The 453,655-nt window shown below is 42.9% G+C and overlaps 2 protein-coding genes across 2 annotated transcripts; one reads left to right on the top strand and one right to left on the bottom strand.

Annotated features, from left to right (window-relative positions):
* Positions 1 to 91,227: 91,227 nt before the first annotated feature.
* On the bottom strand, positions 91,228 to 363,471 carry AGBL1 (AGBL carboxypeptidase 1). The gene is made up of 23 exons (XM_048318195.1): positions 363,230 to 363,471; positions 343,882 to 343,945; positions 342,447 to 342,593; positions 341,758 to 341,889; positions 339,304 to 339,397; positions 318,613 to 318,650; positions 309,500 to 309,708; positions 304,158 to 304,323; positions 303,153 to 303,226; positions 300,984 to 301,100; positions 299,409 to 300,010; positions 298,040 to 298,123; positions 296,918 to 297,004; positions 296,426 to 296,574; positions 293,017 to 293,104; positions 286,823 to 286,967; positions 283,118 to 283,271; positions 259,253 to 259,433; positions 225,133 to 225,262; positions 220,387 to 220,518; positions 216,284 to 216,460; positions 182,508 to 182,668; positions 91,228 to 99,533 (listed from the first exon to the last, which is right to left on the bottom strand). The coding sequence occupies exons 1-23, from the start codon at positions 363,278 to 363,280 to the stop codon at positions 99,227 to 99,229; spliced, it is 3,489 nt and encodes a 1,162-aa protein (XP_048174152.1). The 5' UTR covers positions 363,281 to 363,471; the 3' UTR covers positions 91,228 to 99,226.
* Positions 363,472 to 429,044: 65,573 nt separating this feature from the next.
* KLHL25 (kelch like family member 25) lies at positions 429,045 to 447,580 on the top strand. The gene is made up of 3 exons (XM_048318060.1): positions 429,045 to 429,220; positions 439,280 to 441,110; positions 446,022 to 447,580. Exon 2 carries the CDS (start codon positions 439,297 to 439,299, stop codon positions 441,064 to 441,066), a length of 1,770 nt encoding a protein of 589 aa, XP_048174017.1. The 5' UTR covers positions 429,045 to 429,220; positions 439,280 to 439,296; the 3' UTR covers positions 441,067 to 441,110; positions 446,022 to 447,580.
* The last annotated feature ends 6,075 nt before the right edge of the window (positions 447,581 to 453,655 follow it).

Here is a 453,655-nt window from a genome sequence, read left to right on the forward strand (position 1 = left end):
CTCAGGACTCAGGCTACCCCTTTTTCTTTGCTGTTCCACTCTTCTCCTATCCTCTTGTCTCTCCTCTAAGAATTCCAAAGTTTCTGTCAGTTTGTCTGATCAGCCCCTGTTGACTCAGTGTTGCATTTGTGAGAAGTCTTCCTTACCCATCTCCTTAGAGTTTTTTAGAAACAGTTCCTACCAGCTCTTGTATTCTCTGACACTAGCCAGGTGATTCTCTAATCATATTTAGTACAGCAAGATTAACCTGTCATTAAAAATATAATTGTTCTTCAATTTGCACTTCTTTCTGAAATGGAGGCTGAACTGAATGCCAATGCTGTGACTGGAACTTTGCAGCAAAGCCTCTGGCAACAAAAAGCTTATTATTTGCAAAAGAGGGGATCCTAATTGGAAAATATGATGGAGTGAAAATAGTGAATCCCCAGTAATCTCCTTCCAAAATGATAATGCATGCGGTATAATGAATATTAATGTATCATATTTATGAAATGGGGACACTGGAAAGCGCAAGATAAGTTTTCCTTCTCTCTGCATTGTACTTGGCAAATAACACTCGGTGGAGTCACATTCACCCAGCAGTTGTCCCCCACACCTCTGTTTCAGACACAACTGAACAAAAATGCACCCAGAATTTCCCTTATCTGTGACCTTACAACAGCCACCATCCCATCTCTGGCATTCCCTCGCCACAAGCCTCCTCTTGTTTGTTTGTTCATGACTCATTTCAATCAAACATGACACTCCTCACAGAGCCCTAATTATCCCTGTGAAGCCAGGAAGATACGTGAGCTTGGACCAACCTGGCTGAAAACGTGGTGTTATCCTAATATCCACTACCACTGCACACTAAGTACCGACACAAGTGATCTCTGAGAAAGGGATATGTTTCATTTCAAACCATTCAACTGGGTTTCAGAGTCAGGTTTCTCAGTCCCCCTAGACTCTCGAAGGCACTGGAACTAATGTGAGTTGGTGCTAAGACAAAAAATTCAGGAACTCATAATCTGGCCCTTGCTGTTTAGCTATTAAATGCTAAGAAGTGCCAGAGTTTTTCCTGAAGTCCTTGGCAGAGGTGCTGTCACCCAGAGATCCCCCAATATTGGCTAAATTCTTGTTTGCAGCACTGTAACTATAGCACATGAAATTTTCTAGGACAATCGACTCTCCCTTAAGTATAGTCATTACCTGTTCTGGCAGAGTTCTTTGTAAGTCTTTAAAAAATAATTCCCAGACAACTGAGGTTTATTGGAGAGAAATATTCTTTTATTTACTTGCCCTTTCTCACACTAATATCTTCCTGTTATCTGCTTCCTTTGGAATTAAGTGGTTAACGTATTTACTGTGCAGAAATGTAGATTTCCCTCGGCAGTCCTTTGGGGGATGAAAGGATAACTTCAGGCAGGTTCCCCTTTAGGTAATGCATCTGCCAGAACTATCTCAATACTTCTATAGGACAAATGAGAGTGACAGTCTGGGAGAGCAGGAAAGGAAGAGCCATCATGCTGATAAAACACCTGAGTGGGACCCCAGGGATCTGGACTCACTCTGGCCACAAACTTAGTGTGTGACATTAAGAAAACCATTTCATTTCCCTATTCCTTAGTTCTCTACCTGTCAAAAACTTTCCTTTCCCTCAACTCTTTTTCTACCATGTCGGTGTAAATCACAAGCTCTTAGGTATAATCTCTATCTCCTCCTGTCATGTTATTTAGCAGAAGGGAACACGGATCTTTGCAGGGGCCTTTAGAAACCAGAGCAGAGGTAACAATAACAGCGATGACAATGGGAAATACCATCCTCAGGACTACAAAGACGACTCACTGTCTTCTGATGTCAGTCCACATAATCGCCACACAGAATCCACACAGTGTTGCAATCACCATGTAGTCCCACCAGGATTACAGGAATGATTCCCCTACAAAACACCTCATGAGTTAGCACTTGTGAGGGGACAATTTGAAGGTGAGGGTGGCTCTGGGGCTGCCATCAATCTTCACAAATGTTGAACATGGAGTGCGACAGCAAGTCGTGTGCTCTGGCTTTAAGCCTGGTCCCTGCTACTTCTGCTAAAGTAAGGTCTCAGCACCTGCAGCTTAAGGGCTGTGGCACAGACAAGAGTAGTTTTGAATACATCCAACAGGGTGACACACACAGGACATAGAGTTCTGTAGGGACAGCAGGACACATCCCATTGCAATGGCTTTGGGTTGTGCTTTCTTCACCCTACCTCCAGCAAATGCTAGGATTTGCATCCACGTGTTATTTCAGAAAGCAACTAGCACTGGGAGAAATCGCCTCCCCCAGGCTATCCAAAACCTTCAGCCACTGCCATTCGGAGCAATCTCTATATACGGAATAATTATTTCAATCAGGAGATGTGTTAGAAATAGGATATGTGCAGCTGTTGTGTGGTTTCCTGCACTTCCTGGAATGGCTGCCTGGAAAAGTGGGTTAAAACCGTGGGTGGAAGGGCAGTTGTCATGGAAACTGCATCATTGGCAGCTTCATTTCAATCTTTTCTTCCTTCTGATAAATTTCTACCCATTTTGCCACTCTGAGCTTGTACTCTGCCATCTTGGTTCTGCCTTGCCTTGATCAAACGATCTGTGGTGCCACAAGTCGGGGTTTAGAAGTGAACCTAGCTGGATGAAACATGGAAAACCAGTGGAGAGGGCCACTAGCCGTGGAGGACAAGACTGTCACCTCAGGAGTTATTGACATGCATGTTTAACAAGTGCAGCTGAGAGTTAGGGTTCAAGATTTCCAAATATAATCTAAAGTGGCCTTGAGAGAATGAATTACCTTCAGTTGATTTTCAGTGGATTCTGTGGATTTCTAGCTTTGCTTTCCCCAAATATTCAGATTGCTCTGGGGCATCCAGACAATGTTCCAAAACCCCTAAAGTTTAATGAGCTTTTGTTCAGGTCATTATTCATTTAAAAAGAACAAAAAAACAACTTTCCAGAAGGTGTATTTCTTGTTATTAGCACTTTTCTACCTACTACTCTCAGTTTTGGAGGTAAACTAAAACCATGAGGTTCAGAAACCAATCAAACCATAAGAAAAATGAACAATTGGGACTAATGAACCTGAAAATGATTGGTCCAAATTATTGAATAAATATAGCACTTAAGAGTAATGAAGGTACTTATGCAGCACTGGGACTGGTTTCAGAGCTATTTGCCAACTAGACAGCAATCTAAATTTGCAGCAAATGCTGGGCCTGATTCATCACTGAGTTTTCTATCCCCAGGTGACTCTGGAGGCTGTTTTGCAGAGTAATGAATTAAGTTCATTACTCGAGATGCACGGTCCCTCTGCTCACACCAGCCCATCGCTTCCTGTTTGGTGACGTCTGGCAGAACTGTGTTGGTTTTTACACAAAATTTAACTTTTAATTTGTTTTCTGCAGAGGCAAGAGGCCATTGGCGGGGCACAGGAACAAGAGCAGAGCCCTCACGTGTCAGCAAACTGTGCTTTTTCCCAACTTATGGCCATTTTTCTGTTGTTTCCTGGCCATGCCTGTGGTTTTTTCTCCCAGTCCTGGTTTTATCTGAGAAACAGAACCACAGCCACAAAGACGGGTTTGTCTTGCATGCTTCCTTCTGCTCTGGGTCCTTAGAGTACTTCCCAGGGATGTCTGCAGAGGAACACCCTCAGCTGAGGTCTTGGGCTGATAGCAGTAACTCCAGAGCTCAAGACTACCAGAATTATTGTCCCTTTCCTTTCCAGCTCCAAACCCTCACTGTGCAAATGAAAACAGGATTGGGTGTTTCCATGCTGATTTAACATTGGAAACTTCCAATGTTTCAGCACCGAGATGCAAGTTCAGCACCGAGATGATTGCATTCAGTGCATCCTGTTTAACTGTTCTTCAAGCTCCCAGCAGTGGCTGATGATAACAATGGCTCTTTACCTTCGTGTGTGGCAGCACCTGCAGTGGGAGGAAGGCTCAGTGGCAGAGATGAACAGCCTTGGCTCCTGCAGGTTCCTGTAAATGAAACACTGCAGCCAAATAGAGGAGAAGAAAGGGGAGGGATGCATAAGGAAGAGCTCAGCTGCAAGGAGACCTCGACCCCCACACTGCTTTCCCTTTCCCAGCCGGGGAATAGAGCCCTGTCTGTCATGAGTCAGAAACCTGCACATCACATCCAGAGCCCTGTGGCTGGGATGTGGAAGGATTTATAAACATGTAGGCTGGACTTTTATTTCCTGATAATCTGGTTTAGTGTGACAAATAGCCCCATGAAAAGGACACCCGCTGGCTCTCACCGTCCACGTCACTTGGACAGCCTCCAGCTTCCCAGTGCCTGAGGTGCTGGCTTCCTTCCCAGCGCTTCCCTCTATCTGCAGCCCTCCAGCAAGTTTTCGTCACTCCAGCCTCTTCCAAGGCAGTGACCCCAATGTACCTGTCACATGGTGTTCTCCAGATAGCCATGGCACTTGGCAATGTGTCCCACAGCCAAGCACAGTTTGGGAACTTAGTGCTTCACTTTCTTTGTCATTCCTCTGCTCCTTCTCCTTGCTGCTGCCTTCCTCTCTCTCTGATGCTCCATCCAGGGAGCTCTTAGATGAGGCTTTAGGTTGCTCTCCACACACTTCTCTAACCCTACTACTGCCTTATAGTGCGATAACCAGCGACCCAGTCAGCTCCTTTACCATTCTGTGGAATGGGAATCTCATTTGCTTATCCTGTCACATAGCTCCAGGCTCGGTGTCTGCAGCTGTTAAATCCTGTTTAAAATCCCTCAGAAGGGAGTTCCAATACCACTTGCACCAGATGCTGGCCTTTACACACTCCATCCTCACCACTCAACTGGTTTCCCAGCTTAACCAATTCTTTACCTGATAATAAATCATGAAGCAACAGAAGGGAACCGTGTTTTGTTTTAAACAGAACTGTGGCAGCTCGATTCAATATAAACAATCCTGGCACTCCAAAGATTTCCAATTGATGGAATGAGCATTTGTGAGAATATCAAATAGCTCTTCTGAGCTCTACATAAGTCAAATGAGTTGGTCTGAACAAATCTTATGATTTCAGGGGAATCTTCAAAGAGGCCTCAGCCCATCTCAGAGTGCAAAACAATATTACAGCAAAGCAGAAATTGCTGAAACTTTCTCCTTTTTTTTTTTTTTTTCCAAGCAGCAACAGCAGGATGCACTGGGGTGGGCAGATGGTGCAGAATTTATCATTTTGCCTGGGTACTGTGAGCAAACCTGGTAGGTGTGTGCACCTGCAGGAAAGGTGCTCTCCATGCATGATATGTGCACAGGTGACATTCACACATGCATTAGTACATGACACACCCTCGTGTGCTGCATCCAAGAGCAAATGCCATTGTGCATCGCACACATTTTCATTTAAACCAGACTTATATTATGCCTGAAGAATCAGCTATTGCATTCTGTGAATCACTGCCATCCAGTTCTTACACAGAAATCATTAGCCTGTGGAAATACTCTTTTTTTCACCAGCAGATGAAGCCATATGCTCATCCAGAGGCAATTACTCGTCTAATGCAAGTTCTATAATAACCTTAAACAGTACAGAATAGCATAATTGTTTGCTTTAATAAATACTTCAGGACACTTTAGCTGCATTGTAAAATGGCTTCACACAATCCTGTTTTAGCTTCTTCCAGCCTGCCTGCAATGTTCTCCATCCTTCTGGTCATACATTTTTCCCCTTGGAATTTTGCAGTGATACCTAAGCAGAGATGTTTTGAATCACAAGTGTGAGCAGTTAAGAATCCTTTTCTATTTCTCTTCTAAATGACTTTCCATCATGTGTTGGACCCAGGTATCTATTAGGGTAAAATCAATAGCAGCTCCCAGAATAAAGAGAAAATACCCCAGACTTAATATACTTCATGCACAGCCACTGCAGCTGTATATCCAAAAGGAAGCTAATAGAGTGGCTCATTCTACAGGTTACTGATGTTTGAAGTAAGTCCATTGCTAAAATTGCTAGGAACAATGTAATTCTTAGCATTACAACCAAAGTAGGACTCCTGCTTCTTTGCCTTTATAGGTACATCAGAGCAGCAATGATTTCTCTGGCCTCAGTTCTTAATATCTGAACACCTGTCCATGTTAAAATTGATAACAGCCAAACAATATCCTTCTTCCTTTCTCCATTCCTGTGGGAATGCATGTGAGAAGTTGTATGTTGAGTAACAGATAGGAAATGAAGAAATACATCCCTTTGTTGGGACTTCAGCATCCCACTGCCTGTTCACGTTGGACTGGTAGCAAAGGTCAACGACCCTCTACTATTTTCTGTTATTTTTCCTTTTCTAATATTTCAGGTAGATCCCATGCTCTTTTCTCCTCTGAAAGCTGTGAAGGAGCCAGCAGCTTGGGAAGGATCCTCTGGCTGACGAGAGCTGTTATTTAAAATAAAATTATTCTCTGGAGAACCAAAAGTTCATTGAAGACCAGCTGAGTGACACCCTTGGCACTGAGCTTGCATGTAACTGCAACCTTTGTTCTTTAGGGCTGGCTGGGTCAGGCACACACGGAGAGCAGCAGCTTTGTTCCCAGTCCCTCCCATGAAGAGTAGGGCACAGCAGGACTCCTGGCTGCATATCAATCAGGTTGCTCCAGAGAAAACAGTGGGAAGATATTCCTTCTCTCCCTCCCAGGTCCTGCGATGGGACCCGTCCAGAATACAAAGCACATCCTGTGTCCAGGAAACTGCAACCAAAAACCACCCGGAGCCATAAATATCATGGTTGCAGCACATTTTAACAGTATGTAGATGGACAAAACAGCAACAGCATTTATAATTCAGGAACACTAAAGAAAATATACCACTTTCTGGAAAGCACAGTGGTGCTCTCCATCTGCCTTATCACTGGACTCCAATGGTTGGGTGCCCACAGACCTTTTGCATTAAATTTTACACTGATTTTTATGGCCAGTTATTGCACACAGTGTCTGAGCACTCCAACTGCTCTGTCTCCTCCCTGGTGTGGTGTGAAATGAAGTTCATGGCAGTGGTGTAATGGATGGCTCGGACCAACTCCAAAAGCGGAGGTTTATCAGGTAATTATTTGAGGGGAGTCAGAAAATGTGGTCTTTTATGTCTACATTTAAAAACTTCATTAGGTTTGGAAAGAGCCAAAACATGTCATATCATGGGTTCCCAGTGCTTATTACTTCAGCCCCTTTTCTTTTTCCTCCCTTTCCCTTCCAGAGGAGCATTTCTAGGCCTTTGTTTTGCTGGGAGGAGCCCAAAGCCAGCGTCCCATCACTCACAGCCCAAGGAGAAAGTATCTACTGGAGCCCACGTAGATACTGAGCTGGATGCTAGAAAAACACAAGTTTTATAGCAGCTGGCAAACCCAAGGCCTGCACACCTCCCTTTATAAGCTCTAATGTGACTTTCAAAATCAAAAGGGCCAAGGCTGCCTTCGCCACATATTCAGTAAAGATGTGCTCATACTGCCTTGTACTCTGGGACCTTCCCTGCAGGAAGAGGGATAGATTTTTAGCAGGCCCTGTTGTGATGGGACAGGGGATCATGGTTTTACATTAAAAGAGAGTAGGTTTAGGCTGTGTATAAGGAAGAAATTGTTTACAATGAGGGTGGTGAAACACTGGCACAGGACCCAGAGGGGAGGTGGATGCCCCTTCCCTGGAAATATTCCAGGTCAGGTTGGATGGACCCTTCTAGCTGAAGATGTCCCTGTTCAGTGGGGGTTCGACAAAATGACCTCTAAAGGTCCCTTTCAACCCAAACCATTCTGTGGTTCTGGTAAAGGCTGTTCTCATGCTGACTTCAAGGAGAACTGCCCCCTCACAAGGAAGGCACAGCAGATTTGGATTTGCATAGGCTTGGATGGCATATTTCCATGTTTCAGGATCTTTTTCCTTAAAAAGACTGCACCACCAAAATAATAATAAAAAAATAGTGTTGAAACATTTTCTAAGGTGCAAGTAATGAGTTAAAAAGAAAAGGAAAAATTCCACTGGATTTCTACATGGCATTTGCCTCTCTGAGGTACAACTGGATGGTGGTTCAGCCTGGAAGGGGAATTGGCGATGCTGGACAGTTGCAGGGGGAATTGTGCCTTTTCTATACATCTCATTTATATCTATCTGAGAAGAGCTGGGCCCATTGTCTCGAAATTGCTTTGAGCTAGAACAGGATGAGGCAGGCTGTGGATACATGAGCTATTAGAGCTATTAGTGATGGTGATGTTAGACAGTATCGCTTGTCTGTCTGCTTTACAGTTATAAATGTGTATCATTTAAAATACAATAAGGGGCCAGATGCTCAGCTGGTGCCTGACATCTATCCACCAGGTTCTCACTGCCACAGCTTTAGCATAATTCACTGTCTTTACAGGGAAGATATATATATATACATACATACATATATATATATAAAGTGTTTCTGATTTTGAGATCCAAGCTATGTCCATGACATGTGAATTCATTGTCTGCTCACATCTCCATGGAGTGGCGTGTCATTGTGCATACACTGCCCTGAGATTACAAACTGGGAGTTGAAAGGAAGGTCCAAATAATAAAATAAGGTCTTGTTACTAAAAATCTTCTATGAGTGCTTGCTTGTTCAAAGACAGAAAGTTAAAATTATTTTATTTTTAACATGCTAGGGACTGAGTAATCCCTTCTCTGCCAGCCTGGGCATCATACTTCTGCAAATGCCAGTTTAAGAGGAGAAAGGGAAGATGAAGAGCTCTATGAATCACACTCCTTGGGTTCATGTCAACTATGTGCTTGCATAATGCCTCTGAACCAGCTGCTGAGTATTATCTCTAGTTTCTAATCCTCTAATTTCAGAGTTCTTTTGTGCAGATTATTGCTAAAAACTTCATGTAATTAATATCAATTATTTAGATTTGCAGTTTAATCAGTGTCAGATATTTTCCAGCTCAGAAAGCCGTGCTATTCCTGTTGCCGTTATTATTAATTTCTAGTCTCGGTCACCCAAATAGATGATAATAAATACAAATGTAGATTCACTTGATACCAGGACTGTGCATGACACGAGCTGATAAAAGCCAGGAAACTCCTGACAATCACATTTTTGTTCCTGTTACTCTGCCTGAATCTGCCCAGTCTGACAAATCTGGTCTCAGTGAAGCTTCAGTGTCCCTTTGTTGCTAGGTGCAGTCAATTATTTTGCTGTTGAACCACTCTGAATGAGCGCATATTTAAATACTACATTTGCTCACACAAATGATACCCTGCTCCTCCTCCTACTCCAGATCATTCTCACACCTAGATCACAACCCTCACATCATTTTGTTTAAAACTGTGGTCAGCCATGACTGCTGGATGTGAAGTGCAGTCATGGAATGATCAATATATGTCTACACCCGTTGTATTAGGAAACACAGCCACATTTTTTTCAGATCCAAAGCCAGATGGATAATACCCCACGACCTAAGGGAGAGATTTCCCAGAAAAAAAATATGTGTGGTTTACCCAAGAACAGGCAGGCTCGTACTGGCAGCTCAGGGAGTGGAGCTGATGTGTCTCAAGCCCACTCACAGGTTCAAGCCTCATGCCTCAAGTACCCCATGCTTTACCAGCTCTGACTATTCAGTCACAGCCCCCTGCCTCCCCTCTTGCAATTCCTGGCATCAGATAGTTCAAGATGCTGCAAAGATTAACCCTGGCAGATGTAACCATGTGTTCAAGACTGGGGAGCTGGAGGAGGGAAAGCCAGTGCCTGGAAGATGGAAGTGAACATCTTTGGAGCACACAGCTTGCCTTGGGGTAGCACAACTACGGCACAGGTGTGCACGGGAGATGAGCTTTTGCCGCCACCAGCAGATTTCCCAGGTTTGAGGGCTGTCTGGGAGGAGCAAAATGGAAATGTCTTCCTGTGAGAGGGTATAGAAATACTTGATTTTTGTAAATATTGAAGCTAAAAAGGCACAAGTAGGTACTGCAATAGCCTCCTACAGTATTGTTTTATGACAAACTGTTTAGGTGCCTCATTTCATGCCAGATGAGTTTGCCTTTGTAATTTCAGGTTGTGTTTTTTGTTTATTTATTTTGGAAGTTTTACTTTGCACATCATCCAGTCATTTACTAGTACCTGAAGGGGTAGAAATTCTTTGTTTTACTGATTTTAAGAAATTCCAGCAGGAATTTTATGGAAAAATTTTATGTGCACATACTCTGCAAACAGGTGCAGGAATGTAATATGCTGGTGGGGAGATCCTCCTTATCAGAAATATGAGGTTTTCCCTTTATTTCACCAACCCTCTTCTAGCCAAGCTGCAAACAGAGAAAGAGAAGCACGTGGAATTTCACAGTGCTTGTACTTCCAGACTGTGTAGGAAATTGTAAATATGGCATGGCTTAATTTACAAGCACCTAATTTTACAGCCCTAACACCCCTTCAATGCAGCATTTTGCACATAATGCAGGACTTATTCTTCTTGGTGCTTAACCCCTACTTGTGTGTGCCAAAGTTGCAGTGACTGCTGACACTCAGGTGTGGGAGATCAGACCTGGCCAGAGGTGACTGCCCTGGCCACAGGAGCACAAGCAGGAGAGGCAGGGGGACCCTGACTTGCCTTTAGAAAGGCTCCGGGTGTGGGGTGAGAAAAGTTCGTGTCTTGCCTACCTTTTCCTTGATCCTGAACAAAACTGCCAGTCTTAACTTTTCAGCCCAGTAAGTGCATGCAGAAAAATTTAAGTTTTTTTATTAAAAAAAGCTGGGGGAGGCAGGGGGGGAGGAGGGAAGAAATACAAAATCACATCCCAAGTGATGACTGTTAATAATAAAACTCATCATTTTGGAGCGAGAGAATGTGGCTTTCTGCACTTTCTAAGAGAGCATCAGCAGAACAGGACAGAGTGAATATTATCTCTAAAAGCTACGCATCATTCTCTTAAAATGTTAATGTTCCATTTCTAGCTGAACAAATAAACCTCTACAAGTTGGATGCAAGTAGCACTAATGAATCAGAGTGCAGACTGGGAAAACAAAGAACCAGACTCTGACTGCAAAAAAGCATCTTTCAAGGAATAAAAAATAATTAAGTCATTATTTAAAAATTGTTCCAGTAATGTGCCGTGAACAAAGGGCTGTTAGCTTGAAAGGACCAAACAGCTTTTATTTCAGGGTATTTTATTTGCTGCAGGAATATAAACAAGATCCCCAGCAAACCCTTCAATCAGAGCATGCGTTAGTAAAAAATTCAGAAGCCTTTTCCCCATTTCCCATTTCCTTGAGATGGTTTCTTTTCTGTTTTGCCTCCCTAATGTATTTATAGTGAGTGTGCAGTTTCCACGTGGTTTAACATACAAGTCAAAATCGGGTGGATGCAGGCAGCAGTGCTTCATGGCTTGGTTTTATGGCTTTCATTGAGTTCCTGGTGCCTCAAAACCCATTGCAAAGATTAAGATAATGCAAGACCTGATCTCATATATGCTCATGTTGAGTGTAGTGTTGAATGAAAACCCCAGGCTATTTTCATCATCCAAGCACTCAGGTTTATTATCTGTAACACATTCCTGCCTAAAAGCGCTAACCAAGGTTGTGTCAGACACTAAAGAGCCACCTGGAGTTCTTGCCCTCAGGAGGAGCTAAACTGGACAAAACCAGGAGCTGGTGAGAAGGCAGAGATGAAGTGATTCATGAAGGGATGCAGAGCAGGCCAGTGGTACACATGTAAGCCCGCCTGCATTTAATAACTGTGTCCTGGTGGCAGCACCTTCAGGGATGACACCGGGTGTTGGCACTGTGCTTTTCAGGAAGCAAAGTGCCTTTGGTTTGTTTTCTCAACTGCACAGCTCCAGGAAGTTCGTATGACTGCATCTCCCGTGCTGACAGAGATCCAGAGCCCTGCTCTGGGCATCATTTCAAAGCACACTTTCACCTCCATGTTCCTGCTGATGTCCTGGTGTCCCGTCTGTGGAATGGCACTGCTCAGTCCTGCCCAAGCTGCTGAGAAACCTTGAGCCAGCTCTAAAAGGCTCTTGGACTCTTGAAAAAGATGGTGAAAAACACAGTCACAGGAATCTCCTCAGGAAAGCTGTGTTTTAGAGGAATTTCAGTCTACTTTCCCCATCCCCAATTTTGTGGCCTTTAGAATAGGTTGAATTCACTCTCAAAATCACTATTGTTATAGAGCTTCTGCTTTCCAGCCTATGCTCCCCAAATATTTCAGTTTCTCTTCTCTACAGAGAAAATTCAGAAGAAAAATGAGTGATTTCTGAAGGAGGACCCCAGTATTTTGAAATTTCTCATTAAATGAAATTTCCCTTCCTAAACCGCTTTTGTAAATTGCCCCATTGCAACATTTTTTGGTGAACAATATAATTCATATGAGAGCCAACACAAGGAGGTTGAAACAAAGTGCTTCAAACTTACCCAAGCAGAATGTTAAATAAAAGTCAGATGAAATTGATACTGTCCCTTGAAACACTCAGATTGTCAGAATCAGCATTTTCTCATAGCAAGCTGTTCCATATCCCCTGCTGGCAGCAGGCTTAGAGACATCAGCTTTTTCTGGAAAAGCTTTAAGTGCTGGGTATTATTGTTGTTATTATTATCATCAATAATATGCAGAGGAAATGGAGCTGGAAAACAGAGGCAAGGGGATAGATTCTGCTACAGCATTCTATGCTCACTAGTAATATGGCTTTAAATTCACAGAGGTCCAAAGGAGAGGAGAATTCACTTCTACAAAATACTGTCCACCTCTCTTTCCCTCCATGTTTCTACTTATGAGTACATCAGGTGCTCTCAGCTCACTGCTCTGCTCTGGTGGATTCATTCACATGCCACCACTGCCTGACATGACATCAAAACTAACTCCTTAATGCTCCATTTGTGGCTTTTGCCATTTTTTTTTTCCCCATTTGCATAGAATAGAAAGGTAACACTGATGCTCAGGAGAAGGAAGTCTTTGGACAGCACTTCAGTTAGCTAAGTGGACTCCTACAGGGTGACTAGGCCACTGCTGCTTGTAAGCTGCACAGATTCACTCAAATATCTGGTTGACAAGTGCAATTTAGAACTCTTTAGGATGGTTGTTAGCACACACACATGGTTGTGTGCCCACTCGATGAGCAATCCCATTAGGTGGCTAAGCCTGGATGGCAGGGAGAAGTGGGAATGAGAGTGGGGCAGGGTGGGTTGGTGTCCCATGGCACGAGCTGCTCTCTCAGTGTCAGAAGGGGGTTTATAGGAGGATACAGAAAACCAGGCATAACTCTGTCTCTGAGGGTTCCCAACCCATCTGGGGAGCCTGTGACTGACCACAGCGCTGTTCCTTCCTCCATGTGCCATTAAGTCCCCAAATTAAAATTATTAATATATTTTCCTTTTGAAGGGATTAATGACACACGTGTCCGACCCGTGTCCTGGTCCTTCATGCATGAAATGTTTTGTCTTCCCCTTTAAGGAGTTTATTGCCTCACTGACCTTTATACTCTGCAAAGAAGCATTTTAATCTCCCACACTGCTGGGCTGCTAAGTGGTTTCTCATTTGGCTTGTGCTGCTCAATGGTCTTTCCATGTTGACAGGCTCTATCAAGTCACTGGAGTTAGTCTGAAACTGTTCTAAGCTGTTATTTTCAGTAATAACACTTCCATTTGTTCCCCAGGCTCGCCGCGCCCACAGGAGGTGGGAGGAGACGTGGAAGCACAAATTCTCATTAAAAGAAAAAGCAATTTTCTTTGGGAATAATGTACCTCAAGGCAACCAGAAAGGGTCAGAGCACTGGATCCAGTATGAGGAGAGCTGAGACTGGAAATCTTTAATCAATTCTCCCATTGAGGACTTTCCTAAAATGGTATTTATCACTCAGACCTGTCAGGAAGTCTCTGTGAGTCTAGGGAGTGTGCCAATATGTTATGGATGATGTTGTAATTGTTCACTCCTGTCATCATCTCTTCGTGTGGCGTTTGTACATAAACAACTTGTGAGTGCTCATCCTTCAGCACTATTTTCTGTGTATTAGTCACCAGTCATGTGACTTATTTCCCTTGAAAGGAAAGGGGGGGGGGGAACTAAGAAACATCTTAAGAAAACTCCCCATGGAAGACAGAAAAACATACATTTTTCACTGAACTCATCTCATCATCACATAAAATTTGGGAACAGCCAGGTTGTGTGAACTGCATGCCAGAGACAAAGCCTCACCCGTCAGGGGGTGAGGGAGGTTGTGCCTGCTTGATCAGATGGCAGAGCTGTTCAGACAGCCCAGGAAATTCCCTGGCCCTTCTATCAGAGAAATTAAAATGAACCTTTCCCACCGTTCTCTGCTGCTGCTTTATCCTCTCTGTCTCTTTTCTTGGCTCTGCATTCTGGAGCCTTGAAACCCAACATCAGGGACAGACCTAATGGTATTTCCAAACTCCATTTTTTTTCTTTTTTTTTAGTTAGAGATGGTGAAACAAAACCCTCTGACTGTGAGGCCTTTGGTGCAACTTCCTTTTGCTGCTCAAGTTCTTGTTGGTTAGAAATAACTGCAAAATGTTCCCCAGTTCCACCCTGTCTTTTCCCTCTGTGCCCATTACATAAGGCTGTTTTGATAAGCCTTTGTGATGAAATCATATACACACATAGTGCAATAATATCAACCTCATAATGACTAGGGAGAGGATAAAAAATGTCGGCTTTATCAAAAAAATGATCTCTTTTAACAACAAATTGTAACTAATTAGACTTTGAATGGGAAATCAAATGAAAGTGCATGAAGGCTCAATTTTCCATACAGCTGACGTTCTGACCTTTTTAGGAGTGGGAAAGAAAATTATTTTTAATTAACATGACTAATCATTTCCTGTCATTTTCAGATAATTGGCTTTGTTGAAAAAAATGAGCTGTTTTGGGGGGAAAAATAGGGAGGGTGACAGTGGCAGCTCTACTGGCATGTTTAACCTTTTAGATTCTGCCTGCAAAAGGAATCTTGAATCCTTGTTAGCGTGGTGAAAAGGCTTTACATGGAAATTTGGTGTCCTACGCCTCTTCCTTTCCATATGGCTCATACGAATTCATGCATAGGGAAAAATTATTTGACACACTGCTAGACTTCTTTCACTTTGAACCAGTCCCTCGTTAAGAAAATGGTTTAGCTAACAGACTGTTTTCTGATACATCTTGAGGTCACACACATGATCTAGGACAGAAGGTCAGATCCTGGAGTCCTCAATACATTCCGCTCCAGCTAGTTGGGAATTTGGCTTGTCTGAGAGTAGCCAGCTTTTATTCTGACTAAACAACAAGCAATTGAAGGTGGCCAGACCAAGTGCTGTAAAGACTGTTTCATTGTACCTGCTCGCTGGAAATGTGGAAGTGAAAATCCTAGGAAAACAGAAATCCTAGGCCATGGGGTGTGAATTCAGTCTCTTTTAACCAGCAATGAAACCTGGTGTGTTGGAGGCTTTCCTAGGCAATCGCTGCGAGGATTCAACGCACACTTCAAGGGACAGGCAGAGTTGTTGGAGAGAGACCAAAAGGAAAGCAGGAAGATCAAATGACTGAAACACGATCTGCAAGCAAAGACTGAACAGCCTGGGATCGTTCAGCTGAGAGAAGAGAAAATTCAGTGGGGAACTTAGGTTTTGAATAACATTAAAAAGACACTGAGAAAGGCGGTAACCTGTCCTCTGCTTTCAGTTAGTGGGGTAAGTAGAAGTGAGAATAAATTGGAGGAAAGTCTCAGAAGAGATGTCAGGAAAAACTTTCAAGTGATGAAGAGAGCAGAGCACCAGGAACTCAGTAGAGTCCCCACCTCTGGTAGTTTTAAATGGGACAAACATCTGTCAGGGATGACAGGAGGACAGTTCCTCCTGCCTTGGGGCAGGGAAATGGATCTGCTGCTCTGCTGTAGTCCCTTTCAAATGTGATTCCCATAATTGTACAGGACAAAGAATTCCTGTTTGATATCAGCAAGAAGGATAAGGCTCTAAAATAATGAGCGGGTTTTGAAACAAAAGGAAGACAGGAGCATATAGCAGGTGAGCAGCAATCAACACTGGATGTAAATGAAGGCACAAAAAGCCCTGGTTAAGCAATGGAGTCAATACACACAGACCCTTTTCCACAGCAAGGAGCTGCTGGCTGTAGCCTGGTGCCTGCTTGTGCAGTTGTCTGCTGGGTCAGGATGCCCAGAGGTTTCTCAGGCTCTGGGGTTGTTACTGGTACAGCCATAAAATGATTCCTGATTTAATTGGCTTGACTTGATGCTATCTGTTTTCTTTTGGCCAGTGTGGATTGTGAAACCAGGCTGGTGGCATTCACCCTGGTGTCTCCTGAAATGACAGTGATGGAGTCACTGACACAGGGAAGGAACAGCTCAGCCTGTTACTGCTTTATTCAGGAGAAAGGAACTCATTTAATGGCTCTTTCATTCAACCCCTACCATGAAAAATAAAACTAGAAAAAAAATTGGGTTTATATTAAATTTATACCTCATGTAAAAGAAATACCTCTGGCTTTCAATTTTTCCAACCCCATTTTTCTCCCGTTGCCTCCACTTACAGAGCACTCCAGCTGCTGTAGGATGAGGAACAAGCAGGATAAATTCCTAAACTACATAACAGCAGCAACTCCTGTCCTTTCCTTTTATTTAACTGACATATTCCATAGCTGAGGAATCCCCTCTTTTACTGATTTCAAAACCGTGTAGTCATTTCTATTCATGAAATAGATCAGAACAAGTTCCACTAATGACTAAGAGATGTATTTGGGAGTTGAGAATTCTGCAAATTAGCAATCAAACACAATAAAAAAAATCAAAGGTACTGCATTACAAAATACACTTTGTTCATTTACTTTAACAAGTATCACTTATTTTCAATTATTTACAGTGCTGGTTAGTGTGCTCATAAAGTACTGTGGCATATTGAGTTAAAAGTAATGGATTCCTAGTGCGGGGAAATCTCAGCAGAGCACTCTGCTATTAAGCACTGGTAAAAATGGAAAGGTAATGTTATGGTGGGCTGCTTTCTGGGCTTTTTTTTTCTTGTTGTGGAACACTTTTTGATGGGGTGAAGATAATTGGGTCTGCAGATTAAGGGAGTTAAGAATTTGTTGAGTTCTCACACTGTGAAGAGTTTTGTAAATTCCTACATCAGTCTTTGTCTTCCAGCTCATCTCTCCCTTTAACAAATCCAGCGTTCAGTGCCTTATCTCAGGGTGTCCTTTCCAGTCTGAATTCTCTGGCTTTCTTCAGCTGCTCATCATTTAAAGACAGTTATTTTTTTGGCATTTCATTTCCTGCTTTTTTCCTCCTCCTCTTGCATCTTTTATAGATGGTGATAAATGTGAATAACAATGTGCCCAGTGTGAAAGACAGAGTGTAAAACCCAATTCCATTTGATTTCTCTTTTATTCTGACTTTAAGCCTCAGATTTGCCCATGTCTCACTCCCCTGGACCTGTCTCCTGAACTAAAGAGTGACTCTTAAAAGTGATTGCTGTGAAGAAATAGATCTCAGAACCAAGAACATTCCTAATAATTGTTGAAACTCATTTAAATTTTATTCCCCACCCCTGATATATGGAAGCAGCTCAATGCTAATCAGGAAAGGGAGAAAAATCACCTTAATTTCAGATAATCTATTTTCAAAATCGTGTTGAAGGCAGCAAAAGGCTCTGATAATTTGCACATGGTGTAAACGGCAGAGGAAGAGAGGGGCCGGCAGACAGGGAATACTGAGCCACTTGTCTGCTTCCATGCGTCACTGCTGACACCTGCTGCGGAGCCGCCCGGCACGGCCGCCTTCCCAAAAACCGGGAAAGGGCTGGCTCCTCCCGCTTGGGAAAGGGAGTCCCAGCGTCCCGAGCAGGAGGGTCAGCTTGGCCACCCCGGGAGGAATGAAGCAGGTTTAACAGCAAGGAAAGAGCCCAGCTGTCTGGGTTTGGGAGGAGAGGCTTTCTCCAGCTGTATGATGCCTTTTCCTGGTCTTAAAATCAAGAGTCATACATGGTTAGAAGGGGAAAAGGGATTTTACCTTGTTATTTATTTTAAGGATCCTTAGGTGCACACGTCCAGGTTATATGCATCGAGATGCACCCCACCGAGTGTATCCCCCCAAAGATTGGGTATATCATTATAGGTGTTACTAATTAGCATATCTATCAGAGATTCCCCAATGAGAGGCTCAAGTGAGCCCCCCTCCCCAAGGAACGTTCCCCTGGATGGTTCTATCTTGGTTTACAGAATGTGTTCTGGAGAGGACCTTGGGGTCTGGGGCGCACTGATCCCTGGCTACGAAGCTTCTAAAATGTTTAGTCTCTTAGCTTGACAAACAAGTCCAAGAATGTAGGCAAAAAGCACTGAGAATACAGAAGTTGTAAAAAGGTATAACAGGGGTATAAAAGAAAAGGCAAAAAATCCTCATGGCATCAGTATACTGCTTTCTTTTTTCTATTTTCTTTTTCCCCAGTATTCAGGTCTTTTGCCTGTTTTTCAATATTTGCTTGACATCTTGATAACCAGAGGGTTTTTTTCACTATCTCAGACTCTGAAATAGATGGAACTGAGCTACCCTTGGACCCTGGCCAGAAGAGAAGGAATGAGCAGCAGGTGATGCTGTAGTCAGAGCTGATATAGATTCAGGTCAAGGTTGGTTTAGAAATAAAAGTGACCAGCTCAGGCAATGGCTGTTTCTTTAGCACATCTTGCTTGCTCGTATGGGTTAATCTGGTTGGTGGCTTCCTGCCAACATGTGGGAGTTGCTCTGGCAAACAGTGTGGTTTTCTCTGAATTCCTGATGTAAAATGAGGAGTTCTCACCTGCCATAAACCTTCCTGCTGTAAAAAGCTGCTCAGCACAAGGAGATGCCCAGCAGAGTTATCATCATTATCTGATGTGACACAAGAAGCATTTAGTAGGAGTCAGCTTCCTTTGGTGTGGTGATAGAGTGAGGATTCTGATGGACAACTTGCATTAACATCATAGACCTTGGGAGAGGAAAAAATAGAAGAGAATTTTCTCTTTAAATGGATGTTTGATAAAAGAACAGAGGCAGGTAATGGCTAGATTTGCTTTGTTAAGCAGCTGTCCAGAGTATTTGCATTTTATAATTGTTCCTGCAAAATTTGGTGTGAGCTGAATATCAGCTTAGCTTTCCTGTGCTTCTCTCTTCCTCCTGTGTGGAGTGCCAGAATGTTAAATAGCTTCAGTTCCATCATGCCAGGTCCATCTTGAGCTCTGGTCATTCTTCCACTGAGTGGCAAAGCAGATGCCACCCCTCCTTCAGTGAGGGTCAAGGGGAGAAGTCCTTCAAGAGCCACCCCTGGGGATTGTGCAGCACAGCTCATCCCCCTGCCCCAAACAAAACACGCCACAAGTGGCAGAACGTAGCTCCCTGTTATTAATTCCACTGTGATTCAAGATGTCGTGCTATTACTGCACACACAAAGATACTTGAGGGTTTTCTGATTTCAATTATGATTATTATCTCTTCTGAGAGATGCTTTCTCTGCTGTTGGGAAATCTGCTGTGGAACAGCAGCAGACAGCAGTAAATAGTCCTGTTTGTATTAAATGTGCACTCCTGCTGGCCTCCTCTGCCTTGTTGAGGTCCCCTTGCTTTGTGTCCCTCTATGAGAGATGTGGGAGACTCTCAAAATGTGCCGCAGATAGCAAGGATGCACATTTAATTTACACTACCTTCTGAACGCACTAAGCCAAGCCAAAGTCAAGATTTTCACTTTGCAAATGTCACCACTAAGAATTTTTCCCTAAAGAACTTCTGCTAGATATGAAAACAAGTCAAATACCTTTGTCCCAGGCCTATCAAATCACACCCTGAACATTGCTGTGTTCACATGGCCAGTCCTTGAGGGCACCATGGGCAGTAGGAGTTCATGAAAGTGATAATGCTCTGGGAACAGTGAGCATGCTGCTGTGGTGTCATTGGGAAGAGCACGGTGACTTTGGACAGTGAGAATTTTGAGTCACCAAACCACACTTGGAGTCATCAGTGGGCTCAAATTTATGCATGTCCTTCAGGTTCTCAGCACACTATTCTCCAGAGCAGCACCTGCTGAGCCCTGAGACCATCTAGGAGCTCTCCAGGGGTCCCAGGTATGACCTGAGAGCCTCTCTCCACCTCTCAGGGGACAGATATCCACTCATAAAATGACCAGATCAGCTCATCATCTCCCTGTTTGTCTCAGCAAGGCAGCCAAGAGATGAGCTGGCCAGGAATAGAAATCACAGGTAGAGAACAGAAAGACAAATGACTAACAGATGCTTGCCCTGCTATTCCACCTGCACTGTGGCTAAAGGGTCAGTCCACTGCAATCTGCAGGATATATATTTTCCTTAATGCTGAAAATGCTGAATATTCAGTGTTCCAGATTCTTGGTGTCTGTCCCAGTGTGTCAGGTCTGTATAATCTTACAGCTACCACAACCCCAGTTAACTCATTGTCCTCCTACTTCTGGGGATGAGCTTCTGTGTCTCCATAACTATGTCCAGAAGCTTCTCTCCCACACAAATTTAATATTAGAAACACTTTAGTTTCAAAATAACTTCCTACTCCTTCCTTCAGATGTCCCTTTCCTGGGGTGAAGCACGAGAATAAAGGATGAAGATACTTCCTAATCCCAAGGCTGCCACTGCTGCCACTCCTTATGAAGGCTTTACAGAGGCTTCCAGATGCACATTAAGCTTGATGTGGGCTCCTTAAATCTCAAGAACATTTAATAAATGGGGAATTAGTCTGATTAAGTCATACCAGAGATGAATTTGCTACATTGATACAATCTCCAATGAGCACTGCACTTCATTTAATAAATGTATTTATTAAATACATAAAAGAGTTGTAAATGGAGCTCTTGTCTTGCTGAACCTTATTATCTTCATCCTTATTTAACATTTATTTTCTTGAGAAGAGACAATATTTGTTAAATCTTGAACACGTCATTGCAAAATCCACCCATGGTTTATTCAGACTGACTCTAAATATTAAATTTCAACATTTGCTAGACCTGGCTCCTTGTTTAATCTACCAAGATCTCTAACAAGCACAAGGAAAGATTTGCTAACTCCAAAATAACTGTTATTGAATCTCCAGTGGCTTTGTACAAATCTACATAATATTTAATAAATATGGCCTAAGATTTGCTAAAATCTGTTTAACCTCCATTAAAAAGGGGAAAAGGAATTTGTTGGAGTCCCTTTTTGGATTCCATGCAAAACTTCATAAGTATATCAGAAGTTCCCAAAATCCTAATAAATTGCCATGTGAATTTTCTCTTTCATTTCTCATCATTGTTGATTATTAATGTATTTGTGCACAAATAACAGCTCTCTCCCCCAAGGCACTGCATCACTCCTGTCCTCCTTACTCCCCACCAGGAGAATTCAGCCGGTGGGAAATTAGAAATCACTGCTGGAGCATTTCTGCCACGCCACCTTTGAGATTGCAGCCCGTAATTTTGCAGACCTTTGCTGGGAACTTGCAGATTGCCTTGGTCAGTTTTCTCCATCTCCTCTAAAGAGACACATTCCAAGAAAAAGTAATCACGCTGTATCCATAGCAGAAACAATGCTTCCCCACCTCTTATTATTCCAGTCTCTTGCCAGACTAAGGCAGACCGAATAACAAACACTGTACTTAGTTCTCAACCTGCATTCAGAGCATTTTTATGTCTCTATCTAGTTCCAGGATTTCTGGGGCAGCGATCCCAAATTATGTTTGGCCCAAAACCTCTGCCAACTTGTCTTGCAGATCACCCTGCATCCTGACCATAAAATTTCATTACAAAAGAGAAAATTGAAAGCAATTATATTTTTGTGTGCTTCTGCACACCACTCCCCCTGGCCTTTCAGAGCCCAGAGATGGGGGAAGCATGGCCCAGGAATCCTCCTCCAACACGTGGGCAGTATAGAAACATTGAGTGGGGAGGAGAAAGTAGTCTGATTTATTTGCCCCATTTCATGGCAGTTACCTTGAAATCTCCTCTTTTCCATGGCAATGAATGCAGATCCCTTCTTTACTAGGTCTGACCTTGGAGCAGCTAGCAAAAGGCAGCAGATGGGATGTTAAAACTCTCAACACTGGAGATGGAGCCTCAGACCTGCTCAAGGCTACAGTGGAAATGAGCTCAGCCATCTGAATCCTGTCACCATTTATCAAGAGCAGGGAATATCCCACTATTTTCCTGCCTGGCACTCTGGGCACAGGAGGAGATTGTAGGAATGCAGAGGTGGGCAGTACTGTGGGGTCACTGTGTGAGAACTTGTCCCCTGAACAGCAGAGAGAAGTGGATTTTTCCTAATGCTTCAGAAATGTGGGGCTGGGACAGCCAGCAAAGCCAACTGTTCTGGGAAAGGCACTGGCAGAGCTGATTCGGGTACAGAATGGGAGGATTCAGCTCTCCTTGTAGCATGGCAATGCTATCAGACTCTCCTTTTATTGCTTATCAAAATCCTCTTACAAAAACATGGTGCCAGTATATTATTTAATATGAGCACTCTGATATGACAGTGAAGAAGACCAGACAGGCCAGACATGACAGATAACATGGCAGTTAAAGCTGCTACTAAAAGTAAAGGCATGGATTTATTAAAGGGTTACAGAGGTAGGGTCTGCAGTCCAGCTGATCCCGGGTACAGGTCTCACATATTAAACATTGGAGTTTGGGTTCAAGTAAAGTTTGCAAGTCTCTACAAATCTGTAAGTTTGCCTGTGATAATTTGCTACTAGGTTCAGGTTATTCTCCTACTGATTTATAGCCTTGGATGTTCTAAGCAATATTTATTGCATCAGATAGTAGAGCCAGCTTTCAGGAAATGCTGGTACAGATGACACAAGCCTTGAACACTTGGGGATCTTATAAATACTATTTGTAAAGTGGCAGAATTTGGGAAAATTCTTGAGAAAAGCAGAAAGGATGATGTAATTACAGATTTTCAGAAGTGGTCAGTAATTTTCTGAGCATTTGAAGAAAAGCAACTACATATTTTTGGATAAAAGTGGTCATTATCACACTGAAAATCTGTTCCTTTTCCATGTGAACTATGACAGGAACACAGCACAGAGATATGCAATACATGAATCTACTTCTGGACACCTAGACTTGTGAATTATTAATAAACCAGTAAACAAAAGTGACAAAAAACTCCCACAAAACAAAAAATGCACAAAAAAAAAATTTTAAAACCCCAAAACAAAAACAAACAAACAAACCAACCCCAAACAAAAACAAATTCCAAAGATCTCAGACTGTTTATATGCTAACCCAGTTATTTTTCATAGGAGCTGTTTGAGCCTGAAAGGAATCCATGTTCCAGCCAGGCTTAATTCTGTTGTCCCTATTAATACATGTCTGTGTACTGAGCTTCATGAATGTAGAAAGTCTGGATACACAGCTCTGAGATCCTGTAGGAGAAAAAGACAACTCTTCATCCAGTTCTGACCAAGACTGGATTCGAGACACAGCTATTTAAGAATCCATCTGTAATAACAGGCACAATTTAATTCAATTCAACAGCCTTGTAGGATTCAGAAACAAATAAACAAACCCTTTACTTCAGTAGCATTAGAATTTATCTCGAGGAAAGCCAGCCTCGTAAAAAAATGAAGCAGAAAATCATCAGCTTAGAGGGTAAAAAACTTTTCCTGTGGCATGAAAATTATTGAAAAGATCACATTAGCTGCTCACTAAAATTTATAGCATCAAAAATTGCAGGAGTGAATACAGGGAAAAGGGCTATGTTTGGTTCAGCCATCGATTTAAAAAAACCCAAAACTTAAAGTAGAAGATATCCACCAAAGAGCAGAAATTGGGCCAAAAAGAGGAAAACAGAGAAGAGCTTAGCCAAGTTCAATGTTAATCTGTCATATGGCAGGGCAGAAAAGGTTTTCAGAAACAGCTCCTGAGAGGCAATTGAAGTCACAATTCAAGCACATCAGAAACAAGAAACTTGTCAGATATTTTATACTGGCAGTTCATGATTAGTGTGTAATGGGTTCTCAAGAAAGAAAACGCTGAAGTGGAAAAGGCTAATAAATTCTTTTATCAGAGTTCACCAGGGAGGAGGTCAGTAGTTTACAAGGGATGAATCTGAAGAATTCTCTATTTGAAATGCAAGTAGAACAACTTTCAGAATATTTTTCACAAAGTGAATGCTAACTACCCTTCCAGACCAGATAAACATAAAGTGTTACACATGAGGAAAATCAATTTTAATTGTAAATACATAGAAATGGTTCCAAATTAGCCAGAGTCTCTCAGGAGTTATCTTGGAATCACTAGGAATTTCTCTGCAAAAGTCAGTTCAGGGCTCAGCAGAGGTCAGGAGTATGTTAGTAACAATTAGGAAATATCTAGAGTACAAAAGAATAAAAGGCACTGCTAAAATTACTCACATCTTGATTATTCTGGTTGTGCCATCTCAGACAAAAGTTCTGTAGAAATAGAAGGGGCACAGAGATGGCTGAAAGCACAACCAGGTGGGTATGGAGCAGGTCCTGGGCACAGAAACCAAAAGGCTGGGGCTCATCAATTTGATGAGTGAGGGGTTTATGTGTGGTTATATAAAATCATAAATAGCACAGAAGGGACTACAAATCATTTTTCACTGTTTCTTGTAAGGCAGAAAGAAGAGGCACCGAATAAACCGATCAGGCCACAGATTTAAGCAGAGAAAAGAAAACTCTTTTTCACACACAAAGCATAATCAAACTGTAGAGCTCATTGCCCAAAGTATAAATGGGTTCAAAAAGCAATTAGACAAATTCACGGAAGAAAAGTACATCAAGGGCTTATTAAACACAGTGAAGTGGATCCAAGCTCCAATTTGGGACTCTTTAAGCTGTAGATTACTGAAAAATGAGGAGAGGTGTTGACAGGGAGTTTTCTTTCTCTGTTTTTTTCTCTTTCTTATACTCATTTCTAAGCACCCACTACCAGCCATGGACAGAGGGACTATTCTGCTCCAGCAGGATGTTTGCTCTGAGACTGGTGGTAGGCTGTTGTCTCCCCTGTTGTAGGGAATAGACAGGAATCATTTCCATTAGCCCTCAGCCTTTCCTCTCCAAGATTTCTTCCTTTCTCCCCTTGCAGTAGGGGTGGAAAGCTTCTGTCTCTACAGAAAACCTCCTGTATCAGCCAAGTCCAAAGCACAGAAGCTGGCAATGGGTGTCACACTGGCGCTGCCTTCTGCACTTGCTCAAGGAGCAAGGAGGCACCAGCACCTTCAGCACTCACGTGAAGCCAGGGAGAAAATTCTCCTAAAGCTGCCCTGGATCAGCACATGGGTGACAGCAAGGGCAGCAGGAGCAGGGTGCATGCTGATGGAGGAGCACCAGGCTCACTCTCCCAGCCAGTACCCCAGGGATCAAACTTCTGCTGCTCAGACAAAGCTGATGCACAAAAGCATTCTTTGGTTTGTCCACTCCCAACTGCTAAATGACCCCAAATTCACTCTGTAGACCTTTAGAAGCAGAGCTCCAAGGTCCCTGTGGTGGGTTCAGAGAGTGAAAAATACATAGCACTGAGGAAACCTTGAAACTCCATACCACTCTTATCACAGTTAATCTTTGGAGCCACTTAATCATACAGGGTTTTCAGTTACTAAGGTCCTTCTAATTTAGAGTGAGAGTGTGTGGTAATTAGCCTTAACCAGGTCATTGATCTTAGGGGAATATGCTCTGTGAGAATTTACATCCATCTTGCATACTTGAGGGAGGGAAGGGTTGATCAGCTTGACATCTCGGCTCACAGTATTAACTAGGCAGGTTAATGCTGACCTGCTGGGGCCCTTCACACTTAGCTGGCCATGGAAACACAAGGGCATCTCTCCCATAAGCCCCATTATTCCTCTGCATTCAGGAGCAGCACTGCTGTGAGTGGAGTGTTTTCACCCTTACCTTGCTGTAAGTGCAGAGATGTTCTCCACAACCTGCCATCCACTTCACAAATACCGCCAAGACTTGTGGACTGTTTCAGCAGGAACTTTGCTCTCTCCCTCATTCCACTCCTCCCTGGGGCAAAACTTTAATTCCAGGTCAACCACTTGCTGTCACAGTAAGGGCTGAGATGTCACACATTGTGCTCTCCAGCTTCCCGTGGGCTGCAGGGATACAGATGCTGAGAACCCTGGAAGAATAAATCCATCTCATGGCATGTGCCTTGCTTCAGGCATGGAGGGATAGAGGCCCAGACCAGGCACTGTTTCACACTAACATTTTCACAGCCAATTTCTTCAAAATGTGCAGTCAAAGTAGCCAAAATCATTCAGCACCTGCCATTCCATCACATGAGCCGCTCACTGTGACCATGCCTGTTCTCAGCATTAGGCTGGAGCCCAAGGTGGACCAGCAATTGCCATTCCCTATCACACACCAGCTACTAGGGCTTGTTCAACATTAGCTCTGCAACAGTTCTCACTGGCCTTACATCTTCAAATTTCTGCTTGGAAAGGCTCTCTTCTGGCTTTTTAAGAACTTTGTTTTTTTAATTTTCTTTTTGCAAAGCTGGCTCTTTAGGAAAGTCCATGTGGACTAATATATCACTTTCCCCTTGCATATTTTGTGGAAGACAAAAGGCAAGCGGGCTGGACCTCTCCTCCACCCAGATTTCCCACATCATGTTGTTGCTATTGCCAGGTTGTGATGTTTGTTTTTTTTCTTTTCTGGGTCTCCTGCCAAACATTTGTCTGCTTTGTCAATTTTTTCTTTTTTTCTTTTTCTGGGAAAAAAAAAAGCCTGTTTAATTTTAGCAAATGGGTTTTTCCACTTCAATAGCCTCAAAATTTTCCCTGGAGAGCTGTAAGCCCTTTAAATATATTTAGGTTGCCAGATTTCTTATGTTCTCTCTCCAGGAAGCCAATTTTGCTTCTAAGCTCTTGAGAAAGGGCCAGTCTCATATTTTCTTGCACTTTGAAGCTCTCATACACCACCTTCCCTCTTTTCTCTTTTCTTTCACAGTCCTCCTTAGGTTTAGCACTTGTCCCTGAGGTAGCACAAAGGGCAGAAACCCTTCCCAGGCTCGTGTTAAGCTCCTTATCCACTCTGGGTCTTTCATCCTGTATCCATCAGCAACTCATTCTGGTGTTTCATGACAACCATCCCCACATGCATTGCTGTGCACCAGGCTGAAGACACTAACCAGGACTAAATGCTTCAATGGCTGTGTGCCCTGCTCTGATCCAGAAGCTCTGTGGGGAATTTTCTTCTCTCTCCCTCTCCCTCTCTCTTTTTTTTCTCAAAACCAGCTCCTTGGGAAACGCCGGACAGTTCATTATCTCATTTTGCCTTCATCAATTTTTGTGAAAAGCAAAGACGATACTCGTGTTCCGCAGCTCCCTCCTTTCCCACTGAACATCACTACTGAGACATTTCCAAGGTGTTGAAATCCCAGAATAAAATGGCATCCTGGGATCTGGCCAGCCCCTTACAACCCAAACCTCTTTTCCAGCTATCTCAAATAGTTTTTGTACAGCTTGAACAGGATCAGACAAAGATGCAGTGTCCAACAGGTCTCACCACACACATGGGGAAGAGCTGGTTCAATTACAAATGGAAAGTGGTTCCAGCTTGCAAACTGAAGGCAAGACAGCTTGTGGTGTCTGTAACTGAACCAGCAAATGAGTTGTATAATATGTGACCTCTGGGACAAAAAAAAGTTCCTTCTTCAGACCTTGGCAGGTTTATAAACAATGCAAAAGAAAAAAAGAAGAAAAACCCCTCAGCTGAAGTGTTCTGTGATGACCTGAGGAGAAGAAAGATTTACACTGCTGACTGACTGGCTTCATGGTGAGACCAGAGCAGTGTAAGTAATGGATCTGCAGCCTCTGGGGAACAGGCATGGCTACTCAATAAAAAGTGCTGTTTGTTTTACAATCAACAGTTCTAACACAAGGACTCTCAGGCTCTCTTATGCAGGGTGACAAATTATTTCTGGGATCAATGAGATTCCTTTTTACTGCCCTCCTATTTTGCTTACATAAAAGTACGCATGCACTGACGAGCTTAAAGAGCACCTTTGCAGGCAGTAATTAAAGACACGTTTCACACGTTCTTCCATAAATGTGTCAGGACTGCTATTACCCCAAGACAAGCTCTCATTAAGGCACCGTCCAGCTGGTGTCACTAAGGTGCAGAAGGGATTTAATAAAGCCAAGGCTGTGTCTGGGAACGGACCACGGGTGTCCTGATTTGTGCTCTAATGAGCGTGTGTTCATCTCAGAACCTGACATGGGCCTGCACTGTGCCAGGAATGCTGCTCTGGTCCACCCAGCACCCTGAGAATGGGGAAATATCCCCCAGGCTGGACAGAAAATGAAAATTCCATTTATGGGAAAGGACAAGGTCTCTCTGGCTGCTTTAACCATGAACCAGGACAACGAGATAAAACATTTAATTATTCTTTTTTTCATGAACCAAAATATTTTGAAAAGGTTTTCTTTCAGTCTTATCAGTACACTGAGCCATGTTATTGTATTGCTTGCAAATCCATTCAAATAATAATTCCAGTGCACTCATGTGCATAAAAACATGAGACCTGTTGCACTTAAAATCTCAAGCCACTGTCTGGTCAACCTGAAGCTCTGCAGCATGACCATGGGCTTGAATGCTAAAAATGAAGCTTAAGAAAGAGAAGGTTGCAGGTGTAATAATGGCAGGAACCTGACTACTGAGAAACACAGAGCAAAGCACAAATAGGATTAGCTTCCATGAAATCTAGATGACGGCTGTGTAATTTATACAGGATTCTTTGGCTTGTCAGCATCGGTCTTGTTTTCTGGGCTCCACTGCTGTTATCTCAGAGCACGAGAAGGCTGTTATAGTTCTCCTGCCAGACCCAGTAGCCTTTAGTCAGATTTAAGAGTAAGTGACTGTGGGAAATGAAGATTAACACTGTGGGGACAGGTGAGATTATCTCATTGCAGGTCATTATAGTTTCCATAAATCAAATATGTTTGTCTACGTATACACACACTAATGTCCAGCAGATCTATAGCACAAGGTATAAATGAAAGGCCTGGGGAATATTGAATCACAGGGACTTATTGTATGGGCCTGTGAACAGAGTGTGCATGAGGACTGGCTGGGAACTGCTGATGGAAACACAGTGCGTGTGACAGACCCAGGACCTGTGAGTGGGTGTGCCTTTAAGTTCTCTCCAAAGGAAGAACAAAAATGAATCAACCAATAATTAAAAATTGCTCACCCCATTTATGGGTATTCATATTATGAGACCAAAACCCTGAATCCAAACATTCCCTTTACTGATGTATTTGCCCCCACAAAGCAATTTCAGTGACCTGATTTTTTTGATTGCCTGAGCTGGAGGGGGAGTAGGTGAGTGAGCAGCAGGATTGATAAGAAAATTTACTGATAGTCTTGCTTGCCATGGATTAGTGTTCCCTGTGCTACATCATGAGAAACTGAGAAGCTCAGAGTTACAGAAATGTGACTTTCTTCTGCCCCCTAGACCCACTTCTGGCTCTGTACTCTCTCTTCAAGCTGTTTCTATCTCCTCACTAAACTTGTTTAAAAAAGTGAGAACTTGAGGATTATTGTGCAGGGGGAAAACTGAACCCTCAAGAGGACCCCATTGAAACACAGCACCTCCTCTGGGGGGCCCTGGATCTCCTGCCACTGCCCACAATGGCCTGTCTCTAGAAAGCGCAAGGCTATTGCCTGAGCTCTGCAGCTCACATTTGATCTGGCTCAGCAGATCCCCCAAGGTCATGAACAGAGGGACAGGCACGAATCACTCCACAGTCTCTCAGCTGGAGCAGTGTTGCTGCTACAGAGGGAGGCAGAAGTTTTGAAAATCAGGTGGCAATCCTGAAAGGATAAAGCGGATGGGATCCAAACTCTACCATCTCCTGACTTTGCTAGCTCAGCCCCAGGCACTGTGAGACCCTCATGCTGGCAAGGGTGATGTTGTAAAAGAGGTAGAGGTTTGAAAAGAGGAATGCAATAATACAAAAATGCAGAGGCATCACTTGTAACTGGAGTCATTGGTTTTGGCATTATACCACTGCCAACTGAGACAGATTTCCTCCACAGGAAGAGATATGATCTGAATAGGGCAGGAAAGCAGCAATGGGAAGAAGTATTCTTCCAGTGTTAGATAGCCAGCTGAGGTAAGCAACTAACTCTCACCTCTTTAGTGGGTCTGCAACAGAAATTGGACTTAAATCTGCATCTACCAGAGCCTATTGCAAAATTTAAGCCACAAAAGCAGCCACTTGCAGCTTTCTTCCCTGTACAAATGCTCAGCCAGTGCTCAGCTGTTCTGCAGAGCACACTGGCCAACTCACAGGAGCAGCATTTCTCATGAGGCTCCCAGTGCTGCTTGCTCAGAAATACCTTCTGCAAGTTGGAGAGTCAGGGAGGGCCCTTGAAAAAAAACTGGCAATGAATCCCTTAGGTTTCATCTTCCACTTCACCTTAACAGTGACTTTCCACGTGAACCACACAAATCAGCCACACTTCATTTAATGCTGACTTTTAATACGAGTCACACATGGAAGCAGCTCCATGCCAGTGTTTCCAAGCCTCCCTCCACAGAGATGGCTTAGTCACACACGCTCATATCCTCTCCTTCCACGCCAAGGAGCAGATTTGCTCTCGTTCTTGCTGTCCATCTTTCCTGTCACACTCTTTTCCATATTCTCATTTCCCTTAGACGAGAAAAGCAGCGAAAGGACAGGGCATGTTTTACCTTCTGCTTGCACTGAGACTGTGCTTATCTTCAGAGCCTGGTGCCTGACAGATCAGAGCTGTCTCCTCCAGTCCAACCAAAACTAGAACAGAGTCACCCATCGTCTTATTCGCTGACGTTTTTCTGAAACTGGGGATATAAGGGGTCTTTTGAGCAGATACAAATTCATAGGGCTGCTAGTTCTGTCTTTCCTGTCTCTCTCATTTGCAAATCTTGTTTTGAGGACATGAAAAGAGGCATGAAGCAAAATATTAGACATATCTTACCAGTAAACCCTTTTTTTTCTCTTGTGTGTGTGTGTGATTTTGCCAATCACAGGTCTGAGAGTGCTGAGGATATCTGGTGAGAAATGTTATTGATAGTGAGTGTCAGAAAGTATCAGTTCAGATCTCTCTGTCTGGACATCTCCCTGAATCCTATCAGAGCAATCTGAAGTTCTAACATCTGTGAAAGTTTGCTGGATTGCTTTCAGAGGCAGACTCCCTCATGAGCAGAGGTGCGTGAATAAGGGATTTTTGTTTTGTTTATTTGCTTGCAGTTCTGGAAGATCAGAAAAGAGATTGATTTCAGGGTAATCCAAAGCATATATTTTAAAAAACACCCTCAGCAAACAAAATGAAAACTTGCAAATTGTGGTCATTCAACAGAAAGATTTTTAGTGAACTAAAAACTAAGCTTCTTTCAGCTTTTGATTTTTTGTTGGTATATATCCCAGAATTACTGAGCCTGTTCTTTTCCCCCTTCCAGAATGTTCACTTTCTTGAGTTAAAACTGATTGAATTGACCTACATTAATGAAATGTCTGGATTAAACCCACCAAACTGTATTTACTGTTCAAGAAACAAAGCAAAATATAACCATTTCATTCAGACATTCAGCCTGTCAGAAAAAAAACTTCCTGATGCCGTTTTACTTTCCTTGTTTTATTCAGTTTGCTATTAAAATCACTAAGGTGAATCATTATCCAAAATTAACTCCAGTTTAGTTTGGGACATAAATAACTTCCTTGAATTCATCTTTATTTTACCTGAACACTGCTGCCAGCTTTTACAAAACAGGCAGCATATTGTCTTCTTTATTTAACAGAACTTTAAAAGAATTGAATTGAAATTGAGTTGGCTTCTCAAAGCAGAGCAAAGCAATTAACAGGGCCATGTCAAAGACAAATGTTTAATAGGATGTGATCACTTAAAATCACTTAATTCTGTGTCTGCCTGCTAAATATTGGTAAATCTAATCAGGGCTGGCAATAAATAAAATGTTTGTGGCATCAGCAGTTCTGCTTGAGAACTCAACATGGAAAAAACAAGTCTCTTTATTATCAGTATGGAGAAATTGTTATCCTGGGGGCATGGGAGGCTTGCACAAGCATCCAGAAATCCAGTTCTTTATTCATATCCATGGCTATTATTCTCAGCACATTTGAATTTGCAGATCTTGGCTGAAAATCACATGTTAACATGCTCTTTGCTCTTATTAGGGCGGGATATTGACTGTAGAGGTCTAAACAGTAAACACCATGGAAACACCTTTGCCTTGGCATTTCCAGGCTCTGCATGCAGAATGGGAGTGGGAGGCACAGCAGCAATCAACACATATATTTTAGGTTATTCATACTCCCCTCCACTCCTCTTTTTGAATCTGAAAAGGTTTTTGCTTCTAGAGTTACATAAAAGGTGGAAAAAAACCCAAGGAGATTTGTAACTTATCCTTTCCCAGACACTGAGTCCTGGAGTGTGACTGGGGCAAATACGGCTGGAGGGGCAGCACAGCCAAAAAAAGGTTTTGATCAACAAAACTTAAAGAAATAAACCTGGTGAAAGCAGACCTTCTCTTCATCAGGAACACTCCAGCACTCTCATCCTCTGTTCATGATATGCAGGTGGTTCAATGGCATCGATAGAGCTTGTCCTGTTTTTCCTGTTGATGTAACTGAGATTCCAAACTGGTCCAAGGATACCCAATTTCTTAACAAAAACACTTGGCTGTGCTCCCCTTTGGCCTTTGGGCACTCATGAGCAGAGGAAAACCAGAACCATGAGCTAAGGACCCTGCAGTGCAAAACAGATAAAAGCTGTCTTTGTGGCAGGAGATGAGGCCCTGAAGGATAACTTCAGAGGAGGTCAGGGATGGAGAAAATGATGGAACCAATTGTCCAACTTTCAGCTAAGCCTGTTGTCCCCTGAGTGTGAATGATGGACAGCTGTTGGGTTCCTGCAGCCACCTGGCTCTGTGTATGAACCACTCACCTTTCTGGCCATGCTGATGTCACAAATCCCAGCCTGCTATCCTATTTAAATCAAAATATCACTGACATTGCCTGGACTGAAAGAGTAGCCTGGAGTGAAATCATCTGTTGAGCTCACCCAAGCTCAGGGGAAGAGCCTGCCAAATCCTCTTGACAGTCAGCAATGCCAGGACCAGTCTGAGAACTGTACTTGCATTGCTCAAGGGATATTGTAATTTACTGAAAAAGAATTAGGAGCTTGAGGTCAGAAATACTACAGCTTCTTTACAGGTGGAAGAAAAAAGACTGGCAAAAGATAAACAGAAACACTCTCTACTGAAATAAATTTTCTTTTCTTTTTTTTTCTAGGTACCTGTTAATTAGGATAAAAGTGGGAAACACTATCTAACAAGGTTCCTGGGAGCAAGCTGGAAAAAGCCTTAATGAATTCAGCATTACGAGAGGGTTCCTAAGCAACAGAACATTTCAGCTGAATATTAACCCTAGTCACAAGGAGAGAAAAAAAATGGCCTCAAAAATAACCCAGAAGTCAGTTAATTAAGACAATGTCTGCTCTGTGCAGAACCACTCTTGGACATCTTAAGGCAAGCGTGGTTTGGGTAACATTTGAATGAACTTCTGGCTGACAGATTAATTTCAAGACTTTTTGGAATTCATTTGCTGCTTTAGTATTAATCATCATTATGGTTGTTTACAACAAAGCACCTTAGAAGATGAGGCAAAGAGCAACGTAAAGATGTAAATCCTGTAACATTAAATTTTATAGAAATATACTCCCAGGAACGTACCATCCCTGAGTATGGACCAGCCACCATGTATCTTCAGGTAGAAAATAGATGGAAATTTCAAATTTGTGGTATTTGGAGTAGGAGTTGGAGGTTTTAAGGGAGGAGAGGAACTCGAGGACTATGTAGCTGTTTGGCTACTACTGTGTAGTTGGATGGGTCCAAAATATTGCGTAGTACAAAAAGTGGGATCATGTACCTGAAAATAGGTTATCTCACATGTCAAATGGCAACTGAGCACTGGCTAAAGGGAACAAATTAATCAAACCATGAAAATTAGGTCATTTTCAGTCATGTTACCATATTCTCAGACAAGAATCATAAGTTCATCACTCTCTTCTGTACCTAACCAGGATTTAATTTCTTAAAGTCATATGAAAGACACAGCTTTTCATCCTTAAAATCATAACTCTTACTCTTTGAGTACGCAATGATGTTTTTGAAGCTGTACAAGTAAATCAATTAATTTGTTTATGAAATAACACTAACCATAAATTTAGCCCCTTCAAAGAAGAGCAGCATCTAAGGCAATTTCTTCTTTGTCCCAAATGATTTGAAGGGACTGCAAACTCGAACTCACGTAAATCAAGAAATTGCAGTATGGGCTTATTTAAATAAATTATGCTGATTGCTGTATTAGAGTTTGTGTAATTGTGTGGAGGTTACCAACTTTCTTCTGCTCCACAACCAAGGCAAGTCCAGTTTTGAGCTAGAAGGGAAATGGTGAATGTTGGGACAGGGTCACTGGTGTGCTTTGGCAGCTCTGCCAGTGCAACTCAGGTCGGAATTACCAGCTGATGCTTGCTGGTTGGTCTCTCGGAACAGTGGTTCACAAGCTGCAAAGTCTCTGGACCAGATGTGCCCCTAAAAGACGAGTAAATCAAGCAACTTCTTACAGTGTGAAACATTAAGAGGTTTTTAGTTTCATTAGTAAGTTTGTCGACTTGAAAAGACTGAAATTCAATGTGAAAATCTGCCCTTAAAGTGAATTTAAAAACATACAATGTAAGGTAGATTCTGTATGGCTGTTAATCTGTAGCACTATTACCTAATAACAGTCTCCTCGGGTTTCTTTACCAGTTTTGTGTGACATTTCTGATAGCTAAGGGAAAACAAAAAAAAGAAATTAAAGCTGTTCTTAGAAAAAAATGAAGTTAAAATGGAGTTTAAATTGCATCATGGATGTAATGTGCAGGTGAAACTTTTTGAAAGTGACTGCAAATGGTCCCCAACCCAAATCTTGAAAAACCTGCTTCATAATTATTCTACTGGGAAACAAAAAAACCCAAGTAATTTTACATTCAGGTAGGAACAGGAAAGGTGATAAGTGATCTCTACTCTCACTGCAGTGCTGATAGTTTAGTGAAAATGTGTGAAACATAATTGGATGGGTCTTTAAAGATCATCACTTAGGAGCCTGATTATATTGAATATCTGTAAGTGTAACCACCTTCTTATTTCATGGTGTGACAATGGCCAGGCTTGGATGGCTCAATGCTTCCTCATGTGTCACCAGAGAACTGGAGGAAAAGATCTTTGTCCATGACGGTGCCAAGAACACAGGCAAAGGAGGATCAGCTTTGGGCTGCTGTGTTTCTCCATCGAATCCATTTCCCCTCATGTCTTTCCTCTAAGCACAGTTAAGTGGTGGAGAAGCCACAACCACCTAAAAATATCCTGCCTTTATTCAGTGCAAAACATTAGGAATTTTGCATGCAGGGCTGGAACAGGCACTTGGATCCAACGGGCTGCCCAATCCCCCACACATTTCCCTGGCTGACATTTACCTCATTCTGCAGGAGGCAGTGAGGGAAAAGGTGGCTCAGGTGAGGCAAAAGCTTCCTCAGGGCAGGGAAGAAAGCCCTGAGCATGGCAGCGGGCACCATGCAGCAGGTTCTGCCTCACTAGGAGCTGTTAATTGTCCTCCGTGTGGAATTAACTCTCCAGCCATCGCAACTACTGCTGCATCTAAATCTTCCCTCTAATGGGCTCTCAGGGAGCAAGCGGCTGCAACCTGAACTGTGCTCGCCACTACATCAATCTTCCCCTCATCACTCGCACGTTATGCAGCAATCCCGAGGAACATAAGAGCAGAGCTGCTTGCCCTGGCTGTAATTCCCAACCCTGAGTTGCCTCTCTGATGTTTGGAAAAGGAATTTGGAGAGACCATCTCTCACAGTGGACAAAACCCCGTGGAACAATGAAGAGAGAAAACAGGATTCTGGTCTGGGCATCAGAAAACAAAAATATCTCTGTGAGGGCAACAGAGAAGGCAGAAGCAGCTCTGAGTTTCCAAGCAGGAGGCAGCTCTTGATTTAAAAGGCTAATTTGATGCATCAGGGACATGTTTTGGCTGTAAGGATTCAAAGATCTGTTCTGCTTCTGTGTTTTCACAGTGCCCAGCACAATGGGATTCTGGAAATAAACAGCACTAAAAGAGGTTTGAGAAAGAAGCAAGAGCAGGAGCTCATTGGGAAGAGTAGGGGGATAGGCTTTATTTCCATGCACATCAGAGAATCCTGCCCTGAGAAAGAGGTTTGGTTAATTATAACTGGCCAGGCATGCCAGCCATTTGATCAGGGATCTGATCAAAGAAGTGTGTGTACGCAACTTTGAGAATCCAGTAATTGTTTATAAGAAGTGAAGAGTCAAGGTGAACAACTTTCACCATGTGTTGAAGGCTTGAATTGATTCCCTTAAAACTGCCAGCTAAATAGTCCAGCTGGCAAATATAAACTCACAAAATACTTGTGCAAACAGGAAAAAAAATCAGTTGATAGATGATACTGTTTACATGGAATAAATTCTGCTTCTCTGCTAAGAATAAGGTTCACAGCTAAGCAACTGATTTCACAAGAGATAGGTGGGAAGTGAGCTATTTTTTTTCCCCTGTGACCAAATTACACACTTTTCATTCACACATCTAGGTGCAAGAATAACCTTTCTGCTGGGATTATTTTTTAAACAGTTTAATTAATATTTCTGTTTGCCTTGAGTAGTTCTCAGAAACAGGAGGGGGAAAAAAAAAAGGAAGACAGTGTAGCAACACAGAAAAAAGAAAGAAAAGCCCAGCGTTACTTTAACACTGACAACAAAAGTCACCCTTAGATGAATTAGTGATAAACTCCTGGGGAAGACTTCAGCTCCATATGGTGATATTTAATATTAGTCACGTAGGATCGGACAAATCAACTCCACATCCTTCGGTACCTGTGGGACCTGGTCCTGCCTGTTTAGCATTCCACTGCGACCACCTGTGAAACACTGCCATTGTCTCTCCTGATATAAATAAATAACTCCAGAATGCCAAACAGAAAGGGGTGGGCATGGGAATGATAAATTCTGAGTCAGAGGCAAGCGCATGAGAAGGGCTGTAGCTGTGATTTAGGGGTGCTAATGAGCCCCGACAGAAAATGCTTCCGACAGGCCCCTGTTGGCAGGATGTCCTGCCTGATGAAAACCAGGTGTCCAAGGTGCTCTGTGGGTTCACAGGTTCCATGTCTCTGGCTCACTTTCTCATTTCTAAATGATTAGTTAGAAAAACACCTCTTTCTTCACACCAAAGGGTACCTCTAAGCCTCCAGGTCAGTGCACACACAGATTTGGCCCACGGCAGCACACGGCTCAGCACATTCATGCTTGAGTTTTGGGGTTTAGGCTGATATCACTGGGGAAGACAAGGCAAGAAAAAAAGCTTGTCTGGGCTCTGCTCTGTCCTGAGCAGCTGTTTTGCAAACCTCTGCTTGTGAGAAACTCACTTTCTTTGAGGAATAAGCTTCTCTGTTCGTCTTCACTCCTTGATGCTCACACCAGAACAAGTAAGCCAGGCCAAGCATCCTGTGTCTTGGAGTGTAACGCAAAAGCTGGAAGCATTTGACTCTGCTCAGCAGGAGTGACTGAATCATTCCTCTCACTCTGATGGGACCATCATAAACCCTCTCCAATTAGCCTTAAACTACCAGTACACCCAGAGCTGTTCTCAGGAATGGAATAGAAGTTGTGCTTGATCCATGCTGGTTTTTGCCACGCAGCACTGCTTCTCTCTCTTGAATATGACATTCACAGGAAAGTAAATTAATGCAATCCTCTCCCAGCACCTGACTCACTCACTTTGCCTGTACTTGCACTGCTAGTACATAGATTTTGCCACAGATTCACAAAAATGCTTTATTTAGGGCTTGGTTTTTCAAGCCCACTGAAAGTGCACCCCTGAGCTGTACTCTCCAAAGCCCATCATTATGCAGATTTGCCCTGCTGATCCCAAAGTCCAGAACTCAGGGAAGACTCCAAGGTCATGCTGAGATGTGCTGCCAGGGGAAACCCCTGCCATGCAGAAGTTTTTTTATGGATTTTAAGTGATTATTTTCCTAAAGTGATAGAAGCAATGAAGCAGCAGGCACCAATGAAAATAAAGCTGCACATGTTTGGCAGCAGGCAAAAGCTGGGCCCTGACTGAGACAAATATCCTGGGCAGTGGCTTAGGTTAAGTTCCACCCTCACACGTGTGAACACCTCCCCACACACACCCAGCACAAATAAGTGGCCCATGTGCACCTACACAGTACTTATAACCACAGTTTTTCTTCCCCTGCCCTAAGTCAACTTATTCTTTAGTTTCCTCCTGCCCTGAAGTCCATCAAAGCCAGTTGCCATGGAAATGGTTGTGATGTGCTTTCACAATGTCCTCAGCCATGAGTGCATATCAAGAGCTCTCTCTGCTGGTCTGGAATCACCATCATCCCTCGTGGCTCCAGATGGCCACGTCCGTGATGGTACCTGGAAGCTCTCAGAGGTGCAGCCTGTGTTTCTAAGCATTGTCAGGGGCTGGAGTCTGGCAGTGCAGCTCCTGTTTCTGAGCTATCTAGGAATACTCAGCTTACCAATAAGCTGTAATGTCCAGCCCCTGTGTTCTCACAGTCTGTTTGTCATTCAGTGAAGAGCGTTTAGTGATGCTACCAGGGGAGCAGGGGGAAGGAGGAGCCTTGCCTGAGCTGGCACTGCTAGAGAGAGCTCTGAAGCAAGGCTGTGGGAAGCTGCAGGGTTATGAGAAATAACGTTTGGGGTTTTTTCTATTTCAGCAGTGCTGTCAGCCTAGGAAAATTGGCAGTGGCCTAATCCCTTGCCTGAGCAGTGCTTTTTTCACTTGACCACAAGGTCCTTGCGTAGGGTGGGAACACACAAACCCTTTTTTCACACTCGCTGTAACAGCATTAGGAGGACTGAGATCACTGTATGACTTTTACTTTTCAGAGTGTCAGTAATCCTTCCATGGGCTGAGCACACTTTGCTGCCTCCCAAATACTCCCAGGAGCAGCAGAGCTAAGGCTGATTATCAGCATGATTTATTGTTAGCACTGCCTCCCTAAAATACAGCTTTTTAGGAGACCTGCACAGGACAGAGCCTGCCACTAGGTCCCAGAGGTTCCTACAGGCAAAGGATTTGCAGGAACCAGTTCTGTTTGCCTTCCACATCACGGAGATGCAAGACCATTAACAGACCCAATCTGTGTACCAACCCTCTGATTTCCCTCACTGCTTGGGTGTCCATTGTCTGTACACCAGAAACCCACAGGAAAAGGCGTTTTTGCAGGTGGCAGTCATGGACCACCCTGAAACAAACCCATCTCTTCTACCTTAAGTGTCTCATGAAGTCAGTCTCAAGGAGCTGAGCTCTCAGAAACCCCTTGAAAAACATCGAATCTGACTTGTAATTGGTGTAATTACAGTGTTAAAAAGAGGCAAAGTTAGATTTAATTAACTAGGTGGTGCTACCAAGCTTGCTCTCTACTAAGCACATAGCTGAAGAGCTGAGCATGCTATTCCTCAGAAAGGGTTTGACTTTTTTTCCTCACTGTCATGGTGATGACATCTCTCTGATGGACCCAATAACAGTGAAACAGCAAGAAAACCACTGAGGTGCCACTCGTTGTCTGCCTTCCACTTCTTGTACAAGATAATTGCTAGCTTTTAGCAGAGCCAGATAGATCTTTTTATGTAAAAATAATGACTCCCAAAGTTGCATGATACTGTGCGGTTTTTTTAAGATTTTGGTTTTAAATAGTTTACTACAGAAGTGTATGACTGGGTATGAAAGCTGCATCTAATCCATCCACAAATCATCCAAGTTACTTTCTAGCCCCTGAGCCTGGGTTGAAGTTGCTTGGAGTCATAATGAATAAATTGTTTTTTGTTTTCTCCGGCCGCTGTATGGTTTTGCTCTACTGTATGAAAAGTAGAGAAAAAAATTCACCACAGATAATTTAGGAGGGAAGCATTTCAATTACATGTTGCCATAGAAGGATAAGGGACAGAAGGGGCTGCTGGTCTTATCATCTGAAAATCTCAGAAAGCACAAGGTTGACCAAGCACAGATTATTTTCCCTCCAATCCTGATTCATAGTTAATAATTGGCATGAAAAATCAGTCAGAGCCACGGTGCACAGAGTGGCCTTGGTAAATGATTCTCTTCCATGAACTTATTAGAGCTGATTAAAGTCTTGCCATTGATTTTTTTGGGCCATCCTGGGGAGACCAGACACAAGGTCAAGCACACAATGGATAAGTGTATCATTAAATCCAGTCCTTCTGGGAGTTAAGAAGAAATGCCAAGTAGTTACATGGAAGTTTTAAGAGCTCATCCTGAGATCCACCTGTTTTGTAATGTTTCATTTTGACAACAGCTATCCCCCTCATGTCCTACTTCCCAAACTAATGAGATATTTAGTCACTGAGAAGAGAGCATCGTGCCAAACTCCAGTTAACAATATTTCCAACCTGAGAGAACACAGCCAGGCTTATGAGACCATTTTCTGGCCCTTAAAATAAAAGGTTTCAGTTGTCAAGTCTTATTTCCTCCCCACCCATTCTTTGGTCTCCTTCACTTAAAAGCATGGATATGGGAACACTGGGAATGGGTGTATGGCATCCCAGAAAGGAAAAGGTGTTGCCAAGAGCAGATTTTGAGGAGAGATTAGCCCAGATTTATCCAAGTACAACCAAATTACTCTAACTGCAACCTCCTGTAGAGTCAGTGGAAATACTTCCAGGGAGTGATTTATTTTGCTTCCCTGTGGAGCTGCTGGTGTCTCTCAGGTAGTTAGTCCAGGGTAGACAAGCACCTTGTCTGGGTACTTCACCTCACTGCTGCCTTGGATTTCCAGGGGTTGGGAAGGAATAGCTTTTGGGCATTTATTACTTATCAATGCAATCCTTGCTCCCATATGAGACAGCACAGTGACAACAGGTCTATCCTTCCTGCCCTCTTCGTGTACTTGGGGCTGTCAGCCCCAGGAAGACAATTAAATATCAGGTGAGGGGATTTTGAGATTGCATGCAGATTTGAGGAAGATGCCATTCAGACTATGAAAAATCCTCAGACACTGCAGTTATTCTACTGAAATTTTTGTAAAGTTTTTAGATGAGAAGTTTTTAGGTGTGGAGTATCATAACAAGAAGCTCTTTGCCCTATATTTTGGATGCCTGGCTTCTGTGACAGACGGTCCAAGGCGAGGCACAAGCTAATGGAACAACATCAAAGCTTTAGCCAATATTAGCCTTCTTCTGTGAGATGCTGAGCACGATGTGTGAGCAGCCACATACCCTCAAGGGCCACTAAGCCATCCAGAATCGAAATCACACTGAGCACAAGTTTGGATCAGGCCCATTTCCCCACTTTCTAATCCTGTGCACCTGGCACAGCAAAACTCTTGCTGCGTGAGCGGATGGTCCGTGAGTGAAGCCTGGAGGCACCTGCTGCTCCTGCTGTACCTGAGCACACCTCTGCCTGGGAACTTGGGACAGATCCAGCTTCCTCCAGCAACTATGGACAAGATGCTGCTTCATGCACACCTCATTTGCATTCCTACTCTAAATCTGTTTCAACTCTCCCATCCATATGTTTATCAGGGAAGAAAGCAGAGCAAGGAAAGCGGGAAGCAGCTGAGTGTCTTTTCTCAAATTGTTGCACCTCTCATTTTAACTTCCATTTCATGTTGACTTCCCCCCCAAATCCCCCAAAGTGTTTTCAAAACCTTCCTCCTACTTCCTTCTCCTGTTCATTCGCTTCAGATCTTTACTAATACTACGAACCCATCCCTGGAAATGTTTTCCCTTTGTAAAGACATCAGATTTAAAACAACAGCAAACAGCATGGCACCTTTTAATCCACCAGCACTTTTGCTGCTGCTTCATAAATGATTCTGGTTGAAACTCAGATCTCCTGTGTTGACTGATGGGAGAACCACATGGGAAGTGAATAGACAATGATCTTGGAGAGCAAAGGCTTCCCAGTATTCAGGAGAGGACACATTGGTTTGATGGGAGTGATTTAAACCAAAGAAATGTTTTTTTGAGGTCCCTGCATTTTTGTGGTTCGGCTGGAGAAGAGGGACAGAAGCTCACTGCAGTGTTCAGCAGTGACTCCTGAGGATTTAATGCTCAAAGATAGGAAAAAAAGGATTCTGTGAGCACCTAAAATCTGTGAGCTGCAAAACAGCTTTTTCTGGAGAGGTGGTATGAAGAAATCTAGGAGCCTCTCAGTGTTTTGATTCAGCTTTTCTTTTAAACAAAACCTTTTGAGGTCCTATTTTGGAGGCTGACAGATTTTTCTTTTAAACATTAAGCCAAAGTTCAAAATGAAATGCAAATTTTTCAATCCAGCTCAAGTAAAATGGGTCACCTGATCTGGGAACTTATCCCTGTGCTGCCCATCTCCTCAGTTCAGCAAACAGTGTGAAAGTGGCAGGCACTGTCCCAGCCCAAGGTGCCTCCCAGCCCCTCATCTTCGCTCAGACAGCGAGTGAAACTGAAATGAGGGGTTTCCTTCTGGAAATGGAGTGATGACATCCAGATCTCTCTGCTCAGCTCCTTCCTCCACCACTGAAGTGAGTAACATACCAGAGCAGTCAGGCATTTGTGTGCAGACAGCTACGGGGCTCCTTGGGGAGGGCCCAGCCTTGTTTTCTGCTCCGGAGGGAGACTGGCTATTTTACCAGGTGCCAGGCTTTGGTTATTTTGTTTTGTGTGAGACTATGAGAATTTTTCCCCTGATGTCAGCTAAACTTTCCTGTCCCTTCTGGTGTGCTGTGTGGTCTGGTGCACTGGCTCACCCAGAAGTTTTACACAACAGCCACACTACTCTAGGAAAATCTAGGACATGGGAGATGTTCCTTCTCTCCTGTTGTCTTCCCTTGTGAAGAATAGCTGTGGGGTTTTGTTTTCATCTCTCACTCCACGTCACTGATGTGGGGTGGAGGGCAGTGGGACATGTTCTTTGAGGGCAGGTAGAGCAGCTGTTCTGCAAATATTTCTTGGACACCTACTTTCTGTAAGTCTGCCTTTGCTGGAATGGACAGGACTCGATGACTCAAAATTGTCCCTTCTAATCCTATGCCTCAAACAGCTAAGTGATGACTTAATGGTCTCAGAAATAAATCTGCACCTCTCTTGGATTCTGCCATTCTCAGGGATGTTTGTGAAACAGGTCAGTGCAGTAGCACAGTGAACTGAAGCTTAAGTGAGCGGAATTCCTTCCCCACCATGCAGTTTCCACTAACTTCCTACCACAAAGAACTTAGTTTAGAGTTAATTGAATTAACAAAGGCCTTCAAATACTTCCACAAGGGATTGGGTTCATTTTCGCCTTACAAAGCCAATCAAATCATCAGAGAAGCAGAAAAAACAGTCAATGACTCACATTAATCATCTGAGAGAGGAAAGGGAAAAAAACCCAACCAAACAAAATACAAACCAAAAAACCAGAAAGGCAAAAAAACCCCAGACTGCAACTCTCAGAAACTTGGCTCACCCCAGACATGGAGCACTAGATGAAAAATTGACTCTGTGAATTGCATTATAGATTTTGAAGATGGGTCTCTTTCTGAGAGTCTGAGATTGAAAGTCTGGTACGTGCTGATGGAGTTTACTGCTGCAAGGACCAGGTTATGCTGGGGAGCTCTGGAGAACACAAGCCCAAGGCTCTCTACACAGGTACCAGGGGGTCTCTGCTCAAGCACACGTTGCTCAGGGTGTTGGATTTGTGGCAGGGACTCAAACTATTTTCCCCTTGCAAGTAAAACAAGTCAGAGGTGCAGACAGCAGGCACGTGGACATTGGCATGTGGCCCCCAGACTGGAGGGGGTACCTAGATTTGTAAAAGCATATTTATACATCTAGAAGGGTTTGGGGCATTTTTCCCAGAGCTAAAAGCAGAAAAGCAGGACTGACTTCCCCAGCTTTCCAGTCAGATAAATTAATAGAGGAGCTTTGAATTTTACAGGTGGGTGTCCATCCTACCTCCCAAGGAAGCACAGGGGCATTCTTCATCGTCCTAGACATGTCAGAGTGATGCCTGGATGTGACATCTGTGTCACACACCTGGCAGCACATGTTCCACTGCACATTCACTCCTCCTGTTGGCATTGTAAAGGTGCACCTCAGAGTGCTGCAGGCTGCAGTCGCCCCATGCATTAAATCCCTGCAGCTTCTCACCCCAGATGAGAACAAAACGCCTGCCAGAACCTGTCAAGTCAAAGACAGTGCTACAAAATCCAGTCACAACAGGAAAGGTAGCTGATAACGCTACCTGGTTTATTCCCCTGCCAGGAAAAGATTTAGATCGGATTTCAGGCCAATCTCTGCATCTCTTTCTGGTTTTTATTTTTAAATAAGTCTATTGTAGAAGGCACCAGACTGAAAGCCCTCCCTTCTTCCACATTTTTGTGCTTAACACTCAGATTTAGAGCTGGTAATTTTATTTTTTTTTAAAGATCATTCACTGTCTCTTTTAGGAAAAATACTGGTATAAGACAAAAAAGGAATCATGAAAAGGCTGAGTTTTAATTAATTTCTTTGTTCAAAAGATTTCAGAGGATCTTTTGCACATAAGTGGGGTTTGGCTGTCTTTTTTTGGTAGGGGTTTCTATTTGTTTTGTTGTTTTGGGTTTTTTTTTGTTTTTTTAAAAAAACCCTTGTTTTTTCTTACTTAGATAGAGAGTTGGTAAGGATTTTTACATAGGGTAAAAAATGAACCATCTTTCTGAATAAGAGATGTTTCAGACTGCTACAAGATATCCAAATTACCTAAATAAAAGATTCTGTCACAAAAAACGTATTAAGATGTGATTTTTCCTCCAAAAGCATGGGACAGAAATGATTTTGAAAGACTTGAATCATTTGATGGGACAAAAACCTAATTTTGCAGTTGCACTACAAAAGCCCTGGAAAGTAAAAGATGAAAACAGAGCCCTGTATTTCCCTTCTATAGTAACAAAAATAATAGAAAGGAACAATTATTATTTTATTGGTAGGAAATGGTTATGCTAATTTTGATGGAATAAATGGGCATGAAATATCAAAGTTAATAATATGTCCAAAGCAAGTAAAACACAAAAAATTTCTAAATGAACTTCAGAGACTTCCTTTTTTTTTTTTTTTTGCTACAGAAAGTTTAGTAAGCCATGCCAAGCTCTAGTGGCAAGCAACCATAATTAAAAATAATTTTATTCTTTTGTTAAATATGCAAAAAAGTTATCTCGACTAGAAGTCCTTGTAGTGTAGAAAATTATGTCAAACTTTCATTTTACAAGATCTCTTATTCCCTATTTCTCTAGCAACAGCTTCTGTAGCATAAGATGACCCCTCTAGACAGTCTTTTAGATGTATTTATATATGGTATTTATGGGAGAGGAAAAAAGCATTGTGAAGTTTGTGTTCTTGCCCTTATTTTAGAGTGAAAGCTTTTTTCCTTAAAAACAAAATAAGAGCAACCATATGAGGAAACAGGGTGAAAGAGAAAAGAGCAAGAAAAATAGTAAATAATGAGACCTCAGGGCTAGAAAAGGGCAGATGAATTCTTGGACACCTTAACCTGTCAGAAACAGGGCAAAGTCATTCACTGCTGGATGTTTAAGGCAGTGCTTTCAGCTGTGTTTATCTTCACTGTTGTTTTGTGATGTCATCATAGAAATGCCATTTTGGTTGAATTTTTTTCCTCTTTTTCTTTTTTTTTTTTTTTTTTTTAATGTGGGAGTGTGGTGGTGGTGTAGGAGAAATACAGCAGGGGAAATCAAAAAGGAGAAGGGAAAAGAAGAGCTCCACCTCTTTGATTGCATGGCTGTCAGCCGTTTGGCAGAGCCAGTGGAGGCACTACTGTCATTTGGAGCTTTCTCTAGAGCTCACTGCAGTGAATTTGTTCTTCCTGAGCAAGGTGACAAAGGCCTGAGCTGTCACAGTGACCAGAACGCTCTCTGGCCTCAGCACCTGCAGTGGCAAAGCCCATTCCACCCATGCACCTCTTGTCTTCAGCATCATACAAAGGATCCTCAAGGGTGGAGACAAAAGGCAGGCTGACCTCCCACCATGTCAAGTCATCCAGCAGATGGAGAAAAACTAGGGATAAACCAGATGTTCCTTGCCTCATGGACTGGTTCCCTGGCCACTGAGATACACCAAATCCAATCTGCCAATCCAGGGTATGCCCATTCCCACAGCTTTGGAAAAGGCCAATAAGCAATAGCCAAGAAAGGTCCTTCTGGTTCCACCTTCCACTTGACTCTTCTCCTGGTGAGGAATTAATCTGATAAGTGGGTAATTGCCAAGATTCACTCACCATCCATATTTTCACATCACAGCCAAAGTTAGAGATTGCTGGAAACTGTGTAGTGCCCTCTGAGAGCCCAATTCAATTGCCACGATCCAATTTTAATTCTGAAACCAAAATATCTGAACTGTCATCTCCTTGCACTTTCCAAAACCCTGCCTGTCTTCCACCTTGTGTGAGAGCCCTTTTTTCTCCATCAGGGCTCTGCCTGACGTAACCATGCACTCAGGTGTGTTTCCTTCCTCTCCCTTAAGCATGACAGAGTTTGACCTGCAGCTGGATCATTCCCAACATAAATCAGATCAAGACATTTCTGACTACTGTGACAGATATCCATGAACTGGCATTCAAGCAACGCTGCTATAAGCTTTTAGTTGAACCTTGCTGCCAGAAATACTCAAAATTTGTGGAAAACATGAGAAGTGAATGATGAGAACTTGTTCAAACACTTGAATAAATACTCACCAGGGAAAACAAAAAAGGCCATGCTGTTTTCACAGAGCTAATATTAATTTACTGATTTCTTGATTAAAACGAAAATGGAAAAATGATTCCCAGCAGGTCCCTCTTCTCTTGCTAAGTCAATAGCAGGGATGCCATTACACTGAAAATGATACATTTGATGCTAAAACCTAGATATGTGTTCATTTCTTCAATTCATTCAGCCAGTGAGGTTCAGCCATGTCCACTGGGCTCGGACAATCTCCCTGCATTCTTAGATCTCTTCACAGAGATCTGCTGTTATTTATTGCTTGTACTGCCATTTTCCCCTTCTGTACCTTTGCTCCTTCTTGGCTGAAGCAAGTTAGTTAGAAATCAAGAAGTCCTTTCACAGGGACCCCAACACCTTCTGAAAAGGGTCATGAGGTGGAAAGAGGAATATCCATCTGCAAAACATCGTGTCCAAAACGCCTTCAGACACCTGTAGGACATGCTGCCTGGTATTCAGCTAATGGTTTCTAAAGGTCTAAAATCTCCACTTGGGTCCTAGATATATTTGCGAGTCTCTGCTACCCTTGGGCACCTGAAATGCCACACCTATGTCCAGGTATCTGGTTTTATCTCAAAAGCCAGTGGCTTTTTATCAGTTATGTAAGGGGAATGTTTAGCTGCAAGAGGGAAATTCAATCTGTGAGCCAAGAAACTCGAAGACAAAAGGTCTGATGAGGCACAGCTCAAGGGTGCAGGAGCTTTGCACAAGTGCCCATCTCAGGTTGGTTATCACCACTCAGCAAAACCTTGGCTGTTCCATATCAAAGAATGATCCTTTCTGTGCTGCCAAAATGACACAGTGCTGACAGACAAATCCTGCTTGTTATACACCACAGCTGAGTGCTGCCCACACACACTGCAAGTACCTAAGGGGAAAATGGGCTTAACAACAGAGTTAGAGCACAGATCCTCAGAGTACAAGAGAGGAGCCAGCACATGTAGCTCAGAATCAGCAGCCTTTGGAGAGCTGAATGCATTTGAGGAGGCCACTGCTACCAGCTGCGCTTCTCTAAGATGAATTTACATTTAACACACAATTAATTTTCCTTGCACAAATGAAAGGGGTGTTGGATTCCTCAGGGACAGGCATCCCTGTGAGCTTGGCTACTAGGCAGGAGATGTTCCTCATCACAGATTCTGGGTCAGCTCGGGGCAGGGAGGATGTGTTTCATTTCAAATATTAACCAGGATAAGCAATTTTTGCTGGATTCCAGAAGCTCCTCAGGGACAAAGTTCTAGTTGTAGGGAATGTGCAAGCAGTCAAATTCCACCCATTCAGCATTGATTGCCTGTGTTACTTGTGGTGCTGCTGCTGTGTCTCCAAAATCAACGCAACGTTCAGCAGTCAAAAGCCATTATAAAACTCAGTCTGTTTAGCTGGAAGCATAATGTACTCAAATTTATGGTCAGGTTTGCCCTGTTTGCAATCACCAGGATCAAATGAAGGTTTGGCTTGCAGAAGGATATGACTTAGGCCATTTGTATCAAATTGGCTGGAGGGGCAGTGTTTGGGAATAAGCCATGTGTACCCCACAGTGTCTGAACTTCCCAGCCTGGACAGCAGATTTGGTAGGTCAAGACAAGCAGAGTGTGACACAATACAAAGGCAACTCTGAGGATCAGAAATGCAGCACTAAATATCTAAATAACATTATAGTCCATAATGCTGTAGACACAGACTACCAAGCTGTAGAATAGCAGGAGAAAAAGGCACGGATGAAACCCTGAAAAAACCAAAATGAGAACAAGCCTGCTTTTTTCCGAACAGGCCCTTTAAAAGACCCAGCTTTTGAGTCCTTGTGCACAAAGCCAGCATAGTTGATAAGATGATGGATGATTGGATCAAGCCTGGCGAACATCAGAAGAACCCACACCACTGAGCTGGAAGACCTTTTCTGCCGTGTCCTGGAACAGGCTTTGAGCTTGCATCCAAATCTGTTGAGTTTGGCCGCCGCTTCCCCCTCAAACAGAGCCGTGGAGCAGCACCGTGGAACAGTTGCATTCTGCAAGGGGAGCTCAGAGAGCAGCAGCTGATGGAGGGAGGCAGCTCCCTCCACTTAATGCAGGGCTCGGAGGCGAATTCCGGCTCCCAACAGCATGTGAAATTTGCAGTTCGCTGCGAACGTTTTTTGCTGATTGTGTCACACTCAGTTTCCTAAGGAGGAAGCAGGGGAACTCAGCCTTATTTGCATGAGCTTCACATACCCCTCCTTGGCTGAGAACACACTGTGCTGTTCGATGGACAGCTCTTTTCTGATTCACTGCTCTAATTATGTTTTACAGCCGGAATATGGTACTTATGTCAAAGCTGATGGGTAAAATTCTACTGAGAAGCAACAACATTTTGTAGCATTCTCCCGTTGTTCATTTCCATGACTTCCCTTCATTTTTTTTCCCCTCAAGGCTCATTTTCCAGGCGCTAGTCATTCTGGAGAGAGATGTTCTCACCTCCTTGATGCTTACTTTTGACTAACAGCCATATTCTTCTTTTATTTGTTTATTTATTGTACATTTGCAGGCATATGGTGACAGAAAGAGAAAATAAGGAGAACAGGGTTATGATTTGTCTAATGCAGCTGGTAAAGAGCTGTAATATCTGTCTGCAGGTAGACCTTCACAGCAACAATAATCCTTTTGCACAGGAGAATAGGATCATACAGGTTTAGAGACATTCATATTTCCAAGATTAATTCAGGCCCTGGGCTACATGAAACTGCTTCAGGTATGCTCTGTTATCCTCACAAGCAGAACCTCTCCTGGACCACATGCCAAGGGAGAATAGTCCTGAGTCAGCTTCCCCTCTCATCCCAGACAAAAACTGCCATCAAGAGCTGGCCAGTTATCTCCTGGTCCCAGACATCACTGGAGGGACCATCCCAAATTTAGGGATAGTTTGACTTGCTGACTTCTCCTGAGAGGCTCAAAGGCGGCATCCCTAAATTGCAAACCTGACCAATTGCTCCTTATGCAACCAGCTCACAGCACCATGGGGAAAAGGGCTGGACTCCTCCCCACCCTATGGAAGAGAGGAAGGGGAATTTCATAGGAGACATGGTATAGGACTGCAGAGCACCAGTGCTGCTGGGCTGAGCTTCACATCATTTTCCTTGCCTCCTGTTATTTTCTTCAGCCAATGTTGGAGCTCTTCCTGGGGCTGGATGATTCCCCGGCTATTCCATGCTGTAAAGTACAGCAGGACTCCAGGCCAGACAGATCTGGTGTTTGTGTGTGTGTTTGGCAGGTAGGGAGAGGAGAGGGAGGGGAGCACGCTCGCTCCTGCTGCAGCAGCAGCAGGATCACGGCTTGGCTAACAGGGGAGAAACAAAACATGATCTCTCATTTAACTGTGCTAAATGACAAATTGCTTACAGGCAAGGCTGCCCACTGGGGAAAACACCACCAAAGTGATTGTTTCTCATTTCCTAGAGACTGCTGACCAAGGGAGGAAGGGGAAGAAGGTGTATTTGAAATGCTGGTCAGGTGCTTTATAGTGCTCGACCGCAGCTATTTTCTCCATTTTTGCAAGAACATTTAGTATAACACTATTCTTAGTCCTTGGCAACATTGAAATGAAATGAAAAAGCTCAGGTGACTTCTTTAAAGATACTTTGTCTTTCATTGCTTAACTCTGTTTCAGCAGAACTTGAGGTACAGACGGTTTCCTTTTCTTTTTTTTCCTAAACTTAAACCTGCCAAACTTAGGGTTCAGAGATCTGTCTTTTCACACTGCACCTGCTGATGGGCCAAGCACCTACACTGTGCTGGAAGAGTTATTTTGCACCACCCCTTCTCTGCCAAAAAATACATTCTGGCGTTGCTAAGGAAATCTTTCACCCAAATCTTGGCGAGGGAGAAGAAATGCTTAATTAAAAAAAAAAAAACCAAAAACCTCTTCATTCCTTTATTGTGTTTGTTTGCTCTACCATACGGTGCCTATTCATAAAACATAAGCCTCATTTTCTTAGAATTCTAGAATAATTTAGGTTGGAAGGGATCTCTGTAGGTCACCTAGGACGACTGCCTGCAGAGCTAACTTCAAAGCAAGATCAGGCTGCTGAAGGTCTTTTGTAGTCAAATCTTGAAAGCCCCAAGGATGCAGAGCCACACCTCTCTGGGCCCCTGTTTCAGTACTTCAAAAAACTCACATTAATTTTTTTTTTTTTTTTTTTTTTTTAGATATATATATGCAGCCAGAAATTCTTTTTGCTGCAGCTTGTGCCCACTGGCTCTTGTCCATTGATTGTGCACCTCTGGGAAGGTGCACAATCTTTGGCTCTGTCTTTGCTATAATGTCTCTTTCAAAGGTCCTCCCACTCGTTAGCAGGTCACTGTGGAGAAGCAAGGGTCTCCCAGCCTCACACATGTGGGTCTGCTCTGCTCTCTCCTCCCCATGCACCTCATCCTGCGCATGTTTCCTGCCCAGTTTTCCCCTTTGCTTTGCCTGAGATGGCTCATGCCACACATCACAGCACGTCCAGGCTGAGCAAGCCCATCAAGCAGGAGGTGAGAAGGAAAGAGGCATGAAACAGATCTAACCAAAACATCAACACAGGTGTCCAGTAAGGGAAATAATCCCTGTGGCTCCCCAGTCCCCATCAGAACACTCAGTTGGGACTGACTGGCTTCTGACTGTTTTGTAAGCACCAAGAAAAGCCTCATTTTCCCCATTTTACTGGTTTGTTCCACTGTGCATAGGCATATTTTGTCAAAAACAAGGCGTGTAAGTCCAATAATGAGTTCCAAATCAGCAACAATCTAACCTTTTCCTCCACAGTGTGAAAGAACACTTGATAGAACTAATATACACTAATTAACATATTCTTACTGTCAGAAAAGGTCTTTGATAAGTTTTGGTTATATTTTGTTTCTTGATCCTTGCATTTCAGTTTCAGGATGCTTCATGTTGACTTTTTATTCTTTTCCTCTTACTCATCCTGATCAATACATTTCTAAATTCTGACAAGAATCCTCAGGAGTATTTGCCATAGCTGTAAGCAGGCCAAAATCTCTGCACTTGACAACTCAGAAACACACTGAACTTTCCACAATTGTACAAAGACAGAGTCATGTTAACAGCTTTGACTCTATTTTCCAGCCAAATTGCAGATAACCTTTAAATAGTCTTAAGGAGGGATTTCTCCAGAGATTATCAGGACAGGTTCATACTGGGAGATCATTTTGTTCCCTGAATAAACTGAGGTTACCAAGAGGTGACATTTCAACAATGTCAACTGTTCTTATTTCTTTAGTAAAGTGTTTCAGTAGAGCCTGGCATGGGACAGAGTAATGCATTCCCCAGATAACTGGGGTGAGCTAAACCTGACTTCATGGCCCAGATTCTGGAAAGCCTTACACTGTTTCACCGTATTATTGTGTTTGGTTTTATATGCAAGTACCAACAGGAGAAGAAAAATGCCAAAGGGAACAGTCTGTTGCTCTCTCTGTCAAAAAAAATGTTTTAAAATGGTTCATTAAATAAGATAAATTGTTTTCTCATTACTATTCAAACCAGTAAATAATGCATTTTTGAAGAACACTTTATTAATTAAAAATGTTTATGTCTTTACTAAACAGATTGCAACAACTCTTTCTAATATCAAAGATGATGTTATTTCTCTGGTGTTGTCATTTATCTTATTAAATTATCACTAAACAAATGAAAAAGATTAAATATTTACCCCTAGAGTCAAACTTAGCCTATAGAATTATACAGGAACCGGTTCTCCATGTCTGACACCCAGACTATTGACTCCCTTGCAGGAACAATACCTTGCATTACTTGCACCTTTTGGCTTGAAGAAAAATACCAGCATGAGACAAGCAAAAATACCACGAGAATCAGGGGGATGGGTTTATCTAGCAGCATTCTGGGTTGTGCACGTACCGGAGAAGGATCCTGGCTCACATTATGAAGAAACTGCAAAAACACTTTTTAAGTGTGTCAATTTAGAAAACAAATCCTGGTTCTCACTGTTTGGACGGGGCTATATTGGAGGGACGGATGATGCAGACTGTGAGACCAGACTAAATTGCAAGCTCAGCTGAAAGTGCCTCAGTTTTAACCCCCTGGACACAGTCCTAAGGTTTGCCATGCCCAGCCACATGCCAGTGCTGTGACAAGATGGGTGTGCCCTTGATGGAATATCCTGCTCTGCCAGTGTCCTAAAGGTGCTGCTGAGCCCAGTATTGATCACTGCATTGCAAACAGTGATCCAGGACAGCCACATGCAAAGGTGAGAGATAATTGTTGCTCCTGGGAGGAGCTGGGAGATCTCTGAGATCATCCTGCCCCTGACTCCCAGGATCTTGGATTACAGCTCTCCTTCTTATTCAAGAGGACACTTATCCTTCTCAAAGCACAGGACAGAAAATGGATTCCATCCTCTCACTGCTGTGACAAGACTATGATCCTTTCTATAGGTGGGCACAAAGTAAAGCAACAGAGAGATTAAGAAGTGAGGTATTAAATACATTCCCAAGTACAACAAAAATCCAATCTTAAATTTTCACAACCTGGCCTTTTATACCTCTCTTCAAAAGGAACAAAAGAACACATCCAATATAATTTGAATTTTGGAGCTCCAACTTGACTATTCCCACTGAAGTAAGCGTGTGAGGTGAGCAGGGGAGGCAATGCCATTAATGGAAAAATGAAAAAGGCAACATAGTTACTCTGAAGCTACAGGACTTTGGTTGCTCTGAACTGATTGCTTGAATGCTTTTTTTGTGAAAAGGTTTTTTTAAGGCACAGCTTCATTACCAAAACGTTAACAAAGCAAAAGCCCCAGGAGCAGGTAAGAAAATTAGAAATGTTCACACATTCAAAAGCATACAAAAATAATCCCTTTCCATTTTCAGGACAGAAATGCAGGGAGGTGCACTGCAGCAGTGCTCATCGCCCTGCCAGGGTACTTGGGCTTTGCAGATGAAAAAGGGGGCAAAACCAGCACAAGGCACACACAGGCAACAAGTGCTCCGTTATCAATGTGTTATTATCTGATGATTATTGACTTCAGATTCTTAACAGCAAACAGTAAATCTTTCTGATCAGCAGGACCCCTGGGATGAGAAAACTTCATTCATCTTTCTGAGTTTTGAGCCCGTTCTGGCCTCATCCCCTCTGTCTGTATGGCACAGCACAAATTCACTTTAATTACACCATGTTATTCCAGCCTGGGCTGGCCAGAAAATCTCTGTAAATGTTTGTGAGGGCAAATGTCAGAGCATGGTCACCTCTCAGCCGGAGGCTGAATTGTAAATGTGTCTGACACTTGGGTAAGACAGTGTCTCTAGTCCGTATTCACGGAATCATACTCATTTAGGTTGGAAAAGACCTTTAGGTCAGCAAGTCCAGCCATTAACAAGCACTGCCAAATCCACCACTAACCCATGTCCCCAAGTGCCAAATCTATACATCTTTTAAATACCTCCAGGGATGGTGCGTCGACCGTTTCTGTGGGCAAACATTTCTTCCAGCTGCTTATAGAATATTTCATCTATCTCTTTATCCTGCTTGGATGACCCATAACAGACTCCCACCAGGATTCCTGCCTTGTTGGCATTCCCCCTCTATCCTATTACCCCCACTCTTAAGCTCCAGACATTAAAAGCACTCCCTAACAGGGTTACCCCAGTGTCTCTCCTTCCTTGCCTATCTCCTCTGAAGAGTTTGTAGCCATCCACTGCTGCTCTCCAGTTGTTCCAGTCATCCCACAATGCTTCCAACATTTCCAACTGTGTCACAGAGTTCCAGATGCACAGGTGCTTCCAGCTCCTCCTGTTTATTGTCTGTGCTGTGTGCATCGGTGTAGATGCTTTTTAATTGGACTATAGATTCCTCCACCTTTTTAGGGGGAGAGGTCGTTAAAAGCAAGAGTTGCCCAGAGTGTTTTCCTTCACCAAAGGAAAAACAGCTTTCCCATGGATATAGAGACAAAACCCTGATTTCATTCTGGGGGGAGTGCTTTGAATTTTTTTAATTAGCAAGCAAATTAAGAAGCTTAAGGGCAGGCAAGAGTCTCGCTGGTTCCCTGAACGCCTCAACTGCGGAACCTCACCTAAGAAAATCCCTCCTTTTGTGCATCTCCCATTAGAAAAAGATTAAATGAGCTGGACTAATTCTATGAGTAAAAGCAAAACAACCTCAACTTCACAAAGAGGAAGCATGCTTCAAGTGCACGTTTCAGTCTTTGTTCCTGTTATTTATTCCTTTTGTCTTTCAACATCTGGCAATCAAAGGAATTAAAAGGATTAAAAAGCACGCACAAAACAAGTGATGGCTTAATACATCAAAGCAGGTGTGACAACGAGTGAAATAGGAGCCAGGGAAAGAGAACAGTTTGCTGAGAATTCTTAAATTAGATCTCCAAGTTCTACATGTGAAATGGCAACAGCACAACAGACAGAACCCTGTAAAACACAATTGCAATTAAAAAAACCAGCCTGGGATAAAACCAGAGAAAAATGCACTTGTCAGTGCTGCAGATGTTGCTGTGTCCTGAGGCACCTCAGATTAGAGATCACCAAAACACATCCACTTCTGCAGTTAATGCCAGCACAGAGCCACTTGATCAGTACTGCGTTAGGTTGGGACACACAGGGAGGTGTGGATGCATCTGCCCCCCACATGACCTCCCAGGTATTGACAAATATTCTCTTCTTGAAATAAATGTGTTTTCTGAACAGTGTATCTCTTCCTTTCACAGCTGTGGTTAGTGGCAGACCCTAACCTGCAGTGACAGGAGTGTCCCAGCACAAGGTTCCCAGATGGATTTAGCCTAATTAAAACATCCACTGGAGTTACATTCAAAAGCTAAGTGCAGCCTTATAAATATCCTACACAGCTGTAAATGGAGTATTTTCTCACACTCGCAGGCAAGGTTCCTGGCTTGTCATGTGCTCCAAAATGATCTACAACCACCCCCTGAAGGTCTGTAAATGAAGAAAAAAATGGGCATGTGGGGAGGGGCCGTCTGATGACCCACTGCTGCTTATGGAGGTGAGAAACAGGTTGAGGGGACTGCCAGTCCCACTTTCAACTGCACCATGCACAGAGCCTGGCAAAAATCATGTTTGCTGGATACAACTAACAAGCTAGTTGAATCAGGACAGTCATGGGGTTGCCTCCAGCATGTCCCTGCAGATCAGAAATGATCGCCCAGAGCTGAATATCATCACCACTCATGGGCTGCTTCCCCACTGCCACCTCCCTTTGACTGAAACCTTGCAATGGATTGTGCAGGTGCTCCTCAATCCTTTCAGGGCTGACTCAGGTCTCTTCTCTCAGGGTACACTGATGTTGTACCAGTCTGACACGATGTTGCTGCAATTGGCACTCTGAGGGGAATAGGATTCCCTTTCTACACAAGCCGCTGAGACTTGTACTGAGGATGTACTTTTCATTTCAAATTGGAGCAAACGAAAGCAAAAGCACACACTTGCTGCCTCAGAGCGATATTCCTGCTCAGATGCTTGGCTGGATCAGGCCCTCAGCACGGACAGGATGAGCAAAGTTCATTGTTATGAAGCACCATATAGAATTTCTATGCTGTGATTTAAGCAGCTCCTGGTCACCTGGGACACGAGGGCTACTGATGCTGTTGCAGCTACTCAGCAACACCCACTCCCTGCAATACAGAGCGTGAGTTTGGAGCATCTGACCATTTCTAGGGAGTGGCTGATGTCCTGCCAGTACATCTGGCAATCCTGCTCCCAGTGACAGCCACCAGTGCTGAGTACAGCGAGGCACCACCCATTACTGGCCAGCTTTGTTATGTGGCGGATGAAGGAGCAATACGTTTTCCAGACACATAATAAATCTGTGCAAAATGTATATCGCGGTTGTTGCCCAGAGACATGAAAATTTTGTCTTCCCTCCAACTGCTATCTTGGAAATCCGAATTGATGGGTGTAAGAAGCATCAGGGGAGGGCTCAGGATGCTCTGGATGGATGACATGCAATTCAGCCTGACATAATGGCCAAGAGCAGACAGCCAGGGTTTCAATTAACTCCCCATGTGATGGAGTCACATAGCTTCTTTCTTCTATTAGCAGTACTTCAAAAGGCCAAAGAAGCAGCAACACTTGTCCCCTTGAAGTACCACAACTTCCCCACATGCCCAAAAAGGTTTGCAACTTCAAATAAGCCCTGAGCCAAAACTGGATCTTGATTGCAAAGCTATTAGAATGTTAAAAAAAAGTGTGAGTTGAACAGAGGGGTAGTTGAAGGTACAACTCTAGCTTTCTAAGGAGAGACAAGAAAGGGAATTCATTGCTCGTTGGTGAGTGGGTCAATGTAATTTGCTGGCCTGCAGATGAGAGCTGCCTCTGTTAGCAGTGCTTGTAAGTGCAGGGCTGTGCTGGCTAAACAGGAAGCATTTGAAGGTTCTTCTTAGTTGATGTCTGCAAGGAAAGTTTGGGAATTACAAGAGATGAAGTTTAGATAAATCTCCGAGGGAGCTGAGAAGTTGTTGAGCACTGAGGTCTTTCTCCTAGGTAGGTTCTTCCAAGGAAGAGTTAAGTGGGGAGTACGTCTGGTGTCTTTGGTGCCCAGTATGACATTGAACAATGTCCTTAGGACATCTTCTAACAGCAGAAATCCTTTCTATCACCATCAGCAGTGCAGTAGATTTCAGAAACAAAAAAAACTTCTTCTCCAGTATATCAGTCCCCTATATCCTTGCTGGCCTTAAGGAGCCCAGTTCTCCTTCGCAAGTGCCCCTCACATATAATCCTTTTTCATCACTGAAGACCTCCCCTCCTTTTCTTTCCCATGTCACTTGTCCAAGGCAAGAAATGACCAGTCTGTGTCAGGCCTGTGCATGTGCTGACCAGCCATCTAGACCGAAGCAGGACAGGTAATGCTCATGGCAACCCTCATTAACAGAAACATGCAAATCTCTCTCCTTTGCCTGTTCTACTCAAAGAAACATAATTTCTTCTGTCCAGAATGGCTGAAATTCGTCAATTAATTCAGAGACCATTAGAGGAGGTCTGAGGGACTGCAAGACCAAAGGTGAGGGAGCACATGATTATGGATTCCTAGCTTGGGAAACTAGGCTAAAAATAGCAATAGACTGAGAAAGAACCAAACCCTGAGGTGCCCTGAAGAGGTCGGTCTGCAACATCAGCAGAGCAAAGGTGGGTGGGGAAATCCTTCTGAAAAATTGCTCAGAAAAGAAGTTCATCAGGGGAAAGTCAGTACTTGCTATTATCTCCCTATTCCCTGGCCTCGGGAAGAACATAATTGCATTTCAGCTTAACTGCGAGGAAACGAGGGTGAGATATTCCCTGTCTTTGATCACATAAGATGTTTTACCAGGGAGAACCACTGTCTCCCCCTACAGGGTGATCCATATCCAAGGCTAATGAGCCTGCTAATGAGAATTACTACAGCTGCCAATCTCCAGGTCCAGAGAGATATCTTGCAAAGCAAATTCTGCAGAGTTCAGCTCCTGAGGGAGAATCACTGCAGGACAATCCTGGGACACCCTGGAGTAATGTTGGATATAGTCATGCAGGGTAACTGGATGAATCCTGGGCTATAAAAATTGTATTACTTCATTGCAAAACTCTGATTCGTTTCTTCCCTCTCACTATAGGTCAGGGGAAGGAATATGTTCTTCCTTCCCCCAGGCAACAGTCATTTGGATGCAAGTGGGAATTTCTTTTGGTGCTGTTCCTGGCTCTTCTCTTTGACAGACAGGAGAGTGCTTATTAGAGCAGATGCACAGAACATAGGAGATAGCCTGATTACATTCCCAGCATGAGTCAGAGAAAATTCAAGGCAGTGTCTGTCCACCCTGCTGTGGAATGTTTGCCAGTCTTCCCAGGCTGTTCAAGAACAACTCAAGCTTAGACAGTGCTTTGAGTAATGCTGCAACATGCACCACTTGTCTCCATTAATCTGAGCAGTGCCAGAGCTAAGCACTGCCTCTTCCACCACACCACCACCAGAATCCCTTGGATTAAACACCGGGAAGAGATTCCCACATCCTTCAGAAGAGCCTCAGAGCAGGTCCTGCAGGAGCTGCAGTCCCAGGCTCAGAGCAGAGCAGCAGGGCAAACAGCATGTGCTGTCCTGCACCTCCTGAGTGCTCAGCAAAAAGAGCTCTCCTCATTTTAGACCTGTTCCTGTGCAGATGCACAGGGTCACCTTGCTACATAGCCATTCTTCATGCCATCAGATCACCACACACTCAGGCAAAATCCAGGCTAGAAGAAAATGGAGAGAGGTGGCACAGGAGAGGCTGAAGCCTCCCCTCCTCTCTGTGCAGCTGGGCAAATGGAATTTGTGATGTTCTGTTCCTGCTGTGCCAGAGCAATGTGAAATTTTCTGTTGCTAGAGAAGAGAAATGGAAGAAAAATGAAAAAAAACTTTGCAAGAGGCATGTTGCTGTTGCAGAAAAAACAGATACCAGATCAAAAAGCTCTGCTTAAAGACACTACATATGCCAGCTCCAGGGGTTTTCAAATATTTATGGTTTGCTACATTTTTAATCTTTAAGATTTCCAGGGATGCTGTGTGTAGAACATGATGCAAGCTCATCCCATGTCTGACATGGGTGTGCCTTGTAATTCGCTGCAGTGGTGGGAAGGGGAAAGCAGGATCTCTCAAGGGTTCCTGAGGCTCACACCTCGCTGTAGGCCTGATGGGGCTTTTCACTGTGCCCTAGAAGCAAATTCTGAAATCTGTCCTCACCCACTGACTCTGACACTGGTTCTGCCCTCAGCTATTCCCTCCCAGGCAGGGCTCACAGCACTTTGGAAAGTGCTCTCGCCACAGGCAGGGAGGTGCAAAGGAGAGATGGTGCCCACTGCCACCACTCCAAGACACCTTATCCTACCTCTGTCACAATGACAAAGGAGAGTCCCCATTCTACTCCATGGCCTAAATAGATTTCTTGCGTTCTACATGATTAATAACCTGAAAGAGATTAATATTTAAGATCTCACTGGGGAGTAATTTGCAAGGTACAACGGAGATTTTGGTTCTTCTGTTACAGCAGCATGGGCTGAAGTGCTTTAGCAGGAGTTTGGTGTGTGTGCAGAACACCTTAGGCACACACAGGACTAATGCATCTAACACAGGTGCTGGGATTCATTATTATTTCAGCTCATGTCACCTTCAATTAGAAGAGATTTTGGGTATGCTTGCCCATATGCTTCCACTTCTCTTTCCATGTTTCTTGAATAAAATAAACCTAAAATACCCAAAGCTGAGGTAGGATTTCAAGGAACTCTGGCTGCAGCACGCTGGCTGATGTCTGCCTCTTAACTTGGGGTGAAGCTGCATAAATTATTTAGGTTCCTGTATTTTAACTGTCAGAGAAATTTAGGCTTCTTAACCCATTTTGCCAACTATCACGTGAGCTGAGGGAGTTTGGGAGAGAGAAAGTACTTTCTGGAGGGCAGAATTGTTCATGTTCCCAAAGAAAATATAAGATGTGTTATTCTTGGGTACAAAAATCATGTCCTGCTCCACTTTTCTCAAAAAGGCTTTACTTTTGCTGACCCTGAGGAGGCTGTAAAAGCACAGCTGTGGAGGTCACGATTTAAGTTGTCCCTCTGTGATTACACCAGGTCCCAGGTGCCGATGAGCCAATGCCCCAGCCAGCTTTCCCTGAGAGCACTGGTACTGCTGCATCTTCCCTGTTCTAGAAACTCCCTGAGGCAGCAGGAACATCAGCGTTCCCCCTGCCCCGTGCCATTCTGTGTGTGCTGCTGGAGCTTATAGATTACAGCAGGAAGGGAGTACATCCAAAGACTGTCCCATCCACTTTTTAAAAGTGATGGGACTGATATATCCAGAGTGAGCCAAGTTACCCCATGGGGGGTTTCAGCATGCAGCGCTTTCCTGGAGGTCGCACAGAGATTGATAATTTTCCATGGCTTTTCCCTGCCTACTGTAATCTGGCATCATTAGACAGCACAAGGACAACTCATTTGAACAGCAGTTAAGGGATTACAACTGGACTGTGTCTGGCCCTGCTTTCTTTCTCTGTGCAATGACCAGGTCATAATTAGGATGGGAATTATGGTGTTCAGCGATGTGAAGAGGCATTAAGCTGTTGAGCTTCTGGCGCCGTGACCAGGTATGTGCTGCCAGGTTTCAAAGTTCAGCAGCTTTTAGGACTGGCAGAATTGTGGCTTCGCACTGTGGCATAGCAGTGAGGATCCAGAGCATTTCTGCAGAGCCAGGTGGCCCTGGGAAGAAATGAGGAGTGGACACAGCCAGAACTGCGGTGTGGCCAGAGCAGCACAGCCGTGTTCAGCCCCTCCACTCCTACCCAGGGAATGCACATAGTCCCTGTCCCTACCCAGGGATACCGTAGGGCAAGATGCACTATCAAACACCCAGTTCTGTGGTGGTTTCACAGGAATTCAAGCCTACACCCCAATTTAGGCAGAGCGACTTTGCAAAACCGGCCCCTTCCTCACCAATTTATTTGTAAGAACCCAGAAGTGTTGCCTTAATGCTGTTTTCCTCCCTTTTTATTTTTTGATCCACCTGACCTTTTGGAAAAGAAAATGCCATTGTCTGGCTTTTGCAACATTACCAGTGTTCTGTAGTGTTAATTATTTATAACCATATAAAAATGAGGCTAAGCACTGGATGTTCATTTGCCAAAGCTCCATCTTTACTCCTGTGCATGTTTCTTAGTATGCTCTTCACAGCAATATGTGTGTTGGAGAGTTTTACCACCAATTCCTCTCTTCTTGTGAGTATTTAGTCAAGTAAAGCATTAGCCAAGCCTGGTCCATCTAGCATTTGAATTAGGAAACTGGCACCAGCACAGGAACTCCCTTGACTGCTCATATAATGCTGTATAACCCTTCACAGTTGAAGAATTTACAATTTTTAGAATTTACAATCTTTAAAATGATTTCTAAGAATGCAATGCAATGTTGGCCCACACAGATTAAATAAAAATATCTTAGCAGTTGCAATATGACAATTTGTCAAAAAATAAAGAGCGGTACACAAGACCCTGCAAATTGCTGGCCATTCAATACCCTAAGGGAGATATCTTCCCAGTCATTTTTATAGATATGCACTGGTGAGTGTAGATTTCTGTGAAGATGAGCCATACTCAGGGAGAAAATAAAGGAGTGCAAAAATATATTTGGCCTTATGTGTCACAGAAAGGGTATCGTCAATATTTTTTAAAGGAGCCTCCTATTGGGTTTTTCTTTTTTAATTCTGAAGCTGAATGTGCTACAAACACATGATATCACTTCAAATCAGACAATTTGCTTCATCTGTGTGTTTATTGAAAAAAGGTAACTCTGCTTTCCAATTTCAGATGATTGGTTAGTTTGAAAATACATGAAAGGTTTTATGGAGTGTTAAAACATTTTCCTTTTGTGTCTATTTTGTTTCAGCAGTAAAAGGTGATATCAGAGGATAGAAAATGAACCTTTTTCTGTTGAGGAGACTACCATGAGATATCAGCCATAGTTTCACTATCCTGAATGACAGACCATGAAAGATTATTCATCTGCCTTCCTATCTATCTACAGCAATATGGGTATCATCTGGTTCTGTGATAAAAGCCCCCTGGGAGGCTATGCTCTTCTTATCAGATGTGGCAGCAATTGAAATAGCAGCTGAGTAAGATAATAAATAATAAATGAGCCTATATATTTTAATCTGATGTAGGAAAATGTTAACTGTTAATCTGGATAATGGAGGCTCCATGTCCTAAGATCCCCTACCCATGAACTTCAGGCAATCTCTCTCTGAGAGCTTCAGCTTCGGCTTTTCACTGGAATCAAGCTTCAGAAGGCATCAGCATTTCTCAAGGGCTTTCTCAGAGGAAATCACAGCCTCACACTAAATAGATTCATTTGCTTGGGGCTGATAATTAGTACTTCTCAACTGCATTTACCATCTTGGGATTCAGATCCTGTACTTTAAGAGACACCAGGAAACACTACTGCTTCTTCCATCAGTTTTCCCCACAACCGCACTGTCTGTAAGGGCTCTCAGTCCCTCCTGCCAGCAGAAGCAGCTGGATCCTCATTCTTCTAAATCATCCTTTCCCCCATCTTTGCATTAGCTGGAAGATTAACATCTGAAAGCAAGGTGCTATGAGTTTTTAAAGATTCATTCCTAGAAGTTACTGGAGGGAAAAGGCTTGGGAGCCGCAGGTACGATACAATAAAAGGCAATGCTGTTTCGAAGCAGGCTGTGGTTGATTAGACCTGACGGGTGCTCTGCAGAATGATTCCTGCTGTGATTGAAGAGCTGCTGGTGAGCACAGCTCAGCACCACCTCAGACAGGTGCTCAAAACAAAAACCCCAAGCAGCAGTGATGCTGGACTGGGGACCTCTGCTGACAAACCAAAGACTGAAAGCACCGACCTTCCTCTTCCCCATCCTCCCAGGGAGGGATCAAAGCACCAAGTCAAGAGGCAGCCCGTGCATATTCCATGTGCTTCCCAGCAGCTCGGACTTCCCTTGATGTGACTCACACCCTCTTGCCAATGAGGGATTAAGAATCATCCCCACAACTTCACTGTGCTGAAGAGGCGACACCAGGCACAGGAACACAAAGCCAAGCACCCGACACCAGCAAACGCGGTTTTGACAATTCCTTAAATGACCACGTGAATAATGTTTGTGTCACAGGTAGTGTGTGCTTCAGGTAGCAGCAAAACACAGCAGGTTTTTACAACTGCCATGGGGAAATACAGTCTGATGTAACTGTTAAAGATCTGTTCATATTCCAGGCAGCAAACTGCCATTTGCAGGATGAAATTGTTTGCTGCTTAAACACTGCCAGTCAAGGACATTAATTGCTGTGGGTTAGATTAAACTAGATGGCACAGCAATAAGATTTGAAGCCTGGGAGAGGGGTGGGGAGGTAGGAGGAGGGGAAGAACAATCTTCTCTCATAAATAATGGGATCTAAAAAGGATTCTTTATAGGGACAGATTAATCTGCAAACAGCCAAGTTCAAATCTAGTTCACATCCCACGGGTACTCCAGGCAGCTCCAGAGGACACAAACACTGACCTCACCACAAAAAACAAGAATTCAACCTTCTATTGGGGTACTTTTTCCAAATATCTGATCAATTTCAAGTGCCATATCAAAAGCTTGCTGCTTCCCAAGATGGGACAAGCCACCCAGTGTGACAACAGAGGAAATGTTCTCCTGTTTTTAAATGAAACCAGTGGCAAAAGGCAGGAAAGGGGGCAAGTTATCATGACAACCTTTTCTTCAGTTCCTTGCACAGACATACAGAGCAATATATTCCCTTTGCATTGCAGGGAGAGAGGTAATTTTGGTCCAAATGTTTTCCTGCTGTATTTACCCTGAGTGCCTTGCAATAAACTCCCTTTCTCAGCTCATGGGAAGGCATGTTATTTATTCCTTTACAAATGTAAGCCCATTGTAAATAAATAAGTACCAGCTCTGGGCACTCTTTTTTGGAGCTGTCTATAAAAGCACTAATCGAAATGTAATGACAGGCTGGCAGCCAGTTTCACTATCCAGACTGCTGATAATCAGCTAAGGTTTGCAGCCATAACATTAACATCACAGCTGCAAACAAAACTATCCTCCTGTCACTCACCCTGTCCCAACCCCTTGGAAAAGGAAAAAAAAAAAAAATTCCCCAGCCACTCAAACAAGAACTTTGCAGAATGTTTTGAAGGTCGAGAAGTTATGGCAGAGTTTAGATCAGGCTTGGAATGATTTTTTAGCATAAGATCAGCAGAGGACACCTGCCGTTTCTGCAGTCTCCCCCAGCCCCATCTCCTCTAGCAGTGGTTTTATGAGCTAATAAGCAGCAACCACTGCTGATTTGCTGTAAATATCTGCATTAGGTACATCAGAGCACCTACAACCTTCCCAGCAGGACTCATTTGGAACACTCCATGGGAACAGGAATTTCTTCTTCCAGCCAGGGAGGAGGTGGGCTGCACCCATGAGAAGGACAACACTTCTTGTCTTCTCAACTTCAGCACAGGGGAGAGGAAGCTGCAGTTTGCAGTAGTTGTAGGAGACACAACCTGGCAGAGCAAGACTCCAGGACTCCAACACCCAGGACACTCATGGACAACCCCTCCATTTCTGCCTCTGTTAGGAAGCTCTCAGGGGATAGTTTAATAGAAGTTTAGTTAGTTTAATAATCGTTTAGACAGAAGTTGACCCTCAGTGTTAAAATAATTTCACACAGTTCCAAGTAATTTTGTTTTAAGAAATACCTTGCAGCACCCCAGATTAATTGGATACCTAGTCCAACAAAGACCATATTAACAAACCAGGACCTGATTCTTCAATCTTTGCAATCGCTTTTACCCTGGAGCAATTCCGTTGACTGCAGAGTATATGGAATACACAAGGGAAGATCTGGGGGTTTAATAATTGTTTCCAAAGAGGTAGCGCAGACAGCACTGACAACACCAGCAATAATCCCATCTCCATCCCTGAGGGCCACCCTAAAACTCCTCGGTAAAAAAATGGCATTACCACTTTTCAGGTGTCAGGAGAATTGAGTTATTTTCTGACAATACTATACCTAAAGCAGTATTTAAATTGTATGTTAAATAAATGCTGTGATTATTAGGGGCAGACTTCTTGAAGTTGAACCACCAGGTAGCTAGCTGATAGCTATCCTATTACAAACTCCAGAAGCCTTAGTAGAGATGTACTTAATAATTGTTTGGCATTAATTTGTCATGCAATAATTATCCTATTAAATCTAAATTAAACCCTCCACTCAGACACTTCATCTAAAGTGTGAACATAACAATTAAGAGAGAGGGGGGAAAGGGGGATGATTTCTGCATGATTTGCAGAGTAAGATTTTGTGCTTTTGTGAGCAATAGCAGAAAAAGGGATTTAAGAAAGAGAAATCATTCTGAAACAGAAACACTCCCACCATAAACAAAGATCCTTCTCTCTAAGTTACATATGGTGCACAGCTTAGGAGAGCATCTTGTTACACTACAAACTTCAATACATGTATTTCTTTACCATAAGGAAGTTCTGTATTGCACTTCTTTTATAAAGAACAAAAAGCAATTAAGAAAAACTAAATAAATGTAGACAATCGACAAAGGTTGGGATGGCTCTCATCTATCTAGCAAATAGCAGCTTAAAAAACAGGCTGGATTTCTCTTTTACAAGCTCCTCCTGCTGTCAACAGCCAGACATCAGGCTCTCCAGAGAGAGATTCATCCCACCCACCTCAGAGCTCAGACCTGACAGCTAAAATGAGAAGAACAAATCCTATCCGAAAGCCAGACAGGAAGCCTGGAACGAGAAAGATTTAAACTTGTTCTCCTGTCCTAAACTGAGATTTGAGACACAGAGCTGTTCTTCCACATAGGATAATATAGCTTGAAGTGCTTAAAATGTCATTAAGTAGCACTGCTGAGATGAGGAAATTCTGTGGGTAGTTTTCTGGTCTTTTCCTGACCAATTTAATTTTGGGATCAAGAAGAATGGCTATTTTAAAGCAAGAGAAGATCTATTTCCACTTGCAATTGCTCAATGAATTTCCACATGAGCTGCAGAGCAGCACAGTACATGACAGTCACAGGAGGTTTTCTTCATCAATCATTTTTTTTCACAGCCTTTAGGTCTGAAATCTACTTAAAAATGCACCTTCCTTCAATAGAAGAGCCTCCTCTTTAAGTAAAAGCCCTATTTAGTAACTTTTGATATGGTTTTTAGATTTTTCTTTTTTTTTTAGTTATGTTTTCCTTAGGGACAGCAGTTCTTTATATCCTCCAGAACCCCAAAATACCATTTGTGGTGTTGGTTTTACAGTGTGTGATATTCTCTCTCTCTTCCCAGGCTGCCTGATCCGAGCATGTCTCTCTCTGTGCCATTCTCCTAGGAGATAATTACCTCTTCACCTTTCTCTTCCTCTGCTAACACTCACTCCTCTGCCAACTGCATTTTCCCACAGAGATGGTATTACTCATCCCTCTAACAAAACTCTGATGATTTCTCAAATTATACTTAGCTCTCCAGTCTGGCACTTGTGTTTCTGTTCTTCTTTATATCAGTTTGTCTAATAAATGTCTTCTCTAGATCCTTAGACTATTACAGTACAAACAACACAGCCTTTTTCAACCAAAATGTTTTCCTCTAAATCACACAAAAAAGTGACAGGAAGGTTCATTGTGGATTAAACTATTCACTGACTCTGTTTTGTTCCCACGAGCTTGTTTCCAACCCCACAAGTCAGCTTGGGTTTGAAAAGGTTGGTTTAAAATGTGCAGAAAGGAGATATCAAAGGGGGTAGGAGTACATTACAAAGGAAGAGCAACACGCTTTGATACAGGAACAAGAACAGTAACCAACCAGTTCCCTGAAAAGTTTATTTATAAAATTTAAGCACATTAAACTGGAAAGGAAGCTTGTCTGTTCAGAGACATCTGTGAATAACAGACTGAGAAAGCCAGCATAAACAAGGGCTGTTCAGGTAATCATAAGCAAATGGAATTTAAAGCAGATTAAATCAGAGACTCAGTTTATTGTGAGCAGCACCCACACATGGTATATTTAGTAAAGTTTTCTTTTAGTGAATTTAGTGCTGGTGGAAGTGTGAGACGGACAGCCCAGGAGGCTCATTCCAACCCACAGTGGGGACACGGCCAGGACAGAGCAGCAGCTGCTGCTTGACTGCAGCCAGGCTGGGAGAGGAGGAACCTCCCACAGACACCTCCACGCTCACCCTGGCCATCACCCAGTGCCTTGCAAGCCATGGACAAGCCCAAACCAGGTTGTTGCATTCTCTTCTAAAGTAACTTGATAAAAAAGTGAAACCCTGGAATCTAGGAAATATCCTGCCACAGGGGCAGGGCATTTGTGCCCACTCCCTGCGAGGAAAACACTGTTCTGTGCTCCAAAGCATCGTTTCACAGAATTACAAGGACTCTTAAGCAGCATTACCTCATTCCCATGATGAGAGGTCTTGGATCCATCATAACTATCCATAAAACATTTCCTCATTTGGCCACGATTGGGAAAAGCTGCATACAGAGCTGCAAGGGAAACCTCAATTTTTTCCTCCAAGACAATATTAGAAATGAAGCAAAAGACAGTCATAGGAGGGTTGACAATGCAGTTCTCAGAAATATCTGTCATGGAGATCATTACTGTTTGAGGACTGGAGATTCATTACTGCTGCTGCCTTTATGGACCCAGTGCCATTAATCCCCTACTTGAGCAAAACCGTGGGGTGTGTTGCTAATGGCTTCCAGGTTCCTTTTTGGATGATCTGAAGCCTATATGATAATTAGTTCTCTAAATTAGCACTGTTTCCTTTGTAATCACGCCCCTCCCCAAATGATTTCACGTCACTGTTTCTTTGCAATATTTTTTTCTCTCATTTCCCATTATCACCACTGGAATCACATTGATAACATTTATTTAATCTTTTTCCACAGCTCTCCTGTACATTTACTGTCACCATCTGCACACACATTGCATTGATCATATGAGACATCCTAACTGCATTAGTGTGTGTGGACTTATGAACATATTGAGTGCTTAAAGAAGCCTTTTTAAAATTCGTTATTGGCTGGCTGTGTCCCTGCTGGAGTCCTCTGGGGAGACCCAAGGAAGAGCAATTGTTTTATCCTTCCTAACAACACTACCACTGCTGCCTACCCCTGTTTTTTCACAGGGCCCTGGAGATCTTTTATAGCATCCTACCCTGTCACTGCTGTGCTGTTAAACCCTCATGAATGCAACAACGAATTAATAACACCACTATATACAATAAACAACTGCTTGCATAAAGGTAGCAACAACATCTCTGGCAACACTACCATATTCCAATCCTTAGCCAGTGGATAAAGCAAAATTGTCTGATTCATCTTGCTCAGGCTGCTCAGAAAATATTTACAGACTGTTTTCCTTCCCTGTCTTTTCTTTTTTTTTTTTTACTTTTTCTTTTCTGGTAGGAAGCAAGCTATGGCTCAAAGCCAAATCTGAAATATCCTGGGGCTTTTCACTGCCTTATAAACAGTTAGTTATAGTCATTGATACATTGTTGGTATATAATAAAGCCTTAATGTCCAGATTGCCTGTAAAAAATACATATCTGTTATTGATGTATGTACCAGTTGTGCCTCAAGGCTCTCTTCGAGATGAGTTCCCCTTAATTTTAAGGCCTAGACATGTTTACATTAAACAGACACTTGGTAACTCAAAAAAACCTTAGCAGCCTCCATATAGAATCTAGAGAAACTCAGTGACTTGACAGAGGTCATGGTGGAAGTGTGTGGCATACACAGAAATAAGAGCTCACCTTTGATGGCAATTAAATGCTCTTCTCACAGTTCACTCCCTGCTTATATTGGCAGGAGATTGAAAAGAAGAATAAGCTGGGAATGTAATGTTCAGCCATAGGTGGCAAAATGCTGGCTAGGGCCTGCTAGAAACCCAAGGTAATAATGCAAGAAAATAATTTCTGCTCCTCTCTGAGGGTGATATTCTCCCCTTCCAGAGTTTCACCTAAAGAAAAAGAAATTCACAAGCTTCACCTTTAAACCACAACAATGCATGATTTTTTCCAACACGCCTGTTCTCTGCACCACATGCCACAGGAACAACAGCATGGCCACCAGGGCCAAAGTTTCTGTCTTCTCCAGCTTTGAGACCATGCAAGAGCCTGCTGTCACCAGAGCGCTGCCAGCAGCAAGCAGGCCCTGGGATTCACCCCATTTCTGTCCAGGGCAATGACACTGTGTCACCCAGCCAGCTTTCAGCAAAACCAACAAGCAACAGATATTGAGCAAAGCACAGCAACCTACATACACATGTCTAAGTAAGAAGAACTTGGTCTTTCAGGGCAGATTCTTAACCTGCTGAGCCTGAAATGGCTGGGAATTCCCTGAGTCAGCTTGTTAAATGCTTAGGGATACAGGCAGGCACAGAGGAGGTGCCTTGGCAGGCTGACCCTTAGGCACTCCAACGAGCCACAAAATACTCAAGAGAAACTGTTAATGTTGTGTTTTCTGTAAATACACATTCTTTAGATAGGTAAAATAGGGCCTAAGGAGCTCGTGTTCTAGAGAAGCCCTTGTAAAAAGGTAAGCAGGAATTTTAAATGAAGATGATATGCCCAAGGGCTTATGGATCATGCATAATGGCTTAAATCACATTAAACTGGTGTTGAGACATGCACATCATTCCCACTTGCTTCTGTTTGACTTCAGTGTTATACAGAGCAGTCTCACACAAGGAAGATACATTCCCAGCCATTCTGCTCATGCCCAGGGCAGGGGGAAGGACACAGAGAAAACTGCTATAGCACGCACAGGGTTGAAATATTCACTAGTTTCAACAACGCCTTCGAAGCTAAAACTTGGATGCCCAGGAAATCCCACCCTCTGTCAGCTTAAAGCTTGTTCATGTTGAAGTCCCCTCCCTATAGTTAGCTCAAAGCAAACTTAAATAAATAATCTAGCCATTCCTTTCAATTTCTTGACTGTGGGACACTTTTGCCCCTGGAGCAGGGCTAGGAGCCCATAATACTGTGGTTTAAGGAATGTCACTGTTTCCAGCAGAAGACTGCAAAAAGGCATTGGAAATCCCAAGTGTTTGGGAAATTTGTAAAAAAAACCCAAAAAAAACCAATTCAAAAAAACCCCAAACAAACAAAAATTAAAAAAGAAAAAAACCCTAAAAAAGAGTCGCTGGTCTAACACACATATTTGCATGCCAAGTGTCAGTGACATTATTTTTGAAATGGTTTGCTAATAACACCTGAATTTAGAAATTTAGATATTCCTGTACATTAATATACAATGACCTTGGAAACATAACTAGCAAGGTGTTTCAGGCTGTCCAAGACGTGGATTTGATATGGTATCATTTCTGCACAAGGAGCCTGATTCAAACCAAGACAATGCTCCCAGTGTGCAGTTGTCATTTTCACACTATTTCTCCGTGACCTTGTATTTTGGGCAGTGAGAGTAAGAATTTAAATGCATCTTCCCACCCCTGCCTTGTGATGGGGAAGGCTCAAAGGAAAATGTTGGCTATTACTGTTTATTTCTCTTGAACATTCCATATTTACTGCGGTAGTTCTGAACCAACAGCTTATAAAGTTTCCATTACTGATCTTTAATGAATGGATATAGCTGGGGAAACAGGATTTCCCTTCCCTTCACTCAGTGTTCGCTGTTTCCAATCACAGAACTGTTCCCCTTTCCCCTTGCTCCAGCTCCTCCTCTCATTTCTCACGTAAGTGAGAGGGTCAGCTCTAGGTCAGGCACAGATGGACACAGTGCCAACATACGTGACCTTGACAACTTGAGTTCTGCAGATGGTTTCTGGATAAATTGGATTAAAACGTTACAATTTTCCACCTCCTGAGCATATCCATCCTCACTGTGGGACACTCACATTGTGTGGCTGCTTCCCCAACCACCAAGGTGCACTGGCCATACTTCCTTTGGACTGCCCAGTTAAAGCAAAAGCCAGGCACTGGAGTGCTGAAGGAAATGAGGTTTTGTTCTTATTCCAGAAGATGTTTAAGCAACATGTAATTTTCTCAGCACTTTCACTTGTAAGTACTACAGGAAACCATAGGGTGACAGTGCCAGCAACATTCACTTTTCTAGACCCTCTCAGCCTCTGCTGCAAAAATCTTCCAAGAGAAATTTTCTGTGGCCCTCAGCAGTCATCATCCATTCTCTGCAACAAGATCCCATTTCTGCCTGTGTTTTTATTCTCCTCTCCCTGCCAACGTACAGATTGCAATGCACTAATACCTCAGGCTAACCTGTGCATTGAAAAATGTGTCAGTAGGGCTCAAATGGTGACAGCTGACAATCTAAGAGAAAAAGCAGGAATTCTGCAGACATTTATGGAAAAGCGTTGAGGCACCCCAAACCGAAGTAAGAAAATAGTAAGTACGCTTAAGCTGCTCTTCAGCTCCAAAATACTACTTTGAAGATTCAAAAGACCAAAATTTGGCTGTCCTTCCTAATCCCTAGAAGAGTCATTGAATGTCAGCCAGTTATTCCTGACATTGGCATGAGTTAGACAGCAGATCCTGTGTTCCTCCACTAGCTTATTCCTGAAACCACTTTCTCATAGTATTAGGTAAAAATTTCAAGTAACATGTTTCTGTGAATAATCAAAATGAGAAACTGGATGGATTCGGGCACAATTCAATAGGAAGAAAGATGACAGTATATACTTATAAGACATTTACATGATTGCTGTAGAAAACACATTTTTGTTAAGTTCCCTGTATTACATATTAGCTGACACAACATAGAGAGAACAAATCCTTAGGAAAGTCTTGTTCTTACACTGTTTCTGCCTTGCCCAAAACTAAGCAGCAGTGTTGAAATCTTACAAGGAAGCTCATTCCCTTGAGGTTGTTAATCAGCATTTTAGACAAAAGTTTGGGGTCGCTTCCAACTAAGACTTCAAATTTTTTATCTGAAGCAAACCAGACTGCTAAATTGCATTCTGGTTTTATAAGACAATCATTAATAATAATAACAGCAAAATGAGAATTGCAAAGATTATTTTTTCATGTGTTTTATTAACGTGAAGGTAAAATCCTGCTGATCAGATCAGCACAGTTGCATCAGAGATAAATTTAGTCCATTATTCAATTAATCCTTCAATGCACTCCTGTGGTCGAGGTAATACATTATTATTATCTCCACTTCTGTTATTCCCATTAGAGACATTAGTTCCAAGAATGTGAACCATTTATTGTTGAGGGTCCTGATCCTGTAATAGGATGTGCTGGCAGAGACCCCAGCGTTCACAGTAAATCCCACTACCTTGAATGAAACTCATCATCCTTCATTAGGACAATTGTTACAAAGTGCCATCACGTCCTATTGTGCCCACCCAGTTGAATAAGTGCCTACACTGTTTCATTTAAGATGGCAATAATTAAACACAGAACTTGTTTGCATTTACTGTAACTAGGGCACGTTTAATTGACCACCCTGCTTTTGGGAACATCCCCTTGTCCACACAAACAAGGATGAGGAAATAAAAAGCAATACTGAGTATCAAAACAGGAGTGCTCTCAGTCAGCGCACTCCACTTTCCTGCTCACCAGTCAATGCACTGACTACTTTTAAGGTGGTGGTAGTAACCTTTTAACTCTTTAAATAAGTGATGAAACAATTCTCCTATTAGACAGTTGATCCACCTGCATTCATGTATTATTTTGCATCAGGTCTGTCCTTTTAAAGAGCATGGAATGGTTTGGGTTGGAAGGGACTTTTAAAGGTCATCTAGTCTAACCCCTGCTGCAGTTTGCAGGGACATGAACTTCATCAGGTTGCTAAGAGCCCCATCCGACCTGAACTTGAATCTCCAGACTGTTCCCACTTCACTGTATTTTTGACTCACCTTTTGGAGTCAAACCTTAGCTGGGTTTCTTTGGGGTGTGTTAACCAGATTCCTTTTGGATGACACTTAACCTGAAGATATGCTCCAGGACCATTTAAATGCAGTGACCACTAATAAGTATCCAGTCTGTAAAGCCGAACTAGAGCTACCTAAGGGAACCCCTTTGAAATATACACAGTGTGGACACAGAATCCGCAGCCACAGCTGTATTGTTCTGTGGCTCATACTATTTCCAAATCCACAACAATCCACTGTCTCAACCCCTTGACCCTCAGCCAATTCCAGTGGAAAGAACATTGCATGAACCAGTCAAGCTGATTGCAGCACTGTCACAGGGCTGCTAGCACAGGCACCTGCCCATTCTGAGCCAGAGCAATATTCCAGCTCTTTCAAGACTGGTCTCCAAACAGCTATTAGGTAGCCTGGGAACCTTAGCTGCAAACACAAAAATTCAGTAAGAAACAATTCTGCTTGCTAGTTAAACTCCAAAGATCAAATAATAATAGCAAGCAATGCAGGAATGCCATATAATTTATTCATTAGCATTGCTAACACGGAAAATGTTTCTTTTCCTGTGACGAATTTCACTCATTACACTTAGAATATAGGAGAACATATTCAGAACGTTGTGTCAAACATACAAGTACGTACTATATATTTAAAGTAATACGGAAAATGGCCAATTTTGAAATATTTTAGAAAAGAAGGATTTTCTATTGCCACATATATCGTACACAGATGTTCAATACATTTTCTGAAGTATAATGCATATCAAACATATAGGAAACCTTCTCCTGGCCTTTCTACGCTCCACCTTCTTATACCAGCCAGATTAATGCTGTTAGCAAAAGACCCAAGGGCCATAGATCCGTGGGGTGATCCTTGAAATACCTTGTGCTCCAGGCTGAATGATGTTCCCTAACATTTGGAGACCTATCAGGTATTGCAACTGGTAGAAAATTACCTCAGACAGAGCTATAATTTCTTTTTATTACAATTCTTGCTGGAAACTGGCCCTTTTAGCAGAATGAAAAACAAAATAATGAGCCTGTCTTTTTAATCCCCGAGAGGACCAGTTAATTTACGTTCACTCACTGTTCAGTTTTCATGGGTCCTAAAATTTGCACAGGGCCTCAGGGTCTGCTCTGCTCCATGATTAAGTAAAGCAAAAAGCCAGAAATGCTGTCCTACAGCTCCTCACTTACAATCTGCTTACAAACAGTAGATCACTCCATGGTGTACAGGAACAAATACATTTTCCTCCTGTCACTAACTAACTCAGACAAATGCTTATTTACTGCAGTCTTACAGACCATGGAGACATCAAGTTCTGCAGTGGGCAGGTCGTTCCCAGCTCTGGGACTAAAGCTCCATGTAAATTTTGAGATACTTGTCTGCATCCTTTCCACTGCAAATTCCCTTCCCCTCACACTAATGAGAACTAGGCTTTTTCACAGTGGATTCCCTCACTGAATAGTTCAAAACAAACTATTGCACTAAAAGAATACACTTCATAACCCCTGGAGGAAGTGACAGTTTGATTTAGAAGGCAAGTGTTTATATGCTCTGATTTCTATCTTTTTCCACCTCTCTACACCTACACACATACTTGTATGCATATGTAAATACATATACTCCTAGAAGACAAGTGAACATGGCTTTTCTTGCAAAATATCCACAGTGAAGGGAAATATGAGGTATGAGCATAAGTAACTTACTCTGTTATGGTTTTCTTCATAGATAAACAATGGAAATGTTCATTGCCAAAATGTATTAATGGCTAAAAGAGCCCTTACTTTGGTGATGTCTGTTACAGGACTCCACATACGAACATAGAAATTCCAGAATCATTTGGCTGAAGGATCAATTTACTAACCTTTTACACAACATGAAGCCACCAACATAAGGCAAGAATAAAAAAAAAATTTGCTCTGACTGCTAGAACAGTACAGCTACAGAAGAACAGCTCTCACAACATGAGCAAGTGTGAAAAACACAAAAAGCAAAAGAAAAGAAAACCACATTAAAGAACAGCCAACAGTATACTAAGAAAAAAGCTTTTCCCTTGCTCTTATAAGAAATAATGCCAGCTGAAATGGAGATCAAGTTTCCCATTTACACTTTCCATGGCTTTTATTTTCCCAAGTAACTAGGGAACCCAAACATGGAAGATGACATGCTTTCTTGTTGAATGTGTTTCCCACAGAGGCATGCCAGGCCACCACATTAATGGATTTCTACTTCACATTTGCTTCTACAGATGATAACAACTTCTGCCTTTGTATATATACCAGAATACAAGCAGACAAAATAACTTCTTTGCTAGAAACAATCAACAACAAGAAAAAATCAAGGTAGGTTTTGGTTGAAGGAACAAAAAAACCCCAAACATCTAAGTGACAACTGGAAATCTGTTTCCTAGAATTTACAAACATAGATAAGATGCTGAAATATAGGATTTGTTTCAGCTTATACAAACAAGTGTTTATTTCTAGAAGACAGAGTTGCTGTAGAATAAAAACCATCCTACTTTAAGAGGCACATAGCTGATATCAGGCACAGCCCTTCGCAAACAGAGATATAAGAAACAGACACCTCTATTTCTTCCTTAGTCATATTCAATTTCTTCAAGCTATGACTATTAAAATGAAGACTGAGCCATCAAAGTGTCATTGAGCTGAGGAAGGAGAAGGAGCTGAAGCTAATGGAAACAAATTATGATCAAAACCAAGGGAATTTATTTTAAGCAGAAAATGAATACATTTCATACTCAACTTGCACCAAAATCTGACTAGAGTAGAAGAATTTCTAATTTGTCTGGTTTAATTATAACTGAATAAAGATCTTCAGATTCAATCCCTACAATATAAAATCCTTTAGTGAAAGGACAAAGGACTAGATTATGGTCTTGCTTATGGCTGCGTAAATCTCTGGTAACTTCAATGAAATCACACTGCTGTGAATATTTACAGTTCATTGTAAACATTTTGAGAATTGTAGTGGGATCAACTTTATAGAGCACATGATATTTTAAATACTAGAAATGTAGGCTTTGTGCTTTCAAGCACCATATGCAGGGCTTAAATTTGCCACCATGAACAAAACTTCCCAGTGTAACATAAATCTGAATTACAGGCCCATAGAATATCTTGAGTTGGAAAAGATCCTTTGATGAGGATCATCAAAGTTCAAATTTTGGTCAAGGCTCATAACATTCAAAGGGCATCCCTTAGCCCCATGTTTCCTCCATGGGAGTTGTAAGGGCTCAAGACAGATACCTCAAAGCAGCATTGAGAGGCATCCCATGCAAAGATGGTTGGTCAGTTCTGATTAGGTCCTAGCAGGACCTTGGGGAGTGGCTTATTTGAGAGAGTATAAGACAATATTTTGCTGTCATTAATTGACTGAGAATGTCTGGTTCTTTCATTACCTAAACATGACATGCATATTTCAAATTACACATTTTTACTTGTTAATTATTTAATAAGATAGGGATGGAGTCAGCAAATAATGGCTCGAGAAGGAACATTTAATTTCCAAGAGTGTCCTAAGAGAGGTTTCATTGAGGGGAGCCATAGCAATTACCTGCAAATTCAATGTCAGTCACATTTCAGTAATTCAGGACTCAGGAAGACAATGTGCATTAGCCCTAGGAAGGTTGTAGATAATCAGATAATGAACATCACAGTGGTGAATCTACAGACAGAAATTACACTACTGCTCTGCTTGTCTAAGATTTGAAATGCAAATTATTTTGCAGATTTACTGAATGAACTCTTGATTCTTTTTAATTCTTTGCCTTAATTTTTTTGGGATGATTCCTCATTTACCTCTTGACATTTAGCAGATGTCTGAATTTGCAGATAAGGATTTTGGCTGGTAGGCATTGAATGCAATGTACTTTCAAGCTGCAGGAAACATAAGGACAATGAGCAGAGAAGAAAAGTACAGCAGGCAGTGGTGTTGTGCCAGGGCTATTTGATCAGTCTTCACTCATGAGTGTATTTCCAAACAGCTGGATCTGACTACATATTAATATTGTTAATACTGGGCCCTCTTGGGAGGGCCACATGCCAAAAGAGAGCACCCCGGGTCAGTTAAGGCAGAAGTCATGGAATGCAAAGCAGATTAATGTGCTAACATCCATAAGTTAGATCAGACTGCTGGTTGAAGATATCAGGAAAGACTTGGAGTAAAACTGCACTAATTTGGGTTTTGTGGTGAATAACACCTAGGAGTCAATGACATGAATTGAAAATGGAGATAGTCAAGCTTTGAAATAAGGAGCTCTTGTCCTCCTAGTCCCTAAATAAATACAGGAACAGGCTGTACCACTCTGTGCTCAGGAGCGCCGTACTCTGGGTGTACGCTGTCTGAAGTTATTGGTGGCATGAATCAAAGTGGCAAGGCCTGCCTCTTATCTGTGCTCACTTAAATTGAGTACTTTGTATGTGTATCTCTAATGTATTTGGGTCCTATATTCAGCAACAGTGATAGAGAATCCTCAAGTACAAACATGCGCCAAGTGATATTTCTGATTTAAAGGTTAACACTGATTCAAATTGCTTTTATTCTTCCCTCCTGCTGGGTAGGAAAATGTTCCTTAGATTTACTCTTCTGGAATGTTCTCTTTCAAGATCTCACTACTTTGCCCCCAAGATTTCCTCATTCTCTTCCTCTGAATTTCCAAGAACAAATTACAAACATGATTATTTGCAAACTTTAATGCCTTTGATAGAAAACTACTAGTAACAATCTTGATCCTGAATCTTATCACTAGACAGTGGTCAAACCTCAATTACCCTTTTTCTGACAGCTGCTGTCCTGACTTCCTTCCAACGCTAAATCATGAGTCCTTCATCATTTTCTAATAGATTAAATGATTTGCTTTTGCTGAAAATTGTTTTGATATTTATTATGCTCTGTTCATTGCCATCCCTCTGAATTGTGCTGGGAAAACTTAAATGTTTTGAGAGAGATTGGATAGATGGGTAGATAACTGTGAAATTTTACAGTTAATATTTGCGAAGCGCGTAGAGATTTCAGAATAAAGGAGGCATAGAAACGCAGAGATTTCTTGTTATGTTTCAATGCATGAATGCAAAAAGAAGAAGAGAGGGCAGGAAAAACCAAGTGAAATATTATGGTAGGTCTTGAAAAGTCGCTCGCTTTAATCCACGACTTCCCTGTTCTCTACCATCTCGATTGGCACTTGCAGAACCAGACTTCACTTGCTTCCTCTGAGATTTTCCTTCAAAAAGGATATGAATGGAGATAGGGATTTCTAAAGAGCACAGGTAATTAGTGCTGGAGGACTCTGATTATCTCTTTATACCCCTCCTCACCATTTGACACGATTCCACATAATAAGCCTTTCCTTGAACAAACCTGGTCTGAGACAGTGTCTCCTGGGAGGCTGGTTCTCACTGTGAGAAGAGCTGCAGATTTCCATCCTCTACAGATACAGGTCCTTTTTCTTCACTTTTCTAATGGTTATTGGAGAGCAGAAGAATGGTATACTGCATTTAAAGGTAAAATCCCAGTCCCCTACCTTTTCCTCCTAGCAGAACTGTGGGACAACCAACTGCTTATTTTTATTCTTACTCTAATTTCCTTTCTATGCTTTCCCTAGTTTAATTAAAATGAGATCAGCAAGAAAACAAACTCATGAAATCTGCACTGAATATACATCTGCATTATAGTTTAATAAAAACTTAAAAGTTAGGGTATTGAATAAAATTAAACAGTTTCCCCTAAACAGAGTGGGAATTAAAATAAAACCCAACAGCAACAACAAAACCAGGAGAGATCATGATCAATTAATGATGAATATTGCATTGCTTTGTTTGCAGTATATCAGTTCATGCCCAAAGAGATAATTTGGAAGATGGGGAGAACTATTAGGGGTGTTAAGGGAAATACCAACAAAGCCCAAAATGCTAAACTATAAGAAATAATAGCAGGCAACAACAAAAGACCTTGAGGAACACGAGACTAATTAGAGAAGTCGGCCATGCGTTTTGTTATCACTCCATTACAATGAATGGAAATGAGGCCAGGGGTTGAACATCTCTGCTCAGGAACACCTGGGGAACCGGAGCAAAGAAAAACCTGATCTGCTCTTGTATTAGTTATTTAAGGTCAAAGGACTTTAACTGACACAGAGCTGATTTCAAGCAAAAAGACATAAATTCTCACTAAAGATCAGAAGTTCAGAAAACATTAAAAGAGGGACTGAATAAATAAAATTCCCACACACTTTTCTTCACAAGAGTCAGTGGGGCAAGCAAGATAACAAAGGAACTTATGACGGGGAGAAATAACCATTACACTTCACAGACACTTGTTTAGAAACAATTTTCTTTTGCCAACAGCTATAAATGGTGCAAGCTTCAATACTTTTATTTGTACTTAAATGAGAGGCCACTTGTCAAATATTTGCGCAGAATAAACCTCAGCTCAAAGCTTTTGAATGTATGCTTTGCTTTAAATATGGTGGTAATCCCACCTCTAGTCAGCCGAATCCTTAAAGTCATGCTGTGCTGAACCACATCTGTCTCTTGAGATTCCACAATAAAAATTATTGCTTTGCATTTCAGCAGCGAACAAAGTGATTCCCATGTACAGTTTGTTTGCAAAACACTTTGTCAACCAAATGGATCTTAAGCAACTGCATATTCTTATAAAGCAGAAACACAAACAGAAAAAAACCCACCCCACCCTCTTTCTAAATGTGAATGACAGTAGACAAACATGACAAACTGAAGCCAGCTCGACTGCCAATTCCTCTGGGAAAGATAAGCTGTTTGCAACTGCATCAAAGGCAGCAGCTGGCCAGCCCAGCCTGCCAGTGGGATGATGATGCTAATCAGCAGTTTGAAGGTGCTAAAGTAGATGACATGGTGCTGTTTCAAGAATCGGGGCCCATGACAAGTTTATCTGAGGATGGGCTGGTGAAAATGCCTCTTGCTTTTCTTTCTAACCATTCTTCACAATGATTTTGCCACTCCTGACTAAGCCTCTGATAGAGGCAGTGTTTTCTTTTTCTAGAAAACGACCCATTGTTTAATGCTTCTGAATGGTCTGAGAACTAGGAGGGTGAAAGGCACCCTTCCAGTGACAGTAAATGCCCTCTCTCTCTGTTTTGATATCCAGAATGTAGATCTGTAAGGCACTGATCAGTGTTGCTCTCCAAGGCTGCTCCCACAAGCAGCTGGGAAAGTCAATTCCTTGTCAAAGCAACAGCAGCTTTTGCTCTTTGCTTAGGAAGTTTGGGGTTCCTTGTTTCTACATTTTATGATGATACAGAAACATCAGCTGGTGGATGGACTGGATGCAAAGAGTGAATTGCACTCCCATATCCAACCAACACCACTTTTGTTTCTTCTGCTTTTCCCTTCCTTCTGTAGCTTGGCTTAAGAGATCCAAACAGCCGTCATGCACAATGGAGAAACATTTCCTGCCCAGCCAGCACATTTCTACTTAAACTCAATGTTCTCAGGACACAATCAAAACAGAAGACAGATGTTTGACAAGTATCTAGTCTGCGTGGGAAGATGGTGATGTATAAGGAAGGAAAGCAGAATCTTTCATTCCTCCTATGTGAAAAACACATTGGTTTTGCATTTGCAGTTGAAATCTAGATTGCACCATGTAAAGGCAGGCAGACAGTGCAAGTTTGCCATGGATTTTATCCTAGTTTTGGAAGCATTTTGATACTGATGCCTATCTCAGTGTAGCAAATTTGACATAATCTCTTGGCTAGATAAACTGCTGCTCCCTTGCAGGTCACTGGATGGTGATGGGGAATATTAAAAAAGCCCTTAATGCCGACAGCAAAGCCACAGACTTTGCAGTAGTTAATGAGTGAAGGAGCACTTGCTGCTCCCCATCATTCCTTTCAATTCTGCTCACGTCATTTAATCTCAGACAGCACAAATTGCCATCAGTGTGAGATACCAGGAATGCCTCAAAAGCCGCCGTGGAGTTCAGTATGAGAGGTGGAGACTGAACAGCATCTTCAGCCTATCCTCCTGGGGTATAGCTTTAATTAACAAGGTTCTATATAAAGAATTTGTTGAGTTGGTTATTTGAAGGAAAAAAGTCCATCTGGGCTCCTAGAAACAGGACCCATTTGAAATTATATTCCTTTTTATATAGCTTGGACACAGCAGAAACAAATGTCCAGAAGGGAAAAAAATCTTCCTGAGATAAAAAGGAGCTGGCTGCTCTCTGCTGATCCTTTGGCACCATGCCTGCCAGTATTTGAGAAGAACAAAGCTGAGAAATAGAAATTCAGCACTGCTAAGATACACCCACTACCCCTGAAGCACTTGCACCCCACAGCCACTCCTAGGCCTGAACCCTTTAGTCTGGGAGGGACACAGGGCATGGGAAGCTGAGCCAAGTCTCTCTAGTTAAGATGAGAACTCCAGAAACAAACACAGAAAATATTAGCTGATATAATTTGTTACATGTTTCAGGGGTGGGGAATAGAGCAATTCAGAAGAGAAGAGAGGACAGCTCTTCTGTGTTCCAGACACCCACCAAGAACTTGCAGAAGGAATTCCCAGAACTACCCACTCTTATCTATTCTCAGCGACTTGGAGCCAAAAAAACCTTCTGTCCTCAGGATGCTTTCCTTCTTCATTTTTTTTCCTCATGTCTGCTCATATTAAACTACCACAAAATAAGAAATTCTTAAAGTACTGACAAACTGGAAAATATACCAAGAAGAGCAAGGAGAAATGAATTATGAGTGCTGGAGGGACTCACTCGCAAGGAAAGATTAGAAGAACTAAATATGTCTAGCTTGGCAGAGAGATGACTAAGCAGAGAGGGGGAAGTGATAAATGTCTACAAATATTTGAAGGGCGTATACACCGAGGAGGCAGAGAGATTCTGCAGTGTGAGCCATACCAGGTGGTGGGATTAGGAGCAAAGGGATGGAATCAGAAAAGGAAAAAATAAAACAAAACAGAAAAGAAAATCGCTTCAAAAAGCAAAAATTCAACTGAAGGATATGTAAACTAAACTCCTTATGAAAATGATATATATCCATATCCCCCACACTGGGGACGTGGAGATTTTCTCAGAGGTAGAAAACTCAGTATATGAGACATATGAGAGGACTGCAGGAGTGCTTTGTTGCTTGCAGAACTAAGGGAAAGAGCTGTGCCTTGATGCTGGGAGACCAAAAGGAGCCTCAGTGGACAACAGGTGTCCCACCAACACTGTCAATTAGAGAGCTTCAGGCAGGAAGTGAAGGTAGTTGTTGTATCCAATTGAAATCACTAGAGGAAGGTTTGTTTGGAATAATTTTATGACCCTGAACTTGGTAGAGGTACAGGACTTTATAGATATATCCCAGCCAGATGGTCCCTGGGAAGCAGGAGGCTTTGGGTTTGTTAAGCATTCAAAAAGATGATGGTGGAAAACCTGAAAGATCAAGATGGAAGACAAAAGCATCAAGTTCCTCCATCTTAATTCAACCATCACCGGTTTAACCAGGTCAAAAGGAGACAGGGGAGAATGTAGTCTATTCCACAACTCAGTTCCTTATGCAAAGCACACCAGTGCTCCTTCAACACCTCAAAAAGTCAAGAATTAAATGTAGCCAAATCCTCTTTCAGGAAAAAAAATAAACCGAAACCACTTGCCTTCCACTTTCAGACAGGGCGGACCCCAGTCGCCACCACAGACATGGCCCCAGTACATCATTGCAAGCCCTCTCCTGCTCCACATCAGCACATTCATCTGTGAACAAGCAGAAGGACACCCCAGAGATCACCTCCAAGGGCATGTAGTTGAAGGTTGTGCTCTAGACCCAGTTCAGCTGGATTCCAGCCAGGACATGCAGCTCAATTGCTTTAGAGTCACAGACAGCAGTGCCTCCTCCTGCCAATACAGGAGGGGCAGACCTCGATTTTTGTCTTCCTGGAGCTCTGTCACCAAGACCCCTGTACACAGCACTTGGCTGTTTTGCCTGAGAAGGGGGCATGGGTCCAAGGTGATGCAAGGAAAGCCATTGATTCCTCCCTTAGGAAATGCATTTCAAGTGTTGAACCTCTCCCTTGTGCAATCTTGTGAAACCAGGCAAAAGGAATTCCCACAAGTCCCAATATGGGAAGCATGTCAAGGTCCTTTACCCTGGATTCAATTCAAAGCTTCATGGGAAGTCAAAGCCTCAGCTTATATTTTCAGAGTACTCCATGTCCCTAGCACAGGTTTGCAGGGATAAAACCCCATGCCTGTGTCAGGGAACTCTCTTTAAACAGGGTGATGCTCATCTGCCTGGCAAGCAGAGCTAGTTCTATTAACATTGTACTTTTGTAGGTGAAAATAAAAAGAGAAGATATTTGACTAAAATGAGATTTCAGGATGATTGTCTATTTCTCTAACAACTGAACTAGGGGAGCAAATGGAACCAGAGGAGCCAGAGGTCGGAGCAGGTGATGTGGTGAATCAGCTCACCTAGACAATGGTACTGTAAGGGAAAAGACACACATCTGTCTGTCCCTGCAGAAAACTGACACATTGCTGAGCATGGCCCTTCACACTTGGAACAGCAGAACTAAAAGCCTCAGTACAGGGACAATCCTGTATCAGTCAGGTAAAGCACAGTAAAGGAGAACTTCGATGGACAGAGGTGGTAGAGGCAGAGGGCAAGTTTTCCAGGGATTCTAGCACTGGCTGCAAACACAAAGACAGCCTTGTTTCCAGTAAGCCAAAACCTCTAAGCAAAAGATGCTTTTAATAACATAACTCCCACCAGAAATTACACTAGTCAGCCATCACAAGGTCCTCCCACCCCAACAGAGCTGGCTCTCAACAGAGAGATTCTTATCATCCACAAGAACCAAGTCCCAGTGCTCCTTGCTCGAGAGCCAGTCCTAGGACAGAGAAGCTGTGATGACCTTTCCACATGGAAACAGGAATGAGGCATCCCAAGTCAAACACAGGGAAGGAGGTGATAACAGACATGCTCTTCTTTCTGCCCTTCCCAAGCACATGATCCTCTGCTAACATCAAGGATGGGATTTCTCAGTGGAGCTATCATGCAGCTCCTGCTCTGCTGCGCCAGATGAAACATACCTTGAACTGGGTAGGACAGGCACTGAGCCCTCTGTAGAGGCAGGCTGGGCTGGCTTGCATCTGGGAAAGCCTTTTCATCAGGAAAAACAGCAGCTGCCATTCAAGACTCAACTGAGCCACTTTTAGCAAAATCCTGGGACTCGTGGCGATGAAGCTGTAAAGAAGGAACCAGGCTCATCTTCACAAAACAACACAGACTCCAGTGTCCCAGCATGGCTGTGGGGAGCATGGTGCTGTAGCAGCTCTTTTTATTAATTCACCAGGTGTTTAACTTCGGCATCCTGGCTAAAAATCTAGCATGGAGAAATACACTTCCTTTCTTTACCCAGTTTTCACTCAGCAGCTTCATCCTGAGCAGCTCCCCCTCCCTGCCCTGGCACAGTCACTGCAGAGCAGGTGCAGTGTCACCCCAGAACATGCTGCACTTCAACAGCAGGTGAGAAACTGCTCCTCAGCCTGCCTGACCCAAAGGCTCACGGAACATACTGTGTAAACATAAGGCACTATTATCTCCCCTCTCCACATGGAATCACTTTATGGAATTTATTATTATTATTTGGAGCTCAAATTGAAACCCTCTGGCCATGTATGAACACTAAGCCTGCTTAGGGAATGCGGGGAGCAGCTAAAGTAGTGAAGAGGCAAAGATTTATGACAGTCAGAAAAGAAATTTTCTTTTCTAGCAACAAGCTTCACATTCCTAATCTATTTCTGCAGATTTTGCTACTCTCTACCAAACTTCTGACAGGTCTTAAAGACTAACACTTACCATGCTGCAAGCTGTTCCTCTAAAGTCTATTTTATCATCGTTTGTAACCACCTGGCTGGATTCCCTTGGTGGTATTTTTCACTCTTTCTCATAGACCTTAAGAGTATCCATATTACCTACAACACAGCCTTCATTTTCACCTTTTTTCCTTCCCTCCAGCATCATCTCAGCTGTTTTTAACTGGGCTCCCTTTCTCTCCTCCTGAGAGCTTCCACCCTTTCTGATTCCCATTCAAATCATCACATTAGTGAGACAGACTGACAATGGTTTTCACCTGTCTCTTTAGCCAGATTGCATGCTCACCCTCTGCCTTAGCTTCAGTAAAACTTTCTTCTGTAAGAGCTTTACAAATATATTTCTGTCCCTGATAAAATGATATTAGGTAAGGATTTAAGGGGAGGTCTGTGAAACGAGAAAAATAGCAGTGACAATGAGTCGTCTCTCCCAAATTGTCTTTCTGAAAGCTCCAAATGGCTTTGTAACAGCATGAAAGTGCTTCCTGATTATTGCCAAGCTGAGGCTCAGGAAAGCCCTAAGGGTGGACAGGAGAGGGGTAAGGAATATATAAAAACCTGCAGGAAGAAGGGGTGTGGTAGAGATGCCGTGGCCCCTCGCACTCCCTGGGATGATAGAGCTGCCCCCACAGCAGAGTTTCAAGGAGAATTTAGGGCTCCATTTTCCCCCACACTACAAACTTCAAGCTATTCCCTATGCAGGAGCAGTCTAGTGGTCTCTAGGTCCCTGGGGACCCCCCTCATGATCTTCAGCAAGACTTTGCAGCAAAAGATTCAACCAGGACTTATCAATTTCCCACCCAACAGTCAGATGTATCTTCCTAATTTCCAACGACTTGTCACTTCAGATCTTCCTCTCAGAACACCAGTGGGGCTGACCCCCCAGTCCCCTAGGAGAGCACATGGGCAAGATCCGGCCAGATGCCACCAGTGGTGGTCACAACCACCTCTGGAGCCAGTAGCTCTGGCTGCAGGAAGGAGCACAGCTAACACAAACATCATGCTGTGTTCCCATGGCAACCAAAGTGTCATGTTCATCATTGTCTCATTTCTGGAAGAAAAAAGATACAGGTCCAATGAAGAAAAATCCAAGAGTCCCAACGGGCTGTGCTGAGGCTGGGCAGATTTTTAACGTCATTGCTGGCAACACTCACCCCAGGCCTTCTGGAAAGTGCAGCACCCAGCCCCGTGATGGCCCACAGGTTTGAGCAGGAGGCTGAATGGGATTCAAATGCACCCAGTCAGATACAGACAGTTCATGTCTTGTCACTTTGAAGCTAGGGACACAGAGCAAATTATCACAGCTCTAGAAGTTATTAGATGTTAGCAGAAGAGGTTTCACCTCCACCCATCCTATCTCACACTTGACATGACCTGGGGATGATGGTCCTCAGCAGTTATCTTTGCTCAGTGACTTATTAAACCCCAGTAACTTAAGAAGATGGCTCAATTTGGAATTGCTCTGCCAGAGGCAGCAGAGACTCTGGTGCACCAGACTGCACCAAGTCCCCTCCTGGACTTGGTGAGCTGCCACTATCTCATTGTCCCATGCTTTTCTCTGCTGATATCTGTGCTCCAGAAACCAGATCCAGCTGGGATCCAACATCCCCATTAACATGGATCTGTATGAGCTTCTCTGCAGTGGCTACAGGGCAACAACTAAAGCAGTGCCACATGGAAAAATGGAAAGCTCACCTTTCAGTTCCAAGACAAACATGCTAGAGATGCATCACTGGACAATTTTGGAGTTCTCTGATGTGTTCTTGCTTGAGGCATGAGAAGATCTAAGGCTGGAGGATTCATTTCAATCACTTTAAAATCAGTTCTACCAATTAATATTCTTTTTTCTATGGGAAAAAATTATTTAACAGGAACTTCCAGCCTGAAGAACCAAAAAGGAAGACTGCAAAGATTATGCTTGGGAGAAAGTATCTTCCTGCAAAAGAGAATTATGCCTGTGCTTGAGAGGAAAAGGGGAAGGGAAACTAGGAAGAGAATGAGAGCATTCTATAGAGTGCCTGGATAAGGCAGGAAAAAGTGCTTGGAGCACTCCAGATTCTCTACAGCCCAATGCTGAAGCCGAACCCCAGCAAGGTGCAACGTTTGGATGGTTTAGTATCATAAGTCAATGCAGATCAAGGGGAAATATCCCTGGATGCTTGGGGGACGGGTATATCTAAACAACAGTGAAATCCAAAACATTAGTTAACTTGCTATTAATCCTTAGTTTTAACCCTCAATTTTATTCTTGTTTGGTTTTTTTTTCCCTCCCTGAGCAGTTTTGCTGGGCCAGCAGTGAACTGTTCAAGTCAGATTTATACCTGTAACTGGGGCAAGCACCTTAGCTAAGAGATTGTCCATATCTGGAGCAACCTCTTCCTCCTTAAAGACAGACAGAAACCTCATGCAGGCAGTCTTTCATGAGAGGCATAAAGAGAAGCTACTTATAGGCATTCACTTGTGCTTTTATGGGAGAAGAAGCTAGGGATTAAGTATGACAAAGGTTAAGGCAGATGGTTGCATGAATGTAATGAAATTTTGGCCTCTGCATGACACCTAGGAAGGACAGCCTACAGGAAAGTGCTCACTATTGTCCCATGGGCCCTGAGCTCTGTTCCAGGGGAGCTGCATTTTCTCCAACTGATCTGTAGCATCACCTTGCTCAAGTCACTCAGCCATGTCACACATTTTCTTGACTTTTGGGAACTCCTAAGCAACCAAGAGATGAACATTCCAGTCATTTCCACTGCCCAGACCACAGCTCTGAGCAGAGGAGAGAGAAATAAGTTTCAAAGCTTACTATTTCCTCTTTGGACCCACCCAAACTAGCAATCAGCTCTTGTTAATACAGGTGGAAATACCTGAGGGGACATTAAGGTTCAGCCTGGTGTCCTTTTATTCCACTCAGGCTGAGAAACAAAATACTACCCTCAGGGCTGGGGGATGGAAAGGAGTCCATCAGCCTGTAAAGGCCTGAGATCACAAATAGAATAGTTCTGGATGTCCTTAGTTAAACACGGCAGAGCGTTCATTCGCCTTGCTAAGTGGTGTTCCTGCAAAGAGGATGAGCCATTCTGGCAAGGTAAGTGTACAATTCCTTCCTCTTCCCCACTGGAGCAACCAAGCAGGGCCAAGGCAGCCCATGAGAGAGATGTGCTGCCTGTTTGCTTGCTCCTGTGACTGGCTGCCCATGTAGAGGCTGCCAGGGAGCTGGAATGTGCCAGCCAGGTTTTTGCGAGCATGAGAAAATTAGCAAATCTCACCCTGAGCTGGAAAAGGCACATAATTGAGAGAATTGAAATAGCAAAAAAAAAAAAAAAAAAAGAAAAGAAAAGGAAAAATGAGGGGAAAAAAGAAAGAATGTGGAGATGAGCCAAAAGGAAACACTTCAAAGGCCCATAGCCTACAGCCCACATTAATGACAACCAAAAGATGGGACCCTTACATTTTAATCAAAGGTAATTAATTTTTTTAAAGGTATTATAACTCTGCCATGCAGGAGCTGGCCCCCTGCCCCCAGAGGTGTTGGCAAGGCAGGCTGGCAAGAATAAGCTGTGACTTCCTTGGCTGCCTTCTTTCTGCACTTCCTTTGAGCACCAGCGAAAGGAAAGCAAGAGTGAGCGGGTGCTTCAGGAGAAACACCTCGAGGGGAGAAGCTACAGGAAACCAAAGGAATTGGAAACATGTCTGAAATCTAAATCCCAGCTTCCTCTGGCTGGTGTCTATGAATTCTGCATGTAGGATGTGAACTCGAAGCTGAAAGCCAGCTGAATCAGCAGCAGGCTGGCAATCACAGGGCACTGGGGCACCTGCCTGGGTAGATCCGAGTGGAGCCGTCAGGGATACAGATCTATGGAGTGGCTCTGCTATAGAGATACAGACGTGTGTGAGAGAGGGTAAGTGTGACCTCAAACGTCTAAGAAAGATGCTTGTCTGTAATCCCTGCCCTCCATACAATGGAGAGATCCTTGTCTGCTGCTCCGGCAGGACCAAAGGCCCCCCTGCAATCAGTGAGGCAAGTGTTCCACACAGGAGACCAGACAAAAGCTTTTCTGGGGTGCAGGCACTGGGGTCTTTGTTCCCCGGTACATCTTTGTGAAGGAAAGGGGGAAAATGGAAAAACGGAAAGGAAGTAGAGCAGCACAAAACCTGAGGATGATCAGAATAAGGCTGAGTGTGCCACAGGATGAAGGAACTGTCCTCAGGAAGCAACATGCAATTGTTTCCATTAGTCTAAAAGAAGAGACAGAGAAATAAGGAAAAAGGTTTACAGAGACAAAGCCTCAAATTAAAAAAAAAAAAAAAAAAAAAAAAAAAAAGGAAAACAGAAAGAATAATTCATGAAACACTCACTTATTTACATAAAATGAAGACAAATACTGGTATATTTAGTTGTAGTCAGAAGCTGAAATTTTCCATGGGTTTTTAAGGCAGTATCACATGCAGCCACAAGTAGCAGTAGCCTGTGATTCAGCTAAATTTCCATAACAGCATGAAAAAATGAAGGCCAGAAGGAGTCACACCTGGATTAAACTGCTCAACCTACCAGAGCCTGTGCCTAAGCAACAAGGAGACATCATATTTGGGTAGAAGAGCTGCAACTCAGAGAGAAAAAATAAACAACCCTTCCAAAAATGAGGTATATTCTGGCAGGTGGTAAGGTGCAGCAGACAATTTAAAACAGAAAAAAATCTAATTTTTAATACACATTAGAAATTGTTAGCTTCTTTTACTTAGAAACAGCCAAGAAATTATGCTACTCAAAAAAAAACCCCTCTAACGCTGAACAACAGAGGATATTTCACATGTGCTGTCTACACAGGTTGCTCAAAACTTTCAAAGGCATGTAGTGATTTTTGATAACACCTGCAGTGTTACTACACTCTGGGCACTTTCCATAAACAAAGCTCTTGGACTGTTGCAATTGCAGGCTGTTAGGAGAAGCCAGCTCCCTGCAAACATCCCTTCTCGGACCAGAATTTTAGGGCTTGCTGAGAAGTCTAATACTGCACGAAGTCAGAGTAAAGTGAGCACTTTATTCTCCCCAGAATCATATTGCGGGAAGCAGAACTTCCAGCTTCAAACAGAATATTTCTTTGCACCCAAAATCCCGTTTTTACTAAAGTCCCTAGGAGGTTTGCTAAGGATCTCTTGATCCTTGTGCCAGCATTAGGCCTGACAAACCAAACAGTGCTCTCTGTGTAGGTATAGAAAAGGAGGTGTGTCTGGAGCTGCAGCTGAAGGCAGCTCAGAGCTTGGCAGAGTGCGCTAACATACGAGCCACAGGGGATTTGCTTTGCAAGACCAATCTAGTTTCATGTAATTTATGATCCTTCAATAGTGACAAAACTTGATGAAGGAACACTGTGTCTGAAAACTCTGCTGTCCAATTTTAACAACCAGCCTCCTTGCAAATTTGGTTTCTCTGGCACCCTCAGACTCTCAGGGCTGCACCACCACTACCCCCTGACACTTGTGCAATGCTGCAAAGGACAATAGGCTTTTTTTTGTTCCCTGCAGGTGTTTAACCAAGCAGCAGTGCCTCTGAGCCATTTTAAGGTTTGCTCACAGCTAGCTAAACCAGGAACAATTCAGTGACCTTCAGGATGTTAATAGGTCCAAAGTCTCTTTGTGCATGGGGAGTGGGCAGGGGACACTTCACCATTTATGACCTGCAATTACTCTCCCACCCAACAGAATAGACTTTGTTGTCTGTCATCTACAACAATTACCAGGGTGTGAGTGCTGTCATTTCTAACAGGGCCAGACACAAACAAGCATCCTGGTGTGCCTCTGTCTCACTCTCCCTCGGTCCCTCTGCGATGCTCAGCCTGCAGAGCTCTTCCCATCAGTGGTGTGGAGTTGCCAAGCAACATTTGTCCTGTCCCTCCATGGGCCCTGCTCATGGCTCTGTGGCAGCTCAGGCTTTGAAGAAAAGGGGTTGCTGTGCAGAGTGAAATAACTTTCCCTCTCTCTTCTATCTTCTCTCTTCCTACTTGATGAGGTGAAAAATGAATCATTCTGAATATGACAGATCAAATCCCTCATTCAGTTTCTCTGAGGTAAATCCCATTGAAAACCATCTTTGGGGAATAAATTCACTGCCAGATACCAAGGACCAGTGCATCACACCCAGCACACACATCCAGGACACACTAAATTTTTTTTGCATCATAGACATTAGAAAAAGCAGCTAGAAGAAGTCAAATCATTATTGGCAAATAATTTATTCAGCCATAGTCACGAAGGAATTAATCTTATCCATTATTCTCAAACATGACTCAACCAATTCCTGGAAATAACACAGCTAAAGCTTCTAGCTCTGAGCTGCAAACCCTAAGATTTAAATTCTTATTTAATTCCACAGCTCTTTCCCTCTTGTTATTATGTTCAACAGTGTGCTGCTGCTGTTCGTGTGCCAATGATACAAGGTTAGAAGGCTTAGACAGTTCAAAATGTTCTCTCCGCATCAGTAAAGCTAAAATGTACAAAGCAGCTCTTACAACTGAGAGCACTCAGGCCATCTGGCACAGTGGCTTCAGTGTGAGCTCCCTGCTCCAGGGCTCTTGGCATCTACCTGGACATCAGCCACCAGTGAGAGTGCCTGCGCTGATCCCAGTTCCCTCTGGGATGCAGCCCCCCAGATCACCAGTATTCCTTGTGTTCAGCTCTGGGGGACTGAGACTGCCAGAGCAAAGGATGGGGTTACAGAGCTGAGTGTGGGCAACTCTGAAGCAGAGCCCTGTGCTGGAGAGGCTGAAGGTGGGGTTGGCAGGTGTGACGACATAAATAGAAGTGTGTGAACATGGAGCTGAGCTTCAACAGAAATATATGGGATTTTCTGAAAAAAGGAAATGGATTTTCCATTGTATTTTCTCAGTTAAGTAAAATAATGCCCTGCAAGCATGACTGTGGGATTTCTTCTTGGGGTGGGTTTAAAGCTAGGAGTCCTCTCTGATCTGGTAGTTTAACTTCACTCAGAAGTTAACAAGACAAGGAAATATCTTAACAAATGATCCTTTCCCAATATCTTAGGATGTAGATCCTGTGGGGGTGCCTGTTTCTCTACATTTACCTTGTAGAGGATAATTTAGGCTAGATCACAGAATCACAGAATGGGTAAGGTTGGAAGGAACCACTGGAGGTCATCTGATCCAACCTCCCTGCTCAAGCAGGGTCCTCAAAAGAGCATCATTCAGCATTGTGTCCAGAGGGCTTTTGAGTATCTCCAGGGAAGGAGACTTCACAACCTCTCTGTACAAACTGTTCCATTGCTCACTCACCCTCACAGGAAAGAAGTTCTTCCTCATGTCCAGATGGAACTTTGTGTGTTCCGGTTTCTGCCTCTCATGCTATTTCTTGGCACCACGAAGAAGAGCCTGGCTCCATCTCCTTGACACCCTCCCTTCAGATATTGATAGACATCAACAAGGTCCCCTTTCAGTCATCTCTACTCCAGATGCCTAACTTCTAGGAAGCTAAAGTTTGTGGAGATGAAACCTGTCTCTCATAAGTAATTCCTCAGCTAGTGTGCACCTTCCTTACAATTACTTCATATAAACCATATTTCTTTCACTCTTTATGAAAAGAAAGTATTCAAAGCTTTCCTAAAGCAAAGACATATGTTATCCTCTAAGCCAATTAGGCAATAAAAGAAAGGAATTAGATCAGCTTGACAAATCCATGTTGATTCTCTTTTACCACCTTCTTATCCTATAGCAGCTAATGAATTGTTTGTTTCATAATTTGTTGAGGTTTTTCTGTAGTCACTCAGCTTAACTGGCTGATTTAAATTTCCTGTCTCTTCTTTTTTATTTCTATCTACACAAGCAAGTACCCTATTTGCCCTTTTCAACTCTAAAGAACCCTCTTGATGCAGGAGAAGTTCTTGAAGTCCATTCCTAACTGTTCACAGACTGTTTTCCTTGGACAACCTGCAGGGGAATTCCTTCCGGTCAAGCAGTTTGAGTTCACTCACTCAGTGTAAGGGTTCCTCAATTTACACCCCTTTGCTCTGGCCCATTCCCATTCCCCAGTCAGTGAGACTTCTGCTGCATTTATCCAGCACCAACTGTTTTGGTGATAAGGGGAGTCAAAACGGCAGTGACGACTCCAACCCTTTGCACGTGCTCTCCTTCTCTGGTACACAGTGCACACTTTTATTCCTTCTAGTATATTTATAGCATATTTATAGGATTTCTTTTTCTTCCCTTGTGTGTTTGTAGCCACTTCTAGTTCATTCTTTGCCAGGACCCTTCTGATTTCATCCACACATCTTTTGGTATCATTCTCTTCTCATTCCTACTCTGCTGCTGCTTGAACTTTTAAAATACAATTAATTTCTCATTTTAAGGTGCTAATGAGGTCCTCACACACTTTTAGTGTTTTCCTTTTGTTCTGTTCTTCTCCCTGCCTTTGGAGATCTCATCATTGCACCTCTGCTCTAATCTCTAAGTCAGTGCTTGCTGGCCTGTATTCCTTTTTCCTTGACTCAACCTACCAATTCCCTGATGTTTCACAGCCAATTAATCCTTCTTCTGCTGTTCCTACTTTCTCTTTTCCATGTGTCTGGGAAGCTGATTAACTCATACCTTGGTATATGTACTAAGGCTTTATATTCTTCCTGTTTAGCCCTTACACTCCTAGCCCTTGGGCAGAGACATTTCAGATGTTTACCAGATTGCTCCATTCTTCTCCCAAGTGCCTCATTTTCACCTCTATTAAATTTCCCATTTTCCCAACTCACTAACCAGCATGCTGCCTGGTTCTTGGAAGACTGCTGTGCTGTAAAAAATCCAGTCTTTTTGTCAACACTGTCCGTGCTTTCACCTCAAGGATTTGTCTGCCCCACCTGTGCCACCTTCCACAGAGACCAAAGGAAACACAGTGGCCCCTGGAAAGGAGGTAGCAGTGATCCCAGTAATGGGCAGGATTTTTATTTCAGTGATGGCAGATATATGAAGGAAGCAGCAATTAATTCTTCCTGTTTGCCTTCTCTAAGGATATCAAATTGTGTTGTAAACACTGGAGATTTAAACCTCGCTGTGACCCCTTTCACTGAAAATAAATATTAATAACCCCACTTCACAGACTGGGAAACAAACACAGAAAAGCGAAATGACTTTTTATGGAAATGCCGAGGCAAAGGCAGGAGCTGCCAGAGCACACACTGGAAACCATTCAGGGAAAGCCGTCAGTCAGGCCTTGAGGAGCAAGGGGGCAAAAAACAGGGTTGTGATTGCAATTACATCAGCTGGTGAGGAGCCAGCCCCTCAGTGCCCAGAGCTCAGTTAGCCAAAGGCTATGGCAGTTTACTGACACGGGAGTTATTGCCAGAGCATCCAACTGATGACTGTTTCTAGTGGTAGATTTGTCTTCCCTCTCACTGGTCCATGCATGAGCTACAAGCAGCTTAATTAAAGGCTAAAAAAGCCCCTGATGCTAAAATAGCTGCCTTGCCATCTTTCTGGAGATCTTGCTAGACTGAGATCAGGGCACTTCCTTCTGCATTCTCCTTTCTCTCTCACTCCCTCCCATTCGATCACTTATTAAAAGTGAAATAAAAGAAACAGGAAAAAGAAAAGATGAAGAAAGTAGCCACAAACTGCTCCATCAACAATAATATGCCATGGATCTTCCAGGACCTGTCTGAGGATGTGAGTGCCTGGAGAGGAAGCCCAAGGCCAGGAATGATAGAGGCTCAACCGTCATGAAAAGCACTCACAGACCCCAGAGCCGAGCACACAATGCAGCGCTGAGGATACGGACTTGGCTGCCGTTTATGGAGTGGGGAATACAGTGGCAGATTTATTCTACAGTAAAGAGGGTTGTTTCTTGGTAGCACTAATACTGACACATTCTCTGGGGACGGAAGAGGATGCACAAATAGGAACAATTCTCCCATTTCTCTGCCTGTGTCTCCCCCAAATGCTCCCTACTCCAATTCCCTCCTGCTCTCTTCATTCCTCTGCCTGCGCTGAGTCCTCTCCTTCCTCTCTGATTTATACCTTGTTTCTTTAGCCTTGTCCTTCATCTTTTCCCAATGCAACTACATGGACAGGGTTTTTAGTTCTCCAAGATTTTGCATATTATCTCCAACTGGAGCCTTGTCTCCAGCCCTCTGCCTGGAAAACCATACAAGCGTTCTCAAACAGAGGGTCAAATCCTGCTCTCCCTAAAACAAGAGTGAAAATTTCCACACTGCAAGGACCAGGCCATGGGACAGGATAGGCTGATAACAACCTGCCAGGAGAGGCTTTTAATATTATCCAGCACAGCTTAAAGAGAAATGTCCTAACAAATCATCACTGCACATCATTGAAGTGGGAAGCAGTGATGGAAACTACCACCGCACTCCTGCACAGAGTAATTACAGCTCCCCTCTCATCAGCTGAAATCAGTACAGAGCAAACACCTGGGCAGTTTACATCCCATTTTCCCCCCCTCCTTCTTCCAAAACCACACACCTTCACTACTGTATTTGCCATTTGTATCTCACAATGGAACAGAGACTGGGAGCACAAACAAATTGGTCAAGAGCACATAAGAGATCTGTGGCAAAGAAAGAAATGTAATATGAGTGTTGCAAATTGCTGCCAAACAGTCTCTGACTCGGGCTTTGCATCTCTAAGGGATGGATAGGGGCAGTGGATCTTGTCCAAGGACAGATAAGACAGGAGATAGCTCTGTCACCCACATCTCTGCTCTTTGGCAGCAGGAGAGAAGCAGTGGAGGAGCAGGGCTGTTGTCTTTCCCCCTCCTTAATCTGCTTCCTGCCTGCTTCAAAAACAACCCAGTGCACGGTTGTTTATTATTATTATTATCACTGTTATTTTCCAGAGTGCTGTAAAACTAGGGGATAGAGCACTCTGACAGCCTCATAACAAACAGCAGATAAAACTAATTAGATTTTGTTCTTCCTTCAGTTTGCTGACTTGATTCTTTTTCTTTTTATTGTTTAATTATTTATTTTCTTAGCCCAGAGGTTTACACTCACATGTATTTCACTAGACACTGGCAAGGCATCCCTGGGATCATCTCTGACAGGAAAGGGCTATTGTGGCCAGGAGACCCAAGAGCTGGTGAGGGGCTGAGACAGAGGGTGCAGTGTAGTGCAGGGCTCCTCACAGCATCTTCCACCCACGTCATGTAAACTGGTGAGGGGAGGAAGGAGAGCACAGCCTCTAAGAGAGTCTAAGAGACAAAAGGCATCAGTGAAAAAAGTTAAGGTGCCTGGCAGGAGCCCAAAACTGCTGCAGCAGTGGGAACCAGGCTAGTGCCTCTAAGACACCATCTCTTCTGGCCATTACAGGAATATTTGGCTTGAGTCTCAACCTGACAGCCTTGCTGACTTTTGAGGAACGACAAAACGGTGGGGAGCAGGGCGACTTGCCTCTCCTCCCTCCCGCCCTTTCTCCATCGGCAGCTTCCAAATTCTTTGGGATTAGCTAGCGACAGCAAGAAAAGGCGCTGCTCTCACTGCTCAGCACTTAGCAGGCTGAAGTGAGGTGACGGGCCCCGGCGCAGGGGACAACGGCTCCATTCACTGGGGGATACCAATCCAGAATTACAAGTGTGCAAGAATAAACAAGGCTGGAGTTAATCTAAAGTTGTTTTACACTCTGTTTTATTAAAGTCAATGCACTTCCGTTCCTCTGTGCAGCGCCTAGCTCTGCTTAATTACCATGACTCAGGGAGAATTTTAATAGTGTGGAGCGCGCAGTGCACATGGAGGCATTCTCCTGACCTCTAGAGGTCTGTCAAAAGAAGAGGAGCATCTGCTCCCTGTAGAAGTACCTGGGAAAAAGGAGGCAGCCCACAAAACTGCTTCTCCTGAAGTTATCCAGGTGCCATCCCCAAGTGGTTGGTCACCCACCTGTCCTGCTGCACCTTCTCAGCAGCAGGCTGACCACCCTTGGGCTGGAGGGTTCTCCTGGCCACTGCCTTCTGCAGCACTCTCGCTACTTGCTGACAAGTTGTTTGGCACAGGTGTGGAATGCTGTGGGAGAAGAGATTGACCAGGTGTTTCATATCACACAGCAGCATTTATACAGGTGTGCTCAGTGTGCAGGGACATTTTGCTCCCAGCTTAGCTGCTGCATTTGGATCCCAGACACTGAAAACCCCCTAAGGGCCTTTGCCATCTCCCTGCCTCCTGCAGCTCCTAGCACAGGGATCTCTGAAATGGTGGTGCTGCTCGTACACATTTGGCTCCAAACACACAGGGAAGATACACCTCTGCTTTTATTACATTATGACAACTCTCGCACAGTTTAGTCACCAGGGCAGAATTTTCCCACTGAACTGAATTCCCCCCCTCTTAAAAAATTCAGAATGAAGCAGCTAGAAAGCCAAATATTATGGCCAAAATATTGGTATGTCTTTAAGGAAAATGCTGATTTAAGATTTCTTTTTCTTTGCAATAGGGTTTACCACTGGCAAACCTTGGTAAGTGCCCTTCAGCTACTGTCGTGGCAGTGTTGGTACAGAAAGCAGAGTGGGTGCAAATATGCACATTTGCAGACACAGATATGTACAACAGTAGTTTTTACTCCGTGTTCTGGGGATGTGCTGAATGCTGAACATCCCACAGCATGGCTTTTGTATGCTGCAGTCAGGACCTAGCACACTGTCAAGTTTTTGTCATGCCTACAAATGTTGGATTTTTAAGTTAATTATGCACATATATTGTTTCTTTATTAATAAGCTTTGAAGCAGTATTATACAAACTATTATAATGGGAACACCTGTTTCACCTCTTTTGTGTCCCTTCCTGTGAGCCACCCTTTTATTAAAATTCAGTATTGTGTGCAACAAGCTGCACGCTAAACCAAGCAGAAAAGGACATCTGTACAGAGGCACACACCACGCCTAATGAATTAGTTTGGGCTAAGAAGCTCAGCTTCTAAGGACCCAAGCTGCCTGTCTTTTGAGCAGCATCATAGAGAGATAGAGACTCAGGGAACTCTTATGTGCTAGTGAAGACTTTAAAATACATGGGTACTGAAAGCCAAGCAGGACAGGAAGAAGATTTTTATCTAAAGAGCAACCTCCTGCTGGAAAATATTGTCTAGGTAGTCTGAGGAAAGGTGTTCAGAAACACATCAGAGTGTTTCTTGTTCTGCACTAGGAATTCTCTTCACAACCAGCATAAAACCAGGAAGATGACATGGTGCTTTTAACCAAGCATTAGTATTAATAATAATGGTCACTGGTAATCACTGGAGTCCTTGCAGGCTGTAATGCTACAACACACTGTACATTCATCCTTGTCCTTGAGCCTCACAAAGCAGTGGAAGAGTTGGGAGCCTCTTGCATCACACAATTAGTTCCATTTGGATTCAGGGCAATTCCCCATTTGCAGCAGCAGAGTCTAAGACACATGGGAAGATCAGGCAACGTGAAGTGTGACATGAAGTGACTTCATGCTTTAGGGATATAGGGCACGTGTGTGGATTCTCAGTCTGTGCTGGATTCTCAGGAACTGGGAGACAATTTTAGGAGAAATCTAATTTTTCTCCATTTGGGGATTAAAGGAAATGTTTTGACTGATGCTTGGGCTAAATTCACTCCTGGGTATTGCCACCATCACTAATCTATTGGTGAATTTAACTCAGGTTTCCAGAGGATCACTATGTATTGTCACTGCTGTTCTTAGTGTGGGACACTGGATTTCCCACACTGTTCCTGAGATACAACCAGCTCAGAAACATGCAAAGCCTGACCCAACCTGTTGAATGCACTGCAAAAATTCTGACCAGACAGAAATCAGTGACATGCTCTACCGCTCAAGAGAAATGAAAGGCAACAGAGAGCTCTGGTGAAAGGCATCAATTACTGTCACTTCTCCAGGAAAAGGCTGCCTAAAGTTGGAAAAAGAGAAACATCTCTGATACCTTGGTCTCAAAATACTATTCCCTAAGTCAGTCTGTATGAAATCATGTACTAGAGGCAGCCATGAAACTGGGGATTATGTTCAGGAATGGATGATCTCACATAGTACCACCCGGGCCAGTGGCCTCTTGCTCTGCCTTGTGTACAAAGCGTAAGGAGTCATTGTCAGCAGATGTATGTATTCAAATTACACAAACATACAGTCATCTTTCCATTCAGAACCGGAGCAACACATCTGGGAAGGGTGCTGAAGCTGGCAAACAGGCAAACATGAGCAGTGACACATTCTCTTGCTGCTCTGCAAGTCACAGCCTGGTTCACACAGGACTGCCCTCGAACCCACTGTACAGCCCGAGTGCTGTTGAACCCAGAGGAAGAGCTGCACTGTTGGGTGCTGGCTGGCTGGAAATGTAGAGTCCCCTCAGAGCCCTGGAGCTGCATGTCTGTCCTGTGGTTGCTCCCTCATCTTCTGTCTCGCCTTCCACCCACGAGAGGCACTCCTGGATCTCTTGGTCTAGCTCCGAGAATTCCTCTTCTCCGTCAGAGCTACTGGCAGTGTCATAATCCATCTCTTCTGCACAAGGAGGTTCGTCATCAGACTCCAGGCTGCTGTTGCTGCACCTTCTGCAGAAAAACCACAAGAGAGACTGGACGTCACCAAAGGAGGGGGTGTTCTCAGGGGAAGAGCAAGCAACAGGGAAATGCTTTTTCTGGGTTCAACCTTGACTCTGTTAATAAGGGACGAGGTGGCACTCAGCAAACTCAGGTGGGTCTCTGTGTCTGTCTCAACAGTGAGAGTGATAAAATGAAGAGTGATACTTACTGACCTCTCAGGAGTAAAGCATTATTATTCCCATCACTATTACTGCTATTGCTTATACAGAAACAGTGCTTTACATACAGACAACACCATTCTTGCCTTGAGGCACTTACGAGGTTACAGAAGCTGAATTATAGCAGAGAAGAAGGTATTCAGTTTCCAGAAGGTTGCTAGTTTAATCATCATCTCTCTCACTGTAGTTCCACATTTAGTGTAAGACCTAATTAATCCAGGTGGTTGAAGTGCTTTGGCATCTTTTCCTCCTGTTCTGTGCAAGCTCAGAGCACTGCTAACAAAAGGCAGCACAAGCAAAAAACTGAGCCTCTTGGATCTTTAAGCACGCTGGCTCAGGAGGGAAGAAGCACCAGGAGTGGCTGTATTTTGGGAAGAACATGGAAAGGCTTTGATAGCGTGAATTCCTGGGGAAGGGCCAAATTCAGAGTCAGGCCTGAATGGCCGAGGAAAGACTCTAAGTGGATGTCACAGCCATGTCATCTGGCTCTCAGAAAAGCAGGTTACCCCACCTTGGCCTCCTGCATTTACTCAAAGGAATGGTCACAGCGGATTTCCTCACATGCCCACTTTCAATGCACACTGCATGAGGTTTGCCTGATGCAGTATTTATGGCAGAACAGTGACCATTAGACCATAGCTCTGGGGGTCCTTCTCCTCCCAAGCTGCCCACTTCCCATCTGGCCTTCAGCCCACAAGGGCAACTGGATAATCCTTTGACACCAGAAAGAAGCCTGTGATTTCAGTGTTGTCTGGGTCAGAGCCTGGATGAATCAGGGGAGCAGATACTGTGTTTTTCACCTCCAGGTCAATGTTTTCAATCAGACTCAGAGCAGGGGAATGTATTGCTTTGAGGGACTGGGAAAGGAATAATAATATTCCACCTCTGGGCCAGAGTTTCTAATTTATCCTGAGCTGGGAAGAATGAATGGCTTGGCAGATGGAACATACACAGCTTTAATGTGTGGTCTGCTCACTTACATGTCAGTAACCAGAATAATCTTCCAGCTTTCAGCTGTTTCACAGCAGTGCCAGCAAGTGAGGTTTCAGAACATACCAAAGGTGTAAAGTATTGCTTTTGGATATATTGATCCCTCCCCTCTTCTGCACTCCAAGAAAGGTGTAAGATTTTCCTAGGTCTGAAACTCCAGATCTTAACTGCATACAGACTGCTCTGCAGCAGAAACAAGCAGTGTAAACCCACATCTCCTTCTCAGGCTGATCTCTGGCTTAGTTTACTTCAAAGGCTGGGTATAAAGGATTTTCTGAAAGCTTAATAGAGCTGTGCAGCTTAAAAATAAATAAAAGAATAATTATGCACTTTTACAGTTTCTGGCTCTACTTCAGTCTGCTTAGAAAATCTGGGTCAGGAAGAACTCATACTGAAAATGAGGATGTGACATGAAACAAAACAAACAAACCAGGACAGTCCTCCCAGCACAAATAGCAACAGCAGTGGTCCCAGCTGAGTCTGACCAGTGGGTTTGATTTCTTCTTTTATTTTTCATATGCAGGCATGGCATGAATTACCATGATACTGAGTACCTATGATAATGTTCAAAGCTGACTAAACCCAGGGGAACCGGAATTTTCATTTATAAGCCTTGCTTTTGCAGATTTGCAATCAAAAAGAACCAAAGCATACCTACTTTCAATATTGTACTTGTACATTTTGAAGGAGCTGCTAATGCCATTGGGAGAGAACAGAGCTGTCTCCCAGCTCACTGATATTTTACAGATGGAACATTTTGCAGCCTAGGAACCAAAGGTCAAACATTTGCGTTAACAGGATAATTGGGGGAAAAAAGGGTCCCTATTATTGTTTAAATCTGGGAAGCCAAATAACAGGGTCTTCTGAGTTTTTCAATAATTTAAGTGATTTCAAGACTGCCTTTCTGACAAAAAGGGGAAAATCCCTCCTACTGCAAAACCAGTTTGCTAATGAAGGGAAATCTGGAAGACAACAGAGAATGAAAGACAAGAAATGTACAAAACTGCCATTTCTTTACATTGAAGACTGCAGGGATATTCTTTAGGAAGCAAGCATTTATTCATAAAACCTGTGTAATGGACTTCCAAAGCTCTCCCTTGTTGTCTGCCTGCACAGCACACAAAACACCAAGACCACGATAGCTCAATACTGGGGCAGGTGTGCCACAGGAAGAGGTTCCCCACAAGTGAGGATGGGCTTAGACCCTGCTTGGAGGTCAGGAAAGACTTTCTTCCTCATTAGCTTTGCCCTTTGGTCCTTTGCTATGACAGGGATCAGCACTGATCAGCAGTTAGCACTGATCTTAGTAAGGGTTTCTCCAGCCTGGACTGACACCCACTGGACCAGAGCCACCACCACAAGTCTCACAGTGAGCTACCAAACAGCAAATAGATGGTACCAACCTCCCCCTGCTGCCAACACAGGCTGCAGTCACACTGCTGACTTAAAAGTTGAGAAGCTCTTTATCACACTAACAAACTCTACAAACCAGTTTCACCTCTGCACTATATGGAACTTTACATCCCAAAAATTCACTTTCTGCTGCAGGAAGATTTAAAACACATTACAAAGCAACACAACAGGGCTGGTTCCAAGCAGCAGGTTCTTCTGAAAGGGGAGAGGTGGCAGCATGTGGCACATGGAGGAGCCAGCCAGTGCCACCAACCAAGTGCCAGTCCTTGCATGTGGTTCTCCACATCACAGAGACCAGCTCCTTCCATGCAAATGGTGAAACATGGTAAGGAACAGGAATGCTAACATGTAAACTATTGTTTTCTAGCCATAGCCAAAAAAAAAAAAAAAAAGACACAACACCTACCCAGGAGACATGAAACATTTATCAAAGAATAATGATGTTGTCTTACAGAAGGTAAACAAAGAGGAAAACCAATGACACTACATTATAGAACTCCAAGACAAATATAGACTGTGAATACCACTGAACATGAGCACAGTGCAGAAGAGAGGGGGGAAGGCTGGTAATATATTCTACAGCCAACAGTCCCCCAGCTATCACAATAAAACGTGCACATTTGGTTGATCTTCAAAACCTATGGCCTTGTAGCCCCCATCTATTCCAGCTGATGGGAGCCACAGCAGCAATTTGCAACTTCATGATGTGATAAATAGAATTTCTTTGTTTTGATTTTTAATTTGCATATTTACTCAGATATGACAAGCTTAATTAGTTCTCCTTTTCTATGTGTGTACATTTTTTTATTTGCTCACTTTTGGAAAGCAAGCAAGATTTAGTTCCCTGTAAAATAATTGTGGGGTTTTTGCTGACTTAATGTGAGGAGGAGAAGGAGAAGGAGAAGGAGAAGGAGAAGGAGAAGGAGAAGGAGAAGGAGAAGGAGAAGGAGAAGGAGAAGGAGAAGGAGAAGGAGAAGGAGAAGGAGAAGGAGAAGGAGAAGGAGAAGGAGAAGGAGAAGGAGAAGGAGAAGGGAGCCCAGTGCCTCCTTACATGTCAGCATAACTGGAACTTTGTGTCATGGCTGGAAAACACTTCTTTCAGGTGCTTACTGTCAACACCTCATTCTGAGTCAGCCTACTAGATCACAGCTGGACAGAAACCTCTCAAGTCAGCTGTCCTGCTGAGCTACACTTCAGAACACACACTCTGTAGCTGTGGTGATAAACTATAGCTACACACTGTACCTGGGGATGAGTGGCGATCTCTCTTCCATACATAATTCTCATCCACTTGTACATGCACTTCCAGGGAATGGAGAGAAGTACAGAATCCCTAAGTAATTTCTAGAGATGTTTCACTCACATTTTGCTTGCATGGCAGGTTACTCACTCTCTGTGTATTCTGCTGGCTGGATCAAAATAGAACTTTTCATTTTTTCTGCTGGAAAGAACGGGCACTGACAACTGTCCCTCTTAGGGAATCTGTGACTACAGCTCAGGGTTTCTGCTTGACCTTCACTTGACAGGCCTCACAGTTGCAATGCAGTACAAAAGAAAGTGGAGCATTTACTTTTTTTTCATATTACTCCTCTCACTCTTGAAATTTGTTGCAGCCTTGCCAGGGGGAAACTGGAAGTGGGGGGGAGAGGGTTAAATGCATCACAGGAAAAGGAGGAAAAAGCTGAGGCTGGAGACCACTGCTGGTCATGGACATACCAATGATTCTCTCTGAAGGATGTATCAACAAACAAGCAAACATGTCCTCAGCATCTCTCTGCAGTGAAAAATAACCTCCCAGCATATTCACCCTGTCTGTAACCCTATTTTCTCATTGTGTTAAACCTTCTCTCCATCATGGTGTGCCCCAATCCTTTGGAAGCTGCCCAAAGCAGGAATGTGGCCGTGTATAATGAGCCAAGCACATCTCTGATATAGTTCATAGACTAAATAAGGCTGGAAATAGCTTTATTGAATTTTTTCAAGAGATGAGACATTCTTGTGTGTGAAGAGAAAACAGGAAAAATATTTTTGTCTGATTAAACAAGCCAAGTTCTCCGCAGTTACAGCATTCACCTGAAAGAAGGGTGTGTTTTTTCCCCACTCAAGCAGGGACTGGAGACCCCAGAAAACTCCCTGACCACAATTATCACATGTGCAGAAGGGGAATCACTCATTCTTTTCCAAAGAAGTTTTACCTATTGTATGAACATTTACCAGTCCTGGTAAAAAACTGTCCTGCAGCTTTTAAAGATATGCTGCCTTCTTCATAGTGAATTGGAATTGTCTTGCCCTTCTGGCTTTTTGGCGTTAAAATTCCACCTACATCACCAAATCTGAATGGGGTGTGTGGTCTTGCACAGTTCTGCTTTTGAGGAAACCATATGTTTTATTAAAAGCAGGAACACTGCTTCTGAAGGCTTGTAATGAATCTAAAATGAACCTTAAGCAGACACATTTGCATTAATCCCAGAATACAATTCTGCCTTTAATTGCTTCATAAAGTAGTATTTTAGGACATAAATGAAACAATTATGATGCTTGCAGGTAATTACACCTGTAAGAAATACACTACAGCAACAACATGCCAGCAAAGAAGGGCTTTAATCTGCCCTTTGTGTCTGGATTCAGTTGCTACAAGGTGCCTTGCACACCTTGTAATAACTTTCTAATTTCTTCTCTGCCATTCAGCAGCTCCCCAGACATCAGCCTGGCACCCTCCTGCCTGAGGAGTGCCAGACAAGGATCTATTTAGTCCCTGACCTCACCAAGGGAGGGGATCAGCTCTGTTCTGACGACTCCAGCTTTAGGAGCTATTGCTTTCGCCTCCATTGTTGCCACACAGCAAACACTAATGATGTAAACTTTGTAGACTCCCAAGAGACTTCCCTTCCCGAAGACTCTTTGACAAGGACTTTTGCATCACAGCATCTCCTGAGAAAATGTGTGCTCAGCCCAAGGCAGTGCCAGGTGCCCTGGCTTTCAGCCCACCACAGCCCATCCTTTCACCAGCAATAAGAACATAATTAAACGTGGCCTTGAATGCTGTTTGCTGTGGCTGAGAGATGTTTGGTCTTGTTTTGAGTGTAGGTTGGAGGTTTTTTTTTTCCTTTTTTTCTTCCTGCTGCAAATAGCCAAGAGAAAGGTGTAATTCATCGCTAAGGCTCGAAGTAATTAGTTTTTCCAGAAGTTCCCAGGCTAATTGTAGACTGCAATATTTATAATTGATTTGACCAGATTAGAAACGGGTGTCTGGTGCACCAGTTAGATAAGCAAAGGGCAAATGGGTTTTATTTGGAAGAGAAGACAGCTTGTAAATAAAAGGAGAGCATAAAGAGGAAGAAACAGGCTGACTCCTGGCCAATACTGTCCCCTAATGTTCATTCAGGCTTGCAACAATTTAGCCCTGGGTCAGCATTTTACTTACATCTACCATAAACTCTTATTGTCCCCAGGAATGGCTGCCTCCAATAGTGGTGAGAAGGTGGCTGATGCTGCTGGAGGAGCAGGGGAGGTGTTGGGTACACACCTCTCATCACACGTGGTTCGGAAATGGCAAAGCCTTGTACGAACATGGAGAACTGTATTTAATTGAATTACACCATGCCATTGGGACAGCTTTGATCTTTCTGTGAAAGATGAGTTTGCAGAGAGGACAAGAAGGCATTTTTGTCCCCTTTGCAGGGTACCTGACAGTACATGACATTCCTGGATTCCAGGTACCTCAGTTCAGGTCCAGGTGTGCCTCTAATGTTAACAAATAAAATTCACACAAGCTGGTCTTCAGACTTGCAGGATGGAAAAGCTGTTGAGAAGCCAGAGGCTGTGGATTCAGTCTTATGAACAATCATTAATTTCCTGCTAATGGAAGACCAATCTATATATCAGAGCAGGGCAAACACTGCATCTTTAGCATTCTTATAGCTGTAGGCTTGTAAGCATTAATAAAACCCACTGACTTGAACAGATACAAGTCAGCCACGAAATGAAGCTCTGGCAGTTGCTGCAGACCCCAAACATAATGAGTTTTTCTTCTCTCACCCTTAGACTGTTCTTAGGTTTTGCCCCTTTTTTTCTTTAAATACCTTCACATTTCAGCAAAGGAAAGCACCATCCTGTGGGTGCTTTATGAAAGATTTGTGAACTGGCATATTCATTTTGGTTTGTGATGATGTTTTCTCTCACATAGTACAATACCTGGCTTGGACAAAAAATTAATAATTCTGTTAATCTGCTTCTTGCAAGGGCAGATGTGAACAGAGCAGCTGCATCCCCATCACCACTGACAAGTTAAACCAAGGTACTGAGTAAAATTTCCACTTATGGTGCGAAGTTAATTATACATGAATATAAACATGGAAACTCTGGCTTTACCTCCACAGTCATACCAGGCAACCTGTCAAATTTCAGTCACACCAAACAAGTTCAGCCACTCCGCCCAAGCTCATTCACCCAAACCTGGCATCCAGCACCATCTTCTGTGTTAATTCCATGGCAATATGAGATACACCTGAGGAAATCTTGAGACCTGACTGCCCATATCTGTACAGCATTGTGTTCTTGAGATTTGGGCCAAAATGCCCAGAGCTCAAGCCCTGGGACACAAATTTTAAGCAAATTGAAGACCTTTATGAGAAGCATATGTGATATATTTTTGAGATATAATCAGGCACTGTTGGGAAACTAAGGTTTAGAATGTCTTGGGAAAGCATAGGCTACATCTTGCATTTTAGATCCACATTACACTACAACTTGGTGTTTATTTAAGGAATGGTTTAATATCAGGTCCACTGTGATCTTGTTATATTCAATAAAAATGAGATATACCCACAGGAAATAGAAGTCGGCTGATGCAAAATAGATGGAATAATATCCATCCACCAAGCAGCAAAATCAGTGGCTTGGATTTAGAGTTTAAGGATCAGAGGAAGTGCTTTCAAAACAGGTAAATTTTGGCTTTCTACAGCTTAAGCTTCCTATGGAAATATGAGCAGCCAAGTCCCCTTGTATGGGAAGATATTTACTGAGACTACCAGAACTCATTGGGATACTAAATAATGAAAGAGTTGCTGAAAATATGATTTTGAAAGTGTTTGCGAGCTTTTCTCACAGTGTCTCTATCTCAAGCAATTTCTTCTCAAAAAGGTAATAATGTTATTGATGATACTTAGCTGTCCAGCCAAAGTAATACAAGAAGATTATTGGAATCCTTGTAATTGCTTTTAGATGCTTCCAGTAGTTGAGATATTGGCACTGAATGGGGGAAAGAAATGTGGAAAGATTTTGGCTTAGATGCTAAAAAATTGTACTGCTGAGGATAAAGAATGTAAAGGCAGGCAGGTTCCCCTGAGTTCTTGTTTCCCTTGGTGCTCTTTCACATAATTCCACTGACTCTATCCAAGTTTTATAATTGGTTCTATATATTTAATTTCAAAAGTCCAAGTTTCATATGTATATATCCCTTGGTTCTCTCTGAGCGACTTAAAGGATTTGGGATTTTGAAAGCAAAATGTTTTAAGATGGCCAAGACATGTCTAGACTGTGCCTTAGTTACATATCTGTCCTATGTACAAGGTATTTTTTGGGTCAGATAGCTACACATGCAAATATTTGTTGGCACAGCAGATGACAGATAGATATCTAATTACTTGACTGAACTAATTGCTGTAAATTATTAAATTCCAACCACTATAGCCCGTGAAGGAGAAAGAAACCTCTTGGTTGGTAGTTTTTCCTCACGAAAATATATTTTTAGCTGATACCCACTCTGATGTTTCAGAGAATCTATGACAGGGGTGTATATATGTGTCTGTGTATGTAAATAAGTTTAAACAAGTGCATAAATACATCACCATCCCTTATACACCTTTCCTTAGAGACAGATAAATAATAGGTATATGTATATCTATATGTTATAAACACACACCCACACAGGCAGGCAGTAGTCTGGTTTGCTCTGTACTCAGAGCACAGTTTCCATTACAAGACATGGGAGGTCTCAGGAGATGCTCCCACAGCTCCCTGAGAAATAACAACAGGTGATCACTGAACCTTGATGCATTCAAGTGGAAGCAACCTGAGGGAAAGAGCTGCTTGTGACCAGAGCAAAGCAATTCTTTGACTCCAGTCCTCAGGTGAGTGTTGACAAAGTAGGAGCTCACCTGAAAGGGAAATTAGATCCTCTGGGTCGGACATGAGATATATTAGGATGGTCAAGAGGCAGGCAGGAATGGCTGTCTAAAACATCCAGTGTTGTCATCAGCTATTTGAGAGCTTAAAGGAAGACTGTGGCTCAAGTTAAGATCTTGGATTCTCAGTAAGGAAATCAGGACATTTTCCTATTCCGTGTGGACTTGGCTCATTCTTGTACCTCTTAAAGTAAGGAATACCTATTTTAGAAACCCCTCTGCACAGATTTTTTCTTTCAAAATCTTGTGTTTCAAATGGATGAAAAACAGGTGGGACTAAAAATTAGTCTAAATTTTAGTCTAAAAACTAAAAATACCCTGGTAAAGAGAATGCTTCTTGTTCTGAAGCACCCAGAGAGAGGACACGGTATGGCACCACATGGAGGTTCAACAGCTGTTTTTCCACTGAATTCTGCTTTTAAGGAAACGCTTCAGGCAATTCTCGGTTTAAGGGCCACAGAAAATAATTATTGGAGTACACTGGAGGCAGTTAAAGCCGACAAAATGGCAAAGGCTGGAAGTCTAAGAGGTTCCAGGTGATGAATATCAGTCATCATGTCTACCTCTCAAAGTAATTTTACCTCTGCAAGGTCCTATGTTATCACAGATTTCTTGGAATGGATCCAGCACAAATCTGCAAAGTAATAATCCCCATTGAACTTATGCACCTCATTCAGGGCTGCTTATCATAACTGAGCTGAGAAACCTCCTGTACTGCAAAAAGTTCTGAGACTAATATGAAGCTTTTGTTCTCTCGTCTTTTCCTGAGGAGAACAAATATATTTAATCAATATTATAGTTGGGGGGGAGAGAAAGAGACTCTGTGTGTACCCATAAGAATGAAAGACAACAAGGGCAAGGTCAAAGAAATCTATTGTGCCTTTAAAGGAGATTGAAGTGGGGTTTATAGCAGAAACATCTGATGAAGTATGTGTGATCATAAACAATCAATAATGGATCCAGCTTAAAACTTCAGCCTCTGCCCTCACCCTAAATCTCTTCTCAGACATAATAAGATTCGGATAAAACAAATCTGAACACTCATGCTCAATATATTTCAAAACATTCTGATCAATTCTGTTTTTAACACCATATGGAACCAAATCCAAAACCTTGCTTAACCTCGCTCATTACACAGCTGATTTGCATATGCTTTGGACTCCATTAAGGACAACAAAAAATGTCATCTACTGCATATAAAAGTGGCAACTCTTGCTAATTCCCTGATCTTGCCAAAGCCCTGCCAGATGTTTCATGAAGAATAGCAAATATTTCATTATGTTCTCCCTGCTTCCTAAAATTTGTCTGTCAGGAACTGCAAGGATGAACAAGAAAAACAGCAGGCATGGAGAGCTGACAAAAACATGAAGCATCAGTTTCAACCTATTTCAGAGCTCAAACTGGGTTTTAAAGGGATTCTTCATGCCAGAAGGACCTTCCAGCCAGGAACATATGACTCCCAATAAACAGAGGAAAGAGGAAAAACAACGACCATTTGCTCTGATCTAAGGAGACAGGATTGCCTTGCAAAAAGAACAGAGTAAAGCATGTATAAAAGTTGCCATTGCTGTTTGTTGTACAGTAGAACTCCAAATTCTTGTCTGTGTTCCTGTTGTAGATATTTAATAATGCTTCACCTGTATAACAGGGAGATGCAGTTTTCAAATGAATCCATTTGTAGCTTGTAGCATCTATCAACTCCCAGCAGGGAACAATTTTTAAAATTGCTGTTAACATGAGTATTTTCTGAATATTTTATAAAAATCAATTTTCAAATGTCTGCCAAAATATTCTATGTGTTTTACCTGAAAGTTGCAATTACATTTTCTTTCTTTTATCTCTCTGTGAATATGTGTGTCTATATTTATATATGCTTACATAAATTCTTAAAAGAATACTAGCACACCATGGAAGCAAGCATATTCTGAGTGAAAGCTGAAGCAATATAAACTGACAAAAGTATTCATTTAATTATGGTAAGACATGTATTTGGATGGATGGGGCAAATTATAGCACAGCTTGCCGAGCAGGGAAACAATCACTTTCTAGAGAACCACCCTGAGCATTTAACATCACTCTCTGATTTACAAGTAAAAATGATAAAAGGTCAGTTCTTGTGTGCAGAGTAAGTGACTGAAAAAATATGTCAGGCTGTACATCAAAGGAAAATTAAATCATGGGTTAAAACACTTGGTTTTCAATTATACAGGTTCTGTACTTGGAGGGCTCACAGTCACTGTGAGCAAACTGCTTTTCTCTCTTTGCCCCAGTTCCCCAGTAACATGGACAGAGAAGGCTCCATCCCTCCACCTGTCTGTGTGGCAGAGCCAAGGTGTGTCTGAAGCACTCCATCACCTGCCTAGTCTAAATGAGGGTTCAGAGCTCTTTAATTGCCTCTTCTATGTATGTGCCTTTCTCTCCTCTGAAAGCAGTGACAAAAAGGGTGCTTAACCTTGCTGAGCAAGGTCCAAAAAGGTGCTAAAACCTTGCTGGGTTTGGTCCAAACACTCCTCTCCACAAACCAAGACTTCAGTAAGGTAGCAAGTTTCCAGATCCATTAGGGACAGAAGTCAGTGCTCGTGATTCTGCCAAACAGGAACAAAGAGTTTAGCTGGAGGAATGATCAGGATGTAGGACCCCTGCTGACATCAGGAGAGAGGTGCTCAGTGACACCAAGGATCAGCTGCCAGATCATCTTTTGAAAGAGAAACGGTGTAATTCTTGCAGTACTGAAAACCAGTAATGTTATAAAGGTGAAGGGGAGATTATTTAGATGGCAAAGACACAACTGAAAGCTGCCAGATTTTCTGTACTCAGTGTGGCCTCTGAATTTAAACTGCCCAGCAATTCTGGCTACCAGATCCAGCTCAAGCAAACAAAGGCTGAGGACTTGTGCCTGCTGGTTCAACTGGACCTGAAAACCTCATTAGTCACAAAATCTTGTATTTCCTGGCATTTGCCTTTGCAGTTATCTTTTCCTAGCTCCTCATTTTTGTCTCTGCATCAGGAAGCTGATGATTGCACCAAAATTAAGGGACATCTGCTCTTCTCATGGTGGATTCTGTCTTCCAGGAAGTGAAACACCAGGAAAAGACCAGGTTGTGAGTTGTTCTGGCTCATGAATTGTCCCCAAGGCATGGAAAGAGCCCACAAAAATTATACTTGCCAGTGCAAACATCACAAGTCCAAGTGCTAGAATACAAAAACACACTTCACAGAGGGGATGCATTTGGGAAGATTATATCTATGGATACATACAGGATTCTTGATTGATGTGTACTGTGATGGAATGTCTTGGTCCTTCTCCACCAAATCATGATGGCCTCATTTTCTCCACAGCCCCTTCTGCTGTCCCCACAGTACTCCCACAATAATACTTCAAGTGCCAGTAACACACAACCCCTTAAAAACCCCTGTACGCTGCTGAGGGAATGAGACTCTTGGAATGATGGGTATAATAGAATGGTGGAGTAGCTGCAGCCAAGTTAGGCTGCTGCTGACTTTACCCTGAGTTTCTCAGGCTTGCGCTGGACTTTCTCCTTTTCTGCACAGCCAACTGGCAGATAAACTGTGTCAGATTTAATGGTGCATGATACAGGCAATTCAGTATCAAGGAGAGGCGGAAATAAAAAGCATTTCTGAGGCAAGATGGGTTATCAGCTCAGCTCGAAAAGCAACCTATCAAGAAACACTGCCAAGGCGACTTCAGAAATTTATAATTTAGGTGTTACCTTAAGCCTGAAACTTTGTTTGGAAACTTCATACTTCTCACAACAGACTGGCAAAGCCCAGGAGGATCAGACCAGCTATCAGTCCAGATGACAAAGTAATACACTTAGTGTATATCAAGTGCTGTGCACATGAAAGGTACAGGAAAGATGGCAACATTATACAGTTTTATCCTGCCAGGAATCAAAGCTGTTATTCCACAGCAGTAATGGCTATTACACCCCATTGCTTACCCACCAATCAGCTCACCTTACTGGGCTTCCCAAGGACATGAATCACTTTTAAATAACAATGCATTTACTTTACATACAAGCTTTGCAGCCTGAAACACCCTACACTGCCTTCTGAAAAGGGAAGCAGTCTGAAGATTTATCAGGAGCAGGGCTGCTGATGTACAGGAAGCTGCACCAACATGCCCCAGCTGAGCAGCTGAACTCCTGAACAGCATCATTCACCACTAATTTTGCAGCCATTTCTGAGGCAGGGAATGACACTTTACTTTAAATCTTGTCATTTTTAGAACAGAAGATAAAGAATTCTAGAGTCAGTCAACAACTGGTGCAAAAATTTTAAGGAATGAAAGATAAGCGCAATATGCCCTGTGTCAAAACTTGGCAAAGGTGCAAGCCCTAAATCCCTGATTCTTAACACTCAGTATTTCTTGGTTTTCTATTGAATAAGGATTGCTGTGCAAGCACAGCCATTTCATGGAATCACATAATGACTTGGGTTGGAAAGGACCTTAAAGATAATCTTGTTCCAACACTCCTTTCATGGCCAGGAACATGTTCCACTAGATCAGGTTGCTCAAAGCCGCATCCAACCTGACCTTGAACACTTTCAGGGATGGGGATCATAATTTGATCATGATTACAACAGCAGTGAGGGCCTGTGGAACTTTTCATGCCAGCACCACACAGCCGACACCACAGACAGGCACCGTGGCAAGGCATGGTGCAAACTGCAGGCACTCCTGGGAGGGCTGTGCCTGCTCGTGTAGCCCTGGGAAAGCTTGGGGCTTGGGAAGTGGCAGAGCCAGGTCAGGGAACCTGTGGACACTGATCCAGGGCACCATTTTTTCAGCCGTGCTCCCAGGTCTCAGTGGAAGACAGCACTAATCCTGCCAGCTGCCTTTCTCTGACACGCATGTATTTGCTGCAACTGTCTCCTGAGGGTTTAGGAGGAAAAAGCTCCGAATTAAATCCACTTACCCAATTAGGGTCGTATTAACCTAAGCTGCTAAGGGTGAATTCAGTAAGCAGTATGTGTAAATTATGTGTCCAAAGATCTGTGACTACGGAAGAGCCCAGCCAAGCACCCCAAACCAACAGCTTTAGCTTCAGAGAGATGCTTCCTTCCATTCCATGCTGTTCTAGACATACCCAGTGCAAGAGAGGTCCATGAGGAGACAATCATGAAAAAAGAACATTTCTTGAGCTGCTTACTTACTTGCTGCTTCAAAGGTCTCTCCTTCCCTCAGAAGTCTGGCATATCCTTCTCCCACACTATTCCCTATAGTCAGGAAATGCCTAATATTTCTCTTCTTACAGAGGGTCTCCTTTAAGATGGATTAACCTGGCACTCCTTAAACTCAGACCTCTCAATTTCCTCTGTTGGAGACTTTGGATTTAGATATCTTTGCTCTACTGGAAAATATCTACTGATAACATGCAATTATTGTTATGAAATACATCCTTATAGATAGAAACTGGCTGCTAGGAAAGACTGAAATGAAGGGAAGAGGAGGAAACCAAAAGTACTATTCCCACTTACTCTGACAGGGATTTAATCACCTTCCCAGCATGTCATACCTCAGAGCCCATGGACAACTTCCTGAACAAGACTCAATTGACACGGATCATGTCAAGCACTTGATTTTCTCACGCTAACATTAAGCATCATTACCAGAAATGGATGATACAGTTCAAAGCTAATTTCAAATTTAATTTGAAACCATTAAATATATATGTAATTGCCTCTTTCCACAAACCAGCATTTGGGCCCTGAAGAGAGCATGCATAGTAAGCTAAAAGAGAGTATGTGGAGTTCTTTCTGTGAGAATTTACAAGTGGGCATGAGATTAAATGATTTATAAAACACATATATAATGCCTCTAATAGCAAGAATTGAAATCAAGCAGTTTGTGATTAGGGCTGTTTTAAAGCAATAGCTGTAGTGGGGAGAAGGTGCTGTAGGAGAGGAGCAGAGGGTTAATGTGCTCACCTTGCCAATGCTGTGGACCTGAATGTTCAAGTCATGGAGGCAATAACTGAGCAAAGCAACTGTGGCATATTCCAGAAAGGACTTTGGGGTGCATCATGAATCCTCAGGGGGTTTAGAGCACAGGCATACTGTGCTGGACAAGCAGCAGTGGCCTGGAGGATGCCTGCTACCCCTGAGAATGAACTTGTCAGCTTCAAGGGCAGCGCTTAGTAGAGACTGACAGCCTCAAAATGAGCATCCCTTGCACAGAGCTGAGAAACCAACACAAGGAAAGATCCTGCCAAAGCACAGATTAGAAAATTAGTTATGGAGGTGAGCAAAAGAGTAGCTGGTACAGAATTTCTGTGGGAATACTGAAAACCTCAGTCTAGAACACAGCAAGGAAATGAGCTCCCTGAAAAGCTCAGGTGAGGTGTGAAGTGAGACAGGACAGACACAGGGAGGGTGGAAAGATGTAAAGTATTAAAGTGCCTGCACTGCTCAGATGACCTGGACTCAGTGCCCAGGACTGCTGACCACAGGAACTACAACAGTATCTGCCTCTGTGGAAAGACCCTCAATTTGATCAGCATCTGCCAGGTGTGGGAGTAAGCTGACAGCCTCGGCAGGAGCAGGGATCTGGGTCAATAATGTAGCTGAGGACAGCTGGGAACAGGACTCCCTGCAGGGGCTTGTGGGGCTGCAGCAGCAGCATGGGAAAGACAAGCCCATAAGGTCAGGCTTTGGCCAGTACAACACAGTGGTGGAAATAATTTTGAAATGTGTTATTCCTCGGTAAGTCTGGATACAAGATGGGAAGCTCATATCCAGATTGTGGCCAGTTCTGAAATCCAAACAATATATATTCCTATTTCCTTATCCAGTGTTGCTTCAGCACTTAATTATCTACCTGCTGGCCTGGGCTTTTCTGCCATAGTGGTGCCAGACCATCAATGATGTGTCTATCAGGGTGAAATGAGCTTTGAACTGGGTGATAAATTGTTGTTTTTGCTGCAGCTGCTCGCATCTCGTAAATGTTTAAACAGCATAATCGCACACATATCTAGTAGCTGCTTGGTTATGTTTATTTTGGATGAGGTGCTTCGAAGTTTCTTAGATGTGTGTGTCAAATATTCATAGATGGCAGGCTACTGAAATATTTTTCTTTAGTATTTATTTATAGACTTTATTTATCAACAGAATCAGTCTTTATGTTCCCAGCTGCAGCATTACTTCTTGCCTTACCCATTTTTCCCAGACAGTGCCTGTCTGTCTAACAATATCCCTCTTCCTGCAACATCTATTCACTGAGTATCTGTGCAAGGTATCTTCCCATGTGTACTCACAGCATCCATCTCTTTAATTCCAGCTATATATCCACTCCATCTAACGCTCGTCATCTCTCTGAAGCACTTGCTCGCTCTCTCTCCTCACCATCTCTTTATCCAGGCAATGGTATCTGTCTCTCCATAGTGACTCTCTATCCCTTTCTCTCAGTCACTCACAGCACCAGGATATAATTATGGATTTTGGACCACAAGAGGTTTCCTTTCTTTTTTTTTCCTATCCCCAAATTGGACTCACAAATCACTGGTTAATTTATTTGTTTTTATGCAAAGGCTGGATGTGAGAAATGAACTCTGGAAGGGTACAAGTGCCTTTGGGTCAAAGACTCTTTCCCAGGCTTATTTGCTTCCCTGCTGTGTGTGAACTGTTCACTGCTGTGAGAGCTGCTGTTATCTGAGAAACTCATCTTCAAACAAAGATGCTGCAGTGACTGCTGCCTCGCTGTTCTCTTCCCTTTTTCCCTTTCCAACTCCCTTTTTCTCCCCCATCTTTCCTCTCTTCCCTTCCCCCAACACTTAACATCCACCTCTCTAAGTTTTTCCCTTCCCTTCTTTTGCCCACTTGGCATTCTGAGGATAAGTGAAAGTCCCTCCCTATTAAAAATTCACTGTCAAATAAATATTAAAGCAGGGGGGAAAATCCAGTTGGCTCTGTGTGATTTATTGTGATCTGCAACACAAGACCCAGGTTTCATGGCCTATTTACCCACTTCACAGGGGTATAAAGGACTTGGTGACCCTCAGCTCTTGGAAAACCCATGGTGGGGAGAGATTCCCTCCTCACCATCAGCCTGAATGAGATGGGTAGGGACACATTCTCAGGGCAGGAGAGGAAGGATATAAAAACTGAAACCTCTCCTTGTTTTCTTTCTTCCTACTTTTTTCTCATCCAGATGAACTGTGACAAGAACAGTACAAAAGATGGTCAGGTCACACAGAAATTATCAGAGGAGAAGGAAGAAAAAAAGAAAAGAAAAAGAAAGGAAACAAAGCAAAGAAAAAGAAAGCAGAGCAAACTATGACAGGAAATGAGGGAAGGAAGATCTTCCATGTCTCTGGTTTTGGTTCCCTGCACAAAGACCCCAGCAGTTCATAATTTTTCTTCAGACAACGCCAGTATGGTTCAACAGCAGAATAAAACATGCAGTAATTAATGAATAGCTTCACAGTTTTATGGATAGGTTTAACTCTTTTCCTTATTTAGAGCGGCTGGAAAAGACTGAGACAGATGCAAAGCACAACATCATGAGTTAACTGGAATCGATGGGGCAGGAGAAAATGATATTTTCACTGAAGTGAGCAAACTTGCTAATAGGTTGTGGACTTCAGAAGGGACCCAGATTTCATTTGAAGAATAAAGGTATTTCCCCTCCCACCACAGTCTGCCCTGTCTATGTAGGCTACCAGCTATGACTACCAGCCTGTGCCTTAGCTCCTTCATGGGAATAACTGTGCCCCCAGGAGTGGCAATCTGCCAAATGATGACTAACCCTTAGGGAAGAAGAGTCAATACAACTTTCAGAGGAGAAGGCAAAAGAATATCCCACCATTCCCCTTCCCTATATTGTTTGAGACTGCTTAATAGTGTTTTAAACATGTAACATCCGTGAAGGAGACAAGAGCTGTGAGTGGGGAAAGCTTTCACACAGGAGCAATCCATGAACACATCAACAGGTCCACAAGAGAGGTCTGCTGTTAGTGCTTGTCTCATATAGAAAGAAGCTACTGCCATGCCCAGACCACGGCAAGGAGCAGAGCAAGAGGCAGCAGTGGAAGAGGAAAAATGGAGAATGATGAGATCAGGGTCAGCTGCTCAAGAGGTTTTGGCTCTGCTCATGTTCACCTTTATCATGGTGTGAAGACACAGTGTGAACCACTGGGACAGGATGTGGAGACACTCCAAAGGCAGATCAGCAAGAACGATCCATCTTGTCTGACTTGTCTAATTTACTTATTGTGAGCAGATGGGTTATGAGGTCTGCCATCAGTGATGAATTATATTCATGATAAGTCATTCCCAGCTAATGAGGATCCATTATCATTATCTGCTAAGGAAGAGTAACGGCTTGCCAAGACAGAGTGGGGGTTTCACAGTTTCCAGGGAGAACATTCTGGGCTGGTAGCCACCTGGCAATTGAATTTTCAGGAAACTGAAAACTTTCCAAGATGGATACCTTCTGCTTGTTTCAAGCCTTGGCTTTTAATTTCTTTGGGCAAGTTCAGGAGAGGGAATGTAAAAGGAGGTGGAGGAGGAGGAGGAAGTGAGGGAAAATAGTAGTAACTGTGTCTGATAAGACTGTGATTAAATCAAGGTCTCACTCTAATTACACTGCATTTAAATAAATTTTGCCTAGTAAGTAATTGTAATTAAACTGCAATTAAACATGTATTTATATCACCATTTCCTCCCCTGCACAGCTGTCTGTTTCCACCTCCTGTTGTTGCTGTCTACCTGCCAAAACCTCTGAATTATCACGAGGAACTTTACATTTCCTTGGACTTCCTGGAGGAGGTGTTGTAAGGGGCAAGGTCTGAGGCTCCCCCAGCAAGAAGCTAAAAGGAACTTCTGTTTCCAAGCTGTGTTGGAAGAGAGGTGCAGCTGCTGCTGTGATAAACTAGACCTGAGGAAAAGGTTGTGAGGGGCAAAGATAGGAATGAAAGGAAGTGTCTCTTTTCCTCTCAGAGGAACTTGAAAAGGGACATATTTTCACCTCTTTGAAACTTCTTCACATTTGGGCTAGAAATGAAGGTATCCTCCTTGCCTTCTTCAGAGCACCTTTGTTACGAGTCTCTTTCCCAAAGCCCCAAATCTCTGTTTACAGCATCAGGTTTGTGAATTCTTGTACATAATCTGGAGGAAAAGAGCTCACTTACCTACACAGTAGCACCTGCAGGTGAGAGTTCAGAGCTCAGAACACAACTCTTGAGCTCTGTTTTCAGCTTTTTAGGAGTATTCACTAACTCTGTGTCTCAGCTTCCTTTATTTGCTGCTCTGAGCTACCTATACATAACAACCCTACAGATGGTCTTTAAAGTTTACTGCAGTTCTGAACAATTGGGTTAGGAAAGTCTGTTATGGAAAAACAGGAGGTTCTAGCTATTTAAAATGAAAGCTACTTCGTGTTAGGAACCTGAAGGCAGCAAGGAAAGGAGAAACAAAAGATGAAATAAACAGCTAAAGGGAGAGTGATAAAAATGAGAAGGTGAACGCATATCACAGCACAAAGAATGCCCGGGGCTATCAAAAGCAAACTGGTTTCTCTGCCTTACCTCCCTCCTCATCAGAGATGATGGAAAACATCTCCATTTGTGCCTCTGCTCTCACAAAGCTCTAATTAAGGGACTGGAGAAATACCACCGTCACCCTCATCTGTTTGTGCTCAGTTGCTGAAAGGACACCATGCATCTCCCTGACAGGTAGTCATTACAGCTTGGTCTGGGCACCCCTCCTCCCAGCAGAGCACTGAGCCCTCAGTTAAACACCTCCACCGAGATCCTCGATGTGTTTCTGGTGCTCCAGGGAGGTGAGCCGTGAAGCCCTTGTCATGGAAATCACTGCTGGCAGGGAAAGGGCAGCTGATGGAGCAGAGACTGCATTCTAGACATGTTGCTTCAAAAAACATACAGCAAGTGGGAGAAACCATATGTAAAAATGTGTGGTGTCCAGAAGTGCATATGGACACAATGTATACAATAACAAAAATATTTCATTATTATCCAAAATTAGTTAAATGAATCTATTTAGTTACCGACAGTTTCCACATGACTGCAATGTTACAAGCTGTGTTCACTCCCTCTCTCTCTTCCTTCAGACATTTCTGTTTTCTCTCTGATTAACTTGTTGCAGGAAGGTCTTTATGGCAGTGTTTGGTGAAAAAAACAGAACAAGCATCTCAAGCTTGATTTTATGATGTGACCAATAGTCAGCCTGATCTGGAGTAATCTGTCACGTCAAAGAATATAGATCCCAACTCTGTGACTCTCAATTTCTTTCCAAACCTTTCTTTAACCTACAAACCTCAGTTCTACTCTCATAAATAGGAGACAAAAGCAATACTACTGGAGTGACATTTATCAGAGGAATGACGGGACATTACTTTCCCTGCAGACTCACTCTGGAATCATTGTTTATTTATTGGTTTGTTCAACAACATCATTCACTCATAAACAGTCTGATCTAGACGGTATCCTTTCCACTTTCTAAATGAAAGGGGATGAAACCCCCAAGGCTATCATCACCCACAGTTTCCCCACACAGCATCCTTTTTAATCAGGAGCCGGTGAAAGAAATGGCACCATTTTAGGGTACATGAACTGCTGCCCTTTCCCCTTGGCAATGTGCTGCACACAGAGACAAACCATCGAGTACACAACTGCTTTCAGTTTGATTCAGCTCAACTTAGAGGTGCAGTCAAAGGAGGAAAATGACTGTCACAGCTCAAACCCCAAACCTTCCTTTCTCTTTAATGGCTCTGTGACTGCCTCAGGCTTTTTGTTTGCACTTACAGTGATCTCCGTTCTGTCAGCAATTTTGTTCTGCTACTAGACAGATGGAATAATGTGAACAATTATCACCTCTGTGTGCATTCTCTGTCTTTCTATTTTGATGTAAATACATCTATTTGCAAGCATGGATGGCCTTCACCCCCTTTACAAGAGACCTAAGACAGATCTTTTAGAAATGAGGCTTAGACAAGAGTCTTCGCTGGAGATATTCAAGAGCCATCTGGATGCAATCCTTTGCAATGTGCTCTAGCATGACCCTGCTTGAGCAGGGAGGTGGACCAGATGACCCCCTGTGGTCCCTTCCAACCTGACCCATCCTGTGTCCAGCAGTATGGACAGAATTCAAGAGAAGACCTTCCCATTTCTGCCTGTGCCTGCCTGTCACATCCATCAACCATCAGATCCAGGCTGTGCTGCTCGTGCTGTGTGCACAGCTGCAGACTCCAGAACTGAACATTCACCATGAATCCTCACTTTGGTTGGCTTACTGGAATAAAAACAGGCCATGGGTAGATTTAAAATGAGACCAGTATCCCTTCCCTTGTGGATTATTTGCCCTGGAGGGGTAGGCAGCACTAAAAAAAATGTTTCAATGCAGGGCCTATTTTCTTCTTAATGGCCCACTAGACTGGTCATTTTTACACACTAGAGCATGATCAACATTCCTAGTCCTAGGAAAAAATGTTTTGCTTATTTAGCCATAGTAGGAAGAAGGATCTAGTTCTGAGCAAAATCCAGATATTCAGTCTGAAATCTCAGAGAAGAAAGCTGTGAGAGGAGGGGGAAAAGCAGAAGAGAAATCCTCAAAAGGTAGAGGCAGAATGCTATGAGACATTATCCTTCATTCAGCATGCAGATGAGTTTGCCAGGAAGGAAGCAAAATGGAGGAAAGGTGTCTGACACATCACATGCCATCTCCGCTGTCACTCACACTCTTTAATTACCCCTAAATCAAGTGCAATAGCTTCCCCAGCCCTGAAATGCATGCTGCCTCTCTCCTCATACACATAATAAGGCCTGCAGGGATTTCAGAGACTTTAGCCTTGCACGTCACATTGCTCTGATCCTGAGGTTTCTTTTAGCATAAAATCAGCAGAAAAGCATTAAGAGGCACAACCTTATTTTAACAAATCCCCATCCTGCTTGCCAAACCTATCTGAGTCAATGAACACCCAGGACCGTGATTTGGATTCTCTTGCACAGGGAATATTTGTGTACTGCTGTTTCCATGTGTCATCGTGTACTTGTTATGCTGCTTGTAACTCCACTGGTACCTACACAAGGAAGAAGTCCCAGCAGAAAACCTACAATATTTCTAATTTCCATGAGATTTCTATGAATGGGCAAAACCTTTTGGAACACACACACACACAAAAAAAAAGAATCTTCAAACACCTGTCCCCTTCCCAGATACCAATCAAAATTAGTTCCTAGAGGAATTCAGGTCATGAAAATTTAGCTGAGCTCTCTTTTTATTTTCTGCTTCTATCTCTGGTTCTTGGCCTTCAATTTGTTAATTACTGTGGGTGACATCCAAGGAGACATGTACAAAATGAAGTATTAAACCACCGTAAGAGGGGAATTAGTCTCAAGTAGTCCAGCCAATGTAGAATGGCATCTGGTCTGGTCTAAATTTTGTGCCTGCCACTCAAATCTATGAAGGGAGTTAAAAGATACATTGCAACCACAGGTAAATAAAGTTAATAATTTGATCATCTTTCAGCAGCCTCTTCCTCTCTTCATGAACTACAGAGGAAGGTAGGTAACCAGCTCTATTGAGACACCCAGATTTTACAGCCAAAGGCTATATTTTGCAAAGGTTTGTGCTGCTGAGAAAACATGCCCCAAGGAGAAGTTTGAGGAGAGATAGATGAAGGATATTAAAATGGTCATTGAAGAAAGAGATGAGCCTAAACTATTAAATCCATATATTCCTGCAAAGTTCAGCACCAAGACTGTCTGAATATCCTGTGTCTTGAATTTTGGATATATATCACTGAAATAGGGAAGGTCTAGGGCAGCCAAAAGATAAGCAGAAAAAAAACTATGTTTGGCTTAGGTATTTACTTGCTTTTCTCTGCAAAAACACTGAATGCATCACACACAATGCGAAGTGAGAGCCAGACTATTCCCAAAAAGCTTGCACAGGAGTGGGCTGGAATATAAAAGCAGTATGATAATATATTAAGTGGCAGTACAGTGTTATCCTGAAAATTTCAGCCTGTTGGCCAATTATGTAAGAAACTAAGAAACTAAAAAACTAAGAAATATGATGTGTGGTTTGCTGGCTCAACCTTGCAGGATATTTGCTGTCCCATCTGAGTATAAGGAGATGATCCCAAGTCCAGGTTGAGTAGTCCTTAAGGAGGACACCTGGGATAAACATGGTTCCAGGGAAGGGAGGGGCTGGAGTTTTGAGTTCATTTTGTGAATAAATGAAACCAGAAAGCTGCCACCTTCTTGGGATGCATTTGAAAGGGAGAAAGAGAAGCATTGATATTTATAAACATTGATAAAGCTTATGATATTATAAAACCCCTATTCTTTAACTTATTCCAAGATTCCCATCTTGAAAACATCCACAGGAAACTCATCTATAGGAGAGATCCGAGAAAGGAAATAGCAAGGAGTTAGGGAATCTTTTCTACAACCACTAGAAAAGAAAGCCTATTAGAACGTGGAGGGTGTAAAAATTTTTTGAAAGCTGCTTTTTAAAAAAATTAAGATTGTACCAGCCCTATTTGTACCTGGCTTTTCTCTGTTGAAAAAGCCTCCAGCCCCTTCCCATTCTTAATCTAGTTCAAAGCTCTCCAGCCAACTTGTTGACCAAGACCCTCTTGCACACTTGGTCATTTTATGCCCGTGCCTGAAACCTGAAGAGGAAGAGGTGTGTTGGGGGAGGATGATGCTGCTCTCACAGTAGTGTGGACAAAGTTACCACATTCACAGGTCACATACTCATTATCTCTATCTGGTGCTGCCACCTACTTCACTTCTGACTGCATTCTGTCCACATTAAAATAAATGCTGCTGTAATGATAAACAGCAACTGGTGTGACATGTGACTCCTGACCTCACACATGCACCCACAACAGGGAGCAGAAGAGATTTCCACGAAACATAGGAAGGAAATGGACAGCTCACTTATGATGTGGAAAGCAGTCTGGTGTGGCTTGCAAGAGCTCACAGAACCTACAGGAAACATTCATCACCTGCAGCTGTGTGTTCAGTGCTGATCTGAAGTGCTGTCACCTGAACATCAGCACTGCACATGCCCCCCGTGTGTTTCAGATCCACAGGTACATGACTTGAATATTTCCTTTCCTGTTTATCTTGCTTCTCAGAAATGCTGAGCACAGTGTGAAAAATCAGCAGGAGCAAGGAATTCTGAGCAAATTTGAAAACAATGCCACAGGTAGGTAAACATCCGAGGCAGGAATGAGCTACCAAACATCAGCTTCTTGACTCGTTTGAATATTTAGTTTCTTATTTTTACATATGCATCTGCTGTAAAACCTGTTTATCTGTTTGCTGTTTGCCCAATGAATCTCCAAAGCCTCCTGTGCCTCCTGTGCCCCAGTTATGATTAATTTCTGAATAATTTCATGAAAGGCAAATAGCATGTTTCCAGATCCACACACTTGTCTGATATTACGGGGCACTCCATCATTTGGAGGCAATCTTTTCCCACTTGTCTCAATCTTCCCTTTCCCTCCATACATGTAACACCATTGCCCCTACATTCTGACTGCTCAGAGATTGCAAATCATTTTAAGTGGAGGAGAGGTTGAGCCCCAGCTTTGTGCTTGATGCATTTTGTTTAAGTTGCTCGTGCTGTTCCAACATCTGTCATATCCTCCACAGCAGTGCAATCAAACTGTCAGGGCTGAGTGAAGTTTTGCTGATCCAATCTGCTCCTTCTGTGATTCCTGTCAAAAGCATCAGGAGGTGGCAGATACAGTTGTGTGCTCTTTAAACAACAGATCTTTATTTTTGTACATTAAAGGAACTGTTATTGTTTGTTTCTCTTAAGCTCACAAAGCGTGTTCAGATGTGGCTGCAATCACAAACCAGACTGCGCTTCCCAGATTCTTCTGCATTCCTACAGCTCCCGGATTTTACCTCCCACCTTCTCTTGTGAGGTCAGAGCACATAAATATCTCTCAGTCTTGCTGGTCTCTGTAATTCCACAACACATCTTGGGAGCACCCAGGAGGAAGTTACTCTGTGGATCCTGCATTATTATTAATGAGGTAATTAAACCAAAGGGCTATATGGAAAGGGGAAGAGTCATATTTTAATAAGCTCCCTTCTGGATACTGCACTATGAGTAGCCAGATAAATGTTATTCCCTGTTAACTATTCCAAAAGGATCTGATACTAATTGATATTATTGATACTAATATCACTAATCACCCTGACTAAAAGAATAGGATGTTCTTTCATCAGTTAAAATGGATGTACCTTTGATGTACCTTAATAACTGAAAGAATGTGGAAAAAAATTATTCCATTTGGGCTCTGTTAATATGCAGCATGTATTTTTAATCAGCTTTCCAGCATGATGCACCTTTTCACACTTCTGACTGAAGCCTTAAACTCGTGCTGTGAAATGGAAACTTACGATTTTATCATTTAATAAAAGGAACCTGGATCTGAGGTGAATCATATGGTCCTGCCCCGTTTCTGTGCTGGCCTCATAGCCTATGGCTTTCCCATCAAGGCAGAAAGTCTTCTAATTACAGCAAACCACCAATGGAAAATGAAACCTAGGATGCCATTATGCCCTCTTCTCTAATACTTATACTGGCTGGTGACTCCTGCTGTGATGAAAAATCAGGTTCAGAAATGCTTTGATTCATTAAAGAAAAAAATGTTAAAAAAAAAAAAAAGATAAAAACTCTAAGATAACAGACTTTTGTTCCATAACACATATATGTGCTTCTTTAAAAAATCTCAGTTTCCAAACCTAACTGACAGGAAAACATATTCAACTTTCCACGATCTGCCTTTACCCCCTTCCAAAGCATCCCAGCCAGGGACTGGATTATTCTCCCTGAAGCAGAAAAGAAATCTGAAATTCCTGGCAGAGAGGGATCCTGTGCTTCCCGTAGGCATGAAAAAGGATTGGCTCCAACTTCCAGCCTGGATACAGAACTTCAAAATACACACCAAGTAAACTCATAGACTAATGACAAGTTAAACTCGTGAGTCCAACACATTTGGGCTAGAAATCCAAATGTGAGTCCAAATGCACAAGGTTCAGCGCTCTGAAAATCCCACATGGTACGTGGCTGTCATCACTAGGAGCTGCTCTCTTCTGCCTTCTACAACGGCTGCTCTGTAACCCACCCTTTCCAGTTAAAGTTCACAATTGATCCCAAGAAGAGTCTCCCAAGGAAATGCAGGGAAAGAAATGGACACTCAGAGCATACTTCTAAAAACCTATCTTATTTTACCAAAACAAATACCATATAACAATATTTCCAAGGTAATAGAAAAGTGAATGGCACCACTTCCACGAGCTGGAAGCTTATCAGGTTGGTTCTGCCTGGGAGGGCTGTTGCAGCTACTGATTACACATCTTCTCACACTGTGCTAACAACTCAGCCTGACTCCAGTTGTTGATGAAATTTCTTTTGGATCACATCTGTGTTGTATGATGGAGTCCAATTGTGAGCTTTTTGGCAGCTGTATAGACTACTAAGTCTCCACTAATTTGATTTCTTGTCTGAGAGTATACATCTTTAGGGAATTTACTGCTTGCTCGTCTCTGAGTTCCAGTAATATGGCACAAACAACAACAAAATCCAAGGATGACTTATAACAAGAATTTTGCCAGTCACAGGACTTCTCCTTATAAACAGGATCCATTAGATCAGATGAAATGAAAAAGTAGTCAGGGACAGAAAGTTGCAGTCTCTGAGAAGTAGCCACTCTCTGAGGAAGAGAAAACCATATAAACAATTTTGACGGAAAAAAAATGAATTCTCAACGGCTATCTCAAAGCAGAACTTTTAGCAGTGCACCCATCTTGCACTGTAAAATAATGGAGTTCGGAAAATGAAATAGAAAACAGGAATCTGTGGTTGACAAGGACAGGGAAATAAAAACATCCTCAAACCTTTTTTTTTTCATGTTGGAAAAAGAGGAAATTAAATCTGAGTTGGCCAATTAGCCCCCCGTCCCCAAAGGCAAGACAAGATCTTTTTGCAGGAAAGCCTTGAGGTGAAGCCAATTCAATTAGTTTCTACGGCAAAACTGTCAAGATCCAAAAAACTAGGTGGAATAATGAACTGATTAAAACTTGTAATTGCAATTCAATGGATGAAACCATTAGTCATGGAGATGGCAACAGTCTCTCATTTCAAGACTGTGTTCGGATGAGTTGCCAACAAAAGGGGTTGCAGAAATAAAGTGCTAGCATAAACTGGAAAAGGAGCATCCTGGAAAATTGAGTGGTTCCATGACTGACCTGAGGAAAAGAACAACCTTCCCTAGACAATAAAAGACTATTAAAAAAAAGTTTAGGCACATTTTTTTTCTTATTCTTAATTCCTGCACTCTCAGTGGTTTACATCACATCAGAAAAGCTCACAGCCTGTGTCAATGATGTGGTGAACAACACTCAAAGCATACTCAAAGTCATTTCTTCCACCTTTTATTTCACATGTTCCTACTATTTTCCTCCTCTTACTTTTTTCTCTTACCCAACCCTCCCACTGCAGGTGCCTTGGTCTCATCTTCATTGATGCAGCTCCTCCAGAGATGTTCAGATACCTCCACCATCCACAACCTCTGCTGCTTTCCCAGCTGCTGCAGATGCTGCCATGGCACAAACTGCGTAGCAGAGGGAACCAGGCAAACAAACCTCAGTTCTAATCAAACAAAACCTGATTTTAATCAAAGACAATATTTTTATCTAAGCTTTTGAGATAACTCCACAGCTCGGACGAGTCTTCATGCCAAGACTTTTCATCATCTAAACTTTAACCCAACTTCTTTCTCTCCTGCTACTCCTTCAAGATTAAGCCACTGTGATTAAGCTCAAGAGGTCAGCAAAGTCCCTCACCCTGTCTTTTGTCAGCCTAGGTTTTTGTCTTGGCTGACTCCTCTATATCCTGTCTCTGAAGGGAAGGGTTAGACTGGGGTGTCCACTAAGCTGCTGAAAGCAGGCTGGAGTGAGAGTAGGCAGGATGATAAAGAGAAGTGGGTGGTGACACAGAGGGTGGGAAGAGTCTAAAAATCCTGTATTGTACCAAGTCTACATTGCACATAAAACTGACCAGGAAATTAAATGCAAAGCATGATAAGAAGGCACCACTGCATTTATGCCAAACCAGAATGGAAATTAGCAGAAGAGGAAAAAAATTGGACATTACTTCATTTTGGTAATTGCTTTTTCAGTGTGTCATATTTCCCCATGGTTGGATACCATTTAACCTAAAATTCCTTTGAAGTCTACAGGTCTTGTAATTATCAGTGGTACCACTAAGGGGCTGTTTTACAAGCAAGGAAGGTTCAAACCGGGGACATGAAAATATTCCTGCCAGGAAGAAGGAATGTGAAGAAGTAGGGTGAGAATGAGTGAAAGCTCCTCTTAGCTGAGCAGACTCTTCCCCTGGAGAGCCCTGAAGAAGCAAAGCTTAATTAATTGTAGCACCATTGAAGCTCTGCAAAGAAAAAAGCCTGTTAAATCATGAGCTCCATCCTTCAGACCACAGCCCAATTTCCACACAGCCATCCACTGCTCAGTGTCTTTAGGGATGAGCTTTCTGGAAATCCTAACTCACTGAAGCTCCTGTGCACTGAAAAGCAAAAGAACTCTGATATCTTTGGGAAGAAAAAGGCAGAACTGCACATCTCATGGTCTGTAAGAGCCTTCTCAAGGACTGGGTCTTTGCTTAAGGAATGAAGTAGAAGACATGAGAAAAGTAGGTGAAAGAAGGAACAGACAAAGTGGATTTTCACCTTCTCTTTGGCTCAAATCAAATTAATTCATCCCTCCAAAAATATGTTTCCAATCAGAAGACTGCTCTCCACTTCAGATGTGAGAGCCGGAGGGAGTGGTTACAGGTAGATTTTTCTGTCTCTCACAAATTATTGCAGCCAACAGAAATGCAGCTTATTACAATCAACCAATATCTGAGGTGTTTGCAAAGCTGAGATGTTTTTTGAACTCACTGGGGACGTACCAGGCCACTCTGCCACCCACACTACTTTCAGAGCAAATAAATGCAGCCTTGAATTAAGGGATGCTTTAATGGACTGGCTTGCTCCCTCTGCCTTTTTTATTTATTTTTTAAATTTATTTTGGAAGCCAGCTGCAACTTCCAAGTCTTGCCCTTAATTTGTAAAAATCCATTATTAATTTATTATTAGCTTATTTTGCTATAATGATCTAAATGAAGACTTGCCTGTCAATTATCCCATGTCAAGGGAGATAAAAAATTACTCCTCAACTTGATTTAAAGGCTCCAGCTTCTAAATTGTGGGAGCGATGTGGGAGCTCAGAAGTTTTAGAAGCTCCAGGGACAGTTTAGAGGAATGGGTGCTTTTAGCATGAAGGGAGGGTGAATGTATTCCTTTGCCATAGGGAAATGAAGAGCTGCATTGAGCAATTCACATTCTGGACACAATAATGCTTCCTGGAACACCAGATGGGACAAAAAAAAAAAATAGGTTCACTTATTTCCATCTGGAAATAGCCCTCTTGGCACCTGAGTGGAAAGCTCCCCGCCTCCAGGCTGCCTTGAGATGTCATATTTTCAAGGTGTCCTCTGAATTTTTAGCCCTATTGTAATGAATAACACCCACAGGATTCTCAAAGCAAGCTCCCTCCCAACAGCCTCCTGTCCCACAAAATTCATCTGACCTCACTTCTGCACAGGAACCTATTTCAAGCCTTCATTTTTTCTGACTGCACAAGAGTAGGTGGGAACAAGCTACCTTGTGCTCATCAAGGATACGAGGATGTACACAGGCAATACTTGGACAGACTTGAACTGAAAATCCAGTGTCCTGTTCACTTGTCAAAAACTTGTAGCATAACCAGATCACAAGGCATTCAAGTAAAGGGAATGGTGACATTGGACAGGCACTGGGATAATTCTGGGGTAGCTGGGGAGTACATACTGAGCACTAAACATGAAGTTATAGTGCTGAGATCCATCTCTGGGGCTTCCAAAGCATTTCCACCCCCTAGACTATCCCTGGCTTCACTTTTTCAGGATACTGGAAAACCAACCAATTTAGAAGACAACCAATGTCAAGATCCCTTTTTAGAGTCTCCAAACTCTACTGTTCCCTTCCAGGTGACCTCACCAATCTTTCTGAAGTCTCCAAGCCTCCTGTAGGTCCCCCAGAGATCCTAGTGAGACATGTTTACGCTGCCTTTCACTTTTCTTTCAGGACCTCAGCCATGTTTATTGATTTATGCCTTGTTTCCCAGAACTGCGTTTCTGCTGAAGGTGACCCCGTGCCTTCCCAGACTGGAGTGTTACTCTTTCCAGGTCATGCTCTAATGCCTGCCTGGCTCCTGTAAAACATCACTCTCTGAACAGCTCCTGGTGGATGTTTTGGTCAAGAGTTCTGCTTATTGCATGTCAAAATTGGTTTGAAAATGAGCACAGACTGAGTGCCTTGATGGGGTGAAGCCAGGATCACGTCAAAAGTTCTTTTTGTTCTAAAGGTCAAAATATCAACTTCTCCAACAGGCTTTCCTATGGCTGTAATTCCAAATCTTTTGCTCAATGTAGTCAAACAAATATGTTTTTGAAACTCATGATTTGATTGAAAAATACCTACTAAATTAGCATGGGGGAATAGAACTCTCTGCCTTCAGATCATAAGAGGAAATCAACTTTTGTCTTTAGAAACCAACTGATATTGCAATTTTTCAGCTTTCCAGCTGCCTCCTAGCAACTGATAGAGCTCCACCAGAGCCAAGCTTTCAGAGAAAGATTTCCTCCAGATAGGCCCAGCAATTCATATTTGAACTCTGTGTTAAGCTGCTAATTTTAAAATGTATTAAGCATGGGAGTCATGCCACCTTTATGTTTATTTAAAATTGAGAGCTTAACCAAAGTTTTTTTCATCTGAAAAACTTCAAGATTGTCAGCATCACCCCCCAGCAGACACGACACCACACCACTGTTACAATGTGCTGTATGTGCAACCATTTCACATTCTAATTCTCATTACTGAAAAACTTCTCAAACACTCAAACTGTTCCTTCACTCATGCAAAGCATTGCTGCTTGTGCTACTACATTTAGAGAGAAAACAATTCTGTTCCCCGAATAACTGGCATTGTTTCCTGAGGGTGTTTATAGACATCGGTGAAATCTCCCCCAAGCTCTTTTCTACACTACAGAGTTTTGGTTCCTCACATCTCTCCTCCCTCTGTTTCTCCTATCCCTCCAAGGCATGGAATTATATGTGGAGGACAAGAATCACACACTACCACGAAGTGCTACAAAGGAGAACAGAGTAGCAGCACTAACAGTGCTCCTGTTTGGGATAGTCTGAACAACAAAACACAAGGTATTCTGTGATATAAAACATCACAGCCCTACAAACGTGATACAAACTGTCTTGATATATAGCAACAGAAAATCTGGTCATAAATACATCTTTATACATCCTTAAAAAATGTCATCCGATGCTTTGCTAAGGACTGGGAGGAGAAATTAATGAAGAATGACACTATCTTATTTACAAATTAAGGTAGAGAGGACAGAGAGAAGAAGGGGAAAATCCAATCTAAATTTTTCTCCCAGGGGAGAAAAAAAATGCCACGAAGTATAATGGAGTCAGCGTGTTTGAGTCTGCATTTTCATAATGTAACCCTGCAAAACGGGATTAGAGTGTTCACAGCAACACACAATTTATACCAGGAGGTAGAGCCATCACCCTGCACTGCTGAGTCACACAGGCCATCATAAACGAGATCTGTGAGGTTCTTCACCTGATTGACTGGGAGATGGATCCATAAAAACAGCACTGCTTCACGAGTTTGCTGGCAGCCCTCCATGAAAGGCCACCTTTGGCAGTGTACAGGGAAGGAGGCCAGGCAGACATTCAGGTGGGATGGAGCTGGCATGGATCACCAATTCCCAGCCATTGTCCATTGCAGTCCTTCTCAGCTGCATATGCTTTTCCTCATAAAAGAAAACAAACTTCAATCCTGTCCTATCACCAGAAATGCTTTCAAGTTTTACTTCTACAGGATAAAAAGCTGTTCAATCAGCAAAGATAAAGTTTAATTCTTTTCTATATTTAATAACATCCATAAACTTTAGGCATATTTTTGGAGTTTTGCATCTTTTGCATCAACTGACCAGATTCTGACCCTGTTCTGAAAGCGTTTCATTCTGCCACAAAGATCACCAACGAGCTCCAGTGCCTTTGTAGTCCCCTGACAGTTTACCAAAAGTGTTTCCTGAAGACCCACGACACCTAATGGTCCAGACATCACTTTCCCAGCCTCCCTGAGAATGTCTCTACACCTCTCTCCTTTCCTGAGAAAACGCTCCTGGTTTTCAGCAGCTCCTGAAGTTTGAAACACCAAACAAACCCCCAAACAGAAGAAATGGAAAATGAGACAAGACAGTAATACAGATAAAATTCTGCCATTCTGTGTAAAAGTAGGTTTCATCCTCTGCTGGAATAATGTGCTCAGGCTTAGTCACTAAAAAGGCCAAGCAGAAAGAGACAGCGGAGGCAGCAAAAGTAGGTTGGATTACTAGGCATTATTATAGAGGGGGAAGAAAGTAATCCATTAGAAGGAAAATGAAAAGCTTTGGGATGATGAGGGGTAAAAAGAAAAAGAAGGAGAGTAGACATATGAGAGAACGCTGCAGATAATGTCTAGAAGGGCAATTACTGGTTCTCTTTCTCTCTACTCTTTCCCATAACATGAGACCTGGAGGGCAACATGCAATTAAGGGCCACCCATTGAAAACACCCCAAAATGAAACACTATTTAGTGTGTAATTAACCTGTGGAACTCAGTCCCACATGGCATTCTGGGGATAAAAAACTCAGACAGAGCCCAGAAAGGATTAGACACTACTAAGTGGTAAGATAGCGTTTCCCATTCCACCAGCTGGATAAAAATAAAGTACAAAGAATATCAATCCTCCAGCTTCAGGGCCTAAGTTGTTCATTGTGATCAGCAGCAGGTAAAGCTCAGCAGGATGTGAAAGATGCAGTTCTGACAATGAAAGCTTTAGTGCATGGCCCTTTCCTGTATGCTGCTTGTCACTTATCTCAGATGCTTATATGGCTCCTACAGCTCCAGTACGGGTTCATTACAATCAGTAACATATTCATCATCACAATAGCCTGAGAAAGTACAGAAGAACTTTTTTCCCTATTGTACAGACTATGAACGAAAAGGTTAGGGACGTGCTGGAGGTCACACAGGAGAGGGGAGCAGAGCACTGCGCCCTTCCCTGCATCCATCCTGATCGTTGGACCCTACAGCAAGGCAGACCAAAGAGCCAGCTGGGAAAGGAGACAGCAGCTCCATTTCCAAGCCTCTGGCAAACATGGATGTCCCACCAAGACTAAGCATAGCAACAATTGAATTAAACAGCATCCCCAGCACAATCAACACAACATCTGCATCAGCCAAACCATGACCACAGTTCCAGGGACCCATCCCTCAGGAGGGACCTCCCAGCAGGTCGCTCTGACCTTGCTGATGCACAGCACTAGCTCAGTAGCTGGTTTGTCCTTTGGGATGGATTCCAGGCTGGCAGTGCTGGATGGCACAGTGTCTCTTTGCATGTGATGCTTCCATCCTGCTGTCACTTATCTGTAGGGGTTTAGTGCATGCAGCCCACTTAGGGTCAGGCCATGAAGCTGCTGCATGTTTTATTTGCCTAAGCAGTGCCAGTCCAGTGCAACTACTCCCATGGGTTGCACGATCTGCCAACCTTTTAAAAGAGCAGATGCACAGAAACCAGGACTTTACTCCATGTGGAGATGGGTCACCTTTTCTTTTTTTTTTCAGATGGCTATGTATATGCACTCTGTACCATTTTTATAATATCATATAGTTTTAATATGCTTAACTGAGTGATTTATCAGTCATTCTCTAATGATAACTACAGCACTCCTTTAATGTTCATATTTCTTTTCATTTTTCTTCTTTAACCTTTTTTTTTTCCTGGAGCAGCTTTGCCCTGAGGTGGAAAAGTAAAGGTCCACCACAATCTTTACTGGAGAAAAGAGTCCCATTTGAAGCTGATTCAGTGATACAATGAATGCACAGGTCATTTTGAGAATAAAACATGAAGACACGCTAACCATAAAAGTTTTATTTCCTTCACAAGTGATAAGCATGTATGAAGGAAAGACTTTTTTTTCCGCTACCTTTGGCCTGCAGTAGAACACTTGTTAAAAAATGTTCCTTGATACTAATCTCCAACTGGTGTTTGACTTAGCTTGAACTCTCAAATGTCACCAGCTTTCAACTGGTGCTGTGAAAAGACCTAACTTACATATCTATAAAAGTAAGAGCTCTATTTTAACCAAGTCTCATTCTTTCTTCCTTCTTCCCTTCCTTTTTTCTTTCCCTCCTTTCTTTATTTCTTTATTCTGCCACTGCGTTTCTGCTTTGATTTTGATGTTTTAATACAAAAAATAGGCCAAGAGGAGAAGCTATAAATTATACAGAATAAAACTACTCTTAATTTGTCTAAACTCCCATTAAATTAACGTATTTTTCCTTACACTGACCTAGCACAAATATTTTAACTAAATTTGCCTTTTAAGAGATTGTTCTACTTCACCAGGGCTGCAGTCAACTGTTCCAACCTGGAAAATGGATCCTGAAGAGATGCCAAGAGCACTCTGCAAAGGTGAGAAAGGTGCTTCTTCAGAAATACAAAGACATGGGATGGGAAGGGAAAAGTGGGTGCTCACAAATAATAGGAATGAACAGATTTAATGGCACCTGTTCCAACCTGCAACTTTATACTGAAGTAATCTCTATCATTTTGATTGAATGTCCATGAAAATGATAAATCTTTATTGCCCAGTAGATTTCCATGCCCCCCCCCCCCCCTTCCAAAGCCAGGTAATGCAGGGGATTGGGATACTCTTCAATAAAGGAAGCATCAAACAATCAAGGATGCAGCTCAGGATGTTACTGACAAAGAGCAGTAGAAAATTGCTTCATTAATGGGATCTTGTTACAAATGAGTATATAAAAAATCTAGTCAAGCACATTCCACCACACACATGACAGGGAGATCACAGGCAAGTGCAGGTCACAGATTCCTTCATCATTGGCTTGATGGGCACGAGAGAAGCAAAGCTGAGTCACGCAGCTGGACAGAGGGATACAAGGATAATGATGACACTGCCCCTTTGAGTGAAGGAAGGAATGAAATTCCACGTTCAGAAAGCCTGCCAGAAACTGTCAGCGCTGCACATTATTCCTTAATCTGAATCATCATTAGATTATTGACTCTGAAATTCACATTCTGAAAAGTAATTTGGTTCTCTAATAAGGCATCGAGGCACAGCACCAGTGAGCATACATATCATAAGAGGATAATGATTCGGGTAGTTCTGTCCTTTCTGCTGGTGTCTTACCCCTCAGATCTAAACACTGGACACACTTTCCATAGTACTGCTCATCTGAGCATATCAAAGTGCGTTATAGATGTTCATTATAAGTAATTACCAGGCAGCACGTGTGAATGAATAATTTACAGGATGGTAGAAGTGAAATTTCTACTGCTCTGACACTTTTTCTCTCTTTGCAGCTTCAACACTTTTAAAATTTGTTCTCTCTCTTTTTCTAACCAGTGTAAATTAAGAACAGCAGTTATTTGAATATCTTCCTAAATCACATCTCTAGGTGCCTATAGTTACAAATATCTAGCCCTAAATTTGGAAGGAAATCTCAAGCAGCAGCCTAAGACAGAGATCCCTTCCAGAACCAGCTGTGCCAATGGAACGGTTTCTGCCTCCAGCTGGATTTTTTTAGCTAACATGAGCTGCTCCATCAGCACGAGCTTAGCTTTTTACCCAGGTAAAACATAACAGTAATCAGTAAGGAGGTGTGAGGCAGTAAGTGGGAGAGAATCTGACTCTAAAACACACCCTACTAATATCTTGAGAAAGTCTGAGAAATTAACAGACCTGAACTCATTAAATTCAGTCAGAGTCACTTCTCAGTGTGTCTCATTAAGACAAATACAGTTTAAGCATGTGAAGATCCTTTATTGATCAACAGGGGAAAAGAAACCTTTTCAAATTTGCTGGGGTTTTCTCCTCCATTTTCTGCAGAGATTTTGCACAATTCTGTTCACTCAGTCTCTGCTTTTCATTTTTTCCAGTCAGGTTTGGGATTCCATCTCCCAGGGCAGTCTACATTTAACAGTCACGAGCATTTAAAACATAACTGTGAATTGTCATAATTGTCATTTTGAGCAGAGGCTGGGATTTCTGGGGTTTGTTTCCTTTTTTCTTTTTTTTTTTTCCCCTACAGGATCTTAATTGCTTTTTTCATCAGAGATTTTCAAATAGAATTGATGCTTGGGAGAGTTTAATACTTGAAAAAGAGAAGAATGGTGCCCACCTCAGACACTCAGAAGGGAAAGTGATACAAAGAAGCAGAACTAGAAAGTTGTGTCAAATGGCTAAAGGTGTGACACAAAGCCCAGCAAAGTACAAAGCTGAGCACAAAGGAGGAAGGAAAAATACAGCAGCTCTCTACCAAGCCAACATGAAAATGTTGAAAAGTTAAATAACCAGAAAGGAGAAAAAGGGGAGAGCTTTCATGGCAGGAAAAAGAAAGGGCAAAAGAGAAAGAAGCAGCACAAAGACAACATAGTCTTATACACACAGAGGAAAAGAGATGTGTCCAATGACAGAACATACGGACAAAGAAAAATAACCCCAACCACAGATGGATTTCCAAGGCAACACACAGAAACCAAACAAAAATGAAAGGCAAGAAATTAATTTAAAATCTCCACAAAATAATTAAAACCCAAAAACATTTGGGGAAAAAAAAGCAAATAGCCTTTTTCATCTTAACAAAAATGTTCATTTTCTAAAAAGGCCATTTTCCAACACAAGTTTTTCCATTCAGCTAATGTCACCCAGCTCCAGTTATGTATCCCAGGCCTCCAGGGCTAAACATAATTTGTGTTTGAAATGAGAACATCTTTGTTCAAACTTTAGGCCAACAGCAACCAAAAGATCTATCAGTGCTCTGGTGAAAAGAAAGAGGAAGGGAAGAGTAGGGGTAGATTTGAGCATGCTTTGAACATCAGACAGTGTCCAAGCACTCAAGGATGCCTGAGCCAAACTGTCACTTTTAATACCCGTAACTCGTTACCACACCCAAAATATTTCAGAATGACTCCTGCCGTACAACTGCTTCTCCAATGTGTAGCCCTGTAGGAACTGCAATGTGCCATCTGTAGAGCCCTTCCAGGATTCCCAGGTCTCTGGGAAGCTGTTCTCTAGTAGATCAGTCAACTCACTGCAGTGAGGAATTCATAAGCACTGGGCAGTAAAGGTTCATCTTGTCAGGGGAGCTCTTGGAAGGCTTCACCCATTGACATCTCCACTATTGCTGTGGAAACAGAGTCTAGTGGACTATATACTACACAATTCCAGACCTTTGAGCCCAGCAAGGGCTCTTTTTTCTGGGTACCACAGTGTGATTAGATGGAAGAATCACTCTGTAATCAGAGCTGCAAAAGGGACGGATCAATAGAGCCACAAGCGATTAACACTGCTGTAACTGCCTGACACATCTGTTATTTACTGGAGCAGGCAAGTCAAGATGCCTGGGGAATAAGCAGTCTCTGGCATGGGAAGACCTATGGACAAAGGGAGAAAAGATATTGTTCATGTTGGAACATGAACCCCTTTTCCCTCCCTTTGCTGCTGTCACAGTCTGGAGGCACAGGAGCATGTGTGCATCACAGATCACTGCAGCAACATCTGATTCACAGCAGAGCCTGGGTGGCACAGCAGGTTAATGCTTCTCTCCTTCATCTCTGGACTTATAGATGGAACAAGTCTGACAGTCCCAGAGTATTCCTATGTGGATTTTCATTTGCTTCAGACCTCTATGTTCACTTTCTTCACCCAAAGCAGTTTACATGACCAAAAGTCATGGCAATGTCACAGGCCAGGATTCAGTAGAAATGAGAATTGCTCGAGGGGCAAAACTGGAGAAAACAGATATAAATCAAAGCCTTGGATGCACTAACAGAGCTACATGAAGAGCCTATGATGAGAATGGCTGGAAATATCCAAGTTCAGGAGAAGAACAGCTGAGGAGAGCTCTGTGGAGGCCTGGGACTAGCACAAGTTGCCATTCAGAATGGCAGAGGTAGAAAATTGCTGTGGCCTCTGACCAGCAATATCACAACTTCTGTTCACCTTCATAAAAACCAGGAAAAACACCCAATGTTTCAATAATGAAACAAAACACCTTAGGGAGACTGTGGATTTTTAAAAGAGGGTTCTATCCCAGCTGGTTTTGGTCCCCTGGTTTTAGCTGTTTCCTGAGGCATGATTGCTTCTAGTTTTGGAATGTGTTAGTGTTCAGCTCAGCTCCAGGCATCATTCTAAAGGAGAGAGGCAGGGTGAATTTTTAAAAGAGCCAGATAGTAGTATTATTTTTACACGAGCCGTTACTGTTCTTTCTCACTGGAACACCTCCCTGCTGGTACTGCTGATCCGAGCCAGCCCTCACCCTGAAGGGCACTTTACTTTTAGTCCTCACTTCACATGTGGCTGTAAGAGCTCAGCCATGAAAGGAAGCAGTAGGCACATCCTACATCCCAGCTGCAGCTCTCCGCCTCTCCGCTCCTTCACCCAGCTGGAGAAGTTTGGCTCCGCTGTGCCCTGACTGGACTAACCCAAGTTCAGGCAACCTCAGCACGAGCCAGCTCAGTCCCAGTAATGAGGCCACTGGGAATCATTTAGGATGATGTCATTAGCACAAACACATAACCTTTAAGTTCTTGGAGGTAATTTCATCTCTCTTTCCATAGCTGATAGGGTTTGTTCTGTACAGACTCAAGGAAACTGGAGCAGGATATTTCAAGTCAATCTCAACTAAGACTGATAACTCCCCCCAGTTCCACCTCCCTTATTTATAGCCAACAGCTGGACATTGCAAGTCAATGACCATTGACAATATGACACATGGATCTACAGACCCAGCAAGTCTAATACCAGCTGAAGTGACAGTGCTGGATCCTGGCTATCATCACAGGAGAGACAAATATTCCAGCTGCCAATAGATGTGCCCTTGCATCGACCTTACGTGAAGCACCCTTGGCCTGGGGGACAAATAGAAATCAATTAGAATTCTTTGTTGTGCCAAATTCTACATACCTTTCAGCAGCTCCCTGTCCTCCTTCCTCTGCTACAGGTGGACCACTAATCAGAAACCCTTTTTTGTACAGCAGACAGCTAAAGCTTTAAAGAATTTACAAGATGGCAGTGTTTTTTTGTTTGCTGATATAATCTGGGATCTCACCTCCATTTCAAAGCCCACAGGACCAAATGTGTGAAATCTTTCATTGATTCTGCAGCTTCCTTTTCCAATCTTGTTTGCAAAAAGCTCTTGAAATTTATCCTGCACTTGAAGAGGGCATTTATAGTTGTCACTTTTGCCTACTCTCAGCATCCATCCTCCACACAAACAGCTTCTCCCTTGAGTCAAAGAGGACATCTGATTCTTTCCAAGAGGCAGGTTTGCATTAAGGATCTGCTCACAGGGGAGGAGCAGAGACTCTGAAAGTGTTCTCCAGCTGCTCTGCTTAAATGTCCCTTCAGGGTACATGGCAGCTGAGTGAGAGGAGCTCTGGCCAGACCCAAGCTAACCCCGGAATCCAGTGCTACCATAGACAGAGGCTCAGCACAGCTGAGAATCCAGCCTGAGGTCCCAACACAGCTCAGCTCTGCTACTTCTTAAACCCACATGTCAATTAGTAGTGAGTGAAGACCGCTTGTAGTGATCAGAAAACAAGAGATCATTTCCTACAGCCCACCCAAGAGCTGTACAACAGCAACAATTCTGCATTAATGTGGGCCTGGGCTGCAGCTGGGACAGCTGTCTTGAAGCACAAGGATACCAGCTTTAGCTCTAGTGCTTCAAACCATGAAACCTCATGGTTTCATGAAATATAATTCACTGTGTAGGCTCACAAATTACTTGTTCAGCCATTGGAAAGCACTGTCTTACCTCCTTGACCTTCCAAGAGTCAGACTCAAAGTAAGTAGCAGAACATGGGAGAACTGCGAATGTGGATGGAACAATGGGACAAAAAGCAAAGTGAGAAGAAATCTCTTCAAAATAACACTAATAAATCAGAAAAGCACTGATTCTCTGTCTACACAGTTGGTGGTATTGACAAACCTTATCTCCTTTGCTTTTTCCACAATTACACTATCAACCAGATTTTTGGAAGCAATAAAAACTCTTTATGTACTATCAGTGTACACTGAGATTTGAAATTACTTTCAATGACAAAATGCAGGCTTAAGTGCTCTCACTGGCATATAGTGGGTCTGAGACATTAGCATCAAGAGATGCTGTGAATGAGTCCTGCTCCTTCATTGCTCTCAGAATAGCAGATGATCTCTGCTGCAAAGTCACTGTGATTTGCTGGGCAGTACCTCAGCTTAATAGGGACAAAGTACCCCCCGAGTTTGAGAATAGCTTCTGTCTTCATTACAAGCTCTTCACCCATCTCCACAGACACAGTCCTGTAACTAATGACTGCAAGAGGCTCACCACAGACTCTGCAGAACAGTGCTTTAGCATAACAGCAACTGCTCATCTCTGAGTGGTGATTATCTTGTCACACCAGCACTTCCTTCTCCTAGGCAGACATGGTGAAGTTATCTGGAGAATGCCTAAAACACACATTTTTGAGAGGGAACTGTGGGGTGATGGATTATGGGAGGCTGCCAACACTGGCACCGGAGCCATTAAGACAGACTGAGGTCTGATTACAGTTTTGCATAGCGTGAGGGCACATCTGAAGATGTGTAATTTAATGGCTCATTGCTCGCTTCCTACCCAGAACTGTGTGAGAAGGAAAAACTGCCGGAGCCTGCTTGATTCGAAATCACCTGTTTGTGTTCTGCCATGGAATAGTCCACAAAATCTCATAAATACTAAGGAAAATGCTTGGCTCCCTCTGAATTGCTTCAAAGTGATCACCCAGCAATTGAAAAGTAGAGCTGGAATTGCTGGGACATTCCCTGATATTTGCTTTTTGTAACTCCCTTAAAGTAGGAAGCCTGCATTTCATTACTCTCACTTTCCTGAAGAGAACTAGCTATTTTCTTACACATTTCCTCATGCCATTTATTTTCTGCCCTGCAAAGCAACCACTGGTGCATGCATGTCTTACAACACAGGACCTCTACAAACCAAGAATTAGTGTAGGAAAATGAGTGTCACCTTCTGCCACTGAGAGATAGAGGCTGGGACGAAGCAGGTTGTCTTTCCATAACAGCCCTTGTTTCTGGCCCTGCTCTCTTTCTCCCATTCAGGACTGGCAGATCATGTTTGTCCTGTTAACTCAGATGCTGGCTCTGTTCTGACCCAGGTAAGAGCTAAACACTGATTTAGACTTTCTCAGTTTTCACATATGTCAGCCAGCAGACCCTTTAGTTTAGCAGTATATCATGAGGTAAGGAAAGATTTGTCTTCTGCCTTGAAAATGCAGTTCTTCATCAGGCTGTGATGAAGCCTTGGGGTGGCTTTGAGGTGTCTGCTTTGTGTTTTTACTGGTGAAGCTCTTGTTTAAGAGAGACAATTTTTATTCTGGCTAGCTTCCACATTCCAGTGCCAAACAACACCCACTCTGACAGCATCACTTTCTTTTTTTCTGCCAGTCCCTGTCATGTTGCTGTTCATATTCTTGTTTTTCTAATCCCTGAGTCCCTTCTTTCATTCACTGCTGTCAGACACCTTGATCAGGCAGCAACAGACCTCCTAAAAAGACCTCAAAGCTTAAACATGTACATAGTTAGGCCATCAAGAAAACTACCACACCAAATAAAACTGTCTTTGGGCATGAGGAGTAGGCTGAGCTCTACAGATATCAATTAAAAAGGTGCACTAATTATCCAGAGCCAGGGTATTTCACATGCAGACACACATTTGCTAGAGAAAATCTGTTTGTATGAGCAAAGCAGGAAAAGCCCCAAATTTTGTGATCATTTGTAAATTCAGTGAGCACTTTAAATCCTCTTTGGAGTGGTTAGAGGTGCTCAGGAGCTGGCTGTTGCCTGGCCCACAGCAGAGGTGCTGCAAAGCTGCTCCTGCAGTGGCAGCCTTGGGAATACCTAAAGCCTCCTTTCCTGGTGAGCACCTTCCAGCAAGCAGGATATGCTCCAGCAGTTACACAAGGGGGCAAAAAGGACTACTGGATTTAGAGTAATAGTTTAGGTTTAGGCTTTGGGGGGGTTTTTTGGCTGTTATTCTTTTCTTTAAATTTATTGTGGTGGGTTTGTTGTTGGCTGGTTGGGTTTTGTCTATGTGTATGGCTTGTTTGGTTATTTTTTTTTTCCCCATGAAACAATTGGTTCTTTATTCTTTTAAAACTCTAGATGACTTCTTGTCTTCTGGAGGTGGCTGACTAATGTGATGAGAAACATGAAGTGAGCAGGTATTTTAAGGGTGTCATTAAAAAAACCCCCAAACTTTAAAAGATACACTGTGATTGGAATCATGCAAGTCCTGCTGAGATCAAGTGGAACACGCATCTAAAGAGATTGCATGAAGGAGAGGAAGGAATAATAACATAAAAATTATTTCATATAGGGGAACATATTCCTTAGGAAAAAAATAAAAACACCCAAAAAACCCCAAAAAGCCAAACAGAAAGTCTGAGAGCCACAGAGGGAACACCAAGCAATTTCACAGCAATTCCCTTGGGAGTTGGTTGCTTTCCTGAGACTCCTAATTAATTATACATGCTAGTGAAGAAATACAATGTGGCTTTGAATAAAATAAGACTCAAAATTTAAAATGAAAGAGATAGGGAGAGGGAAGACAAAATGATTTTGTTAATTCAAGTTTGAACTAATTTAACTTTAATCAGAAGCTGACAGGAAAATGGTAAGCTCAGCTGCTTGTCACATTCAGCCTTGATGTCCCCGCTGTCTTTAACAGATAAAACATTTCACTACTGACCTCCAGTGGGAGCAGAACATTGCCTTTAATGCTGTTGAGTGCAGTTTCAACTGATCACAGTCTTTATTATAATCTGTTCCATGGTCATCTCTCCATCAGCCTGAACAAATGGGATTTTTTGAGTCTTAAAACCTTTTATTTTTAGGGCAGTAGAAATATCTGGCTTCTATAAGCTGCAATGACCTCCATGACTCCATGACAAAGCAAGTCAGGGCAAATCTGGGTTAAAAAAAGACTCTGGGCTCACCAAAACAGAGGTGAAAAATCTTGTCAGTTACAGTAATTTCAAGAGTTATCAGATTTAGGCTCTACAAATCTCAAGTGTTCTGATCCCTGGCTCTGAGTCCTGTAGAGAGTTCCCAGAAACCATGTTCATTCTCTCTGTGGCCTCTTCCCCTTCTTTAGACCTTCTAGAATGCAGCCCACATCTGGGGTTCATTTATTGAGTTTTATTTGGATTTCTCCAATTAAAAAAAAACCAACAAACCCTGGTTGCCCTTGACTCCAGTTATCAAAACAAAAGTAGAGCAGCAGCATATCCCCAGAGCCAAAAGGGTCCTCCAAGCAAAACACGAGAGTTGTCGTGTGAGCAAACTCACTCTGCCCGTCCACCCAAGCAGATGTGCTCTGTGCCTTTCCCTCTGACATGATCCCAGCTGCTCTGGGCTGTGCTGGGAATTCCTGCCACTGCCAAGCACCCTGAGTAGCCAAGGCTTCTCACAGATTCTCAAATGCCTCCACTGAGCAGAGCTCAGGCAACGAAGTTTAAAAAGTGCCTCTCTCTTTTCCCAAGAGGGGCATTTCGAACAACTCAAGGCTTCAGGTGAGAATCATCCTTGGAATGGAATGTGAATGTTAACAGGCAGTGAGCCACAAGACAGGCTGTCATGCAAAGGGACACCCTCTGCACCACTGCTGGTCATACTCCTTGACCACATATTGATGGCCTGGAGAGTGGCCTCAGCAAGGTGCCACTGAAGGGAAAAAAATCCCAATAAATAGCAAATCATCAAAATAGCCATCATGAAATTAAAAAAAAAAAGGTATAGCACCTCTCAACATGCTGCTACAGGTTCATATGCCAACAACAAAGGATCCAGCATCCTTGTGAGACTGAGCAATTGTGCTTTAGGTGGGAAAGGTATCCTCTCTTCATGGCTTCCAGTCCTTCCCATTTATATTGGGGCATTCTATTATCTGCCTTTATACTATCAGAAATTTCTTGTTTAGGGGTAATAGGTCAGTTGTTTTCTCACACAACACCAGCTCCATCACAGGCTTGACGGATTTTCAAGCAAACCTCTCTGAGACTCACCTCAGACTCACAAGGATATTAGAGATATCCTTCAAATTCCTCATTAACCTCCTATTTTCTCTGATGCCTGCAAGAATGTGGAAATGACAGGCCATAATTATGAGTATTTTGCTGATTACTACTGGCAAATCTCCTCTCTCTTCTTTTTGGATGCCCCCCCATCTGTGCTCTTGTGCTGTACCCAGAAGTTGTGAGTTCCTTGGGGAAGAAACTGCCCTTCTGTTCCAAGTTTGCACATTGCCTAACACAGCAGGGACCCAGTTCACAGCTCTAAGATGCTGCAGATACAACTGCAAACAACAGCAACAGCAAACACAACCCATTTCTACTCCTGCTCACTTGCATCTGGACTGAGCACATAGCTGGCATGTTTGTCTGAATCTCATTCTACAGGAATCCTGGGGGCAAGAGTCACGTCTCATCTGCAGAGATGAGATCTCTCTCCTCCCTGCCCATTTCCCCACAGCAGCAGACCCCAGCTGCTCCTCACCAGTTGAAGACCAGATGTGCCCCTGGTCTGATGCCAGTTGGCAACTATTATGTCTCTGTAAAATAAAGGCACTAAAAAAAGCCAGGTTAAAACAACAGTGATTCTCTGGGACCAGCTAGAAATAGGGCAGTTGGATATGAACAACCACATAAGGAGGGATGGATTGAAACCACCAATTAACCTCAAGTAGGTCAAAGAGCCACTGCAGGCGAACACATCCCAGTTGCAGATGACAGGGGCTGAATTTAAAGCAATGGCCTGAAAGAAGAAATCATTATACCACATGCCTAAACTCCCATATCAATCTGCCTTCAGAATTAGGTGGTTTAGACTCTCTGTTTTTATCCAGCGGTATTTCCATGCGCAGCACTGTGGCTCTTGCTGTGGCAGCACAGATCTGACATCAAGCTAAATTTCACTTTCAAACACGTACAGAGCTCTGTGTTGCAGAGTAGAAACTCCACTTCATTTTCATCAGTTATTAAGAGTGTTGCTGCCTTAATTTTCTTCTGATCTGCCAAATAAACTTATTGTCTGGAGTATTGCTGCTTAGCAAAATTTTGTAATATTTAATGTTCTCAATTAATATCTCTGAATCTGGATTTTTGCAGGTACATCTCCAGTTCTCCTGATCAGATTTGGGTTGGCAAAGTCATTTCTTCTTACAAAAATATTTCAATCTTCTTGTTTTAGAGTGACTTTTCACTCTCCCATTTATGGTTTTCTCATTTATGTGTTACAGCCTGGAGCTCTCTAAGTTACCACCAGCTTTTGGATCAGTGATACACCAATGTTTTCCTCCTTTGTATTTAGGTCAATGGATCAACATTTAAATTCACACCATGGGGGTTTTCTGCCTGTCATTGTGATCTGTAAATTACCCCAGAAGAATTTTTCTATGTGACCTCACATACCTGCCAGGACCAGCTCTGCAAACAATGTCTAACTAGAGACACTTTCATTCTCCTGTTATTTCTGCACAGATTACACTCTAATTTTATAAACAACTGTTCTTCTGTACTTTTCGTCATTTCCCATCTACCCAGCACAATTTCAAGAGCATGTCTACCAACGTATAATTTCAGCCAAAGAAATTAAATCCTATAAAATGGGGGGAGGTTTGTACTATACTCAAAAATAATGTCACATCCCATTCTTCCAGCACATGAATGAACCTCATGTTCACAGTGTTGGTGAGAACACATTAAGGGCTGGAACAGAAAAGAACCAATAGAGCAGTGTAGAGTAACCTGCAGAGTGCACAGCCTCACACACATTTCCTCAAGACTGTTTCTGCCTCTACTTCTCATTCTGACATCCTCCTCCCTAGCTGGCCCCAGGAATTCTAAACCTGTCAATAAGTGCTTTTGCTTTTCCTTGCATGGCCCCTGCCAGGAGAAAGAGGTAGAAGGTTAAAAGTCTCATACAGACTGTGATGCACAAGATCTGTGCTTTGCTTCCTACAGCTCAAGTTAGGTAAAAAACATCAGGGCATATCTAGAGCTAGACTGGTCTGTTGGAGGACAAAAAGTGCAATAGGGATTTACAGCCACTTTTCCTCCAGAATCCCACACTTGCACTTCCAGCACAGGACCAAGACGTTGACAGCTGGGCAAGAGGTTCCTGAGAACAGAAGCACTCTTCTTGCAACAGCTGATAAAAGTAAGGTGTAGGCTGTCATTACCTTCTCTGGCTCAAACCCTTTTCAGTCCATCAAAGCAAAATAGCACCAGGACTAACACAAAGACACATTTTGATCATTCTCTTCTGTATTTCTTTCACTGTCTGACAAATGAGATGTTACTTCAAGTGTATTCTCTACTTATCAACCTGGGCTCTTGTTTTGCATTGGGTTTTACGTAAGGAGCCAGAGTATGATGGAGTGCCAGCTAATGCTTGAATAAAACAGTTTCTGAATCCTAAAGATGAAATGGAGAAAAAGAAAAGATATGTCTTGTAGAGATATGTCAAACTTTATTCTCAAAGTGGCACACTTCCTTCTGGGAAGCAGCTAGAATCCATTTGAAAAAATCTTCAATCTGTGCTCCTCACAAGAGGAAGGAGTTGCTGCTCCATCTTTTCTCTACAGGCATTAGTCACATACAGGGAAGCAAGGGAAATTTATGTTACTTGGTACTTTGTACCAACTCCCCACATATTCACACAGAGTTTATTGTATTCTGCTTTCTCCCTGCAGAGGTTCCCTTAAACCATCCCCTGTGGATATGTCCCGATTAGGATGGGAAAGTGGCAAAGAAAACTCACAAGGATGCATGGAAAGGAGCTGGACACATTCTTCTTGTCAAATGGGGGCTCAACCCATTATCCAGCAGTTTGAGCTAATGACACTTCCAGTTTTTCAAAAGCACAGAGCAGGGATTGAGCTGGTCCCCCTACATGGGATCAGAGAGATCAAGGACTTTTCCAAGAAAACACAGAACTGTGGGCATGCTGTCTTTCAAGAACATACAATTTTATCTTCAGCTAACTTCCACCTTCATCGGTGCATAGCTCACAACCTTGCAGACACTTTTTTCCCCTGCTACAGTTTTCTGTGGGAAATCCCAGGCCAGAAGCAGTCATGCTGACCACCAGTTAATGTGATTAAGTATACAGGGAGCAAGTGACAGATGTTGTGTCTGAAAACCAACAGGAGTTTGGCATGGGAATATCTCTTACAAGCTGCAAATACACATGTGAACAGCTCCTGCGAGTAGAACAGAAATAAAAAATACCCCACTGAACTATAACTTGTTCTACAGTTACCCCAGAAGTTACATAAAAATAATATAACCCAAAATTAATTAAAAAGACATTACATATAATTCTGGGAAATGCACTGAAACTCATTTTTAAAGTTTACTCTTGCTTTTCAAGCCATAGCAACTGTGGAAATCTGTGCAGAAGCTTGGATTACACAGAGCCTCCATAGACTGGTGGGTAAAGGACAGCTGATGAGGTGAGAAATGCTGGGAGATTCATCACAGAGCTCTGCAAATTATCACATGGACAGTGCACATCCACAGAAGTACCAAATTTCCCTGGCTGTGAGTCTGTGCAGGAAACTACCACACCAACACATCAGTTAATGTAAAGGGAGGTTAAAGATACTGGATTAGCAACCCGGAGCAGAAACCCTGGCACCACTGCAGTCTCAGGGAACAAGAAAATCACACTGACTCCTCAGGGTGAGGTTTTCCTCTCGCTCAAGGCTGTGAGAGAGTTTCTTTCAGATCAAATAAAGAACTGCCAGTGGAAGATAAAGTTTTGCCTCAGCCTTTGCCAGTGAGACACACAGCTGAGTTATGGGACCCTTATGAGCCATACTATTGCTGGCCGAGCAGCACCAGTTTTGTTTGACCTGAATTTTTGGCAAATAAATGTGACCCAATTTTGATTTTTTTTTTTGGTGCCACTTAAGTGAAAAGTCTAATCTCTGATCAGTTTTGCAGAAATTGGATCACAATGGTAGATTGTGCAAGAGGCCATGAAATCGACAAAACCATAAAGGAGAACATACAGGAAATCTAATAAAAAAAATCATATTCTTGTCCATGTTACCACTAAATCTTCTGCCTCTCTGTATTTGGTGGAGGGGGCAGAAGCCTTCCAGGCTAGAGGTCACTTGTCACCTCAGTACATTTATAATTGAGAGGAAAAAAAGAGTACAGGCATGAAGAAAGGAAAGGAAAAAAAAGAAAACAAACAAAAGACAGGAGCATCCTTCAGACTTTTTGTTTCCATAACATCCACTGATATTTCACCACTTCTGTGGGTTTTCACTGCATTTAGAAAGTAATTGAAAAATGTTAATGGTCTGGTGGCAAAGCAGCCATTGGGAATGAAGAATGAGCCAGCGATGGAATGAGGGTGTGCAGCTAATGATTTCCTACACGAGCTGATTAAACATTGCACTTCCATCTCTTGCCACCTAATTCCCTCCACTGCTGATTTATGGAAGAAGCCCCACCATGTATGGCTCCTGCAGTTTTATTAGCCAGTAACAATTTAGCACCACAAGAGGCTTTTCCAAGCTTTTAATTTTCTTATAATGAAGAAGGAAACGGGATGAATAGGAAAAAAAAAAAAAACAAAACAATATTGCAGTGTCTTTGCTTAAAGGTGAGGGGAAAGGAAGTGAGGGAAGTTAGTCCAAAAATCCTAATAGAAATATCAAGGAGGGCACCAGGTTCAGCACTCGGGATCCTGTTTATGATGAGAGAATCATTACTTCACAGAAATCATTATCCTTTTCAAGGCACAGAAGAAGACAAGTTCCTATAAATGGAACTTGTCTGGTACTATTTCAGTGGGTTTAAAAATATCTCTTCACCTCACTTTCTCTAATACAGCCTTGCCTGCTGCTAGGTCCTTTCCAGTAAAAGATTCACAACATTTCTTGAAAAACTAAGTGGAGAAGATAGGGGGAATTTGCTTTATTTCTTTTTATGATTTTGAAATTCATCTTTTTCACCAGAAGGCTCAATTCTAGAAAGAGAAGTGCAAGGACAGGATATTGTACCTAGCTAGCTGTGCTCCTTGGAGGAGGAGAGGCATGGGATATCTCCTTGGAGGAGGAGAGGCTGTTTCATTGCTCATGAGCAACTTGGGGAAAGGCTGCAGTGAACCTACACCATGATCACTCCCCTGTTCCAGGCTGGGGGAAGAGAATTTTTTGCAGTGGGACTCAGAAAAGAAGTCACCACAAGTTTCAACCCTCTGGGATGAATTGCATGCATTAGCATTAGCAAGGACTTCACAGCAGTTCAGATGCTATTTGTTCTGTTTGGCACCTTAAAGTCAGACGTTTAATCTAAGATGGTCAGTTTGGCATCCTGTATTTTAAACAAGAAGCTTGATCCCATCCCAGACTGGGTCCTGCTGCTGATCTCAGTGAATCCAGCACTTGTAAGCATCAGCGCACTCAGCTGGCAGATGACTCTTCTTCCTTTGGCTGGATGGGTTTTCTGCTGGCCTGACAAGCTGAAGTGATTGTGACAGCAAGACAAAATCCAGAGCCAGTGAAGGAGCAGAGTCAGAGATGTGCAGCCAGGAGTGGGCAGCAGTTTAGATTGGAAAGTATCTAGGTAGGAGTTATAATGTCTCAGGAACGCAGGAAATGACATACTAGATCAAACCATACATATCCTATCTCTGACATCAATCAGACAGGCATTTTAGAGGGAAATACAAGATAGTGCCTTTAGTAAAAGATTATTTAACCTGCCTTGCTGATTTTTTTCCTTTAACTCCATCACTGACAGTCTTGGTTTGCACTAAAAAAAAGGAGAATTTTAAGCTCCTTCCTAAATCACTGCAATATTCGTACAAGTTATAGAAGTTCTATGTACAGCCTCATATTCTTGTTATGCAAATCTTACTGTTCTCTATGTGAAAATTTTAAAGGCACCGCCGCAAAGTTGATAGTGAAAAATTATTCCCTAAAAGTGAAAGATACATTTTGCTTAGGTCCTTCTACTGCTACTGCAATGGAACAGACTTCAATTGAGTTGGTTTGGACTCAAGCTCTGTATTACATCACTGGCATGAGCTGATGGCAGGGTTCTCAGAAATTGGTGTAAAATTCAACTGCAGTACCTAAGGAGGGATCAGAGGCAGAGCTGGTGAGAGCATGGACTGCAAAGCTGGGCTGGCTGTACTCACTGGCGCCAAGAAGGGATAAGGGACAGGCTTTTCCTGGCTTCTGTGAGGGCAAGGCACATCTCAAGTCCTTCCTTGGCTGCAGAAAGCTTAGCTTCCTTCAGCACTTCAAGGAGCCCAGAAGCCAAGCCAGCTTTTCCCAGCAACCTCCTGTCCCAAGAAACTGCTGTGCCTAAAGGTGGCCTGTGATTTCCTGGCACTCATTTGAAGAGATGGATTTTTTGCTCTGTAGCATCTGAAAACATAGAGTCTTCACAAACCAATCAAGCTTTTTGTTACATTCCAGTATAAAAAACAATCAGCGCTCACACACAAGAAAATCTCCAGGATCAAACTGAGCCTCAGTTAGATTTGATCAGAAACCCAACAACAGTGACAACTGTGCCAGCTGAGGACTTTTTTCCTAAGCCTCCTGGTTTCTTGGAGAAAGCCTTTGTATCTGGATTATGGCCAGTAAAATGACTTCATCTTGGACAGGGCTTTAGCTAGCTACAACAATGAACCAGATCATCAACAGGAAGAAATCAGGGAATTCCATGAAAACCCATGGAGCTGTATCTATTTAAACCAGACATGAGACCAATAATGTCATAAGATCAATATTGAGCCGTAATTGAAAACCAAGATTGAAGAAGAAGACAGTTCATCTTTTCTTCTATTTCTCTCTTGAGACTGAGTTTATCTATTTGGGTTTTCAAAAGCAAGAGAAACAAAGTTGGCTGAGCTGTCTCCTCAGTTATGGATGCCAAAGAGTAGTCATCTATACCTACATATGTTTTTTAATTCTTCTAACTCTCCACATACACATTGTTTGTTTCCTTGGAACAGACACTGACACCAGAGTCCATCATTCCACAGAAATATTTCCCAGTCTGCTTCCTCTTCCCCAGACAGATATAAGGATGATGCAATTTCCCCTGCCATCGTTTTGGAATGAAAATATTTTGATAAATCAAAGATCTCGAAGGCATTTGTCCATCTTGTTCTCCCTGACTTGTGCACTGAGATTCTGCTACAGCAGAATGAAATCCAAGAGAGAAAAGAGTGGATATGTGTGGAGGAGAGAGAACGATTTAAACAAAAGAAAGGCCACAGATAGATTTCCCTAGAGAACAAAAACTCACATTGACCAAAAGGTCATCTTGGCATTGAAGGAGAACTGAAAAGTTCTAGAAGGAAGGCAACAAAGAAACTGTTTTGCATGAAGATACTAATTCCATTAGTAATTATGCATTGAAATAAAAGGTGCAAAACTGTTCTTCAACAAAAGGCTCGTGCTTCCTGCAGAGTATGCACACAGCTTCAGGGGATCGAGAGTTCAGAGAGACGTTTCCCTTTGTAATTACACAATGTCAAACCACGATGTCTCCAAGTCTTAATTGGGGTCTGCAGGCCCTATCATCATCATAAAAATAAAAAGCAGCTATTTAAGTCGCTGCAAATAACATACATCAGTGTAAATCAATCTAAAGTCTTCTCAGCTGTCTATCATCAGGCTGTGTGTGTGAAGGTAAAATGAGGAAATACATGATCCACTTGCCTGGATCCAGTCCTGCTCCCACTGAGGCCAGCAGCAGAACTCTTGTTGACTTCACTTACGGCATAATAGTGTTTATAAGAAAGAAGTATTATTTCCCTGTTGACGGTTCAGTCTTTGGGCAATGCCATAAATATAGGCTTTGTATTCTCTTCTGTGCTTTTTACCCTGGTGCTCAGAAAATGCAATTTTTGGATTTACAGTCTGTACAAGACAGGTGAAACAGTTCTGACACAGAATGGCACAAGCCCACAATTCAGATTATTTACAAGTGACAGGCCAAATGACAGGAGAATGATTTGCACCAGCAAAATTTCACAGGGAAAGTAAGTAAGGAAGCTGTACTTTGGCATCTATAATTATAGGAAGGCTTAAGAGAGCCAATGAAAACTCCAAATTTATAGAGTTGCATCAAACTGGAACATACAACTACTGTGATTTTTTTTCTACCCTTGAAAAAATGTATTTTATAACAAATGTCATATTTTGCATTAGTAATACTAAAATAGTATGAAAAATTGAGAAAAATACTAGAAGTAATAGAAACTGAAATTAACTTTTTTCCTAAAAACCAAAAAAAAGAGGCAATTTCGAAAAGGATTTGTGTCAAGAAAATATATTACAGGCAGATTCTTGGAAACTTCTTTGATTTCTGAAAAAGATCCATTTTGCTAAAGCTGTGTTTTCTCATGGAAAATGGTTTCAATTAAGTTTTCCTGAACAGCAATATGTCACATCCCATATGCAAGTTACAGCTGAGCAGTAGCAATTCCCATGTTTGCTTAGATATTTATGGCATCATTTATAGCTACTCCATTATGGTGAGAAATATTTTGACTTCATTCTCTGGATACAGAGTGATGGGGCCTAGACAGCTAACAAATGACAAATGAGAGCTAGTCTGTGCTCACACCCAGCATCTTTTTAGGATGCATTTCAATCACCTGGCTGCATTGCTTCCTCTGACCTGCTGCAAGGGGTTGCCAGTAATCACTAAAACCACAGGGCTAATTTGTAATCCAGGAAATCTCTCTTGACAAAGATGACAAATCTCGATTGTGTTAAAAAAAAAAAAAACAGACTCAATGTAAATTCTGGTCTAGATTTCCAACATGTCCTTGGAAAGTGTTCTGATCATCATATATCCTTCACATGGTAGAAAAAGAAAGATTATGCTATTGTTCTCATAAATTGTACATGGATGCCAGTTTACAGAATACACAGAATTGTTTTCCTGTGTACCAGGTGTTCTTGTAGCCCAGGGTTATATAGATAAAAGCCTGCAAGACATCCAGATTACAGCTTCTTCCTCGGGTAAGGTTTGCACAAAGCACTGTGATAATTCCAATTACCAAGGTTTTAGCAAACACTGTATTCAGAAGTGGCTGCTGCCCTTCCATCTGTGTGTGTGCCTCACAAGGGTATGAAAGGTCTTTGTAGCAGTCAGCAGGTTCCTGCTGGCCTGGTGAGTGATGCTCTGTCAGGCTCTCCAGCACAGTCACTCTGTGTGGCCTATTTCTCTTACAACCATTACCTGTGGAACTGATCTTTCTACTGCCCTTTCTCCTGCTTTGTCTCAGCACAGCTCTCCTTAATCACTTGGCTCCTGGGAATGTTTCAGACCAAGTCTGCACAGTATGGAGCAAAGCCAGGTGTGGCTGCAGCTGGGCAGATGCAAACTGTGCACTGTGCTGTTATCTCTTTGGAGGGAAGTTTTAAAAGACCTCGCTGTGGAGACCAGGATTTATTGTTCCCATTTCTACAGACAGCAAAACCAAAGCACAAAGTGTAAGAGACAGTACTTTAGGCACTTTATGAAAAATGCAGGAGTTGCTGGCTCCCAGCCACTGGATGTGGGGGACATTCAGGCTAGAACAGCCCATTAGTTTCACAAATGGTCGTTGTTGAGTGGTTTCAGCAGCATTTTCAGAATGGATAAGATTAAAAAAAAAAAGTTTCCAAAGAAGCCCAAGTTCCTATTGATTCAACCAAACCACTTCCCCACTCTGCAGCATCCCAAGTTCCCCAGCAAAGTCCTCCATGAATACCAAAGCACTGGAACAAGGCCACGTCAATTTATAGGATGACTAATACTGGATATGCCAACCAGCCAGGCAGCCTTCTGCAGCCAGGAGGACATTTAACAGCCACGGTCTGCCTGCTCTCACCAGTGGGGGTACAACCAGGGCTTTCTCTGCTCTATTTTAACACCTATTTTCAATATACTTTTATAACCTTACTAAGATTTTTACTCCCTCTCCTGCATTTGTTTGCAATTGGTAACACTTTCAAATGTTATCAGAGAAGGCAAACAGCCCTGTAACTAAAGATATTTTTAAGCAAACCATCAGTAATAGTGCTGTCATTTGCTCATCAGTACCCCTGCTGGCTACTGAAGAGTCCATGTATAACAAAGGTCAAGTTGCATTCTGATTTCTGAGGCTGGTTAATAAGAATCTGGTCTGATATAACTCTTTTTTCCCCACCAGGAATTTGGGTTGTGGTGTCTTCAGCCTCTACTTTTGTTAACACGTGTTCAACCATTAACAATAGGTTACTCAACATTTCCCTTAATTTGCAGAAACATACACAACTCCAAACCACTGCTTCATTTATGTACGGGAATATGTCTGATAAAATATGGCAGGAAAAGAGATCCTGAGAAGAAGACAGAAAGAAACAAGGGATGAAGTGGAACAAAGATGACAACCTGATGCTTACAGCTATCTTCTTACTACTACACAGCCAGCCCAAGTCCTTACTGCTTTTAGATCTGGCACTTGGGTTTTCTTATCTCTGTCCAGCCTGCATCTACAGTCTGAGATATTAAAGCTGAAGCAGAATGATTGATGTCCTTGTGTTCTACCATAATTTACTGCTTAGTTTTTCTCAAATGGTCCCCTCATTTATTTGTTCTATGGTTGTGACCCTCAACTGCTCATTAGTCAGGAAGGTCACTTCGAAAGGAAATTTTTCTGCCGGCTTTCACTATGTATCAGCTCTCAGTTCTCCTACTGCTCAAAGGGAAAGCCAGACTAAACCTCAGTTACTTGTTTCTGATAATTACTAGGTAGAGACATGCATAGATAGGTAGATAAATAATGGTATTTTCCTTAATAATATTTTGCAGTAGAGCCTAGCAGCCTGAGAAAGCAATGAAGATCACAAGGTAAATCATGGGCAAACATGCAGAGCTTGACTCAAGAGCCACGTCCTGTAGGGAAACACTCCTGCGTTCTGTGTACATGCACGTGATTTCCACTTGATGGTACCAACAAGATGCTGTCCCTCTTCCACCCTCCAGCAGGTTCTCCCATGATCTCACCTACACTAACACGATACTGAGGTCAGCGTGGAGCAGCAGGTGTGCTGCAATCATCTGTGCTGTGTTCATGTCAAGTAATAACACACAGTATCTCTCCTCAAGCTCCCAAAGACATCTTCTGAGCTCCACACCCCTAATTCACTTTTTGGCAAGGGACAAAAAGGCAAAGGTAATCCAGTTTCCATTAAGAGTAGGAAACTAGTACCTGCAGCTCCTTAGGAGCACAATCTCATGGTTTCTTATTAATCAGGCAATTCTGAACCTGGATGATGGAACTGCCTCAAAGGAAAACCCAGATGCTGTAAAGATCTACTAATTAATACAAGATGGTCTTGCTTGTAAGTCTGTACTGAACTAGTGCCCAACACAGAGCTGTCTTTTGGATAAGATATAAAATCAAGGTCCTGATAACCTGTCCTTTTTTTTGCGAGCACAAAACTTTTAAAATCCAAGATTCTGGACAAATTCCAGTTAAGAAGATTACATTCTGTCTACAAAAAATACTACCGTTGTTTCTCTCTTTACCTGTTAACAAATTTTATGTAGCTCTTGATGGAGTAGAGCAGTTGCTGTGTTCCACCCCAGAAGTGTTGCATTTCATCAGGGAGTGAACAATCTCTTTGTATGCTGTGAGAAAAGCCCTCCGGGATTCTTTCAAATGAAAGGAGTTAAATAAATCTCAGTTATTGCTATTATGACTTTCTCCGGCATTTATCCACAGAATAAATGGATAGGTAAGTTGATTTTCAGGCTGCTCTTCATTATTTCCTGAGTAGAACTACCTGAAAGTGGCTTACTATTACTTATACAAAATTTAATTTGGTGACTAATAGACCCAGGCAACTAAAGCAGGCAGAACTCTATAATCAGCATAAGGAGACTTGTATTTATTAGGTGGTGAATGGTGAATCCCAGGGACACAAAGGTTCTGTGCACTTTCCAAACTGCACACCAGGCTTTTGTAAGGTTCCCAGGATTCATTTGAATTCACAGAACTTTTCTTCTTCTGTTACACATTCACAGAACTAGATCCTAGTCCCCACTTTGTCTGCTTTGAAATACAGGAAGAAATCCACTGCTGGCTTCTCTCCTACCTGTCTGCTCACTCTCACAGCTTTCCCATAGGGAAAAAAGTCTGAAGATACAGCTCATGTGGCCTGGATGTCTTTATGGCCTCTGTTGCTTAGCTACCTGGTCTGCATGGTCCTGCATGGCTACTGAGCTGGCACAAATATGAGCAGCTTGACACTGCTTTTCTTTACACTGGGAGCTTGCTGGATCCATTCTTCATCCTGCTGGTGTTTTATTTATATTTCACTGGGCTTACTCCTCTCCCTGGCTCTATTACTCAAATGAAAGCCAGTACAAAATGAAGCACAAATAGCCCAGGTCCAGCTGCAGAAGTTTCGATCTTGGAGACCATCCAGAGGAAAACTAACACAATCCTCCTCTTTAATACTTCAGGAGAGGATCTGAGAGCAGCACAACCCAGGGAAGAGTCATGTTCACACTATTTCTCATACCTCATCCTAGAAAAGTCTACAATAGGAACATTCTAAAACCAGAACAATAAGGATTTTATATAGGGGGATCAGATTACTGGAGATTCAACACTGGCCTACTGCCAGACCATGGGCAGTCATCTTCCCAAACTCTTTCATATCCCCAGTATGTTCCTTTCACTGATGCAGCAGGATGCAGCTGACTACAATAACAGGGAAATTAAACCCTTCAAGGCAAGAAGACATGTATTCTAACCCAATGGGAAAGGATGGTAAGAGCAGCTGCTCAGGAGAGGTGCTCTCACATCAGGGTACCTGTGGCACAGTCACAAGCTGAACTGCTAAGGAAAATAATCTTTCTACTAAGTGATAATTCATTAAATACATTCCTAATTCCTGAAGAAAAATCCTTGCTGACTGATCCTGGGTCTTCAGATACTCATTCTAGCATCTTTTGGTAATCCAGAGGTCCCAAGAAAATGCATGTTAATAATCCATGAACAACCTGCCCTTCTATATTAGCTGCTCAGATTACCTGGCATGGTGACAGATGAAGGCACACAGACACCTGAAGGGCAGCCCTTCTGTATTCATTACGGACACACTTTGGACTACTGAAATGCCAGAATGATTCTCAAAGATCTGGTAACCCCCTGCACTGTAAAGGCTTGTACTGTCTCACATAAATCCTTGCCACAGAAGCAGCACACTCATATTGCAATTCTTACTCTGCAGAGTCTGCCTGCAGCTCAGTTACTGACTCAGCTCAGGAAGTTACCTATATTGATTAAAGAGTCTGTGTCAGTTCACTAATTAATTTTCATAATCAGCAGCTACCTTTTCAAAGTTTAACTTTATGGCTATGCATCTCCAGAAACAGATAATGGGAGGCGGAGGTATCAAGCTTCTATGGAATAAGGGATCTTTTTAAACCTTATCTGGACTAACCAGGTGGAAACAGACTGTAAAAGACACATGTAAAACTTCCCCTTAAGTGTGGTGATAAATTATTTGCTGCTTCAAGTTTTTGTCATAGAGTCAAACATAATTCTTTGTATAACTAAAGTTCTGAAGATATCTTCCCCTAGGACTGGGAGCTTAGAAGTTCCCAATGCATCCCTCCTCCCTCTAGGATTTGATGTCAAGCTGTTCAAGAGAAATCAGGACATTGTGCTGCCAGGATTAGATAGAGATCCAGACCCAGACACAAGAGTGAGAGAACGTGGGCCAACAGAGAAAGAGGAGGGAGCCTTGGCACAGAGATCCACCATGACTCCGTGGTGGGTGGACAGCTGACCCCAGAGGGGTGATGTACACAGAAGAGAGCTTCCTCTGTGTGTACTGAGCCAGGCAGAGGGAAAAGGAATCACACAACATGAACTATTAACCTACTGCTCAAAACTGAAATGGAGAAGTCTGCATTTAATGACTAGACACCAGCTTCTGTCACAGGTACTAAAATGACAGCCAGTAGATGGAAGAGGTCATAGTTTAATCAATTCTCCCTCTTTTTGTTTTACATAACTGAGGGTGATAGGCAGCTAATACATTTCACAGCCATGTGATAAATTGCACTGTCACCTGCACTTTGCCTGGTACTCCTTCTTTGTCAAGGCTATTTCCACCATCCCTATTCCCACTCCAACGCAACCGCACTAAAAGTCACAAGTGTGTCAACTTTTCCTCTGACAAGCAGATTTTTTCCATCAGTCTTTCTAGGCCACAAGATCTAGGATGGGGAACCTGTAGGGTTAAACCAGTGAGAAGTGTCATGGCCCCAATCAGCGGCTCTATGTTACTGCATAAAGAAATGTCTCAACTTTGTCATACGGCTGACTCTGTTTGTTTCTTGTTGCAGAAGGGCCAAAGAAGCAGAGTTTACATTCACAACACTTTCAAGTAGAAATAAAAATATTTGTGTCCTTTCAGTGTTAATTTTCTCATTCCCAAAATCTTGTCCAAGCCAGATTCTCGGTGGCCAAATCATTCATTCTTACAGGCCATGTGACAAAAGAGCTCCCTGGCACTTGGAAGGATGACTTTCCACACTCATTCACGTCTTTGGCACGCACGATAAAGCAGCTATCCCAAAAGCAGAACTAAAATCATTTCAGCTCATTGAGACTCTCCCTCAGGCCCTAACAGCATAAGCTGTAGGGAGCTGCATGGCAGGTGCACTGCCTGTAGTCCCTCCACCACTTCTCAGGGACACGGCTCCTTTCTGGCCATTACTCATGGATTTATGGAAACAAGACAGTGTGGTACATCAAGCACTGAACTGGTACACCACCAGGGTATTGAAATTAGACATATCCATAGAGAGCAGGATGCAAACGGGACCAAATTCTCATTCCACAAAGGGCAATATTCTACTTATGTACTTGGCCAAATCACTACCTTTGACACTGAAGTAATAAATCTCAACTGCCTCCATAAAATAAAGTTCCCAGGCACTGAATTGAGCTTGGTTCAAATTGTGGATGAGTGCTGCACTATTTTTCTGCTCTCTAGATTCAGCCATCCTGAGTAAATATAGCAGCAGCATGATTGGAAAATTGCTCTCAAAGGTGATAAAATACAGGATTCATCAGATTTCGATATGTCCCTGAAAAAGGATAGTTGTCCTTTCTCACTTGACAGCCTGGAAGAATCAGAACTTGGAAAAACACTTCAGGAAGGAGAACACATTCCTGGAAGGGCCAGGCTTCACCCCTACTTTTCCACAGCCATCCTTCTCTGACTTCCTATTTATCTCTTCCCTTCTCTGATATGATGCTTTCCTTTCTTGTTTTTTACTTCCCCTAAGAAGACTCCAAAAAAGGTGTTTTGCATCACAGCTTTGATCTAATTAGAAGCCAAGGTACCATCACCTCATGTCACATCAATATGTTCAGAAGGAGTGCAAAATGCAGAGCCAAAGAAGGCCTCCATCAGTGTAGGGCAGTGCTGTGCAGGATGAAGGCAAGCAGCTCCCATGTCTTTGCTTCTGTTTTCACAGTTTTGTTATCCCAGAGCAGCAAATCCCTTTCCCCTCCACCTTCAGTGGAAAAGGATGGCAGTAAGGAAAAAAAAAAATAAAGGCTTTTTACTGTGCCTGGATTTTACTTTAGTGAAGTTCCATGTGGTGGAAAGAAGAAAGCTCTAGGATGGCTGACTTGAGGAGCTGTCAGAGAGAGGTATTCAGACTACCTTTAACAAATTGTTTCCCTTCACAGTCTTTTCCTAGAAAAATACACATTTTTTATGCCTCTGGATCTAATTCTTTGCTGAAAGAAAAGACATTAACAAATATGATGGCAGATGGATGTAGGGGAAGTTCCCTTCTTACAAGTCTGTTTCTTCCAATTGCACTAATTTTTCACCTGTGAAGATCAGGCTAGAAACATTCCTGACCTTCATTTACCCCAGCCCATCTGCACATGAGAGGATGTCCCTCCCTGCCATTCTCCAAGAGAGATGTTGAGCCCAGCTATGAACACGTAACTGAATCTATTTTCTAAGAAGTGCTGAGTTATTTTAGTGCACTTGCATGTGCAAACACTCTATTGGACTAAAATCTGATTTAGCTAAATTGGGGAATCAATAAATTTTAGCTAATTTAATTTACGTCACTGCTGTTGAAGAATTTGAATTATGCCAAAAATCCCCAAATGGGCTATAAACCAAGGGCTTATATTTTTTGTTTTGTTTTGTTTTTGTTTCTTTTTTTTTAAGCTTCTATCTGACTTAGGGCATGGACAACTTTACAGAAGTTGTAAAGATGTAACTAAACTTTATGACAGGTTAAGATAAAGAAAATAATTTTAGGTCATTAAATAGCACTTTCAGAACATCAGGAAAGGAAGAACATCATAGTTTCATTTGCGACTCAGAAATGGGGATGAGGCATTAACACACCACTTCTCAGGATACTGCACACAGGCTGTTATCAAGTCCATCACCATTCAACACTTAAATAATTCCTTCTGAAACCACTCTTTCTATACCCAGAAAAATTATAATAAGTTTATTCTGCAACCTTGGCCTCTCTTCCAGTTGTGAAAATCTGGACATAAGACTGATTTTTCTCCAGTGTTTTGCCATATGCACTGAAGTCATGGTGTGTGTTTCTGTTCTGTTGCTGGAAAAGCTCAGCTTTCAAACCAACAATGTGCACCACTGCAAACTCTGCATGTCCTTCCCATGACTGTTTTATAATCTGTTCTTCCACCTCCCCCTGCCCCAGATCACCCCTAGCCCCAGGATGCTGGCAGAAAGCAACACAGAAGGAATGCAACTGTGATGAAAACGAACACAAAAATCCAACTCGCATTTGTTGGAGACATTTTGTATTATTTAGCTGTCTTTCTTCTCAGGACACAAAGCCCTGGACACTGGACAGATAAATGCTAGACATTTACAGCATCAAAGTAGTGGAAATATATTCTTTGGTTGTAGTTCCTTACACCAAAAGCTCCAAGGCATATTCTGTTTCCTTTGTGTTATGTGGTACAGAAGAAGGAAAAAGATAATTAGACACTGAATTTTGTTGGAGCCACCACAATACTGTTACATAAGTAAAACAGTTACTTCACAAAAACAGACAATTCTGCTTCAAGGTTTTTGTTTCCACATTCTCTGTCAGTGCAGCAGCTAAGAAGGCAGCTAGTTTGTCTGAGAGGTCTAAGGTAGCACTCCTGGTGCCAGAGTACTTATGTGACAGGGGTGGGGAGAAAATATCCTTTGATTGGACTTGGACATCACTGACAGAGATAGAATATGACACCCCACAAGCTGCAGGAGTAAAGGGGAAGCATAAGTCAATGGAATAACCAGGTCTCCAAAGGGTTCAGCACTGTTCTGGCTTCGTCGCAGGCTTATCTGAGGGAGCCAGGTACTATTTTCTAGTGTCATTTTGAAACTAATCTCCTTTTGGATAAGTGTTACAAATGCAGATTAGAAAACCTTGGCTTCATATAATGTGGCTGGAACAGACAGAAAAGCAAAGGCCAAAACCATAAATGAAGAAGCCATTAGAAATAGGAAGTTGTTGACATGGGATAAAGAAAGCAAAAGAAAACAGAAACCAAATGTCTAGGAAGTTCCAAGTCACATTTTCCAGGTTTTTCAAAAAAATTTTGTTTCGGAGTTTTTCGAAGTTGTCATCCTCCAAAAACACACGTGCTGGGCAAAGGCAGGTTCTCACATACACAGTAATTGAGCACAGCAATCAAGCCCTTATTTCTCAGCACTGTTGGATTTATTCTTTGTTCCCTCACTGGGAACACAGCCCTGACAATAGCATGGGGTGCACAATGACTCGATGTCCCTCTTTCTGCTTTCAGGGACAGGATGATGCTTATTCATAATCAACATGTGCCAGCGTGAACCTGGGGCACCATAATTCTGGTCCAGGGCTGTCAAACAACTCTGCTAATGCCCTCAGCTTCCAACTGTATTATCTCCTGTTTGTTCCAGTCCATCCTCACTTCCCAGTTGCAGTTCTCTCCTACCCCTGCACTCAGTCCCGAGCTCTTCCACTGATTTACCTAAAAGCTCAGCCCTGAAATTAGTTTGGAGCACATACAAGGTAGAGCATCTCATTCATGTATTGTGAAATATAACAAAATCTCTCCCCAGATCTTGAAATTTAAGAGGCACACTTTCAAGTGTGTATTGCACTTCATTTGTAACCTTATCCCTTGATAAGTGAATGACCAGAACCTAGGAAGCTTATTAAGAATAGAGGAGTAGCAACAGGGGAGAGAAAACAGAAATCCATACAAAAAATATTGTTCTATTCTTTTTCCTCTGTATGCTACCTGTCCTAAAGTCATTCTTTGCTTTTTCATAACACTCAACTTGCAAATATGTCTACTCCTTCCCTGAAGGCGTAAAGAACAAGAACCCAAGAAAATTTTTTGTCTTTTTTTTCCCTGTTATCTTCTCCTCCCTCTTAACATTCAGCTAAAAGGCTGCATATCAGAAATAATTATTATTCTCCAGATTGCAGGCAGGACATCAGAGCACCTTTTGCACAAAAAAAAAAAAAAAAAAAAAAAAAAAAAAAAAAAAAAAAAAAAAAAATACAAACCATGATAAGAAATAACTCTGCTGAAAAAAAATGAAAGTATTGAAATTTTCTTGCTCAAGACTGCATTCTCTCACATACTGTGCACTTGGGGTCTAATTCAAAGCTCACTGAATTCAATAGAAGAACTCATATTATATGCATGGAGCTCTGATTCAGCCTCTTTCACCTCAAGTCCACCTCAGTCTAAGGCTGTATTTCAGAGAACAGTTTTCATCTCTGCAGAAGGAGAATGGCATTTAGAAACGATGGAAGCTCATATTTTTGTTCTTTCCACCAATGCAGGTGTGGTGCAGTTCCACTGAACAAGGGCAGACTCAACTCGAACAGACAATTCCCTGAGTGACAACACTCCATAACCTCTACATGAAGGTTGTTTAGCAAGCACTTGGTCCTTTAAACCCTCCTTTAAAACCCTCTGGTCTAGAACATCAAAAGACTTCAGAGTAAAGGGAAAGAGGTATGGCCAACATAAATTGTCACATTTCCTTTTACTTTCAATTTCTCCCTTTGGTTCCTCTGCATTTTTCCCAGCTCAGATAAGGTTGGTCTTCATTTTTCATTGGTATCTGTCCTGCCATATAAAACTGCACATCATGCTTTCTATCCTATAGGATACATGCTTTTCAGCAAGCTATAAATCAGGATGAGCCAGAAGACACTGCAATTAGAGGAGACACAAACCCAACAGAGTGCAGCTACAAATTTCAATCTTCAGATAATAAGCACTGGGGAAAATTGCTAATACACTCCAAAACACTGAGGGAAGCACACTCCAACACCTAAACACACCCACCCCTGTGTGTACACTCAGAAATGCTGTCTGTTCTATCCCAGCAAGCCTACAGCCTTTGTAAAAGAAGTTGTAAGAGTTTAATATTCTGGAGTGCTCTGTGAAACAGAGAATTATCACAGGGAGCCAAGAAGCCTTTACTGGAGAGAACAAACCTGCTTCATGGACATGGAGACTCTCCTATCAAAACAGGCTGCCAGAGTTGGGGATGTTCAGCCTGGAGAGGAAAAGGCTCCCGGGAAGCCTCATTGTGGCCTTCCATAAAACTCACTCCAGCACAAGGTAGGAGACATCCAGTAACAAATGAAATAGAGAATTACATGCATTGTCCAATTAAGTCAGAAGGAAAAAAATAAAAAATTGCTGACACTGACCGGTGTCAAAGCTATTAAACTTAGTGGATTTCCCCTCATTCTACAAGGTAGACCAAGGGTACCCAGCAAGAGAGCTGAAAGCAAATCCCCCTGGGTTTACATTCATCAGGCACCCAGCTGATATAATCAGATGATTTGTAAGCCAGTTCTGGGCTATTATGGAGCATCTCCCAGACTAAAGGAGTAGCCATGCACTGGAGTCTAACTCCAATCTACTTTTAACACCTTCAATCGATCAAAAACTCCTGACTATCCCTTCAAAGAATGAAGAGACTTTGGGAAACAGAACTTGCAGAATAAGAGATAAAGCCAAGGTCTTTAGATAAAATGAACAAAGGTTTTGCATGTCGTTTTGCAACAACAAGCATGTGATGAAATTTGCAGTCTTTGTTTGAGCTATACTTTAACAGAATAATGTGGGTTTATTCATCTCGTAACTTTGCCTGACTGAGAATATGATTTCCAGGCAAAGGTGAATCTGAACAGTTTCCTTCACAGGCAATGAACCCTGATATTGAGCAGATTTGTTCACTTTTAAAGACCTTGTCAACCCAGCATAAAACACGAAGTTCTCCAGCATTAAAGCACAAACTCACATTTTCCTTGCAAGCAGTGCCAAAAGAGAAAGACGACAAAAATCCTAGAACCATGAAAGTTGCTTCCATGAAAGAGCTCCACCAAAGCTTAGTGAAAGACTAAGATCAAGCAGACAAGGCTTTATGTAAATCTACCAAAGCAGAGAATTCAGTGGGGGTGGGTGGATGGGTAGGGGAGGATCCTTAAGAGTTTTCTTTCTATAAGAGATTAAAAAAAACCCTGTACATTCCTGAGAAAAATGACAAAGTCAAGCTGTTTTACTACAAAAAAACAGTAGCCAGGCCAGCTTGGTCATACCAAAAGGTGTTAACTGACTTCAAATATATGGCAAAAGTAAAAAGGAAGTTGAAAAAAAAAATTAGACTAGCTTAATGAGTGCAAATGTACAAAAATAACAGCTAGGAAAAACATGAAAAATGAAAGTACGAAGTGAGGTGAGACTGGCAAAAATATCACACAGCAAAGGATATCGTTCTTTATTAGTAGTAAAATGCAGTATAATTCATTAGTCCACTTTCCTTAGGAGGAAAGCTTATTGACAAAAAGGCTAAGAGTGATTTTTGCATCAGTTTTCATAAAAGGTCAGCTGTGATGAATTAACATTGTTAAGAACTAACAAAGGAGGCCCAGAATACAAAAGGGATTGGTTAGAGAAGTTAAATTGCTCAGATTTTCCGAATGATCTGAATCTACTGTATTCCTTCTGCAGCTCTGAGGAACTGACTGAACCAAGCTCAAAGCTGTTAATGATTATTTTTTTTGAACTTAGGAAGGACTGGTGATGAACCAGATAAGTGACATAACAGAGTAACTGTGCTCTGAAGACAGGAAAAAGGAGAAGACAGCAAACGATAGACCTGTCAGGTTAACTCCAGTTCCTCAGAGCAAAGAAACAATTTGGAAGCACTTAGGAGAAAAGAAGTGGGAATCAGTCAACACAGCTTTGTCAGGAACAGATTATGATGGCTCGTTCTAATTTGATTCTGCAAGAAGGTACCAGGGGAATACCCCATGGACAAGATGTCACATAGCAAACTTTTTCGAAACCATTTCAAATTCTTGCAGCAAATAAGCAGGAGGGTCTAGGTGAACCACAGCAGAGTAATTATATAAGCTGCTTAGAAAATTGTACTGAGAGCAGTTCTCAGTGTTTCACTGTTAAAATGGATGTGTCGAATGAGCTTCTACAGGACTCGGACATGGATTTGGTACAATTCAATATTTTCATTAAAGGTTTAGATGAAACTCAAAGTATGTTAATTCCATTTGCAGATGAAACCAAAGTATGACAAAAATTGCATTAAAATTCAAAATAATTTTGACAAACTAGAGATGTAACCCGAAAAAAAAAGTTGCAATTCAGTAGGGTCAAGTACGAGTTGCTTCAATTAGATAGAAATAATCAATGGTATAAACACAGAACACGAGGAGCAATGACAAGGTAATATTTCTACTGGGAAAAAACTGATTTGTTTAATTGAAAATTACAGGCTGAACATGAGCCACCCATTCCTTCTGTTACAAAAATGCAAATACAGTACTGTGTGGGTATAAAGAATTAATGCTGACATATAAATTAATCTGTTCTCTCTTGATCCAGCAATATTAAGATCTCTGCTACTGATCTGTTTCCATCTTGGGCAAAGCAATTCAAGGAGGACTTGGTTCAAGTGAAAACTGTGCAGAAGACACATTGAAATAATTAGTTCTCTATGTCTAGGCTGGATAGGTAAGAAAATGACTGTCCAGGACATCCTGTAGCAAGACAGGGCTCAGGCTAGATACCTGGAAAATATAAGGGTGGTAGGAGCTAAAATAGATTATTTGGAGTAAGTCTGATAATTCCATTATTAAAGCTCTTTTAGAAAATATTAGATTAACATAGCAGGAGTGGTACAGGTAAAGCTGATCCTCACTGCAGGAAGCTGATGACCTGTGGAGATGCCTGCCAGCCCTTAACTCCTCTAATTTTATGCAAACACAAATGAAGTTAAAAGTTCATTCCCCACATTGATAATATAGGAGGAATAATTCCCATACCAACTGTCAGAGCAGAGGTAAAGGAGCAGCAGAGCTGTAAGGGCTCAGGCTGTCCAGAACACTGCAGGGTGGCTGTCATCACTTTCCACCAACCAGAGCAGGAATTGATGCATATCAGAAATGGGAGGCAGGGAAAAGACTGCACGTGGCTCCCAAACCAGCAAAATCAGTCTCTACTGGAGACAACAGTATTAAAAGCCAATCACTGTAAGGTCAAAAGACAGGAAGATGAGGAGGTACAAGTCCATACCAACATGCCCTGATTAAACTGTGCAATGTTAGAGGAAAGCTTGAACAAAACTTGCTCAAGCTACACCAAGAGAGTACCACAGGTCACTCCTCTCTTGCAAACTCACTCCTGCTCCTCAGAAGTCTGTAGCAGATCAGAAGGAAGGGAATTAGAAGGGCCTTTCACTGATGAGCTGCTGGGCACAAATAGATTAATGAAAGCTGTGTACAATGCATCAGCAGCAACCAAGCTTGGCAGGGCTGTTATCGTTGGGTATTAGTTTATAGCAGCAGAGATGAAGGAGAGAGGCCACTCTGGGCAGAGCTGCCAACTGAATCATAGCGGATCAGGAGCAAAGGGCTTCCCTTCAGAAGACTGAGCTGGGAAAATGGCACTGGGAATTCTTTTTTTTACAAATTTCATCTAATCTCTTCTCTCTAAATCCCTTTTCTTTTCTAGGCTTTGCTTCTCTGGAGTCACTTCCAACATTCCTTTGTTGTGACTGAAGGAAGGAAACCAAAGAAGCAGCAAAGCATTTTGCTGTATTAAAAGCACAAAGAAGAAATATTTTGCTCCCTGAATGTGTACTCTGCAGTTGTCCTGTTCCAAAGCACAGGGAAGTCTTCACTTGCCTTGGGTCACATCCACAGGACAAGATAATATTTCATCAGTCTGTGGATTGGACAGGACTGAATTATCACAGTGTAAAACTCTGGATTGAATTTTTTATAATTGTATAATCCATGGACCTCACGGTTGTTTTCCCATCTGCATTTTAGCAAGGGCTGCCAGGATGTGTCCCTAGATTGGGTCTGAGGAGATGAATTTCCACAGCCTTCACACTGTGATATGAAGAGGTTTAACTCCAAAACAGAAAGGAGAACAGATTTCAGCCCTGGATTATGCCTTCTCTTCTCTTTTTTTACATTTTTTCCTCTCCCTCTGGTGAGATAGCATTCCCTAGTTAGTTACCCTGCTACTAGTAGAACTTATGAAAGATGTGTAAGAGAGAGAGGGTGAATTGCTCTCAATTTCTGTAAAGAAAGTGCTTGAAAACTGGCATTGCCAGATGCAAAACTTTTAGATGGTTAATAAAGTTGGTGAATCCATTTGGTGAGCCTGAAGGACTTGGGCATCGTTTTTCTTTGTGTATATGTGTTTGCCCCTCTGCCATCAATTCCTATATTAAGTGGAATAAACGTTGCCATGACAAGCTACAGGTAGGCAAAAAAAAAAAGTGTGCCTCATCTTTTCTAAAATTGAATTCATTTTGGTGCTATAAAATCTCTATCATGTTGATTTCAAAGGCAGACTCCTCTAACAGTTTATACACTGCTGCTACTGCTGGGAGATTTATTCACATCACAGCCAAAGTACTTCACGCGTCCAGGAAGACTCAGTCCTCTGGCTTTTACCTCTTGTGACATCCTCAATGCATTAGTTTTCTCATCCACGGGCCAGAGTATATTATGGATTAATACGGCTCAGCAACTCAAAACACACAGATTGTCAGTCTCAGTAATCACCCTGAAGAATTTTGAGGACAGTTGTTATTTACAGAAAGTGAGAAGAGACCCAGCAGAACACTTAGCTCTAAATAAACAATGTGGAAACTTCACTACCCAGGAAGTCCTAAGTGGCAAATAGGCAGCTCAGATGCTCCCGAGTGTGGTTTGATTGCGTTCCTGCTGAGACTCAGCAAAAGCAGGAGACAGGAAAGGGTAAGTGAGAAAGCAGGGGGCCTTTCTCACATGGATTCACTCTCATTTCAACCACTGTTTATCTCTGGTTTGTTAGTTCATTAAGAACGTGCTACAGAAACCAATCTCAACACACTGATCCCAGCTCTGCTGCAGCAGCGTGGCCTCTGCTCCAGCCCGGCCCAGGGTCAGGGACCTTGTGGCATCTGGCAGCAGCAGGTCTCACTGTGAATGCTGTGAAGGGACCTGGCAGGATTTTGCAGCACAGAGCGGAGAGTAACTGCAAAGTGAGTTCTTTTCCTCTCTCCTATGTTCCCTTCTCCAGAGTGTCCGTACTTGGCAACACGAAGGGAGACATTTCACCTGCACAGCAAGCAGGCTCCTGCTAAAGTGCAGCGAGCAAGACAGGCAGCATAAATCTTGTTTTAACAAGAACAGGGCTGTGTGGGTCCTAAATTAGCCCTGAGTTCAAGCTACAGCCAGCCTAAGAATCATGGAGAGAAGCTTCCCATTAGAACAGCGAGGAGACTCCAGCCAAACCCCACCTACTTGGGGTACCTCCATCCTACCCTGCCACTGAGAACTGGAACAAAGAGGGCGAACTGGGGGTCCTAGAAGTGCCACATGGAGGATGGTGTTTTAGTGCTTTACCTCACTTAAACCTGCATGTGGTTTCTGCTCACCCTCATGCTGGAAAAAACACTCACCAGCAAGCAGCTGCTATTCACTGGAGGATTTGCAATCAAGCTCTAAATTTAGCAAGGTGCCATAACAGAGAGGGCTCCCACACTGCTGTTAACACCAGGAACCAGAGTTTAGTGATGTGAACGGGCTGATAATAGCTTCTGTCCTCACACTTTGTGGTAAGATGATGCCAGCTGCTGAATGCCTTCCTGCAGCTTTTCTGATATTCCATTATAACCAGCCAAATGGCTGGGCTAAAATTAAACCTTGGCAGAGTTCTGATATAAAATTGTGTGTACCCCAAGACCAACTCTTGCTAGTCTTTGAACTCCGTTGTTATCTTGAAGAAAACCCTTTTCTGAATTTTGGTATGAACCTAATTAATGAGTTAATTCCCTGATAATCTGTTCTCTTCTTTGTGCCTGTTTCATGATTATTTTAGTTCCAGTGAATTTCCTTTACTGAGTGGAGAGTAGAAAAAAATTTCCTGTCTTCTTAATTTCCACTTTTGACCCATCATCAGGGACTAAACAAGGGCATATGTCCCCATGTTTTAATTTTCTTAATCATTACAGAGCACTGGTATGTTCCAGAAAAGCAAGGTGAGAACAAGGGAAATTGTCCAGCACACTTTTGCTATGACCATAGAGAAGATGGAGGTAAGCTGCACACCTAGAAGGTGAAGAGGCTGTGAAGTAGTTGAAAACCCTGCCTGATTACATTACCTACAGATCTAGCTCAGAGGACAGTCCTGCTAGGCTGCAAGGTACACAGGAACATCGTTCAGTGACAAAAAAAAAAAAAAAAAAACCTAAACAACAAAAAAACCCAAAACAAAACAAAATAATCAAAAAGCCCACCAGAAACTACAGGGATGGAAAAGTCACCTTCCTCACAGCCCTCCCCTCACAGCTCTCATACACCCCTTGGGCAAACTCCTAAAAAAAAAAAAAAAAAAAAAAAAAGCAGCAAATCCAAGCCTCCCTCTCTCAAAATGAAAACAAAATGTACTGGGGCTGTGAACATCCATGGTAGAACAGTGTTGCCAGCAATTAGCATCACAAGCCTTCCTCCTGATGCCACAGCGTGCCAAGGTCGTTTTCAATGACAGATCAAGGGCACTGCTCTCTGTGAGGTGTTTGAGCTGTGTTAACAGGAGCCTTCTTGGAACACAAATCCAGTGTCCCACAAGGCAGGCAGTAAAGGCAGGAAAGCATCACAAGGCAGGAGAGACCTCTATGCAAACAGGTCTGCTGCTTTCCTGGCTGTTCCCATCATAGCTGTAGGGCACCAGCTCTGAAGTTTCACTGAACTTCTTTCTATTGCTCCTTTCCCAATAGCTGGTTGCTATTAGAGTCACTCTGTGAGCGGAGGGAAATGCCAGAAATGAGACATGAGGAAAAATATACTGAAAAGGGCAAAGAGCTCAATTGTTCCTATCCATTATCCCTTCTCAGACAAATTCCAGCCCCTATGCCAGAGCATTTCATTTTTGAGAAAATGCAGGAATTAGTAGATGTTGCATTACAGAAGAGCCTTACAGACACTGGTGAGGGCAAACTCCTGATGGACCAGGGCCTCCAGAAGGAGCTGGGCTGGCAAAGGGAGCAAGGATCAAAAGTTAGGGAAGCACATGGGGTACTCTGCTCCCCACCTCACTGGATCAGCAGATGCTGAGTCATGCATGACTAGATTTCCCAAACAGACTGGGATACAGCCAGCTGCACTGCAGGCTTAGCCTTCAGACCTTGCTCTCCAGGGACTTTCTCTGCTCCAAGATAAGTCTTTGATCATGAACAGTGCATTTGCACAATAAGAGTTTGGATATGATTTTAAAACGTGAGGGAGGAAAGTGAACAAAAGCCATGTTTCTGCATCTCATGTCTCCAATCTGATTCTCCTTGAAAGGGGCAAAGACACCTCAGAGACATTGTCAAAGTGCCTAAACCAATTTTTCAGCCTAATCCATTATTTATATTTCCACTCAACCCTTTTTTTAATCCTGAGCTCCTGAAATTAGGTTCTGTAATATTGAGAATCACTCCCATGAGCTGAGGGGAAGGCAGGGAGAGGGCTTAAGTCTTGTCCTGCCCTTACCCTTCCAAATCCACCTCTAACAGGGACTGTCCATCTTTTTCTCTCTGTTCTGTACCTCTCACAAACTGCCAACAACATCTTTATCCACTTGTTTCTCTCTTTTCTGCTCAGCCCTTTCTGGGATATTTAGGTAAGACAAGCACTGTCTTCAGGACAGACCATTAACACTGAAATCTAAAAGGTCTAAAAAAAGAGATCACTTTTTATGGTCATGCACATGAGAGACTGTGGTGTCCTTCACCAACCCCATTTGCAGCCAGTAACCCTCCATGAAAACTGCTTAAAGATAAAAAGGTTTCTCCAATAAAGTTCATCAAACCATGTGAGGATAGAGCTGATTAGTCCATGAAGCTACCATCCTTCCTGAAAATAATAAACCTCAATGGCAAGGCAATGGGCAACACTAAAAATATTACTAAACTGTTACTTTAAAAAACGCTACACTTTCCCTAGAAAATCCATTCTGAATTCTTGGTTTGTGATACCTTAAACGTGCCACATAAATAAGCAGGATAAAAAGTAGGTGATAGCAGTAGTTAGAGGCATAAGTAGATTTAAAAAAACTATCCTCTTTCTTGACTAGATGCATGAGAAAGGAGGTGATAGTCGTTTACAAAATGCCTGGCAATTTGGGCACTCCCAATTATTCTACATTACAGCAGAAGATAAAGGTGCATCTACAAAGGTGGAAGAGCAGCAGATGAAAGGAAATATTTTCTTTCCTCACAACATGCAGCTAATCTATAAAATTCACAAGATAGCAGGGTGCAACGAGGAGCAATGCAAGATTCAAAAGGCACTTACACAGAAAATGAAAGCGCTGGAACATTTCATTAGACAGAATTATTGTTATTCTAATTATTTGGAAAGGCTACAAATTCTCGTGTTCCCAGGCATAAAAAAATCACTGTCTGAAGATAGAAAACAATCCCCCCAGACAATAGGGGCATTCTGTAGTGGTCCACTCTGGCAAGTGGTTGCATTCCTCTATGAAATCTCCAACGCTGAGCACTGCCAGGAAGGACACTTGAGTGTGTTAAAGTACTACAGTGGATCCTCTCTTTTGATTCACTTTTTCATAGATGAAAACACAAGTTGTCTACTAGAACAAAAAATAAGTATTAATTCTAGGAAAAGGCTGACGAGATAAATCCGGGTAGTAGGACTTTACCCAAATTCTTGGCTGCCCCCTGCAGTTCAATGGGAGGTGAGACGCAGCTTTATTACTTGACATGGGTGTTTGCTTCCTCTTTGAATTGCATAGGACTTTGATCTTTTAATGAGATGCTGGTACTTTTTGGAGGACGCTATGAAGCAGCATCTTCAGAAAAAAATTCTCAAATACAGGGCGTGATGTAAAAACTTGTTGGGTAGACTAGGCAGAACAAACAGATTAGACAGAGAAATAGAGAACAGATGTTTTCTATTCTACCCCTGATTCCTAATTTCTGATCATACTGGCCTGATAGCAGAATCTTGTTCTGGCATTCAACTGCTTTTACTGCTTATTTTCCCTTACAAGTCCAAATCCTCAAATTCATGTTTAAATAGGGATTTAAGGTGGTAAGTAACTGTTAATGCTTAAAAGCAAACCATTATAGATTAAATGGTGAATAATGTGCCATTGATAAAGATGCTGATTAAGTATTTTTAAATGGTTAGGGATATATTTGAAAGTCTAGCCAGAAAGCATGCTATTGTTATTTTAAAAATGAAATCTGACCTTCCAGAAATTTAAATTTTCCTCCTGTTAAAAACAACTTTTATCAGGAACAAATAGAAATAGGAATGGGACATGGAACAGGGGGAGGAAATAGAGAAAATACCCCCAAACAGAGACAAAGTGAATGCTTTTTCTTTCCTCTTACACTGTTCTGAGTCTGTCTCTCCCTGCTGCTCTGACAGCAGCCCTCGCCCTGGTACGATGATTTCCTTTAGCACTCATGGTCCAGACAGCAATTGCCTACACCCTCAGCATCTTCCCAGAGACACAAAAGCAGAAGGAAGTGACAATCTTTCCTTGAGAAAGGAAAGTAAACGAGAAACAGGGGTTGTTTTCCATTTGTTTTGGCCACTGTATCCCAGTCCAATTCTTGCAGAGTCACAATTTTCGAGAGATTTCTGCTGATGAATCTCGGCTTCATTTCCCACTCTCCCCATCCCCATGTGCACACTGAGCCCTTCCAGCACCTCACAGGTCCATTGGCCCTGTTTCAGCCTGGAATCAGCCCCACACCTCTCACATCGCACTGTGACAGCAATAAGAAAGTGGCAATGCTCTGTCCTGGACTTGTGGAGGAGGTTCCTTAACTGGGATATATTGCTAAGTGCTACAGAGTGACCAGGGCCAGAGACAGATGGGGCTCCATGCTGTACTTGAAAGAGAATTTTCCCTACATACATGACAATAGGATCTGGGACGTTAAGCTTGAGCACATTTCTGCTCTGCAGACAAAAAGTAGAAGTCTAAGTATTAATTTCATGTGCATCTTCCCCCGCACATCCTTCTACTCTCAACTCCAGTCTAATTCTCATAAGTTCTTTTTACCAACATCACATTAAACATACACATCCTAATGAATCCATATGATTTCTGAGAGAATACAATGAATTATCAGGGGGTACAGGGATTGACATGCACATTTATACCTCTGTGCATAAACTCTCATCCACTCTGGTGCACGTGTGTGCTGGGCCCTGCAACAACAACCTGCACGTATTTATCTCCTGTCTCACACAATACCTCTGCCTGTCTCTGTACAGTATCTAGTGAGGCAGCAAGAGGCAGGGTCTGTGTGTGAGTCACAGCCACAATACACTGAGCAGCCAGAGTCTCTGTCAGAATACACAATACAGCTGAGATGTCAGTGGAGGTGGCTTTGGAGTACTTTAAAATGCTGTTCAAGTGCCAACTTTCACCTGCAAATACGACACTTTGCTCGCCCACCCGCTTTCCTTCCAGGCTATGCGCTCCTTTTACTGCAACTTGACAGCTTTAATTATGAATTTCTCTGCCTTCTCTATCCCCTTAACCATTTAGTCTCTTATTGATCTTGCTAAGTTTTTGATGTGCTCCTAGATAGCAGCTGTACACTGTGACCACAGTAGAGGAGACCTGGTCAGACTCTCACTTGCAGGCTCAGCACCAGACCAAAAGGACTTGCAGCACGGCATTTGCCTCGAAAGCAGAAATCTCTGCTCTTATTTTCTCTTTGCAGAGAAAGGAGGCACCAATGGGGAGACAATGAGACTATGAGCATTGTTAAATCAAATCCATTTGGGACTCCTTAGCTCTTATTGTCTGAATAATTTATACAGCTACAAACTTCTGGTGAAAAACTGGATCCCACTGGTAGTTTTACAGGGGATTCAGCTCCTTCTAGCCCCATATTTCACCCATGACAGGAAACCTACTTCAGACAGTGGCAACGTATGCATTGTTACTCTCAGCTCTGTAAGACTGGAGCCTCTGATGCTGCTGGTGGGTGGGGAGACATTCTGCTCTATAGAGGCTCACAAACCACTGGCATTCATTCTGGTTTGCCTCAAAGTTCTGTGATGCTTGGACATCTGAGCCACTGCATTGGATTCAAGGGGTGAGAACTCCACATGGTGAAGCCTTTGATCAGATAATCCAGATCTAAGTCTCTTGTTCCTGTGTTCTGTGCCACATGATTAACTCTCCAACACGTGGGATAGAAAAGTCTGTTTTGACTCTCAACCACTCTAATTTTCACCTTTGTGACTGTGTTCCTCAAAAAGCTCTGGTGGGAGCTGTGGACAGATTAATTAGAGGTCAACTCAAGTGACAATTGCAAGAGAGGGAAAACACATAACTTCCCAAAAAATGTCCTTACTTCTAAAGTGCTGAAAATGCATTTCATGTAACCACCATCCTACTCACTCCTTCCATTGCTTTTCCTGCCTAGAAGAAACTACTGAAGCATGTGCTGGTATGAAAGATTTGACTGTTCTCCGGTTTTCACAAGTCTCAAGTTATTCTGGGACTCTGGGAACACCATTTGGAAAAGTTCCACAAGGAAACACTAAATAACCAAGATCTTTGAAACAGCCGTAGTGTTTATCTGTGGTTCCCACCCACCTGAAGACACAAGTACTCCCACTACAGATATGCCTTGTGCATCCATATCCTCTGAATAATGTCAAACAACTGAAAACAAAGAACAGGGATCACCAGCAGAGTTGCACTGACAAAGTTTTCTCCTCCTGCTCATGCACCAGAGCCCTAAATCTAATGCAACTGGTGTTCAGCTGCTTCTGCAGTATAGATGTAGTCTACATGAGGCTATATATAGTGCTCTGAACGTGCCTCTTCAGCACTAGACCTGTGACATGTTCAATCTGAAATCCCACCTCTGCCTGCATTCAAAATGATCAATAGTCTAAACAGACTGATTCTCCCATTACCCTTTACATCCTCTTAGAAAAAACCCATCTATTCTGTTCTGGTGCCAGCAGTGTCCTGGTGTGTATAAAGGCCAGCTCAGAGAAAAGAGTGCATCCCTCACAATGCATTGCTTTGGGGAATGCTCCATAAATGGGAACTTCTGAACCCCTGATAACCCTCGGGTCTATTTTTCTATCCCAGCATGTGAAGGACCCCAGTGGCTTTCATATTTCAAGTCAGATCTTAAGGGAGAAAGACTGCAGCACAGAAATACAGATGCTCCTAATCAATACCAAAATGTCTAATGCCAGACAGCACCACAGCAATATGCCTCACAGAAAGGGCACTGCAGAGCCCATTTGTTCTGCTGGGTATACACAAGTTCATTGCCTGGAGTCCAGTGAGATCCGTGTGAGTACGGTAATTTGAATAATCTCAGACAGACACGACAGCAAGCAGTGTTTCTGTGCATGTTTAAATTTCCTTCTATGATCTCTTTCTCTTCCCATTTGCTCTTTTCCTCTTCCTCATTCCTGCATTTATTTAAATTGCTATTATTAGCTAAGAAAGGATAAATTAATTACGTCTGAAATGAGCATGAATACTTACACCCAGCCTGGCATAGCTGGAGCTGGCATTTGATAACAGTCAACAGAAGCTGAGCAGCTTGCAAGGCATTTCAGAATAATAATAATAAAAATCAATAGGAGGAAAATAGGGAGAGCTCTAGAAAGTGTTAATGAAAAGTTGCTGAATTCCAGCGGCTCACCTGTGAACAGTTACATGAAAGCCTTCTGAATACCAAATATATTCATTATAGGCTGCACTGCTTGGCTGAGCCTCCAAAGAATTCTCTGGGCTTGTATTCTCACAATAACAAAGGAGAGGCACAGAAGAGAGTAGGATAAGAAGGATGAAGGGGTGGACAGAAGAAGATTCACATTTTTATTTTGAAAACATGATTATCGAGGCATTTAAAAACAATAAAATCTAAAATCTGCAATAGATCCAAACTTGAAATCTGGAGGTTTTTTCCTCTCAATAACAGAGGCAGCAATTCTTTAGGTCAGACCCTGGGGGTACGAGAAGGCACCACTCTTTTGCAACATCAGTGTGAAAGATTGCTGGAAAGTGTTATAAAGCAGTCAGGAGTTAAAGCATTTCCTGAACTGATCCTAAATGGTTACAGCAACATGAGACTGCTCTAAAGCCAAAGTCCAGCTTCAGCCACTCTCACACCTGTCACACTGAATTAATGTTAGACTGTGCTCTCACAAGTGTTTTATGAAATGCATTACAGAAACCCCTTTTGCCCCATGTTCTGCACCAAAGTGACAAGCTAGTTTGGCTTACTTAGGTAAATGCATTCCCACAGCACTTTCTCTCCAGCATCCAAATACAGAAATACCTCATCCAGAGATGCTCATATAGCAATAGAAATTTCAGATTCCTTTAACAGCAATAAAATTTGTGACTAAGCGAAAAAACAGAATCAATAAACACCCTCCTCTTCTGAAAGCTGCCAAAAGGTATTTAATGTCTACAGATGATCAAGGTTAAAAATGCACCAAATCTTTACTTACAGAAAAATGGAACTCCAGGCAAATAAAAACCTGAATCAAGTCTGGTCAAATAATTCCTGCTGTGGTTAGATTCTCTAAAGGATGAAAGAGTGCTTTCATCTTCAGCCATATGTCAGGGGGCTCCCCAGAGTCCAACTGTCCAGTCTGCCTTGGGACTGGATGCCACGACCGCTGCTACACCTGAACTGGGAGGGGATGGGGTGCTGTGCAGGGTGAAGTCCTGTCTTGCACTTAAACCCCTGAGATGCAATTTGTTTCAGAATGTATAATCAAAACAATATAACACCGACACCCATATTGCCCTGTAAGAATAGGAAGACCCAGCCCACCAGGCAGGGGAGCCGTTTTCCATCATGCATGTGGCTATAACACCGCATTTCTGCTTTCAAAGATCCACTAAAGATGCCCCAAATGAAGCGAGAGTGCTTTGCTCCAGCTGCATTATTTTGTTGTTTGAACTTTCCTTTTTTTTTGTTTGCTTCATTTCCACAAAATCACCTTAATTTTATCTGAATCACCTTTTGGCCACACAGTTTAAAAGATGAGTGAAATTGCTTGCACAGCCATAATCAGGGGAAGGCGCATTACAGTAAAAAGATGGGAGATCCAACAGTTCAATACTATCCAGGATCATGATGGTGCATCAATGTGGTATAGAAGAACAGCAAACACAGTTCCAAATGATCTGCAAATCCCTCTTGTCAATTCCTGGCTCTGCCATCCATACACTGACTGATCCAGCCCTGCTCACTGTACAGAAGATGAAGAGATTACATCTGGACAAAGAAACAGAGCAATGATTAAGCCTTCTGATTTTGATTAATAGCAGAGGTAGACATATTTACCATCTGGGGTGGAAAGAGATTTAGTTCTGCTCAAGAAAGGTAAGAAATGATGAAGAAACACAGGAGATAAATAACATCTGAGTCAGCAGAAAATGACTTCACAAAAGTCTGTCTCAACACAGGAGATGTCTCATGAACAAATGGCTGCAATTGCTGCAGTCTATGCAAAACATTTCCTAGCACAACCTGGAGGGCAGAAAAAAAGAAATAAAATTAAGGAATGTGCCTTCAGCTTAAACCACAAGGAAGAAGGGGAGGATACTGTAGAGGGAGGAGATTGCTTACTTTGTCTCTCTCAAACCTGCTTTATGTGAGCAGCCACTTCCCATCCTCCTTGTGGTCATGACAAATGTGAACTTACTGGACAGCAGTGACTTAAAACTTAATTACTTTTATAGCAAATGAGGCATGAAAACTATTATCAAAAAACACCATGTCTGAAGTACAAGCTGCATTTCACTTTTCCAGCAGAAAGCTTCTGAATGCCAGAATTGACTGTAAGGCATGGTGGGATGCTGGAAACATCACTAATTCTTCCTAGTGCATGGCAATAGTGTCTTATGAGGCCAAGTTTAAGAGAGAGCAGAATAAATTGCTTGTACAAGCTTGGTGTGGCTTGGTTTGTTGAAAGTGGCTGCAAAGCCCAGAAAATTCTCCACATATTTGGCCTTTGATCTTGGAAGAGTGGTCCATGAGTGGTCCTATTCAGTGCTGGAGGAAAAAGGGCTATTCAGTGCAGAAAAACACCCAAATATCATTAGTGAAAAGAAAAGCCACAACAACTAAGTCCCTACAGAGATCTTGTGGGTGATAGTGCCTGCATAAGTGTGAGAGTCAATATGATGTATGCCAGGAGCACAGGTTATTAATTAAAAGACCAACTAATGCCTGGAGCAATTTAACCTTTCTTCCTCACCATCACACATTTTAGCTCTCGTGCATCTTCTGTGCTGCATCTCGTACTTTCTCCATTTTTGGCACGTTCCTGAGAGAGCTGCCACACGTTGGAAAGAGTAACACAGAGCTGCTAGGCCAAATTAATTATATCCTTGGAAGTCACATGTTTAGGGGAAATACTCTACTGTCCCATTATCCACATAGCCCCACTGATGGAAGTTCAGCCTCTCTTGCTTATTCTCACAGCCTCTGCTGTGAACTTATTCCAAGTGCTGCTGCACTCATGCTTGTGAATGATTCCTTTTGCAGCTGACAATTTAGGGGAAAGACAGACGGTGAAGCGGGGACAGGAAGAAATTCTTGTCTGTGCACCAAACCGTGTTTAGTTAGGTCTGCTAAAGTCTTCTTTCACCTTTCTTTGGCTCATTAGAGACAGCATACTGAGCACAATGGACTTGATCTGGTGTGAGAAATCCCCCATTCACAGGGGATGCCTCCATTAGAGCAGGCGCTTCCCTGACAGCTATTACCTTGCTCCAAATTACTGACCACTGGCTCTGACAGAGCTCTGTAAAGTGCACAGCAAATAGTTTATTCCAGGAAAGCAGGGTCCAGCCTGCTCCTTTATCCCCCTCACAGCAGTGGTGAGAGAATGAGGCTGCAGCATACCCAGAGCACAGAGAGCCCAAAGAGGAAAATTAAAGGACACAAACAGTTATGAACCTTGACAGGTGAAAATGTTTGCTGTCGGAGGGAGATGCTGAGATGCCAAGTCAATGCCACGCACACCAGACACCAGGGCAAAGAGAGACAAATGCAGAACATGAACTGCAGGGTTTTCACAACAGAAGAGATCTGTGTCTCCACAGCTTTTGATCTCTGTACCTTTGCAATGAGACATTTTATCTGGGAGTCAGCTTTATCCAGTGCTGGATTAACTTCTTGTTCTGCAGCTTGACCTGTCACCCAGAGTATTACAGAGATGGGCACTCAGAAAACCATATATAGAAAACACACTAGATTGAGATAGATGTGTTTAACATAAGCACTGTGCAATACATCACACTGCTCACAGCTTAATTTCAGCTTGATTTAGACAAAAAAACCCTCAACAACTAAGAAAAGACTCGTGTTTTCATCAGGGCTGAACAATACTAATCTCTTCTTCTGATATTGGTGAATACTGCTGTGGCAAGTCTCACCCATATTTGTATCTTTTTCTAGACACGTCATCAGGACAGTTTTTGGGACACATTTTCCTTTGCCAGAAAACATTAGCTACAGTAAAAGCTATTGCCTCCCACTTAAATATCTGTCGTGCATATCATTTCCTGGGACCAGGACACTGCCAATTTCTGGAACAGGGATAGCTTGTAAGCTGTTCAAAAGACACTGCTCCTCACTATTTAAAGCATTCAAGAAAAAAATGTCACCAGGTAACCACCCAGAACTTTTCCTGTGTTGCACTTGAAGGATCCCCAAGTCTGACTTTGCTTTGGCAAAGGTACACAGAAATGTGGATATTTTCATTCACACCTACTCACACTTTCTGAAGCAAAATATAGAAAGCATGCAAGGATATTGTGCATTTTTTTTTGGAAACCACAGAGGGAAAACAGAGCTAATTTTTAACTACAAATATTTCACTCTCCTTAAACCCACAAAGGTGGGTCTAGCCCAGGAAGAAGCAGAGTATAATTTCCATTGATGTAATGATATAAGAGCAATAAATCTCTGAGGCTCTGATACTACCTCATAAAACTAGATTAGACCTAATATTTACAGATTAATATTAGACTGAGTGGCACCCCTCAGCTTCCTCCAGAGAAATGTTTTGATAAAGAATAATTTTTATTTTTTCAAAACCTGTGAGTAGAGAGAGGGATATAGAAATAGCTGCCCTCCTGTCTGTATCAGTGTGCCATCTGTATTCTGCATTCTTCCATTGGTTCCAATATTCCCACTAAAACCAAACCACGGAATTCTCTTGGCTAGGCTCAGAGCAACATGGGGGGAAAGTGTTAATTTTCTGAATCAGAATATCAATATGCGGCACAATCAGTTTCCATGAATTATTTATTCCTTAAAAGAATATGCTAGCAAATGCTTTGATCTCTGCATCTCCTTTCACCCAGCCTTTTGCAACCAGCTCCTGCAATGTGACACCTCTGGGTGGGACTATCAATTCAGATGCTTACCTGGTCTGCAAATAGTAACAAATTACATCCAAGTTAGTAAAATTTCACAACCTGCAGTTATACCCAGTGAAGTGAAAACTAACAACTAGCCACCAATTGCCTTTTAGCAATAACATTCATTCCTGGATGCCACAGAGGTGCTCACTACTGCTGGGCAAACTGGAAGGGGCAGGGCACTTTGCTTTCAGCCACTGAGGACACATGGGAGTTTTACAAAGTAAGAGAACTTTTATCTTTTTGTTAACTTCTTTAAAAATATTTTTAATTAGAGATCTTCCTTCCGTACTGATCAACTACCACACAGTATTGGATAAATAGAGTGAATTCCCATTAATACAAAATCAACTGAGGGAAAAAGTAACAGAAGGCTACAAAGATCAGAGAAAATGCTCACTGAGTTACTATGACCAGATGGCTTTTTGTCAGTGTCTGAACAAAGTCAGGGTTTGATGTTTTTCTTCCCATACATTATTTTCATGCAAAGGCCCTTCCAGCTCCTGTTCAAAAGTGAGTTTGATTTATATCCCAGAACCATCTACCCATCCAGGCTCCAGCAGCTCTCTCTAATGACATACCAATGATTTTTCGGATGGCTGTCCACAACATGGATGGTGTTTAGCATCCACCTTAATTGCTCCATTTATATGTTCGTACATACAAGTGAGCACAGCTAATCCAAAGAAATGTCTCTACATTTTATCCCTCTTTTTAAACCGTCCCTCATAAACATCTAAAACTGTGAACAAGCTTGCAAGAATGGGTTTTGGCATGAGGAACAGGTGGTGCTAATGTTGGGTAAATGTTCCTGCAGGGGAGAGACTGGAAGTCTGCTATAAATTACGGGGGTATTTCTGCAACTGAAAAACTTGATGTTCATTGATGAATCTGAGAGAGCTCCTTGATGGCAAAGCCATCGGGGAGCTTTAAATCATGTCACATCACTGAGTCTTCTTTCTCCATTTGTCTTGGAAAAATATTCTTGCAAACATATGTGATGCACATAGCACTAACAAGTGATGGTGGCCTAGAGAAATTATGCATTTTTGGTTCATCACAAATTCAAGCTGATTAATCTCATACTCAGACACTTTTCCAGGTCAAATTTTTCTTGTATTTATAATGGTGCAAACTCACTTAAATACCCCCCACCGAACCTAGGAAGCAAGTAAATTAATTTTGCAATTTGGAAAAACGTGTCCTAAATAAGCAGCGGGATCAAAACTTCTTTCTATCTATCAAAAAGTCATAAATCTATGCTCTAAATGACTAAAGGACTCCATGCAGTGAGGAAAAGAAGAATATGTGGCATACTTGCATATATATAGGAATTCCCATATATAGGAATATAGAGTATGAGGCCCAAAATTTCTAAATCATGCTATCAATGTCCTTTTATAATCTGCAATACTTGTTCCCTTCAGTGCAGCACTTAGATAATGCCTTTCTTATAAGAGATCCTCTCCATGGAGGATCTGACCTGCACAGAACTCCATGTGACAATTAATGAGCAGGAAAACGTTTCCTGCTGATTCATTTTTCTGGGGCAGCAACGTCCCCATGTTCCAGTAAGCATTTTTGACAGGAAAATGGAAAATCACTGGAAAATACAAAACAGGTATTTCTCTTCCACCTATTTTCTCCACATGGATGGCTGCAGGACACAGCTTTGGCAGTTTCTTTGGGAGTCAACTACATCTCAGTTCCAATTACTCTCAATACACTGCAGTTTCCAAGATGCAAATCTCAGCCATAAGGAGGGTCTTTTTCTGCAGATTTAAACCCAAAACATGCCCCCACCAACTCGATTCCTGCAGCAGAGCCCTCTGGGCATGGCAGTCACTGACCTTTGTGCCCGGTCTGTGATCTCCTCCTCCAGATCCAGCAGGAGTGCTGCCTGAGCCATCAGCTCCTTGCTGCAGGGCAGGGATTTGAGGTGCAGAATCAGCAAACCAAGGCAAAACTTGCTTCCCATCTCCTCCAGCTCCTGTGTTCCCAGCTGCAGGCCCTGATGGAGAGAGCCACAAGGTTTCGTGATTCCTACGTACGGCAGTTTCCCCTACAGAATCATTTGTAAACTAATAACAGCACATGGTCTACAGGAGCTATCCTAAAATAGCCTCTGTTTTACAACAGGGGAAACAGAGGCAAATAGTTTAAATGCCTCAACTAAATTTTCAGAAGTCATTGTAAGAATTAGGCTTGGACCCCAGGAGAATCTGACTATAAATCCACTTTTACAAATCATCCAGTTTTTCTTTTTCTTTGTAGAGGAGTTGTCTATCTAAGCAATGGGAAAAATAAGTCCTGTGATTATAGACATTAGGCAGTGGAAAAGATGGAAAAGGGAACTGGACAAGGGGAGAAAAGGGAGGAAGAGATCTTTAACAAGTTATGGAATTGTTTAAGAAAATCAATTGCAAAGTAATTGCAAAATAACAAACACCTCTAAGGAATTTCTCAGTCTGTTAAAAGCTGGTGGCACAGGCAGGGTTTGGATTATCAACCTCATCTTTCAAGAGAGGAATTCTCCAAGCTGCGGATCCTTGCTGACTGTGAATAGTCTGTGTTTGGTTTTACACCAGGTGCCTGCATCAGAGTAAGTCAGTGTAATCGATGGCAGCTTCACACGTCTGGTGAGAGCAGGGCAAACAAAGCTCAGATATACCAAAAAGACACTAAAACTGCAAAGTCCCTCATCTTTGGCACTTAGTGACCACACCACACATCAGGGGCTGGACCAGCTGCTGCCTCAGCCAACAACAGCCCTACGTGTTTTTGCAGCACAAAACATCTCTCCAGCCAAGCTTCTGTGAGACTTCCAGCTCCATTCCCAGGCTGTTTCCTTAGCAACTCTCAGGAGGCCAGAATAAGCCCTGGCCTTAAGCATGGTGTGAGCTCCACATCAGCACAGCCCACTCATCACTCTCCATTAGACTTTTGCTAGTGACCATCTCATGGGTAATGAACACATTATAATTTATATTATAAAATAGAATGTGTTCAGTAATCCGTGACAGGGGACAGAGCTCTGATCTTATGTTGATTTTTCGTTTTTCTACATAAAATTATATTTGTATAATGTTTTGGGATCCTCAGGTCTGAGCACCTCTGTATAGCTGGAAGATTATTTGTGAGCCAAAAACACACAGGTGAAGAAAGAAGAGATTTCACACAGAAACTTTTGCAGCTCTCCTAAGGAGTTTTTTGCGCATTTTTGTCAGAGGACAGAAACTACTTGCACAGCACCACCATCACTTCATCTCTAGCAGGCCCAGGCTATGCAAATATCATCTGGCATAAAAATCACCCTCTCTGATCACAAATTCATTTTCCTATTGACAAGATACTTTAATTCAGTTTCATTTCTGAGGCCCTGTGAGCAAAGCAGGAAATCAATGTTATGAGGAGCATAATCCAGAACTCAAACCTGTACTGAGTGGCTGGACAAGGCAGGACCTGCTCAGAGGAGCACACACCAGCTGAGGGAACAGCCTCAGTGCTAGGCAGGGTCTAGGGCCCCAGGAAAACTCACTTTTGCTTTCTGAACAGTCTCTGTTTTTTATCACAGTGGGCAAATACCTGACATCATTTCTACTCTCCTCCTATTCACCTCTACCACAAGCTTTGCCAAGCAAGATATGGGCATAAAAAAGTGTAGCAATAATTAACAAGGAAATAGAGGGAGAAGTTTATGGGAACTGAAGGTCATTAACAGGAAACAATGAGAATGCTCAGCAGCTCTGAATAGATTCCTAAATGTTTTATTATTTTACTTTAAAAGACTTAAGGTATTTTAGTGTGGCAGAGTTACAACAAGCAGACAGAAGTGGTGACATTTCAGAGAAAAAAGACGTCATTTCCACAGCAAGAGAGTTATTTTCTCAGGGGCAAAAAATACAAAGAACATCTCGAGGCTTTCCCTGGGGTGCATCTCAGGGTCCAGCTATCAAGGAGATGTGAGCAGAGCCTGAGCTGAAACTCAGCCTGTGCCTTTATGACTCCCTAGAGCTTTATTCAAGATATGAAGAGGCCTTACAAAACTATGAGCAAATAAATATTGTTATTATTATTATAACTATAACACACCTCAGAAGCCTAAGACAGTAACTGCTCATGCTCTGAAGTCAGCTGCTGTACGATGGACCCATACTGCTTAAATACTAGATAGCTCAGGAGTAACAGCAGAAACTCAGCCAGAGGACTGCCTCTTAGCATATTTTCTTCCCTTCAAACATGGATATTTATTTATTTGAACTCAGACAATTCTCTCTCTCCTTCCTCCCTCCTCAGTTCTCAGCAGAGGGAGGAGCTGGAGGTGCAGAGCACAGCTGTCATTAAACTGAAGCAGGGGACAGAGGTGATATGTTAAATTAATGTTATTGATGGCATCTGCCAACAATACCAGGACCTGGTGTAGTGGTTAATAATCAGTCCCACTTGCATTCCTGAAAGGGAAGCCTGACCTCCAGGCACTTCCCTTGTAACCATGTGGCACAGCCAGCTGCAGAACTCTTGAGATTGTGCTTACAACTCCGAGTTATGAAAATATTTTTTAAGAAACACAAGAAAGAAGAAAAGAAGGGTAGAAGCGATGCACTCTGGTTTGGTTGAGAAGCTGGCAGGCAGAACACCTCCATGGCAGCGAAGCTGTCTGGGTGTTACCAAGTGACAATATACAGTCTGCTTGGCACAGCTGTACAGGAGGAAGTTGCTCTGCCTGCCAGCACCTCTCCTGCAGTGTCCTGCCAGCCTGGATTCTCAGTGACCCCATCTTCCTCTCTGGCACAAGGCTTTACAGCTCTGTCCCCTCCCTTGGTCACGTCTGTGTGACCAGTGGAGCATGGTGCAAAGACTCCCTTGCCAAAAGGATCCAGACGAATTCTGAAGCAGGAAACAGCACCCCTGCACCAGAAAGCTGCAGACAAGCTCATCAGTCCTAATTAGCCCATCCTCAGAAACGTGCTAACTAAACCATCCTACTTTAATGATCAGCTCAAAGCTCCACACAGGTTTTGCTCTCCACTACATCAAAGTACCAGTCTGGACCAGCATCAGCTTGAAGCACCACATTCCACTGCACAATGCAAATTGGTCCCTTGGGCCCTGTCATGCAGTAATCTCCTGCAGGCATCATGTTAAGGGATAACAGGTTAATTGTTTCCTGGCTATTATAGAGAGTAATGGAGCTGAAAAACTTTTCTTAAACCCTTTTCATACTGCAACAGACAGAATGGGAGGAGGTGATGCCTACTAACAGACTAAATTTGGGATATATTTATTTCCCATTGTAATACAAAACAGGGGAACAGGAATAAAAGATTTATCATTTGGCCAAAATACTGTCAATACAAATTTTCCTAAACAAAATTGATCAAATGTTATTGGAAAACCAGTTAATTCATGCTCGGCACTGATGCATCAAATGAATATCCACAACTAAATGTTTCCAATATCTCTCAGCTTGCCCTCAAAATACTTCCCAAGCTGAATGACAGTGTAATGGAAAAACTTTATTATTCATTACTCATGTGCTTTAAATACTCCAGGAGGCAAAGGCAGTGATAGTTCTGTAGCACAGATATTGTTGAAGGAGGTGGAAAGACTCCAGGAGTTAAATTAGAGATTTCTCCACAAGGGTTATGAGAATTACAGTAAAATTAGAGCTGGAAGATACTAATAAATACAAGTAGAGAGAAAATTTCAGGGGGATCAATTTTTTTCCTAAAAAGGATTTTCAACATTCAGCATGGTCACATCAGCAGCCTCTCCCACTTTAGGTCACTGTTCAGCCCTTGGGGCAACAGCTTTTCCCTGCAAACCCACTTCCAGTCAACACATATACAGACCCACTTACAGAATATTCCCTGCATCTCAATAACTTTACACATGCACAATGGCTATGCCCTAAGGCCGGGTATAAATAAATTGACAGTCTGGTTTCTCACTAATTCCATCAGTTAGCTCTCCCTTGGAATACTAATCAAAGCCATTTGGAAGCTCTAGAGGACAAACTTAGGGAGCTGAATGAAATATTTGGTGCCTGGTGTTTGGTGCCTGGTATCTGCAGCCTTAATTTTAGCTTGAGCTGGCCCTGAAGGTTACTGCACTTTCAACCCCTGTGAATGAAAATACACAGACACCTGCTGGGGAACTGGCTATTTAGACAACTAGGACAGCAGGGAATAACCCAGCTTTTCTCATGCCCCAGAGATCTCTCAACAGCAGGTATGGCATGCAAAACAGATGAAGTGGAGGGGATAGGAATTTGGGCCAAAACATTTCAAGAGGATTAAGTGAGTAGAAAAGGCTGAAGATGCAAGAAAAAAAAAAAAAATAGGCTAGCCTGAATTTCTAGAAAGAAAGATGAGAGGGAGTGGAGTTAGAGACAGGAGATAAAAGGATGGGAGACATAAAAGAATGAGAAAGAAGGAAGGGTTGTTGAGGTCAATGGATGCTGATGCAGAGGAACGATAACAAGAAGAAAGCTAATGGCAACCTTGACCACTTTGGCACCCTTGGAGAGATGTGCCTTGCTCTGAACATCTGTCCCCATTACATCTGGCACTCTGTCCTCATTTCATCTGGTGTTCTGGCCATGTGGTGAGGAGAAAAGGCCTGGCTTGCTTTGAATCTGCTCACAAAACTTCTGCTGAGCTCAGCTGGTGTTTTGGCTGAGCAAACTTCAACAGCACAGAAGTAGTTATTGTTTTAATCATTCCAATGGGCTCTTTTACTATTAAAGATATGTATGTCACAGGCAACACTGTTCAAGGAACAGACTGAAAGGGAAGATGAAATATCTTCTCCCTCCAATCTGCTGGAGAAATAGTCCTGGAAAAACTGCTCATAGGAGAACTGGGGATTTAGCAAACAAAAACTTGTTGCAAATTTCTCTCAAAAAAACCAGTTATTTAGGTTATTTAGGTTATGAATTCTCCAGTTCTACTGTGGGGAAAGGTTTTTTTCCTTCTTTCCACTGACTAGTTATTTTTCTGACATTTCCATCTCTACACCTTTTCCTTGCAGTATTTCCACAGCGGTTTCCCTCCATCGTTTTCTCCCTCCCAAATTCCTTCTCCTTCTCTGTTTCTTCCTCAGCATCCTTTCTCCCTTCCTTAATCATGTCCCATGAATGACTCAGTATATGTCAAGTTCATCATGTGTTGGGAGAGCCAAATTGCATTAGTGTTGTACCTGAGCTAGCTATTTTTGCTTGACCACTCTACCCCAACACTGCTGCTAATGTTTTATGTCAAAAATTTGCAAACTACACAGGATGGAGACAGGAGTGGATTTAACTTCCCACACTGAGGTAGTAGCTGGGCATGGAATAGCACAATATTTTTTCTTTTTTTTTTTTTTTATGTGGGCCACAACTGTGATGGGTGGTCATGTTGGGAACAGAAAGAGAATGAGAAATGAGGGTACTTTCCACCTTATGCAGACAAACCGTGTAGAAAGATGTTATTCTTTGCAGAGTTCTTTCTTTCCAATAAAATTGAGCAGTACATTGGTTTTCTGTCTCATTCATTTCCTTGTGACATGCTGGGGACCTATTTTAGAGCCTGGATGAACCTGGACTAAGCTTATCCCTCTCTGCAGACATTGAAAAATCTTTCACCTTGTCCCACGATGTCTTTTCAAACAGAACTGAAGGGTCTGAGCGAAGGATATGCCAGGCCAGAACTGCTCACTTTAGAGGAGTCTGCACTGTTTCACAGTAACAGGATCAGGAGTGCCTGAAGTTCCTATCTGAGGACTGCAGGCAGTTTTGGGGAGGAGAAGCCTGCCTGCACCATCCAATGAAGATATGACAGTCCAGAGAGCAATCTTTTGACAGTAGACATAACCAATAACATAGGCAAGGCCATTATTTTAAATAATAATAAAAAACAAAACAAAACCCAACATGCTAATTTCTTAAAGAAACCAAATGTTGATCCAGGATACTTAAGCTGCCTACTTGGCAGACAAGAAACAGAACTAGGGAACTGTTTAAGTGACATTGGAATTCTGAGGAGGTGTAAGGAAATAAAGCAATTACCAGTTATTGGAGACTATCAAGCGCTTTTTTCAAGAAAGCACCTTTCTTCCCCATGCTCCCAGTATTTGCAACAGACTAACTGGTATCTGATGGTGCCTTGAAAATTCATCTGTAGCCTAGCCATTACCTCCTCTCACATATGTTTCATTCCCTGCTATCTGAACTCTGTGGAACATGGAACAAGTCACAGAAAGGTTGTAGCCTGAGGTATCTGGAGATTAAGTGTAAGGTGGGGCTCTAAGTACGTCTCAGAATCTGTGTCAAATGAATTAGCTTTTAAAAGCAGTTTGGGAAAGCAAGAAGCTGAAATCTTTCAAGTTCTAAATTGGCAGCCTAATCCCTGGATGACTTTTCTTCCCCTCTTCTTCCACTTAAAAGTTTTCCTCTATAAATAATTTTCATGTACAGAAAAGTAAGCAGACTCTTGACCACCCAAGCCTTCTCTTCATCTGTGAATTTACCCAGTTTGGCCATATTTCACCATGGGTGTAAAATAATTTTCTAATCCTGGCTGTTGATCATCACATGCCTTGGAAAAAATGATTTATAGTACCCATCCTGGCTAATGTAAACGTAGATGCTACTCAAAGTGTCAAACCTGCTTTAAAAAAATCTCGGTAAGGTATTTGTCATCATAATGCCATTCACAGTGGGGATCCCCAGGTTAATTATGTGTTACATAAAGAATCAATTGTTGCATCTTAATTTCATGGAACGGTGACACACGTTTGTATTATATTACACAACACTTTGTTATTTTTCTGCATGGTTTTCAAGCATTTAAATTAACAACTACATTCTACTCTTCCCATCAGAGAGGGGATGAAAATATGTATATTGACCAAAATGATACAGCAAGGTTAGTGTGCTTTAATTCCCCATCCAAAATGAGACACCAGGACCCTGGCACCTTTCACTTTCGCACCAGCACAGGGACAGGGGCACTAGAGCAGATTTAGTGAAAGCCAGCACGACTCAGACAACACCCCAGCTGCTCCAGCATGATACCCCACATTATCTCCATCCTTCTGCTGCCACACTAGACCACAGTGGGATCTAGCAAACCACTGAAGCTGTGCCTTGGCCTGGCAGCAGTGTCACGTAGAGGAGGAACGCCGTGAGGTGGGTTCTGCTCCCTGCTGTGCTGGCTCCAAACATCCCCAGCACTGCAGAGCCTCCCCCAGCCCGGTGCTCGGTGTTCCTGCCGCACGCTGCTCTGCTCTCTGCCCTGCTGAGCTTTGTTCCTCCCCTTTAGAATTCAGCAGCTCTAGGATCCCTAATGCTTTCCCCATATTGAAGCTGCCTTCCAGGCCACTAAACACTTTCATCTGTTCCCTCCAGCCCAGGTATATCACTGCTTTGTCTCTCACAAAGAAATGACCCATAACACACACAGTACTCCGCAGGAGGTATTACCACTCACGTCTACAGGGATATTAGAACATCTTCCAAGTCTCCCTGTTTCTTCACACACACAGGAATCTTATTCACTTTTTCTTTATTGCTGCTGCTGCACATGGCACAGACATCTTTATCAAGCTGTCTTTATAATAGCTACTTATGTTTTCCTGAATGGTTAGAGCTAATTCAGAGCCCAGCCATGCGTCTGAATGCTTTAAACTATTCCTTCAAACATGCTGCACCCTGCCACTGCCTATGTTTCATCTTCCATTCTAGTACCCACAATCTTTCAGCCCTTCTTCCCACTGTATAATTTGCATCAGCTGCTCGCAGCAGATCTTATTATCTTATTATCTTATTATCTCCTTGCCTTCCAGTCATTCAAATTACAAATACTGGCCAGCCCCAATTCCCAGAGCAGTAACTGGATTCACCTCACATTTCTTTCCATCCCAATGTTGCCTTATCCTACCCACTTTTACCAGCCTTTTAACTAGATTTTGACTACGCAAACAGTCCCTTTTGTTTCTCACTCCATAACTCCCAAAATTTCTTGATTATTTTTTTCTTTTTGCGAGAGCCTCTGCTTTCATCAGCTCTGACTCATCTGGGAGGCCCACTGATACCATTCTGCATGAAAATTAGCCTAGGTTCACCCTTGAAAGCCATGAGTGAAACTTTGTATACTAATTTCTCCTTTGCACTCTAACTTCTGTACTTCTTTAAAAAAAATTACAAATCATATTAACAGGGCACTATTAATTCTATTAATACTCTCCAGTCATTGAGTTTCCTTATCCCTGTGTTAGTCCAGTTCCTGTGGTTGTGTTATTGGTGGTTCTCTCATGGAATCAAGTAAGTTTCCAAACATAAGGAATCATAATTATGATTATTTACCTTGTTGAACCTGGTTTAGACAGTAAACTGCTGACTCTGCTGACCAGTTTTAATAATTTCTTTTTAGTAGTTCAATTTCTTAATTCCTTAAAACTACTACAGGGGAAAAAAACTGGGATTCACCTAATTCTGTGAGTTACAACCTTAATCAAATATCAAATCACACAGCAGACAATGTGTGAGCACTGATTTGTGTACAAAGCAGCCAGCTTGGTCCCACAGCATCCTGCTCTGTTCCCATCCTGGCTGCCTACGAGCTCTGCCAGGGTACCTGTGACTCCAGAACATATCCCAATCTCAGCCTACACAAACTCATGTTATTCCAGTGCTTAGAATCCATTATTATTTTCCAAATCACTCCTTGAAGCATAGAAGCATGTTTCTTTCTTCCAGGTCTATGTCTGCTCTCCACAAAATCCCTCATTTCCTTCTGCCAAGGGCCTCAGAGCAGAGCTTCTGCCTGGGGGTGGCTTTCCTGGCCACATCAGATGGCACATGGCAGCTTCCATGGTGGAATAATTACATGCACATGTCCAGAAGAGATTATCCTGAGGCCCTCTGTGTGTTGGTTTCCTTAAAAATTTACTTTAAATAGGTCCTCACATAGACCCTCACAGGTGAGAGGTAAGGACACAGACCAATCCACAGCTCTGCACCTTCCTCTCATTTCAGCTTTCATTACTGTAACCTTTCATGCCTTCTATATCCATCCCCTTATTCTGATACATGTCAAGAGCTACCTGACACTTTTTTCTTAAATTATAAATGGCTCCCGCAGGCTAATTTCTTTTTTCCATATCACAAATTCTCTTTGGTCATCTTCAGCAAACACCATCAAAGCCAGCCTTCCCACCTACCCCTCCCTACAACCTCAGCATCAGTGACAGGAAGCAACTATGATTCTACAATTTATTGTATTAGCACTTCTAAAACAACAAAGCAGGCCTTGATTTTCCAAGCCAAAGGCACATGGGAAAGCACAAAAATCATCTCTGCCCAGCTCAGATCAGAGCAAAGAGGCACTGCAGAGGAGAGGGCTTCCCCCAGCCTGGTGCCTGCTCCCTTTGAAGAGGGAGGATGGAAGTACAAGCAAGGAGCTCACTGGCTGTTCTCTCACAGGTGTCAGTGCAATCATTCTGACACAGGACCCTTCTTGCTTCTTGTCATTTTTAGCAGAGAAATGGGCAATAACAGGGAAAATATGACCCTTTTTTTCTCTTTCTTTTGAATACCCTATACTAGTCACCTGAAGAATGGCTGATAACACTGAGGGTAATTCAGGCAAAAATAGTTCAGGACCCTCTTTGATGTCTGCTCTAATATAATATAGGTTCACAAAACGAAGGTGTAATACAATAATACCATACAAAGTTACAGAATACATGAGAAAGCTGGGTTAGAGGGAGATTTCACCAGACAGTTCAAGGGCAAGTTACTAATCATTTCATTCAGAAGCTGGGTTAGGAGGGATATCCTGCAATGAGTCCCAGGGATGAGATACCCACAGTCAGAAATCAAAGATCAAGAAGGTCCTTTCAGGTGAACCAATTGTTGTTAACCACTAACAAGGGTTTGCAGGCCTGCAGAGCCCAAAGGTTCCTTTCATCACAGCCCACATGTCCAGTGGCACAAAGTAAACTGAGAGCCATTAAGATACGGATGCTAGATATTTATGCTTTAAATTTTATTGAAAGAAATTATTACTAAAAGGAAAGCAAAAATGAGGATCAAAACAAAACTTCTACTTTATTACAGGAGATAGGAACTTGTGGTGCTTGTCCATGAGGAGCTGACCAGCAGCATGCAGATGATTTTAGACATTTGGACATATTTACCATTTATCTGTCAAAAGTGGCAGCTGAATGTAAACTTTTGCAAAGCACCTGCCAGTATTTTCCCTTCCATAATCCCACCAGCACAGGATCAGTTTAACACCTGCACACTCTATGCTTTAGGAGAGACAGAGACAAAGAAATCAGGTCTTTGAAGACTGTGAGGAGCAGACTGAAGAAAAGGAGAAAAGTTCAGAGAGACAGAGCTATGCTGAGAGGAGGCAGCTCTGTCAAGCAAGTGGGGTAACTGATGTGACCCACACAAAAGCCCATGTTGCCCCTTGTTCTGCCATGAACGTGTCCATGTTGGCTTTTTCAGAGATGGAGACCAGAAATAAGCAAATGGAGAGCAGCTGACAAATGTTTCACCTCCTAGAGAGAGCATCATGTGAGAAGCACACAGGACTTGTAAAAACTAACTACAAGTTTCTGAGTCTTTGAAAACCAACTGCCCATTCACAGCAAAGCAGATGAACATTTATCAGCAGAGGAGATGCCGACTCCAGATTCCAGGCTCTCAGCTGTACTACCTGAGAGAATTTGCATAAGAACATGCTGCCTTTTTCTTAGGAGTCCTTTTATGATTTCTACTGAAAATGATAATCCTCTGTTTGTGCCATTGCAATCATTTCTACTACAATCAAATGTTCTGTCCAAAAGGAGGATTACTGCTTCACTTTGGAAAGTGTATGGACTTTCAGAGGAACTAAGGAGCCAGTTTCCAAGAAAATGACCTTGGTAACAGAGAACAAAGAAGACAAAGATCTAAAAACACTACGTCTGATCAGAACTGCCTCTTCCAAGAGGTGTCTGAAGCCCTTCAAGTTCACAAAAACTGATGCTCCTGCAGATGAGGAGATGGAGACAATGGAGACAAAAAAAGTGACGAGACATTTCTCTTTACTGTGCCACTCCAACATTCACTCAGATTTTTCCTTTGACAAGCTATTAATGTTTTAAAACTAAACATCCCAGAGACATGTATAGAAAACCCACTGCAGTTTTCAACTCCATCCTTTCAGCAGTGCTTTGTGGGGAGGAGCATCACTCCACATGGTGCTGAATGGCAAACAACTCGCTTAAACCTGCCCTTCTGGCAGCTGCTCAGAAATCCACAGAACAAACAGTTAAAAAAAGGAAAGCCTTTGTTTTTCTGCCCTTTTTTTCCCAAGAACATAATTTAACATGACTTTCCACAGAACAATTTGCATGGGGTACCCACAATGCGCTGCATTATGTTAATACATTTCAACCTCTGATGCATATTAGACTGACAGTCCTAAGGATCTGTTAAAGGAAAAATAAATGATACAGGATAAATCATGATGTAAGACAGGACAGTATACATTCCACACTTGTGTAATCTGCCAAAATTCAGTCTAAAACTAGCCTAAGAAAGAGAACAAGAGTACTGTGCACTCAGAACAGCTTTAGGGAATGTTCCCAACTCAAGCAGAAAACAATACCTGACTGAGACATGGGTGTAATCACGAAGGAATGGAATGTACAACAAACCAGAACTAAGAGCTAAAGAGAAGACAAGGAGAGATTTTCTTCATTTCTTTGATTTCCCAGTGGGTAGCACTGCAGGGAATATTCCTTCTTGCCCATCCAAGGATGGTTCAGTTCACTGCGCTTCACCACACACATTCACTCACTCTGCCTTCTGCTTCTCTCCAAGCCCTGCTGCATCTTCTGATGCTGGTAGCAATCTGTAATAGAGCCTGGACAGACTCTGTGTTCAAAAACAGCTCTTCCAAAATGCTGAGCCTCAGGGCTATGTGGCCACAGAATCCAAACTACTGATACCTCCTTCCTGCAGTCATGGATGGAGACTCAGCCCTTCACCTGGGGAACAAACATTTCCTCCTAACGTTTTACAGAATTGGTCTTGCACTTTCCTACAGGAAATAACCACAGGAAAATAGAATCAGATGTTAACTCTCCCCTTCAATCAATTCCACACACTGTTTTCCTAGTAATTGAAGCAATCAGCTATCACTCCTCAAAACCTGAACTGAGGGATAAGTTTCTTTTGGTATGGAATGAAGAGACATTTAACTGGCATGGGGACTTTCCTGCAAAACCCTCAAACAGGAGCAAAAGTTAACAAGGAGGGAACAAGTTATAGGGCTGGTCGAGGGGAAGGTATATGGCAAAAAGCAGGATTTTTCCATCAGGGTCTTTTCCTTAGTTGTCTCAAAGCTAAGTCACAGTAAAATGAACTAAATAAGGGTCGAGGCCAAATTATATTTGCTGAAGAGGAGCTATAGAGATTAGTGTATTAATTAATCGTGACAACGATGTCAGCAAGGGCCTGACCTTTATTCCTGCCCTAGTAACAGCTTTGTCCCTGGTGACTTTCAGCCTGCATGCTAAAGCCATTTAGATACATCCCACAATTAATCACAGGATACCCTCTGGGAGGTAGGAGAGCAGCACTGCAAGATTCAAGCAGGGCTGCTGAATCAGAGGAGGAGTAACCTAGTCAAAAACACCCTGTCAAGGGCATTGGCAGAGTTAGGGAGAGAGCCCACAATTCTCTGTACCTCTCACACTTCACCCCGCATGGCTAGGAACTAAAGTGTTTGAAGGTATTAATCTGGAATTCTGCCATACTTTATTAAAAAAAAAAAAAAAAAAAATCAGAGACTCAAAAAAATAAAGATTAGGTTTCAAAATCCCCACTGCAAAACCACAGGAAAGAGCCTGGCTTAAAAAGAACTTGTATCCTTTATACTTTGTAATAAAAAACCATCAATACATGAAACTTGGGCAAAATGACAGATAATACTGAGACCAGGACAGCAGGCAGGTCTTCAGTCACACCCACAGAGCACCAGTCACTCTGACAAAGGCTGTCCAGAGTCCACAAGTGCAGCTGGATGGCAGGATATGAGGCAGGATAAAGAGCTGGTGCTGTCCCACACAGCAGGGGTGGACAGGGGTGGAATCTGGACAGGCTCAAGAAGACAATAAACAATCACATTAGTACCACTGCACTTAACTCTTTTCTCAGTACAGGCTCCAAACTGTCTGTCTCAGCTCCAGATGAGCGATACTGCAGAAGCTGTAGCTTGGACAAGAAAAATTGTTCCCTTGACATATCTGTCTATCCCTAGCTGAGCTGAACCTGCCTGTCCCTTCCACTTCAGCTCTGCATACAGTCCTTCACATTCAGTCCTGATGCTGGAGAAAGCTCAGACAAGAAGGGCTCTGGTGTGGATAGAGCCTAGACCAGCACATACTCAGCTTTGTTCCACGCTCTTCCATTCAGAGGTTACAACATCCCAAACCACAGCCAAACTTCCCTATGTTACATTGCACTCACTTGTCCGGCACCTCCTAGTCCATAAGTAACCAACACCTGTCACCTCTCAACTTTCATATTTGAATTGGTCAAAAAAACTTTCCAGTACAAATAAGATTTTAGCTTTAGGCACCGAATGAATTTTCATTAAAGCCTACAGGGTTACCTCATGTTAGAACTCAGCTACAAAAATAGATTTCCTATCCTCTTCCCTAGCTATTGTTGGCAAACATTAGTAATAGTGAGAGAAGCTATTTTGGGACTTTTATTGGCAAGTCTTATGTTCAGACATTAAAGGAAGTAATTGGCTGACAGTGGGAAAAAAGTGCTAGACATGGGTTTCAAGAAAATACCACCTTCTGCCAAGCTCTTTATGCACAATCTCTCTGGAAAAAAAAACCCAACACCAAACCCCAAAACAACAAAAAACCAAAAGGCCTTATTAACTGCTACTAATAGAGGACACACCCGTGAGGATGAATGAGAGAAAAGGGCACATATGGAAAGTTCTCTGTCTCAGAATGACGATCACCGACATCCAAGAACACATTTCTGGTACACAGGTACCATAACAAACACAGCCATTCATAACTACACAATTAAAGTAACATGTTCACCACGTCCAGACACACCAGTGGACATCTGTGTACTTGGAGGTGTGAGAGAACATGTTTTGAACTAGTTCACTCATATGTGTGCCCACATTCAGTCACAGTCTTCAACCAAGACAAGTTTGCACTCAAATATTCCTTGCACACAAACACTCCACCAGTACAAGCACTCACCTCTTGTGAGTCAGGAAAGTACAGGCAGGAGCTAAATAGAGGCACACAGAGGTCCGTATCTATTTCTCTTGTAAACTGTGCACACAGTCTTCACTCATTTATTAACACCGTGCTAATAATTTCTAGTAATTAGTGCTAAAATGGGAAAACACAATAATGCAGATCTTGGTCTTTTGCAAGGGAATTAATTACACTCAGCAATACCTGTCACCCCCAATACATACAAAGGAGTAACACAGACTTGTATTTCTATTTCCCAGGCATTTGCTTCAGTGTAACCAGGATTTATTCATCAGTGAGCTCAGAAACAATACAATAAAATTCACTAAATGGAAACATAAAAATTAAGCCCTTTCCTACAAAGCCACTCTGAGCTGTACAATTACCCAGACTTTTAGACTCCTAATGAAAATCAAAAATGATTGGCAAATGATTTAGGAAAAATATAACCTGTTCTTTTTCACTTCTTTGTCTGGGTGTGGAGACAGTACATTTGTCAGCAAGCAGGTTACAGTCATGCATAATAAACTCGTGCTGTGTCTCGGTGCCACTAACCTTGCTGTGCATCCAAAACCCAATAAGGATTACATGCAATCAGTGAAGACAAAGTCGTTATTCGGTCCCTAAGTGTTCTTGTACCAGGCTTGCAAGAGCTGTGGGCACAGCTATTCACAAGGACTAATCACCCCCTCACAGACAAATCGTCAGCACATTACATGGGTTACACATGGAATTATTCTCTCCATTTACCCTACTACTGATTTGCCCTCCAAGTGAAAGCAAATTCTCTACAATCGCTATACAAAGAGACTGAGTTCTGTATACATGACAAATAATTTTGTGCTGTTTCCAAAAAAATGTGTCATGGGCAACGGAGGAAAAAATTCTTAAGGCTTTATTAATTTCTTTTTTTTTTTCTTTCCTCTTTTCCTTTTAAATTCAAGAACATATACATAAATGAGATGTATTTTGGGATTATGCCAAGCCTCAGTAGTATTGACACAGAAATATGGGTAAAACATTTCTGGTTGTCTTGGGAGCATTCTGGCTGTCTTAAAGGAGAAGGCCTTCAATTACTGATTCTGCCTTTTTGGAATCTCTTTAAGGTTTAGATTCTGGGTGAGGAGTTATGAGAGCTCACATTTAATTCGGTTTATCATAGCTGTACACTTTCAAATGCAATCAGTGGAACTGACTGGAAAGAGAGGGATATATAATGAAGCACCTTGGGGGTTGAAATATCTGTTATTCAGTCTTCATGAAATAAGCCTCTCTTCAGAATTTTACTTTCCCTTATTTCAACCAGTCAGGATCTCCAGCAAAGCCAGCCTGACCTTAAATGCCATCTGGACTGTACTTATGTATTCCAAGCACACCTAGAAGAGCCACATGCTTCTCATTCTTGGGCTGTATGAGCAGATAATAAGCCAAATCTGTACCACAATAATTTGATCTCTCTTCAGGCTGTCCCTCTTTTATGAACCTTTTCACGTGAATTCATAAATCTACCCAAGCTTTTTCTTTCCCAGAGAGTGTAACAAAAGATTTTTCAAAAAATATATGAGAAATCCCGATAAGACTTCTCCTTTCTAGCAATGGACTCACAAAAGGTCCCATTCATGCTACACCAGTTGACAACACTGAGTCAACAGCACATTCACTAAAACATCGTCTCAATACCCTGATAGCAAGGTCTGCCCTTGTAATCAGGATCAAGGACATGCACCAGTCACCATGTACACATCTATGGGATACTGAGCATCTCCCTATCCACAGGCTAAGGGCACTTCAGTAGGGTCTAACTCCACATCTCCCTCTCCAGCTGAAATGGTCTTGCTTTTTCTTGTACTTCTCTGCCACTAAATCCATCCAAGTAATTTTAATTCCCAAAATGTTTGTGCTGACAAAGACATGCCTGAAAGGCTGTAGAAGACCCTAAAGAAAGGTAAGGAAAGTCAAGAACATCTAAAGGCTCCTTTGCACCTTTCAATAAACACTGTATGAGCAGAAAGGAGGAAATATTACAAGGGACAAGCTGCTCTCCCTTGCCCTACAAGCAGCAGGTAACAGCTGAAAGCAGCAGCTGTGACAGGCGCTGCCTGTGCTGGTTTGCTTTCCACGAGCCCGGCACCCCTCACATCAATGAGGTGTCACTGAACAGGACTGCACAGTGTGAGGAGCCTGCCCCACCCTTCTGCTCCAACCCTGGGTAGAAGAAGGGGCAGGACAGAACCTCACAAGGCATTCATCTTCTCTGCTGTCCTGAGGGCTCCCACAGGCAAGCAAGAAATGCACAAATGGCAGTATTGTGAGCGTGCTGTCCTTCAGAGGCTCCGCTGCAGTCCCATGCACTGCACACCTCCACTCCAGTTAGTTACAAATGGAAGGGATCTGAGAGACAGGATACCCCCCAGCTTTGCATTTATTAAAAGGTCACCAAGGAAATGTGATTTTTTTTCCTGTGAACAGAGATATCAGAAGCTAATGAAATCTGAATTCCATCATTGCTGCGTGCATTTTCTTTTCAGTCTTCCTTTAGAATTGAGCTTCTTTTCCCTCTCACAGGCTACTACAGACTCCCATAGGTCCTGTGGCAGGAAAGATTTAACAGGAAGGCTGAGGTTATGCATCTCTGCCTTCTTCCGACCCTACCTGCATTGGTAACTGTGACACTGTCACCCAGCAGCAGAATAACACCCAGTTCATCATCATTTTAGTTCCACCTTGCCTGGTATAGACCCACAGGGAGCACCCATGTGCATTCCACATGTCTACACAAGATACATGCTCTCATGTAGTAGAATCACAAAATCATTTAGTCCAGGGAAGACCTCCAAGATCGAGTTCAATCTTTGTGTTAGACTCAGGTAGTGCTGATACCAATTACCAGTATTTCACATTCTGCCTACAAGCAGAGATAAATGTACACTCACACATGTACACACAACTTTGTGCACAGCTTCTTCCAAGTACAATCTCTCACTTGCACACAGCCAGAATGTGCAAATCCATGTGAAAATCATAATCACATACATCCTGCCACCCACCCATGCTAACACACCCCTACAAACCTGCATGCTCTGTCCCCAGGCACACATCCTTCCCGACCCCCACCTCTAGGAATGCAAGAGATCTGGGAATCAATAACCATTTAATCCTTCAATCCACCACTGTCAAGTTTGCTCTCCCCTGTTTGCAGTGACAGACAAGCAGACTAAAGATGCAGGACATCAGTATGCAGAGGAGGAGAGGTGGGGTGGGCACTGTGTCAGCATGAAAAGCAGGAAGATGCTGCTGAATCCAGTCGAGGTTGTTCTTGCCACCTGCCACCAACTGGGCAGAGCTGCCACTGCCCCAGAAAGCTCCTGCTTTATTCCCAGGACATCAATGCAGAACAGAGCAGGGAAATAACCACAGGCCATTTTCCAGAAATAACATAACTGTACGTAGAAAAATTCAGAAAGAATCCTGCTCATCTGTTTTCAAAGCCTAAGCAATGACTTACCCACATAAAAATGTGCTACATGATCAATCTCTTACTAAAATGACTTGATGCCATATCCTAGAGAGGAGGTAGAGTGAAACTAAGCACACTTCAGGCACAGCAGGCAGCCTTTAGAAGAGTCAGGATGCTTTGCTGACCTTATAAAGAGAATGAACATGCACGTGCAGTGCACCCGAAAGCAGTCAACACCTGCACCAATGAATTTCAACCAACTTTGCAGCACCCAGAATAACCAAAAATCTGGCAGTATTCCCAGAGTATGACACGAGCTCTGACCATGTACCTCTGTCACAGCCCACAGCCTCACCTGCAGAACGAGACTCTGAACATCACAGAGCTACTCAAGCTCAGCCCACAACATGGCCTCATTCTCAGAACCCTGAGTTTATCATTGTATCTATATTCAGAGATCTCTATTCTGCATTAGAAACAAATCCTATTATGCCAGGCCTGAATCTCTCCTGGGCAGAGACTGGCATTAATATAAATATAATTATGGTTGTTTAATAAATGTACAATGTCTGCTGATCTATCTCGCTAAATTAACCACAAGAATGAATTTTGCATTAGTCCTGACAAGGCCTATTTTCAAAGCTGACATTTAATACCAGGCCCCAGTACAAATTGTACTTCAGGGTACAAAAATCAAAGGATTTGGTGAGAACTAAATGTGTGAAACCACAGAAGCAGTCTTGGTGGCTTGTTGCAGGTACCCAGCCTATGCAACACCTCTACATAGAGCTGATCAGTCGGATAAGAAATTCAAGTAATTTCTGTGTATGTGGAAGTTAGCAGGGTTGTTCCTGCCCCAGAAAAAGCTTCAATGCTCTGACCCCTGGAAGCCCTTCCAATCACTGAACATACTGGCTTGATCAGAAAAGTGACCTTTCTGTCGCTCTTTCCAAGCCAGCCTGAGCTCCACTTTCAGATCCCATTTATTTCATTCTCCCTCACTGGAAGAGACAGAAGGGCTGCTCTTAAAAGGTCATTACAAAATTGGTGTCCAGCTACCTACTGCACATTCACAGCGTTCATCTTTGGTGGAATGGTTCTGTCAGGTAGCCCAGGTGACAGGGTTTATTCAGGTGCCAATTCACCTGGGTGTAGGAGAGCTGAAGGTTGTGAACAAGTCACCAAGTAACTCAGGCTTGCTTGTCTGTGCTGTGTTCTAGGGTTGTCTCCCTTCTTCCCCATCACTGCCAGCCAGTGAGGCATACATGCTCTGGGCCATCATGCCAGGGTTATGCAGCCCTTCTCCCTAACTCACATAACAGATCCAAGACTATTCCTCCTCAAGGCTAGAAAGAAAAATATGAGAAAGGCAGTAAAAACAGAATTGAAAGCACAATGTAATGTGTAAAAAAAAAAAAAAAAAAAAAAAAAGGAGGGCTAAAGTAAACACCTTCAGAAAGGCTAGATTCATACTCCATTGTTTTCATGTAGAGATAGCAATTCAAACCAAATAATCTCACTCCACTTTTCAATTATCTTGCAAGATAACATCATTTTATCAACTCCCAGCTTCCCCTCCAAACCAGAACAAGTCTCTGCACAATCTGCTGAGCAGTATCTTTTAAACAAATGACTACTCAAAAAAAAAAAAACCTATGAGCAAGTGCAAACTGCCCTTATGGATTCTGTGGCAAAAGAAAATCTATATATCTGTTCTAAATTATACCTTATAAAATAAGTGATCTCCAGCAGGACTAAGCTGCTGTAAACTGGACAAAATTTCTAGGGTTTTTTTAGCCCTGGTAGTACATAGTTGTACTTTTTCCCCATCCTCATTTACAGTATCTTCCTCAAACTCATTATAAAATGTCTTTTTCATTGCTGCTTTGTATGAATCTCTGATTCAAATTCATTGTGGAATTCAGTCATTACTTTCAGCACCCCCAAAGGAAACTTTCTGCTATATTCATAAAGCTAAGAGGAGGTAGGAAGCAGGAAGAGATTTGGTGAGAAATGTTTTGTCTAAGACAAAACTTGTTTGTGAGGGTATGACACGGCACAGGTGACCTTTCTCAGGGAGAGCTGCTCAGCTCTTGAGTGATGTTTTTGATCAGACTCCACAAGAAAGATATCCTTGCAAGTTGAGCTCCCTTCCTCCCTGTGAGGGATGGGGGCTATTCCATTTTAGGTGAGCACTGTTGTTGCTGAGTTGCGCAATTTAATCTCTTTCTGGCTCAAGGAAGATCTCATTATTTACACAAAATATTACAACTATTACATGAGAAGCAGGGACAAGTTCAACAAAAGACCTTCTAACAATCTACATCCTTGCTTTGAAGCAGAGAGACTGGAATCTGAGTTTTCCTCAGCTGAAAGAGGGTAATGACCTGCTCTGTGATCAGCTGTTTTCAATTTTTGCAAGTCATTTTAAAACAAGTCTGTGTTTTCACCCCAGTGCAAAATGGGAACATTGGCTTGAAATATCAGACGATTTCAAAGACAACACCTGCTTTCCACAACTACATATCAATATTTTTATCTTCTGTGGCAAAAGGTGCTGAGGAAGCATTGACTGTGGAGATGGTGACAACAATAGAAAATGAGGTAAAGCATCTTCAGAGGCGTAAGTCCTAGCATCAGCCTTGTAAGGATTTGGTCTCTTTTAAAGCCAATCTATAAAGAAAAAATGTTGGAATAGGACTAAGTGTACAGTCAACAGAGTAGAAAGTTTCCCATTCCTGGGTCAGAACAAACTGAACAAGACTTAAAGAGCCAATCCATGGCAGATAGAAAAGGTCCTGAAGAGTTCGTTCCCTTTTCTCTTAGTCCAGTGACCTAATAAATCCCAGAAGAAGAAATGATAAGGGCAAAGATAATCAACATTTATTATCATCATTATTGAAAACACCCAGGCAAGAACAGGCTATAATCTTTGAAAAGACTAACATAGACTTGGGTGGGAAAAGAAATACCTCCAACAAATTAAAGGCACCACTTTCGTAAACAAAATCTTATCCACGTAATAATTTCTATAGTAGCATTCCAGAAGTTATTTTCTGGTGATGGTCTCAAATACTTTCTTACTGTTCTAAGGACTGACGGCCATGAATTTTTACTTTTTATCTTCTTGTATCCATTTCCAATGTTACAATGGCTGGTGTCTATTTTCCCCATTTTCTTTGTTCAGTGACAGTAAATCCATGCTATTATTCTTCACAAGATTATTTTCATGAGCCACATTTAGGGGAATGACCTCTACTGTTGTTTACTCATTATATTCAGAAATACTAGAGTGCTAACAATGAAACTGGGACTGAAATAACAGAAATCTGTCCCACTATAATCAATCATGTAGATTTTTCATCAGTATTATGAGTCACTGTCCTCCACACTAATTATTACTTTCTTCTTGCTACTAAAGCAGCATCGTTTTCAACTGAACATATCCTCAATTCTTAATTAGAGAATTGTGCCTTTTTGGATACATAGCAAAATCCTTTTTAGAAAAGGACTCAATTTCTATTCATAATACTTCTTTTTTTTTTTTTTTTTTTCTTCCCTCTTGTGGTCTGCTTTACCTCTAATATTTCTTCAGCTCTGAAAAATCACCCTTATTAAGGAAAAAAAAATACAAGAAAACATGTTAATAGGAACACTGTCCCCTGCCCACATTAAATGTAATTGGGTCATGATCACTGGTGTCTAGGTAACCACAAACTCCCACAACAAAGATTAATTCATCATTTCCTATTACAAAGTAGTCCAAAATAGACCTACAGTGGATACTACATCTTTTGTGTTACAAATTAGTCATCTCTAATGTTTGGAATCTTTAATAGTATTTACTGCTGTCACATGAAATCTCAAGTAGATCTCACCCAAACTGAAATCCATGGCTACACATTTACTTTTTCTGTATGGAATACAAGTGCTTCTGAGGCAGTTTATCCCATTTTCTAGCTTAATTCAGTGTGCCAGGCAGGATCATTTCCTAGACTTTGCCATCCTACCTGCAGTATGTAGACCTGAATTATCAGTAAATGAAGGTGTAGCACGCTGCCATTCCCCTCATCCCAGCCAGACATGCTACTGCCCTTTCTGTCCTCCCCAAGCAGGCAACAGACCAGTAGCTAGAGATGTTTAAATTCAAAAAGTACAATTCCAACACTTTCCTAGCAGGTTCCAGTACAGCCAGTTAAATTACACCTTATCAACAGAGATGATCTGTTAATTAGTCTTGCTCATTGCTCTTTAGCAGTAGTATGGAGACATTTGAGAAATTATTGCGCCTGCAGTTTTCCCTGCACTGGTTCAGTTTATTTATGACAAGGTGTTTGAGTTTGAACTGCATTTGTTTTCACAGGGCTTGCCCCCCCTACCACTTCATGAAAGATTAGTTCTCTTCCTCCAAAGGGCAAGGGACCCTCATCCACCTGATGTCCCTGAGTACTGGAACATGGCTCACTTCCCCAAAAAAGGTCTTCTGCTTCATAGCAATTTCTGCAACCAACAGTTATCTTTCATTCCTCCTCTGATTTACACCTTTAAAAAACTCTGGTAAAATCACCAAGATTTTTGTCTTTCCTTTTCATCAAAAGCCCTGAAGAATCCTATCATACACCACTCCACATATTTCACTGCTGTCTGTTCCCAAAATGCACCATCCAACCATGCCTTTGCATCTCATACTTCTGGTCTAGACAGACAATGCACTGTCACGTTGTACTTGTGTTTACTCCTCTGTCCACTTTTGCTAAGTGAGGCTCATCTATGACTACTACTTGGTTGAAAATATCCCAGTGGTGGTTTGTTTTGCAGCAAAAGACATTCAGAGATATCCTTCTAATTCTCAGTAGAGTATCACACATCATCAGCATTGAATGCCTCTAGATTCTTTCTCTTCTCTTGGCTATAAGGAACCAACATTTTTTATTATTATTTCTAATATCTTCAACCTCCTCAAGTCTGAGCCTTCCCTGCTTATGACAATTATGCAAATAATTTCTGAGTTGTCCCCAATATCTGCATCTCTGCATGTCACTTGCTGTGCCAAAATGTCTCTTTCTAGACCACATATCTTCACTTGTAGATCTCCCACCATCTGGCAGCACATGTATTCCTTAGACAAAAATTAGAATATAACACATCCAAGGCAGATCACAGCAGTTTTTGGGGTTTTATTTCATCATCCATATGCAGTATGCAATGCAGGGTCTTACCTAAAGATAAGCCATAAAACTCCAAATTCCATCCCAAACTAGGTTTATCAACTTCTGCCTGAGTTCATCTGGCATAAGCATACCCTCACTTTACAAGTTTATCGCACACAGAAGCACATATTTCTGCTCTGGTATTCAAAACTAAAGTGTTTACAATTTAGTTTGGTTTAATTTACTTTAGAAATGAGTTAAGCCAAATTTAATTAAGGGCACCTTAATTCTGCTTCAGAGTGTTGACATGTAGCTTAATGTGGTTTAGCACAAGAATTTCCACTTGCACCTTTAGCTAATTCAGAGGCACTTTCCTGCATGTTCTGATATAGACAAACTATTAAAGAATTAAGCATGTTTAATTAATTATCAAAAAGACTGAAAGGTCACTTAGGTTGCATTGTGTAAGTACCTTCAAGAGAACAAACCAGTAAGTTACTAAAGGTCTGTCTAAACTAGCAGAGAAAACAGAAATGCAGCTAAAACATGAGGCAGATAAATTCAAATGAGAATAAGGCAATAATATTTAACAGTTACTAACACCTAGAAAATGCCAAGGGACCAGATAGATTTCCAGTCCTGTGATATTCTCAAATCCAGCCTGGATATTTTTCTGTTTACACAAACACAAGTTAACAAGCTTTGTACAAAGCTGCCTGGGTGAAGCCCAAAGGCTTATGACATACAAGAGGTCAAACTAGAAGAACTAGCAGTCTCTAAGCATCAAACCTTCATGAATTTGTTATTAAGATTCTGTTTTCAGTGCTTAATCCCTTTCCCAGAAACTGCAGCTTTCCCTGCTACAGAACAGGCTGCACCTGGACATGGCAGAGGAGGGCAGGAGAACGAAGCCCCCTTTGCTTTTGCTATGACTCTGGAATATTTTTCAAGTCTTCAGTCCAGACTTGAGCCAGAATTACGGAAAGGCAGAGTGGCTGTGGAGCTGTGCTACACAGGACACTCTTATCATACCCAAGGAGCTGCAGTAGGAGCAGAATTTCCAGATGTGGACTCGTGCAATACCCACCTTCTCTAGCTGGAAGACCTGACTGTACTTGAGGACAAGCCCACCACATGGCAGAGTTTGCAGACACACAGGTATTATTTATGATGTTTAAAATACCAGGCAAGGGTGCATGTTCTGATTTAAGCAAAAAAATGACAGCACTCTGTCACTAAGGAAGGAACTTAGTACTGCCAATGCAGAGAAATAATAATCAGATCTGCTATATTGGGCAATTGGAAACCATTTTTGTGGTAGAAAGAAAAATAAAGAAAAGGTAACAATCATTTAAAGAGTTCAGGACACCTGAAGAAAAAAAAAAAGGCTGGATTGGAAACAAAACAAGGAAATGAACCAAACAGAGGAGAGCTGGGTGGAAGCAGGATGTATCTGCAGATTTTGAGACTGAAGAGAATGAACAGACCATCTAGTGTGATTTTAGGGGAGACCAGACCAGGGGACCTGGATAACAGAGGCATGAGGATGGCTGTGAGCATGGATACAGAGCCGTCAGACTGGGAACTACTGCAGCTGTGGGAAGCACGTTTGCCAAGGATGCAGAAACCAGGAAAAGGAAGATTAGATTTCATAATATAGTTTATGCTTTATAACAGATAGCATATACAAATTATGGGCATCAACCAGTAGAATTCACTGCTGCAGGAAGCCCTGTCTGAAAAAAGATTACAAAAGAGAATGAAAAAGCTACATAATTATTCACAGAGAGTGTAGCTCATTATTCCAAGTTTTGAAAATTTTAATCAGGGCTCATGTTGTAGTGTATGAAGCAGAGGAGAGGTAGGTCAGGCTGGTAGGATTATTTCCTTTCCGTGTCTTAGTGTAATTGAATCAGTTGCCTTACAGGCAGGTTTTGTTTTCTCCAGAGCCGTGAGGAACTAGTGTCTGCACGAGGCAGGCTACCTGATTATATGGACCAATGATCTGATCCAGCATGGCAAATGTTATGATCCTAAGAGGAAAGAAATTCATCTTTACAGAAAATCCTGTAATCAAAAAGTTTGAACTTTAGATGCTTCTAAAAATCCATGCATAGTCAAAGGCAAACATGGCTCTTTTTGCCTGTGCTTTTCCACCTACCCATTCTCATTTTCCATGCCTGAGGAGTTCATGATTAGACTAGGAGCTTCATCAAAGAGCAATTTTCAGCTGCCAAATAGATTTGTACAATAAATCCACACGGGGCCAGATTAACAAGCAAGAGAGACATCAGAAATCAAAAAGCTAGCTGCTGTAATTCCCCAGAAAACTTGAAAGGATGATGTGCAATGATATTTGGGCATTTAAAGGGGCACCATTGAAAGGCTGCAGTTAGTTTTCATTAGGAATGTTGCTTTTCTATTCCTTATCCTTCCCAAGAGTTTTTTCTTTAGAAGACTGAGATCCCATGGACATCCAAGGTCATGCCATTCAGGATTTTTTAGTGGACTTCAAATAAAACAGTAACATTTCATCCAGAAAAATTTTGTGTGTGTGACTGCAGTTTTCTTATTTGCCATTATATTTAAAATAGAAAATGAAAAATAATCTTTAAACATCGAGTTTGCTTTACTTTTATACTTTTTCTGTTTGCTGTAATAATTTGTACTGTGAATGTAGTTAAGGCTCTAACATCTGAAGTCAAACCAGGTCCCCAGCTATGCCCATAAACTGAATAAATACAATTCAGAGATTAGCCTGGCCATAAATTGCTAAGCATTTTCAGCCGTCTGGCACTACAAAAGACTGTTTGACTTCAGAGCATGACAGCACTGATTTTAATACTGGGAGAGCTTGTTCCTCCTTGCAGCACATGGACAAACCTACTCTCTCAATCACAAGGTGACAGCACCTGTTGTTTTTCTGTTTCCACACAAGCAGACTGGTTTTGTTCATTTTTAAATGGGGACACAATAGCAGTCACTTGTCAGCAGGCTGAAAATATGGAGGTGAGCCATTGATTCATGTCTTGTTCCCTCACAAAATGCAATTTCTTCTCCATGCAACCCCAAGAGCAATAGCAAACAGCTTTTTTGCTTCAAGCACCTGGGCTGCCCGGATTGATAATGTCAAAAAACCTGAGATTCTTCCATGTAGTCCTGCTCTCTCAAATTCTGGAAGATGGATATGACAGGACACTTGCATTTCTGATTCTATGCAGTCTTGTTGCTCATCCACTTTGTAGAGAAACAGTTTGATAGCCTCTGTCAGTACCTATCACCTCCTTTCTGGAGTACAGCTTTGGAATAGGGGAAGACTGGCCTGCAACCAAGTATCTGGGGAAGTGCAAAAGCAGATGAGGGGGGGAAAAATCCCATAAACAAACTAGAAACATCCATTGTTTACAACACACTGGGGAAAAATAGAAATTTAAAGGAAGATCATCATTCAAGACAAGCATTATTCAAGATGATGCCTGTTTTCCACTCCCCAGCCCAAGGAGTTTGCTATGTCCCTATGTTTAACAAAAAGCCAACAACCAGCTAGAACACATCATTAACATCATAAGAAAGTGAAGAGATTTTCAGGGTTTCTTCGAACAAACTCTCCAAGGGTGAGTCCGAAGCAGAAGGGGTAAACAGCAGAGTTAATACAACTGTATGACTGGAAAAGGGTGGACCAAAACAGAGATACATGACAGCTCTGCTTTTCTATTCTATGTGTCAGCCATGTCCTTTGAATCTCAACAGGACTGGATACCCCCCAGCTTTACAGAGTCAAATCTATTATGATCTCACCTCTGTTGTCATATTTTATTGTGCTGTAATTTAATCATATGGCATGGGATGTCTTCTCAAGGTCATAGCAAGTCAGGGATACAGCTGGCTCAACATCTCAGGAGAAAGAATCAAGATGTGAAAAATTAATTCAGTATCTTCATTCATGATCCAGTTAGCACCAGTGACCATCTTGTGTCATACACACAAAAAAACATTAATTCCAGTATAACATTCCTTTGGTACTCATCAATAACGAGAAGGAATAAATACTGTTCCCTGGTGCCCTGCTAATTCTTGCATTGGCTTTTAGTGCTTCCTGGGTGCTTCGGGGACAGGGAGGCTAAAGAAAGCTCTGCGCTGTTCTTCTCCTGCGTCTTTCTCCCGTTTTGAGTAAGTGTGAGTTCAAACACAATGGAACACTCCTCCACCACCCAACACTCAGATTTTGCAGCCCAGGAACAGCAAAGCAGATGGCCTGAGCAACAGCTGAAACCCACTGCAGCAGGTGCTGGGAAGGACTTTTCCAAAACATCTTTCAAGGCAGCATCCATGGGACACCTCACCAGATGGACCAGTACAGGCAGCCACCCCTGTTCTGACTTCTTGAAAGAGTTAATGAATCATTCAGACATGGTGGGAAAACATTTGTTTGTGTGTACAGCAGCAAACTCTGCCTGTTGGCCTGAGGGCCCACAGCTTTTCCAGAGTCATTCACAAAACACCAACATTTGGCAAAAGTGGAAGGAAGAGCTGAGTGTTCCCAGCAAAAACTCTAATGCAATCACACTAATGACAGCAAATAGGTTTTAACTTTATATAGGGTTAGAAATGCCCAAACCAATTCCCCTGCCAAAAAAAAAAAAAAAAAAAAAAAAAGAGAGGGGGAAAAAAAAAAAAAAAGCCTTCCTCAGATGTGATAAGAAAAATAACCCTACCCCAATGACTGAACTTTTCCAAAACAGCAGGGTTAGACTGACTCTGGAATGGATCAGCAAATGAGAAAACAGAGTATGGAGACCAGCATCACCTTCCTGCAAACTTTACAGACTAATTTAAATGCATATAAATAGCCCTTCCATATGGCAACATTGAGCACCTTCAACAAAACTTAGCAGATAGCAAAAACACCCATAGCTTTTGGGAACAGAGATGGTATTTACATCCCATTTGCTTTTGGTCACACCTGCCTTAATACAACTGTCTTATTCCCCATCAAGAAGGATGAAGTCTGCTGGGGTGGTCCTAAAGACAAACTCCATTTTTTGTGTAGATATAAGGCTGAAAGAATCCCCACAATGTTCTGTAATTTGCTTTTCCAAACAGAGAGCCAAAATCAACACACCTTCAGACAGATCTGAGCACAGATAAGCATGTGATTTCTTAGTTAGCATCCTGTCAAGTAATAAAACAAACAAACCAATAAAAAACAGTTAACAAGAGGAAATACTCCTGCAGTTAATATGAGAGTTTCATATAAGAACTTCGTGTAAGAACCTCAAAGATTTAAGTATGTACAATAAAGACAAACACCCACCGTCTCCTGATTTGTTTGCTCAGAAACCCCTTCTCTCTCCTTCCCCCACTTCCTAAATGCCATTAGTCCCCACAAAGCTCTGTGAAGTGAGGCCCACAATCCTAAAAGGTACAATTAGAATCTCTTACAAAATGAATCACCAATCAATTAGCGCAAGGGGTGGGTGGAAATAACAGAGGGAGGGAAATAAAGCAAATATGATGCAAACTTTTGCCATGGGTAACAACTTAAGGAAAGGAAAAAAAACAACACCCTTAATTTGAACCATCAGTCCTTAGATTAATATTAGATAACCATTTTTTTCTATACTTTTCTTGCTATTACAGCTGCTTCCAATTTGAGCCACTTTGGACCAGAAGTGGAAGCAGACTTATCAGAAAGAAAAATCATTCTTTCTTATTCTCAGCATCTGCTTTAGAATGAGATCTCTAGAGCACTGAGGGTCAGCTAAAAACCACACACTTTAGAGGTTATTTTTTTTTAAAAAAAAGAAGCTTTTGAATGCTTTTGAGACTTACTCATACTCAGGAAAAGTATAAGCTCTGGGGCACAAAAGAAATCAGAAATGGCAAAAAGTCTGTCAGATTTGCAAAGATGATGTAATCATTTTCCAGAAATGTACACCAAAAAGCATAGAGTATATCCTATTTCTTTACCTTTTCTGTCTACAACTACTTATCAAACATGCTCTATGGCAAGAATATTGCTGAAATCATTTTTGTTGGTAGCTGAATAGTGGCAAGAGGCCAAATTAAAATTATTTGCAAGTTTCTGCACCAGACTTCCAATTACAAGAACAATATACATCTTACTGGAGAACAGAAGCAGCATCATGTGACCCGCAAATGCCGTCAAAACAACTCAATTTCTGACTATTAACTGTAATAGACTGCTTATGAATAAAACATACATAAAAAATTCCTCAAAAAAATTTGGTAAGTAATCTTCAAAAGTAAGGAAGATAAAGAAAATATTTAATTGTGTACTGATAATTATGAAAAGATATTGCTGCAATTCAATGGTCAATCATACACAGGGAACAATTTGGCTCATCTGGACAGAAAGAGATCAAACCAGAGAAGGCCTCTTCTGAAGGATGAGAGAGAGGGAAGGTTTTCTTCTTGGCAGATTGCTTTAGTTGGTAAATCACTGATTCATCACTCTTCTTAAATATGTCAGCCCATGCAGGTCAGGCTAAAGGGGATGGGTAATATTAGATCTTCTAATTAGACTAACTCTCACCACTTCTGTTCAGCAAAGATTTTTTGAATTAATATCGAGAGTGCCTTATGAACTGTAAGACCACGCTGCTCGGTGCTGGGGTCTCCAATTCCAGTGTCTCTGCAAAGGGATGTCTTTCGTCTAACCACATCCAATGAAAAAATTTGAAGTATTCAATTCCTCTGATTTAGAAGAGTTAAAATGGACAGGAAAAAAACCTCTTATTTCACAGCCCTCCCAAAAGCTTTCTTCAAAGAGGGATCCATACCAGCAGTAAAATCTCCTTCACAGGATACTGTCAAAATACCTGCAATAATTTTAAAACTCATTTTTGTTACTCCTTGTTGTTTATAATCCGTTTGAAGCAAAGAACTAAAATCTATTTCCATTACTACTCCGTCTCCTCCATCAGGCACACCATGCCAAGGAAACTGCTTTTCCAACAAAACGTACACACAGAGCGTGGAGCTCGATTTTTTTAGATTAGCTGTATTACCAAGACATATGGTTTGGAACTCAGGTGCAGACACTGGCACTAAAGGTATTAACTTGGAGGATGATGGATGCAGTAATGAATGGACCAGCACAGTGGAATATGCTATAGAAGGGTCTTAATTAGCAGGTGAGATAACAAGGAATCAAGAAGAATGGTGAAAGAGTGTGACATGACAGAACAGCAATTGTCCCAGGGTCCTGGCTGTACCTGTGCTCAGACCTCCTCACAGCACAGCCTTACATTCAGTCTTTTCAAAACCAAAGATGAGAAGGGGGCTCTGTATCCCACAAAAGGGAGGCAGTAATTGAAATCAAGTTAAGCTGGAGGGGTAAAAACTCCAATGAGGGACCAATGCAGACAGTCATCACTTGAGCAAAGAAATGATAAGGGGTTTATTATTTTATTAATAATATTTTCTGGTTTGACCACAGAGTTGTAAACTGGCAGAAGCAGGAGGCAAAACTCCCTGTGGAATTTCGTTGCTTTGTTTTTAGCAACTTTCAAATGGAGATAGGGCTCCTCTAATACTGATTTGGGCAATCCAGACAAGCTGATAAAAGAGTTTGGATATCTTACCACCCTCTTTTCTTGTTCCTAGGTTGAACAAAATCTTAGATTACATCAATAGTTTCTTTAGTTTTATGTTTCGCTTCCTTAAGCGTAGTTGGCTTATTGCATTTCCATTGATCACAGACAGGAAGATTCGTCAGACAAACCATCTCTTTTCTCCTTTCATTTTCACCCTCCTCTCCATTTGAAATCAAATTATTTTTAAAAGAAGCTGGGGTCACTATTTTTTCTCATTTACATATCAATAGTACCAAATTCCTGCTTTATCTTTCTGTCACTGAACTATTTTAAAATTTCAGTGCAAGAGAGGGGACACACATTTGAGGGGAAAGCTTTCAGAGATTTTTCTATCAGGAAAACTAAATTCTGGTTTACCTCAGCCCTCACTCGACCTGTGGTGAGATGGGGTACACTTAACAGCTTTGTGCAATTAATATTTTAACCTCTTGTTGCCTCTATACAGCTTCCTTGTTCTTCCTAAATCCTTTGCACAACCGCCACCAGATACCTCTGTGCAGCTCCAAGCGCTGTACCTGTGCTCACAGCCAGCAAAGAAGCTGCTTCAATGAATTCTTTTCATCACTTGAAACCTGGAAAAAAGCTAAAGACCAGGTCTGCTGCTCTCCAATAGAAGCCTGACCACTGGTTCACTGAATGATGCTGGACTTGGGAGCCTCTACTGCATTTAACGAGAGATTTTAAATCCTAGCTTCCGTTTGTATTGTACTTCAAGGTGTAAAAGTAACAAAAACATAAGGGTGTTCTTGTCCAGGGGAAATTCTGCATATATTCCTACAGAGAGATCAGTCATATGCAATTAAAAAACTGACTCAATGATCCACAGTTAAACAAATCTTCTAAACCAAATATCAGAAAGCTCTAAGTATAGGATGTTGACATCTCCTGCCTGAGCGGTAGAGTCATTCTATTGCTTGGACACACATCCAACTTCAGGGTCCAAGAGTGAAGAGCTCAGGTGGAAGCCACTAGGAAAATCAAGACCTCTTATGTGATTAATTTCAAGTTTACAAGAATGATTTCAGGGCTCCAAGATACTGTTGAAGTAGCTTTGGCATGATAGATGGAAGCTGGGGATTAAATAGTATTTTTATGCAGCAAAATCTTAGTTCAGTCTGTCTATTCCACACTCTTACTAATCCACTTGTAAGAGCAAGTAAATAGGACCAACTCTAAAGACCACTAAAAAGAAGAGGAAATAGCTTATAAGTACCCATTTTCTGGAAGAGATACTTTATGTATTTATATGCAGGTTCAGTATAATCAACATAAGAAATTATATTCCTATACTAACAAGTTGAGTACTTAGTGCACTGGGAAAAAAACAGTGGGAATACTTTAAATCTGGAAACACAGAAGCTGCAAAAAGTGTTTTTATTATCCTTATGATAGAGAAATGGTGAAGAAATTCTTCCTAATGTGAATATTCATGTACCCCCCATCTTTGAGATAAATCATAACCCTAAAAAAAAAACCCCTCAAAAAAAAACCAAACAAGGATATGTGACCTCATAAACATAACCCAATGATCCAACTAAGATTCAGCTTTTCAGGGCATTCAGAATGGAAATTTCAGAACTGCTTTACAGCTTTCAGACTTCCTTGAGAGCCATGGGAACACTGGATTCCCTCACCAGTCATGAGCCCTCATTTGTCAATTGTTTCCTGTCCTTAATGGCTGCCTGTGGCCCTGATCAGTGACAATAAAGAGGACAAGAAAGAACACAGTAAACAATTTCATGCATTTCAAGATATTTCTCTTCCTACTATTTTAAGCATCTAATGACACAAATGAAGCAAGTTTGTTTAAAGACCCCACAGATGCAGATGGAGAAGGAGTCATTAGATATTGATACAATCTGATGTGTCACTGGTTTTAGATCTTACTGTAGTTATCTAAGCAATCAGTGAAATCCTCCTCCACAGAGATCATTTGGAGTTTTGTCATTGATTTCAGTCAAAGTAGATTTTCCCCCACTGTCTAAAGAGATTCAAACCCACTGTCTTGACCTGTGGTGCCTATTAAAAAGCCATTAGCACTTCTCAGGAGTAGGGAGTGTTAGATATAATTGCCCTGGGCATTACACTCTCTTGATTTTAACTGTCTGCTGTTTTTTAATTCTGCCTTTCCTGTCCTGGAATTGATGTGTGTATAGGAAAGCATGGTTAAAACAGCAGCTGAATACTTCCTGCTACATGCTACAGAGAGGTAAAAGGATTAGTATAGAGCTTACAAAGATAATAATTTGAATGTCTTATTAATTAATTGTTATTTGTAATAATGGCTCTTTCCTTAAGGGTCTTTCAGGATCCTTAACTGCTTATTAATGTTGTACAGATAAGGATTGCTCCCTAGTGGAAGAAATGAGGTGGAATGTAGAAGCCTTTCAAATGAAAGCAACAGGTTTGGAATAAGAAAAAGCAAAAAAATTCATCATTTAAATGAATGAAGAATTATGATCACTCAAATACAATTACCAGACTTTATCCCATATGCTTAAAAATTGCCAGAAGATCTCCCAGACTGACGCCTGATGCATTTGGTACAAGTACAGCCCTTTGTACCAACCTCATTTGATGTGGAATTTGGGTCCGTCTAGATCACAGTCTCAGGCATAGCTTGAATTTATTGACATCTGTCAAAAGTAGCCTTAGATTGGCTACCTCTGCCTGTCAGGAGCAGGCAACTCGAAATGCAGGATTTTCAATGCAGGCTCTTAAATTTAGCGAGGTGAATGCTCAGGCAGTGAGCCTGTACCAACGAGTATTCCAGTTAATTACCTTAGAATTAGGCTCAAAAATGTCCATATGACCTGCCAGAATTTTTATTACAAGACTGTGAAAGCCCTTGTAAGGATAAGTGCCCTATATCATCCCCAAGACATTCCTTTCTCCAGCTCAGTGCTTTTGGCTGCAGACTGGACTTTCCTTTTATTTCAATGCTGAATGAAACCTCAGAGAGGGACTGTGCTTTCCTGGCATGGAAGGTAAAAGAATGAGGTGCCCCTGAAAAGAAACTCTGGCTACACAAGTCTGGAGAGAGCAGACAATGGCCATCTTCACCATCCAAGCTCACGAGATGTGCACCAGGAAGGTGGAACAGGGTTTTTGAAAGGTTTACTCACTCTGTAGAGTCCGTGGCTGCAGCTGCAGTAGGTGCTTTCCATGGTGTAGCTCCTCAGCACCCCCATTTCCTTCCACACCACCACCCGGGCTGTTGACGCCCGGGACTTCTCCACCAGGAAGCTGCAGCTATTCATGACAAATGCAGGGGCCACTTTATCCAGGATTTTGGGAAGAGTCTATGAGAAAATGAATGGCACAGATGTGAATGTGTTGACATCATACACACACACAGACCTGTGTTTTAATGTGTCCATAATCAAATGTATCCATAGATAGTTACTGAGAGCTCCAACTAGTGCATTATGTCCCCATGTGAAACTCTCTGATTCTGACATTTGTTTCATTCCAAATACTAAAATGCAAACTTCCTAGTAGACTTGACATATATCATTCAAAATCAAACATTTGCACACCCAATAGTCTGGGACTGCTAAAGTCAGAGTTTTGTTCTCAAGTTGCTTCAACCAACCTACACCTTCCCGCTGAGCTGCCAAGTCACAGCTCAGTACCTGACATCCCTATTCTCCCCTCTACAGTTCTATCTCCTCCCACCATAAATCCATGGTTTGACAAGGGATTGAGTTATGAGAGGAATTTTGTCTGAAGCTGGTACAGAGCAGAGAAAGAGGATGTGTTTTCTCAAAGAAGGTCACACATAATTATGTGAAAATAAAGCTCAGCATTTAACTAACTTGCATCGTGAAACAAACCAAAATATTCTCTTCCAAGTCCAAACAATGTATTTCATATAGTTCACTTAAAGAATCACAATAAAAAGTAATAATAAAACCAGCAAATATCACATCTTAGCCCTGAGTGATTTTCTTACTCTCAAAATCATATTTCCCTACAAAGTCTATAAACACGCCTGAAGTATCAAATATTCCATCAGTACAGAGGCAACAATTACTTAGTCATTACAGAGGGCTAAATGTGCTATTTTTACACTCTATAAAAACAGATAACAGCTACATAGAGCACACCGAGTGCTAATGAATAGACTGGACTGTTGGGTACTGTATATACACATACACATGCATGTGGGCTATGTCTGTGTGTGCCTGAACTTCAGTGCTGCTACACCAACCACAACAAGTGCCAAAACACCATTTGATCCACCTAGGGGAGACCAAGCAAAATTAAAACATTCATTATTTGTTTTATGACAGCTTTCTTAAAGCACCTGAACCAAATGGAATCCTACAGAAGGAGTTCCAACATATTGCTAGTGGCATTTACCCTTGAATTTCATTCAGTCTGGGTAGTGAAAACCAACCAGCTAATTTCACTTTCCAATAACCACCAGTTTCACCAGTTCTGAGGAACTGTAGTTCTATTCTTTCAGGCTTTACTTCACATCACTCTATGTGAATGTTTGGTTTGAAAGTGACTGAATAATGTCTTTTCCTTAAACACGCTCGATATGAGTGATACATATTCGGTCTAAATTATTTTGCAGTATCTCTTGTAAACTAGTTAACCGTACATATCTTTCATTTACACATATTTCATTTTTCAGTATATTTTGGCTGCAGTCATCACTGGTCCCCTCCAGTTCCATAAAAGGTCCATTTTTCAGATGAAAAAACTGAGGTAGAGAAAACTGGAACAAAGCAAAAAATTTCACTTTAAATCTGAGACCACCTCAAGCCTCGATCTTAAGCCAAGATCTCCAGTGTGTTACTGAGAACTGCAGCACTCTCTTTCCTGTGGGCACACTGAACAGAGAAACCTTGAAAATTCACTTCTTGCCTTTGACAAAGCATCCAGCATTTCTGCACTGACTTCAGGCTGCCACTTGCTGCACAAAGATCACAAAATTTTATAGTTTCATGCACAGCTTCCAGGTTCTCCTGAGTTTTGACTAAGCAGGAAGTAAAAAAAAAAGCAGCGGAGCCATACAGTTCAGGTGTTTATAAGCCTCAGCACAACCATGAGACCCAGTTAAACTGTATGTGAACTCCATGTACCCTTATTTGAACCCACACCCAAAATTTTGTAAACTTATCACATCAAATACAATAATCAGAACCCTAATCCACTTTAGCTTTTTAAAGAAATTCAAATTACCTGCATAATCAATCTTTTAATTAAATAAAAATACTGGCAGATAACAGTAATGTCTCTGTACACAGGACTCATTTAGAAGCATTAGCAAACCCGAATTTAATATTCTTTTCATTTTACCTGCATTCACTGAATTTCACATTAATGGCTCTTTCTTCTCTATTGATTCTTCTCATTAATTATCTTTCAAAAGTATATTTTGCATGCAAACACATCCCTTTAAAGGATGCTTTTATGATAGTGCAGCAGTGTGACTGTGTTCCGTGTCTCTCACACGTCTGGATTTATCATGTGTGACAGCAAAGGAAGCTGCTCCACTCACACTGGACCCCATCCATAAACCTCCAATCCCATTTGAAAAGAATGGAATTTTATTTCTTTACTAATGTCCCTGCAGAGATTGCTGTCAAAGGAGCCTGGAATGTTTATCAAAAGGTTGGGATTACAATGCCAACACTGTGCAAGGCACCCAAGGCCACCAAATATTAAAGGCAAGGAGGACTCTGTACATTGCCAAGGGCTACAGCTGAATCTATAACGTATGAGGCAAAGGCTCTTCCAAAACCCATAATTTTCTTGAGGTATTTGGTTTCTGTTCCTGAGGAGGAAAATCAATCATGGAAGCCAGATTAATTCCCATTACCTGGAGGAGGCAGGAAAGAAACCTGTGCAAACAGTGCAAGGCAGCAGGTCTGAGGCAGGGCTGGGTATCTGCCAGTTTGCCATTGTAGATGTGTCCCACTACAGACCCAGTTTCCCCAGCCTAAACAGGGAGAGGGTGACCCATTGTCTGGACTTGCAGCAAGCGCTCACCTCCCATTTAGTGCAAAAGAAAGGATTTGAGCAGTAAAAACCTTTCTTATGGGCCACTGCAGAGTGTTCTTGGACAGCCTTGGAGCCTTTCTTCATTGCAGATTCAGGTCAGGCTCCAAACACTGACAGTAACATTTGAATTCTGTCTGTGCAGCAGCGAGCCCTCCTCTGCCTTCGCAAGCCCCTGGAATTCAAACACAGCCAAAGATGCCCTGGCTATGAGAACCCTCCCTGCTTTCCTCAGGAATCAATGTTTGCCCAGAGACCCCTCACAGACGATGCTGGAGCCCTCCAGTAAAGTTTCAGTGTGCAGCTCCATAAGATGAGCTCGGAAAACACGACAGTCTCATGGAAGGATAACGAGTATTTATGCTGAAGTAGCAAAAATTATACAGAGGCATAAACTGACAAAGACTTTTCAACCTCTTTCAGGCTTGAGTGATCCAAGCTATAACTCTATAATCAGTTTAAGGCTACAATTAATGTTTTGTGAAATTAACATTTTTTAAGAGTAGAATTGGAGCTTATAAAATCTCTTTTTCCTGAAAAAGCTTGTTTAATAGGAAAACATAATTTAAACAGACACAAAAAAAAAAGAGAGTTGAAAAGGAAATCCAAAGAACAGTTTGATGAACAAGAAATTTCCATGAAGCAGAAATAAAATAGAATTTAGAATTTGTTCAAATTAAAAAAAAAATTCCTAGGTATGACACCAAATGCTTGCTCTAGAGATAGCTTCACTATGTTACATTTGTTTGGCATCCACTCAATTATCTTGTGTTTTCAGTGGAACCAGGAGCATTTTGTGATGAAGAAATTCAATTGAGCAGGACTGTGGAACACCATTATTTTCTCAGTTAACATTACATAATTCCTATTTATTTTTGTATAATGGGAAGGGTAGTGAGGACAAAATTGTATGTATATTTAGAAATGATACACCACACAAAAATATGTCCATCCTATTAGCCTGCAGCCAAATGTTATAGTGCATCATTTTACTAAAATGAAATAAATAGCAAATATACTGTCAATAGATGGGTCCCTTATACCTGGTGCATGAGGATATTACATGTGACTAAACTCTCTGGACCATTATTCCTCTGGAGCAAGGAAAGCTTGCACCCTATCGCCAAAATTTCTGAGGTGACCTTATCTTAAATATTTTGAATATGTAAGCACATACAGACTGGGAATTAAGGAAGGAACCAAGTGGACCTACCCTGTAGCCAACATCTTCCGTGACAACTGCTGTGTCAACCATGCAGCCTGCTTGCCACAACGTCTCTTTAATGCTGCAGCCATAGAGAAACACATTCTTCTTCTGGGAGTGCCCATGGTAGTCACAGAACACCTACAGAGAGGAAAAAACGAGGCAAAATCTTGAACATTGGAAAGGTTTCTTGGTTCATCATAATAAGCACTATTAGACTGTGGCAGGGAGGTGCCAATATTTTTTTTTTAGGTGTTTTCGCAGAAGCTTAGACTCTGGGCCATGCCTTTGACCTGTGTCAGACTTCATTAGTCACTTGTATCTTGGTTTATTTATTTGGTCTGACATGATCTCAGGGGTCCAGAGTCAAGCCTAGTGCACTTCTGTCTGTAGCAGAAATAAACATGACACTTGTGCAAGAATCCATGGCAACTCAGGGACCTAAGGGTTCATGGGAACTCCTGATACCACAATGGAGCAATTTGTCAGGCTCTTTCTGCTTTTAAATTCCTAATTCCAGCTTTATCCTCATGAGATTTGAAATCTATGCCTTCCCAAGCGATTAATCATTGCTTTGTCATCTTTAACTTAAAAACCCATGCTACATAATTTTCAGGAAAATATAATTGTGCAATGGTATTGTCAGATCTTTGCACGAATTCCTGCAAGTCAAGCACAGAAAATGACCCCTATTCAAGGCAAATAATCTCATTCTACACTAATCTACCTGTCTATCCAATCCATCTCTCATGTCAGCTGTCATACAAACCAGGCACAAGGCACATTCCCAGTTTTAGAGGAAGTTTTGATTGCCTTTATAGGCAGATATTTATTCCCATGGAAATGAAAATCACAATTTAATGACCCAAGAGGTAAATATTGACCCAAGTCTAAGAGAATAATCAATCTCAGTGCCCTCTGAGATATGAAGTCAGTGTACACATGGCTGTTACATATATTCGCCATGTCTTAATCAGGAATGTTCAGGAATCTGTCAATTAAAATATAGGAATCTCTAAAGAGAAGGAATTATTTCATTTTAAACCAGCATTCACTATTGAGGAGAAAGGAGCACCAAGATTTCATTGAAACAGTTTTCCAGGACTTATTTGTTGGAGACAAATGAATAGGAAGGGGGAGAAAAATTATGGGTCCATGTAGAGATGGGGGAAAAATATGGGGTGAAAAAATAGGATCATAGAACCTTTCAGGTTGGAAAATGTCTCTAAAACCATCAGGTCCAACCGTTACCCAACACTGCCGCCACTAAACCCTGTCCCCAAGTGCCACAAGTGCAGATCTTTTAAATACCTCCAAGGATGGCAACTCCAGCACTGCTCTCTGCAGCCTGTGCCAATGCTTGATAACCCTTCAGAGAAGAAATTTCTTGTTCATATCCAATCTAAACCTCCGCTGGCACAACTTGAGGCCATTTCCTCTTGTCCTGTCAATTCCTGCTTGGGAGGAGAGTCTGACATCCACTCACTGTCAGCTCAGGGATCCAGCCTGTCCAGGTCCCTCTGCAGAGCCTTCCTACCCTCCTGCAGATCAACACTCCCACCCATATTCTTACCTAAATACATACATGAGAGGGGAGAAACAGATGGAGAACATGAGCTTCTTCCACCAACTCTTAGGGCAAGACTTACCCTAGCTTGCTTATTTACCAGCTCTACAGTAACTAAGTTTAGCTGCAGCATGTCAGGGAGTTTATTTATCTGGGATCTGAGCATGTACACTCTCCCAGCTCCTCTGACAGTGCCGTACTGGAGAGGCTGAGGCACACATAATAACCAGTCAGATGGACAATTATACACATCCCAGAACTTGCATGCTGCTGCTTCCTTTGTTTTCTGTCCTGTAAGCTTCCCTTCCCATACCACCACTCATCTCCAGATCTTTTTGTGGGGCTGGGGGCCTGCAGGTTCCACACCTGAAGCATGTGAACAGCCACCTACCCAGCAACAACTCTGATCCACGCACAATTATCCTGGAATGCCTCCTTCCAAAGAGCTGCATTTATTAATTCTCTTAACGACATATTTTTCCAGCTAGTGTTTCATCTAAGCTATCAGCAATACAGTCATAGCTTAGGTTAACCAGAGTTACCATCTAGGATGTATTTCTATGAATATCAAAGAGGATTTTACAGCTTTTGTCTCATTTCAAGGCAGAGAACTCAGCTCAATTGGGTATCAATTACCTTCCAATTTACAGAATTACAACACACAAAAACCAATATATTATCTGCCTAAAACATTATTTATCAGAAACCACACAGGGATGATCAGAGAGTGGGGCTGCCTGATCAGCAGCAGGTCTATAATTCTGCACCTCAAGAAACCTTAGTGACAGGTCTGGAATGAGACTTCTTTACTGGTAAATGATTACCAAGGCCAGGTTCTGTAATTTGGCAGCTGGTTCAGGCCATGGAATCTTTCACTGAGTGTCACTAGCTTCCACAGTAGAAGCGTCAGTGACACTGAAAACACTTTCATTCTATTTGCAAGTTGCATAGCACTACATTTTAATTAATTTGACTGGATACTGCAGTCACTCCCAATGTTTATACTCAATTATTCTCTATAGTACATCCTTCTGCCTGATTTTCACACGACAGGGTAGCTTATGTCTCACCATTCAGCCAAGGCTAAGAGATATCTTGGAGTCTGAGCACCCAAAACAGAATTCTTCCTGGGATATGTCTGGGCAAACACTGAGCAAACTTGGCATCTCCCAGTGCTTTTTCTCCAGCCTGTCCTTCCATATGGCTGGGACACTGAGACACACAAACCAGTCAGACTCCCAAGCTTGCACTCACTGGGATATGACTCAAAGACATGCACAATTTTTTAATCTATTTAAAGTTATTTATCAGCACTGATCATCTGAAAGGTAAGGACTGCCTTCTAGCTCAAAAACAACCCTCCCTATGAGTCACAGAACCAAGTACCTTTTAAAATAAAGGAAAATCTATATATAAAGTGGAAAGCAAGAAAATCTGTTGGAAAACAGAATTTTTTGAAACTTCTTTTTTTTTCCATGTAAAGTCTTTTTTTTTTTTCCCCTTAACAACATTGTGACAGGACATTAAATGCCAGTTTTGACATGCTTAAGGGTTTTTTCCTCTCAATGAGCACATCCTTGTGGGCCATGCTTGTTTCCAAGCTTGAAATAATGCCTTTGAGAGGCAGCAAACTCTGCTCACAGCCTTCTGGTCCATTGGAAGTTCTTTCCTCCTTTAAGGCATCCTGCTCTTCACTAGAGATGAGACTCTCAGCAATGTCCCAGCACATCCAGTCCCTTGGTCCCATTAGGGTTCCCACAGCCAAAAAGGGAAGCAAAAAAACCCCAGCACCTAACAGGATGTTTTTTTGTTAACTAAAGTGTTGAAGTGGGTTTTGGTTTGAAGGGCTGCTAAAGTTCTTTGCTTTTCTCCTTCAAGCAGCTTTTCATCACTTTAAAGAAAAAGTGTTTGCACATCCCTGGGATAAGTTAAACCAAATCAGTTCACAGAAATCATTTGGCTATCAGTGAATTTAGCTCCATGGGATCTTAGAGGTTAAAAGAAAACCCAACAAAACAAACAAACCTCCCCCCCACCCCAAGCTCTCTTCTGAAGGAGGGAAAAGGCATTTTTGATAATGTATAAACTAAAATCAATGCACTCTTCAAAGGCAAAGGAAAATCAGTTTATGAAGTCTGACATGCAGTCTGTGAGTGAGGGAGATGGTAGAATCAATAGTCTCCCTTCACTCAACAATGATGAAAACTTGTACTGAGTATTCAACTTTGTGCACCTGAATATGACAAGGAGGGTCGTGTACTAAAAGAGACCAGACAGCAAATTACAAGGTAGAACAAGACTCATCCTACACTGCTCTGAACCAAAGGAAAATGTTGGTGACTCAATTTGCAACTCTGAGATGAGTTTCCACAATATTCCTCAGCCTACAGAGACAAATTTCAGGGCTGTCAGCTTAGACAAAAACCAAATTACTGCAAGAATTCTCCTAGAGAAGCTCACAGACATTTTCACCCTGTTTGGGGCTTTTCTCACCAAACCCAGAGGGACTCTGGTGCACTTGGACATTTCCTGCCTGCTGTAGCTATCCCCAACAAACCTGGCAGTCCGTGTATCCACACCTGTTTGTCACCATGTGAAGCTCCTTGTGGTTTTCCTCCTGAGGTCTCAGAACTATCTTTTCCTCCTGCTGGGTAACTAAGCAGATGGGATGGATCCCAGCCCTGTCCCAGTTGCAGCTTTGAGATGAGACCCATCTCATGAATTTATGGTAGCCCCAAAACCCAGTCCTTTTCTTCCCATCACCAAAGCAGCATGGAAGTTCACACCCTTTGAGGGCTGCTTCCTCTGTTTTTGTGATTGCATGGGCTTCAGCATAGCCCATTTAGACTACATCTTTCTGGAATTTCTCCTAACGCTTCCATGAAGATAGCAATAACCTACTCATAATATTTAGCTTAGTTGGAGTGCTTTGAGGATATAAAGAGCTTTAAGGAATTCATTTTCTCATCTTTATTCCTGGTATACAGGGATTCTGAAATTTGGAGTTGCTGGTTAGAAGATTCAAGAGGTAATAAATATTCAAGGCTTTCAAAACAATTCCATAAGATGAAAGCATAACAGCACGTGATGCTCCCAAATCACTCCAGCTCCGAAACAAGACTGTTCACACAAGTACAATAATCAATCCACTCACAGAATCCCACAAAAATAACCTGGAAGAGACTCACCAGAGGAGCCCGGCCGATGCTGCGCAGGTAATAGAGGAGACCTTTGGTGTGGTAAATTGTTGGATGCAGCTGGGAACTGGGTGTCAGCCACTGCCTGTTGAGATCATCCCCACTCAGCGAACAACGGTGGCTGAAATCAGAAAGCAACACATCACAAACTGCCAAAACAGCTGATTCCAAAGTGTTTCCAATCCTGGCAAGCCCTGGCACAAGGACGGGGAATGTCCATAGAACACAGATATAATGGTTTTATTATAACACTGAGCTGGAATTAACCAATAATCCCTATTATATTTCACAGGTGATTATAGTATAAGAATTTTACAATTTCCTTTCCTTCTAAGGTTCACATAATTGCAGTCCTGCGCATAAATGTAGGTTTTCATTTAGCTAAGGAGGCACAAATCAAAAGACCATGTAGAAAAAGAGTCTTCAGAAATGTTCTAAATTCTGTGCTATGAATTCTCAAAACCCCCAGAGCAAACAAGCATGTACAACTTCTACTCATTCTAATTGAAGACAGGCACTCAAACCTCATTGACCAGTCTGAAATATGAATGTACTTAAATGAGATGAGCTGGGTGTCTCATTTAAGCTTCTCTACTCGCTGGAAATGTCTCTATCTAAAGCCCATCACAGAAATCATGGTGCCTGCTAGAGCATTATGTAGAACAATTACCCAGCTTCACTGCAAAGGCTGGATAAAAAGCTAAGTGAGGATCCCAGATTTGCACTGAGGAAACGTTTCTCTTAGTTAGTTACAACATATTCTCTTACTGACTCAGTGATCAGTGGAAGATTGTGCAGGATATTTGACCATGTGGAGCAGTACAGCACTGTGCAATTTTGAAAAATTCAACTAATCTCCCTCGTTAGTGACTACGTAGATCAGAGCCTTACACTCTTCAAAGGATTTGCTGTAATTTGGTTGATAATTTTCAAATCACGGTGTGGTGATAAAATTCAGGAATCAGCCCTCCAGCGTATGAGATATTGTGGTAGGTCTTCATCATCTCCAAATTATCCACTAGAATGCTTCTGGTGGCACTGTAAACTTGGGATGCTTCTTCTTCAAAAAAAAAATTAGAACATCCTAAATGTTGGATGAATTTCTAGCTGTGGAGCTGCATCCAGCTTTGCTGCACCAACCTCCTAGAGCAAATTAAAATATAAATGTACTCATAGAGATGGGTTCTGCCTTTGTATTGACAGAGGTTAGGGTGTGCTGCACGTGGCATCTTGAGCATTATCAATGCCTTGCCTAATGCTTGGAAAAAAAGGGTCAAAAAGGAGGAATGCTTTTTTTTTTTAAAAGAGGTGGGAATAATGGAGAACTGGTTAAAAAATGGAAGACAAAGAAATAATAAGATTCACTAAGAATTTTTTATACATCTTTAATGCAGAAAAGCAGTGTCTTTAATGGCATCTTGGGGTTTCTGGCAACACCACAAGATCCATTCCAAGTTTACTCTAGTTTCAGTTATCTGAATTCCCTTATTTCCTCATAATCCATAGTTCCCATGCTACTCATTCAGCAAATCAGAAAACACTAGCAATAGCTAACATTTGGGAAGTCAACAAATGCTGCTGGGAGGCTTCTGCCAAAAATTCTGCACGAAAACATGACAGTTTCTGTTGTGTTTCTTAAGGGCTCTTCAGATAAAGTTACCTTTAGGCTCACCTCCCCTGATCTTCAGGACAACAGCTGCTCAACTGAGATGAGCAGCTGTATTTCTGCCAAGAATTTGTGTGCTTACACAGTTTGCCTTCGATAGGTACAATACCACAGAGAAAGTCACTGAATTGCTTAAAGAAACTCATCTTTATCCAATGTGACCAGCAAAAAAAATAAAACCCAAACGCTTCCTTGAATAAGACTGTGATATCTTCCTCCATCACAACTGTACCAGGGAGCAAAACTAATTGAAAATAACAACAGAATTTTCATTCTGAAGGAAAGAATGATAGCTGTCCTTGAATTCCCATGCTTTAATTTGCTATCAAGAAGAAAAACCAGAAGGGAGTCTTGTTGTTTCAGACCCACAGAAATAGTTTTCAACAATGCCATAGGTCACCCCACAAACCGACTATTCACCCCTTTCCTGTGGGAATCTGTATTAGTTTATGCCTACTCAAACCATCCACACTCCCCTCTGCTAAAATGCCTTAGTACACACCAGAAGAGTCCAGCATAAAGGGGAGTAGAAATAACAACAGCTGAAAATTGCTTCTAAAAGGACTCAGTGAATACAGAGACTAACATTAAACCACTACCAAATGCAATTTTTATTTTTCAGACTAAACTAAAAGCTTATAAAAAGGTTCATTATCTCTTCAGTAATTATAAAGAAATCCCACGATCTGTCACATGAGAAAAACTCCTAATCAGGTCCATAATACAATTTACCAATTCTGTTGCTCTGACACAAACTGTGATTTTTTTCAGAGGTGACTATGACAAGACAATCCCCAGCTCTGCAGTCCACAGGTGCTGCTGTGCTTAGCAAGTTTAAAAAGTGCAATCCAACTCTAAAACAGTAATTTGAAAGTTCTTAAGAACTGTATGGAAAGAAGGTAACATCTCTGCATAAAAGCAAGAGCTAGGGGACAAAATTCAGCTTTGTCCCTTCAAAGATTAACATCTCTGCTCATTTAAACCTTTAAATATTAGCTCTCAGCTTGGCTCTATGCACAGCTCTTATGGAGATGCAGAATTTAAATTTAGTTACAAGAGGCTGATTTTTCTCACCCTGCTCTGTCCTTCCTTCATACTGCTAAAATCTGTTTACTTTTGAACATGACTGTTCCCTGCCAGTCCTGTTTCTCCTTATCCCTTCATTTCTTCTCTGTCTTTCCTGATAGTGATGACATGCATAGATAATGGTTTTGCCTGTTATGCTCTGCAGCCAAGGGTGAAGGTAAAATATTAAGCTGATTTCAAGTGCTGATAGCAAATAAAGGGACTGGAGACCTGAGACTGGCTTTGAATGTTTGGCAGGATTTAATGAAATTCACTACACAAATCAAAGGCATTTCTTACAACACATTTCCAAGCTATTGTATTTCCTTTAAATGCTTTACATGTCTTTTCTCCTTTGCAGCACTAGCAAGACTACAAAAAAAATTTCCAGAAAGAATTCCAATTTAAAAACCCCCACTTCTTTGTCTCTATACAAAGTACCTGTAATTCTGATAATTGTTACGTATCTTCAACCCAAGTGCATTACCCAGAGATATCCAAAACAGTTAAACTGAGTTTCTCTTGTTCACAAATCTGATCTGTTGTAGTCCTGCCCTCTCTACTATTAAACAGCCAGGACATCCTTGTCTTTGAGGACAAAGTAACCTCAGATACGACACAAAACTCTGCACAAGCCATGTGTATGGATGGAGAGATCCTACCCAGTCCTAACCTGAGGCTTTATAAGTTAAATGGAACCTTTCAGTTGACTGCAGTGAGCCTGTGTCCCACAAAGGTACAAAAATGGCAGGGGATGAGAAACACTGGAAAAACAAAACTGAACAGGATTGCATAGTAAAGAGATTGAGGATAAGAATAATACACAAGATATTAGACAAGAGTGAGTGAAATGGAGAGAGAGAAAAGTCACTTTTTAAAGAAAATATGTTGCTGTGCTTGGAAGATAAAATGTTTCCCAGTTGCCTGTCCATAACAGATAAAAGGAAAGACAGGAGCCATCATATTGAATGAATGATGTCAGAACTGATAATAACAGCACCTGGGGCACAGGGAAATATAAAATCTAAAGGGATGTATCATGTTTGATATGTAGACAGGAGAATCACCATTCACTGTGCATCTTAAAAGCAGACAGCAGTACCAGTGCAGGATGAGAGTATCTGTATAAAAGGCGGCAGGCACAAGTAAACATCAGGATGCCATTGAGCAGCATGAGGCAGCTTCAACCAGACACAGCATGCTGGACTTTATAAATAACAGCAGCCTAGGATGAAAGCTGAAACATTTGTATTAAGGTGTTTTGGTCCTCTCAATCAGAAAACTCAGAGCAACATGAAGGAAAAAAATAAGATGGATAGAAAATCCTTTATTTCTTTTAATTTTAAATTTTTCCAGAGATCAAGACTTGGTGATGTGAGGAAGCAACAGCAAAGCCCTCCTTCATATTTTAATGGAGGGTGTCAGAAATATAACCATTATCTTCTGTCTTTGACTCTGGCCTTGTTCAAGTCCATGTGCTGTAACCATAACGGCTACATTGCATCCTGGTATGACCCTGTGATGCCAATGATTATTCCAGAAATGGAATATCACCAGAATAATGCAAATTTTGGAGGCTTTACAATGAAACAGTTCTCATCAGCACTACTGCAGTCAACAATTCACTGCCCATCCTTCTCTTTCCTTCTGACTGCAACATGAGTGCTAAAATGTGTATAACAAAACCAGGCTCAAGAGCAGTTTGCCTTCCCAACATAACCAAAACAGCTGGGAGTCCAGGAGCTACAATCCCTATTCCACATCTCTTTTCTTCAAGCGTGTATTTCATTCCTAAGTCACAATCATACTCCCCTCCTTTCTTATGCATGACCTACTGCAATGTTAATTGTCTTCCAACCTCATTAGCACCACATCTTACTACCAAACCTCTTTTTATCAAGATTAAAGACCACAGTTAGCATTGGAGTGCCAAGGCAAGATGGCACTGTTTAACTAGATGATAACAAACAAGGCCAAAAAGTCAGCTTCTCCTAAGACACCCCCATAAAGTACCAAACAATGATGTTTTTTCAATTGCACTGTGAAATGCTGCCTATTCATTTTATCACCAGGCCTTTAAGAGGAAGTTTTTTATTACTTTCTTCTCTTTTTTTTTTTAATGGCACCTCACACACGCACAGGGCCAGACCTATGTCCTGAGTGACACTTTTGCTACCTGGGTGCCAACCAATTTAAGGGTGCCACTGAAAGGACCAGTCTCATTTCAGCCCATGGCTGCTGCACCACCTTCCCCTCCCAGCACTGACTGATGAATCCATGATGCACAATGCTTCCTCTTGGGCAAATGCTATCCTGAAGTATCACTCTGCCAGTTTTTTCTAGCCTCCCTACAGCTGAGCACTGATACTAATTAGCGTAATGAGCCTTCAGCGTTTCACTCGCTGCATCCGACTGATTTTGTCGCAACGGACAATTCCTTGCTTCCCAAGATAAATGATGCAATCTGTACTCTTCCTGTTCCGTGCATGTACCATATCTCTATCCTTGCTCAGCTGCCTCTGATAGAAGAGCTCCTTGTCTCTCTGTGGACACATTTCATTAAGTCACACTTGGTCACAAATCACTTGGAGATGCAGAACGAGATCTGCCTCGCCCCAGCTAATGCTGCCAATGTCATAATCAAATAAGACAAGGAGTTCACCTGATCTGCTGAAAAGGTGAGCAAACAGCATTGTCAAGGAGGAGCCACCCTCCCTCCCCGTTCCACACCAAAGGATGCCCAGCTCATTTCTATTTCTTCTATCTGTAGTAGCAGTAATCGTTAAATACCAGATTGTTCATTCACCTGCAGCTGCCCACACTTGGCACTGTCTACGAGAAAAATTCAAGTAACAAAAGTTTTGAGGTATTTTATGAAGGAGCAAATAAAAATTGGGTCCTTGCCCATGACATGGGGTCATTTCAAGAGTCTCTTCTGAGGATCTTCAAATACTCTATATATCATTCATTTAAAAAAGCCTTAGAACAACATTCTTAGCTGGTTATTTTCACCCAACTGGTTTTGGGTGAAAATGTCAATTTTCAGTTGTATCAACTTTTTGCAGAAAATGTTAACTTTTCCTCATCAATCCAACACCTGCTCCCTTCAAAACTGAATTTTTTTTGTCAAAACCTCAAATTGTACTATCCAAAACACCTGAACTGGTTAAGAGAGATGTCTCAGAAAACACAAATTTGAGGTTTCTCGGGCACCTCTCTTTCAGAGCATCTCCTTGAGGGGGGCACATTTTCCCTAAATGCAACACCAAGACTCCGTGGCAGCAACTCAGTGGGATGCAGAAATATAATGCAACATGGGAGTTGTCGTTTGGCTGGAAGAGCCTGGGCAAGGGCAGCCAAACAACTCCCAGACAGCACCGTGATGACACTTCCAAATGGAAGTACTGTTTTTAAATGGGAAGATTTGGCTCCAGTTTTGATTATGCATTATTCATAGAAAAGCTTAAGCTTTCCACGGGGAGGGGGTGAATAAACAAAAGAATCCTGAAAAACATTTTCCCAAACAGTCCCACTTACATCGTCCTACAAGAGATGCAAGCAAATCCTAATTTTGCAGGCAGGGATATCGAGAAGTGAAGCCACTCGTGCAACAAAGCAGTAAATCAATGAAAAACTAGGAATAGAACCTGACAGCTGATGAAAGCGTATCACATTAACTAAAACTTTACTTTTAAATTTATGTCCTTTAGCCTGTTTCAAATTCCTGTATCCTGACTTTCTTATTTTAAATGTGGCTTGTATCCATAGAGCTGAAGAGGATTCTTAACTGACTTAAGCTAATTGCTCACATATGGGTTGCATTGAATTAACTGAGTAGATTTAAAAATCTGTTAGTTAAATCAGTGCAATCTCTGCATATAAACAAGCACTAAGAATTGCAATTTGCAGATGATTGTTCTAAAACTTAAAGCAAAACAAACAATGCAGAAGGACAAAGCTTGGCATCATAGAATAAGTGATAATCACAAGCAAGGGTTTTGTGAAGGCCCAGAAAAAAAAAAAAAAAAAGAATATATTCCACTGACTTCAGATCTCCAACAGTTTTTTCTAGAACCCATCCTTAGCCAGGTAGTCTAGGAGGTAGCACCCTGGCACCTGCACAGCTTTGTGTGGCAATCAGGCTTGTTTCAGCCAGCTGACACCTCATAACGAAGCAGGACAGTGACCTCAGCTGGCAAGGAAGAAAGAAAAAAGGAAAAAGTAGAAAGAAGCCAAGAAGACCTCAGAGAGATGAAGGTGAGGGAGACTGAAGCCACTCCTCCTCATCTTAGGTGCAATATGTCCCATTCTCCATCACCTCAGCCATCTTCAATAAAAACAGGCAGCAGGGATAAGTCTCTGCAAGGCACACCTGCATGACAATGAGGTGCTGGTGTTCCAAAATAAGATGCTTTTGAGCACATATATTTTTGGCCCTGTAGGAGGATGAAAGGTTGTTCTGCCAAACTTGTTGTGTTGATTTCTGAAGAGAGGTTAATAATAAACTTTACAAAAAAAATATTTAAAACACGGCTGGTCTAGATTAGGCAGTGTTGGTTGTCCCCTGTAATGCTAAGTAGGCTCACATATTAATCCTTCAGTATTAAACCCCATTGGTCAAAAATGATGCTGTTTTTCTTCTCTAAGAAAGATTTAGCACAGGATGGGTTTACTGTGTGACCAAGTCATTCATTTCAGTGTAGGAGCACAAAAAGGGACCTCAATGCACAAGAGGCTGCTGTGATTTATGGTGGAATTGGCCACAGGCTGACATAATTCCTCCATTAGTAAATTATAGATCTGAAAAAGCAGAATTAACTGAAATATGCTGATTCTTAGCTTACAAAATAACACAAACCCAAGTGCAAAGCTTGCTAACTCTTTCTTTTGCAAGGCAGTAGTAGGCTGGCTGAGGAAGATAACACTGGATTGTGTTTCTGGCTCATCCTAGAAGGATTTCCTCTTTTTCTCCCATCCTCACTGGACCTTTTTCCCCAGTTGTTGTAAACTCAATATGATTATGAAGACATTACAGCTATATCTTCACCAGCATCAGAAATTCCCACTATAGGGGGCTGTAGCTTTATGGGACTTCACCTCTACTAACCTCACAGGCTACTTGCACAGCAAATATCATCTCTCTGCAATGTAGTAATATTTCCTTACAGGTTACTCCACAATGAGACATATGAATCCAGCCTTTTTATATTTCTCCTTCGTGACATGGGATTTCTAACTCTGCCTGTGAATTCCACTGAGGACCCAGGAGTTCCTATAAAAACACTGTTTGCTTTCTTTGCAATAAATGTTACCCTCCGTGTAGATGAACAATATTTATGGATCAGACCCATTTGCAATCCAGCTTCCATTTGAAAGCAGACAAGCTGGAAATAGATGATCTTTAAAGGTCCCTTCCAACCCAAGCCATTCTATGAAAACAGGAAAAAAAACCCAAAACAACCAACAACATACACCACACCGAAAAAATCAACCTCCCCAAAAAGCTGATGAAAACACCTCCTTTTATTTTTCTGTTATACATTCCACTTGCCTTTGGAAGGATGTGGTTATTTTCCATTTTACCAGACCTTGAATTCTTTCTTTGCCAGCACACAGTATCTTCCTTGTTGATGTTCTACTCTCACATAATACTGCTCTCCAGTGTTGTGAACTCTTGGCTAACCCTGTGCCTGATTCCCTCACGTATTACTGGAAACCACTAAGGCTTTGAGAGACTTGAGCAGAGAACTAAAAATACCATCACTACCATAACTGGACACTACTTCTTGCAATAGGTAGAAAGTGATGCATAGCAAGTGCTTTAATAAGTCCTTGCAGTTACTGAAAAAAATTTAAACAATAGTAATAATAATAAAAAAATATAAACAAAAAACAAATACTCTCTTGTGGACCTTCCTGCTCAAAAATGTGTCTACCATCTCTCCTTCTACATCCTTTCTGTAAATGTCTCAGGAAAAGAGGAGCAGAGGAAGGATTGATTTCCTCCAGTGCCCAGGTAAAGGAAATAATGTGTTTTAGGAATGCCAGACAAATGATGGATTCGAATTGTCCCTGCATGAAATCTGGCAGCTACCAAGGCCACACCTCCAGCCTGCAAACAACAAAGTGTTACCAATAAAAAATCCATTCACCAGGGTGGGCTTGCAAGCAATAATTTGAATGATAATGACGAGGAGACACAAAGAGATAACAGCTCAGCATCTGGAATTCTCTGCAAAATAAATTCAGCCCTCTGCTAGCATCGGTCTAATCCTTCAGTGCATCCTCAAACATCAGGCAACAGCCACTGCAGAGTGCTGGAAGGGCATGTGAGAGACTGAGCTGCAGTGACCAGAGCTGTCCCAGAGAAGAAAAGCAGTTCAGGGTTAGGTGTGTAGATGCACTAAACTCTCCTTTATTTGTTTACTTTCCCCCATGCACATGCACTGCGAGCCTTCAAACCTCAGCTGAATCCTAATTCTGATACTAAAAAAACCACAACAAATTGCACTTACATAACTGCTCATCCAAGCATGGTGTCTCTGGGCACTTCAAAACAGTAAAGTTAAACGAAGCATTCAATACACACTTATTAAAATAAAGTATCCACTAGAGAAACCTGATGGGCTTGCAGAGCACTGCAAAACAGTAAGGGAAAAAAAAATTAAAATATACACATATTACAAGCAGTAGCAGACAGAATTCCTGTCAGAGGAAAAAGAAAAAAAAACAAACAAATTTTCCAGAAAGCTTCACAAACCCTAGCAAGACTTGGACAAAGTTTTAAGAGAGCTCATTTAAGTGCTAAGTAAAGCTGGCACTGAGAATTCAGGATGCACAGAAAGATTTAAAATTCCTAAGAGGTGCTATCACAATCTCAGGGGAGCTGAGAGACTTGCAATGGGTACCTTGCTGAACATATTAACAGTCCAAGTCTTGCTGGAAGTTTCTAGTGAAGAAAAACTAGGGCACTAGATGGGAACAAATGCATGGAAGTGGTTCATATATACTCATGTGAGCAAAAAATCTAAGCTGCTTTTGCATAGCAATTGACAAATTTTAATTGGAGACTAGTACGATCAAAAAATTCCCTCTTGAAACAGATTTGTAAAGTGAAGTTACTTGAATACTGAAATAAATGACCTGATTTTTCAAAATATGGAGCTATTCATCACAGCCTATTGAAGTTCAATAGAGTTGCAAGCACTCAGCATCTTCCAAAGTCAGGAAATTCTTAACTAGCTTCCTGAAAAAAAAAAAAAAAAATGGATTGGGTCAACTAATTTATGGTACTTAGCATTCATTTTTAACTCTCTCCTTAATATGAATCAGGAAGCTTGAAGCCTCAGAAGATATCAGCAGTATTCCAGAATGGAGGATACAGTGCTTTATCCAAATATTTTGGGCTTTTTCCCCCTAGCTCTTCCCTGCCAACCCCTCCACACACTCATTTTTAATGCAACATACTAGAAGAATCATCTTTTAAAGGGGTACAAATTGTGTATAATGTTTATATTGAATGTATGGGGACTGACGGATAATCATGACAACAGCCATGAAGAAAATTGGTGATCAGCCTCTCATTTTGGTAGAAAAATGTTTAAAAATCTTTCAGATAAGTGGCACTGCCCCTTTTCAGTGAGTTAAGAATATCAGGTCCTGATCAAAAATTGAAATATTTCATTGGAAAGTAAATGACAAAGTACCAGGCTGACAGAGCCCCTTATTTAGACAAGGAGAAAAGGAAAAGAGAAGAGAGCTATAATGCAACCTCTATATCACTTACTGTAAGACAGAGAGAAGGGCAATCTACAGCTATAGCTCTCCCTCTTAGAAGACCCATGGATAAAAATTGACACAGTGTCACTAAAAGCAATTTATATCTCCTGGCTGATGCAACTCAGAACAGCCAAATGCACTCAGCAACCAAAGAACAGTCCCATGCTGTTTACAGAAATCAGCAAACGAGGGCTACAGTTTTTGTCTGCCTATAAGAACACTCATTTTAATCTCCTTATAGAGAAAAATATTTTGCATATCTATGTAGAAGAGCTGAACACATTTTACCTGTTAATACACATTTAGGCTCAACAAGTGGATGACAGCACTGCTGTACTGCACTTACAGAGCAGCACAACATTTGCCTCTAAGGAGAAACAGTGCTAAGATCCAGCTTGGAACCAAGAGGTTTTTCAAAACTCTTTGCCAAAAAAGACAATATTCTGTCACTGCTAGGAAACTTCAGGATATTGTTTGCCATGCAGATGTAACTATAGTGTCTCTCTCAGTAGACTCACATTAAAAAAACAGAGGAATAAAATATTCTCAATTTCAAGATGGTGCTTGCTTAATAAAATTTCCTCAATTTCAAGCGTGGTGCTTGCTTAAAATACCAACAAAAGGCTAACAAAGTCTCTAGAATAATTCTGATTATACCCAATAGTGTTTTTCTTTTTTTAATTTCTTCAGGATTCCTTGTTCTTTGAGCTAATTCTACCACTCAGAACCAAAAGAGAATAAAGACTCAGCTGCATAACATTTAGTCAATACAGATAAGCTCACAGAAATATCCCCTACAAAAATCAATGTGCATATTCAAGCAGGCCATTCTGATCAGGTGGAATAAAGGTTGTACAAGGTTGTCAATTATTTTGGCTTCTCTTGTATTTTTAGAATATTTATAAGCAAGGGAAGTCACTTGCTGCCTCCAAGATAGGATCTAGCTAAAATTTTGACCACTGTTCTGCCCTTCTTGATCAGCTTCTTTCCAATAACACTGTGTAATTAATAATGCTATATAGTGCTGTATGATGCTCAATAGCTGTAATTTTTGTTTAGGTATAACAATGTTTATAACCAGAGAAAAATATAAATAGTTTTCCAAAAAGTTGATTTTTCTGAGCAGCTGGCGAGCTTGATTACAAAAATTTGCTAGTGAGGGAAAAAAGTACACCAAACCAGTCATATTTTTTGCCATTTTTGACTGCCCAACATAAAAATCGACCCTCTTTAAAAAAATTAAGCATCCCTAATCCTCCCTCAGAGTGCAGTGAATGTACTTTCAGTGTGAAATCTCCATTTCAATAGGACCATCTCTTTTCAGACTAACACTGGAACATTTCAAACAATTATATAATCATTAAATTAAGCCCAAAAAGCTCCTTTAAGGTATTACTGCCATCACTGTATAGATGGGTAAAGTAACTACAAAACAGTTTAATGACTTGCCTGAGATTGCACAGTAAACATTTGACAAAAATGGAAAAATGATGATTCAAAGAGAGCAAAACATTCATAGGGGTTTTTTTAAGCTGTTCACAGCCTGAGAAGCAATTACTTAGTGGTCCTCAAAGGATGCCATGAAGGATGCTTATCTCTATTCCTGAGCACTGAAAATTACCAGTGACAGACAGCAAAAAAGGGATTGCAACCAGGAAAAGAATAAAAAAAAAGAAGAATTAGGTCTATAGAGCTCATTTTTCTCCAGCTCACAAGGCAAATTTGTTGGCCTGAAAAGCATGCTCACTGAATTGCAGCTTTGAATGTATTTCTCATGGTGTGACTCCACAGCTGCAAAATCCCAGCTGCAATTAGGGAACTGTAGGGCTGGATCTTATATCATTGCTATACATGCCGGCTCTCCAGCGGTGGCTGTGGCAGGCTGCAGCTGGCCTGCCATCAGCCCCAGCTGCTGTTGAGCAGCAAGGCAGTAACTGCAATTGTGTGTAAACAGTAGTAAAACACTAATTTCACAGGTGTGGAAATGGGCTGAAAGTGCTCAGTGTGGTTTCAGTCCAGCACTTCAGTCAGGTGAATATGAGTTCCTTGGGAGAAGTCACAGAACAGAGTTTTACACCATCAGACAGGGAGGGGTGATGAGGTGAGTGTTAAGTCTTCAAACAAAAACATAACCATTGAATTTCAAAGTAAAATCACTTTAGAGAAAAAAAAAAACCCTCATGATTCCAGTTGTCCAACGATTAAAGATTGGGATGGTGCCCTTTTCTCACATTTGTGAGAGGAGGATTCTCATGTCTTCTGTAGCATGGTTGCTCTCAAAAGAAATGCTGCATCAAATCATTCACAGATGCTAAGGATGAATTAACAGAATAGTGGTTTACATCCAAACCCACAGATTCCTTCCTTCCTCAATATTCAAGCTGACCCTAAATGAACCATTTTGGTGACTCCTTCTGAGTGCAACCTCTAAAGGGTACAAGTAAAGCTCTCATTCAGCAGGTGTAAGTCTAAGATAAATTCACCACTAGAAGACATTACTTATTTAGTGCTTAACATCCACTCAAACACTCATTTATTGTGTAGCTTTATTTGACCTGTGGCATGTGGCTATGCCATCTTTCCCTTCCTGGATCCCCCAGTAAAGCCCATTAAACATTTAGAGAAGAAAAAGGTGCTGAGACTCAAAACAGATCTCATGGGTGACAGCACACCAATACAGCACACATCTCCCCATTGCAGGGTTTCATTTCAAGCTTCCACTGCTGCTCAGGAATTTCACATTTCATTCTTACATAGAGATAACCATCTCTCTACCTCTCCAAGAGTTAAAGCAAGCCTTGAAAGAAAAAAACCAAAACCAACAGTGCCCAAAATGTTGAAAGCTGTCATATCAAAGACGACAAAAAATATTCTACCAACCATCCTCTGCAAATACACCTCCTCTCTTTCAGTTTGTTCCAAGTGTAAAGCTCCAGAAGAAGAGGAGCTGCTCTACTATAAACTGTTGTCTAAGTAACATAAAGACATTAACTAGGCCAGGAGGTCTTTTGTAGATAAAGATGAGGGTAGTTGAGGACCTGCCAGTTCCCTTCCTGCCTCTTACAGGTCTGTCACTTTACCTGCCTAATCAGCCAAGCATTGAGGAAAAGTTCCCCTTGGAAAGGGTTTTCCTGCTCTCACACAGTGCTGGCACACACGGCACAAGATGCATTGCCTACTGCTACAACACTTGGGAAGGAATGCCAAGCCCCTTCATTGTGAGCAGACTGTTTATCACTGACACCAGAAAGCTGCTGGAATGGGAGGACTTGGGCCCAGCACTGCCAAAAGGGGGTGTTTGGCCTGGCAGTGAGAAGATAATAGGATGCCACAGGGCTGTCCTAACTTATGGCTCTGGCACTACTCTTTGGGTAGAGCTCTCTATCTTGAATTGGCAGAAAGACACCAGAGTTCAATCCTTCTCTCCCCAAATGATTCTTCAATCTGTCACAAAGAACAACTAATGGACATTGAAAGGAAATAGGTGATTTTTTTTTTTCCCCATGTTAGAGACATTCTCCAATATACAGTTTAAATTTCCCCTTTGGAAGAGAAAGGCTACGAGCAGGAATTAACCTAATTTAAAGATCTCTGCTGTTGGCCTACAAAAGGAATAGGATGATTCAGTAGTCAGACTGATTTGCTGTCACCATTTATTCCAAGATCCTTGTTTACTCTAATAAATCCTTATGCTCTTGCCTTACTCCAGAGGACAAATAATCACCAGGTCTTCCTCATCGAACAGGGTCATGAAGATAAATGCCCAAAGCCATTCAGCCTCACAGACGGCAACAGCTTTGGGCTTTCATGGTGCTCCTTCACAGCTACTTCTGCTCATGCTATGGGGTCCTCCAGGGATGATTTGTCATGGTCCACAGCCAGTTGCCTAACAGTTCCTCGCATAATTCAGTGACAGGTTACATCATTGTTTCTCCTGGAGTGCCTCAGGGGGTCTCCTCCTTCTTTCTTTTCCCTTTGCCAACTTCCACTCACATCTACCGTCTCAGCAGGGATGTTATTTGAAGCAATGACAATGTTTTGGAACAGGTTTCAATGTAAATTAGTTTGCATCCATTATGAATTTTGCTATAAACTATACTTACATCCCACAAAAAATCTCCAGGATAGAAAACTTTTAAAGACAGTGGAGGCTCAAAGATCCCAGTGTTTTATTATTGACCTAATCTCTCCCTTAAGAAGCAAAAGTAATCTTGCTGCAGCAGCAGTTTGGGAGATACCACTTGAATAAAATAATAATAGTAATAAACTCAGTCAAATCCCTTTTCTTACAGGTTATTAAATCCTCCTGAAGCAGGGGAAGTGTCAAGAATAAAGCTTAGGACAAATGGCTGGATATATTTTTTACTTTCATATGTGTAAAGTAACTCAAGAGCCTTGAAGGAAAGAATCACTTCCTTGGGTATTCTGATTCAGTGAGCTAAGTTGAAATTCATTCCAAAACATGTTTCCCATCATTACAAAGGGACATTTGAGTCAGCTATGTTCTCAAAGAATTATTTACATCCACTTCTCAGGATTTCATCAAATGCAAAGTGACTGCACTGATTGAATGGACACAGCTCCTTAATTGCATTCAGAAAAGAGAGCTGCTTGAATTTTATTTATTTACTTACTGATTTATTATTATTATTTAGCTGTCTGCTTCCAGCTGCAAATATGTCTTTGCTGCTCCATTAACCTGATCACATATCTGTGTTTCAAACTCAGCCCAGAATGTCCACACAGGAAATATCTCTGCAACACTTGGGGAAGCCATGCCCTGCATTTTACGGCCAAATCGTGGGTTACATTTTTAATGAACACCTGTCCAGTTTTTCTACACAGTAAATAGATATTCTCCAAGAGATTGTGTGTGTATATCCAACATCAGGTCCTAGCAAGAGTTGCAATGGCAAGGGAGCATCAGTACACATCTTCCTTTTGCTGTTCCCAAAGGAAATGTTTCCTTGCCATCACAACCCTAACACAGTGTTTGCTACTTGTTATATTCCTCTGCCAGCAGATGTTTAAGCCAGATGTTTTACTGCCAGTTCCTGATTGGTTCACAAAGCAGACAGTTTGTTCTTAACAAAAAGGGATTAAAAAAACCAGGAGAAATTTACACAGCACAATTGGGTTACGCTTCCAGTTACCAGCAGAGCAATAGTGAATTTCCAGTGGGGTGTAGGAAAACAAGATCCAATCATAAGACAGGGTACCTATGTTGACCAGTTTGCCCTTCAAGATAAAGGCTGTAGAAATGCCTCACACAATGTTACTCAGATCGCCATCTAGACATCTATTTACCATTTCCTGAAATGAGAAAATTAATCAAACCACTGTTCTCCTATTTTGTATGAGTAGCCAGCAGAATAGGCATTTCCAGAACACTCACAGGCTCAGATTCCAATGCCAAAGATATCCCTGTTAGAATTCAGGGCATTACGCTACACATTAAAATAAACTCTTTCGAACAAGGTAATAAGAATTCTTATTCCTCCAGCTCCTGGGCTTTAGATTACCTCAGCAAACTCAGAAAGCTTTTCCTTACCATCCCATCATCACTAGAATGGCCTGCTCAGAATTCAGTATTGACACCTGGTGTCCCCTATTTAATCTGATGATGACTACAAATGTCAGGCTTTGTCCTCTTGGACCAGGGTTGCCATGTGATGCCTGTCAATTTTTTACTATGCTTTTTTACCTTCCCTTCAGCTCCTATTACATTGCATGGTGAAGAGGAAAAGATGCTTTCTTTCTGTGGACTATAAACATCTTCATTGCACTTCAAAGTAGCAGGGGGGAAATAATTACAAATGGTGAAAAACGCTGCTCAAAACAAACAAAAAGAGGAAAAAAGAGAAGCCTTCCCTTTAGTGGATTGATGCATCGATATATATATTTGACACATGACCTTTCTATACCCAGGTGCACTGCAGATACATCAAGGATCACTCTGAATAAATAAGATGATCTTCCTCCCTAGTGTACCACTAGCAAGTCTGACGCAATATTTTTTTAAAAATCCAGAAATTATGTACAATACTCATTTCTGTTCCCTACTAGACATTTATCTTTTTTTACCTCTGGGTAGGACAATTTATAAAAGCAACGCCTTTCCCAAATCCCTACTGGAAGCAACAGGAATATTATGTTACAATCAGCTCCACACAGACAAATGTTTTATTCATATCACACAACTGAAAAAAAAAACCCCAGATACCAGTTAATGTTATCTAAACAAAAACCACAACATGGTTTTTAAATGCCTCCAAATTCTTTTCTTAACCTGCTGAGGTATATTTTACCTATTTGGGATGAGTGGCATCAAATGGAGGCACTGAGAGAGAAACCCCAGAGATATTTACAGTAAGTCATGGAATGCTGGGACCCTTCTATATATGCTGCACATAAATGGATTATTACTAACACAATTTTTAAAACAAGTGATCAAAGACAACTCCCTTTCAGTTAGCCAAAAGAATTTTAAGCAGGAGAAACAGAGAAATCTGCTGCCATTTTCAAGTTTGATGCTGCTGCTCTTCTCTTGTAATTCTTCCCCACAACCACCTTTTCATACTTGTCATTAATATTATAATTACTGAATTGTTAGTCAGAGAATTTACAAGCACCACTTGTTATTTCTTGGAGATTGAGGGAAATTGCCACAGAAATGAAAGCTATGGTTTGGAAGATATAAACACAAGAATATTTTTCCTGGGATTTGAGCTTGTTCCAGATCTGAGGAAGCTTAGGCTACACTAAAGATTTCTGAATGCTATTAATTAGACCATATAACACTCTCTCTTATTTAATATAAAACATTCTACATAAGTAATAGGGGGAAACACTGTAATAGCACAGGCCAACAGGGAGCTAAGCTACTCAATGAATTGAAAAGGAAGAATTATTTTACAAATGCAGGAGAACTACTAGGCCAGAGTTTCCCCAGACTGAGGTATATTGGCAGAGCAGCAGAGGGAGGCTAGAAAGGGAAGCAAGACATAATAACCCTCAGAACAGGGTAAACTGAGAACAGCTGACACCAAGAACACATTTTTTCAACAAGTACTACGTCTCTTAAAACACCTAATACCCTAAATAACTCCTGGAATCTCGGATACCAAATTTAGGTAATAATTAGTCTACCTGAGAACAGCTGGAGAAACAAACTTTCCTATGTGCTGTGTGGAACCTGCCCTCTCTAGACTGCAGTATTTTGTGATCATAGAATGGTTTGGGTTGGAAGGGACCTTCAAGTTCACCTTGTTCCACTACGCTGCCGTGAGCAGGGACACCTTCCACTACACCAAGTTGGTCCAAGCCCCGTCCAACCTGGCCTTGAACATTTCCAGGGATGGGACACCCACAGTTTCTCTAGGCAGCATGTTCCAGGGCCTCACCACCCTCAAAATAAAGACTTTTTTTTCCTAATATCTAATCTAAACTTACTCTCTTGTAGTTTGAAACCATTCCCTTTTGTTCTGGCACTCCAGGCCCTTGTAAATAGTCTCTTTGTTGTTGGCTCTCTTCAAGTACTGAAAGGCCACAATTAGGTCATCCCAAAGCCTTCCCCTCCCCATTTCTCTTAACCTTTTTTCACAGCAGAGGTGCTCCAACTACTGAACTATTAGTGAACTATCTTCAAACAGCCTCTCTACTACCAGGAAACAACAGCAAACAGAGTTCTCTAAACAGTTCCCACCAGTAATGATAAGCAACGAGCTTGGAGCTTCCAAGGTCCTTGGTCCACATCATGCTAAACAGGAACTTTAAAAAACAGTGGATTACCAAAGCAAAAATAAATAAAAATGAAAAATGGGAGACTGGCAGACAAAAGGCAGAAGGAGAACTGCATGGGGAGAGAGACATTCATAGAGAAAGAAAGGGCAAAAGTGTAAGACAAAGAGACACACATTCTGAACAGAAAAGAAATTAGGATCTAACTCCCTGTGGGGGTAAAGCAAGGAAAAAAAACACCATATGCTGGGATAACAAGGAAAAACAAGCAAAACATTTACATTTCTTTTCACATAACTGAAAAGGTATAAAGCATAAGAAAAACCAGCTTGGTACTCAGGGGGTTTCTCAGTACTGTTTTGTTTACACACAGAGACCCAGGACTTTGCTTAGAGCATCTTCCATTAGCTCTACAGAGCAGAATTACAAATGAGACATCAGATCGTTCTCTGGAAATGATGCTAATATCAGCCTCTGATGGTCAATAAGCTTCTGCTTTGTGGAGGTCTTGGCAGAAAGTTCATGCTGCAAATCCAAATAGCACTGGGCAAACATTGGATTTGAATCCTGGAAAAAATGCCAAACGCTTGCTTGCATCAAAAATCCAGAAAGATGAGAAAAACAGCACACTCATCATTTGACAATGTTGCTTTTCCTTCCCTGTCTCCTGCAAAGTGACACAGATACTGGAAAGAATCTCATTTTCAGTATACTCCTTGTTACCAAAAATCCTCACTCGATTTATAGACTGTAATTATAAACCAGACAGTGAAACATGAAGAAACTGAAGACAACAGCTGCTCTCCAATCCAGAGCTAAGAATACATTATCAGTCCCAAAAAGCAATTACAGCCTACAGGACCTTTAAACCAGAAAAACCTGAAAGTCAAAGTCAAAGGCCGAGTTTCACTATCCATCCTGAGCTGCCAGTCCATCATTTGTGACTAAGCCATTGACAAATTGCTCCATCAGGCTACAAGATACTGGCATCATTTATCTGTTACTGAGACGCAGTTAAAACATTCAAATATAATAAAGTGACACCTCTACATCATGTTGGAAGGTAAGCAAGAAACAGTTATCAACCAAAATTTGTGCTCCAAGGAGGGACAGCACAAGTGTTTGACACATCATCAAGGATTACTGCCCTATTTAACAAGATTCCTCTGATGACAGGCAATGACAAAAGTCATGGCTAATAGCCTGGGCTATAGATTTTGCAGACCAAAGCAGAATGTGCCACATGGCCTTGCTCCTCTTCTGAAGGCAGTGCACAGGACTCACATTTTTGAAGGTTGTCTGAGTCTAGAGAGAATTCAGAATGAATTCAGAATTCAGAACAGAATTACTCAAAAGGTGTCATAAGTGGAGTAAACATTAACCTTCACAACATCTGAAGAGATATCTTCTTGTCATAGCTGCTCTGGATTTTATTTAACTGTTGTGGGGTTTTTTAAACCTATTTTTGTTTTAAGCATGCACACAAAGCAGAATACTACAGCATTCTACCAGTGCTCACTGTAGTGAGCTAAAGGATCATGGAGAGATACATGGAGGGTATAGAGATGCTTTTCTTCACTCTACTGTTTCTTATGACTCCTTATACTAAATGAAACTGGAATTTAGAATTTCTTCCTGCTTTGCTTGTTCATCTTTTCTCCCAGCTTGACTTTTCTTTTTTAGCCTTACCCTCAGGATTTCTTACCCTTCGCTCTGCCATTCCAAGCACTTCTTTTCTCTGTACTCAGCCGGGTCTCCCTCACTGTGACTTCAGCTGTAGGAGTTAGGAAAATTGGCTGCTTTGATTAGAAATGTGTGAGTGGAAGAGAGATAATAGCCTGGTTCTCTACACCTGATCTCCCAGTGAGAGGTCATTGATAGGTCAACAGCTGAAATAAATGTCTCATCACATGAAGAGTTTGTGAAGGAAAACCTGTACTGTCAAATAAAGTAGAGCACAGCAGCACTGGGAGCTGGAGGGGCTTGAGTTATCTATATATTTAGGTTGGTTTGTGTTTAGCAAATTTTGTTCTAGGAAGGAGCTTCCAGGAACTGCAGAACAGATGCACCTGAGGGACTGGCAACTCCATCCTCCCAGAGATGGATTTGCCCAAGGGGCAAGGGAAGCTGTAGCCACCCTTCTCCAAGGCTATGCTCTCGTTCCATATACAATCAGGCTGCAGGAATAATCTGGAAGCAAGGGGATTTCCTTAAGCCAGTCCACTGATGGGCTCTGATTAAATTATCTCCAGACTAATTCATTTGTTGATTGACACTTGTAACACAAAGACCATCCCAGATCATTTGACACTGGCCATTGGTGAATCACCAAGTTAAAGCCTTTACTTTAAATGTGACTGTTATTAATGAAATGTCAAGTAGTGACATTTGATATTTTGCACCAATTACTACTGTGCATGGGGGCACATAAGCACCATTTAAGCAGAGTCAGAGTCAGGCTTTTAGGAGTTCAGGGATCAAGAGAGACAGACTACTTGTCTTGTCTAGGTTTATAGACTACATAGCTATTGAGAGTCCATTAATCATGTAGAGGAAAAAACAGCCATTATGGCTAATGAAAAAAGAGAGATGGACTCAAGGAGGGTGAAACGGACAGGTGTCTCTTACACCACACATCCTTTGCTCCTCCTGAACAGCCACTGGTGCATGTGTCAGCCTGAAATGAATTTAAAAAATAAAGAGCTACTATTGGGTTAAATGTGACACAGAGAGAAGAAATCTGAGATCAAGTCACTCACTTTCCAAGAGCAGGAAGCACAGAGCTGTGAAAGCTTGCCCCATTACTGCTTAACTTGAATGGCCAAAGGAAGTAGAAAGTGTCCTACAATGTTCCTCTGTCAGGTATGTTGAGAGTCAAAGCCCTGCTCCTCCCCTCAGGACTCTTTTATCACCCTGACATTTATAACAGCACCTGTATCTCGTTGCCTGTCATTCCCATGTCTCACACTTGTAGGAAATTACAGATCAGGACTTTCATTCCGCTGCATTTCAGACTCAAACTATCAAACAGAGGTGAAAGGAAAAAAGAGAGGAAATCTGAGGAAAGAGGGAAAGTCTGGGGATGTATCAGGGAACAGAACAATTCTTCCAATCCAAAATATGGTGCTAAATAGGCTTTCTTTAGAGAAAGTTTAAACATCTAGAACGAAACTTGGTGGCTTTTTGAAACCTTTTGCCTACATGATTTTTGAGACAACTGTTGAAACTGAGGTTTATTCTTGAAAAAGATGTAAAACTGGGGTACTCTTTCAACAGAAAGAGACTTTAAAATTCTCAACTCAAGACTCAGAGGCTATTATTCCCATAAGAACACGCACTTCTAACTTTCTTATTTTCTCTTTTGAGCACACCATTGACCCTACCTACAGCTTCCCCCAGCTGTTTGTGTAGCTGCCTCTTGTTTTAGAGTGTGTTGAGAGGAAGCCAGCATGATGGATAACAGGAGTCCTTTGACATACCATGTCATTTATCACATAACAGCCTCAATCCTGCTAAGGGGGCCTTCTCCATATGTCACTGTCAGCTCCTGCGCCACCTCAATGCATCAAAAAGAAAAGTTTGAATATGAAGCACTGTAATTCCTAAGTCACAGCTCATTGCAGTTTTCCAGACGTGAAGAACAATTCTGTCTATCTGCCAGCTTGTTTGTTTAATTTTCACTGTCTCACATATGTGAGAAATTAAGTCTTCAGTGCGGAGGAAAACCAGAAAAAGTCAGAGGTCTAGCAGAGTGAAGGAAGATAAAAATCTCTAATTCCATCAGGAATCCAATGTGACATTTTGAAGTGGAAAAAGAAAAGGCAGCCTATGAGCAATAGGTATTAGGGAATTATTAAGAATTCTACCTTTTTCCCACTCAAGGAAAGTGGCTCTCTAATGGGCTGAGAGGTTCTCTAATGGGCTGATGTGAACGTAGTAAGCTTAAAGCAAGGCAGATAAGCTCCTGGACTTGGCTGCCTAATGGACACCTATCTCATCTCTTCCACCCCTTGAAGGGTACAAAACGCAGTGAAGGCTTCCAGGAAAGCCTCTTTCCAGGTCTTGCTTTGGGCTACCTAAATTAATCAGAACTCACCCCCCAGTGCAAGATTTCAGTGAGTCAGTTCCCAGGGGACACCTGAGAAAACAAACAAGAGGAAGCTGGAGCCACTGCTCTTACAAACCTCCCTCATCCTGCCCTGTTCAGAGTGGGCTGTTCAGAGCCCACTCTCTGCAGAGCATCCCCAGCACCATCAGGGCATCCATGACTCTCCAGATGAGTCCAAAACAGGTTCTTTTTAGTTCAAGTGTCCTTGAGTGACCCATGACTGAGCACAGCTCCCACATCTAACCAGGCAAACTGTCCTACCACCTACCCTGTCTATGAATCACCATTTAGAAAGTCAAAGTTATAACCTTCCTTTTCACATTCTTTTAGCAGCTTACAAAGCTTACATTCCTGGCCCAAACTTACATGAATCATTTCACAGACCCATTTCCCAGGTTAGATAGATTTGTATATTCCTTCCAATGATTCACAAACTCCCCAGTGTGAATGGTGTTAAACTCCAAGAATTAAGATGACATTTTGGATCACAATAACTGACTTAAAATATATGGTTTCCTACTTCCTTGGGTCATTGTTGTATAGTCTTACTATATTTCCATTTCATAAAGACATAGTTTTCTTTCAAAAGAATCACAGGCAAGCTACAGCTTGAAAATTAATCAATAAACCTTTATTATGCTAACCCTTAATAGGATTACTAATATGAAGGAACTTTAACATGAGTTTTTTCCCCAGGAATTGTTTACTGACAAAACCTCATCCTTCTCTGACATTCACACTGCATCACTGTCCTTTCCCAACATCTACTCTTTCTTAAAGAGCCACAGAAGGGATATTAAACACAATCTTCTTTAAAAGCAGTATTTCAATTAGTCATAAGTCAAATGACTCAAGAGTTCCTATTTTTGGTGCAAATTTCAGTGTACTGAAGATCTTTGAGCAGTTTAGCTTCAGCCCAAATAGCCTTCCATTCCTGTGTCAGATTGGACCTCTTCGTCCTCTCTTGAATATTTGCAGTCGATGCTCTACATAGATATATTTAAAATGTGAAAAAATAAGAGCCTATTGAGTCTCCAGAAAGGCTATAAGCTAAGTCACTAAAAACCCTTTAAAGGCCTTTGTAGTCCTATAGGCAGCTCTCTCCCTCAAGCTGCAGGATGGAGCTCTGAATCAACAATATTTCTTTTGCTTTCCTTTGTCTTTCAGAGTTTGGCATAAAGACAGACTTGTTTATGTGTATGTAGGGAAATTAGGAAGCACAAGAATGATAATTCAGCTAGGGGCAAGCCATGGTCATTATTTGGGCCACTAGACAGCAGGGTTGAGTTATGGCTTGCCATGACAGTACCCTAAATAACTGTTAGCAGGAAATATTATCTTACATTACAGAAACAATTACAAGAGTTAACCATTTGGAAAAGAAAATCATGCTGCTGAAGAACTGCCATTCAGCCACCATAGCTCACATTCCTCAGATTAAAATAGAAATTTCAAAGGGAAAAGAAGAGAAATCAATCCAAGTTTATGTCCAAGTAATGCAACATGTTTTCAGGGTAGCACACACCAAAACATATGCATATTTGTGTTGCTGATTTGCACAAACTCATTCCTGCAGGATGAACATCATAATTGAAAATGAGAGCACAAATGGCCACTTAAATGCCTAAACCCCAGCTTGAGTAATTGTGCATGCACACACATATCTGTTTTTCTGCATCTTTTCAATCCTGACAGTCTGGATCAAAATGGTTTCTATTAACATTATAGATGTATTTACATGCACAGAATACTATATCATTTGGACCTCAGAGTTTTTGGCAAACCTCAAAGCAAACTCCTTATTTAGGTTTACCTGCGGTTCAAGCAAGAATTAGCAATGACAGAGCTGCCCCACAGCTAGTTTGTGGAGGATTAAATATGTGCTCTTTAGGGACCAACCCATCTGAGACTGCACGTAAAATTATGGTTTTGGAGCTGCCACATGTGTTTGTCAGAGATTAATAAAATACTCAGGGAAAAACACAAAACAGAAGGGGTTTGATTGCACCTAAGTGATTTCTTTTCTGTGCTTTGTAGCATCTGCTGCAGACCTGGTTGCCACAACTTCTACCCAATGGCCTAAAACCAGAAACACACAACATTGACAAGCAATGGGTCCATCAGTTAAGAAAGAGCCAAGTCCAAAGGGGTGACAGTAAACAATGCCTGAAATAAAGCAGGTGCTCTGTTATGGCACTTTGAGACCAAAGATATAACAAAAAAACTTCTGCAATCAGTCCACACTGTCAGAACAGATACACATCAGTTAAAACAAGGAGAGGTATGAATGCTGTCAATGATACACTCCTAGTGAGCCCCAAAATTGTGTGGGATCTGGTGCTCCAGCTGGATCCTTACAAATCTATGGGGCTTGATGGGATTCATCTGAGGATCTTCAAAGGGCTGCCGATATTATTGGAAAATCCTTCTCAATGATTTTCGAGCAGTCTTGGGAATCTGGAAAGGTCCCAGATGACTGGAAGCTGCCAAATGTTGTCTCAATTATCAAGAAGGGCAAGAAGGAGGACCCCAGTAACTACAGGGCTGTCAGTGTCACCAGTTTGGGTCGGATATTAGGAAAAGGTTCTTCACCCAGAGGGTGGCTGGACACCAGAACAGGCTCCCCAGGGCAGTGGTCACAGCACCAGCCTGAGAGAGTTCAAGAAGCATTTGGACAATACTCTCAGGTACATGATGTGACTCTTGGCGTGCCCTGTACAGGCCCAGGAGCTGGACTCAATGATCCTTGTGGGTCCCTTCCAACTTGGCATATTCTCTTATTCTGTCATAAATAAAAGCCTTCAGCTGGGTTTTTTTGTTTTCATAAGAAATTGTGTAATGAAAAGATACACTTGAAGTATTTCTACTGTTTACAGCAAAAGAGCCTTTTTCTTAATATTCTCCTTTTTATTTACTTTCCCAGCTGTATTACTGTTATGAGCCTGAAAGCTGAAAGCCATTGATATGGACACTATTTGATTTTTGAACAGACTGCATGCTGGATGGGATTACAGCCCATTCAGAGCTATCTAAAGATAGAGAAGTAGCACAGTTCAAGGGTGCCCTCACCTGCATGTCAGAGAAAGAGACAGAAATTATTGTGACTTAAAACACTTTGCTGTTCTTTGCCTGAAACCCAGCATGTGCACAAAACCAAACAACAAAGTTATTCAAAAGCAAACTCTCTTTTTTGTAATATGCATGTTCTGGAGGGGAAAACAACTGTTCTCCCACCGTCCTTGGATTGCCATGCCCAGCCTCCACATGAGTTTATAGCAGGAAACTTGACAGGTAAATCTGCAGACTTTGGTTTGGCTATTCCATGCAGATGGTTCAACCCACAAAGTGTCAAGCTGCCTTTCCAGAGATCTCAGTCTAACCCCAAGGATGTTATTTTTGTCATGTAAAAATATCCATGAGAAACATAGCTTAGTCTTAATCTCCCATAGCTGCTTCTACTTCATGTTCAGACCTTGTGTCAACATGCTGCTCCCACAGAGGTAATCCAGACCTGCTTGGCCTTTATATCCATCTAAGCACAGAATTCACTGCTACTCAAACGAGGTGCTAGAGATTTCAATTATATAGACCAAGATCTATTAGAAAATTGGATGGGAGACCACCAACTTTTTTTTCACATCACGGGAGCAATGACTTAAAGTCATGATAGTGCACTGTAGAAGTGACTGATTAGTGCAATAAACTACATGGCTACATAAAGCCTCTTTCCCTGGTTCTTCTCATTTCTGAATGGTATTAAAATAGTTTATGAGTGTTCAGCTGCTTTGCACTTTACACCCTCTTATGTGCCATAACTGTTACAGGGAAGACAGAAAAATCATCCCTTTTTAAATCTTTGCCTTTTGTTTTTATGCTAATGACCTTTTGTTATCTAGCAGACAATGAATACAGGAAACAGCCCTCAAGAAGTAAGTTTTCATTAATGTCATTCCTGTTACTGCTGGCAGAAGACACCACAGACCAGAGCTAGAACTGAGAACCAAACTTCTGCTTTAGGCAGTGCTCCATGAGAGCCAGGGTCCCTGGGAGGACCGGTACATCCCTCTCCTTCAAAAGCTGAGCTTATGAGCATTTTGGGAGAAAAATGGGGCAACATGGGAAACAGAGAAGGAAATTACTACTAGGGATGCTGTCATGGGATGCATCTGAAAAGAGTTCTTGCACTCACACCTGGTTATTGCCTGGTAACCCGAAAAAAACCCAACAAAACAGCATTACATGAAGATAAGATATGACCTAATTATGGATTGTTATGTGTGTGTATTTAGCAATAATCCTTTTTCCTATTTGCATTCAGTAATATATACACAGTAGAATATGGCAGTCCTTCTCCAACTAAGAGTCCTTAAGTCTTTGCCTTTTATGGCAGACAAACGAAAGCAATCAAAAAGGTGAATAAGGATCTAGACTCTATCACTCACTTCCACTTCTCTGAGTTCTGCTTCCCCAGACACTGAAGGATCCTGTGGGATATAATGCAACATATGACCATTTTATATAAGGGCACATCCACTGGTGAAATTCAATAAGCCAGTTGTAAAACACTATGGAAATGTTTCTCACTTATACACGACTCTGAATACAGCATAATTTCCAAAGGATTTTACATCATAAATCATCCCTATTTCCATGCAGAAAAATACCAGCAGAGTTATCTGAGAGTCCGTACCCAGGTTATGGCATCATGGATGTGTTCAAACACCAACTTCAGAGCTGTGCAGTGTGCACAGACCCAAGGTGCACCATCACTGGAGCTCTCTTCCCTTCCAATGCCACCCCCTGCTTCTTTATTTTCTCCCCTCAGCTCCAACCTGAGCTATACAACTTCAAAAGCCCTTCAGTTTTTCTACCCCTTCAAGACTCAGAGATACTTCACAGCATTAAAACTGTGCTGCACCTTTTTCCTGACTCCCAGCAGTGCTGCCCATTAGGTTGCAGAAAAGGTTTTGATTTCTCACTCTCTCATTGCGATATTGACTCAATTTTCTGGTTTTTTGATGCTTCTGTGGGACACTCAGCTAGGTTTATAAAATTAGGATGGCAATTTGCTGAAACCACTGGAGCAAATTTGGCCCGTGTAATTACCCAATTGCATGTGCAATCACACGAACCATGTGCACAGGTAAACAATTCAACTTCAGCTGGACCTCTGTAGGTACATTTTTGCACAGCAATTTTGAAAACATAAGCTCTCAAATGAAGCTTATTTTTGTAGATAAGGCTCTTCATCACTTTTCTACAAACACCATTTCTGCTTGCCAGTCTGTTTCCACAACCCAAGGTTATTTTACATCCCCTCTCCTATCACAGCACTTCACCAGCTTTTAATGCTACATTTGAATAACAGATTCCAAAGAGAGAGAAGGGAAAAAGTGAGAGAGAAATAAATAAAAATGTTAAAGAACACATTAGCCAAAACAAAAAGTTAACCCAGGATAGAATTTTTCTAAAGAAAACTCATGGAAAATGAGCTTTATACTTGCAAACATAAGCTCCTGATTTTTTTGTTGTTGTTGTTCATAAGCCTTCAAAAATTTCAGTGCATATTTCACAAAAAAAAAAAAATTATGTGTTTTAATACTTAAAAGGGACAAAATAGCCATATAAAATGTGAAATGTCACTTGGAACTCCAGGGATGTCCAGTTTTCATGGCAAAAGAAATACTGCCTGATTTATTACACAGGGTAATAGATGAAGGTATATTACAAGAGACAATAACCTTCATTCCCAGGCAATTTCAGCTTTCCAGGTAGTGGGGATATTGCAGTAAAGTATTGGACATTCTTCATTGCTTCTATAAAAATGAAGTTTTTACAGTTTCATTTTGTGGACTTCTCTTTTCCCATCCTATGAATAACAACTCCATCTGCATCTGTAGCTTCCGACAGGCTTTAAGTCAGGTAAACAGACTTGATTTTGAGATGGGTGACCAAAAGAGTCCCCTTTACTTGTGATATTAGCTCAACTCCAAAATATTCAGCTCTGATATCAGTGTTTGATGTCTGCCACAACCAGCTATGAGGTACTATCCAAGTTCAGCAGCAATTATGTCTCAGCGTAGATTTGCTTATGCAGCCACCTGGGCCAGAGTTTGCAGATATCTCCTGTAAATCCCAAGAAGGTATAAAGAGACTCCAGATTTTTAATACATTTCCCCAATTCCTGCACTGATGACACTGAGATATCCCCTCACAAACCTTCATCAGGTGGTTGTGGAAGTCACTGCAGCAGGACACCTTCCCTGTGCCAGAATGTAATCCTGAGGAGGAGCTGCAACTACAAAGCTCAGAGCTCCATGAAGTGACCAGGGTTGAGATGCTGGGTCAGACCTCATGGGAGCCAACAGCCCAGTGGGAGTGGTGGGAATCCTCTCCATTCCCACCAATCCTGCTGCACAGCCTGTGGCACTAATGCACCAGGCCCTAACAAGGGACCAGCTGCTCCTTGCCTGTCTCTCTACAGAGCCCAGCATGGGCACAATTGTGATGGGAATAATACACCACAATTGGGACTCAAATAAGCATAATAACAAACAAAAGGGATAATGACACACAATCAAGCTAACAAGAATTATAATATAATTCAATCATCTCATTAACTTTACTAAAAGCTGGCTTTGTACACCAGTCTCCTGGCTCCTGGAAATGTCTTCAAAGGAGTGCACATATCTGATTACAAACTCACATCATCAGTCAGGCAAACAGACATGAATGCAGAACAAAGGGATTCCTTTCTGAGCCTGTGGAACAACCTGTTCATATCTAATATTCATGCTAACTTGAAAATGCAAGGTAGAACCTAACCGAAATAATTCCCAAGGCTAGAAGCTGAAGTGTTTAGTAGTCCAAGACAGTAACATCACTGAGCCCACACCCAGGGACTTTTGTAGTAAAATCTCCAGGTGACCTTGCATCACCAGCATTAATTGTATAGAAAAGAGCAAAGGGACACACACACAGCTAATTGGGTACCTTTACTGAGCTTACAGAGGCTGCACATGCCTTGGCAATTGGCAACTGGGAGACTGATGAAATGCACTGGATCCTTCCAGTTTTTAATATGGCCATTAACTAATTAGATTTCATGACCATTTAGAAGACAGATGATACTGCAATCTCCATTCTATTAGCAAGAACAATATGGTGCTTCCATAAGAAACCTGCGAACAGGAGAATGAGGCCTCAGAATTTAAAAAAAAAAAAAAAAAAAAAAAAACAACTTAGATCCTGTCCATGCCACACTTTTTAGTCAAAAAGCAGCAGTTGTGTTGGTCAGTTATTAGGCTGGACACTGTCACAAGCAGTTCTAAGCAATAAATTGTGTTCCCTCTCTGGCTCAAACTCCTGGAAGCACACGGGATATGTTGAAGACAACAGGAATTGTAGCAAAGCACCCAACATTTCAGCTGTACAGCGTCTGAGAAACAAAAGCACCAAGCAATAAAGCCAACCACTGAGACAAGGCTGGTGCTGAGTCCCACAGAAAATGATATCACACAGGCTCCTGTTTTAGAGGCTCAGGCACACTATAAATTAGGTGAGGGTGTTAAAACAACAGCTGGCTGCTAATTAGTCACAGCCCCCCTCAGCAGGGTATCAGCAAAGTAGCAGAGAACATCTCGAGTAAATTAAATTTTAAAAAATCCTCCTGCAATCACTCCCCTGACAGACCCTTCCTTCATCTCCCCTCTCAGCTTTTTATTTATTGTAATTACTTTAGTAATAAGATTTGTTTCCTTGTTATTATATATATTACCATGCAGGGGCAACAACAACAACAACAACAAAAAATAATAGCTGGGAAGAGTTATGTAGTTTATTTATCTCCTTGGCTGTTATTGGGCCATTGGGTGGAGAGAGCGATGAGGAGGTGGGGGCCTGGGAAAAGCAGTAAATAGAAAAGAAAGCATATTCCTCAGGAGCAGAGACATATGGGGGCATATTTACGAAGGAGGAAACACTGACAATGAGTGAATAGAGCTAATAACTCAGGGGGCCCAGCAGCTCTGGCTGATAAAGGAAGGAATAAACAATCCTGCACTGGAAGTGCTGTCAGAAGGGAGAGTCCTGGGGTGCAGCTGTCTGCAGGGGGATGTTTATCACAGAAGGAGAGCCAAGGATGGGCTGTCACATCAGCACGGCACAAAGGGCCTTGGATGAAACTGGGGCACCTCCCAGAGCAGAGAGGAACTCAGACGAGTGTGTGGTGCAGGGCCAGACACCATTTCTGGCTCCACCAAGGAACAATTCTCAGAGATGAGAGCTAAGAAATACTGCAGCTCATATTTTATCTCATGCTGTGCAGGCACTGGCCACATTTGCTACCCTAAGCTCTCAGATCCATCACTGCCCTCTCAGTGGAAGGCAACAGAAGCAACACCTGAGGCACCAAAGCAGCAAAGAGATGTAAAAATTTCTGCTCCACTTGAGGAAAATTAGCCCACATTTCATATTCACTTCCCAGAGCCACCAAATATTCCAGGATAGATGTTCACAGAACTTACATCTTTGTCATCTCTGAGGTCTTCAGGAAAGCACCAGTGCACACGAACCTGCCCCCTTAGAGTGTGCATCTCAGAGCACAGCCAGTGTATGTGATGGTTGAGTCTTTCCCAATTTACAAAATGTTCTTTTTTTTCCAAGTATGCCTTGCCTTCCACATATGCCTAACCAACTACTTTTGGCAGGGTAATGACAATTTAGGTGCAGAACTTCTGAAAAAAACGTGGGGACAGACTCATACAGCATCTGCCAAAGAGCAGCACATCACTCCTGTAGCACCTCTCTCCTAGAGAGAGATTGCATTAATTCAAAACCACTCCCTTCCCAGCCTTCTCACATCTCTGCACTATCCTTAGAGAAACACACACATCATAGGTTAACCAGTCTGGAGAGAGCCTTTGGAGTGTGTTTGCAGAGTGCATGGCACCAATTTAGAATTAAACTTCCCTTTCAATCCTCTGACCACAGACAAGCAATAAAGAGAAGGAGCGATGTCTGCAGTTGTACAGCTTTGTGTGACACCACCTCAAGATTTAGTCCTTGAGGATGCAGTTCTGCATCATAAACCGACGCCTTAGACCAGCCATTAGCTTTTTTTTTTCCAATCCCTGATCCTTTCTGCCTCTTATTGCCCAGAGAACACAATGTCTCCAATTCAGGAGAGCAAGCATTAATACAGGAGAGAAAAAGGTCATTTATACAAATAGTGTGTTTGGGTATAGAGACAAATGTGCTTCTTCTCCTCCTCTTAAGATCATCTTTCCAAACAGAAAGGACCAGGTTCCAAAGGTTAAGTGGGAGCACACTCCTTTTTTCCTTTGTAGTTTTTGAGAGTGTGCAGAGGAAAACTGTTCTAGAAGGGATTTTAGAGGGCATTTCTCCCTCTTCATTTCACTAATTGTCAAAAAACTGAAGCTTTTCTCTGATAGGTTTGAGGAGGTAATGAACAAAGCCCCTGAGTAAATAAGGAACAGAGTAAATTAAAGGGAGGGAACATCAGTGGAGAGACAGAAAACCCAGCATCTCACCTGCCTTACCTTGGAGAGGCAAAGCTTACTCAGCCTGTGTTGTGGGAGAGCAGGTGCAGGAGGGAACAGGATGTTTTTAAACCATATAAAGAATAGTCCATGGGTATAATCCAAAATAAAAATCAGGACTTCCTCTACCTGGTTGCTACTATGGTTACCCCACAGCTTTAAAGAAATCATGAGGCTTCCAACACATTTCCTTTATCAAAAAAAGACTCACCAGCTCCCATCTCCACTCATTGGTTCATTAATTTATAAAATGCATCCATTTCTTTTGAATGAAAAGCCTTGATTCAACAGGAGGGAAGAGTGAGAAAAGGGAAGCAGATGAAAAGAAAAAGGAAACATTAAAAGCAAGTAAAGGAAGAGGAAGGAGGTGGCAGTGCTTACACACCCACACACGCTCTTACACACTACCAGTAAACCTGAGGCCCAGAACAAAAACATTTCTTTTAATATAGGAGGAACCAAGGCTACTAAAAACCAGACATATAAAGAAACAAGAAGAGTATGTGGGCCACAGGAGGCTTCACAAGAGAGATGTCTTTAATTTAAGGCATAAAGGAATGAATTACTGCCCCCTCCATGCCTCATGATCAGTAAAGGAACCATGGCCAAGTCCCTGTTCCCCTGGTCCCATCCCACATTTGAGGTTTACTAAACTTTTAATTCATCACCAGATTTAACTAGAGTTCAAGCTCATCTGCACCACAGAACAGTAAACACCCTCCTGTGTGACACAGGCCTGGGCCATACCCTTCATTCAGGTGTCACCAAGAGCCACATTCTCCCTCCTGAAGGTCCCTTCTCTGCTACACTGACTCCTGACAGCTGGAGGAAAAGCTCGGGCACTCCGTCCAGTCTTGCATCTGATGGAAAATTTAACGAAGTGTAGTGAGAGGAAGAAAATAAGGGGGCGGAAGCCACAATTGTTTTTCTTGTTCCTTCTGTCTGCGAGGATCAAGAAAGTATTTGGTGCCAACAGAAGCACCAAGATGGGGCAGTACCCATCTATTCTGAACAGTCCTCCCAGACTTCTGGCAGACCCAGGCCCTGGGGAGCTCAGCAGCCCAAAAGCTGTGACTTCACAGACTAGAGACTGTCAGAAAGACCCAAGGTGCTCCCTGGTGAATCTCTCACCCCAAACCCAAGTTTAAAACCCAACTCAACGCAGCTATTGCTCAGATTGCTTTTCTGCTCCTGCAACACTCAATCTGCACAGCCCAACCCCAAAGGAGGTGAGGGAACATAGCTTAAGAAAAGGTCCTCTATGCTTCGCTGTGTTCCAGTGCTTGTTTAAGCCCATCTTTCAGCTTTGACATTTGTCCTGTGTTCCACTGCAATGAGCCAGGAGACACAGCTGTGGCAAACCCTGCAAGACCCCATTACCAGGTCAAGACACACAAGTCAGCACCCACTGGTGAGATGTGATCATGATGTCCTTCCCCTCCATCAGGCAGAACCAACAGTTACTAACTCACTGCCACTCCACGAACACCCAAAGTGAACAAATCCCACTGTCTGCAAGAGAAGGAGATTTATTTTCCAAAAAAAGCGCAAGCCTGCCTTACCTTTGTGCACTCTTCAAGGTTTCACACAGCAATATTGATTTCATCTCAGCATATTAGGAGCAAAGTTTCACCTTTTCCAGTCATGTACAGGGAGAGGGAAGTTAGTGTGGGTGGATAGGGAGGGTATAAGGTAAAGAATGCAAAAGAAATCAATATTTTTCCAAGATCAGATTCAGTATCTCTTAGGAAACATGTGGGAAAGAAGATTGAAAAGAAGGTGGGAGAAGGAAGAAGTTTCGCTATACAGAAATATTTCTATGAAGATTAAGAAATCCTTACTCATCCTCCTCCCACCAGTCTATACAAAGCATTAATTACAGCCAGTTTTTGCAAAGCATATCTGCCTTGCAGCTGTAATCTGCCCTGCCTTATTGATAACCTCCATTTATCAATAAAGATCCTGTTTCTCCAGCACCACTAACACTCCTTCCAGGCAATTGAGAGATCTTAAGGCCACTGACAGATGCAGGACAGCACACCAGGCCATGTCTCAGAGTCACATATTCCATACAGAACTGATAACAGGATGAATAAAACATGAGGCAAAGCAAATTCTCCCAGCACCAACACTGAAGATGAGACCTGCCGGGTGCACAGACAAGCCCCAGAACAAGCACACGTCACAACTCACTTGCCATTGATGACTCCATCAGGATTAAGCATGGGCACAATCTTGAAGATGAAGCACTTCCTCAGCAGCTCAGCAATGGGATCAGTGCTCACGAGGAACTCCAGGGTCCCCTTCATCACCCAGCTGGCATTGCTCTCACCAGGGTGAACACGGGCTGTGAGGAACACGTAAGGACGATTGCCTGCAAAACAAAGCAAAAACACCCCTAAACTGAACAGGGCTTTTCTTTGAATAATATCTTTGCAAGTGGATTTTATTCCTTTTGAATTTAGATAACAATCCAAAATGGATTCTGAGGAAAACACATCCCCCTAGACAGTCTAGATATTTTCTCAAGGTGCTAATTGATCACAGATTTGGACCTCAGAACCAGCACAGAGCCTGTTTCATCCCTATCCCTCTGTTTGTTTATTCTGTGATACCATACAGATATTTACTTTCCATTGTAGAGCATTCTGCAGGTACAGGTTACTGCCTCTCCAAAGAGCTTTACCATACTTTCTAGCAATTATTGAAAGCTTGATCCCATTAAATTTCACTAAGGTTTAAAAGGCAGCAAGAAATTATTTCATTTTCTAAGGTCCTGCTCCACTTTCAGTATTTCACCATTAACAATTCAGAACTTTCTAAATGTCTAAGCAGATTTGCCCACCCATAAGGGCTCCAAGGACATGCAAGCTGCCTGATCTCTGGAAATAATGTGTTGTAGGGTCAAAATCATAATTAATTGAACTAAACTGATATAATTAAGGAAACTGCGCTAATACGTTCACCAGAGCTGCAGAGGCTGAGCACTCAAACCTAGCCATTATTTCACAACCATAAAACAAAAGGTAGAAAAAACAATGCACATAGCTAAGGCAGGTTGTTTCTTTTGGTGGAATGACATTTTCAGTTTTATGTAATATAGATGCTTACTCAGATTAGAAAGGCTGATTTTCAGAAGTTGCAGCTAGAAGAGTTCATCTGTTTCTAGCACTACTTTCATGCATGGAAACATAAGCTGTGGCAATTTGGGGTAGGGAAGAGGTTTCGGGGGCTGCTTTAAAAAAAAAAAATCAATTTTTTACTAAACAGTTCATCAATAATCTCTACTGAACCTATTTCAAAATAGACTTGCAACTTAACAGCAAAAGTTGCCTTGTTATCAGATATGTTATTTGCTGTTCCTGTGAAAAACCACTAAACACATTTGGTCTAGTTACAAGCCTCCAAAAACTCTCAGCATACATATGCTTAGAAAAGACCAAGTTTGACAGCAGATTCTTTGAAGATCCCATCTGTGCTGAGCACACTTCAGGGATGGGCCAAGGAAACAGGAGAAGGCAGAAGGAGACACCTGCCAGGCACAGAAAATAAAAGGAAAGGAGAAAGCAATTATCTGTCTTAAAATGATCCTTTTGTGAGCATTCACTATCACAAGTCAACCTGACAGATTTACTTCAGTGGAAAGTTTTATCTGTCAGGGCATCACAGCCATGCCAGGGCAGGTTTGTCCTGCTCGATCAGACAACGTCAGAGCTCAGCCTCTGTTCCCTTCATGAACTGAAGGGCCCCAACTGACAGGACAGGGAGAGACAACAGGACAGAAAGCAAAACCAAAGGCATCAGCTGAATACCCTTGTAAACAAAAGCTGAATTAGCAATTTAGCCCTTGTCCTTAGCTCCCAAAGCCATCCTTCAGCTTCCAAATGCTTTACAAATCATTAATTAATCATAGTAAAACCAGGAGGCAGAACACCGTCCCCAAAAATAGAGATGGTATTAAAGAGCTGTTTAGCTGACCAAGAAAAGGCTGTGTCAGAGCTGGGAATACAAGTGCAGTTTCTCATTTCACATTCAAACAAGGAATAAGCACTAATTTTTCTCCTTAACTATATATTCTGCACAGTTCTGTTCAGTATACACATTACAGCACAATTTAGTTACATCATACAGGGACACACTCAGATTAGGAAATAATTTCCCCTCCACACCTCCCTCCTGAGCAGTTGGTGGGCACTAGAAGAGTGAATTGCACTCCCAGCTCAAAGAGCTCATCCAGAGCAATCATGTTCTGGTCCAGTAAAGCAACTGGGACTCTGTTTCCCACATATCAGGCTTTTATCATTCTTATACCTCACCATACTGGGGGGGGGGGGAGGGGGGGTTAGTACATTTTCATCAACATGTACATAAGTGCCTTAGGCACTTACGGACTGCAAAAGACTCCTTTAGCTCCTGAAGAACCAGACATTCTGATTTTTTCCCCCAAAATTAGAGTACACTAGTTCTATTCTTTTCCAGCTAATTGTGCATTACTATCTACCTTAGTAATGCTTTATAATAGCAACAAACAAAAGCTAGAGTTCACAAAGACATCAGCTGCATTTTGCCATTTCCAAGCATTTTCTCCTTTCTCCCATCACCATGAGTTAGTGCTGCTCTGCAGGCTCATTGCTGAGCTAAACTTATGGGGCTGTGCAGTTATAGCTGGGAATGAGGCTCCTGAGGACTTCTAATGGACAACAGCTGTAAATAGCACAGAGCAAAATAAAACATGCTCTCTTTTGCAATTGATGAATACAGCTTTAACAACTCTTACCTCTTCTGTATATTGGGAGAGAGTTCAGCATCTTAATTGAGGGGTTCATTCCTCAGTCAAAATAAGAAAAATAAAATAAAATAAAAACAAAAAAAAAAAAAAAAAAAAAAACCAAAAAAAAAAAAAAACCAACCTCCAAACAATGGCTTTCTCATGTCAGAAACCCAGGACAATTTGCCATAATTCTGCTAATTGCAATAGCATGGAGTTGGCAGAGACCTGAGTTCTGCTGTTTCTCTCAAGGCTCATCAAAGTCAAGCTTGTCTTACTTAGACTCAGTGTTGGAAAAGCTCCTGGAGTCTCCAGATCTTGAACCCCAGGAAACATGAGGGCAGGGAAAGAGACCCGAGGTGACTTACACTGTTTCCCTGTGGGTGAAAATGGAGGGCCCCACAGCCTGCAGGTCCAGCCAAGGAAATCTCTCTGTTCCAGTGAAAGTCTCCTTTGAAAGATCCCCTCCTGCCACGCACATCCGCAGCTCTGACATCCCACCCACAGGAGAGTCATAAGGAAGGTTTGTACAAGCAAGGAAACCACAGAGCTTGTTAACTGCCTGTTCCCTTCACAGGAGCCATCACAACCAAATCCCACATCCAAATGCTGCTCCCCCAGAGTGCTCCCAGCATGAAAACTAATGAGGCAGCAAATAGAGCGAAGAGCTGATGACATGCCCATAAAACTTGCTACCCTTGAAACACCTGGAAAACAGCAGGAATCCCCCAAACCTATGTTTTACAGCATATCCAGTTACTTTGGAATTATTGTGCTAACTGCTATTAGCAGAGCTCATGAAAGGAGTAGACAGAGCACTGGCCAGCCATGTTCCACACTCAACTGGCAGCACCAGTCAAGATCTCTGCACACAGCTCAGCTGGTTCACTTCATTCCTGACTTCCAACACCCCCATAACTGCAGTCATGACCAGACCACTTCAGGACTACCCAGTACAGCTTACTGGTTTATACTGGTGCCCAGCTGCCCTTCTCTGCTCTTTCAGAGCCCTGTGGTACAACTTCCCACGCCCTGCCAAACTTGTGTTAAGTACTCTCAACCTCAGGTTCCTCATGTACCTCCTCCTAGGATCAGAACTGTGCTTAAGTCTTCAGAATTCTCAGGCCAACACTTAAGTAGCTCCCTTCCAAGTTCTGAGGAAGCTGCCAGAAAGCTCAGGTTAGCCATTTATCTCTGCAAAGCCCACACGACACATAACCTTCTCTGGGAATGTAAATAATAAAAAGGGAAAGCGGAGGAATCTTTTCATGGTACATAAAGCCTTATCCAACAAATCATGCCTCCTTCCACTGTGCTACATTTCAACATGCCCAGAATATAACATGGCATCAACAATACCCAAGGTGGGAGATTAAAGAACCACTGATTCCTCTTGCAAAACTTTGAGCAAAGAACCTTTGAATAATAATTTTACTAATGCATCACCTAATTCCCATCTCTCCTTCTCTTCACTCATTTTTGATTGTGGATATATGCATGAAGATGAGAGCTTTGTTCTTCCAGTTGTGCTAACTTACTGCTTAATCTCCTGCCTCTAAGGATCCTCCTCTAGTCATGTCATCACCAAGGTTCACTAGGAAGTGACTTTGATGTCACTAATCATGACATCAATTGCAGAATGAGAAGCCTGAAAGGAAAGAACAAAACCCCATTAACACAGCAGTGTCCCTCATCAAGGGGAGCACAGAAAGGAAATGAAAAGCAGTTCCAGATGCCCTGATCTGGGCTGCTGTTCTAAATTATTTCAAGCTGAGGTTTGAACCATGCTATTTGTAAAGGGACAGGGCATTGAAATAACACAGGGCTAGGATTTTTTAAGGAGTCAAAAGGAATTATATACACAGCATGTGAAAAATTCAGCCTAGATCTGGGTCTTGGGCTGAAAGTTTCTGGCTGTGCCTCTGCATTCCTCTCTTTCCTTTACACAAGCCCAGGGCCATTAAGACACAGGCTTCTTTTTCTCCTTTATATCTAAGTACAGCATGACTACCATGAACATGACACAGATCAAAGGGTCAAGTTTACCCTGGGATATAGTAGAGAAAACCCAAGAAAGCAAAACTTTCCCTTCCAACTTAGCTGTGCCCACTACAGGCTATTCTGTGAGTAAATGATGGGCAAAGAGGAGGACCATCACATAGCTCTGCCATGCATGTCACAGCTGCATCACGCCCAAGGCTGCATAGGTATGCAAAGCCAGAGAGAATATGGTGTGGTGTACAATGAATATATAATAGTATACTTATAAAAAGCATCAGATACTGAGATCACAGAAAACAATGAGCATGATCTGAGGCAGAATCTGTCAGATACTTTTCTCTCCTCCTAAAACTTTTCTACTAGTTGTCAGACTTTGGGTTGCCTTAAGACAGAATAATTCTTTCCTGCCCATCTCCCCCCCACCCCAGATTGCTCTCTCCTTGCTGTGCCTGCTTTTGGCTAAATGCTCCAAAAGAAGACCCATCTTAATACAGAGGCAAAATACAGTCTAGCAGGATCAGCTGTTGTTTTCCAGAGTTATCAATGAGTTTTCCTTTCTTAAATATTTCTATATTATATGTATTATTAGTGTTACCTATGGCAAAGAAGTGAACATTACAAATCATCTCAGCAGTCTGTTCTCTACCTTCCTAGCTTGGTGGGGGAGTTTCAGCCTCTAAGTTGCTTGGCAACCTTCTTTTGTGTACATGTTTTATGAATTCATTCACCTCTGAATCAGAGATGATCAGGGAGCTGAATATGGGTACAGACTGCTCAGCCTCAGTTCAGCTTGACAGCCTACTAATGCTGGGTTTGAGCTCCAGGAAATTGGTAAGCAAGTTGTCAAGCCTGCTTTGGGGAAAGTTCCAAAATCCCAAGCTCTTAAAGCAGCAGGAACCAGTACAATTATTTAGCAGGACCTTCAGTATGACTGAAGGCAAAGAAAACTCACAGGAACTAATTCCACTTCAAATCAAAGCATACCTCTTGGGGAAGATTGTGGAACAACTGAACCTTATTTTCAGAACTTACACCCATGGAAAGCCTACTATAACCTTTTTCAAATTGTTTCAGTTTATAACTAACATCCCAAGCGTGTGCACCTGCATTAGTCCAGCGGAAATTTCCAACCACTGCATCATCCAGGCGTTCATACACCCACTCAGCATTCACTGGCATATCCAGTGTCACTCTGCACACCCTCTGAGCTGTTTGAATATCATCAGACTTCAAAACTGAAACCATGCAGGTACCTTATTACTCTGCTGCCAAGCAAGTTACCTGCATTTACCTCCTCCCAGAGCTGTCACTAGCAGAGGAGTTCCTCTGCCCGGGTGTGCCTCCCCCACCTGTGCTCACTGCTGCCATCCATCTCTGCTCCCCTCAGCCACATTCCAAGGGCATAAAACCAAGATGGGGGACAGCTGGTTAGGAAGAAGTACTGCCAAGAAGGATTAGGATCAGGGGATTACAGCAGATGAGATAGTGATGCAAAGCAGTTGCAAAAATGGCAGCTCTCCTGGGACTCACTCTAGGCAGCTTCACAGCCAAGGCATGGAACACTGTTACTTCCCTCTGCTCAACCCAGTGAGCAAAACCAAATAGCTGCAGTGCTGTGCCCACTGCTGCCCACCATAGGTTAAAAAATTGATGAAAACTGAAGAGGTCATTGGAAATCATAAAGTGTTTAGAAGTCTTAGGCAGAAAAACTGGAGAAAGTGGGCTTCAGACCCAGAAAGAAAAGATGAACAAAGAGGAAGGAGAAATAACCTTTAAATTGCAAAAGGCTGCTATAAAAAGAGATTGCAATCAGCTGTCCTCACTGTCCGCTGGGACTAGGCTGCATAAAAAGAAACACAAGTTACTGTCAACAAAGCCAACCTGTGGTGACCTGACTGCCCTCCCTCCTGCTGGGTTCTTGTTCATAAAGTCCTGTGCCAAGAAACTCCACTACAGTGCCCAGAACAGTGTCAGCACAGACCTATAGCCACATAAGTTGTGCTAGCTCCTTTAGAAACTTGGTCCATGATTCCCCTTATTCCTCTGGAATTAGCTCTCTATTCTGAGGGCTGCTGGAATTACTATTCCAGTCCACAAGGCAGCTCCTGTGTTCTCTTTGATGCAAGGTGTCTGCTTACTACTTAATGTTAGCCATTTTAAGCCATGTTAATCATTAGCCACTAATTAGTGGCTAATCAGAAATATTTCATCATCATAGTTTGACACCATTAGAGCTTATTCCCACATACAGATCAGAATTATTTATGGAAAATTCTGTCTTACCTGCTCATTTAGTGGCAATCTTGCCACTTCAAGATTGGAGTAATAAGATTTCTGGGATTTCTCTCATTAGTAATGATCTTCCAAAGCCCCTCTATTACCCTTAAGATTACCATTTCTCAGCTTGTATCTATCCCTTGAAAGGTGTGAGCAGCAACCACTAAGATCAGCTCCAACACATGATCTAGGTAGCTGATGTTGGGAGCTCCAGATTATCTGTCAGAAGGCAGGCAAGGATCTATCATCCCCTGCTTCTGTAACACACATATTATGGCTTTAATTTGTTCTGTGGCAGCAGGCAATTTCAGATACTCAAGTATTTTGTATTGCCATGGCCAGGCCATCAATCCATGTGTTTTCAGTCAGCATTGGAAAAATGTAGACTGTCTTGCAGAGATGCAAACTTCTGAGATCTGGCAAGTAGGAAAAAGCAGTGTTTTCAAGTTAGGCATATGTGTGACTTTCATTTTCTAGGGTTTTTGCACAAAGACAACAATGCTGACCTGAGAGAAGAACCAGAACATTGCCCTAAACTGTCCCATGCCTAAAAGAAGGTGCAGGCAAGAGATAAGTACACAGAGACCTGAAGGACATCTGCAGTAACGGGCAGAGTGCAGAGATCCATAGAGCTATAAAATCCATGGGCTCTTCTGAGAGAAGGATTTCATCTGAAATGAAATCAGGCAGGAGGAGCAGACTGAAAAAGCTTCCATTGTCATAAAAATATCTCCCTGGGTAATCCACAGTGATGGAAAAAGGAAACCCTGATAATTTATGTGACAGTTTAATGGGATTTTGGTGACATTCGATACTTTAGAAAGAATTCGCCCAAATAGGACGGGCAGGACTTTAATAAGGCTTCAGCTCCAAACCAACAATATTTTCAACCCCTTGCTTTTACATTTCATTCTGCATACACACTTCTCACTCACAGCTCGTCTTTCTCATTTGCAAGGCACATTTCAACACTGTAGGGAAAACAACTGCACTTTCTGGTTAGATCCCCTGCCAGAGAGGCTTCTGAGTATCTGATCCCTAAAGGGATCAAGCTGCCTTTGCACCTACAGGGCAGAGCATCACCGAGCTGTGAACTCTGAGGCATGAGCTGCCCTCTGGCCATGTCCCCTGCTCTGTGGATGGCACTAATAGCTTCTGTGCAGAATTTAAGGGCAGCAGATGGACAGTGTGGAGCAGGAGCTGCTGGCAGAGGGGATGCCCCCAGAACACACTCCAGGAATAAATGGTTTTCTCACAGTGACTAATGCCTCAGTCCCCATCTCCTGCCTGTGAGGGACACAGCCTTTACCCCTAGAACAACAACACCCCGTGCCCTTCACTGCCATCGCTTCCAGAGCAGGCGCAGCGCAAGAGGAATCGCTCAGAGTGCCAAACTCGGGTGAATCCGGGGTTAATGGGATGAAACTCCACAAAGGAACATTTAGACTGAACATCAGTGAGTTACACTAAAAACTCTCCCCTGTGGAGAGGTGGAAGTTAACATTAAAACCACATTGCCCAGAGCACAAGAAGTCATTTTGTACACAACAATCTTGCAGTGCCTGGGGACAGAAATAACCCAACAGAAATTTGTTTTCTTTGCTAACTTCCATGGATCCAGTTGAGAAGCCCTTATTTTGCTGGAAATTCTCCTTCTGGGAAATCCAGGCATGAAAGGAATGGTAAAAAGTTGGGTGAAGATCTCAACATTTTGTCCACTCAAAGATGAACTTAGAACCTGCAATGGGGCCTGTGAGCCCTAAAATGGGCATGGGAAATGGAGCACCTGCCAGAGTTTCTTTCACCACTGGGAATAACAGCCAAGTTTAACAGGAAAACAAGTTCTCTTGTGTTTTGCTCTAGAGAAGACAAACTCTATAAAAAAAACCTCTTTACTTTTTATGCAGAACATACTTAAAGACCACTATTACCACCTACAGCATAAAATAATGTTTATTCTTAAATATGTGTTATGCTTTTAAGTGGCACAGATCCATCTCTCCCTGACTTGAAGTCTTCCTCAGGGAATGACTTGAAAGTAGTAAAATATATTAAAAGAAAGTACAATCAGAGCCTCTCATTGTCAAAGTGATAAAATATCAATTTTTGTTAAGATAAAATGCATCACAGATTGCCTCTGATGGTAAAAATTAAATTTTTGGTCTTCACTTGATTTGATATTTATCACTCCATTGCTCCAGAATCAGTCAAGCAGGGAATGTTTCTTAAAAATATTATTCTGTATTTCTCCTGAAGTAAGCAAACTATGAGAATTTTAAACTGTGTGTTTTCTTACGTATAAAAAACTCAGAGGAAAAAGGAAATAAACAGAAAGTCTACAAAAGACATCTTCTAACACCTCACTATGCCAACAGCTTCACAGTAAAGGACCTTCTGCAGGTTGACTTCATTTGTGGCATCACTAAATTGATTTTTACATCACTGCTGTCCAAGTCTATCCTAAATCTTGGAACTGCACTGTCCGGAGCTGATCCCAAAGGAAATTCTTGCTTTCCACAAACAAGAGATCAACAAGGTAAAACTGTCTCCAAACTTTGAATAATGAGTCTTGTCTTCATAGCAAGGTCTTAGATGAACTCCCCAAACACCTGAGCAAAGGAACACAAATAAGGGCTCACCATAAAAGGTCTTTCAATCAGATCATCAAGAGAGCAAAACTGATGCTGGCCCAATGATCTTGTATCATGACAAAAGCAGCACCATCTCCTGCTTCATCTCCTAGACTACAAGAGATGTTGTGTGACAGACCATAAGCAGAATATAAGTTTTCCAAGAGAAATAGCAGAGACGAGCCTCAAAGTTCCCAACTAAGTTCATACCATAATTTTTTCAAGCAGTTCTACTATTGAGATACCCTAAGGATGAAGAAAGGATCAGGCTCAAATAGCGCAATCTGAGTCCCAGAGTATTTGACAAAACTGGGTGGAAAAGAATTTGCCACTGCATAAAGCAGATAACATGCAGAAATTTCAGACAGTCTGTGGAAAAACATACTAAGCAGTCCCTGTCTTGGGTCAGTAAGTTCTTCCCTTCAGATGTTGGCAAAACGATGTCTAATGGATGATGTCTTCCTACATCAATCACTGCAGGGAGCAGAGTGTCAAGTTAGGAAGAGTAGTCTGTTCAAGAAAATAGGATGGTAGGAAGGCTATGGTGAGGGAAAATGTTCTTTTTATCCCCACAAGTTGCTACAAAGTGTAGAAAAAGGTTCTCATGTATAAAGGAGTCAGGCTGCAGAACAGTCTGGGCAGCCCCAGAAGAAACAGAAGTAGAACATGTGATGTCCTTCCTTGGCACTCCATGTATCACTGCAAAAGTGGCATCTTTCCCACAGGAGAGCTTTTTGTTCTCCATAGTTTCCAAAGTGATATTAAACTTATTTTAAAAAACATTTTCCAGAAGGTTCTTTTAGGCAAATAATTTAACAGCACAAATGATGGCTCCTAATTAGTTTGAATTTCTGATGTGTAGTACACAGACTGACTTCATGAAGCTGGTGCTGTGCCGTTTCCTCAATCCCAGTGCCTTCCTGCACTTTCACCCCAACACTTCCCCAGCAGAACTTTGAACTTTTCCAACTGACTCTGCCCCAGAATCCTTCCACTATAGCTCATCCACTCTATACAGCCTGTACAATCCACAGCATGAGCTCCTCTCTTACGTGCCGTAAGAACTCGTATCAAAACCATTCTATTCCAGAGCATTCACTGTCACTTCATCTCCTGCTCTGTAAACTCTGAGTGCTTTTAAAAGAAACACTTATTTATATAGAAGAAAATCCCTGTAAATCATGGTCATGACAGGCTAATGGCTAGTATTGCAAAAATGATTTATCTTCCTGCTGTATCTAACAAAGCTTCTTATGCTAATACCTTGTTTTCAAAATATAAAGAGACTTCTAACTGATGTTTTCTAACCGCAAGAATATGCAGCTAATGAAAAATGCCTTACATCAAAAAATAACCTTCACTTGCCACCTAACATTGCCATCAACTCTCAAAATCAAAGGATCTCCTTGAATTATTTTTTCTTCTGTATTACTTAAGGTGCTTCCTTCATGGATGAACAAACCAACTATTCAGTCTCACTGCCTGTTTATAATCCAAATTCATTTTAGGGTTTGCAGGCATTACCTGCATGCTTTAATTTGATATATTTTATTTGATTTCTGCCTATTAAATTACATTTGAGGCAGGTTATATGGCCTCATGGGGAGCACTACCCTTTGTGCAAACAGCAGTTTTATCTGGGCTGAGCTTAATTTCACATTACATTTTGATAGGCTGGCAAACAAGGTCATGGTGTCTGCGTGGCAAGTGATGTCCCTGCTAGAGGGAGAGACTTCTGAAAAGCTAGAAGGTGGATCCTAGGAGTGTTCTGATTAAAAGGGTATGATCTAGTGTATGAAATTAAGGAGCAAGCCGTCAGTGATAAGCAGAAGTGCTGTTTCAAGTCTATTGACAGGCGTTCTCCCTGGATGACAGGGCCATCACCTTTGCCAGCACAGAGACCACAAGCACCTCACTCCATGTTTGTTGCTCACTCATAGTTAGTAAGGGCTACAAATGGGGAGAATAGGGAGAGTGAGGACAGCACAGCCACTGACACGCCCAGAGCCCTTCATCTGTCTCTTGCTTACTCATTCAGCCTCTGGGCAGTAGCTCTTTTTGAAGCACAATTCCCATGGGTTGAGTTGTGCCTCATGGTGACCCTCTAGCTGTTGCTTTTGTGCCCTTTCAAAATGCTTGACAGAACTGTCACAGAAGGAGCTTGGCATCTGGAAGCCGTGGCAGACACGATATGACCTGATTCGTAAAACACAGCTAAACAGCTTGGGCTGCCAGAGGCCAGGATTTACAGGACTGCACTCAAAAAAGGCCTTCAATGCCTGCTCTGCTAAATGTACTTTCCTACTCCACAGCAACAACAATTCCCAAGTCGTGTGAGGGTGACCTGCAACACTGAAGTGACAAAGCAGACACTGGAGACACTAATCTTGTTAGAGCCTACCCTGTCCACTGCTGCTCAGGGCAGGAAAGGAGTTACCTCAGCTCTGCCTGCACCTTTTACACATGGCTACAGGGGCAGGAAGCACTAAAAAAAAAAAAAAATAAAAATAAAAAAAAAAATAAAAAAAAAAAAGGGATCATCATTTTTTCAGAAATTCCTCCAGCACAGCAGGCAGAACGGAAAAAAATTAAATCAGAGATAGTTTCTGCTGCATTATCCACTACAGCATCATTTTTATAATAAAAGGCTCTCTGCCTTTTTATTTCCAGCAGGCACAGCCCAATCAGCAAGGAATTTAAGGGCTTTCTGCCCTCCCACCCATTTTCTTCATCTCTACTTCAATCACAGCCTTCTGTTAGGTGCTTGCCATGGGACCTAAACATCCTCTGGGAGACCTGTCACTCTGATGCCAGTGATAATAAATTCCATCTCACTCATCTTCTCTTGAAGCACTTCATAGACTGAAGATTACATGTTTCAAGTGTGTTCCAAGATACGAAGGTAAGGATTTACAGAAAAATCAAGTAAGTTGCCCAAGGATAAAATACAAATCAATCAGAGCTGGAAGCTCAACAGCTGTTTCCCAAGCCCCAGTCAAAGAATTCTGTGCCATCCGTATTCACCCTCGACGTGAATTTCCACATAATCCATTACTTCAAATCTCTTCCTCCTCTTTTCATTAGCTATGAAAATGAATTGAATTGTGCACTTAGACAATCAGTAGAGCCCTCTCTCAGTCATGTTATTTGTGCTAGATCAAGATCAGCTGTCATTTTCATTTTGGAACCCACCCATTCTTCCCAAAATTATCAAGCACACACACATTTGCAGAGTGCTACGATATTCCTTTATCCATCACTATCATGTCATGTTTTCAGACGAGGGGAAAAAGCAAAAGATGATATGAAAATGGTAAGGGAAGAATAAGGAAATAAAATAGAATTTTCTAGTAGGTCTCTCTGGCTTTCTTGAAAAATAAAATTTAAAAAAGGAAGCAGCCCCTAAGTTTTCCACAAGTCCTTCCTTATCTGTGGGCCAAGACATACCTCCAAACCCATTCTGACTTCTTCATTTACTCATCACCTCTGCCCACATCATGTTTTAATAGAAATTTCAGCCTATTTAATTTAACCTCATTATTTCAAAGACAGAAGCAGCACCCAGGCTAAGCCAGAAATATCTTCAGAACAGTATGTTAAACAAATGCAATGGAAAAAAAAAAAAAAAAAAAAGACTAAAAGCTTATAAAAAAGAATTGCCAAGTGACAAGGAAAATTACTTTTTTCCCCCCCACAGCTAAGTAGCACAACAATTGCAATTGATAGAGCAAATTAAATTCTAAATGCACTGGTGATTTGATAGATATAATTTTCCAAGTGTTACAGCCACATAATAAATGCCCTGAAATGATAGAGAAGTCCGAGTTTAGCTGTCTGGGAGCACTGGTGCACTTTGCAGTATCTACCATGTCACTCGTCAACTCGTTGATCTTATCAGCACATTTGCAGTCTGAGCAGAGCAGCTGTCTCCACTTGGTTTTTATTTCTATTTCTGCATTAGAAACAGGTGGGCAAGTTCAGAGAGCTAACAAGTTTCTCTTTGATGTAGAGATGGACAAATCCTCTCATTAACAGAGCGGCCTTTTAAAAATCATTATGGGGTATTTTTAGTCCCATTTCATTTTAGTATTTCTGTATAATTGCAGCCCATTAATCACAAATACTTGTTTCTAGAATCTGTCAGTTATAGGCAACAAGTAGTATCAGCCTGTGGTGTCTGCAAACTACTACTTTTAACATATTGCTGACTTATTTTACTGGTATAATATTGGCTGCATCAGTCACACAGCAATGGATCTCATTCTCCAATTACAAAAATTAAACTCAGTTAAACAGGTCAGGCAGAAATCCACACAGACCCTCCCAGCAAAATCAACTTGCAGGTGGGAATTAGAAATAGCAGGTGTTCAGAATTACAGATAAAAAACCAGGAGAAAAACAAACGCATACCAGGTATCGCAAATATGCCTCCTCACTCAGTGATGCCCTTGGATAGATTAATATTAGCATCAGCACATAGAAATAGCATTTGATTAAGATCAGCACATAGAAATAGTGTTTGCTACATTTCACAAGAGTGTAGAGCCCCTCGCATGGATGTGGGCAGAGTAGCTGAACAAACTATCTGCTTGCAGCTCTGGCAAACATGCACTAAAGCTGCTCCATACAATCCAAACAACTCCAGGCATTTGCAATACATGACTAGCCAGGTCAGCCTTTATCAGACAAGAATGCATAGCTTGGAACATTAAATCCAGAAATTATACTGTTGTTTTCCAGAAAGTTTTCAAAGCCTTGAGGTATCAGTTGAATGACTTTTCTATTTTCAAGTCAGACACAGTAGACAGTATCTCCAAACCAGTCAGCCAAGATTTAGAAGCACCAAGAAACTTCCCAGTTTAGAAGGATAAAGGTGAAAGCAACATGAAAGTTATAACACCACCCACACAGTTTCCCAGCAGTCTGTTAGTTCTGGGTGTTGGGGAAGGGTTTGCCTGTGCAAGATGAAGCCTATTGTTAGAGTGAGAAATTCAAGAGTCACAGGATCATGAAGAATCTACCTCAGAGTAGCAGAGTTCCCTGTTAGCAGGACACACTCTGGGTTCTGTCACAGCCTAGCAGTTCTTTAACACAAACTGTGCAGGACTTGACAAACTGTCCTTAGGCTGAGTTCCCAAACTAAAAACAATGGTTTGCTAGAAGAGTGACAGACCCCACTTTTTGCCAACTCTGCCCATTCTTGCCATCCAAAATAGTTTGTTCCCACAAGATCACCAGGCATCAGAAAGCAATATGTATCTACCTCAATCTGTGTATCAGCACAGCTTTTCTGGAACAGAAAAGAAAAAAATATTGAACCAGAAACAAAACCTGCTCTCTGTGATGGCAGGAGTGGTTGTGTGGGTCTGACAGCAGCTGGTACATGTACTATACCCATTGGGATGTCCAGCTACAGATTAGTCTTCCACAAGGCCAACCTGCCAGCTGTCCTGCTCCCAACTCTCTGATCACAGCTTGACTAGCAATTATCAATGAGGAGGTACAACCAAACAGAAAGGAGAACAACCAGTCACATTTCTACTCTTACAAAATGACAATTTCTTACCTTACAGAAGGCTTTAACCTGAGGAACTTCTAACTGACCTTTTAATTCAAGGAGTAAGAATGCTCCACACACCACCCCACCATCCACACCTTCAGCACTACTGACCAGAAGCAACTGGTTCGACACAGGTGTTCAGGGGCAAACCCAACTACTTCCAGGACAACCACTTTATACACCACAGCAGGTGCTCCAGACCTTCTGATTTGTGAAAAACAACCAACCAGCTGGGCAATAGTGGCACCAGCTGAAGGAACCCCTTCCTGACCTTGGCTTTTTCCTTGAGGAACAAGCATTGACTTTTCACCCCTCAGTAAGCACATTGCTCCTATCAATAGTCAGTCTCCAGAGTCAATCTGACCCTAAAATTATGTCCTCCCTCTCACAGCCCATCTCTGCCACACTGAGGAAAGATTTACTTCAATTCAAATGCTTCTCTGGCTGACTTACACAGTACCACAGTGAGCTTTTAGCACATGCCCCACAGGACTGTGTGAGACTAGAATTTATGGCCAGGCATGGGAAATGTGCAATTCACAGAAACACTCTGATTTGGGTTTTTTTTGCCATGCCATAATTTGAAGTTGGTAATAGAAACTTAGTAGCAGTTCAATGCTTGTTCACCATTTGAGGGAGTAAGAGCTGCCTGGGAGCTCTGCTGGGCTGTATTTCAATACCTTCATTGGCCATTGGAAACACAACACCTGCAGGCTTCTCACAAATTGTTTCCACCTAAGGGAGAGAAGATGTTTTTTTTTTTTTCCCCCTCCTAGTAAGGCAAGAATTTGGGCAACCTATCACTCCCAACAGAAGCTTGAAGGGCCCCTGCAATGAGAACTGGTCCTGGGGTGTTGCAAGACAGGCACATTCCCAGCAGCTGGCTATAGATTTCCAAAGCAAAATAAGAAATACAAACAACCAAACCATTTTCAGTTTCATTGATAATTTTCAATGCCTTGTAGCAAAAAATACAAGTATAGTACCACACGCCTGTGGGAAGACCCTTCTGAGGCACTTGACAAACCAATCAAGAAATAAAATAATTATAACTAAGATATGCTAATTTAGATTTTCGAGATGTTTAATTCATTAGTGTATCAGAAAAAGCTGCTATGTTCTGGAAGTCTGGAGCATAGCCAGTGCTAATCACTACTGAGACAATCATAGAGTATCTTGGGTTGGAAGGGACCCACAAGGATCATCAAGTCCAACTCCTGGTGTTCTAACCCAAGTCCATACCAACCAAGAAGATATTGATAACTTATGTTCTAGAAAATTCTGCCTTTAATCACATAGTTTCTTCTCTAGAAAGGACATGCAAAGGTTATAAGTCTCTTGGGCTAGAAATAAGACTGTTATAATTCAAAGAAGGAAAGGCAGCTGAACAAGTGCTGAAAAAAGTGCTGCAGCATTTTCTGCTCTATCCCTTAAGCAGAGGAGGGCTTAGAAAAAATTTCCAAATTTCAGAAGGAATATTATTTTAAAAAAAACACAGAACATGGCAGCTGAATGAACACTACAAATAATCTCGTTTAAGGTGCTTGTTCTGCCATCATGCTACATTAGGCAGAGGGTGGGACAGAAAGAGGGATTACCCTGATATTTACTTTCTCTCTTTGCCAAAAAAACTGTGATTGTCTCTGCTTCAAAGCCCAGTTTTTGCATCCTTGTTCAGTGTTTTCTGTCCATTCCTCGCTGCCATGACTACTGGGATTCAATATATTAATATGCATTTTGCCAAGCTCACAGAAGGCTGACCACAGTGTCAAAGCTGTGCTGGCAGAGTCAGTTCCACCAAACACTGGGATTTAAGGAGCATTGGATACATCATGAAAAATACTGGACTCAGCCTGCAGACAACCATGTGTCTGTCCCACAGATTTCATATTCTGTTAAAACAGCTTCTGTCTTTATGGCAGCAGGCTGGATACTCAAAACAGGAGCATAGTTCTGCAGAAATTTGTCTGCTCTTTTTGCAAGGAGCTGCCAATGCTGTTGTGACGGGGATATCAGAAAGAAAAAGAAGAGATGTTTGAAATTGAAAGAATCTTGAAAAATTTTCAGCACACACCATCAGTGTTGCATATCTGGAGAGCATTGCTTTGGCTTCAGATGCTTGAGAAACTGTCTATTCAAGTGGAAAAAAATGTTCTCATTTCTGTAATTATTTAACACTGAGAACACATGACAATTTTATTCCGCCTTTCTTCACTGCTGCATTAAAACAGGGTAACAGTTTTCACAACAGCTGACTCTTCCTGTCACCAAAAACAAAGTGTTTGGTACAAAGTGAGAGGAGAATCAGCACCTCTGCCTGGCAGCCCCGCAAATTAGGAGAAAATTTTCAAATCAAAAGAAGACATAGACACAAACCTCATTATTACAGATGCAAGGATAAAGAAGAAAATGTTTTTCTCCAGTGTTCTACAATCATCTCAATCAATTTCTATACACAGTAAAATCTGTTCACGTTTAACCATAATCACAAATAAGGAGAAGAGATAGAGAACTGATGATAGGAAAAAGCGGAACAGGTCTGTAAGTGGAATACTTGAAGGAAATGTAATGCTGGTGGAGACTTTCTGCATAAGATTGCAATTTGGTCCATGTTTGGTGCCCAGAAAGCTACAACAACAATCTGAGATAACATCTTCTGCTCCCATTCAGTGGAAATTCCATCTAATGGGGGACCACCCAAGGAGCAGGGGCTTTCCTCAGTTCTTGGTTTCTCTCCTGAGATCATCATCAGTAGCAGCAATAGCTCTTTCTTGTTGTATGACAATACACTGTGGAAATGTCACTATAAAAGCCTATCAGACCATTCCACAGAAACCAGTCAGCACCCAGACAGCTCTGGGGAGGTGGATTGGTCCCCATTTGGCAGACATATGTGACCTGAGGGTCCATCAGCAGTGGCTGGACCGTTTGCATGTGTGCTGGAGGGAGCATCACATGCAATAACAGTGGAAGAGCAGATGCGCTTGCTGGTGTGAGCTGCTCCCAGCCAGCACAATGCCAGGTTAGCACTCCAGATGAATTGCTACAGGCAGCTGTTCTGCCTGCTGAAACAATCATTACCAATCAAAGCAGATCATTCTACCTCCTTATTTTGACATTATTAGATGAGAGCTTCCTTTAAGGAGTGCTGCTTCCTTTGGGGCAGACTGACTCCAGTAAGGTGTTGAACTAATTTGATCCCTGTTTCACTAGGAGATATGTCACCTCCAGGTTTGAAAAGTTATTCAAGAGAAGAGAGCTTGAGCCTTTCATAATTAACATGCAACATTGGTTGCCACGCAGGGAGCAGGCACAGTTATAATAACTCGGAGTCAATAGTTCATAAACTATAATGCATTATTAATCAATTATCGAGGCCTGAATTACATTTAATGAGATTAAGCTGATTGGAGCACTAAGCTGTTTGAGTCATATTGATTTAATCAATGTGCTTAATTAAACTGTGTACATTTTCCACATGATCATTATTTCCCAGTATCCTTCATAAGTGGCCCCTGCAATTCGCATCCTCTGCTGTTCTTTGCTCAGGAATTGCTCTTTGCTGGAATTTATATTTAAAGGTAAAGGGCTTGTTTCTTCCTAAGAAGAGATCTAAGCTGCAAAACAACCATCTAAATAGCTTATATGAGCAAATTGAGAAATGCTAGAATATTTTTTCCCAGCAACTTCGTCTTTTTTATTCCATAGGCTTAAGATGAGACCAGGTAAAGACACCTCATTGTCTCACTTTATCCCTCATACCAGCTCCAGGAGCATCTGCAGATTCAAAAGGCAAGAGCATCCTACCATAACTATCCCAAAAACATTACTCTATCCATCTTTAGACATGCTTAGACAAAAAATGTGCTTCAAATCCCCAGAAGCCTACATGTAAGATAAGCAGGTGTCATTATCTTTTTTTTGACAATATTCATAATGGTTTCCTCAGCCATGCATAAAGAGGACACGTGATGACAGAAGAGCAACTCAAAATGACAGATATTACAGATATAAATCCGTTCCCTAGTGTCATTTTTGTTTAATTTCCCTCACCTCTGCTGCCAATTATCTGGGACATTTTGGGTTAACTTTAAACCCCAAAATTCAGATCTGTAATGCTACCCACTGCTGAAAGGTTACTCATCAGATGTGTTGACTATGGAGTACACATAACACACTGAATAATCACTATTATTAATGAGGATGACAACAGTACAATCAGCCATGAAGAGAGTTTTGCAATTCCTTTTGACTGTTTTAGTCATTACTCTGTGTTAGCACTAACCAGGATGGCACCTACACTACATCACATCCCAGAGGTGTCCTGCCCCTTCTCTTTCTATCTAAAGGTGAGAGCAAATCCACCCCATCTCAGGGCACAAGCAGGAAACACCCCCTGAAAGACACTCACATGGCAGCATAGAGTGTACACTGTTCTTTTCTGACCAGTCATTTTGCTTTTGGTGGTTTTAATTCCACCACTCTGTTAACATTAACAACATATCAGCATCCTTTACTTAATGAGAAGACAATTTTATCATTGCCTATGCGTCAGTGTTTAGATATTTTCCTTACACTTCTTTGAAGAGTTAATCTGTCCATTTGCTCTGTCACTTACAACAGTATCCTACTGCTTGCAGGGTCTACTCAGCTGTCTGCCAGGGAGTTTAGTAGAGTTACACACTGCACACATGCATAAATAATACTGTGAACTAAGAGTTTGCAAACTATTACTGAGTACACATACACGCTGCTAACACTGCCTTCACCGGGGTCTGTGCATGTGGCAAACTGAAGAAAATCAGAGCTCTGCAAACACCTATTAATTCATCAAGCAGGGAGTTGGCACCAAGATTTGGAAGCTTTATCTTTCTCCTTGTTTCTGCATTCATTTGAGAATGCTCTGAAAGACGTTGGGAATTGCCCTCCCTTCAAAAAGCCCCTTTAACTCTCATCAGGCAGACCTATCATAGCCAGAAATAAAGTCACCCATGCATAGTCAGAATGGCTTTACCTTTATCACAAGACCATGGAGGATATTGCAGTTAGAATGAGTAGTAAAGACATCCCTACTAGCTGGATGCTCAGTCTTCACGGTAGCAGGAAGGGCAAGTTTAAAATTAAGCAGCAACCACAAAAACCAAGATTGTTTCTATTTGTTCAAGTCTATGGAGCTGCAAAGCACAGCAGGGACCACTGACCAGCCCCAGGTACCCACAGACATGGATCAAGTTTGAGTGGAGGTCGTGCTGTAACTGAGGGGTTGAATGACTGAGAGTCAAAGCACAGGAAGCCAAAGAGTTCCCAGGTAATTTCTTTCTTTCTTTGTATCAATTTCAGAACTGAGCATTTATTAAAAATTATTCAGTACACCACTGTCACATAAAGGGCAGATATAAAGAAAGGAAGGAGGAAGGAGCCTAAAGTGTATATCAAAGCCTCACACAAACAAGGCATAATGAAGGAAAGAAGCAGCCCATTTTTCTTCCCTTCAGCATGGCTTGTGCTTCCTATTAACAAGGTGCACATTAATAAATTTAACTCAGACAAATTTAACCATCCTAGGACCACATTAATCAAAAGCCTGACAAGAGTAATCTGAAAGAGTTGAGGAAGAGAAATAAAGCACAGCTGACACAGAGGATGCCATGCCCTCACTCTCCCTGGGCCGCTCCCACTCCATCAGCATCTCCAATACAAAATAACTCCTTCCCACTGCACTCCTACCAGGCTGATCCTGCTGCCTTCTCAGCACTCCTCAGCCACCCAATGCCTCTTCATCCATGATGTTTCCTTATCCCCATGTGTCTATACTTGAGAAGGATTTAGAGTATTTCAGTATGATCATGTGCGGGAGCTACAAAGTCCTGGTGTGATTTGTGCCACTGGCATTGTTGGAAAGAAACTCTCAAGGTACGGATTAACACATGTAACAAAAGCAAAATAAATTTGATAGGAAATCAAAATGACTATAGTTCATTAACTATTAAATTGGACAGAATCAGATGGAAAAAACAGATGCTGTCCATTTTTATTCATTATCCATGTGCCAAATTCCCCAGCGCTGGAACTCCACGTTCCTTCTCAAGCTGGAATACCCATGCATGGAGACTTTACAAAGCCATGGGAGTTACTGCAGGGAAATCCTCCACCTTTTGGTCTCTTCATATTTAGCTCTAAGTTATGTTTTTAGCATGGAAAACATTGACAAACAGGTCCTTCCATCAGCCAAAACACTTCACAGAAAGATGGGTATGTCATACAAAATGAGGAAACTGAGAAGTAACTGCTGATCGAAGCCACACAAGGCAGCACAAATTAGACCAAGTGCGTCCCCAAAAGCCATAATTATCCAAGCTACTCAAACAAAATAAGCACATACATGATTATTCAGATTTGCCTAGAGGCATCCCCACAGCATAAAACATGGTGTGCTGCCTTGCTGTTCTTCCACTTGATAAAACAATAAATATTTTCATCACTTAAGAGTATTGGTGTTTACTTTTACAGTCTTGAAAACTTGAGTGAGACTGTGTTGCCTTGACAATGTCTCCCTCCCAAAAAAAATTCTTTTTCAGTTGGACAGCTGGGGTTTCTACATGCTCTGTTCTGATGGAGTTCCATGGGTTCATGGATAGATGTAGGAAGGCTGCAATCCTATTGTAGTGCAAGGCTTCAGAGGGAGGGTTTAGTAGCACGGGATTTCATGGCATTTCAGGGAGAACTACAAGCTCTCACTGGCTTCGCATATTACCACAAGGCAGGAGATATTTATTTCCATTGAAAATAAAGAGGACTTAAGCCACATTATTGGGATTTGAACCCAGATGCAGTATATTAAACAGTCTAAAGCATTCGGAACAAGTATCTGTCCAAGTTGTTCATAGATGCCTTATGAAGCTTTCAGCAAACCTGTGCTGAATAAGCAAGCCAAGCCTTGTCTTTGCAGACAGGTTAATGACCTTTGAAAACCTGCCAGGCTCTCTTCTAACACTACAAAAAGCAGTCTAATATACTCTGAGAATACAGTGCTCCAGAAAATGGCCATGCCTCCCAACACTGTCATATTTATATCACTATACTTCCTTGAAATTGTATTTTTGTTTTTGCTCTCCTATGGCAAAACACTCCTTTCAGGAAGTCCTTTCAAGGCCAAAAGAGCTAAAGTCCAGTGTTTAGGGTATTGACTCACCATGTGACTGACTCACTCCAAGCCCTTGCTTAGATAAACCCAAATGTTAGCTCAGCTTTTGCTTCGTACCATCATTGGAAAGGGCTTCTTACTTGGGCAGAATCACTTGTTCACTCTATGCCTCTTCCAGATGGCTCCAATCATCAAATAAAATATTCCAACTTACTTTCAGTTGCCCCCTTGAGACCTTCTGCCATGAGGTGCCAGCAAATAACATCTGACCAGGTGATCACCTGCCATGTGCCAGAGGCTGCTTTGGATAACCAATCTCCCCCTCCACAACTCCCACCCACTGTTTTTCTGTATCATCATTATCACAGAACAAAAGTGCTTAAGGACAGGAATTCTCTCTTCAAGCCAGGCACAGGCAGCCACAATTAAAGCTGTGCGTGTACGTTATAAGTTCCCATGTAGCCTGTACTTGGCTATTTTGCTTTAATATTTCAACCAAGAAGAGCATGTTCATTATATAAATTTGCTAATCCAGCGTAAAAGCTGAATTCATAATTAAGTTGTTACAGTAAAAAGGTACAAGCAGTGGATGATGACACTAATGTCAGCATAGCTGCAGTCACTCTGCTCTAAACCTGGACCAAAAAAGATAGCAATTTTCACCAACTCTCATATTTGAGCTCCCTTTTAGTTTAGAAGGGGAAGTCTGCAATGAGAACTGTGGTTCATGTCACAGAATCCCGTTGGATTCTTCTAGCTTAGTATTTGAGGTAATGAAAACTATTCATTTAACATCCAAAAAGATCTTAAGACAATTTAAATATTCACAATCCCTCAAAGGTCTCAACCTGTGTTATGTGTGAAGAGATTAAAAAAAAAAAACAAAAATAAAAATACCCACTGTATACCTTGTTCCTGACTTCAGGAAAAAAAATCAGCCTATATATAAGTCATTAATGATTTAGGCTCTAAAATCAAAGCTAACCCAATGTGATGCTAATCAGAATCTCATCACTTGCTGTTGAGTTACAGAAACATGCATATCTTTATCTTGTTCATCAAGGCCACTGAAGGTCTAAATCTTTGGCTCTCACAATGAAAAACAACCAGCTCTAGATATAAAATGGCAATTATAATATTTGCTGTTAAACAGTACATCGTCAGTATGGTCTCAGACAGAACGCAAGGAGCTATATTGTGTCCAGATGGATCTACTGGGCACACTGGAGGAGATGGAATTTCACCAGAATGCTTCAATTGCTGGTCCAGCTGGAGATGAGTTATCTTGGTTTTGGCAGTTTTTTTTCAAATTTAAGACCTCAAAATACATAAATCATTTCACTAGGGAACATAAAATACCAAAAATAAAAAAAAACTTGTTGAATTAGTTTGTCACAGTTTTTTACTGTAGGAGATAGTTGATTTTGAACTTTTCAAATGTTTCAGATCATTGAAGAGAAATTAGAAGTACAAAATGGTATCGGTTCTCCTCCCTCCTCCATGCAAACCTGTAATTTGTAAAGAGCATCATAATTGGCTATTCCTCATATTTATATTTCTTTTTCCAAAGTGAGAAAGACAAGAAAATCAGCATGTTCACAAAAGAGGTTGTTATTGTCACTGCTGACATGAGCACAACTCACCAGCATCGTTTTTACTGCTTCATTGGGCTACTTACAGAACTGCTCCAGGTCATCTCTGTTTTTAGACTCAGGCATGGCAGTGATTGTGAGCAACGGGCATGGATTTCCTCCTAGAGTCTGGCAGAGTGTCTGCTGCCTCCAGTAAACCTTCTTACGGTTCCTAGTTTGTTCCAGGACATCAAGATGGGACTGAAAAAGAAGCAAGGAAGCAGATTTATAAAGGAGTTCACACTCTATAAAACCTGATTTTATTCCAGTAGCTGTATATTATTATTGATACTAATTTCATATCTTCCTAACTTCCCAGCTTCCTAACTTCTCTTCTGCCAGTTAATATCACCACCTTTTACATCCCACAAATATGCACAAGACATTCACAATGCATCCCAGCTCACTGAAGCTGCACAGAATATTTACTCTTATATCATTGTCTACTTGAGGGTGTCCCTTTTTGTTACAGAGGGGTTGGACCAGAAGACCTGTAAATGTCCCTTCCAGCCCAAACTATTCTATGATTATGCCTGAACAGTTCCTAGGTGTTTTTGTTAGCATAATGAAATGTTTATGCATACATGAAATCCAAAAGAGAAGCATTTCCTCTTTATATTTTAATAGGGGTTTTGTAGAAACGTGAGAAAACTCACCAGTTTTTTAACATTTACAGAATTGATTGCTTAGCTGTCAAGCACATGCCATTGAAACTCAGTGACAACTCCATATCATTATGAGAGGCAGCCAAAAAGTTTATATCGAAACAACATTTTGTACAATCAGTAGTGGGAAATCTGAAGATTCTTTCCAAGAAGTTATTTAAAAGGGAAATTTTCTCCCCACCCCCAAAGTTTATGACAGTTTTAAACAATTCTTCAGTCCAACAGCTTCTTGAGAAATTTGAGAAAAGGAACTGGCAGCTTAGAAGAAAGACTTTTTGGAAGAAATTACGATTGCCTCATTAGACACAGAGCCACTTGTCACCCACACACCAGATGAAGTGTAGTTCTCTGTTTACATTGCAATTGCAAGTGGCAGGATGAGTGTGAGTAATGCCACTGCAGGGTGTTGCTGAGTGTTGTGGAACACCAGTTTTCTCCCAGTTGGTAGGAAGAGGTGCAGTGAGCACACTTGTCCTAACAATAACTAAACCACATCAATTGACTCAATGACCCTCACATAGCAATGGTTTGTTTTTATAAGTCAGGGTTACATTTTAATCCACATTTATGGGACACCACATTCCTGTTCCTCAAACCTTGGAGCTCACCATGTTTCAGACTGCCTTCCCAGCATCCAGACAGAGCCATGTAAACATAGAACTGAAATTTACAGTCAGCCATGTTATAAAACAATTAAAATACAGGTCTATAAAGTAAATTTAATTATTAGATGCATTTAACAGTCTCACATAGATACGGAGAACTCAATATCATCATTTACTTATGTTCCTGGTACCCAGTGAAACTTAATTGGGTATAGCTACCACAGAGATTTCAGCTAGATAGCAAAACAATTAATACTGTGATGTAAAAATAGATAAATTACTGTTCATAAAAGAAATGTAATTACTAATGGACAAGAAGTAATGAACTGCAGAGTGCATCCAGTTCAAATAGGATTCTGCAATATTTCCTGCAAATATACCTATAACCATTAAATATATATGATATTTAAAAACATTTTCAAATTACTAACTCCATATACAAGGTTATCTTCTTCCCCAAAGCGCTATGTATTTAATTGAGCCCTTGGGTTCATAATCACTTTTAATTTATTATTAATATGTAAAACCAACACACTTCACCAGTGGACAAATGCTTTAAAATGCAATCTACTGATGCACAAACCTGGTTTAGTTTATTTAGTGTGGAAATAAAAGTAAAATAGAAAAGCACATAGTGCATCACTTGACATTTTAAATTAGCCCAAGCAAAGAAGTCTTTCAGAATTATTAGAAGTAATGATTTTGCTTTGGCTAGAGCTGGGCGTGACAATCTATCAATCTTTTCCATCCACAATTCTCATTTACCAAACTTTATGGTCCTTATTGGGTCTGAGTTCATTTAAACTTTTCCTGGGGCAAAATTCCTTTTAACTTCAATGAGCATTTTATTTGAAGAGACAGTGAAATATTTAAAGACCTGGCCCTGCAAGCCTAGGAATAACATCTTTTTCATCTCTATTCTATTCATTCAGGAGCAGGTGAGATATTCAGTGATTCCCAGAGCACACAAACTCTCCAAGTCTCTCTTGCTTTGTGCCAGCAGAAGATAGAAATCAATAACAGTTAAATAATGATGAGGTACTGCATTTACGTGGAAAAGTATGGTGGTGAATAAGTCCAACTAATTCTTCAGTACTGCACTTGCTTTTTACCCTGCAGACTGTAGGTATGTGTGCCTTCAGGCTAAAGGTCAAACCCCACCACTGGAGCATACGGTCTTCCCCATGGAATTCTAGGAGTAACTGGTAAAGTACTGATGAGAAGTGGGCTGACAGACATGTTTTGGACTGAAGGCTGGACTGGCCTTCCCCCAGATACTGGAAGGAATTTCTTTGAATGCCTATAATAGGTGCACAACAGTTGACAGGAGATTTTCTTGAGTGGGAATCAATCTAAGCCTCACTCTGCTGGCGTGCACAGTGAGTCCTGGGGGAGTACACTGTCCCCTGGAAAGCACAGCCTCCAATACCTGGCCATGGCAAACTGATACCATTACAAAAAATGGAGCAACCCCAAACTCCCCCAACCCACACCGGCGTTGTACTGCCCAAAACAAAATCTGTTGACAATGGAAACTGAGGCGAGAAGGAAGGAAAACTGATCTACTGGAACTGTGTGATTTCATTTGCAGTAACATCTTTCTCATCTTTAGCAACAAAGAAAAGCTATTCCCAGAACTATTCATTTCATTTCTTTCATCCTACCTCCCCTTCAGACCCTGGTCTCCCCTACATCAATTATAGAGGAAGCACATTGGATGCATTTCCCAGAAAATTCCCTTACCATCCACCTCTGGCCAGAAAAGGCCATGGAAAACAAACCCATCCCCAGCAAAAAACCTGATACAGCTCAATAATTAAATTTATGCTTTGGACTTGTATTCTTTTAGTTTCTGTACTGACAGCACTGGTGGGAGTGTCATAAATTCCTACTGACACTCCAGCTGGCACCGAGGAAAGAGCTGGTAAAGCATCACATGAGGTCCAGCAGCCTGGTGAGGCTGGGTGCAGCTCTGAAAGCTGAGCTGTTACCCTGTGTCAGGAGGAAGATCAGGCAGCACATCTGAGTTGTCATTAGGTTTAGCCCCCTGCTTCCCAGCCCTTCAGGAGGAGGATCCTGCAGGCCCAAGTGAATGGAGCACCTTTGGTCTGTATTATGACTGGTATAAGCACTAATGGCTTGTACTCAGCTTATCCCACAGAGAAATTTCTTTTCTCCAGCAACATTCTGGACTTCTGGCAGGAGCTGCAGCTGTAAACAAGGCAATTACACCATCATGATCACAGAATGGTTTCAGTGGGAAGGGACCTTAAGGATCATCTTGTTCCAACCCCCCTGCCATGGGCAGGAACAACTTTCCCTAGACATGTTGCTCAAAGCCCCATCCAACCTGACTTTGAACACTCCCAGGGACGAGGACGTGTGAAAACAATCCTCTGTGTCATCTCAAAATCTACATATACCCAAGCAGCTCCATCCTGCCAGGGCCATTCTCTTATCTAGGTGGACACGTCAGTATTACCATCATAGTGGAGTAGGTATAGGGGTAATGGTAGGCCAGGTAGCAGACATCATCTTTGTGAGGGAACCTGATGCTGAAGGTGAGTGTGTAGTAGAACCTTCCCCTCACGCCGCCTCCTGCAGCTGCACTGCAGCGGTAGTGGTTTCTGGAAGAAGAGAAAGAGGAGGAAAGTAAATGCTTTTCACTTCTAGATATGCATTTGAAGCAGCCATGGGAAAAATAAGCATTCAGAGAAGCATCCACACAAGAGGACACAAAGCCCAGCAGAAGTCAGGAGGCAGAACTGCACGTGGCTGTGCAGGGCACAGCCAGTCATGTGCTGCTGAGGGATGGGAGCACTCTCCTAGGAAAATAACATCCATTAATGCTTCCTTTTGTTAAGATGCAAATAAAGAATCAGTCAGCTAATAGTAGCTCATATAGCAGAGTCCAAAGGCATTTAAACTATACATTCAGCTAAAACTGCTCTATTTCTGCAGATATCCACATTATCTTGCTCAGAGATGCAGGTTCCTCTTCACAGCCCTGAACAATGCTACAAGAAAATACTCTGCAAAAAGCCTGGAAATTGAGAAAATATGGATACCCTACCAAAACAACCATTCAGTTCTACCACAGGAAGTGATATTTCACTAATGAAAATAAATAATAAATAGGACATACATAAAAATATTTCAGATGCCATCAAAGGCACTTTGCTGAATAGGAAGAGGAGGAGAGTAGGTTTGGAAAGAGACTGGGCATGAAGGAGAAGATACTTCATTCATTTGCCAGTTGTGATATACCAAAAAATTCCTCTTCATATCTCTCTTTTTTGAAGATTTGAGCCTCTCTCTCTCAGGGACCAGTGAGGACCAGCTGCTCCCTAAAAAAAGGGAGCTGAGCTTGATATGGAAGCCAGAAGATCAAGGAACACTTGAGGCATGGTCATCTCTCACAGCACCCAATCAGGGCATTCAGGGCATGCCCAGGGACAGCAGAGGGATTTTAACCACAGATCCAGATCATCAGACAAGATTGTGGTGCAAAAGCAGGTCTGGGTCCAGCTAGCAGGTCAGTTCATGGGTCAGGGGCCAGAGCAGGTTTTGTAGCAAAGCAGGGACACAGCAGTGACTGAGCTGAAGCCTCACTGCAACAGAGCTCTGGGAGGGGCCGGTCAACACTGACAAGGTCTAAGAGGGCACACAAATCCTCAACACTGCCTTCAATAAAACTACAAAATCTTATAGCTAACTTCTCAGCCTAGTGTCAGGACCTGATCTGTTGCAGGAGACTTACTCTGATGAAGAGATGACTTCAGGCTGAGTAAGAAAGTTTTCTTTCAGCATAGATGAAGTGACAAATCATGCGCTTTAGGGAGAAGCCTCAGAGAAAATTGCATCCATAAGTACATTTCAAACAATATTTTTCCCACATTGCACCAATTATGCTGTTGCCAAACCTTCTGATTCTGAAGGACTGTGAGGTTTCTTTGACAAATGTTATCATCAATGTTGCATTAAAATGCAAAACAGAAGAAGCAACCAAAAGATGCAATTTCAGCTCCTGAATTTTACAATACCAGTTTATTTTGCTGCTGTTCATTTTTATTCAAAGGGGAGGAGAGAAAAGATAATTATTCTTGTCAAATTCTCCAAAATAATCAGCTCTTTTTCATAAGGGAGACACAATACAATGCTGCTAGGTTTTCACTTGGATTCAGTAGCTAGGAACATAGGGGGTGAGTGATACCAAAGGGATCGATAGAGAGTGCAGGAACACTGAGTCACAGTGGCAACCTGAAAAGCCTATGATTTTATTCTCAGCTGAGCCCTTTACCCCAACATGCCCTTTGTAAATAAAACACCTTAATATTGAACAAAGAGACTCGGAGAGAAAAAAATTTCAATAAACCCACAAATATAGAAACATGTACTTAGTAGCATTTATATATGTATTTCAGTGGATCAAGAGTTAAAATCTGGTATTTCTTGAAGTCAGAACAATGACATTTAATATAGTTCCTATTAATTTTAACAAGGAAGGATAATTAAGAACCATTTCCTGCATAGTGCAGAAGGAAAATGCTCATCTCCATGGCCTCTATTATACTCAGTGTCACTTGGAAGGTTAGATCTTATTCATAAAGAGTGTCACAAAAGTGCTGAATTCTTCTAAGTCCTCCCCTCCAAATTCACATTTGTGGTTAGAGGTATGGGAGGAAGTAGGTCTTTGCAGGCAGGTACTGCCTAAATATCTCACACAGACAATTCCCACCTGTCCCTAATACTCCAAAGCAAAGACTTCTCCCTCTGTAGTCTGTAATTCTGCAGCCAAAAGTGTCTCTCTCTCCTAAAATAGCCACTTAACCCAAGGGTTTTGTAGCAGGAAACACCTCTGACCCTGATGGCACACTGGTAGTTCAGTTCCTTACTCCTGCCTGCTCAGACATGATCCCCAGGGTAGGGAAGGGATGCACAGCACTGCTCAGCAGCACATTTCATTCTTGTTCTGAGCATCTCTGCTGTTCCACCTAACTAACCACCCAGAAAAGACATTTCCAGACTTTTGGATCACTTCTTGACACCTGCTTCCATCTACAGCAAGCTATCTGGCAGTAATAGGAACTTTACAGGTGGCTTTGGGAGGCTTCGATATTCTTCACTCATGCATTAAAAAGAAAAATCCCCTGTGTGTAAGCAGTGTAAATGATCTTGTACTTTTATTGCATATAATCTGGTCTCCTCACAATCCATCATACAAAGCAGTAGCTCTGAATACTTTTAAAAGAAACCTAAAAAAAAAAAATAAAATAACATTTTTCCTCTGTGCCTCCCTCTCCTCCTACTGCTGTCAAGCCAAAATAGCTCTACCGCTTCCTTTTTCTTCCACCAGGATTGATGGTTTTTAGTTCCTCACCACTTTTTCATCACAACACCCTACCATATCAGCATGGAGCCTAAAGTAACAAACAAGGAAATGGAAAGGAAAAAAAAGATTCTGGCAACATCTGGCCCCCACTACCTTATTTGTCTTCTCTTTCAAAAACACATTGAAAGTCTCTGATGCTTTCTAGAAGATAACACACTGGTTATTGAGAAGAAAAAAAGAGACCAATGCACAGTCTTCTCAATGAACACACAAGCTGTATCTCCTGCACCTTTCAGTCAGTTTGTGGTAGTGAAACCACTTTGCTTGCTGCTCTCTGTCAGAAAAAAACCACACAAGTATTATATTTCCAGCACAGTAGTGATGAAGAGTTAATTAATAATAATTATAATACTACTTATCTTTCACTCTGCAAGATAATTTTTGAGTTTAAAAAAATCTTTTGCAAACACTATCTAATTAAAGCATGCTTCCCCATTTATCTATTATATTCTTTGGGTAGTAGATTAGTGACTCTAATTTTCCACCCTTTGTGGGGGGGGGGAAACCGACATAGGTGAAGCAACTTGGACAAAGATGCAGGCAGGAAAGGAGCTGGGTTGTAACTGAGGAATTCAAAAGCACCACGTGATTCAGGAACAATGTCTCCTGGCCATCTAGTCTTTAGACTTCCTATCTGCAGCATTTAGTGTAGTAAAAAGCACTGTTAGATGATGGAATATGGCATTTTCAGCTTAGACTAAAATGGGCAAAGAAAGTTTCAATATCCCTGACTTCTAGGCCACTTCAAAACAGAGTTCAAAGGGAAAGTAAAATGTTTATCTCTTCTAATCTGCTGCTGTATTCCCTTGGTCCAAAACACTTCCCACCTGGAGTTTGGTGTCCCCATTTTCCATGTCTTGACCTCCTTACATCTCTAAGTGTGGCTATTAAGTGCAAGATGCTTCAGTAACACCCTGGTTCACACCGTAAAAAGCAGTATTTAACAATGTATTGGGCATGGCTGCTATTTTGGGGTCTGCTAGGTTGGCAAGTGGAAAATGCACAACAACTTCCTTTTCAAAGGCCAAATCCATGATAAGGTATTTTTGTTGTCAACATTTCAGGCAGAAGCCCAGTCAAAGCAGAATATTGCGCCAGCCATTGTGCCATTAAGGTGTTCAGTAGTACTGCAAAGGCCAGGTGCTCTCAGAGTGAGATGGATGTCTCACCCTCTCACAGATATCATTAGAGGTAACCTGCTAATATTATGATGTTTATTTTATTCAATGTGATTATAAAGATGCTGGAAAGAGAAGACCTAGTTCTGACATCTTTATGATCACTAAACAACCAAGTTTTTAGTGGTGATGTGAGAACAAAACACTCCATGTACCTCATTACTACCTGACCTGACTATTTTCTGAAAAGGCTGGAGGTTGGATAATAAGCTTAGAATGAGCCATGAAACCAAAGGCACAAGCACATTGTCACCAATTCAACACTCAGCTGCCATTGTTCCTTAAATAATTTGCCAGAAAGGAATATTATTCAGTGCATAAAAGCTGCCAAGACAGCAAGAGAATGAGATGATCTGATTGTAACTGCAACTGTTTATCATGGGTGTATCCTGTCACTTCACAGAGAGGCAATAAAATGGAGCAGAAGTGTCACTCAGCTACTTTTTGACAAGAGCTCTGCTAATATTCTCCACAACATAAAAGCTCTTGTGAGACGTATGAGGAAGGTACACAGTGACACAGCTGTGCCACAACATTCATCTTTACGAGTGAACTGCCCCATCTTCAGGGAAGATGAATGCCAAAGATCAGCCAACCTGCTTCACACAGACATCTCACCAGTGAGCTCTTCCTCCCCCTGTCCTTCAGCTCAGAGGTGTCTCTCAGCAAAGGCCCTGCTGCAAAAGCAATTAAGAGCATCTTAGTGCTCCTCTGTATTTTTGAAACTGTATCACTTTTCCCATATTTATTAATAATTCCTGATTTATTAGTAACTCCTGGTAAAAATAATTAGATGAGGTTCCCTTCAAAATGTGCAACCCCACCTTAGGATACCTGAGAGCAGGGTGAATGGAACTGAAGTGTGCTCTTTCCCCAGAATACTAGCAGTGTGATATCACTGTAGCCATCCCATCTCCTCCTCTTCTGAGACAAAGCCTGAGCAGTCTCAGCCACACTATTTTCACATTTCTCCCCCCTACAATTTCTAATGACTAAGAATCTCTTTTATGATCACTGAAATAAAAACTTCAAGGTTTCAGTCGAGGTGAAAATGTATTTATGTGTGTGCATGCACATTCTTGTGTGTACAAAAATATGTGAGAACCAGGAACACACAGTAAATGAGAGACAGCAACAAGTTATCCTAGATGATTATGTTGGCACGTAAGTCAATGTACAGCTAGAAAACACAGAATATTCCAAATCAATAAAACTATTCTCTCATTTATTCAGAACAAGAATCTGATTACAGGCTTAATTGCACAATCATGGCTTAATCTTGGAAGTCAGCTGCTGTTTAATCACTGCACAATAGCTGCCTTGCTAATGACATGGGAAGCCACTGCAATGGTATCCAGCATGAAAAGTCTGCCCCACCAGAAGCCCATACTCAGAGAAGTCAGGGATTACAGGCATGTCAAGGGAAGCCACCACAGTACGTGAGCTTTTGAGGTACAAAACGTTACAGTCAGGTGCACGAAGGTTAGCAAAGAGTACTTGAAACAAAATAAAATAGCTACTCAAATTGCTGTAGACAGATGCCAGGTTGAGAGAGGATAATCTGTGCCTTCAACCCCTCTCCACCCCCTCAAAAAGTAAATTACAACAGACAGAAATTGGGACAACTTGGAATTTTCTTCTGAGGCTCTGGCACACTGTAAAACCAGCCTGAAACAGGGAGCTTGCACAGATATCAGCACTGAGTTTGTGAGGATTCCTTTACATCACTGTTGTATATCCAACCCTTTCTTTAGCTCCTCAGCTGCTACATCATCTCTTACAAAAGTCAATGTATGCAACAGAAAAACAGTGATCCCATCCAGCTCTTTTCTTCCCAGACAGGGGGAAAAGCCAACTACAGTACTTCTTTCCTTCTTGTTCCTCCTGGGCAAGTGAATTCTGCATATTCCCTGGCATGTAATAGTGAGATCTCATTTGCAGCTGTTTTCTGAAGCTGGAAGCACACCACACATTGAGCCAGCACCAATTTAGAGACATTTGAAATAGGGGGCACTGGTGGTGAGAGGCTCATGACATCAGTGCAGTTAACAGGAGTGAAACAGTGGAGAAAGGAAGGCACAAATTATTCACCAAAAGTGCACTTACTTGTAATAGCAGATCTCCTGGCCTGCCCGAATCCAGCGAGGCCTGCCCTGGAAAGCTTCCCTCACTGAGTACATGACCAGCTGCATGCCTACAGAAAACAAGACAATTTCAGGTGATGTGACTTCCCTGGCTGGAAAAGACAGGAGTGGGAAGGAAAAGGCTAAACAAGAAGCATCATTATTTTGTCAGTGCTCTCTCTGCTCATAGTTTATACGGAGTAAATACATCTCAAAGCCCTGTGTTTTATTCTGAGACAACCATGTCTGTACAAAAAGCCCCTCCAGAAGAAATAAGCTGAATGGAGTTTATTAAAAAATAAATTATTCTTCTGGTCTTTGCAAAGCATTTTGTTTACAAGCAGAGAAAGGGAAAGGAAAGAATATGAATTAAGACAGATCAGTAATTTGGTTAGTCCAATATTTTATACTTGGCTGCACTATTATTGAACTCTTAATCCTACCATAGCATCAGTGATGTGTGGTGCATCCAGAGCCCTGCCTTCAGAAAATAGCAAGCAAAACTAGAAGAAGGTTTCAAACTTCCTATTAGATCTAAATAACACCTACAAGTCACAAATACTGATAACACTAACATCCATCTTTGTACTGCATTATCCCAGAGCATGAACTTCTTCCTGACCTCCAAAATATTACTATTTCATGTCCTGAGGAGTGAGGCTTTCTCTGATCTGAGCTGCACATCCATTACTCGCAGCTCAGTGAAGGCAGCCCACCTGCAGGGAGTTTTTATATCAATTTCCTGTGCTGTACACACCTGCCTGCTCTTTAAGGCAAGGTGAGGATGCTGCCCACCCCAGTAGAGCTCTCTGCAGAGGGTGTCCCTGGTGAGGGGCTGCAGGGGAGGCTCCTGCCAGCAGCTCCAGTGGACCCAGCACATCCACAGCTGAGCCCAGCAATGATGCTGGCACCACTTCTGCGAGAGCACACATAAGAAAGAGAAAAATGCCCTCCCAAATATTTTTGCATGCTGATAAGTTGCTCCCTGAGCCTTCTCTTGGCTGTTCTTGTGCTGGGGGGAGGTGATGCTTGAAAATCATTAATACTAATGCTGTATTTGCATTAGCAGCTATTCAGTTCTCCTCTTCCTCTGGGTTTGTGTGTTAAACTCCCCAGCACAGTTGGACCCAGGGATTACCAGCAGCAATGCCTTTCCAGCTCACCTTTGGCTGTGCTGTGGGGAAGCACTTACTCACCACAGCCAGGAGTAACCTCTGTATTGATGTTTTCTGAACCAGTGCTGTGAGCTATGTACAAGAGCCAGCTCTGTGTTTGGTACCAGGATGTGGCCACCATGATTTTAAGAGACACAGGCCTTTCTAGATCCCCAGTTCATTAGAGATGTGGGGCTCGGTGTCTTCAGGGGTCTCAATATCCCAAATGCCAGCTCCTGCCCTTCTCTGAGTCCAAAGGACTCACACATGAAACTGTCTGTCTCAGAGCAATGGCTGATATTAGTTGGCCATCTCATTTTCATTAAAAAAAAAAAAAATCAGTTTCTCCTTTCTATTTCCCCTATGGAAATGTTCAGTTTTAGAAAACAAACTTAAATCAGGGTTCTGATGAAATCCCATTATTTCCCATGATAGAGTGAGTTAGTGAAAAAGGGGAAAGGAGAGAGGTGGAGACTGTGCCTCCTGCCTTGCTCTGCTCCTGGCTACAGCTATTTCATTAAATATCCATTCTACTGATTTGAAAGTCATGGTTTGAAAGTCAAAGTTTCATGGTTTGAAAGATGGTTAGTGCCATCTAACCAAGAGCAAAAGGGGGGAAAAAAAAAAAAAAAAAAAAATCAAACCAGAAAAGTAACCAGGAGCTGTAAAGAATTGCCACCCAGGGCACTTTGGCACTACATCACAACTGGAGGCTTTTTGTCTTAGAGCATGGGCATTAGCCCAGGAAAGTGCAGAGGGAATGTGACAAATAAATAGCATGTCTTACCACTGCCCTGTGTAAAGGTTATGCATGTGCTGGAAGGGGTAATGAGCCTCACTCAGCCAAGCCAGAAAAGCTGGAGCTTCACTGCCCGCTTGGAGCAGCAGAAGGAACCCACAGAGGATTTATTTAATAGCCAACCCCATGAACAAGCCAGCCAAAAGCGAGCCATGGCTTAGCCACTCTCCTTACTCCAGATGGTATTTTCACATTTCTCTTCCAAATATATTTTTCATAGCATGCTTGAACATGTGAGTCATGTACAATTTCAGGTACTCAAAATGAGATTATAAATGCTGACAACAGCCAAACTAGCAGATAACAAACAACCTTCAACCAATAATAGCCTGAACCTCCGGCTGTGGAGGTACTAGGGGCTACATTAAGGATTGAATTGTGGTTTAAAACAGGACATCAACATCCTTCATTTTCAGGTTCCTACCATACACACCTCACTGAATTGTTGGGTAACTCAGGTAAGCAGTATAAGATGACCAAAGAAAAAAAATCATTTTCAGTTGGGATCTACATGAATACTTGAACTACAGCCCTTTGGGTTAAAGAGTAAATGCCTTTTAACTCATCATGTCACTCATCCAGCCAGTTTCACACATATAAGCGACAAGTGATTCCAACTCCTAATTCTGTTTGCTATAGGCACATTGATCCTGAGAGAGTTGTCCTGGTGATGCTAAAGGCTGTAGCCACAGGGCTTCAGAGGAATGCAAAGTCTAATGCTATGGACTTATTAAACAGTCTAAGTCAGGTGTTGAGCTGGTGTAAATTAACAGAGCTCCATGGAAACAAACCAAAAAATTCCCCAGCCTATGCCAGCTAAGAATTCAATCCACAGTCTCCTTGCAGAAGAAATCATTTCTCTTCTAAAATGGGTATTGAAAGCTGGGATTTGTCCTGCCTGTTTCTGAGCAATGCTGCTTTCCTCCTGAACCATGACAGGAGCTCAAAGGCTGCAAGGAACAAAATTTCTTATCATCATTAATATCAACAGAATTTCACTAGGTCTGAAGATGTCTTACTAGATAAAACCAAAGAATCATGAATATTTGTTTGAGGATTATCACATTTATTTAAATCTTAGAAGTACTTTCCAATCCTATGCTTCTCATTCAGTTCCAACAGATTGTCTTTCCCCCCCAGCTCTCCCAAACCCTAGTGCCATTCTTCCTCAGTTCTGGTCTATAAACAACAGCGACATTTATTTCCCCCCACAAATCCTCTCCCAGGTCTCAATATCCAGTTTGCTCTTCAGTCCTCCTGAGGATAGACAAAGGCTCTTTGACAAATCTAAAGTGACTTTTTCAGTGGATTTCAGGGCAGATAAGATTGAATTTACAGTCTCCCTTAAACTTATAGACATGGAGAGATGGAAACCTTTATGGCATTAAAAAGATATTCTTGTGAAGAGACGGCTACCCCAATTCCCCAAAGGCTCATACCATAATTAAACTGGCTGTTGAACTTCTCACAGTTGATGATGTTGAAGCGATAGGGAACTGCCGACCTCATGTCACAGACCTCAAAGTAGAACCACTGGTGGTGCTGGCTGCTGTTCACATCCGCATTCATAATTAGGTCATACTCAAACCTGCAAAGAAGAATAAAAGAAGAACAAAAGCAGCGGCCATGAACACCTCCTGTCTGCCACTGAACACGCTGACAGCAGGCAATGCAGTCAGATTGATTGATATTTTGTGAGCATCACCAAACACCATTAAATACTCACACTATAATAGTCCAAATATTTTGAGCTCTGTTTTCTTAATCATGTTCCTTCCGTGACATCCAAGTGTTAAGAAGGCATAATAAGCTCCACATCATCTAACCTGCTTCCCTGGCTGACCCTTTCCAAACCCAGGAGAAGGCCACCATTCCATGCTGTGGTCACAGCCCAAGGCAGGCTGGCACAGGCCTGCTGCAGGGGTACTTACTCACGCACTTGGATCGCTTTCCGAAGGTTTCCCGACTCAAACTTGGAGAAAAATGTCAGACAGCCTGGAGCACCTGGGCTTAAGTGACTGCTGTAAAGCAAAGCAAGGACACCTGTAGCAGGTTGCTTCAAAGACAAGCCTTTCCCAGCACCTTTTTTAGGCTAAAATTGGCTTTAAAAATTTTTTTATAAGCAAGACTCTGGGAAGGAGGAAGAGGTGAACAAATCCCTAACCTTCCTATCTGATGCAGCTTTTCTCTCTACTCTTACTTATTAATTCTAAATCACATCTTTCCTTTTCCCAGTAGTCTCTTTTGTAACTATCTATGTTTGCTTTCTTTATTCCAGTTACTTTCCCACTGGACTATTCCTATTATTTCATTAATTGCAGAAGGCACTTTTATAGAATTACTGTATATTTGCTCTTCCCTCATCTGTAGAGTTTCCTTCTCCAACTGCTTAAAAAACCCTTAAATTAATCCTAAGCAACTTCATAACTTTCTCCTACCTCAAACTTTCACCTCTATTTTACTCCAAAGAATGTTCCCCAAGTCACTTATCCTTCCTCTGAATGCAATCTCTTTCAATTTGGAACCCTCTCAGCTGCCTGGTCCTACATCTTCTCACAGACCATAGCTGAGCACTTAAAGCAGTTCACAAGGCCAGATGTTTAGGGTTTTTATTCAGAAACATTGTGAGTGTCACACTTAGGGTACATCTACAACCTGTGACACTGGCTGTGCAGCCACTCAGTGGGAAATGCTGCTTCAGGGAATGAAAAAGCTGGATTCATAGATAAAATTCCCAGCACTGGTCTGCACACCTCTGTTCCAAATCACTGCATGCAATTGAGACATATCCAGGGACAATCTACAGTCCCCTTTGATATATGGATTTTCCTTGTTCTGTCAAAGTTTTGATGCTCTCCTGCGCCAGTGACTTCCACAACAAATCCTCTCCCTGCCATCTCCTACCAGGAATTTATCCCTCCTGTATATTTTCTCTGTTAGGCCTTTACCTCCTGTGTTACTTCTTGGCCTTTATCAGAGTTGATCAAGTAAACTGAGCTCACTGACAGCACTGACAGGGCCACTGGTTGCAGCACTCAATTTAAGTGACCCACCTGGGATCATCTAAATCAAACACAGTTCTTCCTATCACATCCCCCGGCTGGATTAGGCGGCGAACATCATCAAGGACTTTGTCCCTAGGAAAAAGAAAGCAGCAAATCTTAATGACACTGTGAGAAATCTGGATATAGAGTATTCTTCTAGAAGAAATATGAAGAGTCTTAGGAAATTATTTTTAAGGACTAGCAAGAAAGGACTTTCATGTGCTAATTCCAGGTGAACTTTTATTTCCCATTGTGACAAGAGTTCTGCTCCATCCCCACTACAACGAGTTGCCTTTTGGGTTAAATGACTGACTCTGCAAAATTTTTTATTCACTACTGGGTTGTGTCAAATTTGATTTATCCCCAGTTCTTCCCAATCAGTTCCAACTCCCAAGTGGCTATTCTTACCCCGTGAGGAAATATCTGCCATAACTTGCAAACCTAGTAGTCCGACTCATAGCGAATATTGACTCTAAGTCAAACCTATTTCTACTCATTATTAAACAGAGCTTCTCTGATCCCTGAAGATGATCAAATGTGGAATACCAGATTTTCTTCCTGACCTTTGAAGCAATGACATTATGCCTTAAAGCATGATATGATTAGTCCCATTTTAGCTGTAGAGTTACACATGTTGTGGCCATAAAAGCAGAGCTTTTAGAGCAACAGTGCAACAAGATGGTAGAGTGATTTTTCCTCTAAATAAGATTTCTAGCTTATATATTTACTGCAGAAAGAATCATTCTCTCTAGCAGTCAGAAATCAGTGGTCTTGACAAATGCCATTTGATTAGTGTTGATCAACTCTAAAGTTTGGCATAGAATCCACCATCTTTGCTTCCTGCTAATAATCCCCTATACCACTAAAAAGAAATGTAAAGTCACTGCATACAGCCCTACTTAGAACAAAAGAACTGTAGTTTATAAGAGCTTTCTCTCCTAGAACAACTTCAAAACACAACTTCCCACTCATCTGAACACCTAAATAATGAGGTCCTTCCTGAGAGGACAGATAGGATTTTCCCTGAAAGAAGCAGATGGGACCAATGCTGCAAGCACTGAAGTGGCTGAATAAAGAGTAAGACTGAAGGTAAAAACATATCCCAAAAGGACACAGAGGTTTCTCCATCTCTAAAATGAACTTGTTCTCATTTGTGTTCTAACAAGGTCACAGATTCACAACCCAGCTTAGAGTCCCATTACAAATACAGGTATATTGATGAATTTATCAATTTATCAATTGAAATAAATCATTGGGTAGCCACAAAATTTGTTCTATAACTTCCTAAGACATTCAGAGATGTTAGAGTCAGACCCTACATAAGCCAGTTTTGAGCCCAAGAGCTCTCAATGCTCTCATGACATTAAAGCACAATCACCTTTGGACCCCATTCTTGCGCTCCAACACGGGCTTGCTGTAAGGAGGTGGCTGGTGACCCCAGAAATCTGGGAATGCCAGGTCTCTGTAGCCTGGGATGGACTTCAGACTTTTGGCCCTGGCTGCACAGAAATGAGGGCTGTGAAATGGGATATCCCCTCGGTGCTTCTCCAGAAGATTTCTAACTATATCTGAGCTCTCCAGCCTCCCTTCAGGACTAGGATTGATTGAGACCTCACAGTGAGGGTAAAACATTTTTTTGTACCAAGCAGCATCTTTTGGGAGAGGGTACAAAGCAAACACTTGACTCCTGGCTGGATCTTCCTCCTCACAGAAGTCTTTATCCTGAGCTTCTTCAGCAATGTCTCTCTTTTCATCATTCTTATCCCATCTGTATTCCTCCTTCTTTCTGCAGCTCTGCAATGGGACTTTGAAATCCTGTTCCCCTGGATTTGGTCCCATCTCTGTGACACTTTGGTTTCTCCATCTGCAGTTTGGATGTTTCACGAAAGTAGCACTTGGAATGAAATGAGAGGGAGCAGAGGGAAGACTCTCAGTCCTCTCCTCCAAGCTCTTCTTTTCCTCAGACTCAAATTCAAGCTCCTTTAAATTTAAAAAGCAGAAGAAATTAAAAGAAACTACTGACAGATTGTGCCTCCTTCCAGAGGAAAGCTTTCAAGGAGGAAAAGAGGAAATATTTACACATCTCCCAAAAACTGTACTCAACCCAAACAGCCAGAGCAAAATCAGTGCATGGACCCCCTGCCAGCATTTCTCTATCCACAAAGCTGTTTCAACAGAAGTTCTCAGAAACCAAAAGGGTCCAATTGGACATGACTCAACCAAAACCAATCATTCGAACAAAGAAGGGAAGATACTTTGCAAGGCATTTTTTAAAAAATATAAATGTTACAGGAGGGTAAAGGTGGCCAATCTGTCATGCAAAACTCCACCCCACCTTTATGCAGGAGTATGATTTAATCCCATTTGACTACTTAAGGTCACAATCAATATCACAATATTGTGTCTACAGGAGATACATTAAACCAGTGATCTTTTTCAGATTAATATTTGAAACAGGGTTTTCAGTTCTCCTAAATTCCAAAACTTGTGATGAGTGCAATATTCCCTAATTTTTTGTCCCAAACATCACTAGGAAAAAATTATTTGAACTGTTCATTTCAGTCAGTGGCAGTGCAATCTTCTCCTCTTCCTTCAAACCACTAGTTGACACTATTTATTTTTCACATCTCGTTCTGATCTTGATATTGCTGTTGAAATTGCCAGCAAGGATACAAATTATCTGACAGATCTCTCATGTGGCAATTGATTCAACAGTGCTTACTTAATCTACACCCAGAAAAATGTGCATCAAAGATCATTCCTTTCATCACTCATGATTCACACCAATAAACTACTGCAAAAAAGTCATAATCTTTGGCTTTCCAGTCCTACAAGACTTACAGGTTCACTTTTGAAATAGCCCAATCTAGATATTACTTGTCAATACTCCCTTTCAAGTATTTCTTAAATTCTGGAATATTCACAAATAAAGGAAACTGCGCTATGACCATACCTGAAAATTCTGGGAAAGTTCTGCACACAGGGCCTCATATTGTCCAAGGTCTTCTTCTGGCCGATCAAGCACTGGCCTTGACCTCAATTTATTCACATCTGTCTCCAAGTCATAATCCTACAAGAGCAGAATTAGAAGAGCACACATATTACACCTGCCGCCCGAGATGATCTCAACCATCAGTGAACTGAGGATAAGAGCAGTATCTGAAGCTTTCACAGTCAAAGGCTCCTGTGTATTAATGCACAGCCTCACCCATGTCAGATGCGAGAACCAAAGCCAAACTGTCAAGCAGTCAGCCATTGCATAAAAAAAACACCGAACAGGAAAAGCTGGAGCAAGAGGAAAGGATGGAGACATGGCATTGATGACTGGGCATTACATTACAACGTTACGTTATTCAAATTATTACGTTATTCAAATAATTCAACATATCTAAGTGTGTCCCACCAAATGCCATCAAAGAAGTTATTTGCTCCTGACAAACAGACTCATTTCCAAAGCTGTTATAAAAAGAATGAAGTACAATTGCCTGAATGCACCTGTGCCCATGGCATTTCAAACCCTCAGCCACACTTGGGTCACAAAGCAGAATCTCAAGTGTTGTTTGGGCTGAGATAAAAAGGCAGTGAAGACCTGCAATGAACATGAGGTCAGTTGAAAAGGATTTGCCAACTGAGAGCATACTGATGTGTATGTAGCTTCAAACTTGCTGAAGATTTGGATGGAAAAGAATAGATGGTTGATATGGTGACTTTTATTTTCATAGGACTCTGAACATTTCCTGACAGAAGCAGAGAGCCAAGTTTCAGTTTGGTTGGTATTGCTAGCATGCATGGATATGTGTTATGTAGCTGTGAAAATGTTTGTAAATCACATCAATACCAGGAAACATTGTGCAAAACATCTCATACAAAAAAAAAATAAAAAGGCAGTTTGAAAGTTCATTATCCATTCCCTGCTTGCTTTCCCTTTAGCAAGGTTTTTTCCAGGAGATATATGACCAGCAAACCAGACAAACAGTATTTAAACTCATATTCAGAATAAGCTCTTAGGCAAAAAAAAAAAAAAAAAAAACCCACACCAAACCAAAACTGCTTACATCTACATGGTAAATCCTTATGAATAATGAAATAGTTCAGAAGCATAGAGGAGCTGTTACTGAATGAGTAACTAATTAAAGAAGGAGATAAATCTACTATGAGCCTTATTCCTAATGAGCATCTTGACGAGCTCTAACATTCAGATAAAAACAGCCAGACGGGGGCAAGTTAGGACAGTCAGATAATGTGTGGGGGGTTTTTCAACTTCCTTTTTTCATTGGCTGACATCAGTTTAATATTTGAGGAGAAAAAGACAGGGCAAGTAATGAGAACTCCCTTTCACAGAAGTCTCAATCATTTCTAATTAGACTGTATTTGCAACTTCATTTCTTTAATTTGCTTTCCCAAGCCACTTTATGTGGATAAGACTTATTAGCAGCATTCACTACTTCACATTTGCATATGAGCTTGTTTGTATTTTCACAACAAAAAAGTTTGCATCCTCATCCTCAGCTGGTAGGAGTTTTTTTGCCAGTTAGGTCACTGCAGGGAGACTGCTAAGGGAGAATTCAGAGAAGTATTGAATAATTCATTGTATTATTTGTCTGTGTGCAGAAGCAAATAAAGAAAGAATATAGGCTCAAATGCCCCAGCTGTGGCTTAAAAGAACTAACCTTTTCCTTAGAATGGGTGCACAGCCCAAATATGCTCTGATATGGGAAAAAAGAGAGGGTTAGCCTTTCCTAGATGACAAATCAATTTTCCCTAAGTGCCATTTTCCTGGCATATGCCTAGTGGATCAAAGATCCACCATTTATCTCTGACTGTGTATGTGATTCTGGGCAGTCTCTGTGCAGGAACAGAGGAGTCACCAAACCCCCTCCACCATGCCTGACAAGCATGAAAATGAATAAAAGAAATGAAGGACACTTTTTAGTGAAAGTCAGTGCATTCTCCTTTCCTTCTTTCAAGTACCCTCCTATTATCCATGAAGTGTGTTCACGTGGGACCACATGCACCTCTACATTCTCTGCTTGGATGGTCTTTCAGGGTGTCAAAATGGACAACGAAAAGTTTTACTTTCTGGTATGTAGACAATTTTGGGAACTATGGCTCCTATACCTACTTCCTCTTTACTCTCCACATCCTCATTATCCTGCTCTGTTTCAGCTTCTTCCTCTCCTTCGCTTTCACTGTCACCTGCGAAAGTAGGAAAGAAGCAGAGACCAAGGTATTCAACCTAATAACCCTCTCATACCCTGCAGAGAAATACATGTAAACTCTTCTACATGTGCCACACAGTCCACAACCCACCCATTTGTTAATCTCATATAAATGAATTTGGCACTAATTCACCCAGTTTTTAAAGCTCTGTTCTCTTGGACTCATGCACTGCCTTTCAAAACCATGACAAATGTCCCCATGATATGGATCCAACTCATTTTACAAAGCAATACAGAGATTTTCTGCTTGGCTGCAATGATATTACAGGATGCTCTTAATCTGTATTATCTAGATTAGGGTGTTTTACTGTTATGATTGTTATAGTCTTTCAGCATCTTCCACACGAAACTGAATGCAGCAAAAATCACTTATGTGTATCATGGAGCCTTTTCTGCAGAGTACCTATCCCGCCTGGGCTTGAGTTGTGCTTTCCAGCAAGGGCTCCCATCTTTTACTCATGCAGCCTGACTGCTATCTGCTTTTACTTTAGGAAGGGAAAAGGATAATAATTCTTGCAATCCTTTACTGATAAAGCTGCAGGGCAGTTTTTTACCCCCCAAACAGCCAATGCACAGGCACAATTATATCTCCCTCTGTTACTGCGGAGCAGTGGCATCTCCAGCCTCTGTTATACCCACTCCGCTCCATTATTTTTTGGATAATAGGAGAATTTTTTTCCTTTTCCTTGCTCCTTTCTGTCTTTTCTCATTTGTTCTCCAAACAGATTCTCCCAGCTTCAAGAAGACCTGGGAGTAATTTCTTCCCTCTTGAGTGACACTGCAGATTATCAGATTAATTTTAACTGTAAACCTCAGGACTATGCCAAGTCTCCCTTCCCCAGATCCCACACTTAATTCTTATGTCATGCTCCTTTTCCTCCTACTGAACTCTCCCTTCAGCCATTTACCTTCAGATCCCTCACACAGAGGCTCAGTCTTGACATTCCCAGGAAGAGGGAAGGAATAGGAACTTCTTACAGTCACCAGAGGCAGATGCTCCTTGGGGTAGCATTTTCTCAGAATATGAGTCGCAGTAGTTATGATAGGATCCAGACTTTTACAAGATAAACAGTCCTAGGAAACAAAGGAGAACAACATTAAGAATAGTCTCTTACAACAGTCCTCCCTGTCACACACAATCCCCCAGAGTAGAGCTGCTCTTCTGGTGAGAATATAATTCCCTTTACCACTCATGATTCACACCCATAAACTACAGCAAAAAGTCACAGTCTTGGTTTTCCAGTCCTATAAGACTTAGAGATTTACTCTTGCAACAGTCCTGTCTGGTTATCACTTTTCAGTACTCCTTTTCAAGTACTTTCTAAATTGTGGAACATTCACAAATAAAGGAAGATTCACTATGATTGTACCTGAAAATCACGGGAAGTTCTGCACACGTTGCTTCACATTATTCACATTACTTCCCCTTCTTTTTATCACTAAAGAAATATGTCTGGAATAGCAAGACCTCAAGTTCCTGCAGTTCATCTCTTACAGACATACAGGCTGGCACGGACCTCAGGGGACTTCCATCCCTGAATGTCATGTGGGAGACACAAAATCTCTGAGCTCTGCTCCAAGACACTGAAGTCAGGGTATGCTGAAGGAAGCTAACACAGGTGACAGTAGCACTGAAGCAATATGGCTTTTAATAGGGATTAAAAATCTTTGTGGAGCCCATGTATATGTTTTGGCTGCCAAAACATGCCAAAGTCTGTGCTTCTGCACCTTCAGCACAACTATACTCAGAGTCATAATGCCAAAACTCACAGATATAAACTAACACAGTTAACACCACTATTTCAGTATATTCAGGGTACACAAGGTATTCTCAAAGAGAGCTTTCCCACTGTACTCTATTGTCTGTAGTTAAACCCAAGAGCTATTTTGAAAGATCACTATATATTACCTAGTCATAAAAGAATTAATAATTGCAGCATCCCACAATTCCTGCTGCTATAATCCAGAGCAGGAAATAGAAAAGCAAGGATTTTTTAGAGCCCAGGTATACTTTGAAGACACAGAATATTTTGTATTTTTGTTGTGCTGTTATGCAAGCGAACTCCTTAGACTTTTGTTGTAAAGAAAACAAACCAAAATCCCCACAGAACCAAAAGCAAAGACCCCCTGGGACATCATAGAAGTGATGTATGTCTTCATACATCATAGTGTATGTCTTCAATATAACAGAGTCAGGGAGTTTGGATAAAGGAATGATCGTGCTGCACAAAGGTGAAGTTGTTTAAAACCAGTGGGTGCAATTCTCAGAAAACCCAGCCCTCGGATTTGCCCAAATACAGCACATCGAAAGCACGGCCTCCATCAGAGTGACTGAGTGACAAGTGCAGTATCTTACCCAAATTCACAATTTTCACTCTGCCTCTCAGCATGTTTTCTTCAGTGGCTTGGAACTAAGGTTGAGCTCAACAGGAATGCAACTTAAATAAGCAGCACAAATGTGCTCTAAGGCAAAAGAGAAATATTACAATACATTCTACTGCCATTTCATAATTTTGCATCCCTGCAGCAGAGCTAAAATGGAACAAACAAGAGCAAAGAATAGATACTTCTGACAGACCATAGTTAGGATTTGGGCTGGACAAAAAACTCCAAACAGTCCAAACATTCAGCAGAATCAGGCAGAAGGCCAAAAGAACATAACAAAGAACATAAAATGGCCATTGGAACACGGGTCCTGCCTGACTAACCTGATCTCCATCTAGGAAAAGATAACACTGTTTAGTGGTGGACTTGGCAGTGCTGGGTTAATGACTGGATTCAATCCTAAAGGTCTTTTCCAATCTAAATGATTCTGTGATTATAAAGTACTTTATTATAAATCGGGAACAGGAAAATGGCTGTATTGGGGTTCTTTAGGTTGCAGAGGATTTTACTCTGTTTTCTCATGTATGATTGAACAGCATTATAAGATTCAGTGGGATTAACCAGGATTCCTGTAGGGAGGCTAGAAAAAAAATCATCTAAAGCTGACATGCTTACAAGACTCACTACAAGAATTTTAATATGTATTTCTCTGGCTGTTTGGAAAGAGGGGGACAGAAAAGAAAATTATGAAAGCATCTCCAAGGAAAGTTTTATTATGAGTAGAGCAAACACCAAGAAGAACTGGTTTCTATTTCTGTTTCAATTTATTCACTGCTTCATATGGTTGCCTTTGCTTGGTTGTTATTAAAGGAAAGATTAGGAAAGTCTGTCTACATGTGGGAACAGGCTAATATTCTTAATAGTCTACTAGTTTAGTTTACTAAAGCTGTTCAGTTTTTGCTAAAACAGTGAGCACAGGACTGTTTAATTGCCTGCCTTGGGACAACCATCTTAATTCACTGCCAAGTGAATTTAAATAATCAAGAACATGGCATTTTCATCCAGACAATGAACTTCCACACTTGGAATTACTCAATGATGCTATTTGAAAGTCATATTTTTCTTTACAGCAAATTAGCTCACAGGTACAACAAGCCTTCAGATACCTTAGAGGGAATTTGTGGGACTGTTTTCATTACCACTCATAAAGTGCTCTCTGATTCCAAGGTAACACTGTTTAAAAATGACTAAAAATTATTACGTCAGTGTATTGGAAAAGCCCTTTTTACTGACACCTGGGAAGAAGACAGGAGACTGCTTTGTATGCGTGTAAGCTATCCCATTTATTTTATGGTGGGATAATGTGAATGAGGGAAGAGTAAATCCTTAGCTCAGAAAAACTCTTGTAAAGCTAACCCAAATTCAGATCTGCTCTTTAATCTCCACACTCAATCTCTTCTCCACTGAACCTGGAATAGATCAGATATTATGGTATGTTATACATAGAAAAAAAAGGAGGTTTCAATACGACAGTAAGATAAAAGATAGTGATGCTAATGGATGCTCCTACTGACAAACAGAGTGGAATGTAGGATAATATTATGCTGAGTACTATGGGAAGGTTAAAGAGAAACAAGACAAGTTTAAGAAACCAGATGGAAAAGTGATAAAATAACAAGATAACGTTCCATGCAGCATCTCTCCAAAAGCACATACAAACCTGTTTTCTTCTCTTAGAGTAGCAGTTCTGTCACTGCACACAAAACCAACCAGTGCTAATGTGAATATCCCATTTAACTGTCAGGAAAATCTAAGTGCACCTAGGAAAAAGGAATGGGAACAGAAAGTACTTCCTTTCCATGAATGATTTCATTATCTAAAATTATTTTTTATTCCAGGTAGAAGTTGAATTCAAAATACCTCTAAATTCCCCTAAAATATCTCTAAACTCTCCTCAAATAGAGTAACAGTAATTTCTAATCCATGTGAGGCGACAGTTTTTGAACTATTGGCTCATCCTGTAAAGACATAAGCTTAAGGGCTATTAAAAGCTCAGGTATTTCATCTGTCCATCAGCCCAGACAATAGGCAGCCAGAGAGGATTCAATTGAAATTCTACTGGAGTTTACAACAAACCCATCTTGCGAAAATGGTTTTCATTTCAATAAATATATCTGTATAAAGAAGAAAAAAATATATTTAGAAGTTTTAGAAGAACTTTTCTAGACAGATTTTAACACCTTAAAAATCTCATTAGCTGCTCAGAGTTTGATGCAGGTTAATCACCATGGCCAGCAAATTCCCTAAAGGCACCAAAATACTGTCCACACAAACAGGCATCGCTTTCCCACTCAGGAGTGGTTTGTCTTGTCCTGTCTTCATCTCCTCTCTTGCTACAGCCTGTTGTCCATCTCAGGAGACAAGATTTCCCATCCTTCTATCATGAAAATTATGAAGATTTTCATGGCAGCAGCAGCCTCTGCCTCAGGTCAGAGTAGGGAAGAGCACGAGTGAGACCCCCTAGGGCTGCCAGACTCCTGCCAATGCTTCACATCTTGGAGAGACACTGCAAGACTGACAATATCCCAAAGAAGCAGTGAGAGAATATTGAGCTTTGAATTTATTAACCTTGGTAATTTCTTGTCCAAGGTCTTCCTAATAGCACACACTGGGAAGAAAGCAAACTGGAGGCCCCTGAAGCTGTCATTTCCGCTCCACTTCTGACCTTTGGAAGGATTAGCATTATCAGGGCTTACTGCAGCCTTAGCATGTTATTTCCTGTTTGCTCACCCAAGGTGACCCCACGTTCACACTTCCTATGCAGTTGCTCCCAGGCTGAGCTATCAGATGGTGTTAGCTCAGAAAACTTCACGGGCTGTGGAAGCCTCTCGAGAGGGAAGGAGCCAACATCCACTCTCAAGCAGCTGTTTCCATCTACCCTATTCACATTTATCCAGACCAGGGACTTCTCATTAACAGGGGCCATAATCCCCTGGGAGGTCTGCTGGCTCTGGCCACCTCATCCTACCTAAAGAAATGGTCAATTCCTCATGTGGAAAGTGAGGTGAAAAAATCCCAGAAGCCTCCCATACACTGCTAGTAAGAAGTGACTCACAGAAGAATCCTTCACGACAATGATGGGGAAGGGGAAGAAATAAACACACTGGATCATAAGGCAATGGATTTTTTTAAGGGAGAAGGAGGCAGGCTTTTCTTTCTGATGGTTCTGGAGTGAGATAATGCATAGCCAGTAAGAATGAATGAACCACTCCTGTGGAATCACACAGGTCTACAATGGAAGGAATTTCCCTAGTCACTTCTCCAAAGCAGGATAAGGAAGCGTTTTGCTGAGAGACTGAGAAAACTCCCACTGTTCTGTACCCACCTTTTCTATATCTTACAGGCATTCCATCCACAGGACCACAGCATCTTTCTTCAACTCACATTATTGTCTCACAGGATTAAAATTTAACCTCCTGAAAAACTGTTGATGGATGTTTCTCGTTAGGAAAGGCTTGGCTAAGTGAGCAGTTTGTTTAAAAGGCTGATTGAGTGGAATTATCTGGATATTGTAAAGGAAAATCTCACAAAAGACCTAAGCAATTCCCTTATAGAGATATTGAATTATTCTTCAGGAGAAGTCCAAGCAGACAGCAGGATGCACAGGGAAAGAGAAAAGAAGCACTAAAAGCATAAACTAGAATTCCCATGCGTCCCCTAGGAATGAAGATTTGTTTTAAACTGAAACACTTCAGCTTTTCTAAAGTACTAACAGTGTAAAAGTCAATATTTCTTAATGTTACCAGTTTTTTCATCTATATGTCCTATCCTGAATTCATATAAGGATGGCATTTCCTGCAGTGGGATGTAGAACCCAGCACTAACCACCAAGCCACCTCATTTAAACACAAAAAGCAGCATTTACCTGCACACTTGTGAAGAGAATCTCCATTCCCCGGGAACCAAGGAAAGTCTCCCTGCCCAGCTGGATGTTGGTGATGTACTTTAGGCAGAGCAGGAAACCCCTACGAATGTAAATGCAGTTGTTGGAGACATCATTGCGATGCCAGTCTTGGTAGAGTCTCAGCAGTTCACCCAGGTAGCCTCTGTTCACTGCCCGGCGGCTGTTCGACTCTGAAAAGGAGAGAAAAGGCTGAATTAAACTCCTTCCTGTTTGATAGTTGTGGCTACTCAGTGCTGGAACTCAGACTTTAGTGCCTGCTCATTCTGGCTTAATGGTCTTGGTTAAAAAAAATATTTTTTACCTTTTTTTTTTGTCATTTAAAATGGTATTTGCTAAACATGAGCTATGTTCTTGGAATCATACATGAAAAAAAAGCAGCAGTGTCCTGTCTGGAAACAGGAATCCCCCCACATGAACCAAACCATGAGCCTATATCTCCCTCCAAGTGCTAATAAACTTAATTCCAGTTGCAGCACCATGAGATTTCCTGAAAGTACCGAAGCTTGTGAGGAGTGAGAAAAGCTGAAGATCAGTAAGAGTAGTCAACAGCATAAAACCTTCACACAGTGCTGCACTTCAGTCCTGAGAGAACACCTTGCTGAGATCAACAAATTCAAAAACCTTGTGGCTGTACAGTCCTGTCACAGCCAGAGAAATTATGTTTAACTTCTAAATGTATTCCCACAAATACCTGTATAATGAAAGCCATGAATCAAGTGATTCTGAAAACCCACAGTATTTAAAAATTAACAAAACACCAACATGAGCAATAGCAGTTTGGGTTTCTTTTCTGTTGCTTTCTGGCTCCAAGATTTTAAAGGTCACATTCAGATAGTGTTCAAAGGCTTAACTGCATAGGCAAGAAAATTTAAAAAAAAAAAAAATTTCAAAAAAGCTTTACAAAAATATAAAAGGGGACCTATAATATTCCCTTAATCATGTAGCTCCAGGATATCAGACTGCAAGGAGAAGTTGATAAAGCTTGTCTTATAATACAAATTCTGCTAAGCATTCTAAAACACATCCCTTCACCTACTGCATTCCTTGCCCTGCCCCTCAGGACAAACATGAAGCCATACCAGACTCCAGGCTCTCTCCCTTCAAACCAACCCTGCCTAAGTTTTCCTGACTGGTCCTGACATTCCTTGCTGTGACACACATTAAAAGCTGTCAGGAGCTCAGTAATCAACTGAGGGGCCAGGTAGCATATGTAAGGCAGGAGCTCAGCTCTCTGAATAGCAATTAGCATTTGCAGCTCACAACAGATGGCTCTTGGTACCCAGAGCTGGTGGGCTCCAATCCATTGCCAGTTCATTAAACAAAGTGCCAGAGCCTCTCACACCTGAACTTTAAAGCCATCAGTGGGGATTCACAGGACAGGAGAAGAAGCTAGAGGTTAAGTGGGAGAATAGAAAGATGCTGCCTGAAGAAAATCAGGAAGAAGAGAAGGGATAGAAGGAACAAGCAGGAAGCAGCATGGGCAGCAAACCTAGATCCTGGTGATGAAGTAGATAGAGACATTGGAAAGGGGAAAGAAGTCACCTGAAGTCATCTCAGTCTGCTCTCTGCAGCAGATTAGCAAACCCTTACCTGGAGGAGGGATTGGAGGGTTGTTCTGCTACCTGGCCTGGTCCTGCAACTTTCTCCACCACTGGCACCATCCAGCACCCACAGCCCGGGTTGCCAACTCATTTTAATGCTGCTCTGCATCTTCACACCACCCTGCTGACATGCCCCTGCACTGACCTGCTGGCCCCACAGCTATTCCAGTCCTACACAGCTCAGCCCAGGCTCCCACACCTTGGCCTGCAGCTCTCCAGCACTGCCTCCCCTTGCTCTTAACCACCTACACTAACTCTGGATTTCGAGGTTCAGTGGCTGTCAGTGTGTAGAAGGTCACCCTCCTCCTTTGACCTTCACTCTGTATTTCTGTTTTCTATTTGACTCTCAGTGAAAAAACTTTAATTGCTTGAGAATCCCTTATCAATCCCAATGATTTTATTCATGATTTCCTGTTAATCCTCAACCAGCTGTCATGTTTACTAACCTGCAGGATGACTAACCCCTTAAATCAGTCAATCTTCCTTGAAGAATTACTGAGGAAGCTCTGTAAAAGTCAGTGAGTATATAAAACATGACAAGAAGAAGAGAGTCAGGGAGCATAAGGTAGGGACAGTTTAGATCAGACTCAGAGCTTCCCTGAGCTGTTCAGGGACAGATGAAATTGGACCAGATGTAGGGTTTTATAGCCTCTAGCACTCAGTGCTTGAAGTCTAAGCTTTCTGTGTCAAAGTCAATAGGAAGAGGGAAAAAACTGGGAAGAACTATGTGTAGAGCTTCTTGGGGAATTTATTTAAAAAAAAGAAAAGAATTCTCTCAAAGTGTTCTGTGATATTTTTTTCCCCTGTCACATCTTTTAAGACAGATTTCTACATTTGAATCTCAGCTCCATGGGGACCAGAACACACAACTGTCCTATGCTTTAGTTTTAATACTCATTGAAAAGCATGGAGGAAGGTGAGCAGAATAATTTTGTCCTTTCCTCCCAGGTTTTCTGTAGTATTACCACCTTTAGGATCAAAACAGTCACTTTTCAAAATGAAGCTGAGATAGTCTATTCTGTGAGAAAGAGATGGAGAGGCAGGACTACAGTTTCCTGAGCCCTTTGATCAGAAGCAATGAGAATTAATTGCTGAAGGGGCAAAAAACACATTCATTTTGTTTCTCCTGTCTGATTTCATTGATTCTCCTCTGCTCTCCTGTGCTGTCAGTGTTTTTCTTAATTTTTTCTTCCATTTTTTCAGTTCTATAGTCAATAAAGTAGTGAATAAATGAAGGAGGAAGTATGCCAAGATCTCCAGAAGGCAGAATGGAAAACGGAGGCCTCTCCACCTGTCTGTGTCTGTTGGTCTCTCCATCTAGGGAGGCACCAGCATGGGTATCTCTCTATATTTTGGCACAAATACAGATGGTGGAAATGAATCATACAGGTACAAGCAGCTACAAGCAGCACTGCACAGATTGGCAGGCAGCAAGGACCACCCCTCCTGGAGCGAGTATGCACAATCTGTGTGGCAAGTGGCAAAATGCCTTGGGTCTTTTGACCCTCTTACTGATATTCTTTAGTTAGGCCCTTTCCTTCTCCCTGGGTATGGTCAGTGGCCAGTGGAAAGGGAAGTTTTCTTACCACACAGCTTTCAGAGGTGCCCAGGGATGGTGCTTCCTATTTTGAGTGAACTGAAGGGACGCCTGTTGTGTGAGGTCACCAGTGAGAACTCGGCACCAAACCCAAAAAACCTGTTTTGGCTAAAGACTGGGCTGATAAGTGGCCAAAAATGCATCAAGAGCAAAAATCTGACTCTACAGCAACCACTTTAAGCTATAAATATCTGCAGCCATCAGAAGAGCTCTCCCTTCGCAGCAGCTGGATGTGTGGTACTGACCGCCCCTTGAGCAAGGACAGCTCTCAAGGTTACCCCTCAAGGCTGAGGGATCCCTTGCCTGACACCAGACATGGATTTGTGTCATGGATAAGTGGCTTTTTTTGCATGTGTGTGACATTTAAGACACACGTAGTACAGCTTACATGATCATCTTTGTATCCCATACTAACCTGAAGTGCAGTAAATCGAGTATTGCCCCTCAATCCATCTGTACTTATTAAATATTTTCCATATCCAGGTTTATTGATTAAAACTAAACTACTACTAGACCAGATCTGTCTGAGCAATCTCTGACTCTTCTCCTAGACAGTCTGTCTTCCTAATCTTATTCTGGCATCTCTGACAGGGGAGCACTGTCTTCACCAACACTCCCAAACCTCTCCCTGGCATTCTATTTTCTTTGCAAGAGTTTCAGTTCTGCCTGATGAGACCGGAGTGAGAGGAAAATGCTCAATGCCTTCTTAGTTTCCAACATTTCTAGAACTGCCCCTCCATTTGTGGCTTCCAGAGCAGTGCTGCTCATCAGTGAAAGTCTGAGAGCTGCAGCTCAGAACATTTGAGCTGAATCATCTGTGCATTCACCAGAAACATCTGACATGAATCTCCAGCCAACATGCAGAAGCCTCAAATGGCTAAAGTTGCATCTAAATTAGCAAGGGAATCACGCTAGAAAGAAATCCCCAGTTTTGACAAAATTCTTGTTCTGTGTTGGGGGACAAGGACAGACTCTAAAGTCAGGTTTACAGCCTAGTAGATGAAAGCCCCGTGACCACCAGTGCTTCTGTGGACATTTCTGAAGCCCTCTTTGCAATCCAGTCCTCTTTGAAGTGTTTGCCAAGAACATGGGTACCTCTGGAAAACATGCAGTGCATTTAATCACAAAACTGAATTACAGTCAACCTGAAATATGATGAGCAATGCACTGCTTACCAGGCAGAACAAAGAGATATTTATCTTTCTGTCTATCTGCTTAAATCTCTTTGTTGATGCCACTCAGCTGATTCATTATGCCAAGAACATACTTTGCTACAGCTTGGAGATAAGAATACTCTGCTAAATTAACCCTGTGGCCCCTAAAGCAGTGAAAGGAATAAGAAAAACTCCAACTTCCCCCCTTTGCTCTAGTCGTTTCCCCTTGGGAATGGAAAATGCAAGATAGCTCCTACAGCAAAGAGCACAGCTGTTTTATTTGGTCATTGAGAGGTCATTTTTGCAGAGAAGAGCACAAGGGCTCCCTCTAGAAACAAAATTAATTGTGCCCATGAAGAAACTGAGTCACACATGAAGCACTGGGATCACTTCAGAAGCTGCTATTAGCTCAACTCACATTGGAAGCCAGAAGACTGCCCTGTAGTTTTGCCCTAAACAGTTTCCCTTTTCTCCTTTGCTGTTTGATATCACAGGATTTTCTGGTTGCAACTCATCAGAAAACCAGAAATAAATAAATAAATAATAAAAAAATACAGTAGCACAAAATCTACAGTGTGATTTTTTTGACTGAAGTGGTTTGAGAGAGCTTTAATAAGGATGTCAGAATTTGGAAGACTTCCTCAAATTCAGGCACTAAATTTTCTGAAGCCAGATCCTCACTGGAGGCACAAACACTGCCCATGCCAAGACAAAGAGGTAAACAATCATTATTACAGATGCCAACAAGAAAAATGCAGGTCCTTGACACTTAGGTTTCATTACACCCACCCTGAGAGGCAAAACAGCAGGAAGTTGCCATGCCCCAGGAGATGAAAGAAACCTTTTTCTCTGGAGCACTGAATTACTTTCAGTTTGGGATATGTCTGTGAATGAAGAGTCCCAGGGAAGGGAATATAAAGGACATTGAAAAATAATTTTCTTTCCCACAAAGTGGCTCTTCTCAGAGAGATAAAAGTACAGGATCAAGACTACTTGCTTCCCGAAATCGAGGAAGAAAAGTCAGACACAATGCTTGGTTTAGATTATTATGAAAGGAACTGCAAAATTCAGCTCCAATCACAATATTCTACATGATGTGATGATGGATTTGGAACCAGACTGATACTGGAGTTTGAACCCAGAGATGGATAATAAAGACTTAAACTGATGATGAGAGATGAGTACCTGGTGCAGTATTAGGCAAATCCCAGACATGGTGCTGTTGGCTACAGGAAATGGGATGGTTTAACAATGGGGTGTTTTGACTCGAGATCAAAGGCCTGCCTCACTAGATCTGTTGTGAAGCATTATGAATTCTGATGTAGAGAGTACAGGCCTTTCACACGCCCTAATCCGCTTCTGTGCTCGAACATCACTTTCTGCTCCTCAGAGGTACTTGCCCCTCCTTGATGCCAACATAAAAGGAAAAGAACGACAGTGATTAGTTTACCCCAGAAGCCACAACACACAATCCTTATGGTTCGACAAGAAAATGAAAGAAGTGGGTGAAAGGTTAAATAAAGGTTAGTTGATGAAGATGGGGAGGAAAGAGTAGGAAATGAGAGATGAAAGTCTGTGGGGGAAGACAGGAGGATAAAGACAGCAAAAGGAGGAAGATATAGAAAGAGAAAGGGGAAAGGCCATCAGCAATAACTGCTGTTGGCACACAGAATTGCCTTGATGAAATAAGCACGATCAGGAGGTCACCACAACCTGTCTTTTTAAATTGCTCATTACAATTTTACCAGGCAAGCATTGCACCAAGGGCCCTGCCTGTTTCCCCAGCCTTTTCCCTCAATTTCCGCTCAGCCAATGCCTCTGAGACCAGCTCTAGCTAATTTCCTTAAAGACATGCAAGCTGGTAATTCTGGGAAGCACAGATAGTCGGGAATAACAAACACAACCAAAATTAGATTAAAATAACCTGCTGATAAACAAATTACTCACCCAAAATACACATTGGAATTAGGCACGGTGGGGATCCCTATAATCACATCGCCACCATGTGGCTCCCGGTCCTTCACATCCCATCCAGCCTCAGCACCCCTGGCATGGGTTTGTCTGTGCTTGGATAGCAGGTGTCCAGTTCTATTCCGCTCCCCCCAAACTGGGAATGGTTTGCCTGGTTTATTCTAGGGTTTGGGTTCACTAAAAGCAATATGCCCCAGGGTTAAGAGTGACCTGGAGGGCGTCTCACACCTCTGAGCTCTGTTCAAACAGGATCCAGCCCCTCCACGCCTGGGGGTCTTGAAGACACAGGAGTGTTCAGCAACGAGCTTCCCAGGCCCTAATACAGAGCTGATTCAAGAGATGAAGACAGATGTACAGAGAAGAAATAGAGCAAAGCCCAAGGAAGCTGGAAGACTGTAGCATGTGCATCCTTGGACAAAGAGGAGAGACTTTGGGAAAGTTGCAGTGCCTCATCCCACGTTAGTTTATCTCTAGCTATCAGGAACTGCCTCCTCCTCCCCACCTGGACTGAAGTGAGCATCTAGAAACTGAAGAAGGAAGAATGGACACTGGAGAGAAAGAATGGACAGGAAGAAGTAACACTGGAGGGTTTGACTGTAATACAATAGAGAAGAACAAAAAAGCTTTTGATGCTCTCATGACAATTCAGCACCACTATAGGTATTTACCAAGCAAGATGTTCAGCCTTTACTATAAGGTCAGACAGAGTTACCACGGTGGACCAGACAACAGATATTAAAAAAGCAGTGAGGCAATGGAGGAAGAACTTGCTGTGAGCTGTTTTCTGTGTGCATGTGGGCATGGCAGGTGAGGAACAGCAACTGGAGGAACAGCATGAAAGGATTGGTAAAATACTCTGGGATGTTTGCAAAGAGCTAAGTCAGGAGTGAGAGACTGGCTGACGATCAGACAAGAAATGTCTTCTCCATATCAGTAATCTGAGCTTTCACTGATAGAAAGGTGCAGCACTGCCATTAGAAGGGACTTAAACTTCTACTCCTCCTTTATTTGCCATCTCTTTGATTATCACCACATGGCAATCACTGGAAACAGGGACGCAGGACAACCAAGGTCACTCATGTCTCACTGAGTTTCGAAGCCTTTCCTCCCTGTTGTGGATGAAGCACAAGTTTGTTGTGTCCCATTGCTAATTTCTTTAGACCAGACTTCCCCCTCTGAAGCACAACAGCAACAATTTCCCAGGTCCATCTGGATTGGCAATTTTTCTTACACTGATGTCTCTTTTTCAGGCATATCTTGCTTCTTGCAGTTATGCACCTGATAAGTGAGCATTTAGCATCAGCTTCTGTTAGGAAGGAGACAGAAGCCAAACAGTTTCTAGCCAGCCCATGGCTCTGCAGGTGGACAAAATCTCAAGTAGAGCTTATGGAGCCTGAGATGAAGATGGATGTTTCTGAATCCATCAGGGAGACACACTGCCATCTGCCTGCTCCCTTTAAAACTACTGTGTGCTCTCCCAGTGCAGCTCTGCTAAAAGCAAGAGGGGACACTGAACCTCCAGCAGAGCCCCGTGTATAACCATAACCCCTTGGATGACTTTGGGCTGAAGCACTCAAGGATAGGCCCACAGGGATACCCCCAGAATGGCCACCTTCTTGTCCTGTCTCTTACAGCCTTCAGCACCATCAAAATACAATCTCCCCAGCATTTCCCAGCAAGCAGGTTACTGGAATTCTCAAAAAAAACCTAACAATAATCAGTCTACCACTGTAGCACTTTCCAGGATTCCTCCCTTCCATTTAGTTTGTATCCCACCTAAAACATGCTCACGTGCTTCTGGGTGCTTTGCTTTATCCCGTTTTCATAAGCAATTTTCATGCTACAGCATTCACCGGATTTGATCCTTAACTTTCCAAGAACCCTTGCACCACTCAAATGCACTGAGGCCATGGCCACAATTATGTTAACCATGACAAAGAAAGATGTCCTGGTGCAATCCTGAAAAAAAATTCATCACTTTTCCAAGCATGGTGAATTTATCTCAAGGAACCAGAGCTGTTTCTCACATCTCCTGACCCACACTTCCCAAAAGATACAACCTGCTCACATTTGTATGCAGCTACAAGAGCAGTCTGCTCCAAAAGCCTGGAGCTTCTCATGCCCTCAACCACAGGGCAGGGAATAAACAAGACATTCTTGGCCACTCAAAACTCCAGAAATCATCCCAAAACCACCGTTCAGGCTGACTTGTGGTACGTGGTGCTCCATTTGATTTTACAGTATCAGCCCCATTTCCTAAATTCCAACTCCACTGCCTTAAAAAAAAAAATAGCTGAAAATAGATTATGTCTTTTCCTAAAATCACTTTACCATTCACAACCAAACAACACTGCTGTTATTCACATCCTTTTCTCCCTTTCCATGGAAGCAACAACAAATTGGGAAGGACAATGAGCATTTGTCGCTGGCTGGAGGAAATCCCCATCTCTCCCATTATACCAAGCCCAGGACAACCAACATTCCCTAAATACCAAAAATAAGGGTCCAGCCTGGCTCCCTGGGCAGTTTGCCCCTGGGCACTCCAGGCACCATCTCCCACAGGGCTGAGGGAGCTCCAAGAATCAGAACTGGTATAGGAATCTCCTGCACTACTGCCTCTTTCCTACACATTGTTCTTTGGGACCAAGGGACGAGGGAATACCAAGGCAGAACGAGGTTCAGCAGGATCATTCTGTCCAGCAGCACAGCACAGAAAGGAAAGTCAGAAAGAATACGAAGAAAAAAGCTTACTTGATTTCAGCAGAGCTGCCAGAGCCCCAATGGCTGCCCTGGGGAAAGAAGAGAGATGGAGAAATAATGTCAATTTCTTCAATAATTTTTGTAACCTTCATCTTCACAGTCTTCTGGGCCAGGCTTCCCAGATGGTCTAAACTGACAGCTTATGATGGACTTTGACAGAACTGCAATGTTTTACACCAACAGAGGATCCAGCCTCTGCAGCTGTCTCTGTTATTCTAAAAGACCATTAGCCCTCTAGCTTTACTGTTACACTGATTTGTAGTGACCATTAAAATTTAAAGCAACACCCACATATCCAAAGTGATCTAGCAAGTCTTTAAACTGCTGCCCCAGAGCTTTTTCTTTGTACCAGAGACTCAGCACATGCCCACTCCAGACACAAGTGCGTCTATCTGCATCAGATGATAACTTTCATATCAAGCTGGGACATTGATGCCAATATTTCCAGCAAAATCCCACTCCTTTTTCTATTTCCCCAAAACAAACTTCATTCCTATCCTCCCTCCCAGCTTTAACTGAAAACAAAATTGAATTTCTTAACTGAAACCGCATCTTGCATTGCAGGGGTATTTAGAGGGCCCCAATCAGAGGAGGACTTGTAAGAAAGCTGTTAAATCTCTGTAGTAATACTGCTTGCAGTGAGAGTAAGGGCAGGGACAGATATTTCTGAGGCCCTTCTTGCCCTTACCTGCACATTTCATTGTGCAGGTAAGCAAGTGAATATGCCTGAGGTAGCACAGCACTGGTTTGACTGGGCACTGGTCACTGACATTTGCAGCTTGAGAAGCTGAGCTGAGACATCATTGCTCCCCAACTTCTGGAGGCAAGTTCCTTCCTCATGTGGTAAAATCTCCATCCCACATGTCTCACAGAAGACTTTCTTTTCCAGTCATGTTCTGCTGGAGCAAGATCCCTGTTCTAACCTGGCTCACTGCTGTGAAGTTAAGTTCCCAGAGCTGATTAAATAAATACAACTACGAAACCTCCATGTGCTAGGATTCCTTAAAATGTAATCTCTTTACAAACCAATCCCCAAATAAAATTGTATCACAATCCATACTGAGCCAATTATCATCCTGCAGCAAATAAATATTTTTTGTCACCAAGCTGCTGTTCAATATGTGTCCTAACAACAGGTGACACTAAAAGATTCAAGAGCTGGTTCTTGCTGATACTGGGTCAACATCTCTATCTAAAGTCATTGCTTCATAATGAAACTATCAGAGTTCAACAGCAGCTTTACAAACTGCAAAGAAAATGTGCCCAAATACAGACAGAACAGGAAATCACTAGCTAAAAGTCTCATTAGTGGAAGCACAGCCATGCTTTCATTGCTTCTTTAGCTCCAACTAAACAGCAACCATTCAGATGGTGAAGGAATACTGTCATCCCCCAGCTATTCAGCCTGCTCAGACAAGGAATACTCTACAGCCACTTATCACTCAGTCTCTTCCCCAGTTTAAAGTCTGGGACAAAGTAAACAACTCTAAGCAAGTTAAAATTCCAGCCAGAGCATCTCCCAAAGCTCACACTCCAGTACGTGCCTTTAAAAAGGGACTGCTCTACATACCTATACTTTACAGGCCTAATGTGATGTCTCAATCACAAGCCAGAGCAGCAGAGCGATGAAGGAATGACCAGAGTATCTCTGGCTCCAAGCAGAAGAGTTCTCAGAATTTCCTCTAGGCATCTGATTTATTTTGTAGATGCTTATGAGCATTGCTAAGAGTTTCAGCAGAGCTACACCACTGCCATAAAGTCAACACTGCCAGCAAAATTCCCATCAGCCAATAAATCAGCAAATCTGGATCTTCCAATACTTTTGGGGGGGCGGCCTGTGAGCCACGTTGTATGCAGACAACTTCATTCATCCTCAAAGGATCCCAGAACTCCCAGAGCATGTTCTCAGACAGTCTAATCTCCAGTTCCTGCTGCCTAAGTAGGGTCTAGGTGCAGGCCCAGTAGACTGACCCCAATGATATGCATTGCTTTAGAACAGATTTTGAGAGAAAAAAAATAAAAGACATGAGGATAAACTGCAAAACAGGTAAAATAAGTTTAAGTGATAGAACAGACAGATTAAGCCAGCCTAACCTGGTATCCTTCTTTGATAAGATAACCAACATTTTCTACACAAGGGAAATGTGGTAGATCTAACTTATCTCTACTTCAATAAAGCATTTGATATGGTGCCACACTGAAAATTATTAACCAAGATGGAGCACATGGGGATTAGTGTAAGAGTTACAACGTGGGAAAGGAACTGGTTAAAGACTCAATGACAGGAATTGTGCTGGAAGAGGAATTATTAGTCTAGAGGGAAGTTATGTGTGGAAGTCCTCAAGGATCTTTTCAGACTGATCTTATTTCATCTTTTCATTAATGACCTTGGCACAAAAAGTCAGAGTATACTAATAAAATCTGCTGACTGTGTGAAGTCAGGAGCTGCTGCCAATAGCAGGGAGTTCAGAATATCTTTCAGGAGTAACAAGATGTTCTTGGGTTCTGAAGGAATAGAAATGTGATGAAATGTAATAGTCAAAGTGCAAGGTTAAGCATTTAGGGTTTAATAAGGATTACTGTTATGAGCAGGAGCTCATAATTTGGAAATTAGTAGAAGGACACCCTGGATATATGAGCCCATTAAGGGATGACGACAAGCATGACCAGCAGGGTGACAACCATGAAAAGGACAGATCATGTCTCAGAAAAGCCACTGCCAGTGGAGAAGGGGAAGCATGAATGTTCTCATACAAGGCTTCACCTGAACAGCTGTGTGCAGAACTCAGAAGGAACCATGCAGAAATGTGCCAAGGAAATCATTATGGTAACAGAGACATAACTCATTAGGAGTCTTAAAGATCGGAGTTTAGTCACCTTAACAAAATGATAGCCAAGAGACAACTGGATTGTTCCCCACAGACACACTGGGTGACAGAGAAGTAAACACTGAGGGAGGCAGAGAGATACTTAGGCTGAGGAAAAAATTTGGCACTAGGACAAATGGATATAAAATGGCCGTGAATAAATTTAGCTGGAATTGAAAGGATAGGTTTTAAGCACTGGAAAATGAAGGCATGAAACATCCTCTTGGCAGCAATGGGACAAACAACCTAATGACTTTGAAAAGGCAGCTTGGATTGCTTTTAATGGGACTGCCAGGCCCAGTTACCAATGAGGGAAGGGTCTGAGAAAAGTGACCCAGGAATACTGCATCCCTATAGCCTTACATTTTAAACACAGATATAATGGGAATGAAATGAGAAACATGTATTCTAAGTGCAGAGTTAATCAGCCAGCCCAGAAAAGAGCAGCTGCACCAGCTTAAGATGAAGTCCAAAGAGTCCAGTGTCCTGTGGCCAGCAGTGCCAAGGAAAGCAAGCAAGGCCACAACAGAAACAGTTCTAGGACTTGAAGAACAGACTCAAACTCCAGCAACTTGTGGTCCAGAGATCCCATAAACTAACAATGGTGCCTTTGGGAGGGGTTTCAGCTCTTAGCTGATTTTGCTCCCATATATTTGCCTGGGAATTTTTGAACTTGTGAAAACTCTTAGCATTCATAATTATCCTGGGAAAGTACTTCACACCTACATTGTGTAGGGAGTCAACTACCTGCATTTGTTTTAAGTTTGGACTTTCAATCAGCATTGTAATTTGCACATTAAGTCAAGTGTTAGCCATCCCCAAAATATTACCTGTCTTTGATGCTGAACAAAATCAAACATACAAAACACCCTATGGGAACCAATAAATCATCAAAGAGGAATAGAAGCAGAATAGGCTTTCACTGAAAGCAGCAGCAAGACCACTGAAGCAGCAGTAGGGCTACAGCAAGCCAAGCAAACAGTGTTTGTGATAATACCAGCATCTCTTAGCACCATGTGGCAAACCAACAGCATCTTTGCTGGCATCAGGAGATACGATGAGATGAGTAAGCCCAGGACAGGAAGACAGAGAGAGGAGTTCATAAATTGTGCACGAGAGCAAGGACAGGGCTGGAGGAAGATGAGAACAGGAGGAAAAGTTTAAGAGCACAAGAAAGATGACTTGATGAGCCATATGCCAGGCCAGAGAATTTCATAGCATGCCCAGAGCAAATCTCTGCATTTTTCTCAAGAAGGAATGGAGGGGAGATGAGGTGGAGAAAAAGGGATTAAGTCATTAAAAAACTTGCCAAATCTGTCCAGATATCTTCCCCTGATTTTCTGTGGTAATACATTAGCAAAATCTTAGCTGTTTTGTCAAGTCCAGTGTATCCCAAAGAAGACTCATTTATATATTAAAAAAAAAGATGTGCAAATAAAGTTGCACTATCTTATAAAGCATAATAATAAATGCTGCTCCATAATCAGAAAACATTAAAAACTCCCTGTAGTAGCAGTCGAGACAGCCGCTCTGAAGAATGGAAAACTTTGAAGTGTTTCCAAGTCAGCAGCTTGGGTATCTGGGCAGGAGTACAACTAGCAGACAGATAGACAAATGCAACTTCCAGATCCTGTGCTTAGGAACCAGCAGCAACAACAAAGAAAAACTCCATGTCCCAGGCCAAAGCACAATTGGATTAGCCAGTAAAAAGGAGTCCTGTGCCCAGATCACCTTTTCAGATCTGAGTTGCCAGGATATTTTTTTGCTGGAAATCACTGCAGGCAGAGGTGCCTGAAAGCCAAGATCTCAGTTCACAGCAGGAGGCACTCTGATGGACAATGCTGGGCCTCTGTTTCTGTCTCTTGAGGAAAACAGAAGGACTCCTGGAAATGCAAAACCTCACTCTAGAAGAGATACATGGTTGATGGCACGGAAGGATTTTAAGACTCACAGAATACATTGATGTTGGTGCACACCCACCCAGGACTAGTTTGGAACTATGGACAGGGGACAGCAGAAAAGCCAAAGACTGAACAAAAAGGGCTCTTCAGATCAGCCCCCAAGCAACTTAACTATCCCACCTTCTATGAAATTGTGCCTTCTACAGGCTAAAACACAGAACACCCTGTTCAAATCATTGAATGAAAGCTAATGACTAGATGATTTATTATAAACCTCTTCAACCTGATGCCTGATTTAATTCCTTACAGCATTCATACCTGGATGATAAAGACATAAAGCACTATTTGTATAGAAATGTAAGAAAAAGTTCCATCCCTGCCTGGCAACCCATGTTGCTCAACTCCTCTTGCTCTTCACCCTGCTATTTCACATATACTCACTTGTTGCTGTCATGTTTATTCATACCAAAAGCAGTGTGGGGATATGTATTTGTACAGCACCTGGCACAATGGATCCCTGACTCCGAGCTCGAGGTATCACAGCTTACAGGCTTAAAGCCCCTAAGCTTCCACAGCCCCTGTCTCCAGGAGGAATTGTGTCCTCAAGTGTACACATTATCTGGCTGCATTTTGCCTCAAACCCCTGGGACTCATACTTAACTACTGGAATTTATACAGTCACAGAACCACTCACTGTAAAGACAATTTCACATTTGACAACTGAGAGACATTCAGAAACAACACATAAGCACCACAGCAATAGGTGCTTTATAAATCCTACCAGAAGGTAGATCTCATCCAAGGCAGATGCCTTGAAAGTAGTTTCCCTTGTGGCCCAGAAATAGAGATCTTAAATATGCATGCACTTGCACAGTGATTTGTTTTAAAGACTTAAATCCAGCAGCTTCACATCTTGGAAATATGGGTGGGCAAAAAGCTGCTTATGCTGCTATTTTCATAGCATTGCTAGTCTAGGACTTATGCAAAAATACCCACCATCTTGTCCTCTTTAATTCCAGCTTGTTAGCAAGGCATTAAAACTTACACTAATGGCAAAGTTTGCTTACAGTCTGCAATGTCCCACACACTGCCAACAGGTGGAGTTTGGAGATCCAGCTGTTGTGCACAGATGTGCTTTCAGTGTAATGCTGAAAGATGAGGGGGGAAAAAAAAAATAATCACACACTACTTTTCTAATGGATACATCCATTCCAGTGACCAGCATGCCTCAGTTCCCAGGTTCAGCTGAAAACCTTCACTGCAGTATCTTCCAAACACTTCTGCCTGCTCTGCAGCCTCTCAGGTTAAAATCAGTGAAAGGATACAACCTTCCAGCCTCTTTCATCTCTGCCTCCCTGAAAGAGCAGTGACTCCAGGCTTATCCTCCAGGCATCCTTACAATTATCCTACTTTCTCTTGTGTGCAACGAGTACAGAAGGAGAGACAGCTGTATCCTAAAAAGTCAAGCTACTCTTTACAGCTCTAAATTAAATTAGCTTCAAAGTAGTAACAAAGAAGAACAAGGTACATGAAATGCACTTAAAACCTTGCCAAAAGAATGCCCAGGCATTTCTTTCAGTGCAGGGCAGAGTTGGCGCTGCCTCCCCCGGCAGAACCCATACCTCAGAAGATTATGTCAGCTCCCTCTCCAGGGTCAGATGTCACCAATATGGCTGAGGCAGGCTGTGACAGCTTGTCATTCACATCAAGATGAAGGGGCTGGAAGGTTCACAATCAGACAGTATTCTTAACAAATTCATCACCCAGGCAGTTCCATGGTGACAGTGTGAGAACCCAGCTCTCACACCCCAGGGACACGTGTAAGAGGACTGGGAAAGGGGCTCAATACTATCCTTGATTGATTAAGAGGAGTGGTGAGGACACTCATCGAGGCCACCTCTGCTAACAAGCACCAGCAGAGCCCTATAGAACATCTCATACACAGTTAAAGTGTGTCAGGGAATGTGGTTAAATCCCCCTCCTTTCCCCAGGCAGCTGTCTTCCACTCCCAATCCAGTTACTACTCAGTTCAAAAGGGCCTCATGTTCTGTTGGCTCACTCCTTAGCTGTCATTTTATTTGTAGCTCATCCATTCCCAGCAGCTTTTGCTTTGGAAACCCCAGGGACTGACATGAAGACTGGACTGCTGACAGGAGACTGTGTGCTTCACACATGGGGGAAGACATCCAGCCCCATTTTTCTTACTTCTGGCTCACTCAGCCTTAAACTTTTTTGACTGTTGTGTACACCCAGAGTAAGGGCAGGGAGAGGGACATAATCCTTGTACCCTACTTAGGGCATGATGAAGTCAAATGACACTTATTGGTGACATACCCAGGAACTCTGGGCTCAAATCTCAGCAGGGCAACTGGGACTTCTTTCATTAAGAGAAATTGAACTGCAAGTGCTTTGCCACTAGGGAGTCTCTGATGGTGAACTATCCTGAGAGAGTCTGGGAGCACCCAGGGGCTTATGACGCCGGAAAATAAGGCTGCACACATCCCACACTGCTGGCAAACCACTGCAAGGTCTCCATTTTATGGATACCCTCAATTACTGGCAGTGAAATATCCAAGGGCAGCTTGTGCTGCTGACAGTCCAGGTAGGGAAGTATCTACCATGTCACTGCTTGTGCCCAGAGCTATTCGAAAGCATAAAAGGGGGGCTGGTTTCAATGCAATCAAGGCTAAGAGCTGCAGTTCTTCCTGACTGCTGGTTAGTCCAAACCACCTCTAAGGCAGCAGTAATCGCAGGGTACAACATCTCTTGAATGCACTTTGTAGTGAAGGTGCTCTTGAGCTGTGTTTTAAATAGCTACCTTTCCTGCATGGAGCTAAGCTGCTGTGGTGGATGGAAAACCTGAGTTCTCATTTCAGCTTTTCCGGTGGTTTTCAGAATTTTGAGGTCTGTTTTGTTTGAGGTTTTTGTTTGGCTGGTCTTTTTAACCAAAGAAATAAACATCTTTCAGAGAAGCTAATTGAAAAAATTGTACAACATAAGAAAAAGGACACGAATTATGAAGCTGAAGGACTAAGAAAGCATCATCATCTTCCTTGAGCTCCTCCAAGAAAGAAGACTGACTTGTATAGAAGCCTTTTCTTTAAACAAAAGTCAGATGTTTCAGAATAAAGGAGGAATAACTTATATCGAACACAAGATAAAAAACTCCATTCTTTTAAATCTAATAGTACTGTTTCCATATTACAAGACCCTAGAAGTAGATCCATCCGTTTGAGTTTATGTTGCACTTCCCCTCTGGTCCTATTCAGATGAAGCACATCCATAAAGTTCAGCCAAAGGAAACTCAAAGTTTAAAATCTCTAGGGAAGAGGTCTGGATTGCAGAGGGGTTTTGGATAGGTCAGAGCAAGAAGCTGTTTCATGCAGCAGGTGCAAGTGCAAAAAGATACCTATGAAATTAATCTTCTTGCATGTAATGCATTTATCAATCCCCATGTGCTTCCCAAGGAGGTATCATTCCCCTTGTTATGCACACAGGTCAGGCTGTGTCTATCCATTACCCTTACCTAAATACCAAAAGGATGGTGGACAGGTTAAGACCTGCCTGAAAAGCTCATATGCAAGTGGAATTTCTACAAAATATGCAGAAGAAAATGCGTGGAATAGGTCACCAATATTTTTGTCTTTTCTAGCTATTTCCACTTCTCAACCTTTCTAATGATTGTGTTCCCTAAGTACATCCACACACAGCCCTCCAGCCCTAAATTTAGTGTGAATTGGGCACTTTACAATTTGTTGGTCCTAACTGATGCTGCCAAACAGGAACTTGCTTGGAAATACTGGGGCACTCATTTGTATGCCACGTGTGCACACAATACTGAGCTTAATTGGCACCATTAAATCAGTCTCAAATTGAGAACAATGCATAAACATGCTTGAGAACCACAAAGTAACATTCACTTACAGATTCACAATAGGCATCTTGACCTGAATTTAAAAGGCATTTTTATGTCTAAACAAGCAGGTAGCACTCAGCAGGATTTTTCAAAGCTCCTTTGAATACTAAGGTCAGAACTACCTTTTAACTGTACATGTTAATCCATTAACCTGCTGAGAGGCTTTCTTTTATGCTTACATTCCCTTTCTTCTTCACACATTTAAATATCACTGAAAATCTGGACATTCATTCAAAAAATCAGCTCCCACCTAAGTACTTTCAGTCAATGTCAGTAGCTAGTTTTAAGAAATTTTTCAAATGTGTCTTTTGTGTGAGAAAAAAATGCCCATTTTACCCACCATGTATGTCGAAACACAGGGCTGCAAAACACACGTAGAATAGTGCTGGAAATGTACAATACTGACTAGTTTTGCCACAGGTAAGCACGAAGTTTTGGGGAAAAGAAAACGTTGCAATTGCAGAGCAGGGAGAAAAAGCTTATTAATTTGCCTGGGATTTTCAATAAGGGTTTAGCAGAAAAAGTCATCCTGCTCTTCACCTCTCTCTGTGGTTTCTGTCTTGCTGGATAGAGAGGGAGGGGTGGGGATACTGCTGTATTGTGCAGTGTATCTGCAGGAAAAGGAGCAAAGGTGTGGAAAGCAGACAGCTTTCCCACTGCCCTGCAGCAGCATTCTGGACATAAGACCTCCAGGCTGCCATAGAGGAGGCAGCAGAGTCATCTGAGGATGATCAGGTTGGCACAGAACAGGACAGATGCTGCAAATGAGGATGCATCTTCTGCAGAAGCTGTGCCTGCAAGCAGGCTGAGCCACCACCTCCAAGAGCAGAACCCCAACACCTGCTGTGACCCTGTCCTTGTCCTGTCGTCATCTCCACAGCTCTGCAGGACAGAAGTAGGACATCTGACTGCAGGGAAGGCAGCCTGCAGGTCAGAGATGAGGCTCTCTGCAAGCACAGTACCTCGAGATATGCAGCATTTCAAGGAACAGCAGTGGGAATGGCATAGGTAGGGTCCTGAGAAAGAACGTTTGTTTATTCATTCCACTAGAACGCACAAGAGTCAGAGAAACAGTTTTCTCTGCTAGGTCACCATGTTGCCTTCCCCACAGCACTTTGCCCAGCTGGTGCCTGAGGTTCAACATGCAGGAAAAGACTTTGACTCAGGCTTTGAGAGGAGGAGCAGGAAGACTGCCGTGCCAGGGGCAGCCAGAGCACAGACTCACCTTCCCCCCCCACATCTACAAGCAAGGGGATTTGAGAGCAGGCAGTTCACACCAGCCTCCATTGCAACACAGGTCACAGCAGCCCCGTGGAGGCTGCTGGTAAGGCAGCATCTGGCTGTTCTAGCCTAACCCTGACTCTCATCCAGTCAGCCACAGACTAATGAATTTGTTCAGTTGCATATCTGGAACTCCTTATTTAGCAATAATCTGGTCACATCTTAATGCCTGTGCCTATTCTTCACAACATTTAGCTAGAGTGTTTAAAAGAAAGATAAAGTCAGTAAATGTCAAATGCACCAAATACTGGGTCAAATTCTCTTGATATTTGCTGTTTGAAAGCTTCAATATCACACTGGCATAACTGCAGGGGATTTTTGAAGCTGCAGTTTGCCAAAGCCTAAATAATAAAAGTTAGGGGTTGGGTTTCTTTTTTTCCCCCCGCTCTTCCACTGGAAATCTTCCATCTGATATAACCCAGCCAAACTCTGGGGTCTGAAAGCAGACCATATCAAAGCCAAGGCTGGTAGAATTTGAGCTGTAAATATAATAATAAAGTAAAAGGGATAAATAATTAAAAGGCATAGGAAAAATCCTGAGCATTATCGGGATGGTTCTTCCACATGCCTGTTTTTTCTACACAGTAAAATCTGGAAGGTGGTTAAAGCTGGAATGACCACAAATTTTAAAGTGCAATTTTAAACAACAATGAAAAACAAGGAGAAATTAAGCTCTTGACTAGACAGTGGCAGCTGTTGTGCCATTGCAGCATATGCCCTATAGTCCACACAAAGCCCAAACTCTATCCCCTTAACACAGGGGAGGAAAGAGACATATGGAATAGATGATCTGGAGTTACAGGATGGTCTCTCTTTTCTATTCTGCAATAATCTGGCTTGTGCTGTCTCAGAGCCATGACCTTTCCAAGGTTTGCGCTTCAGGGGGAGTTTCCATTCCCATCCCCAGAGCTGCAGCCATCCATGTTGGGAAACAGCAGCCCTGTTCTTCCTCACCAGCCACTTCCTCAAGTTTTCAGGTTCTCCCCTCCACATTCCAAGCCCTGTCTCCAAACACCTCCCAGAGCAGCTCAGCTCTGGGTTTATTTACAGATTTTGCTGGCATTGCTGCAATTCCAAGTGTTGCCCTGTAGACAGAGATCGAGAAGAGTCCTGCCAGCATTAGTGAGCCAGAGCCCTGTGCTGAGTCTGTGCCACTGCTGTTACGAAACCTTCTCTCCCTAAAAAATTCATTTCCTCTTCATTGGCAAATACTCTATTATTTACTTTATCTATTTTATTCTCTGTAATAATTTTTTTATAACTATTCAAAAGAGCCTGAAATACTGAAGACTTTGCAGCTCTCTTTCTCTCACCCACTGGAAAGGAGTCTCTTGTGTCTCCTCTGTATCTCTAAATCCAGTTACCCTTCTGCTGCTACACCTGGTGTGGCTCCAACAGTGCTATCAGGACAGGGAACCCTGCAGCAGAAAGGCTGTTGCTAAGGCTTTGACACTGTGTCTCGTAACTCTGCCCAGGGCAGGTCTAATCACTGCTGTGCTTTAAAACCACTGATAGTCCTAGAGACTGGCTCACACTGCACCTGCCAGCATTGCCAGCACTGGTGGAGCTGGGAAAAAGCCTTAGCAACCACAGGAAATTCTTGGGGTTGATTTCCTTGTAGGGACAGCACTGTGCAAATTGTTTCTGTAGGTGTCCTGCATTGAGACTTTCATTGTTTTTCCCAAATTTCCCTTGTCTATCTTTGGACTGAAAGCTTTTGTGGGGAGGATATCACAGCTGCTTTCTACCCTCTTCATAAGGGCAAGAGGCTTCTGGGTGGGAGGAGAAATGGCAATAAATCAAGTGAAAGGCAAAGAAGAGGAGATTCCTGGGCTCTCACATGTGCTGACACACAAGTGAGTGCCCTCAGCTTTATCTGCTCACTCTCTGGCCTCCATCAGAGATTCACGTCATTACCCAACTCAGTGATTTCCGAGGGGGAATTCTTTCTTTGTCTCCTTGACACAGGAAAACCAATGTAGGCAAACAGGCAGGGTGGGCACCCGTTCATCATCTCTACACGCACATTCAGATAGGCTTTGTTTGGAAATCTCTTCCTTCCAGTCCCTGTCCTCTAGGGCTGCCTGGCTGAGGTTTTCTAAAGGTTTTGACACTTCACAGCCACCTCAGACATGATTACAAAGTCACATAAACATGTTGCTCAGCCCTCTCTTCACCGCACCAGCTCCATGTTCACTCCACAGTCCACTTCAGCTGCATCCTGCCTCAGCATAAAACCTGTCACAAATTCACGACTGTTTTTCTCTCCCCTTTCTCATTGCCCCCCCTCTATGTTCTCACTGAATGCCTCAAACAGAGCTGAGTGTACCCTCACTACCCTTAGTAAGGCATGAGAAAGGTGTGGGTTTAAGTGTATTAAGCATATGAAAAGTCTGAGCTCAGGTGACTTGCCCACAGTAACACACTGTACAGTGTCTCAGATAAACATTTCAGACATGAGACATTTTATCTCCTAACATTAGACTTTTTGCCTTCGTTACTCTTACAGCCCAACACCACTGGTGAAAAACCTCCCTGCACCTCCAGATCAGTAGGAGTCTGCACACTCCTCATCTCACAGATAACTCACAAACCTCCAGAAGTCATCCCAACCCTTCATTTCTTCCTGAACCGTGAAATATTTTGTAATCCTTATCCATTCTCATTTTTTCAAATTTTCACAATTCCACTCTGTTTTGCTACTTACAAAATGCTTAGAATAGCCAGTTCCCACTAGTCTTGACCTAACCTCCTATGGGGGAATATCATATTCAGCTGCAAGAAAGAACTATTAACATTACTAATTCATCTAACTCTGGGAAACACTCCGAGATGCAACTGATGTATGAAATTTGGAGGAGTGGCAGTAGTTTCCATGGTTACATGGGATATACACCTCAGAAAGGTCCTAAGAGGCAGTGGGATTGCAGTGAGGCACCCAAGTGCTAGTTTTAATCCAGTTAGAACAGAGGCCAACAGCAAGACAGATACAGCAACATGAATAATACTCCCAGACTGGATGATATGTCCTAAGAAGCTTAGGTAGCCCACACTGGAGGCCCCACTGCAAGCCTGAACAGTTGTTAGGAGAAGGAGGAAGATTAAAGCTCAGGAAGAAGGACTCTCCAGCCCAACAAACCCAGAGCTGCCTGCAGTATGGCCATACCCAAAGCCATCACGTGAGGCCAGCCATGAACTGCATCTGTCATAGCCACCGGCTGTGAAAAGCCAAGAACTTGAGAACAGCAGGGACTTGCCCTCGCAGCATCTTTCCAAAGATAGCACTCTAGCTCACCAAAGGGCAGGCAAAGAAAGGCCTTCAGCTGAAGGCATTGTTTCTCTTTCAAACTGTGACCTGAAATAGATGTAAAACGTAAGGTAGACCCCAAAGAAAATTTCAAAATATTTCTTTCAAAATAACAGTCTCACAATAAGCAGCTCCACTTATAAATTAGTTCCTGCCTTCCCATAACAAATTAAGCTGAGAAGTGAAAATCTCTCTATATAATGCTCATTCACCAATTTTTAATGGAGCAGAGGTAGCTGCATCTGTGGTGAAACTTGCCATTCCAAAGGCCACCAAGAGATGGCACCAGGATTTCTGTGTGCCACATGTTCATCCAGACCTCCGGAACAACCTTGGGAGATGCTATTCCTCTCTGCCTCATCAATTCCCCATCTCTTTTTCGAATCTCGCCTGAAAACATCTCTTCTTCCCTTGTCTCTACCTCTTAATTTTTCAATTTCTCTCATCTACTGCTATTAACAGTACAATGGCAGTAAAGTGTAATTCTGAAATGCAACTCTATTTGTTCTGCAAAGCAGCACTGCCATACCATCAGTCTGAAATGAGATTCTGTAACTTATTATTGATATTAGAACAGGTCATTCTTTGAGAGAAACCACACAGACCATAAAAAGAATGAAAGAGAAGGAACTGCATGACACTGGGACACCTCTGGCTCCAAGATCATTTCTTCTATCACAATGGCTCATTTGCACAGTAGGGGTTATTTACTTATCTTAGTGATGCAACCATCCCTGCTTCATGCTGCCTGAGATTTCAGTCAAGTTAAAAAGACACTTTAAGGAAAGGAAAACTTTCAAGACAACCCTCTTTCTTTTGTTGCTGGCATCATCTTCTTCAGAATGATATTTACCACTTTTATTTAGCAGGACCTCTAGGATAAATCCCATGTAGATCAAGACCAGATGGGAAGCAAGTCATTTAGTTGTGATATAGCTCAACAGAAATATTTTGTCCCTTCCTGTGAATTTTTTACATGGATAAAGTGAACCAAATAGCGTCTGTTTTTTCTCAAAATGCTAAGCATTGATTAATTCTGACCACATTCCAGTAGAATCATGTGCTACTTTCCAATTAAATACCCAGACTGCTCAACATGATTAATGACAAAACACAGACTAACAAGAGGAATTAAGCATGATTTGCTTTTGATCTTCTATCAGGAACCATTGCCAAATAAACAAAGGCATAAAGCTGTATATGGAGTATTCTTCAAAAAGAACCCATCACAGGTTCCCTATCAGGGAAGAAGGGCTCATTACCATGTCTGTGCCTTGAGTTTCTGCTCTTTCTCAGAACACTGTCTGGCAGTGGCCGTGTATGCCACGTATTCTTCTGTTCAAGAAGAACAAGCTGGAAGCTTAGACCAGTCTAGGAGATGGAACTGCAGTAAATGTTTATGGTGGTCTACCAGCAAGGTGTTATCCAGGATTAAGGATAGGGAAAATCTAACTGCCTGCACTGGGGTCTAGGGCATGTTTGCAGTTGGATCTCTTCTGCCTGTCCATCGCTCTTAGCAGAAGAGATAAGTCCAGTGTTCAGGTCATCCCCAGGACACATCTCCCCTCTGTCTATACCAGACGTAGCCCACTGCTCTTCTGTTTTCTCCTGTCGGTGTTAAGGTCACAGGAGAGCACTTGTACAAGCATTTGTTGTTGTGGCACCTTGGTCACTTTTCAACACTATGGGCTCAACACTTCAACCTTGCACTGAAAGCACCAGTTTCAAGATGAGAAAACAGAATCTCAGTTGTATGCAAACAAAACAGGTTTCATTAAAAAGCAGAGTAATAGATATTTATGCCTCTATTCAAAGCCTGATTTGAAGCTATGTACAGCCTCTTAACATATCTTGAGCATTTCCAGGGTCTTCATATTCTCCTTGCTCAATCTGACACAATATCTGATTAAATATGGCTTTTAGCTTTAGATGTGCTCTCTTGATCACCTTGGCATTTCTCTCTTCACTTGCACTTTGCTTTCTGTAGTCAGTAAAAATCTCCTCAGCTCCCACCATGACAGAAGTATGTGATACTCTTGTCATGGCCATGAAGTGATTCCTGTGTCATCAATATTCCCGTGTGTTTCAGACTCATTAATCCCTCCCCACCTCAAATCACCCCTGAGCACTTATCAGCAGAGACACCAGTGGTATTCTCATTTCTCCTGGGTTTTGAGCCCTGACACCAGATGGATCTGACTCCACTCTCCAAATCTCCTTCAGCAACCTTCTACCTGACCCAGCCTTAAATGGCCATCATGCCACTTCCAGATTGCCTACTGCAGACTCATCCTCCACTACACAGAGAGAAACAAATATTTTCAAGACACCTCAAGTTTCTAGAGGCAAACATTTACCACAGGTGAAGAGAACTTGCTTCTTTTTCCCTTTAATATGTGAGGAATCCAGATATCTACCTCAGGTGAAATAGTTACATGGGAGGATTTCCTCCCCTTAATGAAAAGGGAGATTATCAGTAAGCATTTGAGGCACTGGGACTGTACAATAAGCACCAAACGCAAGAAGAATTGTGATCAAATGTCAGAAGTGGGTTATGCTGGGCATGAGCAAAGGCAGATAATTTCTGCATAACACATTTTCTAGTGAATTAATTTGGCGCCATTCCCAGACCTTTTTTTATTCACTTTCCACTTTTAATTAAGTAGTCAAACTTTACTGGAATAGCCCAATGTAGAAAGCCAAGTATTCTGAATACCCACAGAAAGAGTTTTTATTTCTGATGAATACTCTCTCTTGTTGTAATCTTTCATACAAGGTTTATGTGAGCACTTACCATGAGCCAGCTCTACCCAGTATGATAAATAGATGTACCCATAGAGCTTTGAGAAACAAAGACATTTTAAAAGGCTGTCCAAATTGCTTTAATAAAACTGTGCACCAAGCTTTTAACAGCAGAAAAGGAGAACATAACGGAGGGAACAACTGAGGCACCCCACCATTTGCCATCTTCTAAAGCACAAGTCTTCCTCATATAGAAAGGAGAATAAATTCTGAGGGTTTTACTTTCAGCCTCTTTGGTACTCTATCTTCAACATAAGGAGTCCTAGAAGAGCCTGCACAACACAAAGCCACAGACAACTCACAGCCCCCAAAGCCACTGGTGAAGATACCTGGTGCCTGACAACCTGGAGAGTCATGCAGAAGAGACCCAGCTCCCGGCTGACTAGAGAGCAGACATCTTCCACTGTCACATTCCACATCCCACAACACATCCAAATACCTCTCAGAACAAGTGAGTTGGGATAACAAGCAACAGTGTTGAAAGGGACACTGGAAAGCAGGAGGGAGTAGAAGCTGTGAACATCCAGGGAATAACAAGGATAAAAAGTCAAAAGAGAAGTGACCATTGCACTGTGTGAGGCATCAGAGATGCTACATTAGAGAAGGTGTTGATGGAGTGAAGATTTGAGCATCCCACACACACTCCTATCAGATATCCCAGCTACTGACATAAACAGAACTGAGAAAAACAGAGCATCATCTGGCTTTATTTAAAATTGTCCCTGTAAAAGGTATCAGAAAACTTTCTCTGCAGCACAGCATCATGAGAGGTGAGCAAGACAGCCTTGAGTGTCTGACTCACTTGGATTTCACAGTGGTTGACTCAAGAGTTCTCTACACCTCAGAGAGTTCCATGTTTTCTCCATGTAGCTTTTACCTCAGATATGGATAGATCTGGAGAGATCCACAGACATGGCACCAGCAACCTGAAGACCTCAAATGCCTAACTAAAGCCAATAAAGTCCATGAGTCACAGTCTCAGGGGAATCAGAGGTACTTGGCATCTACCCAGAAAAGGTCAATTGGAACATGGGGAGACTATTTCTAAATACCCCCGAGCTTTGCCACTGGGAAAAATAAATAGAACTATGTATCTTGTTTCCACATCTTAGCGGGCTAAATAAATAGCTCTCACAGGGCACTCTGCGGGGCAGATTCTTAAAGTGACCTTGGCCCTGGTGCTGCCTGGGACAGGGGAACACGGGTGTACCCACCAGAGAAGGGGTGCATTTCCAATGCTGCATTCCTGGCAGCTGATCAGAGAGCCAGGGTAATCTCAGCTCCCACAGTTGCCAGCTGTTCCATCCCAGCAAAAAGGCAAACCACGGTGGCACATAGTTATGAGGTGGAGAGAAGGCATCAAGAGCAAACACAAAGGGAGGATCAGAGGATTTCTGGGACAACATTGGAGTTTTCCTCTGTAGGCAGGTTAGAGGCTGGCGCTCTCTACAACTTCCATATTGATAGCCAAAAAGAAGCAGAGGTTTTTGTGACCAAGAACCACACCAAAATATCACACTCCCAATTTCAGCATAGCCACAGCCACTTTGGGAAGAGCTGCACCGGTATCAGACAGCTGAGAGCACATCCTAAGCTAGGCAAAGAACATGACCTCTTTTTATCCTTTCTCCCCAGCTCAGAAAACTCATCCATAAGCTCCCTACCCCAGTCACCTCACAAATTTTTAGCTAGAGCAACTCAAGTCATGGAAGGACATTTTCCCCACATGTACCCACCTCCATTTTCTGATGAACTGCAGAGATGCTTAGAGCTTTCAGACTGTAGCTATTCCAGGCATTTGCTAATGCTGCGAGAGAAGATCTGAAACCCACTGTACAGTTTGTTCTTCTGGTCTTAAGACCTAAATTCTTGCCAATAGCATCTCCTGAAGCCACTTTCCACAACCAAAACAGCACTTGCAAGTGAACTGCAAACAAGCAGAATCTCCACTAACAAGACCTTAGTGCCTTTTAATGGGTTGCAATTGTGTTTTAAAACAAAACAGGTTTGTGTGGTTCTTCTGATGTAAAACAGGCTGTCTCCACTGTGCCACCGACCTTCTCAGCTGCCCCTAGTTATGAAACAAATGGCACAGCTCTGAGCCCAGGGCAGGCCAGCTGAGTGACCACCAGGCCTGAGCTGATTTATGGTTCTTGTTCATCACACCAAGAGCAGGTGGAAGTCATATCACCTTTTCCTGTGAGCTGGGTCCCAGCAAAGATTGTATGCTCTGTTTGCACACTCATGAAAAATACGTTTTAAGAAGAGCACAGATCTTTTAGGAAATAAAAAAAAAAAATTAGGAAACTGAATTAGCAGTGAGAAAGCTCAGGTAGACAAAAACTAATGCATAGGGCACCTTTTTCTTAATTGAAAAATAAATTCAAGCTTTTCAGTAATAAATAAAAAGGCTTATTAGCAATAAAATGGGCTTTACTGAAGGCAATTTTGAGGGTTTTTTTCTGGTGGTTGTGTCTGTGTTCCAAATGGAAAAAAATGTCCACAGAAGAGTTCAAAACAATCCTTGTACACCAGATAAAAGGAAGTAAAAGCTATATATTGCATATTGACAATGTGGAATCATTGAAATCAAAAGCAGCGTGTTTCTCTGGAGGTTGTTTCCCTTAGAAGGGAGTATTTTAGAGCACTTTACAGCCTACGTTTACAGCAACCCTCAGCAGCACTCCCTGCATCTCCAAATGTATTTCAGCAAGAAGCCAAGCTAGAAAGGTGTGACAGATACCAAGTTTTCCACTTCCCCCATGGGAAGCAGTCAATGGAAAATAAAGTACTTTTGCACAAAATTCATTTTAAAAGCCTTTAGGCAGCCAGTCCCATTGCTTAACAGAAAACTGATACAGGTCCAAGTCCTACCACACACACATCTTGGTGCATCACAGAAGCAGAACTAACACTGCTCTAATCGCAGCCAACACTTCCATAGGAAGGAAAGCAGGGAATTGAGTCAAATTTGCTTAGTTAAGCATGGGCTTGGACCCACCAATCACTTTTGTTTGCGTCAGAAGCCAAGCCCAGTTCTGGGTCTAACTCATCCTGGGCACCCCTGTCATACATAAAGCAGTTCTCCAGGCTGACTAAATCTTAAAGTTATTACATGAAGCCTGAGAAGAATGTTGAGGGATGCTCAGATATCCTAGGAATAATATCTTAGTGGTAATATTCTTTGAGCTGGGTAATAGCCAAACCTCTGTGTAGGAAACATCCTGGTATCACCATGTAGAGGAATCTCAGGTACTTTGTCTAAGAGAGAACTGAAGCTGTGAAGCAGTCCCAGGTACTTGGCACTGTGCTAGAAAGCCAAAAGCACAGGCAAAAGTGAGTTGGCTCCATCAACAAGGCAGCTGCAGGAAGTTGTGCATCTGCTGGGCCCCCTCAGTACCTTATTTATCAAAGCAAACTGTCTGAAAAATTGTGTATCTCCAGACGTGTAGGCAGAGGAACTGGAAGAATGCTGCATTTAGCAAGCAGTTCTGTGTGTTGATGTGCAGCTTCAGCACTCGTGGCTGGTGGAAATTAATTCAAATTCCTTCCCATGCAGTGTACTGTGTAACTGGTGATATTGAGAGAACTGGTATCAGTCTTTGATGGTAACAGCAGGATGGACATTATTTAATGCATCCAGGGTGACTGGTGCCCACTTCAACCACAGCTAAGCAAGCAGTGGCCAGACTTTACTGAGGGTGCCAAGTCTGTCCATCCTTCTCACCTCGTGCTCTACCTGCTTCCTCAGTAATCACCAGCCATGGACCTCACCCCTGGCAGGTCCATGCAGAAGCCAGAACTGGGTGAATGCTGCTGACACATGCCTGAGCAAGTAGGGACTGTGCCCCACTGTGGCACTGCGTGTCTCAGCAGGAGAACTGGCAGGTCCTGTGTGGCTTAAGCAAACAGGACTGTGTGGGGACAGCTCACAGCAGTAAATTCTTCCTCCTGCTTTTAAAGAGCAAGCCACAGATACGTGTTGTGCTCTTATAAAGCTTGCCTTGAAAGACATCTGAGGAAGTGGTCAGAGCAGACAACTTGGGGACTAACATTCAGCATTAAGATGAACTGATAAAATGGACTTGCTGTCTTCAGAAAAGAACTATTTGAAATATGTGGGATGGGTTTAAAAGCAGATGCAGATTAATACTAGTAAGAACTGTTGTACTTCAAAAATATGACCAGGTCATGGACTGTCTGCAAATGGAGAATGAGACAGCACTTCCACGATTCCACACTACCTACCCCCAGGCTGGTGGTGGCAGGAGATTCTTGCTGAGGGGGAGGCAGGAGTGTCTTGTCTGCTGCCAGCACATGCTTCTCAAAACCCGGCTGTGGCTGGGAAATGAAGGACGGTACCTTGCAATCAAACTGCCATCACTGTCTAGGGCACACTACAAATAAAGGACCACCAGCATGAATCATATGATGAATCACAGCATTAACGTGTCCTTTGGGGAACTATTTCTGTCTCTTAAAAAACCCTGCAGATTTAAAGTGAGTGGAAACTGCATACACTTCTGATTTCTTTGCCTTTTCAAGTGGAACCAAAATTTTATTTCTTGCTGTCCTGGAAAGATGAGTTCCTTTGGGGCTACTGCCTACCTGACCGTCCTGATGTGTCTCTTGCTGTAGGGAGTGATGACTTTGAAAAGCAGCTCCATGGCTCCATTGATGCCAAGCATAGTTCCTGTGGTAACTACAGCAATAAAAGGAAAAAGCAGTCAGCTCTGAAATAGGCAGCTGGCAACATTGCTTAGAAGAGATGTGGGGAAGAGTAGCTGCCCCTGGGGCTATGAGCTCTTTGGGCTCCCATCTGGACTCCATAGGTCCCCTTACAAACACAGAAAGGGAAGCACAAAGCTGTCTGTGGACGCAACTTGAGCCAAAATCAGGTGCAAAACCAGTCCCGCAGCTCTTTCCCAATTTCCCCAAAGCCCCTTTTCCTGTAGACATTGTACTCTCCAGATAACAAATCACAATTAAATAGGGTCTCCTCCCACAAAAGATGACAGAGCTCAAATTCATTCCACATTACCCACATGCAACTCAATGACAGTTCATTTCATAGGGGCTTAGAGGGCAGAGTTTTCTTTCTGTGCTATTATTCAGCAGAGTGGAAGCGGGTTTTGGGGGCTTCTGAATGCAGTTTAATTTCATCTAGGCCAATTTTCCCTTTAATCCTTCACTTTTTAGCACACTAGGAACTTTTATAGATGGATTTTGCAATCAGTTTCAATACCTAATGCATAACCTAGGAGTTTAGCCAGACCTCCCCACTATGAGACAGGATATCTCTGTGTAATGAAGGAACAAATACAGCCCTGAAATTTTGAATGGAAGCAACCAAGGTGAAAGGATCAGTAATCAACAGCAGCCAGAAGGAGCCCTGGCTGTCTGCCTACTGCTGGGTTTTGGCTGTTTTGTAGATATCTCCCAGTGGTCATCAGAGAGCTGCCAGAGGGCCCATCATCTCCTGCTGTCCTACCATGTCCCTGCCAAGCTGTCCTGTGATGGAAAGCCTTGCAAGGCCTGCCAGCTACATTCGCACTGGCTGGCAATTCATTAGAGACAGGGTGATGGACAAGGCTGCTCGAACTCATCCCGCTCCAGAGCAGGATGTGGGCAGCCACAAACACCTGGTGGCAGTGAAAGGAGCAACCCAGAGTGGGGCATGAGGTGAGACTCATCTTTATTGCGTTCATACCTAAGCACTCTCAAGAGTTTTATATGGTTCCGACTTCCCTTTAGTTCCATTCCATAAACATAATTTTTAAGGTTAGGAACATGTAACCCCCTGGTTTGGTATCACACCCCCACAGATCTTCACCTAACCTCCCCTGCAGCTTCCCAGCTGGGCCACAGAACCCACAAAGTCAATATTATTAATGGCGAGTGCTGGAGATACCTGGAGAGTAACAGAGATGCTCCAGCAAAGGTGCAGAGCTGGGGTTCTGGGGTCTGACATTAACAGAAAGGAGGCCAGGCTGCAGTGTGCACCCTGAAACCTCTGCAGAAACAGCAGCTGTACTGGAGTGCAGGTGCACTGAAGCAGGGAGCAGGGAAGTGGGCAGATCATCATTTTGGGTGGGAGGCAGCACAGGGTCACTGCACAGCTGTGAAACCCAAATAAAGGCACACTTCATCTTCTGGCTTTGGTTGTATTTTCAGCCACACTCAAACTTTCAAATACTGCTTATCACGGGAGAGGGATTGAGTGTTGAAGCTTGGCTGCTTGCCTGAGAAAGCCCAAAGCATGAAACCAGCTCCTGTCCAGGCAGAAGGAACCTGCAGGGCTGGGTGCCAGGAGAGCTAAATCTCAGGGTGCACATAGCAGACTGCAGATAGGATGGCCATCAAGAATTTTCTGCTGGGTGAGGGATGTAGGGAAAGAGAGGAAAGGGTTAGAGTGAGCAAAGGGAAATTTGTGCTGACAAGCTCAGTGCTTTATAGCAGGGAAAGCCTGTATGTATCTGTAATGATCCCAGGAGAGAATACTGGAAATCCCGTTGCTTGAATCATTTAACGTGAGGGCATTGCCAAGCAAGAAAAGCTGGGAGAGTGCACATCTGAGGGGATACTAGTCAAAAGAACAGGATTTAAAATCTGCTTCCTGGGGGACCTTGAATAAGTAAAAGATTTCTCTCTCCCTCTGCTTCTCCACCCTCATGGAGCCGCTCTGAGGATCAATACAATCAACAATAGTGAGACATTTGGCTGTTATGGTAATGGGAACTGTATAGAGACTTAAGGTACCCAAGTCTCAGAGCAAAAGAATTGACTGTCTATATTCCAGAATAGGAGATCTTTGCCATGAATATTTTTCACTACAGCACTTTTATTTCCATAGCTCGCGGATGAAATGCACTGTAAAGGCTGCATAGGCCCCTTGAGGAGCACCTTTTTCTAAGGTTGTTCTGGCTTTTGTGCTTTTCTGTATATTAATGGTGCATGCAGGCACTAACCCTACCAGGAATAATGTTTCTTTGCATTGAAATGACTAAAAAAGGACCCTGGTGGTTGTCACACAAAGGAAAAAAGGAAAATCCTGGCACTCACCATTAGAAGCACAAACACGCAGGACCCAGAGGCAGTGGGTGAGGTGCAGGTGGTGGCCCAGGTTTCTTCTTGTCAAGCTCAGTATTATATCAGTGGCTTCTGCCTTCTGCACTTTCAGCCCAAACTTCCTATCTGTGAAAAGCAAATAAGAATTAAACTGTTGCAAAGGCCAGGTCGTTGCAGCAGTGCTGCTAAACATATTTCCACCAAACCTTGAAACTCAAAAACCTCATTACAAAGGCATTCAAATATATCAATGAGTTAAATCAGTATTAATCTTGCTGGAAACAGAAAAACATGGGATTTACTTTAAGTCACCATAGATGAATCATAGAACAGTTTGGATTGGAAAAGACCTTTGAAGGCCACCTAGTCCAAACCCCTTGCAATGAGTTGCACTAGACAAGGTTGCTCAAAGCCCTGTCCAACCTGACCTTGAATGTTTCCAGGGATGAGGCATCCACCACCTCTCTGAGCAACCCATGCCAGTGCCTCACCACCCTCATCATAAAATATTTCTTCCTTATGTCTTATCTGAATCTATCCTCCTCTTTCAGTTTAAAACCCTTACTCGTCCTGTAGCAACAGGTCCTACTAAAAAGTCTGTCCCCTTTAACTACTGGAAGGCCACGATGAGGTCATCCTTAGTGATGGCCCCCCTCAAGAAGCCCCCCAGCACTCAGCAGTACCTCGTTGGCCCACCCTGGCCAGCAGCCGCAGCAGGGGCAGGAGGGTGCCGTGGTCAGGTGGCTCTGTCCGGGCAGCCGTGGCCAGGGCCTGCAGCAAAGCCTCACTGCCCCCTTTGCTGATCACGTAGTGAATTCTCCGTCCAGTGCCTGGGGAAAAGAGGAGACTGCTCAGAGCATCCCTTTCCTGAGCCACAGCCGTCACAAACCCTCAGCCCTCACGGAGCACAAGGAGCTTCGATGGCCTTCAGACAATATTTGAGTGCCATGAACGCACAAGAGTTTGCAGAACTGGCCATGGATCCCAGGACACGTGGCTGGTGGCTGCATGGTGGAACTATGTGCTCTGATGACATTGAGTCTCTCCAAACCCATGTGCTGCAAAAGTTTTTCACTGTGCAATGAAATGTGGCAGAGAGGAATGAGCAGAGACACTGACGGGTTTCAAAGTAGCAAAAGGCTCAGTGATCTTTTCTTAGATACTGGAAATTAAACAAGGAAAGAACTAAAGCTGCACTGGGCTTCTGTCAAATGAAAAGGAATCCTAGGGAAGCCTTGGGGACAGCTTTCAAATAAATGTAGGTCTCCGAAGAAACCACATTCTAACCCTGGGAGCCTTGCTGTGTTAACAAACATTGATCCAGGCTCCGTGGTTGGGGGATGCTGCTCGGTCAGTTCCTAGAGGAGAGTAGGAGCCCCTATTCTCCATGGAGGCCATTCTTCCACCCAGCTGAGGCACAGGGATGCAGGGCTCCAAAGGAAAGGCGCAGATGGACAGGTGATGTCTCTGGTGGGACTTCCAGGAGTGGGGGACCCATGAGGATCCAGCACTCACTAATGCAGCCCCCACAGCCTGACAGCTTAGTTGGGTTGGGAATTGTTTAGCAGATGAGATTTTTGTGGTGGAGTAGAAAGGAAAGGGAACTGGATTTTTTTTATTTTTTTTCAGTTCTTTTGCCAGTACAGTTATTTTTTCGTGCAGCTTTGAGCACATAAAACGACATCCATTCCCTGCAGCCCCAAGGTAGAAGTGCCTTTTGGAGAGAGGCTGAACCCTCTGCATTAGAGGGTCCCTGGGTTCCAAAAAGTCAGGTTCCTTTCCCTGTCCCACAGCCCTCTCTCCAATGGCACTGGTGAACATTTCCAGTGGTTGACTGCCAGGGATTATGAAACGCTTTGCAACCCATGGATATCTTCAAAACTATAAAGAAAAAATTGAAACTTTCTCTGAGTTTCTTTTTTTCCTTTAACACTCCCAATAAGCTCAGTTTTCCAAACACAGGAGTAAGGACTGCTTATCTATGGATACAATTTATATTTTTTTCACCTTGCAAACACCTGGCCAAGGTTGAATGCAAATATGAATTCCCTGATTTACTTGAGGACCTCCTTTTCTGCCCTTGCCCACAGCCTTTGCCCCAGATCTTTGCTTCCTTACCCAGAGACAGCAAGTCAGTGAGGACGCTGAGAATGTTCAGGATGACATCCTTGTCACAGGAGCTCTGAAACAGAAACACAGCACATTAGGGATCAGCTCAGGACAGGGCACTTCCTGCTGCACAGGGCTGCAGTGCATCACACAGCGCAGAGGCATTGAGATCCTTGTTTGGATACTGAGCATTTTTGTGCCATCTGGACAGTGAATATGTGGAAACATATTGATAACACATTTTAAAAGCCTCTGACAGATCATAGTACACAGTATTTAATACACAGTAGCATTTCTGTAGAACTTACATCTGAATTCTAAACTAAAGCTCTCTTTTTTGACTTGATCTGGCTACTCCAAAGTTGAGGAAATTCTGTATCGCATAGAAATGCTAAATGTGGGGTGGTTTTCCATGACAGTATCTCTTATTACTGGAGTTGAAGAACAATATATTTAAATTATAAAAATCCCATCTACAAGAATATTGTCCTGTCTTTGCAGCTACAACCACGTGGAAGCCTTGAATTTGAGGAGAAGAAAAATTCCTAAGCTTATTTTAAAACTAATATAATTTAATTTTAAGACCAAGTTACCACCACACTTTGACATGACACATTCTGCTTTACAGTTACTTTAAATTTTTCAGTAGAGGAAATAAGATATAATGCACTTGAGAAGAAGGAAACACATGATATCTACCACCCATCTGTGTGATACACTAGACCCCTTCTTTAATCCTCCTCCAAACAGATTTCACTGCTGTGATTCAAGAATTAATCACCAGTGTGTATTGCAATCTGAGGGATTTGGGTTAAGTCCTGGGTGTCTTAATTTCTGAACAGATGCAACACCATGAAAATTTCTAATATAATACAAAACTTGCATTTGAATAGCCTTGGTCCCAAAGAACTTCAGGATCACGTAAACTATAATGGAATAATTTTATTTTCAATTAAATTATGACAATAAGGTAACATCTCACAAATATATGGCTCCTATGTTTCTGACTGTTGAACTGCTTCAGAAACTTAACCTACTTGGTAACTTAAACTAACCCGGTATCTGTTCTGGATATATGTGATCATTTTACTAGCCAAATTGATTCAACCATTCTCTGACACATTTAACATCATGCAACTGAATATTTAAGACGAGTTGAGAAGTAACACCTAGCAAAAAAGAAACTCTAGAAAGAATGTCAGGGAAAATCTAATTCATATCTGTAACAATGACTATTATTGCAAATGGACACTTTTTTCCCAATGAATCCCTGAAAAAGTCACAGCACAAACTGACAAGGTGCTGAGGATCGTGTAGATAATTAGGGAGCTGCAGTTCATACCACCTCCTTTGTTACAGTTGAAGAGGGTATGCATGGAGTGACACATGAGGATAGAGCAGGAAAATGATCAGTCTGCAGTCAGAGAAGGTGACTGCCAGCCTGGAGAAACAGATTTCCACCCCTGTCACAAAAATCCTGTAGGATGCTTGGCAGCTCCCTGCAACCAAATCTCCTTCTGTACTGGCAAACTATATGTGCCATTTTCTGCATGGAATCACTACGTTAGTGTCAATGTTTCCTAGTTTCTGTATCCTAAGCCTTGTATGTATTTTTAGATTTCTTTTTTTGCCATAATTATTAACAAAAACAAACTCCAAATCTCTGAAAAACAAGGTTTCTCATCATACTGGTTTTGGCCAATTAGCAGTTCTACCAAACTTTGACTGCTCAATATATATTTCATGATGGCATAAATGAGCAACAGGAACAAGAGATATCAGCAGGGGGATGAGAGAAAAGAACAAGATGTGGTCAGGGAAGGGGAATGGAGAAACGAAGAAGAGTCAGGTGAGGATGAGACTGGAGCAAACAAGCAGAGAATCACTTCTGAAATGGGAACTTGGTGGAGGAAGGTCTGTGAGCACTGATGGCTTTCTAAAGGCTCACCTTGCTTTCACTCTTAGCTAAAACCAACAGGCAAAGTGCTTGTCTCATCCCCACCTCAGAGCTGGCCCATGCCCAGAGAGAGAGCCTGCTGTTTCTATTTGTTATTAACTCAACAAGCAGAGATCTCAGCACTGAATGTAAAAGTTCAGCCCTTTTATGATCCATGTTGAAATCAAAAGGCTCGATGTGATGGGATTACTGCTCCTTTCAGAGCCAAGACAAACAGAATACGTGGCTTCAGTGAAATCCAGTAACTCTTGGTTCACCAAGTATTGCTGCCCTCACCTTGGAGGAGTCCGGATTTGTGCCACTGGCTCAAGGGACCACACAGCAAGGAAAGTCTGCAGCAGGGTCAGAGCAGTTCTGAACACCATTACTCTTGGGTAAGATATATAGTTTTAGTCCTATGTTAATCTTCCTTATTCATGTCTGTTCATTTGAGCTGTCTCAGGTCTCCTAGACTAAACAAAGAACATTCGGAGTTCTCTTCCCCAGAGTTTCTTGGCATTTTTTAGCATAGGGACTTAATAGTCAGGGGCAGATTGTCAGGAATGAAGAGCATCCATCAAATTTACTGACTCCAGGAAGACTTACTGTTATCAACACCTTTTTAAACATCAGGGTTGCCTAAATCAGACTGTCCTCTGGTTTTGTCTTGCTGCCTCTCAGTATCCCTTTCCTCTGTAGGTGGATGGATTACACATTAAGGTTTCAGTAATGAAGTCTTCATTGATTTATGCTCCTATTACACTGGGTTGTTTATTTTAACTGATTGGATTGTGGGTTCCTAAGCCATTAACACAAATAGTGATGACATAAGATATCCTCTGACTTTCCATGCACTTTATCCAGGGACTCAGGCAAACAAAGAACTTCAGGGAACATGAAAGATCAACCCTTAAAATGTGAAAATTAAAGCTGGGTGATATTGCCAAATATTTTACCTGAGTGTTTACTCTTGATATTTTAACATTAGCATTCTGTGTTGGTGCTTCATTGTTGCCCTTCCTCCTTGCACACTAGTGAAGGAATTGGATGACTCATGTGTTGGCTGAAACAGTGGATAAAACCCTAGTCCCATTACAAATTCTAACATATTTCCCAGTAACTTTAGTGGCAGCACTGAATAATACAGACTTCTGCAGAAGAACAGAGCTCCCATTTATAATAGCAAGATAATACAGAAAAAAAACAGCCCTAAAGTTGCTACTGTCTTGCTAAATGGCAACTTGCCTGTTGAAAAGAAACAGCTCAGATTTTGACTAATTACCTTCGGGTTTTTGAAGTCATCAAAGATATTTGGACATTAAAATCTGTTAGAATCAATTGTTTAAATTAATACACGTAACAAACTCTTTGTGGATGAATTGCCAACATATTCATTCATAAAAAATAATCAGTAAATCTTTTTGAAGAGTAAGTACAAATGCAAAAATCACAACTTGTGCCTGATCTAAAAAAGATGAATAGAGTAATTTCTTTAATGCAAATTTCTTACCCAGCTCTGGTAAAAATAAACACATTACTTATTTTTATTGAAAGAGCGATGTTTGATGGTTTAAGAATAACCAAAGAGAGGAGGGAAGTAAAATTCCTCTTGCTAAGTATTTTCCATTCCTGCCAGCGCTTACAAATGTTAGATTCAGCATCTACGTATGCACAGACTAATGAAGATACATTTGTTGTATATGGGTGGAACAAGAGCAGAGAAAAGTTCCCAGAGGCTTAAGTTAGATTACAAAATCGCTGACCTCCTGCAGGATTTCACTAAAAGGATTTACAGTTAGAGCCAAATTGTTACCTATTAACAACAGCCTGTAGTTGCCTCTCACAGCTTGTGGCCGGACAAAGGCTAAACTAGCAAAAACATCACTTCAGATATCAAGCATGGCTGTCCTTTTTGGTCAGAGTCCCTCATCTCTCTTAGCCTTACTCCAGCAAAGCTTTCTGTTGTCTTCACCCAACCAGGAGTATGACAGGGCTGAGCTCAGATGCATTTAATCAGCTCCTGGCTGAGAGCTCCTCTCTGAGCTTTTTCTGGGAACTAATCCCTGAAACACTGGGGTTAGCCTGGCAGAAGCTCCTCAGAGATAAACAGCAGGAGGATGGAGAAATCCAGGAATAAAAAATATCCCAGCACGTTATTGTTGATACATTACAGGCAGCAAGTGATTAATTGGTGACATTGGGCTTGGAGGAAAACAGCTCCATCCCAACATTTCTGACTGGCAGCTCAGGTTATTTCACTGACCCACGATTAAGCAGGGAACAGCTCCTGTCTCCTTGTCCTGCTTCTGGGAACATGCCAAGACCAGCTGTTATTTACTCAAGACAAGATTATAAAATTGCTACTAAGCCACAGTAACAGGTAACCTCAGGGAAATCTCTGGGGATGTTTTGCACAAGACTCAGAAACCCAACAGAGGTGGGATTTTTCGTGTCCCCCCTGGAGGATAGCAGCCACCAGTGCCATTACCCTTCCAGCACTGCCTTCAAACAAAAACTTCCCATAAACTCAGTCTTTTGGGCTTTTGTGTCTTTTGCCCAAAGGCAAGTATTTCTCCAAATGAGACGCGCAACCTACTGAGAGGGTTTGTTGGGAATCTAAACATTAATGCTGAAAAAAGGAGGACGCTCAGAAAGAAATCAAACAGCATTAATTTGTGCAGTGCGAGATTTACTAATAAATATTTTATTTGGGGGAAGAAATACAAAGCAGTTATTCCAATCACAAAAATAATGAATGCAAAATGAAAGAAGTTGCTCTTGCAAGACAACGCACAACATGATTTCTATCAATACATCTCTTAAATTAATTGTTAAATTCTCTCACAAAGCTGTGTGACTGCTTAGGAAAAAACTCCCAAACAAACAACAAGACAAAATGGTCTAATTTTAAAGAAAAGGTACTGCTTCACTGGGCTAAAAAACTTCCAGACCTGTTTGTTTGAGTCTTTTTTAGTGAGACTAAGGAATAGGATGTCCAGTTCCAGGGTTTGTTTGTTTACTTGTTTGTTTGTTTCTAAATAGCCTGTTTCTAAATACGGAAGCAGGATTTGACCTGTCCAAAAGATATCCTCCTCTCTTCTCTTTCCCTTAATAAATTTGCTCACACAAATAGCAGTCGGCAGCCCAACTGCCTGTGTAATGAGACTTACATCTGCAAGTCAGATCTCTCACTCTCTGCACTCAAAGCCTATTGAAGAGAAATTCTGGTGCAAAATTAATACAGGTTAAAATCAAGAGCAGGTTAGAGGCTGAGCAGCATTACTCCTCACTGTCTTCTGAGACCTCTAGAAAATATTGGGTTCTAATTACGCTCTTAATGCTTAAATCAGAGTCCTCTACCAGCAAGGGAGAGATGCCTACCAAACCCAACTGCTGGGCACGGCCACTCACCGCTGGCATTATGGATTTGCCAGCTGGATATCTTCTTCCCACAGCTGACTATCTAGCCTTACAGTAACTGTGAAGCCAGGTTTGGTGCCTTATGTTCTGTGCTTTGTCAGAGTAAATTGCTTTTTCTAATTTAAGAGGAGCTAAAAATTCACACTTAAATAAGAGAGCGAAATACCCTGGAGAGTTTCTTGTCTGTATGCTCCCATCCTCAGCTTCAATATTCAGCCAGCTAACTGTGATTTCTTCTTGTTGGAAGGTTATTATCCACAGTATTTGTTACATGGAGGCTTACGGGGGAAAAAAGGGTTCAGGGACCTCTGAAATATCAGTAGGCAACCGCAAAGTAAGGGAGGATTCCAATTAAAGTGATTATAGCCTGAATTTTGTCATAAGTGGAGCACCTTCTTAACAATACTACCATCATCCAGCTTTAGAAGGATCCCAAGCAATTATGGTCAAGTTGCCCCTGCTCCCAAAATACCCAACCAAACATCCTCAGCATCACCACAGGGGTCACCATCCTCTGTGGTGAACAGTACATGCATTTCTTTGTCCAAATCTGGATTTCCTCTTCTGAGGAGTCAGATAGGCCTGAGCAAGCCAGGAAACTCAGAGGAGACATGGAAGGAAGAGGGGCTATTTAAAGCCTTGGAGAGGAGGACCTTGCTGCTCTGGGAGTGTCCTAAGTGACCTCTTTAATCCTGGGAGAAAGGCGTCCACAGCTGTGGGGGATCACGTAGCCCTCAAACTGTACCCGGGGCAGCCAAGGGGCCTCCAGGGACAGGACACGTGGCCCGGCAACTTCTTGCTCCTGTTCCCAAGCCTTGGAGACGAGTCCCTCTCGCTGGCCCTGGCCACCCCTGTGAGGCATGGCAAGCACCCCACTGAGCCAAGCGCCAGACATTTCCTTCCCTACTGATGCTTCACACTAAGCCAAGCCCAAGGCAGAAATTATGGGGTTTATATCAGAGAATATAGCAAATACTCATTAAAAATGTCCCTCCCTCTGGCCTGCTGCAATCAGGTGGGCAGCTTTTTTCATGGCTTGCAATGACCTGAAGGTTTGGGTTTTTCTCACCCTTGTTTGCACTTAGGTGTGATAACCTGGAACATCTTTTTCAACAACGAACCAGAGCACTGCTGGGTGCAATTATTCCAACATTTCACAATGGGTGGCAGCTCATCCAGGTGGCTGAGCAGGAGTAGCGCCTCAAAGCAAACTTCTAACATGCAAATAGACAGGGCTTTGCTCCTATTCACTGGGCTTCAGGACTTCTTCTCAAATGATACAGGCTACACTCTGCAGGACTGAACTGCTTCAAGGCAGAGATGGGCAAATTCCAAACTTACATCCCAAAGTCTTCAAAACACTGAAGGTGTTGAGATGAAACAGCTTGGCTTGAGCTGATCTCTAGCCAAAATAACTTGGTGAATAACATGGTGGAAATCATCTGTGCCAAAGAATCTTACTAAATTTAATGCAATAAATTGCACTAACATAACACCTTTCATCAGAGGATCACAGACTTGTTCACAAATATTAGGTAACACCTGCCCAACAGCATCCCTCATCAAGATCAGATTGTTTCTTATTTTCCTGGTGGGAAATATCACCCTGTGGTGGGAACTTCACTTAGTCAATGCTTAAGAGGATGGCTGGCAGAGCCAGGATAGATATTACAACAAACTGAAGCAGAAACACTGTGTGCACAGAAGTACTGTGGCTCTCAATCACACACTTCCTTCCATTTATTTGTGGGGAGATCAAAGACTTCCTTCCTCGAGATCAGTCTTCTCCTCTCAACTTCCCAGAAGTAAGTGCAGCAGGAAAAACTATCCCCTGCAAGGAATACTGATGCCAGACTGGGAGAAAAAAGAGCTGCTCCCCACCAGAGGATCCCAGAGCTATTTGAAAAGAGATTCATCCTTGTGCCAAGGGATGTGGAAGATGCTCATTTAATTAATCCATACTGGAATTAGGAAGCACATAGACCAGGACCTGATCTTTTTCCAAAGGACCTTTTACTGTGTCAAACAGACTCAAAGGTGTTTCACCTAGCTTCAGAGCAAGGTTGTTCATCTCAGTGCCACCTTATTAGTGTGTCACTCCAATAAAATATATTCACGTCCAGATATCGGCAGGAATTATGCCCTGACAGACTTCAATATCTTGGATACTGTTGGCAAAGTAAACTGCTTTTTTTCTCTCTTTCTTTTGTCATGCCAAAATTCCCTCAGTGTTCTCAAAGAAAAGCTTGTCCTTATGCAGAAGTTCCTCCTGATACAAAGTTCCTTTGTGTCACTTGCTCCTCTCACTAATGCTCCTCTAATAGAGCAATTACTTTATTATGCAGAAATGGTGGTAAAACACATTATTATATAACCCTCAAATGCTTCTGTCAAATTGGAAGTGTTAAAAGAATGAGGAAACTTTGAGATAAATCAAAACACGTGATACTCTGCAAAAGGCTTTTAGACTTTCTTTTGAATATTTCTAATGTTCTTTCTGTAATTTCTACTCCAGATAAATTCTCCCAGGCTTTATCTCTTCTTTCACAATAAGTTACCTATGACACCTAAAGATTTTGACTGGATTTAATATTATTTTTTTTTTGCTCTTTTTTGCTCTTTTTAATCTATTTTTATATTAATGCCAAGATTATCCTAGCATATGCCTTTCACACTCTCTTAATAAGTTTCTGTAAGGCATTAACCATTCTTGCACAATGAATTCTATATGCATGCCAGCACCTACTGTTTATTGCTGTTTCTTGGATTTATTCCTATGTTTTATATTACTTTTGCTGTTACTGAACTAATTTTAAATAGTAATGTTTCATTCAAATGCCACTGTTACAGATATTTAACACAATTGCCACCCAAATTTAATAGGGAGGGATCTGTTTTCTCCTTTCATTTTTAGGTTTATTTTCCCCTACCAACGACAAAAAAGCAGCATGAAATATGCTACTGTCTTTCTTTTTGTGAGATTTGATGGGTGTCAGTCCAGAGAACACTCTGTCTTTCAAAGAAGAAGCACATTTGGGAATTGACAAACTTTTTTACAAGCAATGGCATTTCTCAAAGTACAAGTGAGTCGGGAGAATCTTGGAAAATTTCCAGGTGTACTCGTTTTTTAATAAAATCACGGATTTTTGAATGCTGTAGCAAATGTGAGTATGTGCATGTGGAAATAAATAGCCATAATTAGGGTGCTGCTATCCTTACCTTCTCTGGGACGTTCCTGGTTGGACCACACATGGTAAAGCCCACAATCCCTGTGTCTAATTCAGTCTGCCCTGGCACTTGCCTGTGTTCAGTCCAGGCTTCTCCCTGTATTCCAGTGCAAACACTCCCACTTGCTACACATTATTCTGACACTGACTTGTACAGGCTGAAGATGAGGATCACTGTAAGGTACATTCTGGTTTAGAAAAACACCAGTCCTTTCTCTTGCCAAGACAAGTGTCCTTATGTGTCAATCTACCCCACCTCCCAAAGCGCCTTCTGGAACAGCTACGCAAATGCTTTTAATCAATCACATTTAATAACGATGATTGAGGTATGGGCAGTGGAGACAAGCCACTAATAACTATTGTTAGTCACAGCTTATTTTCTTCAGAGATGGAACCTGAAAGTGAAAATGATGAACCTATTTTTCCCATCCAGTCTAAGTGAAAAATCAAACAACAAACGAAACTTGGCATCCATAATGAATAGCAAACTGTGTTTTGAAATTCTAATGATTTAAAGTAATATTACCAGTAATGTAAAGCAGAACTTCTCTTTAGCTGCATTGCTGAGACCCATCCGTCTAGATTTAAACAGCAATCTCTTAACAGCAAAGCCCTCATTTCTCTGAAAATGTTGCCAAGTTTTTAAGAGGCATGACAGGGGTATGTCATTTTCCATCCAGAAGGCAACAAAGCTTTTTATCTCCTTTTTCTTCAGTCTACACCCCATGCAAGACACCCAGCAGCAGCAAGCCAATGCCACCACGCTAAAGACAGGCATGTTTGGGGCTTTATTTGGCCCTTGTTACTTCATTCAGTGGCTCAGAAGCACCTGCAAACCAAGTGTTGGTCAGTCAAGCTAAAAGGCATTTTATTAATTCCATGAATGAGCCCACGGCTCTGTTTGTGCTCCAGGAAAAGGGACAGGAGTTATATTTTAAAATATTCACCTCTACACATTCTGCTGGGATCCCCTGTGGAGTCCACCCAACCAAAGTCCTCGGGCTGTCTCTTCTGAGAATCTCTCGCATGGAATGGGCTGAACATGCAATGGCACAATGAGCTGATCTCTCAGAGAAAGGTGAATTCTTCAGTGAATACCCAGCAGGAGATTTGATCTATCTCAGAATCCACCTTTCATGCCTGCATCCATTGCCAGCAGAGAGAGATCACCAAAAAGTTGTTGTTGTGTCCTATTTTATCTAAGCATGTTCCCAAGGAGACCTGTTGGTGTAATAGTGCTCTACAGGCTTTGTAGGACATAGCAGGGGACTCTCAGCTAGGGAGATTTCCAATTGTTTGATCACCCAGCCATGCAGACCTTTTAGAAAAACCCTCCAGAGTTTTCAGTCAGTGAGGTATAGCTGCTGCTGCGAGAGCTTTTGAAACAAGCTGTTAATAATCATGGTTTTCATCTCAAAGAGAAGTCGTTTTAATGCATCTCTGCATCCAGCTGTCCCCTTGAAGTCCCTGTGCATTGCGGAGAGATCAAATGACCTTAGCCATATGGGAAGAGAAATTGTCAAAGAAAACAAAGCCAGGAACACATTCTCTTTCTCATTTGTCACCTCCAGCTCCCTCCCCCACTTGCAGAACTTCAACATGGAGCAGGAGGCCATTCAAATTGCAGAAGATTGTCCCAAAGAGAAGGTCAGATAAACCAGGGCAGTAATGCTGCTTTCCCCTAGCCTCTCCAGAAACTCTCTCCATATGGATGGTGCTGGTTTATTCCTGGAAGAATTGAAGGTTGAAAGAGGCAGTTCAGTTTGTTCCTCTGACTTCATCAGATCAGCATTTTAATCATAGGGAAAGGTCAGGTGGTCCATTCTCCCTCCTCCCTGCCTTTGAAGTGAGACAGGTGGGCATTCACCATGCCAAGCAAACTGCTTACAGGAGGATATCTCACTCCCTGTCAATCTTCCACTTGCCAGGTTAATCCTGAATAAAATGGAGGGCCAGCTTTATCTTCACTGAAAATCTGCTGCTTTGGCCTTGCAGCAGGAATCCCATAAAAACCACAGAAGATGGTAGAGGACAACAGACACTGCACTGATTTTACCCAGGCTGCATGAGTGTCATCTGCTCTGGGAGTGAGTTGTTCCACCCTTTGATTTGGGAAACAATGTGAGCTAATGTTTCCTTTGCCCTAACTTGACAGATGAACCTTATCTCCATCTACAGTCCGAATGAAGAAAGCAAGAGGCACAGACATTGAATGAGTTTCATGGGGTTTGTAACAGTTCTGAAATAAACCCTAGGGCTCTTGCTTCAATACAGCACCATTCCCTTCTTTGAAAGAAAAGGAATAGGCACCAGAGAGTGCACTGAGCTGATGGGCCATGGGGAGAAGAGTCTGTCTCAGTTTACTACGGGGATCAAATTCCCACTGGGCCCAGTGGGAAAGCCTTTGCCTGTAAATTACACCAAAAATTAATGTGCATAAAAGGCTTCTCAGAAGTTGATTGCAGTAAAACACAATACTGTGGTGTTTCCATGTCAGGAAAAAACCCCATATGTTCTGGTTTCAAAGTATCACTTGTTGAAAGGCAGGGGGAAAAAAGCCAAGATTTCTTTGGTAGAGCAGTTATTTCTCCCGCAGGACTTGTGTCAGAATTACTCAATTTTCTAATAAGAATCATCATGAAAGCTTTACTGTTCTCATTAATTCCACCTCAAACTACACAACCTTTTGAAAATAAGGCTGTGTTCTTCCAGGAGAACAGACCATGAGAAGAAAAAACCTGTCATTTTTCTCTAACCCCCCGAAGGGAAGGAGGTTTAGCTTTGCCCATGGAATTTCTTATCAAGAAAATGTTATTCTATTAATCAATAGATGGTCTAAAACACTAATTCTCTTTTTTGTAACTTAGTAGTGCCTGTGGGCAGAAGAATCTCCACTATGTTTTGTCCTCTCTAGAAGATATCTTATGAAATCAATGACAAATTCTTGGTTTCTGACACCTTGATTTCTATATGGTGTGGTAGGTCCCCACTCAGTAAATCAAAAGTCGTAACAGCGCACAGATCAAAAGGAAATACTAAGTCACAGATATGAATGTGCTCTGTCTCCATCCCCCTCTGGAGGAGAATGACCAAGTTTCCCTTATTTTAAGAGATGATCTTCATCACATTATACTTTCCTTCCCAAAACTCTACTAAGATAAATTGTTTTGCTGGTATGAAAAGGAAAAGGGTTATCCAGTTCTTGGAGATTTGGATCTCCACCCAAAGAACGCACCTAGATTATACTTACGTTGACTTCCCATAAAATGAAACAACCAGGGGCATAAACCCAGATTTTTAATAACAGAAAATGTCTACACATATTTTATTGATTTGGATTCATGTTCTTGCTTCAGTGTCATCTCAAATTAAACTGTGTTTTCTGAAATAAACTGTCTCTTCTGAAGCAGCAGCACAGTAATGCTCTCTGTGGCACACAAAGCTTCCAGAATTGCAGGCACCAGTGTCAGCTGGACAATACAGTTCAAGAACCTACCACACTGCTTACCCCTAACACTCACTCCTCACCTCCTGCAACAAACTTGGTTTTTCTATGGGGAGAAGGGAGGCTGCCTGGTGGGATACTGCTCCTGGTCTCCTTGGAGAAGGTTGTTACTCCCGCTCACAGAATGCCTCACCAATTCCCAGGACCATTCTGGCCTCACAGTGCCCTGGGGACTGAAACCAGCCTGCTTTGCCCGGGAATCACAGCTCCCCATCCTTCCCTGCGGAGATGAGCTGCGATCCCGGCGCGCAGAGTGGCTCCGCTGATGCACCAGCGCCTCCGTCCTCAGGCCCGTTGGGCCCTGTGGGCAAACAGGTGCAAATAGACTGTCTGTGAGACAAGTGCTTATTAAAAGAACAGGGGAAGGCAAGAGAGAATTATTTGCTATCCTGGTCTGGTGAGAACAGCATAGTCACGAGACCAGAGTCTGGCAGAGCCCAGTGACACATATGGGCACGTGGGGTGTGCGTGGATTTGGGATTCTCAGAGCCTGAGGGTCCCAGGTGTGCACACACCAACCCTAACAGACCGAGGAAAGGGACACCTCTGCCCAGGATCACACCCAGTTCCATGAGCAGCTACCAGCAAACACTGCCTTATTCTGCATTTCCACTGACTGCTCTTGGAGCCCTGAGGAAGGAGCAGCTTTTACCTGCACTTCCAGAGGCTTAAATTACCCCCCGATTCCATTGCAAGAGTAATGATGGTATGAGTTGTGTTATCTATCCTGGCACAAACAGGTGTGATCACACAAAGGCAGCGTGTCTATGATAACAACAACTCCAGGAGCAATTTCCAACCCTGTTATCCCAGACCAAGCAACAAAATATCCCTCCCCATCTCTTAAACTCCTGCTATGTGTATGAAATTATTTTCTTTCTGTTAACACACATCAGTAAAATCTCTGCTGGTGCCAGTAGACACTGCTGGAGTCAACCATTATCAGCCCATATGTTTTTCAATACAAGCAACTTTTTGTGTGCACTTTGCTGAGCGCAATATAATAAACTTTAATTCAAAATGCCCATGAACACATTTTCTACGACAGATATTTTTTCCTATTATAGATAAAACCAAGAGGACTGGACCAAGGCATCAGACAGAAAAATGTGTCTAAGCCATCACAACAAATGCAGCATAATATACAGAAAATAACATTATGCTACACAAAGACACACAAGTAAGACCTATTCAGGCAAACACCTCTCTGTAGGAAAACATCTCTTCATGTATTTCAAAGAGGGAAATTATTGAAACCTGAGAAAAAGAGAGGGTGGAAGTTTTCCATTGACATAGAAATATTGATGTAATGTATAAATACATCTGTAGGCATAGAAAACACCTAGGGAGGCTAGATAACCACCAGTAATTGTTCTCAACTTACAAATAGAGAAACATATGTTTTTAAATCTATTTTCATACTGTATGTGAAAGGTAAGCAGTTTAAACAAATACATATACCTATCTCCATTATGTGGTTTATTCTATTAATTTTTTTGTGTCTACAGTGCAGTAGTTGTACCAAAATACACAATATTGAGTTGCATGACATGGCATAATGTGCCATTATATTACATCCAAATAGTCTAAGCTAAACAGATTGGCCATAAGCATAAAGTCAGCCCCTCAACAGCTAAAAAGCACCAGTTTTAAAGCATTCCTGATATTTCATTTGGTCCCCTGGAGTAACTGCACTTTTTAATTTCCACATGACAACTTGTTTTATTTCACAAAACCTCTGCTTCAGGATGAGCAGTGCCTGCTGCCTGGAAAATCACCCCATGCAGCATTTTGTCCTCATCATTTAGCATGTGGTTCTGTGCATTATTTATTGTGCAGGATCCAAGCCCTGCACTGAAAACGGATTATTAATTTGTTTCTCTCTTTTTTTTTTAACTGTGCTGTCACCAGAACTTCAAGGTTTTGTTTTTTTTCCCCGATGTTCATTGCCTGATTTCTCAAACACTGATGTGAGGCATGGTAGGATTATTCGCCATGTTACACATGATTAGCTCAGAAGCAGAGGTTTATAATCCATTTTTCCAGACTGGCACTTGACTGATCCAGCAACATGGCTATCCTGTCACATTTGCATTGCTGCAGGAAGGGAGAAAGGGCTCTCCTCAACCATTCATGACACAGTCTCATTTGTCCTCAAAGCACAAGCCATCCTAGACAAGGATGAGAGACAGCAGAAGACGAACAGAGCTCCACTTCCCTTGTCTGACACGGAAAGTTCTGCTGAGGCTCAGACTGTGACGCACTCTTGTGCTCAGCTCAGCCATCACTGCTGCTGCTCCAATCGGTCTCTGGGTACATTTTGCACCCCAAGGTCCTGAATTCTTATTAATTCAGCCACAGAAAATTCTGGATAGCCCATCTGGAGGCATTTTCAGAGTAGCTGAAAATGTGCCAATGATTTGGCCAGCCCAGGGACAGAGAGCAATTCTGGTCCCAGCTCAGTCAGTGGAAGGGTTTCAGCAGAGTCCAAGACCTGTTGCAGCTTCCTCTGAGGACTTCTGGTGCTCTGCACTGATTCACAGGAGTGACAAACCTCAATATTTCTTCTGTGGCCTGGCAGGAACTTGGGATTAATGTATGGATGCTAGCCTCCTTTCTCCTTTCTTGCTTAGCAGTGCCCTGAGGTGGTGAGCCAAGGGCTGTAGGGAAGAGCTCTGGCTTACCTTCAGGTTCTCCCTGGACAGGGAGGAGATGACAGTGGAGGTGGGAAGGAAAAGCAGTGGCCCTGAACGCTGGGGTGGGGGCCTGCACTACCTCAATAGGATTGTTTATACAGGATTATGCCTTTTCTTCCATGGTTATAGCCAAAAACATGTTCTTGCAGCCTAGGGGGCATTGGCAGTAGAGACATGAAAAAGCTGCACCCACTATTTCTCCTTGAACCCTACAAGCCAAATGTGTCCCTGTCCTAACTGCACTTCTTCTGCTGCTCCAAAGCTAGAATAGTTTTTGTAAGGAATTGCAGCAGTAAGTCCACTGCTGCTCACTTTAGGTACAACGATCTCAGTAAAACTCAGTTAATGAATCACATAAAAATGGCCATCTGGTTTTGAGTTGATTTTTGTTCCCTCTAAGGCTATTCCACCAAACCCTGCCTGCCAGGCTGCCTCCCAAAAACACAGATCCAAACTTTGAGCTCCTCCATCCTCAACCCAAATGAGTGGCCATTCTGTTACCTGAGCAGTTCCTGGGATTTTTTGCATCTGTTTCTCTCAAAGCCAGGAATCTCAGCAGCTCTGCTGACAGAGTAAGTGCAAGGATGCAGGAGGAGACAAAAGCATTTTGCAAAATGCATTTCTATTCATCATCGTTGGAGCAGTACAGATACCTTCGCACTTGTCCTTAGGATAACAATAGCTCTGCCTTGTCAGCCAGCCAGCACAGCAGCTCGGAAGGGGCAGCACAAAGAGCTGAGAGCTTCAAGTCAGCAAACAGCAGGTCCTGTGTCTGTTCTGCTGGACACTGTGGCTACTCACAGATAAATCCCTTTGCAAAAACAACATCTGCCACTGATACATAAGATTTGCATCTTTTCCCTGTCAAACCACAGCATTTGGGAACCTGTGAAGTCCAACACAGTAAGACACAGCTTGAGCCAAAGATCTGCCAACGGCCCCGGGGGCTGCCAGCTTTGCAGAATATGTGAACGGGGACTGTGGCTTTGGGAAACATGTGAAAACCACGCTGAGAGCCAACAGGAAATCTGGGACTCCTCAGGCAACACAATGTACCCTGCCATGGAATAAGGAGATGTTCTCAGGGGTAACCAAGGCATGGGCAGTGAGGAGGAGAGCAGGGAGAAGGAAAGGGAAGAATCAAAATGCTTCTTTTTTGTCTAAATGATCAGAGGGTGGGGTGAGACGAAGGCCAGGACAACCGGGAGATGGAACTAGAATAATCTACAGTCTCAAGGGATTCAACAGTCTGGGTCACAAGGCAAGATGCTGGCTCCAGTTTTCTATTGCTCTTCTTAGCAAGTACCAGCTGTTTTTAACTAACACCCAGATATCTCCTCCTGGTATTAAAATAACCAAGAGATCTAATCCCACATCTCTTGGGATTTTGCATTGAGGAGGCTGACCATGAAATGGGATGTCAGACATTTTTGCCTGGTCAAAAACCATACATGGGGTGGGTGTTTATTTCTGCCATGCTTTGACCAGGGACTGGGGTGAGAGTGGCAACCAGCCCAGCCTTTATTGAGGGACTGCATTGTCCATGTATGAAAGACAGAGCAGGGCTGGATTGGGGCTGAGGAGCTCGATGTCATGCAGTGAGAGATGGGAACAGAAACGGGTAACACTATCCAAGCCAGAGGGATGAGAGGTGCTAATTGTAGGATCACACTTAAGGGGAGAGTCAAGAAGAGAGAGCAAAGAAGGCAGCAGGGTTAGAAAGAAAATGCGAAATGACAGTAAAATCCTCAGAGCTTGGCTCTGCCATACTGACACAAAACCTGTGAGATGGGGAGAGGTTTTCTTAAATCTGAAATTCACATTTTTAAAACTGAACATTGTAAGCAGTGAAGCACTTTTTACCTAGAGATCTGAAATGTCACATCTTCCCTGCAGTGACATTTTGGTGACAAAATGCAGCTGTGCTTTGAAAGGAGTTTTTGCTATTCACCTTGTCACTTTGCAGAACATCCGTAGCACGTGGCACTTCCAGGGGTTTGAGCTGTCTTTGGAGGATCATGTTCCTTCATAGCACTGGGAACAGTTTTGAAGAACTCAAAAAATGTGTTTCTTTCCATGACTAGAGCAGTTGTTCAGTTACAAAATGCACAGTGTTCTGGATTTGTTCTGCTTGATACTGCCCTTACCAAAGCCAGGCTGAGTCTAGGGGTGAAAGTGTCAATGCCAGGAAGAAATGAGGGAGATCCCTCCCCCAGCAGAAGGTGACAGGCCCTATCTCAGGTCTGGACATTCCTCCAACTGGGAATAAAAATCTGTGCCAGTGCTTGGAAGGGAGTTAGAAATCAAGCCCTGTGTGAGTGACTGATGGAGAAAGGATGTTTTTATTCTGAGTTTATAAAGACTGGCTGAATGGTCCGTCATTCTTCACCTGAAAGCTTCCTGCATTCAAAGCAATATTATGTGCTAACAGAAATGGAAAATACCCAGTAATACCCTGCAGAATAGCCTGCTGTAAGCAGCAGATATGTTCTTCATGCCCAATAAAAGAATATGAACCAGCACTGACAATCCAGCAGGTCACAAAAACAAAGCAACCATGTTCTGGACAGCTGTTGCAGAAAATAACGAAGTGTGGAGAGATGTTATCAGCAAAGGCAAACATCAACCAAAGTTATTATTTCCCAGGCCAATACTTTCCAGCTGTGTCAGGAAAAGGTATTTTTTATCACCTGATTTTTTAGCAAAGATAGGTAATGGTATTACAAAGTTATGCTGGTAATTTTTTGGCTGCAGGTAGGGGAAGGAGGTGAATCAGAACATGTAATTGTCATCAACCCCTTACCTTCTACCCTTCAGCACCCAAGCCTCTGCATTAAAGTGAAGATATAACAAGAAATACTTTTTATTTTCTCCAAGTGAATACAGAATTTTTGGAAATAAAGGTCTCGTACCAAGGTGGGATTTTGTAACGCTGGGGATGAATGCTGTGCTAACTTGTGGTTTTACCAATACCATGCCTGCAGTGCTTCTATTTCTAGTTTAGACCTCCATGTAGCTTTGTCAATGAATTGCATATGTGATTTTAAACTATAGCTTCCAATTTAGATCTGGGTCTTGTCCAATTCTGTTCCCAGATTATGCAGAGAACACCAGGACTGTTATGTTAGAGAGCATAAGAAAAAACAGATATGCACTCAGCTCTCAACTATCTAAAGAAAGAGGGAGAGGACTATAACCAGCACAAATATGATCTAGTACAAAATATGAATTAAATAAGCTGTAACAACATAGGGCAAACAAGTTACACTGCCAAAATATAAAAGGATGGCAGGATAATTTTCTTCAGCGTGCCAGTTTACCCGCAGAACTCACTGGCATAAGGGGTTACAGAGGGCAAACCAGTGTTTGATATGAGAAATAAAAGTTGCTGACAGTTACATAAGCTTGGATAAATACATCAAGGTTGATCATCCCCCACAACTATAGTTTCAAAGCCAATTGCTATCAGCGGGTTTTATAACCTCCTCTACACGCTTGTAGCTGGTCATAGAGACCTCCTGAGACACAGGGCTGGGAGACAGGAATCCTCGGGCTGACCCAGGTGGGTCGGTCTGTTTTGCACACCCTCTCCCTCATTTTCTGCGTCTGCAATGTGTGAGGCTTTGATGGCACCTGTAGCAGTCAGAGGATGCTGCTGTCTCAGACATGAAACTGCTGTCCCCACAGGGCTCTGGCCCACATCAGCACAGCTGCACACAAGGGCTCAGGGCACCTTGAGGAGTGTGCACAAGTGGCTTTTCACCATGACTGTCTAAAAGCTGCTTTATATGCAAGCAGCTTGTCCTGGCAAAGCAGTTCCGACCCATCCCTCATGACAAAACAAGGCTTATAAAAGCACAGGTTCCCTCCCAAAACATGCTCCCTATTTCATAGAGTAGCTCATGCCACAACCTGGGCATCTTCTCCTGCCAGGAGGAACATATCCTTGTGGTGGGAAAAGAGAACCAGACATTCCTTCATCCCATGGCCAAGCTTGTCCATCAGGTATGATCCTGGACTTGGACACTTCCCTCTGGTCCTCAGGACCATTCACTGAGCACACCCAACACCAGCACCTCACTGATCTCAGCTTCAAGAGTTTTTCTCACTTCCCTTGAGTGCTTGAGGGTCCTGGTGCAGACAATTTGACAGGGAGGAACTTGCTCCTCGCAAGCAGATCTGTTTACGCGTCCCCCTCAGCCCTCGGACGTGCCGAGCTCAGACTGACAGCGCTGTCAGCTCCCATTCATTTCACAGTGGCCGATGCCTCACACCTCCCTGCTCCCCTGCTGAACACAACGAGACCTTGGGAGCGGAGCCTCTGCCCTCAGATGGGGCCCAGAGATGGACGCATAGCAGTAATTGCCAGCACACATCGCTGAGCAGTGAAACTTCACTTCATAAAGGCTTTTCAGGGTGGGATGTGCAGGTCAGGGCTCCCACACGCTGATGCTTTTAGAGCCAAGCCAGCCAGGACCTCGTACCAACAGCCTCAGCCCAACAGGTCACTGATGGGGAATTAAAGAGGAAAACAAGCCCAAGAGCCTCTCTTGTTAGTTCAAGCCGTTCTTACCTGGAGGGTGGAGAGAAGGACTTGCAAGCCACTGGCTTCTTGTTCTGCCATGCTGCTCCCCACTCACACTCCCTCCTTGTAGCAGCAGACACAAAGCAGCTCGAAAGCCAAGCTGCCAACTTGCCTTGCTGCTGCCCCTGCGTCGTTTAAGAAACGAAGAACTAAACACAGATCCCCAGACACACGCACACTGCTACCACCAATAATCACAGCAATGCAACTCTAGACCTCAGCAGGAGAGATAAATGTACCCCCTCCCTCCCAGCTCTCCCACTGTGACGAGAAGATTAATTCCTATATAAAGAATCCTGGGGATTAAGTAAAGTGCCCAGGAAAGGTCTGGGTGCTTGATGTGTGGTAAGGGGAGTGTGGGGAGGGTGGCAATAGCAACAAGAAAGCAGAAGAGCTACAAACCTCAAAGAAAGCCAGGGAGAAGGGAGGGAGCGCGCTGGCTGCCTGACAGGCATTCCCAGCTGACCTGCTGATCCGTTCCAGACCCTGCGTGGACTCGTCTCCATTTGACTCCGTTCCAGTGAAACCGGAGACACGGAGAAGGCAAAGCAAGCGAGAGAGATGCCCTCGGTCTTAACGAGCGCTGACAACGAACGGAAGATACACCCGGCATGAGGGACAGGTGGAGCAAGGCAAGGGAGGGTTTTTGGCTTCCAACCCCAATGATTGTCCCAAGTGGCAGCTGCTGTGGCCACAGGCAGTGCCCTGCAGGGCAGGGAGTGACCGCAGAGGGGCAGGGAGTGACCGCAGAGGGGCATCTCGTAGCTGCACAGGGTGGAAAGCCACCTCTTCAAGGTGTGGTTTAGGGGAGAGTTTGCTCCAAGGGCCACTACAGTGACTCACACGTACCTATATCTGTCTATAAGCACAGCAGCTCAGAGCCTGGTTCACTCCCTGGTGCACAAGACACGCTGTAGTACAGTTGTAGTTGTAGCTTGAATTCCTAGGAGGGCACCGAGTCCACTTTTAGCTTCAGCCGAGTGATATCAAAGGGCTTGGTAAACAAGAAGGAGCAGATAAAGAAGTTGAGTAGAGGGTTAGATGAGGATTTTCCAGCAAAATATTTTCAATGTGAAAAGGTCAATTAGTCCCACAACAGGTATTTTTTTCAGCTTTCTCAACACCAGAATGGTATTTTTGGTCCTGCGAGACATCATTCCAGGATGGTTAGAAGGCTGTCAGTGGAAACAATTAGTGGATATGAAGAAGACAAAGGTTAACTCTTGTCTTTCCAATTTGGAAAAGAATTTCAGTCTTTTACCTCTAGAATAACTTTATGCTGGTGTGGTTCTTTTTAGTTCCTCCCTTTTGAAAGAATAACTAAGGATTTTTGGAGCAGTAACATGAACCTGGGTCTCTGAGCACAAAGCAGATGCTTACAGAACTCAGTGCCACACAAAGACATACCAGACACTCAGTGTGCACACATTTTCCTTTGCTGATGTCAGAATAAAACCCTAATCTTCTAAGAAGCAGTCAAATGAAGAATAAAACGTTCCAGTCTTGGCCAAGGACCATTCTCACATGATGAACCTTCATTGATAAGTGCTTTATGCAAATGGTAAGACTAATCCTCCCCAACTCATCCCAGCAATGTGTGAACAAATGGCACAAGCATGACATTCCTCAGTTTCTGTGTGTGCCAGCAGGGTCCCAGGATGTCACTACCAAGTTATAAAATAAAACAGATTAAAATGCCTTTGTCATAACTATGGAGACACATCAGTCCCTTCAGAGAGAGGGCTGTGAACACCATTCATTGATGGACAAGATACTCTACAGACAGCCAGGCAGAATAAGACAAGAAACTTCCTTTCCTATGAAAATTCAGGTTCAACAATTTTAATTTTCTTAAAAACATGTTCTATTTCAATTTAAAAAAGAAATCTCTCATGCTTCATGAAATACCTTATTTTAAATATAGAGCTGATATTCAGCCATTAGAACACTGAATTTTTTGGCCATTTTGGATAAGCTTTTGGCCATGCTGGCGGCTTCCCACAGAAGTCACTCCTGTAATCTCCCACTACCAAAACTTTGCCACACAAACCCAGTACAGATTTGGGGGTTCTTTCACATCAGCAGGATTCAACAAAACCTGATAAGAGGCCACAAATAACGGGGGGAGAGAACCAAGGCAATGCAGGCAGTGTCCCCAAATATGTTGGGTGGGTGGAAGGTGGGTACTGGGTTTGTGAGCAGTGCCAACACATATCTCTTTTGCAAATTATTACAGTGACAGAAAATGACTTCAGAGCTAATTAGAAACTGTTTAAAGAAGCTCTTCCACATTGTCGCTTCGTTCTCTTTCTTGTGACAATTGTACCTGTCAGCAGAGCTGTGTGGAACTATTAATTCCTGCTGTGTGGATTTTCAGAAGGCAGCGAGAGCTGATGGATGTAAGCAGGCAGTGGCTGCAGGAAGCCTGGATGACCTGATCCCCCACCTAAAACACAACTTTGCCTCTGTTACAGGATTCTATAACAGATTCTCCAACTCACCAGTGGTCTGGTTCTTCCTCTCTCTATGAGCTTTGGGAATACTTGGAAAAGTATCACTGCAAATGAACCAACCCAAGAGGAAAAGGACACCAACATCAAAGCTTGGGGTGGGGGGAAATCTCTTACGTTCCTTAAAATTTTGAGGTATTTAGCTTGGTTGTACTGAGAGAGCAAAAGAAAACATTGTATGCAGAAACCTCTGGAGCTTGCATTTGATTTGAAAACAAGACACGAGAAGAGCGATTCAAAATAAAACACTCATTAAAGACCCCAACAGTGACAGTGATGTTTATATTGATGTATGGTGTACAGCAAAACCCCTTTGAAACCAAATTTTAAGCTATAAATCATGGAGTCTTCTAATTATTCACCATTCCCAAGCCATTTCCTCCAGATTTTGTTGAATTTCCAGTATCATTCTTGGTTTCTAACAGGAGGTCCCCCACCTCAACACACAAAGGCTGAATAAATTAGGAAACCTACACAGAGCTAAATGCCAGAATTAAAGCATTCAAATCCTCCCATTCATATTACAATGCAAACTCAGTTTGAAGATTAGCTTGTTAGTTTATGTGGATGTCGTTGTTGTTTCCCCTGTGCCCTCAGGATTATGTGATCTTAAAATGAAAATTAAACTCATGGCTCCAGCTTCCTACTAGTGCCAGAGTTAATGTTCTTGTGGGGAGGACAGAGGGGATTAGAAGCACAAAGGCAGGACCTCCGAGCTCTCTGCAGGTGCTGCACACACTCAGACCAGTAATTTTCTTTTCTTGTGCTCCAGGGCTCAGACACACAAGCAAGTTAGAGATGTCATCTGATCTAAATAAAGTATGTGTACATACATTTAGCCCATAGCAAAGGGAAGGTAATTCAGGATCGTTTTACCTGCATTAAAAGAGCACTCAGTCCAATTATTTCACATTTTATGAGCATATGCAGAAACCATTACCATGGATCAGCTGACATTAAGTAATACATTAAGCACAGAAACTTGTTCCCGTGACTAAACCAATGTTTTCCCTACCTGTGAAAGCTTGAAGTTTTCCTCATGGAGATGTTGTACAGCTATAAAATTGGAAAGCCTTCATCCAGAAGCATTTTTTTCAGATTCAGCATTGCACTAGGGTGTTATAAGGTCAAAAATCTTCCTGGATAAGATAATCTGGAAATTGATGAGAGGAAGACAGAAGTCCTCTGCCAGGTATCCAGCAACCATATTGTTATTGGTTTGATATTTATTAAAAGTAGGAAAACCATACAAAGAGATATATGTAAATAACATTTTACTCTGTTATTATCACTTTTCCACTTATTCTGTCACCTCCAAAACAAAATTAATGTTCTTATCCATCTGAACCCCTGCAGAATCACATTTGAACGTCATTTACAGGCTAAATAAAAATTAGCCTAAAGAAGTCTTAAACACTACAAAAGCAGCACCAGAATCAACATCAGCAGAATAAAGTGGCCAGCTACAGCCAAGCTTCACATTTCCTGTCCAGAGACTATACCAAGGAACTGCAGAACTCATTCTTTTTTTTTACATGAGCATTAAATGAAGTCCAAACACCAAAATCAGCTCGGAAACCTGCGATCAACCTGAGGATATTTTCCTCCTCATTCTCAAAATATTGACACCACTTTTAAACTCACATTGCACACCTGGTTTCTAATAGGATTATTTCAATTTTTAAACCAGCGAGATAGATAAGAGAATGGCCAGGTTCTATTAAAAACGGGAAGAAAAAAAATTTAATTGGATAAATTATTCATTCTGAAGCCAGCCTGAATTTTATGAAATGTAATTGAAATATCACTGTGTAAAATACCCAGTTAACTGTCCATATTTCATTTATATTAAATAGAGGATAGACTTCTCCTGTCAAAATTATGTGTAGTCAAGAAATATACATATTTTAATAAAGGGATATTGCTTTTTCTATTTGGATGTTTTTCTCCCTAACAAACCCTTCATTTTCATTGTATTTCATTCAAGCACAATGCTTTTCCCGAAACAAATTTGATATATTTGAATGGGGAGGACTGATGATGTTCCATTTGTGAATGACTATGCAGAGGTTTACCCCTCTGAATAATGTCATGTTGTCCCCCCTCCCTGGAAATAATTTACTCTTCTGCAGAAGTGAAAGGGTTAAAATCCAAGTGAGAACACAAGTCATGACAATGAAATTGATTTTCAGATGCTGCTGGAAGTGACTCAAGGCTCCTGTAGCCACTAGATGTGAAGATGACATCTTCTGGGTCAAAACCAGACCACTGGAAACTGCTGGTGTTACTGGTTTAATGAGAGGCTGGGTCTGTACAGAGCACCAGGGACAGAGAGGGCAACAGGCAGGCTTAGCCAGCGCTTCATTTCCCTGGGAACATCCCCATCCATCCTGCCTTCCATTTTGTCACTGCCCAATGGCATGGCCTGGGGAGGGAGTTTTGACAAAGGCTTGTAGGGATAGGACAAGGCTTAATGGCTTTAAACTGAAAAAGACTGGGTTTAGGTTGGATGTAAGGAAGAAATTCTTCCCTCTGAGGGTGGTGAGGCCCTGGCACAATTTGCACAGAGAGGCTGTGGTTGCCCCACCCCTGGAAGTGTTCAAGGCCAGGTCAGACAGGGTTTTGAGTAACCTGGTCTAGTAGAAGGTGCCCCTGCCCATGGCAGGGGGTGGGACAGGATGATCTTTAAGGTCCCTTGCAATTCTATGATTTTATGAATCTGTGAGAAGCCTGTCATATCTTAAATACACATACACAACTCACCTTGAGAAAGATGTATTTAACACTTGACTGCTGTGAGATGTTCCCACTTTTTCCCTACGGAACCTCTTGCTGTGTCCTTCAAGGCCTCAGATACAGCAGGTGGAAAATACCTGCCCTTCTCCTGAATGCTACAAGTGTGTTCCAGTCAGACCTACCTACAGAGCTACTGATTGCCCTCAGTGCCCTGGCAGAGGAGACACCTGCTATGCCTGTGGGTCTGTGAGACTGAGGCAGGCAGAGCCCTTGCTGGGCTGCTGGTCTTCTGGCTGGTGTTAGAGCCCCCACAGCGTGAGGCTCCCTGTCCCACTCCCAGCCAAACAGCCCATAATGCCACCTCCATGTTGAATGATAACAGTAAAGATGTACTAAAGAAGCTAAAGAAGAGGATGAAATTATAGAAAAATACTTAAATTAAGAGCTTTGATGCTTTAATCCTCTTTGGCAGATCCCTGGGCAGCAGTACAAGGCAAAGCCCCCTTTATCCTGATGCTCAGTAAATGTTTCTGCTGGACAAATATCTTTTCCCACAGACATAACTATATCAAGCTTTCCTATTGCTTATAAAAAGAAAACATTATTTTTGCTACCCTGACAGCCTTTCTTTGCCACTTGTGTCATCATTTTTTTTCTGCTTAAAATGTTCTAATTTAAAAGTACCCAGCACTCCCATTGCAAAACTGTGAGCACAGACAAGTGCAGGAAGAGGAAGAATCCAGTTTGTTGAATGTTTAAGTGGACTTTACATGAGTCAGATGCAGCAGCAGACAAAGCTTTCCCATTAGCAGAACAAATTGTGTTATATCTGTCTTTTCTGTTCGTCTCACGTTTAGCATCTCTGACACACACAGTATGCAAAGGTGCCAGAAAAAGAGGTGGCCCTGAAAGGGTAAGAAACAAAGAAAAAAGAGAGAATTCAACCCAAATAAACAATCCCATAACAGCAGTTTAATGAGCCCTACAAGTGGAATACAACATGGAAAGGTGGGCTGGTTTAGGTGATACCATATTGGGACTCAGAGAATTAACTCCAAAAGGGATTCCACACCACAGTTTTTGTAGTAGCACATCCTCCTTCTTATTTTGCCTTGAGGTGTGATGAATATCAGTCATCTGTCTCATGAGGAAGGAATGACAAAAACAGTGATGATGGGAAAATCCCTATCCTGTTTCCCGTGGGTCCATCAAAACTGGCTTTATTCTAAATCTGGAGCTGAACTCTCCAAATCTGGAGGAGTCTCAGTACATACCCTGAGATTTGGCTAAGAATGAATTTGAAAAATGGTTTGTGATCTAATAAATTTATCAGTGCTACAGAGGCCTTGGAAGGAGTTGTCATCATAAGAAACACAGTCAGAACTGAGGATGGCCCATTATTTGCAATACTTCATCATTAAAATCCTCTCCATCCTGAATGATGAACAGCTCTCTACAGGAATAGAGAACACAGCAAAATTTAAAATGCAGGGAAATTTATACTGTGGGGAAGGAAGCCACCTCAGAGACAGAGAAGTTGTAAGACTAAGGGACAGCACTTGTCTACATTTTGCTTTGGTTGATTGAAAGCAGGCAGGGTTCCCAGAGACTTGGTCCTGGAAGCAACTAGAAGGATCTCTTAGGAGAATAGGTCCTTCTAACTTTCCTCAGAAATATGTATTTACACTCTCGGCCCTTTAGCTGTGCAGAGCAGTGGCTTTTTGCAAACACTCCAGGAAGGAAGCAGTTCAGAAAAGCCCAGTTTCCCACATCCATGACCCCAATGAAAACACACACTACTACAGGCCATATTATGCCCACAGATCCTATCTCTGCTTCCAGCTTCTGCTTCATCTCCCCATCCTAGGGGCTTTTTCCCTACTCTGCCTCCCTGGAGGAACCCCTGCAGACCTGCTGAAGGAGATGGTTTGGTACAATTTCAGAAGAGTTTTCTTGTCACAGCACAGACCCTGTGGAAATCATCCTGGGCAAAAGCTATTTCTGGAAGTAATAGGGTTACTGAAGCTTGGCTTCTGATGGAATGCAGTTTCACAGCTGACCAGCTGTGGCTAAGAGCACAAGCTTTCCAACTGAAGCACTTGGGGCAATCTTTTCCACACTTTCCTGGTCCACAGAGCCTCCAGAATCTACTAGAAAAGCCTTTTCCTCACCAGTGGCACATAGCACATGTCTCACTTACACCCAGACACCTATTTTTCCTAAAATCTTAGGAACTACATTATCTTTGGGATTTCTGCTTCTCTGTAAACTCATTTTGAAAAAGGCCAATGAGCTTTTAAGTTTTTAGGGCGAGGGAACAAAATCAGACAGGGAAGGATTTTATCAGTCATGTTTCCAAATGAAACGAAATTAAAGAACAACTGTTGGAATAATAATCATTCAACGCCAATTTCACATAATCTCTGAACACATCAATAATGTGACCCACCAGTGCTGGTGTGTTCCAGGCCCCTCCTGCTCAGAGCTGTGGTGGTTGCGATGAACATGACACAATTGCTAACAAATGCCAGGCTGGTCCTCTTGTTTGAGCTGTGGCAGCCCATCCTTTTAGCTGTGGATGTGCCTGGTACATTCCCTGATGTGCCTATCAATAGCTCTTGACACGTGCAAAATTCAGTAAATATTAATCCATCAAGCCTCACAACCCCCTCTTGGGGAGTGAAACAACTTTTTTCCAGCTTACACTTTGCAAAGCCAAGGAAGAATCTCTCAAGGACAAATACAGCATTGCTGACAGGGGGACAGTACAGGTCACATTGCCCCCAGTGCCACCACGGGGGCAGCAATATTTGGGGTAGAAAAGAAAAAATGTTGTCATCTATTCAGCTGTTGCATTTTTCTCCCAAAAGTCAAAGAGGCTGTGGCCAGGTGCACATTTGTCAGTGTTTCAAGCAGGCAGACCTTATTACTGATGCCTGAGCATTCATTTGAACATCTGCACCCTTTTGTCCTTTGGGCAGCATTTGGCGAGCCTTTGGTTTGTCCCAGCAAGCTTCTGTGTGCATCTGCCTTGTTCTGGAGACAGGCTCAGTGAAATCATGAGGGTTTTGACTCATTTCTAATGAAAACTTGCCTCAGAGACCAGCTTCAATTAAGAGTGGCCACAAAGGTTCATATCTCCACCTTTCTCAACACAACGTGGAGCCAAGTGTTGTTTATTCCAGGACGTGTCCCTGCAGGCTGCTGGTGGGACAGTGCTGGCATTGATATGGCCTTGGGCTCTCAGGTGGAAGTCAAAACCTTGTGAATTCAGGCTTATCCTGGGGGAAATGGGGAAACAAACACAGAGCCAGGGAGAGCCACAGGAAACAAACTGCCTCGCAACTTCATTATCATAAGTGTTTCTTGTTCAGCTCATTATGTGAATCCAGTTCTTCATGTATTTCCTCCAAAATTTGTTAGGGGAGGGGAGCCCCGTGGCTTGATACATCCACTTTACCTCCCTCCTCCAACTGAAAACTCGTCAATCACTGCTGACTCTTTTTCAGTAAAACCTTCATTTCATTAAAATTTAATTATTGGTTTAATTAAAATAGGCAAGCAGCAGTGTGAGATGTGTATGGTTTTTTATGGCTGAAGGAGATTGTAAAGTCCTCATTCATTTCCCAAATGAGCTTCCTCTAAAAATTGGGCTGCCTTTTTATAGGCCAATTCTCAATGCTGCTTTCAAATGGATCCCACAGCCATTCATATAGATTAATTTGGGCAGTGAATCAGATCCTGCTTATTGGCTGTCTTTCAGAACACACTGACGATGCTCCAGGAGCCCTGAGAGCTCATGGGTCTCTCCAAATGATTAATTAATCCTCATACAGGAATTTTTCAGTTCCATCTTAATTTATTCACATTGCAAAACAAATGTAGTCTTGGTGAAATGGGCTAGATTGACAAGCCTTGTGTAACTGACAACTGCTCTGTTATTCCCACAGAAGGTGTGACTTGGGGAAGGTTCTCCTATACTGGTGAAACTTTTGCTGTATTATTTTTTTTCTTTAGAAATACAAAAATACTGTGATCCCTGTCTCTTCTCTCAGTGGCTTCTCCAGCATCCCTGTCCCCTCATCCAGCATCTTGGGAACACATGTCTATACACAGTGAGAAATCAACACAAAGCAGGCAACACACAAAAAATTGGCCTGGGTCACCATACAAGGAGGTTTCCAGCTGTTCCATGGAAAAAGTGGGGAAGGGACAGTGACACACTGGAGTGTATGGATGCATATCTAGGGGTAGAGACAGCACCTCATAAGGACTAGCAATGAGACATCCTAGTGCAGTCATGGCTTCCCTGAGAACCAAGTCCATGAGTTGCTAATGATTTTCAAGTAATAAAAGTGATTTTCACCTCACAACAGAGATGTGAATCTTTAGACTCTCTTCAATCCCCAAACCATCTGGTCCTTGAATTTGTTTTAATCACTCTTCTCTTTGCACCAGTGAACTGGGTTTCAAAGAGCTGTGTAGCTCTTTGTAAATGCTGGTTGCAAAATAATCACAACAAAAAGGGGAATATTGAAACCTTCAAATATTTTCAGCTCATGCTCCTAGGCAGTGCTGGGCTGCCTTCCCAGGGCTTTGCAATCTTCAGATCTCTTCGGCCATAGTCCAGGAGGAAATGAGAGAAGAAGCCTTTCATTTCAAAGCAACCCTCCAGACACTTTTGCAAGTACCTGCAATGACCTTCAGTTACCCAACCCTCTCCAGCAACACCAGCTGAGAAGGCCAGTTAAGCACGGGGCTGGGAACACAGTGTGCTGCTTCAAAAAGCTTTTACATCTCTGTTGTGCTCACTCTACTCTCATCATTTTTCATTTTAAGTATCTTCCTAGATATGCCTGAAGGTTGTGGATCTCTTTTTATAACAAAAAGCATAGATCAATCTGCAGGTAGAGGTCTAATTTTCAGCATTGTCACTGACTTCCTGGGGAGTCTGGAAGCACTTGGGAAAATCAGGTAGCAATGCTGGCACTCCTATATCTTTCTCCTGAAGGTAAAAACATTGTATCATGTTGAAATTGAAGGACTTCTTTTCCTCTTCACATGGCTTGACTGAGAAATACCTCATTAACTCCTTGCTGTTGATGCTAAAATGGTACTTGGCTCCATGGATCCTATTGGATCTTTGTGAGTACATTAATAGGTTGTCATGGTTGCTGTTTAGAAAAAATATAACCACATATAGGCTATAGGTTTGAAGCAAAGAGTACTTGGGGCAGCAGAAAGGGTTTCAAACTGGCATGCCCACAGGAGAAACAACACTGGGTCAGGGAGGCTTTCATCTGAGCCAGTAGAGCCATAGGACGTGGCTTGTGCAGTCATGTTCAACCTGTTTGGGCTCTCTTGTCTTCCTCAATAGCAATAGATTCACATCACAAGGTCTTGTGAGGCTTTGCAGCTTTGAGCTCCTCAGCCAAAAGGAGCCATGTAAGTGTGGACATAATGGTATCTTATTGAGGAGTGCTGCTGTAATAAACAGCCTCTATTACCAACTGTCCAGCTGTAATATTTGTGTTTATGTCAGCACTTAAAAATCATTGATCTGCAATAAACTCAGTGTGGGGAAAAGAATCTGATCCAGAGGTCAGAGAAGAGAAATTCAATTTTTCCTTATCAGGCTGGAGAGCTCAGCCAGGGAAAGTGGGACTGCACGAAGCTTTGCTGCTGCTCCCTTCCCCACTGCTAGAGCAGAGCTCAGGAAGATGACCCAGGATCAAAGCTGCTTGCAGCAGCAGTCTGGCTGCAAGAATAATCATCTTTACTCTGCTTGGGCTGCCAGGTTGCAGGTAACCACCCACTGTGGCATTTGCTGCTGTGCCAGAGCTGCACAGGCACTTTCCAAAGCCAGAGAGAGCCTCCCCACACCCCTGTGTGTGGCAGCAGCAGGGTGAGCTCTGAGGATATCTACTAACAGGTTTTGCTCCTCACAGAGCCTTTGAACTAGGAACTGCCTCACTCATTCTCTCTGGGAGTGGGAGGGCTGCTGAACAACGGGTGTTATGGAGAGGTGGAGCCTGCCCAGGGCACACAGCCCTGAACACGCAGCAGCACAGAACTCTGCTCTGCAGCACCTGAGTGCAGGATGTTGCACACTTTAGCCCCCGTGTGTGTGTCTCTCCCCAAAGGCAGACCCATTATCTTAAAAGAAACCTGAAAACCTCTTCCTGAGGCAGCTCCTGATGTGTTCCCTTGCCTGTATCAGCAGGCATCCTGCCCATCCAAACAATCTGGGATTCTCCTTCCTCCCATCTCCTGCAAGGCAGCTTCCCTGCTTGACTCCCCTTCCTTCAGTGAGGGACTCAGGATTCTGGTCCTTGGCTCCCCTGTCACCACACATCCCAACAGTCCACTGAGGATGAGTGTCCATGTCCTCCTACCCCTGGAAGGACCTGGGACCACCCATGTTGTTCCCTGCCTACCCTCCATGTCTTTTTTTTTTCCCTCACTTTCCCCATTCTTGTTCTTGAAAGCATTAGAGTTACCTAGAAGGGACACCATCTCCTAGTAGCTGGGCACTTTGGAAATGGGATTTCTGGAGTACAGAGCGTTCCTCCCATCTGATCTCCCTGGTCCATGCCTCACCACCTCCCTCCTCTATGGGCTGCAGGGAGTTTGCACTGGGCCTCAGAAGGAGGGGAGCAGAGCAGGAGGCAGGAACTGCCTCACTGGCTCTGTGGCAGCTTCAAGGTTGCTCAAGCTGCAAATCTGCACTCAGAGGTCGAGGAACCTCCAAATCCTCTCTGAGTCTCCATTGGCAGGTTAAATGGGAAAGAAGTTGGTCATCACTCATTACAGAGAAACTGCAGAAAAAAGTGAGAAATTAGACTGACCTCTCCAAGCACTGGGATGTGGGAGAAGAAGGGGTGATGCAAGGGCAGAGGGCTGGTGATGGGAAACAGGGCTAATGGAGACTGCCACAGCTGGATTCTGGCTAAACCACAGCAAAACAGCACAATATCATCACCTGCCAGCTCCTTCCTTTAATCCTCCTGAGCCTGCAATCCATAACTGGGGACTTGTCTCTACCATCTAGGGCACCTGGCAGCCCACAGCTCGCCTCCCTAGAAGAGAGATTTGTGATCAGATTAAAGCCCATTTCATGTTCCTCTGCTCAGGTCCTTGTCAGCTCCCTGCTCCCCCTGATGTTTACACACGATGGCTGACTCATTTCCACATGAAGAGCTGACATTTCCCTCTCAAGCCCAGCGCAGGGGTCATGGGTTGCTGTGTTAAAGGGAAAAACTACAATGAAGAGATTTTTCTAATCACTGCATCAGATTACAAAGGAATGCAAATCACTGAGCAGTGGTTTTTTTGTTAGAAGCAGAGCAAGGTTACTTCAGGTAGTTCTCAAGAGCATGTTGATATCTCACACGATACACCCACGTGCAGAAGCTCACACGAGTTCACATGAACTCAGCTATCGCTGGAATCCTTAGGAGAAGTTAATCATGGCATGGGAAAGGAAGATGCTCTGATATGGAGGAGTGCCTCCACCCTGTGCTGCACCCCAGAGCTCTCACCTGGTCTCCACAGGGTCACTTTTTGCTCTGTGCCCCTTTCGGACATCGGATAAACTGGGGTAATGTCCACTCTTGGCAAGGACAATCACGTTAGAAATAGAGCAAGGAGGATGCACAGAAGGAGACAAGGCAGATATGGGACATACAACCATCCTCTAGGGCCAGATTTATCAGCATGCCTTACAACATGGTTATTCACAGTCACTGTGGATTTGCAAAAACATCACCTGCGAAGCTGTGGCTGCCCCAACCCTGGAAGTGTTTGAGGTCAGGTTGGATGGGGCTCTGAGCAGCCTGATCTGCTGGAAGGAGTCCCTGCCCATGGCAGGGGGCTGGAACTCTAAGGTCCCTTCCAATCCAAACCATTCCCTTATTCTATGATTTAACCTCACTTTTTTCCTCTCCCCCTAATGAAATTGAGGTGGTTCAGGGGAAGATCGGGAGGAAACAAACCCATAAATGGATATAGCAAAACTGTTTCTCTTTTGTGACAAGGGTTGGAGATGGTGTAAAACAGGGTAGAAATTGTCCTGGCCTTAGAGGTGTCAGGCAATGCCTGCAAAGCTCTTCCAATAAAGATGGTGTATATATTCTGTGTTTCTCGCTCTTTCCTGTGATTTTTGGAGGACCTTCTGTGAGCCACCTGCTAAGGTCCTGCTTCAGAAAAAGTATGATAAAAATGGAGAGCAGTTAAATGTGACCTGAACCCCACTGAAATGCTCTGGAGGGTCTCCATGCAGCCCCGCTCCAGCCTTTTTTTATCTTGAATGAAGATACGGTGAAGAGCAGGGGAAGACAGATGGGAGCAGCCTCTCTGGCAGACAGCAAACTGCCACCCAAATCAAGCAGCAGAGTCAAGGAAAAAAAAATAAAAATAAAAAAATAAAGAAAGGCAGGAGCCCATAATCATTTTATGATTCTAATTTAACTTTTATGAACATGTTTTGAGCTCCCCTAGTCAGACTCTGGTATTGATCTTTTCAGTATTGTTAACTCATAACCAGACCATATTTGAAGACATAAACTTTAAGAGGGATAATAAAGAAGAGCCAGACTGCACTGGCTTTATTCTTCTCAGCACAGGGACTGGGAGCTGTAAATCCTGCTGGAATCAGTGAAATTATGCAAGTGGAGATGAACTCCTGGCTGTGTCAGTTTTTTAGATATTGGGCACCAATGACATCAGTCTTTATTTCTACTTCAAAGTGGAGTTGTCTTGGGATATAAAGCAGTGGGAGTAAGAAGCTAAACAATGGAAAAGAGCACTGACTCTGTGAGCCTTTGAGAGATGGGCCAAATTGCATCATTTTGACCCATCTCTGGGCCAGCTGCAGGTTCTCCCAAAATTATTAATTTCTTAGATTCAGGTCCTTCCTTCCAACTCCATTAAAGATCTGAGCTAAGCATTTAGATCTTGCAAATGCTTTTAGGGTGAGCTGCCCTGAGCACCAGCACAGCGTGATGGATCTCCTGGCTCTGCTGTACTGCATGTCTGCCCTGAGGTTTAGGTCAGGGATGTTCGTGTAGCTGGCTCCCTGCTTCTGACTGATAACATGAAAAGCCTAAATAACAATGTTAATGGGCTTTTTTTTCTCTCCATGGTAACAGTACAAGAAGGACAGTTTTCCAGCCTCTGCCTGCTTCTTGAAAAAAAAGGAACATGAAAATATGAGGCAGAAATAAAATAAATAAATATGTGACATATTTATTTTCTCTATTAAATGGATCCCAGTTTAATGAAGTGAGGCAGGGTGGGGAAGGGCACTGCTTTCCACCCTGTTTATGCAAGATGTGAAAGGTGTTCTCAGTTTGAATAGCAGGCTGAAAAACCTGCAGGTGAGACTTACACAATTCCTCTGAGGTATTTGAATTTACAGTGCAGGCTGGCAAACAGTCAAGATTAAGTGTGAACCTGCATGTGCTTGCTGTTGGACTGAGTGGTCCTTGTGAGATGTTACCCAGCCACAAGCCACAGGGAATTGCACACTGAATCTCGCAGACTCACAGTGATGCTGAAATCTCAGGAACTCAGTGATGTTTGTTAAAAACAATCCACAGCCCTCAGTTTTCGATTCTGAACAATGCCCTGAAACAGGTGAGTTGTTATAACTTCAGGTCTTGTTGCAAACACTTGAAATAGCATAACTCTCTTCCCGCTCAGCATCTCCAATCCCCTCGGCACCCTGCATCTCCCCAAGCTTGTCAAGGTTGGAACATATCCCACAGCCCTAATTCTGCATTTTCCATGACTCACACCACCCAGCATCTCTACACTGTCTCATGCCAGTTGGAACTAAAAAACAAAGGGGATCTTCAAAAAAATAAAAGGCTGTGGGGTGTGTCCTGCCAACAACTTGGAGGGAGCTCAGCAAAGAGCAGCTGGAATGATCAGGGTACTCAAGGCAGTGACTTTGGAGGAAAGATTAACATTGTTAAAAATAGCCCACATGGGTAACCAATGATTAGCAAGGTCTGTGATAAAACCCCCTGGGTTTCAAGGGGTATAAATAATCAAGGATGGAATTTAAGTATTTAGAGGGCACAGAGGGCAACTACCCGAGTGTACTACTAGGAGTGATGGTATTAAATAAGGAAAGTAGGGGAAACAAAATAGGGATAGTCACCTTCTCTCTCCCTGACTGAACTCTCTTTAACCAGGTCTTGAACTAAAGCCTACTGCAGTCCCTGGAAATTTCCCTCCAGCACAGCAGTAACCACAGCAAGAAGGGGACAACTCTAATTTACAATAATTTCATCAGGGTCTTTTAGAGGCACATGGAACCGAGGACATCAGACTGGGCATCCCTCTTTTTCTCTCAGTGGCCTGTCTGCCCTGCAAATCTGACAGTATCTGCATGGAGCCAGATCCTGGTCTCTTTATCCAGAAGCAGCAGCTCACTGCAGCTGGCAGAGTCACAGCCAGAAGGGCTCACCAGGGAAGATTGTTCTGACCCAGTGCAAAAACACCCAGTCCTTCCTCACTGTTTCTGCTTCCTTGGGTAAGACAGGTGCATATCACTGAACAGAGTACACGCTGCCTTTGCTGCTGCTCTTTTCTCTGTGTGTCCTTACAGTTACCATGGCACCTGCACAAATTACTACTACAAGCTCTAGATTTGACTCAGAGACAGAGAGAGAGAGAGCTGCTCGTCCCTTCTTCACTCGTTTCTGCCCATCCCTTAGGCACCCTTTCTCTCTGGGGTGCATCCACACATTTCTGTGCCAGGAAATTCCCTCTTGCACTGAGATCCATTGTGCAGTTTTCTTTCACTGTTGGGGTGTTACCAGACAAGGACTGTGTATATATGTTATATATGTTAAGGAAATCGTAGTAAGTTATTCAATCCTTCCAGAGTAAGAGACTATGTACCTAAGCAAACGCAGTAGCTAAGCTGTATTTTGGCTTTCTAAGGTTTTAAATGTCATTGCTCATGATAAACTAATGAAACATACTCATATTTTTTGTGAGGAGCTGTTTGAAAAGCCATATCCAGGATAATAAGTGGTTCATTGTTGGACTAGCAGGGCAAGTCTCATGGAGGATTTACATGGTGCCTCTTAATTCTGGTGCTGCTCAATATTTTCATTAATAATCTGATTGATAAAATAGAATCTAAACTTATTAAATTTAGTCCCAAGATTCTATTCAGAGCATCTAAATTCACTTAAAAACTTAATAAACATAACACTCAGCAGAGAAGAGATAAGCAGGGATGGCCAACAATATAAATACAAAGTAGCAACAACTGGTTAAATAACTGTATGAAAGGGGATCTGGAGTTATCACTAAGCTGAAAAAAAGGCGAAAATGTCACACTGCTGAGAATGGGACAAACCATGCTGGGATACAAACAGCAGTAAGGCCTGTGGGATGAACTAAAACAGCTTTTTGTTGACTTTGGGCTGGTGCAGGCTCAGCTGAGAACTGCAGCCTCTGACAGGCACTGCATGGATCAGCTGGAGGAGATCAGAGAAACAGCAGGATCTAGAGGAACCAGTGAAGGAAATGGGGCTGTTTGACTCGCAGAGGACAAGAGAAAAAGAGAAAGAAAAACCCACTGTCCTGCTCAGTACATAAATTGGGGGACTGAGCAAGGGGCTGGTGATACTGAGTGTCCAGCTGGGGTTAAACCACAATAAAACTGCTCATAGTGACTTTCATCTGTGCTTGAGACCTGCATCCCGACCCCTCTTCAGTTTATAGGGAGGTGACATTGGAGCTCAATCAGGAATTTTTGGGATGCTGTTTTATTTGCACTGAGACAGTATTTATTTTATTTCATCTGACAGCTGTTTTAGACAATTTCACTCTGCTGGAAGCATGATCAGATCTGAAATGTGGGTTGTAAATAGCTGGGAAAACTGCACATTTAAGTCTAATTTTATGTGTAGCATCTTTTATTAATGTTACAACATTTTATTGTTTATTTTAAGTCATCATTGATTTTTATTTAAAAAAAAAAAGATATTTTTATTATATGTGCATGCTGCCAGCAAAATAAAATATTATGTTTTTCCCCCCTCAGTATGAATTCTCATTAATCTTCTCGAAGAACACAAGAAAGCAAGAAGACAACTCTCTCAGTTCAAGGCAGCATCACTGCCTAAGCTCTGTGACTGAGACATTGTCATGTATTCATTCCACCGGCATGCAGAAGAGCTGCTTAATTGCATCACCCAGCATGTGCAAGGTGGGGGCCGAGGAAACAAAACACTCCCCTGTGACTTATGACATCTGGGACTGATTAGTGCTGTTATTATATCATTAAGATTCAGAGGAGAGCCATAAAACAGCCCGAAAGGACACTGAAAGATTTTTGAAGTGTGTGCAGGCAGCTGGGAGGTGTGGGTAAAGCCAGGCATAGGAAAATAACTGCATTTTGCACTCAATCTCCAGGTCCTTTCTTAAGCCAGGCTGTACTGGGTCTTAGTGATGGCACAAAGGTTTTCCAGCAGTAGAGCTGTGCATGCTGCAGAGAACCCACACCCCCCAAGAAGCCTCATTCATTAGGAGTTTTACTACCTAGAATAGGTAAAATTGTAATGAGGACAGTGACTTTTGTTTGATGTTCAGCTAGAACAGGTAACATTGCTTTGCATTAATTGAAAGCTTGACTTTGACCTTGCATTAACTGCAAGACTATAAAGATCTGGTTGCTTATTAGACTGGAGTGCAGGTAAACCAAACCTCAGAGTTTTGGTTGCAGGCATTTTGATAAGACACCTGCAACCATCAGCTTTAATACTAATGAAGCCATGGCAGTGGGGTTAATGCAAACACGGCACAAATTTGAACGAATAAATGCTGCTGCAACAGAAAAGGGGTATAAAAATGTACATAATTAGGGAAATTTATATGTAAACTGGATACAGGGTGTATGAAAGAACATACAGAGGCCTCTAAAACTCTTTTCCCTAAAACTCTAGCTTCAGCACTGGGGGACCACTGTGTCATGCCACACCAAGGAGCCTGTGAACACAAGAAAGACAGAACTGCCTGCTGGCAGGCTTTGTGTGTTGGAGCATTGCTTTGATTTTAATGATAAAAAAGAGCTCCTTTACCTCTCATTTATCTTTTACCATGCAGGTGTGCAAAAATCAAAGTGCTAATTTCAGGTACCTGTTTGGACACGTGAGCCTGCACAGGGCAGCCACCTGGCCCAGATGCATCCAACCATTTGCAGACCCAACCACCTCCCTCAGCATCACCTCACAGGGAGGGCGTCTGCTGAAGGTGCTGGCAGCCCCAGGATGGGGCTGCTTGTGTGGGCCCAGCTGGGAACACCAGATCTATGAGAAAAGCACCTCCACTTCCCTCCCAGAAAAACATCCTCAAAAAAGTGTCTCATTTCTGAGCTTACCTTCACCCAAACATATCTCAGCACTTAGGGAGCATCCATCAAGGAGGGAGACATGCTGGTCCAGATGCCATCAAATGCTCTACAGACACAAAACCCATCCTCCCTGAAATGGCTCAGTGGCTTTTTAGCCTTCTTCTAGTCCTCACAATTAAGGCCCCCTAATCAGCTGTTGGATACCACAATCAGCCCCAGCAATCAGCCTCCTGCCTCTGCCGCTGATGAACGTCTGGAAGGGATCTGGGAGTCAAGAGACTAATTGACCACTTTGTTAAAAAAACAACACAACAGGAAGAGGAGAGGGTGGAAGTGCGTTTACACCCCCCGATTTGGGGAGCCCAGGAAGGAGGCTGGTACCTTGCTGATGCCTTCGCAGCTGGTGTGAATTTGCCAGCAGCTCTGTATTCGTTGTGCACAAAGGCTGTACAGGCTCATGCCACCCAAGAGACTGATCTGATCTAGTTCTGCATGAGCCTGAAATCAGGGGGAGCTGGTGCATGGTTGTTATCACAGGTTATCACACGTGTTACTGAACTATATCAAATTTAGTATCGGAACTCTCTTTCAATTCAAAATGTGTTAGAGGAACAATCTCAAGCATTCAATTAGTGGACAACACTTGCTTCCTCTCTGGTAATTTAGGTTTGACAAGGTAGAAATAAATCTAGGATTACTGAGCTCCTGTTAAATATTTATCATAGGTATTTTCATGGCCCTTAAAGTCCAGTAGGTGAACCAGGTCACTGCTTTGCATCCAAAAGAGAGCAACATGCAATGAAGACATTTTGCATATGAATCACACCAGCTCCTCCAATGTAGTCTTCATTTTACCCACTGTTAGCACACCCGGTTCACTGCTGCTGATTTCTTTGCCCGAGGCTCCATGACAGAGGCAGATGAGAAGTGGCTGAGAGGCAGAGGGGCCATGCTCTTGCTGTATTTCATCCAGACCATGGCTGGAAATTGGCGGTGTTCCTGCCTGAGAAATCATCTCCACCTCAGAAATCATCTTTAAAATGGAAAGATTTGCTCTCGTGTTTCAGATGCATCACTCAGTTTGTTTATTGACCCATTAATTATGGTCTGTGTCTTTCAATGGTCAGGGCAGAGCAGCAAACTGGGATGATAGCTCCAGTGTGGCTCTTAAGAGACAGAATTAGCAAAGCTGTTCAGCCCAGTCACTGTAACAAGGTTATAATGTAAAGCACTAAACAATTAGCTGGGAGATTTACCTCCATGTCTTAAAAGCATTTTTATTACTTAATCAATCACAAGCAATTTATAAACAAGACTGAAATTTTACATGGAACCATAAACCTGTCTTATTTGCTTCCACGACAAAGCAGGAAAAACAGACCTGAAGTTTCAAAAGACATTTGATCAATTAAAAAAAAAAGAAAAGCAGAACTACCTCAAAAGAAGATAAATGATTTTTCAAAGGGAGGATGGACTTCAGCAGAGGCTGGGAGGAGAAAAAGTCCATCTGTCTGTCTATTTGCTACTCTATAACATCATCCATAACAGTGGCTTGAGGTAGTAGTAGTGTTGTAAAGTGAAAATGTGAACCGTCTGGGGCAGAGATTTTGTTTGTCTGTGCATGCCTTTCTCAAGCTGGATTTCAGCCACTGAGGGCCAGCACTGTGCAATGCAAAATAAAAGTATCGGGAGTGCTGCGTCAGCAATATCACGTGTGCTCCAAACACCCGTTTTGCTTTCAGAGCTTCTGACTCCCTGCCAGGACAGGGTTTGCATTAAGAACCTGTTAGGTAGAGACAGGATACTTGACGCCTCTGAGGAGAGCTTCTCCAAGCCACAGGAGTGCTCAGACTCTCCCCATTTTCTTTTTTGCTTTGTCTTGTCCTTAGGATGGGTTACTGGCAGTAACTCACGGGCAGAATTCATGCAGACAGAAAGAAGCAGCTGACCATGGGCTGCACCACAGAAGTGCACAAAGGTGCACAAAGACGCCCCAGTCTGAATCCTCCCTGAGCCACTGTAGCCAGGAGGCTGTTTTGCATCCTTACACCACAGCTCTCCAGCATAACTGGTTGGACCAGTTAGATTTCCATGCTGGGCCCTTGGGATAGTTACCTCGACAGAGATGGAATCAGCACTTGCTGGCTGAGTGTGTTTTAGTTGGTTTGGCAGCGGTCCCAGCTCTGCCAGTCCCTCTACTTCTGACATTCAGCGCCCCAGCAGTTCTGCTGACTCCTGCGAAACTGGGGCACCGATACGGACATGAAAGTCCCTCTTTGGAGGAAGCCACTGAGGAGCTCGGTGCTGCACTATGTGCAAGGGCTACACTGGAGGCTAAATTCACCTTGGCTTGTATTGATCTAATTCTTCCAGCATCAGCTTTTTACAGGCTTTGACTGCTCTGATCTTACAGCTCCCAGTCCTGATTCTTCTGCCATTTCCCACCCCACCTGCCAGCTCTTGATTTGCACCTTTCCAGAGTAGGAGCACACTGATTCGATTCAGAAGAGTGTCACTTCTATATGTCCCTTACTTCTAGTAACTACCCAGGATACAAATGGATGGAAAAGCAACTGGGATTCTGATGGGGTGATTTTAGGGGAATAAATGAGTGGATGCTCTTGTGTTTGTGTTGTGTTTGGGAACACAATGCAGTGTGGGAAGTACAAGGCAGGTTCACCTGGGAGAACATGGGGAGCTTCACCCAACCCCACTCCCCACATCTGCAGCTGAGGAGGTACAGAAATCAGTGGTGCTCTCCATCCCAGACAGTCACACCCTGCTGTGGGGAACAACACCCTTCCTCTTCCCAAGGGCAGTGACAGAACCTTGAAATGTCCTGGCAGACATCCACTTGTGCCCTTTCCTCCTTGCAGGGGCACTCTGGTACCACCACCCACCTCAGACCTTGCTTGGGTGGCTGATGACAACATGAAGCAGCTCGGTGAGACACTTCAGACTTCATAGGTGTTCTCAAACTGTCTGCCCCATGTTTCAGGTTCATCTGTACAGGAGGCAGCAGCAATTCTCTACAGCTCCATGGTGACGGGAAGGAAAAGTTGCCTAGATGAATAGCCCTGTTTCCAAGGTGTTCCTGATTGAGATTTCTTCTCCCTGAGCCAGGTGGGACTCTCCTGAATTGGGCAGGCTCTTCGCAGTTGCAGTTGCAGTTGCATGGGCAGGTCTGTGGCTGAGCCCCCAAGACTCCTGGGTGGCAGAAGGGAGAGCTGCATGGTGGCATCACATTTCAAGGCCTGGTAGGAACAAATGTGTCATCGCATCGTTCAGTGATTTAACAGCTCTGAGTGTTTTTGACAAATAGGAGCTTCCTGGTTCCAATTTGTGCACTTTTACGGCTGATAATGAGAGTCAGATGCTCGCTGGTTTAGGACTCAGATCTTCCATAGCTGAAGCCCAGCTTTTGCCCAGAGTGATGGGAAAAGTCACAGTCAGAAACACTCACCCCTGCACCTTTGGGGTACAGATTCCTGCCTCATCCTGAGATGCAAGAACATATTTAACAAAAGAAATATATGTCACAAAAATATTGCAAAATACTTTAAATTTAAGAGGAGAGGAAGTGTTGTCCCAACTGATTCTTCCCACCTTAAACGTCTCAAATAATACCTGCAAGTACCTCCTTAGCACAGAATTATCACTGGATTTAGTGTCCTGGCCCACCACAATTGCACAAAATAAGTATCTCTAACTGGCAATGAAAATGCAGGTTAATTTTCGTTGCATCCTGGCACTTATTATCAACATTATTTATTATTGATCAAGTACCGACAAATGCTTTCTATGCTGTACAACCAAAAGGAGATAAAGCCCCTGCCCCATTAAATATACACACAGTGTTTAACTGAAGGCCACCGAGAATCCTGCTAAAGTCAACACCCATTTATCTTCCCAGGGCAGTTTCCACAGACAGACCGACTTGGAAATGTGAAATTCTCCTGTGGAAGCCTGGGTACAGCGTGCTCTGAAGGAGAGTGTCCCCAAAACTGTGCTCCATCACAGAGTTTTTCCTCTAGGAGGGTATGCTGGGATTTGACATGGAGAGGCAGGGAAAAGCAGGTGATGTGTAACAACATCCATGTTCTGATAAATGCTCTGGGAGACAACAGGACCTTGGTATCCAAGCAATCTAAATAACATATTTGATTACTACAAAAAGCTCTGGCTGCCCATGCCAAAGAGAGAAGTATGGATATTGTTTCACAAAACTCTCTGAAAAGCTTTGACCTATTCCTGTTCCAGAGCACCCAGTAACTGATGGGTCCAAAGCAGTTGTGGGAGAAGGTTTCCTTTCAAGTTTGTTCCAAATAAACATCAGCTAACCAGAAATTTTATTCATAGCCAACTATTTATTTAATTATTTGACTATTTAATTTCTTTATAGTGTAGAGCTGTTGGTGGTCTGAAAACAGACTTGCTAGTGAGATTCACAAAAAATGTTCAAATAGGTGCTAAAAAATGCTGTAAGATCAAGCTGTTATGGCATCTCAGCATTTGTGAGTCCAATTTTTCTGGAGACTGAAAGTGAACTTTACCTCGCTGAGAATATCACAATACCCAGGAAGATTTTAGGTGAATTTCATTGAAAATTCATGAACCTCTTTGAATTAGCCAACCCATTTCCTACACCACTGCTGCAAAGACTGGTCGGATCAGCAGAGGTTTCAGGGGTGAATTTTACAATTGTGTGCTGCTTCCAGATGCACGGATCTTCAAGACCTCTTCAGCCTGCAGGGCTTGTGTTTCGCTTCTGCAGATGTTTGAAACTGCATGCAGGATCTAAAAAGAAATATTCCATTTATTTACGTGCACCTGCACTTTGACATTTCATGAACTACTGAATAGAATTCAGTGTGGAACGTTTAACATATTTCCACTTCTTTTATAGGATGAATGATACTTTGTGCATCACCCTGTTTCTTAAGCCCAGACTGGCTTCAGCAGTGATGCACATCCATCCAGTCTTTCAAATGATGAAATTTAGATGCATTTACTTCCCATCGCTCTCCTGCCATGTTTCTGAGTTGCAGGCCATTGATTAATACAATAAGCCTCATCAACTGCAAATGCAGTACAGCAGTTATTGAGCTAATCTATCTTATTTCTAAGCAGTTTTCTATCATGTAATTATTGTAATTACTTTAACAGACAAAAAATTTTAAGTACTGGGAGCTTTCTTCTCCACTCAAGCCAGAAATTAGCAAAAAGAGCTTTTCTCTTGTTTGTTTAAGCAGCAGAAGAAATACAGGATTTTCAAAAGAAAAAGAGGTTATCACAAGTTTTACAGCTTCTGAACAAGCATTGGTTTTAAAATGTGGAAGAAGATGACTGAAATGAGGGTTAGTCAGAAGAGCAGTTGCTCCATCTAGGATGGATATCTCATCTTCAACTTGTAAGGAGCAAATATGAGCAGTGGATTTTGCTCTCAGCTTCCATGAACAAAATCAGAGGGTGTTTTGTGAGAGTGAGGATGAAATCCAGTGCTGTGAAAACTATCACAGAACCATGGAATCACAGAATCATTTAGGTTGGAAAAGGACTTTAAGATCATTGAGTTCAACTTTTAACCCAGCAGTGTCAAGTCCACCACTAAAGCATGTCCCTCAATGCCACGTCTTTGAAATATCTCCTTTGCAAACCATATTTTTATTCTTCAGAAGATAGTTTCATTTATTTGATTTTTTAAAAATAAAAATTCTATATTAAACATTCCATTTTAATATTCTTCACTTTCCCTTTTCCCTCAGTTTTCTTTTTCTGATATATTTTTCTTCATGTTGCTTTTTTCTCCCATTTATCATAGAAAAGGAGGCTCAAAATAGGAATAAACAATACATATGGAAAGACCTAATTGACCCAAATATTCGCATATAGAAGAAAGAAAATGTAGTCAAGCTCAGCAGATATTATCAAGAAAAAAATTCACTATTTCTCTGGGAAGGGATTAAACAACGAATGTAAATAATATGCACCCTTGGCAAGTGTCTTCATACTTCTGGCCTTACCTCAAACACATCATAAACCTGCACAGCTGTGAAAAGCTCTCTGGGGACATTCAGTTTAATTGCCAAAGCTTTTCTCCTCAATACGAGGTTTGCAAATGCTGTAAAATACGTGCCTGAAACCTTTCTGTGCAGCATTAATTCACAGTGCTCAGTGTCACCAGGTACTGAAGAACCTCTTGGCTATTTCCAGCTCTGTGGTTCTGGGATCCACAATAAGGATTTGAGCTTTAGTAACTTTAAAAGTCTCTGGGCTCCACTTTCTGGGTGCACTGGGGACGCAGGCAGGTGTGATGTGGCTGGGCATTGCTCCTCCACCCTCAGCCCATCTGAGCACATAAATGCTCACCCTTGAGCTTATCCACCAGCCAGGACAGAAGTTTGTCATTGCTAGGGGAAGGTGTCCCTGCCCACAGCAGGGGGGGTTGGAAATAGAAGATCTTTAAGGTCCTATCCAACCCAAACCATTCTGTGATTTTATGATGATGATTCTGTGATCACTCCCTCTTCTGCAGCTGCTCTGCAAATCTTAAATCCCTTCCAAGCAGTTTGATCTTCAGTCAGCTTAATTTCTCTCTTTTTCACTGTTAGGCTCTTCCCAGCTCTCCAGGCAAGGGCAGAGAGCAAAGCAAAGGAACCAGAAACTACAGGATGAACAGCAGAAATACTTAGCAACTTGCTGCCCTCCCTGACACCTGCTCTCTTGGAGGTACATTTTACCCCATAAATCATCTCTAAATGGGACGGGCATAGTTGTGCCCACATATTTCTGCCTTTCAGTGCCCGCTGCACCTGTAGAAATCATGCCTTCTATGCCATGGGCTAGTTAGCCCAGCTAGCCAGTGTATCAGGGAGGTCCTGGGTAAGCACACCCCAGGCTCATAAATTAGGAGCCAGCAACTTTGGAAATTGGCCCTTGGCACCTCCAAGCATGTTCCCTTCCACACCATCTCTGCAGAGCTGCTGTGGGATTCACCAGGGTGAGAAGCATTTCTAGGCACTCTCTGAGGCAGCACAAAATGCACATTGCTGTACCTTGCATAAAACTTTCAGTGCAGGAGCTTGCTGTGCCAACTTTGTCAGAGGTGGTTTCTTCTCCCTGCACCCTGCTAGACTCTTTCCTTCAAAGCAGAAGCTGTGGTGTTTCTCAGGGAAGTTCCTGCCTCATCATCTCCAGTTCTTTTCAACATTCATTTTAAAATTAATTTCCCCTCTTCTCCTTGCATCTACCTCTTAATTTGGCTCATACACTGTTATGAGTTTTCTGACTGAAATTTATTCACCAGACAATGTCTTTATGACTGCTTTGCCTCATTTCATTTTAAAAAATACTTTGCAATCCAGTTTGCCTAGAAGCCTCCTTACAAAATAACTTTTTGTTTTATGTTATGGGTAAAATCTGCAAAGCTCTTAGATTGCTGCATGCAGGACATTAATTCCAGCTTGTGAACGTGTTTTTTATGGGATCTTGCAGCTCTATAAGTGGAATTACTTTGATGAGTAAACTGCTAAATCAACACTTGTCTCACTCTCTTTAAAAAACAGTTAAATCAACCCTCCTTCACCTTCCACTGAAACAAACAGAAAACAGACAGATCCCTTGTTGTGACTCAACATTTTCAGCAGTTACCAAGTGCTGTCATGATTACATTTTCTCTTCTGTGAATAGTTTTAAATCCACATTTTTTTGGCAGAAGTAAGGGTGGTAATATTTCCATTTTCTTCCCACTTTCATGTGTTTCTGAGACTTGAAAAGATTTTGGAAACAGCAGAAATGGATGGATTAGAATTGCCAATGGGACAGAGGTGACAGATAAAGCTGGGTCACTGCCTAGCCCCAGTCCACACAGATGGAATAGCACTGCTATCTGGTGGCTGCTCCATGACTCATGGAAAATGCCTTGGTTGTCTCAGGCCTCTGTTTGGAGCCCAGGTATACATAGCACAGAGGTTTGCCATACAGCTGATCCCAGAAAAAAAGCCAAGGATTAGCCAGGCTGCCAAGCTTAAACTCACTTTGACTGACAGGCCAAAAATAAAAGGATTTAAAAAAAAAAAAAAAAAAAAGCAAAGCACAGTTGAGAGGTGAAATGGGGAGAATTTATTTGTCATATTGCTGGGGGATAGGGAGAGGTTTGCAAAAAGTTGTTTCCAACATGACAGTTTCCTGATTGTCATCAGATTTCATTCTGCAAAAAAATGAAACAGATAATATCAGCATGTCCCACTTGTAGCAGTCATGGAATTGAAAGCTGTCATGTTGTTGCTCAAAACCTGCTTTTGAAAAGAAAATGGATGTTTCTTCTGTTAAAAAAAATTGTTTTAAAGAGCTGACACCTGAACTAAATGTTTCAATTGCGTTGAAATGTTACACTTTGACCCAAGATCAGTGGGGATGTGGAGAGGGTTCCTTTAGTTCTATAATGCTAGTAGAGTATTTCCAGTCTTTTCAGTCCTATCTGAGTCTGGTGACAAAATCAGGCTAAAAAAAAATTAAATTATTTTCAAGCAGAGCATCAGGATCCCAGCCAGATTTTGTCAAGGAAGTAATTTGGAAGAAAACTGTTCAATTATATACAATGCAGACCATCACTGCAGTTTAGGTTTGGGATGTACAGAAATGAGTCAGCCATGGGGTCTGGATCCAGAAGCATGTCCATGAGTGGGGCTGCTCCCAGTAAAACAGCCTGTGGCCATCCAACACCATCCATCCCAGCTGAGGATCTGCAATTCTGTACTGGTGAGCAAAAGATGTGCCACGGAGAGGTCTGGACCCAAGAGCTGGAGCTGTTAATTACAACAGACCCTCACCTCACCTTGAGCTTGACCACCAGAATAAACGCTGGGACTGGCTGAGGTGAAATGAAGCAGCGAAATCTATCCTGCAGGGATTGTTCAGGGACCTTCAGGCCCATCTAAAGAAGCCTTGCTTTCTCCTTGACAGTTTAAAGACCAGCCGCGAACAACTGCGGCTGTGACTTGCTGCTCTAAATTTAGAATCACACAAATTATCACATGCTGACAGGTTTCAGTTCCAGGGATGGGTCTGCCAGCAAGGCCTTGAAAGCATCTCCACTTGGCCGCCTGCAAGCCCAGCAGATAAACTCGGTGGGAATAACATGGTCAAACCAGTAGTTTTCTTCTTCCAGCTCATCTCATGCCCTCCCCCATCCCTCCTAAGTTAAACTCAGCCTATATGAGCACCCTTCTCCTCACAGTTGTAGATGCTTTGTCATTGACATCACTTGATGGGGGAGAATTACAACCCCGAAATTAGACAGCGCCTGATTTTTCTTATAGCAACAGTAATAAATCTGTGCCTGGCACTTTATCCTGTACATGCATCTGGCCCTGCAGACCACCAGCCAATGTATTTTCCTACTTCTCACACAATTAAAGGTGCCAAAACTTTTTTCCCTCTTAAGTCACACTTCTGACAACTTTACAAAAACAGTATTAAGGAGGGAAAGAGTCAGCACCAGACCAGCAAGTTGTGAAATGTAACAATGTTTGGATGTTTGCATTCTGGCGTTTCCTGCAATTAACCTTCTTCATGCAAATTTATTACAGTTTTGAAATAAAAAACATTGTTGCGAATAAAAAAAGAAAATAATTCACAGCAAGTGTTGGGAAGAAAGCATTCCAACCATTTCAACGCTACTCCTTAAAAATATTAGTTGTGAGAGTTGTAATACAACAATTTGTGTGATCTCTATGTACAAATGTTACTCATTGTCTGGAATACACACTTTGCACTCAGCAAAGGCAATCAGTGTCTGCTTGCCCATCACCAAAAAGAGCTGTCGTTATGATTCAGGAAGTAGTAGACACATTTAGCCCTCAAAAACAGTGCAATTAATCCTTTTCCCCACTTTTCCTGAGAAGCTGGGTCTAACAGAGATTACCCCTCAAAGAGCACTACCTCAAAAGCTGTGAAAAGTGGGGTCTTCATACTGGAAAACTCAGCAAGCAGCAGAGATGAGCAATGAGTTTGTGTAGTCACAGCACTGGGGATGGCACCTGGCTGTGGGACCAGCTGGAATAAAAGGAAGCTGAATTGCAGGTGGATGTAGGGGGCAAAAAAAAAGGTGGTGATTTAAAAAACTCTCAGGACTCAGAAGGACTCTGACCAAACACACAGTGACCAGGAAAACAGAGCAGGCAAACGCAGGCAGGGTTTATCCTTCTGGGATGAATTGGTTTGTATTCTTCTCATAAAGTTACTGGGAGTGCCTGCTTGTTTTATTATTATGTGTCCCTGGAGATGTAACTGCAAATCCCGAGGGAGCAATTCATACCTCCAAAGTCTTATCACCTGTCCAGATAATCATGGAAAAGAGAAAGGGCACTTCAGCTTGCCTAGGATACAAATTACACTCCAGAAGTGCTGATCTGTCACTGCTGGTTTTATGGGGAGCCTGGGGCGATCAGAGCGGAGCGAACTGAATCTCCCTGATCCCTGTGGACCACAGGGGAGAGTCACGGCAAAGAGCAAGACCTTAAGCCATGGGAGAGCAACTGGATCACGGGCTCTGTTTCTGTGATGGCAAAGGACCCTCTGCCCAAATGTGTGGCACAACAGGGCACTCCCAAACCTGTCTGAGATGTAGGATTCATGTCTCTGACTTAGCATGGACTGATCTCTTCTAGTGTGAAATCACTCAGCTAGCAAACTCCCAGCCAGCAGCCTTTCCCTCCAAGTCTCCTACCCAGAACATGGCAGGCCCAAAGGCTTTTTTCTCTCCTCTTGGTGTTTCATCTCCTGAGAGAATCAGCACTGCAACAGGGAACGGTGTGTTCCCTTGATCCTCTCCCTGCTGATGCCTCATACCCTTTACTTCCATGGCTCCATTAATGCCTTGCTTTGAGCACATGAATGCAGGCATTTTGTGAGTCTCCTTCACTCTGAGGACTGGGATAACTCCTTATTCAGGATGGAAAAGGACATAAACAGAATATTTAACGAAATGACTGTAAGCGCCAGTTATACCTGAACAAAGAACTGCAAATGGCCCTGTAATGTGCTTCATACCTGCTTCTTCTCACAGATTGCACTACAGGCTATTTACAATTCACATTCCACATACCCTGCATCTGAAATGTCTTTCTTTCTCACTTACTTGCTGATTAAGTGACAGAGTCTAATCTCAGCCTCCAAAGCCGAAGCAAACACAAATCTTCCCGGAGACAACTGAAATAGCGGGTTTATTTATTTCCATTATTTTGCAACTCAGTATTAGCATATTAGAGTGGTTATTGGGAGGAGAAAAGTCACAGATGCAAATCTGACATTCAGATGTCAGCTTCTCCATACATAAGGTCAACTATGATGAGGACACTTGCTAGTCTCCAATTATAGGTCTCCTAATGCATAAATAAGGGTAATGAATGGCATCTGCCATGGAGCACAACTCATAAAGATGTTAATCGAAGCCAACCCAGCTGAAATTTGCTCCTCTTGCTGTTTCATGGCCTTTTGATTCTCAGAAGATTAAGATGTTGACTTGAAAGTGCTTTGAACCACTCAGCGCACATAGCTGGGGTCTGACCAGCCCTCCTGGATCAAAATGCGTCCCCTGTCACCTTCTCCCTTCCCTGGGCACCTTTCCCAGCCCAGCCCAGAGTGGCCTAATTTTACAAATTAGGGTGACCCCAGCTCAGGTTCCAGCCCAGGCGTAACCACCTGCAATTCAATCCCTGTGGAAAAAGGATCTTGGTCCTTTCCAAAGAGGACACCGGCCGCTGCTGCGAGGACAAGCCCTCTCAGCCCATCTTCAGGAGTTGACAGGGTAGATGAGACTTCAGTTTAGTGTCTTGGAGAGAGGGCTCTGACACAGACATTGCCTGAGCCTGGCAGGAGTGCCGGCGCTTGACCTCTTACTGTTTTTTTCTCAGGCAAATAACTCCCTGCAAGGCTGAATGCTTCCGATGGCACAGCACTTGTAGCTGGAGCTAATTGGTGGCTCCTTTTTATCACCTCTCCGGTATCAGCTGGATAAACTGGCTCTATCACTCTACAGCCCCAGAAACGTGAGTAGGGTAATGGGCTAAAGATGAGAACACAGGGCTGACTGCCAAATGCTTCTGGGACTTGCTCTTCAGGCAGCTTGGTTCCTCACTAATACTTTTATCCTCTCCCCATAAATCTCTGTTTTCAGGTTGGTACTTTTTGCTTTTTTTAGAGCAGGGCCACGGCAGTTCCCACAGTTGGAACCCCTGGTGCAACCTTCAAACAGAAAGTGAAATGGTCACAGGACCACCGAGGTGACAGTGGCACAGGCAGAAAGACACAAGGGAGCTGCTGAAAACCTGGGTTCTTCACCTGGTTTTGCCTTGGCTTTCAGGGGAACTTAAATAAGCACTTTACGCCTCAGTTTTTCAGGAGCTGCTTGCAGCCATCTTTGTAAAACGCTTGAAAGCTTTGTGGACGGGAAATGCACAGCAGCAAGGATTCATTAAAATCAGGGTGAGATATTTTGTCTTTCTCAGATCAGGGCAATAAAGCACCGATGCAAAGAGAAAGGCAGCAATAGTTAACATTAGGAAAGAATTGACTTCCATCTGGTACAATAACTTCCTTTAGGCTTTTCTCCAGCTCTACCTCAATAATCTCCCTTTTATTACCCTTTATATGAGTTTCAAACTCCCTGGCTGCAGAGGCTGGCAGGGAGGCAGGTGGAGCTGCTCTTCTGAGACAGATCACTTGGCTTTCTCCAGCCTGGTGATGGTAACTGGAGCTCAGAGCAAAAGCTGTGGTGAGAAATTTGGGCAAAGAGCAAGTCAAAAAAGCCCACTGCTCTCCAACTTCCAGGTCATTCCATGTAGCAGCAACATGCACCCATAAGCCTTGGAGTTACCCCAATGCACTTGTTGGGGCCACTCCACGGTGGAAGAGGGAGATTAGAAAGTGGGAGGGCAAGGGGCTAAGAACTGAGGGCAGGACAAAAGCAGGAGCTACCTGCAGCTGAGACCTGCAAATGCTAAGCACTTGCAAAGCTTTGTTTACAAGCAGCGTGAAAAAAAAAGCTGCGGATCAAAGACAGTCTTTGGGGTAGTGAAACGCTGTGAAAGCCGGTGGCTCCCAGCGTTAACAGGAGCTTTTCAGCCTTTTTCCAGCCGCACCAGTAAGGGGTTTATTTACAGTTTCTAAAGAAGAGAGAGCTAAGAGATGCCTGGGAGTGGTCACGGCAAAAGGCAGAAATTTTGTCCCTTTTCAAGAGGCATCAGTGAGCTGTGATCCCTGGAGCATCCGGCATCTTTCTTCCCTTGTTCTGTACCACTGTAAGGGCTCCCCTCAGCACTCCAGCAAAGTGATCCCTGGAGCTGCCCCTCCTGCCTGGGGGAGCATCTCTCCCTCCATGCAATGAGACACGTGCAGTGTGGGAGTGAAGACAAGACCAAACCTTGATGAAGTCAGTGCAACACCACCAAACCTTGGGTTACTGATGAAATCAGTGCAAAATCTGGAAACTTGTTTAAAGACATTTTTCTTCAAGCTAGTAGATAACCATTCACGCAGGTCAATTATCTCAGTCCCTAAGACCTTTCTTCGTTACTACATTTAATGAAAAGAATTTAAAATCCTCACATCCATCAGCCTAAAACCAGTAAAGAAGAACAGCTCACACTCAAACAGCACAGTCTGGCTCTGAGGGTTGCCTGTGACCCGAGACTGTCTCGCCTTATACCAGGGATTTTCTTATTAACAGGAATTCGCCAGCACAAAAAGAATTGCTAACAACTTTCAGATCACAAAGTTTCCCTTTTGTATTCAATGGAAATGGGGAAAAGCAGTCATACAATACAAAACTTGTTAATATACCATAATCTGCTCATATATTATAAGACTTGCTTATTGCTCTGGTGATTGATTTATTTTTAGTATGCAAGAAGCTGAGCATCGTGTGCCTTCCAACTGCTTGAGCACAATTATTGTATTGATTTGATGTGACAGTAGCACTGTGTTTAAGGTGGTTTATGTTTTTTAATTTGCAATTAAATAAAAGGATGTCTGCTCTCCAAGATGGCTGACGGTTGTTTATACCCTGCAGTAGTTGATGAAGCAAACTTTTATTTGGCTTCATAAAACATAGTTGTTCTGTCACTCTGAAGCACATTAGCTAGAGTTCTCAGAGTGGTTTCTTACCTAGCAAAAGATAAAACTAAACTCCAATCTATTTTAAAGTAGGCAAGGTAACAACATCAATGTTGCAATGGGACTATAATGAAGTAAGTGAGCTGGCAATATTGTACTATTGATAAAAGTAATGGTGATAATATATTTCTATAACACCTTTCATCTTGAAGTGCTCTGGGCATTCGTGTGTTCCTTTGCTCTCCTCCCCTCCCTCCCTTCCCTCTTTCACTGTATGTATATAAATACAGTCATATATACATATATTTTATTTAAGCCCTCCTCTTCTTCTGTGGATTATATCTTCCCAACTTTGCAGAAAGGAGGAACCTTGACAACTACTTAAAATCAGGTGTTGCACAAGAGTTACGGAGCTATGGATGAGATTGCTCCATCGTGCATGACTAGAAGGGAATTACCCTGCTGTAGAAGATACCCGATATCTCACCCAGAAGCAGGTAAAGCTCATGCTGCCTGACTGCTTCATAAATCTGAGGTGCTGCACAAAAAATGGGAAGCTAACATTTTCTCTCTGTAAACGTGCACTATAGCTCCGTAGGCTAGTAACAGGAGGAGCCATAAATGCGAGCTGGGTACATCTCTGGGTCCATCTCTTCTCCACAGACTACACATGACAATGGCAGGAGATGACTGATCTTCCACCCACACGCACCATAACCTCAGCTCTATGTCCCACTCTTAAACCAGGAAAATTTCCTCCACCAGGGCTGCCCAAGAAAGAGGAAAATCACTGAGTGCTCCCTTGAAAACTTGATGCAAAATCTGATGATCTCTTGAAGTTCATAGAATATTTTCTACCATCTGCAGTGGCTCTGAATTGATCCCAATTCAGTACAAAGGCACTGGATGTTTGCCAGCACCACATAGTTCAGCTTGGTGCCTGCCAAACTAAAGAGTTAAATCAACTGGGGGACATTTAAAACCAATGCATGTTTCAAGTATAGATAAGGCCTGATCTTGCTGACCTCTGTCCAGCTGGCCTGTGCCCAGAGCTAAACCACCTTCCAAGAGATGCGATTGCCATCTCTCCATTGCCTTCATCATTCCCGAGATTCTTCCCCCCATGAATGTGGCAGGCAGAAATACAAAACACCAGCAGGGTCAAATGTTTCCAAATGTTGTGTAGCATATCTCTCAGCCTCGGGTGGGCCTCCCAAAATTCCACAGATTCTGGGCCATCCATCCATCAACCTCAACTGAGTTCTCATTCTTGTCGTGCCACATGAAACATATGTTGATTATCATATGATGTACTATAGCACATATACTGCTGAATTACTGTGTCACCTTGTGCTCCTTCAGACAAAATAATCTATAAATACCAGGTCTGACCCTGACATGGATTTGTTTTGACTGCAGCAGTGCCACTTCTGCATGAATATTCCAGCAAGCAATTACAACAGGAATGTAGCAGAGACAAATATTATCAAATACTCCCTTCAAGGAGACTATTAAACAAGTCATCATGTCATCCTTTGCCATTATACAGTCCAGAGATCCAGCATAAGGAATTGGGTCCTTCCAGTGTAGGAATCAGTTTGTGGCATGTGATCTCATCTACCTCAAACATTCAAAGTAATACGTTATGAAAATCAAGTACACCAAGCACTGTTGATGGCCAACATTTAAAAGCAGCTAAAATGTGCACTGCATTGTCTGATCAATTATTAGGGCAGACAGGACAGTTACATCATCCAGCTACTAAACGGGAGAGGCCATTATATCTCAGCCTACCAGCTTTAAATAACATGACACAGACTGTCACCCTGGTGTGATGCATTGTTGAGATACTATTGCTCCATAGACCCCAGACAAGTTTTAGGAGTAGTTGAAGGCACATGCATTGTGAGTTTATGGCATACACATGCATTTCTGGCAAGTTCTGCCATGAGTGAAAGCGAGATTAACATCAGATTGGCTCCACAAGGGGATGGAGGGACAGAAAGGGACATTTACACAACAAGATTCCAGGGATTAAGATATTACAGATTAAGTTATTTTGTGTGTCATTTCTGAACTTGATGCTTAATCCCAAATCTTCTAATGTTGTGGGAAGAAGAGACAGCACATGAAGAATAAATATATAGCACACAACATATAAATAACCAGCATTGCAGAGTAAAAGAATTAATTTTTTTTTCTTCCACCATATATAAAGCTTTTATTCCAAAATTTAACTCCACAGAAACCAATAACCTCTTATTTAACTACAGGTGATGCTTCTAATTGACTGATTTTGGAGATACGCATTTTGCAACAATTTCATGTTGCTCACAGTTTAAAACACATTTAAAGAAACACTTTAGGGTTTTGTGCCATTTTAAAAACATTCTCTACCCAGCTTGTAAAAGGAGGTAAATATAGTATTTCTTTCTTAACAGAAAACAGGTTATCAGAACATTGTAATTTACATATTTTTCAAACTCCTTGGAGTAAAAACCTCCATAATTAATGGATGAGTATAGGAGGACCAGAAGAAATATCCAGAAAACAAGGAAGCCCCACTGGAACAGACTCACTGAAACCTGGAGCGTCACACAAACCTCAAACAACCACAGCTTTGTCCCAAGATTTTTGATCTGATAAAGAAACTTATAAAAATAGAAAAGGCTACTTAAAGAGGAAGATTTCTTTCATGCTACGCAGGTGTCTGAGAGAGATATGTGGTGTTTGGATTAATAACACCCTTCTCGCGTGAAGAAGTGACCGGGCTGAATTGGTCCCAATTCTCTCAGGTCATGAAAGCCTTGCGGCAAACCTTGCCATGACAAGGAAAGATTGAATGATTGGGACTTTGTGGTTTAAGGAACAGCAAATTTCCACCTTGCTTACTTAAGTCTGGGCATTTTCTTTCTGTAGAAATGCATGTGGCAGTCTCAGACCACCTCTGAAATACAGGTACAAGACCTGGCTCCAAACCTTTCAGCAAACCTCTGGCAAAACAATCTTGGGGACTGCTTCCCACATAGCTGCTGACAGGAACCACATAAAAGTAGTTTCTGATCACAGGTGTAGGTTAGATATTACAAAGAAATTCTTCCCTGTGAGGGTGCTGAGGCCCTGGCATGGGTTGCCCAGAGAAATTGTGGATGCCCCTTCCCTGAAAGTGTTCAAGACCAGGCTTGGATGGGGCTTGAAGCAACCTGGTCTAGGGGAAGGCATCCCTGCACAAAGAATCATAGAATCAGAGAATGGTTTGGGTTGGAAGGGACCTCAAAGATGATCTCGTTCCAACCCCCTGCCATGGGCAGGGACACCTTCCACTGGACCAGGTTCCTCAAAGTCCCATCCAACCTGGCCTTGAACCACAGCAGGGGGGCTGGATTAGATGATCTTGAAAGTCCCTTCCAACCCAAACCATTCTGTGATTCTCTGTTTATAAACTGCTTTGTGACACAAGCCAGATTCAGATGTCCCTTTCTAGGAACAGAGGATTCACAAAGCACCTTAAAACAATGGTGTCTTTTCCCACAGGAGTTTAGGACTACAGCAAGGACTTATGTAAACACAGATTTTCACACACCACATCTCTCAAAAGTGCCAACAAGATCCCATCATCCTCCTGCTTTTCACACATTACTCAGTTTCAGTGCTGAAAGTAGGGCCCAGGACTTGGAGCCTGCCCAGAACAAAGCCACCCTGATACTGTTATGTTTTGCTGCTCCAAACAACAGACTTCAACTCGGCATCAGTGCAATGTTGTAATCACACTGTGAACTGTAAGACCACAAACAACAGGCACAGGAAGAGTCTTTCCAATCCTGCAGACAAATTTCCAGAACTATAAAGCCATTCTTATTCCACACTGAAGAATAAAAACAACACCTCTTGAAAAGTTTTGATGCCACAAGAACCGTAGTCCATATCTGGAATCTCAGGGCTTACTTGTGCTCTGCACTGCTGAAATGAGAGGCAGCATATCCATGTCAGCGTGGTTCCCAGACTAATGATTGCTTTTCAAAGAGGACTATTCCTGCCCAAGGCAGGCAGATGGTGCTGGGAACCCCAGTGCTGTGCTGGATACATGCACAGGTATATGTGGGTGCTAGGAAGCCTCTGCTTCAGGCAGCATGGTGCATTAGCCATGATACATTTCCCACAAACCAGTTTACAATCCAGACCAGAACATGATTCACTGTTTTAAGGAGTCTGCAATTCTCTCTCCTGCTATTTCTGCCTGTCCCTCTCAGAGATCTTGGACTCAAAAATGATGCTAACAAACCAGCTCTGAATGCTACAGTGAATATTCCTGTGAATATTTAAATTTCTTTGAACAGATAACCTGCACTGTGAACCTTCAACTTTTACTGTATCTTACAGCACCAAAAGTAGTCGCCTAAAGCTGTGCAAAGAGAGAATCTCCATAGCAAGGGGTTGAACAACAAAACAGATCAGAAAAGCAATTTCCTTCTTGTTCATGGGAAAGCTTATTAATTGCACACAACCCTTTGGGTCATGGGCACAGGTACTGTATCTACTGGAATGATTTCAGGGATTTAGCTCCAGACAGGGACACCTGAGCCCTTCCCAGACAGCCAGGGGTAAAGTGAAGCCTTTGGCAGTAGCACACATGGGCACCCTCCTGGGGTTGGTGACCCTCCTGTGCCCACTCCCTCAGTGACAGCTTTGAGCTCTGCATTGCCCTCCCTTCACTCAAACACAGATTTCAGCAGCCAGGAGCCACCTCCCATCTCTCCCTAGGACAAGCATAGGAGTCACCAGAGGTAACCAAATGAATTCTAAGTCCGGAGGGGGGAAGAGAGACAGAAATGGGAGATGTTTTCTGGGTGTGCTATGCACTGAGTGCATCTCCAGACACACAGGCCCTGCAGCGTGTGGACAGATTGTAGGCAGATTTTTGTGGCAGTTCCTTTGGGAGCAGAAGCTTCTGTTTGCGAAGAGATCACAAAGGCTGGAGTGATTTTAACCTAGAAAGGAAACATAAAAACATGAACCTGCTATCATTGCAGTAACTAGGTGCTTTATCTTTAATTTTAAAGAATTTAAAAGATTGTTAACTGAGAGCTTGGCAGTTAAGAAAGAAAATTAACTCTGTGGTGAATCCTGACCTGATGCTCCTCTTCTCCCCTCCTCCTAGAGTGATGGAGAACTTTTTGTTAAACTAAAAAAGCACATAATTTGGAAGTCATGAGAAGAACGCTGTTATTATTTTTTTTTTAGCATGCTGCAGACACCCTGTGGAATTAGCTATTGCAGCAGGTCAACAAGTCAAACAGTTTATAAGGGTTCAAACTGACTCAGATAGTCTTATGAAAACAGATAATCACTGGGAGGAGCACAACATCCAGCTAAAGGAGAGAGGGAGAAAATCAAGCTGCCTTCTTCAGACCCAGCTTGTCATCCAATTTTACCCACAGAGAAGGCAAAGGAATGGCCACTAATGCAACAGCACAGGAGGAACAGCATCAGAGCAGGATGAGGCATTTATTACAAAGTGCTGCTAAATCTCACCCACTGCCTCTGTTCTGCTGTCCCCCCTCAGGATGCTGAAATAACTCTCCCCATCAGCTCCGGCTCTCAGCCTCATGGGTTGACAGAGCTCTTTAGGAGACAGAAATCTCATCTGCGGGAAATATTTTCAGACACAAAATACCAAATCAAGTTACATTTGGAAGGACCAAATGAATTGTTTCCACACATCACATAAGGCTGACTCTACATTAGCATTTTGCTTCAGAACAGGAGTGGGATTTTGAAGTAAATCTCCCAGTCATCAATTTATCATGCATTGGCTCTGTTTGCAGAGCTGTTTTGATGCCCATGAACTAGATTCCTTTTGGAGAAAATTAAACCAGAAGCTCCGATCCAAATGTGCAGCAAATGTGCTCCAAACCCTGAGGCAGACACAAGACATAATGGCCAAGTTGACGTCTGGTCCTCCAGACAGCTTTGGATCCCATGTATGATGGAGACATTTGGTCCATGGGACCAGACTAGGTCTAACCAGAAATAAAAGTCCCAAATTTCATGTAGGACAGCAGAAGTGCCCCAGCATGACCTGCTCCAAACCATTCTTGCACCTCTACTCCCCTGGTTTGCTTGCTGATCCTATATAACCTAAAAATTAGGGGTAGGTCTACATATAAAGGTTTCCCCATCTAGTCAGAAGAAGAGAAATCCAAGCACACAGAAGGATTTCTGGCATCCCAGGATAAACAATGAGGGCAAATAGGGGCAATTTGTGCCTGGACAGGAAATGTCTGTCTCTGTCCATCACGAAGTGAGGGTGACACCACAGGCATTGTCTGCAGGTCAAAGCCATGCCCAGACTCCAGTCCTTTGTGTTCCCTTCTGAAGGAAATCTCACAGAATTGAGTCATAAACCCCACAAACATGCTACCAGATAACAAACACATTCATGAGAGGCAGCTCCAGATACAAATTTGAGACACTTTATTTCAGCACTGGATATAGGAGAACTATGCCAACCCTGAGCTCTCTCTTTGCTTTTTTGAAGAGAGAAGTCCAAGCCCATGTGAAAAATAAATTTACTTATTAAGTAAAACATTTCTTTTATCAGCTTGGTATATTTAGGCCTTCATTCTTGCATTCCTTTGGGTTATTTCAAAACTTTAAAGAGAAGAAAAATGTTAGAAGTAAAAAGATATTTTTCATTTGTTAAGATCCAACAGCCAACTAAATGTTAATCTTACATGTTTTCCTAGACTCAGGTCAAATCCATCATCTTTAATCCTTGGGGATCATCATCCTCTGATTTTTTCACTCAGCTTCCAAATCTTTTTACTTAACAGAATTTAAACATTCCTTCCAAGTAGTTAAAGAATGTCCTTTTTTTTCTTTTCCTTTTTTTTCTTTTTTTTATTTTTCTTCTTCTGTCAGGACTTGCCAGCAAGGAGGACCCCTGCTGCTTCTGCTTTACTTATTTGCTGGAAATACTGGCAATCTTATAGATGTTTGTAGGCAGGATGGAACTTTAATGGTTTTGATGAGTCAAACCAATTCAAAAGATCCCAGGTGGTTTTGTGGACTTGGTGTAATGGTTCTTTCTTCAGAGACACTGTGGACAAATACTGAAGAAATGGGTATCCCCTGTTTGCTTACCTTTTCCTACCCAACTGTAACAATTCAAAAGTAAGATGCATTTTGAAAGCAAGCCATATTTTCACCCTGTGCTAGTCAAGGAAAAGATCTGCTGCTATCACCCCTGCTGTGAGTTCGAGGTCAATCCGTGGCCTGCACAACAAATCCAGAGCAAAATGATGGAAGTGGTTTTCCAGCATCAGAGCTAACTTAAGAACTCCACTCCATCTCCAAAGCTTCACAAGCTGAGCTAGTCCAGTCTAGGTTTGGACCAGAACCCTGGGGAAAGGTTAATTTTCAGAGCTCTGAGGTGTTCAGAACTGAGGTTCCAAACTCTGGCTCTTCTCTAATGAGAAACAGTTTGTGCATCTCTTCACACACCAAGGGAATATTGCTCAGCCTGACCCCCCTCCAACTTCATGATTGGAAGGAGTATGATACACAGGAAGCAAAACCTCCAGACTGAAACACTGCCAGAAAATTCCCCCAGTGAGTGTAAAAATGAGAGACAAAATTGGATCTCAACCAATTTAAAGTTTTAGGAAAAGAATAGACTGTGGCCTAGCATATCGGTGCAACATTATCCCACTGATTCACTCTGGCAGCTTGACCAGGCTGCTCTCATTAGTTCCAGCACAGCAATATAAAAATCTGAATATTGTCTCCAAGGCAAAAAAAGAAGGCAATGGAGGGCAACAACTGTGTTTGCAAGAGGCCCTGCTGGTCTGTACATACTGACTGGTCTATAAAGTCACCTCTGAGTGATGGATGGTGCCACAACCCTTTCTCACTCCTGAGGTGACCTTTCTTGAGACAGCAGTGATGTAACAATGTGTGTTTTAGGGTGAGATGGCCCCACCCCTGCCAATCCTATGAGCAGTGCAGCCACTGGCCATGGCTTTCCAATGCTGCCATTCATGCCCTTTTTTCCACTCTGGGTTGGCACCAGTTTCTCTTTCCATTTGGGATGCTTGAATCCCACCAAACTGAGGTCCTTTAAGCAGTTCCACCCCTGATCAGTGAAAGCGGAGTCCTTTTCTCAGGACTTTTCTCCCTCTCAGTTTCTCTCAGGACTGCAGCATGCTTGGGTATAATGTACACAGCACCCAAGTGCATTTTAAATAGGCTGGGTGTGGGTCTCTTGTGCAGAGCTCTGAGCCCCTCTCTGCGCTGTCAGAAGAAGCCGCTGCTGCACTGTATCTTGCCTGCATTGAGTTGCCACTGTGGTTTTCTCTGAGAGATTAAGCAGAGATTTATTTCTCCACTTCAAGTGGGTTTTTTATGCTGCCACCAAGCTTGGATTTCAAACTTGAGCTTGATTGGGCTTTAATGGATTTTCTACACAGCATGGCCATTGAGCACCTCCTGCGTGCTTCTGGAGAGACTTTGCTGCACGGGGATGTAAAGTGCTTAAATGGTAGATGGTGCTGTTACCCACTTAGCTACCGAGGTCTGGTTCTAAACCACGTCACAAAATTCATCCAGCACTGCTCTCCCTGATAGCACAGCTTGCAGGAGCTGGCATCCATCTTTTCAGCTCAGGTTAATCAGCAGCAGAAAATGTTGTACCTTAGACAGTATTTATTCATTTGTTACAGGGCTCAAGCAGGGAGTAGCTCATGCTGTCAGGCTGCCTAGCAAGTGTGCCTGCTTTGGACTGGAAGTGAATAGAAATACAAAGAAAATCAGCCCTTGGTGAGTCTCCATCCAAGGGGGATCTTTGCAACCTTTTCTTCAGAGAAATGAGAAGTGGAAAAGAGAACCTACAGCAAAATTCAGCTGAGACAGTGATGCAGTAGTGGAAGAAAGGCAAGAGTTTGCATAATGTCCTGGATATCTGGACTCAAACCTGGCTTCTAAAAGCTGATTTTGCCTGATGAGAGATCCACAAGAGGATCAGCTCAGTCTGACTGTCAGCAACAGTTCTGGCACGGCAGAACAACAGGGCTGGTCAAGAGGAGTTGGGGACTGAGAAGGGTCACCAGATGACACAAGGCACTCACCAGATGAGGGGACTGAGGTGGCATCAGCAGTGATGGGGCTTCAGAGCTGTGGGGCATTAGTGCTGTGAGTCAGAGCTGGGTGCTGGGCTGACCCAGGGCTGGCAGAGCCTCCACATTCCCCATCACACTCTGAATCAACAAGTAACTCCCCAGACCCCTATCTGCCCTTTGCAGATAGCCTGTACATGACAGCAAAACAGACAGAACTAGCAACTTACAGGTTTTTTTTCCTAAAAGAAGAATCTAAACAGTCCCTATGGATATTTTGATTATCTGAGGTCTTCCAGAGCTGTGAAGAAATTGAAGTTTCCCCTTTAGTGTTTGCCCATTGCCTCTTCAATAGATACAAGCTTCACCAAGCACCCACACTAAATCTGCCAACACTTATTTTCCACCATCTGCATAGTAATTGCACTAGGAGCTGAGTTTAATATCCTTAAATTTCCATTTTGACGTGCTGGAGAGCTCCTGGTGCACAAGGTGCAAGGGGATATTTAGTCTCAGATTATTGACCTGGAATGAAGAAATCCAAGTACCAGCTTTCCTCTCCTTTCTTCCCTCACCTCAGTGGCTTCATCAATTAAATATTCCCCATCTCTTCAACAAAGACAGCTCTCCTATCACCCTATTCTTATTTGCTCAGAGGGTCTCCTTCCAGCTGTATCCCACTGAGTTTGTTGCATGATGATCTGTAGTGGTTGTTTTCTCTCTTTCTTCACTTTGCCCCAAACTGTGTTTTTCTGACATATTCCTGTGTTTTGGGGCAGGCTCTGTGATCCCCTATGCCAAACTACCAGGGAGCAGCTGGTCTGTGAGATTAACTTCTCAGCTTCCTCTAAGGGGCCCCAGGCCTCAGTCTGCCTACGCCCCCACTAATCTGAATGAAACCACAATTTTTGCAGCTCAAACCTATTCTATCTGCACTTAAAAAGTGGAGTGTTTTCTCAGAGGAACCCTGCTTCTGCTTCCACCCAAAGAAAGCACTCTTGGAGGCAGTGAAATAGGCTGATTGCTGGTGGAGGTGGGGAGGACTTGCTGTCGATTATTGACTGGTGAAGACCTTTTTCCTTCAATCCTGCGAGCTGCCTATCTATTAAAAAATGATGCTATCTAGCCTTATGTCACTTAGGACTGAATGCAAAACTCATCTCTTTGACTTTGCACTCCTAAAATACCCTACAATGCCCACACAACACCTCAGGCACACCTCTGTCCCCATCGAGCTCCCTCAGACCTCCCTTTCTGTAACTCCTGATACCTTAGGATCAGGTGCCTTGATCCCAGGCTTATCCTGCCATCCCTACTCATTCACTCAGAAATGCAAAACCTTCAACAACACAAAAAACAGCTCACCCTGGAGTACCTTGAGATAAAGTCTTACTGTATGAGAGGATAAAAAGTCCAGGGGTGGTGATAAGTCAGGGAACTCATTCAGCCCCACCACCTTGGTGCAAGTCAGGGTCTCGTTAGCCTTTGCAGGGCAGGTGTGTCTGAGCCTGCCCTGCACCGCTGGCCAGCGATTGCTGTGGGAACTCTGACATGGTTTTTTCCATCCAGCAAACTCAAGAGTTTTCACTCAAATGTGATTTTCAGGCAACGATGACAGTGAAGCATTGCCAGCTCACCCATGACCGTACAGTGACTCCTTCGAGGCATCACCTAGCTGAGGGTGGAGCAGAGCTCTGTTCACTGCTTGAAAGCCTGTTTTTAGAGTCAGGTGTGGCTGCCTCAACATGAGTGTGTGTGCAAGCACGTGGGTACTATAAAAATACCTGCTTGATTAGGTGCCAGGCAGGGTTTGGCTCTGTTTTACACCAAGGAAAAGCAAGCTGCTGATTGATGTATTCCTCAGCCTCCCCCGGTGGAAATGGTGCAGCTCAGACACAACAGAGAAAATTATTCCTTGGTGTTGGATCTTCCTTAAATGTGCCTAGAGCAGGGCTGGAATGGGGGATCACAGTCACCAAAGGCTCCAGCCATGTATGCAGGGGAGAAGCTCAAGGATCCCACAGCACAGCTCCCACAGCTCCAGCACCAGCAGGGGAACCACAGACCTTTGGGGGGGTTGCTCTGTGTGGGTGCCTCAGGGAGCAGATAATCCCTCAGGGAGCCACACATGGACAGAATCCCTTCTAGGTGAAATCTGCAGCACAGGCTCCAACAGAAAGGAGAAATTTGGCCTCGGACAGGAGAATAGACCAAAAGCTGCCCTGCTCTTCAAAGCTGGGGTCAACACAAGACTTTTCAAAATGCATCTTTTTTCCTAAAGCATGAACTTTTTTTTCTTTTCTAAGCATGGTGAATTCATCTTTAGAGCAGACATCAAACCTCGCAGCACCGAGAACAAAGGAGCCTGTACTATGTAGCACAGTTGCTTTTTATGACTTTATTTTTAGTAGTATGCAATGACACAAAAGCATTTTGTTAAAATAAAACAATATTTAGTGTGAAAATAAGCCATGAAATACACTACAGGGCTTATATTTTGTTTAAGATTTTCTAAATACATGGGAAAGACAAAAGCTTTGGAGGATTTTCCATTAATACAAAATGTTATTTGCTCTTTGTCAAGGGAGACCTCTCAGTGTTTTAAAACACAACGTTACACATAAAAAGCACGAAAACTTCCTTGATTTTCTGGAATTTTAATAGCTAGTGACCTGTTATTAAAAATAGCAAGCCTCCAACTTTACAAATTCTGCTGTAAGTTTTAATATGAAGAATCAGATAAACATAATACTCACAGAAGAAAATTAAGATCTAGTTTGGAGAACCAATTGCCAAAAGCAATGAGGAGCAGAAATGAGGACATGAAACAGGAACTGAAATAGGTTTCTCAAGTGCTTGAGCTGACACAAGTGCATAAGTATAGAAATACAGTGAAAAAAAAAAAAGAGTGGTTTAAAATTATTTTGGTTCCCTTAACATTGAAAATTATCATTAATTTAAGCTACATATTTTTGTCTACCCATCACGTTGTGCAGTGGCTATGAATAGTAAATGCGCAGAAACATTGTCATTTTGGGGTAAGAGGAGATCTTACTAACTGTTAAGTTTATCCCACTGAAAATTTATTGCAATTCCTAACCTGACTAAATCAAAATTAACTTTCAAAATCCACACAAACCCTGGAATCCACTTTTACCATCCAATCCTCAAAGCCCCCTTTTGCTTTTGCAGTTAATGTCAGATTTTTCAGAGATGTAATGAAATCTCATCCAGAGGAACAGCTGAACATTCAGGCTCTCATCTTCCCTACACTTTTGCCCTCTCTATCAAGTTATGAAGATACTTGCATGCACATATAACCCTGTGGCAGAAACAAATGCTGCTCCTGCCTTTACACAAATTGGAGATGAAGTGCCCCAGACTAACGCCTCTGCTGCTGCTCTAGGAAGACAGAGGAACACATTTTTCAGAGGTTTCCTCTTTTCCTCATCTCTATGCGTGCTGCATAATGTGTAGTACTTTAACATCAGGACCAAAATTTTTATTATGCAAACTTATTGTGACTATCAAGTCCTCACTGAGCATTAACAAGCTCTGAAAGATACTATTAAATGTGTCACTTTAACTTCAAATGAAGCCTGTGTATTTTTAATTAATAAGTAGAAGCGTGTGAGCGTAGCAGATGCTGCCATTAACCATCTTATCGGGTTAGGGGATGGCAAGAGTTCTTCCCCAGCACTGGCTGGGAGAGCATATTCTCCTTTTATAAACTTGGAAGCCATTGTACAACCATGTGCATAACAAAATCCAGGCTGCAGCTCCAGAGCAGAGGGCACACGTAATTAGACCTTTTGTTTCATCTGTGTCTCTGATCTCCACCTCCTCACTACCACGATTTTGCCCTTTTCCTCTCTCATTCCCATCTGCAGCTGGAATCAAAGGGTGTGTGGGAGGCATGGTGTGGGCAGGATTTCAAGGGGATGGTAAGATGCTTCAGCTGGGTGATACATGGGAACAAATAAGGCACTGGAAGGCTCCCAAAGCCTGCAGAGCATGGCCAGAACATGGACAGGAACTGGGGAAAGAAGCATTCTGACACTGGTTGCTGTTTTCCACCCTCTGAGCCAATCCCTCACCAACTATACATGGGAACAGGCCTGCCTTAGATGAAGGAGAACACTTACAGGAGGCACAGAGTCAGTTTCTAATCCTCACATCCTCTGGAAATGCACCTTCCTTCCCATGGTAATTTGTTTTAGCTAGAGTTGGCTCTGACACAGATGCTTGTCATCCCTCGATCCTGTAAAAAGGGCTGGGATATTCAGGACTCTTTTTCATGGAAACCCTGAACTCCTTAAAACCCTCCTGGGCTTGGTGAAAAATTACCATGGGTACCAATGACTTGGGCACTACACCCGGCACCAGGACTTCCTCAGCTCTTTAAAGAGCAGGAAGGGGGACTGAAGGGAAGCAAAATGATGGTTATCTTTAATAACAAGCTGTTGCTGAAAGGTGGGATAAGCTGATTACAGTGCAGCCTGGGTGTAATTTTAAATAATTGACATGGCACTCAGAACTCATATCAGGATGCTTTTTCACTGTTCACGCATCAAAAGGAATTAAATACATTAAATAAATGTATTGGAGGGGTGAAGTATATCAAGCTGGTAAATGGATACAATCTGATATTATGCAAATTCAGATCAAGTAGCAGGAGATGATTTTGCTTGCATTGCCTCTAGCTAAAAAGAGCAGTGGAAGGACGCTGTACCTATTCCTTCCTGCCTCTGCTACTGGGCTTTGTAATCTGTATCTCAGAGCCTGCTGCCCTTCAGACCTAGAGCAGCACCCAAAATAAGGGGGGAATTTGCTCTCTGCTCTGATCCCAGTAACCCTTGCACCTGGCTGTTCAAGGTCATGTGTGCTCCTATTAAAAAGGCTCCTGGGTACCATTTGATCTATGTTAGATATAAAACCAGGAAAGACAAAGATCCCGAGAGCCTTAACTGAAAACAGAAAGTATCACTGTCTAAGCTCCCATAGATTGCACAGCATTGAATTCAACCCTGGTATTTCTGTTGAGTAGAAGAATTTTTGCCTGTCAAAGCTGTCCAGGCATCTGGTCTGGGAACTTAAGAGATTTTCATGTGAAGGAACTACAGCTTCCCTTGTTAGTTCATTCCAATGGTTAATTTTCCTCCTTATCAAATCATGTAGGTAACATTTCTGCCAATTTTAGTGTGATACTGCCTTTAACAATTTGTATGAGAACACTTCATATGCTCATGTGCTGCTCTGCGTGCATTTGTGTGTCTGTGCTGTCTCTTCCCATTTTTTAAGCTATTTAAGCAAAGAAATCTTATGTAAGACACTGGTTGAGGGATGAAGTTATCTCCCTAAGTTTAATGTAGAAAGGGAAATCTAACCCAGAGAGGGACCTCAGAAATTCAATTGTCGTAAATGCCCATTCTGGAAAAGCTAGTAAATTTTAAGGGTATCTTTTCCCTGGCAGGATGAGCAGGAATTTAAATCAGTCTCTTATGGTCCCATTGGTTTAAGCATCCGTATCTTGTGGATGTTAGCAAAGCCAAACTGTTCTGCTGAATTTTTATAATCTACCAGACCACTCCAACATAGCCATGGTCCATTTCTCTAATCTAACATGTCACCAATTTCACCAGCTGGCAAACCCAGCAACAGTGGTTTTGTCTGCTTTATAGATAACGAGCATTTTAATAGGCAACAATTAAATATTCATTTAGGAACTGATGGAAATCAAGTCACTGGGGATTCTGCCTTCTAAAAAGCTCTATTTCACCAATAATGGCCTCACCCATGTAAAAAGTTTGTGTCTCCAAATTAAGGCTCTAATCCTGGTTGTCTCAACAGCTGGTAGAATTTCTCCCTCTATATTTCTCCCTCCCTCCCCATCCCTGTCCAGGGTTATTCACAGTAGGAGATGGTAAGGAGAACACCAGAAGTTCACTCTGTCTAGCCATAAAGGAAAAACACTGATTGACAGCCAAAGAGGGGAAGAAAAACACAAATCAAAAAAGGACTGAAGCAAGAGGACACTTGGGGAGCATGAGGGGTCATTCTCTTACAATGAATTTCCTTTACTCCAGCTATAGTAATAAAATTCCCAATGCACTATCACTTCATCTCCAGTTCATCAAATTCTTCTCTGATGGACAGTTAGTTGCAAAAGATCTCTTTCATGGCACGAGGTGGGTGAGAAAGAGCTTCTTTGTCTTCAGAAAGAAACCATCTCTGCTTTTGAACTACTTCCTTCAACACTGATAAAAAAGGCCTTTCATCCTCCTTTCAGTGCATCCATTTTAAACTGGAGTCAGTCAGCTTTTCAAAGTTAGCACAACTTGATCAAAACCGAGTTTGCCTTGGAAACTGCACATTAACTAGAATGTGATGTTCGATTAAGGAGGCAGAGGAAAAGTGCAACGAGAAAAGTTCTCTGACTCTTTAAATATCTCCTGTAGGAAGCATTCAGGCACTACCTCATCTTTTCTGCAACTCAAACAGGAGGCAAAGGCAATACAGTATAGCTCTTATTTAATAACCTGGGAGGGATATGCCAGCTCAGGAGCTCTTCTACAAGAAGTCTGACTGATTTTATGAGTTCTTCATGGGAGCACAATTAGTGCTGGAAGCTGCTGGAGGAAACTAAGGATGCAAGAATTCTGCTTATCCTGCACCTCTGTGGTAAAAACACGTGTTTTCCTCATGGCACTTTTAACCTCCAGCCTGACTAAAGGCAGTGTGGCACAAAATACACCAGCTAAAGGACTAAGAAATTATTTTGGTTATTGTGCCTGAGCAGGTGTTGGCTTGTCAATTCAGCTTAGTAAGGTAAATGTATATGGATGCAAATATGGATGATCTCGGGAGAAGCAGCCCAACTCATGGAAAACAATCATTTTGGGAGAGCAAGTTATTTCCATACAGATCACCAAACAGTAAATAATTTTTGGGTGCTTCCATCTTAGCTATGAGCAGCCTGAATTCTCTGACACAACATTTTAAAATAATTCAACCACTGAGATGTCTGTATGAGATGTCTGTAAAGTCACAATTATCATGAGAGAAAAACCAAGTTCATAACATATTTCTGCTATTTCATTCTGGAACTGGTGTTCTGAAACACCTCCCCCATTACACTGTACCACTAGCAAAATTTATCCTGGTCTCTCTCTCTTGAGTATTTTATTGTAGACAGCGAAAAAATACTAGAGATAGAATAGAGACTCTGACTTGCAGAAACACAAGTGACTGCAATCCAGTGTAGCAGTATCAAATTATAATAGCACGGGTATTTAAACTCATAAAGCAATTTCTTGATAATCCTCCAGAGAATCTGTAGCAAAATTAAGTCCCATCAGTTCTCTTAGAGGGGCTAGTAATATTGCTGCTGCAGCAGTTCATGTGTTTCAGACCTTAGTGACTCTTTTTAGCCCTGCTGCCCATGACACGCTTCTTAAGACAAATATTCCACAGAAGGAGCTAAGCCAATTTCCTGTACTTTAGAGGCAATTTACTAAACCTTTCTTTAAGAACGGTTGGCACATATTTTCAGTGATAAGGAAATCTCTTCAGTGCCCAAGCTATAATTTTATTGAATATTCCACTGCAGGTTATACACATTTACGAGAATGAAAATAATCATGTAATTAAGCTTGCCACCTAAATTATCATGTGTTTTTCTTATTTATGTGGCCAATTCCTCCACTGGAAAGTGATTCTCAAATCACAGTCTACAGAGAAATGCTGAAATCACAATTTCTGCACTACTAGATCTAAAATGCTCTATCTCAGAAATGCTTTAATGTTCTTCAACTCAACCAGGGGTTTCCAAAGGAGCGAGGAGCTTCAGGTAACTGCAGTGGTTCAGGGCACCCTTGCCAGGAGGGGCCAGTCTGACAGCTGGAGTGAACAGAGATACCTACTTCAGTTCCCTTTATTTGGGAGAATTGTCCTAGCAGCAAAAACATGCACAGCGAGAAGCAGGGAGAAATCTCCTTCTCCATAGAGAGCCCCTGGTGTCATCTCTGTTTCAGGAAATAATACAGGTATTAGAGGTATGTCTGTGCTGAAAACATGAGGCAGCTCCCCAGAATTCCTACGGCAAACTGGTACTGCCTTTCCATCTTCCTGGCTCCTTTTGGGTGCCACAGTATAAGGAGGTTATAAAGCAACTGGAGAGCGTCAAAGGAGGGCTGTGAAGATGGTGGAGGATCTGGAGGGGAAGTAGCTGAGGGCACTGGAGGAGAAGGGAGCGCAGAGTTCACCGCGGGCTGCAGCTTCCTCGGGACGGGCAGCTCCGAGCTCTGTGACCAGCGACAGGACCCGAGGGAACGGCTGGAGCTGGGTCACGGGAGGTGTAGGATGGATATTAGGAAAAGGTTCTTCACCCAGAGGGTGGTGAGCATCGGAACAGGCTCCCCAGAGCAGCGGTCACGGCACCGAGCCTGACAGAGCTCAAGATGTATTTGGACAACGCTCTCGGGCATAGGGTGGCATTTTGGGGTGGTCCTGTGCAGGGCTGGACTCCATGAGCCTGTGTGTCCCTCCGAGCCGAGGATACACCGTGATTCTACGTCTCCGCGGCTCCCGATGCTCCCGGGAGCGGAGCCGTGTGCCCGGCAGCCGATCCGTGCCAGGACACAGGGATGCGCTGGCGGCGAGTGCCATCTTGTGGGGACTAAGCCACGGAGCGGGGACACGGACAGCCCGAGGCAGCCACGGGGCCAGCGGGATGCTGCGAGCGCCAGGAACGCCGCTGCTGCCATTCCAGCACCGCCCGCCAAATTCCCCATCCTCAGAGCCTGACCCGCGTGTCTTTCTCCCACTCCGTCAGCTTTCCAGAGCGCAGGGATTAAAACAGACACGTAACAGCCCACTCGGAGTTCAGGCAGGTGAAGGTGGTGTGTGTCTTTTAGATAAAGGTACCTCATCTCCCAGAAAATATGGGCACCTCACAACAGCTGTTCCTTGGAGTTCAGCCTGTATCAAGGTCTCGTGCCAGCACGTTTCAAGACAATCCTTAATCCAGAGTGTAAAATCTCCATCCTGAAAAAAAAAAAAAAAGCATTCATATTTTAGATTTTCACATTTAAGAGAAGTAAATACTAAATCTTTGCATGACCGGGGCCAAGGAAGACCAACCTGCTATTATTTTTCTTTTATACTGGCTGTCACACTTCAGTGGCTTCAGCACGTAAAGGTGAGAGAAATCATTTAGTGGCACATTTCAAGTACATTTTGCTCATTTTTGCTCCCAGCTGCAATTGTCTGTGCTCTGAGGTTTGCAAAACCCTCCATGCACAGTGCCCAAGGAATTCTAGAGCAATTTCCTCATGTAAGACAGGTCGACATGAATAAGCAGAGCTGAGTAAATCACAGCACAGAAAAGTTAAGTGAAAATCATGAAATGAGTCATTGGAACGGCTGACACAAAGCAGGTCACTGTCATAATCATACAATGCATTCCTGTCTACCCTTCATAACATCTCAAACAAATTCTGCCATCACAGATATCAGAGCAACCTCATGGATGTAAATGGGGACAGAATTTGGCCAGCTCACACTCCATAGCATTTGTAGATCTCATTTCATAGACTATTTAGCTGCAATTATCCTTCAGTGCTGAGCCAAATGCACATCTGATAAAAGCCACTCTGGGTAACATCCATAAACATGACAGAAAGGGATCAGCTTTAACATCTTTTTAATAAATCCAGGTCATCTTCCAGCAACACTCATACCAGGGTACCAACTCCAGAGGCCTCTTCTTCCCTTCAGGCTCTTCCCCACTTCAGTTTCAATAAGCTGAGGCACTCTTTCCCTTGCAAAAGTTTTTTCAAGCCCTTAAGAGCTCAGTAAACCACATCTCTGCTCTGGCTCTCCTGCTGTAACCCACCTCCCCAGTAAACATCCACTCTTAACTCCTGCACCTCCCAGCAACTCCTCTGCCTTCATCTCTTCTCCTACAGTCACTCTTGGTCAGCTTGAGCTCCTTAGTCAGCTGCTTCAGCCCAGTTAGAAATCAGAAGTATTGGTCTGGCTTCTGATAAGGCTAAATTTGGCCTCATATCCCTTAGACAGCCACATTTAGAGTCCTCCTACTTCCCACGTGGTTCTGGGGAAATCCCGACCCTGCTGTTAGCCTAAACCTCCAAGGAAGTGGATTTCATCCCTGTTCTAAGGGTTTTGATGTAATTTGCCAGCACTGGGGGGTCCATTTTCCTGTCTAGACCCGTCAATCTCATCACTGTCTACTTTGAGTACTACCCAAGAGCACCAGGAGACAATGGAGACAGCTTGCAAGCCTGCTCCATTTTTAATTCAAACCATTTTAATTCCTCCTTCCCGTCATCTTTTTGGAAGGCATTGGTCCCACGCCACTGCTGCTTCGGGGTGTTTGTGGTTTCCTCTGAAAGGCTGTTGTGTTGAACAAGCCCACTATGTTTTTTCTATAGGTGCTCTGCTGCTTTCCCAGCAGACAGACATTCACTGGAGCAATTCTTCCATACACACCAGCTATGAGCGAGTTTGCCATTCTCTGTGGGGAAAATGAGACATTGCAAAATCAGGACAGCATGTGAAAAAGGAGTCTAAGAACCCCATCCTCCCAGCAGCTTCTTCCCAGTAGGGAAAGTTAGCCTGGGAATGCACAAAATGTAATGGAGAAATAAAATGCTTTCTAATGCATGACTGGGATAAAGCAGCATGACACGGTTAGCTGGGCGTTGCATCCTGATCAGTCAGATGGCAAAGACATCATGCTTCACTTAGCCCCAAAGCACCCACTGTGTGACAAGTATGAAAAGATGTGTCGGAGGGAGAGGAAGAGAAGGCTGCTTCAGGTCCAAAAGACCCTTTTGCCCCTGCTGCACTCACAAAAGGGGTCCTGAATAGGAACCCAAATGAGCCCAGGGAATATTCACACGATCTTAATTTACCATGACTGCTGCCTACCAGTTCCAGATAAGTTGGATTAATAAACTGCCTTTCACGTGTGACACCTCGGCATGAATTTTGCATTAGACTCAATTCAGTAAAGTTCACAACTGACATGCTTGCTTTTATGACAATCCTTTTCAATTGTTTTTTGCACTGGGATGTCATAAAGATGTTTGAGCCCTTTTTTTTTTTCTGATGAGGAACTGTCTTTTATCTTGAAAAAGAGCTTTTATAACCCACTCATGCCGATAGCACTCTTGAATTAAGCTGGAAGGCAAAGCCCCTAGTCCATTTATACTATTAACAAGACTGGATTTTTCAGTGTCAATGAAAGCAGTGACGTGCTTGCTTCAGAGCTGGGCTTGTCACAGCAGAAAATTTCAATGCAATGGGGGTGGGGATGATTAAAACACAAAGAGGACACAATGTGTGATAAGATCAGCAGAACCTTATGGAATTAATGCAAGGCGAGTGGATCATGCCCACCAATTAGAGCTTACATGGTACTTGCTAAATTTATCAGACCATGAATCTGTTCTTCCTTAATTGATAAGCAGGTGGCATGGCTGATCTGCATCCAGATTCCAGGAGGAGAGATAAACGTGGATGAATGGATGGATGGGTGGATAGATGGATGGATGGATGGATGATATGTTTATGAGATGGTTTTATCTCTTAATGATACACCCTAGTTTGATATTGCCTCTCTCAACAGCAGGTACTCAGGCCAGGCATTGTTCAAAAGATGATCTCTATTGGAGCTAGGTGAAAATGAGGGGTATAAGTTTGGGAAACTATTTGGGAAAGAATTTGACTGCAGTCTGACAAAATAACGGAAATTAAAGTGGGCTGGAAGACTTCATTCCTGACCTGAGGTGCTGGCTCAGAGCCATTATACAGAACGCAGCCCTGCAAAACTGCACAGAACCCAGCTAAAGTCAGTTCCTGAACAGTTTCATCTGTGAAACCATAATAATTTTTTCTCTTACCCTTTGTCTTTTGGGCCCCTTCAGATAACACGTCTTTCAGAGAATGAAATGTTCCTTACTATGCACAGAGTTCTGATCTCACTTGGGGTATCACACATACTCAAAAACATCTGGATGGATTGCAAAGACAGAGCAGGCTTGTGTGTGCAAAGACCAATTATCCACCTGCTCTCTTGTGGCTGCCCCCATTTACTCCTGGGCTGCATGAAAGGGAACTTGATGCTGTGCTTCAATCCCAAATGCACTCTAGTTCCATTTTTTTTAATCTGAGCATGAGAGGAGGCAAATTTGAAGCTTGCTATGTGGAAGGGAAATACATTTCTAGACAGCAGGTTCAAAGTGGTTATGCAGATACTTCCCTTCCTCCATGAAATTCTCTAAGATAGGAATCTTAATTTTGAGATTATTGAAATCTCTAATGACCCTGAAACAGCTTAAATATAAGGAAGGCAACCTGGAAAGAGTAGGCTGGCTTCATCTGTGTGTACTTTGGATGACTGCTCCTCTGTGTTTCACAGCTCCAGTTTGATAAACCACAGATTGGTTCAGGGGCTTATCCCAAATAAGCCATCAAGACCTATATATTACCTCAAAATTGGCCTGTAAAAGTGATTCTTCAGTTACATAAAATGTATTGCAATTACTTTTATTCCTGTGCTGACGAAGCCAGGTGTCTTAGCTGTTGCTGCGCTCAGAGAAGTGGGAAAAGCAACACACATAAAAATGGCTTAAACCAGCTCTTTGCATTACCAAGGCAGGACTTCGGGGATATCTACACAGATTAGTCTGACTATGCTCCCTTGCAAAGGGTCAAGCCTCCCATTTTTCACCAGGGACAGAGCTCCAGTTTCTGACTTCTCAGTGTTCAACTGTAATACCATGATTGTACTTGTTCAGGGCTGATTCTCTGCTGTTTGGGCTGTGAATTAGGGAACATTTCAAGGGGAAGACAAGATTATTTGATCTACTAAAGAACTGGGGTTTCTCACAGGGCTCAGAGGAGAGGATTGATGCAGTCAGGAATTATCAGCCATAGGAAGGAAAAGGACACAGGAACCCAGGAGACTTTCCCAGGCTCTGGTAACTTTACAAAAACACAATTCTGCAGACCCTTGTCCCTTCAAATCAGCTACAGACCTTTCTGTTAAAAGCAGTTCCTTCCCTCCCTCCCCTAGAAACACCATCCTCTGCTTGATGTGCTGTTTCCATAGCAACATTTAATTAATATAAACCCCCTGGCCACCACACAGCACAGGTAGTATCTGTAAGCAGCATTTAACATGAAATAAAAGCAGGAAGTTCAGCCAGCAAAAGGCCTGGCTCCAATCTCAAGTGTGTTTACAACAGTGGAGTGGTGCCTGTGCACTGAGGAGGGAAAGAGCTGCTCTGGCTTTTAATTACACAAGACCTACACAGCAGTTAATTAATATGGAGCAAAATCTGGAGATGCCTGAGCTTCCAACCCTCCAATCAGCACCTCGGATCACACATGTGGGATGCAGCAGCTCCATGCTCGATGCAGCATCCTCTGAGCACCTCCACAGCTCCCTGGGTACTCCCCAGCGCACAGTGATTTGGGGATAAGAACCAGGGCTCTCTCTCCACCCGCCACCAGAGCTGTATCCCCCAGTCCCCCTTTCCCCAATGTCTGGGAGGTCAGGGCCTGGGTATTTCTGATTAAAACCCCACGCAGCCTCTCTCCCCTCCTTCAGGAGCCACTTTAGCATCTCCTGATGGAAAGCAGGGGGGTTTCAGTTACAATGAGGCATCAGAAACAAACTGGTTTTATGGTTTATAGGAACTGCAGTTGTGTGGACATGTTTCCACCAATACATTCTGGGCTGTAAACTGATCAAGAATACGATGTTGTGTTACCTAAAGATAACAAAGCCTCTGTTTTTGCTTATTCTGGCAGAGCACCTCCACACCACAGTGCTTCCAGGGAGTTAAGAACAGGTGAGAAGATCTGTAGACATAGAGGAGAAGGCACAATGCTCCCTCTCAGCCACCAAACCCTTCTCCTGATTCCTTTGGTTTCACTGTTTGTCTAATTTAATATGAAAGCATCTAAGAAGTTGCATGGAATAAAGGCCCCATGAGCTAGGCCTTCATATAACTGTGCACAGCCCCTGGGATCACAGAGATTTTGGGAGCAAATCACTGTAATTAAAAGATACCATCAAGGTAGACACCATATAACAAGCTCTCCTCTCCTCCTCCATGTTAATGAACTAATCCTTGCTTTTTGTTCAAGTAAAACTTCTGTGGGTGGCAGTAGGATTCCTTGCATTTAGAAAGGTCTTTAATTTGGTGTTCTGAACATAGAGAGTCAAAATTAAACGGGCAGCAAGGATTAGTGTTGAGATACCTCTGAAGGAAGCTGCTTGGACCCTGGTCTAAACGCCAGGCATTTTCCAGATGCCTCTAAAAACTCATTGTAAAAGACACAGAACATCTGTCTCCCCAGTGTGTAAAACAGGTTTTAATTCACATCCCTCGGGTTTTCTTGTCTCTTGTGGGAAAAGAAGGGAAGCCTGAAGCTTGTGGAAATAACCAATACTCTTCACCTTATATCCAGCACTCAGAGAAGCAGGATTCAATCTCTCTCTCCCTGGGGTGTGGAAGGGATTTGCTCTGGGTGTCAGTACTTAATTCAGAATTACCACATCATTTATCTAAAAAGTTTTGTTATCCCAGAGCTTCTCATCAAGTCTTATTGTTCTGGCATGTCAGTTACCTGGTATCTGAGTCAGTTTCTCTCCTGAAAATTAATCTTTATAGACCTAAAAAAAAAAGAGAGTAATTACTCCAGTTATGCTTTTACAGTGAACAATTTTTGGGTGGAAAATGGCTTTACAGTGAAAAAAATTAAAATACATGTAACAGTTCTTGTTTATCTTCTATTTTAAAAAATTGAAATATTAACTACAGAAAAAATAAATAATGGAATTTGGAGTCAGTAGCTGAAAATGGTCGTTCTGGTTGTCACTGGAATTCAACATAAGATAAAGATTTGCATGAATATGGTACTTTATTTTCTTCTCCATTTTCACTAGCATGGAGAAAATGGGGAAGAGAACAAAAGGAAACTTTCCCACTTGGATGCAACAATATCTGCTCTCCCAAGGCCTTGGCAATGGTGTGTTTGTTAATCCCCTTGTGAAAAGCACTTCGAAAGTGCTTTGAAACTCTCCTTTGGGACACGGAAAAACCAACAGCTTAACAACAGACCCCAGGGGCTCATTTCTGTAGCTGAAACAACACTAAATCTCTGTTACTTCAGATTCATGAAATCCTTATTATTTACTAGTACATAATATTATTGATTTGGACATGAGGGGATATAAGAACTAATGCAGGCAGGCAGGACTGATATGGGGCTGGCAGCTCAGTTAAAGTTTACAGTGAGCACTTCTAAAATCATCCTAATTAACAGTGACACCAGCAAGCATCTGAACCCTGCTGAGGGTTTGGCAGAGAAAAGCTTAAAGCTTTACTTCTCAGCAGAAGTATTCAAGGAGGTGTCTCTGCTTACTGGGGGGATGTCAGGCCTGAAGAAAAATAATTAAAGTAAATCAGTGGGAACGGACCTGTAAATTCAAACAGATACCAAGTACTGCAGCTTTCAGCTGGAAAAGCTTCACAACTACAGCACAGAGTCTGGATGCATAGAAAGATGAAACACTACATGAATTATTTGAATATGTATCACATACAAGGGCCAGAAAGGTGGAGGAATCTCCAGCCTGAGAGACATTCAAAGCTCAGCTCAACAAGCCCCTGAGCAAGGTGGTCTAGCTGGGCTTGGGCTAAGCTGAATGTTGGGCCAGATGACTGCCTGTGGTGTGCTCCAGCCTGTATTATTATGTGACTTTAGGACTGTATTATTTCCATGTGCTGGTTCAAACACAGGGAAAATATTTTTTCAAAAAAATATTTTTAAAAAGTTCTTAAAGCTTTTGTCCTCTGAACTGTGTGTTAATGTGGGTGAAGCAGCATTTTAAGTGGCAGCATCCTCCAGTCTGCTTATAATTTTATGATCCTTTTTTTTCTTGGTATTTTTGATGCTTCTTGAATTACACAGCCTTTCAATGACTAGGAGGTTGTCTTCAGCAGGTGTTAATACAGCTATTCCAATGCAGAAGCTGGAACTCAAAGGGCAGTACTGGCAGGGAAAAGAGGGAAAAGAAAAAAGACTCTTAGGAAAGAAACAGTGCCCAATTATTTGGTTGCAGCATGTGAACCTAGAGTTTGCAATGAAGTCTTAAATTTTTGTAAGTTTTCTTCCTTGGTTATGAAGCAGAAATTGGAACACATTCGAGAAGACCGAGGCCTTTTTCCTCCTCTATCACATATTCAAATTGCTGCAAACACCATTTGACTCAGCACTGGGCATGGATTTTGCATAAGGCCATGTCCCTTGACTGATAGAGCCCAGGAACAGAAATAAAGCAGGCTTGTGACAACATGGGAGGAAGGAGGCAGAAAAGCATAATGCAAAGGATATTTTAAATTACTTGGGCTTGAAATTGCATCTAAACTCAGCTTCTCACCTCAACCCACTACTGTGGCTGCTGGAGACTGAGCTGGCCTGTGCTCTTCAGCACAACGATGCTGCATCACCACCTAGTTTTTATCTGGATTTTAAAATGGCAAGGGTTTTGGTATGCATGTGGCAACAATTCAATTCTGCAGGCTCTCTCTATTCAGTCATTTCTCTCAGCAGCAGCAAAAACAGAAGCAGGCAAAAAACACCCCAAAAACCTGAACAGGAAAGACCTGGAATCTTTTTAAGCCTACAGTGTTTCAAACCACCCATCTGGAGGAATATCCAGCCTTGGATGGGAGATGCTACTCGGAAGGGAGAAGATTTTTTTGTTTAATTTTGGATCATTGCCTTTGACACGGTTCATAAATGGTTAAAATAGTTTGGAATTCGCCCACTGACTTTTTTTGTATACAGATTTTTATGTAAATAGAAAGTAAATAGAAAGTACATAGAAAGTAAATAGAAATGGGAGGTTGAGTTCACCTGGGTGTACACTTGGGTTTGTGAAATGAACGCTCACCACTAGAGGACTCTACAGCAATAGCTAATTGTCCTTTTTTTTTTCCTTCTCTTTTTTTCCCCCCCTCACCTTTTTTTTTTCTTTTCACTTTATGCTCCCTTTGGTAATCCTTTCTATGAGGACAAGAAATCCTGCTCCAGAAGACCCAGGTGCCCCAGATTTTAAAACAAGTTCTCAGACAAGGCCAATTTGAAGTCTCTGAGCTTCTTGCCATGTTTAATGGAGAAAAAAAGGATCCCATTTTCAAGAAAACAATCCACATGCTATCCTGCAGGGGTGTGCTGAGGGCCTCCTGGGATCACCTTTTCATTTCCTGCACTCACCCCTGCCAAAACAAAGGAGTTTGGGCTCGTGGAGGTGGACAGCCCAGGGACAGAGACTTCAAATCCTAGGAATGAGTAGGAAGCACTGACACAGTGCTGGGGCTGAGTCACAGCAAGTCTGTCTGTCCTCTCTCTCCTCCTAACACGATGCTGTCAGAACCCCTTCCCAGCTGGAGCCGCTTGCTGCTTCCTCTGGAGTCCCTTGGCTCCCCTCGATAACCCCAAGCCAAAGAGGGCAGCCAAAAGGCTCCTTGTGCTCCCCGGTCACACTTCCTCTCTGCCTTTCTCAGATTCAAGGCATTGCAGAGAACTGGCCATTGATGGATAAATTAGAGTTTTAGAAGCACTTTTGGGCTTTTTCTTTTCCCTCTGGAACCTCTCAGAAGGAAGTCTGGGTCTGAAACACAGACATTCAAACTCCAGGCAGCCGGCCAAAATCTGCGTCTGCTCTCGGACCGTGAACACTGGAAAGCTTCACACTGGGTCAGCAGCAGCTCTGCTTGGAGCCCCATGTGCTGATACATGTGGATGAGCTGGGACCAGCTCTCCAGCTGTCCTTAGAAAGCTGAGACCTTGTGACATTCGCCATTTGTCATGTCCTTGAGCTTCAATACTCTGGAGTCAGCTGAGTCCAAGGCTTGTGCTGGCAGGACAACCCCATTTAGCACAATCTCATGGTGTGAGGACATCTCTCCTTCACCCAGGCTGCTGGGTCTCCCAGTCCTACCAGTCCACACAGCAAAGAACAGCAGAAGGATGGCAGCTCTGGCACCTTAGATATTTCATCCTTCACCACAGGAAGATAATGCTGGAGAATGGTTCCTTGGATGGTCTTTGAAGAGAACAGGGACACCCAACCATCCACCTGCATTGCACAGGAAGACCTGACTCATGCAGCTCACTGCTGAGAGCGTGGTTTGTGCCATCTCCAGAAAAGAGCAACATCTCTGCACTTGGCCTTCCCTGATTTCTGTGACTGTGGACACCTGCAATGGGTGCCTTTCTCCAAAACCTGCTCCCAGTGCCTCCCCCACCACACACCATGGAGATGCAGTGCTTGGGAGCAGGCCAGCTGCAGGTCAGCATGCACAAGGGTACAGCCACCACTTCTACCACCAGAGAAGTGAAAATAAATCTGCTGTCAGTGAGCTACAGACAGTCAGCAAATCTCCAAGGTTTCTCTCAAAGAGACATGATGGGGTCATGATGTTTAATGGGATACAGAGCACACACAGCAAATGGGAGGTTGTTCAGAGCCAGACAGCCAAACCTGGGGATCAAAACTGTGGTGGGGGGGGGGGGTGGGGGACAGCAGTCCCCAGAATAAGTGATCAGGGCCTACAGCCTCATCATCTGCAGCTATGTCCTTTGTCAGGAGGACCATTTTTACTTCTAGTTGCCCTGACGTTTGTGCCAGATCAGGACTGACATCTCTCTGAAGGAGAATGCTGCTGAAGGCAGAAATGGTTTAGGAAACTCTTATGTTTCTCTTCGCCACTCTGGAGTTGCTGAAAGTTGCCTCAGTGCCAAGAAAACTCTTTCCTTTACTGCAGCTCTAAGTCGCTTGTTCCAAAGATCCTTTAATCTCCAGTGATTCTTTGGCAATGTTTGGAGAGCATTGTTTGGAATCAGTAATGATCCCTATTAATTAACTTTTTTTAGGCGCAGGGGACGTGGGCATTGCTTTACCCATGTGGAACGTTTCCAGAGCTGTTGGAAGTAGGGTGCGCAACCAGCAAAACGGGGGTCCCTGTTGGCACTGCCCATGAGGTGCACATTGTCCCAGGCACCTGAAGTGGTATGGAGTGCCCAGGTGCACAGAGCAGCCCCAGGCACCAAGCTAGGACAAATAATAGCTTGGGTTGGAAGAAATCTTTAAAGATCATCCAGTCCAGCACACCCTGCTGGGAGTAGGGACATCTTCCACTAGACCAGGCTGGTCAGATGAGCTGCTTTGAACCAGGCAGGGGAGAAAGAGGACATTAAAACAAGATGGGGGCTTTAAAGCAAAGGCTCAGCACAATGGGGATCTCTGCAGTGCTGGCAAAATTGGCAGCTGGGGCCAGTCTCCTGGTGAAACGCTTGGCAGTCTCGTTTTGCAAACAGTTCTGCCGGCTCCAGATTGAGGTGGTGCTTTGATACTCCAAAGAGAAGACACTGAAATAAGGACAGAGAGCTCTGCCTGGCTGCCTGCACCTCTGGGGGAAGCTGGCAGTGCTGAGGGAGGGAAGAAGGCACAATGTTCTTACATGCACAGGCACTGCACATCATGGGACTCCTTTTGTGCTTGAACACCCACTTGGAATGAACTGGGGGACATTTTCCACCATTCTCCTCTTTACTTCCTTTGTGTTTCCATAGAAGGATCAGTTATCCTGGGCAAGGTGTGTGTTATTATCTTTGTAACTCTTCCATCCCCATTTGCAGTACTTGCTATAAGATTTCAGCTACCCTTTAATCTTGCCACACCTCAGCGAGCTGCCAGGGTAGGATCTGATTCCAGTGTTAGGCTGGAATGATTTGCTTTGAAACTGAAAACAAAATCACTGGCCACTTGAAAACAACATAAAACAAGTCTTTGACAACTACATTTTTTATTTTGAGTGGCTTGGATGGATTTCAGCACAGGGAAAGTCTCAGGGATATGCTATCACATTATGTGCCAAATTTGGACTTGGTCCAGTGAGGATTTTTGATGATTTTGTATCTTCTTCCCTGTATTTTTCAGGATCATGTACACATGGCCATTGTCCTGGGGATGAGATACAGTTCCCTCTGAATGCCTAATTAAGCCCCGATTAGCATTTCTTCTAGGAGCAGACGCAGCTTTTCCAGCCCAGCAAACAATGCCATCTGTTGTTCCCTGGTTGGAAGTTCCATCCCAAAGTGTGCTCTGCTTCTATATTTAATTGTGAAGTTTCCTGCTGCCAAAAAAGTGAGGTTGTTTAAATCTGGCATCAGGAGGAAAAGGCGGAGAGGGAGGGAGATTGGATTTATATTGTTACTGCAGGGAATGCTAAATTGCTTTAGTCTGACTGGCAGCTCTGCAGTTTGCCCTCCTGTGCAGGACAAGCCAAAGGGTGAAACCTTCCATCAGGACTCCCACTGCCACTTTGCACCCTCTTCTTGATGTCAGGGCTGTCTCTGCAGGGAGTCTTCAGCAGCTTTTCCTACCTCTGCTGCCACCAGTTCCCTGGAGAGGCTGAATTCGGGGTGATAGCAAGGCCCTCAGGCATTGGCACTCAGCATTGTGCTGTGACCTTCTCTAGAAACTTTTGGCACTCACAAGAGAGGAAAGTGTTCACAACCAACCTTGTCTCTGTTCCTGGCCGCGGGGAAATGCTGAATTCACATGGCCTTCACCAACCTTCCATGACTGCCAACGAGGAAGCCAATTGGAGAACTGATTTTTGGGCATATGTCAACTGGCTTCTGGCTGGAGACCCACTAAACTAATTTCACACAGACCACTTAGCAGCCATTAGCTGGTTGTGGCATGACCTGTGATGGACTGCAAACAGTGACCTGGAGGAGAAAACACTAATTTTATTATTTAACCCATGGGAGAGCAGGGTGTTGTAGGATGGCAATGTTCAGGGGAAAACAGTAATAGATGCAAGGAAGTCAATGTGGTTTGTGGGCCAGATTTTATCCCTCCTACTTCTATGAACATCACCTACTTAGTCAGCTACATCAGGAGATCCAGCTCCATGATATAAATGGGTAAAGCTAGCCAGTGAATTCTGGCTAGGGTAAATCTTTTGACTCTCCGTTTTTGAGAAAGTGAAGATTTAATAGGAACCAGGCAATTAGTGCTGATTTCTGTAACAAACAGAACAGTTTTCTGTAGTCAAATCAAATGTTTAACTGTGCAAATGTTTACATTTTCCATCGTAATGAATGTTATGCTAAACAAATACAGCCAAAGGGTAAATGCAATTATTTAAAACTTTGGGTTTGTTTTTTTTTTTCCCCAAATTTAAAAAAATTTAACTCTGATGGCTCATAATGAAGGAAGGGATCTCAGTCAGCAGTTTTCCAGCTTATTCTTAAAATGCCAACGAGTCACAGAATCCTGTCTCCCCAGATGGCTGACATCAGCTATGCATCATGTACATCAAACCATAGGCCAATGCAGGGCATGATTTGTTTAATAATGCAGGAGAGTTTCCCCTATACACTGAAATCATAACCACAGCACTAGTCCCTCAAAAACCCTCAGGGATGCTTGAGGCCACTACCATATGTAAGGAGCTGGTATTAACATTCATCATAAATTAAGCTTCTTTCCCTTACATACGCCTTGTTCTTAAATCCTCTTTAAGAAGAGATTTAAAAACATTTTAAAATGTCTGCCAGGTTTTTTTCCTTTTCTGTCAAGCATTCCTATTGTGCTGCCCCTGCCTTCTCAGCTGTCTGGCTCTGCATCTCCCTCACGGTGAGGAGCTGGTTGCCAGTGTGTGTATCTGATGTGCCCATCACTGCCGTATCTGGCCTTCTGCTGCTCCCTTGGAACAAAAGCAAATATCCTAATCTCATCTTAACACCAGACGTGTGCACTGCTACAGCACAGGATCTTTCCTGCAGAGTTTCCTGGGACTTCCCTCTGTTTAGCTCTGCCCCAGACAGAGGAGTGAGAGTTACAGCTCAGAAGCTGGTGGGCGGAGATTAGCGACAGACATCATGGCTTTGAAGTGTCTTTTCGGGTAGAGTTTTGCAGGGAGCTCTCCTGTGTCCCCAGGACAGGCAGATGCCAGAATTCTGCCTGCCAGGTTGCAGACTGTCAGTCTGGGATCACACACAGCTTGCTGGGATGGCATTTGGCTTTTGTAGTAGCACTCTGAAAGTGCTTCGGAATTAAGAAACACGACCTTGCTTTTCTCCGCAGCTCCTTCATCCTCGGGAACAGCTGGGTGGAACACAGCAGGAATAGGGAAAGTCAATTTTGTCTTACATGTTTTTGTTGTTTCACAGATGTATTCAGGATGACACCACACCTACCTATTGCACAAATCCCTGTTGTCTTCCTGAACAGCTCATTAAAGTCATTAGCAGGCTCCCGGACAATTTTCAGCCTCCTCAAGAGTAGCTGTGCTTGTAGCTGGGAAGGCAGCAGCTAAGAGTTAAACTACAATGACCTGGAACAACACAGATCCAAAAAACCAGGAATTCGATACAGTTCAACATCTTCAGTGTACTTTGTTATTTACCATGCACAGCTTTTGCCAGCTGTAGCTGACCTTCTGTCTCAAGATGGGAATAAAGGACTGTATTTTGGACTTACTGGAACTTTTGTTTCAATATATCCCTATAGCAGCAACTTTCCACCTCCTCCCATGGCCACACCATGTAAAATTGGTCATGCAGGGAATCACCACTGCAAAGCCAGGACAAGCAGTAGTAGTTAGTTCGGTGGGGAAACTGGGGGGATTTTCTTTACTAGGTCAGAAGGAGCAGCCCTCAAATCGTTCATCCCTAGGTGTATGGAAGTTTCAGCATACTTTGGATATTCCCATCCAGCCAGTATCTGGGGAGATACACTTAACAGAGCTGTTAGTTTTTCACTTATTACTGAACACTTGTGACTGCGTACAGGGAGTAGGGCCCTGGAGAAATGGGGTCATGGGAGAAGACAGTGAGCAGCTCTTCCCTGCCTCCTCTGTGTATTCAAAATTTGTGAAACCAAAAGAAGTTTCCGGCTTCTTTTTTTCCGGCAGATGAAGCATTCCACAAACCCTAGGGAAGGCACAGCCACTCACAGAGAAATTATCCCATAGGGCAGGTGCACAGTTACCTGCTGCACCTCACTCCAGAGCAGGGGTTGGAAAACACGGGTGGGATCAGAGGCACTGCTGTTTCCAGCTGCTCTTGTGTTATGAGAAAATGTTATTGCTTTGAAAAATGTTATTGTTTCTAAATGAGACGGGTTTTTTTTCCAGGTTCAGCCCACACTGTTGCTGAAGGGAACACTGCCACGTCCCCCCCGCCCCTTCCAGATGACGGCACCGACCCACGGGTGGTCCCCACGCAGGCCACGGCCCCTGGCCAGTCTCCGTCCGATCCCAGGCTCTCTGCAGCTCTCCGCAGGCAGCGGGGCCCCGGGGGTGGGCCTGTTGACCTTCACATCCCCCACGCATCGAAATTCTGCTGAGGCCAGCGATTTCACAAATCTGCCTGGATTTTAGCCGGGTTCTGCTGACTTCCCCTGTGCCGCTGCAGGCGTGGGCGGGCGGTGGGTGAGTGACACGCGGGGACATCACTCCGCGGGGCGCCCACGCTGCGGAACACGCGGGGACAGGGCTGGCCGGGCATGACCCCGCGGCGCGCTGACTGCAGGGGCGAAGGCCGGGGCACAGGGGACGGGTTCCTCCGGGGAGCTCCGGAGCAGCCGGCGGGGGCCCCGACCCAGCGGCCGCAGCTCGGGAAGGCCGGCCCGGCGGAAGGCGGCCCTCCGCCCCGCGGACAGCCATCTCCCTTCGCCCCGCCCACAGGCGGCCCTCCCGCCCTCCTATTGGTCGGTGCTCCCGCAGGAGGCGTGGCGGAAGGGCGCGTCACAGGAGTGGCGCCCGCTGATTGGCGGCGGCGGCGGCAGGCGGCCCCGCCCCCGCGGTCCCACGCGCGGCCGGTCCCGCCCGGTGGGTACATTGTGCGCGGGGAGCGCGCGGGGCCGCGCCGGGGTCGCGGGGAGCCGCGCATCGCTCCGCGCTTCAGCCGTGCCTCCTGCATCCCTGCATCCCTGCATCCCTGCATCCCTGCCTCCTGGGGCTGGGGGCTTCGCGGCTCCCGGAGGTTTCGGCTGGGCCAAGCGACGGTGAGTGATTTCCCCCCAGCTTTGGGTTTACGCGCCGCTGCTAGACCTCCTCCGAGCAAGGGGTTTGCGGGGGTTCGGAGCCGTGGGGGCGGGGATGTGCCGGCCTCCCGACAGGAGGGACCTCAGGTGCTACCCCCGGTACCGGCCCGGGACTCGCCGGGGTTTGGAGCATCGTGTTCCATAGGCAGGAAGCGGCAGGGAAAGGTTTAAGGTGGGAAGGACTTTTCACTTCTAAAGAAAAAAAAAATAAAAATAGAGAATTAAAAAATATTAAATCTCAGCTATTTCAGCTATTAATCCCGTGAATGTGAAAGTAAAGTGGCATTGCTTTTTGCTTTGTTCTTTTCCTCCTCTCTTGTCCCTATATATATGTCTCAAAACTGTGCTCCAAGGGACACAGCTTCATGGCCTCTGATGAAATCGGTTCGAACAAGCCTGTCTAGAGAAGTGAGCAGGTCTGTGTGAATGACTGAGCTGAGCTGACAGAGGAGAAAAATAGTTCTCTCTCCCTGTGCTGTCCTCACGGGCCCCTTTGCATTTAAAAAAGTTTAAAGCCTTTTTGGTAGTTGAGTTTTCTAATTTTTTTTTCTTTATTTTCTTTGTCTATCCACTTGTAGTTGTTGGGGTGGGGGGCTTAGACCAGCCATACCTGTGCTTGGAAAATCTGCCCTCAGCCTTGCATAAGCAGATAGCTGAATGTTTCACACTATTCCAGCGGAGAGCCCCAGTGTCATGACTGCTCTGTTTTCCTTTCCTGGCAATCTCTGCGTGTGTTCTCTTGTGATCTGTTGGAGTGATTTCCTCAGCCAGGGTGCTGTGGGCTTTTGTAACCTTCCTGCAAATGTGCCTCTTCCTCTCCAGGACAGATCCAGAGACACAAGAAGAAAACAAGCAGCACTGTAACCTTTATACTTTGACAACTTCCCTTGTCTTTCCTTCTTCCTTCCTGTGTCTTGTGACACTTGTTTTTATTGAACTCACCTTAGGAGCAACCCGAGATGTGTAACACAGCCCACGTGTTCTGGTGGTGGCCAGCTGCTGCTGTTGGCTCAGCTGCTCTGGTGACAGTCTCCGTCCAGAGTTCTGAGCTCTCCTCTACTTTCTTGTCTCTGTCCCTGGGCTCTCCTGTATGTTTTACTCTCTGTCCATCTCTCAAAGAGTCTGACTCCTTAATGCTGTAGGACCCTTTCTGGGGCCTCTCTGTTTTCCTGGTCCTGTTTTCTGCTTCGAATCAAATCTTATCTGAAAACATATTTTGTCTCTTTTGTGTCTTTAACCCCAGTCATCTGCTCTGGCTTATCTTTGTGATAAGCCCAAGTAAAGAACTTGGGGAGGAGGCATAGGTGGAAGTCTGCTCTGCAGCAGGAAGGTGTGAGGTGGTGCGAGATTCTCAGGATTAAAAGTAGAGTGAAAATTGTTGCAGAATTACACCATAATATGGACATGGGAGACTGTAACCAGCTTCAGCACTGAAGAACTTAAATTTCCCATTCGTTTCTTGTTCATTTTCTCAAGTATTTGAGGCTTGTTTACTGAAGTCCTCCTGCCTCAGTATGTGTGCAGAATGCAGTATCCTCTCATGCTGTGTTTGGGGCAGGCTCAAGTAACTCAAGCAGAGAGGTTGGTGTCTCAGATGTGCTTTTGCAGAGGAGTTAAGGCAAGTTGAAAATGGTTTGAAGAAACAAGGCAAAAGAAATTTGGTGAAGCGACAGCTTGTGGAACAGATTACAAGATGTTGCATAACACGTATTCCAAATGTGTGAAAATGAGCATGAGTCTGATCCAGAGTATGGTTCCTCCAGCTCTGGAGGGCGTGCTGGACATGGTCTGGGATGGAGATAAGGAGTGTGTGCATATCTATGTGTATGTATGCACGTGTGAATTGTGATAGCTGTTTTGTCCCTGTGGTGGTGACCAACTGTCCCCAAAGTCTGCAGGAGTTCAGGTCTTTCTGAGCAGCCAGAGGAGGTTTTAGGCAATGCTTAGAAGGTGGATGAGTGAAACAGGAAGGGCAGGATGTGGCCATCTGTGGAGGTGGAAGAGGACAGGCAGAGTTGCAAGGTGGGGAGAGGAAATGGCAGTATTACAAAAGAGTGTTGAGCAGTGCCTTGGCTTGGCTGTGAGTAGGTGGAGCAGGACAGGCAGAGCTGGCCCAGGGTATCTGTGGCAGCCACAGCTGCTCACTGTGCCCAGGGACCGTGGAAGGGGCAGGTTTTGAGCCGTGTCAGCACTTGAACTGAGGGGTAGATTTACTCCCCACTTTCACAGACTGTAGTTGAATTGCAGTGAGTGTAGCTGGCATTGCTGAAAACAGTGCCTGCAGGAATACTGGCTAGGAAGCATTTAGCTGTAACAAGCTGCCCCAAGCCCCCTGGCCTGACCTTTAACCACCGTCACATCGCTCTGTCTTTGCTTATCAGCTTTATATCCCCATAGTGACTATTAGTATCACTCCAGCCAGAACAGACAGCTCTGTCTTTCCCCCGTTGGAGGAGCCTGGGAATGTTGAATGTCCCATAACCACTGTCTGCTTACTGACCATTAGGCTTTGCAAAGACTACCAGTTTTATATGATAGCCTGTCACACTGTGGTGAGGCAAATTTATTACTGTACCACACTGGCAATCACTCTGGTTTGCTTGCAGGGATGCCCGGGACAGCCTGGGCTGCTGCAGGGATGCCACAGTGGCACAGAACTTGCAAGCTGAGTGTGTGATTTGATGCTGTGTGAGTACTGAAATGGAAAAATCTGAGATTTTTTTGTTCCTTCTGTCCAGAGCCAGAGGGCAATAAGCAATGCCCTGTCTTGCAGCCTCAAACCCTTCAATATCTGTCAGCGCTTTACAATCCAGTTGGGAGTGGCTGTCCCTCATGCCCAGCAGCATCGGGGGCTAATCCATTCAGGAGGCGTGAGGGCCTCCCATCTCCATGGCTCTGAACTCCAGCCAGAATTGCAAATGAGCAAACCAAACCTGGCAGTTGTACCATGATCTCCTGCCTGGCAGGGGAATAGGGAAGGCAAAACAAAACCCCAGCTTAACTGGCCAGGCCAAAAATTGAAATCCTGCCCTGACAGCAGGCAGGCAGACAGACCTGTTTGGTGTGAGCATCCATGACAGGGCTTTTGGTCAGCCTGGCCACCGGAGCACTCAGCTCTGCCAGCCTTAGAGCTGGGAGAGTGGGAGGATCTGAATAAGATCTCTGGAGTCAGCAGCTGCTGTGGTTATTCTGGCATTAATTTCATGTATACCACATCTCATCTCCTAAACTCTCCCTGGGAAGTGGCGTGTGGTTCCTCTGTGTTTGAAGTACCAAAGGCCTTTTGCCTTTGCAGCACATTAGCAAGTTTGGCTTGCTTGAAAAGGACTTTATCCTGCCCAGATGGAGCTGGCTTAGGTACTGCAATCAAGTAGACTGTTCCCATTCTGGAGCTTTTTTGGGTATAATTTGGTAGACGGGATTGTGAACTTGCTTGCCTCCTCTGCAGCCCCCATTCATTTTGCAAAGCGCCTGTGATTGATCTGGCAGAATGGGATGTATTCACAAACAGAGCTGGAGGGCAGCAGGAAGGACAAAACCCCACCACAGCCTCTGAAATGAATCATGGGCTCTGAAAAGATCCGCTGGGGTTAAGGCGTAGCAGTGAAAAGCTATTGTCTGGAGCCTGGACTGTGGCTAAAAGCATTATTTATCCCGATTTTGGTAGTGGTTGTAGGAGGGCGTGGTATTCCCAGGAACAGCAAAGCCACTGTGCTTAGTGGTGAACATGAACTTTATTTGATTGTGTCACAGGTAGCTTGAGAACCTTTATGGAGTATCTCAGCTGCAAAGTAGCAAGTCCAATGCCTGATTTGTGACTAGAACTGCATGGATTGCATGCAAAGAACATTTCCTACAGGTATTTTTTTGTGGTTGGAGCATGGTTGCCTTTGACTCAGATGAGTGCATGTCATAGATTTGAGGCACTACAGCCCCTTTTACCAGTGCTTTTGCAAGACAAAACAAGAACCTCACTAATTGGTTCAGCTTGACAATAATGTTTTGATTTTCTATCAAGTAAGTGGCATTCAGTAGATTCTTGTGGTGGCTTTGGGCTCAGAGTGGAGCATGGGTTTAAAGGGGGAATGGTGGGTACTACTGAGAATGGGATATGAGGATATGAGTGGGATATGAAACTCAGACTGAGTTTCTGAGACTGAGTTTCAAAATGTTCAGATATGCACCCGGATCTTCTCCAGACAATCTGATTCCTGGAGCCTACAGAATTGGGCCTGGAAAACCTCCCAGTTTCTGTCTGAGCCAACAGAAGGAGCCTTTCACGTGGTCTCTCTGTTTTCTGTCTAGGGTGTACAGGCTAGACTAGGAAGTGAGAAAATGAGAAGAAATGATAAGGATGCTTCCCATTCTCAAAGGCTGGGGCAGGATCAGAAATTCTGCACTGGGGGGATGGAGTCAGCTGCCTTTCCTTTGTTTGCCTGTTTGCAAACCTGGTGAAACATCATGAGTTTGTCAGGAAGGGCAAATCCAGAGTGATACCCTCTGATTCACAGCAGTTATGTTGTCTGAATTCCACCCTGCAAAATCACAGTTGCATCTTTGCTGTGTTAGTCATCCTGAAGAGAACAGGAACAAATTTGGCTGACACAGGCAAACCACTAAATTCATCGGAATTGCTGGAGATGAACCCAACCTGTAAGAGAGCAAAGTCTGCATGCAGGAGTGTGCCAGAGCAGAGGGCATGCCTGGGAGATGATGTAGTGAAGGTCCCGTGCTGCCCACCTGGCAGCAGCCCAGGCTCCACGCTCAACAAGTGTGGTGCTGCACTAAATGCCAGGTGCAATTTTAATTCCTTTCATCTCAAGCACTCTTGACAGAAGGGCATTATTAGTATTGAGCATTTCAAGCAGCTCCAAGCTGTGTACCTGACAGTCTGCTGTGATATGCAAGGACAGGAAAATTATCTGAAAACATCTTCACATTTGTTCCTTCCCCTTTCTTGTTCTTCTCCCCCACCATCCTTTCCTGGTTTCTGTTGGGTTTTTTCCACTTTTGAAGCTCAGGCTGCCTCTGAGTACGTGAATGCCTGCATGTGACAGATGCCCTTTCTCAAACCTTTTGATGGTCTCCAGTGCTGGGAAATTGCATCTGAAACACAGCTGTATCTGGCTCTGTGTTTGACAGTGTGTTGCCTCACTGCTCTTTCTCCTAAGCAGTTTTGCAAGGAGCTCTTCCCTGTGAAGACAACACAGTAGGTGACTTTTATGTTTCTAGTTTGCTACTCTCTACAGTAAAAAGGGAGAAATTGGTTCTATAGCAGTAATTTTGGCCTGGGATAACGCTGCTGGCCTAAGCACCAGGTGGTGGAGTCCATGAAAGCGTTGGAAAAGTACAGATATTTGGGATGAGAGAGCAGGCACATTACTAATTAGTAGAGAATTGATCCCACCGCTTTCAGGGAGAAGTTAAACTTTGACTGAATTCAAGACAGTGTTTCACCCCACAGGGTTGATACTGTGAGATGGAGAGAAAATAAAAATGAATCTTATGCCTGCTGTCACTGGCCATTCCAGGTGGGTCTGCTCTGGTTTGGAAGGAGTGTCTGTAGGTTGTAGTGCAGCACATGCATAGAGGGCCCATATGGCTGCTTGGGAATGAAACTGCTGCAGTGTGAGTAGCTTCTTCCAGGTCTTCTGAGCTGAGCCAGCAGGGAACCGTGCTGCTTATTTATTTACTTATTTACAGCTTTAAATTGTTCATGGTTGAGTGGGGGAGAAAGAAACATGTTCTGCTTGCTGCTTCTCTCATGGGCGAAACAGAAAGTGCCAGCTCCGGATCATGGGATTTGGGGTCTTTGCTGGTGTTCAGACAACCTTTATGGTCTTGGGGGAGAGCATTTATAAACCACGTAGTTTTGCCCTTCTAAGCAGAAATGATTCTTGATCCCCTGAAGTCTGACTGGGGAACATCTTAATCACTCTCAAATCTTGTCTTCTTGAAAGCAAGCAGGATCTCAGCTGGTGATTCCCTGAAGGTGAATGAAATTGGAGATTTGTGGAGAGCCTGCTGGTTTGAGATGGAGGGGGAGCCCCAAGCCTGGCTAAATATAGTTCATGTATCAATAGCCTTTCTGAACTGTCCACTCACATGCAGTTCTTCTGTGACGGGGGACAGGGCCTGATACAGCTTCAAAGTATCTGTCTAAGATGGGCTTGGGTTTTTCAAGAGGTGGTAGAGTATCTCCTGAGGTTCTCCTAAAGGACCACTCCAGCAGGGCTCTGACAGGGTGACCCGTCAGCCTGGGAGGGAAAGTCTTCTGCTGGGGTGTGGTTTGTAGGAAGCAAAAGGCACTCAGACAGGAGAGCTGGGGTTCTTTGAGTGGGGAGTTTGGCCAGCTCTGTGCTTTTGTTTTTCCCCTTTCGCTTTGTCCTGTCCAGAGAGACTGCTGGGGTGTTTTCTTCATGAGCTGAGATTTGAGGGGTCTTTTTTCTTGGGCCAACTCCTTCCCTCTTTCAGGATTCCTGTCTGCCCTGTCTGGATGAGTGGAAGGATTTTCAAAGCAACCTTATCTTGCTCTGCTGGAAAAAACCTGTCTTTCCCATCCTGGCTGTACAAAGGCTGCAGACAGCCAGGGGAATACTACAGCCAGCAGACAGCACTGGATAGCTGTCAAAAAGCTGATGCCCCTCTGCCCTCATCCATATGGAAGAAGGATTATTATCTGCCTCTGAGTGCACTAAGATCCCTTTAAAAGGTTATGCAGTAGATACTTATTTTTTCAATAACTGCCTTTCTAAGGAAAAAAAATGAATGCAGCATGGAGAAATCCAAGCCCCAGTTAGTTCAGGTCATGCCTTCTGCTGTTCCCGTGGACACGGCTGTTCCAGTAACAGCTTCCTGCATGATGGAAGATGCAGCTGGGAGCTCCGATAACCCCCGGGCTCTCACGGAGCAGGTGGGAGCTTGGCAGGAGCCATTGACAGGTTGCTTTGTGTAAAATACTCCTCATTCTGAGCGGTTCTGCTTTTTCTCTTTAGCTCAGTAGTTGGGTAAGGGAAGCAAGGAGTGTGGTAGGGGCCAAATTGTGCTCTGCATGCGTCTGCTTCAGAGAAGTGCACGTGTCACAGGTCCAGCCTGCTCATCGCTGCAGTTAAACATGGCTTAAATCGAAGCACTTTTGTGCACATCATGAAATCATAGAAGACACTTTGCCTACAGGCTTCTGAGGTTTGTCAGCTGCTACATTTTGGAAGAAGCCTGCCAGATGAAGTAGCTGCTGCGTGCAGTTTCTGTTTGTCTGATATGGGTGAGAGGATGCCAAGGTCTCTGGTAGACTGAGACATTCGGTGAGGGGAGTTTGTGAGGGGAAGGATTAGTATCTGCCACTTTTGTGCTTGTACCTAGCTATGGCAGGATTCAAGAAGCCCTCAGAAAAACCTGTTTGGGTGTTGCTGAAAACCACAAGCAAGGCTTTCTGGTGAGATGGCTGCACCCCAGAGTTCAGGGGCTGCTTTAGTTTCAGTTTAATGTTCTGTCTAGCCCTGCTTGTCTGTGACCATTGACACTGTGCTCCAGGAGAGGCCAAGTAAAGGGGCTGTGACTGTGGCCTCTTTAGCTTTCACACTTCCAGCTGCGCCAGGGATCAGTTGGTGCCTGTAGGGACAATGTGATAGGAAGAGCAATGCTGAGGACTGGACTGCAACCTGCCAATTTATTCCCTGGATATTGTTCAATACATGTAGGATAGAAATATTATTTGCCTCCAAGTTCCCTGGGATAGATACTTGATGCTAGAAGCCTGAGATTTGATATATATGTGTTGTGTGCACATGTGTGATATATGTATGTGTCTCTTTGTGGATGTATATATAAGAAATGGCTTTGCTGCAGCTTTTATATAGACATTTCAATTTCTAAATGCCCTGCTTCTTCCACTCCGAGTAGTTGCATTTAATCTTAGTGTCAGAAAAATCATTGCTGCCTTCCTGCTGTTTGTTTCCATAGCTGTCCTGTATAAATTGCTTCTTTTTTTTTGTGCATAAGCAAATCAAAGGTTAACACTGAATAGTTGACCTGAGCTGTGAGCAAAGAAAGCAGTAGCAGTGGCAGGATGGTTTCTGAGGTTGTAGGAATAGGAACCTAAATCAATAGCTTTTAGCAGAGTCATAAATGTTTCATTTGTATTCTGCGTTTTGGCGTTGACATGGGAATCCATATAACCTCTTAAATTAGTGTTGTTCCTACTCTGGGTGTAGATGTTGGAAACATTTCTTTCGGATGCACTTCAAAGTGCTGTTCTATAATAGCATTTTCCTTCCTGTTTTGGAGCCTTGGTTTTGCACAGCCTCCAGTCACGGGTGAAATGAGCTTGTCAGCCTCTATCCCAGGCTGCAGGAGTTTGGGCCATGGACATGGACATATCCCACCTAATTACCTGAGTCAGTGCTCCTGCCCCTGACTCGGAGGCCGAGTGGGACTTGTGGCTGCTTGGGCAAGCTGCTGCTTCTGCACGGAGAAGCACAGAAACTTTACTCTGGAGTGTGACACAGCCCTGAGGAATGAGTGCGGCCTTGAGAAGACCAACCTCAATAAGTCATGGCAGCAGGTGGGGAAGGAGCAACATGCCCACAGCTGTTTGTCTAATTCAGACTCTTTAGGAGGTGCTGGAGAAGCAGGGGCAGGAAGCTCATGAGCAGAGCCTGAGTCAGGCAGCTTATCTGGCCATCTGCCTCCTCCTGAGGTCATCCACCCATGGAGTGTGGGAGGGTTGTGCAGCTCCCGGTCACTGCCAGGTCAAGGCTGTGACGTGCCGGTGGCCTGGGAGCGCTGCATCCACTCTCTCAGCGTTTCGGGGTTTTCCCCAAGACCCCCAGTGCTGGTGAGCTCAGCCTGGCTGGGGAGGAGAGGGCTCATCTGCAGACCTTGTGTTTGCAGGGTGAAAAGACCCTTGAGAAACCCCAGGCTGTGAAGAGCAAGTTAAAAAAAAAACCCATCCAACCAACATCAACAAAAAGAACCCATCTAAAAACTCTTTCCCAGCTGACTATCTAAATAATTCAGTGACTGGAGTGAAGGTTGACCCCATTTTGATTTTTTTCAGGTTAATTTTTCAAACCTCGGGACAACTTCTCTATTAACTTTCTCCTGTAAGAGTGGGCTGTGCGTGTGTCTGCTTTAGTTACATGGGGAACAAAATACAGCTGGCTAAAGTATTTTGGAGTAAATGACTTGGATTTTATCATCTAGGTAGTATTAATTTGATTAGTCCAAAGGGGTTTTCTTCTACAGGCAAGGATTGGTATCAGGTAGCACTTAAATGAAATAGTAGCTAATAAAAACCTTGTGTTTGATTCTGCCTGTCTGGTAAAAAGTATAATTTATGTCTTTCTTTTGTCTTATTCTGATGAGAATCTGTCCTGAAAAATGTTTAAGTCACATGAGGTGTCTGGTAAGTTTTATCATCAAAAAGTGCAACAAATGTGTTTGGTAAAATTTGTTCAAAACTTTTGGATTGTGCTGGTAATTTAATATTCTGTAAATAAAACCTGTAGCAATTGCCTTTCCTAAACTTGCAGTAATCTACATGAAAATCAGAAGCCAAACTTGATTTCTGCTGAGCCAGGAGCAGACCGATGCCCTTTATCCTGGATAGTCTGCTCTCTAGATGCTGTTTTCTAAGGAAAAATAACTCTTCTGCGGTTTGCCAATACCCTCTGGGGGCTGTTGAAACAATCTACCACCAAGTTTGAGGTTTGATTGCCTCACTTTGTTGCTCCTTTGTTGAAACCAAAGCAGAATTTCCCCCTTCACCCTGCTCTGCCTTCCCACCCTACTCGGCCGGAGTTAAATTTTTTGAAGGATGTGAGGGTGCAGGAGGAAAGGGCTTTGCAAGGCAGGGTGCAGGAGCAGCCACGGAGAAGGAGCCACAGGGATGTCATCTGGTGCTTCACCTCTGAGGTCCACTGGCAGTGTACCAGGGTTGGATAGCGAATGCATGTGTTCTCCATACCTTATATCAGTAAGGACAAGGGAATAATGATTTCTCTGTTCTTTTCCCTGCAGGCAAGAGCTCTGCCACCATGTCTGTCAGCGTCCACGAGAACCGTAAATCCCGCACCAGCACCGGCTCCATGAACATCCTGCTTTTTCACAAGGCCTCCCACCCGGACTGCGTCTTGTCCCACCTGAACACCCTGCGGAAGCACTGCATGTTCACCGATGTCACTCTTTGGGCAGGGAACAGGTCATTCCCATGCCATCGGGCAGTTCTGGCTGCTTCCAGCAGGTACTTCGAGGCCATGTTTAGCAACGGCCTCCGGGAGAGCCTGGATGACGAGGTGAACTTCCATGACAGCCTCCACCCGGAGGTGCTGGAGCTACTGCTGGACTTTGCTTATTCTTCTCGGATCATTATCAATGAGGAGAATGCAGAGTCTCTCCTGGAGGCTGGGGACATGCTGCAGTTCCATGACGTCCGAGATGCAGCAGCTGAGTTCCTGGAGAAGAACCTCTACCCTTCCAACTGCCTGGGCATGATGCTGCTCTCGGATGCTCATCAGTGCCGGCGGCTCTATGAGCTCTCCTGGAGGATGTGCTTGGTCAACTTTGAGACTGTTCACAAGAGTGAGGACTTCAACAACCTTTCCAAGGACACTTTGCTGGACCTCATCTCTAGTGATGAGCTGGAAATTGAGGATGAAGAAAAGGTCTTTAAGGCTGTCATGCAGTGGGTGAAATACGATCTGGATGAGCGGAAGGCTTATCTCCCAGAACTTCTTAGGAATGTTCGTCTGGCTTTGCTTCCTTCCGAATGCCTGAAGGAAGCCTTGGCTTGCGAGGACTTGATCATGGTGGATGAAAGGAACAAGCTTGTCCTGGATGAAGCTATTCAGTGCAAGAAGAAGATCCTCCAGAATGATGGGGTGGTCACCAGCCCCTGTGCCAGGCCTCGCAAAGCTGGGCACACCTTGCTGATCCTGGGCGGACAGACCTTCATGTGTGATAAGATCTACCAAGTGGATCACAAAGCAAAGGAAATTATTCCCAAAGCAGACCTGCCGAGTCCACGGAAGGAGTTTAGTGCCTGTGCCATTGGCTGCAAAGTGTACATCACTGGAGGCAGGGGCTCAGAGAACGGGGTCTCCAAAGATGTTTGGGTGTATGACACCGTGCATGAGGAATGGTCCAAAGCTGCCCCGATGCTAATTGCTCGGTTTGGGCATGGCTCGGCTGAATTGGAAAACTGCCTGTATGTGGTTGGTGGACACACTGCAGTAGCTGGAGTCTTCCCTGCATCTCCTTCTGTTTCCTTGAAGCAAGTAGAGAAGTACAACCCCATATCCAACAAATGGACGATGGTGGCTCCGTTGAGAGATGGAGTGAGCAACGCCGCGGTGGTGAGCGCCAGGCTCAAGCTCTTTGTCTTTGGTGGGACCAGCATCCACCGAGACATGGTGTCCAAAGTCCAGTGCTATGATCCAGCTGAGAACCGATGGATGATCAAGGCCGAGTGCCCGCAGCCCTGGCGCTACACAGCGGCCGCTGTCCTGGGCAGCCAGATTTTCATCATGGGAGGAGACACAGAGTTCACGGCAGCCTCCGCCTACCGCTTCGACTGCGAGACCGACCAGTGGACGCGCATCGGGGACATGACAGCCAAGCGCATGTCCTGCCATGCCTTGGCCTCGGGGAATAAACTCTACGTGGTAGGAGGTTACTTTGGCACTCAGAGATGCAAAACGCTGGACTGCTATGACCCTACATCAGACACGTGGAACTGTATCACCACGGTGCCTTACTCACTCATCCCCACGGCTTTTGTCAGCACCTGGAAGCACTTGCCCTCATGATGAGGGGCAGGGCTTGGGGGCTTGTTTCCAGGAGGTCAATAAAGGTAAGGGTCTCCTCCTCTTAAACTGAACATTGCTATCTTGCCTCAATTGCATCTCCACACCCCATGCTGAAGCCATAGGTTCCAGGTTGCTCATGAGGTTATTTTATGGGAAGGGAGCATTTAAAAGTGGGATGCAGAGCCAGGAGAGAATAGCCAGCTCTGCAGTGCTGTAAGTCTAGCTAGCTCCCAGGGTTCTCTGATTTCCAGATGATCCTCCCCAGTATCTTAAGATACATCTACATAGGTGGTTGGGGCTCCTCTCCTTCTGCTCCAAGGTAGCTGGATGTGCCAGCATCACCCTTCTGTAGGTGGGGGGTGGGCAGATGTGTCCACACCTGCTCTCACCATGGAGTACATCCTGTTCCCATGCAGTTGAGAGAGTTAAGGTTTCTAAAAACACTTGCATGTGAGTCCTGGGAGATACCAGGGCAACAAGTGCTTTGGAAATGTCTCAGTAGTTTGATATTTTTGCTGATTTTCTGGGTGGTGTATTTAGAAATGATGAATATGTAGGCAAGTGACCCTTGGAATGTCAGCAAGTCCTGTTTCTCTTTTTATGCTCTGTATTTACACTTCAGTGGGTAGCAGAAGCAAAAGCGCAGAAGCCACGGTGCATTTGATGGTCTTGGTGTTTATTTATCATCCAAACTGTTGCTTGTTAAATCAGAACTTCTGAGACTTCTGTGTCAGACCTGAGTGGGAGGGAAGGGGTTTTGTAACCAGAAGAAGAATGTGTTTATCAGTGTTTTGGGTTGTGTGAGAATAAGAAAGTTGGTGGAAACCCATGATATCGTGTCTCATTCTGGTGCTCCAGTTTTCTCTTGCTCAGGGAAGGTGCTGCTGCAGTGTCCCTGGGACAGGGCTGCTGATTCCTCCTCTTTCCTCTCCAGTGGGATGTTTGGTTGCCCTTTTGATTGTCAGTGTGGCTCCACAGGGCTCTTTGCATGTCCTCACCAACCTGTGCTGAGATGCAGCCCAAAAACTCTTCTCAATTTGCTCTGTGAAAGCAGATAGTGATACAGGCAACACTTGGATAGCATCACCTTCCCAGGAAGTCTGTAACACCTCTGCTAGCTCAGTGTGCAGGTTTCTCAGTGCCAGCAGCACACATAGCCCTGCCTTGGTGGTTGGAGCCTACATCCCAGCCAGATGAAGGAGCTGGGAAACCCTCACGTATTGGTGTGGGATTGACAAGCTTCACTTACAGTTTTATTTGGAAAGCGGGGACTGTGGCGAGGGAAATTCTTCCACAGACTCATCAAAAATCCACTTCACTTAATACAGGGAGAAAAGAATGCTTCCCAAACCCTCTGACACCCTCTCACTTCCCTGCTTTCCACTTGGTGTGGTTGGTGCGCCTGGGAATCTCCCAGTGGGTGAAATTGCTGGCACCTCCCAGTGATCATCTCTTTTGATGCCAGATGGGAACCCAGGAGGAGTTCCTGGCACCTCTGCCAGGCATTAGCCCAACGTGACCACCTGCTTTTCTCAGGTGGGAAAAAAATCACCCAGGGCATTATGCTGGCCTTTGTGAAACACCTGGTTTTAACATGGGTTAGACCACCATGAGGGCAGGGCAAGAGTGGAAAGGGTTAAAATGAGATCTTAAAGTGCTCCCAGCATTGGAAGATAATGGCCTTTCCAAATTCTCCTCCTCAGGCGTTGCCTAGCATCTGTCACAGTGGCTCAGTAATCTAATTAACTGTCACTCGGCTATTAAATATTGCAGCAAAGACTGTGAGGACTCCATCATTTTCAGCTCAGGTCAATGGGGCCTCCCTTTAAGAGCCATCCTAGAGCTGAAAATTAATTTTCTCTGGTAGCAGATGTGTCTGAATATTAAAGCTCAACACCAGCCACATGGCTGGGAGTAGGAATAGGGAGTAGTTTGAGACGGGAGTTGATTCCTCAGCCACCGAATAAGAAACAGTCTTCAAAGTCACAGTGATGTTACTTTCCTCTCCTACCTTTTTTCCTCTATACTATATTTGGGTTGTTCAGACCTAATAAATAGTTTTGTGGGGATTGTATCGATACTTCTTTCCCCCCCTGTAATCTGGAGCCTAACACAAGCACAGAAAACTAGGAACTGCAAATAAAGCTGGTGAAAAGTCACTGTGTGAGGGTTTTATGTGCTTTTTTGGCTTTGCCTCCAGTCTTTGGTTAAAAGAAGTATTTAAAATACACACAAGCTCTTGCCAGAAAGAATGTCTGTCCACATGATTTTTCTAGAGTGGTATTTTTTTGGGTTTTTTTTACTAAGTTATTGTTATGGCCTGAGCCACTGTGACAGCTCTGTACATAAAGCACCAAGATGGGTGAGTGAATGTCCCTGATGTGCACATGCTGCCCATGCTGCAGCAGCCACGTCCCATGTGCCTGCCTTGGCTGTTCTGGCTGCATCTGTGCCAAAACTGGGCTTGGGACCTGGGGTAACTGTCTATAGGATCTCTTGACTATGATCCAGTTTACCCCATTGTCCTGCTGCAGGTCTGGCTGAGGGGTTTTCTGGTTTGCAGCTCCCACCATGGAAGATCTCTGCTGAAACCCTGGATTTGGTCCCTATGGGATCCTTCTTCAAGGAGGGGTGCCCAGAAGGCAGGCTGGCCAGCACCTGCCCAGGTTCCTATTGAACTGCCTCCCTTCCACTGGAAAAACTCAGGAGGGACCACCCCTCAGAGCAGGACAAGGTGGGCTGGTAGGGAAAGGCCTGGGCAATCACACGGCAGGAGACAGTACTTTGTACTCATGGGAAAAATAACCTCCTGCCTATAAACTGGTCCCAGAAAACCAAATAGTCTGTCCTTGACAAACGTTGATCATAAACCACCCATCCTGCTTTTCATATAGAGCATAAAACTGATCAGCTGGAAATGCTTCCTCGAGGGCATGGCCTTCACCCTTCCCAGCTAGAGCCAGGGCACCTTTCAGCAGAGGTCCCAGCACTGCTGCCAAGGTGGCCGTGTGGCACTAATTTAGTGCTTATTACCCACAGTTAATTCCAGGGATCAAGTGTGATTAGCAATATGAAATGTGAAAGCCTCGTCCCCTCCCACCCGTGGTGGTGGAGCCATCAGGAGGCAAAACATTACAAATGGGAAATAAAACACTGAGCACTCAGCTAATAAAGACTCTCTGTGTTGATAAAGACAAGCACAACCCAGCCAGGGGGTGGATGGTGGGTGGTTTGTCACACTCCTGTGCAGAGACAATTGATGGGGACAACTCAACACCTCCCCAGAGGTGACTTCAGGCAGCACCAGAAGCAGGTTCTCCAAGCTGCCTGTCTCCACATTAAAGCGGCTTCTCCAGACTATCTGTCCTGTGTGACATTCTCATTTTCATGGGGCAGTCACAGATGGGGGTGGGATGGTCACTTCAGATTGCATGGTCCAGCCAGGGAAGGTGAATTGGAAAGGGGAGTCACTGCATCCCTCTGCACTGCCTCCTGAGCCTCAGATGCTCTCCTGGGGTGGAGAGGTTGGAATTCCCATCTCAAGACAAACAGGAGAAGCAAGCAAGGAGCCAGGGGTTCCCCTGCCCTGGGGTTCCCATTTAGGTGCTTTTTAGCTCCTGCAGGACCTTTCTCAGTCTTTGCTGTAGGGAGCAGAGCCTGGTGGCTGGGCACTGATTCCTGGGACACATGCAGAAGCTCAGAGCTGATTGTGTGGCTCCCTCTGGAGCCTTTTGGTGCGTTTAGCTCCCGTGAGGGCTGTGGGTGGCACCAGCAGCTGGCACCTGCCTTTGGGTGAGCGCTGAGCGACTGGGGCTGAAGGGTTTTGAGGCTGGTATGGCACCTAAAAGCTGAACTTTGGCCCCAGAGCTCCTGCAAAGATTTAGGCCGTGTGCCAGGCTCTGAGCTGTATTCCAATACCACACTCACACTAAGAATTGGGTCAATTCAGTGGCTTTTCCTGGTTATTATATTACAGCTTTAGATAACAAGCCTTTTGCAGAGACACTTTTACAGATGCCTGGTGTGGCTCCTTTCCATGTGGAGCAGTGCTTTCACCTTGCAACCTGCATCATTCCTGGCTTCATGCATGGAGCCCTGCTCACAGAAAGGCACCTTCCCATGCCAAGACCTGTGTACCTGCAAACAACAGCCCAAAGAACCTCAGGATAATCTCCTGGCTCCTAGAGGCTGCTCCTTGCTCACCTGTGTGCTGCTGGGGTGGGTGGTTGCTTGCAACCTGTTGCAACCCTGCTGGAGTTGCCGGAACAGAGTCACAGCTGCTTTCTCCCGGTGGCTCCTAGGGAAACCCATTTGCATGTGTATAATAGCAAGGCTGGATAAACAGGGATTGTAGTTTTTCTGCCGCTGCTGCTCTTTCCAAGTAGCTGGTTGTCTCTGAAGTCAGTTTATCAGGCAGTGTTGGAAGGGAGTGGCTGGCCTGGGGAGGAAAGTCGATGAAAATCAGGCTTTTCCTAACCCTGGGCAGATGGAAACATGTGCAGTCTGAGCTTGGCCCCAGACTGTATTAATCAACCCCTTGGAAATGTCAGTGATACGGATGTTTTTGGAGGAACCTGTGGAAAAAGAGAAAAAGGGTCTTTTTGTTTTGTCTGTTCCAGTTCTTGGGCTCTCCTCCCTGCCCTAAAAAAAAAAAAAAAAAAAAAAAAGAAAAGGGAAAAAAAAAAAGAAAACTTTTCCCTCAACTTTTCATTCTCTTGTCATGTCCACAGAAGTTTGCTACCTGGCTCTGAGCCCTCCCCAGATGAAGACCCCCTCTCCTCCCCTCTCCTCTCCTCTCCTGCACAAGCAAAGGACAACACAACTCCTAAAGAAACCAGCTGCTTTCCACCTCCACCCACCTCAGGGATTTGGGATGGGGGTTACCCCAGTGAGTGCCCTGTGTGCTCTGACCTGAGGACCACAGTAGTTAATGAGCTTTCTCTTTCCTTCCCCAGATGCCAGAGCCACGTCCACGTCCCCTCTCTTGCGGCTGGAGCCAACACAGTGATCGAGACCCTTCTGTCCTCCCGCACAGGACTCCGAGGCAACTTCTACATCCCTTCCTGACACCAGGAGTGGGAGGCACAGCTGGGGCCCCACTGCCAGCATCATGCCAGGGTGTCACCAAGGGCTACCCAGCCCCACCACTGGTCACTGGCCACTGCGCAGGGATGGCAAGGAGCCGAGAGCACTGGTTTGCCGGGCTGGGCACAGGGGGCACAGGGATGGCTTGTGGGCTCAGCTGGACCAACAGTGCTGGGGAGATGGAGGCTGCATCCCTCAGCAAACATGGCTGAGAAGCCCTTTTTGTTACTCAGTTGGGGGGGTTAAGAGATACTAATACGGTTTTTTTTTAAGGCAGTGAACTTGCCATTGGCAATGCATACTGCTTGGGTTACTTGGAAGTGTTTGTTAAAGGGAACAAGGTGAGAGCACCTGGCTCCCTATCCTCTGGCCACTTCATGGAGGCAGTGGCTATTGAAATATTAAAACATAGGAGCTTGGAATGGCTGCCAGCAGCACCAGGTACCGTGATGAAACAGGGCAGGATGCCTTTTGGTCGGTACTTTGGGCCTTTTAAGTTGTTTTTCCCCCTTTCCTTGCTGTAGCCGGCTGTGATTTGGTCAGAGGCCGGGTAGCTCCCCACACGCAGCTGCTGGAAAGAGCACGGGGCTCTGTTAGTGTGCCAAGGCAGCAGCACTGCTGCCGAGATATTCCCCAGATAAAGCCCACTGCATGCTCAGAGCCAGTCTGCTGAACTTCCCTGCGTGTGGGTGAGGCTCTCATTAGCAAAGGAACAGAAAAAGGGGTGCGGTGGGGAACGCTCGTGCCTTGGGAAGGGGCACTTTGGCTCCATCAAGGCCTCAGAGGGAGAGCAAGAGGGTTAGGGTAGCACTGCAGGGTGGGCTGGGGAGGGATTCCCTCCTTCCTTCTGCACCCCACATCCTGGCTTCTCCTTGGAGAGATGTGAGCATTTCTGACGGCATGCTGCCTGCCAGCAGTTGGGCTGAGGCTGCCCCAGGTTATCCACGCACACTGGCTGCCAACTGTGTTTGGGATTATGCATCCAAGAGCTGTCAGCCTGAGCCATTCCTCATTTTGCTTTGGAGGAAGGCACGTGGATTTCAGCTGTCAGTACCGGGGTGCAGCTCCTGACTGGCTTCTCTGGGGCTGGCCACTGCCGAGGACTGGTCCTGCACCGCTCCAGCATCCCGCTTCCCTGCACAGCAGATCTCCAGATGCTCCGGGCTCGCCTCTTGCCCCTGGATGAGGTTGAGCTGTAGCCTTGCCAGATGAATGATGCAATGCCATGAAAAGCCTTGACACAGCTTCAAACAGCAAAGGTCTTTTCAGAGCAGCGGGCGCCCGTCTCTACCGGGAAGAACACACGTTCTGCACAGCCAGTCTGCGATGCGCTGGATGACGTTCGTTTATTTACATCTTCTAGTCTTTTTTTTTTTCTTTTTTTCCTTCAGCTGCTTGTGAACTTTAATAAAAATGATGATCTGGGAAACTGCTTGTGTGTTTTTCACAGGAGTCTTCATTCTTAAGTAAGCGGGATTTAGGTCTAATAACAGGGCCGAGGACTAATAACAGAGTTGGCACTCTGTGGGGTGGTTCACAAACAGCCTCCAAAGCAACCAGCCCGGCTGTAATTATCATTGCTTCAGTGCTTGGGAAACTGAGGCACAATGTCAAGTGTCTTGTCCAAGGTTAATGGTGGATCTGGGAATAAAGTCCAGGGCTTCTCATGTCCTGAGGACATCATGTGGCTCTCTGTTCCACAGCTGCTCTCAACTCAGTTTGTTCATGCCATGATTTCAGAAGAACTTGCAAGTCTGCGGTGCTAACAACACCTGCCAAATAGGTTGAGAGGCCCAATGCAGACACAGCCATACTCCTGCAGGGAAAGCCAGTATTTTCTAAGGAAGACAAGAAGAATTCATGCTTCTGTTTTCCTTATTTGCCTTCACTTGGCTGCTGCAGCTCCCAAGAAAGGGGCCTTTTGACAGGAGAAATGTGCTTTCCAGCTGGGGCTCCTGTCCTGTTCTCCGTGTGCGTCTCTCCCCATCCCAGAGTAGCTCCCAGAGGAGCAGGGAGATCTAGTCCTGCCCTGGGAACACTCTGGGAGGGTTTTCCCTCCCTACAAGACCAGCAGCTCCAGCTGTGCTCAGGGCTGGGACTGTGGGAGCATTGCTCAGAGCAGCGAATTGGCACCAGGCAACTTTGTATTTGCCTCTTCTTGTAGCAGGGGCTGTCGGGCTGGGAAAGCAAAACTTCCTTCCCTGTTACACAGGGTCTCGAAAAGATTTGGAGCTTGAATTGGTGAGCTGTAAAGGAGACAGGGAACCTGTCCCCTTGCCCACAGGAGCTGGGTGGGCAGCAGCATTAGCTGATGTGAGCTGGGTAGATAATGAGTGTTAGGCTCCATAGAAAAAGCTCATTAAAGACCCCTTTGGGAAACCAGTTCAGGGTAGAAATTACTGTTTGGTGAGCAGGAGAGGGGGAAAAGAGGAGGCAAGGATGTGAATGAAATCCCCTATAGTTTTGTTGATTTAGGTTTTATATGGGACTCTGGGACTTTAAATAGCAGCTGGGGAGGCTTTGCAATAGGCTTGCTTTGATATGAGCCATGCAGAGACCTGCTCTTTTGTATTTATTCTGGAGCTTGCCTGAAAGACAATTCAAAAGCAATCAGCAGCTGCTGTGACAGCAGCGACCTGTTGCTATGGAATTAAATGCAATGAGAAATACAAAGGTTTCTTGGTTAGCAGCAACAGAGTAAGGGGAGCAGGAGACAGAAGTGGATGTAACAGAAAAAAGCTACAGCCAGAGTGGGGCTGGCGTTTAAATGGGAGGTACAGGGGTAGGAATGTAAATGTGATTTGTTTTCTGTTTTTAAAAGAGCTTTTTCGACATCTCAGCAGGTCAGGCTCAGCTTTGTCTGGGAGCAAGCACTTGGGAAAGAGTCCTGTCTGGTGGTGTTAGAGGAGTTTTGTGTTCCCAGGCTCCTGGGAAACAAGCCCACACTCTACAGCCAGCCCTCGCTGTGGGGTGTCAGGAGCTCAGACATCTTCCCCACGAAGTGCCAGGAGCCCGACATGGAGATCCCTGGAGGAGCAGGGGGGCTCATCCCACACCTCCCTTTGTTTTGCAGGGCCCAATCCCATGGGAGAGCTGGGGCAGGATACAGCTCCTTTCTACCCACCCTCTGGCCCTGGCTGGAGCCTGCCCATGAGCTCTGTCCACCTCAGTTCCCCAGCTCAGTAACAGGGTGCTTCTCACTCCAAAAAACACTCGAGAGGGCAGGGAGATGCTTGGAGGTGGAACCAGGCAGGCAGCTGGCATGATCACCCCTCCATCCCCAGGGCCTGAGCGTGCTGAATGTCCCTGGATGCAAAAGGCTGATACTGCTATGTCTTATCTAAATCAAACTCTTAGAGCCTTATTGGGTTTTAAATATGCATTTTCCCAGCCTGACCCCAGCTGCCCTTGAAATAATACTGCTTTGCAGTGAAGCCCTGCAGGGAATTATCATCTGAGCCCACTCCCTTTGTCATGAGAGTCAATTAAAAGCAGAGTAGCTGGTGATTTAATAGCTCTGGTGTCTGAGGAAGCCCCACATCCATCCAGAGGCTGACTCTGGCATTTAAACACATCATTGGAGAAGAGGAGCACTTCTTTCCAGCCATCCAGCATGCTTTCAGATTCATCCATGTCCATATGGACCACTAACTCCTTGTGTCCATGGCTTGTCATCTTCTCCTGCACATTAATTAATGCCCCAGCATCACACATGCTCCTTGCAATATATCCCACATGAAATTGTTTTCCTATTTCCCCATGCACCTATTCCCTTGGGGTAAACCCAACAGGTTTTAGTCTCTGAAGAGGGTCCAGGCTCACAAAATGCCATGCATGGAAATGGAGCTCTGTAAGCAGCATTTGAGTTAAGCTGCCAAGAGCAGGAGAAACCTTTGCCCCCAGCTCCCCACAACCAACTGGGAATTTAAACTGGGCCCAGTCCCTCTTGCTCCAGTGCAGAGCAGGAGCCCAGTGCCCTCAGTCAGAGACAGCAGTGCTGGGGGCCCCAAGGTGGGAGCCAGCAGCAGGGACCCTTGGTGGGAATGAATTGCCAAGGCTGAGCTCATTTATTCTTCCTTCCTCACAATCTCCCTTTTCTTTCCATTTCACCACCTCCTTATTTAACATCCTCAGCTGTTGTGCAGAACCATCACCCTGTTTTGCAGCACTGTGACCTACTTTGCCACAACGTCCCAACTTCCTTACTGAAATCGTGAGCTCGGAGCCCACCCAATCCATTCAGCATTTCTCAGCTGAATAACAGATCCAATTAGGTGGAAAAAGCCTGGCTTTCATGCTGTCAGTGCCTGGACATCTCACTTCCCTCTCCCCAGCACACGCTGCACTACTGACGGCTGTGGCTCGCAGACAAGGGCCCCTCTGTGTTTGTGTGTCCCCCGCCAAATGAAGTTGGGGGAAGGGTTCAAGAAGACTGATCCTAGCTATCCAACCTGTCCTTTCATTCTTCCTGACAGTCTCTGACGACCACAGAGCTCAGGAATCAAGTAATTTGTGGGTTTTCAGTTCTGGCTCTCTTGGGAAGCTCTCCTTTCCCAGCTGAGGCTGGGGGGAACAGTCCATGACCAGGCCAGGGTGGCACAACTTGTGCTTGTGAAGAAGCTGCTGGCACTTACAGGCAGAATGTGATAATGACTGATAGAAAGACCTGTCTCTCACTCCTGGCATCATACCTATCCCCACTCCTGTGGGTTTATCCCAAGCAAATGTTAGCATTCTGCCCTTTACTGCTGCCATCACTCTCCTTCTCCACCCCAGCAGGGCTCCTTCTTGCTACAGGCCCAGCAGGCAGCCAGTCCCCAGGGTGCTGGCTCCGCTCCATCGTGGGGAATAGCTGGTTGTAAAAACGGATGAGTAAAAACCAAACAAGGAGAAAAAAAGCCTAAGGGCCACCAGGAAAAGCTCTTTTGGTTTCTACCTTCCCTGGCTGGGTGGGATGGACGGCCATCCCCTGCCCTGAGGCCAGCCCAGCAGCACTGGGGCCCACTTGGCTCCCTGGCAGGTGCAGGGAGGAGGGTAAACACCCTTCACTCCATTTCTGGGTCATGTCTGGAGGAATTACACACGCACACACAAACGGGAGCTGCTTCCCCACGGCTGCTTCCCAGCACCCGGCGGAGCTCCCGCTGCCTCCCGGCCCCTCTGCCCACGCTGCCGCCCCGCCGGGATCACGGCTGCTCCCGGCCTTCCCACAGGGCTCTGCTAATGACTCACCGCTCCTGCTCAGCTCTAATTAGGCTCATGTCTAATTAGGCTCACTGGAAAGATGTGGCTGGTGAGAAGCAGCCCTTTGGTGAAAGGAAAGGGGAAAGAAAGAGCATCTGGAGACGCCGGAGGGAGAGACGCCAGGCTGTGGTAAGAGGTCAGGGGGGATTGGGAATTGCCAGCTGAGCTGCATCTGTGCAACGGATGGAGCATAAAGGGAGGAGAGCAAAGGGCTGAAAACAAGTCCACTCTGTATTGACACACAGGGGAGTTCCAGAGTGCAGGGAGAGTGGGGCAGGGGGAGCCAGTCCTGAACCTGCACCCTTGGGCATCCTTGAAACAGAGGCAGGAGAGCGGGCTGTGGAGCAAAGCCTGGTTTGGGGGTGATTCAAGAGGTGTGAAGGCAGCTTTAGGGGAGAAACAAGGAGCACCCACTGTCTGCCCATCCCTGTGAGAGCTGGGGGTGCTGATATCAATTGCTAGTGTCAAATATTATTTTCCACTTAATTTTTACATGGTTCAACCTCCTAAAAATCAAGACATTTGCTATATTTAACATTCCTGTAGCAAATTAACAAGCCCCAGGTGCCTTCAATGGCAAAGGTAAGTCATTACCATCCACCTTGTATCTGATCACAAGGCATCTCACTCACTCACTGCACTAATTACAGTTTTGCCTTTCCTTCTCTTAATAAAACCTCTATGAATGAGTGGCCTGTCTGCAAGCCCCAGCCCAGCTTGCACCTGTGTCCTCCCAGACCTCCCGTTTCCCTCCCTGAAGCCAGTGCCAGGACTGAATCTGGCAAGGGCAGGGAAGGGGAAATGCAGATCATGCAAATAATGCAAATGTTAAAGGTATCACTAAACTGTATTTTCAAAGAGCCTCTCCTGTGCCTGTCAATGCTCCTTTTAGAGGCTCAACCCATTCTAAGGATCCTGTAGGACCCATTTTAGGTCAATGTGCCAACCACATCCAACAAACCCACAGAGATCTTTTGCTCTAACTTCAGGTGCCAAGGAAAGGCTGGGCAAGAAAGCTGGGATGCTCAGAAACCCATCACTCTTTCTTGGGCCCATCTAAATTAATGGATCCATGTGGTCTGGAGAGAACATCCATTTCATTATCTTGGCTGTGCTGTAATGGCTCAAGCATAGAAATTGTGAGCATATGGAATTGTGAAAAGCTGGTTAAGAATAGTCAGATTGCCACACGGATGTGTCCTGGAGCAGCAGGGTCTTTGCTTCCTCCTCTGCCAAAGGCAATTTGTATTGCCTGCCCAGGCTTCCCCCCTGGCTAATGGAAACGGGGCTTTGGAGCACACTCTGCGGGACCAGAGAAGCTCAGGGTGCCTGGTTTGCTCTACACCCCAACCTTTCCCTGGCAGGAGCTTGATTCAGAAAGGATTTGATTTTCTCCATGTGGTTTGTCATCAGTAAACGTGCTGTCCCATCTCCCATGACCAATGCCTGTTGTATCACAGCAGCATCTCCCATTCCCAGCAGCTGCAGCAGCTGATGTTGTTTTACTGCAGCCATGCAAAGGCTGGGGGTGCCCCAAGGGGTGCTTTTGCCAGGCATCCAGGTCACAGAGCCAAGAGGGGCCACAGGAAAATGTGCTTTTTAAAAGCCATACCCAGGAGCCGACAGTTTGGCAAAGGCTTTTATTCACCTTCTGTAAATAGGTGAGCCGGGACGCCTGGGAATGCAAATAAACCCGGGACTACTGAGCAGCCGTTGAGATAAACGAGCTCTTTCATCTCCTGTCTCACACCCAGGGGCTGCCTGTCTTGGAGCAAGTGCTGCGTGACAGGGTGTAGGTTCAGGTACATTGACGTGACTTGGGCTTTCAGAACAGCACGTGCAGCACAGCTGAGAGGAGGGGAAAACACCAGCAGTGAGTGCACTGGGAGGCTGGCGTTCCCCGATGCCTGCTGAGGAACAACACAACACCCCAAGCACCTGACAGCCCAAAGCTTTGATCAATACTTGATTCTTGGGGCTGTCTTGTGCTGGGTCAAGAGCTGGACTTGATGCTCTTTGTGGGTCTCTTCCAATCCAGAGTATTCTGGTTCTATGAATACATATCTGATTCTCCTCAAGCATCCTTTCTCCTTCCCAATCATACCTCTGAAGGCAAGTGGAGTAACAAATGGAAATGAAGCAATTCCTCCGCCTCAAAATCAACACACAGCAGGTGAAGGGTGCAAGTCTCCTGCTTCTCCTGCCTGGGGAGAGGATGGCAGAGTACAGGACTGGCAGTACAGGGGCCAGCAGCGATTGC

This window comes from Corvus hawaiiensis, chromosome 13 (genome assembly GCF_020740725.1).
Source record: "Corvus hawaiiensis isolate bCorHaw1 chromosome 13, bCorHaw1.pri.cur, whole genome shotgun sequence".
In the NCBI taxonomy this organism is placed as follows: domain Eukaryota; kingdom Metazoa; phylum Chordata; class Aves; order Passeriformes; family Corvidae; genus Corvus; species Corvus hawaiiensis.

Excerpts from the sequence above, each read along its gene's own strand:
- AGBL1 (XM_048318195.1), bottom strand. The coding sequence starts at position 363,280 with ATGGCAGAACAAGAAGCCAGTGGCTTGCAAGTCCTTCTCTCCACCCTC. Across the intron at positions 286,968-293,016 it reads CAGGAGATCTGCTATTACAA|AAACCACTACCGCTGCAGTG; the intron begins GTAAGTGCACTT and ends CTCTTCTTCCAG. Across the intron at positions 182,669-216,283 it reads GCAGCCACGGACTCTACAGA|GGCCTGCAGCTGGGAACACA; the intron begins GTGAGTAAACCT and ends TCTCTCCATCAG.
- KLHL25 (XM_048318060.1), top strand. The coding sequence starts at position 439,297 with ATGTCTGTCAGCGTCCACGAGAACCGTAAATCCCGCACCAGCACCGGC.